The following is a 463,723-nucleotide window of genomic DNA, read 5'->3' on the forward strand; positions in this document are numbered from 1 at the left end:
GGTTTCCATTCAGCGCTAACTCCATCTCTTTATGCAGCACCACGCTGGGATGCGTAAACTCAGCTCGCAACAGTCTGCAGGCAGCAGGGACCATGGTGATCACCTCGCCCTGCTTCCTCCAAGATTTCTGTCAGGGATTCCTGCATGAGGCTTTCGGTTGCCAAGGAAACAATTATTAATCTTTTCCATTCTTCTCCTCCCTTTCCATTTTGTCATTCCTTCTCTCAATAAAAAAAAAAAATTGCATCCAATCTCTCAGCCCCAGCAAAAGCATCCTTGCCTCCACCCTGCAGAGAGAAGGGGAAGGGTGGGGAGAACTCTTGGCAGGGAGCTCAACCCGAAGCTCACCTCCAGTCCACTGCAGGTGGAAGAACCCTTTGAAAGCGATCCTCTCAGCTGCACACGGCTAATCAAACACCGCATTGTTTGGCTCATGCAGGACGTACTCGGTTCTTAATTTCCCAACAGTGCACCTCTTGATATATTTTTGGTATCCTTCCTTTCACCACAACCCGAGTTCTGGCACGGCCTCTTTGGAAAAAAAAAAACACGCTTTGTTGTAACATGCAGCTAAAAAGCAAAAGTAACAGTGAGGAAAAGGGAAGAAGATTGAACAAGATGGAAAACGGTGTAGAGGAAAGATAGAGAGCAAACAAATTGCAACAACTGGAAAATAAATTAGAGGCAGTCAGAGCTGGAGGTAAGATTTTGGAGTCTCAGGAGGTGGATCCATTTCTTTAAGGCACTGCCTGTGAACACGGTCCATCAGGGTGCACGGTTAGTGGAATCCCTGAGGCTCTTTCTGCAGCAGGCACTCGCTGACAGTTTAGGATGGTTGTGACAAAAGTAGGAGGATAAATCTCCGTATGAAAAATAGTGGAGAAAACAAGTTGTTTCTACAAACTTCAGCAATGTCTCTGTTTTCCTGCTGGCTGTTTTCCTGCTCACCCGCCTCTCCAGAGGAGCCCTAGAAAGAAGCAAACAGGAAGAAAACAGCGAGAGCATTGCAACACTGCTTCTGCTGAAGCTGTTGAAGAGGTATTGGGGGGAACATCTGCCCATGCACCTTTAGGCAGGCAAGTGCTAACTTCTCCTAAGTCCAGGAAGAATACAGAAGGTCCCGAACTGCTGAAAACCTCAGCTGAACCACGAGGAATGCATGAACAGCAAAGGTGGGAAGGGACAGAAAAAGTCAGACCTTTCAAAAAACATGGGTTTTGACCTCAACCTTGACCAGGTTCGTCTGTGTTCAGTGGAAGCTATAAAAACATTAATGCCTTATAGTAATGCTTACATGAAAGTAATTTTTTGTTCTTATGTCTTCAACTTTCTTCCTTTGACTAATAAAAATCATCTTTTGCTTTTGAAATAGCTCTCAAGTCTCCTTGATCAGCTGCTTGCAACACTGTACCATGATGGTGTAGAGCAGAGGCTACTGGAAAAGGAAATTTGCCATCTAGGGGCTGCTCTCAAGCTTAGAAAATGGTACCAAAATGTACTTTACCTGGAGGCCACATAACCCAAATGTAGCCCAGGCATTAGGGGAAAAAAATGTGCCAATAGCATCTATTCATATTTTGAGTGCTGGCCTCACCCAGCCTGGAGAAAACTATATGGAGGGAGCAGGCTGCATGGCTGGCACAGGTGTGAGATGACTGGCCGTGCAGGCTGCCTCACCAACCTGTGCTTTCTCTCTTCAACAGTGACACACAAATGTGAGAACTCATTATTCCCAGATAAGAACAGCAACAGCAACCGACAGCCCTAACAAGGAGAGCAACAAAAATCAGGTGAACCTGAGATGAATGCTGTCATCTGACCTGAACAGCGCCCAGGCTGCGCTGCCCAGCTGCTGCCCATGCCAGACTGCTGGCAGGGAGCAAGTATCAGCTTGCAGAAAGAGAGCAATCTTGCTGTGAGTAGAAATGCTGGCCAGCCACCGAGCTGGTGAAACAGATCTGGAAGGGCTCTGCTCTTGGATATGTAGCATCCTGTAGAGCCTCTGCTGCTTGCCTCCATGACCAGGACAGGTCCTCTGCACCCTCAGAACCCAAAATAATTCATTTCTCCAAATCTCCTCCAAGTTCTTGGGTGATTCAGATTTGCCAGTGCCATCCACAAAGCTCAAACTTCCCACTTGCAGCTTTTGTCTTTCCAAAACCAAGCAGCCCTCTGCTATCAGGCATAACCCGATCTCTGCATGACTGTCATCAGGACTGTCTCCTGTCCTGCTAGTTGCTGTCAACCCTGCTGTTATCAGTAGTGATTTCGTATTCACTTGGATCACAGGCGAAATTGTTACATCAATGGATTAAACAGCTTCCTAATGTGTAGTCCTAATCTCCTCCAGTCTCTCTTGGGCTTCTGGGTGGCTCTTTGAGGTCTGTCAGCTGGCCTCTTGTGGGTGTATTGATATGGCAGGGTGTTCAGCTTTAAAATCAAAATGCAGCACACTACTTACACGCTAACAGAGTTTCATGTACATTATCACTCTGCAATTACTTCTGTCAACCATATATAAAAGCAGAAAATCAGGTTTGACAAGTTTGCTTGTAGTTACCATAAAACTGTGTCAGTGGCGTTAATCATATTCATTCCCTTCGCTCTTTCTCAGCTGAATCCCACACAGGTTTTCCTTTACTTTCCCTGGAACTGAGCTAAGGGTTGCCGGCCTGCAGTCACTGGGCTCATTCTTTTAGGAAAAAAAGTTAATATTGCCTTTTGTTCTTCTTTGTATCACCTTCATTGTGTCCTGGCCCCAATTTTTTTCTGTCTCTGATCCAATCTCCACAGAGCAGTGCGCACTCTCTGTGGAGCTCAGGCTCACTGAACTCAAGCTCCTCTCTCCCTCTGTGTTCTCACTCACAGATGCATGAAACTCTGCATCCTGGGAGGGCAATAGAATCTAGTGGGGGTCTGCACATCCAAACCATCAGCACTGTGTGCTGCCCTGTCCCACAGGGACACCAGGCTGTCCGAGCAGCGAGAAGATAAAACTCGTAAAACTTCCAAAGGCTGAGCTGCTGTTGCAACTGATGATCCCATAACACCATCCTTCTGGTTGTTAGCAGCAGCAAGATTCTCGTGATGTGATTTCTCCTTACCTGAGGGGCTGCTCAAAAGCCTGCTGGAGCCTCTTCATTAGCATCAATTAGCATCAGATGAGAGTTGATGATTGCATGACCCTAGGGGTGTAAAAGCCACATCACATTCACTTTGCTCCTGGTTGGGATACTCAGCATGATCACGGGTCTCCTCTGCAGGATGACAGCAGCAGTGCATTTGCTGCTCAGAGGAGTTTCAGGGTCTCCTCATGCTCTGCTGTCTCCCTTCACACAACACATGGCTTCAGCAGCCAGCAGCACTCCTCCATGTTCCACCAAGTTTCCTGACTGCAGATTTTCTGATTGCAGGGATTCACCAGAAAACTAAAACAGATTTTCCCATGAGTCAGTTCTTACTCACCTGGAAACCCGTGGATTCCTGATCATATGTAATAAGCACATAAAAGCACTTCTTGTGCCCTTTGTGGGGGATTGTCCCTTAAGAAATGGAGACCAAGGCCGTAATAAAGAACTGCTTTGCAGCTCAGAGTAAATGCTGTGCCCTAGGCAAGCAGGGGGTGGGCTCAGTGACAGGGAGCTCAGCACAGACCTGTCAGGACCATCACTAACCCTACTCCAATGTAAAATTATGAGGATGGGAGAGAATAAAGGAAAGGAGGAAGAAGAAAAGGGAGAGGGGAAGTAGCCACGGAAAGCTGAGCTTTAAAGTAAGTGTGTGTGCTGCTTTGTGACCCCATCTGCCTGCAGTCAGAGGGCAAGGAGGCCATTAGCATCTCCTACAAAACAGATCCTTTCCCTGTGACCTCTGCTTGTAGTGAAGCAAGATCATAAATGACATGGTTGGCTTGGGAGAAATAAAGCAATGTTTGACAGGAGCCAAGCATTGCTTGTGTTGTAAACGTCTTAGAGATCGCTTACCAGTCACTATGTATACAACAGATCAGTGGCTTCACCACGCCTGCACACAGAAACCTTAGAGTGTTTCTTAGAGGAAGAGCCATCTCTTATGGAAGACTTGAAAGGTGATGATTCACATTGTCCTCACAGCCACAGCCAGAGGCAATGGGGAACAATAGGTGTAAGAAGCCAGAGGACCATAGGCTTTGTTCCTAAACAGGGCAACTGGGATGGATGGAGGGACTTTGGATTTGCTCACAGCCAGATCCTGAACTCCATGTCTCCATTGATCTGTCAGGAATCCTACAGCTGATGGTTCCTTCACTGGATATCTCAGAGCCATTTATGCCCAGTACTCACCCAGCTGAGGCTTTTAACAATCCTCTGCACAGACACAGCGCTGTTCCATGTAACCAAAGGTGAGCCCAGTGATCAGAGGTTGGTACCTGAAGATCTTTGACTTCTTCCAGAGGAAAGCACCAGCAAGGTCCTTATTTGGCTGATGAATGAATGTTCAGCTTATTTTCGCTTCACCACCAGTAACAATGTATATATAAATATATATATATATTTAACTGAGATATTTGGATGTGTCTCTGCCAGCGTCTCTGTGCTCTCTGAATTCCTCTGCTACCAATGCTGAAAGCACAGTTAGTACAACTTTGTGAAGTCACTGCTGTGCAGGGACCTGCTGGGTGTTGCTCTGCTGGTGCAAGGAGATCAATTTGGCATAGAATCATGGAGCTACAAAATGGCTTGTGTTGAGCAGACCTTAAAGCCTACCCAATTCCAACCCCCTGCCATGGGCAGGGCTGCCCCCCACCAGCTCAGGCTGCCCAGGGCTCTGTCCAACCTGGCCTTGCACACGTTGAGGGATGGGGCACCACAGCTTCTCTGTGCAGCTGTGCCAGTGCCCCTGATAAAGAATTTCCACCTAACATCTAACCTAAATCTCCCCTCTTCTAGTTTAAAACCACTCCCTCTTGTCCTATCCCTTGCGGTTCTTCACTTATTAAGGTTTCCTTATCTCAACCAAGTCTTCTTTCAAAGCGATAAATGTGAATATTCTCCCACCCCCAGCCCTCAACCCATCATCGAGCAACCAGCCGGGATGCAGAACTCCCAGCACAACCCCTCGGCCACGACCAACTTGACGATGCCACATCCCTGCCATAACACAGCAGGGTTTCGGAAGTCCTTCACTCTCTGGTCATGATGCTACGAGTGTTACACTCACCTGGGGGAGCCGAGCCAAGCAGAGACGAGCCCGTGCCATGCCATGCCGTGCGGAGGCGCAGCGGTGAGCGGGTTCCCTCTGGCGGTCGCTCGCGGAGCGTCGCGTCGCATCCAGCGATGCTCGGGAAACTTCCCAACCTTTGTCCTAAGGAACTGTCTGGAGGCCGCTGCTCTAGAGACTGGATGGAAAATTAGGGTCGGCCAGCTCCCCGTGTCTTAATGGGTTGAGTGGTCTCCGTTTGTACGTTTGAGCAATATGAAGTGCTGGTGTTGGAAGGGAAGATGGACCGGGTGAGTGACAGAGCTGGGAAATGGGGTGGGCTCCTTGGGGCTAGCTGTGCTCATGGCAGGAGATTGGGTGGTTCTACCTACGGCTAGTCAGTAAATCCTAGGTGGGTTTCAGTAAAATCGCTACCAAGCTTAGATTTAATGAACACAGATGTGTTTGTAAGTGGATGTGCAGGTAAATGACACAAATTGAAACCCAGGAAATGACTGTACCTGCAGAACTCAGGAAGCCTGGTTGCAGGGCTGGGGCACTGGTGGGGTCTGGTGCTCCCAGGCTGTTCTTGAGTTTCCTTCTGCTGGCTGAAATCCTCACTCCCTCCTGTGAGTCATCTCAGGCTCCTTCGGATGCAGCCCTGCTCAAACTGCAGAAGTTTTTTTTTATTGCTTCTTCTGGGAAAAAACAACCAGAAATAACTTTGTCTGACTTGGACAGCAAAGCAACAAACATTTCTTACAGTTTTATACACAAGCTTGACAAAACAACAACGAGGGCTCAGGCACCATGCAAAGAAGAACTTGGCTGCTGTTCTCTCTGCCCACACCTCCAGCAGAGTGCCAGGGACGGAGCGCCAAGGGGTACAAAGTCACAACCCTGCGGGCTCCTTGGAGCTCAGAGCCAGCAGCTCAGAGTGGATGCTCTCCTTCTCTGGGAAAAAAGATGTGGTCTGACACACCTGAGTGTCACCTCCGAGGGGTAATTAAAGCCATCATTAATGGCGCTGTTAGTGATGGCTTTCAAACAGAGGTAGGAGGTTAAAAAAAGGAACTATGTAACCAAAGACTGGGCCCAAACTTACCTAGCGCTAAGACACGCAGACACACAAGCCTTGCAGTGACTTAAAACAGTTTAATGTAATTCCAAGACAAAGTGTGATTACATTTCTACACATATACAATATGCATATGTGAGTTTACAAATTCTGATTAATAACTCGTTTCACCTCAGAGACCGAAAAAATGATCAAAAAGAAACTGTGAATAACAAGCTATAACATAGTTCACCACAACGGGACCTCCTTTCTCACCCTACAGTTAGTAATATTACAATTAAAATAACTATATTCTTCTATAATGTATTTTCTGTTAAAATCATCTCATAAATTTACAATGCTATTATTAGTTTCCAAGACTAATATAAATTCACTCCATTTTTCTACAACGAAAATGATTATTAATTAGAAGCACACAACGTCATGATGAAAAACACAAGCATTTTCTTTTCGTTTTAGTAGCAAGAACTTGATTGGTTAAGAATTAGTTTTCTTGTAAAACATTCTAAAGCCAAGTAAAATATCCATTCTTATAACATACCTATAATATGAGACTAAGGAATAGGTTACATAGAGGTCTACAACACATTAGGGGTTTTTTTTTGTTTGTTTTGTTGATTTTTTTTCTTTAAAAGAAGACACATTTTACTAAAAGGAAAAAAAAAGAAAGAAAAAAAAGGAAAAAAAGGGGGAAAAAGGGAAAAAAAAGAAGAAAAATAAAGGGACAATTCACATAGGAAAAAAAAGGCAGTACACAAGAAAATACTGTCGCACACAATAATTTTCACAAAGATTAACATGGATTAACACTCTTATTACAGAAACCGTACAGTGAAGGAACACAACGGCTCAGGGCTTTTGTGGGGTATCTGGGCTGAGATGATGCTGTAGAGAAAGAACCATTGGAGATGCAGAGCCGGGTAGGGGCATCCCTCCCCTTGCAGCAGTGACTGCATTTCACAGCTTCTCCTCCCCTCTCTCCCCCTTCTTAATTTCGGTGCAGTGTTTGTTAACTTCCACTTTCCATCCGGAGTGCACTGGCCCTGTGAGCAGTCAGAAGGTACAAAAGGCTCCCTCCACTCCCCCACTCTTGGTTTTAGAAGGGTTTTACCATTTGGAAAACAAAACAAAACAAAACAAAACCAAAATAAAAAGTTTCACCCATTGGTTGGCTCTTAACTACCCGGAGTCCAGCCTCCACCACTTCCCAGATGCCCCTCTCTCTTGTCTCCATCTCGCTCCCTCTCTCACTCTCTCCCTCTCTCGCTCCTTCAATAAAGCTATTAGTTACACTTCCGCTCCTTTCAGAAATTGGATTTGGTATAAAAGACACAGGCTACGTTCTGGTTCTGCCCAAGTAGAGTCGGTACCCAAAAAGCCTTGGTTTCTCAGTTGGTGAAACGTGGGATGGGATCCTTTTTTACACCTGAAATGGTTGTGCCCTGGGATATCCATGGAAGTCTCATTTGGAGATGAATACAGAGCAGAAATGAAATTAAATAAAATACAGAATCAAACGCAGAAGGAATAAAAAGGGGGGAAAAGATCCAGAAGTGTTGCATGTAACCACGCAATGTGGAAGCACTGCAGAAGCCTGTTACTTCCTTTCCGAGGGCAGCAGCACTACATGTAACCAGCGGATTCTATGGGATGTGCATTGCCAGTGGCGGAAACCCCTTCTTGCCTGACAAGCTGCAAGCCAAAGTATTCAACGGGACTCTGCCTCCTCCACTCCAGTGTGCTGGTGCTTGCGGGTCTGACCCCAAGAAGAGGCCAGGCAGGTGCCGAGGGCAGCTGTATGCGGTGGTTGAAGAAGAAGGCACGCAGTACCTCAGCAGTACCATTTTGCCCAGCAGACATTTATACCGTGTTCATTGGTTACTCAAGTGGCAGAACACAAAAGACCAAGCCAGACAGCTAAGTGAGACAGTGCTGATGGGAACTGACATTGGCTAAGAAAACAAAGCTGACAAGGGGATGGTCGATGAACTTTGTATTTCGTTTACTGGTTCGAAACGTCTCTGTGGGGGTAAGCACTGCTTGAAACAACGGGGTGAACAGACAAAAGCCAAATTACAGCATTGCCTCTGAGTGGCTGTCACACACCAAACACACACACACAGCACACACACACAAAACCAAAGTAAAACAGGAAATCGCTAACTCAGGAAGTAATCATTTGGCTAACGATTGATCAACAGTACAGTACGATCCTTCCTTTGAATATCCTTCATTCTCTTTATATGGGTATCTTCATCCAGATGAGGATCCTACAAAGAACAGTGACTTTGGGAGTACTGTGCTCCCTGCTTCAACCCAAGGAGTTCAGTGAAGTACATAATCTAAACGAGCACGCACACAGCTTATCTGTTGGGCTACACGTGCTAAAATATGCAGAGTGGGTGGAGTGTTTTCTCAACCAGACTTTGGAATACAGTGGATTACTTGATCTCTGGACTGACTTTCCAACACTATGTTATATCTCAAAACAGAATATACATATTAAAGACACACTTGTACTTTTCCATTTTTAAAGGGCAAAATTAAAAAGAGGCAGCTGTATCGAGTTTTTGAAGGTGTCATTTACAAACACAAGATTTCCCTTAAAAAGTACCAGTTTAAATGTAAACTATAAAACACTGTAATAACTATAAAATGTAGCCAGAAAACTGTTTGAGTAGCCACAGTCCATTATTCAGTTCATGTCGGTTTAAAATGTGACTCATTAAATATCTTCTAGAAGGCCAAAGCATTTTACAGTAGCTATAAACATATATACTTACATGTGCATTTAACATCACAATTGATTAAAATACATAAAAGAGTAATCTATTCCTTGGTTTAACTCTCTCTCTTTAAAGATTCACTGTCATCAGAGTCCACTCAAGCAACAATGACCAGGGTGGGCATTTATCGCTATTCCGCCCATAACAGAGTTTAGAGTCTTTGAATCGAAGTTCAAGCTGGCTACATGTTTTCAGAAAGGCTAAAACCAGGATGAATGCCCACATTTGAGGTAATTATTGCCATTAGGTCACAGTTTGCGTAATATAAGTGTATCTAAATCCTTCCATAAAAAAAACCCGAGGGTACCCCACGCTCTGCTGGGCCAGCACCCAGGGTCCTGGCCGGTGGGTTTGCTTCCAAAGGGGCCGTTGGTCCCCGAGCACCGCAGCTGCCGGCTGACCGAGAGCCCAGGGCAGTGAGCCTGCAGAGAGCCAGTTTGGAAAAAAAGAAAGGAAAAACAAGAAAAACAAAACTGGGATTTGCTATGAAAGAGACGGATACCATTTCTGATCAGAACACCAGACCAAAGCTTTTCTGTCTTAGTCCTTTCCAAACAAGTTGCTGGGGAAAAAAAAAATCAAGTAAAATCAAATATGTCAGCATTAAACGTTAACTCTAGGCCAGCACTTCGAAAACTCCTTGCCTATGTTCTCAAAGTGGGATATGCTTTGCTCTGAGCGCTGTTGCCCCATTGCTTCCTGTTTCAAAGAAGAAACCTCGCTCTAAAGAAAGAAAGATAAAAAGGAGGAAATAAAAAGGAAAGAAAAAAGAATCCCTGGCTGTCAGAAGTACACACAAGTATTTACAGGTCTGTGTGAGTCTGCACACGGTTCCCCTCACAGCAGAAGAGTTAAGAACAGAGATGTCACAATATTTATCAGTGCAGTAAAAAATATCATTTTGGGAAAAAAAATATACCTTTAGTATTGCCTTTCTTAGATTAACTACGATAAGCAAAAGATTAAAAACAAACAAACAAAAGAAACCCTTTATCCTCAAACACACACAAACAGTTTGTTATAGCAGCACTGCTAAAACTGGAAGGACAAAGCTAACCCGTAAATGAGAAACAGGAGTTTCAAACTAGAAATGCAGAAAGCCAACCTTCCAAGTATGCTTTGTAAGTAAGACTCTTGAGGAACCAAGCTCGTTCACGCTTCGGATCTCGCTCCTGACGCTGTAAATACTCTGACATGCATCCTTCCACCGACCACACCTGGCACAGGCAGGGCGCAGTATTCTCCTCCTCCTCTTCCTCCTCCTCCTCCTCCTCCTCCTCCTCCTCCTCCTCAGTGCTGTGGTGTGGGGAGCCCAGTGGCACAGATCCACCTTCACGCACGTGGGACAAGCAGGACAACTTGCACACGTGGTTGCAGGCCACAGGTGACGATTAGGGACCTTGGGACACCTCATGAGAGCACTAGGGAGATTTGGGGACAAGGGAGTGACAGGGCAGGTATCCGGCATTGGAGACACTCATTCCCATAGGACAGAACGGCTACATCAGCATGCTGGGCTAAGATCAGTTACACACACCCCGTGTACAGGCATCCCACAAACAGCAGGTCTCTGCAATGGGCTGACTGCCAAGCTGTGGAAAAACCCAGTGCTCCATCCAGCACCTGTGCCCAGCCCTGCAGAGGCCTCACACCGCAACACTCTTTGGGGTCCGACCCACGGAGCAAAACCAGTGTCCTAAATCCAGAACAAATGCTACAGAAGCATGCAGATCAACCAGAAGCTTATTCCCATCAGGCAGCTCCCAATTTCAACGCCACCCTGTTGCCACTAACACATCTTAATTAACGTGAATGATAGTGAGAGAAGAATAAAGTTTTTTGACATCCCCTAAAGTTTAGGATAGCAGCAATATTTAGTGTGAATTTCTCTGCTTATCAAGCTAGCTACTTGAGATTACAATAGAAACTTGAGAGAGAAAAAGTAAAAGAAGACAAAAAGAGGCAATTCCACAGCTCATCACTGCTGCCTGGCAGCCGTGGCTTGGTTTGGTTTCTGTACCGGCTGGGGGTCTCTTCCTCCCTCTCTTTAATAAAATTTTCTTTGGTTAACAAAAAAGCTGGGTTTATCGCCCTTCAAGTTCGCAAAGGGAATTTCCTTCAAACCAAATTGCAAGATACGATCCCTTGGAAGTATAAAAAAAAAGGGAAAATGTCAGACAGAAGTGTCCCTTTACTTGGAATGCTTCGGGTATTATGACAAAATTGCTAGAGAGAGAAAGAGATCTGATGAGGACTGATTTGTTAGTGCAATCATGCACAACCCTGCTGAGGGAGATGTGATCGCATTTGCTCTCTCAAATGACTGGATTTGACCCCGTCTGCACTGGGAAGTGCTTCCGTTCGGGCCTCCCATTCTGCTCAGGTCAATTATTTTCTCCACTCCCTTCCATCTTCTGGTTTCACAGCAATAATCTGAACATCCACCCCCAAGGAGTGGCAACGTCTGTACTTTTTTCTGCTTCCCACACATGGAGAAAGCAAGATGAGACAGTGTGGAAAGGGCCTGCCTTTCCATAGTGCCAGCCACTAGCCATCCTTAACACTTCCAGCATCTAAACGCTCACCCTCTCTCTCAAGTTTCCATGCAGTTCATTCCAGGCATACAAAGAGCACCAACCCAAACACGCCAGTCCTGTTTCCTCCCCAGAGGACTACTCAAGCAAAACAAGCTGGCTTTTATTACGTACGTGGCACTGATAGCATGCAAAGCATTTGTTTCCTCTGCTAATTCAATCAGGTTTCCCCTGTGCCTATCATTGCCACACTTTGCCATCCTATGCCTTTGCATGGGCATGAGGGAGGAGGTGTTGATGAATTCCATCAGAAAAAAATAACTCAGTGTTGCAACACTACACCAATTCAATGGTGATGCTACTCAACATCCCTTGCCACCAGTATCCCTTCACCATGATTCTCCCACCCCTACAGCTGGCAGGTCAGCAACTCCAGTGAGGGTAATGTAACAGGCCACCTTCCTCTAACAAGCATTGCTTCTGCTGCTCACGTGTGCCACACTGCCCTGTCCAACAGCCCTGAAATCAGATTAAAGCCCGAGTGGGAGAGCAGACAAAATAGGTACACACGGAAAACACTGCTAATACAACTAAAATGTGATTGCGACTGAGATTACAGCCTTCCATGCTTCAACAGTCCTAAGCCAGAGAAGCACATAAACAAGTAATTAACTCAAAAGGTTTAAATCTATTCTTTAGCAAAGCACTCGGGTGCATGATTAAGTCTCTGCTGAAGTCCTATCATTTTTTAAGAAGTTTAAATTCAGTCACTGCTTCCCCCCATAGTAGCAGAGCAAACTGAAAACATAAATAGCTACATTCTAGAGACTAGAATAGCTTAATAATAACATTTGACAACAAATAATTATAAAAGAAGAAAAAATCTACATCGGGGGAAAAAAATGCCAACCAAGCATCTGTGAACACCTCGCTAATGCTCAGAGAGAAGGAGAGGTGAGAAACCTGCTCTCTGCAGCTGTGTTTTACCCAGCAAAAACATCCTGTGCATACCAGTGTTGTTCATCCAGTGATGGGACTGGGAGCCACCTGCCCTCCTTCACAGTGGTTCCTCTGCTAGTCCTGCTTCTGGGGAACTATTATCCATCTGCTTTTGCCTAAGGGAAAACCCAATCTTAACATGTAGCGTGGCCTTGGGTTAATTGTAAAGACCACCTGATCATGGCCTGGAGGACATGGAGTCTTGATCTCATATAAGTGTCCAATCAAAGAAATTTGGAGCTAGATCCTAAGGCTCACCATTCCCACCTGCCTTTAATCAAGCTCCCCCTGACAGATCGTTGTTAGCTGCTGTTTGGTTTTGGCCTCTGAATGAATCTTCCTGGACTTCTGAAATGCAGATGGGGAGTGGAGGACACCTCCTGCCCCTCCAGGCTGTCTCACAGAGCCGCACGCTCCCCCCTGCCATTTCATTCTCAGGACAACCTGGCTTCCCCTTCCTCCTGCCGTGTTCACAAACGCAGCAACCCTTCTGATGCCACCGACGAAGGGACATGAAATTAACAACAATAACAATACTAAGAGAAAAAAATAACACCAAGATTAAGGAATGCATGTGCAATTAAAACCCAGAGTAAAATATAATAACAATAAAATAATAACAATAATCGTAACAACCATACAATAAAATAACATTATCTTTCCTTTTCATGACACAAGCAGCATGACACTCTCATTCCTGAACCAGTGGGACAGGAGAGGAATGCAAGAGAATTTCAGAAAGAGAATGGGGAATTATTTTTCTGCCCCAGGATGAAAGGGGATGCGTTGTATTTCCAATGGAAGGCGTAAGGTGCACAGACTGCTGGGAGATCGCATCCTCACCTACAGTATACTGAGCTGGAATGAAGGACAGGCAGGAAAAGGAAACTGCAAGGACAGCCCAGGAATCAGAGCTGGCAACCAGGGAGGTTACCTGGTGGTCTGCCAGAAGGTAACAGTCTTGTTGCCCCATCTGTGCGTAGCAGGATCCTCTCTACCAGGCCAGCCAAGCACTGACCGCAAGACAATGCATTTATGCTCGTCTTTCTGTCAGCTTCCCTTCTTCAAAGAACCTCCTTCCCTATTGCTGCCAGGGAACCCATCCCTTGCCACCACGATGACGAGCCTGCATCTTGTGAAACACTTAAATACTTCATGCTCTAGTTACCGGGAAATGAGGAGTGGAACTGAGCAGCCACGTAGACTTCAGCTTTCACAGAAACTTTCTATCAGACTCACTTCTCTCCTTCCTCCCAAGCCCTTCCATAGACAAGGGTACTTCAGAGACACTTCTAAATCCCGATGTAGCAGTGCAACTGCTACTACCAGCAAAACTTCCCTCGCTCCTCACTCCTTGGTGTGGAGAACCCACACTACAACGCGTCCCTGGCTCTAGGGACACCCAACTGCAGGAAATATCTTCCAGAGCAAGTTTAGGGGGAGGAGGGGAAATGCATTCTGCCATAACTGTGTTACAGTGGGTAAGACCCAACTGCTCTCAATGCTCTATCATTTATGAAACCTGAGTTTGAATCCCTCAACTGGATTTTGCCATGCTTGCTTTGGTACCCCAATTTAGCCCATTCCTGATCCCCTCCCATTGACAAATATAGTTGACAACAGCTGCTGTTGCCCTATCCCATGGGCTAGGGTGTTGCTCCCATTTCAAACACACAACTAGGACAACCCGATGATTCGGGAGGATTCCATCCTTCTACTTTACCATCAGCAAGCAAAAGGATTCAGTTTTAGGGGAGGAAAGCTGTTCTTCCAACTGGAAGAAAGAGGCCAATCCATAAACATATCTTCAGACCCTCTGGGAAGCATGCTGGATGTCACAACAACCCAGTCCCTTCCAGCCCATCCAGTGCTAGAGGAAACATCCTGATACACACAATTCCAGCCCCAACGAGCCTCCCCAACACCATGCCAAGTGAGCTAAGATTGACGACGTGGGAAAAGGAAACACCACCACCAGAAGAAGAAAATCAGCAATAACAACCCAAAAAGAAAAAGAGCTGAGATTAAATTCCGACTAGCCTCAGTCAGTTTCTAGGAGTACCAGTGGAAGTAAACCCTTAAACCGCATCTGTAGTTCGGTAAGGCACTACGAGGGAATGATGTAAAACTAAGACTGTGACAGCTGTAATGGCTGTGCTGAGGAACACACCACAGAGAGAAGGCAGCATCTGCACACACACACACGCACACACGTACATACATACCTGGACAATCACATTTCTTACATGCCTATGTTATATCACTTTTCTTTGTGCAATCACATTGAGGAATAATCTATTGGTATCATTGAAGTTCAACACAAAAGAGTAAAAAGGGTGTATGACCTGTAGAGTGCTACATTCTACCGGGGGAAGCTAAAATGTCTCCTCCTATACTAAAACGGCTAGGGATTAAAAGGAAAACTTCCAGATAAAACAAAAGAAAACAGAACTGAAATCCAACATACATTATTAGAGATCTCATTTAGGAACAGAATTTCTCAGGGATTTATCCAGTGTGTTCGAAAAAGGGAAAAAAACAACCCCATTGCTTCTGATCTTGACCAGCGTAACGTGGCCTGTTTTGCCCACATATGTTTAAGCAAATCAGCCTTGGGTAAGAATTTAAGAGCGCTGAGACAGCATTTCCTCCTCTTCCCTCAGCCTCCTTTAGCCATTTTTTATTTCCATAAGAACCCCAAAGCCTCTTGTGTGCTTTGGGATACAGAGACCACAGCCAAAAATGAGGCAAAACCCTTTGAAATGCTGGATAAATCCCTAATCCACACACCTACTGGATTAAATGCCTAATGGATTTTATTTTAGGTGTTCTGGACAACAAATTTCTAAATGTAGCTCACTATTGGATGAAAATAACCTTTGAAAGTCTATTGGTGAAGTTCTTCAATACACAGGACCCGCTGGAGGGTCCTTCTGCTCCTCTCTCTCTCTAGTTTGGTGCAGAATGGTTGGGTTTTGTGTTTTGTTTGTTTGGGTGTTTTTTTTTTTGTTTTTTTTTTGTGGTTTTATATTTTTTCTGTTCTTTTTTTTTTTTCTTTCCATTTTCTTTTTTTTTTCCTTTTTTAAATAAAAAGTGTAGAATTGGTTCTCCCCTTTCTTTCCTCTTTCTCGCTTCTTCCTGAAAGTCTCCTTCGTTCAAGTTTCCCGCGAGCCTCCCATTGCATTGTTATTTGTCACGTTCTTCAGTACAAAAGCAGCCACCTCACTCCCCCGTGGCGGGCGCGTCTCTCGCTCCTTATTCCAGTGTTTAGATGTAAGGGTACTGGTTGACCTTGGTGGGGCTCAGTGGGTATCCAGTGTAGACTGTGGAGGCTGGAGAAGCACTGATATAGGTCTGATGGGCAAACTGAGCCTGGTACTGACTCGGGTGGATGGTGGGTGAGGGCAGAACCCGCGGGCCCATGCTGACGGGGACTTGGTGGACGATGCTGGCGGGGTAGGTGGTGTGCTGCACGGCGTGCCGTGCAGACCCTTGAGAGGCCACCAGGTGTGCGACGGTGCCCGTGGAGCCCAGGGCGGCCGGGGTGGTGTATGTGTAGAGGTGGGGTTGGGTGGGCAGGTGAGCAGCGGCAGCCGCGGCCAAGTGAGGATGAACTGTACCGTGGCTGGGACTATTGTGCGGGAAAGAGTACGGGGCCTGAGCTATCGTTGGAGTGATGTAGGCTTGCTGTCTCCGGTGACTCCCTGTGCGATCAGTCGTGATGTGCTGCTGGGCCTGGATAAAGACAGCAATAGTGATAACCGGTTACAAGACAAGAGATGGCTCTTCACATCCTCAGTGGTGCCTGGGGGCCACCCCATGAAACTGGGACAGCTTCGGGAAAGTCCCCGGCTCTTCTCCTGACATCCTCAGCATCACCACAATCTTCCCTCAGGAACAGGTGATTGCAAAGGGTCCCTCCCAAGCCTAGCAAGACCCTGTAGCCTTACTTGTACACCACAATGGCCTCTAAACTGAGAGCAGAATTCCCCGCTGTGAGTCAGGACCTGCTGACACAGCTCCCATGGAGACCCAGCCTCGGATGCTTGGGTCCTAAGAACACTTCCTCAGCTCCAGTCACTCACACGACACATAGCTTTCGTTACTGAACTCTCTGATGACATAGTACAGTGCATGGATATCTCAGGGGAATTAAATCACCTAGCTATGCCTGGAACAGGCCATTGATTTTTGGTCAGCTTGGATCTTTGAGGTTATCATTTCCAGGAGAAGTAAAATAACTACTTTATTTTTTAAAGATAAAACACTCTGCTCGATCAGATCCTGCAGGTGCTTGGCACCCTCATCTAATCAGCTGTAATTAGTTTAGCATAGGCAACTTCTTGCAACGGGACAGAAACAATGTACTTTTTCAGACATCTCTTCAGGTGCCATGGAATTCGATCAGTCATTTGTAATTATGGTGTAGTGAGAATATTAAATAACAAAAAAAGTAGGAATTAGAAGGCAGGAAGAGCATCACTCCATGTTATTTCCTCCTAGTTTTCCAACTCTTTTCATCCTTTTAAGAGCTCTCTGTGCTCTAACTGGCATAAATATGGCAGCCACACATCTCCTCTACTCTTAGAAACAGCATCTCATCCACTGCCTCCATTTTTACTGGCTTTTATTTCAAGCTAGTTCAAATTTCAACAACATTTTGAGGGGAGGGGACATTTTTTCTCCCACAAATTATTTTGTTTTAAACCAGTTGTGCTCTGGAAGCAAACAGGCACCATTCTTTGAGCTCTCCAGACATTCTCCTCTGGAAAGAGGATAACTGCTGTAACTTCCCTACTCATCACCTCACTTCAGGAAGAGGGAGGCCCCAGGTGCTGTCTGTGACAAGGGCCTTTTTAAAGGAAGCTCCTGGAGAGTCCCCTGGGCATTCTGATCACAGACCACGAAACATCTTGAGAACTGCCTGATACCAAGCAATGGGATTTTATCCAGGTCTTAGCATAGATTTATCATGGAATGGATCAAACTCGTTATGCAACGCGTGGTCATGTTTATGCTTAGAGGTTCAGTTTTGCCTTGTCACGTCTGATGGAGACTTTCCTTGAAAGATACTCTCCCCGTACTTACCTACAGCTACAGAGACTTCAGACTTTCCTGCACAGTCCTGTTTCACCACCTTGTGTCTGTGCAACTGCACCCTCCTCTCTTACACCATCCCCACTCACACTCTTAGATCATTTGACTTCCAAACACATGTTAAGAATACTGCCAGTCCACTCACAGCTGGGATCTGCACTGCCTCTACTGCCAGAGCTAGAAGATCAAGCTCTGCAATGAAGCTGAAACAAGTCCATCAAACTCGAGGCCCAACTATCATTAGGTTAGAAAAGGACAGCCCACGCTGGAGCAGCAGTGGGTTGCAGCTGGGTGATACATCACCAAAATCTGTCTCAATTGACTTACCTGGCTTAGATTAAGAGGCTGCTGCTGCTGGAAATGTGCTCCTGGTCGCTGCTGCCTATAGGCAACGGCTCCAGACGAGCTCCCTGAAGAGTGACCGCTGGTGGAGGTCACGGTGCTGGAGGACTTGGACTTGTAGGAAGATGAGTGGTGACTGGTGGTGACTGTGCCAGGAAAGGAAACACATTTGTAGCTTACATCACATTCTTTAATTGCTCACCCTACCTTTTCCTCACTGAGTCTCCTCCAGAGTGGCTTTGAGGAGGAGACATAAAACAGAAGTAGGATAAGAAAATGGTTTCTCTTTAGAGATACCTCAGCAGTACTTCTTATACTCAAACCAGACTGTCATCCTAGAGGCAGACAAGCAGATCTGGACCCCAAACTAGCCCTGGAGAAGGCTTTAAAGATCCTTCAGAAGTGTGAGAAACTGTTCTGCCAGTAGAACTGTACGATGCAGGTACAAATCCCAAAGAGAGGAAGGAAAGTACACTGTGCACAGCACAAAAAAAGCCCTGGCTTGACTGACCTCATGGTGAGTAGGAAGGGAGGGAGAGTGAGCTAGTGGGGAGCTCACCCTCTGAGCCTTCGTGTTCACCAGCAATGCATCAAAAGAAAAGACTGTCAAATAACACAAAGCCAATTGCTTTGGGCCAAACTTCCACATAAGCCCCTTTTCAACATATTATACTATCTAATACTGCAGAGGCTCTGGATGAGCAAACCTCATCAGTCCACAGTGAAGATGCTGGGGAATTGTTTTTCCCAGAAACGTCAATAAATTCAGATGAAAATGCACATGTGTTTTCAATCTTTTATGTGTTGTAAAGTAAACCTATGGAAAGGCAGGGAAGCAAAGGTTCACACTTGCATTTGGGAGCCTTTCCTTTCAAATGTTGAGCTAAAGACTGCATTCTGCTCTTGGGTTTGCACAGAAGTAACTAGGAGTAACACTTGCCCCCATGACTCCTGAATGTACCAAGGCACATAAGCAATGCAATACAGCTCCCAAGAACAGATGTGTCACTTGAGAGCAGGGCAGGAGCACGGTTTCTTTGGAAAGCAAAACAAACAAACAAACAAAATGAAACCGAACAATGAGATTCTTCCAAGATAAATCATTTATTTCTTACTAATTCTCTTGACGGAAGAGGTGCAATTTACCTGGTGCCAGGCTATCACACTCTACCAACACCTCACTGGCCTGGGTTTTCAGTGGTGGCACGATGATCGTTCGGGGGTTCCCACTGCAGTGAGTCTCTGGAACCCCTTTGGTGTCGTATGTGTTCCCATTATTCTGTCCTGCGCGATGTTGCGTGGCATAAGGGCTGTTGTTGCTGGAGGAATCGGAGTAGGGGGAATCATGCACAGTGACACAGCTGATGACGTTCTTCCTTTGCTTGGACAAGGTGCTGAAACACAAGCACACAAATGGAAACGGTGAATGGGGAACTACCGACTTGGAAGCCATCAGAAGACTCTGCCCACGGCAGGCAAGCTCTGCAAAGGCAAAGCACTCCCTGCGGTCCTTCTCCAGTTGGAGGCTGCTTATGCCGAATTCTGGGCTTCGAAACTCACTCATTACTATTCTAGGGAAGCCTTTGTGGAGGTCAAGGAGTGAGTAAGACATTGTGGATGGATCTTATATTCACACTGCTTAGAATAGCACTGAATCAGACTGCCAGATTTATTTTCGGCCTGCTTTTTATATACGTGTGCAGTAGAGACCCAGCAGTTATACTATGCTTTGTTGCAAGTCTCACCACCCACACAAAAATGTGGTGGTTTCTCCCAGCCTTCCAGCAATGATTTAATAATAGATGCTACGGATTTTCATGATTAAATCCCATGAATCTATAAAATACACTCTTTTCTATTTACTAATATACTGCAGCGGGCATATATTTTCAAGAAGAATTTGAAACTGAGGAATGAATGAAGAAAAAACGAGCAAAGTATGTGTTGCCATACAGAAGCTCTATCGTTTCTTCTCTTTTTCCAAATAAGCACTGGGTCTCCTGGCTCTCACATGGATTATCAAGGTCCTGCTGTAGCTAATCTATCTATGACATCAAAAAAGTGATTAAAAAGGAACATCAACACTTCCAAGATCAGTGCTAGAAGTTCATTATACTAGACTGCGCGAGTACAACTGGGATTTGCTCTGCTATTGTGCCTAATTACTCCTGATGGTTTCTCCTTCCTGTTATGAGCTTGTTTAGGGGGAGAAAGGGAGAGTAAAAAGGAGGAGGGAGGAAGGGGGATAGTGAAGATCTGCTTAAATGGCTCACATCCTTGACAGTGCACAGACCTTGACTACAGAAAATAGCTGCTATGTTTCACTGATTGCATTATGTTGTTATGGCAACTGAAGTTTTTAAAATGATGAAAAGAAATGGATAGCACATAAAAAGCTAAGTAATTAGGCTTAATGGTGGAAACAGCCCCAACAGAAACAGAAATGCCATGGAGAAAAAGGAATCCAACTCTTAACTTTTTGAGTGCACACTTTACAAAGAGAGAAGTTCTTTTCCCATTGAGTCTCACCGCTGTTCTCTCATTCTGGCCAGTCCAGTCCAGGTCAGAGCTGATTAATCTGGTCTTAGTTTGTGATGGAACCAATTGTTCTCTAGTCTCAGCATCACTTCTTGCCCAGGGAAAGGCAGAGCATATGCTTAAGCAGTTCCTTTCAAGGACATTTTTTTTTGGCCTGAATTGTTTTTCACAGTGCTAAAGGAACAATGACGGGTCCCTACAACTGTCCCAAAGCCTCTCCAACAGCATTCACAAACCGTAGCTCACCAGGACTTGTAACCATCAGCTATCTTTTCCATTAAAGCATGCCTCGGAGTGCTGCACTCACAGACAAGTTACCATCACACAAACTTCTCCCGAGCTATCAGCACAGTCCTGCCATGGCTCAAAGTGGTCACAAAACCATGATGTTCTAGGCACTGTGAAAAACACCTCACAAGAGACCCCACCTATCCTAAGGCATGGACAAAACAGGGCAAGCAGAGAAGGAGGGGAAGCTGTTGCACAAGAGTCTGAAAGCTGAAAGCAATGTTTGCAGGGTGGGTAAGGCAGATGACAGTGAACCCTTGTACTCTGGCATTCCTTAAGGAGCTGAGAAGTGCTGGATTAGGAGTAAAAAGAACAACAAGCCATCTTAGATGCATAACTACTTTATGCAAAGAAAGACGTAGCAATTTGGATATGGTGCTACAAAAGAAGAATATTAAGCCAATAAAAATGACTAATATTGCATCAATATTCCTCTCTCCCTTCAGTAGAAATGCCTGTAATCATACATTTATGAGTATTCACGCTGCTTGCCCTTTGCAGCTACCCTTGGCTGCCAGTTGGGAAGAGAGATATATTCTCTGCCTCTGACAGTTATTGCATTTTATAAAGAAATATCAAGTCACTAAAGAGTTTTCTGACAACTGATAAGGTCTAGCTATTCTTTTACAGTCCCTTCCCTACAAAAGGGGCTGAGCTACTGAACTGGAAATACTTGCTCTCAGCTGATACTTGACATGGGAAAGGCTGAGCTGTAGAACTGGAAGGGCATTTTTCTGTGAAATCTGTGATATTTATTGTTTTAGAATGAGTGTATTTTTCACCAACTTGACTGAAGTTCTGCCAAAGCAGGCACCATGAGGAGTCTTATCCTACAAAATATTATAGCTCTTTGGCTAAAAGAAGAAAATCTTTGGTTAAACAAGTGACCCCAAACTCAAAACATTTCAAGAGAAAGGGACCTTAGCAAGATATTAAGCTCAGTTCATGCATGAAAACCTGAGAAGGACTGGAGTTATGGTCCTGCCAGGACTTACGCAAGTGCTTAGCACAACTAATATGTGTCGTTTCACTGAAGTCAGCTGGACTATTCCCGGTAATGGAGCTAAAGCACATAGGTAAATATTTGCAGGATTAGGGCCAAAGTGATTAGCCTTTTGATTCAGCAGGCTGCATCATTTCAAGTGCAAGAGGAGTTCCACTGAAAGCAGTTGGATTTTTTTTTCTTTAGGAAAGGAAGCAACTACAGTTAACTCAGAGAATGCAGAAAAGTCAGTCGGGACTACTCACACGCTTGGAGTTAGGCACCTGCTGTACCACAGCCTGCCTGAGAGATTAAGGGTGGGAATTTCAAAAGCATCAAAGGCCCAACTCATGCTGAAAATCAGTTGATTCACAGGCTTAAAGATACACGTTAAGCTGAAATGGGGCTTTTGAAAATTCAGCCCAGAAGAGCTAGCATTCCCCTTTCTCAAATCCTTGCTAACCGACAACTGTGCTCCTTTCAGCTCCCTCTGAAGACTCAGCTCCTCTCCCCACCTTGCAGAAATGCAGAAGTTATCTGTGTGGGGTCCAGGCTGACATACTGCCTTCCCTGCTCTCTAACTATCAGGGCTGAGAGCTTATCATAGAATGATAGGATCACAAGGTTGGAAAGGACCTACAAGATCATCTAGTCCAACCATCCTCCCATTACCGTAGCTACAACAAACCACTAAACCATATGTCGTAGCTGTTTTACCTGTTGACACAGCACTTGCCTACTCAGCAAGCTTACTGTATTCCTATAACTCAACTACAGCTTTTGGGGATGTTTGTGCTTACACAGAAAAATACTATTAAAAGTCTTGCCCCCTTCCTATTAAGCTCACTCCAGTCCTGGTAATTGCTTTCCCTCCTGCAAGCACAGTAGCAGCAGCATACATGATTTAGTAGCACTGAGAGTCGGCGTGTGCTCCTGGTCAGCTTGTGTGCCTGCCTGCTTTGTGTGGGTAGGTGTATTTTAATTTTCCAGATGAGGGAGAGGGGAAAGATTACCAAAGTGGCATCAAATCCATCTACACAGACTGAAAAGCAATAAGTTGTGAAGGCTTTTTAACCCTTAGCGGCAGGAGCTGTGTCCTCCCTTTCAGCATCTGGGAAAATAAGCATTGCCATGTAAGCTTATTAGTTTACAAGTTGCAGACCGTTCCCACTCAGTCCTGAAGGGCTTAAGCTCAAACTCAGGCACAAAGGAATCCATGTTCACTGACTATGCAGACACAGAGCAGGTTTAACATCCTCAGCACAGAGCAGAAGCAACCCCCAGAGAAACTCTCTGGAATATACCACCCTTGTGAGTGCATAGTGCGCTCACAAGACATGGATCCTTATTCCCCACAGTAAGGTAGGACTTCAAAGAATCCCCTCAAAACAACCAACCCAGAGTCTAGGAGGGGCAGCCTTCAGTGTGTGGTTCACACACAGAGTTTCAGGCCCTTCAGGGTGGGTGAAGCTATGGCAGCAGAGGCTTTTGGCTCTCATGGTCACTAAGACGGCCTTTTTTTGGGGAAAGAAGGTGACTGCCCCACATCTGCGCCACTGAATTAGTGTGCAAGTACACCACGATACATTAGTTTTTCATCACACAAATTTGTTTCCATTCTCTGAAAACTTTAGAATATGAAACTTTTGGGTCTGTTGCTCCAGAATAATCCATCTGTTCTAAGAAAGTATAGAGTCAGCCAACAAAAACTCACACCACCACTACAATCTCTCTCTTCACACTGAGATCTTATGCCATGCATAGCTCAGTGCTGGGAACATACCCTTCTCTGTGAAGCTCAACCTCTTTCCTGACCTGTTAATCTGCTCTCACTTCCTTTGTGATGGTATGAAGTATTTATCAAGGACTACACTGAGGCCATTTTATTAGGGTAAATAGCTACATGCTGCAGCTATTTAAGTCAAATACACTGAATTGTTTAGCAGGCTGTAAAGGTCCTGCTGCTGATGGTTTGCTGACAGTGCTACGGTCTATCTCTGTTATTTTAGGTATTAGTTGGTGTGTCTTCTGGAGATGGAAGGCAGCAATCTTTTTACCAGATGATTGTGGTTAGTCAACGTATTGCTATGCAGAGTCAGTCTGTTATCACGCACAAGCATAACATAGCCACAATAGGCTAGATGTCAACAGTGAACTCCAAGCGGTATTTTGACCCTCACATACACATCAGCAAGTTGGCAAAAACACCTGGATTGTGCCTGCCAGCAATTTCTGTGTGTAAGGGGAATGAATGCCCTCTGAAGTACGCTCTGCCATCATTGCAATAGAGGAAATAAGGTAAATAACTCACATTAGCTACCAATCAGTTATAAGACCCACAGAGAGACTCTGTTGTGTAGTTTACCATCTTAAGGAAAAGGAATAAGATACAACCCTGCAGTTGTGTGGCAGTGAAGATGGTCAGTGAGGCTGGAACTAGGTCTGCCTACACATTAGCTTCGGTCAGCTTTCTTGAGAAGGCTCTGGGAAGACCTCATTGTGGCCTTCCAGTACCTGAGGGGAGCATAGAAACAGAAAGGGGAATGGCTGTTTACAAGGGTGGATAGTGATAGGACAAGGGGGAATGGTTTTGCACTAAGACAGGAGGTTCAGGTTAGATATTAGGAGTGGGTTTTTCACACAGAGGGTGGTGACGCACTGGAACAGGTTGCCCAAGGAGGCTGTGGATGCCCCATCCCTGGAGGCATTCAAGGCCAGGCTGGATGTGGCTCTGTGCAGATTGATCTGGAAGTTGGTGACCCTGCACATAGCAGGGGGGTTGAAACTAGATGGTGATTTGCCATTCTATGATTCAATGCTTCTATGATTCTGTGATTCTGGCCTGGGAAGACACTGATTACTATGAAGGAAAGCCAAGCTGAAGAGATGTTATTTTATAAGATCAGTGGCAGAGTGAACAGCAGAGTAGTGAGAGGCCCTCCTGTTTCTTTTGGGTATAACCTAAGCAAAAATAGTTTCATTCAGTCAAAATATTCCCTTTTCATTTTGACTATTTCTATTTATTTTTTTCTTCTTTGATTTTGGTTTGAAAAAAGTAAGTAGAAAAAAAATCCAGGAAACCATCAAACAGAAGTCTTATTCTCAATTAGTTAATTCCTTGACACTCTGTTCCCCTTTAAAAAATAGTCCAAACTCTTTGCAATTGTGAAGCTCCCTAAATTTCACCATGTTGGGGATATTACACAAAGAAGAAAAACAAACCACCAAAACAGTGGGGCAATGAAACACGTCAGTACATCCTGCAAAATGCCCTGGTTTTGACAAACTCATTTTATTTTCTTTCACCAGGAATTCAACCCTGGAAACCCTCGACTGTATCAATGAGGATGAGTGGAATTGTACCCGCGGTCTCTCCTCTGTAATCTCTGCCTGGGCACAGGGATGGGCCCAGTAGATGGCCCTCTTTGACAAGGCTCCACTGAGCAGGTCCCCCAGAGCCCATCTTGCACCACCTCCTCAGCACCTCCAAACAACGGAACCGCAACATTTTCAGATGACTATTGATTTTCAGAAGATTACAACAAACTACACTCATCACCAGTGCAAAATACAGGTGAGAAAAGAACAAGTAAAATGCCGGCCTGCCTGCTCTGCCGTCTGGTACTGCCTAAACACTCTGTGTGAACATCTGCGTATTTCATTAGGTAAAAGAAAATTCTGCCCGTATCACACTGAATTCTTCACATTTTTTCTTCTGACAACAAAAAAAAGTTGCTTCTCCTGTACTAGAGAAGCTCTCTGGTATTACTCTGGTAACACAGAAAAGCTTTTCTGTCAGACTAAATCCAAACCACTACAGTAGGATCATGTTTTATCAGCGTTACCCATCTTTTTTAAACTGAGACTTATAAACTCTCACATCATTGAACAATGTCCTACTTCTCACAGCAACAAGCAGCTTTAATCTCTCCTCACTGAGCAATCAGTAAAGCAAACATTTTTAGACTCGTGGGTCAAAGAGAAATTTCTAACCCCACAGGAAATAAGAGAAGGAACCGCTGCAGCAAATTCAGGAGTGGATCCAAATTCAATGAAGTTACTGCAAAGATACCGCAGCTATTAATGAGGCAGGATCAGGCTGTTAACTCTGACCGATCAACCGCCATGTTATTTCCCTGCCCTAATCCAAGAAAGGTAATATTGTTAGGCTGTCACTCAGAGCATGTTTCAAGTTATTCCTTACTTCTCACCTCCATACCACAGCTATTGCCCAGCAGCTTGATATTTGCATAAATATGAGTGAGACAACACATTCTTTGCACAGTTTCGTTTTAGACTCAGTTGCAGATCCTGAACATTTGGGCACCTATTACCATAAAGCATGTACCTCACTGTTATTCCCATTTTCTTGTAAACAACAACCATGTAAGAAAACCCAGAAGTGCTTCCCTAAATGAGATGCTTTCAGTGGGAAAAAAGCAAACAAACAAACTCATTTTCGGCAGGGACAAAGTTTGTTGGCATTAAGTGCTGACACAGCTTCCTTGATTGAAAGCAAGTGACTTTTACTCTGGTTGAAAATCTGGTTTTGGACCTATCCAGGTCAAAAGGCTCTGAGCAAACTGATTTCACTCTCCCTGAGACTTTAATCCAAAATTCTCATTCTGAATATGCTTTTTTTGTGTGTCTCTGCCCCTAATAATCCACTTGCTGGGGTTATATCCGCACAGGCAACCTTACTGATTCTAGAATTGCCCATGGTCATGCAAAATGTCTCCACATTGCTTAGGAATTAAATCTAGTTCTTTAGCTTTGGCCTCCCAGGAATGCTGTAGTTCTGGCAATTTGTATAGGTATGCCATATGGATAGAAAAAGTAGCCAAGGATCTCATCCTAGGCAGGAACGTGTCCTGAATATGATTTAGCCATATGAAAGCCCGTTTGTTTACATAAGTCTGGGCCCCCACCAGATCTTGGCCAAACATTCAAATACCCCACACTCCCAACTTGATTTCCAGACATTCTCCGGAACTTTGTTCTGCCTCTCTCCCTGGAGGGGCGCTGAGTGAAGCAACTGATCAGAGAGCAGCCAAGTTGAGGTGGAAGCGACAACTGAAGGCCTACGTGGCCACAGGATCACAGCTCTTCCTTCCACCTCACTCCAGGTTCAAGATGATACCCAGGTGGCAAATATAAGTAAGCATATATGACCTTTCAAAGCCTGGGACCACAGCACCACAGTGATGCAAGTAGATTCCCTAACTTGTGAAACACATATCTGCCTTCTTCGTGTTGCCTACCTTCACAGCCTTAGTTTTCAGCAACTCTTATCTTGTTCTTCTTTTCCTTTAAGAGTCCTAGAAAAAGGGACTCCTTATTTAAGGGACTCAGTTATTCCTAATCCCAATATCCACTCTGAGCTTTATCTAACCATTTCCAAAAACATACCTTCCTCTACCAAGCTAAGGATTATTTATTTATTTATTTATTTATTTATGAAGGTGAAATATGTGATGGCTCTCAAGTGATCAATTCCCCATGATAATCATTTCACCAATGGTGAGCTTAAATCTGAGATGCACTGAGCAATTTCTTCCTAGTGGGGTTCACTGATAATGGAAAGGGGATAGGAAAGCAGAGGTGGCTGATGACAGGCAGGTTGAAACTGTGGCTCTAGACACCTGAACTGAATATAGCTCCTCTTTACAGATTTTTAGCTCCTTGAGGCCAAATGCATCTCATCCGTTCTGTGCACATCTGCAGCATTCTACTTATCACTGCAGCGCAGAGATGTAGAGATATAGATATCTATCTCCAGTGATTAAAGTAAAATCTGCCATGGAGCATGTCCTAAATAAGAAATAGTAATAACTCTCTCCTGGCAGTACCGGAGGGAGAAGGTTAAAAAACTCCCTGCTCAGTTACCCGCATAAAGATGGTATGATTATTCAGCTGTTTGCACAGCTACTCCTCTACAACTTATAAAACAGAGTGATATCCTCTGACTGGCATCAGATGGGGAACCTAAGGTGTCTGCATGTGATCAAAAGGTGCTGAAAAGACACTCCTGGAAAATGCACTCCTCTCTCATCCACAGGAGATGATCAGCAGTGGCAGCTGCCCTGTGCTGCACTGTTTATTTGGGTGAAATAATTCTCCGAGGAGCAAACTCTGTCACCGCAGTCTTTATAGCCTCATCTATGCCTCTCTGCAGCCAGTCAAAATGCCATCAGTTTCTGTCACTCCTATGACAATGGTTCTGGGGTGTTCTGGAAACACAATCAGAGCTGAGCAACCCTTGTACAAATGTATTTACTCTTACTGAGCACTTAAAACACAAACCTTCACTGTTTTCATGTCCTTGTAATGGAAAATATAAGGTATGGAAAGCATCATTTAATGCTCTGCTTGGTTTGATTAGAGAGAAAAGGCCGTTTCGAGCTACTTTCCTTCCAAACCTTTCTTACTGTCTTTGTTTTAAACAGCTATCTGACTTGAAGGGCTCATTAATGTAGATCTTCTAAAAGCTCCTTTGAACAGCCCTTCAAAACAGAGAAAACTATTATTTCCTCTTAGAGAAAAGAAACTAAGGCCCAGAGAGACTCTGACACTTCTCCGAAGTCCACAGCAAACGTACAGAATGACAGGGAACATCAGCTAGGTCTGCAAAGATCTCTGCTAGAACCCTGGCTCCTCCATCACCTTTCCTCCCAAACTAAAGACCCAGCCGTAACTGCTGGGACCTTAGAGCATTCCTCTGCCTCTTTTTCTCACCCGCAGAGAGAAGAGCAGAGCTGCTGCTCACCTGGTGGGTGCATGCTTCTGCTCCTCCTCTTCATCGGTGTCGCTGCTGATAGTGATGACGCTCACTGCGGGGCTGGGGGTGTCGGGAATGATTATGGGCTGCCGCTGCCGCTCCCGTGTGGTGCTGGTGGCCACGTCACCCCAGCCGCAGGTGACGGCAGTGCTGCAGGCAGGGCTGTTGTGCACCATGGCACAGCGAGGAGGCGTGTTTTCCTTCACTCGTTTCGACCGCTGAGGTGAGCTGATGGACTGAGAGGACGAAACTTCGTAGGTGGATGCATTTCTGGAAATGGGAAAGGCTGTTAGTTGGTTAAATCTCAGCTTGCTCAGTTGCTGTGGCTTTTGACTCCCAGCCTCTCATTCTCTCACGCTGACTTATGGAGTCTGGGAAAACTGCAAAATCAGCACCATCACCTTTCCAAAGGTCAGAGTGCCTCACATGGCTTATACTTATAATTGGCTGAAAAGTACTTCTTTTAAGTAAAACACCCCTCAATTTTGTTTTCCACATAGATTTCCAGATGAGAAATACTGCCTCCCAGGAGTCCCTGCCTACAGTTTAGGCTGGGAATAGAGGCTGGTCACAAAGCCCAGACATACAAAACACAGGCCGGCACTGCATGGCTGTCACACAAGGAGAAAGAACCCAAAGGATAATCCCTTTCTCCCATACCTGGTGAACTGTATGTATGCATCATGACCAATCTGTGTTTTTGTTTTTTTTTCTGTCCAGAAAAAAGCTTAAGGTAAAATTAGAATTTATTGTGGAAAACAGCGATCACTTATCAGGAAAACTGCTTTACTTACTTGAAAATCTAATTTGCCATTTAAGAATGTTTTCAGTTAACATTTCCTGCCCAATGGTTCATCCTCCAGACGAGGATGAGAGTATCAGAGTACCCAGATGGGAAAGCACACACTCAGTTTCAAGTCATTCCCATGTGAGGATGCAAATACAGCACCCATCGGTCAGGAAGAAAAAGAACAATCTTTTTGTTATGCATTGAAAATAATGCTCAAGCCCTCGATTTTCCCCCATCTTCCTACTTCAGCTTCCCTGTCTGAAAGTTGTAAACAGCTCTATGGATTGGAGATCTCAGCACAGAAAACAGCACGGCACAGGTCTGCAGATGTATTTACTGACCAAAACCCACCTTGTTATTTTCTTATATTTTTTAAAATGTTATATTTATTCTGCTTATTGCAGAGCATTCGCAGATGCAACACAAAGTTCTTGCTTTGTTCTACAGTGGGATGTGGGTTGCATTTTCAGTGTGGCCTAAAAGCTAACAAAAAGAATAGGTGGCATCTGTCAAAAGGAAGTCATTATGGACATATCACGCTATACCAACTTACACAGGGTCTTTTGCATAACAAATGACTGCACGGTAGCATTTGCAGTGCTTTCTGAATACCAATGAGCAGCATGGAGTACCCTTCTTTCCAAAGGAGCACGTTCCTCATTTGGCTACAAAATCATCACAATTAAAGACAATGTACAGCCCTAGAAAGCCGTTGCTCTGCAAGTGTCCAATTCCTCCCCAACATGGGCACCCTGCTCCTGCAGAGGGGTGGGAGACGGGAGGCCCTGCGCAGACATGCTTGTTGCAACAGGCGCTCTCTTTTACAGGCTTGCTGGGGACAGAACTGCCTCTGCTCTACATTACGAATGGACTAAGACAGCTGGAGCTCACCCAAAGTAAATGCAACATTAGAGAGCAGATAAATGGGAAGGATTTAAATAGCGGCCTCTTAACTAGAAGGAAAATTGGTTGTGAACTCCGAGCTCCTCTGGCCTGAGTCCAGTCACCCAGGAAAACCACAAGCTCCTCTGTTTTTGCCACTGTAGTGACCCATTTTAGTTCTCTTCTCTGCACTTATGGCTCGTTTTTCCTTTTTCTTTCTATCTTTTTTTTTTTTCTTCTTTTTTTTTTTTTCTTTTTTTTTTTTTTTTCTGAAAATGAAATGTATCTCAGTAGAGGAGCCATTCTCACAGCCCAGAGCACTTTCCCCAGGACAGCTGCACATACGTCTTCAGCAGCCCCGTCCTGTAAGCAGGACTGCAGGGCTGTGACAGGTACTGCAGTCATCCCACCATTTCAGCTGCACCAAACACCATGAAGGAATGCTCAACTTTCCTCTTGCAGAACCAAATGCTCCTACCTAGATTTAATAGATCCCAGCATCTAAGGAACGTTCCTGCGTGAAGTGCCTTTACCAAATGCTCCCTGCTTGATGCTGCCCTGATTAGGAAAAGATCGATGCGGGTATCTGTTGCTGCTCTAGCTGCTGTGTTAGGAGACAGAGAGCTTAAAGGTGGCCCACAGCCACCTCAGTGCCCTTCAGTGTATCTAACTTAGATTTGGAACAGGCTGCCCAGAGAGGTTGTGAAATCTTCTTCTCTGGAGATATCCAAAATTAACTCCAGAGCTCCCTCCCACATCCTACGATTTTGTGATTATCATTTATCTGCTTCTAAAGGGGTGGATCTTACATGCAGACATCAGGCACCTGCTCCTGAAGGTGCACTGCCCCACAGCAGCATAACGACCTGTATGAGCAAGGCCTGAGCCTCCTGTCCTGCATCCCCACCATGCCACATGGTGTTTGCTGGCTATAAAACACACCCAACTGCCCCTTAATGAAGCAGCAGACAGTCCACTCACAAAAACTCACGGGCAGTGGAACAAGCTTTATTTTGCCCCATAGGCTTCTGGATACCTGACTCCTATCAGCACGCCTGCATTTCGGGCCCACCAAGGCCAGCGGTGGGGCCGGGCTCACTCACCGAGGCGCCGACTGGTGCTGCTTACTCTTCCTGGTGGAGGTGGTGGTGGCGGGCGGCTGGCGCATGACGTGAGCAACACCCACATTGACGGGCTGGGCTGCGGGGAGAGTCACATGGCTGGCTAACAGCGCGGGCTGCTGCATGATGGGATTGTAATGGCTGCCGTGAGCGTGGGTGTTTCTGCAAAGGGGAGAAGACAGGGACATGTTTAAAATACGACCGGCGGCTCCCCAGCAGGCTTTCACCCCATCACCTGCACTGAGGTTCTATCCTTGGGGCTCTTCGGTGCCACGGTTTATCCCCAGGAAGGACTGTTTTCCCCCCAAGGAAGTGGGCATGGTGCTGGGCTTGGGGGATGGTGGCCACTGCCCCAGCCCAAAGGCCATCATCACACATGTGCTGGCTGTCCCATGGGCATGTACACACATTCTCCATGTGCCAGCGATTTACCTCCAGTCTGCCAGTGGCTGGGTGCCTGCCATGGACTCAGGGATGACGGTCGCGTGCTGGACAGAAGTGTGGGTGGCCACCCCAGTCAGCTGCTGCCAGGCAGGAGGGAGCAGGATCTGCTGTGTGCCACTGGGCCATGCTTGCTGTTGGCCAGAGGAAAAAGTGTTTCTTAATAAGAGTCATCATAAACGGCATATAAGCAATCACCCCCACCCAGCTGGGGCTCCTTGTAATAACTGTGGTCATCTTACCTAGCGCTTGGTGCCTTTCAGTCATAGATTGTGAATACTTTTAGGAAGCAGTAAAGTTATCAATATAGAGAGCACAAAAGACTTCCAAAGCAGCAGCTGTGTGTCAGGTTAAACTTGGAATGGGAGAGACTGAAACTGGCCTGCATTTCAATCTAAAGTTCCAACAGATTAGCACTTTTTAATTTTGACTATTCAGATCAACTGGGAGTTACGATCTTATTAAATGGGACTTCTCCCTGCCTCCAGCCAATTTTCCTTCTGACCTCAACAGACCCTAAAGGACTTCAGGAACGTAAAGCAGCTTAAAAGGAGAAAGAATTTCAGGGATCAGGACAAAGAACAAGAGGCTGAAGGCTTTCACAAAGAGGGGAAGGAGTCTAGGGGTTCTCCACAGCAGGGACATCTTGTTGCCTAGTCCAGCTACCCATGAGCCTTGGTCAAAGTAGAGGGGAGCTGTACATAGCTGCACATCGCATGTCTGTTCCCTTCATACGCTCTCTGGCTTTTTCTCAGCAAGTGCCCCCCTTGCAGGGTGGAGATCTCTGCCCTGTAAATCGAGTCATCGCTCTGCTATGCCGTCATCCCTCAGGTCGTCCCACTCCACCGACTCCACATGAATCAAATCATTTTTTGGCTTGGTCACACTGTGATTCCTTTAGAGGGAAACTTTGTTGTGTACTGCTTAGGATGGGGAACGCAACCCTCCATAGGCCCATGTTATGTAATCTCACAGCCCTGTGGAGGCTACATTTTAAAGAAGGGAGACTTCATCCAGGCATACGTTCACCCCCATCTCCATCCCCACAAACATCCTGTAACCTGTACCCCAATCACCCTCTGCCACCCTCAGTATAAAGATGAAACTTTTCCTAGTTCTGCTCCAAATTTTAATCATCTTAATTGTGTCATGCCAGATGAAAAGGCTGCTCTTATGAGGCCTCTTAGCAACATCTGCAAAAGACAGATTGTCACAGGGGTCTTGAGAGCTTTTCATCTAAGCAGCTGCAGCCGTGGTCTGGTGCTGGTCAGAGTAGTTAGGAGAAGGTAGTGAAAAGGTAAAAGATCAGGTAGGAAATTTCATTATTTATTTATTTATTTTTAACCAGCTTTGAATTAAAAGATGAGACTCAACTACTGTTGTGCTCGTTCCCAAGGGGCTACCAGGATTTACTTGCAGAGAAAACTGATTTCCTCCCTTTTTTAAGGAGGAGAACTGAACAAATGCAAACTCCTTTTCCTCCTGCAGAGCATAAATTTAGATTCAGTGTCAGGGTCCAGGCATAAATTCCTCACTTATTAGGTAAGGACCACTGAATCATTTAATCTGCAGATAAGACTTGTCTAGGCTGATCCACCAGCACAGCATGCTGTGCTTACACATGGGAGGCTCGTGCCTGCAGCCTCAATCTGTTCTCAGTTATTGCATTACTTTGAAATTGTGCTGTTGTGTCAGAGTGTGGTGCTGGCCTCTGCTCCCTGGAGGTGGTGCAGCCCCTGGTGCAACTAAATTCCCACCTGTGGTGTAAACAAGAACAACTAATGGAATAAACGTGTTTGCTCTGAAAGCTGGAAGCAGGACTTCTATGGGAAGAAATATTGCTGGGATGGAGTTAAAATGTGAGAAATTCAAGCACTCAGGGCACTATCCAAGGACAGAGAACGGTTCTGGGTCACGTCACATAAGTCTGACAGAGGACTGTATGGCTTTGTCCCTTTTGAAATCTGAAGTTGTACAGAGATACTTGTAAAGATGGGATCAGCCCATTTTCAACAGCCTCTGTGCATACAGTATTTGGACAAACTTGCTCAGGAGGCAGCAGGCTCTTTGCTGGGGACAGCCCCTCTAGCAGTTGGAGTTCGGACAGTCTGGTCTGAACAGCGTTTGATAACCAGCTGTGCATGAGAGGAACAGCTCACAGCTCAGAGAGACACACGGTCATCCAAAGATCAGATGTGACTACAATGCATTACAAAGGAGCTGTGTTTTTCCATTCAGGAAACTGGAATCGGGTACAGATTTGTTTATGAGACCAGCTGCTCAGCTCGAACCGAGCAAGGCCAGCGGACACCAGATGCCACCAGCATCTATCAGAGAGCCTCCCTGTCGGAGCAGAAGCTAATGTTTCTCATCATGTGAGACAGACAGATATATCAGCTGACAGAGACTGCCTCTCTTCTATTAAATCAAAAATAAAATCTATGTAAGTGAGGAGTATTTTTCAGAAACTGCTCAAATAAGCCATATCAAAGTAACAGTGCAAAAAACTGTCGAGAGAAAATAGCAGAGGGCAGCCCATGAAACCAGAGTTCTTGTAACTGGGACAGGACAGCCATATGGATCAAAGCTTCTTCAGAGCGCTTGCTGCCACAGAGTGGTGACCCGAGAGAGGCCACCTTGAGAAGAAAAGAGGAACTGCAGGACCCAAGGTCTTTTAAGATCCTATGGGCTTCAGCATGGTTCAGATCAGACCCTCATCCCTGTACACCAACACTGCAACAGGTGCCTGCAATTTCACCTGCAGAGAAGCACTCACTTTGTGATTATTCCTCTTCCTGTCACCTCTTAGGCCCTCCTTTTCCACCAGACAAGAGAGATGACCCACACAGGCTGTTACCACAGGCTTCAACTGGGATATATTCAATGTTTGAGCAGGCTCATGTCAGACAGCCCAGTAAAAGGGACTCTAATATTGGGAATGAGTACGTCTTGTTAGCTAATTGAAATCACTGAGGCTGCAAGTTGTGCTTTGATTTGTCTTCATCAGATAAGTGTGGTTGCTGCTGAAGAAGAGTAATTGCACCAACAGACAGTGAGGGTGACGGAGCACTGGAACAGGCTGCCCAGGGAGGTGGTGGAGTCTCCTTCTCTGGAGATATTCAAGACCCGCCTGGACGCCTACCTGTGTGACATGGTGTAGGGAGCCTGCTTTGGCAGGGGGGTTCGACTTGATGATCTCTAGAGGTCCCTTCCAACCCCTACAATTCTGTGATAAGTAGTTCTCATTCCCATTTGTTCTTGCTGGGAAGAACCATGCCTTTTCTGTGAGAGTACTTTGGCCAACTGTGCCAATAGGTACTGCTGACAGTGTGAGCTCCTTGGTTGTCAGATCCTTGCCTCTGCCAACTACATCTCTCCCAAGACTTAAGAACAGAGATACAATTCATAAAAAGCTGAGAAATTAAAAGTATAGGGGATGTTTTTCAGCAGCATGCAATTCACCAGCACAACTGCAACAAACTGCTGCTGAGACTGCAAGTTCAGGAGAATCCAGGAAGGTTCCTACCAATTCCTCCTCAGCAGAGTCCTGACACAGCTTCCCTTGAGATCTCCACTGGTTTCAATGGAGAAGAATAGATAGTCTTTCCAGAGTCTTTTGCAACTCCGACGTAACAGGACAATGAGCTGGGTAAGGTATGAGCATTTCAGATAAAGCTGGCGACTCCTTATGGCTGCCCATTTCTCCAAACTACAGCACAGAAGGCCCTCAGAGAAAGCTACACTCTCCAGCTTCCAAGTGCTAAATAGCACACAGAATAACCTGCTCTGTGTTTGGTGTCTTCAGAGCTCATTACCTGTGCGAGGAGTCCTGGCTGGATCTGAAGAGGCTGAGCCCCAGGAGCCTGAGTGACAATGGGAACAGCATTCTCCATCCGAACTGAATACCCAGCATGCTTCGAAGGGGAAGCTTGTAACCCTGTTTCATAAGCACAGAAGATACAGCATTGGTCATACACAGCATTGCTAGGGATGGGGGTCTGATTTTAAGAGAAGTCTAAAGGCATTCACTGATATCCATTTAAATTACAGTGTTTAGTTCTTCTGAAAAACTAAGTTCTAGGAGACCCACATATTCCACCCTAGCCCATAGACGTCCATCAGATGCTGATAAGCACAATATAATCATGAGGGTACAGGAGAGACATTTGAAAGGTGTTAAGGAATTAAATGATTTCATATTTTTAAGTTATCTCGAATCCAGGGGAAACATCTCAGTACAACGCGTACAGGGAGCAAAGAAAGAGTGAGCAGGAAATGGCTTCTCTTACCAGACGTCCTCTGGGCTGCTAATAGAAAATGGTCCTTGCCACACAAGAGACACTGCTATGTGAGAATGCTCTCTTGCTATCAATGTGGGACAAGTGGAACTGTGCACTAACTCAATCTTGACTGGGATGGGTGATTTTCTCTATCACAGTTTCCCAGGAGTCATATTTTAAAGGCTCCGATTTTACTGTGTTTCATCTAGCACACCTCACACTCCAACTGTTGCTGACTTAGCCAAGCATTAGCCTAACTGTTCTGGAGAAAGGCTCCCACTCCATCACCTTAGCCATGGCACAGCCTCCTCTCTTCTAGAGATTTCTCAAGCAGAAGATGTTAAGTTACATATTCCAGCACAGCATTTCTGAAGTCAAATCCTTGTGATGCATTTTAACTGTGAGGAAGAGGTCTAACTAAATAAACTGCTCCAGTTCAAAAGAGCTTTGATAATCCTGCAGAACATCTAACAAGTGCCTAGAGACAGATGTACAGAGAGGATTGGAAAAATGCAGCACAGAAGTTGCATCAGCTGAAACAAGGTTTATTTAGAGACCACTTCTTAAAGATGCCCTGTTAGTTTTACAGAATTATTACAGCATATAAAGTTAAGAGAAAGAGAAGTGGCTAAGGTTGGTCATCAGCCAGGTTGTCTGACAGTCTGTACTCTGTGATACAGAGGTGTAAGACACTCGTCAGCCAACTAGTACTAACCAACTAGCAGGGCTGGAGTTGAAGGAATTGTCCTGGTAAATACTCATAAGTGTCTGTCATGCGGCAAACCCTCATTACCAGCAGCACCACACTCTCCACTGTGTTAACTTCCTGAGTTCCCTTTTTAACACTTGAATTACCAAGAAGCGTTGAACCAGTTATTTATGCAATGACTAATTTCTGATGTAGGGGGAAGATTTCAAGTTTACCAAAGTGAGGCAAAAGAACCTCAAGCTTTATGTTCAGGGCAAAGGATGACAGATACTGCAAGTTCTTCCCCACCCCTTTTTTCAGTGCTTGTCCCATTATTTCTAATCAGCCATCCGCAGCCCACGTGGTAAAGGCAACATATTGCCTGCAAGATCCTCTGCTGTTGTAGACATTTCACCCTGCTGACATCTGAGTAATCTGCAACAACCTCATTGCTCAGATTTACAAGCCAACAAATGCCTTTCCATATGATCTGAACTGAGGAAGCACGTTCCAAACAAGAGCTTGATAAATCAATGGTGGGGACAGGGTGGGAGGAGTGTTAAGACTAGGCAAAGTTGTGACTTACCTTGGAAACCTGGTGGGCAGACGATGAGAGCTTGCTGGAAGGGGTCGGGCCGGGCACAGATCTGCGCTGTTCCTGTCTGCAGGGGCATGCTCCGCTGGGCCACCGCAGCCATGGACGCCGCTGAGGGCTGGTAGAGTGCAGATTGGTAATTTAGTATGGAGACTTCGGGGTTGGCTAAGGAAATAGTGGCACTGGAGGAGGTGGGAGCCAGGTTGGTGGTCTAAAGGAATGACGGGAATTAAACAAAAACAAACAAACAACAACAACAACAACAAATGAGGGAGATGGGTACGTTGGAAAAGCGAAATCCAAAAGTAAAATAAATAAACAAATAAATAAAATACTGTAAGATAAAAGTTAAAAAAAAAAAAAAAAGAAGAAGAAGAAAATCTAAATTAAAACCAGCAAACCAAAAACAAAGGACAGAGCAGGACACTCAGGATCATGGAGGTGAGGATGGTGATGGGGAAAGGAGTGTCATCTGCCTGAACAACAGCACTGTACCACTCCGTAGGGCCACATGGAGCTGCTGGAAATGCTCAGAGACGGAGAATGTTCTGCAGTGGAGAACTGCAGCCCCAGACAGCCCTTGATTTGCAGTGTACAGAAGATGAGTTCAGAAAATGCTACTATCCCCAAATGATGTTGTTTTCTCATCATGCACACAACTCTACAAAAAGCTCACATTGCTGAGGTAAAAGAAACTCAGCATCTTCATGCCCTGCAGAGCCTCAGCCTAAGAGGGGGGCTCATTATTCAGACTTTCCTCTACCTTGCATCTAAGCTGGTACACGCTATTTAAATTATATTCAAAGTAGAAAGGATTGGAAGAATAATGCTAGGTATTAATAACAGTACTTTCCAAGTCCAAATTTTGCTTGGCTTGACATTAAACTGTCTCAGAGCAGAAGCTCCAGCAGTGGATGTTGCAAAGCCACAAGAATCAGCACACTGCTCTGCAGAACATTTAGAAATCTTTTGGTGACTTGTGCTTCATTTGGACCGAGTCTGCAGCAGTTGCAGACAAACAATCCCTAAACAGTTTTGCCACTGCTCTACAAAAATATGCCCTCAGCATTAATGTCTAGGCAAATCTACCAGAACAGAGCCCACCCTTCTGCTTCATGCTAGCCCTCCCAATCAAACACTTACCTGTTGGTAAATGTACACACAAACAAGCCCAAGGTGAAGCCCTGACCTAGATGGCAGGAAGCGGCAAACTTGGCCCTACACACTGACCTGGGCTGGGGAAGGGTATGCATGCTGCACAGACATAGTCACAAGAGACAGTATGGAGAAACACTGCCTCCTTCTCCCCATTCTGTGCAGAGGCAGAGAAGCACAATCTGTTCCCCTGTGCAACACACCCAGCAGCAAACACGACAGCTCCCACATCACAGCTCTCAGGAGCTGCAACTGGAAGGAGGCAAAACCCAAAGATTCTGCAGACAGGGAGTACTGGGAACCACATTGAGTGGCATGTTCAAGAGGATGGTAAAGATCTGGAGCTTATTCAAATCGAAACGCCCTTCCTGGAAATGTTTCTGCCATTTCTAGGAACACTGGAGATACCAGTTCTGCTCACAACACACACCCCTTACGAAAATTCAGATTACCACAGACCTCCTGAGCTGGAAACTGATCTGAACATCAAATGAGCAGTGAGGAAATGAAAGCAAGCCTGCATTTCCTACTAGCAACTATGGTACAAATGGTGTCTGTGCCCTGCAGCTGGAACCTAGCAGAGAACGCAGAACAGAGTTTTATACTCTGCAACTCAGAAACAGTCAAGAATGGGAACTCGTTTTTATAACTAACACTTTGTTACACTGAACCATGACCTACCTCTGTGTGTATCTGCTCAATGAATTGCTCCAAAAGACACTCTATGATCACACGCACAAAGAACTGACTCACGAAGTCTGGCTTTCTGAGTGACATGGGAACACTCTGTACATCCACACAGAATCCTCCAGCTCCTTTGCTTTTGAAATACCAAGTGCCATTTCTGCAACACCACTTGGAATCTCTAGAGTGAATTTCAAGCAGTCTTATCCAGAAAGGCTTAAAGGATAGTAGCTATTTATTGAGCTTCAGTCTCCTAGAGTGCTGTCCCTGGAGGGTTTACTTTTGCTGTTGTAACATAGTCCCACAGCAAACAGCTTAGCCTGCTAGCCATAAGTTTGCCAGCACAGCACTCCCCAACACTGGGGCAAGTAAAACAAATGCAGGAGCCCAAATCACAATTACAAAGCCAGAGCCCACCAATGTAGCTTGCAATGTGTTCTCTAACAGAGTGCCCTCGTCAATCATGGCACCTGAAGTGAAACCAATGGAAGATAAGAATAAACATTACCCCAAAACCATTCTTTCCTGTTGATCTGTTACAGTGCTACATCTGATATAGAAGGGTTTTAATTCTTCTTACTTCAATGTCAGTTTGAAGGGGTGCTGTAAGACCACAAATACTTCTGCTTGAGCCACTGAATGCAGTTCTGCTTCTGCATTAAGGGACTAATGAGCTTTTCCCCATAGCAACTTCTCAGGTAAGCAGGACTTATCACCACCAACAATAGCATAAATGATGAGAGCAACATTTCACAATCACACAGAAGGTCATGAGATTAATGCTTACCTGAATGAGAAAGAATGGAGGAAGGTCAATAGAAAAGCAACAGTTTTTTTGCGGACAAGTAAAATGAGATGCTGTGTCTGCTGTTCATCTTTTTGGCCCTATTGAGGTAAAAATTTCAAGCACTGGCTGCTGCTGATCAGTGTTCTTACCTGGTTGTGCACTGTGTTCAGCTGGTTGTTAAAAGTCATGGTCAGGTTGGTAGATGTGCTCGGGGCTACGTGGGTGATGAAAGGTGTCTTGCTCTGGTTCACAGTGTCATACATATTCACCCGCCGCTTGCAAATCTCCATATTCTGGAAGCAGGACTTAACACTGGATAAGGAAAAGGAAGGCAAGGAAGAGACATAAAATCAACCATCACACTAGAGCAACAGCTCATCACAGAGACCCCAGCCCCGTGTTAGGTCTCAGTAGCAGTCTTGGCACTTTCTAGTCACATGAGAACTTTGCTATTCGTGCAAGTCTCTCTTAACCAGTGAGAATCAGGCTAGCTCTGCCTGCACTGAAGAAGGCCAAATATGTGGCAGGAATAGAGGGCCTGCTTGTGGACTCCCAGGCGCCCTTCTGGGTCTGCACTCTGCAAAGTACGTCACAGAAAGCCAGCAAATCTTTCAGTCTTCAGACATCAGGGCGAGAAAAACCAAAGAGTTAGCTTGAGAGAGTGAGAGACTGAGTTTTATTCCAGTAGGATGACTGAGCCTGGGAGGAAAAGGCAACTAATGCTTCCTATACCAGTGTATGTTTAAATGTTATTTTAGAAGTTGCTTTTAGAAGCAAGGAAGAATTTTACAGTTCTTGGTTGCTGAGACTCCCGTAAAATCTTTCCTCTTTTTAAAAGTAGCTCCTGATGGCTCAGTCCAGACAAGTGCCTAAAACACTGCCCCTGCCCAGCTAAACACTTCCGCAGATGTTTATCTTAAAACACATGAGCTGTTCTATCCCAGTCAATGGGACTCTTCGTATGCCAAACGGTTATGCCAAATCAGATTCATCGTCAGCCTAAGGGAATCAGGTTCTGAGATTATCTTAAACTGAGAATCAGGTCTCTTAGAGGAAAAAGTACAGCCTCTTCCTCAACAAAAACCTTACTTTAAATGTTATTGATAATGGCAAAGGAAATTTTGAGACACGTCCTATTTCGTACCCTCAGTAAAGCAGGTGAAATGCATTCTGCATTGCTGGAGCACTGTGGCTGGGTATATGAAACTGTCAATGTCATGTTTATAATTGGGATACTGTGGCATAAGAGATAGCAATATAGGTGTCCTAAAATTGTGCTTTTAGTACATTCTCATTTTTCCAAGCTCTAAAAACCAGTACATGATTTCCACAAGTCTTCCACAGTAATTGTTTTTACAAATGTGTCCTCGGAGTCTGAAATACAACTTAAGAAAGTATAAAGGGATTTATCTCATTTCCACTATCCCAACCAAGAAAAATATAAAACACGAGCAGCAAAAATTAGCTGTCGCTGTAAAAATTCAACTGTGTGCACAACAATCTAAGCTGTTAGAGGTCAGGCAGGTAAAGACAACTCCATGTCACATGAGCTTTAATGAGAAAAAATGACTCCCTTTAAAAGGAATAAGTTTATATGATCACTAAGGTTGGTCGGGAAGAAGACCTTGACCTTTTTATCCCTATCTTGTCTCTTACTCATAAGATCATCTTTCCTCTCTCACAAGTAATTTCTTAATTACTGTTCCATAGTCACTTGCAGATGAGAGATACTCAGGACACAGTGCAAAGCTGCTCAATATGTGCTGTCTTCTAAAGTGCTGTGAAATACCTACAAATTGCAGAATATTCAGACAACTCAAATACTTTTACCAAATGAATGTGGAGGACTATTGGACTGACTTTTCCCAAACAGGTATGAACGTACCTCCTTCAACTAAAAACCAAAGAGTACTGACTAGAAGGCATTTCCCATACATGGTAAGTTGCATACGTTGCCAAAAGGATTTATGTAACAAAGTACAATCCCTGCTAATGTAATGCTGTCCTTAAAAAAAAAAAAAAAGTTAAAAAGAAAGGCAGAGAGTAAACCAGGACAGAACGTGCCCAACAGTTTAAGAGTCATGCAGCCAAATATGTGAGACTGGGAGCTAAACTCACTTTGTTGTTTGCTTGGAAGTAAGCAGAACAGCCCCTCATAGGCTGCTCAAATTCACATCCTCCTTTCTGAAGCATGCCGCAACAGCGATTCTTTCCAGAAGATACCTCTTCCATTTATTTTCACTTTCTCTTCTGCCCAATTTGCTTTTAAGAGAGATTACAAGTCCCTCCATCTCTCTGGGCTTTGTGGTTTCTATTCTCAAAATCGTGGGCAATCACCGGCAAAATGTCCATCAACCTGCCCTGCTGGGTACCGTTCCCTTTACCAGCCCCCTTCACCAGCATGGAAGGGCTATGCAGGGTTATGCACCTGGCTGGCACAACATTTAGCATTCAAAGATCTAATACTGAATTTTTTATTTCGGGAAAACTCTCATCAATATTGGTCTCAATGACATTTTCAGCACTTCGGAGACTGCCTGAGCAGCCACGAGAGAGACCTTCAAAAGTGAAGACCTGCCTTTAGTATTACAGAAAGATTTCTCATGGCCATGTATTGCGTCACAAATCTCTCCTGTCTCACATTGGGCTGTTGAAAATTAAATAACTTCTGTGTATGATGCTAACACTGTTAGAGAAGAATGTTCTTTTTTAACTTATGCTTTTATATTGAAAACTTACTTTTTCTCTATTTAGCACAACAATTTCCTGTCTTGTCTCCGTTACTTTTATCACTTAGTATCTACTTAGAGATAACAACACTCACAGATGTCTAAGCAGGATAAGCTTGGGCCTACACAGACCATGTACCCACTACTTTCTGGCACACAGCTGCTTTTACCATGTGATAAATGCAAGAACATCTCCTTCACAGAGAGAAAACTAACCCAAATGAACTTGAAATATTGCAGACACGTAAAAGCTCAGATATGTGCAGGAGAGCTGATGCACTCTAACTTTTGCTCTATGGTATCCACACAGACATCTTCTAAGGTATTCAAGCAGCACCTATTACCTTTGCACCCAAGCTTTTCACAGACTTTAAATACACATGCACCTAACACCCAATGGAGTATGGTGCTGTGTCAGTAACTGAAAGGACATCCTTTACCTTGAACTGCAAAGAGCCATAGAGCAGGATGTTCAAAGCTAGGTATTGTGAATGTTCTGGAGAACTCCTACATGTACGTCTATTTTGCACCTACAAAATCTGGCCCCATGTGAATTGCTCAGGGGATGAGAGCAATGTGCTGGGCATGGGTTTCCTGCATTTATTTCATGCTGCTCTGATAAAGCATTAGGAGTCATACTTGAAGGCATGACACTTCTTCACGTATCCATCAGGCAGTGGAACCCACCTCCATTACAAATTGTGGCAGCTGAGGTCAGAGAGTTGTATCTAAAGTTGCACAAGTGAGAAATGACAAAGCCAAGAACTGAACTTATTTTCCTGCCGCCTCTTCCTGTAAACCAGACTGCTGCAAAAAAAAAGAAGCTCTTTCCTTAGAAGGCAAACAGCCCCAAATTGACCCCTGCAAGATGGGAATGTTCTGGGAGGAAGGGTCGGCAGCCACTGTGGATTAGGTTGATTACTGCACTAACAATCAGGACTATATTACTTTGAGATATACTGATATACTCAGCCCTAATTGCATAATTTCTTCTGCATTTTAATGAAAACACACGTAATTATTGGATATTTACATAATGAATGTTGCACACTCTACCGTGTTTTAAATGCCAAGCATCTATAACACAATTCTTGCAACCTCACAGTTGCCAATCATCTTTTTCTTTTTTTTTTTAAACCAGAAAAAGATGAAAACATAGGGCTTAAAATTTTTAATAATGCCCCTAACGAGCAATTCTTCACCCCCAGCTCAAAACCCAAGAGAAAGTAAAGCTACATACTGTGTGCTGTGAGGGAAATCGAGTAAATGCGTCATGGTGACAAAAGGGTGGTTCAGAGTTTCAATCGGTGTTATTCTCTTATCAGCATCTATCGTCAACATCTTCTTTAACAGATCTATAAACTCCCGTCGGTCCGCCTTTTCCACCAACATATCGCTTCCTTCCAAATCTGTTGTCATATTTACCTACAGGAGGAAAGACAAGGATGAGTGCTAAGGTGAAGGAGCAGATGGCCAGGTCTCCAGCAAACCATGTTTACTCCTTGCTGCAACACATGACCCACAAGCCTCTATGTCTAAAGGAGTTGTTACTGAAGCTACACAGCAAATCTGTGGTGGCCAGTCATGCTGTCATCTGGCTTGTGCACATCAGATCTCTAGACAGACTGCTAAGTGTTCAGCTAGCTTGGGTCAATGGCTAATGAATCACTTAGTCACCCTCCACTGAAGATGAACAGATTCCATGTGGTAGCAGGCAAGCTCCGGCAACCAGTATATTTATCATCTGAGGGACAGTGTTATTGCATACTTTACTGCGCATCTCGTGAGCAAAAATACGTATATAAAATAAATAAAAAATTTCAGTAAGTATATTGGAAACATTCTACTCATGTACTAGGTGTCATTTCATCTTTTTTGCTGAAATTTCTCTCGATCTCAGCCCTCCATTTCTGCTTGTTTTGCTTGTGAACGCTCCAGTATTCAGCCTTTGCTAGCACAAATTCCAGACATGCAGTTGCAGAAGTGGTTATGCTGGTTATTAACTTTCACAACCACTTGGAATCAACACAGAGAATGAGGACTCCTCATTCCCTGAACCAGTCACACTTCAGAGAAAGCATCATCTGTTACAGCCAGGGTATTTCCAAAGTCACCATTTTACAAACAGAAATATTAAGAATTCAGAGAAGTGAAGTGACTTGCCAGCTGTCACATGCAGGGGCACTGGAGAGACAAGAAAATACAGGACTGTGACACATATACATGTGACTCAGCCATTTGCCAAGGCTGCTTTAGTACAGCACACTAAGGACATGTGCCCCTATGCATGGATCCCCCAACAAAGCAGTATGTAATGAGATGAGCTGGTAGGTGTAAACTTGCTGTTTCTCAGGAGCAGGTGTAGGGTACGCCATTTCTTCAGGAGCGGATATAGGGCACACAAGAATAGGGTACACACACAGACATCACACAAATCCTCTTTCCTGGTGTTGCCCAAAAGCATATAAAGCGGCCTTGTGCTTGTTACTCACCAATGCTCTTACCTGTGCCATATCATCCAAACAGTTGAAAATATACTTCCTTGCTTCCTTCGACTTAATCCCCGTCTCTGCCTCATGATCATCTGGTGTCTGCTCAAAACAGGAAAAAGGCATTGAGCAGAACTGCTCAGCAACCAGCTACATGTTATGTATGTGCCACTTCCACCTTAGCCTCCACTTGCCTTACCCTGCCCTCATCAGAGACCACTGCATATCTCTTGCTTGAGCAGACACATTTATGCATTTATATCGACTGTGGTTATGATGATAATTTTCACATCACAAGGTGATTTCTCTCTTCTTTTTCATTTCAGAGGATACTACTCCCCCAGATATGGTGGAAGCCCAGAAGGGCTCCCACACTCTCACGCACTGTGCGACTCTCATCCTCATGGCCAGAAGTCCAATGTTTTTTCTCCTTGGGGACTGAAAGCCCCTAAAAGCGCTGGTACAAGAGATTCTAAGCCCACTTGCATTCCTAGAGGGTATGACTGTCAGAAGTCAAATGCTTCCCTGCTTTTTTTTTTTTTCTTCCCCTCAATGCAGTAGATATCAGAGGAAAGTCTGCCCAGGGCATGTTTCATTTAAACTGCACATCAGTTTGAGTACTTGGAAGGAGATTTCCACATGAACTCTGGACTTCAATTTCCCACAAAGCAGTGCCAAGCAGGCGAGCTAAGGGCTGCAGACTTCTGTGACAGTGGTTTTACCTTGGGCTATACCCACCCCGGTGTCTGTAGTGCATCAGAAGAACCAAGACACTTAGGCTTGGAGGTGACCTGGTTGTCTCCTTACTTCCAACCAACAACAGCAAGGCAAAAGAAACAAAGGAATGTCTTCCTACCTTCAGCCTCCACAAAGGATATGGTGAGTCTGTATCCCTGTTGAAAAACCTTGTTGTCTTTGTCCCTGCACTTAACAAATACTCTGCTGGTAAGCCCTGCGTCTGTGAAATATAGCGAATCTGTAAAAGAAGGATAAAAGGTCACTGTTCATCCTGTGAAGATCTCTGGAGGTCTTCCTTGAAGAAGGGCAGGAGGCATTTAAAACAATAGAACAAAGAAAGAAAGAGAAAATGTAGTGAGCAGTCAGACTTCACCAAAAAAAACCCACACTCAAAGGAATGACAGGAAAGAGAATTCCCGTATGGCATTCCTCCATTTATCATTTACATCTATGGAAACTTAACCTTGTGATAAGCTGCCAGAAAGTCTATGGATAAAGGAAGGAAAGTCCCTGGGTTTTAGAGGTTAAAGAGGAAGACCGACAGAGTTTTCAGTGGTGATTTCCTCTACTTCTCACCTTTTTATGTCACACTCTCCTCTCCAGGAGGTAATTTCAATAATTGGTATTTGTGCTCTAACCTTTGCTGTTCTTTTTTTTTTTTTTTTTTCCCCCCAGATGAGCACACGGTTTTCCCTAGCAGCAGTTTCAAGTTGAAAACAGAGAACTGTGAAGTGACTGTCACTGAACTTAGATGAAATATACTTAGGTCACTCCAAAAGTAAAGTCTCCTATTTATTTCCATGGAAACAACAACAGATACAAAGACCACTATAATACTCTCTGAAAGAGCAAATTCTCAGCTAAAAAACACTGTTTTTCAATATAGTTACAACCAGTACTTATGCCCATGATTCTATGATTCTACGATTTCCAACAGCAATGAATAAGAGCATGCATGATGTGCTTGGATAAATCTGGACCAGTGGAAATGACCCACTGTCACCACTGCCACTGCTGAAACACACTGCCCCACTGTGCTCCCATACTCTCTTTGGTCTCCAAAAACATTCAGAAAGCACCAATGAATGTCAATGGATGCCATTTTTTCCACATGGAGAAATTCAATTACATGGTTTTGCTTCAGTCTCTACTGCCACAAAGGAAAGAGCTGTTGCTGTAAGCAACACCTGTCTATGACGTTGTGGGCCAACATAACAAAATAGGAAGCATTACTTTTGGAGCATCCCTCATACACTCGAACAAAATGACATCCTCACAGTGTGTAGAGTGCTTATCACCACTACCTACATGACTTCATTTGCTGTCTGGGTTACTTCTGTGACTGTGGCCCGGCTGGCATTCAGACAGCTAAAAGATGCTACCCATGTGTTTCCAAAATCCCAGACTTAAGTGTATTGATTCAGAGGAGAAAGCGTATGTGATTACATAATTAAAGACTGAAAGAATGCATGCCGAGCATGGCACACAAAACCTGAACTTTGGCATTTCCTGACTTCTGAGTGTTTCACACCACAGAACTCTAAAAAATCAGTAAAATACTCATCTACTCTATGGAAAAATGGAAAACGCTTTTGAGAGAAGAGACAGAGAGAGGTAACAAACAAACAAACACAGAGGCATTAAAAGCAGATGTACTTTCCAAGTCTTCCTGGCACTCCTGATCCTGACACATTAACTGTGCCTCACTGAGTTCTGCAGCTCCCTATGTCCATGGTAACCTGGGCACCTGAGGAGCTCCAGGCGCCTTCCTGCATCCCAGCACCAGGCTGTAAGGCTGCATGTGCTGTGGTGAGGGGCCAGGCTCAGCCCCTGCCCCTTCCCAGCTCTCCAGGAGCCTTCACGGCACTTTACCAGAGGAAGCAGTTAAGCTGGGCAGGTACATATGGTGATTTCTTTTTCAGCTGTGCGTTTTATGACTTTTTTGGCAGGGGGAGGGGAGAGGAGAAAGAAATCTGCTCTTCATGCTTAGTGTGTGATTTTCAAATGCCTGTAGATTTTTTTCAGTTACGTCTGATTTCCTTTGGAATCACTAATGACCCAGCTCTTCACTGCGGGATATCTCCCCTGCCAAATTTCACCTTCAAAGCTCTGGCTAAAAAATGCTATTTATGAAAGATGAGACAAAGAAACATTTTTATATATGAAAAGAATATATGTTTACTTATTACCCTGGTTTTTTTTTTTGCTTTTTTTCTTTTTTCCTAAAAGAAAAAGGACTTTCTTTTTCCAGGCCACATTTGCAGAAGGCTAAGGAAGACTATCAGAATGGAAACTGTTCTGCAGCTCTGACTCTAGAAGCCACTGTGCTATGTTTTATGAGTACAAAAGCATAAAAGCCTATAGGGAGAGAACCATGACAGATTATATTAACTAGAAACCTACACCACTGTGAACGTTCTCTTTCTTGTCACTGCTTTTAATATACACCCTCATAAAGAAGATTATGAAATACAGTAGAGTTCATGCAGTTTCTTCTAACAAATAAACCTCTATTTAATATTTGCCGTTACTGTAGAGAGAGGGTGCCTGCTCTGTTCAATGATTAGAGACATGCACAGAGCTCTCTAGTCAATGGGTATGTTTACTCTTGGTTGAGAATTCACTTAGGCAGTCAGTTCTTAATCGTCAGCATGCTAAGCAGCACACCGGCTATTGAGTGTACTCCAAGTGGATAATGAAGAAGTTGACATGAGAGGTCAAGAATCACGTGCAAATATCTCCTGCTAGTAAAACAGAAAACGTTGCTATCTTTTTTGTCATGGTAAAAGAAAAAAACAGCACATTTGTGCTCTTATCAATAGCCAAGGTAACATCAGTACCAACCTGATCATACTCCGAAGCTCCTGGGTACAAAGGCCAGCCCAAGAACAGCTCTGCAATGACACATCCCAATGACCACATATCGATTGCTTCACAAAATGGTAAACCGAGGATGATTTCAGGGGCTCTGCAAAGGAACAGCACAGAAAACATTAGCAACAAGAACGGACCCACTGACAATCAAGAAGCTGCTTGCTGTGAACAACAGTAAGTGAACAACAGTCCTACTGTAGGGCTCTGTTGGCTGCTGGAGAAGTATCTGCTATCAAGTATTAGTTGGTGAATATTTATCTTTGCAGAAGAGTCCTCTGGCCACATTTAGTCAAGAGACAGCCCCACTGAGGCCTTACATTTCACAGCAATTTACAAAGGAGAGAACTGACACAGTTTTCATTCGACAGGTAGAAAAACGAGCCACCAGGCCACCCAGATAAGATCCCCAAGGGAGGCTTCCAGGCCCAGCTCGCTAGGAAACTACACTGGCTCTACTACAAAACATCCTCTATTCACCAAGCACAGTGGGCTTCACATGCAGCCAACCATTAAATGACCTTCATAGGACTGGTACAAAAGGATTACTAACTTTTTAAACAAATGGATGCCATAAAACAGAGAAATTACCTAATTAGATCTATTAGATATAAGACTGTTCCTCAGAGGAAGCAGCCAAGAAGCTTTTGCTTTCAAATCTGTCCCAGACACCTGATTAGATTTCCTTTTCTCTTTCAGTCGGAATGGGCAAAAAGTGGAGGCAGTCCCACCATGTATTAACTGTCTGCTTCAGAAGACATGCACTGAAACCCCTCTGCTCAGTAAGTCTCAGCGTAAGCCCAGCTGAAGAACCAGAGGAGAAGGCAAAAGCTTTGTCTCCAGCTCTCCATGAAGATCCCAGGCACATGGAGGATGCACCACTGCTCCTCCCAGCTCCTCTGCACTGGGGCCCTGGGGCTGCCCCTGTACAGCAAGCAGAACGCCCCTCATGTTCAAGCAGTAGGGATGTCCAAGCTACCATAGAAGATCCCAACTAAGCAAGGATGGTCTCTTAGCTCAGACTTCCACAAGTCACAGTCCTTACTTTTCCCACCTCAGCCCAGATTTCCACATGCAGTTCAGTGCTAAAATTCCTGTTTTACCACCCAAAGCTTCTCCTCTGCCCTTGTCTTCTAAAGCCTCACTCTCTGGAGTCAGGTGATGTACAGTAGAAAGGAAAACTTTCCTTCCATCTTCATCTAACTATATTAAAAAGAAAAAAAATCAGAAAAACCAAAAGCCATTAAAAAAAAAAAAACAAACAACCCAAAAAACCTAAATATGAAAGATGAAAGAAACTTTCATCATTTGAAAAATAAACTGAGGATTTCTTGGGCCCTGATGCATATTTTGGGAATGTTTGGGTTTGACTACTGAGCAAATCAAAAGCCACCATCCACAGCTGAAAACAGGACCTGTGGTACCCAGTCTCCCATTTGGCAACAGGGTTAAGATCTGACACCACTGAGATCATACTAAGGATTACCAATTGCAGTGGAAAATACTACGTTTTAATCATGCCATTACACAGTCATGTGAAGACAAGCCTTTAGCTAAAAACCAAGTAAAATGTATTTATTCATTTATTTATTTATTTATTTTTCCCAGAGAAACAAGCAAACACTGTGTAACAAGAACCCACACCCCATCTTCTGTACACAAACTTCCCCACTCTGGGGTTGGTAGGTAATGATAAGAGCCTCAAACTAGCAACAAAGAAGGTAAATAAGAAGGGAAGTATTGGGATTTCAAGGTGAGGTTGCTTCATCCCACCCACCCCCCTGAAAAAAAAAACCCCACAAAAACAACATGCCAGAAACTTAAAAAGCAGCTACTTTTAACCCTGCTATTTTCACCTGTGACTGTTATTCTCACACCCCACTGTTCCGCAGCCCACCGTGAAAACTTTTTATTCTAACACCAATCCCTACTTAGGAACAAAGGGTTAATTTTCCTCCTTTTCCTTCTATTCCGTCATCCCTGCACACTAGTCGACACCTAGACAAAATGCAGAGAGAAAAAGACAGCTATGGTGACCTGAATCTCATTACTATGTAAATCCTGCATTCAAAGCCATCTGCCTCTCCCTGTCTGCCTTCCACATTGTGAACGAAATGTCCCTGGTCATTAATGAGAGCTCAGCCTCACACTGAACTTCACGTCCCACTATCTTACGTGGAAGGAGCAGCAGGGTGGACTAGTAGTGGGATATTCCCAATGTGACACCGTCTGGAAACCTCCCTGTTCATAAAACACATGTGCTGCTGTCATATGCAGCACACAGCCCCTTCCCTCTCCCCACACTTGTGCTGCCAACACCTCCAGACCCCTGTAAGAAGGGCTGACCTAGAATTTGAGATTCTGACATTTCTAATCTTTTTATCTTGAGTCTTCAGCTGTACAGTGGGCTTTTCTTAAAGCTCCAGCTTCTGGAGTGTAGCAATTCAGAGACAATGTCTTTTTCACATGCAAAAAAAAGTTTTGCACCTCCATTATTGGGAAGGAAAGCACAAAAACAACATCCATACAACTTAGACACATAAAAAGCAACTTAAAAGAATGACATTCCTTACATTAAACCTGACCTATCATTGTGGAGAGGGGAGGTGGTGATATATTTTTATTTTATTTAACCCATTTGAAAGCTGGTATTCATAATGCTCCACCAAGCCTAAGCGTTAGTTGTAATCATCACCCATTCAGTCCCATACAGTACCAACAAGTGGTGAGAACACCAGACATGGGATGGGGCCTTATGTATACCAATGTACCAGTCAGCAGGATGCCAAGAGGAGGATGGGTATCACAAACTACAGAGGCTTCTAGACTTTCATTGAGTGGACATGTCCTGTTCCTCATGTGTAAGAGAGCTGAAGTCAGCCCAGAAGGAGCAAAGTTACCCAGTCCAGCAGCAGCTATTGCCTGCACCAAGCTTTTCAGTGGAAGAAGCTATGTGTTCTGAAATGAAACAGCTTGTCCACTGATGAAAAGCCTTCCAACCCTTTGTCAGCTGGAGACTGTTTTGTATGCCAAGCTATGGATCCTTCTGTATATACACCTTTATCCAACACAAGGAACTCCCACCTTTCTTAACAAACACATACACCAATTTCTTGAAACAAGGTGAGACCATAATGCCATCCACACATTCTGGTACAGAGTTCCATGGACAACCTTCTCCTTTAATTAACACCTGAAGTCTGTTGTTTAAAAACTAATTTTCCTTTATCAGATTTAGATGTGTCACCTCTCACTTCATGCTCACATGGATTGGCCTAAAGGTGAAAACAGAAGTTCTTGAATCACCTTTCTTTTAAGCTGAAGGTAGTTTTATCTCTCTGCCTTATTCTCGTTTGTTTGCCTTTCTTTTGAATGAAGCAGCTCTGGGCTTCTCAGCTTTCCATCCCTTACATGTTTAGTCCTCTTCCATCATCTGACTCTACATAAAGCTCCTCTTCCTAGCACGACTGCTTGGAGACAGGCTGAGCAAAACTAAACAGATTTAAATACAAGGATATTCCCCAGACTTATTTTATGCTATTTGCAGAATGCTTCTGCATTCCAGTCTTCCCTGAACCTAGTATTTTGTTTGCCTTTGGAATGACACTAGGCATTTCAACAGATGTTTTATCTGGGAGCTCCTCTGAGACACACAGTCCTTTCCTTCAGGGGAGCTACAGTTAATTTAGGACACAGAATTATGTCGAAATAGTTTGTTTTTTCCTCTTCATGTGTTTACCGCCTTTCAGGGTTGCACTGATCTGGAATAACATTGTCTGTAACGTAGATCAAGTCCCTTAAATATTTCCTGCAGCCTAACCTTAACAATTCTGCGGTGTCTGCACACTTCAGCACTTCACTGCGGGTCCCCCAATTTGCAGAGACAATTAATGTATTAAATAACTCTGGTCCTAAAACGTGCACATAAGACATTCCACAATTGACCCTCTTATTCCTGAAAACACTCAGATTTAACTCGGCTGCTTTAAGAATGGTGTAATTTTCTTTTCCATAGGGAAAGAAAATATTTTCTTGTCTTAGGCAGTTCTTATGTGGGATTACTCCATTCTGCAGCTGGTAACAATATATCACAGGGTAAAGTACTCTATTAAATAAAATGTGCACATCAGAGTATTGCAATTATAAATCCAGATTCACATGGCAGCAAGTTCTCCCGAACAGCACTGTGTGGTTTACACCGCCTTCAACAAACCACTTCATGGCTGCACGGTGAAGAGCTTCCCTCCTTGATAACACTGCTTGTTCTAAACACAGACTCACCATGCTGTTCAGTTTTTGGTGGTGACCTTGTTTCCAACCATGCAAAGGCAGCTCAGATACCTTGGTATGTGCTCATCTGCAGTGCTCTCAGCACAGTAATCGCAGCCTCTAGTACGAGGCACATGGAGGAAAAACAAAACTTCACCTTTCTGTCCTTTCTTTCCTGTGAGCTGCCTTCAATATCTCTCAATTAAATGCCCTCCTGTGTGGCAAGCAGGCATGCACAGCCTGGTCTACACCTCACATACCCCTCACCAGTATAGACCAAAGTTAGAAAACACTCACAACGAAGCTGGGAAAGTAATGAGCCCCCATGAGAGACCGTATCTCAGAATCATAGACATGTTTAGGTTGGAGGAGATGTGTAGGCCATCGGGTCCCTCACTAGGGCTACCTACAGCAGGTTGCCCAGGACCACGTACAGATGGCTTTTTAAAGATGTCCAAGGATGGAGACTGCACGGCCTCTCTAGACAACCTCTGCTGAACAACGTAACCTAATTTAGTCACCTAACAAGTGCTTACTGATGTTCACATAGCATCTGCTGCATTTCAGTTTGTGACCACTGCTAACTGGGCACCACTGAAAAGAGCCCGGTTCCACTCTCTTTGGTCCCTCTCTACAGTCGGGTTTCACCCACACACCTCCAACCGAGAAGCAGTCAGCCCATCCCCACTTCTCACAGTCCTGCCCCTTTCCCACACAGAATTATTGCCCTGTTCTCCAGGGAGCTGCTTGTGTTGGCACAGGACACACATTATCTCCTCTCCATCCACACCCAAAATATGAGGGTCCCCACAGGTTCCCAAAGACAGAAACACAATCATTTGCTTGCACTTCACACATGACCCTATCCTGCTTTCAGGCCTACTGCTAGCAGAGTATTTACTTTAGCAACCCAGCTTTGGTGCAGGGTAATTTCATTGTCTGGTGTTTCTGTCAGGAAAATTAATTACCAGTCTAGCTCACCGACTTTTTCACCCACACATCACAGGGCATTAAAAACAAATGCCAAAAAAATATTCATTTTCACAGACATGGGCTCAAAAAGCTGGGCTCTTTTTGCATTTTAAAACTGTCCTGCTCAGGGATAATTCATCACCCTCTGGGAGGGCCCCCTGGATGAGCATCACTCAGCAAAGGCCTCCATAGGCAAGTAGGAGGCTGCAGGCAGCTGTTGGCAGTACAGACAAACCTACATACCTTTATTTGGCATCTTTACAGAGTTTTCTTCATATCTGCAGGCTTGACCTTCTGCATTTTGTGAAGGTATCTGCTTTTTATTGCAATGTACCATAACATGAAGAGTACTCTCATGTACTCTGTGTCCCCAGAGGTAGAGATTACATGACACCTTTTCTGGTCCCTCCTTATGTTTCAGACCCTAAATGACTTCTTAGTACAGGAATGTAGAAGAAGACAGGCTCATATTCTGGAAGCCAAAGGTTAACGTTAGCTTTTTCCATCCTGGAGGCATTCAAAGTCCCATTGGTTGGGGCCCTGGACAACCTCATCAAGAGGGTGGCAACCCTTACCACGGCAAGGGAACTGGAGCTGGATAGGATTTAAGGTCCCTTCCAAACAAAGCCATTCTATGATTCTCCTCATTGCTTCACCTCTCATGTTAACACCCTGTATTAGATCAGATCAGACACAGATACACAGTTTCTGGAAAGGACTAGGGGATAGCCAGAATGACTTCCCAGGCCATCAGATCACCAGCACAACCACCACTTCAGCTCCAATGCTGCATTGCCCTTGCCCACCCTTCAAGATTAGTTTGCAACACATCAAAAATCATCTGTATCAGCTCAGAGGACTGTATCCAATCAGCCTTCAGAGATGGCTTATATTACAGGGCACAAATGTAAACTAGTGGATGGTAGCAAGTGAGTTATGGCAGGGTTTTATCCCAGGACCCATCTTGCTTAACATCTTTATCACACAGAATCACACAGAATTACCCGGGTTGGAAGGGACCTCAAGGATCATGTAGTTCCAACCCCCCTGCCTAGCAGGGCCACCAAACATACACCTTTACTAGATCAGGTTGCCTAGGGCCCCGTCCACTGGCCCAGAACAGAAGGTATAGTGCAATAATATCCAGTTTGTGGGTGACACCAAACAGAGGAGGGAGCCTTGCAATGAGTGCCACAGGAGAAGGGGATGGCAGGCATAATCTGAAACAGGAAAGGATCCTGCTGAGGAGAAGGAAAACATCTCTACTATGCAGATAAGAAACTATGGGCACAGATTGTGCAATCACTTCCTGGAGGCTTTCAAGCCTTAGCAAGACAAAGTCCCATACTGATTGCATACCTGACCATACCCTGAGAGGTGGGTTGGGCTCAGTGACCTCCTGAGGCTCCTTCTCACCTCAACTACTCTGTATAGCACAGTAAGTACACACTTGTCGACAGCAAAGTGACCCCGATTCTCCTATGTCCAGGCAAAATACTGAATAGCCGGGAGCGTTTCAGGCTATTCAGGTACAGGTCCCAGGGCATTTATATCAAGTGCACACACAAGTTCTTTCTGTCTTTTCCAAATAGAGCAAGTTATACCAGAATTACTCCTGGACTTGAACAGAAAAATTATCATACAAGCTTCAAGAACCTATCATTACTAAGCGTATTCAGTAGCACATAAATCACAGAAGCAGACTAACCCACCCACTCCTTGACACCGTTCGTGTTCCATGAGAGCTGACTAGAATGGGTGAAAATACTCCAGAGAATCAGGCCAGAGACTCACGGGGCTAGATTGGACCCTGGGAAACCACCCAGCCTCTCCCTGCCGTGATACAGTGGCATCTGTGCCTATCCCCCTCCTAGCAAGCACTCAGCCAGTTTGTTTTAGACCTCCCATGGCGGAGAGACCACAAACCTCACTGTGCCCCACAGGACCTCAGCCCTTGTAATTTTAAGGAATAATACAGCTGTGCATAGCTGACTTGATGTCATGCTTATTTACAACTTGGTGTCAATCTGACATCTATGTAATACATATGGAAAAACATAACCTTATACATCCAACTTCACTTTGCTTACAACCAGTTTACTGCCAGGCTGCACATCAACCCCCTGTTCCTCCTCTATTTTCCTCAACACATATTCAATACTTATAAGCTTGTCTTTTCTTTTTCCCCTCCTTGTTAACTGTGTCTCTTTTGTTCTGTCATCTCTGTTGCCTGCATGTCATAGATGGACAAATATACAGATATCAAGAACAGGATTTAGGGGAACTAAAAATTGCAGTGGGTGTCATGCCATGTGCCTGCAAAAACAGCTCTGTGCTGCTACAGGGGCAAGATGGGCGAATATTGATCATGTGCACCCATCTTCAAACACGGGGTATCATGTGGACTCTGAAATACCCTGCACCCAAATCGGGTCCTGATGCTTGTCATGACTGTCAGTGTGAGGCTCCCGTGAAAAGGAATTTTCTCGGGTTAATCCTGGAGGAGCCTCTAGAAAACCACACCAAGCACGTGCCGCCTTTATTGAGATTAAGAAGGATGGATTCAGCCAGAAACACGGAAGCCTGTTCTTATAAGGGGAGGGGGTCACAGCTGGGAGGATCTGCAGCACCGTTCTCATAGATACACTGCATATATATATGCTCGGTGTAGGTTAGGGTCTAACCTCTGGCTCCCTTCAGCAAGAGCAAATGACTGAAGCCTTGAGCTGGAGAAAGCAGGGCAGCTGTCTGAGGAAACAAGACAAAAGATTTAGAAACAGTTGCTTTTTTCTCCTCTCCCATGTCAGGCTGTTTACAGAAACCAAGGGATGAAATTCTGCAGACAAGAACACTGAGAGCAGCCTGTCAGTCTTGGAGGGAGGGAGCAGGAGAGGGCGGGGAGCGTAGGCTTCTTTCAGGATTATGGATCATTGCTAAATTGCTCTATCAATTATTAAACCCATCACTCAAAGCGCAGTAACCAAAATATAGCAGATAAAGCCCTTCTCATCCACTCTCCACCAGCTGCTCTCCTCCTAAAGCCAGAGGGGAAAGAAAATTCCCGTACTTTGTACTTTCATAAACATCATTTTTTCCTGTGCCTTGAAAATAAAAGCTTTTTTAGACAAGATACAGTAGAATTGAGCCTGGGGCAGGAAGATATTGAAAAGAATTTGCCCTTTCGATTAGCAGGCCCAAGGAAAAAAAAAAAAAAGAAAAAATCTCCCCAGACCGTATGATTTCTTAGTGCTGACAGGTTAAAATGTTTATATGTGGATCAACAGAGAGGCACACAGCCATCAGTAGCTGCGAGGTGTCATTTGTCTTTGCCATTGGGTGGACCATGGTAGAGCAGATGCCGTCCCAGGAGAGGAAGGGACAAGGCCAAGAGATGTGCCTTTTTGCTGCCAGGGCACTGCAAATGGACATGCCTATGTGGAACAAAAGGTGGGTTCAGCTGGACAGCAGGAAGAACATTTTTACCATGAAGGTTGCCAAATATTGGGACAGGCTTCCTAGCAAGGCACTTGATGCCCCATGCCTGTCAGTGCTGAAGAGGTATTTGGATAGTACCCTTAATAATACACTTTTGGTTAGTCCTAAAGTGGTCACACTGTTGGACTCAGTGATCTTTGTAGGTCCCTTCACCTACACTATTCTAATTCTAGAGATGAAGAGGGGAACATGACTGACGTGCAGATGGGAAGGCTGTCAAATGGCTGCCCCTGTGTGTGCAGCACAATGCTCCAGCAGCACTGTATGTGCTTCCTGGAGGCTGCGGCCGCAGTTCAGTAAAGCCCTTTACCATATGGGTAACCTGAAGCAAATAGTTGCCTGAGTCTTGGAGAGGGCACTGAATACAGTTAAGCACACATTTAAGTGCTTTGCTGAATCTGAATCCACTGGCAATTCCTCATTGCACTTGAGCTGGAAAACTTAAGAGGCAAAAAAAGCTATTAAGCCCAGTAATGGAAAAGAAAGCCAGCTCCTGGTTCAGCCAAGAGACACACTAAGCTTGTCCCAGCCAGATGTGTAGCCCTCTACATCCCTGGAGGAAGCCTGACAGAATAGATCATGACCATGTTCATCTCTCTGGGCTCAGAAAAGCAGGGCTCTGTGAAGTTCAGAGGAGACGCGTGACACTGAGCACCATGACCACTGCCCTGAGTCACAGCTGCTCCACGCTGACCCAGGAGCACAGAAACATGCATGTGGGGTGCTGCAACAGAGCTGCGTCCAATACACTGTGACCCCTGGCTGTTCCAGGAGACAAAGGGGTGAGCAGGGGCTTTCCCAGGTTATGGAAGAAATCAGAGACTAGAAAAATCATAGTTTGAAAACAAAAGTCCTATCCACGCCAGGCAGCGAATGGATGAGCCACAGTGTATTGGGTGCAGAGATCCCCTGAAGGAGGCATCTGATCAAGAGGGGAAGAATGCCAGTTATGCGCTTCCATTCATGCCACTGCAATGCAAGCATAATTCTGACTGCTTTCTGACCCACACTATGCAATTTATGCAAATCCAAGCTGTTCTCTCTTCCCTCAGAGCCAAATGTCCACCAATGCCAGATCTGGCTCGACCTTTTTGTTTTCCTTTTCAAATCTATTGTTTTCACTGTGAATATTTCAGACCTCTTGTTGTTTCTGTTGCGCTCCTTTGGAAATGAAATAATAATTAAAAAATCCCACTGCAACAGATGCAGTCAGAATCTGACTCCTTGTCCCCAGCGGCCTCCCAGCCGGCCACTTGCAGCCCCATCCCAATCCCTTATCATTCCAGACCAGAGCCCTGTCACGTTTCAGCCAAGTGAAGCTCCTCGGGCCTGATCTATAACATTCCCAGAGACTTCTGATCGCAGCAAAACAGCAAAAGTTGCACCAAGCTGTATGGTGATTTTATGGGATTAGGACGACCACAAAGCAAGCTGCCAATACAGGGCTCCAAACAATTTCTACTCTGGCAAACAAGGATACAAACCAGACTCTGGCCATGACTCTAAGATTGGCTTCACAGAGGAAGCAGCAGGTCTGAGGTTAAAAACATCAAATTCCTGCAGCTTTCCTTTATTTTTTTCTCTTTTAATTATGTCCACTGGCTCCTTTTTTTTTTTTAATTAAAAAGAGACAAAGACGAAAATAAAGTACTTATCCTGCCTGCCTCTTAGAGAAAGGAGTGCTGTCCTTCACTTATCTCTGAAGAGCCACACAGATTTAATATTATTATTAGTAGCAACTGTTTGTATTTCTGTAGCACGCAGAAGTCCCAGTGGAGACTGCTGCCCTATAATGTGAGACATTAAAAGATGATGTGCTAGAGACAATGTCTGTTCCAGAGAATTTATGATCTAAAACGACGTGTGGTGACAATGGAACAGATTGGGGAAGCAATTTGCCCGAGATCATATGGAGAGAGTGTAGCGGTGCCAAGAAAAGAAGTGGGGTCCTTGAGAGCAGCCAGTAGATCACCGTGCCTCCTACTTATGAAATTCGGGAGTAACAGTAATAATACAGAGTTCTGAAGGGTTTTTCCAAAGGGATGGTATTACTGGGGGTGAGGCAGTTTTGGAGGCAAAATGACCTGTAAATAGCACCCAGCAAAGCAGTAGCTGCGTGTGGAACAGTTTGTGAAACTGAGAGCCCTGATGAATGGCCCACTTGGTGCCTATGCTGGGAAGACGTCTGGTCTACAGAAGCCCTAGGCAGGGCCTGGGAATGCCTGCCTACCCACACACCTACCTAGTGGAGGTACGCATGGCTGGGACTGGAATCCAGCACAGAGCTGGAGATGGATATTTCTGCTAAAAAGCTACTAAGTTCCAAATTTAACTCGAGCCCTATGAGAATAAACACACACCAGGAAACAAGATGTAGAGCATGTGATAAAGGCTCCCTGTACAAACAGTGAGGCACAGAACTCAGAAAAAAACACACTTCTCTTTTGTAGAATTAGGGAAACATGAATGCCTCCGAATGAAACTACTTTTGATTGCGTTTATGTTCCTGCTAACATCTGGAGGCCGAAGCAAGGCACTACTGCATTAGATGTTGTTGAAAAAAAGAAACAAAAACAAAATCCCTGTCCATCAAGACAGATACCTGGTCACCTTGCAAGACTCAGGGACTCAATGTCCAGTATTTGGTAAGCTGAGACCTGCACAGAAATGCAACCACCAGCCTGGTATGGTGGGACACACTGGGACGTACCACAGTCCAGGCTGTTTGTCGTCCCACTGTGAGTTACCCAAGGAACACAATGTGGGACAGCTTAAGCAAATCTTCATCAAGGGCAAAGGATCATGGCTAAAATCCCAGACTGCTGTCACACAGGGCTCTCCTGAGCCAGGCAGCACACATACTTCCTTCCAGCTGGCACCTTGCTTGCCCAAGGCTCTGCAGCCTAAACCTGAGCATCAAGGGCTCACAGGACATGCCAGCTCCCCCAGTCCATGCCCTTTGCATTCCCCAGCCTTCCCTTGGCCCGTCTGCCTGCTTGCCCCAAGCACCAGTTTGTGCCCTGCACAGTCCTGACTTCACCTACTGATGCCACACATCTCACAGGAGCCAGGCAGGAAAGCGAGAGAGTTCTCAATGAGAACACACACACATGCACACAGCTCAGAAGGAGCTGCCATGCTTGTGGCAGGGCAGCATTTCGGAAGGGAGACTTTTAAAATCACGGTCTTTTGCATAGTAAGTTCATTCATTTCAAATCGTTACACGGAAAATTCAATTGTTCTCCAGTGTATTTCTGTTCCAAATCGGGAGACTAAATTCAATCATTAAAGTGTGAAACAGATGAATTCAAATCCATAGTAAGTGCAAATTTCAACACAGTTTTAAGTAAGGAGTCGCTCCCAACACCTTCATAACATGTCAACACATAGTCATATATTTGTTTCTGGGACTCTTCAAATGTCTCCTTTTACAGTTTCAATTTTTCCTTGCCAAAACAAATCCTTAAAGCTACGTTGATGTCCTGAAAAAATATAAACATTTTCTGAATGTTAAAATTTTAGATGGCCACAAGAAAAACTCTGGAGACACCAAAACTTGCAGGAAAAAAAAATGACATAAAAATAAACTTTTCCTCCTCTTTGCCATGCAAGAGTGGGATTTGGAATGAATCCCATCTGATTAATTTTCACTTCTAATTTGTCCTTGGATCTCACTGCAGTACGGACGTCATTTCTTAATTTGACTGTTTTGCAAGTAGCCAGGACTGCCCTTGTAAAGGGCGAAGAAATCCCCATATATCAGGAATGGTTTTGGCTGAGGGGAAGTTTAGTAATTACTCCGGAGAAATGAATACAACAACCAAAAGTACTTCCCAGGACACGACAGCAAAGATCCATCCTTTCTTGAAAGAAAGGGCTTCCTTATGTATACATTCGTATCTTCCAGTATCATGACTGCCTGTAACCATTTAGCCCTCTACGTCAACTGTGCAGTTCAAGAACATTTCCTGGCATTCTTCACATTTTTTTACATGTTGCAATTCTATCTGGTGTACATCACATGCTTCCCTCTGAAATGCCTGAACCAAACCATCTTCCTTCTAATGGAGGAGTTTGGGGCTCAGAAGCCTCACTGCAACTCCCAGAAACGTGATCACTTGAGGGCTGCTTTAGAAATTAAGGGCAACAGAGAGGTTTGGGATTTGAGAGATAAAACAAGAGCAAGTCATAGAATCACAGAATGGCCTGGGTTTAAAAGCACCTCAGTGATCATTGAGTTTCAACCCCCTGCTATGTGCAGAGTCACCAGCCACCAGACCAGGCTGCCCAGAGCCACATCCAGCCTGGCCTTGAATGCCTCCAGGGATGGGGCATCCACAGCCTCCTTGGGCAACCTGTTCCAGTGCATCACCACCCTCTGTGTGAAAAACTTCCTCCTAATATCAAACCTAAACCTCCCCTCAGTTTAAAACCATTCCCTCTTGTCCTGTCACTATCCACCTACATAAACAGCCATTCCCCATCCTGTTTATACACTTCCTTCAAGTATTGGAAATCCACAGTGAGGTCTCCCTGGAGCCTTCTCTTCTCCAAGCTAAACAAGCCCAGTTCCGCCAACCTTTGTTCATAAGAGGGGTCCCAGCAGCACTGCCGCGATGCAGTGCATTACTGTACATGGTGGGAATTAGGCTGCAATGACAAGGCTAGACACTAGCGCTTTGCTGACAAACAAGCCCAGGAAGGGGATAACTGTGTTTCCCCTGTTATTCTAAGGAGAGGTTCACAGAAAGGTTAGGAAGAAAACAATGCGGGCCATCGATCAGGGAGACGGCTAACTATGAAAGGTTACCACATTCATTTTTCACATTCATTATCATCCTGCATCCATCCACTGCCCAGCACCAGAAACAAACCATGGCTGCTTTATGAGTTATAGGTTTTGTTTCCTCATGGAGTTGCTGCCCTGCTAAAATATTCAGCAGCATAACTTTGGCCATTTCCAAGGAGAAGGGATGTCCAGCAAGGGCTGATGCAGGATGGAGGTGGGAGGGCTGCAGGCACACAACATGTTGCAGGGCAGTGAGGTAAGGGTGTGCGAGGGAAGACTGTTTCCATTCATGAAAGGCTCAGATTTGCTCTCGGATCTTCATCCAACCGAAACAAAATGCCAATATTGCTGAACATACTTAGCACCTCCTGAAGTGCAATCCTACTCTGAACGGTGCCTGTCTAAAAACAGCATCACCAGGATCCTTGTTTACTGCGTTCTCCCTGATGCCTGATCTGGATTTCTCAGTCTAAAAGAAAAATCACACTTTTTTTTTTCCCTATCTACCAGACCTGCAGACTCAACCAAGGCTTTGAGAGTCACTCTGGACCCATTTCTCACACATTTATGCATGCAGATTCAGGCAGACAGAGTTACACAGAGGATGGGCAGGGGAAGCGCAAGGCAATGATTTGAAGACAATGAATTTGCAAGGAACTTGCTCTGTTTCTGATCCAAGTACAGCATCATGTTCCTGATGCAGGGAAGCCTCGGGGTCTTTTTTATACTCTTTATTATTTTGTATTTTTTACTTTAGGGAAACCTAAAATAGTTTCCTATGAGAGCCTGCACTCTGTAATCTGCATTTCTTCCTCCTGCAGTATTTTTGGACCCATGTATTTCAGTTGTAGAGTAGTAATGAACGTGTCTAAACCAAAGAAAACTTCTGCCACAGCAACAACAGTAAAAATGTACTTCAAGCCACAAATCTGAGAAATATTTTCTGTTCTTGTTCTTTTTCTGTTCCACCAGAAGTGAGAGTTAATTCATGCCCTAACAAAACTAAAATCTCTATTTCCTAACTGTAACCAAATCTGGGGGAAAAAAAACCCTCCATGTTGACGCAAAATGGAAAAGAAAAATATTGCTGACAAGTGAAAAACCCGCATAACAAATGCCATGCAGTGATACTGAGGTGTGTGCACTCCCTTGTTGGGGCCCCAGAAAGAAGAAATGAAGAGCAGAAAGGATTACACCGCAGAAGCCAGTACTAGTAGTTTCAAAGGGAAAGGAAATAGAGAATTGCTTTTGAAAAAGAATCCTAGAAAGGTGAGAGCCTTTGCAGTTCCTTGGAGGCTCATCCTTATGGAGAGCGAGGCACCAGGAGGACCCGGAAAAACCAAGGAGCTCTCGGTGTCACAGTGCTGCTCCCCTCTGAGGCTAACTAACCATATTATCTGTAACCATGCTCAAAATACTCTTACTGCATTTCCAAATGTTTGCTATGGGACCAAAGCCACAGAGTATCAGACATCTCCAGAGTTCCGCCTCTGAGGTGTATCCACAATGGACAATGAAGAACGTGGTGGAAAAAAACATAGTGGATCACAGCGCACCTTGGCTCCCATGTTCCAGAGGTGCCATACAAAACCTCTCCTCCACATGCTGAGTGCCAAACCCTTTCTCTACCCAAATCCCAGTGGCTGGTAGTCCCTACTGTACTCAGAGGAAGCTTTCCTTAGTAAAGCCTTCAGGAAAGCAGCACAAGATGGCTAGTGACAGATGTCCCAGCTGTGGGCACCTCCAGTTCAGCTCTCCATGTCAGCAAAGACCAACATCTTACCTGAACACAGCTTGCCAGCCAAGCAGAGGAATTGGACCAGGAGATATCTGAAGCTCCTGGTTTTGAAAATGCCTGCAAGATCCTGAGGGGCTCCGGGAAAAGAAGAGCCCTAATTGTTTTTAAGACAGTTTCTAGGAAAATCTGGAGATCTACTGTGTACAGGTTGAACAATGGGAATTTTCTTCCCCTTCCAATTAAGTCAATTTACAGTGTTTTCAGGTTGACGAGTTACCCATCAGCTGTGGAATATGCACTGGGGGACACCTCTTGGTTGTTTCTTAATTCCATTATTTATTTACTTGCTTGAGAAACAAAGAACAGCGAGGCGAACCAGAGCCATGCGATCTGGTGTGGAGCAGCAGCAGCAGACCCACCAGGACTCCAATGGGCCCTCTGAGAATCCAGCTCACTCGCTTGCAGAAAAAACCCTGCTTTCCCACTCTTCCTTGAAGCAGTGAACGAGATGAGGGAATGATTAATTAGCCGATGTTTGTAAAGCCCTTTGAAGATGAAAAGTGTTATTTTTGTTTTCAAGTCTCACCAAAGAAAAAATAAATAAATAGAAAATTAAAAGAAGGGGGAAAAAAAAAAAAAAAAGCAAACAAAAAAAGGCCACGGGAAGACTTGTGCTTTAACTGAGTGGTTCTGTGAGCAGCAGAATGAAAAGAGCCTGGTTCCCTATGGACCAGGGCCTCAGACCAGAGCTCCCTGTACAGAGCTGCTCTTGCAGCAGCACATTAAGAGGCAAGCTGACACGGCAGCCTTTCCCCCGGGGCATGCATTAACAGGATCTCTGCCCAGCTGCCGATTTTCATGAAACATGTAGGACTTAATGCCATTAAGACCCCTCCCCCTGCATTAAATTTGCTTGAACTAGATCTGAAAGTTAAGGAGAACACAGTGGCAATGTGATCGTGCACATCTTGATTCGACAGAAAAGCAGACTGAAAGCAAATGAGGAAGACCCTTGGACACAAAAAAGCACCGTGTCTGGCTAGACAAACCAGACCCCAGGTGGGCTACCTTTTCCTGAGGTACAAACTGCAGAATTGGTTTATCTGTTTTAAACGCTTTGCACCTACGGTTGGAATTTCCTTCTTTCTTTCTTTTTTGCTTACTTCCTGTGTTCATGGCATCCTGAGGATGTGCTCGTGGTACAGGCATGTTGTGGTATAGGACAAGGATCCCCTGGAGCTGGGGAGCAGCAAGAAGCTTACAAGTGGGTGCCATGCCTTGGGAAGATGAGAATAGAAAGAAGACGGATGAGGATTGTAGTGCTTTAGCAAAGCTGCGCTTAACACCTCAGACAAGGAGGACAATGATCTGTGACAGGTCAGGCCTGAAGTGACCTGGCAGCACAGACGGGGAAGACTTAGCATTGTGCAGACCATTAGAGCTCCTTCTGCTCCATGCTCTCATCAAAACCTCACAGCCATCAAAAATAAACACGGTGCTAGCTTTGAATTTTCCTGTTAGATAACATCTAAATATTCATCTAAATGATGATGCCTTATGTCTCATTCTGGATAGGTTTGTTCCCTCACAGTCAGGACCAGCAGTACCTGTCCTGAGCGTGCTCTCACCTGTAATTCCTCTTCCTGCTTTAAGCTCAGCAGTGCTCAAGCTGCAAGGTCCTTCTTAAAAACAGCCATCTGGTGAAGGGGCAGGAAGAACCAGTTAAAAACAGACTAGCTCCACCATATGGAGAAAATAATTCAGTTGGGCAGTGTAGGAAGAAGCAAACCCTATTATAATAATTGTGTTGCCAAGCGATGTTGCAAGCTTCTTTTTCCCCTCACAGCTTCTGCACTGATGAAGAACAGAGCTTCCCCCATACCGTGGCACCATCCCCAAAGCAAGACTGAGCTGTTCCCCAGGAGTGCTGTGAAATTACCAGGTCATCACCAACCTCCTGCAGTGGTAGCTGAGTGTGGCGATGGGTGCACCTCACACTCCAGCTCTTTCTGCTGCTTCCATTCTGAGAGGAACCACCAAGACTTTGGAAAGACATAATCTCTCCCTTTTTCCTTTGTTCGCTCACCCACTCTCCCTCCCATCCGTTCCCATGCTGTGGCTCTACACAAAGCTGCATTTATTTCCAGACATGCATGGTTGCACGTCAGCCTTGCAGCTGAAGGTGGACAAGCTCTCTACCACCAATGGCAGCATGGAAGGTGGAGTGGGATGCTGCAGACATGATTCCCAGGAAGGCACAATCCCGCTCTGAGGCCAGTTAACGTATTAGTCATTAATTCTGGATAAAAGCAAAGTTATTTGCGCGGCCTTGCTTAGACGAGACTGAAGTCATCGTGCTTCCCTCCCCCTCTCTCCACTCTCCTTTAATACCTTATTAATATTGTACGCCAGCACCAGACAATATGCAAATGGAGCTCTATGCAAATACGGCTCCACGTAAAGACAGCTGCACTTAGCTCAGTGCGTCCTAACACAACTCCAGAGGAATAGCCGAGGGAAAGCTAAATCATATAGACGATCGAGAATGAATGCCTTAACTGCCAGACTTTCAGGGAGAAAGCTCTGTGCGTGTGTCTGTCACAGCAGAGTTTACCAAGTTTTGTGGAGAAGATAAGGTTGTTAATACTCTGCTAAATTACAGGCTGCCAGGAAGCCAAGAAGACTGCCCTCTGAAGCAAAGAGGGCTCTGTCTTGAACACCTGCTTCTCAGGTGAACATTAAAGTGTAGCTCTACTCTGTAAAAGCTGTATTGTCAACTTTCCTGTCCATTGTTTCTCCATAATTCCACATCAGAAATGCTTAGTTTCTAGACAGAAACCTTTATGCAGGTTTTTCCCCAAGCACAGTCCTGCAAACAACAGACCCAAATCTGAAAGTCAATCACTTCCTCTCCTTCCCAAGCACTGCATTAATTGCTGCTGGCAATCAAGAGGTGCCGGGTATGGCATCAATGAGGGGCAGAAGCATTTCTGCTGAGAGTTTTGAAGAGAGAATGAAAACTTTACCTTAATGCATATGCTATAGAGGTCTTGGGACAGAGGTTGGTGGAAGATGTCCACAAGAGCTGCTAACTACCATACTTGGCTGCAAGGAGAATGAACTTTCACTTGGCTCTTGCTGCAGGAAGCTGGACAGCAGGTCAGCCATTCAGGTCAGACCCAAGCACTCTGCAGTTCTATAATTTCAAGAGAGAAATTTCTATAGATGAAGCAGTTGGTCTTTCAGAAACTTTAATACCCCTGAGTAAGGCAAGTACACTTTCTTTGTGCCATATTTTTTAGCTGGGAGAACCAAGAGATGTAGGAGATAAATAATTTTGACAAGATCACATGAGCAAACAAAAAAAAAGCCCATAATTTCCTTTATCCCATCCTTGTATGTTAGCCACAAGATCATCTTTAGATAAAACCATTGGGCTTATTAGTAATTCACTGCAACTGGTGACCTTGCATTAAGAAATATTTAGCTGTAAAAGACAGCTGAGAACGCGTTAAGGTCACTTGGAGCACTTCTTGAGAACAAGCAGTCCAAGGAATGTCATTTTTGTTGAAGAACTATTTGGAGTGAGGTTCCCATCTGGAAAGCTCATCTGCTTGAAGTGACAAAGGAACGAGGGCATCTGCCTTGCCCAGTAAATACAGAAACAATATGTCCCTGCTCTTGGCATAGGAATCATAAGTCTCCGAGGAGCCAGAGCTCAGGAAAATGAAAGCCCAAAGCAGGAGCACTCTGCTCTGCTCATCGGCACCTCTTCAAGCCAGTGCTGCTTCAGCAATGAGCTGGGGGTAGGATTCAGCTAGGGCAAAGGGGACAGTCCAGGAGGAATACAGACAACACCCTTGTCCTCAAAGGGTGGGCCAAACTACAAGTTATCACTGCACATCCCCTCCACACATTGGGTGTTAGATTTTATACTAACTGTAAAACGTGGGACAGGAGAAGATTACAAAACAATGCAACAAGTGACGTCTTTACAAAGCACCGTCCTAACTTCTGTGATTTCCGATTCAAGCCCCAAGATGCATTACTTTTAACTGTACTCTGTACTATTACCTGAAATACTGCTCACTATTGCAGGTAACGCTATAGATCCACGCCTGCTGCCTGGCAGTGCTTTTATTTGGAAATAATGATAGGCAGATATCTGGCTTGTAGCAACACATCAGAAAGGGCTTCAACTTTTTATTTTATTTTTATTTTTTTCCTTTAAAATTGAAGCGTGGCCACTCTTTTAGCACTCTTCCTTCTTTATGTAACTGAGAAAGGGCTGAGGTGAGAAGGATCCCACACAGAAAAAGATCTGGCTTGCAATGTAGAAGAATGAAAGCACTGCTAGGAAAATAAGAAGACAGCTGGCTTCCACAAAGGGTGCCAGACCTCATGTCTAAAATTAAAGAATTCTGTGTTCTGAGAAAAGCACCTAGTTTTGCCCTTAAGTAGAAAATTAAAAAGCAAGAACTGGAACACACCATGTGATTACTAGCGCCCTATAAAACCTTACGCAGGTTGGGAGCCAAATTAAATCCTACACATGTCGGTAGTACCTGATGGGTTTTATATTTCATTGGTTTGTTTCTAGGGCTGTATGAATGAAGTTCAGTAAGTTTTGGTTGGCAGCCAGGAGGCGGACCCACCATACAAAAACAGTTGCATTTGGTTGCATGGTTATGCAGCCCTGAAGAGGCCAAAGACCAAAGGAGTCATGAAGCTGGTTGAGCCCTTCACCTAGATGTGAAGGGTGTACAAGCCTCTCCAGGCTGTACAAGAGGGATAAGAGAAAGGGAAACAGATGTTTTGCCCCTTCTTCAACACAGGTCATGCTACCACATTGCCCACCTTCCCCACATAGTTACCCACTATTTGCATACCATTCTTGACCAGAGGGAGTCCCAGACTAATGGAGATGGGTAACAAGCTGGGTACAAGGACAGGCAATTTCTGTGTAGCTGCAGGTCAGCATCAGTCCTTTGCATCATCTTCAGACCTGGAGTCCCAGCTCAGTGGAAGGAATGGAGGAACGAACCCCACATTATGATCTGGAGGCTTTGGTCTCCAGGTACATCTCCATTTGGTGGCAAATGCTGGTGTAGCCCTAAAGCCAGTCCCCACTTTTGTGCTTTTTCCCTTAGGACAAATGGGCACAAATGTTCACTTGGGGGAATACTGGATTAGATACACCATCAAGAGAGAGAGATGGTGCTGTTTGGGCAGCCTTTGTCACCAGAGGACACACAGGTACATGAGAGTGGCCCCAAAAGAGCTGCCTCGGTGAGCACAAGGCCACGCTATCACATACAGGTACACAAAAGTCAAACCAGAAGAAGGAGCAGAGCAAAGATCGAAGTGGGGTAATGTGCCACTGGCCCACAGCTCATTTCTCCTATGGACCCCACAAAGTGTGCTTGGTGGTTTGAACATAAATCACACGCAATGGGTATTTTCCCCTAGATGAAAGCAGAAGCCCCAGAAAGCCAATCTGCCAGTGTGGTTGTTGTGTCTAGCTCAACACCACAAGGAGGGGCTTGCAAAAGGCTGGCACCTTGTAAAGCATCATGGACCTAGCACCCTCTGAGGTCCTCACTGTACTGGGATGAGCTTTGCTTTTCATATCAATACATATTAAATTCAGTTCATTCTTTTAAGAGGGGAGGAGGGAATTGCATCACCTACCCAGTTTCCCAGCACTCTGCTCTCACCAACACTACAAGCAAAGTATCTCATGTCCAGATGGCAAAGAACTGCACAGACGGGAAAATGGAGAATTTCTAACTCCTGGTCAGGTAGTAATTTCAGGGGTAAAAACAGCCCTGGCAAACAGCTAGCAGGACTTGAGAGAAAATTTTCCTAGATGGCTTCTGTTTAGGGGGAAAAAAAAACCCCACACCACTGTCTGTCAAAAAATCTTGAAAAAAGAATAGTTCTGCTGTAAGTCTTTCAGTTACTGCTGTTGTGGTAGCTAAGGAGACCACCATACCACTTCAGTCCTCCTAGATTTTCATTTTTCTTTAAGACATATTTTCTCTCTGGCTTCAGGCCAAGGCCTGGTATTCCTTTTACTTGGGGGAAATCCTAAGGGAAGTCTGTCACAGTTTTGTCTAGAATTGTGGGTCTTTGCCTGTAAAAATTCATCTCTTCCCATCACTAACTTGCACATGAAAACAATCCAGATCCAGTTATCAGGAATTCTGTAGAATTACAGAATTTCCCAGCTGCAAGAACCTTGGCTGCAACAGGCTGTGAAAATAACCTTCATGCATGATGGGTTGAGCTATGAGAAGCCACCTGAGAATTAATGTATGCTGTTATCAATAATAACGTGAGACTCTTAACATTTATTCCCCACACTCCTACTCCCCTGCAGAGATGAGGCTGCACAAGGCTTTATTTGCCTATCCATGGCCTCACTTGCAGAAAGCGGGTGCAGACCCTCTCCCTCACTCCCCATCCTGATGTACCCCTGCCCAGCCACCCCTCAGTTCAAAGTCGCTGGAGGCCTTGGTTCTTATCATGAAATGTTCTGCCAAATCAAATGTAAACAAATGACATGCACAGTTGACATGGCAACAAAGCAGCCCTGCACGCAACAGCGGCAGCAGCATTTAACTCTGCTGGGCTGGGCACAAATTTGCAGGAAAGACCAGAGCAGAAAGGTAAGAGAAAGCATCTCCTCTCCTTCCTCCAGAGGCCCAGAGAAATACAAAGTGCAGCGCCTGTGGGTTGAGAAAAGGAGAAGAAAAGGAGAAAATGGACGGACCATCTCCTGAAAGATGTCTTCAAATTTCTGGGCAGTTTTGGGCAGTGTGAGAAAAGCTCTAGTGCAGCACATCTGCTTACATATTCTTACAAAGCACCTCAGCATCTCACATTAATCTTTCCTGTTGGAAACCAACGGCCTGTCTCTCTATGTGGACGTGGCAGGGTCCACCCTTGTACAAGGGCCATTTGCATCAACAGAGCCCAGGCATCCACCATGCATACAGGAGTGATAAAAGGCAGCAAAGAGAATGAAAGGGTCATGGAAGGGACACATCAGTACACCAGAATGATCAACTGCTATAGTGTTGTGGTATTTAGCCCTTTTTGCGCATACCGAGCCAAAATACAGCCCTGGGCATATATATATATATATATATATATATATATATATATTTAATAAAAGGAATCAGAAAAAAGTCACAACTGCATATTGGCTCACTTTGTCTTGCACAGTTTCATCAGTTCCCATGTAGTAAGTTGGATTCAACAAAAGCTTAGTGCAAAGGTAGATACTCAACTGCAAGCACTTAGGGGCAAGGACAGCATCCACGTGACTCGATGTTGCTTTTCCCAACATATCTCATCATCATCTAATTTTAGATGCCCAGGATAGCTTCCATGCTCTGACCTATTAAGCTACACAGGGCACTGGCAAAGAGCATCCTACTTTCACTGTGGTGGCAGTACTGTTTCAGAAATGGACCATGAAACCCTGTGAAGCACGTAGAGGTTGTAAATTCATTGGGAGACTCAGCACTGTGAAGTGCTACATTTGATTTTCATCTTTGCAAGGAACGTGTGTGATCTCTGAGTGCCTGTCCAGGAGAGCCTAGCAAGGAATATCAAGTCTGCAAGGCAAAGTCCCTTTAAATAAAAGCGGCTGCTGATGTTAAGATAAGCATCCAAGCAGTAAAAATAATGAAGCCGGCTCTTAAATAATGAGTGCTGATGGCCCCCTCTGCTTGCATTCCTAGCCTAATTACTTACATGGTTAGCTCAGCCCTATATGCTTTTCAAATGCTGCCATTTGAAAATAAAAGTTAAATCCACTTGGAGCAAACAGGAACTAATGGGAACTACCACGCACGCACATTTCTGCCAAAGGTGGGGGTCTGGCCACTGGGGCACTTCCCCTTGGTCTGTACTTTCAGCAGGAAAACATGACTTATAAAAATCAAATACACAGACAGCCTACAGACAGAAGAACAGCTCTCTAAGATGGAGGAGCCTGCGGATTGTGAGCTTTGGAGTACAAATGACCACTCTGGATGGGACTTTTGCAGGCTCAAGTTGAGGTGCTGACACTGGGAAAGGTAGGAGGAGCAGCTCCTGCTGAAGGAGCCAGGCTCTTTGGTCACAGCCCTGTTTCTGCCCTTTGCTGATACCTTGTTTAGACACATCCAGGTCAAGGAAAGCACCTAGAAGTGTCCTCACAGAATCACAGAATGACCCGGGTTGGAAGGGACCTCAAGGATCATGTAGTTCCAACCCCCCTGCCTAGCAGGGCCACCAAACATACACATTTACTAGATCAGGTTGCCCAGGGCCCCGTCCAACCTGGCCTCGAACACCTCCAAGGACAGGGCATCCACAACCTCCCTGGGCAGCCTGTTCCAGGGCCTAACCACTCTCCTTAGTGGACGAACTTCGCCCTAACATCCAACCTAAATCTTCCCTCTTTCAACTTAAAACCATTTCCCCGTGTCCTGCTATTGACAGCCCTTTCAAAGAGTTTACTCCCCTCCTGGGTGTAAGTTCCCTTCAGGTATTGAAAAGCTGCAATGAGGTCACCCCGCAACCTTCTCTTCTCCAGGCTGAACAAGCCCAGCTCCCTCAGCATGTCCTTTTATATGTATGGGTATATTAAGTCCCACCAAGAAGACCTTTAGGGTTCCTCATGCAGCTTCTTAGACTGAACTAGCAGGTTAAGAGATGACTTCTTAGAGAAAACAAAAGAAAATAAATAAATAAATAAAATACAATGAGATGGGAATGAACACGGTATATGGGGCCAGGAGCAGCGGGAAGGAAGACACCCAGATAACGGTTGGGGTGAGTGGGCCAGGCCCCAAACACAGCGCTACCTGTCACCGTGCTGCCATGAGAGGGGACCTGCCAGAAGGAAGGCCGCAACTGCTGCCCCCAAGGGCAGCTCCTCGTGGGTCCCTCCAAAGTGCTCTTCCCGTTTAGCTTGGCACCAACTGTTTGGCTCCAGAAGTTATCCTGGCAACCAATTCTTTCCTGAAAATTTATCACATGTTTTTATACAAAGCTGCCAGAATCATTTATAGCTACTTATCTAACAATATCTGCTTTCACTTCAATCAGTAAGGAAATAAACAGAGGCTGGAAAAGAGTTGGTATGAAAAAGAGGCCTCTGCTTTGGAGAAACAACAACCTAGGGTCTACTGGAGAACAGCAACTGCTGTCCTGCCTCAGGAACACGCTAACATGACAATAATGATGGATTACAGAAAGCAATTGTTTCTCATAATGACATCCAATTACTCTTCACACCCAGTCAAATCAGTTTTAAGTTGGTTCTCAAGTGAAATAAGCATTCCTGCCCTGCAAGAGAAGACAATGGTTACGTCTGTAAATAACTAGAAATCATAGAATCTTACCACCATTCTCTGGGTATGATCACAACTAGTTCCTCATCCACTGAACAGACCACCCATCAAATCCACATCTTTCCAGTGTGGAGAGAAGGATGTTATAGGAGACCTTGTTAAAGGCCTTTCTGAAGGCCAGACAGGTGACATCAGTCGCACTTCCCTTGTTCACTGATGCAGTTACACCATCATATAAAGGTTGGTCAGACACGACCTGCCCTTAGTGAAGCCAGTGAAGCCATGGTGGCTATTCCATATCAGTTCCCTATCTTCCATGTGCCTTTAGCATAGCTTTCAGGAGCATCTGCTCCATGATCTTCCCTGGCACTGAGGTGGGGCAAACAGGCCATTAGTTCCTTGGATCATCCTTTCTACCCTTCTTAGAAAGCTATATTGTCTTTTTTCCAATCACCAGCGACTTCACCTGACTTCCAGAACTTTTTAAATATCATTAGAGTGGCTTGGCAACTACATCAGCCAATTCCCTCAGGACTCTGGGATGCATCTTAATGAGACCTATAAACTTGTGGATGTTCAATAACCATAGGCTGATAGTGCAGCCTGCAAGGCCTAGTAGAGAAGAAAGGAGAAAAGGCAGCTTTCTATCTGAGAACTGTGAGGACTTTTTCAAGATCTGTAGTTTATAACAGATTTTGTAGACCTCAGAACAGTGATTTATAATAAGTGGTGGTGGATAAGTCCCCAAATAAGATTCTCTTGTGTACTTCTCCCTGATAGGGATGGAGAAGATTTTCCCTTAGAACATGAAGACTGAACCTCAGGAAAACACAAGTGACATTCAGTAGTTGTACAAGACTGTGAGATGCTCATCAGCCATGGGAGACGTGGTTGCAGGCTGCCTCCATCCCCACCCACAGGTGCTCACCCCAAGATGTGGGGAGGGGAATGAGGGCTTGACTCAGCTGCACATGGAAGCCTGCAGGATGAAGGCTCCTGGCTGCAAGGTGCTTGGGGATGTGCTGGGCCTTTGGTAAGCAAAGCATCCGTCTCCTGGGATAGACAGTGAGCTTGCTGCAAACAGTACACTTCTCTAGCTCAAGTTTTCCAGCACTGAACAACCCCTATATGACCCTACCCACTGCAAGAACGGATACCAAGGCTGACCTGAAAATTATTTTTCTTCTACAGCCAAGCTATGGAATAAATGGCTTGGTGGAATCCAGAATAACTCCCTTAGCCTTTTTCTCACAGCTCCTCACAAATTTCATACCTCAAAAAAGCCCCTGTGACTGGCTGGAAGCTCAGACATGAAATGCAGTCGATAATGAAGATGTGCCTCTACTTCCAGTACGCAATTCGTTAGGAGCAGAGTGAAGGGGAGGGCAAAGAGGGGGATATCAAACACAGCTCATACAATGTTCAAAATTACTCTATGAACCAGGAGTCCGGTTCTGGGGAATATGAGCAGTAAATTGCTGAGTGGCTTTCTAATCTAATTATTTCCCTTGCAATTCAAATTATTTTCCAATTAAAACCAAGCTAATACATTCTGAAATGTAAATCAGACTCCATTACCTTTTTTAATTGCAACGCCTATACTATTCCCTTTTTCCCTTTAATTGATAAAAGTCAGGGTGAGATTTCCATACATTCTTCTGTAGTCCTGTAGGGCTATCTCTCACAGGTCTTGCTGCTCTCACCATCCCTCACTTCCACCACAGAAGAGGATGATGCCTCTGCGTAAGGAAAGCACAAAAGCCTCCAGAACAAGGCAAAGGAACAGCTCTTTGCCTAGCAGGAAAGCCTCACTGTTGCAGGAGCACAAAGGCAGGGACAAAAGGAGCCTGTCAGGTGCCAGTTCTCATCTCAGAAACACAGTGTTTGTCCACGCAATGGCACAGGGCAGCTAACCCCAGCACGGTACACACCATGAGTTCCTGCAGCTTCAGTTCTCTTGCACTCAATGACTGCGCTGAGAAGGAGAGGAAATGAGTACAGAACATTTTGTCCATCAAGCCAGGTCAGATATAAATACAAAAAGAACAAGCAAGGAAGCCTCTTCCGTAAAGGGAGGCTATTTTCAATTTAGGCAGGGCTCTGTCCAGACTGAAAACTTCTGAATAAACTCGCAGTGTCTGTATTACTTCCCTTTTCTTCCTGACTTACCAAACTCGAGGGCAGACGCAGTCTGAAGGATTAATATATCTCAGGTCCTACGCTCTCCTCCTTCTTCCTGAGTTTCTTGCAATTATGGATAGCAACTCTTTTACCTTCACATGGAGGGGGGAGCCCCCCAGTCCTTGAGTGTAATTCCGTATTCTGCCAAAATGCATCCATGGCTTCTTAATGGAGATGTGTCAAAAGAGAACTACACTTCTCCTTCCAAATATCTCTCTAAATATCTCTGTTCTGTTGTTTAACTTTCCAGCATTAGCCCTGCCGTGCTCTGGGAACTCTCAACATTCACTGTTTCTACCTCATTCTGTATCTACTTTTCCCATGGTTTGATGTGAATATTTGGATTTCTTTGCAGTTAATGTCACTGCAACATACTAGAAAACATTCTGAGAACACAAATGATAATTCATTGCCTTCACACACACACAGGACTATGGCATATGATTTTTTTTTTCCTATGGCAGTCCTCAAATGAAGCCTCAGGTGAAAAAAAAACCCTCTATTTAAAGTATTTCACACTTTTTATAAAATATTTAAGTTATATATTATTCATATACATTAAGGGAGAGCTAGCCAGGCAGTAAGAATGGGAGATGCCTTTTGAATCTGAACTACCAACATCCTTTAAAAAAGAAAATGATGGAGAGATACTTTAAAAACCTGACCATGATGTACATTTTCCAAGAAATTATCTCAGTAGGCTGCCATTGATCTTTTATTCCTATAAAAAGATGTTCAGACTTCTATTTTACTGTTTAAGGAAGGGACCGATCAGATCCGAATCTCAGACATGGAAACCCCCAGTTTTGAAGCAGTAGGAGAAAAAGATAACAAACATTTGACTGGAGAACATCTCTTTTTTTTGAAGTGCCAAACTTTAACATTTCCTTTACTTACAAATTCATCTTATTTGGAGAAAATCCATCTCCAGCAGAGCGCTGACAATTCTAGTAACCTGTCACACTTCAGAGACTAGAGTGATTTTTTATGTTTTTATTAACTCAAAAGTAACCCCCTTAATCATTCAGCTGATGATAATCCACGTTTTCCTTCTCAAACATTTCCAGTGGCTGGTTGCAGCTCTCTATGAAGCAAAGACAGCCCCCAAAGCAGCTTTACTCTATTTTGCTTTTATGTTTTTCTGTTCTAAACCATGCACCGCCTGGTGCTGGTCAACCTGGAGATGAAATAAAACCACATTTATTGAAATCCCTCCTCTACTGCCAGCTTGCAAAGAGGGGCAGTTTTGCACTTGCTGCGTCTCCCTGGTACCGGTGTGTTCTGTGTTTTCTTGCTTTGATCTTTGCAACACTCTCTTACTACAGACAAGCCTCCAGCAGCACAAGGAAGCACGTGGGCGTGCTGGCAGGGAGGGCTGGCTTGGTACTCTGCACCTGAGTGCAAGGAGCTCTGAGGGAAAGATCAGAGCAGGCATGAGCTTCCTTCCTACCCCAGGGTACAACTCTGTGTCCGGCTGCCCATCCTGACATAGGAGCCATCGTGTTTCTAATTTCTTCCTGCACAGTGTGGGAGGAACCAAAATGCTCTGGGTGGTTGTGCACCGAGAGGAGATGTCCTTGGGGGCACCTCCTGGCTCCCCAGGGCATCACTCTTTAGGCAAGGGATGCCAAATGGACTGCTCAAAGGAAGAGCTCTGAAAAGCACTTACTGTAAGGCTCACTGAAAACATAAGGAAGTAACAAGATTTAGTTCATCTACATCAGTTTGAGCCCATTTGAGACAAACTGCTCTTTTGTTCCACTTGTTGCGCACTCACACTGCAGAGCAGCCATCAGAGTGTTAACAAATATTTACCCACTGAACAAGATCTAGTCCAAAACAGCCTGGCCCCCTAAAAGGCCAAAAATACAGGTGTCAGATTCCTGGCACCAACCATTCTGCCGTACAAATCCTTGCCCACCGGGCCATACTAATTGCTAATGCATGCAGAGCCATCACCACCTGTGCCCCTGCACCTTCAGCTTGACCTCTGCTGCCACCCTTGAAGAGTGATTCTACAGTTTGTATCTCTGTGCTGACTTCTGGAGCACAGCAAGTCTCATTGTGCATTCCTTTAAACAAGGGGGACAGAAGCATAGGCCTAATTTATCATGTGAATATTGGTTAAGCCAATAAAAGTGTTAAGAAAATTAATTGAAAGGGTTAATATGCATCTGTGACAGGCTATCCTGGTTATGACACTTACCTTCCCAGTCACAAGCAAGTTATCAGTTCTCTGGAGTAAAGATAAACGTCAGCAGAAATCAACAATCATGTATTATAAATACACAATGCGTAATTTTTTCTCCTGCTGTTTTGAAGCACTGAAACTGCTTTAGATGACAGGCATGAAATATTTAGAAACCATTGGAAGGGAATGTTCTGAAACTTCCTAAAACTTCTAACAACTTGCAAATCGTGATATCACCCACAGGACAGCACCAGGCAGGTGTCTGTGGAGCATGTACAGTCAAATACCAGGCCTGCTTGCACCACACCTAGCGGGCAGTGTTTCCTACAAAGCAGGCTTCGCAGACATTGGATGTTGCTTTGCTATACGTGGACAGCAGGGTATTAAATACAAAAGAAAGTTTGCAGAATAACTATCTGCATGAATTCAGTGAGATGTTTCAGAGAGCTCTCAGCTCAAGCAGCACTAACTCCTCACGGCCCAGAGAAGCACAGCCTGTGCAGGAAAGATCTGGTCTATGGTAGGCACACATGTGCTAGATAGCTGTTGTTTACTAGGTCATGTTGATTTTGCTTTCAGCTATGTTTTCTTAGGCACCCACGTCTCTTCATGTAGGAGTGCCTTAGAAATTACAAAATATTACTCCCACTCAACATGCACTCGTGTATGTATACATTGGGATTGTGTGTGTATAGCTATAGAAATGCCCACCATAAACAAACATTTGCATCCACTATGAACATGCGGGGAAGCAAAGGGATTTCTGCAGGTCTCTGCAGCAAAGCACCATAGCTAAGCCAAGGGAGAGCTCCAGCTTCACCACCACTTGTCCCAGCAGGGTTTGGGGACCCAAACAGTAATGGCTCTGACACCCACCCTGGAGCAGAGACCAGGCTTTCGTGTGGGTGGGTTGAGGAGCAAAGGGGGTCTTGCAGCTGATGCCTGCAACACAGCTCGCTTGCAACTCAGTCTTTCCCCACAGAGGGGCCTCCAAACGCGTGGCGAACTACATTCCCTCCCATCTTCACACATCCCTCTGCGAGCAGTGGAGAAGCCCAGTTTCTTGGAAAGCAGCAGGCACTTGCTTCCCGGAGGAATTCCTGCTGAGGAAGCTGAGCCCACTTGAACCGTTGCCCTCTGCCCGAATCTCCACCCCAGTGTAGGAAGCTCGCCTTCCTGGAAACGCCTTGGCTATAAATACAGCCCTACGCACAGCCTGACATCTTCCCTACAGCGCAACCCTTCTGCACACAAAAGCCACCCCAACGAGAGCCACCCCAGCATGCAGGCTATGAAGGGAGACCAGGGGCAGGCAGGGCCCACAGGCAGAAGATCAGGGCACAGCCCCGCACACGGGCTGGAGAGGCTGCAACAAAACACCCCAACCAGCGACCCCTGCCCCCGTGCTGCCACAGCCGCTGCCACACTGCATTTGTTTCCTTTGGTAAGCCATGGCTCGCAGAAGCCACTCGGCGGAAGTTATTAAAGCTGCTTTGGTATGGGGAAAATCTCATTAACGTCAGCAAAAGGAGGAAGAGTTCTGAAAAGCTCCCAGCTAATTTGCTTTCTTTTAATTTTCTTGCAATTACAGTAAGCAGCGTAGTGCTCTCCCAATAAATGAGTCTTCAGCACCGTGACAGGAGGCGGCTCCCCGCAACAATTCGCACTCAGACTTTTAACCCTTTCCATAGGTTATCCAGGAGAGCCGGCTTCCCAGAACAAATGGATTTCCAGCATTTCCAGTCACTCATCCTCATGGTGGAAAATCCCTGTTTTGTCTGTGCCACTTTTTTTGTTGTTTCCATAAGAAAATTTTTTGCTTTGCAGTCATCCCAGCAGCACCGAGCTGGTACTTCCCACATCCTTTACTTGCTATAAATTCAGGCTCTCTTACAGTAAACACAGTTCCTAAAGGCTGCCATCCAGTTCTTTTCTGAAAGGAGGTTCAGTGTAACAGATCCCACACGCGGGCTGATTTTTAAAACTCACTGTGTATATAATCTATTTTCCCTTCTGCTTTGGGAAGCCGAAGAGCAACAATTCTAATTTCAGACTTCGGCTTATTATTTTTACTCTGCCATAAGAAAAAAATAGGGGGAAAAAAAAAGGCAAGGAATAAAAATGTTGAGGAATGTTTAAGCATGCAGTCAGGAGAAGAGTAGGGGGATGGATTTTTTGTTTGCTTTTTTTTTTTTTTTAAGGAAAAACTGCCCTTTATAGGAAGGAAAATTGGATTGATTTTTCGACCGCCAAAAACATTACGTTAAGAGCCTGACACCAAAATTACAGAGCGGAGGGGCTTCAATTAGAGTGGGAAGGGGTATTTTGTTGCTAACAGAAAAATTTGGAGAAGCGGAATTGCAGAGTGAAGCCATGATCCAATCAGACCCAAACGGAATCTTCAGATCACTTATCCAAATTAAACCCACTGAAGGTAGTCCAAATAACCCTTGTTATTTGATGGCTTGTTCAGTCATCAATACCCTCTTTTTCCCTTCAATTCTCAGCTGTATACTCATCTAAACGCTACCTTTCTGTTTTAATTAAGTTTCTGATAGCTAGAGCTTTAGCCAAAACCTTTACAGTATTAACTCTGAAAATCTCAAAAAACAACCAAACCCCAAAATAAAGAACAACCTCCTGTGTTGTTGTTTTTTTTTTTTTTATCCCCAGTAGTTACACTGATGTTTTCTACCCATTCCCATGGCACCAGGCTGGGGTGGTAGGGGCAGCTGGAGCCCCCAGAAACCAGCAGAGTTCTTTGGACATTCCAAGCCATTACTCAGTGAACACCTAAAAGGCCCAGAACACTGCAGAATATGCTGCTGATCCTCTAGGAAAGGGAAACAGTGCATAGAGCCGTATGGAAACCTTCCTGCCTTCACAGTTATCTGAGCCCTCTCCACAGCAAACGGCTTACTTGTAATGGGGACTTCACTAAACGTGAACAAAAAGCCTCTCCTGGCACATACTACTAAATATCTATATTATTTTCTTTCAGAACTCTTAATAATCACTGCAGCATATACAGGAGGGGAAAAATAAAATAAAAGCTGTATTGATTAAATATCCCATTACACACGGAAGTTAAGTGATTAGTAAATTGGTGCTCGACTGGACCCTTTGCTGAACACATATCAACCATGGGAAGCTTCTTGCACCAATCTGCAAATTGTAGAAAAACTCATTGCTGCCAACATTTGAAAATAATTAAGCGGGACTTTTGTTGTTTGTGGAAAGAAAAGAGGCCAATAAAGACATTTTTTACTTCTTTATAGGATACTTCATGATAGCAAGCTTCTTGCGTGGATAAAACAGTGTCTGCACAGTGGAGAATCATGTCCATCAGTGCATACATACATATACCAACTGCTGTATTGAGACATAATTCTTGCATTATTTATAGCTTCCCTACATACTTACTAATGTATGCATGGATGAGCCGTACCGATTACAGGATACTGAAACTGCCTCATTTGTCCACGCTAGTCACAATCACGTAATTAAATCATGGTCGTAAAGAAATGCTTACTCAAACTGGGACACTAGGAGGTTAATTTTCTTGTTTGCTAACACTTGCCCACGTCATATGCGAGTGAAATCCAGTGGCAACTGAGATTTTTAGCACTTAGAAATCAACAGGACTAAAGTGGGTCAAAAAAAAACCAACAAAAACAAACAAAAAACAATCCAGAAGATTTACCCAGAAAGTCACAGGACAAAATCCCTGATGTGCATCCCATCAGAAGTCACAGGCAGGAACCATATACCAGCTCAAGTTTTCCTCCTGGCTACAGAGGCATGAAACCACCACAAACAGAGCTCTTCCTTTCCATTCACCAATGAACCATCCTCAAAGCTGACAGCATCTTAAAGCTAACCCTGTTTGGCCATGGACACTGAACAAACATGTCTTTCTTTAGGAAAGTCCCCTTGTTTCCATTCCTTCCTTTTCAGGACCCAGAGCTCCTCAGCTGACAGGAACATTAGAAAACCCATTCTGTCATACAGCCAGAAAATTCTGCTCTCATTCAAAACACTGAGCTCGCTGTGCTTCAACAAAGCAGTGTTCAAAATAAGCGTTGGCATGTGAATTTATGTGAAATGACTGAATGGCCCTGCAGGTTGATAAAAGGTTCTGGAGTCTTTCACATAAAACTAAAGTCACTGGTTTGAATCTGACCTGTATCAGTGGTGTCTGAAACTGGCTACAGCTGGAAGGCTGTTGGCATCCTGTCTAACAGGGCTGGTAGTATCAGCTTAATTCCTGGAAGACAAATACGTTCGCTGTGCTGGTAGTTTGCACATAGAGGTCAAGCCTCAACAAGGAATGAATTTCTAACTTCCTTCCCATGCATGCTGTTTGTCCTCCCAAAGCAGCCCTAGGCAGGGGCTGGTAGGCTTAAGGTCAGTGAGTACAAGGTCTTTCATGGATTGTAACACTCCTACTAGTTTTAATTGAAAATATTCTCAACATTACTATTTAATACACTTTTCTAAACCATCTACCGCAGCGTTGTAAAGCAGGGCTTACAGATGATGCTGACGTCTCCAAGAGAACGTGCTAGAAGACTCCATCCCTCCCACACCACACAATAAAACCCCGCTCACATTAAATCTGAAGATTATCCCTGAAGAAGTACAGAAAATAAAATCCATCCATCTGTAATCTGCCCTTCCCCCATTTCCCAAGGCCACGAACAATTCTGAGTTCCCCAGGCAGCTCAGCATCAGCAAACTCAATCCCCCACAAAAGGAAAAACACGGGTGCACAAATTCCCCATCCCCTTTGTTCACGTACAAACACTTCACTTGGGCAAGGCAAGAACTCATCCTCAAGGCTATACCTCCCTCTGAAACTCAGCTCTGAGACCAAAGGTCTCTGACCAGGTCACAGCAGGAGCAAAATGAGTTAGGGAAAACCCAATTTTAAAGTGATATCAAACTAAAGAACAGTTCAGATCAAATCTCATTTTGCCGCGATGTTCAGACCTCCTATTGGCACTCAAACTACTCTGGTTTTAGCCCGCAGTAGAGCAGCTCACTGACCACCTTAAAAATCTTATTCATCTGATGAAAAGTGCTCCCTAGACCCTACTTTCTAAGAAGTGCTGAGCTGCTCATCGGCCCTTACCAAAATCACAGAGAAATAAAGAGCGATCCTCCCAGTGTGAGTCACTAGCCTTGCCCCTTCCTCACAGAGCAAACTGCTGGCTCGCTCCTGTTCACACAGCCCTGCACATGCTCAATAACATCATTGATTTTGTTTGTGCAGGCAGAGAGAATCCAATTTTAAAAAGCCACATTGATTCCCACCCATTAAAAACAGAGCAAGCTGCAGTATTTGCTAAATGGATAGAAAAAGACTGGGGTCAGAGTGGAGGGGTGGGAATAATGTCATTACTACGAGCTCCTTCTGAAGGACAGTTACAGAAACAGACCATAAAATATTAACAGTTTGACTTTATGTTATTTGTTGAAGTTTCTAAATTACAAAAAACAGTAATTCAACGATGAGAAAAAAACCCCAGCACAGAGAAGAAAATGCAAAACCAAAGGCATCCAAGAGCATGTAGCTGCAATTAGTTGATTTGGAGCATGAAAACACACACACCGAAAGCGGGTACAGACAGAGGCACAGAGACAGCAGCACTGAGTATCTGCAAGGGCCCTGTCTGCTCTTCAGTTCTTTGTTTTCACACATTAAACAAACAGAGCCATTGCACAGGTCACCGAGGACCTTCCTTCTGCAACTGTGGTCCCAGCTGCACTGCAGACAAAAACTATTATTATTCTCTAATGGCTGCACCTTTTGGACAATGATTCAGTGTTTTATTCCCCCCTTTTGTGCAGTGCCGCTTGGTTTTTTGCTTCATTTTATGTTTTTATTCACACACTCTTGAAATCTTTGTGTAGTGACTAAACATCAATGAGTGGGGGCTCCCGCATCAGGCAGCCAAGAAGGCCCTGGGGATATATGGGTGCTGTCACCATAGCAGCAAGGGACACTTCACCCTAAATCTGGGAACAGGAGCTACAGACAGCCCCAATGTAGGGAGCCACAGCTCAACGGTGGCCAGCAAACAACATGGTGGCTATGGTTCAGTTGGGTACCATGTGCCACCAGGCTGCATCATGGAGCAGTCACTCATCTCAGCTTCAGTCCCACAACCTGAGCAGGTAAGTGCTTGCTGGTGCCAGCGAGGCTTTCGTAATTGGTCCCAGCTGGTTAGATGTAACACGCCTTGGTGTTGAGTAACCACCTACAAACACCGTCAGCCATTCCCTAGTTACATAAGGGGGGCCAGCATGATTATTAGTTACACGCTGTTGTGGGCCAGTGCTGGACAACAGAGCCTTTAAGCTCCCGGTCAGTCAAGGCCTTGTCCTAAAGTTTCACACCAGCATCAGGCCTTGCAACAGCCACAGTCCAAAGCCTGCCCTTTCCACCTTACCATGGTTCTACAATGCCTTCGGCCTCTCTCCCTTCAATCAGCATTTGCAAGCCTCCTTGTTCCTCCAGCTCTCCACCATCATACAATGGCTTAGGTTGGAGGTGACATTAAAGAACATTTATTTCCAACACCCCCGCCATAGGCAGGGCTGCCATCTACTTGGTCTTCACTCACCACTCAATTTGATCTGTGTGAAACAAAAAATCAGGGGTGTTTCCTGCAGGAAAAATAAGCAGCATTCTCTTTTTATGCTCTGTCAGGGCTGCTGAGGCATCTCCCTTACAACACTGAGGACTAGAGTTATATGCTGCATACTGGATTCTTGCACCACTTAAAATGCCATTTTGAGGGCAGTAATCATTTACTGTAGCTGCAGGCTAAAGTAAAAGCTATGAGCTTGTCTAGAAGCTAGAGCTCCAGGGCTGCTCAAAAGCACAGAATTTGAGCTGAAAACGAATCTCTTCAAATCCCACGTAAGACCTCACTGCAGAATTGGGCTGAGAGGAGCAGTCCACGTGGCTGTATCAGCTGCCGCGAGCAATTCTGGCCTTTGCCATCCAATACTTTCATCTGAACCAATCTCTCATTCTCCAGGTTTGCTTCTGCTGCTTCTCTCCAACTTTTGGCTGCCCTTCAGAGCCTGAGAAGGGCATTGAGGTTGCTAGGAAAATGCCCCAACCACTTACAAATTGGACAAGCACGGCTGCGCTTCCTCAGCTATGGGTGAGATTTGCCTCTCTGATGATGAAGGCTCAAGCTCATTCGGGAACCTCACAGCAGGACACCTACCACAGAAGTCCAGAGCTGGCAACTGTGTTGTAAGGCCTTGCTGCCAAATGCAGCAGAATGATCCTTTTTCCACAAGCTGAGCTATCTCCCTCTGCATGCACAATTCCTATGGTTGCCATACAGGAACACTTTACGCCTGTGACCGTCATTCCTCATCTTAACACCAGTTCAGATCGTGCTTTAATGCTACCCATGCCTGTGGAAGCCAAGCGGGCGATTCACTGAAGCTTAAGTTTAGAGGCTTTTTTGCTAGATCATAGCTACTGGTGCTGAAAGATAGTTCTCTCAATCCGTCATAAATGTTTAAAGTTTATTCCCAATGGATTTTTATAGACATAAATATACGGATTAAAATCAAGTAAGAATCTGTGGGCTTTTTATTACCTTCTGAAGTATCCAGGCCCATGGACATTCTCCCTGTCTTTTGTATCTGCTTTCTTCCAACTGAAGTTCAGAGACTTCATACAGATCAGAGGCAAAGTTCAGACTAACACTGACAATTTCATTTAAAAAAAAAAAAAAAAAAGGATTGTGTTTTCTTGTGTTCTTTGCTCCTTTATTGCTATTTTCAAAATGAAGAACAGATCCTATTAAAGTGCTAAAGGCTGAAAAATACAACTCTAAACCTGTCTCTAAACGATACAGGAAACCCAACTTTGTGCCAATCCATTTTTATCATCTCTTTGTGGCCATAACAAAGCTGAGAACAAGAGCTAAACAATAAAGAAAAAAAAAATAATGTCAACCTTCTTTTTTTTTTCCTAAAAGCAACATTGGTGACAATAACAAGAACCCATTGAAAAGACAGAATGTTATCTTCCAACCCAGTTAACATGTCCTTCCTTCTCTCGCACATTATGTATCTCACACATCAAGCTCTATCTTGACCTCACTTACAAAGGAACCCATTTGAAGCTGACATCTCCATACACATATCAGCATAGCTACACGGTCTCCAGCCCATTCTACCTTTCCCTTCCTTGGTCCTTCACATACCTGCTATGAGGAGATAGGTTATCAAATGAGTATTTAGAAGAGCTATACAGGAACAGCAACATTTCATTTGTACTCATGCAAACCCTCCAGTATCCAGTCCACTAATTTAAGTTGCTAACAACAGCAGGAACTATATTTTTGACAGTTAGGTGTATGAGAACTCCTAGCTTTTTCTTTTTTTCATACAGGCCATCACCATTACTTCCTTTCACCTGCTGAAATCAACTGGCAGTATTTAATCATTAACGTTTCAGTAAAGTAACCAGGATATTCAGCTAGTCTCAGCTGAATCTGTTTATCTTTCAGATTTCATCTGCCCCCCTTAATATTGTTTTGAAAGTCAGGGAGATACTCCATTTTCCTCTTGGATGATTCTCCTGTTTGCAGCCTCCCACTGGCAAGTAAAACATTTGTTAGAGAAAAAAAAAGTCTCCATGTATTTTGCCTAAGACATCAGATCCTACTTCCACACCCACCACTCTGCTCTTTCTTTTGAGCGCACGGCTTTGCATGGAAGCAACTAGTTGAAGCATGAATTCCAACCATGTTGTGTACAAAGAAGTTCATCAGCTCTCCTTCTGCACCACACATGTCATATAGACAGTCACGTGTATCAGTGTACCCACCCTTAACCTTTTATTTGAGGTGTGAGATACAAAAATCTTTGTGTGTGAGGTGCTGTAAACACAAACCTCAGTGGGAACACTATATAAGGCAAAGGGCTACAGACACCTAATGGCAGACTAGAGGGAAAAAGGAGAAAACATGACTTTGTTCAGCACTATGAGCACCACTGATCTCACTGTAAGACCTCCAGTTAAAACATAAGCCACCAATTTGTTACAGTACCACACTGTACAGTACAATTCTATTACCAAGGTAACCAAAAAAGTTGCTAACTTTTGGTTGCTTCTGCAAGAGCACCAACTGCTGGAACAGATGATCTTCCCAATTCCCTGACACATCAGCTGTGAGCTTCCTGAGTCTGGGCACTGAGTACATCACCCAAGTTATCAGAAACTGTTCCAAGCCTTCTGCAAAGCTACAAGCTCAGTGACAGCACTAAGAAACTCTCGGGACTTTCAATATATCATCAGGCCTGCAGTACTGTGCTAGTGCTTGAGAACTTCTGCTTGGAATCAGCTAGGAACTGCAGTAGTCAGCAAACAGTAAACCAAAATCATAAGAGTTAACTCAAGTCTCTGAACCACAGCATTTTTGATCCAGATTCACTTCAATCAGATCCAGGTCAAACCTCACAACCACCACCCTCCGAGTAGAGCCCTTAATGAGAGACAAGTTTTGAAGTAGGTAAAAGTCTGTTACAACAGATTAATGCTAATGCAAATCAGCAAACACAAAGGTAGATGCGACAGGACCTGAACGTGCAACAAGCAACAATCCAGCACAGTCAGAACAAAATGAAGGCAAAATCTGTCAGCGCAAAATAACTAGTTTCTGTGCGAGTAAAGCAGTAACTGGGATTGCTTCTGTTCTTCACTAGGGGGAAGGCAGAGGGAAAGCTGCTACTCAGAAACTCACAGTTTGTTTTCCAGCCTACCACAGAAGCAGCACTCTGTCCTGTTAGGAAATCATCTGTCACTGGTTTTGAAGCCTCCAGTCAGCAAGGAAGGTGAAGCTTCATCTCATTTTCTCCCACATGTTTCCTTACACAGGGAATAGTGAATTCTAGGTCATCTTCCTCTGTAAAAGGATTTCCCTCTCCAGGTTCCTACTTAAATTTTCCCTTTTATTCCTTTCTCCTAACCTTTTACTTATTCCTCTCAGTGCTAAGGCTCTCTCAAAGTATAGATATATATGCCTCTATTCTCCTTTTATTCCCTTTTGAGGTACCACAGAATAGCCTTTTTATGACCTGGCCTAAAAGGATAAGGACCTTTTCTTAACTTTTCCACTTCTAGAGGTAACATCCAGGGCTGTAACTCAGCTTAAGCCATGCCACAAGACTAGTGCTGTTTGAGCTGAGAACAACTCTCAGGGGCTTGAGAGGTGCTGCCTTTCCCCAGCATCACCTGGATGAGACAGTTCCCAAGCCTTGCCTGAGGACCAGCCTTTGCATTCGAACTTGTAGAAGTACTAGTGCAGCAACTGCTTCAGCAAGTTAAGATATGAGCTTTGGGGACCGAAATGACAGCATTGAGGAGTCTGACGCTGGGAAATGCATAGCCCCCTAGCAAATGTAGAATCTTCAGGTCATTTCTCTCCTCTTGTAATGACTCATTCATTTAGAAGCCATCATCTGTCACTTTCCTAACCTTATTGCCAATACGCAGCAGAGCACAAAAACAGTTTCCAAATCAGAAAATGCTCTTCGGTATAATCAGCTTTACAGTCCCACAGTGCAGGGGCCTAAAACTCGTGACTCTAATGACTGCACAGCCATACTGTACTCAGTAAGCTTCCTCTGTGGCACACTCCAATCTCTCGCCTGCGGTGAGCAAATGTACAGGGGAGATGTTATGGAAGCAGAAGCTCGACAGGATTTAAACATGTGGCACTTGAGCAAAGCATCCCTGAAATCCTGTGCAAACTGTGTTGCTAATGCTGCTTTTCAGATTCACAAGTGTGGATGATGAATCTCTCTGCTACTAATTCTTCTTATTTTTACTCTCGGAGCACTGATCTCAAGCCAACGGGGCATCACCTCACTGCTTCTCAGCAGCCAGCACTGCTGTCAGCCAGCAGCGTGCCGGCCTCAACAGGCACTGAAACAAGCACAGAGAGACACAGGGAATTGTACCCCAGGGTGGGACCGTGGTGTTTTCTCCTTCACAGCTGCAGAAGCAAGCAATGGGGAGCGGAGATCAAACAGGATACCTCTGCCATACATGCACACAGCTGACAATCCCTGCTCTAGCCCTGCTGACTGTACTGTCACTCACAAGCATCGCTGCAGCAGCAACAGCGGTTGTCACCATACCCAGCCCACAATCTGAGCACAGGTGTCTTCACCAGAAGACAGCGAGCCCCTTGTGTGGCACACAGATGGAGCCTCAAGTGCTACAGCCAGCCGCTGCAGGAGGAGGGTTTTGATTTCTCTTAGGTAAATAGCTCTTTCTAAGTAAAACAAGCTGGCCATTTGTAAGCTCCTTCAGACCTGCCCTGCTACAGTAAATAGGAGAGTAACCTTCATTTCTCCCATCCTTTCACCACGCTGCAGACTAAAATGGACTTGGTATGCTTTCACAGCTTGAAAGAAAAGAAAATAGAAGGCAGGAAATCCTCTGACAGCCTTGTTTCAGTGATAACGTGAGAGACGAAGCAGCAGGAGACGATAACAAAACAAAACAGCCCAACTCCCAAAGCACTCACGGGCAACCTCCAGCACGGAGCCTAGGGCCTCCCAGCCCCTCGTGGCCACATTGCCTCTGGCAGCAAGCACAGAGAAGGCAGGGATCAGCACAGGGTTAGGGCTGGGTTAATAAAAAAGATCAGTAGACGGCAGTGCCAGGAGCTGCATTTGAAGCACATATAGCTGTTTCCATGCCAGAAAGTGCAGCTCTCAGGGTTCAGCCCTAGGCCTGGGACTGCGCTGCAACACGTTTGAACAGCGGTAGCAGCCTTGGGTAAACGTTCTTTTAGAAGTACATTTGCATTGACCTTTTTTTTCCCCATGTTTTGCTCAGCAGCTCACCTGCTGCTGGAGCTCATCCCTACACCTAAAGCTGTACTCTGTTCCCTCCCGAATCTGTGACTTAACAGATAGTAACTTCAGGTGGGAAAGATAAACAGCTGGAAACAAAGGGCTTCTCAAAAACAAACATTCATCTTGCTGAAAGTCTTTCTAGCAACAACAAACAGAAGAGAAAAAGCATGGGAAGGGCAGCCTATGGTTAACAGGTGTCCTGGAGCCTAGATTTCAGGATGCTCGTAGCATCTCTGGCTGCTCCAGCCATTAATGGGGACTGTGGCAGCCAAAAATATTTTTGTTTAATTTTTGGTCTTCTTTTTTCTTTTTCCATTTCTGCTCAGAGGGACTTTGCAAACCATTTCTTTGTGTCTATGAGCTGTGGTATCTCCTTGTGTTGGAGTAAGGCAGAGGTTTTGACTCATCAGGAACTGAGCCTTCATCCAGCTGATGCCAACCCCATGTTTCCAACCCTCAGACTTGCTTCTGGCTGCCGCTTGTCCTCCACTAATGGTGCCTGTGGGTACACAGGTTCCTTCCTCTCCACCACCACGATGAAGCTGAGATCTGCAGGAGCAATCATTGATGTCACTCCCCTGTCCTTGCTGTACAGGAGCAAATTTGAGGGAAGGCAAAGGGAACAAAAGGAGCTGCCCAGCACTCAAATGAGATTTTGAATTTTTCATTATTCAGACACAGATAACCCAAAAGTAAGCAGCACAAAACTTCTCCATCTCCTCAGCACACTGGCAAAGGAGACAGCAGCTTTGCTTTGCTTCGAAAAGCCTCCTGGCAGCAGTCATTGCAAACAGCTCCTTGTTGCAGATATTCTTGGAGGTGCATAGCTGGGCCCAATTTTTAACTTGATAAATAAATGAACGATGTGGTGGTCGTTCTGACTCTGTCTGGGGCTGCGGCCTCCTGTCAAGTGCTGGTAGCATCTTATGGCAGAGGGGCAGGTAGCTGCCTTGGACAGAGGAGGGGAGTAGCTATAGCTGCTTGTTCAGAGCAAAAGCCGAGGGAAATAAGGTTTCACCAGAGAAAGCCCTGAGGACACTCTGGTTGGAAGAGATTGTTGAGGCCAAACGATAGGCTTTTCTGTTTTAAATTAGACTCTAGAAAGGGAATTATTTTGGAATATACAGCGCATGCCTTCTGCTGGATACATCATGGGCACACCACCTGTTTACAATCCCAGTTCTGGGTGATGTATACACAAAGGAACTTGGCAAAGAACTACCTTCACTTCTTTAAAACCAAAACCCAACCTGGCATGGCTATCACAGAGATGGAACAAAGCCAAAAGCTTTCAGCTGAGTGCCTGCTTCCTTTGAGTCTTGGTGGTCTGGATACAAAGAAACTGAGATTTAATTAATCCTGGTGATGGTTTTGCAAAAAAATACGGTGTTGAATTTTGGTCCTGAAAAAGCAAATCCAAACTCCAGTGTTCTTGGGAAAGAAGAGAAGGACTGCTTCAAATGCTACAGTTAATAATTTTCTACAGCATGGAACCCAGCGATTTTACTCCAGTTCCCAGAGGAAACTTTCCTCTGAAACCATCTAGTTATTCTCCTGGATAAACAGGGTCAGTAAAGCAGTGAATGCTGCAGGTAAGATTGAAGCAGACTGACAGAACAATGAAGCTTCCACAGTTGCAAAAGCAGTCAAGCCTAAAATAGAGATGTTTTTGCAAGTCCAGAATGGCAGAAGATTTTGAAACTTCAGTGCATTAGCACTGTTATACAAGGACTTAACAGATGCCAGTTCACTGAGTAACCTAATGAGCATGACCTATCCCTCCTGCTATTACTACTGCCTCATTGAAGGGCAGTTTTAGCCAGAACTATGTGTGTTCTGAGTCAGACAGGGAGGAGGTCATGATGCTGCTTGGGGAGCCACCTTGCCAGGGCTGGAGGACCGATACCTGTCATGGCCTGAAGTCCATTTGGGGCAGGACAGAGAGGACAGAACCAGCCAGGCCCCTGTATTCTTCTACTGCTCACCTGGAAAAGCACGCACAGTACCTGCACAGCCTAACAATTTCATGGCATCACATAATTATTATGGTTGGGAAAAAACACTAAGACCATCTAGTACAGTCATCAATCCATCTTTACCATGCCCACTATCCACATAACTCAAGCGCCACATGTACATAACACTTCATGCTTGTATATTATTTTGCAGTATCTGAAATGGGACCAACAAAGATAACCAACTCTCAAACTGATACTCAGCTTCACTCCCTGCTATCCAAACATTTCATCAAAGGTAACTTACCTACATAGTAGACATCTCAACCCATGGCCAGACGTGCCACATACCACAGCTTCTAGACAACAAGGCACCAAAACTCCACTTAGCCTTTAACAGTGCAGGGGTGACAGCCATTATTTTAAGTCTGTAATACTCTGCAAATTCTAAAAGACTTAGATCTTGTGGGGTGATGATGACATTAATTAGTGAAATGCAAACATCTATGGGGTGTAACACAGTAGTGACTCCAGCTGAGCAGCAAACCAAAAAGAAACAGGCAACAAAACACTATGGCCACCAGGTGTTGGGATGACAGATGTGGGTGAATAAGAGGTTCCCACCCCTGGCAGGCAGTCTGCTCTGGGCTTGCTCCCTTTCATCAGATGTTTCTGAAGGAGTTTGGACCTTCAGTGCAGTCCCTGGGACTGCCTTCACCCCCCAACAAGCTGCAATCTTCAGTCTGCAAATGGCTGTGATGTCCTTCATTTATACAGCTGCAGGCTCTTTGCAGATCCCCAGATCAAGGAGCACCTGGCACCTCACCTAAGCACAGCTTTCAGGTAGGCGTGATCCCAGAAGAGGTTAGCACAGCCCAGCCCACCAATCTCAGGTCCTCTACAGTCAAGGAAGAGAGAGGAAGATCTCCCAAGTGTCAATTCAGGCAGTAGATCTACCCCCATCCTCTGAGAAAGGAGAGAAATAGAGAAATGCCACTGACTAAAGACATTCTGCTGGCCTTTTTTGGTACCTTGTGTTTTACCCTGCCATCTCAACATCACCACGATCCTTCTGGAGAGAACTGGCTTTGCCCGATAAAAGTATTCCTGATGTGACAGCAGTATTCCCAATGCTGGAGCACTCAGTGAGGGCTCTCAAGCTGCTCTGGCAGTGCAACACAATGTCTCCCCACTGCTCTGCTCACAGGAAATCTGGCAGCAGGACTCAGTTTGTCTGCAGAGCACGTTACATGGCGGCAACAGCACATGGCTCATGTATAATCTGCAGGCAAAAGAGAAAGCAGCCCTGGGACTGTTTTAGTTTATACTGAGCCACGCAGACTGTGGTGAAGAAAGAACAGAAAGTTTATCTAAAGCCAGTTCTGTCTTCCATCTCTGGGAGAAGGAAGTATGCCTATCATTTATAGGAACAGAAAATGTCTTATACTGCCATGAGAATTGTCAGGGTCCCACAGAACTTGATTTGGAAGGACTGGCCATCACATTCTTATGAGTAGGGTCAAAAAAACAACAACGGGGAAAGCAAAAGTTGTCACTAATATGTGGGGATATGCGGGACAATGTGGGAATTGCTCACAAAAGCCCCAAATAAAACACCTCCTCCAGCTGAGAACCAACGTCAGTTATATTCCCCAGCGTTCTGCCCAGTCTTTCAGTAAACGTGCAAGTCTTTTTTCTGGCACGCCTGCTTAGAATCTAAGAGGTTTTACTCTCCTGAAGCTTTTCTTTCACATTCAGCTTAAATGTGCCATTTCTGGAAGTCATCCCCTTGTCTTTCATACTCTAGCGAGCAAAACAAGTGTAAATTAAATGGAAGACACATGAAATCTTTATAAAGTCCTGTGTTTCCCCTAGCATGAAAGTTCCTTCTCTTTGGAATAGAGCGGTTCTTTATGCCATACTTTTCCCCATCAGAAAATGAAGAATATAAATTTTCCTCATGACTTGAATTTAGCTTCATCAGCAGCCCCCTGCTGAGCTAATTCATCCCAACAAGATTTTTCTTTTCCCTTTTTTAACTTTTTTCTTTTTCTTTTTTCTTTTTCCCCACTGAGTTGCTGCCCCTTCATCCCTCCTCCCAACAACCGTGGCACAGAAAGAGTGGAATTAGACAGACAGAACTTATTATCCAAGAAGCTGCAACTTCAGACCAGGCAGGAGTAACATTGAAAATATAAAAAGCAAATTTTATCAAGCCTTTTCCTCCCCAGAGACTGCCACAAAAATATTCCTTGTTTGTCACTGAGAATGAACCACTTTTCTCTTTCATTTCTGCTTTCTGTCACATATTTCTTTTTGGCTGCCCCTTCTGCCTTTCAGCTTGGGACCCAAGCTGCTAATGCAGAATCAGAGATAACTCAACAACAAAATGCCTGTATTATCTTTTTTTTTTTTTTTTTTTTTTTTTCCTACTTATCTGCCAGGTAATTGCAACCCTAAAATCTTTAGCATATTTACCACAGAAACATGTCTCTCCTAGAGGATGGGACTGTCATCAGGTAGAATATTTCATTTAATAAGCCTCTTTGGAGGTACAAACTAGGGTTGGGGATTTTTTCCTGGCCTCCTTCAGAGCAAAGGACAAGCAGATAAAAATCAGCTGCTGCAGTGCTACATTGTCAAAGTTCCTGTTTCTTTGCAAATTAACTCTTCCCAAGCTCCAAGCTACGGAGTGCTTTGCCATTGGGATGTTTATGAAGTAGGAAAAGGGTCAGATATCAGCTCAGGCTATATTTTTTTTTCCAAATACTCTCCATGTATGAAACAGGTTTCTGCCCTATTTACAAACAGAGCAACTATCTTGCTTTTTCTGTGACCCAGCTGAGGAGCTGTGCAGAACGCCTGGATGAATTTTCATTAAATCAGTCATCAAGAAGGATTACATTTTCCCTCTTGCTCCTGTTACACAAAACTACAATAACAAAAACAAGGCCTGAGCATTTCTAAATTCAGTTCTCCTCTAAAAGACAAATGCTTTTTTCCTTCCATTTTCCCTCACACATGGCTGAGCTAACTGCAGAACTGCTTTTCTCAGACCTTAGGATGCCAGACAAAGCTGAGTGATACCAAAGAGAAGGTCTGAGGAGAACATCTATGGAGAGAGCTTGTGTCTTGTAGTCAAAATGCAAGCAGGAGATCACCTTTCAGGGCTATGAGAAGAGGCTTCCTTGCTGAAGCTGTTTTGTAGACCGAAGGAGATACAGCTCTTTCACACATTTTGCTTTGAATGCACCTACACAGAGCTCAGAAACTCCATCCAAGCACATGACATACCTGTAGTTAAAAGGACTATAAATGGGAATCGTCAGACTCTGACAGGTTCTCAGTCCAACCCTAGACTGCGGACAATACTCATTCATCCCTTCCAACAGCTTCCCACATAGAGAAAAGTGCACTCACTCCTGCCAGGCTGCCTGATGCAGAGCTGATGGGAGCCAACAAGCATCCTCCCACTGACTCCAGTAAGTTTCACAGCCTGTGTGGAAACTACTCCTTGACAAAGCATCGTCCGCACCCATATAGTTGCTTTCCCATGGGCCAGCCTTGTTTTTGTAAAATCCCTGGTTTCGCTGATCAACAAAGGCTGGATGATACAGCCAACATATAGATTACTTAGCTTAAGGTCTTCCTGAAACCAGGAACCTCCTTGCACTGACTTGGAAAGAAAATGTGAACTCTCTGTATCAAGTATCTCTTCCAGAAACAGAGAGAAGGAAGTGCAGACAACACAAAAAGGCTTCCTAAATTGTAACTCGCAAGTAGTTTTTTTGCTGCAGTCAACATTCTATGGCTATTTACAAATTGACAATAGTTTTTGCTGCAAGTAAACTCTGAGAGTTAATGATACCATTTTCTCATACCACCACCAAGCCTTTCTAAGAACCATTCCAATTTAGGATTAAGGAATGACTCTCATTCACTTACAGCAATGAAGGAAAATTCCTGTACGTAAAATACTTCTCCTAGTAGCGTGACTTGAACCCAATGTCTTACCTGTAATATCTGGATTGAAGGTAGGTAGAACACACAGCTTTAGACACGTGGCTAGCTGATCCAAAGTCTATGACCTTGACCCTATATGGCTGTCGGGACGGATCTACCAACATGATGTTCTCTGGTTTAAGATCAGCATGAATCAGTCCCAAGCTTTTCAACTTCATTAGGGCAGTTGCTACCTGCTGGAGAATTGGTCGAATGTACTTAAGGGGCAAGGGACTGAATTTGTTTTGTTTTAGGAAATCATAGAGGTTCTGCTCTAACATTTCAAAGACCAAACACGTGTGATTCTTGTGCTGGAAGCACTCATATGCACGGACAAAGTTGTAGTCATCCGCACTTTCTGTGCTCAGCCGAGCCAGGATGCTCACTTCAATCTGGCCTTGCCGGGCATAGGAAGGATGGTTCTTTAGGATCTTGATGGCCACAATCTCATTAGTGCCACGTTTCCAGCATTTGACTACTTGTCCAAAGGTTCCCCGGCCAAGAAATTCTAACACTTCATACGTGTTGGTCATGGAACAGAGCACCTCATGTTGCACCAGCTGGTAATCCCCTTCGCTGTTGGAGCCACTGTTTTTGGAGGTGGCCGTGGAGGTGGTGGCGGTGGCTACAGTGGCCCCACTGGCATTGTTCTGAATCATTGGTGGATGCTCTTCGATGATCTGCACGCTGCTCGTGTTCTCAATCTCCTCACTCTTTCTCTTAAGTCCACATTTTTGGTAGGTGTCCAGAAGGCTCACAGTGCTGCGACGCATCAGGTTGTGTGGCCCGCCCAGTGTTTGCCCAGACACTGCCACCACACCAGAAGTGCTGTTGGCGGACGTCACCACGATGTGCCCCGTGCTTGCTGGGAAGATGATGGTCTGTTCGTAAGGGATGCTTGGATTGGGGATCTGGAGGGAGGCGTTGACGGCGGCTGCGGCGGCTGCTTGGGAGGACTGTACGCTCTTGCTCTGGCTGTAGACTTTGCTGTGTGTGCCGTACCCAGTCATATCCCAGTTCGAACTCGGCTCTACTTTCAGTTTCTTCACGCTACAGAAGGCACTTGACTGAAGGGTGTGAGGAGAGAAAACTTGCACATGCGAGGCCATACCTGCAAGAAAATATCAGAGTGAATCCAGCGTCAATATGCTTTCCCCAGCTTTCTTTTTTTTCTCTTATACGGTGACAGTAAGGGAGAATGGGATACAGATTTCAGATGCAACACATGCACAAAAATGAAATTCTTCCAGTATATGTATTCATCACAAATAAAATATTATGCCCTAAAATCAATCATTACTCCCAACTGAACCAACCTAGCAAACACCTAGCAAAAAAACAAATTTTGCTCCCTTGCTCTGCCCCTTCCCATTTTTAATAGTGGGAACATAAATGTTATTTTTTTCCTAAGAGGAAAATGTAATTTTTTGCCTAAGGAGACTCCTATTCCCATTGTCTCCAGGAATATATCTACATCTCTTTTGCTGATGCAAAATACTGCAAAGTATTCTGCCTACGGAGGCCAAATCGCAAATCCTCAGGCTCCTTCTGTATTAAACAGCTTGGTGGATCTAACCTAAGACGTCTGTTTACTCCCATAAAGCCACTAAGTAGCTTCCGGCTTGCGGAGAGCCAGGATGGAACCAGAAGAGGACACACCATGACAAATGGAGGTGCGTTGGCAAAGCTGAGGAGCCAGGACAGAAGCAGCAGATGATGTCCCAGGTTGCTTGCCAAGTCTGTGTGTGGGAATCATGTCCAGAGCTTGTTTCTGCTCAGAGACACTGATGATTGAGTTAGACAACATGATCTCTAGCACACGCTCTCAGTTGTCTCCGATTTATAAAATTATGTTCATCTATTCTTATGCACAGTGACAACAGCATCGCTGGAAAGCAGATCCCCTGGAAGTGAAAGTGTTGTTAACAATACAAGGTGTAAATTAGCTTGCGGAGGAATCAGGTCCATTTCATTTTTAAGAAAAGAAAAGAACCTCTTTCACTGTGAGCTTCTTTGGCTCTGGAAGAGATAATGAACTTCTACACCTTTATTCAAAACAAAAAAAAAGAAAAGAAAAAAAAAAAAAGGAAAAAGAAACCCAGCACCTCATAATCAAAGTCAAAATAAAGCATCATTGAGACAATCCTACTGAGACATCTGGGTTACATACCACTAAAACAGAGAACGCTCCTATTCAGAAGGTGCTCCACACAGAAGAGGATGTCTAAGTCCCGACTCGCAGCCAGCTCTCCCTTCCCAGGGCAGGGATGGGGCTGCTGGTGCTAAGTTATCAAGAACCGCACAAATCTGTAGGGATTCCCAGGGAAGAAGCCAGTGCCTGGCTGCAGGGAATGCCCTCTGTCAATGAATCGTGGAATTCTTAAGAGTTGGAAGGGGCCTTTAAGGGCCATCTAGTCCAGCTCCCCTGCAATGAACAGGGTGCCCATGGATGAAGATGGGGTCCTCATGAGCCATCTTCACCATCCCCATGGAGCCACCCAACCACAGTGGCACAGCGGGAAGAGCGCTTCCTCCGCTCCAGAATCACCCCTTCATCCGGGTTCACCACAAAAGGCAAAACCACCAACTCTTCTGTCTGTTGCCAGTTTTTCTTTTCAGTAAACCAGAACAACTAGGGAAGAAAGAGACAATATGCTGAGCTGGCATTGTTGCTGAATTATTAAGCACAAACATAACCTTGAATTGTTTGCAACTTTAACAAGTTAAAAGCTGAATTAATGCTTCAGCGACAAAAACACAACAAACTTGGTAATGCACATGGATAGCTCCTTCACACAGGGATTTGTCAGCACCAATCTGTCAGCTCCCTTCCATAAAATAAGGCTGTTCTCTACTAGTCTGTGTTCTTCTGAAGATGGTATGGAATCAACATACACACATACACTCTCAAATACATATACACTCATACCAGCAAACACAAACATGGGTGCATGCTGCCAAAGCTGGGTGACACAGTCAGGAAAGCACAATCAGCTCTGGATGCTTTTTGCTGCGATTGGAATGAATTACCCTCACCCCAACCTACTGGACAGCAGTTCCCAAGCTCCCTGTCCTGTGCTTTCTCTCGTCCCTCCTCTCTGCAGGGTAATGAGGTTGCCACAAATGCTGGAGCACACAGCAAACTCATAGAGTCACATCAATATCACTCAACCTGTCATCCTGGGCACCAATGTCGTATGTGAGTAAGCCAGAGCTGTGTTTGTTTTCCCATAGATTAATCCCATAGATTAGGAAGAGTCATGGTGTTCTTTTCAGTACAAAACCAACCTTTCTGGAGAGCAGGGTTGGCTTGATGTATGTTTTCCCCCTGGACGCGAATAATAAAGCAGATGTAATTGGTAACATATTGTGGACCTAACTGGGGTGTAATTTATAGCTTTATGGCTTTCATTTCGTGGTGTGCTTGAGCAATATCTCTTCATACAAAATAAAAAGGGGAAAAAAGGATTGACACAGAAGTAGGAGAGAGTTTCATCTCAAAAAGTCCCCTAGGATGACACCAGAAGAACCCCAAATTAAAATCTAGGATCTGAAGAGCAGCAGCTTCAGCTTTCTCGGCACTGCTGTAAAAATCAGGATAATCACTACCATTAGGAGACAGACTTTCAACTGGTGCAAACTGGCAGAGCTCCAGTCGATATCAGCTGATGCTAAAAACAAGGTCAGCAGTCACTCAACATCATCGTCGTCAGATGGCTGCCTGTGCCCTCACTGAAATGAGTTCTTGTTAGGATTTGGTTCCCACATCAACAACAAGCCCCTCACTGTCCTGCCACATTGTCTGTGGGAACAGGGTACCCTGTTACCCAAAACCAGGGGATTGGAGAAGTAGACATGTGGCTACTGGGAGGGCTGTGGGCTCCACTGCTGCCACTGCCACCCTTATCAGAGGTCATATATAATTGTAAGAGAAAATGGTTTTTTCCCCTATGAAAGAAGGATGACATTTTCTTTCTTCCATCCAAAATGATTTTTGCTAGCCTGAGGTTTTAGGGGACGTGTCATAAGGAGAATAGCTCGGTTAGCTTTTCAGCATAGTCCGACACCAAGAAATTACAGTCTGATTGGCAGCTTGGTGATGGGAAAGGAAGGCATCTGCAGCTAAGTCATTTTTATTGCAAATCTGCCTGTGCAGCTAATGGGAGAAAAACACAACCCTAAATTTCCCAAGGACATTAGCAAATCGTGCTGGTGGCATATTCTGTTTTTTTTTAATATATATTATCTTTATTCCACAGCAATAGTAGAAATAGTAGTAAATGTGAGTAACAGTTGGATGGCTTGTTACAGGGCTCAAATTTGACAGTGCAGCCTGTGATACAAATTACAGCTTCAGACCTTGATTGTGTGAGGTTTGCCATGACCCAGTGAGGAGATGGGATGGCTGCAGGAGTGCAATGCTTGCTGGTCCGGCCCCATAGCAGTGATGCCCTCAGCATCCCAGAGCTGGTGCCTGAGGATGGAGCACCCTGACACCTGGGCCAAGGGAGCATGGGGCTCAGTTTCATACAGACCTTGCACATGGTAAGTGTCTGGGCAGGGAGCTGAATCAACGCTGGGCAATGCATTAAATAATATTGACACTTCCTGTCTTTTAATAGTTTTAGGGAGACATTTAAAGCTCTCACACAATTGATAGTGACTGGATTTAATGGGGCCTTCTCTTGTCCTTGATGTGACTTAGGTAACTCCCTGCAGCATCCACATGAGCTGAAGCACGCAGTGTGCGGTGAGGGGACGATGCTAAAATAGACCAAATGACTTTGATTAAAAGACTTGACTGCTTTTCCTTTCTCAAGAACTCCTCCCACATCAGCCTGCATTTAATAATAATTTAGCAGGTGCTATTTACAATTCAGATGGCCTTCTTCTGTGTGCGCACACAAATCCCGCAGCCACCTCACCAGGACTTCCAACAGGTTTCAAGAGAGCAAATGAGATAAAGTACCCTATCCACCCACCTCACCCTAAAGGGCAAAAAATGCACTGTGGGGACTAAAATAAGAGCAGTTTGAAAGTCACCGATGTTTTCTTCTGCTTTACTCAGGGCACTTAGTGCTGATTTATACAAGCGGCCTTTGCAGTGGCAGGAGACCCAGCCCCTGCCCTGCATTAAGCAGGCAGTAAGACCTTCTGCAGCACCTGCAGAGCTGCCAGTGCACTGTAACCAGAGGCTGCTTGCTGACTGCTGGGAAAGCGACAGAGCCTGCCTGAAAAATACTGTAAAAAGCACAAAGCGTGTGTTCAGCATATAAATGATGTGCAGAAGACACTCCTGAAATAAATACCTTTCTCTTCTCCCCAGAGAGACGCGAGCCTGAAAACTCATATGCACACCTAGGTTAAGAAGGCAATGAAAAGGGGATCTGCCAGGTATGCCTAATGTATTGCACCTTCAAAATTGCCATGTCTGAAGCACAGCATTCTTCTTCAAGGTGGCCTCTGTGTGGCCTCTTTAGAGTCAGTGTCCCCAGTACTGCACACTTTTGGAATTTCCTTCAGATTGACATCCTTCAAGGGTATATAAATTCCTTCCCTCGTGCTAATAATGTCTGGAGAAACCCCAGGGAAGAGTTCAGGCCCCAACAGCCTCAGCTCCTTCCTGTTCTTGGTGAGCAGATGTCTCAAGAAGCTTCATTCCAGGCAAAAATCCCTCTGCCTTTCTGCTCTGCTTTTCCCATCCTGCTATTAAAACTGTTTCATCCTAATTAGTAGATTCTTAAATGCTTAAGCAGGGCATAGTGGGTCTCAAAGATATGACAGAGCCTGCCACCTGCACTGCTCTGGCTTCACATTGCTCTGAACTGCCACACTCGATCCACATCCTGCAGACAGATGAAGAGCACTTTCCAACCCACAGAGTAGCCATAAACATGATCAAATGATCTGTTTGAACAACTCTTTTCCCCCACCTCCCTCCCACCTGCACAGTAGGTCTCACCACAGCAAGACTGCAGGGGACCACAACCACCTTCACAGCCCTGTATCATCTGCAGCACAACCCTGCTTGCTGTTTCACAGTCTGCACCACAGCTTTCCTTCTTAGACAGATAAAAGCTAGCAACAAGGACCACAGGCCCAGCTAGGCTGCCAGCAAGCACCACCTGGACAACGGGGTGGGTGGCACCTCAGGCCTCCAGTGCGGACATAGGCTGAAGGCTGGTGAGATGGCCACTCACCCCTCGTGGTGTGAGATGTGCAGATGCACAGTCCCCCACGGGGCAGCATCTCTTCTCCCAGGACTATGGCATGGAGACTGTGAGGTGGGAGAGCTATGCATACAGGGGCACATCCAGAGCCCCAGCATATCCTGCACATAGGGATGGGGCTGCATTGCTCCAGTAGGCCCCATGTTGGAGGCTCAAACACAGAGGCTGCTCCAAACCGCATCCATCCATGTCCACCACACCTGGTAGGTCACTGGACAGTGCTGTGCAAGCTGGATGCAGACTGGGCAACCTCAACGCGCCTGCTATGCATCTGAAACACCAAACACTAAGGAATTAGTGAACAGAAGCCACCACCAGCCACAGCCCTCCCTCTGAACCATCTGTGCTGTCTTTTATTTTCTCTGTAGACCAAAGTCAAGTCCCCGCAATATCAAGCTCTTCAGTGTTCATTCACCACAATCTCACATCTTACCACTACCAACTCCACTCTTCCATACCCACACTAAGCCACAAAGCCCTACTATTAGATATCTTCTCCTATCTATGTTTCCATCGTGATTCTTATTCACCACTTTGATGTGGGTTCAGGTGCCCATGAGCCTGAGTAACAGTCTGTGGGCTCTTCTGACATATTCCTGGGCTTACGCTAATGAAGGAAAATCTGAGACAAATAAATACACTCAGATTTAAGTCTTTAATTACTCTTCACTGAAGGATTCTGTCGGGGTCACCTCCATCTCCCACTTTAATGAATTACAGTAATGACAAGAGATATTATAGATTTCCTCCGCAAATCCTGTGGCTAGTTTATGTTTCCCATTACAGTTAATTAATGACACAGCACCTGAGAACGCGGGTTAAAATATTCTTCACCAGAGGCTCTGCTGCCTTGTTATTTCCCCACCGATGCTGCAGTGACTGACCTGACACTGAATTTGATGCCTCAGTATGAGAAGACCCAGCAGTACGGTTTGTGCTACCGCAAACTGGGGGGATACCTTCATGGAGTTAAGCCCGGCACAGTCAGAACAGCAGAAAGCTTTCTCTCCATGAACAGCCCTCCTTGAGAACCTCACTCTGAGAGCCAGAGCTGGGATGAGGAAGAATGAACAAGGTCAAGACTGTGGGACTGACGGCAGCCCTGCTTAGAAGCTTCGTCTGTGGAAGATACTGAGGAATTCCTAACACAACACCTTGCCACAGAAGGTCATCTTCCCAGCTTCCTCCAGAGGAGCAAGCAGAGGTTGATGCCAGCATGTGGTGCCCAGCTCCCATTGTACGGCTCCAGTGGAAAGAGAGTGGAACGGTATCCACAGCACATCTACAGAATCTGAAGTTTCCTCTAGAGAGCTCTACAAGATGGACTGAGTAGTGAATACATAACTGATCAGGGCTTGCCTTGTACTCCAGCTTAGCACATGCGCAGGCCCATACTTTCAACCTACAAACAGATCTGTAATATGAGAGTCTCTGGGCTCTCACAATCTCCATCTCTGATTACTTCTTGCTGACAGAGCTGCATCCTGAAAGCAGAACTGGAAATAAGAAGGCTCTCAGTGTGACCCTGCTTTCCAGGTGGCGTGGCTTGTATCACTCAGCTGGGTCACTTCAGTTTCCATCTTCAAGACAGGAGGAGACAACAGCACACCATTTTACAAGAGAAACAGAGAACTGACTTCATTTCCAGCCCCAGACCCTACAGATTGCCACTAGCTGCCCTACTTGGCCACGAGCTATATTAGTTCCCAAAAATGGGTGTTAGGGGCTCTGGAAAATGGACCAAAATGAATCCGTGTTTTCCTCTGCAGCCCTGCCTTGTGCCATACTCACCCAGGCAGCGCTGGCATGCTTGTGTCTTCCCTCAACATCTACATAATGGGAAGGAGACTTGGGTTTTTTCCACAGCTGCTGCCTCCCCACCTGGATGACTTCCCACCTGTAAATATTAGCTTTGTAATGTCGATGACTCCAACATGCCCACAAGTTCAGTGAAGCCACAGGGAACAGCTGGCACCTTGCAGCCTTCGCTCATCAGAAGCAACCCTATTTGTGAAGGCAGGACATGGGAAAGGCTTGTTGGAGTCTCAGGCTGAGCCTCTCACTCCCACAGGATTTTTTCATAAGTGTTTCATTTGCAAAGAGGCAATTGCATGACATTCAGCGCTCGCTTTGTTTACGAAATCTGAAACTCAGATCAAGCGCTAGCTGAGCTGAAAAGGTCAGTTTGCCAGTTCGCAAAGTCCCTCCCTTTGTTTCATTTCCGTCAGGATAAAAACCTGTTGGAGAGAAACAAGAAACAAGCCTCTGGTGAGGTTTGGATGAAATACACAGGGTCTAGGCTGCAAAGGAAGATGAAGATGCAAGGAGGAATGGTGGGGAACCTGGGCCAGGAGCTCTGCTGCATCAGAAAACTGAGGCAGACTGATTCAATGACTATTCCAAAGCCAGAGTTAACTAGCTCACCTCACTTCCATTGTAACATCTCTCCCCTTCAAATGAGAAAGACCAAATACATGATTTACAGCACCCTACACTGAGAGCTATGGGGCATTTCAGAAAATTTAAATAAAAAAAGCTAGTGCAGGTTGATTACTCGACTGGCATTTAAATTAGTTACAACAATCGGGTATATGATCTGTCTTCTACAGGGACAGAAACATCCATCCATCCAGACAAAAGCCCTCCAGTTCTGAAAGAAAACACACCTTGAGCATGAGTTTTTCACCTCGTCTTCCAGATTTTAGTATCCCCACTGTTCAGGGCTAAGAAAACCTCCCAGAAGTGAAAACAATGGCTGAACAGTCACAAACCATTTTGCTGTTATCAACAGCCTTTTGCTTTGCATTCTGAATTGAGAGAATGAAACCAAAAAATGGATGACATGGGAAGGGCTGGGGCCTCCAGCACGGCTCAGAAGTAGGAAGGGCAGATGTGCGTGGTTAGCCTGAGCTGCCAGGCCCAGCCAAAGACTGGTGGGGAAGGGTTAGGGTTTGAATGTGAACTCTTTTCTCCTTAAAACCCCAATGCAGTCATCTTTTTGCTTCACAGGCAGCATCTGAAAAGAGAAAGCCTACAGAAAAGTGTCACGTAACTGTCTCGATCTCTTCTACACTGAGAGCACTGAGTGGTTCACTACGAACAAAGTGACACAGAGCTACGGTGCTCTCCATGACGACACTCAGCACTAACAAGCGTATCCTTGGGAACCCTTGTCATCATCCAGGAGGCCCAATGATTTATTCTGCTTTATTTGAGGCTGCATCGATCTCTGTCATACAGGACACATGACCACACTCTGACACACTAGTGTACACACACTTGCACTTGAACAGCCGCAGGAAGACACATTGTGAGCAGCAAAACTCCTTCAGAAGAAACAAATGAAGCTACCCCACTACCTCAAGCAATCCCAAGGACACATCTCCCTGCTTCACCCTGCTGGCAGCACCCGCCCCACACTTTTCACAGCAGCATTTCCTTCGAGCAAGGTCCATTAGGACAGGGTCAGTTCCATGTGCAGAGAAGAACTGTGTCGAGCTAAGGATGGGCAGCCTGTGTGATGCACAAAACTCTCACTAACACAGAAAGAAAACCTGATTTAGGCATGGGGATAAACTACACAAAGCATTTCAAAGCCTTGAAGAGTAAAGATCCAAGAGCTCAGGAAAGAATATCTGACTTGAGAAAGAAAGACATAAGGCCCTTGTGTGTGATGAAGAAGCTCAGGGATAGCAGTAACTGCCTACTCCCTCTGTCAAAGCTCTGAAATAGAAGAAATCAAAGGAAGCCATTAAGAGAAAGAAAGCAATAAAAACCTCTACCTGCACCAGCAGAACTCCCTATCTAACATCAGTCTCTCCCCCAGGTTTCTCTTTTGTGTAGGATATGATTATTTATTGACGTATTTCTTTACTCAGCTTTACAGTGCTTAATGCCGTAGCCGTTAGGCTTTTTACACCAGCAAGACTAAAGAATGATGGAGGAGAAACAAAACTGAAACTGGAGATCCAGTATGACACATACCAAATGCATTCTGTGGAGCATGCTACAGCTGTGATGGGCTAGAGAAAGAGATCGACCCTCAAAAGCAGGGCCCTAGGCTGAGACAGCCTCACCATCAGACCGGCTGTACACACTCCAGTCAAGAAAAAGCAAGCATATGATAGTTTTGGTGGAGAGTACAGTAAGAGAACCCTTGATGTAACTTCCACATGGTGATTTAGAGATGCTGGACAGGGCCATGTAGAGACAATGGCACCTGAGCATGCTCCAACCCACATAAGACTGCCTACATTGGTCACTGCCAGTAACTTCTGAGCGGCACTCATGGGCATAGCACAACTGCTGAAGCCAAACCTACAGAATCAAAATCCAGGTTAGAAAGAATAGTTAGCTACAGACAGGCAGGCTAGCTGATACCACAGCCAAGCTTCCTAGTCTCACCTACTGTCTTTGATCAACAGCGAAAACAAAGTCTGGCCAAACTGAGTCACAAGGAAAGAAGAGTTTCTGGGAAAGCACTCCCTGTATGATCTTCTCAGAAAATGCAAATATACTGCTGATTCCACGGATCCAAAAAACAAATCAGCAACATCTTGTGGTCAATCACAAGAGCTTTTGATAGGTCCATGAGAACCCTGGGCTATGTCTTATGGCTAAGACAAGAATGACTGGAGAGAAAAAGTGCCTGAGGTGGACCGGTGTTGCTATAGCAATTATGAGGATCCCAGTAGATAATGAGAGGGAATAACTGCCAGAAACAGCTAAGGGAATTTAGTACCACAAGACCTGTGTGCATCCATGAGGCCCTATGCACTCAAAACTCCTGGAAAGCTTTCAAATACTTTCCTAAAACAAATATCCCTGTGGATGAAGAGACTGGAAACCAGACTCAGCAGAAGCATAGTAACTGGGGAAAGAATTTCAGTGGGAAGGGAGCCAGCCTACACCCCATTTAAACACCCAACTCATTTGAAGTTTGCAACACTCCTTCATGGACATAGTCTCTGAGTTTGGTTGTTATTCATATCTGAAAATAGCCACGCTTCCCTCTTTAGTCTTCCTGGGCTCATGGGAGACTGCAGTGAGTCACCAGAGGACCAGCTGAGTCATCCAGCCAAAGCTTGGGGAGAGATGCGAAATTGGTCATCACATCCACAATTAAAATGTGGATGACGGCAGCTGTCCTAGCAACCAACCGTGCATGAAGCAGCATGGGCTACAGACCACTGCCACTGCAGCCGGTGTTTTAAGCCAGATAGAAAAAAGTCATAAATGAAACCAGTACAACACCAAACAAGCACTGACCATTGGTTCTGCACCTGACACAAGGCCCTTCTCCATTCAGCTTTCCTACCCAAGTCGCATCAGGAAACGTGGAGTTCTTTACCTCAGAAGTGCCCTCCTTCATCTTCCACATCCATGGCAATTTCTAGCTGTTTTTCAGATTTCTACACCTAAGTCCCGGTTCATTTCATTTCTTTAGAGTATCAACAAATCTCAACAAAAGCTGTTTCAATACACAACCTACCTGAGGGCCAAACAGACGTGACCTTTTAACAACACACGTCTGTAATTCATTTTGATGTCTATTGTTTTCAGAATAAAAGAGAGCAGGGCAATGGCTTCTGTGCACAGAAAACGTATTTACCTAACAGGCTTTTTATGGTGATCACAGAAGTTTCTTAAGTTCAGTATCCAGGACACGGGGAAACTGTTAGTTCAATCAGTGTGCACAATGCACCACAACCTCACATTTCAGCATCCAGCAGATGATGCTAGTCCCAACCTACTGCCCAGCCCAATTGAACATGCATCACCCAGCTCACACCATCAAGCATGTCTCTGACACACCTGGATGGGTAAAAGCGCAGAGTGGGACCTCAAGTTCTGCGTCGCCAGCCGCACAAGTTTAAAACAGACACATTCATATCAGTGCCTACAAAATCGATGTCCCACGACACAGAGCTTGTCTTAATCTCTGCTCACATTTATGGTATTATGACAAAAATAGAAGGAAAAAAAAGAGATGCAGCTGAGTGACAAAAAATCACTGGGGGCTATGGAAAGCCCTAATATTAACTATTATGGAAATATTTACTTCACAGAGGAGACAAATAAAAGAGAGAAGATGTAGCTCTACAGCAAAATGAATAATAGGTATATCTCCAGGGAACATCTGTTCTCCTGTGTTGTCATGGAAGAATAACATAGACTTGAAAGGACTGGAGCACATTTCACAGCTGCTCGGGGAAACCCATCTCTGCACAGCTCACCATCGCTCACTCAAATGCACTGCCAAAGCTGAGCGACCCCAGAGCTTTATGGACAACTCATGGGGCAACTGAACAGTGCATGGCACTGAGAGACTGCACATGAGATGGCACCGGACACGCTTCCATGAAACTGTTCTGTATTTCCCAATTGGTGATGCCACTCTTGTTTTTTCTCAACCCTTCCCTCCCGTCCATCCCTGAGTTTCAACAAGGCTGTGCCTCCTGTGCCATCTGTGCCTCCACTCTCAGCCCTTCTCTCATTGTCTCTTTATCAGAAAAAGAAAGAAAAATAGAGTCAAGAGGTTTGGATGGACATTGGCAAGCAAAGGACCGACAAGCCAGTGTAACATCGGTGCCTTAGGGAAGACAGGTGTCAAACAGCAGAAGGAATAATGGCACATGCTCTTTTAAAGGCTCAGTGGTAGAGACTCTGAGCTGTTAAAATGAAATGATAACATACCTCCTGCTCTGCAGGGACAGAAAATAAATATGAAATTGGATCCTTGCAGCACCACTAGATGCCCAAATTGACCCTTGTGCTCCCTGCTCTGCCTGCTCCAAGGAACAGGCTATTCCTGGAGGAGCTTTAAAAACTAAAGTCCAAGCAAGTGTTCTGACAACCCCTCGCTTCCTGAAGGCACCACAAGCAGCCCAATGAGGCAGCCCCTGCAACTGGCATCCCTGGGTCCCACCACCAAGGGCTGCTCCCACACCAGCCATGCTCTGTGCAGTGAGCAGAGTATGTGGCTCAGTACACGCAAGCTCCAGTGAGCTTGTCAGACTGTGCAAGACATGAATCACAGGGATTGCCACAACAGCAACGCAGCGTGCAGCCCTGCAAAACTAACAAACAACATCTGAAGACATCCCAAAACATACATTTAAGTAAAAGGCCACACTCCCGGAGCTGCCAGTATAGCTACACTAAAGGGATTGCCTGAAAAGTTATATATATATACTCTCCCGACTTGTGATACTTAAGAAATGCTTCTTCATGGGGAAAAGCAAAAGCAACACTCAGACTCTTCCCACAGGGCACATGGATGATCAAAAAGACACTTGGGATGCTGGAAGTAAAAAAAACATTTGTAGCAAAGGCTGCTCACTGGATGCAGAGGTTGCGCATGGTCTTCAACACAGCTAGAAAGCTATGTTGGAGAAACAGAAACATCTCTTCCTGATCATGCCCTACCAGAGTCCTCAGAGAACCCAGGAGGCTGAAGCATGGAAGTAGTTCTCCAAACACACCCAAATGGTCTCCATGGTGCCCCTAACCTCCAGGGGGCCATCTTTGGAGGGGATGTGAGACAACCGCTCCATCTCCATCCATGCTGAGCCACCAGGAGAAACCATTCTTCAATGCAGCCAAAAAAGAGACCTGTCACTAATTATGATTGGATGTATATATATTCTTAAACTTGTGTTATCGCAGTAATGTCAATGAGGCTAGTGACCATTTCACTGTTCTGTTTCACCCTCTTTTTTAATCATCTCTCAGTGTTACCTCCTAGGCCACAGTCTTCCCAATGACAGAACATGTCTCACCTTCCAGCTCATAACTGCATGACTGTGACCCAAGGAGTAAATTAGGCAGGCAAAAGCAGTGGGGAGAGGCACATGGCCAGTTTCTTTCTCCTGGAGGACCCAGGCCAACAAATTCAGCTTTTCCAGGTTAAAACAGTGCCTGCATTAGAAAATATTCTATAAATTCTTCATTTAACTGTTCCCTAAAGGCAGCCGGCTAGACCCTCCTGCTCCAGGCATGCGGGGCTGCGTCTGAGTTTAAGCACATGAATTGTCTTGACTGACTGCAGCAGGACAACTCATGCATTTAAAGCCAACCAAATGTGTAAGCGTTAGCAGGATCAGCACATTAGTCATCTTCCCTTGTTTTCTTCAAGGGGTTTTGAGTAGAAAAAGAAAAATAAATAAAAATACCATCAAAAAAGCAGAAACCCCCACAAAACTTGTCGATATAGTTGAGATCTCAGAGTCACACTTGAAGCTAAATTAAATCCCTCTCTCCCACTCTCCCATTTTTAAACTAAGTAATTTTCTACCAGTTAAGTCTGCCGAAGCATTCAACTGATTTAAAAAAGAAATCTTGGGAAAGGGATGGTCTAGGGAACAGATGCCAACTCTACAAGCTTCATACTCACAGAAGGCCCATGCAGGCATTCTGCAGTTACTCCAGTCCTGCATTGCCTTATGAATTTGCCCTTCACTTCTCTCCCCAGGACCAGTAGCATGCACATTCAAACACGCTCTGTGGACTCACAGAGCTCATCTGCTCCTGTGGCACACTGTCCACCTGGAGTGAAAAATCCGCTCTGTAACACATCGTTGTCACTGTGGCCAACAGTGATGTCACAGAGCGAACATTGTGATTTCAGCTGGGGAAGAAGCAGCGGGAACAGATGAACTCCAAAAATAAAGATATTGTTTTGATGTAAACAGCCTTCGAAGCAAGAAAATAGCATTAATAAATATAAGATAAATAGCTTTCTCTAGGCAGAACTCTCAAAGTCCCAAGTAGGCACTGAAAGGTTTTTCCTTTTATTTCTGTTAAGAAATGCAGCTGTATTTGCTTTTGAAACAAACGTTTTCTATCCCTTTTCTAATTTTGTTTTTAATACCTTAATGTCTCATCATTGTCCCAGAATAAGCAAACATCATCGCTGTGCAAAGAAACAAGACTCAGGAAATAACACTGTGCGTTTCCAACATGCTCCATAAATCCAAAGGCAGCTTGCAAACACCGTCTGGATTCCTGGGTGAGGGCTGTTGTTTTTCATAGAAGTCACGTATTAATGCATCTTATAAAAAACATTAGCCCCGTTCAATGGCAACCCTTCCACCTTTACACTGAACACCAGAGGTTATAATTACACCCAGGAGCAGGAATAAATTAAAACAAGTGCCAGTGCCACCTCGTACTCGTTTTCTCAAAGAAAGGTGATCCCTTCTGCCATGTCTTGTGCTCTCTGGCCCAACTCAGAACAGATCTGGCTAGTGGCAAAAGGGCAAGGAGCAGGTTTTCATGAGACTTTTACAGGTGTCAGAAATGGAGCAGCTCACTCCCTGCCCCATGGCAGGGGAGGTCACACTGCAGGTCTTTGGAGGGGTCGTCACTCTCACCACCTCCCTTCCGCTGCCCAGGATCTCTCAACTCTGGGCTCTCATCCTCACCACCCCTCCATCCCGATGGCTATTTAGGAAGCAACAAATCATGGCAAAGCCAGCACCCTCCTGTTAGGGTATGGAATGCAAGAGGTCTCTGCAAACACTCCAGCACAAAGCTGGGTTTCCCTCCCCGGGATTCAGCCCTAAGCACAGGTACAGCTGGGAGGTGACTGAAGATGCCCATACCACTGATCGGTCTCTTTGTGCTGGCACACACAGTATGAAGCAGCAGTGCAGGACCACAGGCCCCTCATTCCTTGCACTCAGGGCCCTCAGCTTGAGCAGGATCATCTGCTCCGTCCTGACTTCACCTGCATGGTTTCAACAGAGCTGGGCAGGGCTGAGAGATCCCACCCATCAGAAAGTCTGAGGTGAAATGCCGCCCTGTGAAAGTGTAACAAGAGACATGATGAAATGAACATGAAAATAAAACTCTTTTCTCAGAGAGTGGTGAAGCACTGGAAAAGGTCTCCCAGAGAAGCTGTGGATGCCCCATCCCTGGAGCTGTTCAAGGCCAGGTTGGATGAGGCCCTGGGCAGCCTGAGCTGGTAGGTGGCAGCCCTGCCCATGGGAGGGGATTGGGACTGGGTGAGCTTTAAGGTGCATTCCAATCTAAACCATTCTGTCATTCTGAGATCCTATAAGGTTACACACTTAAGAGATCCAAGTTCAAATGTGTGCCTTCTTCTGGATGAGTCAATAACAGGGAATGTGAAAGGCATCTGCTATTAAACAAAACAAAAATCAAAACAAAACAAAAGAGCAAGCACAAGAAATAGAAAGAGAAACTACAATTGCTTAAAAACAATTGCCTAATGCTTGAATAGCTATAATAACCAGCCAGTGCTGGCAGACCAATGTCAACATTAACAAACCTTTGTGAAAGCTCACATGCAGAAGGGAAAACACTGTTAGGACCTCATTTATCAGCTTCTCAGGGGACAACACAAATAACAAGCAGATCCATCCCCAGTGTAACCTAACAGCATCTTATCTTTGCAAAAAAAATGATGCTTGGATATTCTGTCTGAAATACACACTTGCTATGTACAGTCAAAATTAAAAAGAAATACAGGGCATTTTTAAGAGAAACTCCATGGGGAAAAGCAACTGTAAAATAACCAAATATCAATTATGAAAGCCACATTGAGAAGATGTAAATCCTAGTTTGACTCACAACGCAGGCAGAGAGCAAGCAAGATTCTTAACATGTAAAGCTCAGTGAACCTGCTCAGATGCTGAGCGTAACCCTTTAAAATCAGTGTACCTATGAACCTCCTGTCACATCAAAATCTTTGCTCTCTGCACCCATCCCATTCACAGCACCAAAGTGTCCAGCTCACCCCTACACCAAGTCAGTGCAGAAGTAAGTAGGTATAGGAAAACTTCTGCTGCAGCGTGCATCCCAGCCTTCAAATAGCTTGGTCATCTGTGGCGTGACGATGATTTCTACTTGAAACCCTCAACCAGAGCATCTCCTCCCCTGCTGTAGCCCACACACAACTCCTAACTCGTACCAGGCTGTGGGTAGTGCTATTTCATTTTACCTGAAGAAAGGCAAAATAAAAGAAAATGACCAAAAGTGGGGGCATGTGGGGATGGTTCTGCCAGTGAGTCAGGGCTGGGTCATTTGCCCACGTTTAACAATGTCAGTCTTGTGTGTGTATGAAAATTTCTCCAGGGCAGGACCCAGCAAAGGGAAAACCCAGAACTGTGAACACCCAGGGTAAAATCAGGAAACCCACAAGACCCACAGCAAAAAGCAAGGGGATGATCTCGTCCCTGTTTAAAACAACTTTCAAGCCTGTTGGTTGGTGGCAGTACTGTTTAATGGTACACAGAGTTATTGTAGCAACACAACATAAACGGAGTAGTTGTCACAGGGGAAAAAAGACATCTTGGTTCGTCTGCTTTTATTCCAACCCTGACTTCTCTCTATCTTGAGGATTACAGATGCTCCAATTCACAGTGCCCGGGCACAAGGCTTTACCAGGAATACTCTTTGACCAATGGCAGAAGATATTTCCCTGTTTTTTCTTCCACAAACAACAGCTGCTGATTATTCCTCATGCCCATTCCACGTGACAGACAATTCCACAGAAAACAAAACAGGTGAAAGCAAGAGTATTTAAAGCTGCTAATCAAGAACGCAAGGCTCAGGAAACTTCAGTTTTACGGCTGCCTGTGCAACCTTCCTTCGTCCTCTTTTTCCTGGGTATTGTGATAGAGCTGTTAATTGCATAATAATTGCAGGTTATTTTTCTGCAGGACCTTAGCCTCACCCAGCACACAGGATACACAGTGCTCATTTCATGAGCAACTTTTCAGTATTTCATCCTCCCCGCATCAGTTGAGGTGTGGCCCCAAGCCTTGTTTACCAGGTACCAGTCAAACTGTTCTGCGGACGGAATTAGTAATTTACTCGTGGGCTTTCCTACTATATGCATCATTAGAGTAACTGAACGTTTCACAAACATGAAGGAATGTATTTTCACAATGCCCTCATAAAGTAAGACTTTGCATTATCTATATGGCATGGGCAGGGAACTGAGGCACAGGGATATTAACACGAAAAGCTCCCACTAATTTTAACAGTGTAACTGAAGCTCTCAGGTCCCAGATCTTCAGAGATCTGTTTTATCTGCTGTGGATGAGGCGACCACAATTTTTCTGTAAGGCTTAAAACTTAGTAAAGCCAAGTATGGGCTAATGTTCTTGAAAGCTGCAAAAGGTTGTGCCTCTGATACACAAACTGTAGACATTTCCATGGGGCTGTTACAGTGAGGACTGTCTTCTCATTTATTCAAACATTTTTCTATTTAAAAAAAATCCAGGGAAAATGGCAATAGGGTTCAGAGTCTGCTGCTTTCTAACTACTTGATCTGAGGCAACTAATGGGGATGAAAAATTTTAGCCCAAAGGATTCAAGTTTGACAGAGTGGTGAACAACCCAAACAGAGGGTCTTATACTAGGGAAGCTGTTGGATGGCCTCAACAACAGGCCACCAGCATGACACATACTTGTCTTTCACAGTGAATTATACTGTCCGGCAGCTGAAGGAACCACACAGACCAGATATTACACTAACAAAACCAAATCCAACTTAAATGCAAATTGTAACTAAAGCTTCATTTCATATCCTGGCCCTGTTCAGATAAACAGAATACATTCATTTTTAATTCTAACGCACAATAAAGTCCTACTGCTCGGTTCCAAATAGGAACTTTTGCTCAGAGGATGAGCCCCAACCTCCCTCCTGTTCTCCCTGAAAGGAGGAAGGAAGCTCTTCCACCACCTTGTGTACATGCAAGCACAACCCTGGGATAATTTCCGATGACTCCTCTTTGCCACCCAAGCCATATTCCTGGTGAATGATGTTATAAGCTGTCCCTCACCCCTGGCACATACCACACGCACACAGAGATGAAGACAGACCCAGTTTCTCTGTCCTGCACTGAGAACTCTTGCTTTATATCCCTGCTACTCAGCTAGTAATGTCTTCTGACTGCATGAGCATTGACTAATTTAGTATTTTTAATTACAGAGGGATTTACAGCACTGCACTACAGTGCTCTCCTTTATTACACCCACTGTTTCAACTGGATCTGGGTACACTCTACATACAAAGTTGTACATTAGACAAATTACGCTGCACATTAAGTAAATCTCTCCACTGAAGCAGGATTAGAGGAAAAGGCAAATCTCCCCCATTTCTAGTGTATAAATTAATATATCTGAAACCAATGTGAAGGAAGGGCTCCACACCAATTTAAGAAAAACAAAGATAAACGTTGTCCACAAGGAATCAAGTTTATTGTTAGGAGATGCACTCTTTTTCTCCTATTTTGCTTAATAAATAAAACAGCTGGTCCGAGGAATCAGGTCAATCGGTGTCTGGAAAAAGCCCCACTAAAGCTGCTATATAACCTAGTTTCTCAAGCTGCATGAGGCATCCTAATTTTGGAGAGGCAGAAGTCCATGAAGAGAAAGCCCGTATGCCTCAGCTTCTGGCACTTTGGAATTATGGAGTCTACGTGTCACAAAATGTAGCGGTAATTGAGGTATACTGCAGAAAGATAAAGAGCTGGGCTCTGAAGGGGCAAAACAAACACATCTGATGCATTCAGACGTATTCATTAAACATAGATAGAGATCTTGGGGATTTCGATTTGTGGTCATCCAACATGAGGGAATGGGAAAGAACACAGTTTTCACGTGTGCTCAGACTCCCTTCAAGCCAGCCCACGCATACGGCTGCCACAGCAGGTGACATCACCTCTCCTCATAGCACTCCACAGCCATGAGATGCAGTCCCTCCCATATCCCATGGGAGCCTGTATTCAACAGTGCCAAAAGCCACAGATGGGCACAGAGCATATTCCAGGCCCTGCGGTGAGCTGTGGCTCCAAGAGTGATTCCCACCACACTCCCTCCTCCTCACCATCACCCTCTTCAGGAGGGGTGCAGGTCTTCATAGCCTAGTGGCCAAATTACTGCAACGGGTCCCTGTGAAGCACATAAGGATGGCAGCAAGGATCAAAACACCACTGTCATAAGACAAATCTAAGCTTGAGAATTCTGCTAGTTATATGACATACCCTCACTGAAGAACTCTGGTCACGGCCTGTTCCATGCCCACTGCCAACCTGGTCCTCACCCCCAGCTGCCCCTCCCCTGACACAGCTCCATGCCATTCCATGCAAACCCAGGGCTCTCAGCCGCTCCTCACACACCTTGTCCTACAGACCCTTCTTCATCTTCGTAGCCCTTCTTTGAATGCTCTGTAATATCCTTGTGTTCTCATATTGTTGTGCCCCAGAACTGCACTCAGTGCTGGAGGTGAAGCCACACAGTGCAGTGTAGATTGGGACACTTCCCTCCCTCACCCAGGGAGGGTATGCTGTTGCCTTTCCTTCCATCCGCATCATATAGAGACAAAGATAGAGCAAAAAGAAAAGACTTTCCTGAGCTTAAACAGCAAGGCAGCAGCAGAACTGGGAAATGAAACCTCCTGACCCATAACCCTAGGTTTTAGTCTCCTAAATAAGAATTCTCTTTCCTCATTAAAAAAATAAGAATGGGAGGAGAGAGGAATATTCTGCAGATACACTGAACTTGGCCCTCAGAGGGCTAATGATATGAAATACTTCTTTTTTTCTTTCTTACCTCCATTTCCCCTGATAAAGTTACTGCAACTTCAAGGACTATCCTTTTTTACTGGTCTATTTTCATTAGCCTGTCAGCTTGACATCATTTTCCTTCTGCAGCTGGAGACTGCTGTTCCCAGAGAGTAAGTTTCCTCCTCTACTTCAACCTATCTGGTTGTCCTCTCATCACCCTAGATGGAGATCACTCTGATTTTTCTATCACACTGAGGGATACCGAAGTTCTACCTGCTGGTCTCAGCCTGCAGTAAGTGGAAGCCTAAAAGGGCACCCTGGAGGTAAAACCTGGTTGTTCCCTATTAATTTTTAATTTCACTAATGACTCCAGGGAAAGGAGGGAGATATAGGTCAGAGACTTAGGGGGCTGAGTTGTAACTCAGCGTCTTCTTTCTCATTTTTTTTCCCCTCTCTTTGTTTTTTTTCCCCTACCAAATTCAGAATCAGAGGGTTTCCCCTCAGTATTTCTCATTTATTCCTTGAACATTAGAGGCATTAGTCAGCAAACTCCTGCTATTTCTTCAGCGAGCCCCTGACACTTGCAGACTGACTAATCCCACCCTCTCCACACTTTGGCTCCAGTTACATCTGTTTTTCTCCCATGAAGAATGGAACTCCACATTACAGGTATGGTAGTGACTCCAAGGCAAACTCCTACTGCCCCACAGCCCAACAACGTTTGTTGCACACAACTCAAGAGCCAGGCAGGAGGTCACATTGGGGCCTATGTTCAGGTCACTTCTTCGCTTAGAGTAGTAGCATCCATAATCAGGGAGCAGTTGTTGCCTAAAGCACAGGAATGTGGAGGATATCATGAGTGAAGATCCAAGTGTCCTGGGACATCTGTTGGCAGCCCAGCATGAGTCACTTTGCCTCCAGGTGCCTTTCCTTCCCATGATGGAGATCCTCTATCCTTGCTGAGGTAGATGATGCCTCAGCACATGCACAGTCTTGGTTTGGCTGCTGAGGCACAAAGACACGATGAATAAAAATACATCTTCTCGTGACTCAAGGCCACCTCATTAGAGCACGACAGAAGGCTCCTGATACCCAGGCAGGCTTGCAAAAGGTGTCCACCCACAGACACCCTCACAGGCGACCTCATATGTAACTAAGGCTCATGTAAGCACATCCACACACCTGCCCACACTATGGGTTTGTTGCATCCACCTTTCCTGGTGATGCTAACAGCACACAGACCATTCTCCCCCAGCTAGGTCCAACACCCAAACAGAGCCCTCAAGGCTAAATCATGACCTCAGGCTACAACAGGCACTAAGTCCCACCCCAGCAAGAAGGACATACAACCAGAGCACAGCACATCAGTAAGAACAGGTCAGAAGGCTTGCCAACTTGATAGCACACAAATTTGTTCTCTACATGACCCCCAGCACCCACCTCACTTCCCCTGGTACCTTGGTGCCCATTCTAGGAGGGTCTTCTGCATCGCCATGTAAGGAGGTAACAAAACAAATCGCTGGCTCCAGTGCCACACTCCCTCCTGGCAGATCTGTTTCTCTCTTCTTAACTGTTTCCACGTGCCTGACTGTTTTATAATCCCCACTGAGCAGTCCTTTAACTCCTTCCTCACTGAGCCCTTCCACACTTCCTGGCCTGCACTCTCCTAAAAGGCAGAAAAAGTCCTTTAGGAGAGCTAAGGAGCACAGAAAGCATGGGAGGGGGGCCTGAATCAAAGAAGGAACAACAGAATCAAATTGGACGTACAAAAGAACCAGCACATTACTCATATCCCCAGCCTTCGTTTACGCAGACAACTGAGTCTTCTATTAAGATATTTTTTTCTTTTTCCTATGGACATTTATGTACAGTAGAGGCTTACTTATTGCTAATCTCGCTTATTCATACCACGAGGTGATACGTTTCTGCTGGTAACACAGTTTTAAATGACACAGCAGCTCATTCTTTGAGATCTGAACTGAAAGCACTTTCTTAGATCATAAGCAAATATGAGTAGATGGCTTCACACCCAGTGCCACCACCACCCCGATTCAGGCATATTGCAAAATCCAAGCAGAACTGAGTGCTGGTTTTGCCTTGCAGTTGAAAGGATCTTGGACATCTCAGCAGGGGCTGCATGGAGAAGCTCAAGCAGAGGGATACAGGACTTTGAAATTGCTCTGAAGTGAACCAGTGAGAGGTACACATGCTGTTGGTGTGTTAAAGGCTGTGTATCGTACATCTCTGTTGTGTGTGTGCACAGCGCTAAGTGTAGATTACAAGGAGAGGGAGATACTTGGCCTGAGACATGAGCAAGCCCACGGGACATGGCTGCCCACAATAACCACAATATCCTACAGGTTGCTCTGCACCAAGTTATGCTGGTAACGCAGTGTGGGGTGGGACGAGTGAAGTGATTCCACAGCTTTGGATTTCACAACCCTGATGACGTGCAAAGTGATGTCACAGAGAACTCCAGCGCATACTGTGCTCTTCTGAGAAAACTAATGAGGAAGTTGGGGAGGAAAAAAAAAAAAAGGCACAGCTGTTATACGTCCCCTTCCAGGTGGGAACGAGACACCTGCAGCTGGTTTCTGCTCTTCTCTCAAAGCCCATAGCTGCTTTTTCCAGAGTCTTGAGGATACCCCTGACAGCTAATGCTCAAAAGTTTGCCAAGGTATCTTTTTCCCTGACAAAATGAGCTATTCTGTCACACAAGGCTGGGCTGCAGGGCTTTTAAAAATGGTTCTGCTGATGTTCAAAGGGAGCAACTTGCTGTGCAGAGGAGTGGTAGAGTTAATAGTAGTAGGATCAGCGCAGGCTCCTACCCTGCCATCTGCCTTCAGCTCAGCCAGGCCTTCTGCTGAACAGCCAACACGGGCTGGGGCCACAGGAGTGAGAAGCAACTCAGTGACATGAAAGACTGCCTGGGTTAGCTGATTAAGAATAAGATTCAGAGCGCAGGAATCCTGTACAGTGCTGATACTGACTCAGCCTGGGGATTTCATGGGGATATTTAAGCCCTTTTTTTCCAATGAAGTCTTTTATTTGGAGCAGGTGGGCGTTTGCATGCCTGCCTAAACCAGCCCCAGGAACCAATGATCCTAGAAACAGGGGTCATTTCTGAAATTGCTACGCTTTCTTCTTCAGTCACCCCCTGGTAGAAAGTAGTGATAAATAATATTTAACTGCCTCATTCCCCTGACACGTTCAACTCCCTCCCACTTATAAAAGTACATGGAAAACACAGAAAAGCCCACTAGGAATGCAGAAGCATCATCCTCTCACAACTGTGGGTCACTGATCCCCCTCTGCTCATTTTGAGTATTTCTCCTTTCAAGCACTGACCATGGCCAGCTACAGGCTGCTCTTGCACCTCCGGTCTGACAGCTGCCTCAAGAGCTTTTCCACTTTTTTCCTTCTTCTCTTAAATAATAGAAAAGGCATTTAAAGCTTGCAGATTGCCTCAAAGTAGCAAATTGTTGACCCTTCTCCACAGCCTTGCTTGCCAGTGCAACCATGAAAAGGGGGGACTCAATCCCCTTGGGGGACAGTTGGGGCAAATTGGCTTTGTAGACCCAAAACAAAATGCTGAGATCCTCTCTGACATTGTACCGCTTCATGGTGATTTGCTACAGCAGTCTAATGAACTGCTCCGGTTAACTTCCAAACCTAGACCCAGCCATCAACCTTCTTCCTGAAGACAGCCAGGTGAAGAAGTGGAAGATTACAGGTGTGGCCGAGGAAAGGAAATTAAAGGAATGGAGAACTCCCTCCCCCACAAACAGGATGGGAAAAAAAAAAAAGACAGGGGAGCAAAAAGCCTGGACCCAATAATGAAAAACAATAGCTCGTCATTTATTTTCATATCCCCTTGCTAATGCCGGAATAATGCTAACAGTGGAATTTTTATGGCATGCATGTCATGCCTGCAAATACCAAGTGAATTACTTCTCAGCAAGGCTATGGGCTATGGCACTGAGCAGCACATTCATTACAAGTGATTGGATGATGAACAACAGTTCCCAAATTCCTCCTTCACAATGCTACTTGCATTAGTTGTAATTTAGTGAGAGAGAAAGAGAGAGAGAAAGAGAAAGTTTTGGCTCAAACCACTGAAATAATACTGCCTGCTGCTGCTTCCCACTGGGTCTTGTATTAACTCACACCACTGCCACTATCTCCACCTCCTCCTTCTCCTGCACTTCCTTCAGCTCCTCCCTTTTCACGCCCATCCTAAGGTGCTAAGAGCGGTGTCATGAAACCCATCAGCATAGCAAGAGAGGGTGACAGGAAACCCCAGCTTCGGTGATCACTAGCAGAGTGCATTCTTGTTGGCTGAAAGGCAGAAGAGGACACAAAACTGTCCCTCACCTCCACAGATGGTAATGAGCTAAGGGAGATGTCCTCCTTTCTCAGGTGGGTTTGTACCCCCTCCCATATTCAGGGCAGAAGCAAACACGTACTCCCACTTCTTTGCCCCAAGGGCCCGGGAGCACAAAGAGAGGCAGGAGCACCCTGCATTTTTCTGTGCTGGAAAGAGCCCAACTAGCCAGCATTGCCTCCCTCTCCTGCAGCAACCTCGCCACACAGCCCTACCCTATCACTTGACAGGACATTTATCCATCAGATGACCCTATACTTAGGTTCACCCCTGAAACATGACCCAGCATGTGGGGTCTCACTAGCTGGGCCAGCAGAAAGCTGAGAGGTCTGATCTGAGCAGCTAACCTACTATTAAGAGACTACAAACATCATCACTGCTCTCCTGGTGCAGATACCCACTTCAGCGCTCCCCTGTGACAGCATGTAAGTGACAAGCTTCCTCTGGTTCCTACCTCATGGATACCCCAGATCCCCTTCATCCCCTCTGTGTCAAATGCAATTTAAAAGCCCCATAGCCCTGGCCACGTTTTGTGATGCTTTGAAGAAACAAATCCAAATTAAACTTACATGTTTCTAAAACTAAGGTACAGGCAGGGGAAGGCAAAATGCCCTTAGGATTGGAACCACATGTATTTGTGCAAATGAGAGCTAGGATTTACAGTCACCCAGGCTCCAGTATGTTCTACACTCCTAGCTGTGGTTTAGAAACAATCTGTTTTCTTGTAAAGGCTGACTAACACCAACCATCCAGCATGCTGGCCGAAGCCCTATGACCTGAACATGGTAGGAAGGTTGGCAGGATGGGGCTACCCCCAGGCAGTGGGGCCACCCCCATAGCTAACTGGCCTTCAGGAGGTGAGCCTACTGTCCTGGGGTGAAGCAACAAGGGTGATCTGCTGCCCAGCACAAGCCAAGCGCACTTGCTCAGGGACTGAACTATAGGGTGAACATATGTAACCAGATGGATGATGGCCAGCTGGCTCGCAGGCAGCATTAACCTGTTTTTTTTCCAGTTTGGGTATCCAGGGGAAAACCACAGAGGTCTGAATCGCTAGCCACAATTAATCACACCAAGAGTTTAAAAGCGGACCAAGTCCGATGCTTGTGCTGGGACAAGAAGCTCTGCTGGGGTCTCCTGTGTAGCCACCTGGGCCTGTCCTCCTTGTACGCTGTCATGGCTCACACAGGGTGAAACTCGGCCCCACAGCCCGCCAGCATCCCCGTGTGACACTGAAGGTCCACATAAGCCTCCAAATCGGAGCTTACACAGGGCTTAAGCATAGCTCAGCCAGCAACACGGGGCTTGGTTTCCTCTGCTGCTAGCTTGCCACCTATGACCCCAAAATGGGAAAACCTCTCACCACAGACCAGCCCCAAGCAGAGTAAGAGTACCTGCTCTTCCCTGCATCCCCAGAGAGCATAACGGGCACCATCAGGAGATCCTGCTGCTCCCTGTGCCTGGTTTAATGGAATCCCTCCCAATATCTGCCTTTTTAGCAAACATTTCACGGTAACCATGGAGTGTTTTCACCACATGAGCGCGCCTGCACTCCCACTCCTCCACATACCCACTGCCCCGCAGGGCGAGAGGCCGGCATCAGAGGATTCTACTCCTGTGGAAAGCCAGCATGCTCTCAGCACGTGGCTCACTGCATCCTCAGCCCTGAAGGTCTCTGGTGGGCTGGTAACCTTCAGCCAAGCGTGACTGAACATGACAGGGCTGTGGTAGAAGGGAGGAGGCAAACGGGCAGAAGCTGGTGAGGACAGAAAGGAGAAGACAAAAAACAAAAGGGAGGGAAAGCCCAAGCTCTCTTGCGAGTCCTACAGCAATGCAGAGTGAGATAGGAGAACCAACCGCAGCTGCAACGCATTTGGGAAAACTTCTCATTTGTTGATGGCTGCTGCAGAAAAATAATGAAACCCAAATGAAAATCTATGACCTGCAACTTGTTCCAGTGATGCCAAATGACATAAACATGTTCCTAACTTACCCTCAGTGTGGCCACAAACATCTGCTTTATTGCACCCGCTATCAAAAGCATGAGGCATCCCCACCTGAAGTTCTGCCCTGCCGTGTCGCTCACCCACATCGCACCTTCTTCTTCCCCACCTTATTTCCTACAGGGAGGGGGTTTTGGCAGGAGACATGGTGTCTGTTTGCGACAGAGCTTCGCAAGAGAAAGAAGATGTCTCCTTTCAGGAAAGCTTCCTCTTCCTGAAACCCCTTTAGTCCCTCCTGGCTGAGAGGAAGCGCAGGACTGCTAATGACTCAAGTGCTCCCCTGGAAAGCAGTGACGATTTTGGAGGAGCACCAAAGAACTCCGAAGCCAATCCCAGCCCTAAAGAAAGGAACTCCGGGGTAGCACAGGTTCACTTTAAGCAAAACGAGGGCTCAGACACCTACCTGCAGGGATACTGAAACAGATACAGCTTCTTGACTGAGGTGATCCCACCTACATCAGATACTTTATGAGTGGTATGCTCAATACATCTAAATGGGTACAGAATCCCTAGGAGATACTGTGTTGCATACCAATGCCAGCTACATTGTAAGAGCACAACGAGACTGAAATAACTGAGGATGCAGCGGGACAGAACAGAGAAGTGCCAGCAGAGCTGGAGAGAGACCCACCAGGCAGTTCAGCAGGGACACCAAAAGCTGATGCTAGGAGAGCTGTGCATAAAATGCCAGGCATGACGCTGTTCTGTGTCAAGATGGAGATGAGCTGGTGGATGTGGATTAAAGATCCTCTCCAGCCAAAATAGCTCGGTGATCATTTTATTTTCTTCCCCCCTCCAGCTTGGATTTCTAGTAACTTTTCTTCAGCCTGGAATAGTCACATTGCTTCAAAAATCTTTCCCTGCCTTTTACAGGCAGAGTGGCAGTGTCCCCTCCTGAACACTCTGTGATTTACAGCCTTCCACACTCACAAATGCTACACAGCCCCTTATGCACAGACTGCAGACAGCACTCCTGCTAACACATACGCAGCCACGGCATTGCTTTACAGAAACATCCTGCATTCACCTTGTATATATTTCCTCCTGTACAGGCTGAGACAGCTCACAAGCACATAGAAGGGCCTAATTTATATACTTATAATAAATCTGCCTTCTTTATTCCTTGCAGAAGGAAGACTTCAGTAGACAAAGAGGGGGACAGCCACACCAACCATGTGTCTGCAGTCCTACACATGCCTGCAAACAAGGGAAGCATCCCACATGTGCATACATACACGTCTATCCTTGCATTCTCACACAAATGGTATCTACAGTCCCTTCCAACCTGTGTGTGCTTTCAGACAGCACAGGCATTGGGAAGCTGCACTTTCATTATCCAGGTGCTCACAGCCTCAGATAAGGAATGAGAAAATGACACTGTAAGAAAAGTATTGTCACCGCCAATGGGGTTTGCCTGTGTCTGTGTCTCACATGTCCTAGTCAGGCAGTGCAGCTATTTTAAATGGGGTTTGCAACGTGTTTCTTATCCCTGCCTGCTAAATACATCCACGCTCTGATGTTGAGAGCACACAGAGGGGGAGTTTGATGGGAAGGCAGGTTTCTGGTGGAGCCAGTGGTAGCGCCAGAAGAGATGAAGGAATTTTACTCATGACTAAATGTGATCCCCACTTGCTTTGCAGGCACATGCCCTGAGGGAACTATTATGTCTCGTGTTTCTCCATGGAGCCCCAAAACAGGCTGCAGCCAGGAATTATCCCTCTTTAAATCCAGGTTCAGAGAAGAGGCTGCAATCTCCCTTCTCTCTGCAGAGGTCCTCGGTGTGGCCCCCACTGCCCCACTCATATGAGTTCTGCCTGCAGCAGCCAGTTCCCTGCAGGACAACGCTATCAGCCTGCTCAGAAACAGGGCTAGCACACAGCACTGGAGCCTGTCATTATGTGAGCTGTGCATGGGAAGCACACCAAACCAGTCCTCTGTGGTCTGTGCTGGCTTCCAGTATGCTTCCATGAAGGTGACCTAACTATTAACTCCTGTTGAGCTGTTCTGTGCTCGTGCATTTTATAACTTTAACCCCTGACAGCATTAAAGTGCCCGAGTGCCTCACTCAATTCATCCCACTTGCCAACATCTTCTGAGCCTGGCTTCACTGATCTGGACTGAAAACTGTTCACTCAGTGTGGCCACAAAGCCCATCAGCAGCCTGCCAGAAGCCAGAGAGCTTCTGTGTGCTTCTCTTCTGCTGACCCAGGGCACGTCTTGCCTCAAGGCACCAAATCGCCCTCGCGGAAACAACCTCATTATGTACTCACCTACCCCACTGCATGGCTAAAGCGAGCCAATATGTTACATATTACTTGTTTTTTTCCACTGACAGCTAACACTCAGTGACCTTCCAGCAGGCTGGTGGGACAGCTGAAGGAGAACACTAGAATGATGCTGTTTATCTGGGTCTCAGCAGCACTGATGGCATCAGGCTGAGGCAGTCATACCTTATCCTGCCCTGCTGAGGTCCCTAGCCTACAATTCTCCCTGCAGCAGCAGAGAGCCCAAAAGCAGGATCAGAAAACTTTGTGCCATTGTTCATGTGCTCGATAGCACCACAACAAATTTGCCATGTTAGAGCAGACCCTACAATGGGTATTTTCAAGGCTAGCAATAGCTACTTTACTCCCCAGAAATGTCATCTTGAGAGGAAGATTAAAGATTGTGTGCACACAGAGCTATGAGCATATCTACAAGGGTTTTCTCGGCAATTTTAGCTCCAGCCTCTAAAAGTCAATCATCTAAATAGGAAAGCAAGGAGAGTGGCTAGAAATTACCTCTATTTAGAAGCAAAACAGAGACCTCCTGAAAATCCACGCCAAACTCTCTGGAATCTGTCAACAGTAAATGCTGCCTAGGAGGACAAAATACAACCCCATGCATTCAACTAGAAGTCCTTCACCTCCAGCCTCATACTTTACACTGACAGCCATTCTACCAGCATAAGCATGGAGCAACACAGATGTGTCCTACTGCAGTCAGCTCCTCTTGGAGAAAGCACCCAACGCAGAGCCCCAAGACCCTCCAGTGCAGCTCTTACACAAACTCCACTGTAAAATCCCAATCCTTGGTCAATCATATGGCCTGATTTTTGGGTAGAGCTGTGCGGAGCCAGGAGTTGGACTCAATGATCCTCACAGGTCCCTTCCAACTTGGGATATTCTATGGTTCTAAAGGCGAGGCTCAGCCCGCCTCTGCCACCACCAGGCTCAGGGCAGGCTGGAGCTTCTTCCAATGGCCACACTTCGCTGATACACTTTTGTGTACCTCTCCCTATTCTCTCCATGGCAGACACAGAAGATTTGACCACCTGTTGCACCCTTTCATAAATACAGGTTGTGAGATCTCTGGGGCAACACTCCACTCATCCATCTTCTGGAAAACGTGCAGCACAAAGATCTCTGGCCTGGGATTCCGACTGGCAGCGGATATAAATAATTGGAAATTAAAAGAAAAGTGAAGTTGCACCAGGGAACTGTTGCGCTTCTAAGTTTTTTTTTCCAGTCTAGATGACTCTCAGGGGACATGGGAGAGCTACCGCTGCGATAAACAAAATAAATCTCAGCCTACCAGGTTTACATGGAAACCATCAAAAATATGTGTCCGTATTGTTCTGACCTCAACATTTGCTTTATTTTTTTTAGCTTTCCTCTAACCTTTAAAAGGCATGTAAGATAAACAAAGAAGTAACTGGGCAGACAACATCCTCGGATGAGATGTAGGAATATAATCAAGCCTTCAGACACATGCACACAAACACCATAATTTATCTCTTCCTCCTCCTGTTTGATATTATCCTCTGTTCTAGTATCATAATCTGTTGCTATGGAAACAGCTATGATGTCACCACGAGAGGTTTATGGATGCCTCGAACAGGAAGGAAAGGTACATGGCGATGGGAGAGGAAAAAAAACCACCTACAAACAGCTGCCGAGCAGAAGACGTTCCAGGAATGGCAAGTATTAAAAGGGGAAAGACGAATACATCGATGGCAGTGATGCTACCACAGACAAAAGCAGAATATAAACGGTGTTATAAAAATAAAGAACGCTTACCAATTTTGCCTATGAGTAAAAATATTCTGGGGAAGCTATAGGAGGTTCCCGAAAAACTAAACTTGCTCTGAAATGTTCTACAGGTTTGCAAGGACTGGCTGTTTTCTGAGCCTTGCTGCTAGAGTCCGGGCCTCCATCATCTGCTGTAAAGTTCCCCCCAGAAGCATGAGCCTAACACTCCGACCCAGCAGCTCATAGCCAGGGAGCTGCTGGCCTCCTGCCACTCCATGTGCCTTTATGATCTTCGACTGGGAGAAAAACCATGTCTTCAAGCAAAAATAAACAGCAAGGTGCTGAATCCACTGGATCATATCCAGTAGCAAATAAACGCCCTAACTCCAAACTATAAGCAAGAAAGAGCTTTTCTTGTTCTCTTCACCCAAGAGAAAAAAACCACCATAATCTTCCAGACTCACTGCTGAACACCCTGATAAACCTGGGCTGCTAGCGGAGAAAACAGCACAGCGGGCCTTATAGGCTCACAGCACACCCTGCCTTAGAACCACATGCATTGTGCAGGGCACAACACTGGTGCAGCTGTCACACACTGATGGCTCTGCTTCCATGTTTGCAGCTGTTTCACTCACCTGGACTGATGGTGAGAGGGCAAGTATGGGGACAGGGGGTGCGACAGCCACACATGCCCCTAAAGCCATCGTGTGCCCACGCCTGCCTGCAGGAGGATGCAGCATACAGGGTCTGCCAGGGAGGAGGAGTCAGGATGGCAGATCACATTCTTCCCACATAGCTGCCGTCATCAGGGAAAGGGCAGTGGCAATGAGGGAGGAGACCACAAGAATCTCAGATCAATGAAAAGTATGGATATTTCAACTCATCTCTTCCAGATCAGAATTTCCCCAGCATGGAGAGCAGCATGAGTTCTTCTGGGAATGCTACAGCATCATTTTGCCTCTGGCCTCAGCTCTAACAGAGGAATCCCTCGCCTCTCCTTGCTGCCTAAGAGCATTAGGGTATTGGTAGTACCTCCCACCCTTGCCTGCCTTCCCTCCAATGGACGCTAGAGACAATCCTAGGGAACAGACCTGGAAGGGACCAAAGTCACTAAGAGCAGCTGCAAAACCAGCCCAAGCAGGAGAACCTTAAATGATTCACAGAACTTTCTGTTCCTGACAGCCTTGGCTATGACAGCCTCAAACCCTACACTTTGCAGGAATCATCTCTCCTGTTAGTCACTTGCCATCACCTTTCTCCCCCACCTGTCTCTCTCATCCTCCTCTGTCTTGTCCCTTGACCTACTTCTCCTTCTTCCCCTCCCTTCAGCCCATCCTCCTCTTCCCCAGATGAAACCTGGTAAAAACCGCTTAGGAAATCCCATGCATTGTGTTTTCCTTTGTCCACACAATCCATACTGCCTGCATTATCCACTCTCCTGTACCTGTATCTACATAGAATGTAAATTCTTTAGGGTGGGAACTGTCTATCACACGTTAACATCATACCTGGCACAATAAGGTCCTGCTTTGCTTTTCTCCTGCACTGGTGCTACAACAGCAAAAATAATTGTTACCACTTTAAAAGCACCGTAGGATGGTAAGACAAGAGAAGTGAAAGAAACGTCAAGGGTTTGGTGTTGGTTTTGTTGTTTGTTTTTTTCTTGCTTCTATATTTGGGGAGCAGGATTTTTGTTTTGTTTTGTTTTTAATGAAACAATGTCTCTTCTTCTCAGCCTTCCATTTGGGACAGCAAAGTGGAAAACAAAGCTGATCTTGGGGAAGAAACAGAATGTGCTTTTTTTAAATTGGAAGGTGACACCGAGCAGGAAGGGACTGCAAAGTCAGTGCAATCAGATTAGAACTCAAAACAGTCCTGACAGATTGGGAAGGACAGGATGGAATTCTAACAGGACAGCTAGCTCCACACATGCAGCATAGGAAACAGCTCACCAGGCATCAGTCCTCTAGACAGGAGCTGAAGCCATGGCACATCTCAAGCTAAACACAGATGAACGATGCTGCGGTGCATGAGGCAAAGCAAACAGGAGCACTGTCAGTAAGGCACAAGAGGCAATACTGCTTGCTCCATGTAACCATGGGGAAAGCACTAGGATCCAGCAGAGCTGTTCAGAAGAGGTGTGGGCCTGCTGGAAGGAACACAGGGAGCCTGAACGGCCAGAGCTCCACCAAACAAGGTACAAAAGAGATAGCTGAAGGACAGGTCTGAAAACTAATTAGCCCAAGGAACACAAAACCGAGGAGGGACACGGCAAAGAAAAAGGAATAGACTTTTCCACAGCCATTGTTGATAGAGCAAGGAATCATAGCAAGGAAAACACAGCTGAGTTACAGGGAAGAACAAAACTTGACGCTGACAATCACAGCCAGGGGCAGTGATTGCCCAGGCAGGCTGCAGACCCTCCGTACATGGGGATGAGCACATCAGGAACAAGCTGGCAAGCATATCTGGCACAGTAGTACATCCTGCTTTGAAGGAGAAGGAACAACTTATTTTAAGTCTTTGCTGCATCCACTTACTACGATTTTGGTGAGAGCTAAGTTTCTCAGGCACTTCAGCATAGCTCACAGAGTAAGATAAACCTGACAGCCTTTAGAACTGAAGGAGACATCAGACTGCAGGCTACCTCAACGTAACACTCTTGTTCCAGGTCTTGCCAGTGCCTTCAAGGTTTAAAGGTTATAATGGATAGGGAACACAGCTGCCCTTCCAAGTTCCCCAAGTTTCTCCAGCAAATCTCATTGCCTTGTGGGGTGACCCTTCCCTCCTGCCACAGTAGCAACTGCAAGTGATTGTCCTCATTTCATCCTACCAGAGACAGATGTCAGTGCAGGCACTGGAAGGCAAGTAAAACCAGAAACAAGGCATGAATAACAAGTGAGCTCCTGCAGCAAGTCCAACCAAACATCCCACCAGGAGAAAAACAAGGGAGCAACCTCTACTTCCCTCACCCAGCATAGCTCCCAGCTTGCTGCAGAACACAACTCAGATAACGTAAAACACACAAAGCTCCATTGGCCACACTGCCTGTCTATGCTGCTCCTTGATGAGCCCAGGGCACTTGTCTGCTGCTGGCCATTTCGAATCCCTACTGTAAATAAGTAAAAGATGCCATTCTTTGGCATGCTGTTGGTGGTTTGACTGGACAGCTACCCTTTACATAGTACTTTGAACACATATGGCACTGCATATACACACAGTATTACATTAAGTAAATACATTCTAGTGTCATGGCTTCTAGATTCTCCTAAGTACTCTGATATAGCACCAGACTGAGAAGACTGGGCCTGCTCAGTTACAAGATGGCAAGTCTTATGAGAGCAATTTCTGCTGCAGAAATGACCCTACTCAAAAAGCGATCCAAATGCAACAGTACCCCCAAATATTTGTCCTCGTGCTTTCCAAAGGAAGGATATCAGCTCCTGATGTGGCCAGATGAAGGACACAGGTACATACTGTGCCACTGTGCTGTAAGCAGGTGGAAACAGCAACATGCTTCAACTCCCCCCGCATTGTAAACTGCAAAATACCCTCTCTGAGATGAAATTATCCCCTAGGCTTGTTTCCAAAACAAAAACTGAACTCTGTACTGCTAGTACCATAAGTTTCAAAGGAGAAGGCCTCATGTTAAACACCCAAGTCCACATTAGGGCATGTAAACAGGCAAAGAGAAAACTTTTTCTCCAAACAGTGTTTAATTCTTGTTTTCCACTAGTTAACCTCCCACAAGTCATAAGAAAAACAGCATATAAACAGTATTTCACATTCAGAGGGCAGAGATTTCCTAGTAAGGGTGAGGAAACAGCCTCATTTTTATAAATGGACTGATTAAGCTATAGAGGCCATGAGTCAGAAAAGTACTTAAGCATGTGGTCGGTTTTAAAGACATAAACAATTCTAATGAAGTCAGCAGCACCACCTGTGAGCTTAAGTTTAGGCACAGACCTTAAAATATCTTCCTAAATTGGGAACAGAGAGGAAAAGGGTGGAACTTGCAAAAAATACCCAGCCTCACCTCCCATCCGTCTTGTCCTCTTTGGACACAGTGATGGGGACACCACAATACCTGCCAGCCCACCACCATCTTTCCGAAGTCTCTTTCTCAGCTGTCCCACCCAGAGGTTTGCACTATACCAATGGCATGGTCCCATGCCAGTGTCCAGTGTCTCATCCCAGCTCCAGCATGACGTGCTGTTGACTTCACTGTGTGGCATGACCGCACTTAATACCATCACCAAGACCCTTTGCATGGTGACCACCGCTGGGACAGAGACTGACCCCTGCTCCCAGGTCACTGACTCCTCTACCCTTTGGCTTCCCAGAACTCTCCTCCTGAAGGAGCATCCACCTACTTTTACAAGCCATTGCTGGGATGTGACCAAAACTTAAGCTCATTCCATCAGCCAACTAAATACTTTGCCTGACTGCAAGCAAATGGCCTAACTTCCAATGGGTGACAGGAGCTCAAACCTGGGACAGGCACCAAGGAGGGCTCCAGAGTCCACACACGCAGGGTGCATGGCCAGCTTCTATCCAGCCTGCTCATTACCTGCCAGCATGAACCTGTGCTGCTCTGGGTATGAGGGCTACAGCAAGTGACTGCCATCAGCTCCCTTCGCCCCAGAGCCTTGCACATCAGCGTGCCCCTGCTCACAGCCATTTCCGCTTCCGAAAATAAAACAGCATTTTTCACCGTTATATCTAAAAAACATTTAATCACTAGACGCTGCAGCACGATAAGATTAATTATAACTGGAGGGGGCTTCCTGTTATCCTGAGCTAATAAAAACTTACGCTTTTGGTCCCAGCGCTGATTTAGCTCAAGTTATGGTTATTGCTCCATAAACAGGAAGCGCCTCCGAGTTATCATCCCAGCACACAACCTCTGGGGTAAGGACCTCTCCTTGGTGTCACTGGTGCCGCCCAGCTGACGAGGAAGCTCTGTGCATTTTCACAAGATGTGATGACCCATGAGCGGGGTTTGACTATTCTGGAGCCTCGATGCAAAGCAGGATCTGAGCCTTGACATGCTGAGGTCAGGGCTCCAGGCCTCCAAAACCCAGCAAGGAGCTGTGCACAGGCAGCTTCCTTCTGCACGCAGCTCCCGCAGTGGCACCAGTGGCGAGGTGCAATTTACAAATATTACAGATATTAATTCCATAAGCCGCCCACATATAAAACTACCGACGCTGCTGCTAAAAATACACTGCAAGTTGCAACGAAGTTGTCAGGAATGAGAAGCAAAGCAAAAAGGAACTAAACCCAAACAGAGGTAGTCACTGTTTTGCAAATAAAGGTTAAGGCACACAAACACCACTCAAAGACCTGGTTCTGAAGGGTGTCAGAAGACCAGGGCAAAGCGGCTGCAAGAGTAGCTCGAGGTTCACCTGCCTGGGCCAGCTGCTTCCCTTCAAAGCCACAGTCCCAGCATCCAGCCCCAGTGTGCTGACCCGGCCCCTGAGCAGGGGTTGTGTGGCATCACACCCACCAAGGCCTGTGCTCCAGCCCCGTGCATGTCCCCATACGGCTCACAACCCAAATCCAGGTCACACACACTGCGCAGCGGTGTTCCTTCTGTTGTATTTTACTGGGGAGGTTTTTATGTCTTTCATTTTAGTGCTTGTCTCTGCAATGCTTGGAAAAGATGGAATGAGAAAAGCAGGCAGGAGAGAACATGAAAACCTCTGAATTCCTTGAGAAGAATGGCTAAAGCACGGTGAGGGAGGAGGATTTCAGAACAGATATTTATTTATTCATCATGCCTCGCCTGTTAATATCAGGTGGGGCTCCATTCTCCTTCCCAAGCTGGCACTTAAGACGGCAGCTCAGTGCACACACACCACGCTCATCCAAACACCATAAGCTGCCGGAGATCTGCGTGTGCTCTGATACACTCCCCCAAAGTTCCAATGAAACCGTTTCACAAGGCCTCCCAGGTGTCACCTTTCCTCCAGGGGCACGTTTTTTTATAGAAGAGCCCACGCTTTGCAGCCTGCAAGTCACAGACCTGCACGCCCCTGCCCTCCTGGCACCCCATAGAGCTCCCTGCAGCCCAGGCACGATGGCAGCACAGCCATCCGCCGCAGCGCTGACCCTCACGCTCAGCTCAGCAGTATAAGAGTGGCCAATACTCCAACACAGGGATGCAGGCAGATGGCAGGAGGATGGCGGCCCTCGGCTCCTTCCAAGGAGGAAATTACATCCCCTGCGATAAGTAAGTTTTTATCTATGCGCTGTGATATTTCAGGGAATTGTAAGGACCTCTCACGGCAAGCAGGAGAGGAGTCACAGCCATTAACCCCTCCTCCGCCTCCCTCTCAGCTATCCAGAAACAATTTAACCCACGAGCACACTGCAACATGAAAACACATAAAGCAATCCCCACCAACCCCCACGCTATTTCCCGGCTCTTGTGGCTGGGGATATCCACCTACTTCAGGCCTCCAGACGTGCCGCGGACCCTCTAGGATTTTCTGCAGCAGTTCCAAGGGATTCGTTTTCACAGGTTGCCGTTCAGGGCATCATTCCTTTTTTTCCCCATCTATTCTCCTTTTCCAGCCAGGCCACAGCCGAAGTTGGGATGCTCGGAGGCACCGCTAAACTTCCCGCTGCGGTGCGGCACTGCTAACTGCGGGGGGACGCGGCCTCCGCTCCCCTCTCGTCCCCGGCCCGGGGGCCGTGAGGCCACGGGGACTGACAGGGCGCCGTGAGGCCGCAGCCCCGGCCGCAGTCTCCAGCTCATGCCCCTGCCCCGGGAGAGCGGAGCCGCCGCCCCCCGGCTGGACGCAGCCCGGCGCGGAGCGAAGTTCACGCAAATCGCCGCATAATCCCACCGGAGCGGAGGGGGGAGGAGGGAGGGAGAGGCTGGGGACGGGAATAGCAGCGCGCAGGGAGACGTAGGACGGCTGCCCAGGGGCCGCCCCGGGGGCACAGGCCCGGCCCGGCAGGTACGCGCCGGGGCGGGGACGGGCGGCGGAGGGACGGGCGGCGGAGGGGCGGCCGCAGGTTCCCCGGGCACCCGCCGCCGCTGGAGGCGGCCCGGGCTCAGGAGGGCTGATGGGGCCCGAGGCCGCTGGGCGGCGCGGCCGGCAGAGGGCGCCGCGGGCGGGCGGGCCCCGACCGGCACCCCGGGACGCCACCAATACCAACACCGGCCCCGGCCCGCCGCCGCCGCCGCGCAGGGCCCCGCCGCGCCCCCCGGCGGCGCCGAGCTCCGGCAGCCGGGTCGCCGGCAGCGGGGAGGGAGGAGAGGGGAGGGGAGGGCCGGCGCCCTCGCCGCGCTGCCTAAATCGCTCCCCTTTGTCTCCCGCGGGGTCCCGGCCCCGTGCGGGGCTGGCCGGCAGAGCGACTGCGAGCCGGTAACTTTACACGGCCCGCCGGACGCCGCAGCCCCGAGTCGATTTTCTCGTCAGATAAGTTTGCCCGACCCCGGAGCGCAGCCGAAGAGCTGCCCCCGCGTCCCCAGCCCGGCACCGACCGGCCTCGAGAAGCCCGTCGGCACGGTGCCCTCCGCTTTATGTAACGCTGCCCGGCGCCGGGCAGGGAAAACGCACGGCGAGGGGATTTAAATCAGTCCTACACACACACACACATATATACGTGTTTCGAACAGCCGCCCCACAATAGGCACCACGGCACCCGCAGGAACTAAGTTGGGGCACTCGGGTCCCCCCGCTGACAGCGCCCTGCCCGGGGCACCCCGCGCCCCAAACAGGGGGCAACTCTCGGAGGGAACGAGGGAGGAAGGGAGAGAAGCGGAGCCGGAGCCGCGCCGGGGCACGGCACAAGGCACACAGCACACGGTACAAGGCATACAGCACACGGTACAAGGCATACAGCACACGGCAGGCACAGGGCGAGCTCCGGCCGCCTCATTGTTCTGCGCGGCACCGGCACCGACTTCACCCACCGCCCCCCACCGTGGGCCGGGCGCCCGGGACCGCCGGGCTCGGGAGGGAGGGGGGGCCGCGCCTCGCTCCGCTCCCCGCCGGGTGCAGCCTGCCCGCAGCCCGCCGGGCAATGCGGGGACCCCGATCCCGCGGGGCTTGGAGCACTTACCTTCGTACATGGGGGCCATCGGTGCAAGGACGCCTGTTATTCATGGCAACGCCGCCACGAACGACGCGAGATCGCAGCCCCCCAAACTCAACACACATCTGCCATCTTGAGCGGGTGTCTCTCGGAGGAGGCGAAGCTGCCGCCTGCCTTCTGCATCGCTGCCCGCCTCAGCGCGGGGGGAGCCGGGCACATCCAGCCCCGCTCGCTGCCGGCCCTCCGACGCGGCCGGGGCGGGCGAGCGGGCGGGGGGCGGCGGCGCCGGGCCGGGCCGGGCCAGGCCGGGGCGAGGCGCGGGGCCGGGCAGGGGCGGCGGGCGGCGGGGCCCCCCCGGCTCGGGACGGCGGCGCTGGGGAGAGAGGGAAGGAGGGAAGGAGAGAGGGAGGGAGGGAAGCAGGAGGGAGGGAGGGTGAGAGGGAGGGAGGGAAGGAGGGGGGCTGGCGCCGTGCCCCCGCTCTCAGCGCGGCATGGCTGCGTCTGCCGGGGCGCCTGCAAAAGTTGCACTGGGGGCGAGAGGAAGGGAGAGAGAGACGGAGGGAGAGAGAGGGAAAGGGAGACGGAGAGCAGGGAAGGAAAGGGAAAAAAAAAAAAAAAAAAAAAAGGAAAAAAAAAAAAGGAAGGGAAGGGAGTTTGCAAATAATCAAGCGCCGATGGCACTGATCGCGGCTTCCCAGAAGGAGAGGCAGCGAGCGAGAGAAACCCTCTGCTGAGATTATGTGGGATCTTGTTTAACAACACATTTCAATCAGGAGAAAAAAGGAACAGTCAACAGAAGTTGGTGAAACACTTCTGTCTTCCCCCCTCCTCTTTATAGAAAAGAGAGGAGGGAAAAGAAGGAGAAAAAAAAAGCACCTAAAAGAGGCGGCTGATTGAAGCTGTGCAATTCACTGGCTGTGGGGATCATATAATTTGAGCTCATGTTTTACAATAGCGCGGAAAATTCCTACCTCTCTCCCCCTCTCCCCAAATAAATCTTCTATTCCCTGGAGGCACTTTGCAATCTGCTTCACTGAGAAAAGTTCCAATTTGGGGCTTGTGTTTTTTTTTTTCCTACTTTAGTTTGCTGGCAGTGTAAATATTTAGCGGATGCCTTTAAAATAAACATACGTTGTTGCTTCTAGGATTTGGGTTCTGATTTTGTGGAGGTTTTTCTGCTTTTGTTTTGTTTTGTTTTAGAAAACCAACACGACAGAACCACATCAAAGAAGTGTTTACTTACTGAGACTGACAGCTGCTGCCACCCCTCCACCCCTCGTTTTTCTCCCTCTATCAGCTCTTGCTATAGGAGCACCAACCCAACCCGATGAGCATCTTTTTTTGCCTCTTCATATGAGAAAGTGGTAGGTAAAGGCCACGCTATCCAGAACCCTTTTTCATGAAGGTGGCTTTGCAGAGGAACGTGAGCCGCCAGGGAACGTGACACAAGCGGGCACACAAGGCACAGCAGCGGAGCCTCTGACAAAGGTGGGGGTAAAACCTTGGGCTGTGATCCCACACTGAGCCCCACACGGAGCCTGGGACCGAAAGCAGGGGGGATGGCCTGGCTTTGTGCCCGCTGTCACGGCTGCTCCTCAATGCGCTGCCACTCGCTGCTGCTGGGGCCAGCCCAGACCTCTCCTACTGCAGGATAGGCAGTGCCGGGTGTGCTGCTCTTTGCTTGTCACAAGGAGGAGGAGCACGGTAACTTTTATTGAGGGATTTAATGAGATTCGAGGGGTGCTCAGTGTAACAGATTGAGGTGAGCCGGGCAGAAATCTGTGCCAGTTGGCCCATAGAGCTGGATGGCTGGATGACATGACCCCTGGACTCTCGTGGGCCCTGTGTAAGGTATCATCTGCTTGCTGCATGGTTTTCCCTCTTCCTGGAATAACATGGGGGCTGCCTCACTGCCCACAATGCGTTTGAAATGGGAAAATGAAGATGTGCCAGAAGCACTGGGGTGCAGTAGGATGGCAAGTGGAGGTGCTGGGCCAGCACTGGAGGGCTGCGTACAGCAGAGGGAGCAAAGCCTGCTGTGGGCCCAGCGTGCTTCATTTGGAGGGTGATTTCCAAACCCAACACCTCCAAGTGTAGGAAAGGAATAGAGCTGTTTGCACTTGGACCGCCGGGAAGTTCAGAGCTGGAGGACGAGCAGCAGATGCAGAATTGAAACTGCTTCATGCTTCTCTTTTCCTGAGCCATGCAGACTCTCAGACTTCAGCTCTAGGCATTAGGTCAGGAACTTCCCATTTCCCTGAACCACATTTCTGGTCATTGTAATTCTGCACTTCTCTCATCTGCTGTGATTGAGGATATTTTCTGCTTTTCAAGGCCGTTGATGCTTACAGTCCCAGCCTGCCTCCTTGCCCTTGATCAGAGCAGCAACTGTGGAGCCCTATTTCAGAGCCACGGAGAAGATGTGGAAAAGTATCAGAAAGCAGCAGGGGACAAAAACATAGTGGAGGAGCAGGAGATTGAAGGAGCCACCCTCCTTTCTCATCACTGTGGTTTGCTGTGGCATAGTTTCAGGCCACATATCAGCCTCGTTTTTGTCACCTGCAAAACAGAAGCAGTGGCCCCTGCCACACAAAGATGTGCTGATGTTTTCTCTAGTCTGCCCTCTCTGTTTTACCCTAAGCTACCCTGTAGCCATTTCAGGACTCTCTTTGTGTTGCATGGCCATGGACAAGGTGCCTCCTCTCCTTGTCCTGGAAGAGGATACTGGAACAGCCAGACCTGTGTGTGATGTACTCAAACAGCTGCTCAAACAACATGGGCCATTCTACCTCTGCTAGGGCAAGGTGCTAAAATGGCATGGACTGTACAGCTGGCTCAGGACAGAAATTCCCATCTTCAGTTTCAGTAATGCCATCAGATCTACAGATGCTCATCTGTTGATAACAATAGGAAAGCCAACAGAGATGTTTTCACCACCCTTGACCATTCTGTACACATGTTTAAATGCTGAGTGAGAGCCTCCTTCAGGGGGCATTTGGGACATGTGGTTTCAAGCAGGGGGTACAATACCTTGCTGCACTTTGCCATGGCTGTGCACAGACAATGATGCACACAGGAGGTATTCTGGCTCTACCACCTTCTTTCCATTATCCCCAAACTAAGCAGCCACATGAGGACATTTTCCTCAGTCATTTAGACCTCACCTGGGTCAGACTGTTCAGAGGCTGGATGCTCCTGGCCATCCTTCTGGTGCAGGAGGGATCATTGTCGCCCATACTGTGAGCGCCTGCAACCAACAGAACATGGCATCAGAACTTCCAGTCTGCTGAGTCTTTCCCACCCCAACAGAGTATTTCTTCTCTTTGACCACTTCCCTTGGGAGAGGACAGGAGCCACTGCTGGAGAAGCACAGTTCACTGTGTCATCATTCAGTTTTTCACTTCTCCATTTAAATACATAAGCCTACCATAAACACTTGTGGCTAATGGACAAGTACACAGCGTGCTCATAAACTATCAGAGAATGCCATACACCACCCATGCAGCTCCACCAGCTATGTGCTCTGTGAGTCATGGGCAGCAGCGCCACCGAGCAAGCAGGGGACATTGGGGTGGCCTTTGCACAGGTCACCCTTTCCCATTTCCGCCCCACAAAGGCAAACCTTGGTGACCCTGGGCAAGTTGCCCTTTCCTGCAGAGAGGCATATGGTGTTTGACTAGCATGTCCTGGGGGCTGCTGGTAGTGAGCAGAGCTTCTACATGCAGCTGCAGTAAAGCCTTGGGAGTTGCTTGTTTTTCCTGGAAATGGTGATAATTTGGGATTCCTCTCCCAGTGTTTTATTTTGCTCTGTCTTTGAAGTTCATATCAATTTTGGAAGGCAGGTGAGCTTTAAAGTGGCTGATGGGCACTGTGCTGTGAGATGCACCTTTCCCTGTCTCACGCAGACACAAGGTGCCCTTTGTTCTTTCAGAACCAGAAACGCTGCAGTGGGATCCCCTCCTCTCCATCACTGCCCCTGTGATTTATTCCTCTTCCTCTTAAAGAAAAGTGAAGAAGGCTGAGAGGGTCTGTGGCATCCAGCTTTCTCAGCAAATTGTCATAGTCAAGGCACAGAATCACAAAATCATAGAATTCTAGGGGTTGGAGTGCACCTATAGAGATCACTGAGTACAACCCCCTGCTAAAGCACATTCTTTACGGCAGGTAGCACAGAAAGCATCCAGGCAGGTCTTGACTGTATCTAGAGAAGGAGAATCCACAACCTCTCTGGGCAGTCTGTTCAAATCCATTCACTGCATTTTCTTCTTCAGAAAGATTCAGCATTAAAAATATTCCAACACAAGGTTGTAACGTACATTTAAAAAAGAAAAAGTACAAGAGAAAGGCTCTAAGCACAGAGGGTGTGCAAGTCCCTGTCAGTAAGAGCCTTTAATATCTTTTTGCCTTCATGGAGGAGCTGGAAGGCATCATTTTGTTAAAGAGAATCAGGCTCCAAATCTTTCACATTAAGCAAAGCAAAATATTTTTGTAAACATCAGGGAAAGGTTTCCCAGTGAAATAGACACGGATGTTTTCTTTTTAAATGTAAATCAGTGCGGGAATGGACAGTTTAATTAAAAGGAAAATTATTAGGTAAGTGCTGAGGGAATCTACTTTATTTGCAGGGTACACTCACATATTTTTACCAGTGAGTCAATGGCAGTTTTTAATTTCTCTCCAGCTAAAACAATCGGCCCAGAGACTGGCCACTGTAATAAGGCGCTTAAAGTGGGCTGGGGATGATGGCCCTGTTGTGGCTGAAGTCTGGTGAAACTTCAGCAAGTTCAGCATTGCACCCTGATGCTGGCAGTGTGCTAAAGAGCAAGACGGATCACAGAATCACAAAAACATTAAGTTTGGAAAAGACATCTAAGATCAGATCCAACCATCAACCCCCCACCACCATGCCCCATCAGCAAGCAGCCCAGCCACTGCCCTGGGGCAGGCAGGGATCTGGGTCACCTCAGTGCTGTAACCACATCTGAGCAGTGCACTGGTGAACCTTCCTCCCCCGCAGGAGTATCACTAAAATGAATGTCCTAAAAACAATGTGGCCTCTGCATTCGAGGGGTTAAATGCAATTTCCCATCCTCTAGCTTTTGCATTTGGCTCAGGTATTGTTGGTAGAATCTTGGATCCTTTTCTTCCTATTATTAAAAAAAAAAAAGAAAAAGAAAAAAAAGAAACTTTAAAATAATAAAAAAGTGCTTATCAGATAATGAAATTCTAGCTGTGGTCAAGTCTTTCAAACAGCCAGGGCCATGATTTAATTGGAAGTAATTATAGCCTTTTCTGAAGTTTAATTTTTAGGGTATTTTTTCCCCTGACATTTGCAGTGTGGAAATTAAAAATAAAGCAATGTCAGAATCACGAGATTTCAATCTGTCTTCAGACAATAATGTGGGCTGGTGTCAGGGGTTTGTCCTTGGCAAGAAGGAGGAAAAATTCACTAAAGAAAATTCTCCTGGTGAAAATAGTTGTCTGTTTTCTGCGCTCTGAAATTCCTGAGAGATTGCTGTCTCCCAGAGCTCTCTAGAAATCCTCCTACCTCAGCTGCTGAGGGAAAGGGCACATCAGTACCTAACTCCTGAGAGCACTGCATTTGCGATGCAGACTTGGTTAATTATTCCACGGTTAAGGCTGTGTTAAGAGACAGGCTTAGCGCAAGAAAAAAAATCCCCATCCTACACAGCAAAAATGAATGTAGTCCTTATATCCTTGCTCAAAAAAGCCCTGTGTGTAGCAAAGTTATTTCCACATATTTCCCCTCTCCTAATATTGCTCCATTTAGAAAATATAGTTTTTGAAGTGATGATCTTCTACATTTTGCTCTGATTACTCTTAGTAACTCCTGGGCTTTTTTTTTTTAATGAAACCACCAGCTCATTCCATAAACCCTACCTCACACACTCCCTGCTAGTGCCTCCCAAGTGGGCGGGATAGTCCCCACCAGCTCAGCCTTTCTGATGGCTGGTGGCATCAGCAGGGCCCCAAGCGCAGCTCCATAAAATACATGCCTAAATACAGCACCATGGAAGGGCAATTCAGCCGGGCTTCAAATAATCTCTGTAGAGGTGTGCATTCATGAAGTATCTTACTGCACTCCAAGCCTCAGTGTTTCTGTATCTGAAATTTTAGACTTAATGCCCATTTTAAATCCATTCATGAGCACCGGTCAAAGGGAAAGGAAGAAATGATTTCAGGTTAAAAGGGCAACATAGAAAAAAAAAATCTCACTTGGAGCATGTTGTGATTACAACGTTGTACAGAGTGCCACAGAGGACTGGTGTGAGAGATGCTCTGTTCTGCACGGCCAGGGATGATCTTCCACATTTCAGGGACAAGTCTATATGTTTTCTATTGCTTCCAAGCCTCTGAAGATGTTCAGGAAGGTAACTGCTTTTTCCATGTTAAACCTTTTTATCCCCCTTCCCCAAATGAGCAAAGCAAGACTATCAGTGTTTCTAAGACAAGCATACATATTTAATTTCTTGAGTTCCATTCTGTCAACAGAAAACAACTTGAAAGAACAGGGAACGATTCTGAGAAGTAGAGATGGAAATGTTCTTCGCTTAGCTTCAGTTCTCAGAACACTACAGCAGCACGTTTGCTGCTTCAATACTGTGCCCTTGCTTAGCTTGGGAACATGAGTTCTGAGCCCACACGTTGATCACTGCTCTGCTTTGTGTGTTTGGTTGGGCCAAGGGTTACAGCTCATGAATGTAGGGCCTGCAATGACATGGCCCAGAGCTCGGCCAGGAGCCTCTTAGCTAGGGATAGGATACTATTGTCATATCATAGGATCACAAAACAGCTTCGGTTGGAAGGGACCTTAAAGCCAACTCACTTTCAACATCAGTGGGATCAGATTACCCAGGGTCCACCCAACCTGGCCTTGAACGCCTGCAGGGATGGGACTTACATTTATTTGAATATTTAATGTTGATCATTTGCATTACTTGCCCACATCTTAGCAAAAGCCAAACCAGCCATGAAGTCCATCACTGTTATCAATGATGTACCCACACAACTGTCTTGGTCTTGCACAGCTTGGTTAGCCACAGCCTGTGACTATGGCTTCAGAATTTGTGGAGGAGATCTCATTCTCAGACCCTGCTGCCCACCCACTCCCATGCTGAGAGAATGAAATAAGTATCTACTGCTTCTCATAACACCCAGCCACACTCATCCTTGCCACCGCATAGCAGTTCATCTAATTGAAATTAGAATATAAGTAAACTGTTTGTCGAGGAGGTTTATTAGGAAAAGCATTGCTGTGTCAGGAGCTCCCTCACTGTGAGGAATGCTGTGATGTCTCTCTTAATATTTAATGCCATTTTAATATTTCCCAGTTAGGGGCTCAGACTACAGACTAAAGACCAGGCCTGACAAAGGGGAGGGAGGGCCATTTCACAAACTGAGGTGAGGAAAGCTTCCTTGCTGATGTGCTTGGCAGCTGGGTGAACAGCAGTTCTACTGCTTCCTAAGAGACTGTGCCACCCCATGGCCCTCCATCTGCCGCTTTGCCTGAGATCTAGGCTATGGCCTGTCCTTACCCAGAATGGCACTGCAAAGCTTTGGGGCCCCATCCAGTGGCTGGGGAGCTGAGGTGCCCACGCTTCCTTTGTCGTGTCTTTGCCATTTCACTCCTTGTGGACTAAATACTCAACCACTGCTACCAACTACTGAATTTCCCTGCTAGAGCCTCAGTGCCTGTGCTGCACCCTGGGTCTATTCCCAGCAGTGGTGTCCAGCTCAGGCTGCTCCTCACTGTTGAGGTCTTTTCACAGAGCCTTTTGAAACAGCTGCAAAACAAACTATTTTTTTCAAACATCACTAGGCAGTTTAAGAATAATTACATGAACTTTATAATCAGCCAAGCCAGAACTGACATCCACCTGGCCTGCACGTAGCATTTGTGAGTAATTGTACATAAAGGGCAGGTACTTTCAAACTTAGTGCACAAACAGCTACGGGAGGAGGGCCCTATTATAAATAAAATTTCCTTAGTTGTCACTTTGCTGTCTCTGATGTCCCACGCATTCAAATGCTGAGACTGATTCATTTAATCTTACTCTAAACCAGCAAGCAACAGAGGCAGTTTCCTGACAGTTGCTTAAAAAAAAACACATATCTGAGCTCTCTTAAACTGTGTTCCCTTGTATTATATTTAGACATCGTGATTAGAGAAGCTGCCACACTATGCTTTCACTCGAAGGAAGAATCTAAGGCTGGAAGCAGTGGGAAGCAGTGCTAGGGACCAATTCAGGCTCTGGGTCGGCGTCTGGAAGCTCACGCTGCCTGCTTCCCCAGTGCTGCCAGCCTTGGGAAACCTGAGGTCTCAAATAAGCTCAGCATTATTTACAGTAATGAGGCTGCTGGCAAGGGTGGAGGCAGTGAGAGACTTAGCGGCTGCCTTCATTTGTGTTAGCAGTATCAGCTGAGTAGTGCTGGTTGGTGGTTCTTCCTTCCCTGCTCCCTCCTTCAACCTCCTCAAACCTTGTCAGAGGCTGGGATGCAAAATCTGGACACTCCTGTCATATGAACAAAGTTTACTTATGCTTGTGCCACTGCAAAGCAGATTACAATGACCATGCTTCATGAGTTTTACTCTAATGAAGTCAGCGGAGGTTTCAACAAATGAACGTTTCAACACAGACACAAACATGACATGCAGCTCTGCTCTTCACAACAGCATACCTAAAAGAATACCTGAATGCTCTGCTTTTGCTAAATGTGCTATTTAATATTTTGCAATGCCCGAGTAAATACAGCTGATGAATGCACAGTCTTCCACATTTCTATGTTATTGTGGTGGAGGTTATGAGAGATGCACTGAAGCAGTTCCCCTCACTGCACAACTAGTTTTTACAGAGTGCTTATCCAACCCTGCACACCCCAGTTCTGCTGACCTGAACCTGAGGTGAGAAAACCCAAAACTCTCAGCAGCCGCTCTAGAGCAGGGTAGCAGATGCGACAGAAGTCTGTTAGAGAGGCCAAGTTGAAAGACCCTTTGAGGTCCATGGGGAGGCGGAGAGGGGATACTGTGCCAGATCTGTACCAGATTTGGGGGATGGTAAACTGGACATTGTAGATGGTAAGCAGGACATAAGCCAGTCACATTCTGGGCTACATCAAAAGCAGCATGGCCAGCAGGTCATGGAGGTGATCCTGCCCCTTTGCTCTGCGCTGGTGTGGCCTCACTTGGAGCACTGTGTCCAGATGTGGTGTCCTTAGTATGGGAGAGACATGGACCTGTTGTTGTGTGTCCAGAAAGCCTTTCAGTATCTCAAGGGAGGGCTGTAAGAAAAGAGACAGACTCTTTAGAATAGTCTGTTGTGATAGAACAAGGGGAAATGGCATCAAACTAAAAGAGGAGAGATTTAGATTGGACATAAGGAAGAAGTATTTTATAATAAGGGTTGCGAGGCATCAGAACAGGTTACCCAGAGAGGTGGTGGATGTCCTGCCCTTGCAGACATCCAAGCAAGGTTGGGCAGGATGGGTCTCTGAGCACCCTAATCTAGCTGTGAGTGTCCCCATTCATTGCAGGGGAGTTGGACAAGATGGCCTGAAAAGGTGCCTTTCCAGTCAAACAATTCTATGTTTCTATGATCTGTACCTCATATGCCTTCTGTTAACTTGGAATAAATACTATTGTGGAAACCAGTGGCATTCAAATGATGAATGGAAAGGCAGGTTTTTCCTACAGGGCATTTGCTAGTTTTTAGGTTTGTGGTTTTTCTTCCTCTTCTAGCCGATCTACGGATATTAGTCAATTTGTTATTGCTTCCCATTACCCTCATTTGCTAAAGTAAAATCTATGCTTTTAGTTTAGGACACGTAGAAAATTGAGGTCCTGCTTCAAGATCTTAATTTTGGTCCAGATGTGCTCAGCTTATCATTCTGTTAGGATCTGCTATAGTCATTCCCTCTCAGATGAACACATCACACTAGAAGCTTTCTATCATTTCTGTCTCTAGAGAGAGTCAAGCAAATTCTTAGAGACTTGAAGGTGACTTTTCTGTGAAACGGTCTCAATATATTTCCAAAAATACTTCATAATTTGGAAACTTCTCCCCAACCTCAGCAGAGATCAGAGATTCCAGAAAAAAATAAAATAAAACCCAATGCATTCCTAGGAGCTGTGCCTTTGGCTGTAACGAATCAGTCAAGGACCCTTTTATCAGCCAGATATAAATTGACTTGGGGCACTCTGGAGCCTAAGGCTTGTCTAAGACTACTGGTTAAGGCTTTATTTCCATGAAGAAGTTTGACTCTGGAGGAAGACTTATGTTTTTGAATAGTGTATTTTCCATCCACTTGTTATTTTCACTTTCAAGCTTGCTTAGCCAGTTGAGTATGAAAGACTTGTTATTGCTTCCTAGAGGCAAGATTATCTGTTGATGGTATTTATGGGCTGCTAATTACTATCTGTCACCAGTATTTATGAGGCTCCAATTGCTGCAGTATCTAGGCGCCAGGTACAATATTGAGATAAGCATAAATGTTATTGAACATGGACTCTGCTCTTCCCATCCCAGCGCTTGGCCCCCTTCACTTTTCTTTATCCCCTCCACCGCCTCATTTTTGTATGTGTGAAGAATCTTCAGAAAGGTGAATTTTGCTCTCTGCTCCAAAAACAGTTGCAGCTTTTGACCTCACCCTACTGGGGCTCGAGAGCCCTTAGCCTCAGATTTTGGACTCTTGAAAACTTCTTCTCCCATTATAAAAAAGAGGCAGCTGAAGTTATGGCATGTTACCTACAGGAGTGTTTCTGGATTTTTGGGTTTATCTTGCTTGCAGAACATACAAAGAAAATGCTTGTCATAGAATCATATAATGGGTTAGGATGGAAGAGACCTGAAAACCCACCCAGTTCCTATACCCTACCATAGGCGGGGCTGCCACCCACCAGCTCAGGCTGCCCAGGGCCCCATTCTAGATTGGTCTTGATTGCCTCCAAGAGTGAGGCACCCACAGCTTATCTTGGAAATCTATGCCAGTGCCTCACCACCCTCTGAGTAAAGAATGTCCACCTAACAACTAACTTCCCCTCTTTTAGTTTAAAGCCATTCTCCCTGTGCTATTGCTATCAGACCATGTAAAAACTGAGTCCCCTCCTGCTTATAAGCCCCCTTCATGTACTAGAAGGCCACAATGAGGTTTCCCTGTGGCCTTCTCTTCTCCAGACTGAACAAGACCAACTCCCTCAGCCTGCCTTCATAGAAGAGTTGCTCCGGCCCTCTGAGCATCCTCATGGCCATCCTCTGGACCCACTCCAACTGTCTTGTGCTGGGGATCTCAGGCCTGGATGAAGTACTCCAGACAGGGCCTCACAATGGCAGAGCAAAAGGAGACAACCCCCTTCCTTGCCCTGCTGCCACCCCTCTTTCAATTCAGCCCAAAATACAGTTGGCCATTTGCCGCTTGGACAAAGTAGAGCCTTTGCTCAACTTGGTCAGGTTGCTCAAAGAAAACTTGACCAACAGCTGTGACCAGAGACGGTCTGAGCTGGATTCTGAGAAAAACACCTACCTCAGACTTCCTGTCTACCACTACAGAGAAATTAAAATGATCCCACAGGAAAGGTGAGATGAGATGAAAAAATGCAGATCACTGTTGCAGCTAGTTCCTAAGTGGAACGGGCATCAAGTTTTGTAATGTGGATATAGAAGGGGCATATGTTGTTTCTATTATTATCCAGTTATGGGAGAGAAGAGGGAAATTTACTTACAACCTCAGAATAAAGTGTTCAAAACACAGTTGGAAAACCTGTGAAGTTCTTAAAAAAATAAAAAGTATACTGAAATGAAGAATCTGTGAAGATTTTTTTCCCTGCTTGTTGAACAGCTCTACCAGTTCTAATTGCTGTCCAAGGACAGAGTCAGAAAATCCTTCAACATGCAGAAGAATTATGTCCTCAGTATGTGCTGCTCGTGGGGCAGCAATCCCAAGAGATGCTGAACACGCAAAACTAAGGAAGGTGCCTGAACTCAAATTTATCTTTTGCTTACCCTTAAAGCTATTTTCTTACCCTGAAATTTTCTGGAATGCAATGGTGTGAGTATCAGTAATTATGCAAAGACTTCTCCTTTATGTATCACTGCTCGCTCAAGAACTCCAGCCCATAACCCTAAGAGCAGTGACGTGCCTTGCCGCAGCTCTTTGAAGCAGGTACCATGATGCTGCAGGCTTTGCTTCCCAGCAGAGGAAGAGCAGCAGAGCGATGACGCAGGGCTGCCCTCATCTACCTTGCTCTCACAAGGTGCTTGTGCCCATCCTTGCTCTGCTCCTACCTGACTTTCTGTTCTTAAAATCAAGCCATTGATGCTCAGCCTGGAAGAGCACCCTCCATTTTGTTAATGACGCAGAGGGAACAGGTTGCCCGGCACCCGGCACCCAGCACCCAGCCTTCATAAAGTGCTGTGGGCTGCTGGAGCTGGGCTGTGTGACGCCAGTAGGTTTGCAGGGCTGGAGTCAGGTTACGCTGGCTCTGAAGGAGCAGGCAGCAGCTTCCAAGGGAAAATACATGCCCACGTAAATAAAGAGGGAAATAATTATAGGTGACTAATTAACTGAGCAGAAGTAAAAACGGAAAGCAGAAGCAAGACTAAAAGGCAGAAGGAAAAGAGGGGCGCCTGAGCCTTTCTGCAGACACAGGTTTGCATTTTGCCTCTGAAGAAATAGGGAAGAAATGTAAATATATATTTAGGAGGAAAAAAAAATTAACATGAGAAATGTGAAGTGCTTTCGTGAGAAAGCCACTGAAGGGATAGAGCTGTAAAGGCACAGATCCAAATATCAGCATTTGTTCCTTCAACAAAATAAATAGATAAATAAATAGTAATATGTTTATCACAGAGCGAGAGTGAACTTCAGAGAAAGAACTGAAGGCCAGTTCTGGGAACTGTTCACCTTGTTAGTATTGCTGTAGCCATAGCTGACAGTCATCCCAAGTATTTTTTATTCCAATAAGTATTGCATTCCTTTCTTCTCAGTATGACTGTGCTGCAGCCAGGTGTATTTACTGAAATATGCCCACTGCCCTGAGCTGCATTGATCCTGGTCTGCTGTTCAGCAGAAGGGTGAAACACTACTCAGTAGTGAAATGCCTTTTTTTCATCTGCTTCTTCATGCTTATTAAGGAAAAACTGGGAAAAAGATGGGCCTCTGGCCATATGGAACATTTCAAAAGCCCCCAGATGGAAGATGTCCTCAGTTCCTCACTGGAAGGGTCACCCACCCCTTCAAACAGCAGTGCCAGTAGTGGGCAAAAGCATGGCTGCACAGAAGCGGGGCTGGATTGCCTCACACTGTCTGATTTACGCTGCTTCTGGGCTGGGAACACAGTCTTCAGCTTTCTTCTGAAAGGCTCGAGAGGAAACAAGTCTAAATATGCCTTATTCACTCAACATCACTTCACAGGGTACCTTGCATAGTCTGCTCTCTCATGTCTCTGGATGAAAGGAAATTCAGCAGGCAATTTATCATCAAATCAAAGTTACCGCTATCAAAATCATTCTGGATCGAAAAGAAGGGAGTAAATTTGATCTCACTTGTAGAGATGTGTTTTGGGCAATGATAACGAGCCTCAACCAGCTGCCTCATGCTTAGTCACTGGAGGCAGCACCTGCACTGATCTGAGTAGCAGAGCTGCTGAGTGAAGACTGGCTGGGAAAATGCAGAGTTCTATGTGGAGTTGGTGGTTGAGAGGCTGGGATAGAGGGGTGTGATGATCATGGGTCATGTTATGTCCTCAGTCTGGGGCGTGCAAAAGCCCCAGAGATACCATGGCTGGGCATCAGCTGCCTTTCTGCAACTCAGTTGGAGGAGAGAGGGAATGATGCTGTGGGGAGAAGACTCAGGCAACGTGATTTAAAAAATAAAGAAATAAACTATATATATATGGGGCTGGAACTACAGGAATGCAGATTGAAGAGAGACTTAATTAGTTTAAGAAGTAGAACAAGCATGTTTTAGCACTTGGTATTATTGCTGAAGAGGATCTGGTGTCCTTGTGGTCTCACAGGTCCCCACCAGACTCAGGTAGCTGTACTGTTTAACCCCCCTTCTCTTCCTTTTGGTTCTTCATTCCCACACAGCCCATAGGCAATATTGTATGATGTGAATCCCCTCCCCCAAACTTTCTCTCTTTAAATTGGTGTCACTGCAAAGGCATAGATTATTACTGACACTGATCCCAATTTAATCCTCCCAATAATCTGATTTTTCCAAGCCTATTTATATCTTTGAAACGACAGCAGGCTTGAAGTGATACAAATACCTTTATCTAAGTGCTGGTGCCATCCACACCAACCTGGTTCAGCTCGACCCTCCAGAAGATACTGTATTCCCCAGGACTACATGGTTAATCCCTCCCAGTGTGCTGGCAGTGTCAGGTTGGTCCTTGCTCCCACATTTTGTCAATTAATTACTTTCATGCTACAGGCTTGCCCTTCGAATCGCACTGGTAACAAGCTGAGGTCCCCAAATAAGTTTTAAAGCTCGTATAAATGTAGAATTTCTTTTTCCTTTGTGGATTTTTAATAACCTTCTGGTGTCTGGAAGTGATCAAGAAGTAAAGCTTTCATAGCAGTGTAAGAAGTATAAACCGATTCTGGTTTGTTATTTCATCCAGCAACTTGAGAACTTTTTTTATTTTCTCGGGCTTTAAGGCGATCAGGCAGTGTTTTCTCCTATCCCCAATCTCCTTAAGAAGCTTATTAATGTTTTACACTCAAAATAAAGACAAAGCAATCTGAAAACAAAACCATACTTAGGGTTGCATATTCTAAATGTGCTTGCTGGACTATTTCCACTACTTGTAACCAATTCGTTTTAATATTGCTCCTGCTTCTTGCTAGATCTGCAGAACTTCAGTTCACACATAGCCAAGGAGTAGTTCAACCAGCAGTCAGCAGGTTTGGGCTCTTTTTTTTTCTTTTTTCTTTTTTTGTCTCTTTTCACTTTTATAATTCAACACAGTGACTTGTTTATATAACCAAATCCTTTTGTTTCTCCAAAGGGGACTTGCATATTCCACTGAGCCACGACACCCGTGGTAGGTGATTGTCTGTATTTTCCAAAGCAAAGACCTCAGTTTTCAGCACAATTTACATTCCAGTAATAAATATTTAAAAGAATTATAACGGAACTGAAATACAGAATGTCTCACTGAAACACACGCACATACTCACACACTGTCAGTCGGTCTGGGGTCGCTCCCGTGCAGATGGTGCCTCTGTTCAAACCCTTAAATATTTTACTTTTTCCATAAGAAAACTTGGCCACTTTGGAATTTTAATACCCCATAAAAACTATGTAAAATTCTATTCCTCGCAGTCTATCCAGCAGATCAGTCAAACATCTATGTCAAAGATATTTTCTGCAGCAGGACCTTTTTCTGCCCCTAGAAAAGCATAAGACAGAATATAAATTGCCATAAATTGCCTTGATTTCTCACTGTTTGTTTTTGTTTTTTTTTCTCAGATATGAGCTTTTAGGATTTTTGATCATCTGTTTTTTCCTCCAATAGGCAAAAATAAATGACACTAGTATGGCAGATTTGGAAGAAACCAGCGCCACCAACTACTTTTTGGCTTCAAATGTGTAGCCCATTATTAAGCAAATGAGCTACTGATGTACTTTTCCATTTACAAAGCTTGTATTTGCCCCTGTAGGCATAACACCAGGTGATGTCTTAATTAATGATGGTGAAGATCATATGTATGACATAAACAAAAGAACTGCTTTTGAAAAATAAGGAAAAGAAAATATTCCCACTCCCTTGAGGAACAATAATGAACTGGTTTCAAAAAGCGGAATAATGAAAACCAAAAGGGAAAACAGGGAAGTATGTGGCGTAAATATTGAAGTTACCTGCAAATGCCTCTCTTTGCAAATAAGGGCATATTCTTTACAGTATGCTGTATCTTGCACAGCACTTAACATCACTCACAGGATAATCTGTCAGTCTTTATGTTAGCATTGAAGCATGCACACATTAGCGTCACTGTGCCTGCATTATCTGCTAGCTGGCTGTAATGCCCACTGAGTGCTGCCTGCTGAGCACGACTCAGAGCTGTCTTGCTACTCATGCCCCGATTGCCTTACGTCCTGACTACCTTGAGGCAGTGGGCTCTGACACAATCCTCTTCAAAGTGGCAGATGAAAATGCAGCCAAAGGGGCTCTCCTCACCTCTATCCCTTGCGCTATCTACAGCCATCATGGGATGGGAGCGATGCACTGATGTGTGCCAATCAGGGGGTGTGTTATCTCTGGCTTCTGAAGCTTGAAAAGTGTCCAGTGGGTGGGAGCTGCAGAAGGACCAGTGTCTCTTCATGTCACTAAAAAGCAAGTGAAAGAGGACAAAGAAATGGGCATCATGGGGAATCAGTCTCGGCTCTCCAAGGCCCTAAGGCAAGAAGGAAGGAGGACAGAGAGTTAATATTGTCTTTTCCCATTAATTCCTGTGTCCAAGGCTGAGCAGAAAAAGAGTAATTCATCTCCATTTCCACCCCCACCTCTGATTTTTCACCTTGGGAATCTGATCATTTTTAGCTCTGTAGGTTTAATTTGCTGAACTGACACGCACATATCCATCTTTCGCGTTGATCTTGGTTTAAACTCAACAGAACAGAAATATGAGTGGAAAATAACCTAGCTGGCCATTACAGATGGTGGCACTGAACTGGTTTGGGAGAAACAGAAGCTTATCATAGAGATGTGTGGATAGTCTCTATCTACCCAGGGCTCTCCATAAGCAAACTGTAACGGGGGGAGCATGTCTGTGGGTGTGGGCTGGAGCCTCCAGTAAGGGGATGAAAAGAGAAAGCTCAGGAAGGAGCTGCCCCAGGGAAGACACTGGGACGAGCCAGCAGCCCTTGGGCAGTTCTCATCTCCTGTGCCAGGCCTGCTCCATCTACTGGCAGGAACAAGGTGGAGCCTCCATACCTCCTGCTGCCCACCCTGCCCGGCTAGCCCGGGCCTCCTTTTATTTGCCCACAAGGGCTTCAGGCAGGGAACGGCCCTAGGCCCTGCTCTCGGGGCAAGGAACTGTCTTCCCAGCAGCTTCCCTCTGCTTTGGCGTCTAGCAGGCCATCACATCTGCTGACTGAGAAGCTGCTCTCAGGGCTCACTTGTGGTCAGGCAAACCCTGGTGTAAATACCCTCCCCAGAGAAGCATTCTGTTGGAGGTGTGCTCAGATATGTTTAAGAGAGCTTGCTGAGGAAACTCAGGTCTTCCCAAAACCTGGAAACCATGCAGAAGGCCTTTGCCATGTATGCATCTGAGTGGTTTTGCAGGCCTGACTTTCTCATCTCTGTGTGAGGAGACAGGCTGGAGCCCCACAGCTTGTGTGCACAGGCTTTAAGAAAGCTCCCCTGTGCAGGACGGTGATTTTCCTTGTGTCCTGCCTTCTGTCCAGGACACGTTTCCTTGTGTCCTGCCTTCTGCTATTGGGAAATGGCTGCACCTGGACTTTGCTTCTCTTTTCCATAGGGGAAAAGCACTGTGTTCACCCTCCTGTAACCCTTGCAGATGGCATCTCCTCCAGCTCTGTGGTAGAGGTGGCTGGACTCACTCGGCAGCTGTTCACTGGGTGTGGAGAAGAAGGGCATCCCTCCAGTGTCAGAGTGATGTATGCAGAAAGTCGAGTCGAGTGGTGGATTCCCCTGTGCCAGAGGAACAACATGAGGGTCTGGTGCTATGTTATCCATACTTCCTCTTTATCCAGATTTTATCTGTGGATTCTTTCAAATAATAGATGACTGAGATGTTCATTGTGCTGGGAAACAGGAAGATGAAAACATTAGACAGACCTTAGCAATTTCAATGGACTTATTCATAGTGTATTTAGTCATGCAAGTCTTTTCAGAGTCGGGGACTAACAAAGTACCTGTTGGGGTAAGTAATAATCCTGTGTGTTCACAAAAGCAGTTTAAAACAGCTCATTTATAACAAGAGACACTGCCTCAGTCAACTGAATGCTACAGAGTTCGGAACAAAGAAAAAAATAGCCTTAATGCCACAAGATCTCAGGAAGCAATCCATCCCAGCTTTTCTATGTCCCTGCCTTAATACAGGCATTCTTAATGTAAATTACATGCCAATGATTAATAGATTTTGTATCAATTGAACTTGAACTGGAGTCAAAAGAACATACTCTTTCTATTCTTTGTCTTTTCTAAACCTACAGTAAGAAAGATTATTCAGAACTCTTAGAATGAAAAGTGCCAGGTCAAAACTCACATTTTTCTAGCGAGTCCATGAAACCTTACTTTTCAAAGTCACATACTGTAGAATCTTAATCATCCTGGAAGGCTTATCCAGGCTATGGAGTAAGTATGCAATTTGTGTGGTGCCAGGTTTTTCTGGGAGCACAGGACAAGGCACAGAGCCCTGCTCGGAGCTGAACCCCTTCTGGTTCATGTGGGCTCTGTTAGCTTTCAGTGGCTTGGCATGACCAGAAATGCCCTGCATCTGCTTGCCAACCCCACAGAGGATAGGTTGTCTGAGCGGTGCAGGTCTTCTGCAGCTCTGTAGCACTCCCTGGTGCCTCTGTATCATGCCCCAGGAGCTGGAAGTCTTCTTGATTTGGGAAGGTGTCCATAAAGCCACACAGCTTTGGCTCAGCACGGTGTGAGAGCTAAGTCTTCCTGGATGCCAAGTCTGTGCAGCACTACCTCCTCTATGGCCCTTGTGTTATTATTTTCCATTTTCTAGGAAAACAACCCTTTGTCCTCCTCCGCTTTATCTCAGATAATAGAAAGCTGTTTGTATATCCACGAGCTTAATAACTCCTGGTCTTGGAAAAACTTCTCTGCCTGGTCATATATGAACATTTTCCACATTTTTGGTGCATGTGCATTTAATAAAACTTGGGCAAAACTTTAAAGCTTTGACTATAATCTGGACAGATTATAAGTGTTATTTATATTTCCCTTGAATTATCATTAAAACTTGTTATGCATGGGGGCCAATTACTGAGAAATTTAGCTCTGAAATCAGAGTATTCTCCCCTCAGCTCTGTTTTCCACACGGTGTTAGAAAAACTAATATTTTGATCCCAGTTATGAAAATAGGGCCGTGTTTCTAAAGTTTCCTGAGGATCTCAGAGCATTTAGTGTTCCTACTGATCTCCAAGATTCAGGACTTCCTGAGAAACTTTGCTTCTGATCTTCAAAATAAATATCCAGCTTTTGGGGAGTAATCATCATCATAACATAACAGAACGGCTTAGGATGGAGGGGACCTCAGAGATCATGTAGTTCTAAGCCCTCTACCATGGGCAGGTTTGCTGACCACTAAATCAGGCACCAGATCAGGTTGCCCAGGACCCCATCCAACGCAGTCTTGAATGCCTTCAGGGATGGGGCGTCCACAGCTTCTCTGGGCAAAATACCTAAAAAAAGGCTTAACCATGAGTTGAAAGAGAGTATGCAGTTTATGCTCACCTTGCACAAGTCTGTTAGTTCAGGAGAAGGTAACTTGTGAACTGAAATCCCAACCAGTGCAAACAAAGTCAGATAGAGCAAAATGAGTGAGAAATACACATCCAGAATAGGGGAGGGGAGTTGTGCATGCAAAGCTGCTGCACAGCAACTCCCAGTGTGGATAAGCCCGTAATTACTTCTAAAATCTCACCATTACTAAGCCATGCTTGTAATTTCTAGAGGCCCCCAGTTTCTGGAACAACTGGAGTATGAGATTCAATTGCATTCACTTCAGTGGAGGATACAGTTAAGTATGGGCACGTTTTAAGGCTTGAGGCCAGTCATTAACAAATTAGTGCATGGGAACATTTGAGTTTCTCCGATCTGATTTTATGAAGTTATTTGGCAATAGCTGCTTGTCATCCTTTTCTCATCCTTCCCTTCCCCCTAACCCCACTTTCCCTTCCCAGCAACACAACCCCCTCCAGAATCACAAAGAGTATTGCAAGTACCCGAACTTCCCATTTTCCCCATACTGTAGGCAAAAAAAAAACACGTGTTGAGTCTTCCTTTTGTATGTGTGCACACATATATATTTTACAATATGTATTCAGTAGATGTCTGGGTGCCTGTTTCCTTCTACTACGCAGCCTCGCAAAGCCCTTCCATGGCAAGGACTCCAGGGGAGCAGAGCAGCTCCCCAGGCACCTGTGTGTGCCGTGGGAGGCAGGGCGACCGCATTGTGCACCGCTCCCTGCGGGGTGTTGCAGTGCGACTGCCTGCTGGCAGCCCAACCAGGAACCAGTGGGAGAAGCATAGGAGAAATACTCAGGTAAGGATCTCCCGGTGTTTGCTCTGGAGTTGGACGAGGGGGGCTGCAGATCCCCCTGCCCACCATCCTGGCATCGTGGTGCGGGCCGCCTGACGTTGCCCTTTTGCTCCTGTGCAGCCCATCTTGCTTGGGGTTGGCTCACGGCAGCGTTTGCAGTGCGAGCACGTGGCAGCAGTGGCACAGGGATGCCATTCTCCCTGCAGCTGCGGTCAGAAGAACGGCTGCTTGGCTGTGCTGGGAGAAAGTTAGTGGGAATAAATATTCATTCAGTCTTGGAAGGAGGCGGGGAGGAAACCCCACTCTCTGTAGGGACTGGAGATCTTTCTCTAATGAATAAGGGTCTTAAGACGTCCAACTTCTTGCTCAATTTAAGCTTTTACAATTCCTTATTTTTTTGTTTCCCCCTCCTCATTTTAACTCGATTTTCTGGGTCTCAGTAGAAAGAAACAGCCAAACATAAATTTAGTGTAAGCATCTGCAGCAGCCTTTTCCTGCATACACTTCATTGTCCCAGTGTCTCTGCTGCTGCAGCAGAGCTGTAGGCAGCCACAATTTCCAGGCTGTGCCAGTCCCCACGACCAGCACTGGAAACATTGGAAATGCTCTGGCTGCATGCTGCCATCAGGAGAGTGTAAGGAGGAGAAGCAGCTTTGTGTGTTCATGGCTCCCAGTGATCCCTGGACAAGTGGCTGCCCTGGAAGCTCCCCCTGACCCGCTGCTGGTCATTATGCCTGAGAGCAAAATTCTCAGAGAGCTTTGGGGAATCCTTGGCTCAGAGATGCTCTGTCAGCCTCCCAGGGCTGAGTACACGTCACAGACATGGGTGCTGGGCTGAATGACACAGCTGTATTCCTTTCTACAAATAGTTTACTGACAATGCTGAAGACTGCATGTACTGAAGGAACAACGTGGATTTTTTTTTTTTAGCTAAGGCTGCTGGTGCCAGACCCTATTTAAATAAAAGGATGTGGGAGCAAAACCAGGAGTTAGTGTTAGGGAAGGGCTCACAATGTGAGAGGCAGCTCCCAGTTCTGCCAAGAACTGTGTTGCCCTTTTAATGGTAATAAAGCAGCTTTGCCGTTAATCACTGCAGAGGCTGCCAAGTGCAGAACAGGTCCGGACAACAAGGCTGTTCCTTCTTGCTCCGAGGTCAGCATGGAGGTACGGCTGTGGGCCGGGCTTGCACACTGTAGGCACTGATGGTATAAAGTGGCACAGAGCTGACAAGCAGATGTCCTCCATGAAGGAAATGAATGTAAGAATGCTAAAGATAGTGCTCCTGAGTGCATACCCACCAGGAGGGGGTGTGCATCTCAGATGGGGATGCTGAACTGACAGCGGCAGGGTTGGTAGGAAGCTCCAGACTCATGCTGCTGTGATAGGGAGGGCACATGGGCTGCTCCTCACAGGCTTCTGGTGCATCCTACGTTCTCAGTGATCACAGTGTCAGATATTTCTAATGCATGTATAATAGAAAATAACCTTCTGGGAAAGTGGCATTGAATGTGAAAGTACCTCCTGTGCATTCAAGTACCTTTTTCCCATGCATGAGCAGCACTAGTAAAAAAAAAACCAAAAAAACCCCCAAAAAACCAAACAGGGGCTGTATTTGCTGACAGCTTGTCTGTGTTTGGGGTATTTCCTTGCATGCTGATATTGCTCCACCTGCTGCATCTAACATGGCCATGGATTTCCCTGTTGCACCTGATGTCAGCGTACCTCCCTAGAAGTGGTTTTGTTTCATGGACAAAACCATGACAGCATCAGAAGTCCAACAGCATGAGGTGGTTAATGGTACCATATTGACCCACTGCTGCGGTTGCTATTAATATCGGAAGAAATTCCCAAATGTCACAGCCCCAGCAATAGCGCTGTTACCTGCCCATCTTTCTCTTGCCAAGCAGATCAGTGTCTTTTTACATTATCAAGTTCAGTAATTGCTAGATTTGCAATAGCTGGTGAGTTGATTTGCCATGTCATTTGAACAGTATCCAAGCTGACAATCCTTTTCAACATAGGGAGGCTGAAGGGAAAATAGGAGAAAGGTACCTTTTCCTTCTCACTGGCTGCCAAAATGTCACCCCCCTTTTTAAGAACTGTGCATTCAGAAATCAGCCTTAGTGCACAGGCTACTATATTTCTGTTGCTGTTTTCATGTCATTATTGCAGCTGTAGTAACTCTGTTAAAGACAAGACAAAAGGTTGCTCTTTTCACTTAGAGCCTTTTCCATCATCCACTTTTGCAACAAAGGTTACCCTGAGCAATGTGTACATCTGTCTGTTCTAACTGTAGCAATACATATTATTCATACCTTGTCAATGTATATGCTAGAAAACAGAAGCTGAATTTATAGCTATATTTCCTCTCTGCCAGGGCTTTTAGAGTGAGTGTTTCAGTGTTTCCATTATAAACCCCTGTTTTCTGGGGTTTATAGCAGTCTTGAAGAGCATAGCAGTCTTGAACCATAATAGAAAACATGTAATGTTGCATTTACAATACAGCTGTAACTGCACATTAAAGAGTGTAATCTTCTCAGTGTACCCACAATGCTCCAATAAGGTTAATTCGAGTTACGTATACTAAGAGAAGAACAATATTTTACCCTTGGAGTTGGAGTTCTCCACTCAGAGACAAAGACAGTGTCTCTGCCTGCACCAGGCATCATTCCTGGTGGCAACCCATGTGAAAGCCCCATGTGCATGTGCAAGGCCTCTGGAGTATCTGACTCTGTGGGTTTGCTGAACTGCTTTGCAGAGCTGGCCAGTGGAAAACAAGAGCAGGTCCTGCCTGGCTGCCTTCAGTGATGGCATAGCTATGTCCAGATGTGGAGTCCTTAGTACAGGAGAGATGTGGATCTGTTGGAGCGTGTCCAGAGTAAGGCCACAAAAGTAGTTCAAGAGTTGGAACACCTCTCTATATGGACAGGCTGAGAGAGCTCAGGCTGTTCAGCTCGGAGAAGAGAAGGCTCCAGGGAAACCTGAGAGTGGTCTTTCAGTATCTAAAGGGGGGCTGTTTGAAGCAAGGGATCTGACTTTCACAGGGTCTGTTGTGATAGGACAAGGGGAAGTGGCTTCAAACTAAAATAGTAGAGATTTAGATTGAACATAAGTTTCTTACAATAAAGGTGGTGAAGCACTGGAACAGGTTGCATGGAGAGGTGATGGATGTCTTGTCCTTGCTGTCATCCAAACAAGATTGGGTGGGATGGGTTTCTGAGCACCCTGATCTAGCTGTGAGTGTCCCTGTTCGTTGCAGGGGAGCTGGACTAGATGGTCCTTAAGATTCTCTTCCAACTCAAACTATTCTGTGATACTATGTAACTGGGGCAAAGATGAGCAGTAGATTGTATACCTCACCAAATGCATGGGAAGGTCTTGGTCCTGGCTATCTCCACCGTTTCTGCCCTTGGCTTCCAGTCTTGCATAAATCTAGGTCCCTCCTGAAACCCAAGGCATTTCTTCATTTCCAGACAGCTTACTCCATCTGGCATCTCGTATTCATGTGTCACTTTGCTTACTAGGGTGAGGGAAATAAATTAGAGTTCATCACAACATCCCTTCACCCCCCGGGTGTCTCAATTAGTCCAGCAATACTGGGTGGTTGCTGTTGTAGCCTCAGCTACCACAAGCAGAGCCAGAGCTTTTGAGGCAACACCTGATAAACTGGGGGGGATCTCTGTGGGATTTCTACTTTAGGAAAGAGTGTGTATCTCTATAGTGTTCACATACAGAAATCCTAGCATACCTGGGACAGGGCCATAGTTTTTGGTGTGTGCCTAACAGATCTGCCACTCTGAGCTAGCACCTAGCTTTAATTTTGGCTAGTACCTACTGTGCCATTTGGGTTGCTTTGTGAATGTAACTGTGAGAGCAGGTTAAGGTGGCAGTGCTGGCGAGTGGTGGTGTTCTGGGTTAGAAAGAGCACTTCAGAGCTGAAGTTGACTGTGAGTAGTTGCCAGGGTTGCTGGCCGTGCTCAAGCTGGAGCAGATTTATCATTGCAGTCCCTTGCTTGAGCTTGTTGTACTTAATTGGCTGAAGGTAAGGAAAGCAACAGCATGTTCAGAGTAGAAAGAAACTTCTAATAAGTGTTTTAAAAAAAACAACACCCAAGACCCTTGGAGCTTGAAGACTTTGTTAGGTTCTGTGGTGAGTACAAAGCACTCCTCTCAGATTGTCACAGGGCCATGGTTTTCCAAGTTGAACTCTAGCTTTGATCAGCAGCCAGTAACAAGACAAAGTATGATGGCTTGAAGTTGTTTTCCATAGATTTTTTTATTTTTTTTTTCCAGTGAAACTGAGAAGGTTACCTATTTCCTTTCTTCATTAACCCAGCCGCAGTTTAGAGTTGGGCTCATCTGCCAGTTGGCATCAGAAGATAGGAAAGAGGTAGGAGGCCGCACTCACTGTGAGTGTTAGGCTTGGATCTCGTCTATCTATCAGTCTAAGAGAGCAAGTTAACATGAGCATTGGCAGGGCTGGAATTGGGTTGATCCTAAGTTCTTGCTGTTTCAGCTCACATGCCACCATACTTAGTCTTCCACTTAACCTCGCTTCCTGTGGCTAACAGGTCAGCTTATTGGGTTCGTGCCCTTTTGGAAGTACTGCTAACCTCAAGCATTCAGAAATCACAAATTCACTCTCAGATTCATGCGACTGCAGGAAAACTGTGCATTTTACTTATTTATTTATTTATTTATTTTAAATCAAGCAAATAAAATAGCTTAATTAGGATTTTGGCCCTGATCCTTCTGAGTTTCATAGCTTGGGAACATCGTTTTTCTTGCTGTGAGGCCTTGACCCTCTTTGCCTTTAGTGAAGCCTGTATTTGTCACAATTGTACAAATGAAGAAGTAGCACTTTAGAAAAAATAAAAAAGTAATAATCAAGTACGCCAAGATTAGCAGTAAGAGCTCAGATGTGGAAATGTTGCTTTGGTTGTTGTGTAAGTTTGTTATTCACTTTTTCTGTTTTTGCCCCCTCACCAATTATGCATGCCTGTGTATGTTGCAACCTATCTGCTGAGAAGGAGTGGGAGGGAGCTGAAGGGAATTCTGATTTGCAAATCAGTGCATGAGGGGCCTGCAGAAAGGACTGCGGGGAAAAAAAAGTGATGAATGGGAAGCTACAAAAGGCTGAACTAGAGCAAAACCATAGGTGTGTTTCATACACCCTTCCGTAGCATGTAAGAGGCTACAGTTTGCATGTTAGTTATTTGTGTTCTGTCGTGTGGGTAAGAAAGCCTTTGGGAATACCGGGCATGATCTGACAAGGATTTTTCATCATGTGATGCGTGAATTTAGATAGAGAATATCCCCTGGATGGGGCATGTGTTCAGATAAGGCTTTCAATGTACTTTATGTTGCCTCTGTGGCCCACAGTGTAGAGACGCTTAGGTCTTCTAGCTATGACTCTCTGTGTTTCAGTGCACCCTATACTTTGTGTTCTTACAGCCATCTGAAAGTGTCCGACATGATTGTTCACCCCGCAATTGTTGGTATTTTGAAATATTTACATTGGGGAGCATGGTAAATATCTCCGAAGGCAAGAGAGTCAACAGGGCACCAGCGTCCCCTGCCTGTCTCAAACAGGAGCTTGAGCAGAATCACCAAACCCTGCATTCAGCTTCCCCTGTCCCATGATGGGTTGTGTTGTGGCTTAAAAGTGAGGCTCTATGGATGCTGGTAGAGAACTGCTGAAGAGCTGAGGTCGCTCTTAGCAATTACTTTGAACTGCCACGTTGAGTCTATTTGCAGTTGTATCTCCTTTCAACATGAGGATATCAACTAGTAGCTTCTGTGCTTCTTGAAGTTTGAAAATCATTATGATGGCAATAGTACTGGTCTGACTTGCTTGATTTTGACCCTTCTACTTGCCGGTTTACCTTCCCTTCTATACTGAGGCTAGATGGTGGTAATGCTTGAATTGTAGTGCCCATCCTGTTCTTTATGTTTGTATTGTCTACTTCATCATGCATTCTTTTTCTTTTTGCTTTCTTATTAATCATGGAGTGTTAATTGCATCCAGGCACTCTAATGTTTAACAGTTAGAGGTAAGACACACAGGCAGATCTGATACTGTCTGTAGTTCCTATCTGGGACCTGATTCTACCATTCCTAGTCAGCTTGAAGGCTATCGTAATCCATGGGAACATTCTCTGTTCAAACATGGGAGTTCAGTTTGTCCTATCCACTCACAGCAACTCTAGGAGAGTGCACTCAGCCCTACCTCTTCTTGGCTGCTGTTCTTTACATTGTTCCTCTTGTTTGTGTCTCTTTAATCTATTTTTTTTCCATTCAGATGACCCAGAGGACTCAGTGGTCAGGGTTTGTCCAGCTGGAAGTTCAGGAGCCATTGCTCAGGGCAGTACAATGTTGAGGCTTCTTGTTTCTGAAGCTGCTGCCTCTTTTTAAGGAGGCTGTGTGTAGTTTTTCTCTACAGAAATCTCTCTGTATCCTATTGAAAGGATTCCATAATAAAATCATTGAACTGCAAAGTAGAGGAGAGGTAAGGTGGGAAATGTAGTAGCTGCAGAACACGTTGAGTTCTCAACATTTTTCTGTTAATGGGAGAAAACCTGCATTCTGCATCTTTCCATTTGCAAAGCTCAGAAAAAGACTGATCTTTGTATGTGCTGGTGTTGATTCCATGGGCTAGTAAGTGAAAGAGAAGTTGATAAGAGCAATTTAGTTAATTAAATTATAGAACATGCTGCTTCTGTAAAGTTTTTTGCAGCTCTTTTGATCTGTGGCTGAGCACTCAGATTCAGCTCGGAAAATTCAAACGTTGAGTTTGCCATCTAAAGTAGATTTTCAGTCAGAGAAGGTTAAATGTTTTTTCTCGTAATCTAAAATTTGAACTTCATACAAATAATTATAACATACTGTTTCTTATCGCGATATTGTTACAAAGGCAAACATTAACACTGCTTTGTGCTGCTGCAAGGCTTGTCTAGGCAGGGTTCTTTGGCTTTTGCTATCAAGGTAGAACTATTGATTCGTGAACATAAATCCTTACTTATCTCCAGTCAACTTTATAGCACAATGAAATTATAGGGTTGCTTGAATCAATCAATGTTTCTAAAGCAAGCTATAGAAATATAAACAAGTTACTGATTATTTAATAATGCCCGTTTGCTTAGAAATGCCTGGCCTTGGGCAGCAGATGTTGCATTAATTTCTGCTTTCTCTGGAATTTCACTGGGGCTGCAAGACCTTAATGTCACTATCAGCAAAGGTAACTTTATTTTAGAAACTCATTCTGAGCTCTCACAGCAAGAGGAAGAAACTGATGTTCCTTTTGACCACAAAATCTGTGCTATTTCTAAGTGGAGTTCTTTGAAATAAGTAGGATATCTCACAGCTTGTTGCTTTAGAGGGGACTTAGTACAGTGGCACTACATTTAGTTAGTATAATGAGGTATTTTAGCCCCTGTGATATTGACTGAGCTTGAAGTACCAAAACTTTTAGTCATCTAAGATTAATTCTGTAGGTGAAGTGCAAGTTTGCATAGTATTTCAGCCTTCCTGGAATTTTAGGGTAGGTACCCCTCATCTGAGAAGCAGTTATGTAAATATAGCCAGGTTCTGACTTAGGGAAACAAATTAAGTAGGAAGTGTTGTGAAAGCAGCTTCCTCAATGTGGTTTCATGGTTGCAGTGTATGCTTTTTGGAGATCCAGTTCACTGGAGTGATTTTATTCAAGGTGGTTCAAGAATATTCCACGAGTCCACAGTGTCCTTTCAGTGCTCCTTGTCTGTTTGGAATGCAGAGCAGGATCTTTTGATCTGGACTCTGATGCCTCAGTGGTCTGTCTTTGGAGTAGTTTGCTATAGCTTATTGTGCAGGGGGTTAAGACCACCTGGTTAATCTGCTTGACCAATCTCCTTATACAGGGATAGTAATAATGGAGTCATAGCAGCTGTAAATCCCTCTGCTTTAAGACATTAATATTCCCAGGATTTTGGTTATTAAAGTTGTTTTAAATATGTATATTAAATGGAAAAAAAAAACACCAAAAAAACCCAACCCCCCAAAAAAACAACTCTGAGAACAGTGCCTTTGATCTTTTTGATTTGACCTACCTTGAAGATGTTAATAACTCATTTTTGCTCTGGAAAGGTTTTTCGTTTAAGATAAATTAATGTTCTATACATACACAGTTTTGTACATGGCTTTGTTAAAGCTTACATGTAAACTAGTCTCCGATTAATCTCATGTTTTTAAGCTGTTCTGTGGTATTTCATTTGCAGTAATTTGTGGCTAAGCTGTCTGTATAACACAATTTCCTTGATCTAAAGACTGTGCTACAAATTTCTATAGAGAGGAACTGCTTTAAAATTAAAACTTAACACCTGTCTAGACTTCCTTCATCTATGGTGAAGTTGATATGGCTTGGCCTTAATTAGATTATTATAGACCTTAAAATGTATGAGGTAGCATAGCATGAGGGAAGTTGAATTTGGTCATTAGCAAGAGTTCTTGGTTAGTCAGGCAGGTTAGTCATTAGCCTCCAAAATACATGAGAGCACATTTTCCATTCAGTGTGCTTTGAAGACTGGTCAAAATCCTTAATGTGATTTAGGTCTACTGAGAATGTCTTTAACCCTGCTTTTTTAATAAGCTCTGTATTTCCTGTCTGAGAGATACTTGTTTATGTCTGGCACTGCTGAGGCTCACTGCCGCACCTGTATTAATTTTGAAGTTGAAACACATTGTTTTGGAGGAGCATTAACAAAAAAATGATATTCTTGGAATTAGAGCAGACAGGAATTTAATGAATGAACATTTCCTGGAAAACCTGGATAGCCTTTTTTTCTCTTTTAGTTGAGGAACATTTCAACTGCTTATACTCTGAATGTAGTAATGCACTTCCCTTTTTAATATTTCCTGCTGCCAACATGCATATATATGCTAAAGTTCAGTCCTGTTTCTGTCTCATAGGTCTGCATTTTGCTGGGACCTCTAGGTCTGCAGCAGCGTCAGTGCTGAGGGAGGAGGAGTGAGATGGGTATTCTGAGTGTAAGTTTGTGTTTGAGATCGTGGTGGAGATCGGTGGATTTTCATTGCCTGAGGAGAGAAGAGCTCGGATGGCACCTCATCAAGGAACCGTGAACTTTGGTAGATGTTGTTTTGGGAGAACCCCTGTGGAGGCAAATGCAGTTAGTGCTGAGATGAAAAGGAAAAGGCCTCTCTGCTTCAACTTGACTCTGTCTTCCTTCATCAAATGGTTAGTGAGGACTTTGTATCTGTCTCCATAGTTTTTAAATATCCTTATATCAGCCTGAGCAACATATACCCACACAAACAGCGAGAGGTTGGTGATAAATATATCTGCTGTTAATTTGTTAATAAGAATGTTTTTTCTCATGTAAATGGCCTGTTAGTAAAGCAAGGATGCTGAAAGCAGGACTGGTGAATATTTTGTTTTTTGTTGCTGTCTGCATCCCTCCTTATTCCTTTCCCCTGCCCCTCAAAGTGTGATGGATTTCTCTGACTCTTCATGGAGCCAAAGTACTAGACTCTGGGACAGCACTTAGGTGTGTTCTAGGTGAGTTTTGGAAATATTGCTTCCTGCTGCCCTTCCCAATGGCTGGAGGTGCCAAGTTAAAATCCTCTAGTAAGAAACAGGTGCTGAGGATTAAAAACCAAAGCAAAAATAAAACTCCAATATCAACAGCAGAAAATTATGGTTGTTGTTGTTGGGAGCTTGATTATGTGTTCTCTTCCAAATTGGATGCTGATGTGAGAGCCTATTTTCTATTATAATGTGTGTGTTTAAGAACTGTTCATCCCAACTACCTCCCAGTGTGACTGGGAAAAGGCTTCAGTGCACTTCTTAAAAAATAAGCAAGATCTGTACTCTGTGTTTGCTGAACTTAATAGAACTTCTGACACTGTCTTGAATAGGAAGGTATCAATCCTCCACATGCAGATAAATCATAGAATCATAGAACCATAATGGTTAGAAAAGACTTTTAAGATCGTCTAGCCCAACCTTCCACTTCCCACCAGTACTGCCCACTTCACCATGTTCCTTTGTGCCTTTTGACCTTTAACTAAAAAGCCAAGAAAATTAATGCACAGTGAAACAGGAATATTATTTTTTTACCTTCTACATTTGTGATAGAGTTTCTTTGTTTTTGGAAAGAATGTAATGAGTATTGATATTTGATTTTTGTTTTGTTTTAATTATTTTCTTCAAGTGGGATTGGCTTCTGCCCACTGACTAATTCCTTGCATCACCGGTCTTGCATTTTGTAGCAATTGTTCTTAGGGAACTTGGCAGCTGCAAGCTAGCAGAGCTGTTATTGACCCTGAATAGCAATAGCAATGTTAATACAATAAGAAAGGTTTTCTGTGATCTACCTTGCTATCCTGTGGAGCCAATGAGCTGGTTAACACCTTTTACTTATTCTGCAAGGATCTGAGGCTGGAAGGGAATTAATGCAGTTGTGCAGCGCAGAGAACCAAAATAGCAGTGATTCAGTTAGAGTAGAGCCAAATCTTCTTAAAATTAAACTCCATTGTGTTAGAGACTTTACTTTTTTGATACCTATATTATTAACTTCTCTGATAAGAGCAGGAAATGTAATACAGTGATATTGGAGGAGCCTCGCACGTTAAATCTAAGCTATTATCTTGGGGTTGTATGAGAAGAAACCACTCTTCATCCGGTGTGTTATGGGAATCAGACGTTGCAGACTGCCTCTTTCTCACTGAGTTTTTGGGTTAGTTTTAGTTCCCTTAACTTTCAGTACATTATGGGAAGGCTGCTGTACATTTATGTGTATTTATAGTTTCGTAAGTTGCAAATGATACCGCATAGTTTCTGGGAATTTTATCATGGGCAAGTGTTTACCTGCAAATTGCAGCTGCTCATGTTGTAATCTGCAATATTTTTTGATACTGGTCTTTAGCAACTTTGTGTGTAACAGGTCTCCTCGCATAGACATGCTTCAGGGCTTACTTTCTGGTTGACCTTTCTCATTATACCAGATCAGATTTTTGAAATAGGATTGAGGTTTGCAGAGAGGAAACTGAGGAAGAGAGCTGAGGAATTCACGTGCTGGGGCAACCCATTTCCTGAACTGCAGTCAGACTGTGTTTGGGTTCTGTGACAACTTGACTGTGCCATGGTGCAGAAACACATAGGAGCACATGCTTATATTAATATTAATCCCAGTACCAGAGATTCTCTGGCTACATACTAATGCTGTGGTGAATGGTACCTCTAGAGGAGGCACTGTATGGAGCCAGGAAAATATGCTGTGGTACCTGTGGACCTGAGATGATCTGACCAAACAGTGCTACCTATGCAATGGCTGGTGCGAGTGACTCTAACTTACCATGGTGCTACAGTTGTATTTTTCTGCTCATTAGTTTCTATATATGTCTTCTTGTAGTCACATTAGAAGAGTTTTCCCCTAATTCCTCCTTTTAGCTGGGGTAATTTCAGCTCTACTGTGTTTAAAGTGTAACCAGTTTGGAGATAAGTGCCAATGAAGTTTTCTGTTGCAGAAATGCTCTGGTTTTATTACTACACAGAACACCACTGTTTGCATGCTAAGACACGGACGATGGGTGGTCAAGTATTCTTCCTCCATGATCTGCACCAGGGTCAGGCTTTCCTTCCCCTCCTTCTTTTTCCCACATTTTCCCCAGTCTCCCACACTTGTTGTCTAGAAACCCATTTGACCGCACTGATGTCTTAAGCAGTTGATATGTAAATATTTACTGACATGACAGTCAGCAAAAGGGGAGGGGGAATTGCTACATCCTACTATTTGGTAAACCTAAAAGTTCTCTCTCTGAGTGTGCAGTTGATAAGAACAGGAAAGGTTTGCAGTTCATACTTGACTTGATGTATTTTTGCCCTCTTGGTTCCTGTTTTTGTTGCAGATGTCATTCAATTAGCAGTGGGAGTTTTATCAGCTCTTGAGGAGACTTTCCCTTGTGTGCAAACTTGTACCACTGAAGGCTGACACTGTGGTGGAGGAAAATGGAGCTCGCAGATCTCCTGGTGTTTGCCTCCGCAGAAGTGAACAGTACAACAGTCACCCTGGCTTTACTGGTGATACTCATGGTTCTTCTGTACTGGTAAGTGGTAATGGCAATAGGGGCCTGCTGAAGTTCTCCCAGCATCTACAGAGACTTCCTATTTTTATGGTGAAACCGACTGGAAGATAGCCGGCTGGAAGGGGTGCAAAGGGCATGCTGGTTTGGATGTAGAGGTTGAAATACATGCTTATGAAACTCATGTTGCTTTTTAGAGAGTTCTGTTCTTGCAGTACTTTCTTTTGAGTGCTTATCCAACAAATGCTCACTGAAATTGTCATAAAACTTGTGGACTTAACTGCTGTTGGTTTCTTACTAATTTCTGTAGGCTGCAGGAGCACTGATGCTGGTCACAGAGAAACTGAATTCTTGCCACGGGGTCTTGCTGGACTCTTTTTTTGTACAGTGCTACACACTTGACCTTTGCCAAGTTTCTTGGTTTAACTGTTGCTTGAATTTCTTTTCTTGTTCTTTCCGCGCTGAGTAATGGACAGCCACCAGAATAACAGCAACTCTAATGTTAAGTGCAGTAGACACAACAATGAGCTGTGCTGAGATGAAGGGCAAAAATGTACCTACCACAAGCCTGTTCAGATAATCTGTTTTGGAAATTAAATTAGCTGATCTGGGAATGCTTTTCTGACTCTCTTCACCAGAGTCCCTCAAACCCTGCTTTTTAGTCAGTAATGCCTTTTCTCATTTCTGTGTGGGTTCAAGAAATAATTTCATGAACAGTAAGAGAAGAACTTCAGAAGAAAATCCAAAACTAATCCAGAAAAGAATAGTGATGACATCATGAGTTCACCACAATTCTAAGAGTGTAAAGGGCGGATCACTTCTGCACATGTTTCTTGATTCTTTAATCCTGTCAAGCTTTGTTCTGATTCCATATCAAGGGAGAGTCTGGAGAGACTAAGAAGAGCCAAATCAATTCCCTCTTTGATGTGCATTGCCATATCAGATAGGTGAGCAAGCCAGTTTTATAAGATCTGCTCAAATCATCACAAAGGTCCAGGTCCCATTGCCTGTTAATTTTCCTTGGAAAAAGAATGGCAACACTAGATCTTCTGGTAAATTCATGCTGTTTGGCTGCTGACCCATGAGTCTTCATAAGCTCAAAGTAGCTGAAGAGAGGCCAGAGGAAAAGCCATGGTTCAGAAATGCAGCACAAGGTCTAGTGAGCTCTGGCAGCCTGTGAGATGACTAGAAGAGCGTGGTACTTCCATGCTGTAACTGTCAAGATGTGCTGAGGGCTGTGAAGGCACAGAAGTGCTCTGTACAAACTTACTGTGTTCTGATGCATGCTTCTCCAGAGCCTTGCTTTGTGGTTCATTTTAGGAAAGGTTCTTATGAGAAAGGCCCTTTTGTAGAAAGGAAGGCATGGAAACTCTGTGCTGAACTCTGTCTCAACATAAATGCAATAGATTGCCCTGGTAGAGGTGATGGATGCCCTGTCCTTGCAAACATCCATGCAAGGACAGGCTGGAGGGGACTCTGCAGAACCTGATCTAACTGTGGGTGTCCCTGCTCACTGCAAGGGAGTTGGACCAGATGGCCTTTAAGGGTCCTTTCCAGCTCAGTGATTCTATGATTCTATAAATAAACTTGGATCTAAAGGCAGACTAAAGGCAAGCTTGTACCAGGCACCTAGCCGCAAACAGTCAACTGTCATGTAAGCTGCAAAAACGGCCAGTGTAGGGGTGAGGTGGGAAATTGCCTTACTGTAGAGATACACCATTCCTTGTTTCTCTTTTCCTGGCTGAAGATGAACTCTATGAAGGCGCTGTATAAAGAAAACTGGAGTTTTATGAGGTGTTTTATGCCCTAACCTGTCACTGATCCTATTGATCTACAGATGCAAGTTGATTTTAAGGTAGTTTATTAAATACAGCTGCCTTTAGGTCACTCTTTCAAGGAGGAGTTGGTGTTGATTCTTAAACTTGCAGTTAAGTAGGGTAATGTACATGGGCTGTTGGTAAGCTTTCTTAGTTGACTAAGCTATGTGGATCCATTTATTTCAGTAAAATGCAGTGAGTGAACACATAAGTTTAAAACATGGAGCACATCTACATGAATGGTTCTTGTTTTTCAGACCTGTCAATCTATTCAGGTAACAGTTTACTTTTTATTATTTATTTATTTATTCATTTTCATATCAAATCTCCATTTAAGTGAACGAGTACAAAACAATTCATGCTCACAGCCTTCTTTCTTCACAGTTGAAACTTTGGATTCAAGGTATTACTTAAGGAGTACACAAAAGATTGTGAGTAAAATGCAGGTCCCTAATTCTAGAGAATGGTTTTTTATATTACAGCCATGTTGCATGCAGAGTTGTGTGGTTCTTCTAGGAGTTAGAAAGCATCAGTTTAACCTGTGATGGGAGTATCAATAAAGTAATAATTACTAAAGTTCCTTTGATGTTTCCATTGTGAGCCTTACTCTCATATTTTAATAACTTCTGAATACCTCTTTTTTTTTGGGGGGGGGGGGGGGGGGAAAGCTTCTTAATTCTGCCAGCATTATAACCTCTTCATGGCAGTCATAAGAGAAGAAAAGCATGAATATTTGCTGTTGTAAATTTTGGGATGCTGGTAGCTTCTGTTTGATCAGGGTTGTAGAATGTCGACTGTTCTGTGAATACAAAAAACTAGACAGTTTGTCCACTTTTCTTTTGCTTTAAAAGGCTTACAGGCGAAACAGAAGGCAGTTGTAGGTAAAGAGATGATAAACCTAATGTACGCTAGAATTGTAACATCGTGATGCCAACTGCTGTGTTACTGAGCTATTTCCTTAGCAAGAATTTTGTGAATGGCATTACTTGGAGGTTTAAATGACGCCCTTGAGTTGCTGCCCATCAGCTAAGCCTCTGTAGCTGTTAGTGTGTGCATTGTAAGGCCAGCTGTGATTTATCACAGTTCAGCTGACAGGTGATATCTTGCTAAATTGTGATAAGACCAATTTCTTCACCTTTCTGGATAAGGTGAGGTATTATGAAGTGGGGAGAGAATTGGGGTTGGTTGTGGCAAAAATAAACTTCTGGAGAAGATACAGGTCTGAAGAGGAAATTTGGATGACTTGGTCTTTGTTTAGGCTGCCTCTTATAGTACAATCAAGAACACCATTCATTCTGTGTTAAACACCGTCTAATAGCACACCTGATTTCTCTTACGTTTTCAATAATGTAATATGAGGATGTGTCATGTCAGCCTTAATTCAGAGGCTATATCTGTATTTATCCTCCACATGGCCTTAAAAAAGCCTCTGTAGCAGATTTAAAATATCTGTAGCAGATTTAAAATCTCCTGTAGCAGATTTAAGTCATCCCATCTAACACTGAGAGTGCAGGGAGGCTTTTGGGTACACAGTCTCTTCAGATTTGGAATGGGGCGAACAAACCTGAAGCTGCTTTTTTTTTTTTTTTTTTTCCTGTCTTCTATTAATACAATCTGCTCAGGGCTACTTCTGGGGTGGAGGTTAGTTGTCTGTTCCTTCCCCATCTTCACTGCTTGCTATCGGTAGGTCCAAGTCTCTTCCCGTAGACCTCATACCATGGATTCTTCAATGGCTGTTGCTACCTCCTTATTATTGTGATGGACAGTGAAAATACTGCATTAGGGACAATAAAACAAACAACAAAAAAAACAATATATGTCAAGTACATAAAGCCTGGTAATATCAGAGATACAACACTGTGCAGTCCTTAAAAAAAATCAAAAGTCTCATGTCTGTGTCACTTCCACCCTCTGTGATTTCTCCTAGCCAAGCTGATTATCAGAGCAGTTTCTTCTAAGAGCGCTCTCTTTCTCAGTTCCAGGGGCTGCTGTCTCTGTTTGCTTAATCTCTGTGAAACTCAGGGTTCTTTTCCAGGCATGAAATAAAAACAAACACTTAAGGGAGGAATGAGGTTAACATTTACAAATCCCACTGATATTCTCGACTGAAAAGTGTATCTTTACAACATATTGTTCATTTTCATTTCAAACATCTGCTGAGCAGGTTATCCCGTGCTTGGCTGTAGCTGCAAACATCGCTTTGTCTCTTTTTGCTGCCTGGGAAGATATTTGATAAAATGAAAGCGGGAGTTTATTTTGCTTTAAAGTTTAATGTACCATAAACTCAGCATTATGAAGAAGCTGTCACAGCATTCAAATACCTGTGTTCAAACCAGATGATCAACCCCTTGTCTAAACAAACCTGGTTTGTTTGGTTTTTTTATCAAAAGCGTGGAGGTTGGATGGGAGGTGTTTGTTTGTGTTTGTGAGATCCGTGTTTAATTGTACGCTTTCAAGCATAGCAGAATATATACTGGTAATGTCCTTGTCTGTTTCTGAAAAGCTAAATTGTTCATAAAGATGTCATTTTTACTTTAATTCAGTGTTATGATCACTTATGTTAGAGAAATATGTAGCCAGAGTAAGAGATTTGGGTTTCCCTGGATCGAGGCACTGTCCATGCATTGCATAACAAGTCAGTCCTGACACAAAGTATTTGCTATCTCTGATGAACACAAATGAAAATGAAGTCCAGTATTTTTAATTATTTATTTTTAATTCTTGTCCTTATGCTCAGATGTTTGCATGCATTTAGATGTGGGGGTTGCTTATATATGGGGGACAGTGTGTTAGAGTTCATTAGCAGATAAGATGTCTATGGTAGACCTCTTTATAAGTTAACTTCAGGATAGTGGTATTTTGATAGTTATCTTTTTTTCTTTAAACAAGATGCCACCTAGAACAAGATGTTGCACAATTTCTTCTTGAACATTTCAGTATTTGAAAAGAAGCTTGATCGCTGGAGCTTTATGCTTATGAACTGAGTGCAGGTACAGGGTGAGCAGGTTATTGTCTCTAACACATGCAGATAAAGCTTCTGGGAATATCCCATATCAGATCCTTGCTGAAAGAAGCACCAATTGTGGGCATGTATGCCTAAGCTATTTTAGCTCTCACTACAACCATCAAAGGCACAATGCTGAAAGGTCCTCTGTATCTAGAAAACCAAGGCTGAGTATGGAGCCCCAGCATCCATCCCTAATGATGTATTGCTCTGCTCTTCTGTCAGGTTTATTGAGCTGAGGGGATCAGAGAGAGCATCCCAATCCTCAGAAGTTTAAGCAAGCTTTTCACCTGCTGGCAGGGAGCAAGTCTGCGCAGACGGGGAGTGCTCCAGGGCTGGTGCTCCTGGCTGCAGCTGGGCTCAGGCTGCACTTTCACTGAGCTCTGCCTGCTGAACTCTTTTTCATCTTGCACATCCCTCCCACAGTGGTGGCTGACTTCAGATTTAGGCTATAAGGCTCTGGTTCCTTCTCTTTCAGCTAAATCGAGCATCTCTAGGTGAGCCTGAGAAGGAGCAGGGTCTTTCCGTGTTACAACCTGGTAGTTCCTCAGTTTATTCTTGTATCAGGATCACAGGAGCAGAAAGCAGGGAAGTTGTTTAGTTGTTTCTTTTCTTTTTTTAGTGTTCTGTTAATCTCAGCTATTTTTTCCTAAAATGGCCATTATGTCAGTGGAAGTCATTCTGCTCCCCTTTATTCAAATGGCCCATTATGGAAGCTAGAAGGATCTGACTCAACAGGAAACATGAACAAACTGCCGTTGATGACAGAAAAAGCTTACGGATTCCAAATGGTCTTTGTCATGCAGCTTTACATCAAGCAAATCTGGAATTCCCACTAACGCGTCAAACATAATTTGATCCCACAGCTGTGCAGTGTATGGCCTCCCCTTTCAGCTAAATCAAGCATCTCTAGGTGAGACTGAGAAGGAGCAGGGTAAGCTGCTGAATTACAGTTTGGAGAAGTGCCATACCACAAATGACTAAATGCTTTCTTCCTCTGAAAACAAGGTAGATTTGATCATCTAGAATGAAGTTCACTCACTGCCCTGATTCCCTGATTATGCTTCTTTTGAGTAAACAGAGTTCTCCTTTTTTTCTTTTTTGGAGAGAGAGGTAGAACAGTTTTCCATCACTACATTTGCAGCTTCAGCTTCATTCTTTGGGGTTCCCTTGGGGGCTAAGCTATAATAACTCTGTTACCCTGATAAATGGAGCTCAGCCTCTACTGCTAGGCAACTTTGGTTTTATTTGCTTGCCCTTCATTGCAAGATCAAGAGTCCTCTTCTGTTTAAGTTTTTTAAATTCAGAGATTGCGTGTCCAGCAGTGTTTATTTGAAGGCCCTTGAGTGCTTGTTGGTTGTAGGTTTTTGCTTTTCTTTTTTATAAGTGCATTACCCCCAAAAAACTCTGTAAAGGATTCAGTCTCCAGCTTACTTGTTTCTCATAGTCTGTGTTCTTCCTAAACATTTTTATTCCCCATCCTTCAAGCACAACTGGATTTTAGTGCATGGAGATTACAGTGTTAACTGTAGGCTAAGGTAGACCTACAAGAGTAAGTTAGCTTCCTTTCCTGAAACAAGCATATTTGCCAGTCTTCTGGCATTGCTTGCAGCTCTGACATCCAATAGACTGTAACCCATGCATGCTGTGAAGCTGGCTAATGTGCACAAGTGCTGCTGGTGTCAGGAGTTAGCCTCAGCCCTTAAGCAGTCTCGTTTCTGCTTTCCCTTCCCTCAAGGCTGGAATGGACTCTGGGTTGGGTTTGATTGTACAGGCAGGAGAGGGGAGTTGCTCTGGCCTCTGTACCAGGAATCCTCTCTCTCTCTGTGAATCCTTTAGTTCTCCTGGTCTAGGACATTGGGTTTAGCTTCTGATCTGCTCTTTGTCTTGGGGCAGGTTGATTTGTTTATTTTGGCAATATGCAGGCACCTCGCTGTCTAGTTTTGGGTGCTGTGAACTAACTTTTAGGAGCTCCTGCCTCCATCTACTGACTGCATGAGGAATACGAGGTGTTTAACATGCTGTCCTTGGTGCATGAAATGACATTGAGCTCTGCTCTCCCTGAGCCCGAAGGGAGCATATTGGCACACCTCTTGGCAGACCTGCACTGGGGGAACCAATTCTGCATCCTCTTGTGTTCCAAGGGGTGCAGACCTGTCACTCCACATCTTTCAGATAGCGAGCCAAGTTTCCTGCAAGCCTGGCTGTGTTCCTACTTAAATGGAAGCTTAAATCAGTGGGTGGTTTTGACAGGTAGAGCTTCCTCAGAGTGCGGAAAAGTAAATCTGCATTCCCCCTCTGCTTGCCTCCTTGAACACTACTTCCTTCATTAAAAGTAAGCTGCCTGTATTCTTCTTCATTTCATTTCATTTTGCCTGTCCATCAACCTTCATCAGTTTTGGGTGTGTTTTGTCCTCATTGCTGGCTCACCAGTAACTAAAGCTTTTGAGTTCCTTGTCTTGCCATAGGGAAGTTTGGTGTAATATTTAATGAAGCTGTCTGAAAGCTATTTTGAAATATAATATTGACATATTATTGATACATTGTCTTTTATCAGTTCCCCTTGACATACTTGAATCCTTTAGATATTTTCTCTATCTGTTATCTCTCTAGGTTTGTTCTTTGCTTTTATTCCTTGTCGAAAACAAAGTTTACTGTTCCATGAGCTCACTGTGTGCCAACTGCTGATAACCACCAGAAAGAGGTGGAAGTGTTTTTTGATTGGAACCTGGAAATGCATTTATTTCACTTTCACAGAAATAGTGAATGAGTTTGAGAAAATGGTGGTCAGTGTCTGTCTCATTATTCTCTTTTCTCATGGGCCATTGAATAAGCTGTTGACAATTTCTTTTAAACTCTACTTGTTTATTTTACATGCATTTTCTATGGCTGGAGCAACCGTGCAAGTCAACAGGGATCTGAGAATTTTCACATAGGGGCCATCTTACATAATGGAGGTAGTCCATATCCATTTCTTTGGTAGTTTCTTCCCTTACCATCTTCGTCAGTGGCTCTGCAGAAACCTGTGGGGTTGTGAGGAGCAGTTTACTAAGGAAGCAATAAACACGGAAAAGAGCAAAAACAATTCAGTTGCTTTGGTGCTTGTTCTTTATAAAGGAAAAGAAGCTAGCTGCCTATCCATAGCTGGAGGATGGGAACGAGGAGGTGGGAATGGAAGAATATGTCTCCAGGTGAAGTAGAAGGAGATTGTTATAGGTTGAGGCCAAGCGTGTTTTGGAAAGCTGAGGCTGGAGTAAGGAGCTGAACTGAGATATGTGTTGGGATTAGGAGGGCATGGGACAGTGGCTGCATGCTTGTGTTGACAAAGTCTACTTCCTTAGAAAGACTGGTTCCTTTTATCTAATAGAGTCCTTGTGAAACTTGCTGGGAGTGGAAAGGTATGGGAAGGATGATAAGGCATTGGACTTCAGAAGAGGTGGGTAATCAGTAGCAGTATGATCACAAGCTCCTGTGGTATGAATGCTTTTGGATGGAAACTATTGGCAGTTTTGAACCTGTAACTCCAAGTATTCTTTTTACATTATTCAGAAGCAACAAATCTGATGTAATCTGCGCATGTATGTTTGTGGTTTCTCATTTAAAAACTCAAAAGTGCTTTTATGTAAACACACTCTTAGTAGAGCTGTAACAAGATGGAGAGGTCATGGAGGCATGTGGTTTGAAATGTGAGAAAAAGCTGAAATATAGTTACTCTGGGAAGAGGAAGGAGCAGCTAAAGGAACTGAACTAAAGAGGAAGGTTACATGCTAGCATGAGGGACATAGAGGGGAAATGGCGGCCGGGACTGCAAGGGCCTTCTTCCAACTCTTAAAACATCAGTGTGATTCGTCCCCTCCAGAGACTTCTAACAAACCTAAATTTTAAGATTTTCTGAAATATTCATCTTGAGTTGAGATTCACAATCCCTCTAAGAGAGACCTCAGTGTACGCTTCGTGGAAGGGAAAATGAGAAGTTGAGCTTCTGTATCAGGATAGATTTAAGTAAGTAAAGCACCAACATTCTGGATTGTTTCATGTTCCCGAGGTATTGTAATATCTCACTGTGGGATTCTTGGTTGAGGAATTCAGCAGTCTTTCTTGGTTGAAAAGAGAATTCAACTTTAAGGAGAACAAACATCTTTGGTGTTTTCAGAAGGGCTTCAGATTCAGCCTATAGATAGCAAAGTAAGGCTTCTCGGGAGTGGTGTTCAGAAGCCTTCATTTCTAGATATGCATCTGGCCTGCTCTCATCTCCTCTTAAGAGTCAAGATCAGGCTGTGTGAAGATAATTCTTTCTTGCTTTGACAACAAACCTTGAACTTTTTGGAGCTCAGAACTGTATTTTTAACTTTATCTACCAAAAGAGTATTTAAACTTTAAGTAATTTCTCACATATTTCATTCCACACACCATAGTTGCATAGGTTAGATTTTCAGTAGTTTAAAGCTATTAACAGTAGTTAATTATTTAGTGTTTCCACAATTTGTTGTCTTTCTTGAGATATGATTTTTGTTTTAATATGAATGGAAATGGTATCAGCTGGTGTGGAAAGCCAGCTGTCTGTTGTTCTCCTAGGACACAGAGCCCTGCTGTTGAAAGGAAGAGTTGACCAGATCTTGGCCACCAGTCCCAGAGGAATGGGGACTCCCCAAAGCCATTTAATAGAGGGAGGCTTGAATACTTCTCTGGGCACATAGTGGTGAAAAGACTGTAAGAATCTGTGCCTTCATGGGCCATGAATCTCATGAGGTCTGGTGTATTTACAGTGTAAAGATGTTCATCTGGCCAGGGTGCAAGCTACAATTTGAGACCTGGGAATTAAGTACTTTGTCACTTGTATCCTCAGCTTTAGTGGAAGCAAGCAATTATAACAAGCTCTATAAAGAGGACTTCATTTCCTCCTTACAGCTAGTGACTCAGTTCCTCTTCCAAGCCTGGACTATATCACTGATGGACAGTTTTCTACTTCATTTTTGACATTTTCAGGGCTTTTGTGCAGTAAAGTCTTTTTTCCTTCCTTCCCCCTATTTTATTTACGTTCCTGCGTGAGAGCGTAGCCAAGCAGTGAGCTCAGTGCTGTGGAAGCATTTTATATTTTGAGCAGAGATAAAAATCTCATTCCTTCTATAAACAAAACAAATCAACAGATGATGCCCAAGAGAACCATTTCTCTATAGCCATTTTCTTCCAGCTGCTTTCTATTCTGTGCAGCTTGCACTGCACCATATGAAATACGCGTGTGCCTTTGTGTGTGCAAAACACAGGTTTCCTCCAGACAGTGGCAGCTCCATCATTTAAAAAATAAAATAAAATTCTTTTACAATCCTGTAATAATACGTTTACTCATAGAGGTGAGATGTTTGTTTAATAGCATATAGCTCAGCAACGCAAGGGGATATGATGAAGGAGCTCTGCAGTCACTGTGGCTGTGCCTTCACTCAGAATGGGTTTAGACTATTATCCATAGCAGCATGAAGAAGAAGTCTGAGTGCATTACAAACATGAGGAGATGATGGTACAGCTTGTTTTGAGCTTGCTGCCTTGCATATGTCTGTGCTGCTGAGGGGCTCCTGTTTACTGCTGCAGTGGATTGTGTCTGGGCACAAGCCCTCTACAGGAATGAACCGGGCGGAAGGCATGAGAAATGGCCACTCCAGCCTATTGAAAGCCTGTGGTTGATGGCACTTCTTGCTTTGCTGCCTTTAGTTTGGCAAACGGGTAATTTGTGAATGGCCAAATGACACAGTAAGGAGGAAGTGAGATCCTCAAAGCCACAGAGGGAGGTCAGGCACGAGACAGAGCAGAGAGTGCTTTGGTGAGAATGAGGAGCTGGCAGAGAGAGTGCATGGTGAGATCTCACATAGTTGGGAATAGCTGCAGGTCAGGACCTGACAGAGGGGCAGCTACAGGTGTCTCCTATCTCAGCAGCATCTTGCTGCTCATCTCCTCCCACATGCCCAGGGAGTGGCTAAGCCAGATGTTCCCAAATTGGAGCCTGGGGGAGTAGTATTTGTCCTTGTAGGGGCAGGGAAAGGTGATAACAGTTTGAGAATTGCTAGGTTAATGAGCTGGTTTTTTGCTATAAATAATCAGTGTCCTCTGAGAGTTGGAGGAACTCAGAGCTAGCAGAGGTGGTGGTGGAGGAGGCAGTAAAATTTGGCAACGCCTCCTCTGGTTTCCTAATAAAATGTGCTTTAGCACTAATGTAAAGCACTGTGGCTTCTCATCCCAAAAGCTCCCAAAAGCTTTTATGTAAACAGGCTCAATGTATCTATGTATGTATAGACATATAATGCATACATATGTGTTTATATATACAAATAGGTACCAAGTGACTAGGAACAAACAGCTTCAGAGAAAAGAAGTAGAACAGAACTGAGCTGGTCCCTTGGTAGACTGCACCAAGTCCTTAAAGCAAGCCCCTTATTCCATCTCTTGCCAAATGACTTCTGGCAGCCAAGGAAATAATGCTGGCTCAAACCAATAGAACTTTTACAACAGGGATGCTCACTACTGACCTTGAACATATTTTATGACATTGCCTTGGTTTAGTCTTCTATATCTTCATTCTGTGGTTGATATGTTCTGCGTTTCTGCAAAACTGCAGCCTGTGTTCCCAACTCCAATATCTGTCATTTAGGTACACAGGCCGCATTCTTATGTTTGTCAGCACTGGCTCAGTCTCCAAGACAGAGCTGATCTGACTCCAGATAAGGCTGCTAAGACAGTTCTTACTGAATTAATTGGAGTGCAAGATGGATAACCAACACCGTTTCTGCTGTGCTACTGGGCGACAATGGACTATACCTGGTCCAGTTCAGAGTTAGCCTTTCTACATTAACAAATGGGAGTTAACAGAGCTTCTTTTTACTAGATCAACACTTTCGGATGGTGTCTGAAACAGTTTTGATAAGATATTTGTTTGTTGCCTGAACTGTGTCATTAAAAGAGGGACTAAAACTCCCTCTAATTTGTGGGATTGCTCCAGTAATGTTAGGGAGCAGCAAGAAAAGGTCAGTAGAAATCCCACTGACTGCCAAGTGGAGATTAATCTAATCTTAAATTTTTTAAGTTTTACACTTGTAAATAAGTTTCCCAAGGTGATTTATTTATGTCCAAGAGCTTAGACCTGTATTATCTATCACGCTTAAACTCCAAGCTTTGAGGAGATAAAAGTGTTGTGATGTAGCTGACTCTATTTCTCTGAAGAAACAAAGTGTTTTAAGTGCTCAGTTCTTCCAAAAATTTGGCCATAAATGAGGGTAGTTAAGAAAGAAATCACCTCCCAAGTGTTGGTAGCAACCAACTGGTTATTTTTGTGGGTGACATTACTTTGTGTCATGTTATAAAGCTGCCTGTAAAATTTAAAAATGTTTTGGTAAAGTTTGCATGGAAAACTTGTCACATTTATTACCCAAGAAATTATGAACTCTTAAATAAGCCCTATAAGCTGGCTTACCAGTGTTAAACCTTTAAACTCTTAGGCTGAAATTGACTTGCATTGTTTAGGCCAGTGATAAAATGTTGGGTTTAATTTTTTTCCTTTCCTACCTGAGAAAAGTTAGAAGTCTTTCACCTCTCATCCTTGATGCGGATCTTTTTCTGGCTAAAAATGTTGCTGAACATAATATTGATACAGTAAAAGAGCAACCCACACAGAAACCTAAGCTGTACCATAAATCTTTCTCTGAAGCTGCTCACACTGGTTATGTAAATAAAAGAAAATTGATGCTGTTTGCAGAATTGTGATGATACAGGCGAAACTGCTCCTGCATGATAGAAATTGCATGCACGTATGTGTGCCCATCTATCTGTCCACCCACCAAACTCACGGTGTTCTGGGTAGCTCTGGAGCTGGCAAACGTACCACACAACTGGGGCTGAGAAGATCCCTTCTCAGGTTTTAAGAGGGGATCATTACAGTGGCTCTTTTGTCTTTCTTTGCTCAGAAAAACCTTTAGACTGAAAAATACATTGCCTGATTCAGAAGGAATTACTGTACCTAGTCAGCCATTAATGACTTTCAGTTGATTGTGGTGGATTTGTGCTCCCACGCCAAACAGTCGCAGAGATACAGTGTGTTGAGGGGTGTTTCCACCCTTTGCCTGTTGATCCCCAAGGATGCAACTGACCATTTTATTTTATTTTATTTTATTTTATTTTATTTTATTTTATTTTATTTTATTTTATTTTATTTTATTTTATTTTATTTTATTTTATTTGTAAATTGCACCACCTCTGTAGGTAGCTGGTGGCCAAAATCATCATCATTGTGTTCATTTAAAGATCAGTCAACGTTTTCAAAGGTCGGGCAGTTTCAAGAGCTTTCTCAGAGCAAGTGGGAAGCTTTGTCTTGTAGGCTGTGTGCAAATTGTTACAAAACACAAGAGAATTGGTAGGAGTTTGTGGAATCATAATTAACTGACAATGGTTTCTCAAAAACCACTTCTTCCAATTTGAAATAAGCCGTTAAAATAATTTGGAACACTGTTACGATCGTCCCTTGACACATGCCAGTAGCTTTGGGTTAAACATATAAATAATGCTGAAAGGACTATATTTAGCTCCAGACTGATCCAAGGACGAACTGAAGTACTGAAGGTCAAATAGCAAAACAAAGGAAAGAAAATTATAGCCCTCCTTGTTCTGTTCTGCAGCATGCTGCTTGGCAGCCGTGGAAGTTCAATACCGGGGAATTTGTCACTTACAACTCTTTATGATTTGTACTTTAAGTAAAGCAAGTAAGCTTGATGTGTGTGTACTTATTGACAAAAGCACATCGCTGAGTCCTGTCACAATGAATCTAGATTGGAGCTTCTGAGTATTGCTGAATTGCTGGGGTCTGGATATTAAAAAGTCTGTGGGAGACCAATTGCTCAATGACAACTTCCCCCACTCCCTGTCTTGACCCTTGGGCTCTAGGAGTTTCTGCCAGGAACTGAGCTAAAATGTAACCGAGTTCTAAACGTTAGATGAAGTTGGATTATTTCTCTTTATTTTGTACAAGCCATTAAAACTGTTGAATTGGAGGAACTTTGGGGTCACTACTTACTTTGGAGAGCTAAAAGTCCTTGATGGAGCAGGAATTTGTTTAAACAATTAAAGCACAGAGCTCAGTACTTCAATTGGCAGGGAGAAGGTAATGAGCATCAATCCATGGAAGAGAGCTTTCAGCTGGGGTGGCTTTTTCCTCCCATAGTGCCTGCACAGCTTGCTTATCCAGGCAGCACCCAAAGTAGTGTCTAGACTGTATTATTTCCATCTAGGGGAAGCATCTCACTCACATGGCTTCAGGCTACTTAAGCACTGTTAGAGCCGGTGGACCAGTTCACAGTAGGCCTTGCCTATTTGTTCAGCTTAGGATCTGCACAGGGATGGTCGGACTCTGAATGCTCAGGCTGATGTTAAATTGATGGAGATCATAAGTGATGGGATCTGTGCAATCACGTTTATGTAATATTTCTTTTGACATAATCTTGCCAAATCTGATCATGCCTTCCTGCCTTCCTCCCAGCTCCACAGCATGCTCAAAGCACTTGCCTAGTGGTCAACCAAGCCACAGATCCTGGGGCCAGTTACCTTCCCTGGGGTATTTGCTGGCCACTGTGTTCCAGCCGATTGACAGATAGTGTTTGCCGTGATTTATTAGGGAAAATAGGTAGTAATTGGTATAATTAATTCTTTTCAGAAGCTTCCTCAAAACAGCAGGGTGTGATCTCACAGTCTAGCGGTGCTTTAAAAATGAGCTATATGCATTATATCAAATATGTGCATTGTACGTACAGTGTATATTCAAACAAAGCATTGGCTCCTGATTAGACGAAGATCAAATGCTTCCATAGTGGTCCTAAGAAATAAATAGAGATGCATGTGATGGAACTTGGTTAGCCAGTTGTACCAAGGTGGAACACATTCCACTCTGAATTCCACTTTTCCTTTTTTTTTTTTTCTTTTTTTTTTTTCTTTTTTTTTTTTTTTTTCGATTTCACTCCAAGTCCAGAATTTGCATTTCAGAGATAACGGGAAGCAGCAATTCCCTTCTTGTTATCAGCTGTGTATCAGTTACATTTATTCTGTGGCCATCTTTCATTCAAAACTATACATATATATTTATAAATCTTTTAGTGATGGTGAACGTCATGTCTAAAACCTAAAGGAATCAAATTAGTCAGTAATTAGGGCTCTTTCTTCAGCAATGATTAATCTTTTTGGAGAACAACAAATTGGGATTGTCCTCATCCAAGTTCCTACTGCCTCTGTTTGACAGTGTTTCAGAGTACAGTGTAAACCCAGTTGTGGTTTAGAATATCGGTTGAAGTCTTATTTTGGCTGAGTGAATTGAAACTTGAAATTTGGCCTTAAAAGAGTTAGAATACCAATTCTTTCAAATGTACCCATTACCAGACAAGTTTCTAACAAAAGGTTGTTTGTCCACTTGTTTATTTTTTGTGTGTGTTTTTTTTTCCTTTAGTTTTACAAGGAATGCTTACATGGACAGCACGTTTTTTTCCACTAGTTTAGTCGTACTGTTCATGTCTAAGTACATTTTCTTTACCTCAGACTTTTATAGATTATTTACAGACCAATTCTGAGTTCATAAGCTTAGATGTGCAAACATTTATTTTTTAACCACAAGATATTTGCGTGAGGGATTCCTGGGTAGAATAGTTCAGCAGTGCCATGGGTGAATGAGAGTACAGCTCTGGTTTTGCTTCAGTAGAAAAAGAATGACACTTGCATGCACATGCATGAGGAGGAAGAGATAAATTCATGAAGCTTTCATTTCCCTTATTGATGACTACCAAAAAGAATTAAAAAGAATCTTCCAGTCCTTGCTATTTATGGTATGTCACCACAGCATTGTTAAGAGTTGGTTTTAGAGGGCCATTAACCTCACTGTCTTAAAGCAAGCGTGCAACCAGCATTCCTCTAACTGCCAAATACAAGTTAACTGGATGCTTTAAATTAGTTTTCATTTGAGAATGACATTTTGCTGTCCTTGTTTAGTCTGTAAGGGCACTCAAAGGCCTGAGTTAAAGTCACAGATGGCCACATCAGGAGAAATAATCTTTACACACAATGCTCTATCTTACATGCATACCTTTCCTAACAAAACCAACTAAGAAATATGTTCGGCGCATAGAAGGCTTGATTATGATCTTTATTACCTCGCTGTAAAGCAAGAGCAGTACCACTGAGCTCCTTGGAGTTGCCCTAAATTGAAGTGTGAGCTCTGAAATACAGAGGAGAATAAATTCGCTTTATAACACATTAACTTGGAGAAGACAAGTCTCTGTGTCAGTCCCAGCAGGATTACCAGCACTCAATCAACTTTAGAGCTTGTATATCCCAACACTGTAGGTAGGCTTGGGAAGCTTATTTTGCAGTAGAAGACTTGCTGCTCCTCCACAGAATTCTCCAGTAGCAGCCAAATCTCCTAAATAATCATCATCCCTACTGTTCTCTGTGTCAGTGCTAGAAACAGAGGCACAGTTCTGACAGAAAATGTGTCCCTTGGAGAACAGGAGACTTTCCATTGGCATAAGAGCTTGCTTTTAAAGTCCTGCTGCTTGGCGAGGGATGGAAGCTGATGGCACAGGTCTGCAGATGGTGGGTGTTAGCTTCCCTGCAAGCCTTGGAAAGCCTCTGGCATTTGTGTTCACTGCCATGGGCAGAATGCAGAATTGCCGAATTTTTGAATACCTAAATTTATTACTCAAACTCCAAAATGTGCAGTCAGCTTGGGGGCGGGGGAGAAACTTTCAGTTTCTCTATTTAAGCCATAAATAAACCTTTACTTGCTTGTAGATTTCGGGACTTTGAGATTGTTTTCATTTCTACCCAGCAATCACAAGACTAGAAATAAGTTTTAGTTGGAGCCCTTTACCTGTGCCCAAACTTTGCTTCTTTGTGCAATCGTGTAGCTTTAAAACTGATGCTTTCAGAAGAATCCAAGTAATTAGGGATTCATGGTAAAGCCCCAAGATTTTGTTGCCAGATTTATTCTTGCAAAGCAGAACTAATAAAACTTTAAGGAAGAAGCCTTAGCCAGGTTCTTAAAAGTAGGTCATTTTCTATCATGAAAAAAAATAATAATAATAAAATAAACCAAACAAACTGAAAAGCTTGAAGATTGAAGCTCAAATTAATTTAATTCATGTGGCCAGCGTAGGCTTTTTGGTGAACTGGAACCGGACAAACAGGTGTCAGGTGCGCAGAAAACAAAGAAGTGTCAGTATGTTGGCCATGAAATGAGTTCAGCTTCTTCCTCTTTGCATACATAATATTATGATGGATGTTGGCAAAAGGAAATGTGATTGCGCATGATTCAATACTGACAGCCAAGGAGTTGGGCTTTCTGTTTACAGGGGTAAAAATAAAGCTTGTAGAGCAAAGCTTCCTATTTGCCTTTCGAAGTTCTCCTTGCATGCAGCCCTGGAACTTGGAACTGAAAAAGGTAACAAAGGCCACAACAGTAATATGGTTAAAAACAAAACAAAACCAACCAACAAACAAAACCAAGAAAACCAAAAAGCAAAGTAAAATCCTGCTAAGTTTTAAGTGCACAAAATGTTTTAATGGAAAAATACTGTTGCAATTTGCAAAGGAATATCACTGTAACCATCCCCTGGGTGTGTTCTGTATCCTCTGGTAGTTGGGAAATGCATGCTAAGTGGAAAGATGGACAAGTTTTCCACTTTCCTGGACTTTTGATATAATTATTTGGCCAAGTCTGAGAGAATCTTTGCATACTCAAAGAATTCAGTCATTTCTGAAATACTGATCTGGGAAGGTCGCTAAGTTCCAGAGTTGGTGAGGTCAGGGTAATGAGATCAAGTGACAGGCCCAGTGGTACCCACTGATTTAGTTATTTAGACACCGTAATCAAACCATGACCTTCTTGTTCTGCAGCCTCTTTGATCTAACTATGTGAAAACACAGCTGCTTACTGGAGATTGCATGTTAGTATGCATGTAGGCGTCAGGGCAACTTTTCATGACATTTACTTCAGTTACTCTGGTGTCAAATCGTAACAATGAGTATCACCCACCTGCCCAACCTTATCTGTTGCTCAGTGCCCTGGTTTTGCTGTCTATTGGGATAACTGGTGAGAAGTCTGCACAAGCTGTGAGATACCCCGCTTGAAGAAGCTCTGAGGTGAAGGAGGTGAAAGTCGTCCCAGGTGAGGCAGTGAGCCAACACTCAGTACAGGTTCCTTGGCATTTGCTTTCCCCTGCACCTTTCTGTGTGACGTGGCCTGTGGTGCTGGTACTCAGCAGGCCAGGTGAAGCCTCCTTTGTGGGACCTGTGTTTGCCCTGATTGCTGCCTCTGTAAAGCTGCCTGTGGTGCGAGTCTCTGCTCAGCAGTGATCCTGTGTTCTCTGTATTTCTATCACTTTTGGATATCTGATTTTCAACAACTCTGTGATACAGTGGTGCTCTCTGCCATCAATGCCCCAGTGCCTTTGCCAGAATCCACGTGGTATTTCCTTCCCTGGGCAGGAATACACAGGTATGGAGCACCAATTAAATCTGCTAAAAAGCTGTACCATGCTTCCATGGTAACTTCTACCCGGTTCCATATGAGATCATATGCTGGAGGCCAGCTGCTTCCTGTCCCAAGTTTATATACTGTGAGCACAATAGTAAAGTTTCGTGATGTATGGATGTGACCTGGGATCATTTAGAGCAGAGGAGCTGGTTGCAGAATTTATGTCTAGCCCAGGGCAGAGCACATGGGCTCCTGGCTATTGCATACTTTTGCCTTTTCACTCACACACAAGCTTATCAGAATGTTTTTGCAGGCTTGCTTTGACTTCCCTGCACAGCATTTAACTCTTCGTTTGAGGACCTTTGCATGCTTTGTGAGCTCAGCTGCAACAACCACTGCTGAACAAGGGCAAACTTGGCCAGAGCCAGAAGCCCATGTTGCTGTCTCTACAGGCATGGTGCCTGCTCTTGCCCTCAGGAGCAGGGGTAGGATGCACTTTAGCATAGATAGGAAGGCAGCTTGGGGTGACACTGCATTAATAAGAGGTAACAACCACTCAGGGCACTGGCAGATTTTTTTGCACTGTGTGCTAAGGTCTGGAAGAAGCAGTTTTGGGAATGTCCTTCCTGCTGTCACAAAATGTTCCTTAGATGCAGAAAAAGAAACATCTTTAGTATGGATCTTTTCTTCTTTCTACAGGAGAGTGTAGAGGTTCTATAGCAAAATCAAGTATGGTTTTCTTTCCTTTTGTGCTTCTTCCTTGCTGTGGCAACATGATTTAGCAGAGGGTTGTTAGTTAGGGTAGTATGGTTAGGTTGCAGTTGGACTTGATGATCTTGAAGGTCTTCTCCAACCTGAGCAGTTTTGTGATTCTACCTGTCAAGCACCGAGCCAAACTACTAAACACCATGCAACATGGAAGCAAAACCACCAAACGTAGTCCAAATTACAGCAAGGCCACAAATATACATGTGTTTTGCTGTGGGTATTTGTGAGAAATCAGCTAGGTGTTTGTAAAGTACCTGTCAGAACTTTTGTTCAGATTGATTTCCAACATGCATTTATATCAGGAACTGTATAATAAATGAGATTTTGCTGATGCTTAGCATTACATGTGCAAGGTACTCATGTGGAGCAGAAGACCTAGTTGAACATTTCAAAGAAGAGCTTTCAAGGCATACTTTTTCCATTCTAAGTTAAAAGTAGTATGCAGAGGCTTAAATGGTGAGCTGTATTCTGCCCTTTCATTTAATGTGATGGAGAATAATTATTTAGTTTTATGTCTAATACTGTGCAGCAATGAATTGGCTGTAAAGCCTAGGAGTGGGCTTATGGCTGTAGAATGGGCAAACTGTGGTTCCATCATCTGGTGAGGAAGTGGAAGAAGGTATGCTAGAAAACTGCATGGAGTGCTATAAAACTGCATCAGGAGTGTGTTGCTGCAGGGATCTGATAACTAAACCAACAACAAGCTGTTTTCTCCTGATATGATGTGTTGATAATGGAATACTTCTAAAAGTAAATTCTGAAATGGCCAAATTTGACAGGAACTGGAAAGTCGCCTTGCAAAGTGATGAGCAATTCCTGTTTACTTGCTTTGTTACTTGTACGGAAATTGAAAACATACACACTTGTTGAGCAGGGAAAGTGTGGTCAGAGCATTCTCAACCAACCAGCACCTTTAATTTCTGAGGCACAGGAAACTGGAGTTGGAAAAGCATCTGCAGCCCAGGGTGAGATTGGTCTGCTCAGGAGTCTGCTCACTGGCGTCAGTGGGAGCACTCACAGAGCATGGTGCTTCTGTCTGTAATCTGTGATATCACAGCCAGGGAAGTGGATCTTAGAGATAAGGGAAAATTAGGAGGAGGGAAGAAGAAAGTCTGAGGTGCTTTGGCAACTTGCTGAGGATGTTAGGTAACCAGGGGGATCACTGATGGTATTTTGTGCTTTACTGAATATGGAAACATTAGGTTAAAATCTTCACTAGCTGTTAGCTATTTGTTATAGCAATCTCATGAAGCATGTGTGGCACTTGAAATGGAGCAGACACTGTCCCTGGAGGTTTTCAAGAGAAGGGTAACGTGCTACTGAGGGACATGGGTTTGTGGGCATGGTGGTGATGGATTGATGGTTGGACTAGAGGATCTTAGAGGTCTTTTCCAACCTAATGGTTCTATGATGGAGACAGATTGGAGATCATTTTCCCACAGTGAACCTGTTGCTCTCATGCGACCTGCCCCCTGTACCTGGGTATGGGAATGCTCCTGCCCAAACTCTCCCTCAGGTCCAAGTCCTGTTGATATAACAGTGCCAGCTGTGGAGTGTATGTCACTCTGGCAGGCTGTTGGTGCAGCAGGTGGGCAGGGGAGATGCTTGAGAAGGAGATGGTGCTGCCATGAAAGGTCACATTGCTGTCAGCTTTTCTTAAGGCTCCAGTAGTAGTGAAGGGTTGATGTACAGAATGTCAGGCTATGCCAGAGTGGAGTTGTGTTCTTACATAGTACAATATTATGCCATATCTGGGAAGAAAGCCCGAATTATTCAGTCACTTGCATAACTGTATGTGAGAGTGTTTATAATCAAGGACTTGGGTGCTCTCCATATTTATGAATGACCAGGACTTGGTCTGGGCGTAGTTCCAGCACTGATACTGTGTGTGAATTGCACAACTCTTGTGGATACATGACATTGCTGCTCCACGCTGGGCCGTGGGATGGATGGGACATCTGGCAGAGCCCGTGTTCCCAGCTTGGAGGCGCGTGTGTGCAGGGAGGGCAGCTACTGTGCTGTCGTGGTGCTCTACATGCACAGCACTTCAGCCCTGCACACTGTTGTTCTTCTACTCACTTATCCTCTGTCTCTGGGTTTCATCCCTCTCCTTCAGGTCATTTCTGGAGTTACAAGCTGCCTCTTGAATTTACCGGAAGCCTATCTTCAGCAAAAATGATCATTAAAATTATTAACTTCCCTAATTGTTGAGTTCTCCTTTTGCCTTTAAGTAATTGCATATGGATACAATGTCTTTATACCACTTGATGAAATGCGGGGCAAAGTTTTAGTTCCACAGCTGTTATGGTCGTTGATGTTAAGCATTCACACTTCTCTGGAGACTACTTTACATGGGAACCTGATCCTGGTCGTTATTACCAACTCCTTTTGCTTTCCCCTTCAGCTGGAGGAGTGGAAACCTTGATGTTACCTGGGGGAAAAAAGGTAGCAAAACTGCCATGTCTCTGCTTCACTCACACCTTGAGGCTCTGTTCTGTAATGTGTTCCTCCTGCATTGTTACTGGGTTCCACTATGTAGCAGATCAGTGCATTGCATTAGTTCCCTCATTACCATTTTGTAGTGATCTCGTCATGGGCTGCCTGTTGTATTTTCCTTATCTTCAGTATTCCCTGTTAGGGTTAGAGCCACATCTTGCGGGAGTAGCTCACAGAGTGAGCTGGTGTTCAGCTTCACCTGGAAGTAATCAGGATTGTTACTGATTGTGCGAGGCACAGAGCAGCGACCTTCCTGCCTTGAAGATTCCAGTCTGGAGCAGAGAGTGCTGGTGCTGCTGTGTTCGTCACCAGCTAATAGCTCTTGGCCACCGTCCTGGATGAGGGCTCTGCCTGCTGTACTGACATCTATCCAATTTCAGTGAATACTGTATTAAGCAAGAGAGAGGCAGTGAGAAAATGTCACAGTGATCTCCCAGAAACAGCCTGTGATGTGTGACTAGTTTGCCTTGTCCTAAACGAGTTAATGCTGCTGTAGAAATAAATGGAAAAATACAAGCCTCTCTATGCTTTCTATTTGCACATAATAAGAGAGGAAATTTTCTTCCCTGACCAGACTTTGGCAGGTCAGTAGATCCCTTTTAAAATGTCACAGAATTAAGGATGTAGAACAGTGTTCCTGTGGCAGCACAAGATGCTCTTAATTTCACTTCCTTACCCCAAATAATCTCTTTTTCAAGAAACAGTTTCAAGTAAGTGGGAAGTTGCCTTATTTATTGCTAGCAACTGTGGGTAACTGCTGACAACATCAGAGCTTGTTTTGAGGAGGAAGCATCATTTCTGATTGGGGCATGTCATGGGTCATTCGGTCTTAAAATCTTCTGTTGTTTCTTGTCTGGAGATACAAGGGCATTGCCACGTTACTTCTAGAAACACGCATGTGTAAGTGCAAAGCATGCAGCACTGAAGCCCTGGAGGAGTTCATCTTTCAGAGGAGGTGTTTATCCAACTCCTTTTCAAGTTTATTTTTGTCCAAAGCCAGGGTGCAGCACATTGGATGTGCGCTGTGCTGGAGGAGTCTTAGTTCTCCCTAATTTTCTGCTGGCTGGGCTGGGACAGCACTATCCCCATCCTGCAGCAGGAGCACAGTCTGGCCATAAGCATTTAACTTCCTTGCATTGGGCTGTTACCCATTATCAGGCACAGCACTTCTCTTTGAAGATTGCCTCTCTTTGGGAGGAATATGGTGGCTGCCATTTTTAGAAAGAAAAAAGAAAAGCAATTACCTTTACCAAAGGAAGGGAACAACTCTAATAGGATTTTTTTTATAAGGTTTTTTTTTTTTTTTTTTTTTTTTTGGACTATTTGGATAATTCAGTGATTATTACTGTACAGCTCTTTTTCCTTAGGGGATGCTACACTGCTCCAAAAGCGTTTGTTAGTTTACTTAGACATTAAAGGGGTCCTTATGAATTTAGATTATGCTAAAGTAGTTCAAAGTATCCCTAGAGGTCCAAGCTGCTTTGAACTTAACCTTTTCTGCCTGGTCTTGTCATATGGGCGAACCCAAAGATTGTAAGCATGAGGTTGGTGTTTCTCAGTCTTTTTAATACTTTGACCTATGTTACAACAGGAAAAAATAAACAAACCAAGATTCCCTCTGATCTAGCTGGGAAGAAAGAAAGAGGACAATTTCAGTGGGCCTCTCTGTAACCCTCCTCTTAACCTAAGCACTCCCCTGACCCATTAAATAGGATAAGCAGGAGAAAAGGCAAACAAACCAATCCCAACTCTAAATACCCATTGCCTCGCTTCTTGCTGCTTTCCTTGAAATAAGCCCAGATGCTTCAAATACATGTAAGATCTTGAGATCTTTATATATGTACATGTATATGTGTATAAATTTTGCACGACGAAGCATGTGAGACACTTGCAATTGGAAAAATATGAACTTTAGGTGGTCACGCTATTGGGGCTGTTCAACCACTGGGGCTGTTTAAAACAACTGCAGCGACCCCAGTGGTGGGCGTGGATTTACACGAGGCGAGGATCTGGCTCTCATCCCTTATTATCGTGCAGTGTGACTGTGCAGCTGTAATGCAATCTTATTCAGCTCGTTGGGTTTGGGGGCAAAGTAAGTACCCATGGTTATTCTTAGAAAGGTGCGTCATCACAGGAGTTCATATGACTCTCTCTGATATATTTATTTTTTATTGCTGTTGACCTACCTGAGCTCTTCTGGCATTGGGAAACTTTAAAAGGAATAATTGAATATTTTCGTCCACTGGGGATGCTGGGTGGTTTGTTTTTTTCCCCCTTTCTATTGCTTCACAGCGTTGGAGGCTATACTGGCAAGGCATTATTTTGCACATGATGCAACGCAGCACTTGCTTTTCTTGAAAGGTGGGTCTGACTGCACCTCTTTTCAGTTTTCAGGTGTCTCTGCACAGCCTGCATTCTCCTCCGCTCTTTAAAATAGCAATTGGACTGCTTCGGGGTTTTGTGGGTCATGTACTTCTCATTTTCTCATCTGAAATCTGAGCACTCAGACCTTATGGCCATCTTGGCTGCAGATAACCATGATTGTTGTTTTTCCCAATTTGACCTTTTTCTCAATCCCTGAGCTGCAAAGGGGGGCATGTTGACGTCCTTGAGATCAGGGTCTGTTGCTGCTCAAAAAGCCTCTTGGATGTGTGCGCCCTGTTTATACCTCCCTGAATAGCGTTAAGGAGGAAGAAATTTGGAACATCAGTTATTTTAGCAAGCAGAAAGTGCTGCTGATTTCCCCCTGAGGCATTAGCAGCTTTTTAAGAACATTTAGAAGCACGAAGCCACAAGGTACCGCTGGGTGTTATCACCAGCATTCTTCTTTAAACTATTTTTATTTGCACATACTTTATCTGCAGCACTTCTTCAGACTGAGAAGATCAAGCTGACGCCACATGTGCAGCGTAGCCCAGACAGCCAGATGACACAGTACTGTTTTGACTCAAAAGTCTGACTTCTGCTAAGCATCAAGGGGCAAACCTTTATCTCTGCACGTAGTGCTAAGGGTGTAGGGAAGAATTCATTCCCTCCCTTAGAGGAGCTGATTTTCCATTGCAGTCCAGCTGCCGGACTCTTTTCTCCAGAGTAACTCCGAGGCCTTCTTCCCCTCAAACTTACATCTCCCAGTCCTGCACAGCTTCTTCTCCCTTATCTGAAATTTGGCTAATGCAAAAATAAATCAATAAAGCTTCCACTTGGAGCTCCTAAAAAGGTAAGTGAAAAGACTCTATCTTCTTTGTCCCACCTCTTAATTAACTTTACCTTGGTAATGTAGGAATGAAGGCTGTCAGGGCACCAAAGGAAGTGACTGGCTTGCCCCCAAGAAGTATGCAAACCATAAAGGTGGTTCTTGTAATGAAGAACTTTGAAGTGAGACTTTGTCGCTAGATTGCAATGTGCTGAGTCACTTGGGCTGCCATAGTTTCTGGATTGCAGCTTGCTGTTCAGGGCAAAGTCTTGTCCCTAATAAAAATCCCTATATATATATATATGTATGTATGTATTTTTTTTCCTAAAGCATGAGGTCACCTTGTTCTGTGGTAAGTGTAGTTCATTTGTCTTCAGTGCAGCACGGTATGCATAAATCAGACTGTGTTATGATAGAAGTGCACACTGAAACAAATTCCTAATAAAAGAGTAAACATGGAAGCAATCCATCTGTACCCTGCACATTCCTCAGTGAAGCCTTCCTAGAAACACAGCCTGGAACTGGTGGACAGGGATAGCCACTTGCTGGCAATTGTTCACAAGTGTGGAGAGGTGAGATGAAGAAAATTCTGTTTCCCAAAAAGTTAGTCAGATCCTCGTCATACTTTTACATTGGCAGCCAAGCTAATCCACCCCCACCAAGTTTACTTTCAAAGGCTGGGATGGCAATGCACTGTTGAAAACTGCTTCCAGTAGCTCAGATGTGCTTCATCTGGACTTGCTGATTGCAGTGTTGTTCTGAGTTTGGTTATCGAAGCTGGCAACCCTCTATATTTAGAAATACCCTTATTAATCCCTCCTCAGCATGCCCTTCCTTCCCTCCTGAGCAAACCCTGCTATCAGAAACAAACCACTCTGTAACATCTCCAAATCCAAGTACTCTGGTCTATGTAGGTTAAGTTTTGCATAGACTTTGCCTACGTTTGATTCAGGCTTGCAGTCTGTCTTGCCCTACCAGAAGACTATATTTAAATATTGCTTGTTAAATGGTACTTACAACCATATAAAGTACCGAAGAGGAGTATCTAGTGAGAAAGCATAGAAGAGGCTTGACCAGTTTCATCTGTAGCTCCATGCTATACGTCCTTCAAACTGTACCTACTAATGATGAGTGTTTAGACAAGCGTGGTCACTGAGAAAGAAGAGAGAAGTGGCTCTCCTTTGCCAAGATACAATTTTAGAACAGAGGTGTGCATTTTATACCAGTTTCTCCAGCACCTTTTTGTTTTAAATCCTCGAGCATTCAATAAACAAACCTGGAATTCAAGAGCATTGTTTTTCCTGGCTAAAGGTGGGACAGCTTGAAAACAGAAATGATTTGCCACTGGCACACCAGTCCATGTCAGAACTGAGAATGAACCTAAAACTGCAGGCTTTCTTGGCACTGAGCTTGCTCTTATGCATTATATCATGCTTGTGTGAAAAATGAGTACCATGAAAATATCTCTCCTCCACAGTGTAGCTGCAGTGTTTCCTGCATATTGATAACAAAACAAAGCATCTATAATAAATTCCAGGAACCTCATTCCAATTGTACTGCAAACAGTGATTACAGAGCATGGGGAAAGCTGTGGTAGCAATGAATGCCTTGTCACTGTCTGAAAGCTGCCTTGGCTTGTTTGTGCCTTAACTGCCCTGCACTGTGAGCTGCTGTGTGGTCACCTAAAAGAAATGGCTTACGATATAAGGGAGCACACACAGCTTTTATCTTGACTTTGTGCCCAGCCCTGGGCCATTTTTGAAAGGCAGTGCAATGCTAGATGGCTGCTGTTACTTGCTCTGTTCTCTTAGCGTAAGCGTAGGGTCTTCTCAAGTTTCATTGCTGCCTATCTGCTGCTGCTCTGTGCATCTCAGTTTACCACGAGGCCCCATGCTGAATGATTAACACCATTATTTGCCCTCCAGCTCCTTGCAGACTGGGGCAGTGCCCAGAAGAGGTGGCCTGGAACCCCAGTGGGAAAAGGGGAGCATCTGTGGCCGAGGGTAGCTGGAAAGCTTCTTATTCCCTCCTTCATGCATGCGTCTGCGGAGCAATCTGGGCCTTGCTGCCCCTCCATGGTGCCCTTTGGGCTGAGCCCACAGCCCTACTGTTATAGCAGCTCCATCCCCAGCATCAGTCCTTCTGCAGTGGTGTGACTACCAGCTCAGAATCAACCCTGCTTCTGCTCTTCCTTTGTAGGATCGAGTGGTACGCATCCAGCTGTGCCCTGTAGCACTGAGAGACCATTCAGAACAGCATGCATTCTTGTGAGGGAGAAGGAGGATGTTTAAACTGTTTCAAATAAAAATTTACTCCTGCTGTCTATGCTTAACATTGCTTGAGCTTTATTTTTATTTTAGTCTTTACTCTCATCCTGCTGCAGGAACTCTTCTTGCGCGTTTCCATCATTGTATGCACACTGTCAACCCTCACCTAGCTCATCACATGCTGCAAAAATCCAGAAACCTGACTTGTTTGCATTTGCTTTGTTGTGTGTACACATCAGCGTGTTGTTTCTTTAGCAAAAACATCCATGAAAACAATGCTGTAGGGTAAAACTAATAACCCTCCCTCCTTCCCCTTCTCCCACACCCTTCCATCCTTCCTAACCCTGTTACAGGCGTATATACAGCCCTCTGGCTTTGTAGGCTTACAGCTGTATTTATGACACAAACGGTAATGCACAACGGCACCTGTGAGCATTATAAAGATCTTATTCAGATGGGCTTGCACAGCATAGCGTGGAAATGAAGGCGATGTACAAATGGAGTGGGAGGAAAAAGCAAAGGTGTGCTTATGGGAGATGCTACAGGGAGCACAAAAGGGAGGATATTTGGAGTCGAGGCCTCTTTGTGCATGTTTTACTGATTGATTAAGGCAAGAACTCACCCTGGCCACCAGTCACAACTCACTCCTACGCACGCTCACATTCCTGCCAATGGGTCACGCTCTCTGCCTGATGTGCTTTTGGAAAGGAACCGTCCTCCTGCCACTCTTGTGTGCTTGAGGAAAAGACCAAAGGGAGACAACTCCTACTGCACACAGTAATGCCTGGACATCAGCAAAATGGACATTGATATTTTCTATGACTTGCTCTTTTTTATGGCACATAAATACTGGGCCATGTAAACAGGTGAAACAGTGCAGGTGTGCACACACGTGCACAGATGTCTCGGTGATGTTCTTTATGTGGAATTATTAAAATTGTTGCAAGTTTTTGTTGGTAATTCTAAGAAATCTTATTGCTTTTTTGTTGTTGTCTGTCCCTTAAAAGAAAGCCAAATCTGTGTACATTCATTCTGAACTTGTGTAAAAGTGCCTGCCCTGAATCTAACTTACTGCAGCGAACTAAATCAGTGGAAGTCTTATGTGAAGGACAAAATCTATGGAACTTAAGTACTCAACACTTTCTCCTGTATTCTGCTTGTTTCTTCAGGTTTACATGCAGTTAACCCTTATTTCAAGATCAGTGAGATTCCCTGGGCTGCAGACAGCATGATTAATTAATTGAGAGCTAGCAAGTCTGTAATCTGTAACCAGTGCAGAGTTGTAGCAGCCCAGATTAAGCAACCTGCTTTTATATCCTCTGAAGTACCATCGTGAGAATCTCACCTTCTAACAAGAGACCCTCTGCAGGTGCTGTGAGGCAGCAGACCTGTTTCTGGAAGGGGTAGTGAGGGTTTGAGGTAGTGAAATCACTGAGACCTGATGTGAATGCAGACTCTGCCTTCACCGACTGAAAGCCAGGCGTGAACCCAAGGCTCTGCAGTGATGTGCCACCACTCCGGTGTGAGTTCAGACTTTGATGGAGGAGTAGTTTAATGTGAGGCGAAGTAATTAGAAGAGCTATGGATTTTTTTTGCCTCCCTGCCAGAAGAGAGGCACCATCTGGCCAGGACAGGGGATGGCCCACTTCTCCACAGCAGTGCTCCCTCCTTCCTTTTGGATGGATGAACTGAACCTAACACATAGTTTTCTGCTACCAGATGATATTCAGGAGATCATTGATTGACACAGCTTTGCTGGCAGTGTCCCAGGAGTTCTGCTCAATCCTGGGCTTTGCTGTGCTCTACTAGTGTAGTGTGTGTGGCTGATGTGGTGCTCCGGTAGTCCTGTAGCAGCTCAGCCCTTGTACTACAGTCAGCTTTGTGTGGTTGTGTGAGGAAGAATCAGGGAACAACATCGGTTTGGCCTTTCGGATGAAACATTTTAAGAGCTCGGCGCTGCCTCCCCTCCTGCTTTAGGTTTAGGCCAGCTGCTGCTCTGAGTTAAACTCACAGCAGAAGTGACTGGCCAAGTTAGATAATACAAGTCACTGAGCTTCTCAAGGAGCAGTTATGGTTTTGTTTTCCCATAATCACAAATTAGGTTATTTTCTTTTCCATTGAGATGGGTGGAATTATGCCAATATGAAATCCTATTAAGGACGATTGTGTCTGAACACTGGCTTCTGCTTTTAGAGGGGTTTTCTGGGTCTTTCTTAAGGCTGTTTTCCTGTTGGTATGTCAGTAACAAAGACATGCATTTTGAAGCTCATGTAGTTTGAGAAGCTTAAATGGTATTTCTCGCTTGATAAGGTCCATTTTTAAGAACATAATGTGTTTATTGCAGGTTATCAGATCACATCACTTATAATTTGCTCTGAAAAGCGATCAATTTCTTAGAATAAAATGGCACTGAAGAAAAAATTCAAGTGTTTCCTAATATAGTGCCCCATAGTCTATCCATAGAAGGTTTTTTTTCTCTCCTTTTTCTTGTAATACCTATTTGCACAGCTCCGAAGTGCTGAAGTGCATTTTCCTAGTGCTATGGTTTGCATGAAATGTAACTCAGAAAAAGTGCAGTTCACCCTCCACAAAGGCTTAATGTAAGACCTAAGCGCTACTTAGATTTTAATGTAAGCCCTGTTTTGATGGGCTGAAGTGGGATACCTGCTGACTCCGTGCACAGTGATGAATTTCACCTCTATGGTTTGATTTGCAATTGATGTTAATGAGGGGATGGCTCACAGGGAAAGCAGCCAGCGTGAAGACAAGTGCGGAGGCTCTGCCTTCATCTGGGAACGGTTATAGGTGTGGTGCTCCAAATTTAATATGGCTTTTTTTATAGCTTGTGAAACAGAGGAGTGAGTAGGCCTGTCGAAAACTAAGTGAGGGCACGTTTTCTACTTTCTACTGCTTATAGAGCAGCCCAGCAATAAACAGCAGTAAGCAAATTAAAGATGCGGAAGAGAAAGTATAGGCTGGGCAAATATAGAAAGGGGTTCCTGAGGCTCCAGGCCCAATCCACTGCATTTGCTTGCACCCATGTTATCCTGTATGCCTTGTCATAAACTGGTAAAGCTTTAAAGCTTTATCTTATTAGGTGATGTTGGCTCCCCTATGTGAATAAGCTCCGTTACACACGCCATTGACTTTGTTCCTCAGAACTTACTAATGTGAAGAATTTTTTTTGTAGACCAGCAAGAGATGTTGTTAGGTAAGGTGCAAAGGATCTAATTTGGCTTCATGGTCAGGTTTTGGGAAGACTTTCGCAGAGAACCTGAGAGGTGAATGGCTTATTCATGTCTATAGAAACAAGATGAAGAGAAGATGAAGGTTATGTCTTTGGTAGGACAAAAAGGAGCGGAGGCACAAAAAGAGGCTTAGAGGTGTGTTGAAGCATGAGATTTTGCAATCTCTAAAAACAAAGATGAGAAGATTTAGATTTTTGAATTCTGCTTACAAAGTATAAATACTATTTTAAGGGGGGATTTTTCTTTTAATCCTCTGACTGTAGCTGGAAAGCAGGGGACAGCCTTGCAAAGCTGAGCACTGAGCAGAAGCCAGCGGTGCTGTGATAAAGCAACAACCAACACACGAGGAAAGCAAACATCTGCTGTGCTGCCCAGCACTCATAGGCCAGCTTCCTGATAGAGGAGCAAGCCAGGGGTTGCATTTACATAGTTAAGGCTTTGAATTGTCATTGGTAATGGGGAAGGGAACATATCTGAATGCTGTATGGTAGTGTTCTCCCAAGTGGTGCCTAATGGGGTGCAGGGAGAAAATACTTTATAGATCATTGACAAGTAATACATTAAAAAAAATTAAAATACTAGAACAGTAACATCTCTATATATTTTACTGATTATCTGCATGATCAAGTAAGTCTGCAGGCTTATTTGCAAAATTATTTACATGCTTCACCCTTGATCACACTACTGCCCTGCTACAGCAAGGGCAAAATCCTTATCTTTCTTTTATCATACCCAGACCTTGCTTCTGCTTTCTGTAAGTCAGATTTTGTCAGACTTTCTCATGCTCTGCAAATACTTCTTATTCCAGCACTACAGCCAATTTACACAACCATATCAAATGAGATTAATTGCAGAGTGGGTCTGATCCAAAACCCATGGAGGTCAGTTGAGGAACCACTTCAGCGCATTTAAGAGAAGGCGCAGGATGACAAGCTTGTTGAAACACGGTAGTTGAATGGGTCAGTCCCTTGTTCTGTTCCATCGATTTGATTGAGCTGTGCAGTTTTGTTTGGTTTTGTCTTGTTTTTTGTTTTTTTTTTTCTTCTAAGAGGAACAACATATATAACAGTGTGTTTGTGCATGGGCTTGTGCTTTCTTCCTTTCACCTCCCAACCACCGTGCTCACATGGATTCAGCATGGAGCCGACGCGCCATTGTGTCAGCTATCTGTCATGGAGCAGCATCTTCCTGATAAAACTGGGGCTCTGTTTGATGTGATTGCAGTGAAGTGGGCTTAGATTTGAACAAGAGATTTTTTGAAATCTATTTTAATGCAGATTTTAAAGCCTGCGAGGTAATGAGTCAATAAGACAGCTATTAACACTTCAGTCTTTTTGATACCCAGAAACTCAGAAAGAAACAGATGAGATCTGACTGCCATAGATTCGGCCATCCGTTTCTTGCTTGGGTTACATTCACCCTGTTTTATATGCTGAGGTTTAGAATTTGAGTAGTTCCAGATTTTTGCAAATCTGAGGTTGTTACGTGAAAGGCTCTTTAGGTGTGCTGAGGTGTGCACAGAGATATCTCTACTGCATCCTTCCTCTATTTCCACATTTCTATTTCTGTGATAATGTCCATCTTTCAAGGTAATCATACAGTATCTTTTACTGACCTTAAAAAATACATTTTAGGAGTGCCTGCTCATGACTGTGTCCTTGTGATTTTTATTGATCACAGCAGGCTCAAATAATGAGCCTCAGATTCTGTTGTTATGCAAGTCATGGAAGCAATGTGTCCAATTCTTTAAAATAAAAACAAAACAAAAACGTGATTGTGTATTTTTGAAAGGAATTTTCTCTCTGTTTATGAAGTGTTGGGATAAATGACACATACATTAGATTTTCTATTTATTTTGCTTGCCCCTCTAAAGGTATGATCTTAGTTACGCTTATTGAGAGTCTCCTGTGTACAAACATGGGATACTACTGAATGTACTAAAGCATGCCTAGCATTCACATGTTTACTATTCCTATATGTTCAGACTGAGTAATAACACATGACGGTGCAGATAATTAAGGGTTCATGCCGTACACATGAAGCAGAATCAAGCAGACAATTTTGTCTCAACCATGTGAGAGCTGTGTCTCTGCTCTTCAAATTACAGCTGCCGAGGGCTCAGGTAATATAATACATGGAACAAAGAGGGCTCAACCACAGCTAAGTTTCAGTTCTGCCTCATCAGGTGCAGGCCAGGCCCACAACAGCCTGCTGCTTGTTGGCCTGGCGCTCCTCTGAGCCAATGTACGTGTCCATCTGCCCCACGGTGGGACACCACCTGCCCTCCACTCTGCAAGTAGGCCTGAGCCTACTTTCTTTATTGCACACCTGATGTTTACATTTCCAGTAAGTGGGGACAGTATGTTGTGGGGTATGGAGTCCCTGGGTTACTTTTTTAGATATATTTTTTAATATAAGACCAGGAATATTTGTTTTGTTTAAAGGTTTTATACAGTGGGAGTTGTTATGCGTATTAACCGAGTACAGAAGTGCCTTTTTGCTGCTGGAACAAAAGCAAGGCCCTGGCAAGGTGGAGAAGCCTGAGCAGCTAACATGGGTGCTGTAATTGCTGCATACTTCCTGAGCTGACAGCCAGCCTTGCTTAAGCCCTAAATCACCTTTGAAAACAAACAAACCACCACAGGCTTAAAGACTGCAACATGCCTTTCCACCAGCCACAACTTGCTAAAGGAACAATGGGAACAACGCGGTCTCAGGGGCTGGCTGCTGCCCTGCTGTTTCAACAGGGCCCCTGAGTCATCACCCACTGCTTCCACAGCTGGCTGCAGGTAAGCATGGGGTGCAGCTGCCAAACACCAGCAGCTACCACTGCCAAAAACTCCTCCTAACCCAATCATGAGTGCTTCAGGTAGCTCAGTTCCCAAATGTCCCACCACTGGATACTGCTTGTTTCAGATTCAATATGATAACTGTTCTCCTCGCCATGATCTGTCAGGAGAGAAAAATGATAATCCAAACTTAATTTGCAGGATTTTTAGGCCCACAGGTGGCCTGCCCATAGTAGCAAGTTCATTTTATGTTGCTAATGGGGTAATTAATCCCACCTGTCTGTGCCTCTCAACGTGGTAAACCAGGGCAGTCTGGCTGCTGAAGGGTGTGTGGTGGTCTATGGATGCTCCAGTTTTGAGGAAAAATGAGTTGTTTCCCAGCTCATGCTGGAGAGTAGACTTGTTTAGAGGCTCTTCAATCAGTGAGTCTTTAGAAAATACCCTGCGTGTTGGTGAATCTATTTGGATGCAGTCACTTTGAAAGGGTAAGTTTTGCATTTTTTTTCCCCCACTTTCTTAGATATTTCAGTTTATTGTCATTTACCATCCTACCCAACCGCTCATGTGTCCACATGCACTATTTTCTCTGTCAAGACGGTTTCAGAAGATCTTGCAGTGATTTTGTGCTGCAGTAAGAAAATTCAAAATGGGAATTATGATGTAGTCTTGCATCTCTGTGCTTGCTGACTTTAATAGGCAGTGTAGATGGAACGCTACATGCTTAATGAAACTGCATAGTAAAATAAAAGCCAAGCTCTTGATCCTAAGGAAATCTTTCAATTCAGGAAGGCCTACTGGTGTCTGAAGCTATTTCTCTAATTGTTACCTCACTTGATATCTCTGCTTAGGCTCCCATTTAAAGAGGGAATGTATCTGTCTGTGCAGGTAAGTTGTGGGCAATTTTAGCTGAAGCTGCCTTGTTGCTGTCTTCAGTTGTGTGGATGCATTGATGTGGGAAGGGCCTGTTCTGTGTATTTGTTACTGATTTGTATTGGGAGCACAAATCCCTCCCTGATAGAAGAGTATGGAAATAGCCCCTCTTCCACGGGTAGCTAACAATTAGAGTGATAGTTAATCACTTGTTTATTTATAGACCAGAATGAGCTGTGCAGCCATCTAGTCTGACTTCCTGTGTATTCAATGTGTGCTTTCCTTCAGACCTGCTGGGGGGAAGTCCTGTTGTTGGGTTTCACGTGTGGTGTGACTTAAAAAAACAAACAAAAATTCACCCTCCCCCCCCCCCCCCCCCCCCAATTAAGGCAGTCTTCTGAAAAAAAATAGGAGTCCGCCAGCTCCTGTCAGTTGCTTTAATCTCCACATGCCCCCACCCCAAGACATGTAATCTTAATTCAGTGTTGAGTTTCTGCACTGCCCTATGTAAGTCACTTCAGGCAACAGCTAAGGCCCTTCTCAGCTTTCTATTAAATATGCTTTGCTAACTGAGCTTCCTAAGATTTCTGACGTAGAGATTGTTTTGTTTTGGTTTTTTTATCCTTCTATTTTCTTCTGCAAACATCCTTTGGACTTTGTCTACTACTCCTGTACCTCCCATGCAGTGATGGGCCAAGGCTGTGTAACAGTCGGGCAGCTGCCTAACCTGCACTCCACATGCTGCTTCTTTCCTCTCTTTGGAAACCCCCATTATCACAGAATCATAGAATGGCTTGGGTTGAAGGGACATCAAAACCCTCCCAGTCCCAGCGTCATGCCATGTGCAGGTCTGCCGCTCACCAGGTCAGGCTACCCAGGGCCCCATCCAACCTGATCTTGTGTAGGGCACCCACAGCTTCTCTGGGCAGCCTGTGCCAATGCCTCACCACCCTCTGACTGAAAAATTTCTCCCCGACATCTAACTTAAACCTCTCTCTTTTACTTTGAAGTCATCTCCCCTTGTCCTGTCATTATCAGATCATGTAAAAAGTTGGTCCTGCTCCTGTCTGTAAGCTCTCTTCTAGTACTAGAAGGACGCAACGAGGTCTCCCTGGAGCATTCACTTCTTCAGCTGAACAGTCACAGCTTTAAGAGAGGTGCTCCACCCCTCTGATGGCCCTCCTCCAGACCCATCTAACACCTCCAAATCTATCTTGCGTTGAGGCTTGGATGCAGTGATGCAGGTGCGCTCTCATGAGGACAGAGAAGAGGGGGTTTATGTTGGTGCTCCTAGCACTGCCAGCTCTGTTCCCAGCTCTAATCAAAGTAGTGATCTCGAATGTGTCTACGGCGTTGCCAAGTGAAGATTTCCATGCTGGAGATATGATGTAGTTTCTGGTTCCTAGATGCATCACTAAGCTGCCAGATGATTTCATTTCCCTCTTCTGTAACTGCAACCCGTCCTTTTTGCTCTGTGTTATCCTATCAATCTTTGTGTCAGTGTTAGCTTTGCCAGGAGGGAGCTTAGTGACTGAGATGACCTCATGGCTTGCTGCTGCCAAAAGGGATATTCCCCTTCCCACCACCCTCCTGCAGGTGCAGACTTACATGCACCCAATCCTTCAGTGGACCTGACTGGCTACTTACATGGGCACCCTTTGCTCTCCTGGATACATCACCACCAGCAAAAGAATTCCATTTCTGCTAGGTTCATTTGTAGGTCTAGTGGTTACATCAGCTCTGGCAAAGATCAGATGAACACAGGAAAAGGAAAAATATAGGAACATAGGAAAAACAAGAGGGGATCTGTGGAGATGGGTACTAGGGGTTGGAAACCATGTCTGTCTTTCAGTAACAGTGGGTTCTCATGTTGTCTCAACTACTTCCTACAACCGTACTATAATAGGTGGTCTTCTGGCTGGGTTATTCCTCTGGATGGCAGAGAGACTTGTGAACATGTTCCTTAGCACAGAAAATTTAGGGTCAGTTTTATAATAGTTGCAACTCCTGTTTCCTTTTATTAGTGAATGGGAAACTATTCCTGAAATTTCTGCTGCCAGGGGATCTGCTGATAAATGCCTTGTGGTTACCAGGTATGTTCTGTGGCCAAGAACTATATCAGCTTTTAATTTGTCTAATCTGGTATCAGCTTGGTTCTCTACATAGTGTGAGGTCTTTCAGGCAAGATGCTATGTCATGTACATGTACTAGCACATTAGATTAGCCCGAGTAGATGCCATTGGAAGACTTATTTTTATCAAATATACCTCTGTCCCCATCCCCCTTCTTGCACCCCCCAATGCTATCCAAAATAAGAGGCTTGCCTGGTAATACTGAAAAGCATTAATTACATTTTTAGTCTCTCCTCTAATTCCTTATTGATGGCATCCCAAATTGATAGTTCCATTATTTTATCCAGGGATGTTGTCAAGTTAATTGACTTAATACCTCCGCTTTTCTCTCGTCCCTTTGCATTTTGGGATTATGCTGGCAATCCTTCAAATGCTCTGAGTTGTGTCAGTGTTCCAGGGGATGTTAAATTCAATATTGTGAGTGTAGAAAGCATCTTAGCCATTTTGTTAGGTGTATATTATGTTCACCTCCAGCAGCATTCTAACTTTGCTATTGCATCAGTTTAAAAAATGCTTTTTCAAAACGTTGTTCGTTCAAATACAGATAACTGTGGCTGCAGAAGTGAAACCAATCAATTTTATCAACCACTTCAGGTAGGCAGCCACCTGCTTCCTCCCTCGCATACTTCCATTTTCCTCTTTCTTCTTCCAAGAGTCCTTGAAGTTTGTTGTCTTTTTCTATACTCTCTTGAGAATGGAAAGACATTACACCAACTCACAGGTCCCTAAGCTATTGTGGTGGCACTGGGTAGGTTCTGGACCTTGGCATGGTTGTTAAGTAAAAGGATTGTGAAGGAGTAGGTACTGCAGCAGAGATCCAAAGAGTAGAAGAGAATGAAGCTAGCAGTAATTGGTGATTTGTAGTATAGAAAATCTTCAGCATTTCATGTTCAGGTTTCCTTGATATTAAGCAGGGCAGCTTCCCATTCTGAAGGGTGTGACAGCTGAGTGTCACATCAGCCCGCTTCTGTTGCAGATGCCCCTTCAAGCAGTAGGTGCTCGTGAAAGATAGATGCTCCATGTGAGTGAAAGCATGACACGTGGAACTCCATGTGGAAAACAAACAGCAGGCAAGACACACAAATCTATTAAATACTCATTTTGTTCTCTGAGAACTTGAGCAGACATGGTGAGTGGGGGTGTATATGGATGTATGCATTAATAGGAGATTAGGGCTTCCTGAAGTTTTCAAAAGTAGCCCAGCTTGAGTTATGCACTATGCAACTATACTGGGAATAGCTAAATAAAACAGCCATTATGCAGTATGGTGTGCCATCATGAGAATGCATTATCTTTCCCAGGCCTTTACGTTGCAGCCACTTTTTGACTTAACCCTTTAGAGACTTGTTAGTGTCAAAGCTTTTCTTCAGCGCTCTAGTAGTGGCCAGCGAGGGTCACTTTTCTCCTGTTTACCAGGTTTGGCATGGTGGAATGTTGTATATGGCTCCATTTCACTTGTTTTGAGTGGATTGTGCCAATACTTTCTTCTCAGTGCCTTTTTCATGTTCTTCCAATTCAAAGTTTTTAACCCACTGCTTTTGTTTTGCTGTGATTGGATCTTCTAGCTTAGTTTTGCACAGGAGAAGCATCGAACTCAAACTTCCCAGCAACAATTGAAGGCATTTGTCTCCAGGCCTCTAGCTTTGTGTTTATTGTTAGCTCACTGGAGAGAAACTAAAGCTGGAAGTAACGATGCAGGTCTGTAATTAGCCTTTAAAAAAGAAATAAAAAACAAAAAACAGTGTTAAGAAATCAGAAAGCCAATGGTAACAATTACCGAACATATCCTGGTACATGAGTCTCTTCCTTATTTGCACTGTGGCTTGAGGTGATGTTGAGGATCCTGCATCCTGTGTTCTGTATGTAACTTCCAAAACTTTGCCTTTCCTTTCTCTTTCTTTCTGCCAGGTTTGTATCGAAACTTGCTTTTAGGCTTTTCTGTTGTAGATCTCATTTCTGCTGTTGGTCCTGTTATTTTTATCAACTTCTTAACCTTTTTTAAAGCCTCTTGTTTGTTTGTTCCACCTCTTGAAATTATCACTGATCTGCACCCAAGCTCTTGTGGAGAGGGTGAAGCAAACTGGTTTCTGTAGGCTTCAGCTGTACTCCTGTCTCTCCTGCTCACTGTAATGACTCGCTATTGTAACCTCCCTGTGGAGTTTTAGACTGTGTTGGTAGTTATAAAGTAATCGGCTGATAGTATGCAGACTTTCCTCCCTGTCACGGGACATTGTATCGGTGATTTATTTATCATGTTCACTTTAGAGGGAGCTAGGATCTTTGTCAGTGATCAGGGCTTTGCTGTGCAGTGTAATGGGGAAGATGGTCACCATCTCAGCAAGTTTGCTGTCGATGTGTTGAAGACTTTAACTATCGTGTGCCAGGAATGTTAGAGACTGTTCAAATGACAGAGGGTGAGCTGGGACAGAAGTGCAATAGTGCGGCCTTTGAGAAGTGCTGGGCAGCTCAGTAATGGATTCATATGGTATATTACTTGCAGCAGCACATCAGGTATTAAAGACCCAAGAGTCAAGGAAGCAGGCAATAGCAGCGGACTTTCTTTAGATAGCAGAGAGCAGTGGTTATGCATAGCATTCACCAGCTTGCCGGATAAACAATTGAAGAAGGAACATGACTGATATAACAGCTTCATTAAAATTAGCTCTTCCTGTCATGTGCTCAGCTGCTTCATGGAAAAAAGGACTGCTGCTGTGTGGGTTATGGGTGATCCAGACAAGCAGACCACAGAGTGAGCTGTCACATGCTGTGACACCCAGCAATGCAAATCAGCTCTGTTCCAGGAAAGCCTTTCATGTCAACCTGTACATGAAAATTATTTGACTCGAACAACGGTTTCCTTATAAATTTAAGTGAATTATTTGTAAGAATTGCAGTTTGTTTGTGTCATGGAAGGATGGTTGGAATGGGCTTCAGAGCGCAGTCAGAAGATGAGATAATGTGCAACAAGAATTATTTGAATAACTACCAGGCTAGAGAGGAACATGTCAGCTTATAAAGTACACTTCTGTCTGAATAGCCCAACCGGCTGTTTTACAAGTAACACACAATACAGCTGCATTTTTCAGTGATTAAAGAAGGAAAATACCTTTCAATCTATTCTGCACTGGGCTTAACACTTTGTGCATACCTACTGTTATTCCTGCCAGTAGTCAGTTGCTCAGTCCCCTTGTTGTTCAGATGGGTGATTCAAAGCTCTGGGAAACCCCACACGCTTTTGTTTTGTGTTTAATCTGAATGGCACTTGGGAGCAATGCTTGAGTCTATTTTATTTATTTATTTATTTTTTAAGGCAGATTTTGAGTTCAGAGCATCTCCTTGAAGTTTGCTTCTTGTGATCCTTTCATCCAGTGTGTTTGAAATTCTGCTTTTCCTTTGGCTGCCTTTGGCATCAATTCAACTAACTACCTTCTGTTTTGTAGTAGTTATCAGCCTTGGCTAGTGGCCCACAATAGCTTATTCAAGCTGGGGGTGGTGACTGCCTGCTCAAGCACCCTGAAAGTTGATTAAAATAGTTTCTCGGCTCTTCCTGTCACATGCATACTCTTGCTAAAGGGTCTTCTGCTATTGCTGAGGTAGGGAATAAAATTTATGCATACGCCTTGTCTCTATTTGCATTATCTCTTACATGATGAATTCATGCTATGAAAAGGAATGATCTAGTGCTCCTTCCGTGTCAACTCCTACCAGCCCGTGGATATCTCCTGGAGATGTAAGGTGCAAAGAAGAGGCTGGATTTATTTATTTGTATTTCTGCAAGGCTTTGAACCCAGCTTCTAAACTTCCCATATGCGGAGGCCCAAGGGAGGAAGGATCACCTCTTCCTTCCCTCAGAAATTAATGATACTGTTCCTTGGTGACCACAGAGGTTTGCAGTTTTTCACTAGAGGAGCTCCAGACACCCTTCAGTTTAATTCTAGTGGTGTTATGCAGGAGAATATTATGCTCTGCACATGCGTTTTGTAGATATGTGAGTGGTAGCTTCTGTCACTTAAGTCTGGTACTTTGCTGCCAGCTCCAGCACTATTTCATGATGTAGCAGATTGTCGTTTGTTCCCTGAAGCATTCCCACTTCCAGTGGGTCCTTCTATGCTACTTAATGTGTCTGCTTCAACCACCTGCCAGGCTGTGGGATCACTCCTCCAGAGGTGTTTGTGCCTCTTGTATCTGCACAATGTGGAAATGGAGGAGGGAAAGAAGTGTAATGTAATCATTGTGATGTCTTTGTTATTGGGAATAAAGGAAAAGGAGAGGAACAGAGGAGTGAAAGTTGGAGCAAGAACAAAAAATCAGAGGCAACCCTTCTCCTTGTGACATCAGAGTACTCCTGGTTCACAAGTCATGGGTAGCAGGCAGGCTCCAGTATTCATTTCAATTTTATATTAGACTGTCTGGTAATGTACAGTGTTATAGCATCTTTCCTGCAATTAAGGGTCAGACAGTGTTGTCATTGTCAGCCCCTAGTATAATAGATTATAACTTGCATAAAATAACTAGCTATGAGCTGAGACTTTTATGTGAGCTCTTGGTCTGAACCAGCACTTTCTTTATTTCTAATCTGGCATACTTAATTACAGGCGGGTCTGAGAGCAACACAAATTAAGGTTGTGTGATGCTCCCATTATACAACTCTATTTTCAACTGCCTATTGCTCTATCAAACTTTAACCAGCTGGGCTTGAAGTTTTCCAGGGCTGGTATTCGACATTGGAAAAATTATTGGAAAAAAAAAACCAAACAGATAAAAGGAGCTCCATGATTTCTGAGACAAAGGCTAAAAAGCAATGTTGTTTTTACTTGCTTCATTTTTAGTACTGTGTATTATTTATACTATTTAGAAGTGATACTTGATTTTTATATTAGTTCTCCTATGCTTTAACAGAGGTATTCGATATCTGGTGGTAGGAGGTGGTTTGTGTCAGTGGTTATACCTTTCCCTTTCTCTTGTAAGTCTGAATCAGCTGTAATCCTTCCAAAGTTTGCTGTTAGCACCCATTCATTGGAATTGCTTTTGTATGTATATATAACTTGAAGTTAATATTCCTGGCTCTGTCTTTGCTAAGCGTATTCCCACCCTCTGGGAAGCCAGTGCCTGTGTGCAGCTCGGTTTGCTCCAACTGCAGAACCCAAAATGCTTTCTGTAGCTGGTCCCTTGTGTGATAGCATCAGTGAGGTTTGGGCACAAGGCAGGGAGCCTTGCACCTCTCCACCAGCCCTTTTCCTCTTGGATTGACCTCCAGCTGCATGCAACACATCTGGGCAGGAGGGAACGCTAGAGTCATGGGAATGTTGGTGCGATGAGAAGGAAGGGGACTTGTTCAAGTGGTCTGACGAGAATGGATTTAAAGATGGAGGAAGTGGGATGAGGGGTCACATGGAGGACGGTCAGTGAATGAGATGGGCAGAGATGGATTGGGGAACTCTTCCCTTTTGTTTCACTTTCTCCCTGAGGAAGTACTGGAGAGTCCTTCTGCCTCACAGCTCCCTTGCGTGAAAGACAACCTGCTTCTTCTGTTAGCTCATCTGGCACAGGGCTCTGCTGTGGGCCCAGGGTCTACTGATGACCCCTGGGGATGCAAAGTGATGCAACATGATGGTTTTTTAATGAGCTCTTTAAAAAGCTGAAAACTTGCACAGAGAAAGTTGCATTAAAGGCATATTAGTGAGTGAGATTGTAAAGTCAAGCACATGAAAGTTAGGAAATGCCAGAGTGAAGTTGGGCTGTGGAGCATTAATTCAGGTACTCTGTACATTTTGAAATGATCTCTGGCTCTCTGATCATATCCACTTCTGGTCAGCATGTCTGCAATGTTCCATGCACTGAATGAATGGTGCCCCCCTGACGTTAATTTGAATAAGTAAATAATAATAATAAAACTGATTCACTTGCAGGCCCTGGTAGGTGAAAACTTTAAGACAAGCCAGCAGTATGCACTTGCAACCTGGTAGGCTGACTACATCCTGGGTTGTATCAGAAGGGGGGTGGCAGCAGGGTGAGGGAGGGGATTGTCACCCTCTGCTCTGCCCTTATGAGGCCCCATCTGGAGTACTTTGTCCAGGCCTGGGGCTTCCAGTACAGGAAGGATGTGGAGCTCTTGGAGTGGGTGCAGAGGAGGGCCACAAAGATGCTCAGAGGGTTGGAGCACCTCTCCTGTGAAGATAGGCTGTGAGAGCTGGACTCATTCAGCCTGGTGAAGAGAAGGCTGTGGGGAGATTTCATTGTGGCCTTCCAATATTTAAAGGAAGATTATAAATAGGAGGGGAAATCAACTTTTTACATGGGTAGACAGTGATAGGACTAGAGGAAATGGTGTTAAACTAAAGAAGGGGAGATTTAGATTAGGTATCAGGGAAGTTTTTCACAGAGAGTGATGAGGCATTGGCATAGGCTGCCTAGACAGGCTGTGAATGCCCCATCACTGCAGGTGTTCAAGGCCAAGCTGGATGGAGCCCTGGGCAGCCAGATCTAGTATTTGATCTGGTGACTGGCAACACTTCTGCAATTGGAGTTGCATCATGAGGATGTGAACTTGCATAACAGTTAGCAAGGCTAATTAAGCTGAAACTTCTTGTCTTTTTACTTATGTAAGTAAGACGTCTACTTACAAAATTAAGATATGTATTCACGTGGGGAGGGAGGAAAAACTTTATAAAATTTTGCTCATTTCTGAGAATCAAGTTTTTAACAACATTCCTGTTTATGTAGGCCTCATTCTTCCTGACTGAAGCAAGAGCACTCATTGCCTTGAGACTGTACTATTCTCATGCAAGCATCACAATATCTGTGTGAAAAAAGGTTGGGAAGAGGAAATTGGTGTTCCATTTCAGGGAGCAAAAGGAAGGCCAGTTTTGTGGTTAAGGCATTGGGCTTAGTGAGGTCTCAGCTCAGCTATCAGTTCTGACCCAGGCTTCCTGTAGATATTTGCTGTGGTCCCCCATGTGCATTAAACCCCAGATCTGTTGTGGACACTCTTCCATCATGTCCTCACAGGATGGAGGTCCCACCTCCTTTACCAGGGATACTGTAGAGATGTAAGGATGAAACTTCAACTGCTTCAACTGTTGACCTCCATCATTTTGTTTAAAAATGTTGTGCCCACAATGAAGGGGTAAGACTATGAATTTATGACTTGTTCATTTGCTCTTTATTTGGAAAAGTTAATGCCCAGTGTGAAGGGGCTGCACTCTGAGAAGTATGAAATATTGTCATTGGCCTGCTGTACAGACCATCTGCCTCTCCCTGGGCTTTTCTAGAGCATGGTAAAGTGTGTTACTTTTCTGCATGGTCTTTTATTTTTTTTTGTAATTTAATTGGCCTTGATTCACTTCTATGCTATTTATTTATTTATTTAAAATCAAAACAACTTTAAACACACTGTGACAACTTGCAGCCTTATTACATTTAGTCCCTTGAGCCTATCAGGTCTCTTATGATAAGAGTAACTAAAAGAATTGTTCAGCAGACCAGAACAGTATGGATTAAAAAAGGATTGTTAGCAGATAGATGAAGGATAAATGCAATACTGGGCATATAATTTGGCCTTTCCTGCACGTTATTTCATTAAAGCATCTGCTAATGCACCAGGAATGATAATCCTATGCTCATTTTTGTTTCACAGCTGGAAAACATCTGCCCCTGTAGAGGCAGATGGTGAAAGTGTGTGTAATGTCTGTCCTATTCTTGTGCAATTATGTCAAAATCCCATCATTGGGAGTGCAGGCAAGTGATTAAGAAGAGCAGGCATCATGTGGAAGTTCTTATTATCTCTAGAACCAGTGTTACAGCCCCACAAATTCATAAAAGTGTCATTTTTTTGCAATTGAAAGTGAAAATGCAGTACTCAGCTTTATCCAAGCTGGCTAAAGACTCTTCTGAAGCTTACCTTTAGAATATATTGAAACTTCACTTGTGAGTTATTTATTTATAGGAGCAGCAGTTGTTTTCTCCTCTGAGTACTCTACACATCCAGATATATTTCCTTTCAGCAAAATTCTTCATTTTCACTAGAGCAACTGCTGGGTAACAGCAAAGGGCAATTTGGTAGCCTTTGACCAAGGTTAGTGGAACAGGTTATAAGGAAGAGTTAATTCCCCCAGTCTTACATCTTCTGCTTCAGTGTTTAAGTCTTGTGGGGATGGATAGCTGACTTTTTAAAATTTGGTTTTATTTTTCCTGTGAGTTCAGTTGCTGGAGGTGATAGCAAGAGGTGGTATCCACATTGGCTGCAGTGCGCACTGGAATACTCACTTTCTTTGTGAGTTCTCTTTGTGTTCCTCTGTTGGGACTGAATAATGCTTTCCTATATTGCTTGTCCTCAGCATGAGATGAGAGTAAAGACTTGTCTGATGGCAGTTCTCCAGTGATCTTGATGCAGTATCCATAATGCAGAAATTCCCAGAGAGGGCTAAGAGCAGAAACTCTGACTCTATCGCCAGCCCAGGGATGATATCAGTGTCTTGGTGAGACTGTACTTTCTAGGCAGGGCTCCAAGGAAGGCTTATATATTTTATGAGCCGTCATTGTAATGTTTGGGAGGCTACCATACTATTTTGTGTGTTATCACTACTTTGAGCAAAGCTACACCCTAGTGTTAAGTGGGATCTAGTGCTGGGTATACACTAACAGAGGCAAATAGGTGAAAAATGCATGATTATCTCTTACTAGGCAGGTATGATTTTCATTATTTCAACAAAATACTTTGTTTTCCCACCCACTCTTCCAAAATAACACATCTCCTAGCTCCCAACAATAAGATTAAAAAAACATCACTTTCCCCCCCCTCCTCTCTGTGTGTCCTAGTTTATAGCTTGCAGATATTATTAGGTTTTGCGTTACTTAGATGTAGAAGGAATGACGCATTTTCTATTGAGAGAGAGATTTGGGGTGCTTTCAATGATATGTTGAACTCTGATGCAGATTTGGCAACTCATGAATGATTTCTGCTGTACAAATTGATTGCACTTAATGGTAGATTGTGTAATACTTTTTCTTGCAGTATTGATCAATACTGGACTGCTGGAGCAGATAGCTTGTTCTGTCACACATATTCTTCACAACCTGTAATAATTATCTGTTTGTTTTAATCCCTTCTCTTTATTTTTTACATGATGTCTTGTGGAAGAAAGTTTGTGTTTCATGTAGCTTAAGTCACCCTTTCTGGTCTACAGGAATGTATTTGGCATGCTGACTTTCTCTTAACAGTTATGTTTAATCTACGCAGAAGGCATCCAGCTCTGTGAAGCCATTTGAATATCTTTAAAGAGTTATTGAGTGGTTTATTGATCCACTTCATTACTGCTGTTCCTCTGGTTTCTTTTGATATGTTGTCACTTTGTTCAAAATATAATGCTAGGGTTTTAAATGAATAGTTGTGCAGGAAGCCCTACATATGTAAATATTATGGTATATTTCTTCTTTGAGTGAGAATGTGCTGGGTTGTCCAGTCAATATTGCTGCCACCTGAATCTTATCCTGGATTGACCCCTCCCTTTACACATGGACTCCTCAATGTTGTCATCTTTACAACAGTGAAGAGTCTGAAGTTTTATCTGTTAGGTTTTGTAACAGTATTATCTCTTAGGCCAGAAGCTTACAGACCAGATCCCTGCTTACAAAAACATTTTATTTTCTCCTTTTCATTAATCTTTTCTCCCTTTTATGCTTATTAAATTCACAAATTAAGTGTTTGCTGATTTTTCTTTAATTTTATTTAATCCCATTTTTTTTTTGGTAGCTTTTTGAGTGTCTAGAATAGACAGCATCCTGTGGCAAAGAGTTCCATAGTTAGAATATTGATTATTTGGAAAAGTGCTTCATTTTAATCCTGACACCTGAATATTTATTTGTTGTCTCTGGCTTTTTATTTTTATTTTTTAAGTTATTTATTTATAGCAATGATGAGTAATAATTCTTTATTTAGTTTCTCTAAGTTATGCAGGATCTTAAATGTATTTGTCATGCTGCGTCATTTGCTTCTTTTTCCAGTATTACAGGATGGATATCTATTCCTGGTATAGAAGTTACTCTCTGTCTTAGACCATTTTGGTAACCTCTGAATCTCTCTTCTATTTCTAGATTGTTTTAGATGAAATGTCAGAACTACAGGTGACGTTTAACAGGAAAAGTGGAAATGTATGTTTCCAATTAATAAAAATAATGTAAATTTTTGGAGGTTTTTTTTTTCCCCTTTCATTGTTTCTTGCAAATCCTCTTCATCGCAGGGAAATACAAGTAGTTCTTAACTTGTCCTTTCTGTTTCCTGGTCTGCTGGCTTGTCTTCTTCCCTTGGTGTGCTCACATAGAAACAGCATTTTTTTATTCTCATCCCCCCTTTTTCTCCTGGCCCTGCCCTTTTGTTGGTGTACTTCAGTGTGTAGGTTGACTACTGTCCTTCTGTTTCCCATCTCATTGTAAACCCTTTTTCCCTGCCTTTTGAAAACCCGCTTCCAGTGCAGCTGAATAAAAAGCATCAGAGAAAACTCTTAGGAGGAAAAAAGGAAGCTAATCCTTGGTATGGAGCTGCCAGTACAGTTCAGAAGCTGACAAAGATGGGCTGCTCACCTGAGCACAAACAGTCCTCAGAGCCCGGGTGTGCTTCTTGTTTTGTGAGCCTGGGTGCTGAGCTTCGAGTACCGCTCTCCTTAGTTCCGCTCCTTTCTAAGTATTTGGAGATCACATCAGTTAATTGGTGCAGTGTAAGTTTCTGGTACATTTGTGATTCAGTTTGCAGTACAGGAAGATCAGGGGTATACAATGTCCACTCTACAGTGAAATGAGCAGTTAGCTATGGTTCCAGCTCTGTTTTGTAGCTTGTCACATATTCTACGTTGAAAACATCCAGCAAAAAGTGCTGCAGAACCGACTGGCTTCCATTCAGATAGGTTTTCATCTCTTCTGCTGTTTACATACAGAAGATGAGGGCTTTGCTGTGACACACAGGCACTTTAGGCAGATTTCAAACAGCAGCAAAAAAAATCCTCTCTTTGGGGAAGAAAATGCACTGTGTAGGCTGCTTGTCATTCTGATGTTAGAATGTGTTGAGTATCTTTTTCCCCAAGCATGTCAGCTATTTCAATTTCAAATAAAATAATAAAAATCTTTTTAGAAGCAGTTAAGTAGCCAGAAAGTCAATAATATATATATAAACTGCAGTAAATGTTGACTTCTGTGCCTCTTTTCCTCAAAATACCCTGTAATACTGAAGTAGTGTTTTGGTACAGACTGAAGACATCCCGTCTATTCAGAAGGTTTACGTCTGAGAACGTTTCTGCTGCCTCAGTGAAAGAATGTGATTGCTATTTAAAAATAATCATATCTGTATGTTCCGATGGCAATTTCTATAAAGTATCTTCCACAAAAGAACATCCATTAAGAAAATAGGTATTGTGCTGCAGGAAAACTTCTCAAGAAATTGAAATACAAAAAGACACTGACTAGTTACTGAAGTCCCATTTTGTTTTGTTGGTTAAACGAGATTTAACACTCCTGATTTCCTATGTTTCTTTTTGTAGCTGCATTTTTTTTTTTCCCCCTACCTGCTGGAAGGAAGAACCCTTTTCTGACACCAACTCCTTCCTCTTCCCCATCGTCCATGCCCCCCAAGATCTGTGTATTATTTACCCATTTGATTAAAGCAGAATGTTGCCTGCATTGTGTGGGGGCATTTCAAATGAGGCATATGTAGCTTATGGGATATGAAAGCAGAGATGTCCATGTCGTAGCAGTGGGTTAGCACAGTCTTCAGAGTCAACAAGACTGTCAGCTGGGCTTCGTAGAGGAGTGAGCTCACTGGGATCTGAGGGCACCGCTCCTGGCTGTGTCTCTGTTGTGTAACTGAGATGAATTGTAGAAGTCAGTAGCCTAAAGCAGCTGATACCATGACCACTACACTATATGCAGTTCATGGTTTTTATTTTGGGCTGAATTTAATTTGATCCCCAGTCCCACCATCTTTGTGGTTCAAAGCTAAATGACCACTCAGGAGTTCAGAACTGCCCTGTTAGGAGAGGCTCTGCTCTCATACTTGAAACTTCCTCTCAAAGAAGTGTGGTTTGCAGATACCAAAACTACACTGGATGTAGAAACATCATGGAGTGAGCGGGAACAGCTGGGGGAGTGTTTTAAAATTGTTATTGCTCTGAGCTGGGGTGCTAATCAAGATACTGTCTTTATTAATCTTAATGATCTTTTACACAGATCCTCTGGTGGTAGTGTTCAGCATGATAACAATCAGTATTAATGTGTCTTTGGCTAATCAAAATTGCTGCTGTCAGCTCCTGCACTTACAGGTTTCACTACCTGAAATCCGCTGACTTAAACTCATTGTGTGTATTAAGAAAGAAGGGGGAGAAGGCTTTGGGCTTGCTTCCTCCCCCACCCAGTACTGTCTCTGTGACATGCCACAGTTCCATCTGAAACAAGGGATGCATGAAGCTTTTCATTCTGTGCTTTGTTTCCCTGTGTTTTTTTTTTGTTTTTTTTTTTTTAATCTTTGTTTAATTTGCTGACTGGCAGCTGGAAAATCACTTAATCAGCATATCTGGCCCAAATACTAGGCTTGACTTGGAAATACTGACAGTGTCTTGGCTCACTCGCAACTGTGACTAGTTTGAATTCCTGTTCTGTTCCTGTATAGGTTGTGGTGATGGAGGAAGAAAAAAATAATCATGTGAAGATCTATTTTACTTCATTCCCAGCTCTACCTCAATAGCTAAAACCCAAGTTCCCATTTCAGTATTGCCGTAACCTCACACCACTTTAATGATTCACTTTCAGTGCACTTATGGTGATCTTTGAGGTCCCTTCCAGCCCAAGGCATTCTGTGATTCTAAAAGACCTTCTAGGGGAAGACAAATGACTCTCTGTCTGAACTGCCCAGTTTGCAGGCCTGTGTCCCTTCATTCTTTTGGCCCTTCGGAAGAGCGGGTTCCTATGTCTCAGGGAACAATGTCAGCAATTGATGGTTCTCTTTGGCCAACACTGAAAGTATCTTGTTCCTCTCTGAACTCAGGGAAGCCACCTGTACAAATCAGTGTGGAAAGTCTTACCATAACAAGGTTAAAAATTAACTTACTGCCTTATTTTTTCCAGGTACTCCACCTCTGCCTTCTCCAAACTCAGCAAAGTGGGAATCAGGCATCCTCCACCTCTTCCCTTCATTGGAAACCTGCTCTTTTTCCGAGAGGTAAGAAATAGTTTCATTTCTATCTACCCAAAATGATGGGAAGAGTGACTAGGAGGTAGGAGGAATTGAAGGGGACCCTATGTTCAGTACTATCATCTCTGTGAGCATCTCCCTCTGGAAAGAAGAGGAGATGGAAAACACAGCTTTATGAGCAAATCTGTAGGAACAGTAGTATGCAAACAGCACTAATTTCAGTGTAAAATAAACTTAAGGGGAAAGAAAATGTATAAGCTCCTGCACTTAATTACTTGAGCTTTTCCAAGAAAGTTCATGCACTCAGTGAAACGAACTTAGTTATGTGAACAGAGCAAATTATGTTAACTAGCCCCAACTGGTTTGTTCTGAGTGGTTTTGGCTCACACGTCTTTTCTATTTGTTTGGGTTTTTGCTGATGGTACACATTTATTTTAAAGCTCACAATGTTTCTTGCTTCTAAGCAGTAACTGGAGTCAGAGATCACTGGATGCTATTGCTCTGTGCTCTGGATATAGCCTTCCTGGTCTGGAAGGGGAAGTACTGTAGATTCTGCTGTCATATTTAATTCACTTATACTTCACTCCCTTCACCTTCTGTTAGTCTGTTCATACTGATCTATTCTTTCCTTGATCAGATTTTGTAATGCTTCTGATTGTCCACGTGCTATCAGTAATGAGGAGCTGCCATTTCTCTAGTTGGACTCTAGTGGAAATGCAAAGGCAGGGCTTGAAATAGTGAGTGAGCGCATGGTAGGAAGGCAGGGTCACCCCAGGGGAGTTCAGGTGCATACAATGCACCTGAGTGACCAGAAGGGCTGGAGCCAGGATTTACTGCTTCACAGACCTCATTTAGGGGTTGGCAGTGGAGGCAAGGATGTCTTGCTAGAGGTCCTGTGTACCTGAGTCTTGCTGAAGATAAGCAGCTTCTTTTCTTTATTTCTGTGCCCTCATCTGTTGTATGTGAGCAAATCCTCGTTTGCTCTAGCCTAGGACCTTGTCACTGTACTGTCATTGCTGTGCTTTCCATCGTGTTGCAGACTTCTACGGTAAAGCATCCCAGACATGCCTGTTTCTTTCCAACAACTTTTCAGGAAATCTGGGCTAATTCCAGCTGCAGCCCAATATCCTGTTTTAAGTGCACAGTCATCAATAACCATGCTGAGATTTGAATTATTAATGAGAATGTAGTGCCTCTTACCTTGGTTTTCATGGTGATTGTTCTGTCGATATCTGACTCATTATTAGGTAAAACCCACTTAAATACCAGTTTTACATGTACATCTGATTTCATTTAGCATAAAAAGTGGACTTGCTTCCTCTTCATTCCTTTGAATGGAATTGAGAGGATGACTCTAAGATATAGAGGATGCCAATTGTATAGAATACAGACCGATTCACCCTCATTGTTCTTGTTTAAAATCAGCTGGATGGGATGAAGTGACTCATTCTTTGGTAGCAAAATCCTTTTAATATTAGTCACCTGCTAAAGTTTGCTGTAGGAAAAGCTGCCTAAGTTATTTTGATACGCTGTACGTAGTCTTACACTGTTACCAGTGCATGAGCAGAAAGTTTCTACTATTATCCATATCTGTCAGGCAGATTTCATTAACAGTATCGCTTTCATTAAAATTACTTGAAACAGGCTAACAAAGGCATGATTTTACTAAGTTTCAAGTAAAAACAATAATTAAAGGTAGCCATAAAATCATATCTCGAAGTACTAAGGAATAAGAATGCCAAATGTTTTTTGGGCAGTTGATGATATAAGAACTTCAGCCCCACCAGGCTGTGTGTCCAGCAGTATAGTGTTTCACCATCTTTCCTGTCTATAGTTCTACAGACAGTAGAAGTAGGCAGGAATGAATCTAACTTCTTTGTAATCTTCTTTCTCCCATATTTTACCATGTCTTCTGGATCTGAGCCTCTACTTGTTTAGCAGTAGTACTCACAGCAACGTACTGGTAAGAGGAAGGCTGCCATTATTCTGCTGGCTGTGTGTTACTGTAAAACGTGTCTCCTCACTTTAGGCAGTAGAGGACAGCTTCTGCTTTCCTTTGGAGGGATAACTGCTGCATCCCACCTTCTTCAGGGCTGGGGCAGGTTTTAGAGACTTTGCTGCCATTGGGACAATGATGCAAGAGCAGCAAGTTTGCTGCAATGTTATTAAGCTTTTTCACTTGTTCACACAACCATGTCTTTTCACCAAACTGGCTTTTAAAGAGCTTCTCTTAACAGGCCAGGTCTTTCTCTTGCAGTGCTGTATCACCAACATTGAGCATGGAAGAATGCAAGCCACGATCCTACTAAAAGAAACTTTCAGCTCATGACCCATTTGTATCAGAAACATTCATGTATCGTGGCACTGTAATGAAATTCTCATGTGCTGTACAGGAATATGCATATGTGAAACCTGTGTATTTCTCATGGAATTTGGTCTACAAATCCACATGTGTTGAAAACCTCTGTATGTGAATGAAACTTAGAAACCAAAACACTTCAACAAATACAGGCTTTCAGTTCAAACAGCGTGCTCATCTTGACACTTTGAACTTTCCTCCTAGAATGATCCCTAGAAATTTAAGGGAAAAATGGAGGAGCAAGCTGATGTAATGTAACCAAGTAAATCTCAGACCTGGAAATTTAAGAAAAAAATACCAAAAGCTTTTGAAAAAAATTGGAGGAGTAAGCATTTTTTTCATCTTATAATGGCATAAGTTGAAGAATTGTCCTGCTTTTTTCCCTTGCTTACTTGGGTGTGAATCAGTTTTACAGATGCTAGTGAACCTTCTCATTTTATTCCAAGGTATATGTTAACAGAACATCAGGACTCAAGGTTGTTTTTGCTATCGTTATTATTCTGCAAGTGGAGCTGGATTGAGGTTTTTAATAAACTTTGAAATGTATTTTAAATGAGAAAATGTCTTCTCTATGAGATTTTTTTTTTGTTTGGAAAGATTTTTTTCTTTAAGAAAATATATTGCCTGAGAAATGCCTGATATAAGAGTGGCTATTATGTAGTGTCTCTAAGAAAGGAACAGGAAGTGCTGAAAGTTAGAAGGATAAGGGAAAGGCAACAAAAAAGGCGTATCTCCATCACAAAGAAATAGACTTTAACAGCTGATCTGGGGAAAACAATGTTGCTTTACTGTATGTTGCCACTTTTCTCTCAAGTACAGTAGAGTGAGATAATTGCACCCTGAATCTAAAACATATCCCCATTAATCAGCTTATCTAAAAAAATGAGAAGATATGAAATTATTGCAGTTCTGCAGCTGGGAAATCATCTGAGTCAAAGGTATTAGATTAAAAATCTTTCCATTGCATGAGAACAATTTGTGGTGGGTAGGTCTGATGTAATAGTAAATATGATTAGGCTGTTCAAAAAAAAAAAAAAGGCAGCGTGTTCAATTTTCCCAATAACTGAGCAGATTTGCAGCAGACAGACCAGGGTTTTGCTAGGTACTCCTGTCTGTTTCCCTGTCTCTCCATGTACTGCATTTTTCTTACCGATCTGGAAAACTGGTTGCTTTTATTTTGTAAACTTTCTTTATAAAACAGGAGATGCAACGGTATGCACAGCATGGGCTTTGGAGCCCATACTGGTGCGTGAGTGAGAAGGGCAGGTTGCAGAAATACTAAGCAGAACTGTCCTGTTAATTTGCAGGGTAAATATTTTACTGTGCAACAAATGCACTGAAAATGGAGCGTACACATGCTGTGTTACCCTTCCTCCTGAAGAAACACATTGAACACTGGACTTGTTGCTATGGCTCTGCTATGCCTTTCTCCCCATTTCTCATCTCTTAGAAGGCAGTTATGCCTTCAAATGTCACTAGTGCTGACATTTGAGCAGCTTAGGGCCTGGTACTGTAACTGTACTCTGCCCAGCCACAGAGCAGTGCCCTGCTGCAGCCAGGAGCTCACTGCTCTGCTTTTTTGGGGTGCACCTTGTCTGTGTACTTGGTAGGCAGATAGCTCGCTGCTCCCAGTACCTGGCTGGGTGATATGCATTAGGTCCGTGTTGGCATGAACACATGTTTTTCTCCTCCTATTGCTCCTAGCAAGCTCCAGCAATGCTTTGGACTGGCTGTTTGTGTCCCTGCCTTGCATTTTAATGAAGGCCATCACTCTCTTTTGCCCCTCTCTACTTGGACAGGATACTCTTTGTTTACTCTGTTTATTTCTGTCTGGCCTACTTGTGGATCCTGACGCTGCCCACTTCTGCTGAATGGGAGTGGGGGCTGTGCAGTGCTTTGTTGTGCCTTCAGTTTGGGATCTGCTTGGAGCATGTTGTTTTATGGCTGGCAGGTAGGAGTGGACAAGGGGGGAATGTAGCAAGGAAGCAGAGAGCAAACATCACCTTTTCCCCTCAGGCGCCCCTTTGACTGGGAAGTAAAGAAAAATAAAAGGCTGACTCCTTGCAGGAATGAAATGAGCCTTGTGCCTAATTTTCAGCCTAGAAAGCAGTGTCTCAGTGCTTGGAGTGAGGCTGCAGCATTTACTCTTCTGGAATTTAATGACACAGCATGCAAGCCCAAGCAAGGTTGGAGAAAGGCAAATGGTGAAGTGGGGGGTGGGAGGTTGAAGGGAAAGAAGAGAAGAGGGAGGAGTTCTCAGACTGTGAACCTGGATTTAATTACAATAATAATGTGGCTTTCACTGATAGTGAAAGCTTACACGTGGCTTTGTGCTGCTTTGCACAGATAAGCAGGATAAGGGAGCATGTGCTTTGCCACTTGTGGGCTATTTTCATGGAACTAGAAAGGGTGACCATAGAATTGGTGACCAGCCTGGTATATCTCCTCTGGCTGTGCACACGCACTGTGGGTTCTGATCATCTATACTTCATGGGTGCTTTGGGTCATCTCCATGAAACTCCTCTTGACTGGGTGTCCTGTTTGTGTGTTCATGTCAAAAGAAATGTACTATGTGGTGCAGATCTGAATCTAGACACTTTACAGTCTGCAACGTGACAGAAACCTTGGGATTAGATGTGTTTTTATGTGTATATTTGTGTGTTTGTAAGCTGTTTGTGCAGTCTGCCTCCACTTCAAATATGTATATTTTCCTAGTTTCAACTGATAATCTCTGCCACCTTCTTTGATCAGATATTAGCTTTGTAGGATTACCTGACAAAGTCAGAAGAGTACCTGGTTGTTGGAACCTAATACAGGATGCTGAGACATGGCAATTAACTGACTAAATGCCATTGGCACCCTGCAGCAAGAGCAGTGCCTCTGGTTTCTCAGAATGTCTTTGGACAAAGCTGTGCTAAGGCTCATACGAGCTACTTACTCTGCTTGTGGGGCTGCAGCAGGGAGAGCCTCTGGGAGAGCGGTGCATGCTCCTCAGTGCATGCTCCTCAGACAGCCTTAGGTACAGGCATGATATCATTGATGTTCTTGCACTTGATATATCTGATAGCAATTTTCGTGAAGTATCCCTGATATGACGTCAACAGATCCTCCGTAAATAACTTCTATGGAAGCTGGAGACAGTATTATGAGGCACAAGGCAACTGGCAGGTCTTATGAAATGGAAAAAAGGTGAATCGCTTCTGCTTTGCTGGTAGGTAATGGTGACCCTATGGTATTGGTCATGAAAGATGCTGTTGCTTTCTTGAAATATTTTTTCTTTTGAAAGGAGAAAGGTCTGAACTTTGCCTTTTGCAGTCCAAGGAACAGCTTATTGCTGTGTACCTTCTGCCTGCCCTACTGCTGTTCTGTTTGCAGTACTGCAGACAGCTGAGAGAATGTTTCCTGTAGAAACAGTGGAGTAGTTGTCTTTCAAAGGAAATGAAGATTTCATTGATGAGCAACATCATGTCTTTGGTATTCTCTTAGCCATGCTTTGGCAGTTCCTTTGACGTACTCATGCTCTCTTGAAATAAGGAGGGAACAGCTGTGACAATTGCTATCTATATGCAATAGGCTTTAACAGCTATGTGGAAGAGGGATTTTTTCAATGGCATCACAGCAAAGTGAGAGATAGCTTTCCCTGTACTCTCAGAGTGTTTTTGGGCAAGCCTGGCTGGGGAAAAGTTTCTTATTTTCTGGATAAGCAAAGCTCCTTTTTTAGTTTCACCTTGTCTTCTTTTTACCTACCTGCAAAATGAGTGTTTTGGATGATATTCTGGTACATATGCCTTGCTTTGTCATCTGTTTATGGTGAAACACTTCATTCAGTGCCCAAGTGACTTATATGGGGACATTCTCTGGTAGATTTTGGGAGACTGATGTTACTGCTGCCATTAAAAGAGTGGACAGCTTGTTGTCTGGAAGAAATTGGAATGATCTGATGGTAGATGTAGAGCAAATAGAACTGTAAATCAGTGGTGGACCTGAGCTCTGGTCTATAACCAAAGATACCTGAATAAGGTTAATTTACAAGACCATAACGTTTCTTTGCAATTTCATTCCATTTTTGATAGAAATCCACTGCTTCTTGATTTTTATTTATTTATTTATTTATTTATGGTGGTAGCAGAGAAATGGCTGCCTAACATCCATTTGAGTAGAGATCTGCATCACTAAAGTGACGTAAGGCTGCTGGGAGTGATGTAGGGGAAATCTGTCATGCGTTCTGCTTTTTGGAGACTGTATTTGCATGCTGATCACAGAAAAGTACTGAGTGGTACCAATAGAATCATAGAATCACCAAGGTTGGAAAAGACCTAAAAGATTATCCAGTCCAACCATTCACCTATTACTAATAGCTCCCACTAAACCATGTCCCTCAGCACAACATCCAGTCATTCCTTGAACACCCCCACGGTTGGTGACTCCACCACCTCCCTGGGCAGTCCATTCCAGTGCCTGACCACCCTTCCAGAGAACTAATATTTCCTAACGTCCAGCCCGAATCTCCCCTGCTGCAGCTTGAAACCATTCCCTCTAGTCCTATCACTAATGACACAAGAGAAGAGGCCAACCCCCAGCTCACTACAACTTCCCTTAACATTCCCAGCTCCTTCAGCCTCTCCTCATAGGGCCTATGCTCCGGACCCCTCACCAGCTTTGTTGTCCTCCTTTGTTTACCCTCCTCTGAACATGTTCCAGGGCCTCAATGTCTTTATTGCAGTGAGCCTACTCTTTAAGCAATGCATACTACTGAATTAAAGCTAGGCAGTGTAGCAACAATGGACATAAAACAGTTGTGCTACACAATAGTTAAGTGAATTAAGATAATGAGGAATTTCAGTGGTAGCAGCATATAGATAGACGCAGTATAACTGGAATTTGCCTTGAACTCCAAAATTTCTGTGATCATGCAAGTCATGGTCTTCACCTTGAAGAGCAGTGGTATGACTGAACAGGCTGTTGTAGTGAACTTTGTGGGCTTCTGCACATGGTCTTAAAGTGGAAATGTTTCCTAGGTCTCATCTTCTATTGAGTTTTGGCTATATTCATGTCAGTACAACACTGGCTTAGGGAAAGTAGGATTGAAGCAAATGTCAAATCTGTTACTCCTTGAAATTAAAAACAGAAAGCAGTAGACTCAGTAGTGCCGTGAATTAGAGCAATCTTTGTTTTGTTACCTGTGAATCTGGAGTTTGGTGGCATCAAATGCTGCTCAACTTCTTATTCTGATGCATAGAAATCTAGTCAGAAAAAGAAGTTCTATGTCAGCAGCATCAGTAGTTTTTATAATAGTAGCCAGGTATCAGCTATAATGCTGAAATTATAGCCAGCTCAGATTGGTTGTTGAGAACAGTCATTATCCATGAGCCAACAAATTTAGCTGAGTCTTAACTTCATGAGCAGTGTCTAAATGCATTAGCCATATGCTCCTCAGCATATGGGTAAATATATAACAATTTATTTTCATTAGAGTTTTCTTACAAGTGCTGCTAACCCAAGCTCCACTAGAAATGTTTACAGCATGACAAGTCTCTTCAGATAAGAAGCTGGCCTTCTGTACATCAAGTCGTCCTGAAAGGGTAGTAAACAAATACTTCCTCCATTCTTTCCTTGAAGTAGCAAGGCACAGCTGCTCTAAGTCTGATCTAGTGTACCTGGCTGGGCTTGGTTTTGTATTGGAGTGAGAGTAATACTAGGCTTTGCAGATCTGTCTGTTCAAACATGTGCTGCTAAATGCCCACTGTTAATTGTGTACTGCCTTTAGCTGCCCACAGTGAACTTTGGGTGACATTCTCTCCTTGTGGCTTTATCTTAATGTAGGATGTATGACCTGTTGGGTTCCTTACCCTTCCTCAAGAAAGTGGTGAATGAAATGTAACTTTCCCAACGAGGAATTGAAAGGGAAATTAGGTCTCACTCTTGGCTTACATGGTCAAATGAATGCAGTGTAGGGAGCGCATTGTAGGTTTGGGTTCTGGGACAGAGCCATGAGGGCATAAGCAGCAGCGTATGTGGTAAAGCAGCTATTGCTGCTGTGAGAAACAGGTGATTGCTTGTTGGTGTTTCTTGGTTTGTGTGGTTTTTTTTTGGACAAATGTCTGGACCAAAATGCATAACCATGGAAGTTGCCTAGGTAGGTGTGGAAGTGTAAGAAAGGACCAAATTGTCTGAGAGATGTAAAGATCAAATGCAATCTAATTATCCACATACTCTGAGGCCTCAGTACATACCTAAGCATAGACAGCAATGTGAAACCAGAATTAACCAGAGTTAGACACAGATCAGGTTTGAGAGAGAAAAGGATTTTCTGCAGTCAAAATAAACCTCTGTGTTTAAAACTAGGTATTTCAAATAGCTGTTGGCTTTTCTTTCTGTTTTCATTGTGCAGAAGATTGACTGACAGAGTCTTGGGCTGTCCCTGTAATTTTAGCATTTCGTTTTATTCCTCTGCTATTATCATTGTGTTTTGAAATTCTTAAATATTCGGGGACTTTTAGGCAAAAAAGTTTTTTGGGAAGTTGTACTTCTAAAAGAAGCACTTCTAAATATTCAGGTAGGAAAAAAAAAAGTCAGCTTCTCATTAAACATTCTTGTGGTGGTGAAATGGAATTGTGAATGAGAATTACAAGCAAGACAAAAAGAAATGGAAACCTATGTATGTGTACTAAAAGATCCCAAATATATATTTTCTTAATAAACTTGAGGGAAGAACAAACCAAAGCATTAAAACAAGAGCAATTTAGTCTTTACTACTTTCTGTCACCTTCCATAGTTCTTGTGCTAGTCTTTACTACTTTCTGTCACCTTCCATAGTTCTTGTGCAAGGTAACTAATGACCTTTTTCTCTTATGGCATTATGCAAAGCCCTTAACTTTTCATAGGTGGTATGATGCTAGAGGGAATTCAGCTAGCATTAGTAAATGCTGGACTACAAGAACCATAGGAAATCACATGTAATTGTGATTTAAGTTCTTTAAGAATTCTCTGGGAAGCTGACTGGAACTTCAAACACCACAGTTATATTCTAGTCATGGAAAGTGAAGAAGATGCATGGCAAGAGCAGGTGTTGGGGTGAAACAGATAAAAAGGGGATGTGGAAACCCTAAGGTCTCCATTCTGGGGGGTTTGTTTGCTTCTATTTCTACATGTCAAAATAGCGCATGATAAAAACTGGATAAGATAAAACACCTCATGGCTCTACATGAGTATTTCATGTAGGAGTATTCCAGGAAATAAGTGCATAGAGATATGTACAGGCAATCAGTGATTGATATATATATGTTTTTGCAAGGGTTACATCTGGCAAAGGGATGAAGACTGTTTTGATCAGTTAATACATCAGAACATATAATATTATGTGAAAACTGTGTGTCAAGGCAGTCAGGGAAGGGTGGCATTTGAATTATCCTTCTTTGTGCTCATATGAGGACAGACTTGGACAGGAGCATCTTGCAGCCAAACTATGGTGGAAAAGCTCTTTCATCACATGCAAGAGAAGAACTGAGATTATTTGAAGGCAAAAAAAAGCTGCGGTTGGTGACCTTATACTAGAGGTCTCTATTTTAATAAAGAGTTTCTTATAGTTCATGACAGATAGAATTAGGGATTACGCAAGTATCTTGTAGTTATATTTGTGTTTATATTTTTCACTACCTTTCCCCCACTCCAATGCCCCTGGGAGCCATCTGAGAGACCTCATAAATGTGAGATTTCATTTTCTAATGCTATTTCATTTCCTGGATGGAAGACCTGCCACGAGAAGACCAGACCTCAAATTATAATAGCCCTATAAATAACTCCCTAAGGCAAAAGGGAAAAAGAAAACCTTTGAAAGACAACTGCAAATACAAACATGAAGGTGTTTGGGTTCTTGTAGAACCAGACTAAGTGACTCTAATTAGGGCATCGTTCATTTAGTGTGAAGTTAGTGGGTTTTGGGGGGGTTTCTGTGTTGTTTACCTCTCTGCTCTGTATCCTTGAACTTAGATCTCAGAAGTCCTCTAAGGTACTCTGCTGGAGTTTAATTTTCTACAGTGTTTAGGTGCCTTTTGTCCTCTCTTTAGATCCCGCCAGGAAATGCAGCTTCTAGGTAAAATTGAAAACGATCAAAGAAACTGACTAATACAATTACAAATCAAGTTAAATGTAGTCTGAAAATGCAACATTCTTCTTTCTGGATGAAATTGTTTTATTTCAGGAGACCCAGACCCAGACTGTCTGCCTGCTTTCCACTGGAAATCTGTGCAGAATTGGCACATTGACTAGAATAAAAACATTCCCGAGGAATCGGCATGTTCTGTCAAAACATTTGAACAGCTCCCATCTCCCCGAGCACAGCACTGTTACGGAGCCTGCAAAGGGAGCTCTGAGACTGCGACGTGGTTTTGCCGGCTTTGCTTCCAGCCTTCCAGCTTGGATCAACCTTTTTGCATAGTTAAGAGCCAAAGCACTGTGGGTTAGGTTGTATTTAGCTGTGATGGCAGCAGGGAAGGAAGTCCATGAGGGCCTTTTGCATTTGGTGTGACCTGTGGAAAGGCTGAAGATGTGTATGGTCTTTATCTTATCTCTGTTTCAGCTAAAGCAGAGTTATATATGTGAGGAGAATTACAAAAGATATGTCTGTGGGTCCCAGCAGCAGCCAGTGGGTCAACCTACTGGCCAAGCACAGCTGGACTGGCAGAGCTGAGCAGGAGAAGTTCTGCTGCCCAGAGGCAGGATTTCCCTGTAGTAGATGCCTCTGTGCTGTGCTTCATGATGCTGCATGATTCTCAGCTGTTTGTGAGCTCAGCATCCTCTCAACAGCAGAATTTGTTATTTGCATTGTGGAGTTATATTGAGGTTTTTCATGGATATCTTTGTGACTCACTTCATAAAAACGAAAATATATATAATTTTTGTTTAGAAGAAGATAGATACATTCTGTAATTGCTATATAAGCAAAGTGTGATTAGCATCAGTCTTTTTTGTGGGGCTCTGATTGCTTTACTTTTTTAGGTAGCATCTTACTCCTGCAACACTGAGATCGAGTCTCACATGTGGGATCTACTCTATCTGAATGAGTGTTAAAATGAGTCCTGTAGCCAGTTTACTGAAGGTGCTGTCTATCTGCTATTGAGACTGGTTGCTTGGGAGTGTAATCGTGTCATTTTTGTTACCAAAATTGATATCCCCCAGCTGACCACAACTAAATTAGGTTTTATTTTTGCAGAATTTCTGGGTAGTTGCATGATGATGCATTGTGGTGGACAGCATGTAGTCAGTGGCTTGAAACAAATAAAGTTTTTCTTCATATTGGAAACGATGATGCGTATCAAGCAATGCTTTACTGTGCCGATAAGCTAGCAGATGGTGTCCTTTTTAAGGCTGCACATGTGACAATACCCTGTTTGAATCAGCGTATCATACCTACTTTTCTAACCTCTTTCTGACAGAAGAATTCTTTATAAAGTAGCATAAAAGTAAACAAGGTGGAAAGGCACATATGCATGTGCCTATCTTGTCCACTGTGACACATGCCCACGTGTTGTGGTTTGACCCAACAGGCAGCTCAGCACCATTCAGCCACTCGCCCACACTTCCCAGGTGGGTTTGGCAGAGAATTGGAAAGGTACAAAGTGTGAGAACTTGTGGGTTGAGATAAAGATGGTTTACTAAGGTAAAGCAAAATCTGTGCTCACAAGCAAAGCAGAACAAGGCAACAGTTCAGAGTCATTTTGATAAAAGTGGAATCCATCAGAAACACAATGGAAGAAAACCACCTGGTTGAGTGGACCAGGGAGGACAAGGGTGGCTTATAAACGTTTCCTGGCTCTGTTTGGGTTAGTGACAGCAGAACAGTCTTATAGGGGGTGGGATGTGAGTGTGAATTCCTAACTCTTTTTCACTTATCCCCTGGGCCAGAAGGGCCAGATGTGTTGCACAGGCAACAAATCTAATCTGTCAGTAATCATTTCTGATGGTTTCCCTGCAGTCAGTCCAGAAGTTAAGTTAGTGCACGCCAGCTCCCATCAAGTAGAAAGACAAGATCACCTAATTTGATGCCTTTAGAGAAGAGAGAAGGTGGAATTATTGTAATGAGTAATCTCACCTTTCATGCAGGTTGCTGTATATACTGTGTCTGGTGGTCATATATGCTGGTGCCTAACCCAAAGCAGCTAAGTCCCCACTGTAGAACTTGGAAGTGTAACTCTGTGATTCTCAGAATCGCTGGATGTTGTTACTTCCGTGTGTTGCTATAACTCCTTTTATTTATGTTTTATTTTATTTGTATCTTGATCTGAGCATAGACCATGCTGGTGAAATACAGTCATCTATGAAAGTGAATGAGGGGAAGGTAGTTTAGCATGGCTGAAGTCACATGGGAGAAATACCCCCTCTGTGTAATTATGGGTAAGATATGTTAAAAGGCTTTGAGACCTTGCAGAATGGTGAGTCCATCTATTCCTATGAGAGGTAACCAGATAAAATGTCACTGTCAAAAGCCTCTTAACATTGTATATGATGTACTGCCTTGCAAAGATCTGACTGAGACTCAGATTCTTGCAGTCTCACCACTGTGCCACACCATAGCAGTCGTCTGATTTGTGAACAGTTCATCAGCTGTAGAGACAGACCTGGAAAAGGGATTCCTGGGATTTTATGGGTGAAGCAAAACTGAGGGCTCTGACTACAACAGTTTTGCTTCACCACCTTGAGATCAGCAGAGAAGTGTCTGATGTCTTCATTGGACATAGAAACAGCTGCTGCTTGACTCCTCCATGACTGCACAGAAAGAGGCTGTGGCAATGCTGTAAAATGCATTTGCATCCAGTGGACTCTCGCTCAGCACTTCAATTGCTGCTTCTTTCCCAAATTCTTTTCTTGCTGCAGTTCATATTACAAGGAGGAGGATAATAACTCAAAAAATCCCCGGGAATAAAAAGCATCTGAAGTTTAGGGTTCAAATACAGCTTGCTTTTCTACTGCTTCTATAGTCAGTCTAGTTGCTTTTGTTTGGCTTTGGAAAAATGTGAAGAAGTGTTTAAATTCATGTTTGAAATATTGCATCTCTTCTCAGAAATTAGTATCCTTTTTTCTCATTTTCAACAAGGAAAACTTGCTTTTGAAGCAGAGATTTTGGCATTAATGTCTTGATAGAATAATAGGCGTGAGATGGATTGCAATCTATTGCCTCAAGACTTCGCCAATCATAAACTAAAATCAGTTAATGCATTAAATCTTGCTGTATTGTGAAACGTGCTAGTAGTATTAAAAAAAATCAATCCAGAAAATATATTGATTATATTATCTCCATAGCAACAAACAATAATGGGATGATGTTAGCTTAATAATTGTGCTTTGAGAAAACCTTTCAGAATAATTACTGTATTGTGGTCTTTTCACAATGTGCAATGTAATAACGTTTCTTCCTTGACTGCAGTCACCATCAGCACTGCGTCAAGAGATGCTGTTTATGTGTGCATACATATGTATCCACGGGTAATTTTGCTCTGGGTGAAACAATTTAGCATACTATTTTGGGACTCATTTTTAAATGGTCAAGCCCACAAATTGGCAATTGTTTTCTGTGTGGTTTGTTTTCCCCCACCTCCTCTGACAACTGGCTACCATAAAAAGAGGCTGTTAATGTTCTTTCTCCCACCTCTCTCTTTGTACCCCACAAAGGTTTTGGATGGAAGGGAATATCCAGCTAGTAGGTTAAGGGTCTTGGGGAGAGAGGAGCCCTGCTCTGAAGCTGGTGCTTCAAAGCTGTTGCTTTAATTGAATTTAATCACTCATCGTCTCAAAATAACCTGTTCCACAGGAGTGAAGATAGCTGTCTGTATTTTGAAGGATATGATTTTCTTTGGCATCCTGCATTGTCATTTAATTAACCTGAGGCTGTTCTGAATAAACATACAGCAATTCTAATATGTATGTGTCTGAGTGTATAACGTTTTTAGCTTGAAATTTTAGCAGGAGTGAAGGATAGATATGTATGCTCTTCAATGGGGATCTTGCTTTTATTTTTGCTTTCAGATTGTATATTTTTGCTCTTGAACTAAAAAGAGGTGTTGACCCTTGTGTTTGATGGAGAGGCCAAGCATTTATAGTGGTTGAGGAGAGGAGGAAGGAAAAGAAACAACAGTATTATCCCTGAAGTTTAAACAGCCACAGAACTGTTTAGCCTTAATGGTAGCCCTGACAGAGGCCTTACAGTGAATCAGGAACTCATCCACCTTCTGGCCATGATAGTATTTCCTGATGCACCTGTTGTGCAAGGGCTGGGTTTAGAGATCAGCTAGTTAATAGGCTGCTGCCAGGTCTCACACTGACTGGATTCCTTATAGCTTTGATAGGGTGTTCTGCTATGCTCAGTAATGTGGTAGGATGCCCCTTTACTTTCCTGGGCATAAGTGAATGACAGAGTCTCCAGTATTGACTGCTCTAACTCTTTTTGTGGAGGAAAAACCAGGAACAAATGTTGTTAGCTTAATTTTTTTAGCGCTGTTTCTTAACATTTCAGTTCATATTATTTCAGTTCTTAGTTTTTGACAGATTTGTTCTTCGAGTTGCCAACTATGTGGATTTTTGCCATTTACCAGATAGGACTCTCCTTTTCTTTGAGGATCTCCTGGAAAAAGCTCCTACCTTGGAACTACTATCGAGCAGTATGGCTGTGCAGTGGAGCGAGGAATGTCCAGATCCTCTCAACAGCATTATGGTGGTGATTTGGTACTGGAAAAGTAAAAAATACAGTACAGTACAGGAGTGGACAGTATTCAGTTTGAGCTGATGTCTTCATAAGGAGGTTGATTTTTCTGCTGTTCTCTGCTGTTGCTTTCATTTACTGTCCCTCCAGGCTGTTGCTTTACAGGAGGATGTAATGGAAGAGTTGTCTTCTGTCCCAGGCCTTGGTTCCTTTCTGCCAGTGGCCCAGTCCCCTAGGAATGCAGCAAGTTTGCAGGGAAAGGGAAGGGCAGTGGTTGCTCTCAACTTGATGCTTTGTGCCAGAGTGGCTAATTCTGCATAGCCATTGTACTGAATGGGGGATGCCAAGCCTCTCTTTTTTCTTCTCTGTAGCTGTGAAATGGCTGCTGAATGTATCAGCTCTCTGGAAAATATCTGGTACTTGCGGTTGTATAACATCATTCATTGTTTGAAAAAAGACAACCAGATAGATAAATAAGGTAGAATTGACTGTGCCTTTTCCTGGCACCCCCTGTGCTCAATCTTGGTGCTGGTTGGTGGCCTTTGCTGATCATGAGAGCTGTCCCAAATTCTCATTCCACTGTAGCCTCCTGCTTAGTTTCCTTGTGCTGTCCCAGTTCCTACTGTTCTACTTGATGTGCCCAGCCTGTGCTGGGCTTGGCACTGAGTGTTTCAGTCTGTCTTATTCCAGGGAGGCCTGACATGGTTTTTCAGTGTGTCTTTTCTCTGTGCTTGGATACTACCAGATGCTGCCTGGGTGGCTTGGGTCTTTACAGTGTCTGGCTTCCGGAGAAACGTGAACAGTATCTTACTTAATGGAAACATGGAGATTTTTTGGAATAATTATTTTAAAGTAGACTAAGAATCAGCTGCATGGTTTGATGTAACTGTTGGGGCTGTGGCTCATCTTCTTCCAAGAGAAATAAGACTGTTCTGTTCTCTTAAGGATTTTATGCCATGTGTACTATTGTGGTTCAGGGTAAGTCTGTCCTACCTAATGGATTATGAGTTTGTGACCAGGATGAAGTACATTAAGCATTTGTTTATATGGATAGGATGAGGATTTCCAAGAGTGCAGACTCACCTTGGCACTTGTGTGTGTGTGTGAAGCAGATTTGCCTGACCTTATCCTTGTGGCTTTTCCAGAGATGCCATGTGATAGTAATAAAAATAAGTCTGTCCATGCTGCAGACAGCAGCATGCTCCGTTCTGCATCAGAGGGCAGCACAGTCTTTAGGGACGCTTCTCTGCCCTCATGCTTGAAAGTGTGCATCCATACAAGATGGAAATCGGACAAGAGGATGCTGGGCTTGTCCAGCTGTGATACAATACAGAAGTAGACTGACTCTTTTCCAGTAATGCATTAAGTGGAATGGTTAATGCCCTTTACAGGTAATCCTCTTTCCAGCTCTTGTCCTTGATGGAGTACTCCCTACACAGTGCTTTGAGTTGGGCCCTGGTTTGTGTCCTTGTGTTGGCACAGTAAACAATTAAAACTTGGGAGCTGAACACAGGTGGAGTGTGCGTTGATTTTTAGTTCCTTCAGATCTTTGTTTCATAATTTCAGACTGTGGTCACATACTTAAGTGTCATTAATTTTTATAATCAATTCATAAACCACAGTAGAGATCCCTAGTCCCATACAGTAGAAGTATCTCTGAGGATGCTGAGATATTAACATCTGCTGAGTGAGTAATACTGCTTTGGAAAGCTGAGCATTTCCTTGAAATCCATTTGTCTACATGATGCCTGCTTGGGTGCTAGTGAGTTAAGGCAATGTGAGATAGCCCAGAGTCCTTATCAAAAAAGAGAGTTAAACACCGTCGCTCTAATTCTGTAAATAAACATATAAGATTTACATATGGACATGTACCAGTTCCAGTATGTATTTCAAATTCTATTTGTACTCTGTTGTGCCAAAGAGACAGTTACTGTCTTTTTATCATGAAAAATGACATTTCCATAACCTATAGTAATCTGCTGTTGCTGCATCAGAGAAAAATGGCACTTTTTGTAAGCAGAAACATCTTGGAGGAAAGATAGGTTCCTGCCTCCCTTTCTTGGGGAAGTTGTCAACCTCTATTTCTCCACATGCCAGTGTATTACTCCCTAAAACAGTACTGCATTGTCAGAGTACTCCCAAAATATTTATTTTCCATAGATCTAGCTAGCGTGTCTGCCTGTCTGTCCTACAAGAAGTAGCTGTCACTTATTTAGATCATGCAATTGCTTTTTTTCTCCTCATAAGGGAGGCCAGTGTGGAAAAGTAATAGAACTTATTCATTATTAGTGATGTGATGAATGCTTACGCTAATCCGTCTGAGAGACATTAAGCACACAGTAAAAGTACACATTGCAATGGTCTTCTATGGTACAACGAATTCGCTCTAACAGAGAGCACTGTAATTCTGCATTTTCCTATTGTAATCTGAGGAAATAGTAATATTAAGAAATGCAGTGAAGATGGATAGTGATCTAGTAGAACTATGTACAAGAAGAGACTGCGTAGGAGAAAACTGCACTCAGTTTGGGAAGATGTCAACTTAGAAGAGGTTCAGTGGAAATTATAGTCAAGTAGAAACAAGATCTATCATTCCTTTCTCTCTTTTTTCCAATTTCTTGACTTCTTATACATTTGTATTATCACAGGCTCGGAAACTGCAGTGAGTCTGTAAGGCCTCATCCAGAGCCTTTTCATGAACATTCATTGCACAAATAGTATTTCTTTATGTGCATGTCTTCATAATAATGTGTTTTCTGTTTCCTATAATATTTCTAAGTAGCCTGACTAGGTGTCTTCTGTGACATTTACTATTAAATAAAATAAGGACCCAACAGGTTTGTGATATTTAGACATTTATATAGTAGTCCTAATAAAAATAGTAAGGTGGCAATTATAGCTCTACAGCAGATATAAACAAGGTCTAAGCTAATGGCAGGCAACATCCAAATAGATAAAAAGAAATATTATTTTTGCCACTGTAATCAGTCTGGAGAATTCATCATTACAAGAATCAGGAGAATCAAATACAGCAGCTGGAGTAATCTGGGGGCCTGGTTAATTTTATGACTAATTCCATTTGTAGCTATGCATATTATAAGAGTAATTGAATCTTAAGATAACAGTTGAGTGAGGAAGAAACTTCCCTCTATTTAAAGCATTTTAGAGTTTATCACATATGTGCTTTCTCCTCCCCCCCCTCCCTCCCCCCCTTTTGCTTTTCTTTGCAACCACAGGCGATATGTTTGGAAGTTCATGAACAGATCAAATGTGTTGATATTCCTATCTCACATACTGCCCTTTTTAGGTGGCAGAGAAAGAATGGCTTTGTAAGATACCAAGGAGGACTGCAAAATCTACAGCTCAACTCTGGCTCTGCCACTGACTTCTTGTGTGGCATTTGACAAACTGCATAATCTTGTGTACTTCCAATTCCTCACCTGTGACAGATGGGCACTTACCATCCCAGAGATGCTGTGGAAATGTAGTTTGTAAAGTGAAATGAGATTGAAAGTAGAAAGACAAAAGGAACACTGCAGTCTCAATGCAGCGTACCAAATTAATATCTGAGGCTATATCTACATGGGAACGCTTTGGAAAGCTAAGAAAAAATCAACTGAGAATGTGCATGTGTGGTGCATATATGAAATTTTCACAAGAGAAGAGTCTCATTCTGGAAGCAGTTGTATGACACCTTAAGAAGCATAGGGCTAGGGTAGATGAGCTGGGTTATTGATCCTACACTCCGTTTTTTTCTGAGTATTCACATCCAATCATGTCCTCTGCATCAAAACCCTTTTTGAGGTTTCTGCCTCTGCTGTTCTGTCTGGGAGGCTGTTCTAAAATCTTACTACTTTGATAGTCTATAACTTTCATCTAATTCCTAGCAACATTTATCCATGGCCAGTTTATACTCATTTGATCTTTTAGTAATGTAGGCCTTTATATTAAATAGATATTTTCCCTCCCTGATGATTACTCCCTGTACATTTATAGACAGCAAGCATATCTGCTTCCTTTGGTCTGCTAAAATGAACCTTTGGTTTGCTAAAATGAACTCTCCTAATTACTACTTGTAAGACAGGCCTTCTGTTCCCTGAGGATCCTTGTAACCCTTCTCTCGACTCGTTCCATTTTTAATTCATTCCTTTTGAATGTGGCTCGTCAGATTTGCATGCAGCATTCTAGAGAAGGCATATCCCAGATTAACTGCATTTGTAGCAATGAACAATACTTGTTCATTGTTATCCTGCGGTTGATGTGTCTGTCTAAGTTTGTTCTTCTCCATCATGTTCTCTTCAAACAATCTCTTATGCCAGGAAATCTTGGAGTTAACATAGTCCCCTTAGGACATGAAGCCTTGTTTTGAAGTGAAGATTCATTCATTGCTGTTGTTCAGGTTCTTTGGGTCATCCACTTCTTCTGAGATGACAATCCAAATCTTTCAACTTGCTGAGGATGCTTTTCAACCCAGCATGGTGAGGATTCTTAGCTAATGTCTCTCTGCTTCTTATGTCATTCAGTCCTCAAAGCACTGAGCAAAGTTTGTCCCAGGGGTGACCCTTGAGACACTCATGGGGTTCCACCATTCATGGGTGAGATTTCCTGAGCACAGTCTGTACTAACTTCCCTGAATACTGCCAGATAGAATGTAATACTGATGCATCCATCTTCCATAGTTCCATTACCTGGAGAGCACGTTGCCTTTCCAAAGAAGGGTAAACAACTTATATCCCATTTCCCATTCCCTACTCTGACAGTCTTCCTGTTTGGTATTTCCTGCACCTAAGGTGTCAGGTTATTGCCAGTGGGCCAGAGGTGGTGTGCAAGAGGATGTTAACTGACTGCAGCTGTTTGTGCAGCCATGACACTGCTGGGACTTAAGATATAAATCCTAAGAACATGTGATGGAGTTAATGATAAAATGTGAGGACTGTGTGTGTTCCATGGCAGTGAGAAGTCTGGACTGCTGTTGAGGTCCGGCTTGCTTGGCTTCCCCTTCTTCCCATCCTCTCTTTGGTAACTAGCCTATTTGAATCAGCCATTAACCAGGTTAATGGGGAAAGACAACAAATACCAGGAAGGATGATATGCATTTCTTGATTCCCTCTTGGAAACCTGTTTGTTTTAAGGTATGATGTCTCAAGCAAGGGCCCAAATGGGTCCAAAACATATCTCCCTCTTGTAATGCAGGCACACTCAGGCAGAAGAGAATGAGATGAGGCCTGGGTCTTCTGCTTGGGACTTAAATGGGAGATGATCTCTGGGGGTGAAAGGGTAGTGTCCTGCCAAAACTGCCCTGGTGACTTTGAGCTGACTGTTGCATGCAGACTTGGGACAGGTGAATTGGCACGACTGAAGCATACTGAGCCATGTGATCCTCTGGGTGAGATGACTCAATCCCGAGAGCCTTTGGCCACTCTGGCCAAGGAGCTCGAAAGGGGTTTTCAAACTGTTTATGACAGCTGCCAATGGAAGATGGCAAGTAGTACAGCACATACACAGGAACCTGCCAGCACAGGTTTTCTTTGAGACCTGAATAGGTAAAAGATAATATATAATTTGTTTGGTATTTAGTTCAGGTAATTTTTTAAATTGTATAATGAGAACACATTGTCCAAATTTTCATATGCAGATTCAATTAGTGTTCGGTTAATTAGCCTTTACAAATGAAGATTAACTTAATTACATAACACTAACCTCTCTTAAAACTATTAAGGGTAGGAAGACTGCTTTTAATAAATGTGAAAAGGCTATGTGTGCTTTTTAAAATCTAAAATGGCATACACATAAATTAAACAAAATTACATAGAGGACAGCTATTAAGGGCAACGATCAAAGCAAACAAACTACATACATGGCTTGGAATCAGACTGGTTAGAAGTTCGTGCTGTTTTCCTCTTTGTATGCTGGCATCCTAGTGTTTTTGCTAGGGTTATTACTGGAGATGATGTACAATCTAGTGGTCATTCCATCAAAGTGGGTTGCAGTCAGATGCTGCTTAGTTCTAATTAAATTCTAGCTTGTGTTTTGGTGTATATATATGTTGATTAGGGTACTAGGCTGTTAGCACTTCCAAGCAGTCTAAGGAAAAAAGGCAATGAAGCCCATTCAGTAGTAAAAATCTCACCTATAAATGCTGTCATTCATTGCCACTCTGTACCGTTGACAGTTGTGTAGATTTTTGTCTCTAGATATGAGGTATGTGCTCAAACAATGATGTCTCAGTTAATATCACAGTGAAACAGAGAATCACATCTGATTACAGGGTGATGAAGGGGAGGGTGGAGCAAATACAGGACTGTTAATGGGATATGGCGTCTTTCTGCTTTTGAGTCACATGTTTGAATCCAGGTTGTCTTAGCTAATGACCTCTATGGGAACATAAGTGAAATGACTTGGCGTGGTCAGTCCAGATCCCTGTGAACAGGTACTGCCATCAGGTTACACCAGCTGTAACATCATCAAGCCAAGAGGTGCTCACTTGTGCAAATACCCTTTTGCCCCCCAGATCCAGGTATGCTTTTTTTTCATATCAGGGTTGACACACACAGAACTGCAAAACAAATCAAAACCCTTGATTTATTTTTGTCATATCTTGTTTGTTCAGAGGTTGGAGGATCTCTTGATCCACTACTATCACTGTGATGCTTTTCAGAAAGGTGTAACAAAAGAAGCCTTTTTCTCTTGGCTGTTCTTGCATGGGTAATGTGTTCTACTTGTAATGGATTTGATGGGCACATAACATCTATATCCTTACTGCATTCTGAAAGTCACTTTTCTGGAGTCTGGATTTTAAGCTATTGCCTGGAGCACCTTATGATCCCCTTGGGAAAAAAAATAATTTAAAAAAAAATAAAAATTATATATTTTTATATATAATGTATATATATAATATATATATATATATATACCCTTAAAAACTTCGTTTAATTTCATAATCCTTGTTTTCCAGCTGCAGCAAGTTGAAATTTTGCAGTGTCTTCCATGCAATTTGGATTAACTTAAGCTTGAGTATTAAGCTTAAAAAGTCTCTTAAGTCCCAATTTTCAGCTCAGGAGATACGTAGTTATTAAGCAACTGATGAGAATGGGTCAGATATACCTCATGTTAGATAATACTACTAGATACTTCTAAGATCTTTGGCTTAGTACCTACACCCATTTTCATCAGAGGGAAGATGACATTGCTGCAGATTTTTGAAACTGTCAGGAACTAGCAAGGATAAAATGATTGTGGAATCCATCTTGGAGTGGCAGAATCTATTGAAAAAAGGCAAGGGGGTACTTGAGCCCATCCAGCCCCTTTCTGAAGCCCTTTGATTTACATGCTGCTCAGTCTGAGCTCTCAATATTTCATGTCTCAAGATAGATGGTTGGCAGTGGCCAGATTTTGTTCTGGCTGATGCAGACCTAAATCCTGTTCCCTTCCATAGGGACTACACCTGTATCTGTCAGAGCAGGATTTGGCTTTGAGAGTGGTTCTGCCCACAGATGCAGCTGATGATGCATTCTCAAAGGAACGGGAGAATGCAAATTCCCTGTAGGGAGGCAACCGCCAGCCATGTAAACAAAGAAGCCTTCTGGGTTTGCAGCAGTCAGCCCACTTGAGCTGCTGTTTCCATGGTGTACCAGATGCTGTAAAATATGCTTTCTTTAGGGGAAGAAGCTTTTTATATTCCTGTATTATCTTGTTTGATAATGGACTGTCATCAGGCTGGTATCTCAATGTAGGGGCCACATGCAGGATGTCATACCCCTCCTCACCCTGCTCGAACCCTCTTTGAGTTGTTCTTGATGACAATTTGTATTCTGCAGCTTCCAGACAAAGAGGAGGCTAAGTGATTTTTTTTTTATTTTTTTATTTTTTTCTGTCCTGGAACAGCATCACTTACTATGTTTTTACACTTCACTGTTACTGTTTAATGTGTGTACAGTTCCTCTTGATGTGCATGGTGTCATCTCATAACATAGTGCACCGGTTTGCTTTCCAGTTTCCTTCTGTTTTCCTTTAAAAATATACATAGAGAGATATATAAATTGATGATACGTTTTTCTCTATTTCTAATTTACTAAACCCTCCCCCCCAGAAAAAAAACTGTAGCTCCTCACTTATGGCTGTTTGAACCACTGGGCACGTGTCCACTAGGCACAGTTTCTCAGTTTGTTTCCTCATCCTTGTGCTCACCCACAAGGTTGGTCTTTGGGAGTTGAGGAGAGGTCTCTGCCTCCATTTCTGTAGAACAGCTTGAATTATAAACCTTGACAAACCCACGGTAATGACTTTTGGAAGCAGACTGACATTGGTGATATAAAATAAATAAATAAAGTTGCCAGTAGCTCTCATGAGGCTTGCTATGTTTTCAAACATGACTCATAGGAGGAGGAGGAAGTTCTCAAGGTACCTGTCTGCTAGAGGCTGTATTCAGGAATGATGCTGCAAAGCTGGCAGGCCTATGAGGATGTGACATATCTCCTGACTGTGTACCTGGAATGGTCCATTGGCTTTTCCCCATGGCTATCTAGGACAGATGTTAGTGCCCTACTTTGCCTTCACCTCCATCCAACTGAAGGGTTATACCTGTGGAAGTCAGCTGAAAATCTCGCAGGGATGGATAGGGATGTTGATTTTGATTTATAACTGCAAATGATGAGCAAATAAGGAACTACTACTTTTATAGCATTTCTGAAACTTTTATCAATTGTAGTAGTGGTTTCTTCATCACTACTTTTTTCTCTCTTCACCTTTCTCTTCCCTTTCCTTTTCAACCATATCTCCTTACTATCTTCCTGGCTGCAGACAGAGATGCACACATATCTTTCCTTGTCTGTGCTCTGGTCACTGTCACATCCCAGGGCTTGGTGCAAGCAGTGTACTGGTGTTTCACCAGCAGCTCAGTGAGACTGAGGTTCTTCTGGATGCCCACCACACCATATGGAGCTTCAGAGTGGGACTGGGGCAGCTGGCAGGGACAGGTAATGCTGGGGCTGTATGGCAGAGTGGGATGATGGGGCGTCCTGGGGTGTGGCAAACAAGGGCTGCCTCTGCTCCCAAGGATGCTTTGTCCTGATTATCCTGGTTATTTTTCAACTCCATCCCTCCTCCTGTCCTTCAGGTCTGTACGTTGAGGTGGGAGAAATGTAGTTAATTTTAAGCCAGTGCAATCATTTAGGAGATTGCTCAGTGGAAAACCAGTTATCGGTTAACAAACCTGATTTGAAATGTGCTCTTTCTGACCCTAGTATGGTAGCAAGTCAGAGTGCTTCCAAGAAGCTGGCTCTCTGGAAGGCTTCTTCACAGAATCATTCAAAGCACAGGTTTCTTGTAAATGCTGAACTCATGCTGGCTCACGGGAGCACAGCTGGTGGATGCAGAGGGCAATATGTACCTGTGTTCTTGCAGTCCACAGGGAAGCTTAGCCAAGGGATGAAGAAGAACTGAGGGATTTGAACTTGTTTAGCTCGAAGAAGGCTCTGGGGAGACTTCATTGCAGCCTTTCAGTACTTGAAGGGTGCTTACGAACAAGAGGAGGACCAACTTTTCACACTGTTTAATAGTGATAGGACAAGGAGGCTTCAAACTAAAAGAAGGGAAAATTAGATTAGATGTCAGGTGAAAATTCTTTAAATAGAAGTTGGTGAGGCACTGGCACAGGCTGCCTAGAGGAGCTGTGGTGCCCCATCTCTGAATGCTCAAGGCTGGGTTGGATGGGGCCCCAGGCAGCCTGAGCTGGTGAGGGGCAGCCCTTCTGGGGTTGGAACTGAGTGGACTTTGGGAAACATTTTGTCCCATTAAATAAATAAATATATACAACTCCAGGATTAAAAATCAAACCATCAAAAAGCAATCAAATAAGAAAACACACTTTTGTTAAAGAACTGAATGGCTTTATGAAAGGCGGAATAGAGGTGGTGGCTCATTTGGGTGCTAAGTTAGCACCCAAGGGTGATAAATGAGGTAGCTACTTATGATTAACAGGTTTTCTTTTTAGTGTGCATGCATGTTATGAGGTCTTGTTTATTTATGTCTGTATTTTATATATTTATAATAGTTTATATTGTTCTAGCTAATATTTTGCAGCATGTCTTAAAATAAGAAAGCTTCAATATGAGATGTAAGCATTCTACTCTGCCTGTGAGTTTTCTTTGAAAAATGAAGATAGATCACAATAGTCTATCTTGAATTAATATAAATGCAGATTAATGCAGTCAGATGTGTTATTTTTCCATAGATAAGTTACAAACACAATGCAGTATGACTTTCAAATATTGCAGTTTTGTTAAAAACAGATTTCTTTATAGGCACTTTTGGGAATAAATTTTACACACCTTCTTTCAGATTAATCAATTTGAATTCATTTAGGGCACTAACAGTCTAGTTCAGCAGCAGACAGATTTATATAAATGGATACCAATTTTCATCAATTATGAAAATCAAGCACAGTGAAAATTCCAAAAGTTTGTTAAAATAAATCTGCTTACTATTCTACAGAGTCTCCCAGGGGACTGCCTTGTGCTACATTCCAAATCACTTAAAAGAACCCATCAATAAATCCCACCGAACAAGCAACAAAAAAAAACCTCATGCACCCAAACACCTTCCCTCCCCCCCCAAAAAAAAACCCAAACAACCTTTCAGTGTTACTTACATTTCTTCAGTGTTTAGTAAGGCATATTCTATGTTACAATAATAAGTGTAATTTTTTTCTGTTTACACACATTTAAAGAAAATTGAGTCGACCTTGATCTTGAAGCTAGTTAAAACAAAACTAAACAAAAAGACAACAATATTGTAACCTGGTAGCATATTTTGAAGTGTAGGAGTCCAATGGAAACAAGTTTAATGGCTTTCCAAATATTTTTCTTTCACTCATCATTTCTAGATTCTCTGTTCAGAAATGGGCCAAGAGAGTAAGATGAGATTGAGTTAATACCATGGATCTTCTAGTTGAGGTTCAGAGCTTTGGTGCGACTGTTAGCAACACTGTGTAATAGGATTTCTGTTAAGCACTGTTCTAAAATACTGTGATATTTTTCTTTCACCCAGGGCTTTTGGGAAAACCACACAAAACTCATAACGGAGTATGGACCTGTTTGTGGGTAAGCTTAGCTGTACCATCAACTTTCTGCTCTTGTGGTTCTTGTTGTTTGCTTTGGTTTGGGTTTGTTGTTTGGGAGAGGAGAATATACCATGACAAGATGCTCACTTGCAGTATTTCAGTCTGGGTGATACATGTAGAGGTTATTTAATCGCACACAAAAAGTAGCCTTGGCTTATTTTATTTCAGCATTCAGCGTCAGACTTCATTTTCCTGTATAAAGTTTTTTTCAGAACTATGGAAAACTACCTGCGTCAGTTTTCCTTTTTCATCTGCACATTCTTTCTACTTATGGTGAAGAGTAGAAATAATAATATCTTAAAAATCAAACAAACAAACAAAACCCACCTAGTTTATAAAATAGTGTGAATTTGGCTCAGCTTTTGCTGTTTATATTTATGCAGAAATAGTAATCTTAAAATACAATGAAATAGAGTTGAGAAATGAGGCATTTGTCTCTCTACAGTTCAGTTGTGCTCCCTTAGATGGTTATTGGGAGTGAAGGAGGTCCTTCATCCCAGCACCTCCATGTTTCTGTGAATATTATTTCTTTTCTGAGATCAGCTTTCCAGTTTTTGTGGTTTTATCTGTAAGTGCAGTTGCTTTACACTAACTTCTATTGCTGTGGTCAACTGGTGCTTGTAGCATAAATAGTATATCATTATTTAGGCATCAAATAATATCCACAAAGTATAGACAATACCAAATTTTTTTTTGAAGTGTTCTCCAAGGATTTTAAGACACCTCTAAGGAAGCATATATGAGTGTGTTTGTGTATTTGTTCATAAATAATATAGATACGCTTTGGATGGTGTTCCACTTAAAAAAAAATAATCCCCAAAAGCAACAAGCAACCTTTACCAGCCATAGAAAGCCCCATTCACAGCCTTCTTGTGGCATTTATGCTTAGCCCTAAGGACAAAGTCCTGGAAGAAGTAGTGGAAATAATGAATTCCAAGGGTTAGGCACTTGTCTAAGAGAAAATTATACATTGTCTTGCCTGGCCAGGAGTGGAGAAATATATTCATTAACACTGTAGCAATTTGTATGTTGTGTAACAAATGGAAAATGACTGAAGCTTATTATCTCCATGACCTTTGGTGTGATGACGTTAAATAACAATAATGTAGGAACAGTGACATTCCTTCCTCAGCATATTTCCCTCCTTATTAATATCATACCTATTTTTTTTCTAAGCTGAATTTGAGACAAGTTGCTATTTAGTTGTCTGTTCACTTGACCAGGCAGAGGAGGCTTTCTCATGGGAGAAAGAAATATATAATTACAGACTTTGAGCAGACAGATAAAAACTTCTGTTTTTCAGTCTACCCATGGCTGTCAAAGAATGAAACTTCTTTGCGTTGGTTACTAAGCTGGATGGTGGTGGTAGTGGTCAGCAAGAACAGCTCTCCCTCCTTGCGATTCAGTTGGTGGGAAGATTGAGTGTAACTGCATACCATTTATTGTGTGCTTGAAAAGCATAATTTGTGAGAGATCTGGGATGCTGGCAGGGAACAAATGCTGCTTTTGATATCTCCCAGGAAAACAAAGTTGGGTTCAGACATTGCTGTGCTTGAGGTAAGATTGATTTGTAGTTGAAGGAAGGCATTTGGAAACCTGACTTACTGAGCTGATGTTCAATAGGTGTGTGGTATGTGTCAGGGTTTTTTTTATCATGGTTCTATCAATTAAAGATTTTTTTTTCTCCTTCTCTGTACTTCTGTTTGATTATATTTGTAGTTCTTTGAAATAGGCAGTAAATGGTAGGTGTGCTTATGTGCACAAACCCAGCGAAGTATTGGATCTGGCAGTCGGAAGAAGATGTGGCATTTTGCTTTTTCCAGATTGAAAACTGCTTTCCAATAAGCATAAAGAGCAATGATCTTTATTTCTACAGTGGTGAAGTGAGTTGAATACAAATCTTTGGAACTGAAGGCTTTTTTTCTTTCTAAGGTCACTTGAATAGTCTGAATGATACCATCACAACTGTTTTCTTTTGTGTGTGAATTGGTTTCCTTGACAACAGGATGTCAAATCAACTTTTCAGCTTTAATCAAGTCAAAACAATATATCCCTTCCATTCCAAAAGGCCTCAAGTCGTAGAGAATTATTTCAAGTAAGGCTTTTGTAGGTCACAAAAGCATTTTTTTCTTCGCTCCTGTGTGCTGATCCAAAGGAGAGGTGATGGTATTACTCTTTTATATGGAGAGACAATGCAAATTGTCTTTGGATTTGAGTGTGTGCTGTGAAAACTGTCTGTTTTCATACAGAGGTGGCCCAAGATGGAGGCCGAGGGGGAAACGAACAGCTCTGGTTGCTGCAAAAGTAGAAGTAGAGCATTTCAGTATAGTGGGGAAAAGTCAAGCCACTGACACCACTTTTGATGAGATCATGCTTCAGAGTGATAGGCTTTGGTTTAGCTGTATTTTTGAGCATCTTCTATTTTAAAAAATACAAATCTATCCTCTAAAATGTATGTGCTGGTTCTTCAAAGCAAAAATACAAAGTGAACAATATCCTGTTTGGAAAGCAGCGTAGTCTTAGTTTTGTTTGGCTACTTTTGTCACTTATTTTTAGGATATTCTTTTTTGATGTTTTATTTTCACCCCACTAAATCCGACTGTTTTATTTCAATTGCAGACCATGACTTCTGGTAAGAGGAGACAAATAGAGAACTTCTGGGGTGAAGAGGAGAAATGAAAGGGTAGTGGGCTTGATAGAGTCAGAATAGCAATTGCTAATATGTTAGCACAGCTGTATAGGCAGTTATTTGATTTTACTTTACATACATGCTTTGTATGCATGTGCCCTCTTACTGTGATTGCATCATTATGACTTAACAGTACTGTGAGTATTGGCGATTTGGAGGAAGAGAACAGTGCCAAAATAACAGATTATTGGCCCAACAATACACCACCAGTGAATGATGAGAAAATAGAACACAGCCACAAAGCAAGTAACTGCTTCTGAGATCAGTGAATCTATTCTGCCTTCAGCCATGGCAATGCATTTGGTTGTGAGGAAGAATGTAAGAGTTCATAACGTAGGCAACACTGTGTATAATAAAGAATGAGAGACTTAAATTTGTTGCAATTTGTGGGGTGATACTCCTTCTTCATGTCCTACTCTTCCTTCACTTGAACCCTCAACTCAACCTTCTATGAGAATCTGGTCAAATATGTAGTAGAATAAGTGCTAACCAGGGCAGGAACAAAGTATGAGGCAGAGGTGAAGAAATGGGTCCAAAAGAAGCAAGAAGAGGGAGCCTGGATTAAACCACTCCTACAAATGAGGCAGCATAGAGTTTGAGTCCAGGACTGTCAGGTTGTGTACTGCTAAGGGGAGTCAACTTGCTCAAAATCTGAATTTTCTGATGGCAGGGAGGAATTAATGAGAATGTTTCTGAGATCTGGTTGTAAGCCAGTTTCAGTCCTCAGTAAATCTATCAGCAGCAAACTGCAGCTACCTGTGCTGATCTTCTGCTGGCTTCCTGCATTAGCACCCCATGATCAGCACAGTATCACAGAAAACACATCAAGGTGCAGGTAGAAAAATGGGTTCACATGTGTACTCCTGGAGGACTATGTGAGAGCATGGATGTGAATGGAATTCTATTCCCATCTCATTTTGCAGCAGGTTACTTCAATACATTTTGAAGTAATACAAAGAAAGCAACTTAAAATGGGGCAGACAATTAAGGTGTTTACAGAATTATCCACTGCCTGTATATCCTTGGGTGTATTCCATTTTTTATTTTTATTTTTTGATGGAAAAATAAAAAAGACTTTCTTGAATGATTTCCTAATAGATCATTATTGGAACCAAGACTGAGTCTGGTCACTTAAATGGTTGGATGGTTTAAAGGATTAGGATAGATCATGCAGCCAGTCACTAACTTGAAATGTGTCCAGGGCTTAGTTGTGATTGTAAGCTACACTGGCAGCTGACAGCTTTTCAGAAGTCTATGCAGCTGGAGTTTGTTCTGTCTTAATGCTTGACTTCTCCTCTCCTGAAAAAGTGGTTGCTGCAGATGGCACTAGTTAGCATTCCTGCAGATGAGTCCAGAGTCAAACGGTTGTGGACAAGAAACAGGCTTTTCTTGCTGTGGCTGCTGGCCTTTGCAGCAGGGCTGAAGCACAGTGCTCAGTCCCTGCAGAGATCTGGGGCTTTCCCCTTCTGTGTACAGAAGAGTGACACGCTTTTCTTGGATTTGGAAGCCTGGAACTTTTCATCAATCAGTTTCTCTCCTTAAACATGGTGTTGAGGACCTAAAGTGGACATTTCATCCTGCAGGGAGCAGCTGGTATCTTCATCATGCACTTAATTTATCTGAAGAAGAAATGTTTTTGCTGCTGTTTTAATTTCAGAAGCTTATTGTTGTTGGGGTTTTTTTTGTTCATTTGTTGTTGCTGTTGTGTTTTTTACTTCTTGGTTTCCAGTCTTATTCAACTCTTAGTGTCTCTCCACAGTAATCCCAGGACAGGTATTCTCATCTTTGTCTCTGAAGGCTTATGCGAAGAATTAATTTAGTTTTATGAAACAATCTTACCCTGTTTGGTTTCCTCTTTTACACTGGGGGTCTAATGGACTTACTACCTCTCCCATGGCCCTTTCTGTATTTTGATATTTTAGGCAATTCACTTTTCATATTTCAGTTAGAGAAAATCATTCCTGGGCAAGCAAAGGAGAGAGAATTAAAGCAAACTTCCTATATCTGATCTATAGCTTCTCATAATCTGTCTTGCATTTAACCTGACAAAGATTTTTGGTAGCTTCACTTGCTTGGATTTTTGTTTTCTTAAAGCCAAACAATTTTTATATATATTTTTAATTATTATTATTATTAAAAATTTTATTTTTTATTTTTTTGCCAGAATCTGTCAGGATTCTTCAGTCTTTTCCTTTCTGTGTTTTGATAAGGCCCTTTGGCTCTAAAGGATCACTGAACACACCTATAACTGCTGTTGTGAAATAATTCTTTTCTTTAAATACTTATATTCTGTAAAGGTCACACAGAAAACCCTCAAACATGTTTCTAACTTCGAGAACAAGAGAAATACCATTAAAGTCGATGGTGCTACTCGACTTGCTTCAAGTTAGGCAGAAGTTTATCTACCCTGATGAGTCAGCACTGTAAAAGAAACAATTGCATTTGTGCTGAAAAATATTTTAACTGCTGTTGGTACACATAAACACCTAGGTTTATTGTAGCTGAAAAAAGTTAATGGGGAGAAAAATATTTCTCCCCCTTCTCCACCCTCTCTTTTGACAGCACTTTGCATGTAGACAATTTTATTGTTCCTCTGAGTAATGTGTTAGCCGTTCTCTCCGAGATGGAAAAGATTATCTCAAAAATTGACTAAACAATAGGGGAATCTCAATATTCCTCTCTTTAAGTTTTAAAGCACAACCCTCCCTTTTGTTTTTAATCAACACTTCTAGAATTTGCTAAGAGTAACCTGTTTTTAAAAAGTCTTTTTAAAAACAACCCAAACCTAACAATTTTTCAGGCTAAAATTCAGTGCCATGGTGTAACAGTACATTTCCATGCAACTCCCCACACTTAACCACTGTTAGGTATTGGTTGTATTTAGTCCCAATAGTTAAATCAAGCTGCTGGAACAACTCATGCGAATTGCTTAGAGGGATATCATCACCAGTTTCTCTTCCATCTCGAGCTAATTGGTCTTGAAGACATAGTCTTTTATGGGACTAGTGCCTAGAGGTTTACCCAAAAGGTGGCATACCACACTGTTTGGAGAATTGGAGTCTAGTGTTATTGCTGCAGTTGTAATGGGTTTTGTGGGCTGCCTGCTCATTATGAAGAGTTTAAGTTTGGTGTACAGAGGCCTGTGGGATGCCATTTATAGGCAGAATTTATGGTAAATTAGTTGACTGGTTTAATTCTGGTATGTTCCAAATGTGCTTTGGTTTCTGGGACGTTGCAAATTGATGCTCTGTGTACTTGTAATGTTGAAGGCATTCATTAATGAGTTCTTCTTAGCCATGGACAAAATCTAGCATGTGGACTATGGACTCCCACAAGAATCACTCATTATGAGCTTGTCTACTTTGTGAAGACTGTTTTTTGTTTTGTCACTACAGCCTCTTGCAGTCCCAGCTCCAAGGGCACTTTTGTTCTGGGTATTCAGAAACACAGGATTCCAATGCCCATTGAAATGTCAAGGTCTCTGCCTTCAGTGCAGGTGAAGCCATTTGGATGGAAAAGTTTGATGCAAGTGATGCATCAAAACCTTCCACCTCCTCTGAGATCTCAGATGTTTCCCTGGGCTGACTGCAGTGCAGGCATGTGCTCCCTGCTGCATTTTTTCCAAGCTTCTTTCCTCCGTCTCTGACTGCTCCATGACTTTACTGCAGCTGTGCGAGCCGACTTAAGTCAAAGACTTGATGTAATCCTTTATACCTTTGGAAAGGGTGTGTGAAATACAACCAAAGGAGGTGGATATTTCATACATGCTTGGCAAGGCAACAAAAGAGGGCGTCTGTCAGCTGCACCATGTTCCTAATGCTCATTTCTGTGTAATCTGATGTGGTTGTAGCTTCAGTGAATTACTGTTTGCACAGACAGAAATTCCTTGGTCAGGACATCTCCACAGTGTTGGTGCTGGCTGGACATGGAAAGGCTCTATGAGGTCAGCGAGGGCTACATCAGCTCTGAAGCAGCAGTGCAGGCCCTTGTAGCATACCTCAGCATTGGAGGAATTTGACTGAATCATAGTCTACTTCTGCTTCTTCATCTACAGGTACCAGCTGGGGCTGGGGCTGAGTGCAGGTTTCACCTCTGCTTGCTCCCAGGGAGGTGTTTCCTAGTGCCCACATTTTTTTTCCCATCAGTAGCACAGCACTCAGCTGTTAAGGTTCTTGTGAATTCAAGGTTAAGATTATTTGAAAACTTCTTGTTTGGCAAACATGCTGCCTGAGTAGCATTTTACATCTAATATACAATACAGGTGATCTTTGATCTGTACTGCCTGCTTCTTAGCTAATTAGTGCTTAAAATCATCATTTTAAAGGGTTTGGGATACCACTGCTTAACAGATTGCCTTGTCTTATTGTGTGACACTTCTGATCAGTACCCACATATCAGGATGTACCGTCTTAATTTAAGGGAGGAGGAGGGAATATTCTGAGTGAACACTGTAGTTACAAAAACTGGTTTACTAGATTTAATTTCACCTTGAATCTCTCCTTTTCACCATCTACCAGAACCTGCATTCCTTAAGTTTCTTAACAGGCTGTGAAATCTACCTTGTAATTTTTTCTCTTTTACACCATTTGGAAAGAAATGTGCTGAGGGCATTAAAGACAGAAAAATCTGGGTCGTTGTTTTAGTATCTCATTTGAAAGTATAGGAAAGTAGCAGTATTATATAATATGCACAGCAAAATCAATACTTTATTAGAATTTTCTATAGTATCCAGAAGTACTGCTGCAAACCTGAAGCAGATGCATGTAATACATCACGTCCAGTAGCTATTAATGGTCACTGACTTCACCAGTTATGTATCTGATTATGTATGTACTGTGGTGTTTCCTATGCCACACGAGGTAAATTTTAAAGGAAACTCCTGAATCATTTCCTTTTTCTTCACACAGAAGGAGGAAAATGCATCATCACTCTCAGCCCCTTCCCTTCTTGGGGTCACTGCCTTTTCAGATGTCTTCCCACTGCCAGTTTACCCTTCTTTGTGGCAGCAGAAAGAAATCCAGAACAACTCATATCTACCTTATGAAATGCCATGAGAAGCATAAAGCAATAGGGATTTCACTTCCCTAACAAGGAGAAGGGTGCAGAGAAGAGGCTGGAAATGAGCAGCCAGCTGTGCATCCCAGTTTTCTGCCAGGAACTCCAGGAGGCTGCTTCTGGTCAGGCCTCTCTCTGCATGCTGGGGAGTCCTTAGCAAAGGCCTTGTGGGATCTCTACTTGCAAGGGCACTCAACTGTGGTGAAGGAGTGGATCTTGGAAACTGTCATATTGTCCTATTCGAGAATTGCCGCAGTTGCTTTGTCCAGGTATCTACAGAGACACTTACCATCCTATTACTCCCTCTTGTCCTTAGATAGATCCACCAGCTGGTTCCACCACTTTGGCTCTGAAGTGCTTGGTTTTCTGTTTTAATTTTTGCCTTGACAAGTTTGTCTTGTAGACATCATTTTCATGCTTCTTTACCTAGACATTTGCTCTGGCTTTGTTTTCTTCCTTCCCCCTATCCTTTTCTAACCTATGCCATCTTTCCTACATACTCTAATTTTTGTTCCTTATCCACGTTGAGATGGAAACAGTAATATGACCTGAAAATTTTTACGTCATTCCAAGGTTTTTATGTACTTCCATAAATCTCTTCATTACTTTTTTATTGTTTTGTCATATATTGGTTTTAGTTTTTCCTCTACCTTATTAGTCTGGGGATCAATTTTAGTCTACTATGTTTTATTAGTTGTAAAGGGAACAAAATATCTCCTTTTACTTTGTTGGTTTGGCACCATCTTCAAATTACCCTTTTTCTCTCTTTGACTACCTCTCTTCCTTCCCTGGAGAGCCTGCTTTATGTCAGACCTCCTGCTGGTAGTGAACTGGCTATGATTTCATCAGGCAGTAGGCAGAAGTGCAGCCCACTACAGGGAAAAAAGTTGTTTTCAGCTATTATGCTATTTTGTTTTCTGGTTTGGGAAGTGTGGAATGAGCTGAGCCACCATTACCCTGGGGACTGTGAATCTTTCCTTCCTACCATTAAATTTGGTAGCTAAACTTAAGGCTTGTCTTGAAGGAGGATTTATTTTAGTCATACTGATAAAATCATACTCGTATAATTAAACAGCTACCGTAATGTCAAAAAACCCACACCTCATCTCATGTATAAACACAGAAGTTCTGGAATGGCACAAACTAAATCAAGGACAGAAGTGATCAATTCCTCCAGCAATTACTATATTGATAGGGGTGTGCTCCCATAGGAATTTTTCCTAACCTAACTGTATTAAAATTCAAACCACTTCTTGTCCCAGAATCTCTTCTCTTCCCCCATGTAAACAAGCTTGAAAGTAGTGGTCTGGAAATTCAAGCTGTTGTTTACTTCAGTGTAGCTCCATTAAAAGCACAGAGTCGTGATTATATGGGGATCTTGACCCAGTGTTTTTGGGTTTCTCTCATGTTATATAACCTGGATTTTTGAATGATGATACCTATTGAATAAAATTAGGTTTGGTATCCAGACATCTCGAAGTAGTTTACAGAAAAAGGAATGAGCTGTGAGCCATGTTCTGGCTCTGCAAGGGCTTGCAGTAGCCATGTTATCACTGAGCAATAATCCAAGCTTTTCTCTCAATGTTGGAATCTATTTTATTGAAAAAGGGTTTGGCAAGGACACTGGGAATTGCTGCAGTGTCTTTCAAAAATGTCATTATAAGAGGATCTTGGTTCTTGGGAACCTCTTTTCCCACGTATCATCGTATGAAATACTCTGAAGGACAAAACAACGTAGTGTGAAACTAGCTGAATGATTTTCTGTTTTCACTAACTGTCCATTTGGTCCATCAGCTAATAAATAAGCTATGCTTGGGATAGGAGAATGAGCAAGTCAGTCTACAAGCGGCAGGTCTACAGAGGCAAGGATTAAAGCGATCAGATCATAGTGTAATATCACATGGACAAATGTTGACCTTTAATTATTGGATTATTTTCTATTAAAATAATTTAAATTCTAATTTTTGAGGCAGATAAATATATTGCAGAATTGTAAGATTAATACTCGAAGTGAATAAATTTACTGCAGACCTAAATTTCTCTTGAGTCAGTGGTGTTTTGTTTGCTTTTAGTCCAGCAAGTAGCACAACTGGATTGTCATTAGTAGTGGAAAACAGAACTGAGCTTGTGAAAATAGTTACTGTTGATTTTCTTAGTGAAATACTTAAATAAAAACATAACTTTTAGGCTTTTAAGTAGCCCCTGATGCCCCATCGATACACTGTTGTGTTTATACATACATGTAACTGCTGTAGATGTTGCACTCTGAATAATTCCCCATCCTGTGTATCTTTGAACTTGCCGTTCTGAATACTGCATTTCTGCAGGCTTCTGTTCGCACTATGTGCTCTGGCTGGCACCCTCAAAATCTGCAGGCTGTCACCGCTTGCCCTCTTTTGCTGGCGGAGCTGAAGTAGTGGATTGTGCTGGGGTTAGAGGGGAAGAGGCTTTTGCTAGCAGCACTGAAACTACCTTGAAGGCAGCATTGCATATTTAACTGTAAGGTCTCTGTTGGATTGAACAGGCTTTGGGTGAGGAGAGCATGATCAATAAGTACAAATATTAAAAGTGGTGCCTTCTCCCTTCCTTCTTTGCCTACAGGACATGAGGTGTTTAAATCCCCCAGGCAATTGCTCATACATTTACATTGCTGGGTTTATAGAAAAATTGTTCCAGCTTTTGGGAGGGGCAGCTATCAAAGATGTACAGGCACTGCCATTGTGTTTTATTGTTCCAGTCCATTTTTCCCTGTGAATGCAGGTGGGAGTTTTTCAGTGGGTTGGTTTTTTGTTTTTGCCTTCTCTCTCTTCTAAGCATTTATAACCTTTTTATTGTCAGTCTTCATTCATTTTTGATAGATCAATATATTTACTTCAGTGATGGTTCATCCCACAGCTGTCTGGTTTTTTTTTTTGTTGGTGGTGGTGTTTGTTTTTTTGGGTTTTTTTTTTTGTTTTTGTTTTTGTTTTTTTTCCTGTGTTTATAGGGGCTATGCATAAATCCAGTGAGTTGCATCTCTGCTATGCTTCTTTTGCTGTATGAGGATCAAGTGACTTGATCTTGCCCTAACAACTTTATATTTAGAAGGAACATGTATTGTTTGCGTGTATGTATTGTTTGCATTGATCTACTTTCAACTTATTTTACCTATTTCCTAGGTAAACTGTGATCAATTAAAAATGCAAGCTTTGGTTCAGGAATTTTCTGCCCAGAAGTATGAAGCATAAATAGTGACGTTGCCTGTGCACTCTACTGTCTGAAGGGGAGGGTTCTTGGAAACAGTTCCAGCAGGCATCAGAGACCAAGTGGGTTTGGGATGTAATATAATGAAACAATGTTGGATGATAACATTTACTCAGGCAGCTCAGAAATGAGGCAAGACCCCAGGAGTACTGAGGCCTTTAGCAAAGCAGCTGCGACTGAGCCAAAGAAGAGGAATTCTTCAGCCTACATCTCACTGTCATGCCAGGGTGACCACATGTGGGCCCAGGACAGCTGTCTAAAGCAACAGAGGTTGAATGTGTGCAGTGTGTGCATGGGGGTGGGGTCCCAGCATTGGTGTGATGCTCTGTGCTGGGTCTGTCCTTCACCCTTTAGAAGGAGGTGGGTGTGCAGGACTTGCTGCTCAAAGATGGAAGGCAGGCCCATGGAAGAGGAGTAAATGAGCCACACCATGATTAGGGATTCAGATTGCACATACTTATCCTGGAACAACTTGCTATAAATTCCACCCCCAAGTCTTGCTCAGGGAAAAAAAAACAAAAAAAAAAAAAAACCAAAAAAAACCCAGCAGCAACAAAAATGAATCTGTTACAATTGATACTGCATACAAGGAGTTCAATGGAAAAATAGGTCAACTAGGCCATTCTTACTGATATTATTAGGAATATGATCTGCTATGTACGACTACGCAATAAATATTGGGTCAAACCCTTGAACTTGTGCAGATTCAGTGAGGTTTAATAATGTAAAACAGGTGTTCACATTAGAAGTTTGAATGGGATATTATCCCCATAGTTGTCTTACTGGGGCTGTATGTCCTGCTCTGCAATTTTTAGGCTGAAATAATTTGTGATGTTATGAAAGTTGTGACTCAACTGCTTCCCAGCAGCGTTCTGTCCATTTGTAAGAACCCATTTTCCTGGAAGTCATTACTTTGGAGTGCCATTGTCAGCTGTACACATCCCCTCTGTTCCTACCATCCTTTGTGGTGCAGATTTGCCTGCTGTTGTGAGCAAGGATGTTGCTACCACTGATGCACAATCTATCAGCTTTTTCCATTCTCTTCTTTCTTTTCTCTGTTGAATTGCAGTTTCCTTTGTCTTCTGCGTGATGCACTGAACGAGGCTGGGAAATTTATCATGGTTGTTTTTAATGGGTTTTTAAGGTCCAGCACGACAGATTGAATTGATTGAGGAAAATTTCCTGGAGCTGCAGCTTTTTTTTTTTTTTCCTATTAGAAATATTTCCTATTAAAAATATTTTTATCTTTAGAATTTTTCTTAAAAAAAGAAGAAAAAAACAACCAAAAAATGACACAGTTTTTTCCTTCTAGTCCTATTACAAAGCCCTGCTTTCTAATGCTTCCACATGGTCAGATATTAGCCATTTCCCGAGATAATTTAGTTTGGTCATGTGTACAGCTAGCATTTTTATTGTAAAGAATTCTGCTAGTGGTTTCATGATAAATGCATACAGCGTTGGGAAATGACTTTTATTGGGCTTAGTGTGCATTTAATATTGCATTAACAAAATTAAGCGATTTTGTGTGTGTGTGTGGGTCTTAAAAATGTATAGGAAAAAAGTACACTACCATAGGTATGCAAGGATTTAAAACAAATGAATCTTGCCTGACTGCATTCTGTATGCTGTAGCATAGAAAAAGTACATTCCCAGGAGCTCAGTAGGTGGTTACTATCCTCTTTTCCTTTGTTTCAATGTATTTTGAAGGCAGATCAGAAAAGAAAAACAAATCCTAGTGCCTGCCCCTCTTATGGTGAGCCTGGCAAGCCCCTCTGTGCTTGAGTAAGGCTGTCCGGGGTTGGCTGGCAGCTCTGAGTTCGTAGCACAGGAAGCAGTGATGCAGTGTGCCCATGGCTTCCCAGTCATCAAATCTTGCTTTCATTTACTTCAGATATCTCCAGACTGGTAGTCATGGCCAAGCTGAAATGCCTTGTTTCTTATTTAAGGAAGCAGTGTGTGTCTGTGTGGTTTGTTATGCAAAACTCAATTTGGCTTACTCATTTCATTGTCTTATGTTTACAATGCAGAAAATCAGTATATTGAGTCCTATCTGTCTTGGAGGAATTAAAATATTCTAATATTAAGATGGTACGATTCCAGAAATGCATGGATCTGCATTAATGTAAGCAGAGCAAAGGAGTAAAAAGTGATGGTATGCAATATATCGCAGCACTCGCATTGATTTAAGATCAAAATGCCGCTAAGATGGGGTAGACAGAAAGAAAATTATGTGTACATTTATTTCAAACACATGCAGAAACAAAACATTGTATCGTCCACTGCTGCTGATTGTATTTACAGGAGGCAGATGAGCTGTCTTGCCTAGGAAGAAATCAGAGATAAAGTACAGAATTAAAACAGAAACAGCCTACTGATTTTGAATGCTTCTGTTTCCAATGCCTCTTTTGAAGATATGTATCAGGACATGGCTTTTCAGCAGATAGAGATGCTCCGTGTTTTCTGAGAGCTGCTTATTTCCTTCAGGGCTAAAATAGCCAACCCAAGCGGGAGATGTGAAAATCTCTAGTCACACTCGAATCCTGGCCACAATAGCAAAGTGTAGATGAGATGAATGTTGTGGCAATGAAGCCATATGGATGGGTTTTGTTTGTACCCTGCTGTCAGGTCTCATGGAGGAAGAAAAATAAAAGTCTCTGTTTTGCTGAGGTCAGAGATGCTTTATGAGAGGCTGAAGTTGGATCACACAGGTTTGTTTAGTTTTCTAGTAGAGCATTTGCTTATGTGAGGTTCAGTGATGGGCATGTAACTAGCAACTTTATTACACTCATGGTTTTATTACAGCCAAACTGCTCTGTGGACTGCTGTATCTTGCCATGCCATCATATCACAAATCAGATTTGAATCCTTCGACATCTCCCCAGTTTCATTTTTTCCGCATGGTTGCACACATGTTTTTGTCCCCCATCCCCACATCTTCCCTGGAGCCTGCACTGTGATGCACGCATGCTCTCCAGCTACCTAGGACACACAGCATCCTCCCTGCTTTCACTACTCAGATTGGTCCCCCTTGCTTTGCTAGAAAGCAGCACTATGCTACTTGCTCTGATCCTGCATGTTCTCTGAGCCCTATTTTTCTGTGTATCTTCTCCGTCATATCCCTCATCTTCAAGTGAGCTGTGCTATCTCCATTTATCTTGTATGAAATGGCTGTAGCCTTGCCATGCTTAAACTTCCCATTGCTTCCTAGAAATTGCTTGTCTGTCTGTCAAGGGAAGATTCTTCCAGCTCCAGACTAGAAATCAGGATATGTGTTGAGCACGTCGTTCTTCCTTCCTTTATTTTTTTATTTTTTATTTTTAAATAAAAGACAGAAAAGGCTGCCCCTTATATAGCTCGAGTAACATTGTCTGCTTATCCCCAGCCATCTTGTAGCCTTACCTCTTTTTACACTGCACTGAAAAAAAAAACATGTAGTGCTGTCGAATGTAAGTAATACGATCACACAAATCCATATAAGTGAATGCTGTGTAGATGGCTGCAAAGAGAGTTTGGAAAGACAAAGTTTGCAATCTCCCAGATGTTGCCTTCCCTGGAAATAGTAATTCAGTGTTCTGGAAATAGTAACCTGGTGGGTTTTCTCACAATAAAAAAAAAAAAAAGAGAAATTTGGTACAGAACGAGGTGCAAAGAGCCCAAGATGGGGCTGCTCCCACACTGTGTCTCTCAGGCCCACAGAATGGCCAGGCACAGAAATATGCTGAAACACACAGGAAATGTCTGCTGCAGCATCACATGAGGTCAGTCAGGCATACTGTGCTTTAATGAGCGCAGACAAAACAAGCTTTGGTGAAAATGTCACAGTCTAAACATGGGTAACAAAACACAGTCTGATACAGTCCAAGCTTGGTGGGAAACGTGGTGGGAAAAGATTTTAGTAACCTTCTTCTGGCAATCTTGCCAAGAGCTATGAGCATTTTGAGCATCCCACAGTAGCAATGGCACTGTACTTCCAGGCAGGAGAGCCTGGTTTCTTACTAATATCACAGCACTTCTCATTTTCAGGAGCATCCTATAAAAAGGATCCTTTATTTACAGCTTTCATTTCGCATTAATGAAGTGGCATACTGATGCGGCTAATCAGCAGCAGCGAGGTGATGCAGACCCATGGAGCTATGGTGGTGGCAGTCGCATCAGCCTGGTCGCCAGGATAAAAATAAATGCCAAGCCCTGGCGAGGGAAGCTCCAGCTGCAGGGAGCACAGTCTGCACCCTGCCAGGCTCTGCAATTCTCCTGCCTCATGCCTGGAACAAGGAGAGAAATGCTTCTCCTCTCCCTGTGTTTGGCTCCTTTGCTGCTTCTCTCCCCTGTCTCATAGTAAGGATGTGAGTTTTTGTGCTTGCCATGGCTGAAGCTTGCACCTGGATCTGGACTAGAATTTCCTCGGTAAACCGAATGGACACAGATAGCCCAATTGGCTTCCATAATTCAGAAGGTTGTTTTTTCCTCTCCATGGCACTTTGTGAGCTTAATTTAATCCCTTGTCATTTCCTGTATGTGTGTAAATGTCATCTACTTCATTCATGAATGAATTCACACAACCTTGTGGAGTATGTATCTTTCGTGCTGCTCTTGGAAGGGGCTGGTAAATGAAGGGGAGACACAAATACCCAGCTGGAGATGGAGATGTTCAGAAACAGGCCTTGTTTGCACCATGCTGTGAGCACCCTGAAAGGCACTCTCAGCTCTGTACCATGCAGTGACCACAATCAGTACCCCTGACCAATATGCATCCCTTCTGATTTGGGATATTCTGTGATCCTCCATAATGCTGACTCTGTACCGCTCTTGTACCACCAGTCTCACACCTAATGAAGGAGGAGCTCCTTTAAATGCAGCTCTGCTTTTAATGGTAGGGAGAATATAACTAATCCCAGCATTTTTCTCCTTTCTTGATATTTCCATAAGCATGTGGGAAAGCAGAGGTCTTTTGGCAAGGTGCAAGACTGAGATAGTGCAGAGGTTCTTGGTATGGAGAAGATAGCATTTGTAATCCTGGGTATGTGGACAAAGAGGTGGGTGTAGAGCAATACAGGCAGCACAGAAAGTGTCTGCGAGAGCCTGGGCATCTTGTTACGGCGTATTTCTAATGCAGTCAGGAATTAAATTAATAGTTGTGTGTGCTTATTTTGAAGCTTTCATGACATGAAAAGAAGCGTGCAGTTCATTGAAAAAGGAAATGAGGAACTATTTATTCTCAAATAGAAATCACTGTGGCCATATCTTTTTCATGAATTTATACAATGGGTTGGATTAGTCTTAGGCTAAGGCATGTATGTGCTGGCAGAGCTGCGCTCTGTGCCTCAGACTGCTCAGTGCTACCAGTGCTCCATTTCCATTTCCTAGACAGATCACCTCTGTATAGGGTGGATTTTTTTTCCTTTACACAGAGGTGATGTGCATTTCTTAGTTCTCTGTTTGGAGCTACTTGGTTTGTGTGTGCTCTGTGCTCACAGCAAGGGCTCTCCATTGCTCCACATCACAAGGAGGAACTTACTTTCTGTGAGGGTGACAGAGCACTGGAGCAGGCTGCCCAGGGAGGTGGTGGAGTCCCCTAATCTGGAAATGTTCAGAACCCGACAGACACTTTCCTGTGGAACCTACTCTTGGGAGCCTGCTTTAGCAGGAGGTTGGCCTACGTGATCTTCAGAGGTCCCTTCCAACCCCTGTGGTTCTGTGGTGCTGTGACTGTGTGGTATTGCAGCCTCGGGAGAAGCAGCATAGGAGCAGGCTACTGGTTTCCTAACATGCTCCCCAAAGAAGCCGAAAGAAAAACTAGCCCCAGAATTTTGGAGATGGATTGCAGCTGAGGAACGCTGGTCACACAGGGAGTCACTAGGAAAAAAAGTTATGGTTGGCAGTTCCCAGCTCCTCCATCCCTGCCCGGGCCTCTATCCTTGCAGCTGGAAAGCAAAAGATGATCTTTGTTTTCCACGCTGTTTGTTGTTTGGGGTTATTTAAACTGTGGGCTCTCCAAGCTTCCTACTTATGTATAACTCCTACCCAATGAGGGCCCAGGAACTGTCAAGGCCTCTAGCTGCTAATATAACACAATAATTGGACTGATAGGTACCTGGCAATTTTTTGTCCCCTCCCTTCCATTCCTCTTAGACCAAAGAGACCATTTCTGTGAAGGCTGTGTTCAGGCTTTGCAGCTGTCAGTTGTGTATCGCTCAGTCCTGTGGGGTCTGAGCTGCCTCTGCAAGAGCCAGGAGGGGACAGCATTCATGACAAATCAATTTGCTGACCTCTGAAATAATTAAGCAAGTAATGCCAGCCTTGAGTCCTATTTTACACAAGTAACGTGCTATTCATTTTTTTGCATTTTTCTGCCTGCCGGGAATGATTATCACTAAATAATAAAAGCAGAATGATCAGGGAAGGGTTATTTTTCTGGAAATATATCTTCAGTAAATTATCCTTTCCCCCTGTATATCCATGTATTTGCATGCTTTCTTTTTCATTGCTTTTTCCTGACAAAGGTGGAGATAATAAAACTGTAGTGTTATTTTTTTTCTCTTTTAGTTTTCCAGATGATCTTTGTATACTTTACCACAGTGCAGCATAGAAAACACAGGCTTATTTATTGCCTAACAGCATATATGTGATTTATGGTTAATGTGCTGTGTTTGTTATACACAGGACTGATAATAGATAGGGAGATCAAAGTCTTCTGTGAATTGACAGCAGCACTATAAACAAGGTGAAAGGGTTGCAGGTGTTTCCCATGCGGGTGTTATACAAAAACATATGGCCCTCTGCCACAACACGCCACACATGCTCTCTGTCTTTCCCAGTGCAGCAAGACAGTGTTTCTGTAGCACATCCGTGAAGTGCTGGAAAGCAAGAGGATCTGTTTGTGTGCTGCAGGAGGGGCTGCACTGTGCCATGTGCCTCATGTCCCATGGCTTCCTTCTTGTCTCATGACAAGTGATGTAAACCAGCAGGAGCAGGGAGGTTATCGTCCCTATGTACTCAGCATTGACAAGGCCACACCTTGAATGCCATGCTCAGTTTTGGGCCCCCCACTACAAGAAAGACATTGAGGCCTTGGAGTGTGTTCAGAGAAGGGCAATGGATCTGTGAGGGGTCTGGAGCAGAAGTCTCATGGGGAGCAACTGAGGAAACTGGGATTGTTCAGTTTGGAGAAGAGAGACTAAGCAGAGACCTCGTCACTCTGTACAATGATCTGAAAAGAGGTTGTGGTGAAGTGGGGGTTCAGCCTCCTCTCCCAGGTCACAGCAGTAAGATGAGATGAAATGGCCTTAAGTCAGAGCAGGGGAGATTCAAGTTGAATATTAGAAAACATTTCTTCTCAGAAAGAGCGGTGCTGCAGTGGCACAGGCTGCACAGGGAGGTGGTGCGGTCACCGTCCCTGGAGGTGTTCCAGAACTGTGTGGATGTGGCACTGAGGGATGTGGGCAGTGGGCATGGTGGGGATGGGATGGTGGTTGGACTGGGTGATCTTAGTAGTCTTTTCCAGCCTTTACAATTCTAGGATTCTGTCAGGGTTTCATACATCTGTGACTTCTATGGCTATGACCAAACTAGGTGCTAGGAGTTGGGGGAGAGACCTGGGCTGTAGTTCTGCAGAAAGCACTGGTGGGGTATGCACAAAGCAGAGGAAATCTTTACTAGATTGCTGCTTGTTCAAGGGGTTAAAAGAAATGTTCTATCTACTAAATGGCTAAGTAATTGCAAAGAGGACAGCAGCATCCTGGATAGAAGTCTCTCCCTTTCATTAAGCACTGCAAGAAAGATGATTGCCTGCTCCTGTTCCTACAAACGAAACTGCTGCAGTTGACTTTGTTTGGGTATTTGTAGCCTCTGGAGTTATTAAAACACTCCGAATGCAGATTAACTTCCCTTGTCTGATACACTACAGAGTAACCACCCCCTTGACCTTTGGTAAACACACTGGAGGGCAGTCTGGCTTTTCCATAACTTCTGCCAGTAAATCTGTGCCCTCTGTTGAACATCTCTGAGAAACTCTTTGTGCAGCCCTCCCGGCAATGGTGCAGAGCAGGCTGCTTCCCTCTGGCACCAGCAGTGTACGGGGCCATGGTGTCTCGTTCCCCTCCCAGCCCCTGGAGGAAATTCATGCTGTCCTCATGCTGGCGATGTACCACATCAGCTCTGTCTCATCTTCCCACAGATATAAAGCTACTAATCTAAAAACATAGTTGTTTTTCTCTACTCTGGAGGGATGCATTCAAACTGAGATTTAATAGGAATTTCCCTAGGAGTGTGGCTTAAATAACTGAGACCCTATCTACCCTTGAAAATGACACTTTTGTGTGTTGTGAACATTTCTTTTCACAGGTGTGCAACAATGGATTTCTTTCTCTGTGGACAGAGTTGCATTACTCTGTGGACACTGAGCTATGTTCACACGTTCTTGTTTCTGTGCAGGAGTGAGCTTGACAGTCATGAGCATACACTGAATGTCCTGTGTGAGAGTATTACAGAGGTTTGGGCCAAGTGGTGTAGGGGTGCTGTATCACTGTGGTTAAAGGCAGGACTCTGGCATGTGGACAGACCCTGCGAAAAGATTAAGCCAGAGAAAGTTAAGAAGAAGTGGGGTCCTAAATTATTCATGAATCCATTAGTAATGCACTTGCTGGGAGGCTTTTGTTTTTCTCAAACTCTTATTTATTAAAATCTGACAGGAATATCGGGTTTTGTTCAATAATAAATCTAGGTCTCTGTGAAACTGGTGATATCCTCATGTAGTAATGTGGAATCAAAATGGAGTTACATGCCAAGGGTGCATATGTTATTTACTTTGAAAGAACAGATATTGTTCAGAAGGATTTTCCCTTTTACTTGCAATCTGAAAACAAATTTGTTGTTGATGTTGTTATTGTTTTAAAATGCATCTGGGAATGTCCTCTTGGTTTTGAGACCTGGATGCTGCAGAAGATTTTAAGGATATTAAAACTCAGTTAAGCATATTTATGTTGGTTGTGGAGGTTCTGGGCCAGTGTTTCCTAATTGTGATAGCTCTTATGGTCCTGTTTCATACTTCATGCATGTCATACTCATAGGTTGTGGATTTTGTCTTGCAAACTGTGTCCATACATGCTCTCTTTTTTGTATGTCCTTGAAAACATGAAATAAATTGTTCTCTGAAAGTATTAGATAGGAGATCAGAATAACTTTTTTCTTTCTATTCTTTCTACTTTCCTGCCATTATTTATGGCTGCATAAGAAAGGGGAAAGCAGATCTCAGATAGATAGAAAGTTAGAGAAGAGTGAATGAAAAAGAATGACCTTAACTGTGGAAGCAGAACTGGGAGTTCAGAAGACTGGTCTGAGCTGGAGGATGATGCATAGATTTGTTTGCATAAGCTTGGCTTACGAGTCACTTTCTTGTAAAAAACAGGTTGAACAGAACGTACTCCTGTCCCATACTTTAGTCCTGAATACAAGCACAAAGTGTACTGTGACAAAAGGGCTCTGACTGAGGGTACCATCCTCTTACTGCCACAGGCTGGAGCTGGAGCTCTGCAGCTTCTCAAGGCTGAAGTAAGCTAGAAGTATCATGTACACACACACACACACACACACACACACACACACACAAACACCTTGCAGGATATCTAGTGTGGTGTTTGGAGTTAAAATATCTGGGTAGACTTAATCAGCTTCTGCTTCAAGATTTGAATTTGATGTTTGGGACTTAGTCCCTGAGAAAAGCTATGTGTTGGAGCACCAGCCGCTAGCCATTAAATGAGACACTCAGTAAACTTGGAGAGGGAAAGAGAATCATAAAGGGTGAAGGAAGTTCATCAAATGAAGTAATTATTTGTTACTGATCATCCTAGGTAGATTTGGAGGGATACAGACTTCCACCTTGGGAGCTTGCTTTGCATCTTTAGCATCAGAAATGTAAAAAATACATGAGGAAGCGACATGTTGACATGTGGGGTATTATCATCTCTTGCCAAAGGTTGATCAAAACTATTTAAAATGAGACCCCAGCTCTTCCTTATGCAAGCTTAAAAATTCTGAAGAAAACTTCTGACAAAAGACAAACACTTTGCTATGGTTTAACAGACTAGGAGAGATGAGAGGTTTATTTTAATAGATAATTAGAACCTGCATCTAGGGTACAAGTGGAGCTTGTGGGTTAAATTTGGGAAATATCTCTTCCCTCCGGAAACCCACCAAATATGATTTCTTCCTTCCTGAAGAAATCTTTTTCTTTTCTGACTTTTATTTGTTATGAGTTTTGGTGGAATGGGGTCAAGGTGGACTCTGAAAACCCGCTTTGGAATCAAGATATAGTCTGACTTGTTTGCCCCTGGTGGAATCAGTGCTGCTGCAGCTTCATTGCCATGGGAACCTCTACTTACTAAATTTAATTTAGCCCAAGGTTTGCTTGTCTGCTCTGTTGCTGCAGTGTAGACAGGTGATAAGCAACATATTGATATTAAGCTGTATCATACCAAAATGATTAGACATTGCTATTAACTACAGTGCTGCAACATCTGTGGTTACACTCTTGTGCTAAGCTTTAAGCTACCCAGACTTCCTGCACCTGCCTCCAGCCTCCTCTCTCCTGGCACAGCAGGGGCAGCATCACCAGCATAGTCTTTCTGGTCCAGCAGCTGGGAAAGGTACGGGGTTGCAGACGAGCTCTGCTTGCTGATGGTGCTCCTTCCTGCCTGGCAGAGCAGTAAAGCACTGAGTGTCCACAAACCCTGGGGGAAATACTGCTGGAGAAGGGAGGTCTGTGCCCCATGGAGCTGTGGGATATGGAGTGGGTCCTGGTGCTTCTGAATCATCCACTGTGGTGTCAAATCCCCAGAGGGACAGGTCCTGGTGATGCAAGGCCAGATCAAACTGGGTGCAGAGAGCTGCATGAAATTGAGTGAGAGTTGTCACCCAGTCTTGTCTTAAATTATTATTAGCTTTCATAAACATAGCAAACATTACGGGTTATTGGGTTGTCTTTTTCTTTTCTTTTTTTCTTTTAATTGGTATCATTTTGTGTTCAGATGATCCCTGTTAGATGGTAATGATGAGCCTGTAAGTCTGAGATATGCTCACTTCCAGTACTTCCAGCAGAAGTGGTGGAAATGTGCCTTTGCTGCAGCCACACTGTGGAAAGGTTAATTGTAGGCAGGGCTTTGTCATAGAGAGGCATGTTGTATGATTAGCTGCAGAATAATTGATTTTGTAGGTCTTCCATGATTGCTGGAGTTGCTTGTTGCTAAGGTTTTGTCCCTCTGTAGTTGGGTTTACTGATACGGCATTGCTTTGTACAGAATTCAGAAGTGAGCAGTGTGTGTAAACCATTATGTTAAAATGCTGGCTAAGTATTGATTAATCAGTAAATGCTTTAAGCTATTTCCTTTAAATTCCGGGACCACACATTTTAATTTAATAGTTGAGAGAGATGGGGAAGGATGCTGATCTGCGCAACAGTACATACTTTCTGTGGTGGTTGTTTGTGGTGAGCATTTTCAAACCAAGAAAAAGATTTTAGGGAATGTGATGGTTCTCTGGTTGATGTTATCTGCTAAAATGACTCTCTTTTCTTGTAGGTACTATATTGGTCGCCAGATGTTTGTGGTGATCTCCACACCTGAGGTAATCAAACAGATCTTAGTGACAGACTTCAGTAACTTCACCAACAGAATTGTAAGTAGATAGAAGGGTCCTCTTTGTGGACAGAGGTGATAATACTGCTAATTTGAGCTCAGACCAGAAGCAGCCACAACACAGCTGGAAACACAGTGGGGGAAAGTATGTGGTTCAATAAAACTTAAAGGTATAGAAACTCACTGTATGTGCTTCAGTCAAAGACTTCTGTTACTAGGACACTGAGAATGAAAGGGACTGTCCTTAAAAGAAATACAATGCCCTTGTGACTGAGGCACCAAATGGATGTAGGAGAGAGTTTCAATATCCAGTTTTGCCACTCACCTCTTGGGAAAATCCCATACTAGCTCTTTCCCTTGGTTCTCAATCTGTAATATGGGGACAGTATGATTTGCTTTCTTCTACCCCTGGTTTCTTTTGTCTTAGATTTTCTAGGACAGGAATGGGCTGCTGAGGTCAGGGACATGCTTCCCTCAGCTGACATGTTTCTTAGCACTTTGAAAATAAAGAATAGAAAAGAGTTTAGTTGGGAGTTGCAAGGTTTTATGCTCACGCTGCTGATTACTTATTTTACTTATATAAATATATACACTGAAAAGCACTTTTCTGAGTTCTGGTTAGAACAAATAATAGAAGGGAGGGAATACCCCAAAATATTGTAAAGATTTCCACCAGTTCCTCACCATATTGTAAGTAATACCGTCACTGTGATCACACACTGCCTCAAGTGCCATCCATTCTTTTCTTCCTCCTGACCCCTTTGTATGCACAAACCTGCTCACATAAACCTGCAAGTATTCAGAAGGGTTGTTTACGTCCTCCAGGAAAATTCTGTCTCTGATCAACTGTTTGCCTCCTCTGCCCCTCTGTTCCTCTCTGCAGCCAGTCAGTCTGTTTGCAGATCGCTTGTCTCCTTTGCTTGCTTCTTCTGGTACATGAAGTTCATCTTGTGACTACTTGTATCTTATTTAATAACCACTAGTACCATTCACCCTGCATTCTGCCTGAAACTCATGTCTAAATGGAAGAATCACAGTGTGCAAGCTTCCTAGGCTGAAGTTGTTCCATGCTTTAAAGTTCTTTTTCCCATTTTCTTTGTATTCAAAAGAATTTTCTGCCCCTTTCCTTCTTCCATCCCCATTCATGTAACGTATTTCTTCCAGTCTGCATGCCTTTCTCCTGTATGTTTGATATGAGTAGGTTGTTTGCACTATTCATAGCTATAGCTGATGCCCAAATTACACCTTCTGAAACTAGAGATTGTTCCTTTGAGGATATGTTAAATACTCATTCTGCACTTTATTTCTGTCAGCTTCACCATTTGAATATATCTGTACACTGACATCCTTCTTGTACTGGCTGAATTTTAGTTTCTTTTCAGACTTCTGTGGTTGGAGGTTTATCTCTCTCTTTTGGTTGTACATCCATCCATCTGTCATGGTGTGTAATATTAGTGTTCCTCTCAAATTTGGCTAATTCAGATCTCTGTAGCCAGTCTCTCTCTCCTTTTATTTTCTTCATCAGAGATCATCTAGGTGTAGTTGTCTGCGTAGATTCATATCTTGCCCATATCGCTTGACTGTCCTTGAACCATCTGTGAGTTTTTTTGCACAATGCCCTCCTTTATGCATGAGGAACCGAGGCACAGACTGGTCGATATCCCTGCCACCTACCAGCAAGCATGTGGCAGATGTGAAAATTTGGCTCATACCTTTCTCTTTAAGAAAAGGAACAGTTCCCCCCCCCCCCCCCCCCCATACACTGTTACTAAATCTGAGTTGCTCAATGCCCATAAGTCTAATTCAAATGAACTTGCTTAATCTTGTGTACTTTTATCTGCTCTTTACATGGTCTTTTCACACAGCTGCAATCTTTGGGTGTTACCTTTTACTTTCCACTTTGATTCTCTTCTTCTACGTTTTACTTATCATTAGTGAAGGATAAGCAACCTTCCATTTCTGACTCTGTGGCTTGAGAATCTTTTTTCCCTCTTGAATTTTCACATTGGGTGCTCTCTATTTCATACAATGTCAGATCTCAGTGAGGTGTTCTGATAAGCTGTATGCTAAGGATTCTCTGTATGTTAATAAATAGTGCTGTACGGTATGTAAAAAAGGTCAGCAGATTTTGTTCAGGTATAATTCTGGTTGTAAGTGAATAATGATGGAAAGGTGAGAGTGGGAAAAACAGTTTCCAAGAAGGAGATTCTTCTCATATTGACTGGATAAATGTCGTTTTAAGGCTTTAATAATGTCCTGCTTATACTTGTAGAGACTACTCAAAGCAAGCTTCTCTACTTCAAGCAAGAGTCAGTTTGACAGGGGAGAATTCAAAACACAAACTAGATCTCTTTACCTTATTTTATCCATTCCTTTCCCAAATGATGTGCTGTTGAGTGGTTATAGAATTGGCTTTGGAGTCAGTGCTGTTCACAAATTTAGGTTAATACATTTCAATTCAGACTTGGCATTCACTTATGTTGTTGTTTAACGTGGTAAGCAGTTAAACACCATGCAGCTGTTCACTCAGTCTCCCCAGCCAGTGGGGTGGAGGTAAAAACTGAATAAAAAAGTTCAAGAACTCATGGTTTGAGATAGATGTAAAAAGGAAAGAGAGAAAAAAGTAAAAAGAAAAAGCACAATAACAAGAAACAAAGCAGGTGATGTACAACACAATTGCTCACCAGCCGCTGACCAGTGCATAGCTTGTCACTAAGCAGCAGCTGCTCCAGCCAACTCCACCAGGTATATTGTTCCACATGATGCTCTGTGGTATGGGATATCCCTTTGGTCAGCTAAGGTCAGCTGTCCTGGCTGTGTCCCCTCAGCATCCTCACTGGCAGGGCAGCACAAGAAGCTGAGAAGTCCTTGACTTAGTGTAAGCATTCCTCTGTAATAACTAAAACATTGGTGTGTTATTAAAAATATTCTCATCCTAAATCCAAAACACAACACCATACCAGCTACTAAGAAGAAAATTAACTCTATCCCAGTTGAAACCAGGACAGCTTAGTTTGATCTAAAACATTCTCTCAAGTATCAATTTTTTGGAGTGGGAAGCATGGAAATATGGAAAGCCCCATGGGTGTGAACAGCCCTTGAGAAAATCCAGCATATTCTTATTTCTCCCCTCTCTCTCCCTTCCCCCCCCCCCCCCCCCCCCCCCTTTTTTTTTTTTTGTCCCCCACTAAAATCATTTCCAAAATATAGATTTGTGCCTCATACACCAGAGGGGAAGTGTGAGTTACCTAACCCTGAATATCACAAAGGGAGATTATTCACCAGGTTATGCAGCAGTTGCATCAACAGTGTGTTAACATTGTCACTAGCTTGAAGGATGCATAGGATGATGTCTAAAAGCCTGGTAGGGTAGAAAATGTTTATGTTTCATGTGTATATTTCTGCTCTTTCAACTGGCCTAAATATATGCATTATAGTAAGAGACAGTGGGAAATTCAACTTGCGAAGGGTTGCAAACAATGGATGTACGTGATAGACAAGAGCAAATCAGATGATGATTCAGTGAACTTGGAGCTTTTATTAAAGCTATTCATAATGTAATGTCATGTCTTTGAGTGCTTGTAAGAAGAATGACCTTAATCTGAGATTGTGCATTTGCCAGCAAAGTCACTATTTGCTGGCAAGTAGTCAGGAGATCGTTACGAAATCAAGGTGGTTTTAATCTTCTTAGAGGACTATTGGAAGAGTTTGTTTAGTTTAATACCTGGATGAGAGATCCCATGTTTCAGTGAGGGGAACAGATAAAGGGCTGTGCTCCCTGCAGCCTTGGAGGCTGACTCTAAAGTGTAAGAAGACATCGTGTGCAGCTGTGTTGATGTGAGTGCCAGGCTATGGCACTTGGGGATTCCTGACTAAGAACCATTCTTATGGAGTAGGAAGGGTCACCTTTGCCTTGTTTTCTTCTAGAGGGAGGGCTTGCAATCCCTTATGAAATAATGACAGTTTTTTGTTTCTCCTCTTTTGTGTGTGCCAGAAAGAAGCTGACATGGTGTTGTATTTGACCAAAGGGACGTGGTTGCGGTAGTCCTGATGCAGGGACTTATTTTCAGTGACTGGGTGTTTTGTTACTGGATTGACTGAGTGCCATAAGGATTCTTCCATGCTTGCCAAAGCAAAACAATAGCAGTAGGTGTAGGGTGAATTGGGCCTATCCATGCTGGCTGTGGATGTCTATGCTCAAATGACAGCTGTGAAAAGGCAGCATCTTGCATCCTATTTCCATATCCAGAGAGAACTAGAACACTTCTCCTTTATTGAGCCTGAAATCACTTGATATATGCTAATGTTTCCCTCTGATATTATACATTTCACATCTTTACTATGAATATCTTTTGAATATTGCTTTAAAAAACCTTGTAAGAGCAGAATGTTAAGATGCAAAGAGATTACCCGTTATCTAATATAAATGACAAATTGTCTCAAAGTTGCAGGCCAAACTCTTGCCAAAAATGTGGATCAGTAATCCCCAGGGCAATGGTAAGCACTGGCTAGTCGAGGTTTGTCAGGATGCTGGAGACAGTGTTCTGCCAGAATTCATGTGGCTATCACAAGTGGAAACTGGTAGTTGATCCAGATCAATTCCTTTATTCTGTGTGTGCCAACTCACTGGATGGGGGGGGGGGGGGGGGGTGACGTTTTTAAATACACAAATCTGCACTGATTTCAATAGAGAATGTCACTATTTTTTCACCAGAAGCTTTGCTGTTACAGTGGAAAAAGTAACAATGAAATAACAAATAATAATGAATTAGTAAAAATGATGAAAATGTGATAAGGAAGTTGATATTACCTGGTGGTGTAAACTCTTTGTATCCCTCTTGAAGCAACAACAAAGAAGTTGCCAAAGAGGAAGGAGCCCATTTTCTGCATTGTGTTTAACTGTGATCCAGGATGGCTGATACAGTAATGCATCAGCTGATCTTTCTCATCTCTTGCTTGGGGACAGTGTACCAGAAAGGAAAGTGTCTGTGTATATTGCTCTGAGAAAGGGTCTATCCAAATTTGATACAGTACTATGTCCAGTTCTGGGCTCTCCAGTACAAAAAAGACAGGGATCTCTTGGAAAAAGCCCAGCAGAGAGCCACAAAAATGATGAAGGGCCTGGAGCATCTTCCTTATGAAGAAAGGCTATGTGCACTGGGTCTGTTTAGCCTTGAGAAAAGAAGACTGAGAGGGGACCTGATCCAGGTCTATAAATATCTGAGGTGTGAGGGGCAAAGTGGCAAGGCCAGGCTCTTTTCAGCAGTGTGTGGAGACAGGACAAGGGGAAACGGCCAGAAACTGGAGCATAGGAAGTTCCGCATGAATGTGCGCAAGAACTTCTTTACGGTGAGGGTGACGGAGCACTGGAACAGGCTGCCCAGGGGGGTTGTGGAGTCGCCTTCTCTGGAGATAATCAAGACCCGCATGGATGCTGAGCTATGTGACCTGGTGTAGGGAACCTGCTTTGGCAGGGGCGTTGGACTCCATGATCTCTGGAGGTCCATTCCAACCCCTACGATTCTGTGATTCTTTGATATATCTCCGGAGCAGGGCTTGGATTCATGACTGGGTACCTCAGGAACTGACTCTGTATGTGTTTGTGTGTTCTTGTCCTTTTTCAAGTAAAGGGTCAGTTGCGTGTCTTGTGCAAGAACTTACTGGTTGCATGCTGCCTTGGTTTTTAGAGTACACGCACTGCTGGTAGGCAGCAGCCCAGCTGATGTGTTGTCATTAGGTAAACTCTGGCAATTCAGTCATATACACAGAGCCCAATCCAGCTTAGAGGCTAGGCTGCTCCTTCATGGTCTCTGACAAATAAGGTTTTTGTTTTAAAAAATGGACCCACTTGCATATTCCTTTGGAGACAAGTCATGAAAAAATAGCTATGGAATTAAAACTTGTGTTCAGTTGCCAAAAATGTGTATACATGCTTTCTTGACCCTGTACCCTTGTTTGTTTTGTTTAGAAATGTTTCTTTTCTTCAAATTAAATATCCTAGGATTATTTCCTGTTGTGTCAATTTCATTGTCAATATCTCATGTGAGTAAGTTAGTCTGTTACTAAATTGTTGTTGCAAAGTACAATGAACTCCACTCGTAAACAGATGAGCATGCTTTGTTAGGGGCTCACCTGCACACGGGTACATGGTTTGGAGCAGCAATGACATACACAGTATGAAAGCCGACAAGTCAATATTTGGGAAATGATTCAAACAATTTAAACAAGAGAAAAAAAATGTTGAAATGTATGTCATTATGTCTTCAGGTGTTTTTCTTTTTTACCCTTTGAAATGACTGTTCAGTGGGATGGTCTAATATGCAAGTGACGTTCCAGTATGTGCTACTAGATTGTCTGCGATATTTAGTTTTAAAAACAAGTTGCTTTTTGAAGCATTGGATTGAAAGAATAAATATGCCTTCAGTTTATTTAACACCTCAATCTTTTAAGATATATTTCTTCATTTCTCAACTCTGCTTGTTTCAGAAGAGATGGAAATCGATGATCTTTGAGGTCCCTTCCAACTCAAGCCATTCTTTGATTCATTTTTTCCATTTGTTCATCTTGATTCATCTTTGTTTTTGTTGGGTTTGCATAGGGTGTGCAAAGTGACATGCAAAGGCTTCTGGACACAGCATGTCTCAGAATTTGTTGCTGTTCCTGCCTTTGAGCTCACACGTGAATTTTTATACTTTTACGGATGCCTACAGATGTACACAGATTTGATTTGAGGTGTCTTTGAGATTTGAGGAAATGCCAAAAACTCAGTCCTCACTAGAGAAACTGTGGGAACTTCATAAAACGTGCCTTCTCGCGTATGCCACAGTGATATTTCAGTTCATGATGCATCAAAGCCATCGCACCTTGTAGAAGGCCTTGCCTTGAATGTGTAGTTATTTGTGCTGGAGCTGTGAGTTTCTCTCCTCCCTCCTTCCCTTTGTAGGACAACTTCAAGTAAGTGTCAATCCTACCACATGTACAATAAGGCTCAGTCTCATTGAGCTGAGAACATTCATTGCTTCTCAGAATCACTCTGTGCTTTATGAGGATAAGTGAAAAGATGTCCAAGCAGTGAATTTATTAAGATTTTCTCTTTTTGCCTAGCAGTTTCTTACAGCTGCTAGATCATCATTGCTTTGAAATCCTGGCTGATATAGCATCATTACAGAAAGAACTATGCTGGGAGGAAATGTGTTTGGTTGTATAGCACTTGACTGTATAATATTAATCTGCATATCTGAGGGTGCTGTTGAACAGCCATGTGAGTCCAGATGCCTGAGAGGTTTTTCTAGTGTCAGTTCCTGCCAGGGCTGAGCATGGGCTCTTACCCCTGCTTTGACCTGATGGTTCTCATGGGAGTTTGCTGGTGCAGGAGCTCCTGGGCTCAGCAGCTGCAGTGAAGTATTCACTTTATTCTCCTAGTGTTCCCCTAGGGCTATCTTCTAGGTGCTGGTGAACCTTTTTATCTTGGTCAGTGTATGTGCAACTGTTTTGCCTTCTGTTTTATCCTGTAAAACAGCTTTTAATTCTGGACTTTTTTTTCGTTCCTCCTCTTGCTTTCAGAGTTTGCTAGTTAATGTTTTCTAAGTGATTAAATCTGGTATTGTTTAAATGTTTTAAAGTAGGACTGCATATGCTTGCAATAGACATTTGAAAAATTAAAATAATAAATACTGAGAGGGTCATTTCTTTCAGACTGTGTGTGTCTTTTTATGCGTGCACAACAAATTACCTCTTATTCCCCATCTGCTGCAGCTAATAGCACAAAACTAATGTAAAATGATCGCTGCTATTGACTGTAAAATTTATCAGACTTCAGTTGGGCTTGAAGAAAAACTTAACATATTAGTAGGCTATGTTTTGGGAACCACCTGATCCTCTGAATCCCAGCAGGGTGAGATCTGGTTTTGTCATTAAGGCTTCAGGTTGGGATTTAGGAGTTCGGAGCTTGATTTTTGGCTTTGCTGCAGAACTCTTGTGTTTGCAAGAGCAAGTCATTTAGGAAGTGCTTTGTCACCTTAACATATGTGAAAGAGAATATTGGAAACTGCCAGGTGAACATTAAAAGTAGTGAATGATCGTGCTTCAGAACTTACAAAAAGGGTTGGGGTTTTATATTATATTATTTCATGAGGGGAGTTAATTTGAATTGCTTTTTCATCCCCCCTTTTTATGCAGAAGTCTAAAAAAAACCAAAAAACAAACAAACAAACAAACAAAAACCCTTCAGAAAAGGAGGAGTTTGAAGACTTTTTTTTTTCTTTTGAATTGACTTTTACTTCTGAAGTATTTTTTTTTAAAGCAGCAAATATAGGATTTACGGTTTCAATTGACTGACCTGTATTTTGAGGGCTATCTTATCATTTTTTACTTTGTAATTCTGTTTCAGAATTACGAACCCATGGAAATCTGTCCTACAAAGTGGGAAAGCTCATTTGTAGTTACCTTGATCACATGGCAAGTGCCTGTGGTTACTACTAGTCACCTTTCCTTTGCACTGCAGCCTTTCTGCATCATGCTTGGTGAGCAAAACAGTGTGCCTAGTCACATAAATGACTATATGGTAAGGATGAGGGCCTGAAGCTCCAGAAGGAATCCAGAGTCCTGTGACTCTGAAAGTTCAGAGTCTCACAGAACAGTTTATAGCAAGTGATCTGAAAATGCTGACTGTAGTTAAGTCTGATTGTTTTTTCAATCTGGAAGGATGGTCTGGATGACTTGAGAAGAACCTGTGCTAATCCATCACTGACATGTAACTTTCTCTGAGTGGTTGCCTGGATGGTCTGGTGATTCCATGCTGTCATGGCTGTAGAGACCCTTCCTGCTAGAGCTCAGTGTACCCTCAGCAAGGGCGGGTCAAACTGGAGTGAGGTTTGAGGAAAACCACATTTCTCATAAGGACGCTATTTTTACCAGCTTGTGTGGAATTAAAGAGACTTTTGGGTTGGAAAAGACGCTTACAATCAAGTCCAACCATCAACCTAATACCAACTCCACTGCTAATCCTTGTCCCTAAGCACCACATCTACACATCTCTTTAAGAGTTCCAAGAGCAGCAACACATATGTAGGATATTTTCTTATATACACCTACAAGAATAGCTCTGTATCTAAGGTAGATCACGTGAATTTGTTTGCTTAAGATCTATGAATTTCTGATTCTGGAAGCAAGCACTAATATCGGCTACATTTCCATGTAAGATAGCAAAGAAAAATGGCTGATTCCCTCCTATATGAAGCAGTGGTAGTGTGGAAACAGATGAGTTACCTGCATAGAATACAAGAATAAAATGTTCCCACTCCCGTGTATGGCAGCTCTTTTCCAAAATTAAAAAGCACACGGGTTATCTATTTTCAGATGTTATGGGCCATAAACCTCAGCAATGCCACTGACTGTAAGGAGGCTAAAAGGCTTAAATACAAGTTTCAACTTCTATTGCCCCATGCCAAGACATGGTGAATCAGTAGGCTGAGACCACAATTGCTGTTGAGATGTGCAGTCATCTTATCTTTTGCAGGATTTGTTGTGATGTGAGTTACGTTTCAGCTTGGTCTAAGTATTTTAATCTATCCCCAAGTATTTCTCTGATTTATTAGTGGACTGCAGTGCTCTCATCACCATGGTATCCTGACACCTTCCTTTATGAAGACTGCAAAGCTGAATGTTAATGAAATTTACAGTTTTAATTCTCCCTTCTTCACGCCTATACATACAAAAATGGTTTGCAGAATCATTGGAGGGAACATATACAAGCACGATATGGCATGGGGAAACAACTGAGATTGCTGTGCTGTTTTGATTGTTTTTAATGTTCTTTCTTTCTGCTGTCATAGTGCAGCCTTCATTGGTTCAATACCTGCTTGTAGGTAGACACCAGAACACCAGCTGTATTACATACTTTACAGCACTAATGATAGTGCCTGATAATGTGTGCAAATCTCCCTTTCACTGATTGTTGAAGGCAGTTGAGAAATACTGAATACAGCTGTACATAATTGCGCTGCTTTTGAAACTAAACCAGCCTGTTAAATTTCTGTTCCTGGAAAATGGTCAAAATTAGTCAATAACAAAACAAAACAAACAACAAAAACCTGAACCCTTTGCATGTATTTAGTTAATGGTATATTGTGACATTCTGCTTCTTGGATGTGAGGCTTCCCTGCCAAGTCTATTGAAACTTAAAGGAAAAAAAGTGCTGCATAATGAGACTACAAAAAAGTGGTTTTGCTGCAGGTGTAGGAAGATGCTGATTTGACAACACAGTGCATATGCACTTGTTTGTCGGAAAGCATTTGGGTAAGGCTAAGCTTTTGTGTCTTTAGTATGTTGCAGGTATGTGATAGGAGGGTCCGTATGTCCAGCCGCTCTCATTCTTTCATATGTTTCCTTGAGTTACTACAAGATCAACTTTTGAAATTTTCTTTATCAGCTTATTAATTCCCACTTGGTTTTTTCCTGTCATTCTACAGATTTTCTGTTTTGAATGAGTGAAGAAACCAAGACCAGTTTCATTAGGTTTTCCCTTCCCCCAGTTTTTTCCTCCTGTTGAAACTTGCCAATCACTGTTAAAGCCTACATTGGGCTTTTCTGCAGCACAGGAGATATCATTAAGGCTTTAAACCCACTAATGAGGGAAATGTGCACTGCTTGAAGGCTCCTGCAATATTAACTACATCCAATTATGTTAGGTAAACGTATGAGTATAGTCAAAACAGGATGAAAGCATATCTTTCTATTCAGGCCAAAAGCAGTCTTCTGAGCGAATCTTTCATCAAATGTACATCGGCTATTTATTTACTGGTTTTGTGGCACTTTTCTTTACATTGCAAGTCCTAAGACAAAAAATACTTTTAGACAGGAAGGGGCTATCTATTCCCAGGGCTCTGCTCCTTAATTAAAGAGCACATGTTATTGCTGGATAAAATGTGAAATCTTAATACATTTTTCCAGTTAGATTCAGTATTGCTTTAGGCAACCTGGTCTTGTGGATGGCGTCCACAAGATTCAAACTTGGATGATCTTTAAGATCTCTTCCAACAAAGTTGATCAATGATTCTATGATTCCTTATCAAACCTTGTCTTACCAGGCTGCTGTGAGTCAATGTAGTACCTCATATATGTGGAGATAGAGCTTGTGCTTTTCTTGGTGGTCCTTCCTTTTGTTTTCTGATTATATCTTAATTTTGTTTTAAGGGCAGTTCAACTTGTCCTACTTCTTTGAGCACATTGTGGGAAGATTTTTTTTCCTTTAACTTACTTGACAGTTCCTTATTTCTGACTTCTGGAACTATTATTTGTCAATAGCAGAATGATTCTCTTTACTGTTTTCTGCCTTTTTCCTATTCCTGATGTGTAGTATGTCATGTCCCTTAATTCCTACCTTTCTCAGTCTGCTTTTTTTTTAGGAAAAAGAATAATTAGTTTGTTGCTTGTTATGTAATTCATGCAGGCTCTGATTACAACAGTCAGGTTGACCTTCTTACATGTTTGAGCAGTCAGAATGTGGAGCTGGTACTTTGTTTTGTTTTCATATCTTTATCCAGCTTTGGAGATAACTTACATGCTCATCAGGAGAAAATCCCTTTAAGGCCTCTGATGGTAGAGGAACACATTCATGTCTCCACAAATGACCTTTAACAGCACAGATAACTCATTTCCATGTACCTACCCAGAAGCCAGAAAGTTTAGCACTGAGAATTGTATCAAATGTGACCTGGCAGTATATGATAGTTTGAATGGTTCCCATTTATCATGCCTCTGATCTGTGAAGCCTCACCAAGCATTCTTGTGTCAAAAGTGTCCAGCAGCAGAAGCCACAAGACTGGTGCTATAACAAGGTAGACCATGGACGATATCTTCCCTTTAGCTTTTCTGCCCAGTCTCCAGCAACAAGTGCTGTGGTAACTTCTAGTGCTAGGGGATGCATTGGGCATCATTTCCCTTAATGGGCCCATTGGCTATGAATCAGCTCCCCACCATCCCCACTGTGGAACCCTTTCTATTATGTGAGCAGGAGGCTTTTTTTAAAAAATCTTTTCATGGTTGAACTTTTGTTTAGAATATAATAGGAATTATATTTAGGGATGTGTGTGTGTGCAGGTGAAGTTCTCTTCAGTGTGAGTTAATGTGATACAGCTGGGCATTACTATACTGATCCTTGGAAGTCTCTGCTTTTCATTTTAAGTCTTTTGAAAGTAACTTTGTCATCACAAAAAGAGTGGGATTAATTCTCTGTTCAGTCCTTCATTCAGATAGTTTAATCCATTTACCTGCCTTTATGCTTATTGTTGAACTTAAACATATGAAAAGTTTTTGTCTCTTTCTTTCTTGTCTGCTTATTTTTTCTTTCTTTTTTTATTTTCTTTCTTTTATTGTCAGAAATTGTGGTGATATCCTTATCTAGCACAAAGCTAACACTTTTTTTTTTCTTTTTTTTTTTTTTTTCTTTTTTAAAAGTATATTAGCTAGACTTCCAATTCCCACAGCAAGACCTATAGAATGGATCATGTGAACTTTCCTCATCTGGTTCAGCCACCAAACAACTCCATTTTAGTTTATTTATCATCACGGACTTTTTCAAAGCCATTTGGGCTTTAGCTTAGTGCTGAATCAGACAGTAAGAGCTCACATGGACTCTCTACAAGCTCTGGGATAGTGGTAATCTCCAGTGGATGGAGCAGTGAAGTCTTAAGTTGATGTAGCTATTTTTTCAGCAGTTCCCTCACCATAGCCTGGAAAGTTATCTTCTGATCTTTACAAAGTTACCTGGCGATTAACTCCAGTAGCCTTGGTCCAGGAAAACGATTTTGGTATGCTATGTAATGTTCTGCAAGAGTAAAACCTAAAACCTCTATGGGTAAGTACATTCAGAGACAATGCACTCTTTACCACTGTTGGTGTGTTGCAGCTATGAATCTTACATATCAGAAGTAAAAAATGAGTTGGCAGGGCTTATTTTAGTCTCTAGTGAGAATTCTTTGTTTATGTAACAACCACATATCTTGGCACCTTTTGTTGAAAGTAGTTGACAGCAAATAGTTGGCTGGGCTGAGCCTTCAAAAGGGAGCATGCAGCAGAGCAGAGCATGCAGGTGCCAGGGAAGCACTGTGCTGCTCACAGTGCTCCTGACCGTGACCAAGGAAAGTTGCAGGGCACTTCCAAGTGCTGTGTCCTGATGCATCACTTTTTATTAGCTTTAAGTTCCCCATAATAAGCAGAAAAAAGAGGATGAGTGTAAAATCAGTGATATGTCTTAGTGATACGTGGCTCACTCTCTGTTCTCCAGCATAACAAGTGCTCACTGCTTTGAACCTTGCTGGCCAGTTTCATGTTGATTCCACTCTTTCTGAAGGCTTAGTGATGGCTCACAGAAGGTTGTTTTAGGTGCACAGACACATACAGCAACAGGTAATACACACAGATCAGGAAGCAGCTGTTCTGAAGCAAAATAAAAGGGTAGTTAGTCGTTGCTAACTATTTACTTCTACCAGTCTCTTCTCACTAGTGCTAAGCAATAGGCGAGAAAATAACTGCTGGCTTTGCTAAAATAACGTGCAGTTTTTCTACTTTTTATTTCACATCTGCTCTTGCACAAAGGATCTGGGGAAATAATTTGTAAAAACAAGAACTATCTTGCACTGTTCTCCTCTGCCAGATTAGCTGTAAGTTTGAGATGCATTAAATATTCTTTTTTTTCCCTTTCAAGGCAATTGCAAAAGACAGTTTCACCATTTCCTTTTCCATTTTCAGTATGCGCATTTAGATGAAGTTAAAACTGCATTCTTGCACTTTTTATGCAGCTTTCCTAAAATAATTCTGAATAATTTAACAATGTCTCAGAAGCATCCCAGTGTAACCAGTCACTGACCTTCACTCACGTTTTAATGTCGTCAGGTCTTAAACTGTATTTGATCAATTCCAAAGAAGCTGTCTGTAGGAGAGGGAGAGGTGATATCTGTAATTAACATTGCTTGCCACGTTCCATTACAATGTCTACCTTCCAGAAATTTGTCATACGTTAACTCTTTCAATTATTTTTTTCCCCATTTAGAATGTTTTGGTCCAGATGATCCTGGCATTTTGGAGCAGAAGCCTAGGGAAAAGATAGAGCTTTGTGACCAATGTGGGGAAAAAATAAACACAATGTCCTTTTCTTGACTTTGGCTTTGATCTCTCTGGTCATCTGGCTGGATATAAAAAACACTTTGAAAATCTAACCAAACTGCTTAAGTTTATAAGCCCCTGAAGAATCTCAGTAAATATAGACTCAATAAAAATTATTAAAGACTGAGGAAACTCACTTGCAAGTATCTCTCTCTGGTGACTTGGTTCTACAGATCAGTAACTTCTTCTACAAGTTGTCATATGAGCTGGATGTCTAAAGGTTGAGAACCCTGAGCTTGTGTCTGATTGAATTCACATGGAAGATTTTTTTTATGCATAACATTAAAAACTTTCAGAAATTTATCTTTTACTGATTTTTATAGTCACAAAATCAAATAGAGATCTCATGGGGGAAAATAGCATAGCTAGAATTGGGCCCTTTTTTATATATGCATTGGAATACAAAGACCACATTGAGCCTCAGATTTTTGAGCCCCTCTCTACTGTTGTTTTAATTTCTTTCTAATCTTACTCAACTGCAGGTTGAATACATGGCACGATATATTAGCAGTGTTAATTAAAAAATAAATAAATGAGGGGTTTTATTATGCTACCTGAGATATTTGAGGTGGATGTGGGTGATATGGCAGTAGTGGTCAAACCTTCCCACCAATATTCTGATAGATTTTGTTGTCGTGTAACAGATGGTAGCAGAGGGGCATTCTAACAAAATGGTGTCTGATGTGGAAGTGTGTGTAAAGCAAAGAAAGAAAGGTACTCGCTCACATAGACGCTTGCTGAACATTTCTGGAGACCAAACAGTGGATGTGAGCACAGTAAAGCGATGGGTGCTGCCTTTCAGCAGTGGCAGCAATGAGGTGAAAGACAAGCCGTATTCTGGATGGCCTTGCACAGCTGTCACACCATGAAATTAAGAGCATCTCCATCAGCTCATCTATGCAAATTGGTGAGGTACAGCTATGGAACTGTGTACAGAGCTGAACTTCAGTTTCAATGCACTGGAAATGACAGTGGCAGTGTTGGTATATTGCAAAGTTTATACCAGGTGGGTCCCATGACCCACTCATGCTCACAGAAGCAAAGAGAACACTGTATGCAAGTTAGTCAGTGAAGGTTTCCTGAATCACATTCTTACTGGTGAGGAGACGTGATGTCACCACAATGAGCTGGAATCAAAACAACAATCCATGGAGTGGTGATGTGAATTACTCATTGCAGAAGAAGTTCAAGATGCAGCCCTCAGTGAGTAATGCCCACTGTCTTTTGGAAGAGGACAGGGATGATTCTTCTGGATTTTCTGGAACCTACCCAAACAATCAACTCTGCCAGCTTGTCATGGAGTGACATTCCACCCCTTATTCTACATCACTACATCATGCTTAGTATACATATATATATATAAAAATAAACAAAAATTAAAATGCATTACACACACAGGTTTATATACATATATATACATAGAATTACTGACTGCACTCCCCCAACATCAAATTCCCTTGTGGCACACATTGAACATCACCATCTTTCTGCATCACCCACCAAGAGCACCCAGGTCCCTGGGCAAAAACAGTTCCATGGAGAGGTTTGCCCTTTCCAGAGGCTGGACGGACCCAAACAGCTTTTCCCACCATGTTCTTTACACGTACTACAGGGACCTTATCTCCCTCTGCAGTATGTAGGGGCCTGGATTGGGTAGGACCATCACAATTGACAGATCCTCTGGTGTTGACCAACCAGGCGGCTTCTGCCAAACGCTTCTCCCAGTGCTTAAATGTTCCACCACTCATTGCTTTCAACATAGTTTTCAACAACCCATTGTATCATTCAATTTTACCAGAAGCTGGTGCATGGTAGGGGATATGGTAAATCCACTCAGTGCCATGATCTTTGGCCCAAGTATTTATAAGGGAATTTTTGAAATGTGTCCCATTATCTGACTCAGTTCTTTCTGGGGTGCCATGTTGCCACAGGACTTGTTTCTCAAGACCCAGTATGGTGTTTCAGGCAGTAACATGGGGTACTGCATATGTTTCAAGCCACCCAGTGGTTGTCTCCACCATGGTGAGCACATAACGCTTACCACTGCGATATCGTGGCAAGGTGATATAATCAACCTGCCACGCCTCCCCCTATTTATACTTTTGCCATTGCCCTTCCCCCCATAGAGGTTTCATCCTCTTGGCTTGTTTAATTATAGCACATGTTTCACAGTCATGAATAACCTGTGCAATAGCATCCATAGTTAAGTCCACCCTTCGGTCTGTAGCCCACTTATATGTTGCATCTCTTCCTTGATGGCCCAAGGTCTTGAGAATATACTCAATCAAATGATGTTATTGTGCCTTTTGTATCTGTTGTAGTTTCCTTGGAAATAAATAGGAGGCATTACTCTCAGAGCAACCTACTTGTGTTCTATTGCCCTTCATGTTTCTGGAGATTTTAATGAAGAAATGTGTGGAAAATAGAAGTTCCTTTTTGTGACTGATTTAGGTGAGTCAGAAGCTGAAATAAAAGGGAAAGGTTGATTAGAATATTTTATAGCAGTTAAAGCTTTTAAGGAAAAGTTGCAGTTGTTTCAGTTTGCAAAGTAAGGTTATTTGGTTCCAAAACCATACATAACAAGAAATTTTGTTGGAACTTTTCTCCATTTTTCTTCCAAAAAACAAGGCAAAAACCAATTGATTCTGCAGTATTTTCAGGTTCTCTCAGTCCTGCTCCTTTAAGCTTCTCTAACTAGCTTTGGTTTTATTTTGTTTAACGTAAGTAATGTAAGTTTTTGGAGCAAGCTCTCTTCTCTCAGTGCTGTTTCACCATGGCAGGTCAGTTGTTCTCTGGATGCCCTGGCTGCTGGATGGCATGGCCTTGCTTTTTCCCTCTTCATTGGTCAAGTGGGACAGCTCTAATTTCCTCACTTCTTTCAGCTATTCCCTTGGCTCTCGTGGTGGCTTTTATACTATGTTGGCAAAGCATAGTAAGTTTTGGCTGTAAGATCTTAGGCTGGCCTCAGGGTTAGGATTTATTTTAAGGGAAAGTTTTACCAGGTTTTCAGGCATGTTGTAGAGAGCTATTTTTTCAGTTTCAAGGTCCCTTTAATTTATCCAGTTACTGGATGCTGGGGGGATTCTGCACTGATCTCAGATGTGGAAGCAGCTGTACTGATAGTGAACCAGTTCTTGTGCTGTGGGAGCACATGCTGCATTGGCCAATACTGATGACTGGAGACTACAGACCCATCTCTTCCCCTTCTCTCACATCACTCTGTAAATATGTGCTTGGAAGTATAAGGAGTGATAACAAACAGAAGTATTGGGCACATATATTATGTTTGCAGCTTGGGAATATCACTGATACATGGGCTTCTGGAAAACAAGTTCCCTCTCCTGCTGTGCATAGGAAGAACTTGTCTTGCTCTCACCAGGTAGGACTATGACAAACTCTATGAAATTACCTGTTGTTTTTCTATATGCACCCATCTATTCTGGGGTTACTACACAGCAAAGGGTTGCAGGTGTGCAGTGGAAGAAACCCCCTGAAAGCTGCGCTGGAGATAGATAGTTTTGCTGGAAAGGGATTGGTGATCTCTGGCATGAGGGGCTCCAATCTGTTGAGTTTTTTGGTTGGTTAGTTTGGTTTTTGTTTGCTTGCTCATTTTTCTTGTCCCAGCGCTCTTAAGGTAACAAAGTATGGTGTTATGCTTTATGTTTCTTAGTCCATGCTGCTTGCCATTAGAGCATAATATGTTTGAGAATGTGAAAGTAGCTGATACAGTTAATTTGTTTTGAACAGGGTACTTGTGGATACTCAGAGGAGCATTTTAACTGCTCTCCTTGAAGAAATCCAACAAGAACAATATGAGGAACAATCTGGTTACAGGTTGTTTGTGAAGTGAGGCTGCTGTAGTGAAATTGGGAGCTCGAGGGAACTCATGATAATACTAGAAGTCCTGTAATATTATCTGTACGCAATAGGACTTTATTATTGTTGAAATTATCTTCTGACAAACACTTAATTCTTGATGTGTTTAAATTAATTTGAGTGTCAAATGAACAAATGCTCTTTCCTACCAGCAGGCTTTGATGTGCTTTGAAAAATTAGGATTGTTTTTCTTTTTCACTTGATTGAAACCAAACAAATAATCACAAATGTGAAATCTTGGAAAATAAAATCCTGAAAGTGGGCTGCACAACTACTTACAAAGTTTTATAGCCCATTTTTTCTTGAGGGACAAATAAATGAGGAACTAAAACTGCTACTGCTATCAGGAAAACACATTAGTGTTTTGACAGATAGATGTGGAGATCTTAATATACAAAGTTTGTTTTTCTCCCTGATGTGTAAATATTCACTTAATGTAATTAGAAACAATTGTGAAGTGGCAGGCAGGGAATTCAAATTCTTCAGTTAAGCGGATATTGCAAATGTGATTTGTTGACAGCTTGTCGTGCCGCCATCACTGCTGACCTGGAGTTCTCTTTCTGAACAACTTTTCAAAGGAAAACTAACATAAAAAGAATCATATTGGGCCAAGGAGTGCTCTGCCTGAGTTGCAGCAGATGCTCAGAGAAAAGAGCATAAGAACGCAGCAAGTGCAGAGTGGTATTTCCTTTTGCACAGCCCACTAACTTCAACTGTCAATGGCTTTTGGATTCGCAGAGCTGGAGGTTGCCACCATGCTTTTAATCTTCACTAGTCCTTTTCTTCCAGTAGTTTGATGTAAGTAGCATCTTGAACTCATTAGCATTTTTTTAAAGCCACGATGAGCCTTTGCAAGCAACCTTTTATTCACTTTGTTTGACGTTGTATTCAGTTTTTTATTTTGACATCAGGGAAAAAAAGGTGGAATACTTTTCTCTGGATTTGTTTTGCATGTATTGGACATACTGGTCTGAAGAACTGACTCCAATGTTCTGGTTTGAATTAAGTAAATGAGGCTGAAGTGCATTTTGCCTATCAGGATGTTGCGGAATATGAAAATAGACAACAACTTGTAGATGCTATCTAGAAATTTAGAACACTGATAGAAACCCTTTCAAAGGACCATTAGTTTTGGAACATTCTTTACTGATTATCTGTATATTTCTTAGTGTTTCTCACTGCTCAGAGATGCCCTATTTATTATTTTACTTCATATTATAACCTTTGAATGAAAGAATGCAAACCAAAATTTTCAATAAAATGTAAAATACATTAAAATTGACATTTTAAAATATATACTCTGTTCTTAAGAAAATCTTTGCATACAAATAATATTTTTACTGTGAGCCGCTGGTGTAGGTCTCCCCTTCACCTGGCTAGATTGACACTGATAGCAGTCAGAAAGTCTTAAGCATTTAGCTATCATTCAAGGAGCTTTGAAAACACAGATCTTAAACCCTTACTCAGCCGCACATAATGCTGGGAAGTGCCTTGAACCCCTTGTGGCTAGGAATTTCAACCAAGGTTTCTCAGGACCCTGCAATTCTTTTTCTCAGTATGGTCAGAATAACTTTGGTGCGCTTTGAGATCAATCTTGTGTCCTGCATGGGTGACCTGTGAATATGATGAATCAAGAGGAGCTAAACCTCACAGGCATGCTTTGAAACTGCCTGTATTTTGGGCTCTGAAAAAAGTATAGCAACAGTAAACATCTCTCTTTGATTTACAAGAGAAGGTGATGATGCTGGGTCCCTTTTACACAGTCCCCAGTGACAAGGACAGCTGCCCAGGATGCAAGAAAAAGGCTTTCATGCTTTTCTCTGCTGGAAGTCATGTCATGGTGCTCATCTCATCTCTCTGGGAAGTGCTCTACCTAGCAACTCTTGGGGAAGATGCACTTGCAGTCTTCTATATAAAAGTAATTCTGTTTTTTCCCATGCAGCCCATGGTAGAGAAGTCAGAGAATCTCTTCAGCCTAATAGGGCAGTCATCTGATTCAGGGAGGCCAAAGTTTCAGATACTGCTTCAAAATATTGCTGATTGCAGAGGCCAAGGTTTCAGATAAGCTGCATAATATTACTTGTGTTTCTTTATTTAATGATAGTTTATATGTAAACAGACCTTGGAGAACTGGGACTGAAGCATGAGGAGTGAATGCTCTAATTTCAGTCTCAATTTACTCCTAACTATTCTTTGGAAAGGACAGGAGGGTTTAGGAGCATTTCTCCCCTGCCATTCCACTTGCCTGTAATCCTGCTGTGATAGTTTATTCCTTCTTGTTTTATCTTATTTCTTTACCTTTCTTCCTATGGGTGTCATCAGTAATTTCTTTGTACATGCGTGATTGAAAACACAGAGATATAACTGAAACAAAAGTTACTGGGGGCTACTTTTCTCCCAGTTTACCTTACAATCTATAAAAGAAAACCTTTCCTTAACCTTTCTTTTAGGTAAAATCTGCAAAAACAGAGAGGCTTTTATTAGTATTATGACTTTATACAACACTAAATAGTCCAGTTACGTCAGCTGGAAAATAGACTTAAACATTACATTTAAAAACTCTTTTAATACAGCAAAAGCTGAGTATAGAGCACAGGTTCTCTAGTACAACCAGAATGTGCTTATAGTACCAAAACTTCTCATAAATTAGAAGTAAATGCTTTTTTCTTTAGTTTGACTATTTTGACCCCAGGTATCCAAACTGATCCCTATAAACAAACTGATGAAGGTGTGGACTTAATTTTGATCTAGTTTACACCAACAAATGAAATGATGTGTGATTTGCATGGGTCTAGGTCAGACTGTAGGAGGCCATATGTGTTTATTTTAGCATTTATGAATGGTTATGTTTACCTCATAGCAATGACTCGCTTTGGTTTCTATTGACAAAACCATGACTTAAGAGAATGTTTGCAAAGACAAGAACAGATGTTTCCAGGCATCTTGCCACAGAAGGGAAAAATGCCAGTATTTACTTGTAAACTGGTGTTGTCTGTGCCATTTTTCCAATGAGTAATGATGAACAGTAGCCATTAGTCAGTTGTTGAAAATCCTAACTTGACAACAAAGGAATGGACTCAGAGATTCTATTTTGTATAGTCGTGTCTGTACAGTAGAATGGAAGACAACTGCTGCAATCACTCCAACCAGTTCTAAGTTGTAACACTCTTTTGAAGTCACTTAATGGCCAAAGAGAACCTAAAAGCCTAATGAAATGCATAGTACATGGACATTTTCTGTCCTTCTCCAGAAGTGTGTGTTGGTTGCAAATTAAACTACAAACTTTTACTTGACACTTTAATGAAACTGCAAAGCAACACTGACGTTTTGGAGTTAGTTTGGTGGACTTTTTTTCCTTCTTCAACAGTGAGATGACCTTCTAAATCACAGATACTAAAGTCAGACAAGTTTTACATGGACTTTTATAAGGGAAAATACTGCAGTAGACTTTCAGTAGAGTTAATGATGGTCTCAGGCAGCTTTTGGGGTGAAAAAGTGTTTGCTCACTGCTTTTTTGGGCAAGAAGGGACTGACTGCTCCAAACAGAGTAGAGGGCTGGGAGGGATGCAGCATTCTCTTCCGCTGCGGAAGGAAGGAAGCCTCTGTGAAGGCTGTGATCTGTGTGTGAATAGTGGAGGTTTTCTCCAGCTATGGGAAAATCTGATGTGTGAAAAGTTAGGCATGTCTATTTCCTCTGTTTAAGAATGAACCTGATAGATGTAACAAGTAATGAACTAAAGTGTATGACATAGAACAATGTGTTTTGTGTAGTAGAGTATATCACTGTACTCTTCTGGTTCAGGAGGAACACAATATGTTTTATAATATCATGAACGCAGGGAGAGCTGTGTATGGCTTTCCTCTTACGAATCACCTAGTAAATTCAAACGAATATGGAGGCATCCTCTGCAGACTTATTTTCATGGTGCATTTACTGCAGACCTAGTAAAAGGGTGAGCTCTCTGATCCCTTTTTTTATTTCCTTGGTGTGTTTTTGCTTTTTTTTTTTTAAGAGGAGGTACTAGGTTGGTCATTAAGTGTCATGCCACTGCCAGGATGAAATTCCATCTGAGCAGCTCATGTGCTTATTGGTTCCACCTGCTGGCTGAACTGGTGGTGGTGACCTGTCAATCAGCTGGCATAAGCCGATCTGAGGAAGTAATCATATGAAAAGAATTTAGAAATAATTCCTGTCTGAGAGATGAGGATAGAAACTTGTATTTTTGCTATTAACCTTCTCTCTGATTTCTCATTAAATTAAATTTTAAAACATGGCTTCTTAAACAGGATGGCAATGCCTAATTATAGGTGTGCTTTTAACAAGAGAAGGACAGCTTTGAAAATTAAGAGATTAACAAATTAGTGCACAGTTGTGGCAGGCCTGTTTGCTGCTTATTCCTGTGTGTGGGCTCTGGAGCTCACCCAGGGAGTGAAAAGTGAACCCTATTACCCCTTACAGCTGTCACAGATATTTCATGATAAGTCTGAGGGCTAGGAGAAGGACTATGCCTTGTATTCAAAAAATATCCAGAAATAGTTTCAGAGAGGGAAAATGAGCAGATGGAGGATCTACAGCTGGATGTTACCCCAGATACTGCAATGCCATGAACAAAGGTTGAAAGAGCTTTTGTCAGCATGGGTTGTAGGGTTGTTACTGGGTATAGCATTTGTGATTCCATTTACAGATGGATTCTGCAAAGCCTGCAGGGCTAGAAAAAAGCTGAATACTTGCACTAAGGCAAAAGGTGTTTGTTAGGTATGAATGATGCCAAAATTACTCTTGGATTTGCTATTAGGATTTGGGATTTTAAGTGCTCTAGAGCTTAGTTCCTTGTCTGAATCTCACCTGGATTTCAGTGCTGAAGATGACTTCCAGCAAATTCCAGTAAATAATCTTCTATTGGTTCTGAATATGGAAGCAGTAAACTGTGATTAAGTTTCTGAGACCCAGTTTCACAGTTTCATTTCTTACTGTGTTGTCTGTGCCTGTGGAGCAGATGAGCAACTGGTTCTGTAGACATGAATGGTCTATATGGGCTTTGTAGCTTGTAGGTTCTTAATGGTCTTCATTGATACTTTTTAGGTCCTTTGAAGATTCGTCTCTTTGGGTTATCTTAAGAGTGCATGGCTGTGTTCTTCTGCTGGTTGCAAACTCTCATGAGGGAAGATTTCTGAGGGAATTTTGTGGTGATGCTACCCTTCCTGCTGTGATGCTACCCTTCCTGCTGCTTCAGACAGTCATTGCTGGCTGCCAATGATTCAGCCCTAACCTTTAGGTGATAATCTCAGGAAAAAAATCATTTTTGAATCGCAAAAGGCTGTAGTTATAAACCTGAAAAAACCAGGACCAGGATATTAGTGCATGAGTAGGTCCTACGGATGTCCATATTGATGCACTTCTTAGCAGGGTTTTGTCCTGTATTGATTAGTCTCCCCCAGACACAGTCTGGGCACAGTTCAAGAGATTAACATGCATAGCTACCAATAAGCAGTTTAGATACGGCCATTCTCTTTGGGAAAGTGATTTAACCTTGGGGACAGGAGGTGTGTTGTACCACTTGGCCTCAGAGCCAAAGAGCTGCTGGCTTGAATTATTTAGTAATACACAGCAAGCCAAATTGACTCGGGGACGAACAAGCCAATAACTGTGTCTGAAGGGTCAGCCTAAGGAACAGCTCAATGGGGAGGGAATTCTTGCATCAATTACAAGGATGCTGCTCATCTACAAACATTTGGTTTGTGTTTTAAAAGTGCTGGTCTTTCAAGGATGTTTGAAAGCAAATTCCTGCATTTTTTTATTTGTTTGTTTGTTTATTTTTGTTTTGTTGTTCCTTGTAGCATGTATGTGATTGTGGGATCTCAGTAGCAGTGTGGGTATGCTGCAGCAGTTTACCATGATGCCAGTAGTTTTCATGCAGCATTACTGTACTGCGGTCAAAAGTGGTTGATTACACAGGAGAAGGATTCACAAAGCAGTTGTTGGGTGTTTAGATAATGCCAGATGGAATATGAGCCTGATTGCATTTGACTTACAAGCAATTTCCTCCCCCACCTTAAAAACAAAATCTACCCCTGAAAATATTATAGCTACCTTCCATGGTAATATGTTTTAGTGAATTTTGTAGGATCAGGAATTGTAACAAACAGCTGGTACTTTGCCTATTTGGAGCGAGATAACACTTGCATCTTTCACTAAGATACATCAAGATCATTGTCATATCAAATTCATTTTCATTCCTGCTCCAAGAACCCACAAAGCAGATTATGCAATTATGAAAAAAAATGTTTGCAGAAATTACAAGAAAAAACTGATAAATGAAATCTGCTATCCACTGTCAGTCACACTGATGCTATTCCAATAAACACAAACATGTATTTGAGCACCCAATTTAAAAAGACGGAGTAAAGTAATTTATGGCCAAAATTGCGTTTCTTTCCTTGCAGTGTCTAAATATGTATAATGCTATACACACCAAAAATGTGCTAAGTGAGCATTGCTGACATGAAGTAGAGTGCTAAAAAGGCAATGCTATGGTTAGTGTCATAGTTATAGCATTTTATTAACAGGCTTCCTGTTCCGTAACAGATCTCCTTTCTGTGAATGCACTGTATACAGTCTTCATGCAACTGGGAGCAATTTTTAGGGGGGACTGTTTGGTTTTAGGAGGGGGCTTTGCTTTCAAGTCAAACGCAGTCAGGTTTATATCTCATCTGTTGTTATCTAATTGGAGCTTTGTCTTCCAGAGCAGATTTCCTTTATAAAATGGACAGACTGGGCAGCCTTCAGTTCATAAGTGGATGCAAAATACTTTTCCAAGTGTTGTTCTCTAATTTTTTTTTTCCTTTTTTCCTTTTTATTTTCCTGCATACAACTCAAATCTTATTTGGAAGACAGGTAAGTCATTTCCTTGAGGGAACTGCTGTTCCATTCTTTCACTTTTATTTTCTGAGCAGTTCAGAAATGTTGATGTATCAGTAGCAATTCAGAAGAGGTGATGTGGTATCTCTATAAATCAGGAGAGAGGTTGATGACTGAAGCACAAGTCTAAAAGTGTTCGCTAATTTGGGGGGCCCAATTTGATGACCTAATTTCTGGGACCAATATGTTTTGTGTGATCAAATCGTATTTTTTATTTCAGTTGCATCAGTAAGAGCTCAGTGGCTCTGTAGTCTGGGCTTCTGAGCTTGAAGCTAGAGACCAAAGAAACAAGGAATACTTCTTTGGTGACCATCTGAGCTAATATTTAGCGTGAAAAGCTTCCCCAACATTGCACAGGAAGTGTGGAGCAGAAACTTGTGTCTGGTACTTTCTCCAAGTGTGGTGCTCATTTCCGTAATCTCTCTCTTCTACCTTTACTTTGAATATCAGTAACAAGTGAGACAGAACTCCGGTGAATGATGGTCTCTCTAGTTGCACCTCTGATCCTTGAAGTTGATACCTACTGACAAGTTAGAGAACAGATAATTTATTTAAATGGGATGCTCAGAGAAAAGAGTCCAAACTACTTCAGCTTTGACAGCCTATCCAGATTTTCCTTCTTATCACATGAAATAATATGGGCTGTGTATATGTTAGAAAGGTACCTATCTTTTACCTCAGAGTGGTCATCTCATGAGAATACCTGGCTCTATGTCTTTATTTAGCTTCAAATCCCACTGCATACTCTTCCCCTTGAAAACAGCTCATCTTTGCTCCAAACTGATCTGTACTGTCAGCTCAGAGGCTTTTCTTTACTGCACAGGGTGGTGGTGTTGAGTATTTAAAACTATCGCATTAGAACTGCTTACAATATAAAATGAACTTCTACATTTTAAAAGCTTATGCAACGTGGTGAGATTCCTGGCAAGCGTAAAGGAAAAAGGTGTTAAGGAGAGCTGGCAGCTTCTTAAAGAAAATATTAAGTACAAACTCTTCCAATATGGAGAAAAGTTTAGGATGTGCAGTAGAAGACCACTGTAGCTAAATCATGAATGTTTCACTGCCCTTACAGGGAAAAAAAGGGTTTTTATAAAGTGGAAAATAGGTCTGGTTTCCAAGAACAAGAAGAGCATGTAGGGACAATCAAGTTAAAAGGTATTCAGGTGTGTAATGGATGGTAAGAACTCATTCTTTATGTACATTAGTAACAAAGTAGAGACACGGAAAAGTGTCAAGAGTGAAAGGAATCAGTGGATAATGTTGGGAATGCCAACATGTATTTTTTGTTGGTTTGTGTCTTTCCTGGGGAAGTATTGGTACTGATGTTACCGTTAACATGGGGGCTATACAATCACTGCTATCCTGGGCAGGTGCCATATCTCAAATGCACAAGAGATTGTCTTCTTATAGCATGTTATCTACACTGTGACGTATACCTCTCATCCCCACCTGCCAGTTTCAGAATGGTTTGTCTGGAGGAAGTGGCTATGCAATATGTGAAGATGAATTGGGAAGGGTTTAGGAACAGTCCACTGTTAGAATGGAGGCATGCATCAGGGGGATCCCAGAGGCAGGCACTTTGCAAGTGCTGGTCAGTACATTTCTTAATGGTTTAGATGGTGGCAGCACTGAGTGTAATAGCATTATATAGAAGGTACTGAGCTGGAAAGGATAAAAGGCACTGAAAGAAACAGTGACAACTCAGAGTGATCTTGATCAGTTGGAAGTAATCATAAAAAGAACAGCCATAGTTCAACATATTCTAGTTTTAGTAGTAACCAGCTTCAAAGATAAAGGTTGAGGAATAATTCCTGGGTAGCAGTTACTTAGAAAAAAAGTCTGATGGTTGCACTGAACCATAAGCCAGGACATGAGTCAACAGGGTCATGCTGTGGTGCGTAGCATTCTGGGGTGAATAGGGAGGGACACAGCCTGCAGTACATAGCATGAATAACCTGTTTGCTACGCCTGTTCATGATAACAAAAATACTACAGACTGTATAGGAAGAGAGCTGGTGCTGCCTTGGTAAGAGTAGGCCAGCACAGCAGCAGTTTGCCTGGGGAGGTTATTGAATCTAATATGTACAACCAAGTTCTGAAGCAGTAAAAACCCCAAGTCAGAACATCTTCATTCGGCAACACTCTGTGAGGGTTCCATACAGACAGAGTAAGGACTGAAACTTGCTTTCTAATCAACATATTTTCAGAAGACTTTGAAAATGCATGTAACAGTCTGACATACCAGCTGTCACCAGAAATCGTGTCCCCCACCAACGCCCGCATGCAGTATGTTGGCACTCATGTCACACAGAGAAGGAGTGTTGACAGGTCCTCTTGCTAGTCACCTTAGAAAGGGAGAAAAGAAATCAGGGTTCAGCAAAGGAGAGCTGGCAATCACAGGAGAACATCAGAAGCAACAGAACCAGAACAGCCTGAGTACGGAGCTGATGGACTGACCCAGGGCTTTTACAAGCCCAAGATGAAACACATTCAACAAGAGGGAAATATTCTGTATCTTTATCCATGTTTACCTTGGTGTTTGGTTCTGATTTGAAGCCCTGTCATCCTGGGACAGCAATGCAATACCACTTATGGCCAGTCTTACCAAATTCTAGAGCCTCCAGTAGCCTTACTTGCCTTTGTGTTAAAACTGAATCATTTTTTATTTTGATTTAGAAGCCGAACTTAATTTCCAAGCCGATGCTTGACAGCATCCTTTGTCTTCGTGATGAGAGATGGAAGTATGTCCGGAGCCTGCTGACCCCAGCCTTCAGTGATGCCAAACTTAAAGAGGTAAGGCATGGGCAGTGTTGCTTTCCTGATTCAGAAGGCATAGTTTTTTCTTTTGTGTAAGCATCTACTTGTATGGCTCCACATTAAGGATAGGTTAAAAATTCTGTTGCTTTTCAATTTGCTTAAATTTTAATAGCATGTCCAGTAGAGTGCGTACAATGTGGTCCATGTCATAGACTGGTGTAAATCAGAATAGTTAATCTGAGGAGATGATCCATTTTCTTTCTCTGTATACACCATTTAAAAGTGTAGCAAAGTGAAAAATAATAATAATAATAATAAAAATTAAAAAAATCTTACTCCATCCCTTTTAGGAATGAGCTAGAGTACAGAAAAGGTTATTGCTCCCAACTGGAGCATAGCTTTTCATTATTTGCAGAGTCAGCAGCTCTCATGTTAACACGGGAACTGCTGTCAGTCTATTTTCATTTCTCCATCTCCTTCCCCCCGCCTTCTTTTATTCTTTAATCCTTTCATATAATAAAATAAGTCACTGGAACAGAATGTCATTGCCAGATAAATACCTCTGACTGAAAATAATGTCTCCACGTTGACCTGATGCTAATTTCCTATAAATGTCTCAGCATTTACTTAGCCACGAGAACCCATTACTCAGTAACAAAGTTCTATTCCGGTGACGCGATATCTCTTAATTAAATGCAGATAAATGATCGACTGGTTAAAGTCTTCTTTCAGAGGAAAAAACAACCAACAAACCACCACTTCTTCTTTTATGGATTTTATTCTGAAAGGGAGGCATGCCTCAATCCAGTGCCCAGTTCTTGGTTGTAAAATTTTCCACTGGGCAGACGCTTGTGTTGTTTTGACATGCCGCTGTCGAAATCCACAGTAACATCTAAATGTGTCTGGCTCTTTCGGCTCTATAGACAGCGGTCGCTTAGCAACGCCGGCTGTCACCTCCTTATTATGGTAAATTCTAATTGGCCGCAAGCCTGCTGGAGATGCTGATTAATCACAACTGACAATATCATTGGTTATGCACCTCGACATTTGCTCTGTCACCAGCTCCATAGTGGAATTTTATGGACACGAGGATTTTTAAATATTCAAGCGATTAGTCGCTAATGGTGTGGTGGGAGAGGAGAGTTTTGCATTTTCTGAGCTGAAATTAATCTGCCTTACTGCAGGTCATTGGCAAAGCGCAGCTCCTGGCTTTGGCTCTTTGCTGGTGAACTGACAAAAGATAATACTACCTCTGCCAGCACCAGCAGAGAGAGGTGAGGGTGAGTGGGCTGAGACCCCGCGTGTCTTGCTTTGGGGCCAGGTGGATACAGGTCTACAGGATTTGACTCAATGAAACTGAGGTGGGAAAAGTCACGTTGCTCACTTCACAGTGCTTTGTGGTGCAGCTGCAGTGCCAGAGGAGGTGTTGGTAGAAGGTAAAATGGTGGGCCCCTTTGCACCTTGTACCCAGGCATAGGCATGCAAAAATTGCAATCTTTTCTTTTACTTGATGGTCAGCTTTTCCTGTTCTATCTCTTCCAAACTTTGTGTAAGGGGTGTAAGCTCTAAGTTACCTGGAAATGCTGTTTTCTTCCTCCCAGTCTACACAAAGTAGGAAAACAAGGAGAGAGGAGAGTCTCTTTTAAAAAGGCCCAACTTTGTGTCCCTGTCTCATTTCTTCACAAGAAGACTGTCCACAGAAATGCTGGCAAGAAGTCTATGATAGCTTAAAAACCTCTTTTGTATGGATGTACACCGCAGTTCTCTTTCTACCCAAAAAGATGGATAATCCTTGGATCTGAAGTTAATGCAACATAACTCTTTACTCATATGCTTCTCGTGTTGTTTAATTTAGAAGCCATACCAACACTTCTCAAAGGAAATCAATGCTCATTAATTATGATCCTGCTATTTAACTCTCCCTTATTTAGTGCTCTGCCAGAACATAAAGAAACATGGAAATAGAAATACTGTGTTCCACTATTGGCCATACTAGAGAGTATTCAGGGTTATCTAGAAGGCATCCTGCTAATAATAAACTCTTCCTCTCTAACCCAGTGAATTATAAATGAGTTAGTTTTGTTATGAATTTATTGCTTAAGAACTTTGGACTTCTTGTTTGATACTTATTTATAAACCCTGCTACATAAATACCTCATTTCTTCTCCTAGGATGCTGATTCCTTTGGCACTGAGATCTGAACTCTGAAAAAAACAAAAACAAAAACAAAAAAAAAACAAACCAAAAAACCACAAAAAACACACAAAAAAAACCCCACACCACAATCTTCCTGTCTGTTCAACCTGTCTACCTTTCCTTTGTTCCTCGGTGCAAATGCTCCAGCATCACTGGGGAGACCATATAGCGTCAGAGTTGCTCTGGAGCATGGTTTCCCCCGAGTGCTGCAACCCCTAGTTCTGCTATGGACATAGATTTGTCTGTCTGGATACTCTGAGAGAACTGGGAGCTATTAGCCTGTGACAGAGCTATAAATGCTAACAACTCTGTACTCCCCATAGCAATCCCTTCAGACGAAAGATGTGCAGAGAGCCAGAGTTGGGTACAGACTCCTGATATCTCCATTTCGGAAACACATGAATCTATAATGTTGCCAAAAGATAGCTTCAGTACTAGCAGTAGCAAGAAACTGATCACCTACTCTTTGAGTTCTCCACCGTGGGACAAAACCAAAGGCAGAGAGAATATATTTTGCTAGGGTTTGACCTATAATACCCCACTGAGCTGATGTGGCTGGGGACAGAGATGTATTTTGCCCTTTTCACTCCACAATATTGGTGTAGTGTCACTAAGAAGTTCACTAAACATGATAAATTTCACCTCGGTTTGGCAAATGCTTCCAAGAACTGATTGCCAAATGAGGAAAGTTTGATCCTATAAATGTGAACAATTAGGAACAAATAGTTGAATCTAGAGGTTCTAGAGCTGTTAGGGAGCCAGTGCAATGATTGCTGCTCGAATGTAGAGATGTATTTTCTAACCTTTTTCAAGAAGTTTCTAGCATCTTTTGCATTTGCTCTCTGTATCCTCAGTTTCTTACTTAAGAAGCTGTGCTCTGCTTTGCTGGTGCTTTCAAGGAGTTCCATATGTTCTCTCTTTTAAATTTTCTTTTTCAAATAAATATGCAGAGATTAATAAAGCACTCCACTGCATCAGAAGGGAGGTTTGGTTCCAAGTAACACTAAATTCAACTACTGTAATGGTGAGCACATTCAGATGACTTTTAGGTTTGATACTACAGTAAGATTTGGTAGTCTCATCCCACATGAGATGCCACTGGGATTGGTAGCAGATGTGATATTAAGCAGTTCACAGTGAGACTCTTAAGTAGACTCTGTGCACCATTGCTGTGGTAGCACTGAGAATGAGGAAAGATAGGAAGCAAGACATTTCACTTCCAGCCTTCATTTCATGGGCTGCCTTTGTGAGATCAGTAGAAGCTACTTAAATTCTTTGTACATGAAACATCTTTCATTTGTTAAATGGGAATATTACCAACCACTGAAAGTTGATCCAAGCTGTAATGCATGGAATTTGTGAACATAGCTGGAGGTTTTAAAGTAAAAGATGAAGTTCCCTGTGTTCCTGTCGTGCTCTCCTCAGCTATTATGTACTGAAACAAGCTGATATGTTAGTGATCTTGCTGTACTGATCTTGATTCCCTATTTAGTATTTCTTATTTCTCTTTTTTGCTGTGGTGCCTGTGATGATCCTGCAGTTCTGGACCCCTTGTCAGACTTGATAAATAGCTTTGCTCTCTTTTACAGCCAACACCAGCAGAAAACCTATTGATTTTTATTTATTCTGATGGTGCTGCAGTACTCTTGTCATCTCCTATCAGTATGCTGTGTATCCTCTTCTCCATTAACTTACTATTAAAACAAAACAGAACACAAAAATTAAAGAGTGCAGCATAATGTAGCATTGTCCTAAATAACCTATGAAGTGGAGTTTGTGTTAAGGCATTTTCCTTCAAATGAAGGGAGACACTAAGCAGAACTTGTGATAACATAACAGAACAGTGCAAGAAAATCCTCTAGTGTCACTCCAAAGTGTGTTGATCCTTCAGATCCTACTAGGACAGGACCTGACAGTGCAGCCAGAGAGGGTTCCTTGATTTTCTTTTACTCTACTCTTAGACAGTGGTCAGAGGCTTTTGGAAGGGTCGCTGTTCCTATTAAGCAAAGCAGGTACACTCACCTTAGCTGAGGCAAATCACTGACTTAAGAGATGGTATGTGAAATGTGCCTTATCTTGGGCCACAACTCAAATGCTTGGTTGAGTTGCGTTCCTTGGTTAAGTTGTGCTCATGGATAGCAGGGCCCCACTGTGAGGTGTTTGTGGAATCAAATATGGTTTGGAAGGGACCTCTGGAGATCATCAAGTCCAACTTTTTGCTAAATCATGTTCCCTACGGTAGGTTGCACAGACAAGCATCCGAGTGGATCTTGAATATCTTCAGAGAAGGAGATTCCCTTTCTGATGGAAATACACCTCTTTACTTTTCCTGATTTTAGTCAGTAACTTGAAATGTGGAACAAAAGAAAGTCTTACGCTGGGGGTGTATCTTTTTTTTCCCTTTTTTTCCCCTCCTTCTTCCCTTGTATTTTATCTCACATAGGACAAGGAGGCCGACATGACCTCACTATACTGTACTGAACAGTGCAGTCTCCAGTAAGTCTGCCTACCATGAATAAAAAACAGGCTTTTACCTTACAATTTTGGTGCTAATAATAAATGGAATGATAACAGTAAATACCAAAGACCACATCAAACTAGAGGAATGTGATTCTGATGCCTTTAAATAGTGCAAACATCCCCATGCACCGTGCATATGCAGAATCGGAAGCTGATTGTTGTTATGTGCCAAATCGCATATTGGCAGGATTAATGCAGCAAAGCCCCTGGCATCATGAAAACCTTAACCCCAAATGCTCTCTTTTGGCAAAAGAAAGAAATTTGGACTCTGGGTTACTCTTGCTATTAGATAACTGGCAGATCAAATATTTACAGGGACCATATTGTTTAGATTTTTCTTCATCCTGTTACTCTCAGCCAATCTGAACACAGAGCAGCTGGGGTTTGTTTACCCACCAAGATCTGAATCTCAGGCAGGTTATGCAGCTTTTATATTCTGACTGGCAAATGATAATGTATAGAAAGCTAGTGATACCCAAGGCAGTTCAGATCAACATGTCTGTTATTGTGCCGATTTCTGAAGTTTGGTGCAGTTCACCTCCCTCAGTACTATTTTATTTTTCTTGATGATTGAACAAAGAGTTTAAAGTATTAAGGGACTTGAGAATCTTTCAGTCTGTGGTCTTTGTAGTTAGCAATCTTGGAAGAATTTATGTCCCTCAGGAGAATAAAAACCCAAACCTGGGATTCCTAAGTATATATCTTCTGTAGCTTTCATATGCAAAAAGTCTTCTTAATATTACTCTCCTGTAATTCTAACAATAAATTAAATCCATGTGCCCCTCTCCCCATTTTCCTGGTTAGGTTTGCTAGTAAACGTATCTCATGGCTAGAAATGAATTGCAACAATATTTTGAGAGGCTGATGGAATGTAGGAAGTTCAGACGAGCTGTGAGATGCCCTGGCCAGGAATACGTGCCCCGACCATGTTTGCCAGCTGTTGGAAAGCAATAGCAGCCAGCTGGGTGGTTTCAAGTCTGGTGATGTGCTGAAGAATAGAAGAGAAAATAAGGCAATAAAAGAAAAATCTGAAATGATCGCCATCTGTTTAGAAAACATCATACCTGTTAAAATATGGATTTTCATTTTGTTCTCCTTGACTGGTTCCATTCATTGGAAGGTCTGGACCCAGAGAATATAAAGCATTTCACCCTGGTTCAGTGTGTTGAACAGAAATGTGTTAATTTTGTTGAACCGTTTGAGAAGGAGCTCCCTGCAGGGGACCTTCTTTAGAAAGCAAAAAGGGCAGAAAACTTTCACATAACGTGGTGTACACCTTGTAGACACATACCAGCTGCTTTTACAGAATACTAATCTGGCTTCAAAATTGTTTTGTGAGACTCCTGTTGCACAGCCCAAATCAATCCAGCTTTGAACTGAAATAGCAACAACCTGCTCTGTCCTGTATAGGTATGAGACCTTGAGAGCTGCTAAACACATTCTTAACTGAGACTCCTGCCTTTGGAAAACACATTGGATGCTCCCACGTTGGCCTTTTGACTGTATATAGTCTTGCCCATGTGTTAGGATGGCAGTATGCCTGCACACAAAGTGTTATGCCAGTTTCACAGAGGTAGAAGTGCCAAGCAAAATGGACTTGGCTGGGCAGCCTGCAGAGCTTTTGGATTGTGCTGAGAGGCTGCAGTAAGTCTTTTTTGGTAACAAGGATGTCAGAGTAGTAGGACAAGTGTGTTCTCATGTTTGTTGACATCCGTATGTTGAAGGAGGTTGCTCAGGAAGGAAAGATGGTTTGCTGTGCATATGTCTGCTAGTGCTTGGCATAACTGAAACAAGATTGGGGTATTAAATTGTAGGAGGATCTCTCAGCAGTCTATGGAGAAAGAGGCATGGTGGATAGCACTGTTAGGGTAATGGATGGTTTTCTGCAATTCCCTGACTCAAGGTAACAGTCAGCCCCCTTCCCCTGCCCCTCTTGAAGGTGTAATCAAGCAAGTGGCTGATGCCCTACATATGTAAAGAGTTACAGAAAGACTTCAAGGAAATCTTGGTGGTTGCCTGCGTCTGGTTTCCATGAAGTACTAAAGAAGAGAATATTTAGTTGTTAGCTGTAGCCAGGCTGTGGGTTAGTCTACCTGACCATCATGTGTCGGTGACTGAAAGAACTGCTAGCTGAAAAAATTCACATCTGCTTAATGGCAGTTGAGACTCGAGGCAACCCTTTCCTCAGGTAACAGCTGTACTTTTCCCTCATGAAACTGTTGTGATATGCATGGTGTTTTCCCAGTGTATGCCTTAAATTTCTCAGACTGAGGGACAGAGGAATGGAAATGTTGGGCCTCTACTCGTGGTATCTTTATAAGACTTTTGAACCATAGCAAACATTATTTCTGATGAGCTGGAGTGTATGTTGCCTAAATCTATTGTACTGTAAATATAGATCACGATGGATTATCAGATGGGACAGGGAATTGTTAAAAAAAATAATAAGAGGAATTTCTTTGCTTGATTGCTCTCTTGGTATATAGCCATAGATGGACAAGAATTAAAGGTCGGATAAGCATCATGAGTTTAGGCTCCAAGCTGGAGAATGATTTTCCTATAATATATAGGTTTACTTCTAACAGGCAATCCCAGCATTTTCTCTTACCCGTGCAAAAGAGCCTGACTGCACCTGTGGAAGAACCTGAGAGCTTATGTTGTCTACTAGATAAGACTAATTTAGAATAATTGATTTTTATATTCTTTTTATTTTTTATAATTTTTAACAATATTCATAATAGAATGCATTCCTTTCTAGATGATACCACTAATAAACCGGGCCTGTGATGTCCTGCTGAGTAACTTGAAAGCCTATGCAGATTCTGGCAGAGCTTTTGATATCCAAAGGTACGTTCAGCATACCAGAAACTAATACTAGGTTTTAAAAAAAAAAGTCGGTATCAGAAATTCGGCAATTATTCTAAACATTCTCTGACTGTGTGTGTAACAGAAGGGTTTTTTTTTCCTCTTGCTTTTATAAGTGGAGATCACAGAACAAAGGATGTGTGTGACAGATGCCTTTTCTTCCTTGAGGGGAGACGCTGCATGCTTTAAAAGTAATTTTGGGAAAGCATCTACAGTATTTCTATCTGCTGTTTAATGAAGTTTTAACATCTGGAAGCAGAAAGAAAAGTTGCACCAGCCCCTGTCCAGTCTGCCCTCTGTTTTCTGCCAATAATGTAGAAATACAGGAATTGACCTTGTATCAAATTCTTCTATTCTGTTACTTTCATGCTTTTTTGTATGAGGTTTCTTAAGCGCTTAATCATTCTTGCCACATTCCTCCTAACCCTATCTAATGGCATGCTTGCATTTTGTGAAACAATGAGATTGGTACTCCAGATGAGAATGCACCACTGATTTATAAAATGACATTTAATATTTTCCATACTGTGCTTTCTTCTATTTGTTATGCATTTTTGATCCTATTATCTTGTTTTTTGTTGTTGTTTTTTTCTGCAGGGATCTTCCCTGAGCTTCAATACAACCTACACCCTTCTCTGAGCAGATACCGTTCTTTTAAGGCATCTGTATGATGTATGCATAGTTCAAGTACATCCTTTCTGTTAGGCAGCTTTGCCTACACATCACTTACTAGGTTGATCAGCATCTTCTAAAGTTCCTCACGATTTCCTCCATCCTGGAGTAGTCCAAAAAATTTTTTTTCATCTAAAGGATTGGATATTTAGCTGCTTTTTATCCATCCCTTGCACAGTACATATGAATGTATGTATGCATGTGTTCATGTGTGTACAAAGATCTCTTTACATTATACATCTAAGGAGTTACTATGAAACTTGGAGCTGCATTGCACTTACCACAGTGCTTTGATTAAAACTGACCTTTTCAGTCCTCATGGGTCTTTCCCTTTTTTGCATTTGTCCTTTTTCTTTGCCTGTTTTTTTAGCTATTGATCCATGATGGGGTTTCACCTCTCAAGAGGCACTTTTGTGAAGTAGAAATGCATTATGTGGACCATCTTAAAATATGATCTTCCAGTTGTTTTATCATGCTACCATTTCAGCCAGTCTGACATACATAGATGTGATTCTCTCTGCCTCTCTGCCTCAGGAGCTATTTTTTGGTTGTAGGTTCTCTGTTTACAGTCTCTTGTCTTCTTTATGTTAGTTGTCTTTAGCCATTTTGTATTTTGTCAACAACTCAAAATGCAATATTTAAGCTTTTTTCAACAACGTTGTGAGATAAGTGATTGAAGAACTCTGAAACTGTTTTATTGCAGAATTTTAATATTTTAATATTTTAATATTTATTTCCAAGTCCAATAGTACCTTCTGTGTGTATGTAGGAGTTGAAAATCCAAAGTTGTTACTTAACTCTATAGCATTTTTTTTCCTTCCACAACACATAGAATGGCTGTGGTCCAAGTATCATAGAGATATTATGCTTCACGGTATATACATGGGACATACTGGTTTTCAGTCCTGACTTTTTTAAATTCATCCTTGCTCAGGTTAAGACACCGGAAGAATGTGATATTATCCTTTTGTAGTAAAGAACAGTCACAGAAAAATACAGCAAAACAGTCATTGTAAACAGATCAGAAGAATCAGATTGCAAGGATATTTCGCATTCGCAGTTCATTATCTCAAATTACTGTATATGCTAATGATCATTAGAAATAAAGCTGGATAAATGGTCAGATATGTGGGGAAAGATTCAGTAAGTTCTGAAGTGTCAATGCCAAGGTCTATGCATCACTTGTAGGTCTTAAAGAGTTTGCTTCTTAAAGAGAATACTTAAATAGTATGGGTTTCATGGGATGTCAGTTCCTCTTGGCTTTGACCAGGATTTTGCATTAGAAGGGAGCTATCAATAACAAGAAAGAAATCCTTAATAGAAAGTTTTACTTAAGGACCTTTTCACTGAATCATAGAATCACCAAGGTTGGAAAAAACCTCCAAGACCATCTAGTCCAACTGTCTACCTTCCACCAATATTTTCCTACTAAACCGTGTCCCTCAGTACCACATCCGCATATTTATTGAATATCCCCAGGGACAGTGACACCACCATCTCCAGGCAGCTTGTTTCCATTGCCTAACAATCACTTTTGAAGAATATTTTTTTCCTAATATCCAACCCTAACCTCCCTTCTCGTCTTATCACTAGTTACATGGGAGAAGAGGCCAACACTTACCTTGCAACAGCCTCCCTTCAGGAAGTTGTAGAAAGCAGTAAGGTCTCCTCTGAACCACCTCTTCTCCAGACTAAACAATCCCAGTTCCCTTCGGCTTCACATTCCTCATCAGCTTCATTGCTCTTCTCTGGACACTCTAGAGCCTCAGCATCTTTCTTGTAGTAGTGAGGAGCCCCAGACTGAATACATGTGACCTGGCACTTGGTCTTGTTGAACCTCATCCCATTGTCCTCAACACAGTAATCCAGCTAGTCCAGAAGTCTTGTGACCAACAGTTCAGACTGAAATGGTAGGAGATGTTTCTGTGCTTTTAAGTGAGAAAGAATTTTTCTCTTTTGTAAGCCACAAATACTAGTTATGAATTTCTGCATTAGACTTCTAGATAATAACAAGTAAACTTGATTTTTAAAAATAAATTATTAGTAAAATTACTGAGCTATAGGAAAACATTTTTACTATGTAGAAGTAGTGATTGCTATTAGTAAGTACTGGCATTTTCAGAATGATGGAAGCATCTTCTGTTGAAACTCAAATCTAAAAACAAAATCAGAGACTAAAATCAGTGTTACATGGTATTTTTAGGATCAAGATATTAATGGGTATGTAAGTTATAGCTAATGGTTTGTTATTCTGAATGCAGGTGTTACAACTGCTTTACTTTGGATGTTGTTGGTAGCGTAGCTTTTGGCACTGAAGTGGACTCTCAGAAGAACCCCGATGACCCCTTTGTTAAGAATTGCAGAACATTCTTTGAGATGTCTTTGTTTAAGCCTCTTCTTTTTCTAATTCGTAAGTATAGACCACCTCTGTCCAATCCTTTATGGTTATTTTCTGAAAATCATTCATGTTAAGTTATTACAGTGTTGCTATCTAGACCTGTTCACATTAGTGTCAGGTGATGCAGTGGCAATGTTTCCTGTGCCCATCTGATCCTATTGGCTTTATGAATTGCACCTGTACTAGTAGCACATGAGCTGTTTCCTTCTGGGACTGCGTATCCAAAATGTCTTGGGGTTTAACCTAATGTTTAACCTGCTTGCAAAGTGGGATCTGTGACTAATTTCTGAAGGGACAGATAATTGTTTCTAATTTTTAACACTGTGTCCTCCATTAAAAATAAATAAACAAACAAATAAATAAATAAACTAAATTAGAAAACTGTGTTATGCTTTTGGCAGTGGGGGGTTCCTGATGACCATCCTTGTGGTAACATTCTATCTTAAGAGTCATTGATCTGCTTTGAAAAGGAAAGGAAAACAGTAAAACAACGCTCAAGTATTGAAGAGGTGTAAATGGGAATGGCTACCACACAGTTGCATGGGTCAGTGCCATAATCTCATGGGCTAAGTCAAGATCCCCCACCTTCTGTGTGTAATTGTTTGAGTAGGCAAGGAAAATAATTCCTCCCTTTGTTGTACTGGCTCTGTGGCATCAGGAAACTGAACTGAAATCTGGAAGCATTATGGAAGACTTGCAAGTCAGGGCAAGCTTGGTGGGCATCTGTTCAGCAGAAAAGTCACAGCCAAAATGGAAATTGTCAAAAGGATCTGCTGTACTGACATATAGGAGAGGAAAGGAGAGAAAGTGGAAAAAACAGCTTTCACAAAAATAACGCATCCCAGTTGATGAGATTTGTAATATTAATGAAAGGAGGGGGGTATTACATGCTTTTACACTCTATTTCAGTGGTTGTTTTTTTTTTTTTCTTAAAAATCTCTTACAGTTTCTTTCCCATCCATAATGATCCCATTGCTTCAGATTCTGCCAAACAAGAAGCAAAAGGAACTGAATGGATTTTTTATTCAAACTATAAAAAATGCAGTTGTCTTCAGAGACCAGCAAGATGCAGCTGAGGTAAGGCCATTTGTGTGACAAATTTATGGATAAACAAATGCTTTGAGGAAAAACTGGAAGTGGCATGAGCCCCAGCTGAAAAAGGGAACTCAGTCTGTTTGAACATTCAAAGCAATTTAGTGAGGATTTTCTTCATTTTTAGCTTCATGTACCATCATCCAGGCTTAGTGCTGATGCAGAACTGTTAAGACATTACAAGAAAGGCTGCTTCTCTCAGTATTTCTGTTCAAATAAAGATGCAGGAAATGTTGCATCTGGGATGACTTTCCAACCCAGTTTCTGGATCCAGAAGGAAGGAGATTCATCTTGTAAATTTTTTTTCTCATCTTAGTCAGGAGTCATTAAGCTTTCCTTAATAAAAAGAGTAAGGGGAGAGCCCCTACCAAATGATTCAATCCTGTCATTATCTAGCAGCTGACAAGGGTTTTTTATAGTCTTGTGGAAGTTCCTACTACTTATGAAACTGGGAAAAGAGAATGATTAAGAGCAGACATTTGGTATTGCGATGGCTAAAGATAAGGATAGTAAATTCTACTTAGTATGTAAAATAATTGATGTGTTTTAGTAACAAATCAGTAATTACCCATACCTTTCATCTAGACATAAGGCAATTCTCATTTTTGTTGTGTGTTAATCACTGTTGTTTTATGAAGTATCTGAAGGCACAGACATTTTAATAAAGGTCTCTCCACTTATGATATATGAAATATTTTGAACATAAGTGTATGCTTCAATGTTGGAATATAAAAATTCTTGAGATCTTCTTTTCCTTTTTGGCCATTCTTTACTGCAGGGTGTATGTAATTTGCTTAAAAAGAAGGTAATCACTTAATTATGGATGTATAGTGAGAAACAAAGAATCTAAAAGAGAATTCCATAGTAAACGTAACTGAGACAAGTGTTGCATATCAGTTGACTTGAAATATGCCATAACATACCTATCAAGAAGCTTTTAATTCTGAAATAAAGGAGATGTTTTTTTTTTCCACTTTGAGATGAACAGCAATTCTGATGGGAATAACAGCACAGGTAAGGATGGATCGGATCATCCCAACTTCTTCACACAGCTTAGCCCCACAGCTGTCACCTTCAGAAAAATATAGATTTTAATTTACACAATGTTGTATCTAGGGCACATTTAAAAATCAAATTGATTTTCAAAAATATTACTGCTTTGTACTGTGTTGCGTGTTCTGCTCTTTTTCTTTGACACTCCTTGTAGTGAATTCTCACATATTTGTTGTGCCGTATCATCCTATGCTTCCTATCTTTCATCCAGCTCATCTTCTCCTCAAGTCCTTTCCTCCCACTAGCCTTTATGCCTTTTTCTCCACCCTTCTTTCCATCCAAAAGTTTGTATGCAGTGCTAAGTAGTCATATATAATTCATGAAACATGGGTGATATATGTAAGCTTGTTGCAGACACCTCATTTCTAGTGCATAGATCCAGTGGGAGCATTTAATAGCCCATTTATGGGACTGTACATATGAAGAGTTTTGAGTCAGATTTAGTTAATGTATTAACTACTGTGTGTTATGTATTAGTAGAATGTATTTCTGTGTCAGAGGCGCTGAATATGTCAGTCAGGGACTAAATTCTTGTTTATATTAGAGATGGTCATTCTCAAACTGCAGACTGCCCAGATAAAGGACAACAGGTGAATATGGTTAGAGTAGGAAGAAAAGAAAAATGAGATTCTAGGGATGAGCAAGAGTCAGCATTCTCTCCATATGCAGTTTGTTTGCAGCTTTCAGTGGTTGATGGAGCAGAGAGGTTTAAAATTGCGTTGGAAGGGATAATGGGAGGTGCAAAACTCACAGCCATAGGATTCGAATTTTGGGTGTTGCTGTGTGGAGCCAGGAGTTGGACTTGATAATCCCTGTGGGTTTCTTCCAGGTCAGGATAACATATGACAGTAGTAGCCCAGTATCAAGACAGCATAGAGGAAAGTACAAGGTCCATGTTTACCTCAACAGCATATGCAAAAGTCCACAACTGGCAGGGATCCCACCTGCTACTGGGATTCTGCCTAATTTGCAAAGTTGTCATATGGGAACAGTTTCAAGTACTCAGAGTTAGTCAGGCTGTTAGGGCCAGCTTTCTGAGAGCACATTTAAATCCCCTGTGCAGTTCAAGAATCATTAATGCTGCTTTCAAAAGTGACTGGAAAGTTTGAAGCTTCCTTTATTTCCTCTCTTCACCAACTGTTGTATTATCCGTTCTTGGAATTTGAAGTTGGTGAAGCACAAGTTCTGTTACAAGAAAAGACAATTAATAATTTGCCAAAGACTTAAAAATGATATGTCAAGTGGATCAAAATATATCTGCTGTCCAATCCAGCGCAGAAATGTAATCTGCAGAGATTAGGTGTCCCAGGTAGCCCTGTGGTTATGACCTGTGTCCTAGGTATAGAATGTTGAAAGATAGACACTGAAATCAGTAGCAGTTTTGGCACTTAATTTTGATGATCCCATGATATAACCAGTAGCTACTGGTTTCTTGTGCTAATAATGGGGGCTGTAAGCAGAGTCTTACATTAGATCAATGGATATTCCTTAGATTGCCATATTTCTAGATGTTACACTATGGGCATCTTTTACTCCTCATTGACTATATTATCATTAAAAATGTTTTTATTTTTATCTTCTGGGGGGAAAAAGAAAAAGCATTTGGAACAAACTGTAAAACAGTGAAAAGCTCCTTGAAAATGCTTTAGCTGAAGCTTGTCTTCCTCTCATCTGCTGTGAAAATGAACAAAGAATGAAAAAAGGCCAAAAAATGATGTGACAGGCAAAGTCAGCTTGTTATCATCCGTGTTCCATCAGTAAATGAAACAATACTTCCGAATGCCTAAAGATAATCCCACAGGCAGATAGTAATTTTACAGCCAGGTTTAGATCTAATAATATGCTTGCAGCTCATATGAGATCTGTGATGTCACTTTTTCTCATTCCATCGGTTAGTGCTGCAGATGTCATTTTAATTATATATTATATTTCTGTGGTCAGTCAAATAATTTCAGTCCTGGATATTCCACTCATTTGTATTATGTACAAAAACATTTAGGCATCATACTTTAGAAATTTTAATATATTACATTTATTCATGGATTCAAATTATTGTAAAAGGCTTTTCACACTGTTTACAGGAGAGCAAATTCACCCTGCTCAGAAGAAGCAGCACAAATTTAATGCACCACTTAACATCTACTTTAAAGACTCCAGCAGGATTTAAGGGTTCAAATATCTTACTCTGATTATCTGCCCTGGATTAAATCTTTCCCTTAGGCAAAATGTTTCCTGAAACAGGGTGGATAGAATGTTTGTTTGTTTCAATAAGTGATAGTTTGATAGATGTTCATTTAATAATCTGATAGGCAAATCATTGTACACGTATGGGTTTTTTTTTTGGGTTTTTTTTTTTTTTCTGTTAAGTTGTTGCTTGGTTCTTAATGTGCCAGTCTGTTATAAATGATCTTATCTACATGAAGTCTTTCATGGTGCTCAAAATTACATCTAAAATCCTCCTAACCCTGTGGGATGAAAATGACCTCCCTCATCAGAAGAAAGGCCAGAATCTCATTTTTAACCCATAGGAATGACGTTGGGAATGGGAATATTAAGGATATTGCAAAGCATTGATTTTTGAGGATTACAACAGATAGGAAAGAAAATTCAGATTTCAAAGTATGTACCCCATTATTAAGGAGAACTGGAGAATTCAAGGACGTCGCAACACATTCTTCCAGTGTCTCTCAATTTTTCCAGTCATAGTGTCTGCTGTGAATGCATAATACAAGGTCAGTGATCCATGATAGTGACCTTATGATGTTTCTGATGATGATCAGCTGTTTCTTAGCGGTCTCAAGCTGTTTTGAAATGAGAGGGCGACGAGGCACAGAGAAGTATCACCACAACTGTATTCATTGACATCTCAGTTGGCAGTTCAATCAATTTGGCTGGATACCTATGGGCTGCCTGAATGCTTTTGTTGGATGTCTGGAGCAGACAAATGATGGTTGGACATTAGGAAATACTTCCCCGAGAGTGGTCAGGTACTGGAACAGACTGCCCAAGGAGGTGGTGCAGTTACTGTCACTGGAGTAACAAGGTCTTTTGCAACCTTGGTGATTCTATGATTTTGTGGTGGGAAAAGTGCTGCCCTTGTGCCACATAGTGTTAAGCCACAAAGAAGCTCTGGTGCTCTCAGCCCTGAAGGTGACTTGGCCTCCCAAGGATTAGTACGGCACTGGGATACTTTTTATTGTGCCAGGTCTGAAACAAAAGAGGTAGTTCTCTGGTCAGCAACTGCCAGTGAACAATTACAACACTCTCTTCCATTTTTTCTCCACTTCTTGTTTGCATTTCTGATTGATCCCATGGGCAGACCCTGATAGGTACAAGCCCACAAGCCTGGGCAGGCACAAGCGGTTCCTGCTGAGTAAAGCCTGGACTTTGCAGCATCACTTGTGAGAGCCTAAAAAAGGGCTGATGTGTCAGGAATACTTGCAAAGGGTAGGTAACTGCCCTTTCACTGCTATAGTAACATGCTTTAACAAAGTGGTATCTTTTAATATCTTTCTGGGAAACGATGGCCTGGTTACAACTTTAATCTCTGGAACACTGATTCCCAAGGAACAACATGCGATGAGCTCCCCTAGGTGCTTTACCTAAGGGGAAGAGGGATGTGTGTGTGTACCTGCATTCTGCAGGATAAGGGACAATCTCAAAACCTAATTACTGTGGCACTCTGTTCTTTTCTCTGCCTTCCCCAGCTGTTCCCTTGAGTTTTTCCTTTTCGTGAACTAATGAACTATTTTATTCAAGAGCTGCTTGAAATGAGTTGAGCAGAGGTAATCCTCCTGAAAAAAGTCTGATCCTCTCCTTGTCAAGGGAAAACTATACAATTACTAAGAAAACTTAGTTAAAAATTTGCTAAATGCTATGTACATTCCACGAGCTATGTGTGTGTTTGAACTGTGGAAAATGCAGTACAGATGTTTAAAAGTAAATATTTTTCTAAGGAAACAGCAGATGGGAGGATTATACACTTTCTAATAGTGTGCAGTTTTTTTGCCATTGTAGAAAACTAAGCAAAACCTGTTTATATTTAAAAGAAGGTGGTGTCTGTTTAAGGATACATAGTGCACGGCAATATTAAATTATCCACTTTTATTGATTAATAAAGTCAGTAAAACAAAGGGTCAGCCTGGCCCTTTTGTTTTGCTAAGTCTGCAGGAGGGACGCTGCTCCGCAAGGCTGTTCTCACGGTTTGATCGTATTCTCATCCACTGCCTTTGTCAGGAGGAAAAAGTGAAGTGGGTTTTCAGGAACAGCAAATCTGCCTTAAGATTAAAAAACAAAACAAAACAAAGCAAAAACAACAAGAAATGATTTTGTGCTAAATATGGGGTCTGAGCCCATATCGCAAACCTGTACCTCTGCTTTTTTTAAGGAGAAGATTTAGTTCCTCTGGATTATATTAAAAATCTTCTGAACATTAAATCTGGTTTCTGTGCTTGGGCAGTGCACAGTGATTCTAACAGGATGAAAAGCAGCATTATGTTAAAAGGAGTTTTAGCTATTCAGCAGCTTTTGAAAATCAAGCCATTAGTGCTTGCCTTCAAAGTTGAGTTCTTTCCTTCCTAAATTTGAAGAAAAATCTTTTTTCTTTTTTTTTAAGGGTGAAGTTTTTAATGAATTTTGTAACTTCCTGAGGATTTTTTAAAGCAAGAATTTAAACACAACAAGGCCTCGAATCCTCAGAGGGAAATGAACTTGAAGTCTTCATTACTTTTGGTCACTGGTTCAAATTCTTTGGTCAGTGTGTTGTTATCTTTCCAAAGATTAATTGCAGGCCTACAAAACAGAATCTTTTGCTTTCGGGCTTGGGCTGGCATGCATGGCTGAGGTGCTTTCATCATGAAATGCAGTTCCGCAGTCTCTCTGCTTAAAAGAGATCAAGGACAGAATAAGTAAGGAGAATGGTGACTTTCTCACCCCCCTGAGGTGTGGTGATGGGGAAGCAGGAAGAGTTTTGCATTGCTTCTGCATCTGTCCGAGCTCTGTGGCCCAGCACACCTATGAGCGTGGCACAGTACAAGCATTGCTGTCACGAGGGGATAGCAAATGTCTGCTTGGTTACCTGCTGCCAGTCACCACATGCTAGATCTGCTTGCTATTACTTGCCCTTTGACATTATCACACCATTTCTACTGCTTCCTCTGTTAAGCACCAGAGTACTTTATAGATCCCAGACAAGGAACAGGCAGGTGGTATAACGTATATATTATTTACCCCAATCCAGCAAGCACTGAAGCAGCCATAATAAAATAATCTGACATCTGTCATGCTTTCCCCAGTATCTCCATCTAGCTATGCTCTCGTTTAGCCTTTTTCAGCCACTGCTGTTAATCTTCAGTTCTTCAGGAGCAGCATCCCCTACCTGCTATCTCACACGTCCTACTACAGGCATGGTTTAAGCTCCAAACTGCCCTCATGCAGGTGAGCAATCTCACTGATTTCTTGGAGCACTGCTCACATGCTTCGGTTGGCCAGAGCATAGACTTACGTTGAAAGGTAGAAATGAAATCAAAGAACCTGGCTGTTCATACTGACTAGATTGGTGAAGTTTTTGGGTGTGTGGAGTTGCCAGGAATGATCTGCCAGGAAAAATGTTGCCAGGAACATGTGGTTATCTTTGCAGAAAAAGCTAACCTCCCTTGTTAAGAGGTGAGTGGAAGAGGTACTTCAGAGGGCCTTCAAAAGGTATCTTTACTCCACACTGGCAGAACTGGGGAGGTTCAGGTGTGCCCTCTAGCACCATTACTCCACAGGAAGTCATTAGGCCAACAGGATGCCTTCAAAATTGCAGTGAGGAAGGACTTAAACACTTCTGTCAATAAACCTTGCATGCATTTTCCTCCTATTTTCACCAGGCAATGCAGGAAGTGAGTATGGACATTTGGCTTTGCTGATCTACAGCATATGAGAAACATCTTTTAATTGAGAAGGGTGTTTTTTTTAGCGTTAAATAAAGGCTTTTTCACCCAGTGTAAAAATAAATAAACCCACATGCTCAGCTGTTGGTAATGTCAAGGGTTTTAATGACTTTTTAAATTATGTTTATGTGGTAAAAGCAGTCACTTAAAATATTGTTTATCAAAAATCCAGGCCAAAAGATAGTGTAAGGACTTTTCCAAATAACATTTGCAGTAAAAATTCTCTGAAAAACTGAAGGAGGGAAGAATTAAATGGCAAAACTGCCTTTTTCCAAAGAAACTGCCCCATTTATTTAAGGGAGAGAAAAATCCTCTTTTTGCTTTGCCTTGGGCTTTGGCTTTCTTTGGTCAGTTCAGCTTCCATCTCCTTCCGTGTGCTGGGTGTTGTGGTCAGATCCTGTTCTTTCTGTTGTTGATGCTGAAGGAGAGAGGTTCGTCACTGTTCTGATTTGTGTCCACAAACATAAGAAGAGAAAGAACTCATGCTTTGAAGGTGAAATCCATCAAACAGTGGTTGGTGTCACTGAGCTTTGCAGTGGCTTGGCTGGTACAGGTGGAAAACAGAGGAAGCAAAAAAATAAAGAAATAAATAAATAAGACTGTGAGGGTCTGGGTCTCTTCCTTCTCCCCTGTAAGCTAGACCTGGCCTACCTCTCATTAATTTTTCCTTTGCCCTCCCAGGCTTCCCCTGTGATGGCAAGGGTACCCTGTACTTGTCAGCCAGAGAGAAGCTGAAACACTGACAATTTTGTTTATGCCTGCAGTAATTCCCTGTAGGCAGTAACGTCAGTGCTGGCCACTTGTCCCAGCCTGATCCTGTGCTAGTAATGAGTATTCGCAGCATGCATTTCAATGTCTGATTAAATCTTTCTGAAAGGCCATCTGTTTGAGGAGGATGTGGCATAGGTTTTAATACTTTTTATACCTAGTACTCAATTCCGCTGTTTCACGACCTTAGACATTAAGTTTATCCCCTTATTTGTTAGAACCTCTCCTGATGCTCCAGTCAGAGGAAATAGTTGGATCGAGGCTGTTGCAACCTGTCGGCTCATGGTACATCTTTGGGGAAATGTTACTAGGTGTTGAGTTACAGGAGTTGCACATTACCAGTGAGGCTTTACCATGTTGATGCCCCCCTTCCTTCTAGGATGGGAGTAAAGCATCTCTTTTCCCTCTTAGCAGTTAGAGCAGGCAATGTGTAGTCACATATATATTGATACATGCCAAATCAGTAAGCAGTCTGTCCCTTCTATTGCATGTTCTCATCCATTGAAAATATCCAGCCTAAGCAGTGTTACCTTGTCTTTTAGGGTCTATTTCCTTTAGGATTGGAAGCACTGATTCATGTTGTATTTCCCTCAGCATAAAGCATGTCTTCTCTAATATTTATTTTCTTTCTATCTTTTATTTGTTGACCTTCAGGCGTAATGTCAGTATTTGTCCCTTTGGCCGAAAAGAGAAACCTTCACTCTGAAATTATGCCCATTTGCTTTCTTTTCTAACTTTGCCTTCTCTCAGTTCCTCCTCTCTTCTCTGTGTTGCTTTTGTGGTCTGTCCCTCCCATGTTTCTCAGAAAAGCCTGCTTTAGGTCACTGAAAGCCCTTCCTTTTTCCTGCTTAATCCATGATCTGGTCTTCATCCAGGGTGTGAGGGTTTCAGGCAACAAACAAAGGGAATCTTGTCATAGAACAACATCATCTGGAGATTAATTTCCTGCATAGCAGGGTGGTGGCCTTTAATGCCAAGTTGGGATATAACCTCTAATCTTCATTTGCATAACCATTTTTTAAAACCTTTTATTAGTAGTATTATTTTAACCTTACTCTTGATCTAAACCTTCAAGGGATCTGCTGACTGGGACCAGGGCTTTTATGTATGTATTTTAACTTGCCATTCACAGCAGTAGTATGTTTGGGTACTTTGTCTCTACAGACTTTTTTTCTGATATATGTAAGTAGAGAGCATCTAAATTCATAATTTAGAAAAATATTATAGATTTACTGACCTAACTGTTATAACAGTTTTCCCTTTCTCTATCAGTATTATCATTTTCAATTTTATCTTTCATATTTTGTCTTCTTTCATCTGTTACTGATTCACCTTCCTTCCTCCTGGTCTCTCAGAACTACAAGAGGAGTTGCAGCGCTTGTGATATTGCTCTATTAGTCTCTCTGTGTCTCTGTGTTCCTACTCTAACCCCTCAGCCCCATGCATTGCCTTCTTTTTGCAATACAGCCTGACCTTTTCCGAAGCAGTTATGAAAAAGCTGTTCCATGATATTTCATTCTGGTCCAACTGTCTTGTCCATTTGTTGGTATGTTTTGATCTCTGGAGATTTTTCCCTTGATCTGTCTCAACTGTTGGTATCTACTTTGCACTCCTTTGATATTTCTCGCTTTTCTCTTCTGTCTACTTATGTTAGCAGATCCATACTATAAGAGACACCAACAAGAGAACCGTTTATGTGGTCAGCATTTTGGTGTCAAGAATGTGAGGCTGCTTTCCTTTTGAACCTGGAGGCCACATCCAGTGCATGAAAGCGGCCACCTTCGTTCACTAAGTCCATTCTCTTATTGTCGCCATGCCTGAGCTGCCCTGGATGCTGCCTCTTTTTCCTCAGCTTGGAGCCAGCAGAGCTGGAGGCCTTTGGTAAACCCCAGCTGCTCATGGCTGTCTCTGGATTTGGAGGATAGTTTAACATTTGGGTCCCTTATTGTGGGAAATGACAGATTCTCTGTCGCTGGAAGCTTTAAGGAAAGATTTTATTCGAACGTGCCTTTTGTGTCAGCTGGCTGCAAGGCAGGAATATCTGCATGGCATTCCTTACACTTTTGCCTTTTGCAAAAGAACAGCCTGAACAATTGCAATGATTTCTCTCCCTCTCTGCAAATTTGCCTATGAAATCCTGCACAGCAGAAGTCAATGGCAACCTTGCCCTGCCTTCATATTCTCTGGCTGTGCAGGGATCTCTTCTCTTTCTCCAGAGTGATTACTCTTCCTTTTTTTCCACCTTCTGGGATAAGCAGGCTATATCTAAGAGAGGCAGGCTAAAGGGGAGCAGAGCACCTCCTTTCTCTCATCATCAGAAACGTACACTTTTTAATAATGTAATCTCAATTAAAAACATACCAATTAAAATGGGCTTTTTAGCAGGTCTCTTGGGAGAGGGAGCCATAATTCACATTAAAATGTAAAGCTTCAGAAGCAGGGAGAGCTAGGTGCATTGCAAGTGCCCAAATATTCAGTGATTTTAATTACAATGGAAACTTGATAAATTGCTTTGTGCCACAATCCATTATTAACAGCTTAATGAATATCATTGCTGCCTGTTTTAAACTGCTCCACAGTGAAAAGTGTTGTCAGTATTTCAGTTGCGAGCTGTGATTTTGTATGTTTGTAACTCGACCCTTTAAAAAGAGGAGGTGGGTCGAGTGTGCAGGTTTGGCTTTGGGTTGGGTTAAGTTCTGCTGGCTGCAGCATCCCAAGAGAGAAAAAGGAAGAAAGGTGGACCTTCTCTGTTTCACCAGTGTTGGACTGGCCATGCTGCTTGCATAATGTAGAGCAATATCCCAGCTGCTGTGTGCTGTGCCAAGGTCTGGGCACACAGAAGGCCCCTGTGCCAATGGAGGGGTCCCCAGAGCATGAAGCTACCCTTGCATGTCCTGGTTTAATGCTCAATACCCATTAGAATAATAGAATCATAGAATGGCCTAGGTTGAAAAGAATCACAATGATCATCAAGTTTCAGCCCCCCCTACCAAGGGCAGGGTCACCAACCACCAGACCAGGCTGCCCAGAGCCACATCCAGTGTGGCCTTTTATGCATCCAGGGATGGGTCATCCACAGCCTCCTTGGGCACCCTATTCCAGTGCGTCACCACCCTTTGTGTGAAAAAAACACTCCTAATATCTAACCTAAACCTCCCCTGTCATAGTTTAAAACCATTCCCCTTTGTCCTGTTACTATCCACCATAAACAGCCGTTCCCCCTCCTGTTCATATGCTCTCTTCAAGTACTGGAAATCCACAGTGACAAAGCTTTCTCTTCTCCAAGCTAAACAAGCCCAGTTCTCTCAACCTTTCTTCATAGCAGAGGTGCTCCAGCTCTCTGATCATAGTGGCCCTCAGGATTCACTACAAGAGCTCTGTATCTTTCTTGTACTGGGAACCTCATGCCTGGATGCATTATTCCAGATGGGGCCTCATGAGAGCTGAATAGAGGGGACAGTCACCTCCCTCACCCTGCTGGCCTCCCCTTTCCTAATGCAGCCCAGAACACAGTTGGCATTCTGGGCTGCAAGCAAACACTGCTGGCTCATGTCCAGCTTCTCATCCACCAGGGCGCCAAAGTCCTTCTCTACAGGGTTGCTCTCAAGGGGTTCTTTGCCCAGTCTGGGATTGCCCCCTCTCAAGGGGCTGGAGGAATCTTTGGGCTGTCTGCTCACAATAGAGGGGAGCAATAGTGTCCAAGCCTGTGAGCTTGTTTTGGAGTAAGCAGTGTGGGCTGATACACAGTTAACAATTTTTAGCTAACAAAAAGCTGATTTGAGGTACGGCATTTGGCAAGTTCTTCTGGAGCATTGAAGTGTAAACAGTGATTGTGTGCTGAGCTTTGAACAAGAGCAAAACATTTATTTCTTTTCTTGACAGTTGTTATAATGGTTGTAATTGTGCTAATGTTAGGATTGGTAAAATATGTATTTCTATGTATATATTTATATGTATGTTTATACTAAACTGCTGCCTTTTCTTCATTTTTGAAAGCAACTTGATATTGCAAGCATAAATGTTATTATTAGGAATGCTATTATTTTATATGCTAACAGCAGGTATAGCAGGCTGGTAGTTGTTCCCCACTGAAGTGTAGGGATTTAATCTGTAGGGGTTTAAATAGTCATGAGCTGGCTTCTGTGAGATTTATTATTTATTGTGGGTGTTCTGTTTTCACTTTTCACTTGTGTGGTCTGACCGGAGGGTCATGATCTCCAAATTGGGGTCACTGGCAGGTGTGTGACCAGATCTTTGTGACATAGCAGATAGATCTCAGAACAGAAAAGACTAAGAATTACTATTCTAATTGAGGAAAGTCACAATTGCATGTCTGGGATAAACATGATTTGTCTGAATGTAATTATTGTTTCAAGTTTTGCTATTATTATTCCTGTTAATTTTTTTTTTTTTTTTTTTTTTCTGGAAACAACAAAAGCCTATTCACTCTCCCCATCTCAGAAATGGCATTGTTACTCATAGTGATATTAACTTGCACTCTGTCTCATTTTGCCAATTACACAGAGCTCTCCTGGTTCATTATATCAATAATTACACATAGGATTTTTTTTTTTCCTTGTAAAAAATCTTTCATTGACAGAGGAGTAATGATGCCTGTAAGTTGCTTAAGTATTGCTCAGTCAGGGATCTGTAAGATGTGGGAGATGTCCTCCTATTTTCAGGGAGAAAGACAGCTGGTATTCTGACATACTGTTAATATTCATGTGTTTCTGAATTTGTATGTATTTTTTTTTAAGCGTGTGACTTTAGGAAGCATTCCAGACCACGGTGCTGCCTGACTCTTATTTTTCATGCATCTCTATACTGGCAGAGGACAAAGTGGCATGAAAATACATAAAATGCCGTCTAATTTTTCTTTTGTTCTTTCATTCATGCACAACATGCTTCTTCTGTGTGTTTATCAGTGTGTGCAAAATGCCTATATTTGCAAGATAATGGACGTGTAAATATTAGAAAGTCGAACTGAAACTCTCTGAAGGGAAGGAGAGCAGGGGGAGAATGCTTCCTGCTACCAAGGAGCCATCTATTGGATGAAGCTCATAACTGAACCGAGCATCCGTGAAACTGCAGAGAATAACACAATTTGTTATTGGTCACTGGGCAGAAAATAATCCTTTCCTTCCCAACGCTGCTTTTACCAACTGTGCTGAAAATCAGTACCCCTTCATGCACAGGAGTGGAGATCCACATGTAGAAGAGATTTATATACTATTGGTAAAAGCCAGTTTAATATAGCCAAAGATCTTATATAAATCCTACTGTATGTGCAGGTGTGATTTTGAATGGATAAAGCAGCATTGGGATTGCCCATCAGCACTGGAGAGCAGTTGCTCAGAAAAGCAATAGTAAGGAAAGAGGTGTGTTTTCCGATTGCTAATAAAGACGATAAATAGCATTGTGCTTTTCATAGAAGCACATAGCGTTTACGCCAGTCTAACAGCAGTAATTAGCTTAGTTAAAAAATAATGAGATTTTTTGTTACCCAGAATTACTCGATGCCCTCACAAAACTGAATAACGAGGTGTTCTTTCCCACAATATGCATACAGTGTGTATATAAGGTGGTACAAAAGGGTGAATCTGGAACAAATTGTGGGAAGAGTTGCGGGAAGACAGGATGAGACCATTAAAGCCACCAGACATCTCAGTGGCTTTTTGAAGTGAGTGGTGAGGCTTTAAGGAAGAATGAGGAAGAAAGGAGAAATAATGAGATTTCTATGCATTATCTGTGAATGTCAGGCAACTGCTAAAACCAGGACTGATTATTAATCAGAAATTAAATTTAAGTAAATACAATTATAATCTCTGGCAAATAAAATGAAAATGGACAGTGGGACTGTATGCAACAGCAGCCTTTATTCAGTGGTTTCAGTCAGTGGAGGGTCAAGCTGCTGGGTGTCAGGCACTTATCCTAAAACACTCCCTTCCTGCATCCTCCCTTCCGCCTGCAAATAGAGGAGGGGAGGAGTGTTGAATGGTTTGCTAGGTGATAAGCTTGGGGAGAGGGTGTGTGCATACAGCATGCAGCAGGGTCGTCAGCTCTGTGCTGAGCTGGGAGTTGGTACAGGTTCCACTCACTGGTGGGCATGGGGGTCCTAGACCAAGCTCTTCTCCTTCCCCAATTACTTTTTCTCTTATTGCATTTGCCCTCCATGTATTCTTTTAAACTCACTCCTTTGCTTCCAAAAAGCAAAGCATGTACAAGCAGAAGAAACATAGCTACAGCATGTGCATACCCACTATTTACTGATAATAGCAGCAGTCATTATCAGAGCGTTATGATGCTGAATGTTTTGCAAATACAGAATAAGGAGGTTTCAATGTCACTCAGCGCTTGCTTCTATAAGGTGTGTAGTGGTGGTTAGGGAAATGTGTGAGTGAAGGCATTCGGCATCCGGAACTGTAATTACTCTTCATCCCATATCTGACTTCAGCCAAGTCAGGCCTCCAGCTGGGATCTCTGACAAGAGGTCTACACATTTAAGATCGAAAACATCCTCCTTCCACGTGAGCCATGAAGGCCTATGCTCAGCTTGTCTCAAATAGAAATAGTTCTTTGCTCTCTCTTCACTAAGAACCAAAATTCACGTTCATCTCTGGATTATGTAGGGATGTTTTCAGAACATATCTGTTGTCTTTCAAGATGTGTGCACTTCAGTGCTGCTTGCAGCATCATCAAGTGAAGGGAGATGAGGCCCTAACAAAGAAATAAGAAATCCCCCCACGTTTTGCTCTTTCAGGCACTATTAGGCTTGCTTGTGCCTTTGTAGATAACTAAACAGTCTTAATTTAACCCTAATTTTTGGAGGTTAGAGAGCCTGAGTAGCAGCATGAAGATGGAAACCAACTGAGAAATTCTCTGCCCAAAGCCCAAGTGAGGTTGTAGAGCTTCAAGCACCAGAGTTTGTTCCACTGTCTGAAAGCTCAGTGTGTGTAATGGGAGCCAAAGAGGATATTCTCAACTCCTTGGACTGGAATAGAAGTTCTGTGCAAAATATCCAAGGAAGAAAACAGTAGCACCTGCATGCTTTTCTCTCTCATATCTTGTACTGAGCAACATCCAGCTGTACGGTTCTCTCTTACCTGCCTATCTCTAACAGAGCATGAGGTATCTTACATTTATAAACTTGTACATATGAATTGTGGAGCTCCAGACATTAGGGGTGCAGCAGGGTGCCATCTGATGATTGTCAATGTATGCAGTGACTCCCTGGAGGAGAAGAAAACTCTTAAGTAACAAAAATGGCTCAGAGCTGGGGCAGACCGCCTGGGGAGGCTGTGGGAATCTGGAGCTTGGCTGGGTTTTTAAGAGCAGGTTAGACAAACAGCTGTCAGGGCTGGTTTGGCTGATCCTGCCTTGTGGTGGGGGGGGGGGGTGGAGTAGCCTCTTTCTCTTGATGTGATGGTGCTTTCTGCCTTAAATTTTCTGAGTCTGTAAATCTGTTTTCATCCTAGGTCTTAGAGGGGTTTCTGAAATCATCATTAGCTTTTACACATGGGGCATTCTAAGGTTTGATGTGTGTTGTACTGATTTTACAGATGGGGAAGCTGTAAGTGTATTATTTTAAAGGCAAAATAGGGAACTCAACTCCAGGCATTCTAGCTTCTTCTCTGGTGGTCAGTGCTTTAACTGCTAGTTCACATTGCCCACTCTGTTGATATGGTAGCCACCTCAGCCAATAAAATCTTTAATCTGTGTTATGATTGAATTTATACTTTAAAAATAATTATTATTAAAAAAAAAAACAAAAACAAAAACAACAGCATAATGTCCGACACATGCAGGAGATGTTTTATACTTTTCATGGTAAGGTACTTTGAACAGCTTGCTGGCGTACCTGCCCATTCAGGGTCCTGCCTGGTGCTTTAGAGAGCATTTATGTGATATTGTTATAAGGACACTTCTTTCTTTGAAAAAGAAAGCAAAGACACTGATCTGGTTTTTGACATCAAATATGGTGTCATTCAGTATTTGTGCTCTCTTCCTTCAGTGGACTACAGCCAGAAACTCCCATGGGAGTTTAGAGCTGATAATGTATAAAAATATTAGAACAAGCCCAAAATAATAGGGAATCTTCCCAGTCTGGGATTTGACTGCAGATGTTAAGATTAGACCAGGCTGCCAAAAACTTCCAATTTCCAAGCAGAATACTCAGTGAATACTGGGTTTTTTTGCTTTGAATTTACTCAGAATTTGAACTCAAGTCACACTGCTTTGTAAGGCATGCCTACCTTTAGAAACTCAGCTCATTTACAATCAAAACATTGCAGTGGATCCTCCAGCTGATGTTAACAAATGCAAACAAAGCATTTTTTTTTTCTGCCAACTGCTCTTGAACAAGGATCAGACCCTGCAGTTCAACAGAGTCGGAGTCCTTCCAGTGCTGAGTTTTGTCAGCAAGAGCACAGTCCCCACAGCCTGCAGGGTTATCAGCTCTGGCCTTCCAGTTAATTCCAGCTTCTAAGTTCAAGCACAAGACGAAAGGAAGATCTCTCTAAGAGATATAGGGGCTGGTGTGTTTGCAGAGAGACTGGCTTATTTCATGATTTCACTGAGAAACCAAATGAAACCTGTTGGTGATGTTGAGTGTGACCCTTTCAAAGCTGTTTGGAAAAATGATAGTTATAGTGGGATGGCATTTTGTGCCTCTTTTTCAAGAGGATCTTGGTAGCTACTGCAGTGCTTTACTGATAACTGCAGCGTGATACAGGGTCCTCACCTAAGAAGATGTTTCCTTAGTTAAACTTACAAAAAATGACCTTGATATAAACAAGTATAGCAGTGTTTCTATGAGTTTGTAGAAAAGAATATTTCACTGAGATCAGAGCTTTATATCAGTTAGATAGGGATTCTGAAGCTTAGCTTCTGGTTTTTTTTTGAGCTGCCACGAGAGCATTTCAGAAGGGCTAGGAAGGTCTGCACAGCTTACTGTGTACGGTATTGTACTAACAGCATCGTGTTTGTATGACTTTTGTGCCACAACAAGTGCTTTACAGAATACTAAGTAATCATGTTTTCTAAAATGATTCCTTAAGTTGCTTTTCATAGTTTTGTTATATTCTCAAGACAGGAAATTGAACTATTGAAGCAGTACAAAATTCAGCTACACTTTGTACAAAATCCAAGTGAACTCACAGCTTTAGGAACAAAACCTGAGATGTGTAGGTTGCTCTGAAATTAATGCTTGCTATTTATTCCACAGAAACTACAGCAGATACAAAGAGCACAATAACATTAATTGATTGAGTAAATTCTTGGCTATAAAATACTGTTTTTCCACAGTTACCACAATTAGCTGTACATTTTCAAGAGCATTTACACCATGCTCATAAAAACATGCATTAGCACAAGTGACCCACTGTTCCACAGCTGCTCTGACAGTGTCATTGCCTGGAAAACATTTCCCTCACAGTCCATCTACCATTGGCCCAACCTGATGGAAGTCAGAAAGTACCAAATCCTGACTATATGGTGGGTGTGGTAGGGCAGCCTAGCCAAGACAGAGAGTGTGCTCCATGATCTTTAAACCATAATGGGGGCTTGCATTGTAGTGCTGCCAGAGAAAGGTTCTTTGGTCTGGAAGTTCAAGCCCTCAGCTTAGTCAGTGTTGCCCTGTAGCTGTCAGAGTTTATGATCTGTGTGGGTTCCCATAAATCCAGAAGGATTGCCTCTGTCCTATTCCAAAAGACAGTGCACATTACTTTACCCACCAATAGCTGTGTCTTGAAATATTTTTTTGATATGGTATTCACGTCACCTCTCCATGGGCTGCTGTTTTGACTCCGACTCATAATGATGACACCACAGCTCATCCACCAGTAATGATGCGATCCTGGAAACTGTCACATTCAGCCTTATGTTGGTTCAGTAGGTCCTGACAAACCTTCATATGGCGTCCTTTGTGTTCTTGTGTGAGCATTTGTGCTACCCACCTGGCACAAACTTTGTGATACTCCAGCATTGCCACCATGATTTCCAATGCATCAAAGCTGATATTCTGCTCTGTATGCAGTTCCCTGGTCATAATCTGCTGATTCATGTGGATGAGCTGATCAAGATGTTCTTCATTTCATGGTGTGAAAGCTATGCATGTCTGCCAGGTCTGTGGCCTGTCTTCACATCGCTGTTGCCACTGCTGAACCACAGCACCTAATGCCTCACTGTGCTCACATCCACTGTTTGGTCAATATCAACACTCAACAAGTGTTGATGAATGTCAGTGCGTGCCATTTTTTTTTTGCATGGAAGAATTCAGTGATGCACCTTTGTTTCATACCCACCTCTTTGTCAGTCACCATTTGGTCACACTGCCTCTCTGCTGCCATCTGTCACACAGCAGCAGCATGGAATGTAATACTGGTGAGAAGGTTTGACCTCTACTGCCATACCACCAACTTTCTCCAGACATTGTGGTCCAACATAATAAAATAGGAGATGTTACTTTGGGAGCTGCCCTTGTACATTTGATAGTCTATCTTAAGTAATTTTTCAAATTACCTAGCAGAAGATTCATATGCCTCAGTCTCTCTATTGAAAATGTAACTGAAGGGTCTCCTGGATCCCTAGATCAATAGTGAATTTGCCAAAGGGTTGGCCAGTATATCATTATTTGATATAAAAGCACAGTTCTCTGTTTAGGATGGGAAGAGATGGAGACATCCCCTTCCCCCAGGATCCTTGTCCCTTGTGAGAAGAGTCATGATGCATTGCATGTGAATGATATCTCTCTTTTCTTCTGACAGTTGCAAAACTTGAAAGTGGTGATTTAAGGAGGGGTGATAGTTACTGCCTTTCCTGGTATAGCACACATCTATTCTTCCACTACGTAGCACATAGCTCGTTACGGTTCTGTGCAGAACAATTTCTCTACATGGCCAGGTGATGCTTAAGGAGACTAATGAGAGAAATGATATGGCCCAGAACACTGGTGTCAGGAAATATATTGCAAGGTGTCTATCTCAAGGAAGCTGAAAGTAGGACTTGTCTTATTATATATTTCAAAGGGGATGTCTGTGTCGCCACCAAGTTAGGCATATACTCTGTCCGTGCTGCATACAAATTACAATTTTTCAAATACTATGTTTCCATTCAATTTTCATTGTCTTACTGATAAACCCTTTGTAGTATCAGGGCAAACTAGAGTCCATCTCACCAGCACACCATTCTTTTGAAGCAGGAACTTGTTTCTAAGGCAATTGTAATATAACTGTGCAAGTATCAGAGGACAGGATAGAGGCTATTATGGGCTTTTGCTTTTCGTAAGGAAAATCAGACAAATGTCCCTAATGGCAAAAGGAAGCCAGCAGCCACACGTGGTGACCAGAGAATGTTTTTGTGCAGTGACACTGTCAGTGCCTGCTCTGTTGTCAAGCTGAAGAACTGGCTTCTTTTTTTTCTTTTTCTATTTTTTTTAAATGCCATCAACCTGAGAAGAGAAAAACCCTGTGAATTTTCATGAGATACCTTTTCCTCATTTCCAGCACTTAAAAATCCAATTATATTTGGTTTTATGCTAGTATTTGCCTCTATTGCCGTTGTTAGGTTTTTGAGTCAGAGTGATTTTTCTATTCTGATGGTGTGGAAGAAAAATATGTTTCATTATGACTGGTTATAACCCTGGAAATCTTTTCTCTCACTTGGTTTGATGATTATTTTTATGTTGCGTTCTATACTGATGCCTAAAGTGAAGTAGAATGAACCATAAGGAAGAGAACCTTTGCTAAAATATATCATCTCCTTGCATAGTGTAAAATTATCTTGAACAAAGCTTGCATCTTACAAATGTTATGCTTCTTTCCTCTCACTATTGCTCAAGTAGTTTTTAGAGATGAATGTGTTCTTTTGCAAGGATTGTTTATGAAACTGTTGTTCCTAGCAACCTATGCTCACCTGTGAACAAATCGCATAGCACAGATAAGATAGCCAGTTGTTTCTAGATAGTGTGACCTTATAAGCAGAATCTGTAGCGAGACAAGGTTTTAAATTTCTAACCAGATATGTTATGAGAGTAATAAAAAGAGCTCCTCAAAATAGCCATGGAGGCATTTCAGAGCACATCCTTGGGAATATTCACTCATGCTAGCATTCATTAAGTTTGTTTTCGGCAAAGATTATCATGAATGAAATTTCATTCAGTAGTCATTGTGATTATCTCTGTACTATGACAGCAATAACAATATGCTTTGTACAAAGTCCAGATCTGATTTTATCTAAGGCTGGAGAAACATCTGTTAGAATCTCCAGAGAATGTATTGTCTAAATATAAGACCAAACTCAGCTTACAGTTCATGACTTGGGACTGCAAGTCCTTGGAGAACAGTGAATTTATTTACAAGAAAATTCACAGCTAGAGAAGGATAAATGCAGAACTTCTCCAAATGTTACACCATTTGAACAATATCATATTACAGTGGTACAACTCCAATGAATATAAATGTAATTATGCTGTTTTAAAAGTAGCTTAGACAATGATGGACTAGTTGTATGAATAAAAGGGAATATCTCTACAGACACAGTTCATTATTTTACTGATGTAGTTTATCCACTCGCTAACGAACACAGTGGAAGTGTTTTGTTTTGGTTTGTAACCACTGTTACCGAAATATATGTACCAGTGTAATCCCTGAAGTGTTGAACATGCCAAGAGCTGCACTCTCTGTTGTACAGTATATGGACTCCCAGCTTGTTAATAAACTCCCCCTGGAGATGTTAAATGGAACTTTCAGCTGTGGATAGCATGAGTATGCATGAAATCTTGTTTCCTGCAGTCTAAAGGAAAATAAAAGAGTGGAGTTATTCTATAACACTTGACTAGAATCGACAGTTTGAATCTGGAAACTGTGCCTAAGTCTAGGCTCAAGGAAGTATTTTCATAGCTGGACACTGTTCACTGGGCAGTATGTATATAATTTTGCTTTCTGGGCCTTTGTTTACTGGGAGGAGAAGCACTTATCTGGTGCTTTGAAGTTGATGCAGTTTGGCCAATTTGTAGAGTACTTTCTGAGCACAGTGACTAGTGCTAGCTACTCTCTGGAGCAATAAGTCTCAGATACAGCGAGATATAGTATACACTATGGACATAAGTACAAGTACATAATGTACATGTGCAAAATGAAAAGTTTCTGTGGAGTGGAGAGAAGGAGCTGCTAAAGATGCAGTATGCTAACTCCTTATATTACTCAGACTTCAAATTAACCACTCCTTTTTGCTTGTAGCAATTACTTGTTCTCAGAACAGTTTGTTGACAGCAGAGAAAAGCACAAGACTAAACATTTCTCTTATTTCATTGCTCTCTTTTCCCATGTCATACAGAAAAAAACAAAAAACAAAGAACCACACCAGATTAATTCCTTTGACATTTGTATTAATTACTGTTTTCTTAGTTTTATCTCTTTTTTCTGTCCTTTCCTCTCATCTTCTCACTTCTTCGTCTCTGAAATTATATCTTCCTAATAGTCACATACAGGTTTACAGGGTTTTGTTTGGTTTGGCTTTAGTTTTCTGTAAGAAAGACTTGCCCCTTCTCTTGTCCATCCCGGTGTACAAGGTGTCATGATGTGCTGGTACTTTAAGTCCGATTACACTTTTAAGTCCTTGAGCTATCATGTATTCTGTTAGTATTTGAGGAATTGAAAATCAATCATACAGCCTTATGGCTTAGGTTCAACACAATTGTATTATGCCCACTTGAAAATGTCAATTCAAACCTTTTGGGTTATATTTCAAAGCCTAATCAAGCATGCTGTCCAGGCTGGTTTGGAGTCAACTCGCTCTTTTCCATGGGTCTGTTTATTAGAGTTTTTTCTGTCAGAAACTAGTGCAGAAAAAAACAGTTTTCATAACGGTACAATCATTCAATGGATGTTTTGCAAAGACAAGTTGCCCGGACAATTTTTTTTAGCAGAGAGTGCTTACAATTGTAAGGCACTTCTGCAACTATGTTTCAAAAAAGGAAAAGTGAACAACCTGTACTGATAACAGAATGTTTGCAACTGTCCTTTCTCATTAAAAGTACTAGTTTATGGAGATTGGTTTCTAGTCCTGTCTTGTCAAACTGGTACAGAAATGATTGTAGATGCCAATCGAAACCTAGGAGACCTTTCATATCCTGGACCATGTGAATAAGTGGGGATGATGCCTTCAAACAGGTGGGCCAAAAATGCTGGAAGAACAAGCTAAGCAGGAGTTCTGCCCCTCTGTTTGGCAAATGTTCCAGGGACCTTGTTTTGGGTATGTCAGAGTACTTCTGGTAAGCGAGAAAAACTCCCCATGAGGTTGAAAGAAGATCCTTTTGGAGTGAGCCATTAGCAGTCCTCTGTGAAAATATGTGCCTTTATTTATTGGCGGATTGGAGGCAGATGAGCCTTGTCCTTTAGAGAAGAACACAGTGATAGGCTCTTAGTGGTGGCATTTCTAGCTGATTTATAGAAGTCTCTTCATTCATTGAAAGGTTGGTAGCTGTCCTAGGGAATCTGAGTGGGCACTATAAATAGGAAACTACTCTCTCCTTTCATCTCCCATAGATAAAGGCATTGATCTGTGACCCATTCTTTGTGCTTCTTCTCATTACTTGTGCTTCTTCTCATCCTATGTTCTGCAGAGGCGTAGAGATTTTCTCCAGTGGATGCTTGACTCCCGCAACTCAGCTGATGCCTTGGCAGGTGGATATTTTGATAAGGTCTGTCCAGCCACCACTTCCAGCCAGAATGAGGTGCCTCTTGACACGACCTCATCTGAAAAGGCTCAGAAGATGCTAACTGAGGATGAGATAGCAGGCCAAGCTTTTCTCTTCCTGATTGCTGGATATGAGACCACCACTAGCACACTGTCCTTTGCCACGTACTTGCTAGCAACTAACCCGGAATGCCAGGAGAAGCTGCTTCAGGAGATAGATGAGTTCTCAGCAAAACATGTGAGTACAGTATGCTAGTGTGGAGCTTCCTGCAGGAAGCAATGAAATATGGATATCACACAGCCATGAAACCTACATGGCTCCTATTTACCTCAGTTTTGTGTGTATTGTTTATTAATATACTGTCAAGATTTTACACACTGTTACCCTACTTTTTCTCTTTCTTATGTGAAAGAGAAATAGTGGAAAGTTATCTGGTCAATAGTTAGCTTTAATGTTCCCTTAAAGTGAATAATATTTTATGTTTGCTGATGGTATATTCTCTGATTTCCAATTGGGAGCTTATGAGGGACGTAGTACCTATATGAAGTAGAAATTCTTTTGAACAAAACTTCAAAATTGATCTAGGTATATTGATATTTAATGTGGGGCTCTTTTGTATTTTATTTCTTTATTTACTATTCATTCATTTTGAAAAAGTTAATTGATGTCACTTTTCAGCAGTTGAAGAGATGACCCAGGATCTTTGTGAAATAACATAGTTTTGTTTCTTCTGTGGTCACCTTTATTTACTGATCTTTGTAAGGATGCGAAGAGAATTATTATTATTCATAAAGTTCAAAGTTTATTCCTTTTTTTTTTTTTTTTTCCCTTCAGTAGCAGGATATAAGTGTGTGCTTAAAAAAAAGAAGTCATTCATGTGTAATTCTCTTATAATGTTTTAGAATGATTTCTCCTTTGTTTTCTCTATTTATCAAAGAAGTTCATGTTTCCTGGTTGATCATCAACAGCACTTTGTGTATCTAGCAGACAGTCTAGCAACTATTGTTCTACTCTCCACTCTCCACACAAGTCATTAGTTATGAGAATTCAGACTGAGTGACTTTGTCTTTTTCTTTCTACTGAACTTGTCTGTATTGGGTCAAAAGGCCAACTGGTGAAAAATGATGCAAGGGATGACTGTCTGGTAGAATTTAAATGCTGGATTTGCATACTAAAGTCCTTAATGATACAATTTTGGTAGTTTTATGCTTTCTATGCATTCCATGCACTGTGTTGTACTTAGAGAACAAGAAAGGAGTCATAAGATTATCTCCTTGGCTGGCAATATGATGTTCTTGGTTATGTAAAAGCATGCCCATTCAAGAGTTTCTGTTTCCCTCCTGTTGGTTGGGAAACAGAAAAGCCAAAATTTATGTACACAGAATGTTTTGCCTTGCATGAAGATGGTTTGAGAGAGGTGCTTTTCCACCAGATTCTTTTAGCTCCGAGAGTGCGGATGGACAACAGCTGAGCTTTTCCTCAGAGCATGCTACATATACGATTATTGTGGAATCATAGAATAGTTTGAGTTGGAAGGGACCTTTGGGATCATATAGTTCCAACCCTCATGCCATGGGCAATGTTGCCACCCACCAAATCAGGTGTATAGGTATGATCAGACTGTGTAAGTCTCTGGTTAATACAATGAAACAATAGATGTGCTACATTCTAACTTCAATTCAGGTTACTTTCCTGGGTTATTAGCTCTATGGTGCTCTAGTTGTACCATATGTACTTGTTTCATTCACATACAGCAGCAGACCTAATCATGCCCTCATGTCCAGTTAGCTCAATTGACTTCCTTTAGGCTTGCAAAGTTGCGAAGGTTCAGCATGGCCTGGAATATTTGTGATTTACCAATTAATACTGATGGCAGAGTAGCACAGGAGAAATCTCTGTTTCGTAACCTCAAGAAGAATATGTTTCATTTCTTCTACAGTTCATTAAAACTAACAGCCAAAGAAGCTAAAGTGAAATTGCTGGGAGAGATCTCTAAATATGACAGGTTCGTGATGTCCTTTCTATATGTATATGGATGGGTATATGAATTAGTATACTTTTTGATGTAATTGCATAGGAAGCTGATGAGGAATATTTGCCCTGCAAGCTGTCACTAACTTTTTGTAGACTTTTCATAGAAGGAGACTGTTTACATGGCCATACCTGTGTGAACAAGTACTGTGCCCCATAGATACAAATTTACAGTCTGGCACAGCTGGCAGTGAGGGCTGCTGGGGGTACACTGCACACATCTTGGAGAGTTTATTTTGGGTTAGTTCTAATCTGATCCTGTGTACCAAATGCCACTTAGTAGCTGGAATGATCTTCTAGTTTAGGTGCTATTAAAGGAATGCTGGCTGCACCCCTGAAGACTGTAGTGTGGGACTGTGCAGCAGGCTTGCTTGTAAGCATGCTCCTGATCCAAGCTAGAACACTAATCCATCCTTATGTTGTATATGGTCTGTCTGAGCTGTCACTCATTGTTATTAGTATTTCAGTAACAATACAATCCAAATGAGTAATGCTAGACTCTATTGATTTTCTAAGAGGAATATTTGGCCTCTGCGGCATCAAAGGGGAGCTGTGAAGCTAGGAACAATTGTGGCAAGGAAGTTAAAACATGATGTAGAGAGGTGGCATTCAAATGAGTGTGGGGTTTTTTTTTCATGTCAGTAGTGCACACAGTGTCATCCCAAACAACATCCCATGTTTTGAATTGGTTGGAAGAACCTTTCAAATCATTTCCCCATATTTTCTATCTTTCGGGTTTATCTGAGAACATATATGACTATGCAGTTGATGAGAGGAGGGAGATAACTGTTCTTGTACTGTCTCTTAAGCAAGGAAATTCAAGGTTCTAATCTGCGTTGCTCCATTCTTCTTATTATAAACAGATTATAACTTGAGGGGGGACAACATGCTGCTTGAGCCCATTCCAGAATAAAAGTAAGGATGCAACAGTTTAGTCCCCTCAGTGACTGTAATTAGCTACATTTAGCCTAGAAAATAAGATCCATGTGGACAGTTTGCATATTACAGGAGTTATTTTAAAACAAGGAATATATGGATGCTCTGTTCATTTGTCATGCAAGAGAGGAAGAGGGCATAACAGCTACAGTTTGTTATCGAGTCAGTTGCTAAGAAATTTGATTAGGTTATAGCCTGTGCTCAGCACATCAGCTTTGCTCTTATCAAGGTGCTTTGCAGTTTTCCAAAAGGAGAATGCCAAAGCATGGAGAATAGTATGGCCAAGTTGTTAGGACAGGTAGTGGAAGACTGCTTTGATTTGCAGATATGCAAGCGTTAAACACAGTAACCTCTCCAGCCAAATTTATACTCTGGTAACTATACTAACTGCTCTCCACCACGTCCCCCTTCCTTCCTCCAAGCATTTCAGTTGCCTCATGTAACATGTTTTATTGCCCTAATTTGTGCTTGTAGAGCTGTGGTGTGATTTTACAGCAGCTGCTATGTTTCATCCTGGGGATGGCTGTACTTCAGTGGTGGACAGAGTGATTTATGTGTAGATAGGTCCTAGTTTATACACTCATTTACTAAAGTTTATAAAGACACGTAGGAGCCATCTGAGAAAAGGTGCTATAAATGACAGGCACAGTTCCAGTTTTCCTGATCCACCAGTGAAAACCTCAAAGTACAGTGCCCTTGTGATAGCATGATAGGAGAGCAAGACCAGTGCATCTGGGCATACAGTGGTATTTTGTCAGCTCTGATTAAGTATACCCTTGAATTTGCTCTGATCTTCATCTGTTTTGCTTGCACAGTGATTACCTTAGAGGAATAGGACAGCAGGAAAGGGAAAGAGAAAGCACGGCTCATCGAGAGAGTTTTAAAGTAGGTATGAAGCCGGGGAGGTTAAAACAAGGCTTGCTAGAGATAAGTCTAGGGGAAGTGTGATGGGACTGGGGAAGATGTGAATGGCTCAATCAAAGTGCATCAACACCAATGCAGGCAGCATGGGCAACAAATAGGAGGAGCTGGAAACCATAATGTGCCTGCAAACTATGAGTTTTTTGCTATTACTGAAAATGGTTAGATTCCTTCCACAACTGGAATGCTGCAATCGATGGCTATAAGCTCTTCAGAAAGAACAAGCAAGGAAGGAGAGGTGGTGGTATGGCTTTCTGTGTTAGAGAACGTTTCAATGTTATTGAGCTAGGGCTGGGAAAGAGAAAGTTGGGACTTTGTGGGTAAGAATCAGCAGGAAGACCAACAGGGGTGATGTCTTGGTGGGCGTCTGTTATAGGCTGCCTTATCAGAATGGAGAGACAGACAGCTGGTTGCATGATTGACAGCCCTTGTTCTATTCAATTTCCCTGATATATACTGGAAATAAAATAGAGAGCAGAAGAAGCAGTCTAGGAAGCTTCTGGAGTGTGTGGAAGACAACTTCCTGGCACAGATGGTAAGAGCCTACCGGGGGTGGTACCCTGCTAGTTCTGTTGTTCACAAATATAGAAGGGCTGGTGGGAGATGTGGAGGTCGGGCACTGTGTTGGGCAGAGTGACTGCAAAATGGTAGAGTTCTCTATTCTTGATGAAGTTAGAAGAGGGCTCAGGAAAACTGCTACTTTGGGCTTCCAGAGGGCAGTCTTGAAACTATCCAGGATACTGGCAGAGAGGGTCCCTTGAGATTCAGTCCTAAAGGGCAAGGGGATCTGAGAAGGCTGGGCGCTCATCAAGAAGGAAGTCAGAGAGGTGCAGGAGCAGGTTGTCCCCCTGTACTGTAATATGAGCAGGTGGGATAAATAATAAAATGGTGTGGATGAACAGAGAACTTCTTCTGAGGTTTTGGAAGAATAAAGGAGTTTAAATCCAGCTGGCAATCGGTTATACGTGGTATTCGCCAGGAGCTGGTACTGGGTTCTGTCCTGTTCAGTATCCTTAATAATGACCTGGATGAGAGCATTAAGTGCACCCTTAATAAGTTTGCAGATGACATCAAGTTTGGAGGAAGTATCAATCTGCCTGAGGGTAGGAAGGCTTTACAGTGGGATCTGGGCAGGCTGGATAGCTGGGCTGAGCCCAATGGGGTGAAATTCAACAAAAGGAAGTGCTGCATCCTGCACAGCCACATGACCACAACAGCTCCTATCAATGCTACAGGCTTGGGGCAGAGTGGCTGGAAGACTGCATAGAGGAAATGGACCTGGGGGTATTGGTCAATTGAACCTCGGTTGAACACAAGCCAGCAGTGTGCCCAGATGGGCAAGAAGGCCAATGGCATCCTGGCTTGTATCAGAAATAGTTTTGCCAATGGGAGCAGGGAAGTGATAATTCCCATGTACCCAGCACTGGTAAGGCTGCACCTTGAGTACTGTATTCAGTAGACATTGCTCAGTTTATGGATAAGGATAGGTATACATGGTTTGTTTGAAATCTATATCACAGCTGTGGATTTGACTGATCATTTGAAGTTACAGCCCTAGTGGGCTTTCCTTACATTCTCTGGTAACCACTGATTTATAGGAGACTTAGAAACACCAGTATGTGGAGGAATTAAAAGCATTTAGTCCCAGTGTGGCTCTACTCTATCCAGTGTCCTATTAACACTTGCATAGCTATTCATTGCTGGAGAGATTTGTTACAAATGTTTTCACCATTGTCTAGAGCCCATAAATTTTAAGTGCACTTCAAAGTCCTGAGATGGTCTCTCGTTATTTAAATGAAGATGGGGATTTTTCCTTAATGATGAAAAACAAATCTTCCTATTCCTATAAATATTTGCTATTCTTTTGCGCTATGGCACAGGAATATTCTCCATATGTATAATTGAAAATGTTGACTGGACTATATCTGTGTTTCCTGCATGTCAGTAGTACTGAAGGATGCCAGCTCATTGTTTCATTTGTGGAAAGGTACAGCTTAATTCCATTATAGCTGCTGTGTGTGGTCACTTGTGAATGGGCTGGGTTTAGCTGGATTGATACATAAGGCCCCTCCTCTGTGATTTATGAGTTTGATGCTGTTATTTATCAAACATACTGGGTGTGGGCAGTGACTCATTTGGGGTAACTTGGCACATCATCACTGAATTGAGTGGAGTCAGTCTATTTTGCTGCGGCTTATGATTCTCTTCAACACATTGAGGAGCTCCTTCACTGATCTCTCTGCAGTCTAACAGATATGTCATACTGTAAAGGAGATTGTGCATTTTCAGAATTTCCCTTCCCTTAAAATTCCCAGAGAGCAATGAGAAGTAGCACCATTTTCATGGTGTCACTGTGCATGATTGAGTACTTTATATTTTTAAGCTGTTTATGCAAAGAATCTCCTCGGTAGCACAGACTGCTTTCTCTGAGCATTAGTGAGAGGTGAAAGTCAGAAAGATGGCACTGTCAAGGAATTACCCACAACAATTTGCATGAATTTGGTGCCTTTCATGCAGTATCTCAAGGCACTGCACTTTCAGAAGCCAGCAACTACAGAGACTAAGCTTCACTAAGTAAATATTGCTGACAGTGGAAGCATGCATTTATCAAGGGAGCCTGAATTGTTAATAGTTTGCAAAAAAAATCCCACAGAGTCACTGTTGCACATGCATATATATGTATATGTATAAAACACAGAAACAGTAGGCACAAGCAATGTTGTATCATGTTGCTGTTTATTTCATTCCAGAAAACAACCCTATTCAATTTATTTGTGTAAGAAGATATTGTAGAGATTGCCTCACAGTATTCACAAGTGTCAGCTGCCAGCAATCAGTTTTGTTGTTAACAAATGAAAACATGCTTTTAAACATGCAGAGACTGAATGCCACTGAGTTATATTTCTGCAGTTCTTCACACAATGACTTGAAGTCTGAAATCAGTTAATTAGCTTTGTCTTACAGCTGCATACACAGGTTGGAGATCGCTAAGTAGGAGAAGACATTATGTCCCTGCTTCTCTTAGTATCTAGAATCTACTGATTTAAATGCAAGGATTTGGCTCAAGATCTAGATTCATTTTCCTTGGGGAGAGACTTTAATCTTTTTGTTTGTTTGTTTTTTAATTGACATATTCTCTTCTGTACAAGAAGAGATAGCCTGAGCAAGTGCTTGAGCTTATGCTTATCTTGTGTGTGCCCACTTTGACATGAGCTTGTTCCCAGACTCAAAGGCTGAGGGGGAGCACTTAGGGAAAACTTGGGCTCAGTATACCCCACTGTACAAACCTTAGCAGATATTGATTTACATAGTAGTCCTATACCCCAGACACCTTTAAGGTGCCTACCAGAGGATTTGTCCTGTAATATTTCTGGGAAGATCCCTGCTGCTGCTCCCACTTTGCATGTGGGATGTGGTTTGTAGATAGACACAGTAGTCCTTTGTCAGAATTATGGGCAAGCAAGAAGAGTGTGACCACGCAACAACCAAGTGAGGGCTATTCTTTTTGCGATGTATTTGTAGTTCTCATACTGTATCTACAGGTCTTGACTCTCCACAGGTGCCTCTTTAAAAGGTAAGTACTTCCTGGAGATTAAAGTTGTTAATAATATGGAAAGAGTTGAGATGGTCAGCTGGTAACCCCAGGGTGTGTTTTAGAAGTGCTTTGGATTCTAAAGTCTGTTCTTAGTCTATAGCAGCGAAGTCAGTATTTCAGACCACAAAGGTATCTTGGCATTATTCCCCCTTCCTTGACTTTTCCAACAATCCCACCAAAAAGACAGCCTTGTTATGAAAAAAAATATATTGATTTTCTGGGCAAATCCTAACAACAGCTGTGAACTGGTGATTTTATATGTCCTGGAATGAGGTGCTGTTGAAATGATTAATGTGCCCATATTTCAAGGAATTTTATTTATTTTTGACATCATAACATTATAAGATTCTCTTCCTCCCCTCTTCAACAACAACAACAAAAATAAAAATAATAATAATAAAAAATTCCATTTGTTCAGTTCAAGCTTATCAGTCTCTCACCCATGAAGTCTAATTTATCTTTTGCTTGCAATGTCACATGTTGCTCAGTGACTCTACCTTATTGCTATTCTTGAGCAAAACTGAGTCTCGGGTAATGTATGCTGGACAGATATTCATTTTCAACCCCTATTTTTTTTTCCTGGTAGTTTGCCATTCTCATAATAACCAGCCCACTATCACTGTTCACGTTAAAGAATTAATTTTTCTAGTGACATGGGACATTTAATGGTGAGCATCTTAATAATAAAGCTTTTTAAATGCAATTAGACAGATCTGTTTAAAGAATAAGTACAGGAAAGGATGCAGCTTCCTCATCTTTCTGTTTCCCATCTTCTCCCTATCTGAGGTTTGCTGTTTTATTGGTTTTCATTTGGTTTGTTTCTTTGAGAAAAGAGCGTATTTGCTTTCAACATAAGGAAAAAATTGACTGCTGAGTAAGATTCTTGTTACAGTTTTGTTCAAATTTGTGTCGCAAATGCTCCTGCACAGCCCTCTGGACATTTTATGGCGATCAACGCACTTCCTCAAGAGACAGAGGAAGCCATATTCATGCAAAAATCAGTGTTTAATCAGTACAGACTACCAGTATTAGTGTTATCTTTCTAGCTATAAAGTAGCAGAGTCTTTGCAGAGTTCCAGGTAGAATTGGTAGATACAATTTTGCACTGGGCAGTTGCGCCTGGTAAAAGTGAGTAAGAAGATAAGGCCAAAGCATAGTAAGTAACACTCCCCACCACATCTTTGGTAGGAAAATGCTCTTACTGTTCTTGCTAGAGGAGTTACATGTGGAGAGCTTATGAATGAGGATTAAATGGCAGGCTAATCTGGGTAATGCTGTTGTGGGTTTTTACTACAGGCAGCCTGATCAGGAGGATGAAGTTAATGAGGCCTTCTACACACAGCTGAAAGTAACCTTACAACCACAGGCACTGGTTCTCATAGGAGGCCACACAGATATTTGCTGGAAAAGCACCACTGCCAGTCATGCACCATCCAGGAGGTTCCTGTAGTGCATGAAGGATAGTTTTCTGATGCATATGAAAGAAAAGGAGAAAATGAATTATGGCTGAAGAAAACAATATCTTTCATCTGAAAGCTGGACACACATTCCTGAACTGTACACGTTATATGTGTAAGGTGTGAAAGCTGAGGAGAACACATACTTAATTTGTTAAGAAACGACAAAATCCCAGCAGCAGCTGCAATGAAATTGAACTTGTATTCAACATGTTAATCTCCTAGAAATGATCTTAGCTTGTGTGAATGTGAGGTCAAAATGGAATTTTTCCTCCAGGTATGCACATAAATTAGGTTGCACTAATAGGAAGTAACCAGTCCATTTATTTGTCAATAAGCATTCAAAGTGAAGGCTGAATGAGCCTGTGTCAGAAGGAAATGAAACTAGTTTGCATTTCATGATTATGCAAAGCAGTTCTTGGTAAAATGCACTTTTAGTGACCTCCTTTTCTATTTTTTTCCTTCTTCTACCACACTGACAGCACATGTATTTAAATAATTTCCATTTCTAATGACATGTTTATGTGTTACTTTTACTTAGCCTGAGATGTCTTTTGTATTGTTTGCTGTGTTTATTCTTATGCTTCCCTTTTAATGTGGAATGAAGGAAAAAGTGGTGTTTCTGGGTGTTCCCTTGCTCTGGAACTGTAGTTGTCTACATATGAGGAAACATTTCTCTGCTGAACCAAATGTGAAGACTGGGGCAAAGGGAGTAGTCAGGAAGATGCAAAGAAAAGTAGGAAATTCATGCTATTTGAGGACTGTTCCGTTTTACTCCAGCTGATAGGTTTTACTGTCTGAGAACTGGATGACACCAGTTTTTTACTAGTTTATCCAGGAAATTTGGTGCTTGACTTTCAAAAGAGAGAATGGAAGTATTTTCCAAAATACAAATAATAGAATGATAGAATAATAGAATCATAGAATGGCCTGGGTTGAAAAGAACCTTGGCAATCATCTAGTTTCAACCCCTTTGCCATGGACATGGCCACCAACCACTAGAACAAGTTCTCTACAGCAACTAAAAACTTTTAATTCAGTATATATAATCGTGGTTTCTGATGTTTCAATTAGTGCCCTAAAATGCTTTCTGTGGAAATGGAAGCTGATCAGAAGTAGATCTTCACTGCTGTAGCAGCAAGTGAGATAGACAGTCAGGGCCTCAGTCATGGGAGAGAAAGAACTTTTATGCCCTAGAAACCTTGACTGCCTGTACTAATCAACATGTAGTAGATGAAAGAGTGCTTGGGTGAGGACCCATTTAATAAGAGGTAAAAGATTTTCTAGTTTCCTTAGTCAGGTCTCAGACATAAAGAGTCTGAAGGCTCAGTTTTTTTTCTCAGTCCTAGGAATTATCCTCCCTGGCTGCCACTGAGGCACTGGAACTGTTGAGCAAACACTTTCCAACTGTATAAAATCTGTAGGTCAAAAATTCAACAGAATGTTCACATTGTTTTCAAAGTAAAAAATCTTGGTTTTGTAGGCATCTGAAAGTAAAACTGAATTGGAGAATACTTTCTGTGAGTAAGTGGGAGAAAAAAAAGCAAAAACTTGCTGCTTTTTTTTGTTTGTTTGTTTGTTTTATTTTGTTTTGTTTTGTTTTTGTTTTAACACACCTTCAGGTCAAAAGGAGGAATCAGTTAAAATGATTTTGACCTTCTGGTACAATAGAAATTTGAATAAGCTTTTACATCTTTCTCAATACTCAGAGTTACACTTCAAATCTAAAGGAAAAAATTGAGAACTTGAGAATTGGGTAATTATCCACAGCCCCTTGTTGCTGTCATTGATCTACATGAAGGGATGAGAAAGTAACGGAATGTCAGCAAGTCATTGTATCATGAGCTGGAACAAACCACTTTTAAGTGCTCTTGCTTTTTGGAATTTGTTTTTGAGATGCATCAAGTTCATATGCAATAAGGATATGATGTGAAGAAGGTTTTGTGCAGTGAGGAATGAAGATTTAATAGCCTGATAACTAGAGAAGCTTACAGATAATTTCAAGGTGTTAATCTAACCTTGCTGTGCCTTTAATCTTTAAGCATTCTGAAGAATGTGAAAAACAAAAGCTGACTGTTGTAATATCATAGAGTAGGCATGGAGAGAAAATTTCTTCCAGCAGAGCAGCTTTTAAATAAATTATTGCGCTTTTTTTTTTTTTTTTTTTTTTTCCTCCATGATGGGGAAAAATAGCTCTAAGATGGATTTAAAGGAAAGTGAATTTACTAAGTGTCCTGCATCTTTCTCTCCCACTAATTAGTAACAGTCAAACGCTCTTGTTCTGCAGACACTGACTACAAAGAAAAGGATAAAGAACTTGGGAAAGACTCTAGAGCTGAAATAATTAGGCAATTTATCATTTAGGATAATTGGACTTGTGCAAAGCAGTGTTATTTACCACAGGTTTCCATTTCTCCTAACCGGGTGTGAAAAATACAGCTACATCGATTGGGAAATGCTCTTGGTTCTTTTTCCACAATGCATTGTGCCAGAGACTCTCAGTTCAAAGTGTGATGTTCCTCCCAGTGATTTCTTTTCCCTCAGTGATCTTCAGAAGCAGTGTTCAGCTTCTAAAACCTCAAACCGAAATTAGATTAAAGTGCCCAATATGGGGTCAGAAATGGGAGGGAAAGAGAGACGAGTTTCCACCAGGGAATTTTCACTTAACAAATGAAAGCTTTTGCTTTGTTTCAAAGGAAAAATTGCCAAGTAGAGGCACATCTTAATCACATTGGTAGCCAGCTGAGATGTTTATGCTAATTTACAAAGGTATGTAAGTATAAGATTCAGGGGGTCCAAAACTCCTGCCTCTGTGATGTGAAAAACAGGCATTTAAGTACCTCTGGCAGATAGCTCTGATGTTTCAGTTTAAGAGAGAAGTAGGGAAGCAGGTGTGAAGGCTTTCCTTGAATTTCACCTTACAGCTTGCTAGCAGTATGAATGACCTTTCCCTTGGATAATCAGCAAACTCCAGGCATTAAGAATGCCACGGGGCTCAGCCTTGCCAGAGGCCCTTCATTCTTTAAGATAGAGGGCACAGCTGCTCCTTTGCAGTGCATCAATTTACTGCACTCTCCCAGCTTTCTGCCATTGCCCTCTGTTTTTGAAGACTGCACCTTCACAAGCAGCTATGTTTGTAGCAGGTGCATCAGAAGTCTTCAGAGTTCTTAATTTCACTCTCTGAAACACCTGGTTGAAGATCTAAACCCAGTACTGCATTTCTACCAGGCCCTGGATATCACACTGAGCTCCGTGGTGCTGCCACCCAACTTCTAAGGTACTTGCCTAAGCTTTGGGTAGAGGAGTCTAAGTAGTAGTAGTAGTTGCTGGGCTGAGGCCGGTGGGGTGAAGTTCAACAAGAACAAGTGCTAGGTCCTGCACTTTGGCCTCAACAACCCCAGGAAATGCTACAGACTTGGGGCAGAGTGGCTGGAAGACCGTGTAGAGGAAATGGACTTGGGGGTATTGGTCAATACTTGGTTGAATGTGAGCTAGCAGTGTTACCAAGTGGACGAGAAATCCAGTGGTATCCTGGCCCATGTAAGAAATAGTGTTGCCAGCAGAAGCAAGGAAGTGATAATTCCCATGTATTAAGCTCTGGTGAGGCTGCACCTTGAGCATTGTATTCAGTTTTGAGCCCCTCACTACAAGAAAGACGTTGAAGTCCTTGAGCATGTTTAGAGAAGGGCAACAGAGCTGTGAGGGGCCTGAAGCACAAGTTTTATGAGGAGTGGTTGTGGGAACTGGTGCTGTTCAGCCTGGAGAAGAGGAGGCTTGGGGGAGACCTTACTGCTCTCTACAGTGACCTCACAGGAGGTTGTGGAGAGGTGGAATTCATCCTCTCGTATAACTAGCAATGGGACGAGAGGGAGTGGCCTCAAGTTGCACCAGGGGAGAGTTAGGTTGGATGTCAGGAGAAACTTCTTATCCAAAAGAGTGTTCAGGTGTTGGTGCAGGCTGCCCAGGGAGGTGGTGGAGTCACCATCCCTGGAGGTGTTCAAGAAGTATTTAGGTGTTGTACTAAGGGTTGTGGTTTGATGGGAAGTACTGGTGGTAGGTGGATGGTCCGACTGTATGATCTTGGATGTCTTTTCCAACCTTGGTGATTCTATGATTCTATTAATTGTTATTTTGAAGTAATTTTGCTCTAACTGCTTGTTATTAACCAGCCATCTGACTCCCCCACTGGGAAGAGAATCAGGGGAAAAGGTAATGTTTAAAAGCATTTTGCTGCTTGCCTGCAGGAAATTCACAAATATCTGCTGCCAGGCTGTTGTAGACAAGTGCCATGGAAGTGCTTTTAAGTGGCACAGCTTGACACCCGTTGCATGCATGTCTTCAGAGAGTGTCATGTGTTGTGTGTTTTTTTCCTGCCAACGGCTTGTTATTTTAAAACAGTTGAATACGCTTGATATTTTCTTTAGCAAGGAGAAAGTCATGACTACCAGCAGTTTTCTGTGGAGATGTAAGGAGTAGTAGGTTGTTACCTAAAATATTGCCTTTATCCTGAGCAAGCTGAACGCGTGACGAAATGCAAAATACAGATATAAATTTGGTAGAGCTTGATCCCTCACCAAAGGAGTGTGCGAACTCAGGTGATGGAGGGAACACTTCTGATGATGCAGATATATTATCCAATGAAGAACATTTCAACATTTGTCAGTTTTTGTGCCATACCATGATTTGATGTTTATCACTTTTGTTGAAAAGTGCCTTGACTGACATTCCATGGTTTTGGGGTTGTTTGGCTTAGGGCAAGGAGGCAAATATCTTTCTAGTAGCCCTACTGATTTACAAGGGCTGTGTAAACTCTGTTTTTGACCCAGCACATTAGGAAGGTAGGAATCAAACGGTGGGGCGTGATTCTTGTGCTCACAGCCCCATGGAGCAGTAAGGACAGTGGCAGTCTTTCTCCAAAGCTGTTTCTCCAGGCTGGGTTAGATGCACATCTGAGACCTTGCCTAGTGATTTGTGCTTTGTTTTCCTTTCCTGAACCATTTGCTTCTTTCCTGAACATACAGATCTTTGCAGAGAACTGCCCAGGGAAACTACTCTGCCCACTTATGCCTTGTGGATAACCTTACCTGTTGTTTTGCATTATGACAGTTGCCTGTGCTTTGCACAGGGTCTGTAATCCTTCTTATTTGATTCTGCAAAGCAGCTTATCTGTTTCTTCTATTTACCCAGAGAGATGAGTGGTTCCTTTACCTACAAATCCAAACAATGTTTAACCCAGGCTCTAATTTCAGGCCATTCTTTAGGCTGGGTACTCCACCTATACAGCACTGAAGTGTTTTGGCAGTGGGAGCAAGATGTTGTGTGTTTTCTAAATATTTTAAGTTACTGTAGCACTTTTCATACGTTAACACTCAAATGATACATGAGTACTAACCTATAAATATCTGTGCAAGGCTTGTAGTATAAATGGCCCTGCTTTTTACAGCAGAACACAAGGAAGTTTCAGTGTTGGTAAAAGAGACCTCATAATATTTGTAAGTTCTATTTGATTTAAATGCCAAATAACTTTTTTTGTAAAATAATATGATGCTTTGTACACAGGTTTAAGAGAAAATACATGGATTTTCATTGCGTAGAGATCTGAATCGCTTCACTCACTAGGTCTACTGGAGTGCTTAAGTTAAAGGATGTGCATTGCCCTGTGCAAGGAGAGAAATACAAATATCTTTTTCCTGGTGCTTTGAGTAATCTCACAAAGCAAATATCTTTCTATTCTGCAGGAATAAAAAATAGAGATATTGTCTATGAAATTAATTAAACTGTAGATTTTAAGTTCAAGAGATCGTTGCTGAGCAGTCTAATCTTGTGTACAACCAAGGATGTAGGAGTTCGCTGAATTTAATCTGTTTAAATTAGTGTATCTTTTAAAGAAAACTCCCCATTGCTTAAATTAAATGGCATAAAATGTCTTTCCAGACTTTGAAAATGAAGAATCCTAAGAAAAACAAGTGAAACAAAATGCTTTGTTAATCTTTTTAAATATCCTTGTTCCACTGTTGCAAGTTTGACTGTTCCAGAAACATTGGACAGCCCTGCCGTCAACATGCTGTCCTTACAGAATTGTGGAACCCTCCACATTTTGCATTAATTAAACATGTAAATCCTACAAACCATATGTAGGGTAATCGCAAATGAGGAGTCTGATTCTCAGTTTCCATTTATGTTCTTTCATCACTCCTGCAGTGGGAATGGATTGTCAAGGTGTGCACACATCCTTGCTTATCTACAACAGTATTATCATCATCTTATGCCTGTCTGGTGCCATCTTGTTAACATATAAACAAGTGCTTGAAGTGATGGCAATGCTTGTTTATGCTGCTGTGGTAGGAACTTAGCGTAACTGAGGACTAGGCTCTGAAGACAATTCCTTGTGATTACAGTCCAGTTACTGAAAGGAAAACAGCAATACTCAGCTTGCTCGCAAGCAGTACAAAGCAAGCCAGTAATTCAGAAAATGATTAGAGAAAGGGAAGAAAAAAAACATGACACACACCAGCAAGTTTTCCTTCTTTATTAATGGAAGAATGTGAATGTTTTTGGTTTTTTTTGTCATGCTCTGTGGTTTGATATGGGGAGTATAAGCCATGCAAAATAATGGCTTCTCTTACAAAAGTTAAAGATGGAGTGGAAAAAATTGTTTCAGTCCTTCTGGTTTACACTACCTTCTTTTTTATGCACAGTTGGACTGAAGTAGGAACTTTGATATGGGAATGCAGATTACTTGATTGAGTTTTGGACCTTGATAGGGGATAACTTTGTTTTGTAGAATGATGATATCAAGATGCCTCTAACAGTAAATCTGCAAAGACTTGACCCAAAGCCTTGGGAGGGTGTTGCTTTCGTTCAGATGCTAAGTGAGAAGAGTGCCATGCTTCTGTAATCAAGCAGCTGCTGGAGCTGTACTCAGGGTTGTTGTTGTATGCTCAGCCCCCAGGACCAGCTGCTCTGCTGTAATTTGGGGCCAGTGCTGAGGGGGAGTGAGGGACATAGTAAACAGGCAGACTAGCAGTAAATGACAAGAGGGATATGATATGTAACATTAACCAGGCTCAGTGTTTGCTTAGGCTGTGGAATAGTCTTTTAAATCAATCTTTTATTATCATTGGAGCCTTAGCTGTTCACTTAAATGGAGAACAATGCAAGGACATGGAAATGGTGCAAAGAGAGCATTCTGCTTTCTCTCATAGTTCTTATTTTATAAGAAAACCAGAGATAGATCCAGGTCATAACATGCAAATGTGAACTTTTTCCATGTTTGGCAGTGTTTGGAACTGGGCTCTGGTTTCATCCCCGTTCCTGCCATAAGGACTCATCTCATTCACCAGTTATATTGTGCATAAATCCAGCTGGGAATGTCACACAAGGAATCCTCCTGCTCCTACTTGGTCTTTCTGGCAACCAACAATCTACCACAATTTTGTTTACTCTCTTCCTCTAGTTAGTTACTCTTCTCCTAAATGAGAATTCTGCTTGTTTCTATTTTTAATGTTTTGCCCTTAGATTCCCCTGAACTTCCGTCATCCTTAGGCATCTGAGTATAAGACCCTTTGCACATGAGAGATATTTTCTCCTCTTTGTACAATTGTAATTGTATTCTACAATGGTGTCAGCTGTTAGTGTTTTCTCATACCATTGTTAAGTGCCTAAAATTTTGTTCAGTAGAATGTCTTTCTTCAAATCACATTTGTTTATTTAGTTAAGAGGATGGTCAGTATGTGTGACAGTTTTCAAAGGTTCACCTGTGGTTTTTTAACATGCTTTGAAAAATGTGGCCATCAGAATCAGAGAGAGTATTCTAAAATCATTGTGCATGACTGTGAAATATTACCTGGCTTATCTTACAGACCTAGTTTTACTCAGTGCTTGCTTGTTTCAAATGGTGTAGCTGTTGCTGGAGTTTAGCATTTCTAAGTGATTTTAGATCTTTCATTGTATTATTTTCCTTTTTCTGTAGTTCTACAAATACAGTGAGAGAAATTAGCTGCGAAGCATGGGCACAAGTTGGGATTTGGAGGGGGTTGATTTTATAGGAAAATGATGTTACCAGATCTCCTAACACTCCTGAATCAAAATGTTGCTGGAATGCTTGCTTGGTTGAAATCTGAATCCTATCTTTTATATTTTTCAGTGTTTCATATTAGGGAAGCAATAAATTTAATCCCACTAGCACTCAGTCTTTGCAGAGAAACGTGGTAGCCGAGACACTTGCTATGCTTATGAAGATGTATAAATTCTAAGCAGCTCATTGAAAAATGCTACCAAGCCCTCATGGATGTCTTTGCACATCTAAATTTATGTGCACTTATATATATCCCCTAACACTGAACTGGGCTTTAGGCTGGTAATTGTAGACCAGCAAATCAGTCGGTGTGTTTTTGAAAAGGTCTTTAGAGAACTTCCTTTTCTGAGTCAGCAGTGGGGAGAAACTGTTTTCCATGTGTTTTGAATTTAACCTCTTCAGTTTTGGACTGTATGAGGCAAAAAGAGAATCAAACACATCCACATTATCAGTTGGAGATGGTAGGTTTCTCCTATGGTAGACTCAATTCTGGTTCATCCAGCTAGCGCTAGAGATGGAGATGTTTGGTTTTGGTGAAGGAAGTTGCAAATTCACAGAATCACAAAACTATAGGGGCTGGAAGGGACCTCTAGAAATCATGGAGTCCAGCTCCCTTCTAAAGCAGGTTCCCTACAATAGGTCACACAGGAAGGCATCCAGATGGGTCTTGAATATCTCCAGAGAAGGAGACTCTGCAACCTGTCTGGGCAGCCTGTTCCAGTGCTCTGTTACCCTCGTAGTAAAGATGTTTTTGTCCACGTATTTGTGTGGAACCTCCAACATTCCAGTTTTTGGCCATTGCTCCAGATCTTGAACTTAATTCCTTCAGGGCTTATGGATGTTATTTTGTTGAGACTTGGAACAGGGAGAGGCAAAGCTGCAAAAGCAACACACAGAGATGTAATGTGCCGTTAAGCCTGCAGCACTGGAAGGTCTGGACAAGCACTAGTTAAAGCTAGTTAATTATTTAAGAAAAAAATTATGAAGCATAAAATATTCAAACTGCCTGTGTCTGATGCGTGCCATTGCCACAATGGCACACACACCTGAATTTTAAATCCTCGCCTCTTTATTATGCTTTTTTAAAGTAAAGATGTTTCAATACTAAAGATGGAATAATTATTTGCCAGGCATTAATAATAAACAAAACACAGGGGAGATTATTTTTAATTTATTTCTTCCAGAGGGTGATATACCTTCCTCTTTTAAAATGAAAATCATTTACAGTGGTCCTTAGCTCTCTCGGAAATGAATAACTTACTAAGTGTTGTGATAATTGTGCAGAGAACCCGTTACGGTAACACAGTGTAGCTACAAACTGACTGGGAAATTGGTGCCTTGAGTCTGAAATTACATGTTGCAGTTACCAGGCGTCATTTCAGATTAGCTGTACCTGTCTGGTGGCAGCTCCTAAAAAGCCACGTTGGTGAGTCAGAGTCCTACTGTTTTCCTCTCTTAGAAGCTGGCCTGGCAGAGAGGGCTTGACTTGGAAACAAAGGCTCAACAGAAATCAGGCTATGCTGAGCTGTTTGAGCCTAGAGACAAGGTCTGCTAGAGAAGAAGTTAGTTGGAAACCTCAGGAAAAGAAAGAAAAAAAACGCCTCCTGCAAAAACTTGGAGAGGGTGCTATGCTGCTTACATACCCAGTGACAACTCTCGAGTACCTGGCACTCGCCTGAACCCTCTGTTGACATCTGCACACCTGTTCTTAGCAGGCAGAAGGCAACGTTTTTCCTTCTGTATCTAAAAATGGCACTTCTCACACACACACACAAAAAGGCTGTTAGTCACGGTATCTTTGCCAAACTCCATTTACATGTTGGCTGCCTGAAGTTCCATCTGCAGTGTCGATCGTCTGACATTGGTTCACTTCCTGTCCTAAATTGCTAAAAAACCCCAGTGTGTGAAATGCTGCCCCCATGGCTTTTTCAAGAATAGATCATCATCTCCCTCCCTGCCGCTCGTCTGCGTGCTCTCAGCTTAGTGTCTCCATCACCACTCACAATGCCATTAGCGTTTGCCAGTGTGGATAAAGCTGGGCTGCGCTGATCCTCGAGACCTGGCCCAGCAGACCTCAAAGCTGGCACTTCCCAGCTTCTCTGCTTGCGATGCCACATACACTTGCATTTCTGCTGCTGTGATCTGAAGTTGGGTCATGACCCATAACATCACAGCCACTGCCTGGCGTATATAAGTAGTTCGAGTCACCTTGCTCAGCAGGACTACATGTGTGGGGAAGCAGCATTCTGAAAGTACACTGAGATCCTTCGGGGTATGAGTTTTATAAATGACAGATGTTGTAAACCCTGACTTCCTGATGGCAAGCACTGGAGTGGAACATTCTGTCATCAATGCTTATTATCTCAAGATTCTTAATTAGTTTCATTGATAATTTTGGCACACTCGAATGTTTCAAATGCTTAAATATTTCAGTACTTATTTGCTTGAAAGTCTCTCTGTCGTATCTCTGTTGCAGGAATACCTCAACTCAGGATTTTCTGTGATTCTACGGTAACACCAGTCTCCAGACTGCAAATGGGAAAGTGGTGGCCACTATTTCTTTTGAGCCCCAAATGGGAGCTGCTCTCTGAGGGCTGATGTTACCAATCTTGGTGCAGAGCACCAAGGTGGTTTGTCTAGGATCACTAGAAAAAGGAATGGTGAAAAGGCCTAGTTTTCTGTCTCAGCTGTGAATGCAGCAGTTTTCCTCCAATCTCTAGTCTACCATTGAGGCATTCGAGCTGAATGCCCAGGATCATTTGGAACAGCTCGGTTCCTATGGAGAAAGATTTTTCAGCTAGATGTTTTCCAGATTTAAGCAATTATACCTGGAGCAGGCTTCCTGCGGTGCTTTTTTCCCTTCCCTTCCACTTCTGCTGGGGGCAGTGGATTCCACTGTCATGGTTGGAGATCAGTGAGTCTCCCTGTTGCATTTAATGTGCACATCTCAAGCTCTTGCCCACCTGGGTCAGATGTGTAGGGTGCACACACACAGAGGAGCCTATGGATCATTGGACCCATTTTCATCCCTCATAGTGCTAGCAATATCTCATGTCCAAGCTAAAACCTGTCTTCAGTCATAAGGGTTTTCACTAGAGAATGTGGCATGTCTAGTTTATACACAAGAAAAAAGAAAACCAAAACACCAAAACCCTCTGAAAGTCTAATTCTCATAACTATTTACTTAAACTGTAGGCCTAAATGCTGAACATCTGCTGTAAATTGATGGTATAAACTCGCTGTTTGCTTCAGCAGAGAATTTGGCTTTGTGCCCCCGGATCTTTAAGAAGGGAATGTTTTAAACCTATGGTTAAGAGATGAAGCACATTCATATCACTGCTTTAATCAGATATCTTTTTTTTTTTCTTTCTTTTTTTTTTTTTCCCCTGTTTTTTTTTAAGACCAAGATGTTATTTTTTTCAGAGCCCTGTTCCTTGAATGTTCCCCATAGGTGGAATGTAATTAAACTCCACTGGCATCTCCCCCTGCTGGGATTTAGACAAGGGACAGATCTTTAGGAAGCATAAAACAAATACTGTGAAAAAAGAGACCTTGTTAGAAGAGTTGCCAGAGAATCAGCTCTGCTTCATTTACAAGCTGATAGTTTTGAAAATCTGCCCTTTCTCCTTTTGTGAATTGGTTTCTAGAAATTGTTAATTAATCACTTAAACACCAGGGGCAGAGGGGAGCCCACCAACCTTTTGCAGCTCTGGCCCTGCTTGTGGGCTGAGAGTTCACACACTGAGAAGCACTTTCTGCCTCAAACTGTGGCTTTTGCTTAAAATAATTCAGTGGGGCAGACATTGCTATGGCAGTGCTGAGGAAGGAGGCTCGGAAAGCAGCCCTCTGCGTGCTGGCATGTGGATGGCCTGGCCCAGCAAGGGCCATGTGGCCAATGACACAGGGCAGCTCCATCCCTGGCTGCTCAGATGTGGTACCCTCAGCATGGCCCTCCAAGTGCAAAGAGGCCACTCAGAATTTTAGATGTTCTCCTTGGGACTGGGAAAAGCCCTAATGCTAGGAATGAGTTATTTCTTACCTGTCTGATACAGAGTGGCTGCTCATGTTGGAGCGGAGTCAGGCTGCTGTCTGCCCATGTCACCAGCTGCAGCTGCTGAAACACAAAGTGAGTGCAGCCCCTCCTCAGGAAAGCGTGTCACCTTTTAACAGCCCTTTGCACAGTGGTGCATGGAGGAGCAGTATTCAGAGATTTCTGAAACCAGCAGCAGTAAAGCATGCAGTGTGCTGTACAACAGCTACAAACATTTACAGCTTGTGGGCCAGCCAAGTGCAGTTTTAAATGGGCTATGTGTTAACCCCATCAATTTGTGGTTACTGCAACTACACATGATTAGCACACTGCCATAGCATAAAGAGACTGTAGGGCACCATGAAGTTCTTGCAACAGTTTTCTCCCATCATTATCTATCCTCTCTCTCCCACTCTGTTTTGCAGTTCTCTCCATGCCCCACCTTGCACATGGGTGCTGGCCCTACGAACTGCTTCTGTTTTGTGAGGGAGCTTTGCGTCATCATGTTTGGTGTTGGAGGAACCACGTAGAAATAGGACCTTGGATCAGAAATCAGTCGTACTCCAGAGGCCTCACATCATTTACAAAAATAAGTACCAAGTTCACTATGGAAAAAAACAATCAGATCTGTGCATCTGTTCACTGCTATTAAGAATATTAGTTTTCAAGAGTGATCCATTATTCCATGAAGTACCTTACTTTGTTAGACAAACAAGAAAACCCACACTTTTAATCTCCTGGAGCTTTTAATGGCATCACAGGATGCAGGTACTTGATATGCTGATACCTACAGCAGAAAGATGAAATGGCCTCAACTTCTCCTTGCTGCTGGCCTGAAACCAAAAGAAAACAATGATGTGCCATTTTAAAGGGATTTTGACAGTGAGGACATTTTTGTAAGCATATCAGATACATACACACAGGCAGGAAAGTCTGTGGAGGAGAGAGGGGACTGTACTTGCAGTGCTCTGAATTTTCTGTAGCAGTATTCTAAATTCAGAGCAAGTCTAAAAGCATACCTGAATTGGCAGAGACTGCTGGGAAGAGGAAATAACAACAGAGTGGGAATTAGCTGAGGCCTGATCACCTTATAGGGGAAGTGTTAACCACAGAGGTGGCATTTTGTTGAGGGCCAACAAAGCTTCAGCATCAGCTGCTGGAGTACAGCAGGAGAAGGAGCAGTAGCAGCAAGTTTGGGAGCAGGCTGCTCATCTCTGTGTAGCCAGAGATAAATTGCTGCAGCAGTTTAGTGAACAGTGTCTTCTGAAGGAATGGAGGAGCTGCTCTGCAGTTCAGGGCAGAGACAACATTGGCTGGAACATCCTGGAGAGGGTGAAGTCACAGAGTGCTGGCATGGCCCAAGGAGAAGCAGAAATGTAAACATGGCAGGAGACACTCACCTACATCTATGCATATGAAAGTATTACAGTTGTGTGATAACTTGCTGTACTTAATGAATGGCTTGTCTCTTCATGGTTGTGTACATACCAGTTGAGTGGCATGTGCAGGGGTGCATCTGGGCACATAAAGCATCAAAGCTGGCATTCACTGCCATGCTTTTGCATCTTTACTATTGATTGTTGTGAATTTACCCCTCTCCTTTCGAACTACACAGTCAGTGCTGTAATAAAATGCTCTTTGTGAGAAGAATATTGAAGAGAAGGGGAGAAAAGAGGGCATGAGTGTGCTTAATAAAAAAGATTCTCTGCGCTATCGCAGGTGCAGTTGGAGCTGTTTAGAGCAGTCACTCATCTTGCTCCAAATAAATAGTAATGACTGTTTCCTGTGACTGTGCTGTGAATCATATTCAGTCCATGCAGGGGAGTAGAAAATAAAGCTGCATGCGATCCACACGAGATGATGGCTCTTGTAATATTCAGCAGTTGGGCCTGGTTAGAAGCGTTTCATTATCTCAGAATTAAGAGAGAGCTTCCTGCTGTCGCAAAAGCTTGTTTATTCTTCTGCCTCCCCCTGCTTTTTTCCCTTAACATATAGTCTTTCTTCTGCCTCTGAAATGTTGGCTTAATGCTTCTGAGCAGAATTGCGAGGTCAAATTAGGGATACTGGTTCTGGAAGTACTGTTGCTGTTATTAGATCACTGCACAGTTTTGGGCTTAATAGAAGAGTGCATGAATTTTCTTTTATCTTTTGCCCTCTGCCCTTTTTCTAAGATTATATTCAGATTGGTCAGAAATAAGCTGAAGAAGCAGACCTTTCCCATTTCTTAGTGAACATCAGAACTCTGTACCAAGCCAATGGTAAAAAGCAAAGTTAATCAATGGGAATCTTTTGGTGAACTCCAGCTGCTGTTGCCACCTTAAGTCACAACACAGTTTCCTGTAACAAATGTCTGCTCTGTGCATGCAGGTCAGTTTGTGCATAAGCTGGATGTTAAGAGGCTGGCTAACAAGCTGGTAGTAAAACCAGCCTGATTCCCCCCATGACCGATGGGCTGATCCAGAGCTTCTTAAAGAGGAACACCAAGTGCCAGAGATGTTCCACCAACTACACAGAGTTGCAGTGTGGTGAGAAAACCATTGGAGGCTGAAAAGAACCTATATCATGAGATCTGTTTATAGCTGATGGACAAGGATAACCATAGAGGGAAATATGACCTGTCCTAAAGTCTGAATGATCCCCTGGCACATTGAGTGACTTAGTTAAGTGCCTCAGATAAGATGCAGTGAAGCTGCTCACTCCTTACTTCTTGAGAGGCTGTAAAGGGTGAGACATGAAGAAGTTGTGTGTCCTATTTAGAATACGCACAGATAACAAGTCCTGATGTGCCATGCCTCCCATAGAATCAGAATTGCTGTGGAATCTCAGTCACAGTCAACAGGAACACACAGCTGGAAAGCTAAGAGTCTTCCTCAAACCAGATGTGATTCAGGAGGCATCTCATCTCAGGAAGAGCTCAGGTGTCCTCAGTTGGGTGAAGGCTTTGATTTGTTGTGGGGGAAGGAGGACAGGCTGAGCTGCGCTTTGCTTGAATATGGCCCTGCTGTGTTTAGTGTGCAGCACCTTTGGCATTAAATGGGTTCAGCCATGGTCTTTACAGAGTGTCTGATTTCAGCTCATAGCTGGAGCAGTGGTGGAACCTTTGTGGTGCATCCTGGCTCTTCTCCAGCAAGTTCTCAAACTAAGGGAAGGAGCACACTGCCCGAAGGACACTGGCTACCATGGACAGTGCCCTCCTGGAGGGTGAATGTGAATAGTAATGAATTCATTAAGCCTCCTAAGGCATTCTTGTTTAAGTAGTGTTTGCCTCAGCAGCAGTCAAGATGGTTAAAAGGCAATTGCAGTCACTGAAATATATAGCAAAACTATTATCAGAAGATGTCATTTTTCGTAAATGTCAGAACGTAGATTTTTTATGGAGATATGGTGACAGGTAGTGAATAATTTAACATAAATTTACATAATATAGTGCAGCTGCTAATTTATGGCCATATTAGACTACAAGGTTATGTATCTAATGGCTTTTGGTCTCTTCTTCTTCTTCTTCTTCTTTTTTTTTTTTAAGGTTAAAACTTACCCTAAATTGTCCCACTTTACTCATAATTCATGAGACACCTGTCTTCCCTCCCTTGTGCTGTACAGAAGGCTGTGTGTGTCATACCCTTTTTGTAGCCTTACGATTCACAGTGAATTCATTCCCATCTCCAGATTCAATCATTTCATCTCAGTTTATTCCTGTTTCTTTTTCAAAACACACCCAAGGGAGACAAAAAGTACTGTTACTATTAGTTGATTTGTATTATTCAAGGCCAAGCACTTGGCCATTGCTAAAGACAGATGTTGCTACTTCCTTCTTTAATAAGCTGTAATTGTGCACTGAAGTTAACTATTCAGTTATTCAAAGCATCTATCCACCTGCCAACCTTTTCCAAAACAGTCATTTGTGGGTGGCTTCAATTCAGTATTTGGCATATGCAGTTGAGGACAGGTTTTTCCAAACATTATTTTGGTGACATACTGTGCTACAGATAATACTTGCCTAAATGTTAGGGAGATGTTCATGGACTGGAGATTAGGATTTGCTGCTTACAGGTTGGCTTGGAACACCATTCTGCTGCCATTTTATACAGACAGTGTCCAGCTTGTGCTGCAGAGCAAGGAAAGTCTGTGCCTACCAACACTGGATGACTCAAAAAGTTTTCCCCACTTAGGCAGTTGAATATGATTCAGGCTTTCAGGATGGATGCGTGCATCTAGCAGCTTCCAGCATGATACTAATATGCCAACTTGTTTGAAGCTCTGATGTTTGGCTGCCCCTTGCATGGCACCTAGGCAGGAGGCGAGATCTTGGAAACCTATTGCAGAGATCAAACCCTCTGAACATACTAGGCTAAATGTACAACCTGCAGCTCAACAGTAAGGAATTACAATTAGGAAGTCTAACAAGATTGGAAGCTATTTTTTTTTTCTGAGACAGGTATATTTCCAAGCAATTTGTTGGGGAAATTACTTGAAATACTTTTGAAGAGTCCTTATATGCCTTTCCCCTTCTCTTTGCATCTCCAGATGTAATGGGAGACTTTATGTAGCAGTTTTACACATTAGGCTTGGTATAAGGTAACTGAAACAAAAGATGAATGTGTATCTTTCTGTTCTGGGTGATAGAGTGAGGTTTTTTGTTCTCTGCAGAGAATAATAATCATTAGTGGCAAATGATGTTCAATGTGAACAGCTGCACCTCCTGTAGAAGAGTGTCGTGTGCCCTTTCTTATTGGTGAGCCTGTATAATTCTGGGGTTGTAGAATAAGAGTAGTTGCTTCATTTAATCCTTGTATTGGTCACAGTGTGCTTTTTAGGGCTTTTAGGGATCCTGTGTGCCTTTGGCCTCAGTGACTATACTGTGTGTGACTGGGAAAGAAGACATCTCTTCTGCAAAGGCAGGTAGATTTCTGAGGGTAGAGTGATCACTGTTTGCTTTTCCATACAGCGCTGAAAAATGATATGTGTTTTAAAGAATAAATAACTGTACAAGCAACTATAATTGTACTTCTACTGTCTCACACTGAATGGAAAAGTGAAAGACACATTTGGTTACACACAATAGGGTAGTTAGTTCACATTCCCTAGAATGAAATATCATTCCCTTAGTTCCCAGGTCTCCAGCAGACACAGACTTGTTCTCTGCTCTTCCAACCAGGAAGCACTCTGCCTTGTTTTCCCAAGATACCTCTCCATATGCTTTGTTTCCTCATGAAACATTGAGGCATTGTGTGCTGTTACCTCACTGAGGCCGAAATATTATACCCATGGCCATACCCCAGGCTCGGTGCAGAGTTAAAGCAGTGTGATGGAGCCCTAAAGACCTTCTCTTGGAACTCACTGCAGTGTAATGATGGCAAGAAAATGCCTGTTTGCCTCTCTTGGGAAGGGTGCCTGTTAAATACTCAGTATATTCCTCACTTTTCCAGCTTGCTCTCCCACCTTCGGTTAAAGCTCCTCATCATCCTGGCTGGATTGCAGGCAGAGCTGTTGTTGCATCAAATCTCCTTCCTCCCAGCCCCCTCCATGCCTGCTGTGTCTCCAGAACTCCTGATTCAATAATATATTAGGTTGATTCATAGAAAAACAGTGGACCAAATGCCTACCTCTCTTCTCATGTTTCCACAGGGCTTCCAGGAATGAAAAGAATTAGCACACAGGCAGCCTATTTCTCTAGCATGCCACAGAGCTGTATTTAGTGTGGCCTCAAACCTAGACTGGATTCCCACTGGATACAGTAAAAATACGTTTAATAATTAATATCTCTTTTTAAAAAATCAAGGGGGGTAGAAAGAGGTTGATTTATCCCAGCAGTTCTTAACTGAGAGATGATAATGGCTTGAAGTCTAAATTCCTACTGCCCTCTTGTATTTCTTATAAGGAACAGTAAGCAAGCCCCACACATCAGAGATAGTTGCGCGCAGTGTTCCTGGAGCACTAATTGGAATATTAAATGTAAGACAGCTATGAGTCACTGTGGTTCTTATTCAAGTCAAAAACATAAATAGCACTTCTCATATATCCCTGCCATGTCAGTCAAAGATACCGCATTTCCTTTCCCCTCTGCCTCTAATAAACATCCGCCGACCTTAAGCTGCTATATACAGGAAACAGCCTGTTGGTTATTGTGTAAAACTGATAAGGTCCCCTGGGATGCTTTATCTGTCTCTGTTGTGTGTATAAATTTAGCTTCAGTCATTGTAGTTTTTGTTCTTTTACTCTTTTTCCTCTTCTCTCTCTCTCTCTCTCTCTTTAATGCCTGCTAAGTAAACATGGCATTGTGGAAGAAGGGATAAAGTAATTTTTTAGCATAATAGGATCAAAATCCAGAGACTTGAGAATCCGTCAATACACCTTGCCTGCAGTTCTTCTGCCTGCATCTTTCTTACAGATAATGGGTTTCTGTGTTTTGAAATCTCTACCTGTTATTTGCTGCTGTACCCTACCCACACCCCTATTTCATGCAGTTGTGAACGGCAGCAGACCAGAGTGCCTGTCACTATGATTTTGCTCTGAGACATGATGGTATTTACAGCAATACCGTATTCCCGTCTGTGTTTATGGCAGGTTATGGAGCTTTCCTGTTCAGCACAGCATTGTGAGATAGCAACCAGAATTATCCTTTCATGCAGCTCTCTGAGGATGTTGAGCTCTTGGAGCTGTAGAGCATTTAATGCTCCTAAATATTTCCAGTACTGCTTAAGGGCTTGGTGTTGGGAAGGTGGGGCTGGAGGTTTGCTTTTTATTTGAGAGTCCTATCTTTCCCTAATTATTGATACATGTGTCAAAAATATGGCCAGTGGTGTCTCCAAGGTTGCTGCAGCTTCTGAGTGGGAAGTATGTAGAGCAACACCTTTGTTCCTCACATTTGCCTGTGGTGTGCTCCATACTAAAAGCATGCTGGAAAACTGAAGGATATGGCTGGATGTAGCAATCCTTCCCTAGTCTGCAGAATCCCAGAGGCCATTTGAGTTGGTTTGTCCTGGACTGACTCAAGCTTTTTTTTAAGGCTTGTTTACTGCCTACTGTTATCATCCTTCTTTCATCTCGAAGTTGTGGAGAGCCTACATCCCTGTGGTCTATCATTTGTTTTATTGCATCTTATGCAGCTTGGAGGTAAGCGCATGGGGGAATATTTGATGCTCAGTTTGTTCAAATATGACTAAAATGGCAGTGTGCTGGCCAGGGAAGACTGAGGACAGACATTTTACCAGCTGCTTCTGAAAGGAGAAAGTTGAAGTTGAGCAAGCCAGCTGTTCTTTGTGCCTTGGAAAATCCCCTGCAACACTCTAGTCTAACTCCCCCTGTACTGCAGTGGAAACTTGGCACCTACATTCTGTTTTTGTTTTTCAAACTGTCCTCCTTGGTTTGCTTCTCCTTCAGAGATGACTGTGAGATTCCTAAAGGCACCTTTGGAATTTGGTGTGATCTTCAGGACAAAGGAGACGGAATCAAAGAGTCTAAAAACTTACATGGCAAACAAGGCATACAGCATCCTCTTGGCACCTTCGCCTTATATTAGCTTCCACAGGATGAGGGCTACATACATCTTCTGTACTTTTGAGAGCCTCAGGAATTGTAAGTGAGAGCAGGATATTCAAGAAAATGCCAGCCAAAGTCTTCACTGCACTGATGCTTCCTAAAATTTCATTGCCCAAGGTGGCTGTTGTCCGTGGGTTTGCAAGGCCGTTATTGGAGGTCTTCCACGTAGCTTGGCCAAGGAATTTTTCCAAGCCAGCCAAGGGTGAGGCTCTTGCTCTGGTTTCTTCAAAGATGATTTTGTCAAAGTGGTGCATAAAAATGCATTAGCACTTTTTGTCAGTAATGAACTTCTTTGTTCATTAGGTTAACATTGGCTGCTGTCGCTATTAAGTACATTTTAATGAGGAAGAGAGCATTCTGAAATCGTGGAAACCTGGCACTCTTGGGTCTAATTCACAGCTCACTGAAGTCGATGAACAGATAGACTCCCACTAAATTCAGGTCCCATTCAGAGTGAAGGCAATTTACCCTGGTCGAGGACCTGCCCTTGGCTTCTTCATGTGGCTACTCAAGTGTAAAGCGCATCTGCTGGCAGGTTTTTTTTTCTTCCATTTAGAGTTCTGAATCCATTTGATCTTATTTTCAAGGCAACAACACTGCAATTGGAGTTTCGCTATACTTCTCCAAATTAAATATAATTCTCTTACATCATTTACTTCCACTTTCTGGTTTGCTTTTATTTGACCTGCTAACCATTCACACAGCATTAACTTTGCAAACGCTGTCATGAACTTGGTTTGAGGGTTTGTGCCAGGTCAGTTGTAATTCCGTTTTCCCCTTGCGTGCCAGAACAAGCAGAGAAATATATATGGTGGGTGTGAGCCCAAGTTTGCAAAGTTTTGATTGTAAGTAAAATGAGCTCTTTAGATCTAAAGATTTTTCTGTTAGTAAAAAAAAATTGAGCAGGCTCTCAGTTACTGTCATACTTAAAGCTGTTGTTTCAGCTTGCAAGTCTCTCAGACTTTCCTTGTATCTCAGGTGCTTGTAATTGAAAAAACAACAAATGAAATTGTCACAATAAGTAGTTCTGTGTACAAATTCCACTTGTTGCTCTGTGGAAAATATATGGACGTGTTTTTAAAAGCTCCTTCTTCATTATTTCCTTTTCTTCTTTAATAGCAATTGTAGTAGTTTTCATAAGATGCCTTTTTTCTTTTTCCTGCCTGGTAGATTTGAATAATTTACACATCCCTGCTACGTGGGAATTGGAGAGTGAAGCAGACTTCCTGAGGGAATGTTGCTGTAATCCTTATTCCTGTGATTATTGCTACAATACCACTGAGAATTTCCACCCTAGATCTGGGTTTTATCAGAGCATGCGATGTTCAAAAACCTAATAGGATACAGTTTCTTGAAAGCTTGCAGTGTGTACTTAAACTGATAAGACAATGTGGATTTAAGGTTGTTCACTATGTTAGACATTGTCGCATTTTACAGTACAGGAACCACGGATAGGTAGACCATTGTTCTTCAGTGAAAGACCATTGAGTTGATTACCCCAAATAACTACCTGAATTCCCAGTTTCTTCCCTGTGGGACTTGAGCCTGGGTGTTTCCTAAGGCCATCATCAAAGCTTCTAAACTGGTTGTGTAGTCCTGTAGATGTGCCTGACCTAGATGAAGAACAGCAACATTTGGTCAACCCACCTTTTGCTTGCTCTATAGGTTATATTCTTTTCAAATCTGCAAGCCTGAGTTGTTGCCCCCAAACCCGACTCAGTAAAAATGACCACATTTAGCATGAAGATTTTTAATTTAGTGAAATACTTTAGCATAAAGTAGTATGGATATTGGAGTGAGTGAGTGGGAAGCAATTGACTGAGCAGATTTGCTCAGGTCATGACCTGAGGTGCTGGTAGTTGTAGTCACAGGGGTGAGCAATGGAGGCAGTAACTTGGTCTGGTTCAGACGCGTGCACAACACGTATCATGCTTAAGATACAGCTGCTGGAATGAACCACTGTCCTTTCTGAATAAAATTCATGATGTTAATGAAATAGCATGAAGGGGAAAACCAAGGAGATTCCTTTCCTAAGTGCCAAAGGGGACAACTGGTCAACACAGAGTGTGCTTTTATTGGGAAGGAGATGCTCAGAGCCTCATTTGAAAAGAAATGAGCATCTCCTGTACACACTATCAATATATAGTAGATTATGGAACACATCCCAGACCTTCACAGCCAACTTGAAACCTCTATTAAAACAGCACTAGTTGCAATTTTAATGTACCACAGCAAAAGAAAGAGACATCAAGATCTTAAGCCCTGGTAGAAACATGGCATTTGTTTTAAAAAAAACCTCATCTTTAATGATCAAAGCTGTTATCAGTATATGGGTGAACACAGGTATCTATTTAATGGTTTTCAATTTTACTTGAAGCTTTCAATAGTGAATGAAATCTTTCTAAACTATAGAAATAAATTATATTTTCACAACTTACCACGTTATTAGAAATCATAAAAGGGGATCTTTTTTCGAGTGCTAGTTTATCTGAAAATTGAATTTTTCAGGGCACTCCTATTGGAAATGATTGAATCTGGTCTTGTATAACCCAGGGTCACTTCCCCAAAGCTATTAAATTAAGCAGGGTTTCCTTTGGATTCCCACAGTCAGCTGCTGCAAGGGATTCTTGCTTAACTTCTCCAGGCTCATGTGTTGTGTTAGTAGGTTGGTTGCTCTTTTAGTACTGCCTTGACCTCCATGGTTTTCAGATAGGAACAGTGCACATCACAGATGGATATGTTTTCCTTGAGGGTATTGTATTGTGGCCCTTTCATATGAGTGGATTGAACTTGATTTAAGGGGAGCAGGAGTAGAATGAAAGGGATGCTTCAGTTTCCTAAGGGAAAATGAAGTGAGCTGTATAATCTTAACTATTTATTTTAACTCTTGCTGCAGTCTCTAGCTTTCTCTAAAGAAAGTCTTTTGTCTGTTGGCAGTGACTGCAGAGTGGTTTATAGCTTCGTAAGCTTTAGCTTTGCATTGTAGAAGTGGTACATATAGGCAGTGCTGTAGGCAAAGCTTTTTATGTTTTAGTGGAGAGTGTTTTCTCCTTTAAAAATGTCAAGATTAATACTGTGATGCAAAGGAGCAAGGCCTCCATTAACCCTCCCCAACAAGAAATGATCCCCAGATCCAACTAGTTCTTTATTGGAGCAGTGGGTTTCCCCATAAGGCATCATTTGTTATATTACTTCCACCTTGTAAATTACATTTTCCTATTTCTTTTTTTTTTTTTTTTTTTAAATTATGCTCTGGAGAGGAGAGGGGAGGGAAAGGGCAAAGTACGTCACTAAGTTAGGGTTTGAGGGAGTAAAGAAAGGAGCATAATGGAGTCCTTTCCATCCAGAAGAAGAATAGTGCAAGCTCAGAAAGGGGAAGGTGTCCTGCAGAGACTTGTAGAACAAAAGAATTATAGGAGGGTTCTTGGATCAATTGCATCGGATTATTTTTGTAAGGCAGATGAGTGCTTTTGGAAACCTGTAGTGCTTGTGCCTTTATTTTCCATCTACTGGGTCATTTCTTATATTTTTAGGAAGGATCTCATCACCCATTGCATTCTTGAATATTGCCAGAAAACCAGTGATGCTTTGTGCTAAAGTGATTCGATCCACCCCGGAATTGCTTTGCTGTCAGTGGTGAAATCTATGTGATGATGAATCTGTCATTCCTCCTCCCCTTTCATGAAAACACGTTAAAGTCGGAGCTGCTCAAGGACTAAGACTCAGGACACTCTTTATTTATCAAGCCAAGAATGAAGGCAAAACTGTCTGAAGAGAGGAAATATATGTAATATCTGTAAGCCTGACATCAGCGTCTCTTCATTCTTCCTTTTGCAAGAAGAAATGAAAGCAACAGAATTGAAATCTAGCCAGTATTTTAGCAGTGTCTGTCCTTGTGAGATGTTTACTTGCAGAAACACACTTGCTTCCTTACGCCCTTCCTGGATACAATTAACATATCTGGATTCTGTAATATGGCTTTATATCAATCAATCCTTATGCGTCTATCATTGTTCAGTTGCACAGTGACTGTTAAATATTTATCTGGTGTTTTTCAATTGATCCCATCATTTCAGTATCCAGGTTCCTTACAAAGTGTAAATAATCCAGGTGACCTATACGAATACTCAATTAATTTTAGTTTATTACTATTTGTGTCACTGGCTTCATGGGGCTGATTTGCACAAGCAAACACTGGCCTAGAGCCTCAGGCTCACATCCAAAGGGTTCACAATGGAGAGGGCCACCAAGCCCAGAGGCTGGGGACAGCAGTCTCTGCCAGTGCACATTGGTGCATTGATTTTAACATGGTAGGAAGGTTTTTCAGCTCTTTTACCTACTTTTAATAAACACAGTCTTGAAATTGTCAGATTTCACAGTTACAGTTTCTCTGTATTTGTTTCATCGTCATTGAAAATAATTAATACTGCATCTTTTAAATGCTGCTGGGGCAGGTAAATTGTAATTAATCATGCGCCCTTCATCAATAACTAATTATTCAATTACATTAAAGATAATCTTGTTTTCAGCAAATATCAATCATTAAGTGAACTATTGTTTATTTCTAATTCCTAACGTCAATACTATTAATTCTGTAATTGCAAGTGTCATGAAATGGCTAGAGCATAATAAAATATATATGCCCTCTAACCTCCATATTAAATCTTGGTGACATATTGACAGATACTATAGTGTTGCAGATAAGTCAACCTTTTTGTAGCCACCTCTTTTCAGTTGAAATAGCTGGGATAAAAAGAGAAATAAATACTGCCTGTGTCATTACTGAACCCATTTAGAAAGGTCTAAGGAAGCAAACGAACACTTAGCACGCTGATAAATCCAGACATTTAAAAATAGTATGCAGCTATTTGTGTTGCCTGGAGTATCAATAACTTTATTTACAACTGAAATAAAGCTCAGATGGGAGAGCCAACCCCTGTGTGACATTTCTGTTTTGTGTGGGAGCAGAGGTGGCTCTAACATATTTTTTTTTAACTAATGGTGAACTAATCAGAAAATGTTGTGGCAGATGCTGTGTCTGCGTACACAAATAATGGTGATGGACATTTAGGAGAGCTGTTTTGCACAAAACAAAATCAGCATACGTTATTCATTGCCAAAACAGCGCAATGAATTGAGAATACTTTGTTGTAATGCACAGAAAAACAGGAAAAAATGATTAACGCCCATTACGTTTTATGGGACCTTGTAACTTCTCACGGTGTGTCATGCATACTCACGTTGCCATAGTCTTGCCTGGGACAACTTGAGAATTGCCAGGGCTAACTAACCCTGCCAAGGGCTCGTGAGTGGGTGCTGTGCCCTGGGCTGGACTGGGGAGCCAGAGCAGTGGCAGCTGCTCCATGCCCTCTGTATCAGGCATGAAGGTGGTCATCTATTCAAAGACTGATGCTGGTGATCTTTTAAATCCTCTGTGAAATGGAAGTAGACATTCCAGTCAATGCAGGGCTTTGCTGCTTCAGCAGGTCGAGCTGTTTATGTTACTGAAAGACGGGCATTTGAATTTGCAAAAGCAGTTTTTCCCTGTCTCATTCAATCTTTCTGCTGCTGCAGTTTCAGTCACTGAGCGGTGTGTGTGTAGTTAATTGGCAGTCCTGGAGAAGGCTGGATGGGGGAAGGGGGAGTGGTGTTGGAAAAAGGAAATGCTAACCCTTTTCCACCCCAAATCCCCAGAACCCCAGACTGCTTAGTTTTAACGCAGGCAGCCAGATGCAGGGTAGCCACATGCTCCCTAGGAGCCACTGGGGACCTCTTTGCAGCCCACTCGTTGTGCTGCTTGAGGGCACCTGCAGGGGCTTTGGAGTTCAAAATCCTCCATTTTTACCAAAGGGGGAGAGGTTGTTCAACGGCTACATAAATAGTGACAAAACCAGGACTTTGAGAAAATAGCTTCTTGTGTTTGTTGTGCTGTCAGTCTCCTGAATGAGATGGCATTCTTTACTGTTAATGAGGGCTTAGCACTTTCTCTGGCCTGTGTTGCTTTTCTGACAGGTGTTCGTCCTGGCCTCTGGGCATAAAGGGCATGTGGCTGATGATTCCAGTATTGTGTTAGTATCTGTCAAGCTCCTCTGTTAATCCCTGGGATGGATTAAACTCTGAGGTCTGCTTTCTGAACTAGCCAGAGCCAAAGCTCCTACAGGAATAGCCTGGATAGTTAGCAATGGCGAAAGGCTTTCTCTATCTCCAGATTGACCTAAGACAGTCCTAGTGACCTCAGACAGGAGTGCCATCACACCTAGCCCTTCCTCCTTGTAGGAGGCAACACTCCAGAGCGAAAGCCTGCATTTAGATCTGTCCTTTCCTGGCAGTCAAATGCCTGTTGCATAGCTCCAAGTACCAGAGGGTAAGATTCCAAGGGGAGTAAAACCCTTCCTCTTGGGTTTCTGGAGAATATAACAAGTTGTACAGCTCTAAAGGTGATGGTTACTGAGATATCCCATAGTTTAATCCTCTGTCTGATGTGTACTACTCTGGTGTTGTTGATATATCAGTAGACAAGAAGGACTTTGTTTACTAGATTGGTACAGCAGTGTGCAGTTTAACTGATTATCAACAGTGCTGTGAGTGAAAATGTAACAGCCTTATCCTAATAGCTGCTCTCTGCTAGAAGTTAGCAGTTAATCTTAAGGAAGAGAGAAGGCTGCATGGTGGAGTGGAGAGTCAAACAGCAGACCCGCTGTGCCACAGCTAGACTGTGGGACATAAGAGCTTGAGTGGGTGACAGAGATAACAGCATCCTCAGACTCAGAGGAAGATGTGGGCCAACTTTTTCATGCCTGACTGCCCCTCCTACCCTGTGCCAGCTGGCACTTGGATCATCTGTAGAAACATATGTTTGACCAACCCTGCTGACAGGGTAAGGTGGTAACGCTGGTGGTTGGAGGAGAACAAATCAGTAAAGGAACACAGTGAGTGATATAATTGCTTCTTTTAGCAGTAAGACTTGGGATGTTGTTGTTTTGTTTGTTTGTTTATTTGTTTTTCTGTAAACTTTATCCTGATAATATTGTTCCCCTTTGATAAAACGGATGTACACTCAAACCCATCCTGTAGTGTAACGCTCGCTGTCCATGTCGTTGGATTTCTCAGATGGACTATTGGAAACATGGTGAAAGGGACGTGCTGTTTGTTCCCCTCTGAACAGAGGGAGAAAGGCTGGCCTCTTTCTTGGGGAATGCGTGTTCTGGAAGAAGGGAACATGGAGCTTCATTTTTCTGACTTTCTTAATTTCTGGTTTGCTTTAAGACTACAGCACTTTTGTGTGGTAAATGGAGCATGCTTATATTTCTGTTAATGGATGTTTGCGATTTTCAGCTGAAGGGCATTAGGGAAGAGAACATATTATTATAGCTTTATTGTATCTCTTACTTTTTCAAGACATTATGGAAAGTTCATAGTAGTATTTCAGCATCAGCCTACACAAATAATATGCAGCAGTGCTATTTTCAGGCAAAGGTGCCTAAAGCGAAGCCCCTAACTCTAAATTTAAGCACCTAAATAGGTCCCTAATTTTAGTAAGGAGAATAGCCACCAGCAATGTTCACCAGCATGAATGAGAACTATGGATGCTCAGAGCCCTCTAACACCAAAAGATTCATTTTTGAGGGTCGCCCTAATCTGGCATCTAATTTCAAGGATCGAAGTTTGAACGTGGTATGTCATCGCTGATTTTGCAATCGATATCTGACTGCAGAGAAACAATATTAAGTGTCAATGCAGCTTATGCAGTTACCAAAGGCAGCTGGTGTCTCCTTGGGGCCTGTTCTTAAATCATGTACTCCATGAAAGCACAATTCACGTGTTTAGCAATGTTAATGTAAAAAACACTGTGTATTTTTGAATTAAACCAGGCCCTGGATTTAGCATCACTTATCTTCCCCATTAAGGTGCACAGCAGTGAGTGCAGCAAGGCTGTTATTGCTTTTACTGTATTCTAAACACACACACACATGCACACATCTGTATCATCAATATCTGGCAAAAGTATTTATTGTTGTCTCCGAGCAGAAAGTAATACTCTGATTCAACGTGCAATTTGTAGGCGCTAGTTTTTGCTGCCTCTTATTATAGAAACAATTCATCTCATTGCAGAACGTGTGCTTAATTATAATTTGCTAATGCCCTTGAGTTTTTTAAAGTCTAATTTATTGCTGGTGTGTTCTGCAGCCAGCATTATCTGGTGACAAAGCAAGGGAATTAGCTTAAGGAACTCTGATTTTACTAGCACTGGATTTGTGATCTGTGACCCTATGCAAAACATTTCACCTTTTTCATGAGTCAGCTCCCCCATGTGTTTCTTAAAAAAATGGCTGGAGACCACCAGATGAGAGGAGCCATATTTTTATTTCTTTAAGTGTCAGAGCACTGGAAGCATTCAGCGTGTTATTTACAACATACCACTCTGTGTTTGGAACACCTCATCATATTTATAACTTTAATTTGGCTTTACTTTTGCTATCATTGCCTAACATAAACCACCCACAGATTAGAGATGTTGATGTTCATGGTAGTCTAAGCCATACCAGTGATTCGACCACAGCGTAGTGGTAGAACCACGACAGTCAGTGTTGCCGCTGATCTTAGGGCTCAGTCACAACAAAGCCATGTAAGGAGGGAAAATCATTTCTCTTGTGACATCTGGTTCAGACCAAAGTGACATTAGCCTGCGTGCAGTGGCTGAGGCACACAGGCTGCGACCTCATGGCGTGTGGATCTTGTCTGCGCTCTTCATCTACTCCAAGGACACTGTATAGGCTTTGCTAAGGGAGAAGAAAAGCCAGGGGTGTTGTTTGTGATGGGAAAGAAAGAGGTTAACTTTTTTCTCAATAGACGTGAGCTTTCTCTTGTTTGTGGCAACTTCAAGTAGCCTGCTAACAAATCCGCAGTGCTGCTTCTGTTGAAGAAGGCTGTGTGGATGTCATGTCAGTGACTGCTTTCAGAGCAACCCCAGGGGCATTGGAGTGAACATTTCCTCCAACTGTTGACATCTTGGTGGCCTCAGAAAGCTGGCCTCCTGTGGATCATAATGGGATGCTGGCTGGATAAGATGAAACAGGACGTTTAAACAAGCCACTGTTGTTTTCCAGTTCTCGCATGCATTCCTGCTCAGCTCTGTATATAACACATCACATAATGCATCTGCATCCTGTCAGGCATATGTAATTGATAGAAAAATATCTTTGATATGAGCATGCAAAGAAACTCTGCTACTTTTCTAAGCAAAAACTGTCCCGGAATCTTTTCCTTGCTGCTTACAGTGGTGAGATGTTTTCCTTAACAGCTACAATGCAAGTACCACTGTGTGCCCTGGGGGTCCACATAAACTCCAGACCCTGTTCAAATTGTGTGGCACGTGACAGCACCACAGTACCAAACCATACTTCATAACACATCATTCAGATCTCACCAACCACAGGTCCAGCATCAATGTTGCAATCACTTGTCCTGATCACTTCCTGCCAAATAACAAACACAGCCTGTCCTCCCTAAAAATAGATATCTTACTGTGCAGCAGTCCAAGTGGCAGCACCAGAACCATAGCTTTCCATAGTCCGCCTCAAGTCTTAAAATATTTTTTTTTGCTGTATTCTTTCTGGCATAAGACATAGTTTGGGGAATCTATTAGAGGTATTCATTTTGTTTTGTGGAGCGCAAGGGTGCTAACGCTTTATTAACATGGTAGCTCTACTCAATGGCAACATCTGGTTTTTACTGAGATTTCAGGGTTTTTTTTTTTTATTCCATTTTCCAGCTGTGTTGACTCAAGTCAGAAGGCACTCAGCCACTTGTGAGAGTGAAGTCTCCAAACACTTTAAGAGTTGGGATATTCTCTGAAAGTCCTGAATCTTGGAAAATGAGGGCAGAATCTGACAATACCAGTTTTTCCTCCTGAGGCTTCCAGCACTCACACTTCGGGTTCCAGGCAGAACCAGGAAATTAAAAATCACATGGAAACTATTGCAGAGCTTTCAGGATGGCTGTAGGTTCGATCTGCAAAGAGGCAGAAAGCACAGGAGGGAGACAGTTTTCCCAGGCTGTTTGCGCTGCGTTGTTCATTTACCCTGAAAGATGACTTTAGAAGAAGTCCAAGTCAAAAGAATAAAATCTCATTGGTCTGGAGTAAAGAATGAAAGTGCAGCTTTGGTGTCAAGACATTAACAATTCATTATGCTTACCTGTGTCCCAGCAGTGGGGCCAGCCAAGAGGCAGATTTTCTTATAGCTAATACGGGCTGTCACATCTGATGTGCGCTATAAATCCCATCCCTTTGGGACTGTTAGCCAGGTGTGGGTATGTGGCTGTGGTTTGAGCTCCAGCATAGCAGGCAATGAGTGGTGAGAAGGACCCATAAAATGTGCTGCTCCACACTGCTGGCTCCTGCATGCTGCTCCCCAGCACAGCCTGGCCCTGCCTTCCTCTGTCCTCAGCCTTGTGGCACCCTGGTGAGCCCGCCAAGGGTTCTGAAGGGTTGCAACCACTTGCAGATATCTCACTTTTGTCCTTGCTTCTCTCTACCTCACAGTGCCCACTTTGTATTCCACTCACCTGTTTTTCCTCTTGTTCTCTCCTTCGTACATTATTCAGCTTTCCCTTTCTAGCAGTGTTTTTGCTTCCTCTTTTTCACCTCACTCCTCATACAGGGGGAGAACAGCAAGCTGGATGAAACTGCCCTGTAAGCCACAGCTGAAGGCAGACTGAAAGAAAGAGGAGGGAAGACAACCTTATAAGTAAGCATCTGAAATTTTAGTTTTTTGCTATTGCTGTGGTTAGTTTTGGTAGAGAAGCTCTGGGGTTCCTCATTCCTTCTTCAGTTACCTGACTGAAGCAGGAGCTGTGCTGGCTGGGGGTATGGACTTGGAGTCCCTCTACAGCGCTGCTTAAGCCAGAGTAACTTCACTGATTCAACAGAAACCTGTCCAGAATCAAGCTGGCATAGGTGGCGGATGGGCTGGCTTCACTGTCTCTGACTCCTCATATTCTTGTTTGTAGGCACGTTGGCCTGATTTTTGCCCTGTTCTCCATCTTTTTTCTTTTTTTTTTTTTTCTTGAAAAAAGGCCTGGTTGAATCTAGGAAAAATCAGCCTGTGGAACAGGAACTCTGGAGTTGTTTTAGGGTTAAGTTACAAACGTGGTTTTTTCCATTCATGTATTTTTTTTTTCCCTTTCCCAGACTGCTCAAGTCCTAAATTCCCCCCGTAAATCTGCTTTCTGTCCCATCAGTTCTCAGAACAATGAACCACTTGATATACCTGATAAGAGTTAACATGAAAAGCGAATAAATCATTCGCTACTCCCTTTTCTTTTTTCTGCTGTAACTGGGTGTTGGTCTATAAAATGAAGGAAGTTACACAGAGCAGGAAGTTTAAAAATGCTTAGACAGATGTCGTTAAAAATAATAATAATAATAATCAAAATTGGCTTCCTGCCAAGTGGCTGTAATTAAAATTATTCTTCTTAGTGAGAAAAAAGCAGATGCAAAGGGAGGTTTCCTGTCTCTCAGAGTAGGAAATATAAATAACTGATAGTCTCTCCTTTGTGTGTACTCGTGTGAGTGTGTATCTTAATGAAGGACTCTTGCTTATTCATAAAGCTGCTTTTGATTGAAAACTTTAGTCAGCACAGTGCGGATGGCTGCTTTATTAATCTGTCCTTTTTTGAGTCTTGTTTTTAAGCTTGATCTTTGTTGCAGTATAATGTATATAAACTGCTGTTGCCCTTTCTATATTAAAGATTGCTCCAGTGGCTGCTCTTACAGAAAAAAAAAAATCCAATAAATTTCTGCATACAGCTTTGAAGGGAGGACAGGATGTGGGTGGGGATTCACATGTAGATGGCTGTATACATCTATACACGTCATATAGCTATAGCTGATAGCTATATTAATTCAGAAACCAAAGTAGATAGCTAGTAGGCAACTAGTAGTTGCCATGCAACTTCCTAGCATCCATGGAAGTGTAAGAGTATAAAACTGCTTCCATCAGCATAACTTCATTTTTCCTGTACAAGCATCTTTCGTTTGATATAAAGTCTTTACATTAGACTTCAATTTCATTTTAATTATGATGGTTTCTCATCTGATATAATTATACAAATTCAAAAACAGTCTCTTAGCAAAATTAGCCAAGTATATCACCAGGGGATGTGCACTACAGCTCTTTTCTGTAGCCAGTGTTTAAGAGTGGGCTGATGCCTTTTCTCTCCTGCATATGGGTGAACTATTGACTCATGTAGGCTGAAGACATTTTCTCGGTCCATTTACTGTAGGCTTTTTTTGAAGTTTCACTTGATGACAGCGTTACATGTGAACTAACAGATGTTAGTGGAGCAATACCCCTTGAGACTAGCTAAGGCTACTACCAAGAGTGTGAGTTTGGGTGGTGTGCATTATTGGGTGGTTACTCTGTTTAGACTCCTCCTAAGTGCTCAAACATTTATCAAATAGCACATCCGTATAACTTGTGCTATATGCTGTACTAATAGCAGATGGTATGCATGTGGGTGCATGGCCTCAGCTTATTATGAAGCGCATGAAGTGAGGATTTGGAAACACCGTATGTTTTGGAGGTGATGACCACAGGCAAGCATACCTCTCCTATTGCATGGATGGTCTACACAGGGGGAAGAGCTTAATTTTATTGCTGTTTTCTTCTGGGCTCTGCAGCCACTCAGCTTCTGTTAGTGGGGCAGCCAGTCTCAGAGCGATAAAATCTGCAAATAGAAGCATTGCTCATATTGATTAAAAAAAAGAAGAAGAAGGGATTAACTTGGATATTAGGAGTTGGATGGCACATTTGTACAGTGTGTGCTGACCTTTGTAATGATTCTTGTGTGATTTTGGCCTCTTTGAGTAGTCCTGGTGAATACTTCCTTTGGAACAGATAGCAGAACTTGCTTCTGTTTTTCTGTTACCAGATTATATACCTCTGCCAAAAAGAGTTTATGAGAACAGCTGGAAAAGACCAAGTGCATGCCTGATACAATCTGTAGAGTAATCAGTACCCAGCGAACAGAAGCAGCAAGGATCTGAGAACATGTAAGAGGAACGTGAATTCATGTGTGAGTATTGCAGTGCTGTGAGAGCCAAGAGAGTTCTTAATTGCTCTATTTCTATGGAGAGGACCTAGTCTGATTGAATACTGATGTAGGGTTTTGGAGACGAGATCAAGTTACAGAAACTGTCCCCAAGAACACTGCTGGAAACTCTAGTAGCAGCTAAGCTTATAACTCTCTTAGAAAACGAAATGGAAACCTTTTAAACTCACAATCCACTTTACAGTTCAGCCCCGGGCCATAGGTAATCCATCTCTGCCAATCCCAGGACGTCACCAATAACCATATTCTTAAAACTGCATTGCAACAAACTTTCTTGTGTCCTGAAAAGAGGTTCATATCTGTTGAAATCCAGAAGCCCTGTGAAAAGGTAGAGGAGGTTCAAGGGTTGGAAGTAGATGATCTTTAAGGTTCCTTCCAACATAAGCTATTCTAGGATTCAAATGTCAAACGTACAGCATGAAACAATGAAAAACTCCTGTCTGTTCATCTTCCTCTGATTCGGATGCTGTGCTCAAAGAAGGCAGTTTGTCTAAATCTCATCCAGTTGGTTATTTCTGTTGCTACTGCTAGAAGTCTACCAAGTGCACATTGCAGAGAGGTTTTATGGCTGTTTGCTGAGTGGGAAGGCAGGACATGGCAGGATTAAATAACCACTTCTGTGGCAGCACCTGCAGCTCAACTGATGCCATAGGCCTCAAGTCAGCAAAAGCTTAAACATTTACCTTAGGTTGTTGAGCCATTACATGGAGAACACAGGAATGTTTCTGCTGTTGGCAATGATATCTTCCTTGCCTGCTTTTCCACAATAGTGGGTTGGTATGTATGTATTTGGGGAGACATGCTGTGGGAAGAAGGGAATTGGGAATTCTGTGTGGAGTGAGCAAAGGGAAAACTGATCCTTCCTTTGCTGATAGTCTCAGAAAGTAAACTGAGGTTTTACACTCTTGTGCGGCTTTGCTGCAGGCATTTTGTGAGCCGAAAAGGGAAGTGATGCTGTATTTGTTGGCATTTTGGCAAAGTATGGCTGCCCATGGAAGACGTCTGTTTAAATTCCTAACCTAGGAGAAAGAGCAGATCTGGATGAACATTTGGGGCCACATTTTTCCAGAATGTTCGCTTGTGTAATGTACCCATAACGACTGCAGAGACGAGTGACAGATGCCCTGAGCAGGTCTGGCCAGGGTTTTCAGCTGAAATGTGTGCTTTGTGTCCAACACACGGAAGGAGACCGCATTCCTGAGGAGCTCTTTTAAGGAGTGCTAAGTAAACAATAAATCTCTCCACAATGGAATTTATTCCAAGAGAATTATCCGGGCTTAAAAAAATACTCCATGGCTTTCAGCCCTTATCTTTGTTTACCGTATCACCAAGGACAGTGACCTGCCTTTGTGCCCCAATACTGAACTGACAGCAGAGAGACAGGAAATGCTGCTTTCTCTATAGGCTCACTGTATGGGCTTAATGAGAAGGGTAACATCGTAGCAGCGATGGTTGTTTTGCTCAGTTCGTTTTATCCTCTTTTGCTGATTTCCTTCAGCAAACCTAGGTAATCTCCGAGAAGGGCCTTTGTGCCTATTTTCTGTGCTCTGTAATTTAGTGACCTTCAGATATTTAAACGTTATTAAGACCGAGCTGAGCTGACAAAAGAGCCGATATCCTTTTCATTCCCCACTGAGCAGTGTTGCCTGAAGCCTGCAGCCGCGCGGCATTGAGTGCATGCCGTCCTCCTGCTCCGGCACACAGGGAGCACACCAACACCAAGTGGAGCTGCAGCTCCATCCGTTACTGTGGTAACGAAAGCCCCACCACTTGTGGGTCACCTGATTAACAGCTCCACTTAATGAAATGAGAAACACGTGAAGGGAAAATAATCAAGTCGAGGAACGCCATCCAGGCTGGAGCAGAGATGAGCTGGTAGTATTGCTTGCAAAGCATCCCCACAGCCTCCTCTTAGCTTTCACATGCTTCTACACACCAGCGTGAGCTCTAGGGCCCTTCCAGTTGTCTGCTCAGGGAACCCTTTTGGCTGGAGAAGAGCAGCTCTTCTTATTGTGGAGGAAGATAGCATCTGTTGGGCATGAGGGCAAGGTGAGTTGTAGCAGGGAGGCAGCAGGGCACAGCCTTCTGCACCAGCAGCCATCTCTGCCATGGTTTCCACTTCCAGATTTGAGAGGGCAGAAGTGTGGGGAGCAGGGAGCACCCTAGCAGGCCCCAACCTGAGGGCATCATAGATAGAAAACCTTGAAAGCAGATTCCTTAAACCTCAAATTACAGCTTTTTTTTTGTTTGTTTGTTTGCTTGTTTGCTTTTCCAAGTGTAGGAAATCAGTATTTCTGTGCGTTCAATGTTGTTGGTCTATGGGTAAGTGCATATGCACTCATTACCCCTTCTTCCCTGCCTCCCCCCCAACAAATGTGCCTCATAAATCAAAGCTCTCATGGTGGGTTAAGTTCACTTCTTATATATATAAAAAAGTTCTGTCTACAATTTTGTTGTCCATTCAAGACTTACCATTGTTTAGTATTATATCATAGCTAAAAGCCACAGCTCAACTTACCCACAACATGAAGAAATTTTTTAAGAAGTGGGGTTGCTGTTAGTACTCAGCAATGGCCAGGCTTTGAACAAAAGCTTCTTATGTTGCCTTCATCAGCAGTCTCCAGGCAGGCTCATGACTTAGGTTTACCAGTCTTATTAAAAGCACAAGGGGAGAGAATGTTACTTTCCCAAATTCACTTGGAAAGCTGCGTCAGGACTTGACCTCTTGACTGCAGGCCCCGTGGCTTTGCCGCATAAACGTTCCTCCCTGCACTCCTCCTGCCCTTGCAATACTGTGCCTGGAATCTGACCCCATGTTTCCCAATGTCATACTGGTATCAGCTGGATAGAAATGAAGTCTTTTGTTAACTTGTTCATTGCTTTGCAGGCAGCTTTGCTCTTCTGGTTATTAGAAGGCGGCAGCAGTGATGGGCACTGAGCTCCTTCCCCAGCTACATACATATGCTCTCAGCACAGTGTTTGTAATATCCTGGCCATTTCAATATCCATCTCTTGAAGCAGAGATGAGACAAGGCTCCATTGTAAGGAATACAAAAGGGATTTTTTCTATCAAGCCTACTGGAAGCAGAGAGCAAGCTGCAGTCTTCCCTGGCTCTTCAGTTCCTGGCCTGTATAGTACTGAGTAGCAAAAGTGATGACGTGCATATGTAGCATGCAGGAAAAAAAATAGTTTTCTCACATCCTGACCTAGATAAATAGGACTTGGAATGAATTTTCTGACTTTGCAGCACTGACACCTCAGATCTTCTGAGATTTAAAGACTGGATTTTTTTTTTTTTTAGTCCTTTTCATGCTGTTTCAAATTGATGGATGGATCTGTTGCAGAAAATACACACGCTTACATGTGTGGACACATGAAGAGAGGCCAAAAGTACAATGCCACTCATACTGCACCATAATGTGAAAGGCATTGGAGGAGAATGCGTGAGGAAAGGCAGTGGATGTGGACAAAAGTATAAGGTGCTCTGGGTCTTCTGAGCTGCATTGCAAATGCCTTGAGAGATAAAGGAGGGAAAACTGTGAGGCTGCTTGAAGTTAGGATGACAGGAGGCAGGTCCAAATTTGTAAGAGGTGTAAAAGAACTGCATCCACTTGCAGTTCTTCCCACTGCTTTCTCTTATGAGAGGTAAGAGACACTGGTGCTTTCCAGTGTCTTAGTGCACCATAGGTATTATACAAATGGGACTACCAGAATGTTGTTTAAACTAGAGCAGCAGAGATGTGCCACTGGCTTTGTGATTATCTGCTTGTTCGCTGGAAGAATTGTAGCTTTCTTTACACACACGGAGCCAAAGAAATAATAAGCACCCTTCATCAGTCAGATATTTATACATCAGGCTAGGTGTGGGAAGCATACAGCCTTCTTCTTTTTTTTTTTTTTTTTTTTCTCTGTTTTCTTCTTGCTGATTTTCATTTTTTTACTTTTTAATTAATTTCCTTCATTTGCAGTCACACAGCTGTCTGGGCTTCAGCCACAGATAAGTGGATCTGGGTATGACAGCGGCAACCCAAATTTATCTGTTTTTTCCCCCCTCTCCTCCTCACTTCCTGCCTTCCCCTCCCCCCATCTCATACCCAGCAGAAATGAAATGCTATATATAGCCTCAGTACAGTTCCCCCCTCCCCAATTACTTTGTCTGCATATTTCAATCTCGTTCTGAGCCAGGCTTTGCCAAGGTGCCAATTTTGACATTTTCAGAGGAGATTGGGTGCTTAATTCCCGAGGTCTCTCTCACAGTAATCCCCTTGAAAACACACGCCATAAAAACATGCTTGTTGTGAGGGTCAGCGTACAGCAGGGATCAGCTCATGCCTGTGTGATGCCTATTCACGTGAAATTCCTGCTCTTGTAGCCCCCCTTTTTTTCTAAGTCTGTGTGACTTGAGCTGAGTACTTGCAGAAGACAGCCAAAGGGCAGGCAGGGTTGGCCCGTGGTGCTCTGCAAATGGAGCATTACCAGCATCCTGCCATTGCACAGCAAGTCTCTGGGTATTTGTTTTGTATTCTCTTGAAGCACTCAATGCTGAAGTCAGATATATAATCAGAATCTATCTTTCTTTATTGAAACAACAACAACAAACAAACAATGAAAGGGGGGGAAAAAACCTGCTTCTAACCATGATAGCTGAAAAGGTAAGACCAAAAATAAGAAACTCAGTTCACAAGCCAGAAGCCAAGTGAATTTCAAGATGTTATTATTTGCCATAAATCTTGCATTTTCCGGCCAGTTTCTAAGTATACCGAGACCTAGCTCATGTTTGAGCAATCAGAGCTGATAGAGTTCTGAGTGTGCCTAGCCACTCTCACATGTGACCAGGCCCTTACTGGAAAAGCCTGCAGCTGTGCTCCATCTTTGTACTCCTAGAAAATCCCTCTCTCCAAATTAGTCCGTCTGTAGACACCCATAGATCTTTGTGCCACAAGTTGTGCTAAAAAAGGGCAAAGGATACAGTATTTTATATGTGTAAAATTGCAAGTGAACCCCCTGCAGACTGTTATGGCTTTTGGGCTTTTCTGGCTTAAAAGTGCTCTTTTGTGCTGAATGATTCAGCAAACATCACTTTATGGAGGTCACCTTTGTGTCTCAGTAGCCTGTGGATTAAATGGCCTTCACTTTGGGGCCAGCTGACTTCCAGGTGGGTATCCCTGCATTGACTGGGCTTTCCGAAATCTCCATACTACATCCCAGAGCTTTTGTGACGTTGTGCAAGGCAGAGCTTTGAAAAAGAGGAAGGTAAAACAGCAAGTCTCTAGGCAGTATGGCCATAAGTAAAATGTCAGCACAGAGGTGAGGTGTGAAGTACTGCAAAAATAAGAGTCTCCTTGGAACTATGGAGACGTAAACGAGTGAGATGGCCAGGGACTGACAGAGGAAAGATCAGGTTCAAGAAGCAAAAATATCCCTGAGAAGCCAAAGAGGAAGAATAGAAATTGGTCTTCACACCAGGATCGTTGTGAGACTGTGAGGTAATAAATAAATAAAGGCCAGAGCAGCTTACTCATAAAGCAAAAGAAATCATGAGCAATACTTTCCATTTGCCTTACCCATAAAGCCTTATATCATCCTAAAATGTGCTAGAAATGACCTTGTTCGGATTACAAATGAATTCTGTATTTCCTCACTACTGACCCTGTGATTTCATCCTCCTTTTTGAGTTGTTTCACTTTCCTTTCACTGACATGCTCTCAGTGGTTACTCTGTACGCTCAGAAGGCTCCCTACCTTTAGTAGCATGCAGTGCCCTGTGACATAGCTGCACTTTCTGGGCTCTGTTCTTTCTTGGCTCAGAGTCCACTGTCTGTGTGCCTTGGGACTGTGCTAAAGGAGCCCACTAGAGACGCAGCCTCCTGAGCAGAATGCTGCTCTCTTATAGTCTCTTCTCCATTGTACATCTTTAAATGTCAACAAAGACCCAGGTCTTGGTTTCTCTTTTTCTCTTCTTGCCTTCTGTTACAATTTTTATGGACAACTTAGGTGCTGGTAATTGCAGAAGAATTCTGAATAGAAAACCAGATCTTTGTTTTAACTTGCTGGGATTAAGGACAGGGAAGATCTCCCTGGGGAGGCCTCAGTGGAGTTTGTCACTGTCCTTTCTTTGATTGGAAACCTTCCCACGATCTGGGTACAGATTGAGTGTCATTGCTGAGATCCAGTTGGCCCTCAGATAACCTACTGTGCCTATCAGTGTAATCAGGACCAAGTCATTGTGTAAAGTAAATCATAAACAGATGGACAGCCGTGCCATGCTGCTCTACAAAGGGCAGAGGAAAGCAAAGATACAAACTGACGCCAGAACATGACACCATGATGGCTTCACTAAATCTAGGCATGAACAGGCTTAGGGAAATCTCTGTGTTCCCAGATGGAGAAGACAGAGAGCAAAGGAAGAAGGAAGAGAAATCCTTGACTAGGCGTCTGTCAGGATTCACTGCAGACATCTTTATCTGAATATCTAGAGGGGCTTATCATGGGATAGTGCCTTGGAAGCTGTGTGCCCATGCTCGCAGCCAGCTCCCTACTGAGTTTGGGGTCATGAGTTTTGGACTGGCATCTAGTTTGTGGGTTTGTTTTTTTTTTACAGATCTTCTTTATACTTTGGAGAGAAAAGTCACAAAAGCTGTTTTAAGCGCTATCCATTTTTTTCCCCATACCGGTTGTAAATTGCTTTGTTATACCCATGGCAGTCAGCACTTTCCAGAAAGAGCAGAAGAGAAAAAGACATCAAATAGCTTTGGTCAGAGAATAAGTTTTACCCTTTTTCTCTCAATTCTTTCAGCTAAAATGTGAGGATTTTCAACAGGTGCAGGCTTTACCCTCATGTTCTGTAGGGAGGACGTCCTCTAAAATTTGATGTTAGGGCTGGGCATGGCAGAAGTCACATTGTCAGTCAAGAAATGAGGCAGCAGGATGGAGTAAGAGGACACAGGTCCTCCTTAGGGTCATTCTGTGCTAGCTCTGTCTGTATAGGGAGAAAAGGGAACTGGAAGCAAAGCATTGCCTTGTGAACTGGGTGTAACTGCACTCCTCGGCTCAAAGGCTCCATGTGGCTCATCAGCTTTAAACCACATGTTAGAGAATAATTTCTCCCTTTGGCTCTGATACTTCACTGTGCAGAGATTAAGGCAAGAAGGGTTAAGCTGTTACCTGAATTAGGTAAGGAGGTGCAGGAGTTTACAGTAAGGAATTGTAACTTTGACACCGGAAAAGCTTCTTTGCTTTCTGCACTTTTTGTACCACCAGTTTCTCAAGGACAAGCTGAGCCCTGAATTACAGTTTGGGCAGCTAAAAACAAACAAAGCTCCTTTTTGTTGAAGATGTATTTAAATGCTATGCAACGAACATTTTTCTTCTTTGGTCATTTTAAGTCTAGGCATTCAGAGCAGCATTTACCTTCTTATTCACAGTAGTCACGTTGAGGGTGAAAAAAAAATGCAGGCTACTTATGCTGGCTGGCTCTGGTGGGCACTCAATTCTGATGGGAATTGTTGGCTTCAGTCTTCAGCACTTCTGCTGGCCCCTTGCGTGCATGAAGGGAATATTTACCAGGAGCACCTCACACATGCGTTTGGAAGATGACCAACTAATTAATGCTTGCTAAATGCTTCACAAGCCTCGAGGGAGAAGCAACTATGGAAAGGCGAAGTTGTATTATTGTTGTGCTGCACTTAATGTACGTAAACTGTTTTCAAGGCATCAGGCAGTACATAAATGTTGCATGGTATTAAAACTGACCTGCCCTTGTCAGAGCAAATCATAATTATGCTGAGTGATGGGAGAATCTTGAAGTTTCTTTGTTGTGAATGTTTGCCTGTTTACTAATTCAGAAAAGGTCTCAATCCAGCAGCCGCTAAAGCCAATGACTTAAGCAGCCACTGGCTCGGGCTCATATTTAAGTATCTGCAGAAGGGTGAATTACTGGAGTCATTCATTTTGTGTAAGGCTCTGCTCTCCTTGTAGGTCAAGCTGTGCTCTCTAGGGCATCTTTCCCAAAACTACATACTCAGGCCTGAGTCATCTCTTAGTCCATAAGGCTGCCAAGCATACTAAGCTGTAGAGATGAATGACCAGTGAGGACCTCACTACTTAGCCCATGTGGTAGCGTCTATTTGCAGCATGAAAAATCATGGTGATGTCTTTTAATATACATATAACATGAGGAAATGAACATTTGATTAAACTAAACATACAGGCCTTTTACATGCGAGTCCCTAATTTAAAGCTCTGTCACCTCCATATAGAAAATACCAGTTGGAGCAGGAATGATTAAATTAAATCATCTGGCTCTTATGTGATACCATTAATGTCTGCTGAGAGGGAAGAAATTCCCTCCTCTTTATTCCTGTAGATCTGCAGCAACCACCAAGGGACACTTCTATAGCAGGCAGGATTAAGTCTTGCACGAACTTCAGTGCTTAATGTGCTTTGGACTGGTGACATGCCCTTCGGACAGACCTACCCCAGTTTTATAATTCTCTTTCTCAGCCTGTTGGGCCTCTGGCAGTCCTTTCTCCTGCTTAATTTCCTCCTCGCCTGCCTCCCACTGGGATACTTCACCATTCAGAATTTCTGCCACCCAAGTAGAAATTTTGATTGTGTCAGACAAGTGTTGAAAGAATCTTTGGAGTCTCGGTGGGCTGAGGTGAGCTGAGAGAGAGAGAACCAGGGGGGCTTCCGGGGGCTGGGAGCTCTTTAAGGAGAAGGAGGTGAGAAATGGGCAATCCCTGTGTCTCTGATGAATTTAGCCCTCTACAGTGAGCAGCCACAGATGTATCACAGCCACATATAGCTGGAGTTGGGCGCTGGTTGCATGCAAGTAGGGGAGCACTTCTGGAGAGGAGCTGCTCTTCTCCACCAAACTAAACTAAACTAAAATATAAATAGAAATAGGTCTAGCAAGGACATTTGCATATTAAACACGTCCTGACTGGGCAATGTCAGCACACAGGGTCCTGCCCATTCCTTTGTGGTACTGCAGAGCCCCAGCTCTTTTTGTAAAGGACACCCACTTCTCTTGGCACTGAAGTCTGGGACCAGGTGGGGCTGACAATTGACAAAACCAGCATTGATGTACATTTGTTTTCTCCTCTCTTTTATTTTGTAGCTTGACTCACCAATGATTTTTCTAGCAGTTTTCTTCTTTTGTTGCTTATGTGTCAGATCCTCTACCTGATGGCACTCGTTCTGTTCTTGCTGATCACCATGTGTCAGTGGTAATGTAGGTGGCAGGGAATTTCTGACTGTTTTGGTTACAGACTCGTGTTTATCTGTTTGGTTTAGGGGCACTGTTCAGTTTCAGGAAATATTTTTATCTCACTGAAGTTTTGTTGCAAACAGTGATGCTATAAAGGCCTTATTTTGGCACCAAAATTGCTAGTGGAGGTAGTGCAGGTCTGCCTTCTGTCAAGAGCTCAAGCCTTTGATTTGAAAAGCAAAGTAGCATTAAAGGCAGTTGACATTGGTGTAACCTTATACTTTCTGGCTCTTTCCCCAGCACTATTGGGTGCGTACTTAGAACCACATTTTCCTTTCCTTTACAGTGATACAACCCCAGGGAGATGTGTGGATTTGCACTAAAGTAATGGAGGGAATTTGGCTGCAAGGCCTGCGTATAATGTGGTTACTGGTGTATAACAGGCATGCCAACCTTTCCCACCACCTCTGAACTTGGCCTGTGAATCAGCACCTGCCTTTCCCTGTGCTCCTGTGATCTGTATGGAGATGGACTGGGCAAGAGGTAGCAGTGGAAGCTTGAACAGGGAAATGTAAAGGGCAGATAAAAAGGAGGCCTGAGGCAGGTTCTTTGAACAAAATGCTGTAATGCTGTATTCGTTTGGCAGGCATGGTCTTTAGGAGGAGCTGGGAGACACTGAAATGTTTGATGCATCCAGTACTGAAGTTTGAGTGCTGGTGCAGCTTGGGAAGTGCCTTGTTGAGCCAAGTAATGCTCCAGCCCCAATAAGCAGCCAGAGCCGCACGTTCACCAAAGGTGGGGATGAGATCATGCTGCATTTCTATTGAATGATGAGCTGAGCAAATGAGAGGTGGTGGCAAACCCACGTAGGACAGAAGTATAGGGAAATCTTGAGAGTACATGATTTTGATGGCTTTTATTCATCTCATAGAGTGGCTTAGGTTGGAAGGGACCGCAAAGATCATCTAGTTCTAAACCTTTTGCCACAGGAAGGGTTGCCGACCGCAAGATCAAGCAGTAGATCATGTCACTCAGGGCCTCATCCAGCTTTGAACACCTTCAGGGCTTCTGGAAATGCAGGTATGAAAGGCTGGAATTGAGGACTTTAATGTTCATTTCAGAGAGAATGATGAGAAGGCATAATGCTGCTGCTGAGACTTTAGTGCTACAAAGATGTGCTGTAAAAATGGAGAGGAGAGGTGCTAGGCAGCTTCGGAAGCCTCTCTTGATACATCTTAATCTGGAAATGAGACTTGTCCTATTTTTCCTTCCTGCACCTTGTTCTCAGTCTGTGATGAAGAACTGAATATTTTGCCAGGAAAAAAAAAAAAAAAAAAAAAAAAAGGCACCTTAATCTATAGGCCTCTGGCATTGGCCAGTGGACACTTGGTAATTTTAGGTATGCTGTTCTGTATCTTAAAGCAGTGCATCTTCAAGGAACAGATGCATTGCCTCTGTCCTGCCTGCCTTCTGGGGCTAAGGGGCTTAGGGGCTGCAGGTCCCTTGTTCCCAGTAGCAAGGGCTGATTCTGCTTGGTGCCGTGCTTCAGGATGACATCTTGTTCAGCAGAGATTTTGCAATAGGTATTTTATGATGACTGCCTTAAGTGGTTGGGGTTTTTGTGGGTTTTTTTTGTTTTTTTTTTTTTTTTTTTCCCCAGTATTTGATCCAAGTTCTGAGGCTGAAGCCAAGAAATCTTACTTGGGCAAATTTATCGCTATTTCACTGCCTTCGTAGGGAGGTTATTGTGAAAGCGGTACAACTTAGGCAGGTTTTCTTTAAGCAAGTTGCAGATAGGCATTTGTTAAACCATCCCAACCCTTTTTTCATTGATCTGTAGCTTGGGTGATGCCCTGTCTCTAACCTTTCCTGTCTTGATGCGGTTGCTAGAAAGGCTGTCACAGAGCAACTCTATCTTGACACAGCATTCTTGTGTTTCTCCCCCTCTCCCAGGATAAGCATGGCAAACAGGCTGTCACTCTCTTGGTGGATTAGCAGCTCCTTGCAGTGACCAAAGAAAGGTCAAAACCCCACACAGATTCTTTGATCTATCAGCAGCTTTTATCCATTCGATCAAGAAACATCATTGACCTGTTTGTAAATACTGACTGGCTATGGGCTCAACAGCTCTTTTGGAATTTGGGCAGGAGGATGAGTGAGATTCACCAGGATTATGCTGGTTTGTTGTCGACTCACCTTCTACTATCCTGTTGCTTTCTTAGGTCTACATTTGTGGGAGGGCTGTTGTGGGCTGTGCAGCTGTATGTGCACAGATCGATAACTTATGGATCTGCATCTGCACTTAAGCAGATGTACGCATCATCCCTCTGACATGGGTACTGTCACAGTCACACCTGCCTATGAGATGTTTGATTTGGATTGCAACTTCTCCAAAACCACAGCTGGTCCAGCCCCAGCTCATGACTCAGCAGCATCAGTTGTGAGGAATGTGGTCTCCACAGCCTTCGCTGCTTCCAAATCAATTTCAAGTGCATGTCACACTCTGTCAGCTACATACAATTTTCTCTGATTTTTTTTTTTTTTTTTCATTTCTGGCTGCTGAGTACCACCAGACCATGACCAATAGGGTACGTGGAAATCTTGTATTCACTGATGAATGCTTGGATTACCATTCCCAAAACAGAGGTGATGGCGAGGATCTGTGCCTTTCTTGACAGCTACACCGGGGAAAATTTGGTATCTTGTCTTAAAATGTTGCTTAAGATAGGTTCGTGCTGGACGTTGTGTGGAAGCAGCCAAGGTGCAGGCATATGTTGCCTTCTGCTGACTTGGCTGTGGCGTCTGTAGCCACAGCCAGCAAAGAGGAGCGAGCTACTGGGAACAGTAACATCTCAAACTGCAGCAGAAAGATTGGCCAGACCTCTCATGTCAGCACTTTGATTCCCTTGGTGCTCGTTGAAGAACTAGAAGTTAACTGAGGGTGGTGGCAGAAAATAGGTTTGCCTGCCTTGAAAACGCTAAAGCCAAAACTGAAAAGCAGAGGTGGATCTGAAGGCAGTTATCTCTCTTGGAACTTCTATGGGGATTAAAACATGCATCATCCTTGTAGCACGTAGGGAATTTTATAATCACAGCTAGTATTTTGCTGCAGGGTCCTCTGTGGGGCTAGGAATTAATTTCCCACCTTTTTCTAGGGATTTGAGGCCTGAGTTAATGCTGCTGCCAGCCATAAAAGAGAATTTGTAGCGAAAACAGGTATTTGCTGGACCTCAGAAGTGAGTCAGTTGCCTGGGATGGGTGAAGGAGTACCATCATCCCTCTGGAAGTCAAAAAGGGGAAACAGGCACAAAGAGAAATGCCACAAGATTTACGTGGCTGTTCCACTTCTGAGTCAGCAGGGAGAGATACTACAGGGCTTTGCAAAGCGTAAGACAAACTGCTGTGCAAAGCAGTGGCTGCAAAATTAAAATACAGAATATTTCATTACCTGCAGTGCGGTGCCTCCTTTCTCCCCCCACATCTCTACTTGTTACAGAATGAAATCTCTTTGTTAATGAAAATATACCCCGTTCTGAGTAAAAGCCAACATCACTGAAATATTTTTGGAAGGGGTTAAAGTGGGAACTTTGCACAGCGGCCCAGTTCTCCCCAGCAAATCTGCCAGCATTTAAAAGATATAAGTAGGGACATTTGGGGAGGAAAGAAAATTGAAGTTCCTTTGAAATGTGCTTGGCCAAAGGAATCATTTGAAGAGAGGGAGTGGAAAAACAAATGGAAAATGTTTTCTTTGACAGGAAGAAAAAAAAGAAGTGGCAAAATGTCCTTCCCAAATAGGGATACTTGGCTGGTGTGTACTTTACGCAGCCCTGGGTCAGACCTTACAAACAATGACTAAATTAGGTTCAGTTACTTTGATGTGAAAAGCATGGAAGTACCAATAATTAAGCTGCATCAGATGTAGGAAATGACTGATGTGTCTGCCATGCTTGTGATAGCTGAGTTCACTGCGCTGCCATTCAACTGACCCCCCCCCCCGTTTTTTTTCTATATGTAAGCAAAGGGAATTTTCTTCCAACAAAATCCAGTTGGTTTTGCACCTTTGTTTTGTTCCCTAAAATGCTAATCCCCTGAAGGTATAGAACCTATTTGAAAGAGCAAATCAAAGCTCACGTAATTTAGTGTTATATTATTTGTTGATGTATGGTTTGATTTAGTGGCTACTTATTATATCAGGTTACCATATAATTATCTTAATTATTGACTCCAGAAGTAAGTAGAGGGATTATGAGAGAGGCAAGAAGACCCAGTGGATAGCGCATGGCTCAGGGAATCAAACACATCGTGGTGTGGTCTTGGATTCACTGCTTACTCACTCGACCTGGACTCTTTTCTCAGCCATGAGAGGCAGAGAGAGCAGGGATGGGGCTGAAGTGGGGACTCAGGATTTGTGGAGATGCAGGAGAAAAAGCAGAGGGGAGAAAGGAATGAATACACACACACCACAGCATGCATTTGCATTAAAGCCCGTGGTGCCTGTGCTGCCATGGAGAATGACAGGGTGGCCATGAAGACCTGAACACTGAGTCTGATCGTGCTTCATCTTGAGCCTCTGCTACCCATCTCCTGTGTGAGCATGGGCATGGCAAGCAGCCCCTGAACTTCATGTCCCCTTCTGCAAAACAAGAATGATAAAATCACCCTCCTGACTTTGCTCTTATATAAATTACTGGAGCGCAGCTCCTAGCCCAGGCTGCAGCCGTGGTTCTCATGACATTGCTGCTATTTGTGTGTTTGAGTCTCTTTGTCTGATAACCATTGACTTAAGTCGAAGGTTTGAGTTAATAGGCACTGCCGCAACATGAAAAACAGCATTGAAAAGCTGTCAGGGCAGTCTGTACTTCCTGTATTGATAATATTTGGCATACACTGACAAAATACTTCATGTATTGACAAGATGAGTGGCATCTGTGAGAAGAGCAGACACTGGTTCTGCTCAGCATGTGCAAATTATTTTTTTCTCTGTTTTTGCTTTCGCTCTCCTGAGCTGAAGAAAAAAACACGAGGATAATAGAATGTATCTATTTCCTTCCTAGAAAAGATCAGTTAATGTGAAATGGTGCATGGTGGCTTAGTTCTGAATAAGTGGGATACCCTAATCCAGCAAGGTATCCTCGCTCTATTGTACGCCTTTTCTGCGTACCATCTGGAGTTGCTCTCTGCTTAGTATTTGCAGTATGTACCATATGTTTTTGCATGAAAATTCAATAAAAAATGCATTATACATGAAAAGTGCTGTAGTAAATAAAGGAAGGATGGAATCCAGTCCCCTTTGTGAACGGCAGGGGCCCCAAATCTTCATAAAAGGTTTAGTCTAGTCTGACGTCTGTGCTTTTCTCCAATTTACTCCGTGTCAGTCTTGAGGAGATGCTCTAATTTAAAACAAAACTCTGCTCTCCTGATGTTATCAGATGTGCTTTGGCTGCCCTCTGCTGAGAACACTGAATAATGACAGGGAAAACATTTTTTTTTTTTTCTCGGGAAGGTAACAGGGAGAAATTATCTAATCTACATGTCAGTGTGCTGAGTTGTGTCTCTGCAGTTGGTCATCATCCCCGATTTGCTGTCTCTTGCTGCCTGTCAAAGGGCAAAGCCTTCAGAGCTGCACTGTAATGTGGGTTGCAGTGCTGGCTATGTGTTTTCATGCACTGGGAAGTTCTGTTGGCTTATGAGAATGTGGGCTCTGGCGTTTCCCACCATGCAAAATTAAGGCATGGGCATGCAAAGAAATGGATTTCACACCTGCTCAGTGTCCCAGTGCCATCTCCCAGCCCTTCACAAACCATTCAGGGCTCTGGCATTTTGGGAAAGGGCAAAGCGTTGGCTCCATTATCAACAAGAAATAACTGATGTGTTGTTTCTTAGGAAGAAAGTGCTTTGCCACACTCCTGGTCTTGGAAGGGAATGAAGGTCTAGTGCGGATCTCAGTGCATGAATAAAACAATACGACTGCTGGAGCTATTATTGCTTTCCACAATGCCCTATTTTAAATCTTGCTAGCAAGTTGATTTATTATTATATCTTCAGCTGAGCTGCACACTGAAGTGTTTTGATGATGAAAGAAATGTTATACACACATTTAATTACTGCCCACATTTTTGTATAATTTTATCATTTACTCTTTTAGATGAGACTTCGAGTTCTTCTACAGAAAAAATGCCCAATGAAAAATAGATTATTTAAAAGCTAATCTGGGATGAGTTTGTCACGCCAGCTTGAGAAAATACAATTTGTTCCTTTCTTCCTGCTTTTTCAGGTGGTTACCGACTATCAAAATGTACAGGAGCTCCCTTACCTGGACATGGTGATTGCAGAGACATTGCGCATGTTTCCACCTGCATTCAGGTACCTTTTTTCCCCCCCCACTTCTGATTCTGCAGGGAGATTCCAAGCTATATAAAATGGAAATCTACTCTTGGAAGACCGATGTGCTCTTGGTCTCTGTGCCAACACCAATACTGCTTGTGCATTTGGAAGATATAATGCAGCCTATTGAAGGAAAACTGGCTCAGCCTCATATTTCTAAAGCAGCTTTTTTTGCAACAAATTGGCCAAGATTAAGATTGCTCTCTTGCCATTCTTCATATCCCATAAGATTAGAGGATGGAGCATTTCTGCAGCAGAACTGGCCTGAGAAAGCCAGATGGTGCTGCTTTGGTACGTTTCATGGGCAGGGAGCAAAGAATGACCCTGGATGAGTGACCTTTTAGTTACTAAGTCTTTGGAAGGTTTGCACCTCCAGAAAACTGGACTCTATTTGACATGTGTTTTGCTTGCACCCTCCCTGTTTTGCACTAGCACTGTGCTATAATAATATCACTAAGCAAATGGCTACATCCATTACATTTGTGTCATTTCTTCCCAACCCGCCCACAAATAATTTTACTCAGTGAACTGAAAACGAAAGGGGGAAATAAATCACAAAATAAATTACAAAGCTGTTTGATTGTTGAATTTCCAAGTTATCGCAGGCGTGAATGTTAAGAGCAGAACATTTCAAAGCAGGCAGCCTGTTGTGCTGCTTATTGTTAAGCTGGGAGGAAATTTCAGCTGACTGGAAAAGAGCCAAAGCTGAGCTTACTATGACAGCCTTTGGAAAACTTGCCTCACGGTTGCAATCACCTTAAAATTAAATAAGCTTAAAATCACATTCCTTTTATACATTCCCAAAGATTACAGTGCAAGGTTTTTCCATGGGCATCTGCGGGATTGCTTGAAGAGTAAATGTCAAAGATACTTGCTCATGGATGAGATAACTGAGCTTTACTGTGTTTTACATGGTATACAAGTGGAAATTGTTTCAACAGTTAAAAGCATCAGGGATCCTTGGGCTTCAGCTGAACCACAGGGAAACAATCAAAGTTTGTCCAATAGGAAACAAAATGAGAATGGAGCAAAGTTGTTCTGAAGTTTCCACTGGCGTTATCAGTTGTGTTTATTGATCTGGCTTTTACTCTGATAGATGAGCAGTGGATAGGACAGCCCTGTGCCTTGGAAAGATGTTAATTGCCAATGACAAGGATAATACAGCATTCCGGAGAATATCCAATAGCAGCCAAGCATTCTATAAAATGAGGTCCTTTTAAAAACATTAATTTACCAGCTGGAGAACTTTTCTTCCACAAAACTCACATTTCCACTGTCAACAAATTCTTGTGAGGATGAGAGGGATGGCTTGTCAACGTGTTTCTTAACGTGTCAGTGTTTTGTTCCAGGTTTGGAATCTCTGCTATTTATTTGTCTGTGAGAAGGAGAGAAACTGAGTGACAGTGAGGAAAGAATGTATCTCTGTAATAGCACTTGACTGACAGCTCTGAAACTGAAATCTTCATTCAACTGCTTTGGCTCAGTGTGGGGAGCAGCAGTAGGAGCCTCAGTGCTCCCAGCTGTTGCTGGGCTGGAATCTGCAGCAACCCTCCAAGCTCCAAAAGATCCAGATTGGGATCTGTCCCTGCACACGTGCACACTCACCCAGCATTCCTGGAAGGTTTGCAGACCCAAACTCAACCTGGGCAGGCTGCTTGTCTCAGCTACTTTGTCACAGTGAAGTTCCTAAGGACAGTCCCACTCCTTGCAGGCCACAGCAGGTTGGGAGCAAGCTGGAGAGCTGTGCTGCTGACTTGCCTGTCCTCGATGAGTGCATGTGAACTGCTGCTTCTCAAAGGCTTGTGAATTGATTGCATTTCTGTAACAGCAGCAGAGCACTTAGCCCTACCATTAAAACCAACCCTTGCTAGGAGTCAGGTATTGCCCTAAAGTGGGGGCTGCTGAATAAACTAAAAAAAAAACACAAAACCCTTTAGTTGATATAACTTTTCCTGAAGGCAGAACAGTATTCTCATTCTACCTGTTATTAGAGAAGACTGACACATTTCATCTGCAGCTTTCATATCAGAATGAGTCTGAAGCTGGCTTTAGCAACACCTTTGCAGTTCAGCAGCTTAGCACTTCTGCAGATCATAAGCAACAGGAACTGTGAAAAGGGCAAAAGTTAGCCAGCTGGTCTGGGGCTGTGTGCTTCTAGGTAGGTGGAGACGAATGTAACCTGAGAAGACAATAGCATCAGCTAACATTGCTTTATTTATATACTGGGAAAGGGTTGCCCGCTAAATTGTGGGATCAATAAATGACTTTTATGGTTCCCTCCTGCTGTGTTTTTACCTGTATTAATCATCTGGGAAACATGACACTTGCTGTTGCAGGTTCACTCGGGAAGCAGCTAAGGACTGTGTGGTGCTGGGACAGCGTATTCCTGCAGGGGCTGTCATTGAAACTGCAGTTGGACACCTCCACCACAACCCAGAGTTCTGGCCGGAGCCAGAGAAATTCATTCCTGAGAGGTATGTTGTGTATGCTTTCCATTCTTAAGCTGGAGTCCTTACTAGGACAAGTTTAGACCAAACACCTGCTTTTAATGATGCTGGAATGCATTTGGGGTGGGGTGAGCGCAGGGCTTCAGCTTGTCCAATGGGGACATCAGGTACTGCTCCTGCTTCTTCACAGCTGCAGCTTCCTGTAATTCAACTGGAACAGTGTTTTGTTAAGCATATTACAGTTTAATTTAGATCCTAAAACATATTATTTCTATCAGATTAGACAACTGGTGATAGCAGTGCTTCCTGGAGATGATGCAAAGTCTGGTCAACAGCTGAAACAGGCTTCAGGTTTTCAGATGTTTCCAAATCAGTTGCTTCAAATACTGTCACTTCTGGGCATGGAAATTCTGCAGTAAGGCAGTATGTTCACTGGCACAGAACTGCACAGGAGTCTCATCCAGCTCATGGCTTATTTGGAGCAGTCTTTCCACTGGAGATCTTGTAATGGTTTGGGAATGCTGTGAGTGGGGAATCTATCCCATCTCCTACTGGGAATATTCTCTTTGTCCATAAGCTGGCTTCTCAACTGTGCTTACATGGAACATTTATTATGTTCAGCTACAAGGACTGCTGACAAGTTGTCTTCTTGTACCCTGCAGCTGCTGCGCTGAGCTTACAGGGAGGGCCCACAGAGCTTTAGCTTTGAGGTGCTGTGTGGAAGCACAATTTTGTTTTGTGCACAGCTTTATTTTAAGCTGTTTTGTGGGCAGCTATATTTTAAGCTACTGCGATGTTGAAAAGTCTACTAAGAAAGAAAGTGTATGCTCTGCAAATAAGGGTGTGATGCAGGCAGCCTTTGCTAGCTGGTCAACATGTGTGTTCTAGGTGGGTTTGCCCAATGGATTTCTTCTGGAGTAAATCTTGACATACGCTGTACCAAGCACCTGAGGTCATGAAGAAGAGCAATGCAAGAATAAGAGAAGCCCAGAGCTCTTGTTAGGCAAGAATCTTAGCAATAACTGGAAGTCTGGAGTGGGTTTTCTGTGGGTTTATTTTTTTAACATTTATCTAGAAATGTTATCGCTGTTCACCACCTTAATGGTGATATAAAAGTGCATAATGGGGTCAAATGGATAGTGAGGACTGAAGACCCCTTGACTCAGTATGCAAGTCAGCAGTGCTTAGAACATGAGGTATCACAGAATCACAGAATCACAGAATTACCCGGGTTGGAAGGGACCTCAAGGATCATGTAGTTCCAACCCCCTGCCTGGCAGGGCCACCAAACATACACATTTACTAGATCAGGTTGCCCAGGGCCCTGTCCAACCTGGTCTTGAACACCTCCAAGGACGGGGCATCCACAACCTCACTGGGCAGCCTGTTCCAGGACCTAACCACCCTTCTAGTAAAGAACTTTCCCCTAACATCCAACCTAAATCTTCCCTCCTTCAACTTAAAACCATTTCCCCTAGTCCTGCTATTATCAGCCCTTTAGAAGAGTTTACTCCCCTCCTGGGAGTAAGTTCCCTTCAGGTACTGAAAGGCTGCAATGAGGTCACCCCGCAACCTTCTGAGGTCACCCCGCAACCTTCAGGTATGGTCCTCCCTTATCAAATTGGGGGATCTATGTACTTTCTGTATCTCAATCTTATTTAGGGTATCTAAGCATGGGGATGGAGCTAACAGAAGTGTGCAGTGTGATTTGTTTTCCAAACCTCCAAATAGCATGTATTACTTTTCATCTCCAAATCCTGCAAGTTTGTTGGACCATAGTCTGAAGTTCTTGCAAACTGTATGTAAGTGAGCGAGAGATTTTCAAGGAATCCCCTGTAGATGAAAACCAGAACTTTAATTGGCAAGCTGTACTGGAAATGCTAAGTCACAGCTTGAAGCAGTGATTGAGCACCTGGTGGGAAGGCAGGGCCAACCCAGAGTAGTTCAGGTGCATGCAATGTACCTGAGCAGCCAAAAGGGGTAGAGCCAGGATCCATCCCTTCCCAGAACTCATTTAAGGATTGGTAGTGGAAGTGAGTATATCGTGCTGGAGATCCCTGCTTATCTGAGGCCTTAGAAAGGTAAGCAGATTCTTACCTTTGTTTCTGTGCCCGCAGCTGTTGCATTTGAGCAAATCCTCACTTGCTGCAGCTTGGGACCTTGCCACTCTGCTTTTATTGTTGCGCTGTGTTACAGCATGCAGAACTAGTAAAGTAGTTCTCTATGACCAGCACAGCTCTGAATGCTCTATGACCTGAGGGGACTATGTAGATTTCTGGGATAGTTCCACCTCTGTGTCTAATATACAGCCAACTTTATAGACAATGACAGAGTGTAGCACTGACCGCATAGCTGTCTTGTTTCTTTGTGAGGAAAAAAGAAAGAAAAGCCTTGTTTCTAATGAATTGGTCAAGTATTTTTGAGCTAGGTAGTTGATGCAGACCTGTGTATAGACTGCCATGTTAACATTTGCTCTGGTAAATAAATGGGGACATTTCTATTGTGAAAACAGAAGGGTCTGCAATGTCAGTGTTTTCTAGTTGGGAAGCTAGTCTCTTCAGGCTAAGAGCAGAAGGAAGGGCTGCACTGAATTGTAACAACCATCTTCTGATGCCTGTCCGATCCTATAAGATGATTTCATCACACCTTGCAAGAGAAATTAGGAAGGCTAAAAGCAGTTTTTGTTCATTTGTTTCTGCAGTGCACAGCAATGAAGCACTATTGCTAGTTCTAGTTAGTTTATATTCCAGTCTGTTTCCTCTAAGCTATAATCTCTCCCTCATACATGCACAGGTCTACACATGTAGCATGTCATTCTTCTGAACTGAATAAAAAATGGTCATTGAATAAAGCAATTAATTAAAAACAGATTGCTAGTTGTACTTTTGTCTGTCTGCTTCTGTCACCAGCTGGCAATGTCTGATGTCTGCAAGTCAACTAACAGTTGACTTAGGGGCATAATCTGATAATAGTCCCTTTCCACTGTCCAGTGGAATAGAAGTAACTTTTGAAATGTGAATAAAATAATATGGAACAAGGAACAAAAAGAATTCATTGAACTGGTTGCTATCTCTTTGCCTTCTAGGTTTACAGAGGAGGCCAAGAAGGAGCGACATCCCTTTGCATATCTGCCCTTTGGAGCAGGTCCCCGTGGCTGTATTGGTAGGAAGATGGGTTTGCTGGAGACCAAGATGACTCTGCTGAGGATTCTGCAGATGTTTCGATTTAAGATTTGCCCAGAAACGGAGGTTTGTACATGAAGAAGCTTAAAGGCCACACGTATCAACCTCAGTGGGTTGTCAGTTTATCCTAGACAGGATGACTAACTTACTTGCCTTTGTGAATTTCTCTTCATTACAGAAAACTGACAGAACCACTTCAGTATTAAGTAGGAAGAGACCCTGACTGCATGTTTTAGTCAAAATATGATTTAACCCTTACAGTTTTTATAATAAAACAGTTACACACCTTTGCCTTGATGGAGAGCAGTGTATCAACACTGCAGTCAAAAAACATTGTTTTATCCAGAGAATAGGTGTATCTCTTTCCTCTTAGGATCTCAACACTTTATTATATGCCTGCTGCTGTGCATATTGCACCTGTCACTTACTCAGCAGATCTACAATATACTTACCTGGGCAACGACTGCCTCAGCCTTTGGCTATAAATTCTATTTAATATACTACCACAGCTGACTGTAAAACAAGCACTTTACTGCTTCCACAGTAATCCTGGTATGAATTGGTCCCTGAGCAAAAACATTTGTCAGAATGTGGGATGGTTACGTATACATAAACGAGTACATGCAATCATACTTAAGTTGTTCTTTTGTTTTTCAGATTCCTTTGCAGCTGAAATCGAAAGCCACACTTGGACCAAAAAATGGAGTCTACATTATCCTAGAGTCTCGCTAAAAGAGAACATACATTCTGTAACCTCCTGGAATGGGATCTCATTTAATGACTTACTGAATATTAGTATTTTTCAAGTACCCCAAGACAGGTAGGAACCCAAGTCTCACTGAAGGTCAACAGATGCTGCCTAATTTCCACCCAGTGGGAGAGTTTCAAGCCACTTTTTTAAATGAGATGCGGGCTTCACAGTCACTTGGTGGTTTTCAAATTGCTGTGAATAATATCTGTAAAGAAGCACATGACTTTTGCTGGCTTTTCTAATTATACTTCCTTTTACTCATCTATAAGAAGGTTTTCTCCACACTCTAGTTCAATGGATGGAGCAGGTGTTAAGTGTACACTAGATTTACGATAGGTTTTAATTACCATTCATTAGCTAACACATTCTGTCAATGCACTTATAAAACCCTGCTTTAGAAAAAGCCCAAGAGACACCACAGTTATAGCAGAAGAGTTGGAATCCAGCGCATTGGTTTTTATCCTGAATTTTGCTTGAAATCAAAGCTGAATCTCCTGCACAATATTTAACCTCTCCTTGTCCCTGCAAAGTAGAAAAGGTGTCTCCTTCATGCTTAGGAAGTGTTTTGAAATACACTTAGAATAACAATTTGCACTTGGCTTATTACATCAGTGTGCTTGAAGTGGAATGAAGAGTTCCCCCATTTGCCTGTTAGATTCCAGTAAGTAAGACTGAAGAAGTGAGGTGACAACTATTTTGTTAGTTAAGAACCGCTGTTGGAAAGGTTGACAATAATATGACATGAGTTTAAAGGAAGCAAGAGGATTGGAGAAGCTTTAATGATAATCAGATGTTATATAATATCTGCTTCACTGCTCTGAGGCCTATTCTTTCCAAGCATTACAGTTGATACCTTTATCTTGTTGACTTGATGGTTCTGCATGCACTAAAGCCATTAGCCAGGGAGTGGGATCCAAGATCATCCATCCCAGCAGTTCTCTTGGCTCCTTATGTGACCCTGCAGCAAATCGTGTCCCAAGTGCCTGATGATGTTGTGTGCTAAGTACAGCATTTCTCTTGGTTGGGATGCATGGAGAAGCGTCGTGGCAGCAGTGGGAAGAGACTGACTGCTCAGCTTCCCTGCAGGGATTGCTGGAAGGAGCCATCTGTTTGCTGATCCCTAGCTGTAGATTCTCTCCAGCAAGCACCTTTTGCTGCCTTCTTCCCACATGCTGCCTTCACACTGAGCAAATTGCTATGTCTCATTCCTGGAAGACTTTGTCTTTTTTCCTTTATGAGCTTTCTTTTTTTTAAATCAGATCTGTACAGGGAACAGTGAAGTGCTGTCCTGGCAATTGTGGGATTGTTCCTATTTATGTGGAATATCTCTGGTAGGCTGACCAGAAATGTCCTATTACAGACTATGGATTACCGATGGAGTAACTGTTATTCGAAAAGCAGCAGAGTGTATATGTCTTAACTTCTACAAGTTATCCAACACCTTTTCCTCTTGAAAGCAGCGCACTGATAGCTGATTTCCTGTGCAGCTTATAGGAACAAGTGGCAGAAGGTTGGATGGTCCTTGCCTAGAAACTTCCCAGCTACCTAAATGAGCAGAGGGCTCATTTCACAGTCTAAAGAAGTTGGCCATTTTGGACTTCCTTGGCTCCTCGGTGTTTGTTATTTTTTATTGTTTCTTCCTTATGTAAATTAGCAGGTCTTTGTGCACTTTGTTTTTGAATACTTACTCCCATGTAAATGAAGGTTGTGTCTTGCTTCAGCGTGCTTTTGTACGGTATGTTGTTGTTTGAGCACTGCTCATCTATCCTGCTTATCAGAATCCTGTTTATATCCTTGGTATTTATCATCTGAGAGCTCCACTCATGTGTAGGGCAGCTAAACAGCTCACATTGCTGTGGCTAAACAGAGCACTGTCATCGTGAATGTCATGTTAACTGCTGGGAGAAAAACAGTACTGCAGTGGCTGCAACTGTGCATCACATTTTACAGGCTTGGAAATTGCACCGAGTCTTTCCCTGTTGCTTCTAAATTGAACAGACAGTACACAACTAAAGTCAGCTGAGTTGATACAGCCACCAGACGCTGCACAGCCTTCCATTGTACCAGGATGCTTAATGATGCTGGCCCTGTCCTGGGCTCAGAAATGTGCTGCTGGAGGAGCAGTGCTGCTCTGGTCTGTGGGAGCACCCACTCAGTGAGATGTGAGACTGCCAGCAGCTCTCCGAAAGAGAAACAGGTAACAGCACAGTAACCGCAGGAATAAGGAAGATGATGTAAAATAATTTTCTCTCCTCAGTACCTGTAAGTGTGTTGTCTTGTATTGCTGAGCTCTGGGCACGTTTAAAACTGGGCATGTCTGCTTGCCAATAAGCTAGTTGTCATTCTCTGAGAGGTCATAGGAAGGAAAGGCTGCTTGGTAAAGGAAAGCATCTATTAAAACCATCTTCTAGGACTCTGCAACGATTACTGAAATTGGTCAGTATAAAATAGTATTTATAATGACTGCTGCAATGATAGAAAACCTTTACAGTTTTGTACTTCCATTAGGTTTTACACTTCAGTATCCTTGGAGTCAGGCATTAGAAATTATTATGCTGGGCTAATTGCAAATGTGAATGCTCTGTTCTATTTGGCATTAAACAACAGAATTTTCTCTGTATGTGATACTCTCTTAAATGACCAACTGCTCATTTTCTTCTATTAAACGATGATTTCATCTTAAATACTGCTTCACCTTCTCCTGTGCTTTTACAATAGTAAATATGCTGAAAGCATCTATAGTTGACTCAGGAACTGTTGATTTCATTGCTCTGTTCCCACTGGCTCTGCTCTCCAGCCAGCAATCAGCTGCTGTTTGCTCCCTGCACTGCTGGGTGCAGGGCAGGATACAGGATTCCCTCCACGGCCAGGACTAGATGAGAAGTGCAAAGGTGCTAGTTAGGAGCCAGCTGGATGCAGCCTGCAAAGCCTACACCTGACTCTAGGTGAGCTCTGTAAGAGGCAGGGTGGGTTGGCTTTGAGGGGCTCCAGATTTCTGGCCTGCCTGGGGCAGTGGAACAGCCCAAACCGCTGTGCTCCATGCAGTGCTGCTGCCAGAGGGAAGCTGTTTGCCTTCTGCTGCCTTGCCATCTGTCTTGATGGAACGGATGTGCTACCAGGATGCAGAAACAACCTTTGCAACTTATCCTTCTCCTCATGTGGTATGGGAGTGAGCAAGAGGTGGAGAAACTGAAAGATGATGGCATGTTTCATGCTCAGTTTCTTTTGTTTTAAGTGGTAAAGAGAGATCCATATCATTCAGAAAAGAGGCTCAATACCAATTTTTTTGTATAAAGTTTGGGTGTAGGGCAAATGACTCCTTAATCCGTTCATTTCTAAATTCAATCCTAAAAGATGTAGGGGATTCCACTATTTAGCAACAGTATCTTTAAGGAAGTTCCCAAGAAATCAGAAAGGTCACCCAATGTGCTGCGCTCAGAGAGAGGGGAAAAAGGAAAAAACACAAGAAATCCAGCAGTCAAGTACCTTTTAATTTTATGATACATGGGAAACTGCCCATTGAATTATGAAGAGCAGAAAACATGGTAATTTTTCTCTCCTGGATGTTACTGGAGAAATAAGAAATAGAAAAGTAACAAACCCAGCCCCACAACACATGAATAAAAGTCCTAAAAATATTGTTTTTATCTGAATTAACCATCAAAACTGTTATTAAAAATAGCTCAACTTTTTGCATGTTTCCTGACCAAAGGGTAACACAGTTTTTCAGTCAGATCAAGCATGGAACGACGACTTCGACTACTTCATAGCTGGTTAAGTTCAGAGCAAGGAAGGCAAACCATTGGCCTTATTTGCCATGAACATACAGGTAACACGTTTTGGCATGCAGTCTCACTTTGCACAAGTAGTTCAAGCTTTCATAGCTCACATTGCCCTTAATGAATGTATTATTTGTTGAGATGAGATCTATCATATATGTCTTACTACAAATCTTTCGAGAGGAAGAATACAGCCGGTGTGCTTTTCCACTACCTTCCTGGATTTAAACGTATGACAGGATGTTTTCATTTAGGTATTGTGCTGCTTGCTTTACAGTTCATACAAAAAGAGCTTCTGCATAGCCTTGTTTTGGCTAACCGTGCCTCAGCCCCTAGCTCACAGTGCAGGTAGTACAAAGCAGCCCAAAGTCCACCTGTCAATCAGGATTCAGGTGAACTGGAAAAGAGTGCTTCTAGAGCAGAGGTAGAGAGAAAGGGTTTTGATTTTTTTTTTGTCATTAACAAACATGTCTTAAAGTTTTTATAATCCACAGTTGGCATGTACTCTTTTAGAAGCATTAACATAGCGGTAAGTGCAGGATGCCAAGTCTCTATGCATCAGCAGCTTTCATCCTAAGAAATGACCAGCAGTTCAAGGTTCTTGTTTATCTACACGTACTGAGTGCTCAGCGCTAATAACACATAACATCTGCTGCTGAGAGCAGTTACATACTGAACTTAGTCTTGAGATTTTTAACATTTTCAGTTCCGCGCCTGAAGACTACTCACAGTTAAATACTCTTCTCCAGCAAGAAAGTCCAGACACCTTGATTATATGGTAACTAGTACATCCCCTGCAACTAAATACATCTAATGCAAGCAAGAGATATCATTCTTTCACAGCAGTTAGAACAGAATCACAAGGATACTTCAGAGAAAGAGCATACTGTTCAGTAAGCAGTGCAAGCATTGCATTTCACACCCAAAATAATATTCTAGAATGAGGTGAGTCACTTTCTCATTTCCTCACTCTGTGTGTGTGCCAGCACTCGCTCATTTGTAGGCACAGCAAATGTCATTAAAAATGTGTGCTCTCACAAGCAAAGTACAGTAGTTGTTGGTAAAAGGTCAGTGGTTTAAGTACCGCGCCTCAAAGCAATCCTTATTCTGGTTCATAACTTCGTTACTTGTTTTAAATGAGAAAACCAACAACTGAGAGCAAGTCCCTGCTCCTTCTCAACAAAGGCTTAATTTTTGCAGCTCTGTTAGTGAAGATTAAGTAGGGACAGAAGAACAGTGCTGCTAATAATTTATGCAATGAGTTGAGTACAAGAGACAGATTGTACAGCCTCATTTGCAAACACTTTAATGTCTACTGTTGTAGGCAACTATTAAAGAAGCAATTATCAAATTCTGAGTCGAAAGATAAAAAGGTAGAAGTGGGCAGCCTCTGAACAGTCAGCACTGGTAAGGATCTATCCTGAAGCAACTGTGATTGAGTATTATTTAAAGTTGGCAGTTACAGCCAATTTTCATGTTACAACCATCAGTGAATCCATCTAGTAAACACACAGAAGCTTCAGAACACTGTAGGACAGGAAAAGTTGACACGTGATACAACAACAGGAGACAGACAGAGGATTTAAATTCTAAAATATCCTTTGTGTCTTTCTACTCCTTGACCTCCATAGCACAGAAGGGATAGAATAAATGTCTGAATGCTCATCTACCCAACTATATGACTTCTAGAAATCACTTTCCTCAGTTATGTCAAGACAAATATAATGTTTATTTGAGTTACGTGTAATGATGACCTGTTTGGCTGCTATGGCACTCTTGTAGATGCCTGGTCCAAGTATTCTATGAGATACTCTGGATAAACCTGCTGCTTCTCAAAGATGACAAAGATGGAAGGGTTTGAAGAGCTGTTCACACAGCTGTCGTAGAAGTTCTGGTTGTCCTTCAGGGGAGGGCGAACATAACTCGATCTACCAACAGTGAACTCTCCCACCAACACTCGTGCCTGAAACATGGTCTTGGTGCTTGAACCTTCCCTGCAGTAGGCATCAGAATACGATGCATCCCTTGCAAAATAGCTTCCTGCAGAAAAGACATTAAGACTGAATTGATAAGACACCAATTATGAAGATGGAAAGAATACACTGTAAAAGCAAATGCACAACAAAAAGCCATGAAGCAGTTTATGACCTTTCATTACCTATCATTCTTCGTGAAAATGACCGCCATGTATTACCTACCCTTTCACTTCTGATAGTATATGTGTTGAAAAGCCAAACAGGCGATGTTCTAAGTATTACTGCTTTTGTCAAAGGCTTCCCGTCTGACTCCAATCTTCCACCCTCCCCCCTCTCACACAGGTTCCTCTCCTGACACAGGCTACAAATACTCATTGAAACAACTTTTGAGAGTATTTTGAGAGTACTTTGAGTATTAAGGTGGGTGAGCGGTCAGCCAGCCTCTCTCTTGACTTGTTCTCTTGATTTGTTGACTCTTTCATGTACACAGAATGGTGGGTATAATTTCCTAGTAAGTCAATAAACCCATAATCAGGATGGTATCTATGTTCCTGGCAAAAAAAAAACCACCCAACCGTGTAATTCCACGTTGCATACTGTAGGAGCTGGAAGAGACAAGAACAGAAGTACATGTGGACCATAACAGACTGGAGCACAGAGGCCAAGGCCTTCTGTTATGCCTTAGCTCCAAAGGATCGTTGTGAAAGTCAGCAGTATTGTCCACAACCAGCCCCAGATTGGCCAAGCATCTCCTTTCTAGTTTTACACATCTGCAGTGACTACTGCATATTTTTTAGCGAGCCTAAAGATAACGAAAGAGCTGAAAAACAACCTTTGCCATAGACAGTCCCATTAAGGCCACAGATCCTCCAGTCGAAGTTTTGATGACAGATGGCATCAATATGTTTTTTACTGGTTCCATGAAATAAGAAACGTTCATCTGTCTTTCCACCATTGCTCTTTTGCATTTGTTCCTTCTGCCTGTAATGAGAAGCAGCATCATTGTAGTTCCACGGTGACTAGACAGGTTCCAGCTCTACTAGCACTCAGAGACAAACTGTGAAGATCTTTACATTAAGACCTAAGCTTTGAGCAAACAAGATATTGTTTTCTAGCTGGGTACAAACATGCTTTCATTGTACACAAATGCCTCCAGATATTTAATAACTGAAACGGTTTTGTTCCATTCATTATTTGGTGAGTGTGGAGGAACTTCCATTAATTTTTTGCAAAACATGAGAATTCATGGTAAGACTTTCCCTCATCAAGTCTTGCTTTGAATTTTGAAAGCTGTTTCAATTTTGACCAGTTACAAATCAGTGTTTCTGGCAGATGGGGCTGATGTCCAACTTCAAGGCTTCAGTGGAAAGCAGCTGCCCTTTACTCAAGCCTGGCAGACATCACCATTTGCACCCACAGAGCTCATCTGAATGTTCTGAGCTCTAATTCTTGACTGAGTTCTGGTTTTGCTGGTACCTTTTTATTGACATTGTTCATTCTCAACAGATACTTCCATTGGGAAGTGGAAACAGATTCTGAAATGCCACTGCAATTTAGGAATGAGTAGCTACCTGTAGCATACAACTAACTGCAGAGACAACAAACTTGATGAATGCACACCAGAGCAGTGTTTCACACGTACCATTGATACAGTTCCCAGAGAGATGGGTTCTGAATTCGAGAAATCCTTTTAATGTGCGTTTTTGGCATTGTGCGTTGAAAGTCCCCCTTGACTTTGTTGTATTCTTCAGAAGAACTGTCGAGATCAATCAGCTGTATGGGAAGAGATTGAAACACTGCTCTCATCTTTTACTAAATCATAACAAAGCCACTCTTGCTTGAGGTAGACCACTAAAACTTTTGAAGTCTTTTCTGTGCTTGGGTAAAAAGGCAGATTAGAGATCCCTACTGTATAAAAGTGAACTAAGCTAGGGAACTAGCTAACTCCTGGGGGTTAAAATACCCAGCTTGCTTTTCCAAAGGATGTTAATGGAACAGCATGCATTTTGCAAACAACCCCTTTTACTATCTAGGCCGAGATACGCACATCTGCTGAACATTACCTAAGTACTCAGAAGTAATCAGTACCTAGAATCATGGAATCATTAATGTTGGAAATGACCTCTAAGATCATCTAGTCCACCCATCCTCCTGCCACCAGTATTGTCCCCTAAACCAAGTCCGTGAAAAATAAATGAAAACAGAAAATATATATAGCAGCAAATCAACAGCCACACACTTTTAAGTCTTTCTTGTTTGTCCTTCTCTACAGCCAATGAACACAAACTACACTGCCTGTCTTACATTTTACAGATTAACTATTTTTAAGCTTCTTGTCGGGTTTCTTCTATAGGTATAATTACTGTATTTGACCGAGATGGTGGTGGAGGAAGGCAGAAAGTCAGCAAAGGTAAACCATGCAGGTATTAGCTGGGCGGGCGTGTTACTGAGGTATGAAAGTTCACTTCACTGGAGTTATGCTATCACCCTCATGCCAACCTGAACTCTGCTGATTTCAGTGGTGCTCCACAGATGTACAACTTATATAAAACTCAGGGCCTGGCTATCCTGAAGTTTAGAGGCATGACTGATTTATCTCCGATGCCTCAGGACATATTGGACTTCTTTAAAACTAAGTACCTTGGGCATCAGTAACAGTCTTGCTAATACTGTAATTTGCCTCCAGGCAAATTTGCCAAGGACTGGGATAAAGTCAGCTGTGAAAGTCAATGATACCATGGCTATATTATTGCTATTTGTTAGTTTAGAGCTGGTTCCAGTTTCACCTCTTGGCCTGCCCAGTGTGACATCAAGCTCAAACTGAGAAATCCCTCTGCATTACATCACTCTCAATTACTCATCTACAAAGGCATCGGATTTAACAAGCCCACATGCAAGAACACTGATGGAAGAATGAAACAAAAAGCTCCAAACCTTGAATCCCAGCTCAGGCAGAGCAGATTTGTCCCAGTGAGATGGAATCCTCTTAAATTCTTCTGTATTCTTAAAGCCCCTGTATAGTACAAGACAGTAAGGAAAGGCAATTAAAACAAAGCAAATCCTTACCTTTATTGAACATATGAGTCATGGTTTGGCCTAATATCTGTGATTAGGGGGCAAAGGTACCAACAGAGCCATGCCCTGGGAAAAGTGGGGGGGGGAATGGAAAAGGTAGGAATATGGGCCTGGATAAGGAAGAACAGAATCGGCTTTTCAGTTCAGTAGATGAAAATATTTTTCCACATTGTTAAGTCAGACTTACGGCAGGAGGTAAGATACCAAATGAGCAAAAAATTTTGACGTACACTGAACTAAGCATGAAATTAGTTTTCTTAGTTATAAGGAGTGTGGTAGCAACGGTAATGGGAGGACAATTGGACTAGATGACCTTGTAGGTCCTTGTTTTTCCAACCTCATGATTCTATGATCCTATGAGTTGAATGCGCACAAAAAAGCCTCACTATATATGAACGTATACATAGCTTTGCAATATAAAAATGCACCCACTACATCAGAAACAGAACAGATACAGCCCCCTCTTTCTTCCACCACCACTTCAGTTAATCAGTCTTTAGCTGCTGCTCCTTCTTGTGGTGTTTAAATCAGTGTGCTGCAAGTGAATGCATTAAAAAAAAACCCAAGTAATTATATAAAACTTCTCCCTTTTCAGACTTCCACCTTTTGATCCACTTGTGCCAACTACTGCTTACCTCTCGGATCCTCTGGCTGTTCTCACAATAACTGTTTCTGAACTTGTACTGAGCTTTGAAAATGCATCTCATATGTCAGAAAAGGCTAGTGCACATACGCTTTATTGCTTCTATCTGTACCAGTTGCTCTAAGAAACAAAATAACTCCCTGCTATAAGCAGCTCAATACAACACTGCAATATGTTGAATTATCTTCTACACTTGCACACTTTCTGTGGGTAAGTCCAAAATTCCTTCACCCTTAAGGCTTCCATGTTGCCTGGTCTCAGCTTGTCTGGGCTGGAACATTGCCTTGCCTATGTGTTGCAACAAAGCTCTCCATTTCTTTAAAACTGTTTTAACAGATCTCTTTCACCTTATTAACACTCTTCCTCAAGACTGTGCACTGAACACTATTCCCATTCCACTACACCCATCACCTCAGAACAAGCAGTTGTAATTTACCTGTTTCTTAACTTTTCAACTTCTGACTGAGACACAAATTTAGGTCTTCTGCAAACCTTTCTCTCTGTTTTATAGCGAAGATTTTTCTGAGTCATGGCTGGGGAAGAAAAACAGAATGTGGTGTTTTAACCTGGCAGCTAAGTACCATGCAGCCATTCATGTGCTCCTGATTGGGATGGGGGAGGGAGTAAAAAAAAACCCAAAAGCCCAACACCTCGTGGGTTGAGATAAAGACAGCTTATTAAGAAAAGGAAGAAAACAAGAATAAAAGCAAGTGATGCACAACACCAGCGCTCACCACTCACCCACCCACGCTAAGTAAATCCCCAAGCAACAGTAGCCCTTCCTGGCCAACTCCACCAGGTGTATTGTTCCACACGACACCCTATGGTATGGGTTATCCCTTTGGCCAGTTTGGGTCAGCTGTTCTGGCTGTGTCCCCTTCCACATTCCTTCTGCACCCCCAGCTCCTTGATGGCAGGGCAGCACAAGATTCAGTTTAAGCACTGCTCTGCAACACAATTCCAGTTTCAGTTTTGCTCTTCGCTTTGTAAGGAACTGACAGCTAGGGAAATTTTGCTTTCATTGATCTATAAACTAATCATAAACAAAAAGGCCCACTGTTACAAAAAATAATGTACTGTTGATCCATGGATTGTATCCACTCCTCCTCAATTTACAATCAAGATACTGTTTTCCTTCAAGTATTTGTAGATTTCAGACTCTATAACTGCCAGGTATGACAGGCCATTCATTTTTACTGACCACCACCAGAGACAAATCACAGCAAAGTAAACCTGAGAGTCATCCTGGGTCTTGGACCTCACGTAGCTGCTATCACATCATCCTTGCAACTAAAAGGCAGTAGCAGCCAACAAAATTGAGGCCTCACCTTCAGAGACAGAGTGAGTGAGAGCGTGTCACTTCTTCCAGAAGCTTCCCAGGGTTAGTGCTGGTACTAGTATCAAAGGCAACGTTAGACTTTCACTTGCTGGCACACATTTTTAAACCTAGCACAAGAAACCCTTAAAAATGAAAGGTCAGGAGGAATAGAAAAGCCACTCTTCTGTATTAGAAGCTCTTACGAGAGCTATAAGAACTCTGACAGGAGCTCTCTCTCTATGTACAACTGAAGGTCAAAGTTATGAAAGGCAAACTTGATCTCTTGTATTAATGTAGTTTAAGACAATAAATGACCAGGAAGAGAGGGAAAGAGAGAGAAATAAAAAAAATCAAAATGAAAACAGAACATACTTCCAAAATCCAGTTCATATTCATGCACTCCTGCCTTGAAGTTCAGCTTTGGAGAACTTCCAGCAGTGTAAGCTTTCTCCAGGTCATCACTACTTACAGTGGCAGCTGCTTGCTCACTATCCTGTCAGGCCAAAACCAGAAGAAAAAAAACAAGATTCATCTGGTCTGTTACATACTAGCAAGTTCAAAAACCAGCAAGTATTATAAGGTGGCTGCAGGCTGTACCACACTTTATGCACAGAATCATAGAAGCCCTAAAATTGGACGGGATGCTTAAAGGTCATCTTGTTTAACTCACCTGTAATGAGCAGATGCACCCACAGATAGATCAGGTTGCCCAGGGACTGATTCAGACTCACTTTGAAAGTCTCCAGGGATGGGGCATCCACCACCTCTCTGAGCAACTTAGTGCAGTGCCTCAACGCACTTGCTGTAAAAGACTTTTTTCTCATATCCAATCTAAATCTACCCTCCTTGAGCTTAAAGCCATTTCCCCTTGTTCTGTCACCACAGACCCTGCTGAAGAGTCTGTCCCCTTCTTTCCTGTAGCCGAAAAGCAACTATCAGGTCACCTCGCAGCCTTCTCCAGGCTGAAAAGCCCCATTTCTCTCAGCCTGCCCTTGGAGGAGAGGTACTTCATCCCTGCGACCATTTGTGGCCACCCTCTGGACACACTCCAATGGGTCCATGTCTCTCCTGTATTGAGGACTCCACATCTGGATGCAGCACTCCAGGTGAGGCCTCACCAGTACAGAGCAGAGGGGCAGGATCACCTCCCTCACCCTGCTGGTCACGCTGCTTTTGATGTAGCCCAGGAATCCACTGGCTTTCTGGGCTGCGAGGGCAAATTGCTAGCTTATGGCTAGCATCCCATCCATCAGTACCACCAGCTCTTTTTCAGAAAGCCTACTCTCAATCCTTTCATCCCACAGCTTGTACTGGTAGTGAGGGTTGCCTTGGCCCAGGTGCAAAACCTTGTATTTGGATTTGTTAGACCTCATGAGGTTCACCCGATCTCACTTTTCAAGTCTGCCTAGGTCCCTCTGGATGGCATCCCATCCTTCAGGTGTGTTGACTGCACCCCACAGCTTGGTGTCATCAGCAAACTTGCTGAGGGTGCACTCAACCACACTGTCAATGACAGCAAAGATATTAAAGAGTATCAATCCCAGCACTGACCCCTGGGGGACATGATTTGTCACTAATCTCCATCCAGATGCTGAGTCATTGATCGCCTCTCTGGGCTCAATCCTGCAGCCAGTTCTTTGTCCATCAAACAGCCCACCCATCAAATCCATCTCGCTCCAATTTGGAGAGAAGGATGTTGTGAGGCTCTGTGTCAAAGGCCTTCCTGATGTCCAGATAGACGATATCAGTGGCTCATTCTTTGTCCATTGATGCAGTGACACCATCATAAAAGGTCACTAGGCTGGTCAAGCAGGATTTGCCCTTGGTGAAGCCATGCTTATTCTCCTGAATCACCTCCCTGCCTTCCATGTGCCTTAGCATAGCTTCCAGGAGGATCTGCTCCACGAGCTTCCCTGGCACAGAGATGTGACTGACAGGTTGGTGGTTCACAGGGTCATCTTTTTACCCTTTTTAAAAAATGAGTGCAATGTTCCCTTTATTCCAGTCACCAGAGTGATACAGAGTCACCTGATCACCATGACTTTACAAATAGCATAGAGAGTGACTTGGCAAATACATCAGCCAATTCCCTCAGGACTCTGCAATGCATCTCTTCGTGACCCATAGACTTGTGGGTGTTCAGGTTCCTCAGGCAGTCACAAACCCAACCTTTGCTTACAGTGGGAGGGACATTGCTTCCCCAGTTGCCTCCTACCAAACCAACATTTGAGGGCTGTGTGATGAGCAGTTATCAGAGAAGACCAAGGCAAAGACATTAAGTAACTCAGCCTTCTCCTTGTCTATTATTACCAGCCTGCCTGTGTCACTTCCCCAGGAGGATGCATGATAGTAGGTTAGGCAAAAACAAGGTATTAATCAGCTGAAAAGCAGAGAAATTGCCATAAAGTAAAAGCAAGGAGGGTTACAAAGATTGAAGTTACATAGTGCAGAGTTTGCAGGGAGCACTATCATCGAGACTTCACATTCACCAGTCAGACCTCAACAAAGGCACACAGAGTGCTACTACTGGAGTCTCAGAAAAGGAAGTTTTAGTTAGGAGCAGTGACAAGAATGTATGTAACGTGACCCTATCTGGCATGACTCACTAAAGAACTATCTGTCAATAGTGACTGTGACTCAACAGTGACTCATCCCATCTAAGCTAGTCATATTTGCAGGAAAAACATCTCATTGTACCTTTAAAGCCCATCTGTGAAGTGTAGGGAGGGAGAGAGGGAGTGACAAAAGAGAGGATACAAAAGAGAGGATATCAACACTTCCCAGTAATTCTGCACTCTTAGAACAAAGCTGGCATTTCTCCACACTTACTTTTTTTCCATACTCCCGCCACACGCCATATTCATCTTCCCAGTACCAGATCCATTCCGTTGTAAGAATGAAGTGAGGTGGTTTGGTCACAGACGAGGCTGTGGAAAGGCGTCTGACCTTTTTAAACCCAGCGTGCATATCCACAAAAGAGAGGTATGAGCAGATAAAGCCACGTTTAGAAATAGGTCTAGCAGATCTATTAAAAAAGAAGAGAACAACTTTGTGAACTTTTACATAAAGATTATGAAGCTCACCACAAATCTGCAAATTAATTCAGCATCACTCAGAACGCAAGTCTGTAGTTTTCACAGTAATCTCAGTTCTGTCTTGTGTTTGTACACATTTTATATCTTCATGTACCCAGGGTATTCTGGTGCTTCCACAACATGGGATGGGGCGGGAGGGGGGGATGGAAAACCCCATGCTACCTCCACATCCTCCACACAAAAGAGTGAAAGAGAAGATTACTTCTAATCATGGGATCAAACTGTGTATTGACAAGCTCTAACCAAAGACAGCTTCTCAAAAGTACATGTGATACAATCATAGTCTGCGGTTTTCCACCCAGGATTATGACTTCCTATGGTAGCAGCAGTAGGAGCTAGTTATACAGTTTTTCAGAGTGAGAAATACTACAGTCTATGAATCAGACACATCAAATCATGATCAACTATCTGCCGAGTTGCTCAATTGCTCCCCCTCCCTGCCCCTGCAGGGCAGAAGGGAGAAAATAGGAAGAGCAAAAGCAAGCAAACTGGGTGGTCAAAGTAAAGGCAGCTTATGAAGTAAAGGAAAAAGGGAGAGCAAATAAATAAACAATAATCTAAAAAACAAGTAAAGACAAAATGCTCAGCACCTCCCATGGGCAGACCATGCTCAGTGAGTTTCTGAACAGCAGCCACCTTAGAAGGCAAAAAGTCAAACTTTCCACACGTAGATGAAGTTTTTATGCTGAGCATGACATTATGTGGGATGGAATATCCCTTCAGCCAGTTCAGGCCAGATCTCCCAGCTTCCTGCCCAGCCCCTGCTACCCATCTGTGGGGGGGAAATGGGACCAAGTGGGGAAACAAAGAGAAAACCTTGACTCTTTGCAATCACGGTTCAGCAACAGCTACAGTACTGGCCTGTTATCAACAGTGTTTTAGTTACAAAGCCAAAACACGGCTCTGTATGAGTTGCTAAAAAGGAATTTTTAACTCCATCCCAGCCAGATCAAGTGTGGTAATCCAATGGTCTTACAGAGACCAAGGCATGCATAAATCACAATGGGTCTGATCTCAAGCAACAGCATATGAACAAAGCGAGGTCAGCAGAATACCAAATGCAATAGAATTGCAGCAATTTATAGCCACTGAGTGCCTGGTCCATTATTGCACGTCCAGAGGGCAAACTCCAAACATTATTAAATCTTATAAGCATTCATACCTGACGTTATTGGGGTCACAATATTCTTTTTCTATTTCTTCCATATTCTCCAGGTCTTTCCAGGTATTACCTTCAGAGACCTGCCATCTATACGGCAAGTGAAAATGAGTTCTGATACACTTGTCTATAAAAGTAGGGGGAAAAAAAAGAGATGCATTATTTTTACAGTCCATGAAGATGACTTCAGCATGTCAGGCACATGCACCTAGCTGGTGAAAGTATCAAACGCATAGCTATGGAAAGGGTTCAGCTATGGAATCATTGCAAGCAGCAGTATTGAATTTTTCAGCATGGTCAAGCAACGTTTAATTTCCGAGCTCAGGCAAAAGCTCAGTTTCTCCATGCAGTACATTTTCTTTGTCCATCAAAATTGTTAACAAGCTCAGTTGTAAAGGACTGAGATGTGCCCCCAATTTCAAAGAAAAAAATTTACAGTAAACTGAGTCCACAAGCTCAGACAAGTCTATTATTTCAAATACAGCTCAACAGCATAGACCCAAATATGCAAGATTAACCACTTAGTCCTGTGGTGGTGCTGATGGAAAAAATAACGCTCAGCTTTAGGATAGGAGATGGCTCAATAAGTTAACAGCCCTTAAGGGTCCAGTTTGTAGTCCACCAGTGAATAGAACAGTGGTTGCAGCACCCCAGGTATCACTGGTGTCACTCAGAAATCATTCCAAGAGTCAGAATGCAGCCATTCCTCAATAGCAATGAAGAACTAATCACCAGTACACGTATGAACAAATTCCAGACTAGCTTTCACTGTAGAACAGCTGGCAACATAACAACACAAAGACAAGAAGGCACTTCATGAGAAGATGTGCAATACCTCACAGAGGTACCACAGGTCAGAAACACCAAGAAGGAAAAAGATGACAAAAGGACATCCCAACAAAAGTGGCGTTCTTCCTGGACAAGTCAGAACGTTTTCAAAGGGACAGAGCTCAAACAGATGGAACGGAAGAATACTAGAAGAAACGAGGGAGAAAACGGATTTCATAATAACTGCTGCAGTTATTTGCAATCAGGAAGGACCCCCATCATTCAGTAGTCCCTTAGGTGAACCCAGCTGAAGCAGTCAATCTCAAACATAGACTAACACTAGACATTTCAAAGCAAGATTAACCCACTCCTTTGTGTGTTAAACTTTCATACCAGCATTCAATATCACAATGCAACTTAACTACAGGTAAGCATAAGCTTCCCTTTCCTCTGAAGGATTTCTATCACTTTCTCAAAAGATAAAAACAGACTGAGCTTGCTACAGTCACAACCTACCTTCAAAGACACAACTTGTGTACAGATTATACAAACAGATCTGTTCCACTTCGTTACTGGTGGATGTGGACTCCTGGCTAGAGCTGTGTTTTCTCTCTAAAGGGGGAAATTATAAATGTTATTAGTACTCTGGTTTCAGCAAGTTCCCTTAGAAGTGTAGCTATGAGAAAATGGCCAGAAACAGAGGGCTTAGAGCTGCTCTGAAAGTAACGCCTCCTATTTTAGGATGTTGGCCCATGACATCCGAGGCAGATCTTGGTGACGTGACAATAGAGGCTGAACCTTCCCATCAATATCCCATTATATCTTGTTGCCATGCAACAGATGGCAGCAGAAAGGCATTCTGTCACAATGGGATCTGATATGGAAGTGCATATGAAGCAAAGGTGTGTCATCGAATTCCTCCATGCCAAAACAATGGCACACACCTACATTCACCAATGCACACTGAACATTTCTGGAGACCAAAAAGCGGACATGAGCACAGTGAGGTGGTGGGTAGTGCACTTCAGCAGTGGCAGCAGAGATATGAAAAACAAGCCACGTTCTGGAAGGTCATGCAGAGTTTTATGAGCGTGACATGCAGGCTCTTGTTCATTGCTGGTGAAAGTACACAGCTATTGGTAGTGACCATGCTGAAAGATTGAGTTCTGTTGCTGAGAGTTTGCTCTGTCAAACAGAGTTATTGTGCTCTTTGTTGGTGTTTCCATGGAAATAAATAGGAGGCATTACTTTCAGAGCAATACATGTGTATTTGTGTTCACCTCTGGAAAGACACTGAAGTCTCTGGTAGCCTTGTATGCACTAAAGTCCTACTCCATTATCCTATAGTTGCTAAATATAACTCGGAAGCAGTTTCAAGCTGTCACCACAAAATAAGAATAGGATCCAAAGCCTCTCCATTTCTAGATGGATCTGAATTATCTGTGCATACTACACAGTTGTTCAACATAAGCAGCTATAAATGTCAAGTTTCAAAACGTGATACTTCTGTAAATCAAAACAAACTGCAGTGAGAATAGCAAAGATGAGCATACGCACACTTCCATTTTCCATTCTGCTATCCTTTAGCTTTCCTGCTAAATTATACTGACAATTCTAAGTAACTTCAAAATGAAACAAAAAACTGTGTCTCTGAGAAGCATCTACGATACTGCTGTCAGTGAATTCTTGTGCTACATGATGGTTAATTAAAAGAAAAAATATAGAGAAAATAGAGTAGCTTAGAGTTTTAAACAGTTCCCTACCTTTTGTTTATGTGTTTTCACAAAGAGAAACCACAGATCCCCCATCTCCAGTTTCCATTTTGCTTTTCTAACTCCAAATGTAAGGATTTTTTTTTTATATAAAAACCAATGACAATTAGACACCCACAATGCCTTGACATCTACTTTGCTTCAATTTAGGACATGTCTCTGCCAGTGACAGAAGTCCACTCTAAAAGACACACCAAGACATGAAATCCAATTTTCTCCCTTTCAGCGGCATCTGCGTGACTGTAGTGACTACAGCATCCTCCTGATGTTCTCAAAAGACATTACAATCTATTTACCTTTGCATGGTGAAGACTTGTTATCCTCTGTGTCATGCTTGCTGCCCTTGCTGTTTTGTATGGCATACATATTTCTGTAAATGGATGGCAGCTTCTGAATAACATCCGAGCTCATTCCCTGTCTCTCCAGTTTCTCACAGCATTCAGATTTATAGAAGTCATGGGATCGCTTGCAGCTGCTGCCAAATCGGCACCGTCCCCGCAAGAAGTACTGGCAAACATGCAGTTTGGTGCAGGCCTTTTTAAAGGTACAAGACCCATAAGGTCCATCACCTTTGTTGTAATGCAGGCAGACCTTGGGAAGGGGGGAAAAAAGTAAAAATAAAGATTCAAGCAGAAAATGCTCACATAGACTGTTTGAATTCAAGCTTCATTTTTAAACTTGCACTTAGAAGATGTACAGGTCTTTTTCTTGTTTTCCCTGTTATTGTCTAGAAAGATCTTGCAGCAGACAACAATCACGTCAGAGACGTTCTCAAGCAACTGATATTTTGCTCTGAATCGCATACATGTAAGGTAGCGGATTTTATTGTGCTGCTACCATAACTCTTTGGTTATCTAGTTTTGGAACAGCAGATTTCTTCAATATGAATTTGATGGTAAGAAGAACTAGGTCTGACTGGCAGGGAGTTAATTTTCTTCACAGCAGCCCACACACTGCTGTGTTTTGGATGTCAAGCCAAAATGCTGATAACATACCATGGCCAAAGCTTTATCTTCTCTCCACAGATTGGAGCAGGCGAGACTGCAGACAGGACAAAACTGAGCTAAGCTGGCCAAAGGGACAGTCCATACCACATTAACATAATGCTCAGCAATAAGATCTGAGGGGCTGAGGGATGCCCTCTTACAAGTTAGACACTGCTTAGAGACCAGCATGGCATAGATCTCGCAGTGGTGGTGAATTTACAACACTTCATTTCTTCCCCTCTCTCCATCACTTATTAAACTTTTTTTATCTTATTTTCTCCCTTTTTTTCCTCCTGTTTTCTCCCAGCCATTCTGCTGGGGCATGGGAGTGAGCAAGCAGCCGTGTGTGTGCTGCCAGCCAGGGTCAACCTACCCAAGCAGGAGATCAAAGGTTGCAGATTTCATGCATTAGATTTGGATTGTAGAAACCAAATTGACACCCAACACCTCCAGCTAACACCACGCCTCTTTCACTTGGCGATGGTCACTCAGAAAGGCACAAAGAACATTTACACAGTGCTCACCTCTGGTAGGAGGGTAGGGTCATTCTGAAGCAGAAGCTGGCGAAGTTCATCATTGCTAAAAGTGCAGTCGAGTCCATGCTGTCTGAGAACAGAGAGGTTGTAGGGAGAGTAGAAGTCGTGAACAAACTTGCATTCCTTCCTACAAAGCAAAATGAAGATAACACATTAGCACAATTTGGTACCCAGCCTATATTATGTTAAATAATTTTAACAGCACGCCAAGTTAGCTAGTTTCAGAAAAATCCGTGGCACTACTTTGTAGTGTAATTACATGATTACATGACTGCTCTGAGGATAACTGCCTTGTTACTTCTGATTTACCGCCCTCAAAGCATCACTACAGCCCTACAGCACTGGTGTATCTGACCTTTGGCTCACACCTGTGCACGGGACAGCAGCAAAGAGGCAGAGCCACCCAAACCAACACAGCCTGGCTTGTAGTGGGGAAACGACAGTGAGGCAGAAAGGAAGTGGCGGAACCAGAACAAGTCTCTCACAACCTCTACTGCCTCTCCGCCTTGAGGAGAAAAAAAAAGAACCGAGTCTTGAAAGTACCTTCATTACACGGAAACAGGAAGAAACGCAGGAGGAGGGCAAAGCCGGAGCAAGGCCAAGGCCCGAGGAAGGGCTCCCCTCACCCCATCAGTTCCAGGCCCGAACACCTATCGCTCTCCCCACAGGTCCCCGCCCTCACCTGGCCTGCTGGTTGCGGCAGACGCCCTTCAGGTGGTACTTGCAGAGGTGCAGCCGCCCGCAGTCCCCCCGGCAGCCCACGCCGTGCTCCGGGCACAACCGCAGCGAGCTGGTGGCCACCACTAGCACCGTCGCCGCCGCCGCCGCCGCCGCCCCCGCCTCGTCGGGCGTACGAACCAGCGTGAAGCGCTGCGGGTCCTGCAGCACCGCCGCCAGCTGCTCCGCCGTGGGCCGGCCCGGCAGCCGCCGCAGCAACTCCTCCAGCTCCAGGCTGCCTCCGCCGGCGCACAGCGCCCGCAGCACCTGGGTGGGCAGCACCATAGCTGGCCTCCGCTGCTTTCCACCCCCGGCAGAGCTTCTCCCGGCGGGCCGGGCCCTGAAGCGGCTCCGCCTCCGTCTATCCCTCGCCTCCCGGGCGAGGAAACGAAAGCGAAACTGCCGCCTGGAGAGCCGAGCCAGCGGCAAGGGCCGGGCTGTGGAGCGGCTGCGGCTCTGCCGGCACTGCCGGCACGACGAGGAGCAGAGAGCTCCTGGCTCGGCCGGGACTGCCGTCATGCCCCGCTGCCGTCGTAGGGGGCACTGAGCCCGCAGAGCAGCCCTCACTGCCCTCATGGCTCCGGCGGCATCACCTCAGGGCTTTGGTGATGTCATAGGACCATAGAACATCCTCAGCTGGAAGCATAAGGATCGTGGAATCTAACTCCTGGTTCCACACAGGACCACCCAAAAATCAGACTGTATGTCTGTGTTGTCCAGGTGCTTCCTGAACTCCAGCAACCTCAGCGCCAGGACCACTGCCCTGGGGAGCCTGTTCAGGGCTCACCACCCTTTAGTGAAGAACCTCTCCTTAATACACAGCCTGACCCTCCCCTGACACGGCTCCATGGCATTCCCTCAGCTCCTGTAGCTGTCACTAGAAAGGAGATATCTATAATGGAAAACTATGACATTAGAAAGTAAATTACTTCTAACCACACCAAACATGAGGTCTGATCAGTTATCAGGCATACAATTACACTTTGAATAGAGAAATATTCTTGGGTACCTACCCTGCAGGAGTCTGGGACTGCTATGAACAATTCAAAATCTCAGCTAAGGAGGACGTAGATCTATGAACTGTACTCAAAGGACATTCAACATTCTTTCACAGAGATAGAAATAACTCTCTGGTACCTATCCTGGAGGAGTATGGGGCTACTATCCGCAGTGGAAAACCACAGTGTCATTGAATCATAGAATCATGAAGGTTGCAAAAGACCTTTAAGACCATCTAGTCCAGTCATCAGCCCATGTCCACCATGCTCTCTAACCACACTCCTCAGTGCCACATCCACATCCACACAGTTCTTGAACACCTCCACAGATGGTGCTGTATCGCTTTCATTCAGAGGTGTGCTGTAAATGAATGTGCAAAGTACAGTTATTTAATTTGGATTGCCAGCAAAAGGCAGGGGGCACTGTGAGAGCTGATGGTGAATCTCGTTAAACAAGAGCCTGAGCTGCTTTCTGTTTTGGCCAGTCAGGTTCTGTTGTCCGCAGCTTCATCGCCTTTCCCCTTGTTTCTTTTTATTTGCTGCTTCCCCTGTGAGATCAGGAAGGGAGTGACAAGGTGAGCATCTGGACAAGCACACTGAGCAGAACAAAAGCTATACGAAGTCAGTCAGAGGTCCACTCCAGTCTGCAGCCTGCCTCCAACAAAGCATGTCACCAGATGCCCTGGGGACAATGTGAGAGGCTGTAGAATTATTGTCCTTCACTCCTTCTTTCCAGCCTCTCCCAATTACATATTCCGAACCACAACAAATATGTTACCTTCTTGACTGATTTTATTTCCTTCTGATTTTATAGCCACTCATACCCTCCTTTGTTGTCTCTGAGGCACTGGCACAGCTGCCCAAAGAAGCTGTGGGTGCCCCATCCCTGGAGGTGTTCAAGGCCTGGTTGGATGGAGCCCTGGGCAGCCTGAGCAGCTGGGTGGCAGCCCTGGCCATGGCAGGGGGTTGGAGCTGGATGGGCTTTAAGGTCACTTTCAACCCAAGTCATTCTATGATTCTTTGATTCTGTGCCATCATCCTGTAGCTTGGGCTGTCCTCTGTTCTCTAGCTGTCTTGCCTCAAGGGACAGGCCTGCAGATGGTGTTTTTTTTCCTCTGTCTTCTGTTGCTGTTCTAATAATTCCTGCTGTTTGATTTTGTTGATTGCTTTTGAGGACAGAGTGTCACAGATCATTTGGATCTCCTAAATTCACAGGACCTCTGTGCCCTGTAAATTAATTTTTATCTTATGAGTTCATTAGTAGAGAAGACAAACAAGCATATCAAATAAAGGCTCAATCCCCTTCTGTCTAAAAGGGGAATATAAAAGTCTAATCTAAGGTGTGAATTTCCTAAGTCATCACTTTATTAACTCATAACTCTTGTACCCATGAGCAAAATTGTAATATAGCTGACAGTGAGAGAATCCATGCCTCCTCTGTCACTGGGAGGCATGAAAGCCTTGGAATCCCAGCTGCTGTTGGATCAACCTTAAAAGCCTTTTGGGGAAGCTGATGTACCTGGAACAGAACAGAACAGAACAGAACAGAATAGAATAGAATAGAATAGAATAGAATAGAATAGAATAGAATAGAATAGAATAGCTCCAATTGGAAGTGATGTACAAAGACCATTAAGTCCAACTGTTTGGTCTATACCCTTTCTTTAAGTTAGTGAATACTGAAGAAACTTCCAACTGTTTAATATGCAAGACATCAAGCTGCAAGTGATGGTGGCTGCTTAATGACCTTTAGCCCTATGTGTTGCTCTCACTTTGACCTAATGGTTCCTAGGGTGCATCAAACCTGAGAGGGTGTCAATTGAACACCCACGTTAGAGCTGGGGTCTTCACAGAATTAACCTTTTATCCTTAGATCTCAATACTGATGAGTAATAGCTCAGAAGCCATTCAGTCACTGAATAGCCAGAACTATCACTGTCATTTTTTTTTCTCACAGGATCAGAAAGCTGAACTAGAAAAACAGCCGAAGGCTGATGCAAGGGGAAGATTTGTAGAGTTTCTTTTGAGTACCTTCCCAAAGCAAATCATGGTTTATTCCTTCTCACACAAGTTTCTTGTAGTTTGTTCTGTGGCATGTTCCTCAGGAAGAAAAAAAGTACCTCTTTGATTTGATACAACTTCCCCACCTATGAATAATATATAAGCAAAATTGTATTTTCTCCTTTAGAAGAATCTCCTGCTAATGAAAAAGTCAGTTTTCATCCGTAAAATTAAATACTTCCAATATAAGAATGGGTTACATGAGAATTAAGGGAGCACATAAGGCATGTGTCTTCTCTTCATCTCCCAGAAATGCTAATTAAAGGTAAGGCTGGCACTGTTTCGTTAAATGTCATCGTTATGTAATTGCTTATGGGCTGTTATACCTACAGTTTATGACTGCTTTGTGCATTGGCCTTGTAATAAGCTCCCTTTAAGTGTTCCCTATGGCTTCGGAACAGCTGCTGGACTTGCAAAGGGATTTTTAGTAGTTGTTGGACTTCATATGTAACAGTTTAATTGCACCACCTCTGATAATGCGTGATGCACTGTGCTATGAAAACTTTACAATAGAAATACTTGAAGTCCAATCGTTCAATAAACGCCTTTATTTTTTGTAAGAGTTAACAGACAATTGTATTGTTTTGAATTGTGACCTTGTGTATTTGTCTTCAAAACATAGTAATTCAGTGATTTCTCACTGAATTTGAGCACACACCTTTAAAAGATCCCTACTTGCAATGGTATGGGGTGCAACTCATTTCCTACCCCATCCAATCTAGCTGTTCCCCTAGCTAGCATGGTGAAGCTCCTAGCTTTGTTGTCCGAAGTACTGTGCCTTAACTGCATTTCTGTGGAATTTGTTCACTCCCAGGTAAGGAAAATGAACAGAATAACATAGATTTTGAACTTAGTTGTGAGCTAGGATGTTCTTTCACTAAATATTGCCTTCTGATTGGTACCTTTGCACTGCTAACCATCAGGGGTTTAGCGGCTTGGTAGTGCGGGATGTTTGCTTGACAGTGTTGGGATGTTTGCTTGACAGTGTTTTTGATCACTTCTCAACCTACATTCAAGCACACATTTGGAGGGCTAATCCTTTTTCCAGTGATGGTCTGGCAGCATGGTTACTTTAACACTTGGTTAAACCTTCCGTAAGGTTGAGTGCTACTGGTTCCTTTACATTGGCATTTATTTGTTCTACATTATTTCTGTGTACTACGCTAATATCTTCACTTATGACTTGTATTTCTGAACTAAGGATTAATTGAAAACATCTCTGTAGAACAAGCTTGCATTTACAGTCTCAGGAATTTCCCATTGGCACACTGAACTGCAAATCACCCAACCAACAGATGACACATACCCACAGCTCCAAAGCAATAGCAGCTCAGTTCTGCTGCAGTACATCGTTAACACCAGGCTGTGGGGCTGTTGGCTGTCCCAGAAATCTTACATCCTTTGCAAGCAAAAGTCAGGGCTAATCCACGTTTTCTACAGCTGCCTTAGGACTGAGCTTATTTTCAACAAGTCACTGTATAGACTGGACAAGAAATAGGACATGTGTTTTTTGTTTTGCTTGTTTGTTTTTAACAGAATTGCTTATTTTGAAAGAATTGGTTAGTCTATTTTTTTTATATTATTATTATATAGTTTACACTGTAGCCTAAGTACTTCACCAAGTGGCTTTGCTTCTGAAATGAAAAGCAGTTCTGGGCTGTGAATTCACAGTGCAGTTAGTGATACCATTGCATGTCACTGGCACAGCTCTGGTTTTATTCCGATGAAGCTTTAGTTACTTGGTGCAGCTGTAAATGTTTATTGTTCTAAACAGAGCTTCAAAAACATGTTGCTTTTACACAGAACCATTGCCTTCTTCACTGGTTTCCTCCACTACACACAAACCACTTCAGAAGCCCTCTTCTAGACTCTTCTTTCCTGTGCAGATCATGCATTTCCTCTACACTTTCTTCTTAAGAATGGCATACACTCTTCTCTAGATCTGATCCCAAACTCCCTAGAGTTCATAGAATCATAGACTAGCCTGAGTCGGAAGGGAGCCACCAGGACCATTGAGTCCAACTCCTGGTTCCACACAGGACCACTCGAAAATCAGACCATATGTCTGAGATCACTGTCCAAATGCCCTTGAACTGCAGCAGTCAGGGCTGTGCCCACAGCCTTGGGCATTCTGTTTCATGCCCACCACCCTCTGGTGCAGACCCTGTCCCTGGCCCCCAGCTGCCCCTCCTCTGGCACAGCTCCATGCTGTTCCCTTGGGCCCTGTCACTGTCACACAGAGCAGAGCTCAGCGCTGCCCTTCTGCTCCCTGTGAGGAGCTGCAGCCGCCATCAGGCCTCCCCTCAGCTCCTCTGCTCTGTGCTGAGCAAACCAGGACCCTCACCCACTCTTCACATGCCTTCTCCCATTCTCCATCTTATAGCTGATATGTGCAGGAGCCTCTCCATTACTTTGGAGACCTCTGGTGCCTGTTTCTCTAATCCAGTCTTCCAAAGAGGCTTATCTAGTGGGAGGTATCCCTGCTTATAGTGGGAGGGTTGGAACTGGATGATCTTAAAGGTTCCTTCCAAGACAAACCATTCTGTGATTCTATGATCTCTTGCTGGAAGAGACATGCAGAGCCCTGTCAGCTCATACATGGATGGTGTGTTTGCTTGAACTAAGTCTTTGAAGCACATCTCTCTCCAAGGACTTCTTAACAAGATCAGTAACTCCTTTAATACTATAGAGATCCTCAAATGAGCAGTTATTGTGCAACATCCTGAGCAGTACAGGCTGTACAACAGCCTGTGTGAATGATAGTATAAATAGAGCTATACAGGACATCCTGAGCAAGTGGCTCTGCATGGTTTTGTCCAAACTTGTTTTACATTTGTGAAAACACCTCAGCCCACAGAGGCTCTCCTCTGAAAGTCATGATCATGGAGGAAGGGAACACAAATACACTGATTGCAGCTGGGTTTTTGTGCTAGTGTTTCTCTTTACTTAAAATGAAAGTTTGAGGTGAATCATGTGAAAAGTAATGGGGGGAAATCATGGGAACCAACCAAACCTAAAAGTTTATTGAAAAAGATGCAAAGAAAGATAGCCAAGTGATAGAAGTGCCTTCTTGTCTCAGAACAGCTTTGGCTTCATTTCTCACTACTTTAGAATCATAAAGGTTGGAAAAGACCTTTAAGATCATCTATATCCACATACCACCAAACCATGTTTCCACATATATCCACATTGCCCACTAAACCATGTTTGTAAGTACTACATCTACTCTTTCCTCAAACAGCTTGAGGGCTGGTGGCTCCACCACCTCTCTGAGCAGCCTGTTCCAATGCATCACCATTCTTTCTGAGAAGAAATATTTCCTAATACACAACTTGAATCTCCCCTGGCACAACTTAACATTCCCTCTTGCCTTATCACAGTCAACTGGGAGAAGAGGCTGACCCTTCTCCGCAAGCTCCTTCTAGGTAATTATAGAGAGCAATCATGTCTCCTCTGAACCTACTCTTCTCCAGACTGATCAATCCTAGCAATATCCTAATTTGTCTATGTAACCATTAATTCCTGTTCTGCTTTCTCATTAGAGTGGCCTCTCTGCTGACAGCTTGTGAAGACCAATTCTGTTTTCTTTAACATATGCATTGCCACCAAACCACTTATCTCTGTATCACAAAAATTTACTTAAAATGAATGCATTCAAATTAGCAGCTCCAGCAATTCAAACTGTTCTTTTAAAAGTTGAATGTCTTTTCAGTTTCTTGTGATAAAAAATAAATGAATTCATCATGAACCAGGACGGTTACTGAACTGAATTTCATTTTGCACTGCAGCCAAAAGCAATGCATAAGTTGGCCTGGTTGTATGGTATTTCAACACGTGTTAGACAACATATGAAATTCTATTGATAAGGACTTATGAAGAGATATGCATATGGCAACATACTGTACTTCAAAATGAAAACTGTGAACATACTGGCTCAAAAAACAAAACAAAACAAAACAAAACCAACTAAAGAAATGCCAAAAACTAAGCAAAAGACCGTAAGAGTTTTGTTATTTTTGGTTTAGATTATTGGTATTTATATGATAATAAATACGCTACATGTTGATCAACCTGGTTTGGAAGACAGAGCAGAAGAGATCACTTAAAATAGCAAGTCTATTCCCTCACGATCACCTGCAACTCATTTTTTATATATTCATTTCAGACAAGTCCACAGTATAATCACCAGGTTTAATGAGCCTCTGAAAGCTTTCCAACAACTGTAAGATCTGCAGCCAGGAAAAAGCAGGATCATTGTAACTGTAGGAGAGGCTAATGGATTCTAGATTCTGCCCAAAAGCTTTTGAAGTCAGCAGCCAGGTACAAATGTGAAACATCACAAGCAGATCTAAAAAGAGGAAAAGAAAACAACAGCAACAAAAACAATAAACACAATTAGCTAAAATGCAATAAATGAGAAATATGTGGCTTTATTTTCCAGTTACTAAGCCCTACTTTCAACTGTGGCCTCCTTGCTTCAACGAGTAGTTTTCTGGTGTTTTCTTGTGTCCTTTTCCTCTGTGAGTTCACTTACTCACATGAGTACCTGTGTGCTCATCAACTATATTCACAGTTCCTCAAGTTATGTGCCATACATCACCTGGAATGCCACAGGGAAATCATTCAGAGATCAGAAGCATCTCCTCACAGTGACAGAAAGTGAACATAAGGGGCAAAGATCTCATAAAGCAAAAAAAACAATCTGTGCTTTCCAAAACTTCTTGCAATAACATACTAAAGTATGAAACTAGTATATTCATGTTGTCTTAAGCAGCTACCTAGAATCCCAACAAAAAAACTGGCTGGTAAAGGGAGACTTAAATTACACAGAATACTTAAGTGTGTATAGTTTAACTAGGACAGCAGCTCCAAAGTGAGAACATATTCACAGCTATTAGTCAGAAACAAGACAATGCAGAAAAGTACATCTGTCGCAATCAAAGGCAATATTCTCTATATCACAGCTTATTACTGGTGTAAATAGAAGCATAATTTCAGATAAAATTTCTACACTGACATAGAACAAAGCATGTTTCTCTGCTGAATTGCTATTGGCCTTGTTCTCCCTCCTGCCACACAGCTCTATCTGTATCAAAGTATTTATCAACTTATCTACCTATGTTATGCCCATTAATTTCTGTGTAAGAATACATTCCATGTGCTTTTTTGTGTTCTCATTGCATTTACTTCTTCAAACTGGTTTTAAAATAAAGCCAGTATGTCTGCTGGAATGTAGGATGTGGAATTACTGCTTTTGTTCTGTAAGAATGGTGCTACTATGTTAGCAAGTTTCAGATTCTATTAAAAAAGAGGAACGTATTTATAATAAACCTTATGCTGAGTCAAGTTTGTCTCCTAAAAGTAGATTTATATGTTTTATAGCATTCTCATAGAGACTTCATACTTAAAGCGGAGATTAATTCACTTAAAGTTGGGGATGTATTCAGCTTATTTTCCTTAATTTTGCTTCATTTCACTTCCAGATATATTGCCAGTCAATGTGATTTTCATGAACAAAAATTTTTTCATCAGTCTTTACACCCTGAAACAGCAAAGGAAGACCTCTTTAAAAGCCCATTTGTGCTATTTATTATCACGGCCACTTAATACCTACCTATAGGCAAACAGGAGTGAAAAAGAGGCAGTGTAATTCCTCTGAAATGGTATGCACAGGAAAAGAATGCGATGTTTAATTTCTCTTTTCTCTACTTTTAAAAAAGACCTGATGTTTTCTTCCTTCATCAGAATGTAGGTGCATTGTTGTTGCACACGTAGTGCAAAGATAATATCAAGATCTTCATGCCATGTTTGTGTGAGAAGACATGGACAGCTAGAAAATGAACAAAATTGTGAAATAAGAGAGCAGACATGTCAAAGCTGCGACTTCTTTGCTACGGGCAAATCTCAAGCTCTAACCACATCTCATATAATGAGCTTGAGTCTGTATAAAGGCAGCAGCCACTTAGTAACTCTAATTCCTCATGTGATGCTGCTGAGGATGATATTGCTTGGAAATTCATTTATGTGCTTGGAGTGATTACTTTCCCAAACAAAGAACTGGGAAGACATCACTGCCATCTTCAGCCGCTGAACACTGCCAGAGATTCCCGTTCTCTCAACATTCTGAAGTGTGTTGTATGTGTTCTGTGCCCATAACCCATCTGAGGTGTATTTGGTCATTTTTAAGATAGAGGTGCACAGGAAGATCTAGGAATTGGGAAAGAACATCTGACAGGTTACATCTTTGTTAGCACTGTTTTACGTGAATATCTCTGAGTCAAAAGCCTTGAAAAACATCCTTAGTAAAAAAAAAAAAAAAAAAAAAAAAAAAAGTTGTTCTCGCTGTTAAAATTTTACATACTTGTTAACAAAAGCACAATCTTCTTTGAACCTACTTTGAAAGGATACTAAGATGGTGCCACATCCACATGGTTCTTCAACACCTCCTAAGATGGTGACTCCACCACCTCCCTGGGCAGCCTGTGCAGTGCATCACCAGCTGTTCTTGCTACACAATCTTTGCTGCACAAGTCTCATTGCAACATAAATATACCGTAAAAGCAAAAGGACATTTATATTCAAAAGAGCTTCAATATGTGAAGATAATTTTATTGTCCTTTCTTCTTACTTGTGAGATAAAGTCACAAGGAGATTAATTTAGAGAACACCCACTCCAGTTGTGTATTTGATAAAAGATACCCAAGAGCTCATGTTCTAGAGAGTTCAGCATTTGTGGGCAGCTATGGGCTGAGTGTGTTCTCCATGACCACAGCTGCAGCTGATGCCACTCAACATTTCTGCAAATCTGTACTGGGGTCTCATGTCAGACATCCAGAAAATGAGGAACACACAGTAAGTGACCACCTGTGAAAGTTTGTTCAAAGGGACTTGCCTAGCATCATTTGGGAACTCTGTGGTAAAGACAGGGTCAGAACCCACTTCTCCAGAGTAGCCTTCAGCTGCTTGAACTCTGAGAGCATCCTCTCTTCCTTATTCACTAGATTAGTTTACAACTTCTGCAACAGATGCAGCAGGGTTTCTGCACATGACAGTCTCATTTACCGAACAGTCAGCATTAGAGCAAAATTTATTCCATGCACAGAGTTGTTCAAAGGGAAATGTTCACACAATCAGGGAGGAGGGCAGGAAGGTTATGTTTTTGATTTTGGCATTTTCTATCCCTGGAATGCTTCTGCTGAGTCATGCTTAGATCTCGAGAGTTTGGAAATTGGAAAAGGGCACTGATACTTCCCCTCTATTCCTTAACCTTGTCCCCCCTTCCCTTGTCTTTTACAGACCAGTCTTCCATTCCCCCCATCTTTGCCTTATGGTCTTCTTGTCCTGCTCAAAGACCTCTTATGCATAGTTGTACTCTCTTCATGTAGACCCAAAAAGATAAGTCCAAATTCTCCTCTTAAGTCTTCCTTATTTGTATACAATCCGCTGCCTAGGAAGAAGCTGGGAAGGAGCAGAGCGCGTCTTCTCTGGCTTCACATGCTGGATTGTTGAGTATGATTGAAAGGAAGAGTTTCAGGGGCTTTTAGCATTATCTAGATTCAGATAAGTTTTTGTGGAACAGAAGACAGATGTGTCTTCAGCATAAAACACACTTGTGAGATTTTCTGTATGTGTAATTAAACAGTCCCCAAGAGAATGTCATCAAGGACAAAGCAGTTCTGCTTGCCTTGGATTTTAGCTGAAAGTGTTCAACATGAGGCACACAGTAGCATGCAAAAATAATATTTTGTTAATGATTTCTGTTGTGCTTTTCATTTTTTTGGTCTTTTCCAACAGTTACTCAAAATCAGATTGAAAACAAACAAGAATTAGAGGTCATTACCTATGTTATCATAGCTCCCTGTCATGGGATGGAGTAAAACTTGATCTCTCAGGCTGTGCATATGAAAAACATAATATTTCTGTTGTGCTTAATTTAACAGAGTAGGCTCTACATTCCTTGAATCTAAAAGTTTTTCAAGACTCCAGCATATAGTTTTGTACAGGTATTATTAAGAGCTTGACTTGAAATGATAAAAGTAAGGCCGACACAGGTAAAAAATACTATTTGATCTGAAGAGTGATGTGGAACTCAACAGTCTTCATTTCCCCTTGCTGTATCATGTTAGGAATACACTTTGCAAGCTTCTTCCTCTGGAATCTTATTTACATTTATTACTGCAAAGTGTGTGCATCTTTTTGGGGAGCTAATAAAATGCAAGGCACTGTATTACTATGCATTGGTATCTCTCACTGTCCGGTAATCAGGGTCTCAGCTTGTTATGTACATACTTAGTATTAAGTTAAAATGTACTTCCTATTAGGCATGATATACGTCTCAGTATTTTCTAGAACTGTATCTCTAGCTCTGTTAATCTATGAAATCACCTTAAAGGAAGCCACTTTAAATCAGGCCTACCTTTATTTTAGGATCTTGTATACAAGTGAATTTAGTAGCTAGCCTGCCAGCAGCTTAAAAGCAGTTTCACGGAAGGCAACCAGAAGACCTATTCATAAAGCCATGGTTCCATTTCTCAATCTGCTTCATGCTTTTTGATGTTTCTTTTGTACATTTATCAAATGCATCCTCACTCCTGAGAGAGCTGGGCTGGCTGAGATCACATTGTATGTGTGAGCTGGAGGGATTGCATAGAAGACATTTACATGAGGCTGAGGTGTGGTATGCCTGCCAAGACTCTTGCTTCTTGAATTCAGTGATAATTCAACAGTTATTCAGCCTTTTACTGTAGGTCTCTTCTAAGGAGATTGGATCTTTAAATGTCTGTTTAAATCTGCGGGCTTCTACAGCTGTTGAGAGAAGAGAGAATGGCAATGTGGACAACAAGCTGTTCCTAAATTTTATTTTAGCTGATCTCTTCCCCTTATATTTCACTTTTCTAACTGTTTTCATAATAGAATGTAGGGAAAAAAAAACACAACAAACAACAAATCCTAACTAACTTATAAATAAACCAGCTCTTCTTAGACAAGTTTTTCATCAGCTTTTACCATTTCTTTCACCCCAGAGAAACTGAAAAGAATGTGGCCAAGAAGAAAGCATTGCAAAAATACAGTTTAATTTGAGATTTAAAACTATAAATAGCTGTTTCATAAAATTCCAATCCAGAGAAAGATTCCAGGGTGAGAAACAGTGTTACCAGCATGCCTCCCACCCTACCATCAAGGCACAGGATTTCTGTAATACTAGAATCTAAAAATCCCCAAAGCCTAAGTGCTTCTTCAACATTTCCTTGGTAATATAGGAAGCACTTGTTTGCTAGTGATAGCACTTTATGCCCACATAAGTGTTTGTATCATCAGAGCTTAAAACCCCATTTGGAGTGGCTTTTATTTAAGTCATCTTCAGAGCATGGTAGCAAGAGGAATTCTATTTTTAAAGAATTTCCTTTACCACTCTGTAGTTCCTTAAAATGTATTTCTCTTATCTAGAACTAAGGCTGAAATCTGACCTCGTTCTGCTCCTTCAGTAAAGACTAAGTGTGCTGGCCTTTTCTCCATATTACAATTATAATGCTGATAGTGGCTTTAAATAGTTATTGGATTTTAACTACTTTGATTCAGAGCTTCTGAGGTTTTTTCACGTCTGCAGCCAAGCTATATCAATAGGTTACCTCTTATAACTATTGGTTTCTATCTTCCTCTCAATCATACAGCTTCTTATTAGTGATGAGAGGGAATTGCACCAGGGGAGGTTCAGACTGTATATTAGAAACAACTTCTCCATGGGGGGGTCAGGCACTGGAATGGCCTTCCTAGGGAGATGGTTGAGACACTGTCCTGGGAGGTGTTCAAGAAATGTTTGGATGTGATACTAAGGATCATAGTTTAATGGGGAAATATTAGTGGTGGGTGGACAGTTGGGCTGGATGATCTGGGAGGCCTTTGGTGGTTACATGCTTGCACAGATCCAGAACTTTGTGGCACCTGTCATAGAGCATGGTACTAATACATATGAGAAAGATATCAAAATGTGATTCCATATTGTGAATGCCTTAATATTAAAGGTAAAGGCATATTCAGTTTTTTAGCACATAGGCCTACAAGGGGCTGTTGGCCTTCCTGCTGTGTATTGCATGATCTGGGCTAGCTATTAGTGCACCTTATTTTTAATTACCTAAGACAAAATTCATTTAATTTAATTACCTGCAGGAATATATTTGGAGGAAAATTCCTGTGAAACATTTCATCCCTTGGTTGAAAGCCCAAACTGATTTCTCTTTTTTCAGGAGGCAATGACAACTTGCAGTTTATATTTCTGGTTCTTAGACTTCTGGTGGATTTTCTGCAAAAGGCTGAGTAATGCTGAAAACTCAGATTTGTGCTTAGAATATTTTCTTCCATTTTAAGTGAACTTTATTCCTTTTTATTACACCTCCATACTATTTTATCCTACTTTGAAATTATAAAGGAAATATATACACTTCATAGGCTTTATGCCAGCATCCTTGACAATAATGACATCCACTTAAGAAAGAGATAAGCTGGCACTCTTCTAGTTAATAAAAAAAATATATTCTCATCATGAATAAAATTGGTATTTTCATTTATATGGCACCCTTTATTTCTATTATCTTGGGAAACCTAAGCTGGTCCCATGATTTACTTCTATTGCTTTCTGTTGTAAGCACTTTTTTTTTTTCAATGCTAGTAATTTACCAGAGGATTTAAAGATAATTTAGAGCTTACTTAGTAAGATACGTTGATTTTTTCCTTGTTAATTAACTACAGATGGGGCTTTTCAAGGGATGTTTAAGTGGCCTGTATGCTCAAACCTGGTATGTGTCTTGTCCAGTTAGATTGTTAAGATTACATTACATTTATATTTTTTGTGTCTATATAGGTCTGCTACAGGTCTTCTAATTTTATTTCTTTTTATTATTCTGCTATGGGCTTTCTAAGATCTTATTCTCCTTACTGGCTCATTTTTTCTTTAAGTCTCTGTCCTTTGGTTTTAAATACTCTGTTTTGAGGTAACTGTCATTGTTGTATCCAAAAATTTGATGCTGGACCTTCAATATCAGCATGCTCTGAGGCACGCATAACAGCTATCAGTGATTATCCTGGCATTTACGTATGAATGTTAGAATAAGAACTTCATGGAACAAAATACATCAGCCACAAGGAGGACTGTGTGCAGGTGATTGCTAGAAACTAGGTTCCCTTGGTTTTCCCCTCATGGGAATCTGTAGGCATCCAGTAAGAGAAACAGTCAGAGACAGAACAATAGTTACGCGGACTTTTGGTCTGACCCAGGGCAGCTTTTTCTCTCTTCTAAAGCCTTGCTCATAGCATCTGCCTCCTCTCTCCTCCTCCATTACGTATTTAATAGCTTTTAGTAGATTTTGCTTCAACTATAGAAGTTAGAGTTTTGGAAACAGTCCTTTTGGACAAAGACTCAACTTTAGTTGTCCCAGCTTGAAGGTGAAGAAGTGCTGTAGCCTAGATTTATCATGTAGGTCTACTGCTTAGGGCATTCTCTTCAATGGTGGAGAATGTGAGTTTGAACTCCTGAGGCTGAGGAGGGAACTAAACTCACAACACCACTGCCCGTGGCATCCCCTCAATCATTTAGGATACCACAGCTGTATCCCCCAGAAAGGTTTTAGAAGGAAGGAAGGGGCTGGGATTTCAGACACGTTTTCTCTAAAGTTTCTTACTAGATAGATAAAGTATTTTTATTTCCTGTGTGATGCTGTGCCTTTTGATTCTGATTGGAGGTACAAAACTGTTTCCAAAAGCTTCAGAAAGAGCCTAGGGAGAGTAACGTACATTCTGCATTCTGGAGAGAAGACACCTAAAACGATGTATTTTGGTACCTAACTTGTAACACCTGATCTTTCCATAGCTTCAAGATCAAGTTTTTAAGTTGCAATGTGTGTGATGCTACAGCAGTTATCACACTCATATTTTTTCAGGTTCTTGAAAATAGACACAATTATGTTGTTCCATTCTCTGGAGTAAAAAGGTCTCTGTTGCCTAGAATATCTCAGCTTAATGATTTGGGGAGAATGGAGTTAAAACAGGGCATTGAATTAATCACCCCTTTAATTTGGAGGCATGTTTCTTCAACAGATAGATATAGAATATTGTTTTTGTTTGGTTTCCTCATCTTCACCATGAAGAATTATTAAAATTAATGCTATTAAAAGACTATGTTATTCTTTCTGTATGCTTTTCCATTTTTCCCCTTTATCAAGTTCACCCCTTGATGACAGTCTTTCTATTATTTGTAGCTATTTTGAAATATTCTCTGATATTTATAATCTTGCCCTTCTCTGATGGTTTTCCCCTGCAGGGTTACTGGCTTGTAGGTGTACTATCTATTCCAACAATACTGATAACTATAGATTAATCAAAGTAATTGCTTCATATACCACTTCAAAATCTTCTTTTACTATTTATTTATTTTTTTTTTTAATATGCATTTGTTATTAGTTCCTTGTGCTTCTGTTGTGGTTTTTGGTCTTCTGTCTTCATGGGACTTCCCAGCAGAAACTCACTTCCTTAGGTTATGTGGTGCCAAAGAAGAAACTTCCTGAGAAGACCTGCTGACATGGACAACTGGACCAATATCTTGGGTCTAGTTGTAAAGTGGAGGGTTTAGACATGGGTTTTCCACAGAAGAGCTGATCTGTCCACTCTTGCAGCCTTCACAATAAACTTCTTTTTTTAGGCCTTAAAAGAGGTAATTAAATTTTCAGACCTAACCTCTGCAGTGATTTATCCAAATGCTTGTTGCTTGGGTTTTTTTAATGTAATTGTTCAATCAATCTAAACCAAATATGTAACACATGAAATTTACCAAGTAAAAAATATCTTTTAAGACTGAATGATGAGTTCTCAATTCAGAATTCAGATTTAAACACATCAGTGCTTCAGTTTCTATAATTTACATAATTTTATCAATAAATAATTCTGAGGTAGTCTAAAAGTAGAGAGTATCTTCGTAAGAAATAGAAATAAATTTTTTCTTTAGCCCTGTAAAGTCTGAAGAAGTTTTAACTCTGAGAGGATTAAAGCAGTATTTCACACAAAAAATAATTAAAGCAAAATGCTGTAAAACAATATTAAAAACATGATTCTGAATCTCAGTGTAATAGGCAAAAGTTTCATATTCAAAGGTAGGGAAATTAGTCTGATTGAGATAATCTGATTGAGTTCGGGTTTAAAATTCAATTTTTACAGTGTTCTCTATATCTTCTTTCTTAAGAAGAGGAAATACTGCATACATAACTCATAATTGGAGAGAATGATTGGGCAAAGGTTTTTGTTTTTAAAGAGGATTGAAATACAGCCACTATGTCAGTCTATCCAAATGTAATGTTTTGTAAGGTGGCTGCAGAAACAGTTCATATCAGGAAGTCAGGAAAGAATGTGGAGGATCAGTTGATGGCACAACAAGTTCCACCTTACTGAACTGAAGATTAGATCAGTGTCAGCTACAAGCCAGAATCTGTTAATACAAATCATCAGTGATACTTTGGCTTTGGTAACTGTGCCAGTTTCCACCAGCTAAGGAACTCATACTATAACGCCACCAACAGCAATGAAGCAGTTTGGGTTTTTTTTTGTGTTGCATAGATTTTCACTGCCATTTGTAGCACTATTTGTGAAACAAGTATATTCCCATCTTCTGGTATTTGAATAGGTCATTTTGTTTGTCAAAATGCGTAGATCAGAATCCCCCAGCACAAATGTAGCCTTCAGATACAGTTTCATTATCTCATTTGCTTAACTGACATAATGCCATAATTGTTTTCCATTTTAATCACAGTAAGCAGTAAGTAATCACAGTAAGCAGAACTTAGGCTGGTAGTTAGAATGCTTATTTTCGTTTTTATTGATAGCTTAGTATCCAGTGTTGTTGAATTTTGTTTGTTTTGTTGTGTTTTTAGGGAGAAGCTTTATTGTATTTTGGGGCTGGGAATTTCAATCACTTTCTGAGGCCACTAATTTGAAGTTATATTCCAGATCAATTCACCATGAAATACTCGTGCCTGGATTGTCACTGCAAAAGAAGAGATCTCTCTGCTGATCCCTGTTTCTGCTTTGCAAAGAAAAAGGCTGTATCCTTGCTGAAAGAAACTTCCCAGCTTCTTTCAGACCTTGGATGGAGCAGACCAGAACAAGCATGGATTTGAAAATTTGCTGGTTAACGTGGTTAGGTTAAGGATGAGAGAACAGGCAAGTTCTCTCTAACAAGGGGACAGTGTCTGGTTTTTTAATACTGTGAACCTACAGCCATGGGAATTCATGACGAAGATCATTGCTCATTCAAAGAGCTGCATGGCCAGAAGAGGATTTGCAATGAGATCTGCCAAAGGCCTGAACACGTATGCAAGGATGGAAGCTATCTGTGGCTGCCACATTTAAATAGCTACCTTCTGAAGACTGCTGAATTGGTGACTGGCCTACTACATAGGGAGCAGGTGACTCCCCATTATAGAATCCTTTCTAAAAATAGAGGGTCTTCTTCCACTGCAAGTGGTCTGTCTGTGTTACCTGGGCATTTACAAACTGTCTGACATTCAAAAAAATCCGAGAGAGTTGTAAATGCCTAGTAAGAAAGCTTACAATTTTAAGGTTTTGTGCTTCATTATGGGGGTTTGGACTGTTTTTTATTCTGTGTTTAAAGAAGGCCTCATGCAAGAGTCTTCATGCTTTCTATGGCCCACCAACAAGTGCTGTAATGCATTATTGATGTTCTGAAACTTAAACAATCACTCTGTCATTTGAAGTTTATTTTTAAAACATGGATGAAGGAGAAAATCTTGATGCTGTGGTTTCTAACTGATTTTCAAATTTTGCTGTCAATTGTATGAGACAACATTTCGATAGCAAGTTCTCTTTTTTAGGCTTTTATCTGGAATCTGTCTTCCAATCCAGTGCAAAAATCAAATGGGCTTTCTTCTGTGACAGCATTTCTTGGTAGAGGCCAACACATTGCCTATCATGACTATACAGAAGGGGTTTGATTTACCCTATGATACAATGATTGCTCAAGTTTACATGTGATATGCTTGCTCTATGATTGGCACTTTCCCATTTATTCTGAAAAGAAACCTTTTTATGACCTTCCGTACACTGTAGCCTCTTACTTAAATGAAACATTGTGATTGAGCAATATAACGGCTTTAATTCCTCAACTTTGATCATAGTTGCTTTGGCCCCAGCTAGTAACCGGGTAGCCAGAATGAATGTGAATTGCCCAGCTTCAGATAGAGATGTAGGGGTAGGTAGGTCAGACTGCCTATTAATACCTTAATTATCAGAATGATACCCACAAGAGATCTTGAAGCTCATTCATAATTTTAAATCTGACACACAGTTATACTGCAGAAAAGAACCAAACCAAGACACTGATGTTTCTCCACATAACAGAATAAGCCTGTGTCATAGCAGAAAGGTGCTATGAATTGGAACTTGTATTTCAAAAAAACACATACATGTGTCAATATACTCCATTAAAAATACATTTTTAAAGTTTGTGGTGTAGATTTTGAAAAGGCAACTTGCATCTGAAACAAGCAAATGATGTTTGATACTAACATTGGCTTCAACTTACTTCCACTCAGCATTCATAGACAAGTGCAGGCTATGACTGTCAAGACAGTTCTAGAGTGAGGGAATATAGATAAATATTGTAAGAGGTAATTACTATTTTGTAGAAATGTCATGGTATATGTTAACAAAGTTTTGTGAAATATGCCTCTGAAAGACTTGGTTACACAGAGCTGTGGCACAGGATTATGTCAGTGGTAAGAATTTTTGTACTGAAAAAAATTAAGAGTCCTCATCTCAGAGGACACAGTATTGTGAGTTGAGCTGCTCAGGAAGGGTGCATTAAATCAGCAACAACAGCTTGATGGGATCTTTACTAAATGCCTTAGAGCTGTGTCTGGACAATAAACCTGGGATGTGAAGCAGACTTCTTATAATCCCCAAAACTTGTATTTTGGGGTCTGGTTTCATCTTCTTACACTGAAGTAAACAGGAGGTTCATCTAAAGCCAGAAGATCCACAGCAGTCTGTTTGGGATAGGTTAGGGATGTAGGATTTTGCCCCAGATGTAACATACCAATGGCAGACCCGTTAGGATGTCTCACAGCCAGAAGGAAACTCTTCCACTGCCTAGAATCTTCCTGTTTTTGTTAAGTTATAATGTTTAGTTTTATTTTGTTTGCTTTAATCACTCTTCTTTTCTGATTAATGAAGGCCATACTAGTACTGTACTACACCTTTACTCTTAGAAAAATTCCCTTCCCAAAACACTTCCCCAAAAACAGCTATTTAATGCAGCCCTTTTGCCAGCCCATTGCTATGGGAACTCAGTCTTTCATTTATGTATGAAAACAGAGATTCCTGTGTTGTGTGTGGAGCTGAAATTCTAGGTAAGTGTTCAGATTTATTTATTTTATAAAATTTATTTTTGGTGTAACTTTTTCTTTTCTAAAGTGAATTCAGTTTTGTAATTGGTACGACCATTCACCAGTATGTTGCTGATAGTGATACTTTTCAGTACCCTTTCAGGCTTTGAACAGCATCAATGGCAGATGTTCAAGGTAACCACTTGCCACTCTGAAGTTGGAGTTAGACAAATGCATTTTGAAGATAGTGAAATAATTAGAATTATGGTAACTAGGGTCTTTACCCACTAGATTCACGTCTTTAATTTCTACAGCTTTGTATTCCAAGAATCTGGCAACCATTGCAAGTAAAGAATTAATTTGGTCTGTTCTGGCTTTATAGTGAAATTAGTTTGTTGAAATAATTGCTGTTCTGAAATTAAAGAGAGAAATCCCACTGGCTCTGGCAAGGTCAATTGACTGAATCACCAGGACTTCATTTCACATGCTGAGATCTTTCTGATACGCAGAGTCATCATGATCTTAAACAGCTTTTTATGAATGTTGACAGTATTTTATGGTGTATTTTAAGATATATATATATTATGACTGAAGCATAATTATCTGGTTAGAACACCTGTTGTGAGTCTTGTCTGAAGATACTTCTCTCTTACAATTAAGAATCTTTCCTATCCTTTGCGTTTTCATGAGTAAAATAAATAAAAGTATTTTTATTGTTATTTTTTACCATTTTAAAACATAAATGTAAATGAGAAAAAGAAAAAAGCTGCAAGTCATAAAAACTTCAATTTTATAATCTGTAACAAAAATAGACCATGTCAAGAAGAGGTAATAATGAATAGTTTCTGAGTAATGTTGTATGTAAAAGAACGCTCTATATTAAGGTACCAGAAAAAGTGTCTGTTTTCACTGTTTATTAAACAATGACATTTGTTTCTGGAACTCAAACTTACACTGGGAGCTTTTGTATATTCATTTACAGCCAGGTAGTAATTTACATAATGGCATGAAACAAGTTTGTTTCTACTATATCTGAAGAACAAAAGGACTTAAATCTTTTCATTTAATTCTAATTAGTATTTCATTGAGAAAGTTGTATTTGAGCTAAGACTGAATGTCAGCAGTGACTCCTTTTCAGGTCTTGTAGTCTTTAAAAATACGTTTATGATGACATAGATGGTAGCCTAAATGCTACAGTATTAATGAAATTGGAAACACCAGTAATGAAAGATAATACAACAAAAAATAAAACAAAAATGTTACATGTATTTAATTGCAATTAAAACAAATTACCACTTTCTAATCCCAGATTTATCAGTACTGTTATCTTTTATTTCATCACTAGAAATAATATGTATTTAATTTCATTTATGCTGAGATATTGTTTATTTTGAAATATACAACTTCACTGTTCTTTTTTTTTTTTTTTTTTTAAGCAGTGTTTGAGCTTTGATATCTAAATAATGGTAAGTCTACAATGCAACATTCTCTCTGCATAAGCAATTCCAGATTTGCAAGTAATATTTTTTGTCATGGTGATGATATTGAATGATAATATTGGCTTCATAAATCATGGTAAACTAGTGATATATACCTCTGCACTAAATGCTGTAAAGCACTGCAATAATGGTAACACCCTTTAAGTAAACTTCTGCTGCAGATGAAGGAAATGAACCTTGAAACATTTGCCCGTGTGAGTAATGTTACCCGTGAGAGTTTTCCCACTGACCTCAAAGAGACTTCTCATGGGAGTGAGAACTTTCTCACAATAGTAGAGATTCTGGTAATGCCTAATTTTCTGCCAAATACGTATTCCAGCAGGATGGTATGATACTTGCACATTCTATGTAATTGCTATATTTATCTGGGATCTTCCTACTGATGATATTGAAGAACACCTGGTCTTTTCTGACTTTTGACAGAAATATGTTCTTGCAGAATTTTCCTGATCAAGACATACTGGGTCAGGCTTTTGAAGATGCACTAGAAGTACTGCAGCAGCACTCCGACAGAGAAATGCAGTACTCACAAGGTAAAGGGGGGACATTGCTTTGTTTTACTTACAGCTTTACATTCTTACAGAAAAGCGTATCGTGAGATATATCCCTAGAGGTGGATTAATGGACAGCTGAGGAGTACAATTCTTGTCTCAGAGAGCTTGGAACTTGATGATTGTTGAGGTCCCTTCCAACCCAAGCTGTTCTGTGATGAAAATGGGGAAGAAGGGTTGGAGGGTTCTTGTGCCTGACACTGCCCAGGGTGGTTTGCCTCTTCCAACCCACATCACAGGGAAGTTACTGGACAGCCCCTCTTCCCCTTCCGTCCAGTACTAGTTGAGGTGTATTGAGCTCAAAACGAAACATGTAAGATCCAAGTGCAACAGGCATATTCCAGTTTTAATGTTTCAATTGAAAAATGCCCTTATGCTGTAAATAAACTCATATAGAAATGAATTCCAGTGCAAAGACCAAAAGAAGAGAAAGAATTCAACATGCTTATTTAGTTTCCATAATTGTTTTTTTACATTCAGGTACAAATATTAAATATCACTAGGCAGAGTGTAGTTTATTGTCAGAAAAGCTATTTTCCTGGCATCTAGATTAAGATTTAAGCACTACAAAACTTAAAATACAGGTAAGCTGCAGATTCCTCCAGTTCAGGGAAGATATTTGCAATTAAAATGTTATAAAATATAAAATATATCTGTGTATGGTGTTTTTATATCATGAATAGTAGTGGAAGGAAAGGAAAGAAGCTACACTGTGAATCCTCTACATCCAGAAGAACATACTTACTATATTCTGTGTGGACTGTATTTCATGCAAGAAAGTTTATTTGCGTATTTATCTGTGATACATTGAAATGTAAATAAGACCAATTGGCTCATAACTTCAGCTGTTGTTAATAAGTTTTTTGCCTCCACTTGAGTGGTAATTTGCACACTTGAATTATCCACTGTATACAAATGCTCCCAGTGTTCTAGCCTGTACCCGTTGTCAGGGCCAACAGAGAGACATTAAAACACTTGCAACTCAGTGTGCATTTACATTCTGTTGCTCACAGACATTGCTCCACTTGCAACAGTTGTACTCTCTGAATGTTCTGACCACCCACGGCACATAAATTCTTCCAGTGCATTAGTCCAGCATTGTCTTCTGCTTCTTTTAAACTTCCTGAAGACCTGGGGCCCTTCTGAGTTTTCTTCCAGGCACTGCACATGCTCTGGGAAATTTGTTTTTCCTGTAGCTGATTTGAAATAGTAATGCTTTTAGATAACTGAAACAGTATTTCCCAGAATATTTATCAGTTTCTGTCCTTCACTTTATTCATGTTTCTATACTCCCATTTGTGTTGTACTAATGACTTGCTAAAGAATCATGTGGCATTCCCTATTCCTCTTCAAAATATGTAAAATAATCTTCTGTAATTATCCCATTCCCTAATCTTGATGATCCTCCTTTTTTCTATTAAGCAAACTGCCTGACAATACTGTAACATAACTGACATTTTATCTCAAAGTACACTGCTTTAAATCACGCAGGTAAGCAAAACCAGCCTAGAGGCATGGTTAGCAGTACCTGTATGCAGGTTATGTTGGATAACCCACTGGTATGAAACATCCTGGCTACAGGGAGTTTATTATCTAGATGGCAACAATTGGATAACTGCATTTTGACAGGCCCGGTAGCGTGTTAGGTTGTTTGCTGCAGTTGTTTTCTGTTTTGTTTTTGTTTGTTTGTTTGCTTGTTTGTTTTGTTTTTGTTTGCTTTTTTGTTTGTTTTTCCCTCCTTCTCTCTCTTTTTTTTTTTTTTTAACTCAGTTTTTGGTCCAAATTCTCAGGTTATAAAAATTGCTTGACTGTGATCAACCATCATCCCCACCTTCGAGCAAGTCCCAGCTACTCCTCAGTACCCTCTACAGAGGAACCAGGATACAACTGGAGAACTGTGATAGTAAGTGAGCTAATTACTATGGACATAAACTGAAAATTGGCTGACTGTGATTTGTAATAGAAATAATTATGCTGCCTCTATTGTAAATTCGGTCTTGCCAGGTGTAATTCAGGTGAAACCACACTGGGGTATATCAGCAAAACATATTTAATAGTCCTTCTTCAGGAATCAGTTTAGCTGTTTGGTGCTATTTTGGGGTTCATTATGTAAAACAACAACGAACAAACAAACTTTAGCCTGCAGAGTCCACCTTCTTTGTGTGGCCTGCAGGAGTGGTGGGTGGTGCAGAGGAGATAATTTCAGGTAAATGAATTTCACAACAGCCCATTTTCAACCAGCAGATCAGTGAGAATCTAACATAGGAATGACAAAGTCTCTCCTGAGACACAGTCCAGGTGGCCCTCATCTTGTATTGACCGATAGAGTATACTGCATGCCTTTGCGGCTGTGAAAAATCTGTGGGTCAGGGGATGAAAAGCTGCATTTTTAAGGCTTCAGGTAATTAATCCTAAAGTTGCCAACTCTTCTCTGTCTTAATTCTTGAAGAACAGTGCAGCAGATTTTTACACAGATGATTCTGTCTACCATACGCTGCAGAATACTCCAGAAAGCCAAGTGATGCATGCTGCTGCTGTCCAGCCAAAAGCAGGGAAAGGTATGTAGAAAGAATATCCCTTGATAAGTGCATTGTGTTAATTTAAAATTCCCTTGATAGATCATGCTTTCTATGCTTTCCATGTTCTAGGGTTTTTTGTTTGTTTTTATTGTTTTTTTACTTTTAATAGGTAAAGTAGATTAATATTTAACAACACCTAGAATACAAATGCAAATGTTCAGTTCCTGTCTGCTAAACCTTATACTTAAGAAAAATCTCCCCACTTCTCATTATCTCCTCTTGTATATTACATGGATAAATGAGCAAGGGATACATTTTCACTTCAAATCATTTCAGTTGAAGTCTCATACAAAGAAGTACACTAATATTTTTAATCACTTTAATAACTTGTGTTATTATATGTGGTCCAGCAAGTAATGGCTTTCTCAAAGGTTTTTCACAGATGTTTGAATTGGATTTTATACCTTTCTCTGTTTAACATTCAAATTACTTCTTAGCTTTTGTCACAAAAAAGGGAGCACACTTTGATAGATGTTTTTGGGCTCCTTTCGACTGACCCCTACTTGAGTGGACATCTTTTTTTGTAGAGAACAGGTCAGGTGCCCATTGTCATCATTGTACTTCGGTTCTTGCATTCATTCTCGGCTTTTCATCCCATGGGATTTGGCATCCTTTCTATGACTCTACTGGATAAGATTTCCACTCTGAGCTATTGTACCTACTTTTGACCGTGGGGTCCTTTTGAGCAGCTTCCTAATTTTCTTCCTTTTTGAAATCCCCTTCTCTTAACTTTAACCACATGCTGTCAGTTTTTGGTATCATCCCTTCCCACTGATGGTGAGTACTATGGTTTCTGTTGCTTACTAGCTCAGCTACTACAAGTTCCTCAGGACAATGAGAAGAATAATCTCTTCTGTTTACTCTGTACCTATACAATTTTAGTCCTCTTTAGCCCCTGTTGATGCATGAGAGGTTATCTGTACAATAGCAAGTAGTTTGGCCCTTTAGGAATAGATTTGTAGATGAAACAACCAGCACTGAGGACCTAATGTCCATGTTTCATGTGTTTCACAGTGGTTATTAGGGCTATATCAAGGATAATCACAAGCTCTGAAATTTACAGTGACTTAAATATGCTTCTGGAAAGCACTTTCAAATCTGGTTTCTTCTGAAACAAGTCCAGTTCATGCATTTCAAGACCATTCCTTGTTATGAACTAAAGCATGGTGGGTGGAGACAATCAAGAGAGAAATTCAAAAGACACATTCAGAGAGAATTAAGCTGCTTTAGGCCAGTTCAGTACAGAAACTTAATTCAGATGCTCTGGGGATCTTCTGGAGGAGCTCCTTCCCTCCAGTGACCACACAAGAACCTACATAAACTAGCTTGGACTTATTCTGTACCACAGTTTGAAGACAGGCAGTGAACACTGCTGACTTATGCAACGTGAAGGTCCATGCATTAATTCCAGCTTAAATTGGTGTGTTCACATGATGTAGGGCTTCAGGGATAATAGTTGGGGCATAGAAACACAGTAGCACATACGAACCCTCGTGCATTCTCAAACCAAGACATCAGCTAGAGAAAGAAGTATGTGTGTGTGAGTGTTTGTGTGTGTGTGTGTCTAGAAATAAAATCTTGGACAGAAGTGACAGCTGAGTGAAGAGGACAGACAGCATGAAGTCTGAGATGCTGGTACATACAAGGTCACACAGTTGTTTTCCTGAGGACTCGGTCTACAGTAGCTAGACGCTCTGATGAACAGAAAAAAACATCCAGATGTCCCCATTATTTTATTCATTCTAACGTAGGTTCATAGGATTATAGGATAACTCAGGTTGGAGGGGATCTAAGGATGTCACCCACTATGATTCAGGCCTGCTGTGTCCAGGCAGTCTTCTGTTTGCTTTTAAGCTACTCACTTTGGTAATATTATATGCATGTATAGTAAAAAAAATGTACTTCCAGCTACAGGCCAATTTTTATTTAGATCCTGAAAATTTATAGTTTTTTGGTTTTTTTTTTGGAAAGTACCTCTGTTTTTAGGATCTTCTTCTTCCTAGTCTGGCCACTTCTCTCCTATTTCCTTATCACCAGAAGCAGAGTTACTGTCATCCCTAACAGATGTCTTGACTCGACCTCACTGTTCCTTAGCAACTGTCACTTTTCCCCAGCCTTTAGTTTAAAATAGACGTGCAAGACAAGACTATGAAATTTAGGTGCAGCTGCTTGTTTCCACTTTTGTTGAAGTGGAAGCCGTTCTTCTGCATATACTCTCCTTTCTGCAAAATGTTCCTCTTTGTCTCATAATCTTCAATTCTTCCTCCTTATGGTAGCTTCTTGGTCACCCTTGGCTCAGTGAAAGGAACTAGGAGTGCTTCAAAGAGAGGGACCTGCAAGACCAAAGTGAAACTAAATAAGCCTTACTATGAACTTAAGTTTGAGAGCTAAACCTGTGGGAAGAAGAATTCACTTAAATGACAAATATTTCTTCCTTTATTCTGCATTGGAAGGCAAGTTGAAACTTCTGCATGCTATTAGAAATACAGGTGTGCAAGAAGGTATAGCTCTTTATAGACTAGATAAGACTCATAATGCAAAACTAGCTTGCTTTTCCTTCTTGCTCACTCCTTCTTCTATCAGAGACTATCTTGCTTCCTCAAAAACAGTCCTGAAAAACCCATCAGAATTGGTTCATCTCAAAATCTTTGAGTTCTGATTAAGAAGAGAAAGTGTTTATTAAAAAGCATTCAGATTGGACCTTCAGAACTTCTTGCCAGCACTGCCTGAGGACATGATTTCCTGCAAAGTGTTTGTCTTTTTGACTTTTTGACAGGTTAATAGGTTTACCTATGCTTTTTCCTTTAAGATCTTTTCCAGGAATAAGATAACTGCTTACCTTTTAAAACAAGCATGAGTTCCATTCTGACCTTTTTTACTTTATTTCTTAATAGGTAGAAAAAAGCTTCGTCTTTTTGAGTACCTCCACGAGTCTCTGTATGATCCAGCCATGGCAAACTGCATCCAGTGGGTGGATAAGCCCAATGGTGTCTTCCAGTTTGTCTCCAAAAACAAGGAGAAACTTGCAGAGCTGTGGGGAGAAAGAAAGGGAAACCGCAAGATCATGACGTATCAGAAAATGGCCAGAGCACTGAGGAATTATGGAAGAACAGGTGAAATTATTAAAATTCGAAGGAAGCTGACATACCAGTTCAGCGCTGTTGTTTTACAAAGACTTGCTCCATCCTATTTCTTGGGAAAAGAAACTGTTTATCATCCATACATTCAGCCTAACCAAGAATATCAATGTGCAGATGACTGGACCAACTACAACAGTTACATGTTTAACAATGGTTATGCATTACAGCATGCTAACAGCTAGACATCACATGAACAGCCTGTAATACTTTCCAGCACAGGAACTCTTCTCTATACATAGCTTTTCCTATATCATATCATTCAAACACATGAAGAGGGCTTAAAAAATGATCTCAACCTACTTTGTTCCTTTTGAAGTTGTCAATAAATAGTCATTGAATATTGAAGAAAAACAGCAGCTGTAGGGCAGGTTCTGTTCTCTGTGGCATTAATCAAAGGAAGTACAACAAATTCAAGCTAGTATATCCAAGGTAGGGATCAAGACTTTTGTCTGCAGTCTGGATCAAAGATCCCATCCTGATAATGCTCATTCACTTTGTCAGTTCTGTGCATATCCCCAACTTTCCAATCAGAATGCAGATACTGTTGTACTATAGCTCACAATTGGATACATGAGAATTAGGAAGGGAAGAGATTTGCCATCTGTGCTAAGCTACTGTCTGCTTTTTCATCAACACTCTTTATTAAGAGATGATTTCTGAGTGAATCCCTGGCTGAACTATAGAGTCCACATGAAGGCACACCTGCTGGCCAAGTTGTTAATCCTTAATCACTTATATTAACATATTTTAGAACAGATCCTGACACACAGCATTAGGATCACCAGGTGTGCATTTCGCTGTTGGCAGGGAATTCTTTGAGAAAGAGACCATACCATGGCAGAGTTAGCAAAGGATTATGCTTTTCATGAAGCTATTTACAGTTCTCCACCACTAATATGAGATGTCACACTTTTATCCATCAGTTCTATACTCAGCTGACAAACCAGCTTTGTTACATACAACCACCTGTGGAGTTATAGCTTTATATATAGAAATATGGTATTGCTTCTCCAGCTTTTTTTTTTTTTTTTAATTCATGGTGCTCTTGCTGAGAGACTCAGTTACACTCTTTCTGATACATCTGTTCCTTTGCGAGTTTGTATCATCATACAGTTTGGTTGTTGTGCTGAAATACTTCCATTTGACTGCATTCAACTTTGTATTCTGCATTTTGCTTCAAGTGACTGCAGGTTCAGGTAGAAATAAAAAGAAAATAGATATTTGTGAAGAGGTATACACAGTGGCTTGATATGTTTCATGAAATTCACTGACATTAATAGTTAACCACTTGCTCTAAATCCTGCCTACATCTGCAGGGAAATCATTTTACATAATAGACATAATGCAACATTCTCCACTCTGGCAAAATTCAAGCTTTTGTGTTATTACTTTGGTTAAGATGAAATATGTGTACCCTTAGAAATAAGAGGTATATTAAACAACACTGTGACCCAGGTTTTTTGTCATCAAACATCCCACAAGATAAGCAGGTCATAACTGTGTTGTTCATATTTTGGATGTAGTTTTCCATATGTTAACTTTTTACACAAAATAGACACAAGTTGCCTCTAGTTGTATGTCACTGAGTCTGGACTCTGCTGTAGCACTGAATGTAGTGGGACTTTTACGAAGGACTTAGATCTTTAAGTCAGGATGCCCTCATTGTGTGAGCACTTAAGACAACATTTTGAATATCATAATGTACATAAATTTAATGAGAAACTGCATGTTAAACACCTGTCACCAACTGCACTCTGACTTTGTGTTATTTACCAGGCTGGTAACATACACTGCAATAAGAATCTACCTTGTTGAAAATGCTTACTTTGTCAGCGTGTTTAGATTCACTTTTCTCAGCCTCATCTGCTTGTTAAGTAGATAAATCAAAAAGTAGAATAAAATACTTTTTAAGTTTCATTACCTTTTAATTCAAAATTAGCATATAGCCATTAACATTCGCTTTGCACACAACTTGTAACCACATAAGAAGTTATAGCTAAAGTTGGGAGAACAGTACAAAACTGGGGGAAAAAAGCACAGGGTGAAGAACCTGGGGGAAGCCCAGGCAGGGGAAAAAGGAAAGAATCATTGAATTTGTGAAGAGGAAGAGAGGGAACTTGGAGTTAAGTAAAGCTAAGGAGAGAGTATGAGACAGAAGCCAAGACGGAGAATCAAAATAATGAGGGAATGTCAGTGTCTGCTTATTTCAACTTGTGTTTGTAGGGGACAGAGATAAACTAAACAGCTTGTGGTTACTATAGGAAGGGATGCTAAATGATGGTGTGCATGAAACTGAGGGTACAAATACAACACACCAAGGGATGTGGTGGATCCTTTATTTATTGAAAACTTTAAACCATGGCTATATCCATTTCTGAGATATGCAGTAATGGCATTGTCCAAGAGTTAGAGTTTGATTCATTGATGCTGGTACATAAATCTGCCAGGGGACGATGCAAGATCCATTAAAATGAAGAGCTGAAATGACCAGGTGATAATGTCATAGTCATATTGTTGGATGTAACACTGAATGTTGGGAGAGGCTCAGGGAAGACCTTATCACCCAATGTGACCTCAGGAGTCTGACGCCCTGTCTGGAAGAGCTGCGCTTCTCCTGCGCGGGGCGGCTCTGAGCCCAGCAGGTGGCACCAACACGCAGCTTTTCACACTCCATTCGCAGTGCGGGCAGTCCTCTGCCTACTCCCCTCGTCCTTAGTTTGTCTTTCGTTTTCTCCGAATACAATTTCCAGGCCAGTTCCAGAAAGTGTCATGACCAAATTAGAGGAGCAACATTCTGTTGGCAGATCCGCAGCTCTGCCCTCACTGCTCTGGACACCAGACAGTTTTACAGCTGCAGTTCCATTCCTACTCCAGAATAAGTCTGGAATCACAGAATCGTTTCAGTTGCAAGATACATCTGGTTCAACTCCTCTGCAATGAGCAGGAGGAATTCCTAGCTTCCAGCTGAGAAATCATAGAAACACGAAACAGTTTGGGTTGGAGGTGACCTTAAAGTCCATCTGTTTCCAACCCCCCGCTGTAAAGGGCTGCCTGGGGTCCAATTGATTTGATTTGACTTGATTTGATTTGAGTTTGATCAAGAGATCATTGAGTACCTCAAGATCATTGAGTATCTGCTAAAGCAGGTAGCCTACAGTAGGTCACACAGGTAGGCATGCAGAAAAGATCTTGGGGCATTGTGTAGGACAAAGTCACTGGACAGTGACAGCAGGGGGCGCACAGTTGGCTGGATTTTTAAGCCCAGCAAAGCTGGCAGCAAACGACCAGCTAACCTCCTGCAAGTGGCACTTTGCAGATGGTCACTATCTGCCCAAGTAAGGATTTCTGCTGAAATCTGCCATTGCTTTGAAGCCTTTTCATCGAACTTCTGCTTGTCTTACATGCTGACAATCTTTGAATTTCATGTTTTGGATCAAAATTTGTCAGCAGTGCTTATGAACTCTCCACAGGTTTATTCCAAAGAGGCCTCAGTTTTCAATACCTGTATAAAGTGCATTGCTAACAGCACAGAAACTAACATACATATCTTAGCATGACTCTTATTATATCACTTTCAACTGGAGATTACATAGTGCTCTGTTAAAAATATCATTATCTCCATTGTATCTGCAGGGATAGAAGAGCACACATGGTGTGAGACCATCTGTGGGCTCATAACAACTGAATGACGGGACAGAAAGGAGAATGCCAGCATCCCTGAGCCTGTCTTGCAGTCATCTGCCACCAGTCAGGCCCAATTTGTTCTGGTCCAGCTTCCTGATGTTCCCGAGGCAGCAGAAGAAATAGGTACAAAAAATAGCAGAGTTCATCATATTTGTTAAAGGCACTCCAAAAAGACACTAGACAGTCCTTCTCTGGCACAGAACTGCACTTGGAGTGTGATATATTACCAATACACCCCAGATTTGAGATGCTGGATGTGCTAGAGAAGAAGGGCAGTTCTGGAGCAGATGAGCAGATTTTGCCTAAACAGTATTTGTTTTGCTCTTTCTCATAAAAGAGGATATTTTCACATATCCATTTGCAGCAGCAGTAAGCTTCAAGCCAGACAGCCTGGGTGCAGGGACAACTTAAAATACCACTCTCCCATGGTGATATAGCACATAAGACGCACCAGCCACCTTGTTAGGAAGTTGCACAATGAAAAGTCAGTGTTGATACAATGGATTATAAGGTGAATTACAGTGTAACCAGGCCGTATTAGCAAGATGCCATCAAACTGCACACAGAGTGTAAGCTGATGGACGGAAAAGTGAATTCCTAATATGACATTCCAGAAACACATAACCTGAGCCAAGGGTTCAAGAACCACAATGGAGTAAAATAAAGACAGGTGGTTGTCATTGTATCTCTTTGTAGACTTAAAGGTATTACTTATGTATGAGGAATATTAATGACAATTTAAAATGGAATGGAGCTGATCACTATGATACTATCTCTGGGCAGAATGCTGGTGAATCTGTGTAATGTATTTCTTTCAGATGAAGTGAAAATACAGCAGATCTGTTTGGAGTACTATCAGTGTATAGTAGCCTAAGAGACTAGGTTGACTTTTTTGCCTCATTAAGCAGAATTCGGTCACAATTAGAAGGTAGAGTTCTTTGCAGACTTGACTAGATTTGTTGGTCTAGACAAGATCCAAAAAGCATGAGATGGCTTTAAAAAATCCTGAGACTAGCTTAAATATAGTAATATTTGAATGATTCGTTTTGTTGTTCAGCTTTAAATTCCTTGATTTCCACTCTGAACCCAACAATGTTGAAGCTAAACTCTTTTCAAAAAAAAGAATTCTGAGTCTGGAAGAGTTGAGGTGGTTGGAAAAGTAGCACATTTGAAGAGATGAAGAATACCAAGAGAAACTCCTTACAAATAGCTATATGCTTCACGGTGGAAACAAACCCACTTATCACAATGGCTTGGCTGCTTGCACCCAGTGGCAGAAGCAAAACAATGCAGCCTTGATATGGTCAATGGCCAGTGGATACCCGTGCAATCTCATTTTGAGGAAACAAAGGATTGTATTTGAGAGGCTACAATTTCACCCAGCTTTTCCTGCCCTAATTTTCTTTTTGGTTTGTTTTAGGCACCTGGATTACTTCGGATCCCTGAGGTCTGTAGAGCTTTCCAGTCTTCACGGTCTAAGGCAAAGAATTTCAATGGCATTTTGGGATGCTGGGACAGGATCCAAAAAGCCTAATTGCCCATACCACTTGCTCAACAGTTGACAGTATTTAAACCAGATGGGAATCAAGCTTACACATCTCAAAGGGCCTTGGAAAATCTGAGCATATCCCTAAAAAAAACACCCTGCAGTTTTCCCTTCATGCCACTATAAGATTATACCACATGCCATGAACAGCCCACTCGAAGCAGAAAGAACTGGGTTGCTTATGAAACATCAGGACCCAGAATCAATGCCCACCTCTCCCATGTGTTTGGCTGCCTGGACTCATTGTGAGCTTTGATAAATAGCTGGCTGACCTTCAGAAAACTGTGAAAAAATATCTACTTGAGAAGAAGCTGAAGGAATCCTCAGCAGAGTCTCCCTTCTTTGTTTGGGATCCACATTTATGACCAGGATCACACTCTTGGGCTCTGCCTTGTCTGTGCTGCAGACATGCCATGTGTGGTCACCCTGACCCATAGGCTGATTTCTCAAACTGAGTTCAGGCTTTTCTTATCTCTATAGACTTGCCTGACCAGCATGGTACAGTGTCCCATTTGACCTGCTTACTGCTGCCAGCCCTGCTCTACTCACCTCAATTGGGGACTGTGGGGTTGTGTCTTTGTGAGGTATCTGCTTGATGTACTTAGTTACACTTAGCATCCCACTCCTCTTCCCTTGCAGAGTACTGTTATATCAGTATTATTCTCTCCACTTGTGAAATTAATTCCTCTCAAGTGTCTGACAAATCCTTATTTATTCTAGAATAAGTGTTACACAAGTATACTTGTGAATGGTGGAAGTAGAAGTTCTATCAGTAGATTCTAAATAAACAAATCTACAGGTTTTGGACCACTGCAGACTGCAAGTAACAGGAAACACAAGCCTTCCTGTTTTGTGGAGCAATTTTGTTCAGATATAAGATGATTTATCTTCCGGTATGCATCTGTTAGTTTGATTTCCTCTCACGTTTTACAGCTCTCGGGTAGCTGTAATTCACCCTTTGGCTTGTCCTCTGACATGGTGAGGACAGCAGTATATAATCAATGGCAGGCTCGCTCCTATTAATCTTCAGTAATGGCCTGATCCCCTTTCTGTGTAAGGCAAGAGGACAGTTCACACTGACGTCAGAGCAGGAAGGATGATGCCCCAAACATTAATGATTTCAGCAGCAGGTGTTCCTGGAAACCCACATCAGTTTTCCCTTTTGTTGAGACTTAGACTTTTGCTTCCTTGTGCTGGGCTGAAAATCAAATGTCTGTGCAACCTGACTCTCCAGCATTAGGTGTGAAAGGTGTTGCCATACAAAGCTCTCCATTCGTTATAACTGAAAGAAAAATGAACAACTGGCCTATTCAAAAAAACACTTTCAAAATGATCAAAAGTTACCATAAACTCTTATATTTAATGATCTTCCAAACACGGAAATAATAAGCACCATGAGGAAGCCAATTTTCTTATTTTCTAATGGTAAAAATGTGCCTTTCTTATACTTCTTAGGTGTGAAATCATGTACATATATGGTTTTCAGGACAGAGATATGTCTTGAGCTCCTCAGCCTGAGTCTTGGATTTGGAAGCTCATGAGTCTTCATTTTAGATTTTCAGTCCACCAGTGTTTTGAACTACCTGCAGTGAGTTTGAACATGGACAGAAGTCTTTGTGCTATCATGTCATAGTTATTTTTTTCCATCAACTATTAAAAGCTATTCAGTGTTGGAATGCTGCAATACTTCCTGAGAATGTGGATTAAACTTCCGTCCTACAGAGATATTAGTGTGCAAGTTTTAATTTTGAAATGCATGTTATGTGAATCCTTCCTTGTAGAGAAGCACCTATAAAATGGGTTAAATGTAGACCAGATTGCTAGGAGCTCTAGCAACATGCAAGTTACATGATTACACAGCCATCTGTTACACGTCTGTAGGTTTCCAAACATTTAGGGGTATATATACTCAGAACTAAGTTGTTTGCTGACTTAGATTGTTGTATACTTGTAGCATTATATAACAACAATGTATAATGCAGAAAATTTATATGCACATAGAAGTTTATGTGCACAAACAAGAACCTGTGACTGAAAGAGAGAGATAAAGGCTCTTTGAACCACTTTATATCCCTTAATATATGTTTGTTGGGGTGTGACTAATTATACGGAATGCAGTAGACAGGTGAACTCTACTTCATGAAAGTATTTTTCATATCATGTTGCCTTTTGAAAACAAATCTACTTAATTTTTGATATCTTTTATGCCAGGTAGAGAGAATCAATGTTTAATTTCAAGGTAGTGAGAGGTGCAAGTGGCTGCAGAGATATAGTAATTTATAGTAATTTGCTTGGTCACTTTATTGCTCTGTCCCCAGATCCTGCTTTACTTCAGAGAGATTCTGGTCATCCACCTCCACAGGGGGAAGTCTCAGCTGCTCTGGGTTTGAAGGGGGTAAGGTGGCTAAGAGGGAAAAGGGCCTGTGCTTCACTGAGATGAGCTGCCTCAAGGATGAAATGAGCTGAACCCCAAAATGCCTTCTGACAACTTTTGTTCAGACATTATTCCAGTTAATTATTGGACATCAAAAATGTTACTCCTTATCACGTACTGGGAAATAGCCAAGGTGATAAGGATCTGTTTGTGATTCACATGTCCCCAGTTGCTCCCAGGGCAGTTGGTCACCCTGCAGTTTGGGGATGTCCAAGCACAAGAATTATTCTTCTTCCTTTTTTTCTTTTATCAGAAGCTTTGTCCTCTTCATGTTGCAACTAATTCTCATGATAAGTGTCACCCAGACTGCTAAGCTGGGCTGCTTCAGGTTCTTGTTTCCATCAGTGGCCCATGCCAACTTGATATTGATGGTGAGGGCAACCTCTTCATCAGTGCTGTTTGGTAGCAGCTGCACTGAGGGAGGGTTGGAGCTCCTTCTCAATTCTGGAGGAGTTTTGAATATTCCACCAGATTATTTCATAAAGGGACACACAAAGTCTTCACACAGTGCTTTGATCATTATCCGAATACTCCCAGTAAATTAACTGGGACTCCCCCTAGGAGCCATAAAACGAGCATTTCAAATTCCAAAAGTCGATGTTATTCAGTCTATCCTGTTTAGAGATGATCACACTCTGAAGTCTGTCTTTGGACCCACATCCCTCAAACTCCATGAGATATTGAGGAGTATTAAAAATTGGTGTTTGCGTATGAGCGAGTATTCTGCTTCACATTGCTGTGAAGTACTCTTTTGGATGAGGGTATTTGATGCTATTTGTTTTTCAACCTTTTTCTCTCTTGTCCTATAGTAACACATGTCATGCTCTTAATACCTCACAAATATACTCACTAGGTAACAGAGAAACAATGCAGGCTCCTGCCAGTTGCCAATCATATGATCAAAGAGCACAGCACTGTATGTCCCAGGTCAGTGATGAATTTACATCCAGTCTTGTCTGGTACTTTCCTTGATGTAGAAAACCGGAGCAGAGAGTCTTTGGCACAAACTTATGAGCTGTAGTTTTTCAGAGATTTCTGCAAAGTTCATTGTATTTTTTTATGTCCTGAGCCAGGTAGGAGAAGCAATGTCACCTTCACCACTTCATCCTGCATGTGACTTCAGTTGATCTTGACTCACAGCCAAGATGACGAGTGCTATCTTTATGATTCAAGCTATGGTATGCTGAAGATGGGAACAAAAATGTAAGACTTCAGATTACACTTCAGTAAGGTCTATGAAATTCTACACTAAACCCCTTTAAATCCTTTTTGTTAAAGCTTCATGTTTTTTTTTTTTAAAGCTTAGCAATCATTCGATCATCAGAACTGAGTTGCTTTTGTAACTGAGAAGCATAAATCAGGTCATGACATAGTTAATGTCTTTTATTTTGTGTTCTATGTATGCAATTTAGTCTTTAGCTTTAAAATAAAATAAAATAAAATAAAATAAAATAAAATAAAATAAAATAAAATAATAAAATAAAAGGTTTACTTGTCTGGACAGAAGATTTCCTCTGCTTTTATCTTTACAAAAAGAGCTGAGATGCTGGCTACCTGACAATTCCAGCTTGCAGTGAGAGCTGAGGGCTCTTTTAATTAAGCTATTGCCTGGTGGCCTCGGCTTTAATATTCTAGTATGTAGGATGGACAGGATAGTACTCCCTTGTTTTGCTAAAACTTTAGTGTAGAGGTTTATGAGCAGAAATATCTCTAGCAAAAAAGATTCCTCTTTTGGTTTGAAGTAGTTGTTGCAGTGTTATATCTGTAACTGTGAGCTCATGTCTACGGCACTTCAAGGAGGAAGCCCAGGCTAACACGTGCTCGGCTCACTGTACTGTTCAAGTTGTTCCAGTAGCTTTCCCTCTGCCCATTTCCCTCCAGCCACTTCCCTTCACTCTGGTCCTCTCCATCCTTTGACTTTCTCCAGTCCCATATCCATTTCGCCAAATGCTTGCTCAGGGTTGCTCTCTGCAGCACTTCCCAAAGATCCCAGTCTTGCTGTCTACTATCCTTCAATACTTCAATGTTTGACATTGGATGGACCTAGACAAAGTTTTAATGTGGCTTTTATCCAGGATAAATAAGTGTTCAGTGTGCTAGCAATGCATACATATGTGCTTTTTACTTTTCCAATAACTGCATCACATATCTATGTGTTAGGTACACCTCATCTGTATCCTCTTGCAAGACATGAATGTTTTATAGCTTTGTGCAGAAATTTTTTGGTAATAAAAATAGATACATTGATGTCACTTCTTGATATGTAACACATATCAAATCACATCCCGCTGGTAATCTGGCATAGCTCTTTCTTACAAAAGTATTATATGAATGAATACCCAAAATAACATTTGGTGTACGAAGGTCTCATCTGTAATAACAATAACTGCTGCAAATCCTGCAAGAGTAAAGCAGTTGATAGTACGTACATAAGAAAACTGGTGAGGGTTTCTCATCTCATTGTGTGGTGTGACTTCTTGAAGTTATTCCAGCCTCATTATTAAATCATTAAAAAAATAATTATTTATGAAGGTTTTCAAGCCTTTTCTCCAGAGCAGGGAGCATGACTTTTCCTTCATGTATCATTACATTTGATACAGCTGTGACAGCCACTCACACTGTAGTTCTGTGCTATATACTAAGCACAGGGCACCATCCTGCAGAAAGGCACTCTTGTCAGTACACTTGTTCATGTGGAGAGGCATGAAACCTGATTATGTGTAGGACTGTCCACAGAGAAGTGAAACTGCTGCAGGAGGCAGTCAGGTGGAAGAATACCCATCCTAAGGGTTTTCTGCATCTCTGTACAGTGCTCACAGGATAAGCTGTGATAAGTTCCTGCATACATTTTGCTGTGCTACAGGAGATTCAGTTCTCTGTGCCAGACACAGCCATTTTTAGAAGCTTTTCCCATGGCTCTTTTTTTTCCTTTTTTTTTTTTTAAGCCTAAAGGGCAAAGAAATTGATAGGCATAGGTTAGGCACAGAGCTAAGCCTGATCAGACAGTCTCTATGTATTGGATTTCTGTATACAAATTCATGAGCAATGATGAAAGTTCAAGGGGTTTCCTAGAATTTCAGTAACCTTTCTGCTTGGATCTGCTGTTGGTTCTTGGAGATGCGAGTACATGCACTCTAACACCAGCAGGGCTGTTCTCTAGTAATGCAGTCTCTGGTCTCAACCATCTAGCCTTTAGAGGTATCTAGACGTATTAGAGAAATATCTCGTTCTCTCAGAGTATATCTGGGCAAAAACATTAGAGCAGATAGTTCGAGTCTGAGAAGTCATGCCTATATCAGAAGCTCAACTGTCCTAGAAAACTTACTGAAATAGATGGCATCTTGATAGTGTGGTTGCAATTACCTTCCAAAGAGAAAGCAAAGCAGAGCAGCACAGAGAGAGGGGAACCTCCTGGTGGCCTACTTTCCCCCTGGCCCTATGCAAAGCACCACACAAAGAGACAGGGCTTTGCTGGAGAGCAGAGAGGGGAAATGAGCAGGCCCATGGGTAAGCTGTGGTGGCAGCTGTGGCCAGAGCATTCCTTTTCAATTGAATTTTCCTGGCATGCAGCTTCTAATGCATTCTCCTGTAGAACCGCAAGAAAAGAAATCAAAGTGGTTTTAATATCTGCCAACATGAAAAAAAAAAAAAGAGGAGGCATTACCACGCCATTGCATTGCTTTATTGGCTTATGAAAAGAAATAAAAAAGAATTTCTTTTGATCCCACACAAGAAGAATCATGTCTGTTTCTGATTTTGAATTCAAATCCATTGTACAAGGAAAAGGAAGGCTAACTCGCCTTAGCTCTGTCCAGGCACACACGCTTGAGGCATACAAATAGTGCCTGGTTTTACCAGGAAATGCTTCCCTCTGATCCTATCCTATATGGAATAGAGCAGAAGCTGTCTTGACTTAAAGACACTCCAGGAATGCCAGGGGTTTATCTTAAAAAATTTGATGTGAACATTGCATTTTGTGGATGTTATTCAGTAGTGAATTACACAGTCATTCCATCTCTTGACACTGAGTTTCTCTTTATCCCAAGTTCTTCTAAGTGTAATTCTTTGCCATGGCTGGACTGAACAGCCTGGAGCATCTCAAAAAATTACTCTTGTCTTGGCAGAATGAGCATGAAGGTGTGTACTTACATGCAGAAGCACATGTGAGGGATGGAAAGTATGAGAGGAGAAAAGAGAGAGACAGAAAAAACAGAAGGGAGAAATGCTGAAGGGATATTCTGCAGCCTCTCCTTTGTGTTTATTTGTTGAGTTAGTTTGAGTAAAGGCCATTTTGTGCTATTGCAAAGAAGGCACTGAAGTGAGACTATTTAAGGAAGTACAAGGACTTTCTGTGAGGACACTGTATGTATGTGAAGTGCTTGGTACTTGGTACTCACTTTATTGAATTCTTGTCCAGGCATTATTTAGCTGTTTCCAAATAGCACAGGCCTTTAAAAACTAAACAAACCAAAACAAACAACAACACCTACTCAGATACCATATTAAAAAAGCCGATCGGTTTCTTTGGCATTGTCTGATTCACAAATCCCTCTTGGCTTGAAACCGGTAGATTTGTCTGCCCTATCCATCTGAAAACAGCTGCTGCTCTCAGGCTTTGCTAATATTTTACCTGGAACTGAAGTCAGGGTGCCAGAGCTAGAGTTACCCTGCGCTCTCTCTGGTCTTTTTAAGAAGGGAAACATTTCTGTTCTTTCACTTCATCTTTTTTTCCAAGCTCTGAAATTTACAGAAATTAAGCATTCGTGTGGGTGTGTTTAAAGGTGCCAGGGTTCCTAGAATAATTGTTTGCTACCATCTCTTTAATAAAAGCTTTGTCTCCTTTTCTTTGTTTTTGTACCTTTGTAAGAATTAGAGTTGGAGTTTTTGAAGTCTGTTTTTGTCATCTTCTTGCAACAGTGCTGTGCTCTGCTGTCACCCTCCTCAGAGCATCAAAAGGTTTTTCCTATTTCCCAGTTCCTGTATAATGTCTGTTTCCCTCTTTCCCTTTTGCTGATGTAAGTAGACTGTAATTGTGTACAGCTCTGAGGAACTAACAGTGTGTAAGTAGGGCTGCACAGAAGGTTCCTTCTTGCATTAACCTTGTTCCCAGGAGTTACAGAAGAGTCATTTGTTGCTCATCATCTGTCTCTTGCCAGCTCATTCACTTTGCATCTGCTTCTAACTCACCAGCTCCAAGCCAGCCCTGTTAATGTCTGAATTCATGGACATAACTGCCCATGTTGGGTGGAAGAGATTTCTCATATCTCTGTTCAGCATGAATTAGACAGAAAGTAGTGTCTTGCTTGCAGAAGTACTGAAGTCATTGTGCTTATTCAAACTGTATCAAAGCTTGATGGGAGTTATCATGAAGCTTCTCATGAAACAGTTGTGATTTTGGTGTGGTGTGCACTTCCAGACAACTGTGGGAAAGACAGGGAGAAAATTAAAAAGACTTTTAAACTAGAATGTAGGAAAGACAGAAGACGGTATTTTGAATTCTTTCCTATTTAATCTGATTTCAGATATAGCACCTCTGATTTCTCTGCTTCCGAGAGTGCAGTGGCTACTTTGCAAGTCTAGCCCTCCCCAAGGGCTGCCCAGGCAGCAATTGCCTCCTGTCTTGCCATTCCAGGAAAGACTTTCATCGTGCCATCATCACCTTGACATCATCAGGAAAAGCAACTGCCCATTTTCCTTATGATATATTACTCTGAAACAACATAAATGTCAACTGGCTGGCAGCACATTTTACCCTGAGAGAAAATAGTGTTGCTCTGAAACTCTGGCTTGGTTTGTGGACAAATTGAAATGCCTGTACCTTAAAAAGTACACAGAAGCAGAATATTGCAATCCAGAGAACAGTTAATATTAAATTTGCTTCTAATTTCTTGTGCCACTTGCCCTTTTACACTGCTAGGATTCCTGAAACTTTCCATACAATTTCCATCCTTTCCTCTTGCTTCCAGCCAGTTTCATCTTGCTTGTGCTAGTGCTGGCCATCAGCACTCATTAGTTTCTAAGGAATATTCATTTTGGAAAACTACAGCCAAAACAGTGTCCAGGCCACCAATACAAGGAGAGTGTGGATCTTCGGGTGTGGGTCCAGTGAAGGTCAACAAAGATGATTAGAGGGCTGTAGCATCTCTCCTATGATGAAAGGCTGACAGATTTGGTCTTCCTTAGCTTGGAGAAGGCTCCAGATTTCATCATGGCCTTCCAGTATTTGAGTGGAGGGGGGTGACATTTTACTTAGTCTGACAGTGATAGAACAAGGAGGAAAGACTTCTTTAAACTAAAAAAAAAAAAGGAAGAATTTAAGTTACATGTTAGGAAAAAATTCTTTATCCAGAGATTTGAATCTCAAAACTTCATTTAGTTTTGAGGCACTGGCACAGGCTGCCCAGAGAAGATGTGGATGCCCCATCCCTGGAGGTTTCCAAAGCCTGGACAGTCTGAGCTGGTCGGTAGCAACTCTGCCCACAGCAGAGGCTGGGACTAGATACTTTTTAAGGTCCCTTCCAACCCAAGCCACTCTATGATTCTGTGAAAACTGTTACAAAAAGCTCTGTTACTGCACCCACTGCAGTGGGTGTCTTGACAATCTATTTGGTTTTAAGTAATAAGGCTTAAGAAAAATGTGAGAGCCAATTTCCATATTATTAAACTTCAGAAAGAAAACCAGCCTAGGACTTGGCTTAAATGATGGGATTCTCCTCTGCAGGAAAATGTATTGAATCGCTGAAATTAAATAGGAAACTTTGAGTGCTTCAGCAAAGACTTGTTATATTTCTCTAATGCCTTTAACAGTTTTGTAAAGGATCTATTCTATTTTTCAGAAAGATCTGGCATCATTATATTTGTTTGAAATTGTATAAATACTTGTATATTATAAATACAGTTAATTTTAAAGAGTGCACCTCAGTTTGAAAGTACAACTGTAGAAAATTGGTTCTTGATGGGCATAAATTGTCTCTCAGCTTTGACAATATACCAATTCACCTTTTAAAAGAAGTGTCTGGAACTACAGAAATAGATTTGAGATTATTCCTGGGAGAGCAGAGAAACAGTAGAGCAGAGCTAAAACACCACATTTACGTATAAACTCTGTGATGGCTGCAGTCTTCAGAAAACTGATTCAAGGCTGATTGTGGTAGTCACAGTATTGTGGAGCTCTGTGCAGCCTGCAAAGCTCATCCAAATATCTATTCAATCTCTTGCGTGGGTTTTGCAGCTTGTGTTATGTTCCTGACTATCACAGCTAAATCTGCTTATGCTGTCCATTTTAAATACTGGATGGGTATCCTGTAAATGGGTAGGCTTACATGGTGGGACCTACACTGCAGTCAACACCATAGTGCAAATTACTGAGCAATTGCTTGAAGTCAAGCAGGTCTGGGGAAATTTGACCTTAACGCATTGCAAGGAACTTCATTTCTTTGTGCTTTTCTTCTTCTCTTCAACATTGAAGCTGTATTTATCAGTATATTTTAGTAAGTGTAGTTTTATCATAATGCCTCAAAGTAACTGCAAACCTCTGACAGCTGCAGCTGTTTTCAGACCCTGCAGTGAAATGGAAGATGAGTCAGACTAACTCCGTGCCAAGGGATACTGCAAGTGCAACACAACCTCCATGATACCTCCAGTGAGGAAAGCAATGTCAGTGAAGAGGAGGTGTCTGTAAAGTCTGAGCCAAAATATGCCTCAGTGACAGATCTCAAGAAAGGAGCTGCATCCCTTAGAAGGAAAGTTAGTACCTCTTAATCTGGGTTTGACGCTGTCAGCCTCATCAGTCAAGTGGCTTCTGCTAACAGGCTCACTGGGAAATGTACTTCAAGACGTGCACCTCTGCTGGTTTCAGGAACAGAGAGTGAAGGACCCCCCTCATGTAGAGATGTGTCCTCCTGTGCCATCTTCCAGAAACTTCACTGGGTATAGCAGTGTGAAAGAGAAATGTGAGTGGGCTGGGAAAGTAAGACAAGTGGTGGACTGGACATAGAGGATAGCAGATTCCAAAATGGAGCTTTTTTACTAAGGGAATGTGTTGCAAGGAAAGTGCAAAAAGCAACCATGATAAGATTTGATCAATAACAGAAGATGTCACAATAAACCCACGAAAATGTAAAGCTACAGCTCTGTTGTCTTTGCTATGTAGAAAATATAAGAAAACTGTAAGTTGTTTAAAAAATTAATCCTCAGCTCTCAGCATTATAAGCTTTTATCAAATGGGATGTATCACCCATTGAGCAACTCATTAAGTGTAATCAGAGAAATATATTCTATTGTCTAGAGGGCATCCTGGGTGGGAATTCCTGTAAATTTAGACATTAAGTTCATATTAATGGGGAGAGAAGGTACATTTTGTCCCTAGGCACCTCCACCAAACACACTTTGCTCTTTGATGCACTCTTACTTGATGACTAAGAACAGTAACTTGGTGTGAGCTCACTGGCTGTTGGTAACACCATTTACTGAGTAGCAACAAAACAAAGGGCTAGTATTATTTGCAGTGGACCTTTCATCAGTAAGTTGGTCAACTTTTCCATGCAGAAAGCCACTGGGATAAAGGTTAATATAGTGTCTAGCATGGGACTAGAAATTCCATTTGTAAGAACACAGAACTCTTTGCATCACATCGCAGTCTGCAGTGTTTGCTAGCATAGATACTACACAGAGAGGGTTAAAATCGTATCTATGTCTGTCTAAACATGGACAGTTGGATGCTTTTTAACATCTTGAAACCTGATGGCTGTTGTGCCCTTGATTTTTTAGCTGGTGGAAGAGACTATTTAGTCTTCTGGAGAATTGGCATCCTCAGGGACAGATTTAGTTATTATAAAAAAGTTCTCTTGTGCAAGAATTAGGACTGGCTACTCCCACCCTTCTTTCTGTGCATGCTAGGGTGTGACAACCTTACCTGGATGGTAAAAGAGTTTCTTCAGAGAATGGAAGATTTTTATATGTTCCCAGAGGTTTCTGTGTGCATTCCCATCAGCGAATGTGTCAAGGAACACTGCTGGGTTCTGTGAGACAATTACCTGGGGAGCTCTGTGCAGGTACATCAAAGCTGTATGAAAGAGTGTATCTTTTGACCTCATTGTGACTTCTACAAGTACTATGTCAGTTATTCAGCTGTTCACATCATCTTCAGACCTGCTTTCCTTTTGCGCTTTGACCTCACTCAATAACCCAAGAGAGGCCAAAACACATCACTTTGCATGTCTTCAGTGTCTTCCCCTAGACAAAGGCAAAGTATCATTTCATGTTTTTGTTCTCCATGTTGTGAGGATGTCATAATCCAGTGTTAATTTTTTTGCCTATATTTCTTTCATGCTACCTAACAAAACATGCAAACCTTTTCTTTCACAACTTATTCTTTTTCTAAGGCTTCTTGGACAAATAGATTTACCTTTAATTCCAGGTTACACTACTTTCATCTTGTGGCTTAAATTCTTCTCTAAGTTCTTATTGTTCTGATGTCACTAATACCCTCTATGTTTGTGACACAAGCCTGTTTACAGATTATCTTATCAAATTATCTTATCCTGAGATTTAGATAACTCCAGAAGTTCAGACATGTAGGGGAATATTCTTAATATTTGGTCCATCTTGTTCACTTTCTGTCTTGAAATTTGCATTGGAACAATAGATGCAGCCCAACAGAGATTTAGCAAAACTGCTTTATAAATGCAGGATAAACATTGATCTACATGATGTGCCACAGACTTGCATGAAATCAGGGAGAAGAATTTCAAGTTTCTAATCCATTGTACAATCAGCTCAGTTCCTGTGGATACCATCTCCACTCTACTTAATGGGGTAAACAGCTTTAGTGAAAAAAAAGAGATGGACTTCTCCCACTTAAATGGTTTTCACTGTCACTTGCAAAGGGAGTAAATATCTTAATTCATCTTAACGAGTGAGCTCTAAACTTGAATACGAGAGCTAAAACTAAAACTGGCTTGTTCAAGCTGAGACCGGGTAGAGGCTGGGATTAGAAATTCTTGTCTGTGTATTCATTATAGCCTCAATTTATGTAGCTGTCCATTTTTAGCTAAATAAGACCAGGATGTTAGAAAGTAGGAGCCTGAATTCATGTCCATAACTATTCATGTCACTGTGACAAACTTTGACAGCACTGCATAGACAGCAGCTCCCTTCAGTAACATTCGTTTTCTGAGAACTGGTCTCAAGTTTAAAAACTGTATTTGGCAGCCACCTCTAAATTATCTCTTTTTTATTTTTTTTAAACCTGGCAAATGCATATTCAGGAAATTATTTGACATTTACTAATGTGACATTTATCTCTATTCATATGCTGTAATGCCAAGGAAAAATGATAGTGCTGCACACAACCTACTGACTGATCCTTTTGACATTGCAGAAATCTGATAGTTTGTTTTTTTCTCTCTATTTTTATAGTTCTCTGCAGCTTGACCCTTGGTAAAAGCACATGACAGACAATAATTGCAGAACACCAACAAAAGAAACCAGAGAGTGAGAGAGATTAGGGACAGGAGATAGAAGTGAGCATGAATATGAAGGAGAGACTTTATAGTTTTTCCTGGAATACACTGAAGTCCCTGGACATGTAAGCTAAATGAAAGTTGGTGAAATTGGTAGATGTGTTTAAGGAGAGACCATTTTCAGATACTCCTAAGTACAGGAGAGTCAGAGGCTGTCATTGCAGAGATGAGATTATACAACATAAGAATATGGTAGAACTCCTGTTCCATTTCAGTGCCCAGTTAGTGATGTTCCCTGAAAGCACTGCTGAAGTTATCCATAACTGCCAAAGAAGAGTGAGAAGAAACCTGCAGAAGTAGTAACTGCTTAAACTGCTATCCATTCCTGCAAGAAGGCAGAAGTAGAGGGGTGTTGAGTGTCATCCAGCTGACTTGGCCAAAATGCCTGCAGGAAAGACAGGGAAGAAGCACTGTGACTGACAGGCTGGGACTGAAGCTGGTCCCTTCTTGGGAGGGCAAGGATGGACTGTCACTGCCTTCCTGCAGATTTGATACAGAAGAGCACTTACAATCATAGAAATGAACACTTCATTTCAGATGTACTCACTGCAAGTCAAAGAACTTCTAAAAAATTTCCACTTGAAATGATAGACTTGCTTGAGTTGGAAGGAAACTTAAAGCCCACCCATTTCCAACCCCCTGACATGAGCAGGGCTGCCATCCAACAGCTCAGGTTGCCCAGCGCCCCATCCAATCTGAAGACTGAACACCTCCAGGGATGGGGCACCCACAGCTTTTCTCAGCAGCCTATGCCAGTGCCTCACCACCCTCTGAGTAAGGAATTTCTTCCTAATGTCTTATCTAAATCTACTTTCTTTTAGTTTAAGCCATTCCCCCTTGTCCTGTTGTTATACTGTCTGATAAAGAGTCATTCCTCAGCTTTCCTTTAGGCATCTTTTAAGTACTGGAAGACCAAATGGCATCAAACCGAAGCCTTCTCTTCTCCAGACTCTATAACAGCAGCTCTCTCAGTCTGTTCACAGGAGAGGTACTCCAGCCCTGAGATCTTCATGAACTCTAACAGATCTATGTCTTCCTTATGCTAAGGCCACAAAAAAAAGTTTGCCATCTTTGTTTAAGTGCCAGTAGATGGCACACGGTCTTCCTGTAGTTAATATACAGGAAAAAAGTCCTGCGTAAACAATTCCAAGAGGGTTATTGAACCGGTAATAACTAAGCAGTGATAGCATGGTGCACAAATGCTGTTCAGCCCCATTTGGGCTTCTCATATGCTTGTATTGTTATGGTTCCAGACTGCTAATGCCTTAAGCCTGAGGCTCTAACTTGAGCAGGAAGGATCTATTTTTGGATGAAGAATTTTTCCCATAGATGAGTGCTTGCAATACCAATTTTTTTTTTTCTTTCTTTCTTTTTATTTTTATTTTTAAAATTTTTTTAAATAAACCATATAGCAAATCTTAAGCTAAATAGAAAAAAAGGGCCTAAACATCATTTTACTACTGAGAAGTGACTAGTCAGAATCCAGACTGTAAAAACCATTCCACTGAGATGCACTGAGCTGCCAACCAACAAGAGGTGCTGGAAGAAGAGGCAGATCCAAGTGGCTTATCACTGCACAAATGAAAGACCTTAGACAACATGTAGTTCAGTGGATGTAGAGCCACCGTGAGGGTGAAAGGCAAAACTGGCCTTCTGTGGTCACCCAGTGAGAAGCTGCACAAACACAGGGGCTTGGTGTACATGAGGCAGCAGCTGTGAGGAGCCTGTTGTAGAATGGAGGAATATAAGAGTGGCCTCACTTATGGGCATTCAGTGTATTATTATAGTTATGAGCCTACTGCTTTTTAATAAGCATTAATTTATCTGAAAGATGCACCCAATATGGCTCTCTGGATATCTACAGTGTGGGACTAACATGTAGGCTGGTCACTGTAATGAATATCACCAGTGAAATATAAGATGTGAGATACCTTACCCTAAATTGACTTTTGTATTGACCTCTAAACCCATTTGCTGAGGACTTACTTCAGCTCCCTAAATGTATGTACCTAGTGCTGTCAGAGATGCCTGAAGTTACTGAGGCAGCCATATAGAGTAGATGGATTTGACACCAGAACTACTAGTGGCCCAGGCACTATAGGGGCAACGGGATGTGAGGGGTACCAGTGGGCACTCTCAGATGACTGTGTGAGATTATGTTTATGTAACTGAACTGAGATCAATGGCTAGACCTGAAGTGAAAGCATGGCTGAGAATGATGAGTTTAGATACAGAAGATGGTACTGTACTCATGAAAAGAACTTTGTAAGTTCAGTCCATGACGAAGTGAAATATATCCACAATGGAATTATTTTTCCTCGCTGAAGACAAGGACTGAGAACTGTAACTCCAGGATCTGTTTCTTTAACCCAGTACCTCTCACGGAGCTGCAGATCCCTTGTCTCTGTTTACTCTCTTACATATAGCATATTCTAACTATTCTATGTTCTCCAGACTGTTCATGAAGCTTAATTAATGCTGTAAGTCTGTGTTAACTGACTCTAACAGTCATATTAAATGTTTAATTTTACCTTTTCATGTAACTTTCTGAGATAAAACAAAAGAAAAATGTTTTCCAGAAAATTCAATCCAGAATCCTAGACATATAGAGCTTTTCCCAAGAAAATCTCTGAAAACACTCATTTAAAAGTCATCATTAATTTCCTGCCCTGTCCTGATCTGAAGTGAATGGAAGTTAAAATGACTTTGGAAATAACAGGAACCTGCACTGTGTTCCTGTTACAGCCAATGCCTGTTCTGAAATGAGGACAGGGTGATGCCATAGCTGCAATTCAGCCATGTTGAGTACTTTATGTAAAAGATGGTATTTGTTAGCTGAGAGAAGGAATACGCAATTCCTGTCATTAAGTACTGTACAGAGGAAGAAAGTACTGAGTACTTGGCAAGTTCAAGGGTAACTTGAAAGTTATGAGGCCTGACTCAACTCACAGAATAAATGACAGAAAATTGGTAACCCTTGTTTCTTTGTGAGAAGCAGTAGGCCTCCAACAAAGGAGAGATTAATGGCTGATTATTGCAGGTTTGCTCTCTTTGTTTCCAGTGGATGGTGCTACCCTTGCAGTTGCATTTCCTGCAGTCCATGACCACTCATCTCTGTGTATCAATGTGACCCTCGTGGTTCATAGAAGGCTGAAAGGATTTCAATTTTTTCATCCAAAAAAAAAAAAAAAAAAAAAAAAAAAAAAAAGGAAAAAAGAGATAAACTAAAGAAAATTCTGTCTCCAATCGACAGGCATTATAGGAAGTAAGAAATCAATATGTGGTACTTCACATGCATCTCAGTTATCTTCCAGAAGAGGAAGTGGATGTTTATAAACTGTGGATCTCTGACACAACGAGGGTATAATTTCCTGTTAAACCTAGCACTATGTGTGTGTAGGTTGTAGCTAAGAGGGACAGTCCCACTCCCCTGCCGGCAGCTGTGTGCTCCTGTTGCCTCATTTCCCCATTGCCTCATCTCCAATGATCATGGGGCTGCTGGAGGGTATTATTTCAACTGGCTATATCAGCAGAAATAAAGGACTTCCTGATCTAAAATGAATAGGATTCTCTGCTTAGGAAACTTAACTCTCCTATCCTACATAGTTACAGGTTTGTTTTGAGAAGGGGAACAAAATCTTCTGGTGAAAGGAGGAGAAAGAGAAGAAGGGCCCATCCTACTAGCAGCGATCAGCAGCTACACCAGATTACGCATAACAGGAAACTATACCATTAGTATGTCAAAGAAATTAGTCCAGTGAATTACACGATTATAATTACACTGCAGTTACACTGTGAACAAGGGATTTAACAGAGGAAATACCAGTCTGAGAACCTGATACATTTTATTCCATCTATTCAGATGAGGCAGTAGCATTTTAGTCAAGGTAAACAGTAATAATGTATTGTAGTATAAACCAAGATTAGAGCGCCACTGTGCAAGCAGGCAGTATTGCACACTCCAAAGGGTCTCTAAGGAAACAAAGCATCAAGAAAAAGAATGAACACTCCAAGACACTGATTATGAACTCTGTCTTTGCCACTGCAATAACTTCAACATTGTCTCAGAAACATTACTAGAAGTTTTTTAATTCCCTATGCTATTATTTCTCACAATATACAATGTTTATTTTTGAGTACAGGAAGTGCCTGGAGGATTTTGACACTGGAACAAGTGAATTGTGATCAGGCTGAAAACAAAGCTAGAAAAAATATCTTGAAAAAAATCCCAGCTGCTGGTGCTGAGATATCCAGTTATGGTTTTCAAGGATCTCTGGGACTAGACATCTACAGTCATGTTTTTGAAATTCTGCAGACTTCTAATGAGATAGACCAATTACACTAAAATTAATCTCCCATGTTTAACAGAAAAATAATATATTTGTATTAGGAAACGCACCAGAAATGTAATTCTGAGCAGATCCAAGTAATAGTTTATAATGATTATCTCATTGACCAACACTGAAAATGCCACACCAGGTTGATACACTAAAATTTGCTGTGGCAAATCACATGTTTCTTATAAACTGCTGGGGTAGATTTCATATGCTTAATCAGATCTGGACTGAAAAATCTCTTTGTTGTACTGCATCAGGCAGTCACAACCAGACAGTCTGCTGTATAACTGAGCATGGGTAAACCCAGTGTGAGTCTTGCTTACCTAGGTACAGCTCAGGTGAGCAGCAGTTCCCAGTTTCACCTGTGGAAGTAAGAACAAAAATCTGGGCTACACTGTCTCTCTCCTGGCTGCAGATTCCCTTTTCAAGATTCCTCTTAAAAACAGAATGAAATGAGCTCTGTCTTTCTTGAAGTCAGTGGCAAAATTCCCATCACTTTTCCCTTCTTAACAACCCACATCTTAATATATATTTTTTCTGATTGATTCGGCAAAGCAGCGGGAAGAAAGAAGCTGATCTTCCTCTTCCTGTCATTTTGCCTGCTGCCCTGACCTAGGGATTCACTCTTGACTTTGGTGCTGAGTGCCTCAGTGCTCTGGAATTTACTGTGAGAAAGGAAACACTGTGATTGCTATAGGACACCATGGGGCATGTGTTGCTTACACAGTAATGTCACTCTTTGGGTCATTGTGAGGCAGAAGGTAAAGGTGACAAGTGGTGTTTATCTGTCAATGATATCTTGTACATGCCTTGAAGTGTCTCCAAACTGACTGCCATGGGAAAAAGAAATGCACTCTACACTTTAATCTTTCCTTGTCTTGTTACGTAGTGTAAGATTCCATTTGTGGACGCTACGTCTATACAACAAATATTTCTCATCACTTCTCAACTAAGGTCATGTCTTATTTACATAGCAGAAAAGAACAGAGTGGGAAAATCTGTTTCCTAGCAGCCTGCAGTGTAAGGCTGCAATTAAACTGAGCTAGTCAGGTGAGTATCTTATGTATATATATATTATGTATATACATACTGAAGATAAAAAGAACAACCTTCACAAATCAGCTGGGGACTTAAACCCAACAGATATCCTGAGATGCAGCATTCTTCTAAGCTGAGGTTTCTTTTTCCTCTCTTGCAAAAATAGAATTCGTGCATTTTTCTGTTGAATGTTTTTAGGCTTCCATTTGTCATTATGATTGGAATCATTTCTTTATTATATTTGTTGGTAGAAATTTTGCTTTTCAGATTATCAGTGATATCAAAAGAAACAGAAGTTTCAAGATCTAGAATGGCCTTTGTTAAACAGAGCATGTGGCAAATGCAGAAGCTACGATATAATGCAGAACTATGATATAATTCTGCTGCAGACACAGAGAGCGTGATTTTCAAGATTTCTGTCGGTGGAAGGGGAAGCAGGATTTGAATGGGGTTTGTGCACTGTCAAGCCTTATTCCAACATCCCCCCTGGGAAAGATCACTTACTGGTCCTTCCTGATGAGAAGGAAGGCTCCATCTACTGCTGCATCATGATTGTCCTCAGACTCAATTAAGTAGCTGTTTCCCAGGTGCTACAAAACTCCATATGCTGTAAGTGGTTTCCTCTTACATAAGTTTTGAAAAATTTGATTTCTTTATCAATACAAAATAAGATGTTCTTCATTCTTCAGTGAAAATGCATAGATACAACAACATACTAAGCAGTACAGCCACCCATCTACATGGGATAGGAAAAATCATCCTTTGCAATCCAACTGTAATTAATTTTTAATTATTTTGGTGAATTAAAGCTGTTCCAAATACAAGACTAAAAAGAAATAATTCTAGCAGTTTGGTAATGAGAACATTCCCATACAAGGTGACAGGCATATTCAAGACTGAATTTAACAAAATGGAGAAACCTAAGTGTATGCCGTATTCTAGTTGAATGTTCTGGCTACAAGCTGCATGCTATTTTGAGCTGTGTATCAGCATTTTGGAGGTTAGTTTCAGATTTTGTTCTGTGTGGACTTGGAATCCTTCCCTGTTCTCCTCTAAACTGATCATTCCTGCCCAGCATCTTTGTTCTGATAGATCTGCTTTTCTCAATATCTATAAGATATTTCATTGGAAATTTCTGAAATGATTCAGTTAAAGATGTAACTATGAGTTCTCCTAGGAATCTGTCCAGATCCTGTGGATGTTGACAAACTAAAGATATTTCTCTGGTAACAAACAGACAGTGGCTTACTACAGTAGAGACTGAAGTCAGTGAGAGAGTTCAGTTCTAGGAATAGCAGCAACTATGAGGTTATGGACACAAACCTACTAGCTGCAACAGCAAATAAGGCCTTTGGATATATACAACCAAGGGAATTTATTAGAAAGAGATGAGAGAATGATTTAATTATCTGATGCCTTGGTTAGTTGCTTGGAAACTGCTGAAGGAGTTGGACAGAGTTAAAATATGATATATTTTCGAGAAAGACAAGATTAATGGGACAGTAATGGAGGTTAAGGACTCCGAGAACTTATTTTTGGACCCTGAAGTGGTTGAGACAAGGGTTTCTGATGGTACACAAAAGCTAGAGTGTGGTGGGTATAAGCTGCTCAGAAGGCATTCACTTTACAGAAGATCAAAATACATGGTCACAAGACAAGTTAAGGAAGGAGAATATCAAGGTATGAGAAAGGACATTTTTACCCAGAGACATGAGGCAGCTTGTGAAAATGTGAGGAGTGCTTTTAGCAGTAGGGTAAATTAATAAAAGAAGGGATGAGGAATACAGAACTTCTAGTTCTACCTACTGAGGTAGAGTAGATGGGCTAGAAAGAAAATGGAGCTCAGTTTTTTTCACCCTGTGATTTCTACAGAGGTTTCAGTTCAGTCATCTATCAAGCAGGCTGACAGCTGAGTCAGAAGGAGGTCCAGGCCCTTTCATTTGCTCAGGAGTTTTGTCTGCAGCACCTAAGAGCAAAGTACTTCCTCGTCTGCTTCAACAGCTTCACAAGATGAGCTGTAGTCAGACTAGCTGAATGACTGTCATATATACTGTATCTCACATGTACTTCAAGAAAAAAAAGTTGTTAAAAATCCCAGACTCACAGAATGAATCAAAAGGTGCAATTACTAACAGTACGTATACAGGTTAGGTGATCAGATAATTACAAGAATGCTTAGACATCTCTGTGATCCAGAAAGCCAAATAGCAGAGATGACTAAAATGGATCAAAAATGAACAGGTGAAG

The 463,723-nt window shown here is 42.6% G+C and overlaps 4 protein-coding genes, 2 long non-coding RNA genes and 1 pseudogene across 26 annotated transcripts; 5 read left to right on the forward strand and 2 right to left on the reverse strand.

The window, feature by feature from the left end:
- Positions 1–11,098: 11,098 nt before the first annotated feature.
- Positions 11,099–135,172, reverse strand: HIPK2 (homeodomain interacting protein kinase 2). Of its 12 annotated transcripts, none has more exons than XM_085541243.1 (15): positions 134,946–135,172; positions 95,712–96,810; positions 48,824–48,947; positions 46,098–46,217; positions 45,257–45,343; positions 43,993–44,177; positions 40,173–40,335; positions 37,389–37,515; positions 35,650–35,771; positions 31,826–31,968; positions 31,376–31,555; positions 28,589–28,870; positions 19,161–19,408; positions 18,000–18,160; positions 11,099–16,310 (listed from the first exon to the last, which is right to left on the reverse strand). In XM_085541243.1, exons 1-15 carry the CDS (start codon positions 134,962–134,964, stop codon positions 15,843–15,845), a joined length of 3,528 nt encoding a protein of 1,175 aa, XP_085397369.1. In that variant the 5' UTR covers positions 134,965–135,172; the 3' UTR covers positions 11,099–15,842. The 12 variants fall into 12 exon arrangements, 11 of the variants coding, with proteins under 11 accessions (XP_085397369.1, XP_085397344.1, XP_085397360.1 ...); XM_085541218.1 differs by having other exon boundaries at positions 37,389–37,608; XM_085541234.1 differs by having other exon boundaries at positions 45,245–45,343.
- Positions 126,712–127,263, forward strand: LOC146762440 (uncharacterized). The gene is made up of 2 exons (XR_014943903.1): positions 126,712–126,814; positions 126,998–127,263. It is a non-coding gene; the product is annotated as an uncharacterized LOC146762440 (long non-coding RNA).
- Positions 135,173–154,974: 19,802 nt separating the features above from the next.
- Positions 154,975–393,561, forward strand: TBXAS1 (thromboxane A synthase 1). 6 transcript variants are annotated; one of them, XM_032445779.2, is made up of 14 exons: positions 154,975–155,188; positions 167,087–167,284; positions 216,444–216,537; positions 242,610–242,662; positions 265,240–265,336; positions 292,931–293,047; positions 300,486–300,574; positions 303,526–303,674; positions 304,609–304,739; positions 327,129–327,440; positions 384,388–384,476; positions 386,834–386,971; positions 390,030–390,192; positions 390,784–393,561. In XM_032445779.2, the coding sequence occupies exons 2-14, from the start codon at positions 167,187–167,189 to the stop codon at positions 390,856–390,858; spliced, it is 1,605 nt and encodes a 534-aa protein (XP_032301670.2). In that variant the 5' UTR covers positions 154,975–155,188; positions 167,087–167,186; the 3' UTR covers positions 390,859–393,561. The 6 variants fall into 6 exon arrangements, with proteins under 6 accessions (XP_032301670.2, XP_015722799.2, XP_015722828.2 ...); XM_015867313.3 differs by lacking the exon at positions 154,975–155,188 and adding an exon at positions 164,130–164,414; XM_015867342.3 differs by lacking the exons at positions 154,975–155,188; positions 167,087–167,284 and adding an exon at positions 191,355–192,054.
- On the forward strand, positions 365,403–368,799 carry LOC146762441 (uncharacterized). Its single transcript, XR_014936431.1, has 2 exons — positions 365,403–366,537; positions 368,723–368,799. It is a non-coding gene; the product is annotated as an uncharacterized LOC146762441 (long non-coding RNA).
- Positions 393,562–394,347: 786 nt separating the features above from the next.
- LOC107316140 (protein mono-ADP-ribosyltransferase PARP12-like) lies at positions 394,348–411,373 on the reverse strand. 2 transcript variants are annotated; one of them, XM_015867371.3, is made up of 12 exons: positions 410,667–411,373; positions 409,973–410,111; positions 408,759–409,053; positions 407,207–407,302; positions 405,926–406,049; positions 404,498–404,693; positions 402,041–402,161; positions 400,787–400,883; positions 399,567–399,645; positions 398,275–398,405; positions 397,465–397,613; positions 394,348–396,696 (listed from the first exon to the last, which is right to left on the reverse strand). In XM_015867371.3, exons 1-12 carry the CDS (start codon positions 411,275–411,277, stop codon positions 396,422–396,424), a joined length of 2,313 nt encoding a protein of 770 aa, XP_015722857.3. In that variant the 5' UTR covers positions 411,278–411,373; the 3' UTR covers positions 394,348–396,421. The 2 variants fall into 2 exon arrangements, with proteins under 2 accessions (XP_015722857.3, XP_085377987.1); XM_085521861.1 differs by lacking the exons at positions 394,348–396,696; positions 397,465–397,613; positions 398,275–398,405; positions 399,567–399,645; positions 402,041–402,161.
- LOC146762442 (uncharacterized) lies at positions 402,352–403,395 on the forward strand (annotated as a pseudogene).
- Positions 411,374–412,829: 1,456 nt separating the features above from the next.
- SPIC (Spi-C transcription factor) lies at positions 412,830–439,831 on the forward strand. Of its 4 annotated transcripts, none has more exons than XM_085521920.1 (7): positions 412,830–414,025; positions 427,750–430,169; positions 431,582–431,611; positions 432,084–432,177; positions 433,986–434,098; positions 434,645–434,753; positions 437,669–439,831. In XM_085521920.1, exons 3-7 carry the CDS (start codon positions 431,609–431,611, stop codon positions 438,094–438,096), a joined length of 747 nt encoding a protein of 248 aa, XP_085378046.1. In that variant the 5' UTR covers positions 412,830–414,025; positions 427,750–430,169; positions 431,582–431,608; the 3' UTR covers positions 438,097–439,831. The 4 variants fall into 4 exon arrangements, with proteins under 4 accessions (XP_085378046.1, XP_032301688.2, XP_085378037.1 ...); XM_032445797.2 differs by having other exon boundaries at positions 431,585–431,611; XM_085521911.1 differs by having other exon boundaries at positions 412,832–414,025; positions 432,068–432,177.
- Positions 439,832–463,723: the final 23,892 nt, after the last annotated feature.

The sequence above is a fragment of the Coturnix japonica genome, chromosome 1 (genome assembly GCF_054131305.1).
Source record: "Coturnix japonica strain WE chromosome 1, WE-NBRP24, whole genome shotgun sequence".
NCBI classification, from domain to species: Eukaryota; Metazoa; Chordata; class Aves; order Galliformes; family Phasianidae; genus Coturnix; species Coturnix japonica.

Excerpts from the sequence above, each read along its gene's own strand:
- LOC107316140 (XM_015867371.3), bottom strand. The coding sequence starts at position 411,277 with ATGAGGGCAGTGAGGGCTGCTCTGCGGGCTCAGTGCCCCCTACGACGG. Across the intron at positions 400,884-402,040 it reads ATATGAACTGGATTTTGGAA|CCATGACTCAGAAAAATCTT; the intron begins GTATGTTCTGTT and ends TTTCTTCCCCAG. Across the intron at positions 396,697-397,464 it reads TGGGACTGTCTATGGCAAAG|GAAGCTATTTTGCAAGGGAT; the intron begins GTTGTTTTTCAG and ends TCTTTTCTGCAG.
- SPIC (XM_085521911.1), top strand. The coding sequence starts at position 432,072 with ATGTTCTTGCAGAATTTTCCTGATCAAGACATACTGGGTCAGGCTTTT. Across the intron at positions 434,099-434,644 it reads ACAACTGGAGAACTGTGATA|AACAGTGCAGCAGATTTTTA; the intron begins GTAAGTGAGCTA and ends TAATTCTTGAAG. Across the intron at positions 434,754-437,668 it reads CCAGCCAAAAGCAGGGAAAG|GTAGAAAAAAGCTTCGTCTT; the intron begins GTATGTAGAAAG and ends ATTTCTTAATAG.
- TBXAS1 (XM_032445779.2), top strand. The coding sequence starts at position 167,187 with ATGGAGCTCGCAGATCTCCTGGTGTTTGCCTCCGCAGAAGTGAACAGT. Across the intron at positions 293,048-300,485 it reads GTGATGCCAAACTTAAAGAG|ATGATACCACTAATAAACCG; the intron begins GTAAGGCATGGG and ends ATTCCTTTCTAG. Across the intron at positions 304,740-327,128 it reads ACCAGCAAGATGCAGCTGAG|AGGCGTAGAGATTTTCTCCA; the intron begins GTAAGGCCATTT and ends TATGTTCTGCAG.
- HIPK2 (XM_015867243.3), bottom strand. The coding sequence starts at position 110,367 with ATGCAGGACTGGAGTAACTGCAGAATGCCTGCATGGGCCTTCT. Across the intron at positions 31,556-31,825 it reads CAGCCACTGGCAGACTGGAG|AAACACCCACGCTCACGGCA; the intron begins GTAAATCGCTGG and ends TCCCCTTTGCAG. Across the intron at positions 18,161-19,160 it reads GTGTGATAGCCTGGCACCAG|TCACCACCAGTCACCACTCA; the intron begins GTAAATTGCACC and ends TTCCTGGCACAG.